The sequence below is a fragment of the Calypte anna genome, chromosome 1, assembly GCF_003957555.1.
Source record: "Calypte anna isolate BGI_N300 chromosome 1, bCalAnn1_v1.p, whole genome shotgun sequence".
Lineage (NCBI taxonomy): Eukaryota > Metazoa > Chordata > Aves > Apodiformes > Trochilidae > Calypte > Calypte anna.
Window position 1 is genome coordinate 44,731,268 of NC_044244.1, and position 576,716 is coordinate 45,307,983.

At 39.7% G+C, this 576,716-nt stretch overlaps 6 protein-coding genes and 1 long non-coding RNA gene across 11 annotated transcripts; 2 read left to right on the forward strand and 5 right to left on the reverse strand.

The window, feature by feature from the left end:
- Positions 1 to 68,306: 68,306 nt before the first annotated feature.
- Positions 68,307 to 71,576, reverse strand: IAPP (islet amyloid polypeptide). The gene is made up of 3 exons (XM_008506113.2): positions 71,518 to 71,576; positions 71,252 to 71,348; positions 68,307 to 68,682 (listed from the first exon to the last, which is right to left on the reverse strand). Exons 1-3 carry the CDS (start codon positions 71,537 to 71,539, stop codon positions 68,493 to 68,495), a joined length of 309 nt encoding a protein of 102 aa, XP_008504335.2. The 5' UTR covers positions 71,540 to 71,576; the 3' UTR covers positions 68,307 to 68,492.
- Positions 71,577 to 79,694: 8,118 nt separating this feature from the next.
- LOC115600410 lies at positions 79,695 to 84,153 on the reverse strand. Its single transcript, XR_003988942.1, has 3 exons — positions 83,960 to 84,153; positions 80,016 to 80,214; positions 79,695 to 79,831 (listed from the first exon to the last, which is right to left on the reverse strand). It is a non-coding gene; the product is annotated as an uncharacterized LOC115600410 (long non-coding RNA).
- Positions 84,154 to 84,309: 156 nt separating this feature from the next.
- On the forward strand, positions 84,310 to 102,866 carry LOC103539603 (solute carrier organic anion transporter family member 1A2). Its single transcript, XM_008506114.2, has 15 exons — positions 84,310 to 84,322; positions 87,868 to 87,979; positions 89,095 to 89,236; positions 90,884 to 91,016; positions 91,988 to 92,094; positions 92,796 to 92,942; positions 93,233 to 93,331; positions 93,825 to 94,058; positions 96,014 to 96,178; positions 97,745 to 97,940; positions 98,725 to 98,890; positions 99,909 to 100,093; positions 100,647 to 100,711; positions 101,214 to 101,331; positions 102,157 to 102,866. Exons 2-15 carry the CDS (start codon positions 87,920 to 87,922, stop codon positions 102,314 to 102,316), a joined length of 1,977 nt encoding a protein of 658 aa, XP_008504336.1. The 5' UTR covers positions 84,310 to 84,322; positions 87,868 to 87,919; the 3' UTR covers positions 102,317 to 102,866.
- A 12,162-nt stretch (positions 102,867 to 115,028) lies between these two features.
- Positions 115,029 to 139,938, forward strand: LOC103539604 (solute carrier organic anion transporter family member 1C1). Its single transcript, XM_008506115.2, has 16 exons — positions 115,029 to 115,077; positions 115,602 to 115,706; positions 118,298 to 118,443; positions 119,585 to 119,726; positions 119,844 to 119,976; positions 121,453 to 121,583; positions 121,836 to 121,982; positions 125,718 to 125,816; positions 126,652 to 126,888; positions 128,070 to 128,234; positions 129,645 to 129,840; positions 132,228 to 132,393; positions 133,686 to 133,867; positions 136,967 to 137,031; positions 138,211 to 138,328; positions 138,926 to 139,938. Exons 3-16 carry the CDS (start codon positions 118,333 to 118,335, stop codon positions 139,146 to 139,148), a joined length of 2,115 nt encoding a protein of 704 aa, XP_008504337.1. The 5' UTR covers positions 115,029 to 115,077; positions 115,602 to 115,706; positions 118,298 to 118,332; the 3' UTR covers positions 139,149 to 139,938.
- Positions 139,939 to 148,507: 8,569 nt separating this feature from the next.
- LOC103539606 (solute carrier organic anion transporter family member 1C1) lies at positions 148,508 to 176,789 on the reverse strand. Of its 3 annotated transcripts, XM_030457151.1 has the most exons (16): positions 172,858 to 172,971; positions 167,965 to 168,142; positions 167,208 to 167,362; positions 164,800 to 164,941; positions 164,583 to 164,715; positions 162,350 to 162,462; positions 161,404 to 161,550; positions 161,189 to 161,287; positions 160,709 to 160,945; positions 158,853 to 159,017; positions 158,202 to 158,397; positions 156,548 to 156,710; positions 154,980 to 155,164; positions 153,377 to 153,441; positions 152,063 to 152,180; positions 148,508 to 151,169 (listed from the first exon to the last, which is right to left on the reverse strand). In XM_030457151.1, exons 3-16 carry the CDS (start codon positions 167,337 to 167,339, stop codon positions 150,953 to 150,955), a joined length of 2,112 nt encoding a protein of 703 aa, XP_030313011.1. In that variant the 5' UTR covers positions 167,340 to 167,362; positions 167,965 to 168,142; positions 172,858 to 172,971; the 3' UTR covers positions 148,508 to 150,952. The 3 variants fall into 3 exon arrangements, with proteins under 3 accessions (XP_030313011.1, XP_030313001.1, XP_008504340.1); XM_030457141.1 differs by lacking the exons at positions 167,965 to 168,142; positions 172,858 to 172,971 and adding an exon at positions 176,731 to 176,789; XM_008506118.2 differs by lacking the exon at positions 167,965 to 168,142.
- Positions 176,790 to 183,119: 6,330 nt separating this feature from the next.
- LOC103539605 (solute carrier organic anion transporter family member 1C1) lies at positions 183,120 to 205,095 on the reverse strand. Of its 2 annotated transcripts, XM_008506116.2 has the most exons (14): positions 204,967 to 205,095; positions 201,158 to 201,299; positions 200,196 to 200,328; positions 199,470 to 199,591; positions 198,435 to 198,581; positions 197,144 to 197,242; positions 196,092 to 196,337; positions 195,064 to 195,228; positions 191,406 to 191,601; positions 190,186 to 190,351; positions 189,582 to 189,766; positions 185,800 to 185,864; positions 184,391 to 184,508; positions 183,120 to 183,342 (listed from the first exon to the last, which is right to left on the reverse strand). In XM_008506116.2, exons 1-14 carry the CDS (start codon positions 205,093 to 205,095, stop codon positions 183,120 to 183,122), a joined length of 2,136 nt encoding a protein of 711 aa, XP_008504338.2. The 2 variants fall into 2 exon arrangements, with proteins under 2 accessions (XP_008504338.2, XP_008504339.2); XM_008506117.2 differs by lacking the exon at positions 198,435 to 198,581.
- Positions 205,096 to 216,502: 11,407 nt separating this feature from the next.
- On the reverse strand, positions 216,503 to 460,864 carry PDE3A (phosphodiesterase 3A). Of its 2 annotated transcripts, none has more exons than XM_030446873.1 (16): positions 460,494 to 460,864; positions 310,363 to 310,413; positions 258,886 to 259,146; positions 255,856 to 256,010; positions 253,466 to 253,581; positions 249,542 to 249,761; positions 245,601 to 245,686; positions 244,974 to 245,143; positions 243,691 to 243,828; positions 241,084 to 241,195; positions 238,726 to 238,839; positions 237,083 to 237,282; positions 234,689 to 234,892; positions 232,505 to 232,660; positions 228,510 to 228,750; positions 216,503 to 224,854 (listed from the first exon to the last, which is right to left on the reverse strand). In XM_030446873.1, the coding sequence occupies exons 1-16, from the start codon at positions 460,812 to 460,814 to the stop codon at positions 224,607 to 224,609; spliced, it is 2,793 nt and encodes a 930-aa protein (XP_030302733.1). In that variant the 5' UTR covers positions 460,815 to 460,864; the 3' UTR covers positions 216,503 to 224,606. The 2 variants fall into 2 exon arrangements, with proteins under 2 accessions (XP_030302733.1, XP_030302726.1); XM_030446866.1 differs by having other exon boundaries at positions 224,336 to 224,854; positions 249,542 to 249,764; positions 460,494 to 460,853.
- Positions 460,865 to 576,716: the final 115,852 nt, after the last annotated feature.

Sequence of the window (576,716 nt, forward strand, 5' to 3'; positions counted from 1 at the left end):
GCCTCCTGAGGTAGAAACCAGCGTGGTTCCCTCGGCACCCCCACTGCCGCCCGAGGATGAAGGAGCCCAGAAGGCATTCCCTATCCTAAGCAACAACAGCTTCGCCGTCAAGGGCATGAGAGGGAAGGTACATCACACTATAGCCGAGTTCCTCTCCGACCTCGGATTAAAGGAAGAAAAGGCTCCAGACAATGTAAAGCCATCAACAAGTGACTCTAGTGGTGATGTAAAACCTTCCCTACCGTTACCTCCCAGCCCAGAAAATAAGTGTGACAAAACAGCAGTCACTCCATCAGCCATACCCGTTGGGCCAGAATCAACGATAAAAGCATTATTAGAACAATCCACCCAAGCAATGAAATCCTTGGAGAAGAGAATATTGAACCTAGAACAACGGTCATCATTCCACACTTACCGAGACCCACCCTCCCTCCCCGATGATGATGAGGAAAGCATACCAGCACCACTGTTGTCAAAGCAGACCAACCAGGGCATCGGCAAATCCCGACCCGGAAGATGGTCCGGCATCATTCGTGATGCCATCATCGAAGGAGATTGAGAGCTTAACACCGTAGCCTACCCTATCCTGTATGATAACAACAGGCCGCCCATCTACGAGCAACACAGCTGGAAGACGCTCCAACAGGCGAAAAAGACCCTGAGGGAGGGGGGACTAAGATCGGAAAGCGGCCAAGCCATCTTAGACTGGTTATTCACCGCGGACACTAACTGTCCTCATGACTGCCGGAATCTAGCCAGGTACCTGCTCACTCCGTCCCAACAGATTGTATGGGTAAAGGAGTGGGAACGCCTGGCCCACGTAGAGGCGAACCGCCCGCGAGCAGCCGGTGACCCATTAGCAGGGGTAACTGGTGAAATGCTCACGGGCGCACGACAGTACGCGGACATACAGGTCCAGCTCCAATTCCCGGCCATACTACATCATATTACGGCGCGTTTGGCCCGCCAGGCGTTTAACGTAGTCCCTGAGCCTACCCCGCTCCCTTCATTTACCGCCGTGAAACAAGGGATAAACGAGCCGTACCAACACTTCGTTGACAGACTCTGGCAGTCTGTCACGGCTCAATCTGAATTAGGGGCCGAACAAAGGGACTCAATGTTCAAACTTCTAGCATTTGAAAACGCCAACCCGAAAATGAAATCACTATTTTCTACGTTACCAAAAACAGCAGGGGTCTCGGACATGCTGGAGGTTGCTGCCAGAGCCACCCAGACGCAGCAGCACCAAGGGATGGCTAATGCTTTTGCTGCCGCCTTAGAGCCCACCCAAAAGCTTCTTGCGGCAGTAGCGCAGAAACTAGGTGGAAGAAGAAACCATTTTAAGAAGAGAAGTCGACCGAGAAATCCCATTCCCGTCTGTTATCGCTGCGGGACATCGGGCCACTCAGCGAGGCAGTGTTCAGCCACCGTCTGGTGTGACCACTGCCAGATGGATAATCACAACGACCGGGCATGCTGGTACAAAAAAAACGGACAGCGCAGCGCGCAAGGCCCCCGCGCCATGACACAAGTGGCAGGGCCAGCGCTTTGGAGTACGCGGCAGCGCAGAGAGCGGCAGCGGCACCGGCGTGAGCTGTGCATTTAAACTGCAGAGGATTTGAGAAGGAGTTGGGCTTCCCAGAGACGGTGAAGCCAGGGCAGAGCAAGGAGACCCGACTCTGAGCGAGGATAAGGAAGGCTGACGTGGCAGGAGGCGGGGCTGTGAAGGGCGGCAAGCTTTAAAAAGCGGCCATCTGGCAGCCTCCTCTGAGCACGCGGCAGCGCAGAGAGCGGCAGCTAGCCTTCAGAGGGCAGGCGCAAGGCAGGCGCGAGGACAGGCAGGGAGCAGCTACTAGCAACATACATCATGGTCACAACGAGGCCAAGAAACATAGGGAAAAAGAATGTGGGTACTCAGATGGAGCTCCCAAGCAGGCATGCAGAGGTGCAGGTCTCTAGCTGCAGTGAATGCCTGTGCCTGGCACTGGTATCAAAGGGAACCAGTGACACTGCATGTGTGCGGTGTGAGCAAGTAAATGATCTCCTCAGGCAGGTGGTTAAAATGACAAAGGAGGTGGAGAGACTGAGAAGCATTAGAGAATGTGAGAGGGAAATAGACTGGTGGAATCACACCCTGAGGCAGGGGCAGATGGGAGAGGTTGAGGAAGTGATGGATCTCCCCCCCTCCTGTCACCAGACAAAAGGAGAGGACTTAAGAGGTATGAATGAATGGAAGGAGGTCCGTCCTCGGAAGGGCACGAAAAAATCCTCCCAACCCCCTCCTCCCTCCCAATTGCCCTTGAAGAATAGGTATGAGGCCTTAGAAATTCAGGGACAGGAAAATGTAGTCACAGGGGTAGACTTACCTAGTGAACTACCTAGGACTCGTCAGTCACCCAGTGTTCTTAGGACTTCTTCAATCAAGAAGGAAAGGAGAGTAGTTGTGGTGGGTGACTCCCTTCTGAGGGGGACAGAAGGGCCCATCTGTCGACTGGACCCATCCCACAGGGAGGTCTGTTGCCTCCCTGGGGCTCGGATTAGAGATGTTAAGAGGAAACTCCCTAATCTTGTGGGTTCCTCTGATTACTATCCACTGCTGATTTTTCAGGTTGGCAGTGATGAAATTATCACAAGAAATGTAAGGGCAATGAAGAGTGACTTCAGGGCCCCGGGACAGCTAGTTAGGGGGTCTGGAGCGCAAGTAGTGTTTGCCTCCATCCCTCCTGTAAGAATGGGTGGGGAGGTATATAGGAAGAGTTTACAGGTCAACGAGTGGCTAAGAGACTGGTGCCAAAGACAGGGTTTTGGTTTTTTCGATCATGGGATGCTATATGAGACACCTGGCCTGGTGATGGCAGGTGGGATGCACCTGTCCCAGAGGGGGAAGAGGCTTTTGGGGCAGGACTTAGCAGGGCTCATTGAGAGAGCTTTAAACTAGATGTGAAGGGGGAAGGGGAGAAAACTGGGTCTGTCAGGGACAAACACAAGAGGAACGAACCGGGGCCTGAAGGCAGGTGGTGTAGGGAGGATTTAGTCCCACCAGTGTGCTCTGTTTGTTTCCTGAAATGTCTGTATGCTAATGCACGCAGCATGGGGAATAAGCAAGAAGAGTTAGAGGTCAGTGTACGGGCTAAGGGTTATGATCTGGTAGCGATAACAGAGACATGGTGGGATAGGTCACATGACTGGAATGTGGCCATGGATGGCTATGTGCTTTTTCGGAAAGATAGGGTGGGGAAGCGAGGTGGTGGAGTTGCTCTTTATGTGAGAGAGCAACTAGAATGTGTTGAGTTTTGTGCAGGGGCTGATGAGGGGCAAGTTGAAAGTTTGTGGGTAAGAATTAAGGGGCAGGCTGGTGTGGGTGATACAGTTGTGGGGGTCTACTACAGACCTCCTGATCAAGGCGAGGAGATTGATGAGGCCTTCTACAGGCAGCTGAAAGCAGCCTCACAACTTCAGTCCCTAGTCCTCATGGGAGATTTTAACTACCCCGATATCTGCTGGTTGACTCACACAGCCAGCCTTTCACAGTCTAGGAGGTTCCTCCAGTGCATTGATGATAACTTCTTAATGCAAATGGTGGACAAACCGACTAGAAGAGGAGCGCTGTTGGATCTTGTACTAACCAATAAGGAGGGCCTTGTTGAAGCAGTGGTGGTCAATGGCAGCCTTGGCTGCAGTGATCATGAGATGATAGAGTTCAGGATCCTGTGTGGAAGGAACAGAGTACCCAGTAGGATCAGAACCCTGGACTTCCACAGGGCAAACTTTGGCCTCCTCAATCAACTGTTAAGAGAAATCCCATGGGACAGGGTGTTAGAAGATAAAGGGGCTCAAGATAGCTGGTCAATAAGGCTGATAAGGCTGCTGGGAGCCTGCTACTGCTGCTGCCCAACTTTCAGCTGGAGGGTCTTTGGTGAGGCCAATCAGCTGTTAAGGGCTGTGAAGGGCGCGGCCACCACACCGGAGAGAAGGTATTTAAGAGGTTTCCGGGAGCGCCAGCGACCCGGAGCGTGGCGAACAGGAGCAGGCAAACAGGAAAGTGAAGCAGCAGTTAGCGAGGCAGTTCGCGTAGGCAGAGCGAGCAGGATGGTCTCCAAAAAAGCAAAAACTGTTGCTGTCAAGAAGAAGGATGTGTCCATACAGACAGAATCCCTTAAGAGGAACAAAAAAATGGATGTAGCTGTTCAAGTCTCTGGATGTGCCGAATGTTTAAGCCTCGTCTTAGCACCCGCGGACAGTGAAAATAAGCCCTGTGTAAGATGCGAGCAGGTCAATGACTTGCTGAGCATGGTGGCAGAGCTTAAGGAGGAGGTGGAGAGTCTGAGAAGTATTAGGGATAGCGAAAGGGAAATTGACTGGTGGAGTCACACCCTTTCGACTGCATTAGAAATGCAACAGGATACGGTAAAGCCCTGCCCCTCCTATCAGGCAGCTGATACGGACCAGGTGGATAGGGGAGAATGGAAACAGATCCCCCACCGGAAAGGCAAAAGAATTCTCCCCCAACCCCCACCATCCCCCCAGGTGCCCATAGAGAACAGATATGAGGCCCTAGACCCAGAGGATCAAGAGGAGGACGGACAAGAGGACGATCTGTCCAGAAGGTCTCCCGTTCGCCCCCTGTCTAGCAGCCAGATTAAAACTTCACCCACAAAGAAAAGAAGAAGGGTAGTTGTAGTTGGTGACTCCCTTCTGAGGGGAACTGAGGGACCTATATGTCGACCAGACCCATCCCACAGAGAGGTATGCTGCCTTCCTGGCGCCCGGGTGAGGGACATTACTAAGAGACTCCCTCAACTAATTCGACCCTCAGATTATTACCCACTGCTGGTAGTCCAGGCTGGCAGTGACGATATCAATGGAAGAAATACTAGGGCAATTAAAAAGGACTTCAAGGCCCTGGGTCGATTAGTTGGTGGATCAGGAGCACAGGTGGTGTTCACCTCAGTCCCTGCATTAGAGCAGATGAATGAGGAGAGGAGCAGGAAAACATATCTCATCAATAGGTGGCTAAGGGACTGGTGCCACCGGAAGAACTTTGGGTTTTTTGACTATGGGATGAATTTCAGCATATCAGCTGGACTGCAACTATCTAACAGGGGAAAAAGGACTCTAGCCCACAAGCTGGCGGGTCTAATAAGGAGGGCTTTAAACTAGGTTCAAAGGGGGAAGGGGTTGAAACAAGGTCCTCCGGAAAGGAGCCCAAGGGTGGACAGCGCAAGTTAAGGGACAAATCAGCAGCCCAGCTGAAATGCATGTACACCAATGCACGCAGCATGGGCAACAAACAGGAAGAGCTGGAAGCCACCGTGCAGCAGGAAAGATATGATGTAGTCGCTATCACGGAAACGTGGTGGGATGACTCCCATGACTGGAGTGCTGCAATGGGTGGCTACAGGCTCTTCAGAAAGGACAGACAGGGTAGAAGAGGTGGAGGGGTAGCCCTGTATGTTAGAGAGTCTCTTGACTCCACAGAAATTGAAGTAGGTGATAATAAGGTGGAGTGCCTGTGGGTAAGAATCAGGGGGAAGGCCAACAAGACTGATACTGTGGTGGGAGTCTGTTACAGACCACCCGACCAGGAGGATGAGGGTGATGAACTCTTCTACAAGCAGCTGGCACATGTTTCAAAATCGTCGTCCCTTATTCTCGTGGGTGACTTTAACCTGCCGGACATCTGCTGGGAATTCCACACAGCAGAGAGGAGGCAGTCTAGGAGATTCCTAGAGTGTATTGAGGATAATTTCCTGATGCAGCTGGTAAATGAGCCTACCAGGGATGGAGCCCCACTTGATCTACTCTTTACAAACAGAGAGGGGCTGGTGAGGGATGTGGTGGTCGGAGGGCGTCTGGGACTTAGTGATCACGAAATAATAGAGTTCTCAATAATCAGGGACACAAGGAGGGTTGTCAATAAAACCTCTACATTAGACTTCCGGAGGGCAGATTTTGGCCTTTTCAGAAGACTAGTCCGGAGCATATCCTGGGAAACAGCCCTTGAAAACAAAGGGGTCAAGGAGGGATGGACATTCTTCAAAGAGCAAGTTTTGAAAGCTCAGGAGCAGGCTATCCCGGTGTGCCGAAAGGCGAGCCGGCGGGGAAGACGACCACTCTGGCTCAACAGAGAGACTTTGAAGGAAATTAGGATTAAGAAGAGGGCCTACCGGTTATGGAAAAAAGGGTTATCTACTCAAGAGGAATTCAGGAATACAGTTAAGTTATGTAGGAAAAAAATTAGAGACACAAAGGCACAACTTGAACTAAATCTCGCCACCTCTGTGAAGGATAACAAGAAGTCCTTCTACAGATACATCAGTGGCAAAAGGAGGGGCAAGGAAAACATTCATTCTTTAATGGACATGGACGGGAATGTAATTGTCAAAGATGAAGAAAAGGCTGAGGTATTTAACACTTTCTTTGCCTCAGTTTTTAACAGTAAAACGGGCTATCCTGATGACAGCTGGCTTCTGGAGCCTATAGGAGACAAGAATCTAAACACTCTCCCTGCAATCCAGAAGGAAACTGTCAGTGATCTACTGGGCTGCTTGGATCCCCACAAGTCTATGGGACCAGATGAACTCCATCCAAAGGTGATGAGAGAGTTGGCAGAAGAGCTCGCCAAGCCTCTCTCTATCATCTACCAGAAGTCCTGGCTCACTGGGGACATCCCAGATGACTGGAAGTTGGTGAATGTCACGCCAATCCACAAGAAGGGCCGGAAGGAAGACCCGGGAAACTACAGGCCTGTCAGCCTGACCTCAGTGCCTGGCAGGGTTATGGAGCAGATCATCCTGGGGGCAATCACACAGCACCTGCAGGATGGACAGGGGATCAGACCCAGCCAGCACGGGTTTAGGAAGGGCAGGTCCTGTCTGACCAACCTGATCTCCTTTTATGATCAGGTGACCCGCCTGGTGGATGAGGGGAAGGCTGTGGATGTGGTCTATCTGGACTTCAGCAAGGCCTTCGACACTGTCTCCCACAGCATCCTCCTGAGAAAGCTGGCTGCCCACAGCTTGGACAAGCGTACTCTGCACTGGGTTAGGAACTGGCTGGAGGGCTGGGCCCAGAGAGTGGTGCTGAATGGGGCTGCTTCCAGTTGGCGGCCGGTCACCAGCGGTGTCCCCCAGGGATCAGTGCTGGGCCCAGTCCTGTTCAATATCTTCATTGATGACTTGGATGAGGGGATTGAGTCCATCATCAGCAAGTTTGCCGATGACACCAAGCTGGGGAGAAGTGTTGATCAGCTGGAAGGCAGGAGGGCTCTGCAGAGGGACCTGGACAGACTGGAGAGATGGGCTGACTCCAATGGGATGAGCTTCAACAAGGCCAAGTGCCGGGTCCTCCACTTTGGCCACAACAACCCTATGCAGCGCTACAAGCTGGGGACAGAGTGGTTGGAGAGCAGCCAGGCAGAAAGGGACCTGGGAGTCTGGATTGACAGGAAGCTGAACATGAGCCAGCAGTGTGCCCAGGTGGCCAAGAAGGCCAATGGCATCCTGGCATGTATCAGAAACAGCGTCACCAGCAGGTCCAAGGAGGTGATTCTGCCCCTATACTCAGCCCTGGTAAGGCCACACCTTGAGTACTGTGTTCAGTTTTGGGCCCCTCAGTTCAAGAAGGATATTGAGGTCCTTGAACAGGTCCAAAGGAGGGCAACCAAGCTGGTGAAGGGACTCGAACACAGATCCTATGAGGAGAGGCTGAGGGAGCTGTTCAGCCTGAGGAAGAGGAGGCTCAGGGGAGACCTCATTGCTCTCTACAACTACCTGAAAGGAGGATGGAGCCAGGCAGGGGTTGGTCTCTTTTCCCAGGCAACTCTCAATAAGACAAGAGGGCATGGTCTTAAATTGTGCCGGGGGAAGTTCAGATTGGCTATTAGAAAGAATTTTTTCACGGAAAGGGTGATCAGACATTGGAACGGGCTGCCTGGGGAGGTGGTGGACTGTAGGGGAACAACATAAGGAGTCTGCTAATCACCAAGGAGTGGGTGTGAGCCACTACACCTGTGCCCAGTTGAGGCAGGGCCCCACGGAGCATGCGCGAGGCCGTGGACCAATAAATAGTGAGTCTCACATCCACCAGGCAGCTCACTCCAGAGCTAGCTTCGAGCGTGGCTGGTTGCGTCCTCAGCAGCAGGCTAATCTCGCAGCAACTCTACATTAGGCTACATCGCTCATCTATCCAGCCCGGCGACGCCAACCTCGCTCTCCTCCCGCTACATCTGGTGGAGAATGCGGGCATAGACCCTCGGTCTAAGCCAAACACTTTCGTCAGAGCAAAGACCCGGCGTGAACAACAGCCCTATTCGGGTAGGAAAACTTCTTATTCTTTCTAATTACCACAAAAATGGGTTTGGCTACAAGCACCCCCTCCGAACAGGGATCAGCACACTCTGCAAGTGCTACCCGTATGCTTTGGAGGGAGGTCCGAGACCTACTAAACGAACTTCATGAGAAGGAAGCTCAGAAAAATATAAAAGGGGTGGAAGCCACCTGGAAAATGGTGATGAGCTCCCTAGAGGAGATAAAAAATGGGGTAAGGATCACCATTACTGCCATAGACGAAGCACCGAAAAACGGCAGCCTCGTCAAGACACCACCCCCGGCGATAGAAGACGCCGTGGTTCCCTCGGCACCTCCACTGCCAACTGAGACTGAGGGAACCAAAAAGGCTTTTCCAATTTTGACAACTAATAGCTTTGCCGTTAAAGGAATGAGAGGGAAGGTCCACCATACCGTGGCCGAATTCCTCTCCGACTTCGAACGTCAGAAGGAAAAAGCATCAGGAAGTGCAAACCCATCACTAAGCGAAAGAGAGCCCCCCAACCCAGGAAGTAAGGGTAACGAGGCGACAACCATCCCATCAGCCACCCCGGTGGGACCAGAATCGTCAATAAAAGCATTGCTAGAACAAACCGCCCAGACGATAAAGTCACTAGAAAAGCGAATATCAACCTTGGAGCAGAGGACCTCGTTTCAAACGTACAGGGAACCACCCTCCATCCTCGACGATGATGAGGAAACCACGCCTACGCCAATACTACCAAAGCAAAACAGCCAGGGCACCCCCACGTCCCAACCCGGACGATGGTCTGGCATCATCCGTGACGCCATCGTCGAGGGGGGCTGGGAGCCCAGTAACAAGGCGTTCCCTATTATCTACGACAACAATGGGCCGCCTATTTACGAACAACACGGCTGGAAGACGCTCCAGCAGGCTAAAAAGACCTTAAGGGAAGAGGGGTTGAGATCGGAAAGCGGCCAAGCCATCCTGGATTGGCTATTTACAGCGGATATGAACTGTCCACTGGATTGCCGAAATTTGGCCAGATATTTGCTCACTCCATCCCAGCAGATCGTCTGGGTAAAGGAATGGGAGCGACTGGCTCACATGGAGGCAAACCGCCCCCGAATAGCCGGCGACCCGTTAACAGGAATAACGGGCGAAATGCTGACAGGGGCAGGTCAGTACGCAGACATGCAAATTCAGTTGCAATTTCCACCACCGATACACCACGCCGCAGCACGGCTGGCCCGACAAGCGTTCAATGTGGTCCCTGAACCCACCCCGCTTCCATCGTTCACCGCGGTAAAGCAAGGAGTGAACGAGCCTTTCCAACACTTCGTGGATAGGCTATGGCAGGCGGTTACGGCTCAGTCCGAACTAGGAGCCGAGCAAAGAGACGCAATGTTTAAACTCTTGGCCTTTGACAATGCTAATCCGAGAATGAAATCTTTATTCTCGACGCTGCCAAAAACAGCTGGGGTTTCAGATATGTTAGAGGTCGCGGCTAGAGCCACCCAAAATCAACAACACCAGGGGATGGCCAGCGCCTTTGCCGCAGCCCTAGAACCCACCCAAAAACTACTCGCGGCAGTAGCACAGCGTCTGGGTGGACAAAGGCAGTTTACCAGGAAAAAGACCTACCAAAGAAACCCCACCAACAACCAAAGAAACCCCACCAACAATCAAAGAAACCCCGCCTCCCTCTGCCGACGATGCGGAATATCGGGGCACTCCACAATGAGATGCTCGGCCACGGTCTGGTGCGACCGATGCCAAACGGACACCCACAGCACCGAATCGTGCTGGTCGGCAAAAAACTGGCGCGGCAGCGCGCGGGGCCCCCGCGCCGGGACACAAGTGGCAGGGCCAGCGCTCTACAATGACTCTCCGCTCCTGCCACAAGAGGGAGCCTTGGTTTCGACGTGCCCTGTTCAATAGATACGACGTTAACAACAACTCGAATTTACCAGCTACCAACTGGGATTCGCGGACCGATACATAAGGAAAATGGAACGATTGGGGCTCTATTGATAGGACAATCATCAATGGGTATGGCAGGACTCGTTGTGCTACCCGGAGTCATAGATGCCGACTCAACGGGGGAAATAATGGTGACTTGCTTCACATTAGCACCTCCCCTAGTAATCAAGGCTGGGACCAAGGTAGCACAACTAGTCCTCATCCCAGAAATAAATTTGGGAAAAAATACCCACACACTGCGGGGCGACCAAGGCTTTGGGTCATCAGGCAATACAGTAGTAAGCCTGGTTCAACAAATGAAAAGTAGACCCATTATAGTCATAAAAATGGTCGCGAAAAACAAAGGAAAAACAATTTCGGTGATGATGGATACGGGGGCCGACGTTACGATTATCAATCATAACGTATGGCCCCACCACTGGAAATTGGTACAAGCCTGCGATGCTGTCCAAGGAGTGGGTGGTGGATCCACCCCTCAACAAGCCCTGGAGCCAATCCAACTCCATTTTCCAGAAGGACAAAAAATATCCGTGTGTCCGTACATCCTAAACTTACCAGGACAACTCGGAGGTCTGATCGGGAGGGAGGTTCTGAGCCAGCTTGGAGCAGTTCTATCCATCCCCGAACCCACCCGACCCCTCCAGGATTTTCAATAAGGGCCACTGCGAAAGTGCCGCCGACACCCAGGCTAAAATGGAAGTCAGATATCCCTGTCTGGGTGGAGCAGTGGCCGTTACAAAAAGAGCGGCTTCAAATCGCGAAAGAATTGGTGAAAGAACAGCTTGACGCAGGTCATATACAACCATCGGTCAGCCCGTGGAACACACCTATATTTGTGGTTCCCAAAAAATCGGGCAAATGGCGGTTAATTCAAGACCTACGTAAAGTCAACGACCAGATGTGGCCAATGGGCGCCCTCCAACCCGGGATGCCCCTACTTACGATGCTACCTAGAGATTGGCACCTTCTGGTCCTTGACCTGAAAGACTGTTTTTTCAACATTCCTCTACACCCCGAAGACGCAGCGCGATTCGCGTTCACAGTTCCTTCTATCAACAAGGGTGAACCAGCGAAAAGGTATGAATGGGTCGTCTTACCGCAGGGGATGAAGAACTCCCCCACAATATGCCAAATGTATGTAGCTTGGGCTTTGTCGCCAATCCGCAAAGACATGCTGGATACAATAATTTACCATTACATGGACGACATATTATTTTGTCAAGAAACTCCGTTCCCCGAAGATTTCAACCAGGCAGTGACCAACCACCTGAAAACAAAAGGACTAGTAGTGGCTCCAGAGAAGATGCAAGCGAAATCGCCGTGGAGCTACTTGGGATGGAAAATAACCCACGCAATGGTGAGACCCCAAAAATTGGAAGTAACAAGTTCAGTTAAAACTCTGAACGATGCCCAAAAATTAGTGGGCGAACTTCAGTGGGTCAGACCCATACTAGGTCTCACCAATGCGGACATCCACCCTTTCCTGTCACTGCTACGGGGCACACATCCAGGAGCATTAGTCCACTGGACAAATGACCATAATGAGGCATTAAAACGGGTCGTCCACAAACTAACAACCGGCTATGCGGACCGGCGAGACGCGACGCAACCCATTGGAATTTGGGTATGTAGCCACCCAACATACCTATTCGCGCTGCTACTCCAGGACTTTAACTGGAATAAAGTAAATGAGGAATATTCATACGATACGGAAAAACATCGGCACAAACGGAGCTCCTCAAATTCGGACTCCATAGCTATCTTGGAGTGGTTATTCACCCCACACACTCCACGGAAGAGCATATGGCAGCGAACGGAAATAATAGCATATCTAATACAAAAAGGACGGCAGCGTTGCCTGGAAGTAGACGGCCAGGAACCGGGATGGATCAGCATCCCCATAAGAACAGCCGATTTTGACTGGCTGTTACAACGCTCCGATCCTTTGCAAATAGCATTATTCGGCTATTCTGGGGAAGTCCGCCACGGAGACCCAAAACATAAACGTCTTCAGGCAATCAGTCAGTTCCAGTGGGTCGAACATCCCTCGGTATCAGAGCGCCCAGTGTCCGGCGTTACAGTATTCACCGATGCCGGAAAAAGATCAAAAACGGCCGCCTGCGTATGGCAAAACAAAGGCCAATGGGAACAACATCTAATTCCGGGCGCTGCGGAGGACAACTTGCAAACCCTGGAACTGCTGGCCATCATTTGGGCTCTCACCCAGTGGAAACAGACCCCCCTTAATATCGTCTCCGACTCACAATATGCAGTCGGAGTGGCCAATCGCATAGAAGATGCTATTATTAAACCCATACAGAACAAGCGGCTGCTGGAGCTCTTCCATATGTTACAACGAGCATTAAAAGTCCGGACGGAGCCCTGTTGCATATTGCATATCCGAAGTCATAAAACATCCTTGGGACTAGGGGAAGGTAATGCAAAGGCTGACTCCCTGGTCAGCCTAGGGATTCAGAGCCCGGTGAGCCAGTTTGCAAAGGCTCGGGACAGCCACTCCCTATTTCATCAAAACGCCAGGGCATTAAAGCGCATGTTCTCTATACCATGGGAGGATGCTAAAGGAATTGTTAGAGCCTGCCCCCAGTGCACGCAATTTGGCCCGGCCCTGGGTATGGGAGTAAACCCGCGTGGATTGCAAGCTGGCGAGACGTGGCAAATGGACGTCACCCATGTCCCAGAATTTGGACGATTAAAGTATGTCCATGTAACAGTGGACACTTTCTCTGGAATGATTTGGGCAACAGCTCAAACGGGGGAGAAAGCTCTACATGTGGTCCGTCATTTAACAAACTGTTTTGCTGTCATGGGGGTCCCCCAAGTAGTAAAAACCGACAACGCACCCGCCTATACAGGTGGGAAAGTCCAACAATTCTTTGCTACTTGGGGGGTAAAGCACATCACGGGAATCCCCCATTCGTCTTCAGGCCAAGCGATCGTAGAAAGAGCTCATCGCACCCTGAAGACATACCTACAGAAACAGAAGGACAGCAAGGAGACGGACCCACAGATGCGGCTGGGCAAGGTACTTTTCACACTAAATTTTCTTAGCCCAAGCCGCGACTCAGAGCAACCCCCCGTGCTGTTGCACTATTCTTCACAGAAGATCAATCGCATGCCGGACGTACAGATCTATTATAAAGATCCTTCAACAGGCCAGTGGCTAGGGCCAAAACCGCTGCTGTTCACCGGGAGGGGTTATAGTTGTGTATCCACAGACCACGGACCCCTCTGGGTGCCCAGTAAGTGGACGCGCCCTGCCACAAATGGACCTCCAAGGAACGACCAACATACCTAATTCATGACTTTTGATTATGCCCCCCTCCCCCCTTTTTAACAAAACCAAAAAAAAAAAAAAAAAAAAAAAAAAAAAAAAGAGGGGGGAAATGTAGGGGAACAACATAAGGAGTCTGCTAATCACCAAGGAGTGGGTGTGAGCCACTACACCTGTGCCCAGTTGAGGCAGGGCCCCACGGAGCATGCGCGAGGCCGTGGACCAATAAATAGTGAGTCTCACATCCACCAGGCAGCTCACTCCAGAGCTAGCTTCGAGCGTGGCTGGTTGCATCCTCAGCAGCAGGCTAATCTCGCAGCAACTCTACATTAGGCTACATCGCTCATCTATCCAGCCCGGCGACGCCAACCTCGCTCTCCTCCCGCTACAGTGGACTCTTCGTCCCTGGAGACATTTAAAAAGCGACTCGATATGGCACTCAGTGCCATGGTCTAGTGACTGTGGTGGTAGCTGATCAAGGGTTGGACTCGATGATCTCTGAGGTCCCTTCCAACCCAGCCTATTCTATGATTCTATGAATATTCAAGGACCACTATTTGCAAGCACAGGATCAGAGCGTCCCTATGGTTAGGAAATCTAGTAAGGGAGCTAGGAGACCAGCATGGTTAAAAAAGGAACTGCTGGGAAAACTTAAGTGGAAAAGGAAAATCTACAGATCATGGAAGGGGGGGCTGGTCACTTGGGAGAAATATAGGACTGTTGTCAGAGGATGTAGGGAGGCAATTAGGAAAGCTAAGGCCTCCTTGGAACTTAACATTGCAAGTCAGGTTAAGGATAATAGAAAGGGCTTTTTCAAATACATAGCTAACAAAACTAACACTAGAGGCAATATTGGCCCACTAAGGAATGAGCTGGGAGCCCTGGTGACAGAGGATATAAAGAAGGCAGAGGTGCTGAATGCCTTCTTTGCCTCTGTCTTTACTCCTGCGGGGTTTCCGCATGAGCCCCAGATTCATTTAGCCCCAGAAGTAGTCGAGATAGATGAGGAGTTAGACATAGTAGATGAGGATTGGGTTAGGGATCAGCTGAGTAATCTGGACATCCATAAGTCGATGGGTCCAGATGGAATGCATCCAAGGGTGCTGAGGGAGCTGGCGGAGGTCATTGCTAGGCCACTCTCCATCATCTTCAGTAAGTCATGGGTAACAGGAGAGGTGCCTGAGGACTGGAGGATAGCAAATGTCACTCCAGTCTACAAAAAGGGCAAGAAGGAGGACCCGGGTAACTATAGACCGGTCAGCCTCATCTCCTTCCCTGGGAAGGTGATGGAACAACTTGTTCTTGAAACTATCTCCAGGCATATCAAGGACATGGGAGTCATCAAGAGCAGTCAGCATGGTTTTATCAAGGGTAAATCATGTTTGACTAACCTCATAGCCTCCTATGAGGAAATTACTAGGTGGATAGATGATGGAAGAACAGTAGATGTGGTTTATCTTGATTTCAGTAAAGCATTTGACACCGTCTCTCACAGCATCCTTGTAGATAAGTTGATCAATTATGGGTTTGGTGATCAGGTAGTGAGGTGGATCAGGAACTGGTTGAAAGGAAGGAGTCAGAGAGTTGTAGTCAATGGGGCAGAATCTGGTTGGAGGTGTGTGACTAGTGGAGTCCCTCAGGGGTCGGTGCTGGGACCAGTGTTGTTCAATATCTTCATCAACGACTTGGATGAGGGTATAGAATGTACCCTCAGCAAGTTTGCTGATGACACTAAGCTGGGAGGAGTGGCTGACACACCAGAGGGCTGTGCTGCCATTCAGAGAGACTTAGACAGGCTGGAGAGTTGGGCAGGGAGAAACATGATGAAATTCAACAAGGGGAAGTGTAGAGTCTTGCATTTGGGGAAGAACAACAAGATGTCCCAGTATAGGTTGGGGGCTGACCTGCTGGGGAGCAGTGTAGGTGAAAGAGACCTGGGGGTCCTGGTTGACAAGAAGATGACCATGAGCCAGCAATGTGCCCTTGTGGCCAAGAAGGCCAATGGCATCCTGGGGTGCATTAGAAAGGGTGTGGTTAGTAGGTCAAGAGAGGTTCTCCTCCCCCTCTATTCTGCATTGGTGAGGCCGCACCTGGAGTATTGTGTCCAGTTCTGGGCCCCTCAGTTCAAGAAGGACAGGGAAGTGCTTGAAAGAGTCCAGCGCAGAGCTACTAAGATGATTAAGGGAGTGGAACATCTCCCTTATGAGGAAAGGCTGAGGGAGCTGGGTCTCTTTAGTTTGGAGAAAAGGAGACTGAGGGGTGACCTCATCAATGTTTTCAAATATGTAAGGGGTGAGTGTCAGGGAGATGGAGTTAGGCTCTTCTCAGTAGTGACCAGTGATAGGACAAGGGGTAATGGGTGTAAATTGGAGCATAGGAGGTTCAAGTTGAATATTCGAAAAAATTTTTTTTACTGTAAGGGTGACAGAGCCCTGGAACAGGCTGCCCAGGGAGGTTGTGTGTAGGCAACAGGTACCTGCACTCAGCTGATGCTCAGCCCACCTGTGCCCAATTAGGGCTGACCCAAGTGGGCATGCCCGAGATCATTGGGCCAATAAAGGGTGAGGCTGAGCAAGACCAGGCTGCTCATTCCTGAGCAAGGGCCTCTGAGAGTAGGTACTCGGCTGGCTTAGCTAAGCTATCCCTAACCGTCAGTGGCAACATCGCCATAACACCGGACTTAGCATTATCGCCAAGACTCTCCTTCCTGCAACATCTGGTGGAGAATGCGGGCATAGACTCCCATTCTGGTCCGAGTTCACGGAAAAAAAAAACACCTAGATTCAACTGACAACTCGAGAACCTAGGGTAAGAAAAATCCCTTTTCTTGATTATAGTATTGTACATCAATAAGTTTTGCTGAGTTCAAGAAGATGGGTGCTGCCTTTAGCAAATCCACTGAAGCCATCGCTGCAGAGCACATCGCAGCACAGGTAGAAAGACAGGAGGTCTTCTACCCAGGTCCTGCGGCTGCATGGATCCTATATCAGGAGGTATATAGCCTCCTGATGACCTTCCATATAAAGGAGGCCAATGATGACGCCCCTGGAAATGATAAAATATGGAGAGTGGTGTGCAACCTCCTAGCAGTTATAAAGGCTGAGATGGAAGAAGCACTCGATGTTGCCGCATTTCCACGGCAACAGGAGAAGTTGCCTACAGCAGCCTCTTCAAACCCACCCTACAACCCTGCCTACAACCCTGAACCAGCACCCACCGTGACCCCCTCGGCGCCAATCTCTAAAGGGGAGGAACCCGAGACAGCTCCAGTGATAACCCCCCTGACCCCCCCGCCCGGAAACAAACCAGAGGCATCAACATCATCGACATCGTCCAGAGGGACACAACCCCGCCAAGTATGCCTGGGGTTAACAAATAGCAACAAGGTAGCAATCAAAGGCATGACAGGAAAACCCGCACACTCAGTGGCGGAGTTATTACAGGACATCGGGCTGGAACCCAAAAATTCAAAGAATGACGAGGCCGCGGAGTGCAGCACTAGCCACACCGAACTGCCCCCATCACCGGGCCCCGCACCTCGAAATGCAACTCAAAAGAGTGCCATCCCTCGGGCGGAGGCCATATCAATCCTGGAGAAAAAGGTGTCAACTTTACAAGATCAGGTTGCCACCTTATTGGAGAAGCGGGACGCCGAAAAACGCCCGGCGTTCCAACATTACAGGAATCCGCCCACCCTCTCGGATGAAGAGGATGAGGAATTACCGACACCGTTTAAGCGGTGTACAATTGACCAGGGTACTAGCACTGGTCGCCCGGGCCGTTGGTCCGGGATCATTAAAGATGCCATTCTGGAGGGTGAGTGGGAACCCTCTAGGATAGCATGCCCAGTAATTTACAACGGTGGGCAGCCGGCATTTGAACAGCATTCGTGGAAAACCTTACAGCAGGCTCGCAAGATAATAAAAGAACAAGGAGTGCGCTCGGAGAACGGCCGATCCGTTCTCGAGTGGCTATTTACATCTGAGGTTAACACCCCTTACGACTGCCGAAATATAGTACAATATCTGCTGTCCCCCTCCCAACAGATTATATGGATAAGGGAGTGGGAGCGCCTTGCGGCAGCAGAAGTGAACCTTGCTAGAGCCCCCGGCGACCCACTGGCCGGGATAACAACAGACATGCTTGTCGGTGCCGGCCAATTTTCGGATGTAGACGTACAGCTACGCTTCCCGCGGGAACTTCACCATGCCGCGGCGAGGCTGGCAATTCAAGCATTTTATGCGGTACCAGACGCGCATCCGAAACCATCCTTTACCGCAGTACGACAAGGCTCAAATGAGCCATACCAAAACTTTGTTGATAGATTGTGGCAAGCGGTCTCCGGTCAGTCCGACCTCACAGTCGACCAGAGAGACTCCATGTTCAAGTTATTAGCGTTTGAAAACGCAAATCCCAAAACCAAAGCTCTGTTTTCGACCCTGCCGAAAACAGCATCCGTATCAGACATGCTAGACGTTGCCGCCCGGGCGTCCCTACATCAACAACACCAAGGGATGGCTGGTGCTTTCGCCGCTGCGTTAGAACCCACCCACAAGCTCCTCGCGGCGGTAGCCCAGAAACTAAACGGCAACAATAGAAGAAACCGCCCGAATCCTCAAAACCGCCTGAACCGCCCGAGACAATCTACCTTTTGTTCTCGGTGCCACTCAAAGGGTCATACAAGAAGAAATTGCACCGCAATTGTGTGGTGCAACCAATGCCAGCAGGCGACCCACAATGATGCAGCCTGTTGGTTTCAAAAAAACGGAAGGAGCAGCGCGAGAGGCCCCCGCGCCAGGATACAAATGGCCGGGCCAGCGGTGTATCCCGGCTCCCCGCCCCAGCCACACGGGGAAGCCTCGGGCACGATTTATCCGCTGCCTTAGACATAACATTAACAGATACGGCGGTCACACGGATACCAACACGGACCTATGGACCAGTTGTTCACGAAAATAGTAAGGTAGGGGCGCTGCTAATGGGTCGTTCCTCAACGGGAATTGCAGGACTTATTGTGCTCCCAGGAGTAATCGACGCTGATTACACAGGGGAGATAATGATAACCTGCTTTACCTTAAACCCTCCCCTGGTAATCAAAGCAGGAACCAGGCTAGCACAACTGGTCCTGCTACCAAAGATGGACCTGGGAAAAAGCACCCCAGTGGCACGAGGCAATCGGGCCTTTGGCTCCTCTGGATGCACTTTGGTGACCCTAGCGCAACAGATGCAGACAAGGCCTATTATAAAGGTGCAACTGGCTACCGGCAAGGAAACAAAAACCTTGTCCATGATGATGGACACGGGAGCCGATGTCACCATTATTAACCAAAATGTGTGGCCTCGAAAATGGAGGCTCACGTCTGCCTCCGATGCCGTCCAGGGGATAGGTGGAGGTTCCAATCCCCTTCAAGCTCTCAACCCGGTACAACTAAAATTCCCGGAGGGACAGATGGTAACCGTGAGACCCTATGTCCTACCCCTACCAGGGCAATTAGGAGGGTTGGTTGGAAGGGAGGTGATGAGTCAGCTGGGAGCTGTCCTATCCATTCCCGGACCCGCCCAACCCCACCAAAATTTTTGCTAAGGGCCACTGCTACAATGCCGCATACCCCCAGACTACATTGGAAATCAGATACACAGGTCTGGGTAGAGCAGTGGCCCCTATCTCGAGAGCGGCTCCAAATTGCCAACCGTCTCGTCAAAGAACAACTGAACGCTGGTCATATCCAGCCGTCCGTAAGCCCATGGAACACGCCCATCTTCGTGGTTCCGAAAAAGTCAGGCAAATGGAGACTTATACAAGACCTAAGAAAGATCAATGACCAGATGTGGCCAATGGGCGCCCTCCAACCTGGGCTGCCCCTACTGACCATGCTGCCTAGAAATTGGCACCTCCTGGTCATTGACTTAAAAGACTGTTTCTTTAACATTCCCCTAAACCGTGAAGACACCGCTCGCTTCGCGTTTACTATCCCATCGGTTAACAAAAGCGAGCCAGCGAAGCGATACGAGTGGATAGTCCTGCCTCAGGGAATGAGAAACTCGCCTACTATATGCCAGTCATATGTGGCATGGGCGCTCGCCCCAATAAGACAGGCAATGCCGAGTACAATAATATATCATTATATGGACGATATTCTATTTTGTCAGCAGACCCCATTCCCCGAAAACATCAGCCAGGTCTTGACTGATCAGCTCAAGACCAAAGGACTGGTTGTGGCTCCAGAAAAAATCCAGCTGAAGTCACCTTGGAGCTACTTGGGATGGAAAATAACTGATGCAATGGTAAGACCGCAAAAATTAGAAGTAGTCCATTCAGTTAAAACTCTGAATGATGCCCAAAAACTAGTGGGCGAACTGCAATGGGTCAGACCCATTATAGGTCTTACCAACACGGATATCCATCCCTTCCTATCTTTGCTACGGGGTACTAATCCAGGGGCACTTGTGGACTGGACTGAAGAGCATACCAACGCTCTGAAACAAGTCGTCCACAAGCTGACAAACGGCTTTGCAGACCGGCGAGACGCCGCCCACCCCATCAGAGTGTGGGTATGTAATCATCCCTCGTTCCCCTTCGCATTATTAATGCAGGACCTCACGGGAAAAAGAAAATCAGAGGAACAAAGCTATGTTGTATCCTATAACCAAGACCCTAAAAGATCAGAGTCTACTTCTACTTATATCTTAGAATGGCTATTCCCACCCCATACGGCCCAGAAGGGCATATGGCAAAAACCAGAGATAATAGCATCTCTCATTCGGAAGGGACGTAGACGCTGCCTGGATGTAGACGGCAAAGAACCGGAGTGGATCAACATCCCCATCAAAGCCACCGACTTTGATTGGATACTACAGAACTCCGAGCCCCTACAGCTCGCCCTACTAGGATATCCTGGCGAGGTACGTCATGATAGCCCAAAAGATAAGCGATTACAGTTCATCAGCCGGTTCCAGTGGCTCGAGAGACCAATTGTCTCCGAGCGTCCAGTGCCTGGGCTAACAGTATTTACAGACGCTGGCAAAAGATCCCACATGGCCGCCTGCGTATGGCAAGAAAAAGGCCAGTGGAAGCAGCATCTAATCCCAGGCACCACTGAAGATAACCTACAGACACTGGAACTACGTGCTATAGTTTGGGCCTTGACGCACTGGCAGCAAGTCCCGATTAACATCGTCTCTGACTCGCAATATGCAGTCGGAGTTGCCAATCGAATTGAGGATGCACTCTTAAAGCCAGTGCCAAATAAAAGGCTGCAGGAACTTTTTCTATCATTGCAGCGTGCAATTAAGATCAGGAAACAGCCATGCTGCATACTACACATTCGCAGCCATAAAACAGCACTGGGCCTAGGACAAGGGAATGCCAAGGCCGACTCCTTAGTGAGCGTGGGTCTACAGCATCCAGTCACCCAGTTCGCAAAGGCCCAAAACAGCCACTCCCTATTTCACCAGAGTGCCAGGGCATTGAAACGCACATTTAACATTACGTGGGAAGAAGCAAAGGCCATCGTCAAAGCCTGCCCACAATGTGCCCAATTCGGCCCCACTCTAGGAATGGGAGTAAACCCGCGCGGACTGCAAGCCGGGGAAATCTGGCAGATGGATGTCACCCACGTCCCGGAGTTCGGAAGACTAAAATATGTACATATCACAATCGACACCTTTTCAGGCATGCTCTGGGCAACAGCCCAAACGGGAGAGAAGGCTCTACACGTGGTCCGTCACCTGACCAACTGTTTTGCTGTCATGGGGATCCCCCAGGTAATAAAAACAGACAATGCGCCGGCCTACACGGGCGCAAAATTGCAACAGTTCTTTGCTACCTGGGGAGTAAAACATGTTACTGGAATTCCCCACTCATCTACAGGGCAAGCGATCATAGAAAGAGCGAATCGCACCCTGAAAACATATTTGCAGAAACAGAAAGACAGCAAAAGCATGGACCCCCAGACGCGGCTCAGCAAGGTACTCTTTACTCTAAATTTTCTGAGCCTGAGCCGTGATTCTCAGGAGCCACCCGTACTTCTGCATTATTCATCGCAGAAAATCATCAGCATGCCTGAAGTCCAGATTTATTACAAAGAACCAACAACAGGACAGTGGATGGGGCCCAGGCCGTTGCTGTTCACCGGGAGAGGGTACAGTTGTGTCTCCACAGACTCTGGACCTCTCTGGGTGCCCAGCAAATGGACACGCCCTGCCCCGACCAGACCAGTGCCACCGGCCCCGGACAACGAGGCACCATGCGTCTAAAAAAAAAAAAAAAAAAAAAAAAAAAAAAAAAAGGGGGGAAATGTAGGCAACAGGTACCTGCACTCAGCTGATGCTCAGCCCACCTGTGCCCAATTAGGGCTGACCCAAGTGGGCATGCCCGAGATCATTGGGCCAATAAAGGGTGAGGCTGAGCAAGACCAGGCTGCTCATTCCTGAGCAAGGGCCTCTGAGAGTAGGTACTCGGCTGGCTTAGCTAAGCTATCCCTAACCGTCAGTGGCAACATCGCCATAACACCGGACTTAGCATTATCGCCAAGACTCTCCTTCCTGCAACAGTTGTGGAGTCTCCTTCACTGGAGACATTCAAAACCCGTCTGGACACGTTCCTATGTGATGTACTCTAGGTGGCCCTGCTCTGGTGGGGGGGGTTGGACTAGATGATCTTTTGAGGTCCCTTCCAACCCCTAGGATTCTGTGATTCTGTGATTCTGTGATTTGCAACAACTCCCCGCCCCAGCCACAAGAGGGAGCTTGGGCTTCGATGTGCCCTGCGCAATAGATATTACGTTGATGACTAATCAGGTTTATCGGCTACTGACGGGAATACACGGACCCATACATCGGGAAAATGGCACGGTAGGGGCTTTGTTAATGGGACGTTCATCCACAGGAATCGCAGGACTTATTGTGCTTCCAGGGGTAATAGACGCAGATTCTACAGGGGAAATAATGATCACGTGTTTCACGTTGACGCCTCCCCTGATAATCGAAGCGGGAACCTGAATAGCGCAACTAGTCCTGCTCCCGAAAATGACTATAGGAAAGAACGTCCCAACGGCACGGGGCGATCGAGGCTTTGGATCATCTGGAGGCATTCTAGTAAATTTAGTGCACCAGATGAAGACCAGGCCCATTATCGTCATAAAGATGACAACTGGAAAAGAGATGAAGACACTTTCCGTGATGATGGACACAGAGGCTGACGTCACGATCATCAACCTCAACGTGTGGCCTCGTCACTGGAAACTTGTTACTGCCCGTGATGCTGTCCAGGGAGTAGGTGGTGGTTCCACTCCCCTTCAGGCCCTAGAACCTGTGCAATTACAGTTTCCCGAAGGACAGAAGGTAACCGTATGTCCCTATGTATTATCGTTGCCAGGACAACTCGGAGGGCTGATCGGCAGGGAAGTAATGAGTCAGCTGGGGGCCGTCCTCTCCATCCCTGAACCCACCCGATCCCCTCAAAATTTTCAGTAAGGGCCACTGCAAAAGTGCCACCAACACCCAGACTAAAATGGAAAACAGACACCCCTGTCTGGGTGGAGCAGTGGCCTTTACAAAAAGAGCGGCTACGAATTGCCATCACTCTAGTGAAAGAACAGCTGGAGGCAGGACACATCCAGCCATCAGTCAGTCCGTGGAACACACCAATATTCGTGGTTCCTAAAAAGTCAGGTAAATGGCGACTAATACAGGATTTACGTAAGGTGAATAACCAGATGTGGCCAATGGGCGCCCTCCAACCTGGGCTGCCCTTACTTACGATGCTACCAAGAGACTGGCACCTTCTGGTCATTGACCTTAAAGACTGTTTCTTTAAAATCCCCCTCATCCAGAAGATACAGTGCGCTTCGCGTTCACCATCCCTTCAATCAACAAAAGTGAACCTACGAAAAGGTACGAATGGGTAGTACTGCCACAGGGAATGAAAAACTCCCCAACAATATGCCAGATGTATGTGGCATGGGCACTATCGCCGATCCGCGACGAGATGCCGGATACATTAATATATCACTACATGGACGACATATTGTTCTGTCAAGAAGCCCCGTTCCCTGATGACTTCAGTCAAATGTTGACCAGCCGACTGAAGACGAAAGGACTAATAGTTGCTCCGGAAAAAGTGCAAACAAAATCGCCCTGGAGATACTTAGGGTGGAAAGTTACCCATGCCATGGTGAGACCACAGAAACTGGAGGTAATAAGTTCGGTTAAAACATTGAACGATGCCCAAAAGTTAGTGGGCGAACTCCAGTGGGTTCGACCCATTATAGGTCTTACCAATGCAGATATCCACCCCTTTTTGTCGTTGTTACGGGGCACGCACCCAGGTGCGTTAGTGAACTGGACGAATAACCATACTAATGCATTGAAACAGGTCGTCCATAAACTGGCAACCGGCTATGCGGATCGACGGGATGCCACTCAACCCATCGGAATCTGGGTATGTAATCACCCGTCATACCCATTCGCGCTGCTATTGCAAGACTTCAACTGGAATGAGGAAAATGGGGAATATTTCCGCGACACCGATAAACGACAACACGATCAGAGCTCCCTGAGATTGGACTCCATAGCCATCTTGGAATGGCTATTTACATCGCACACGCCACAGAAGGGTATTTGGCAACAGACCGAGATGATAGCGTCCTTGATACGGAAGGGACGGCAGCATTGCCTGGAGGTAGATGGTCAAGAGCCGGGGTGGATCAGCATCCCCATAAAAGCAATTGACTTTGACTGGCTACTGCAACGCTCCGTGCCTCTACAACTTGCCCTATTCGGGTATTCCGGGGAAGTCCGCCATGGAGGCCCAGCACATAAGCTTTTACAGACCATCAGCCAGCTTCGTTGGATTGAGCGTCCGATCGTTTCAGAGCGCCCAGTGCCTGGCATCACAGTTTTTACCGATGCTGGAAAGAGGTCAAAAACGGCCGCCTGTGTATGGCAGGATAAGGGTCAGTGGAAACAACACCTGATTCCAGGCACTGCGGAAGATAATCTACAGACTCTGGAATTGCTGGCTATTATCTGGGCCCTAACGCAATGGCGACAGGCTCCCCTTAACATAGTCTCCGACTCACAATATGCAGTTGGAGTCGCGAACCACATTGAGGATGCTATCATCAAGCCAGTACAGAATAAGCGATTACTGGAACTCTTCTTTATGTTACAACGTGTGCTAAAAATCCAGACAGAGCCATGCTGCATCCTGCACATCAGAAGCCATAAAACCTCTCTGGGACTGGGTGAAGGAAATGCAAAGGCTGACTCCCTGGTCAGCCTAGGAATACAGAGCCCGGTAAGCCAGTTCGCGAAGGCTCAAAACAGCCACTCCCTATTCCATCAGAATGCCAGGGCATTGAAGCGCATGTTTTCCATACCGTGGGAAGACGCGAAAGGAATTGTTAGAGCATGCCCTCAATGCGCACAATTTGGCCCTGCCCTGGGAATGGGAGTAAACCCACGCGGACTGCAAGCGGGTGAAACTTGGCAAATGGATGTCACCCATGTCCCAGAATTTGGACGTCTGAAATATGTCCATGTAACAGTGGATACCTATTCAGGCATGCTCTGGGCGACAGCTCAAACGGGGGAAAAGGCATTACATGTGGTCCGTCATCTAACCAACTGCTTCGCTGTCATGGGGGTCCCCCAAGTAGTAAAGACTGACAATGCACCCGCCTATACAGGCGGAAAAGTCAAACAATTCTTTGCTACTTGGGGGGTGAAACACATCACAGGAATCCCCCACTCGTCTACAGGCCAGGCGATAGTAGAAAGAGCTCATCGCATCCTGAAGACATATTTGCAAAAACAGAAAGACAGCAAAGACATGGACCCACAGATGTGGCTGAGCAAGGTGCTTTTTACATTAAATTTTCTTAGCCCAAGCCGTGATTCGCAACAACCCCCTGTGCTGCTGCATGACTCATCCCAGAAGATCAACCGCATGCCAGATGTTCAAATTAATTACAAGGATCCATCGACAGGTCAATGGGTAGGGCCCAAACCACTGCTGTTCACCGGGAGAGGTTATAGCTGTGTATCCACAGACTCTGGACCTCTCTGGGTACCCAGTAAGTGGACACGCCCTGCCACAAACAGACCTCCAAGAAACAACGATGCAGCATCCAGTAGTTCCAATTGAGTTATTTTGACAAATTTGCCTGGATATTTCATGGCCTTCCTTACATTACATGACTTTTCTTACTTGTTGATTGTGTGCCCCCCCCCCAAAAAAAAAAAAAAAAAAAAAAAAAAAAGGGGGAAATGAGTGGAACAGAGCAACCAGGTGCCTCTGATCATCAGGAAGTGGGTGTGAGCTGCTATCAACTCCACCTGTGCCCAGCCAGGGCAGGGCCCCTATGGAGCATGTGCAAGACCATGGGGCCAATAAATAGTGAGGCTCACACCCACCGAGGCAGCTCATTCTAGAGCTAGCTTAGAGAGCGGCTGGTTGCTTCCATAGCAGCAGACCATCTTTGCTAGTTCCACACTGTGGGCAATAAACTCGGATCACATCCTACGAGTCTATATCATCATATCAACGCTTCAATCCCGGACAAGAGACTCCTTTCCGGCTACAATAATCCTTGGTGACTTCAATGCCAGAGGAGGAAAGAACTATGAAGCCTGGAAAGGAGTACTAGGCAAACATAGTGTTGGAAACTGCAATGAGAATGGATGCCTCCTGCTAGAATTTTGTGCTGAGCAGCAGCTCACCATCACCAACACTATCTTCCAACAGAAAGACAGCCTGAAGACAACCTGGATGCATCCTCAATCCAAGCACTGACACCTCATTGACTATGTCTTAAGTGTGTCAGAGAAGTGTTGGTGATGTCCATCATACCCGAGCAATGCCCAGTGCAGAATGTCACACAGACCACTGTCTTAAGTGATGCAAACTTACCCTCTACTTTAAGGCCAAACCCAAGAGGAGTGGCAACCCAATGAAGAGGCTCAAAGTTAACAATCTTCAAAAAGATACAGTGAGAGACAGCTTCCAGGTAAACCTCCAAACTAGACTTGTAGATCAGCTCATAGGTCCCTCTCCTGAAGTGTTTTGGCAACACATTAAAAATAATATCCTGCAGTCCTCTGAAGAATCCGTAGGGTTCTCCTCAAAGAAAAACGAAGACTGGTTTGATGAAAACAACCAAGAGATCCAAGAATTGTTGACAAAGAAGAGAACCACTAACTGAGCACACCTCGCTCAGCCATCTTGACACATAAAAAAAGTAGCTTTTCATGTTGCATGCAGTAAGCTCCAATATAAATTTTGAGACGTCTAAAACAAGTGGTGGATCAACCTGGCAGAAAACATTGAACCGTGTATAGTTATGGGTGACCACAGAGGGTCTATGAAGCTCTGAAAACTGTGTATGGGCCCACACACTAAGTCCAAAGCCCTCTCCTCTGAGCAGATGGTCAAATGCTTCTCACAGATAAAATCTCCATCCTGAATGGGTAGTCTGAATACTTTGAGACTCTCTGCAGTGCCAACCGTCTAATCCAAGGCTCAGCAATTCAGCACATTACACAACAATCGGTGGAAACTAAATTCGACATAGCCCCTACTTTGGGAGAAACTCCTAAGGCCATACAGCAGCTGAAAACTGGCAAGGCAGATGGGGTTTATGGAATTCCATCTGAAGCCTGGATGCATGGAGGCCAAGCACTCCATGCTAAATTTCATGAGCTCCTTGTGAGTTATTGGGAACAAGGTGAATTAACGGCTACCGGCAGCGTGCTGCTTAACCTTTCCGTTGAAGGGTTTCTGCGGAGACCAATCAGCTGGTAAGGGGGCGGCACCGAGCCGGGCCACGAGGGATTTAAAACGTCTGCCTGGAGCGCCAGCGACCCGGAGCGCGGCGAACAGGAGCAGGCAAACAGGAAATTGAAGAGGCAGTTAGCGAGGCAGTTGGCGCAAGCAGGCAAAGTAAGCAGGAGTAAGCACGCGGCAGTGCAGAGCAGAGAGCGGCAGCTGGCTTCCAGAGGGCAGGCGCGAGGGCAGGCAGGGAGCAACTAGTAGCTAGATACATCATGGTCACAAGGCGGCCAGAAACCATAGTGAAAAAGAATGTGGGGACTCAGACAGAGCTCCCAAGCAGGCATGCAGAGGTGCAGGTCTCTAGCTGCAGTGAATGCCTGTGCCTGGCACTGGTATCAAAGGGAACCAGTGACACCGCATGTGTGCGGTGTGAGCAAGTAAATGATCTCCTCAGGCAGGTGGTTAAAATGACAGAGGAGGTGGAGAGACTGAGAACCATTAGAGAATGTGAGAGGGAAATAGACTGGTGGAATCACACCCTGAGGCAGGGGCAGATGGGAGAGGTTGAGGAAGTGATGGATCCCCCCCCCCTCCTGTCACCAGACAAAAGGAGAGGACTTAAGAGGTATGAATGAATGGAAGGAGGTCCGGCCTTGGAAGGGCATGAAAAAATCCTCCCAACCCCCTCCTCCCTCCCAATTGCCCTTGAAGAATAGGTATGAGGCCTTGGAAATTCAGGGACAGGAAAATGTAGTCACAGGGGTAGACTTACCTAGTGAACCACCTAGGACTCGTCAGTCACCCTGTGTCCTTAGGACTTCTTCAATCAAGAAGGAAAGGAGAGTAGTTGTGGTGGGTGACTCCCTTCTGAGGGGGACAGAAGGGCCCATCTGTCGACCGGACCCATCCCACAGGGAGGTCTGTTGCCTCCCTGGGGCTCGGATTAGAGATGTTAAAAGGAAACTCCCTAATCTTGTGGGTTCCTCTGATTACTATCCACTGCTGATTTTTCAGGTTGGCAGTGATGAAATTATCACAAGAAATGTAAGGGCAATGAAGAGTGACTTCAGGGCCCCGGGACAGCTAGTTAGGGGGTCTGGAGCGCAAGTAGTGTTTGCCTCCATCCCTCCTGTAAGAATGGGTGGGGAGGTATATAGGAAGAGTTTACAGGTCAACGAGTGGCTAAGAGACTGGTGCCAAAGACAGGGTTTTGGTTTTTTCGATCATGGGATGCTATATGAGACACCTGGCCTGGTGATGGCAGGTGGGATGCACCTGTCCCAGAGGGGGAAGAGGCTTTTGGGGCAGGACTTAGCAGGGCTCATTGAGAGAGCTTTAAACTAGATGTGAAGGGGGAAGGGGAGAAAACTGGGTCTGTTAGGGACAAACACAAGAAGAACGAACCGGGGCCCGAAGGCAAGTGGTCTAGGGAGGATTTAGTCCCACCAGTGTGCTCTGTTTGTTTCCTGTATGCTAATGCACGCAGCATGGGGAATAAGCAAGAAGAGTTAGAGGTCAGTGTACGGGCTAAGGGTTATGATCTGGTAGCGATAACAGAGACATGGTGGGATAGGTCACATGACTGGAATGTGGCCATGGATGGTTATGTGCTTTTTCGGAAAGATAGGGTGGGGAAGCGAGGTGGTGGAGTTGCTCTTTATGTGAGAGAGCAACTAGAATGTGTTGAGTTTTGTGCAGGGGCTGATGAGGGGCAAGTTGAAAGTTTGTGGGTTAGAATTAACCATCTCACAGACAACACATAAAGAGTTGTACTTAACCTGTTAGATAATGCACTGCGGCGTACGAAAGATGTGTTGCACCAATCGGCAAAATGTTTGTATTATTATCTGCCTGCCTGTGTATAAAAGGCCTACTCCTGCTCCCAATAAATGGCAATACTTGGATTATGTTAATCTGTGTGTTGTCCACTGATTCTCACATACAGGTTAAAGACCAATGTAAAGGACTGGATGGAGGAACCCCCTCCACTGGACCCTCTTAGGCTGCTCTGCAGGTAGCTGGCACCAAGTCACCTTTAACCCCTCCCCCATGCCCTATCCAAATCCTCATTAATATTTCCAAAGGGATTGCTGGAGAGGAAGGAGACAGATAGGGCCTTCACATGGCCTAGGGTCTTGTAGGGATAAGGATTGGAGAGCGAAGTGGGCAGAGGTCTGCCCCAGTTGTTCAATCTGATATGTCTTTGCTTTTACTAAAAAAACAGGACTAAAATATGAGGGGCTCCATTGGTGGGTGTCCTGGTTCGGGCTAGGGTAGAGCTAATTTTCTGTCTTGAAATTTTGCTTCCTTTTGGAAGTAGCTGTACTTGCTGACATTAACAGCAAGTTTCTCAGTCAGTGTCTGCTTCTAGGACTAATAATGCTCGATGTTTATAGTTATGGCTAGAGACTGGTGTGCAGAACTGAGTCCACTGAGCGATTCTGAGGAACACCTTGTGGTCCGGAAAGAGAGAGGGAGTAAGGAGGTCACACCTTCAACCCTCCTTTAGGGAGCAGCAGACAAGATAAATGACTAAAATTGACCAGAGTATTCCATCCCATATGTGTCATACTCAGTATAAATTTGAGGGAATATGGGGGTCAAGCCCTGTAGCAGAACAACAGAGGAGCTGACACTGCGTGGCATAGAGGAGGCTTGTGAACTGCCTGATATTGCCTGACCCTGAAGGGAACAAAGAGATGTAAATATCCTGAGGAATTTGCCATATGGATGATGCTATGTCCTGGTACCAGGGGCCTTCATTGGGAAACAATTAGGTAAGGTTTTATGTTAGTAGAAAGAGCACTTTAAGGGGAAAACCATAGATCAAGCAATAGATATTGGCATACTATATAAATGTAGCAAACCACACAATAAACTGATTCTGATTGTGCACAAAAATTGGTGTCTGTGCCCTCATGTCCTCCATCAAAACCCCTTCTTCCCCTTTTTCCTTCCTTTGGTTTTCTGCCTTCAGCCTTTCACCTTTGCCTGTCCCTGTGTGCTTTGGCATCCTGGGATTATTCCATCCACTCATCTGCCTGTGGTCCTGATCTATGCCATCCTGAATCTGTGTGTTCCTATCTCCAGCTCCTGACTGCTGCTGACTCCAGGAGTCCAGCCTGGACTTTCCCAGGGCTGCCCTGCAGCCTCGGTGGTGATATGAGAGTTACTGGGGGGAGGGAGGAATGTGGTATCTTTTTTTCTGTATATTTGTATATATTAATTTCTCATTTTTATCATTACTGTTTCACTAAAGCTGTACAGTTTAGTTTCCAACCCATAAGTCTCTCTCCCTTATTCTCTCTCCTTTCTTTATAAGGGAGAGGAGGGGGATTAGTAGAGAGCATCTGCAGTTCAGTTAATTGCTGGGCCAGCACTGAACTGTGACAGTGGGTCTGATGAATCTAATCAACATCAACCCTCCTCTGTTGGCTGGCTGAAAGCTTCGATCTAGCACTTGGATCCAGCACTTGGTGATTTTTATTTTTTTTTTCCGTCTTGCAACACTGGGCACTGAGGTGTTATCCTCAGGAGGAGGTAATTGCCTTTCTGGGGAGAAATGGCAGCTCTTAAATCTGCACATGCAGATGACCACAAAACCACCCAGGAAGGTTAACACTCTCCAAAGGGAGAAAGAGGCTCTAAAGCAGCGCAGGAGGAGCTTCTCACCCTCAGAGGAGAAATGACAGCTCTTCAAGCCTCGAATACAGAAGCTCTTAACACTGTCCTGGAAATTGTTAACCCTCCCAGTTATATGCTGGGAGGGAAAAATCCAAGAGGTTCCTGGAATGTGTGGCGGATAACTTCCTCCCACAGGTGGTAAGTGAGCTGACCAGGGAAGGTGCCCTTCTGGACCTGCTTCTTGTGAACAGGGAAGAACTTGTGGGGGAAGTAAAAGTTGGAGGCCACTTAGGGCACAGTGATCATGAGATGATTGAGTTTTTAATCCTTGGAGAAAAAAGGAGAGGGGTTAGTAAAACTGCCACCTTAGACTTCTGGAGAGCAAACTTTGATCTGTTTGAAGATAGATTGACCAAGTCCCTTGGGAGGCTTCCCTGAAGGCTATAGGAATCCAGGGAGGCTGGACATACTTCCAGAAAGAAGTCTTAAAATCACAACAACCTCATGAAATGCTACAGGCTTGGGGAAATGCGGCTGGAAAGCTGTCAGGCAGAAAAGAACCTGGGGGTTCTAATTGACAAGGGGCTGAGTATGAGCCAGCAGTGTGCCTGGGTGCCTAAAAAAGCCAATGGCATTCTGGCTTGTATTAGAAATAGTGTGGCCAGCAGAAGAAGGGAGGTGATTGTCCCTCTGTACTGCACTGGTGAGGCCACACCTTGAGTAATGTCCAGTTTTAGGCACCTCAATGTAAGAGAGATACCATGATGCTGGAGTGAGTTCAGAGGAGACCTGGTGAAGGGCCTGGAGAATAAATCTTATGAAGAATGATTGAGGGAGCTGGGACTGTTTACTTTGAGAAAAAGGAGGCTCAGGGGAGACGTCGTTGCTTTCTGTAACTACCTGAAAGGACATTGTAGAGAGGTTGGTGCTTGTCTTTTCTCACAGGTAATTAGTGATAGAACAAGAGGGAATGAATTCAAGCGGCAAAAGGGTAGGCTTGGACTGGACATTAGGAAAAAAATTTCACAGAAAGAGTGCTCAGACACTGGAATAGGCTGCCCAGGGAGGTGGTTAAGTCCCCATCCCTGTATGTGTTTAAGGGTCATTTAGATGTGGTATTGGGGGATACGGTTTAGGGGAGAACTTTGTAGAGTAGGGATGATAGTTGGGCTTGATGATCCCAAGGGTCTTTTCCAACCCAAAAGATTCTACGGTTCTAATCTGATTACATTTTTTTTTTTTTAATTTCCAATGTCAAGTCTCTACTCTAGTCTTTATTCCTCTCTTATCTTCCTTTTAGGGGGATGCGGATGAGTAATAATTCTGTCCTTTGGTTTTTGGTCTGCCCAAACTGCTAAGCCATGACAAGGACCAGTTGTCTTACCTAGTAAATAAGGGAAAGGCTGTGGATGTTGTCTACCTGAACTTCAGTAAAGTCTTTGACACTATCTCCCACAGCATTCTCCTAGAGAGTCTGGTGGCTCCTGGCATAGACAGGTGTACCCTTTGCTGGGCTGAAAACTGGCTGGGTGGTGAGGTCATGAGAGTTGTAGTGAAATTTACTGGAGTTAAATCCAGTAGAGCTGGTTGCCCAGGACCATGAGCACGCTGCTTTTTAATATCTCCAAAGATGGAGACTCCACAACTTCTCTGGGCAGCTTGTGGCAGACCTTGGGCACCCTCACAGCTCAAATGTTTGTGTGGGAGGGTGCACAGGGAGGGCCCTTGTGTGATTCTGACCTTACTCATTTGCAACTGTCTCAAAAGAACAATTTTAAAACTAATAGCCCTGGCTTGGGTGGAGAACCTGGCTGGCCAGAGCTGAGCAGGGGTGACACCTCGATGTGATAAGGTCTATTGGGTGGAGGATTCCTCTTCTCTGAGCCTTCCTCTTCCTCTGGGACATCCCTCCAGGCATGACTAAGCCACCTTGATTGTACTTGTGATGTACAACTGGATAAGGGGGTTGAAGCAGAGCAAGGATGGCATCAGGAAGAAGAACTGATGAATGGGTAGAGACTACTCCCCTTTCCTGAGGGCCAACCTTCAATGCTGGGATGCCCCAGGAGGCATGATTATGTACCTGGCTAAAGTGGCTGGAAGAGAGGAGGAATGGCATCTGGAAGAAGATACGAATTGATGAGTGGGTGGAGGACTACACCCTTCTGTTCTCCTCCAGGCAGCCTGCCTGCTAACAACCCTGGCTGACTGACAGCTGCCCCTTTGGAACAAAAGGACTCAGGGGTATATATGGCTGTCCATGCTCTGCCTGGTGTTGCCTCTCAACCCACCACCATTTCTGCATCAGACCCTGTCCAGGATCAGCGCCATCCTGATGTGATATATGATGTTAATGAATTTGTTTTCCTAACCAGTAAATTCAGAATTAAATTAAGAAGAAAGTGAATATGGGGCTAGACAAAGCAATTGACACCTATAATTTTTCACAAAAACGGTGTAAGCAACACAAGGCCTTAATGAGACTAACTTCTGTCTCGGCGATAATTGAAGCGTGGGCCTTGTTCTTAAAACAAGGCACTGCCAAGGCTAATGAGGCACCAAAAGAATGCAAACATCTGCACAGAGACAACATAAAAATACAACAACCAGCAGATGAGGGAAAAATTATGGCTAGGGTCTAATTTTGCTCTGTTACAAGATAATGAAGTCGGCGAAAACAAGAAAGGTAAAGGGTTCAAGTTTGAGGAAGACTTCTTACTTCATCCAAAGACCCCCCTGACAACCCCTCATGATATCTTCCCAAGAGAGGACTCCGCCCAGACTCTACCTATCATGAATATTGTAATAGCATGATGTAATCCCTATATATATGTATGTAAACCCACCCCTTTTTAATATTCATAGAATTGTAATCAATATAAGGTAATTCTAGAGTTTTAGAAGTGTGTGTATGAGTGGAGCAGAGACTCCCCATGCACCCAGGGCTACTTTGCCTACTGCAATTTCAAATTATTAATTAAATTAAACCATTAACAGAATACTGAGTCTTGGTCATTTTTAACACTGAAGAACCTCACCGGACAGCTGGACCCCCTCTCTCTCTTCCCACTTTCTTACCTTTTATTTCTTCACTTCTCTCTCATTCTTTCTTACCATTTTCTTACCACTGTTTCTTTCTCTTAAATCTTCTTTTCCTCTCTCCCTCTTTTGCTGGCTCTATATTTTGCCTGTGTCAATTGTCAAATAAAATCTGCTTGCACCCGACCTTTTCTATGGTTGGGCTTTGTTTTGCGTATCCAAAACAAAAATAAATTTTTTTTTTTACTTTGGACCGTAACAGCCCTGAACTCTGTTGGTAGGTTCATAGCCCAGGGAAGAGCTTTGGGTCACTGTTAGTGTCGTAGGCACTTGCCTCAGTGTTACTACAGAGAAAGCCTCTGAGTTAGCTGAAGCATCCACTCAGACTGATCTGGCAATAAAGGAGACTTCAACACAGGCAGTATGTTGCAGGGAGTACAAAGACCCCTCTCCTGGTGAAAAGGCCAGTACCTCCACAAGACGTGCACAGGTTAACGATCTGTTACTTCAGGTGGCTGAGCTGCAAGAAACATTAGTGGATCTGAGATTGACAGATGGTTCCAGAACTATGTTCCTGTAGAAGATGCCACTGAGAATGAGGCACCCTGAACCCTGGTGTCTCAAAAAAGCAGGACTCAGATTTAACCTCCACTCTCCAAAATCACTCCAGAAACAGATATGAAGCCTTAGGTCCAATGGAAAACAGTGAGCAAGGGATGCATGTAGTGAAATGAGGCAACCAGGTGCCACTAATTACCAGGTAGTGGGTATGAGCTTGTGTTAAGCCCACCTGTGCCTGATTAGGGCGGGCCCCCTCTGTGCATGAGCAGAATTAGGGGGCCAATAGAAGGTGAGGCCTGAAGCACAGGCTCAGCTCATTCCTGAGCAAGCCAGCAGAGAGGTCAGTTGAATCCAGAGCAGTAGCACCGAGCCAGGCTAACCAGTCCTGAGGGCAACAGACTCAGAGCAGTGTCTGTGCACTTCTGCTGGAACACCTGTTGGACCTCAGAGCGTCATGCCCTAGGAGAGGATCGTCTTGCAACAGATGCAAGCGGTGACTGTACTAGCACACAGCAAACACCAGAAAAAGAACTGGCAAGCACTTGTACTGTGTAATTCTTATACAAAGCACAGAGGCATCCATCTTCTGATCTGGCAGAGAGTCCAGAGAAGTCTGCTTCCTTCCAAGAGCTAAGATCAGAGATCTTGCTGAGAGGACACCAAAACTTGTAATGAGCATGGAATGTTACCTACTGTTACTCCTTCACATGGACATGAATGACACTGTAAGCTCAAACCTGGGCAAAATCAAAAGACTATAATGCTCTGGGGAAGAAAGTGAAGAATATTGGTGCCCAAGTCATTTTTCCTTCATTTTATCATTGTCCTGGTTTGGGCCAGGATGAAGGTGATTCTCTGTCTTGTGCTTTTGCTTTCAGCTGAGCCTTTTTAAGTAGCTGCTGAGATTGGCAGCGGGTCCCTCAGACAATGTCTGCTTTTGGGGCTGATAACGCTTGATGTTTATAGGTACTGCCAGGGACTGGTATGCAGAGCCAAGGACACTGCTCAGCTCTGAGGAAAGCATTTTACCATCCAGGAGCCCTCCTTTGGGGAGGAACAGACAAGATAGATGTTAGAACTGACCAAACAGAGTATTCCATCCCATAGACATCACACTCAGTATAAATTTGAGGGATTTTCCAAATTTCGCTCTCTCCTTCCGGTGCCTCTTCCTGCTTCAGCTAGCTGCTCCCCTTCTTGCCTCTCGTCCTGCTTCTTTCCCTGCCTCCAGCTCCCGACTGCTACCAACTCCAGGAGTCCAGCCTGGACTTTCCCAGAGGTACCCTGCAGCCTCGGTTGATGTGAGAGTTGTTGGGGGAGAAGGGGGAGGAGGGTGGTTCTTATTTTTTTTTCCTGTATTTCTGTATGTGTTCACTAATTTATTCTATCATTGCTGTTTCATTAAAGTCTTGTAGTTTAATCTCCAACTGAGAAGTCTCTCTCCCTTGTTCTCTCTCCCTTCTTCATCAAGGAGGAGAGAGAGTTATTAATAGAGAGCGTCTGTTTCTGTTTAACCGCCGGGCCAGTGTTAAACCTTGACAGATTTATTGGCGCCCAACGTGGGGCACGATCGAGAGAAACAGAAATTAGCAAGAGGAACCCTATGGGCACTCCTATGTGAGTATGGAGAAGACATGAGAAAGTGGGACAAGAAACCTACTGCTGCCCTACAGGACCGAGTGTTTGAGTTGATGAGCAAGCCGAGGGCAAAAGGAGGTCCTTCCGAAAAGATGGCTGCTTGAGTCTCCAGTGTGGAGTTACCCAATCTAAATATGCTGGTGACTCGAGATCCCTGTACATCAGGCGTGAGCACTGGGGACGCAAGCTCCAGTAATGAACATACTGACAATGCTGTATGTGCTCAAGCTTAGAGGTGCCCTGCCTCTAGCCAGGTGGAGGAGAGGGACAACAGAATTTATTGGATTGTGTGGATTCGATGGCCTGGCACATTAAAGCCACAGAAGTATAAAGCCTTGGTGGACACTGGTGCACAGTGCACCCTAATGCCATCGAATCAGAAAGGGACAGACTCCGTCACTATTTCTGGAGTGACTGGAGGATCTAAAGAACTGACTATTGTGAAGGCTGATGTGAGCCTCACCAGAGTGAAGTGGCATAAGCACCCAATAGTGACTGGTCCAGATGCTCCGTGCATCCTTGGCATAGACTACCTCAAGGGAGGTGATTTCGAGGACCCGAAAGGGTACCGCTGGTCCTTTGGTACTGCAGCTATTAAGACTGAGAACACAGAATGGCTGCATGCTTTGTCTGGCCTTACAGATAAATCCTTTGTAGTGGGATTGCTGAAAACTATAAACCAGCAGCTGCCAACTGCTACTTCAGTAGTGCATTGTAGACAATATCGCGTCAACAGAGATGCTGTGATCCCCATCCACAAGCTGATCCGACAACTAGAGAGCCAAGGTTTGGCTCTGAGGATTAGAGGCAGACATGTATAGTCACATAATGCATATTAACTCCTGGCTGCATAGCTGGTGTCATCGTGAAGATTTTGGCTTTTTTAACAATGGGACCTTCTATGAGGACTACAGCCTGCTAGGGAGGGATGGATTCTGTCTAAAAGAGGTAGGGTAATCTTTGGAAGCAGGCTGGCTGTCTTGGTGAGGAACGCCTTAAACTGAAGGACTTGGGGTGTGGGATCAAACCCAGCAATGCTTGTTCCCCCACAGACAAATGGGAAATAAACCTGGGCAATCATAGCATTGAAAAAATGTTCCTTAGCTGCCTCCCTAGATGTGAATCAGAAGACCAACCACCTGAAGTGTACGTATACTAATGCACACAGTCTGAGAAACAAACAGGAGGAACTGGAGATCTGTGCCCAGTTAAAAAGTCACAGGAATAACAAAAACATGGTTGCGACAACTCAGATGATTGGAGGACTGTGATGGATGTTTATAGAATATTTTGTAAGACGAACAGAGAAGAAGTAGAGGAGTTGTTCTCTATGCTAAAGAGAACATTGAATGCACAGAAGTTAACTATGGTGATTGCTGAAGCCCTATCAAATGCCTACCAAATGCTACTGGGCCAAAATCAGAGGGGTCATCTTAGAGTAGATGCCTTCTACCAACCCCAAAACCAAGACAGTAAAGCCAACAAAGCAATACTTGGGTCACTTAAGTAAGCTTTAGGTTATGAAACCTGCTTCTTAGGGGAGACTACCAAGACATTTGCTGAAAGAATAATACAGCAATTCACATGTTTGAAATTAAACATACATCATCCATGCACAGAATTTCTAAAAGAACTTAAGAGTACTGGACTCTGACACCCTCAAACGTGCTTTTTACTTCAAATGTCAACTATGTATTTCATTAACTCTTACTAAAGGATGCTTTCATACATTTTATATGTATACTTTTATGGAGATACATATAATTATATATCTTTGCATATATATACATGTTGGAGAATCTTTAGAAGGAAACAGACATGTGAGCATAGTTTTAGCCAGAGTGAGCTAAGGGCCTTGTGGCCCAGCTGCAAGGTTATTAAAAGATCAGTTATGGGTAAAAGATAAGGGAGTTGGCAGCAGAAAAGAAGAATAAGAGGATGGGAAAGCATTGCATAGACAGCACATAAACAACTGTATTTAAGCAGTTAGATAGTGCCCTTGTGGCATATGAAGAATGTATTGTACCAATCAGCAATATGCTTATATTATGTTATTAGCCTGTGTATAAAATGGCTACTGCTACTCTCAATAAATGGCAATACTTGGATTACATTTATCTGCCTGTTGTCCACTGTGCTCTTCCTGACATATACACACTGTGTGTACACATGTAAAAGAGAAAAATCCTGACAGGATTAACTCCTGTAAGGAGAGTGGATCAGGCCAAGCTGTTTGTGTGAATTTACTTTATGTAGAATTAAGACTTGTAATATATGCTTAGAATTCAGGGTTAAACTGAGAAAGAAGTGAACAAAGCAGCTGAGACATGTCATTTTCCACTAGAACAATGTAATCAATACAAGGTCCTAATGGGATTTACTTCTACCTCGGAGATAATTAAAAGTGTAAGTCTTTTTTTTCTGTAACTCTTCTTCTTAAAACAAGTCTTGTTCTTAAAACAAGACACTGCCAAGGCCATTTAGGCGCCAGCTGGGCACCAAAGGATGTGAACATCTGCACAAGAAGAACATAAAGATGTCACCACCAATGGATAAGAAGAAAGTTATGGCTAGGGTCTGATATCACCTTGTAACAATATAATGAAGTCAGCAAGAATTGAGAATGTAACGATATTGTAACCTCCCCTTTTACTGTATAAATACCCTAACCCTTCCCCTTAACCCTCGGAACTCTTTGTCCAGCGTGAGCTGGGAGTTCCCCGGATCCGAAAATAAATACCTTTGCTGTTTAAAGACTCAAAACTCTGTTTCTAAACAGTTTTGCTTGGCCTTTTTCGGATTCACACACATATAAAATGTATCTAGATATTAATAAAGTATCTAGGTATTAGTATTGCTTTATCTAAAATATATAAAAAATATTTAGTCTATGGACCAAATGAAAGGGGCAGCCAGTCTGGCCCAGGGCACTCTGAGAGAATGTGTGCATGACAGTATCAAAAGTGAAGACCAGCAAATCCCAAATCAGCATGAAGACACACTGGAAATGATATTGTTGAAGAAGGCAGCTTCTGTGTGTAGTGAGGGGGCTTCCTTTTCTGTCACTTCTCAGTAAGCTCCATTGGGCAGCTGGTCCTGGCAGTTAGTTATGAGACAATATGAAAACACATGGGACATAACATTATCAAAAGTGCATGTAGATTAATTAGATGCTAATTGCACATTCATGAAATGGACACTGATGAAAAGGTCATGTGTTAGGGGTAAGCAGCAGTCACACACAGCTCACGACCCAGAGGCATAGGCTTGCACTGGGCCTCAGATAGAGGGCTGCACATTTCTCCACACTGGTTTCTGCCCATCTGCACCCTGGGCCAGGGCCAGCAATGTGCTAGTCAGGGAATGCCTAAACCTTTACATCATCTGCCATCCCTCATTCAGCCTGCAGGTTTGCTCCCAGACTTTGCTCTCTCACATGCCACGATCCACCCAGTGTCTCAAGGCCCGGTAGGTTGTGCCACGGGGAAGGCACAGCCACCGCAATGGTGCAGGGGGGCATTGCCTGTGCACACCGAGCCAAGGAGTGGGGTTAGCACACTGCAGCACCCACAGGCCTTCAGCACCAGCACCCGGGCTCGGATGGGCCAGGCCCTGAAGGAGCATTTTCCCCATTGAGTATTAAATGAACCATTTCTCACCAGTGGTATTAAAGATGCTTCCTGTTTGATCGCCACCCAAGATAGGCTGGGGCACTCCCATACTCCCCACCGTATAGCACATCCCTTACACAGCCAGAAAATTCTTTATCCAATTGGTCTGCACACCCCTCCCTTCCCCCCCCTCCTTTCTCCCTTTCCCCCCCCCCCTCCCCCGGCCCCAATATATGAATATTCATGACTTTATTCATGACCTTATTATGCAATGGGTTTCATTGCCATCAATTAGGGTACCCTGACAGAGGAGGTGTAGAAGAGCCATGACTCATCGCTTATATACCAGGCACCTTACAGCCGTTCTGCGGAGGGGCCGCCCGTGCCCTCATCCCCCCTCCCAGTGCTGAGGTAAAACAGGGGGCAGCTAAGGGGACCCGCCAAAGGAAAGCCACTTCCACGCCCCTCCGTGCCGTCCCCCCCCCCGCAGCATCTCCTTTGCACCAGCTCCGGAGGCGCCCGCCTCTGGTCCTGCCGACAGCAGGGGAGGTGCAGAAGGGATGGCTGCTTTTGGCAAGCAGCCTTCGGCTTCGGCCAAAGCCTGCCCTCCTCTCCCCAGAGCTCTGGCGGCGTCCCGTACCGCTCCTCCCCGGGCAGCCCCCAGAGAGGGAACCTCCGGCCTGCCGGGAGCAACGAGTCCGCTCTCTGAAAAGCGGATTCCCTGGGGAGGGGACACGGCTGCCTTCACGCAGAGGAAGGCCAAGCAATGCCGCCACCTCCCCCGAGTCCCGGCCGGCCTCAGCTGCGCTCTGCCGGGGCGCGCTCTCACCCACCGCCCGGCCCGAAGGCTCGGAAGTCGCGGTCGTGGGGGAGAGAGCGGCCCTGACCCGGGACCCCTGGAGAGCAGGACTGGGGGGACAGCCGGGCATCTGCATCCCCCCGCCCCTGGAGCCATATGGGCGCTCCAGAGCCGTCTTTCCCGCCCGTGGTGCTTCGTTACGGTCCCGGCAAGACAGGCACTGAGAATACGAGAAGTGCCACAGCAAACGCCATCTGTCAAGCCGAGGCTGTAAGGCAGGGGGAATAAGCACGGGTGTCTTACGTCCCTCCACAGGCTGGGATTCCCGGGCTGTGCAGCATCGTGCGGGTCTGATGTCGGGGTGCAGCAGGCTGAGCCGGTCCCGTCTGGGTGCAGCAGGCTGAGCAGGTCCCGTCCGTGGAAAGGGTACCAAGCGCGGTGCTCTTTGAGCTTTTATAGGATTTCCCGCCGAGTAAATATTTCTATTAATCATTTTTACTGTCAAACAATAGGGATGTTCTCATGGGAACTCGCTGGAGCACTGATAGATAAAGGCAAGGCCACGCAGGTGGTGCAGTCGCAATCAGTGGGAGCTGACGGCGGGGTCCTTGACTGCAATTAGCTGGGAAAGTTTGTCTTGTGGCCAGGGGATGTGTGCAGCCTGAAGGTCAGGCTGTACCTGCACCCACCATGCCAGGGCTATGGCTCGGTGGGTCGCTGCCTCCTCCTTGTACAAGTGGTCTGCAGGACAGCATCGCTAGGCTGCTTGAAAATAACTCCTTACAAATAACGCTTACAAATTCTGTTGCCATTTCAGTGAGTTCACACTCAGCACGTGTTCTAGCCAATTTGGATGTGTGCTGAAATAAGATATACAGAGATCTGTGGGTTTTTTTGTGGTTCTTTTTGTTTGTTTGTTTGTTTTTTGTTTGTTTGTTTTTCTTCCTGAAATGCTTGCTACAAGCGTTTTCTCTGAAGAAAAGCAGGTGTGCCAAGCATTGTAATTTTGGTGCATTGGCTTGAAAATAAATTAACAGATAATTAAATACCAGCTAAACTAATGTTTTGTATTGTCATCATATTTTTGTTAGTTGAAACTGAAGTAATTAGCAAAAACATTCAGTAACTTGCCAGTGAAAACATGTTGACCAGGTTCTGCTTTCATTTCTGCTAATGTGAGTAAACGTTATTACCAGAGATCGCTAAGAGTTTTGGTATGGCTGTTACTGTAACATTAATCTTTATATTTGCCTTTGTTAGATGAAAGCAGAACAGATGCGGCCTCTAAAAAGTGCTTCATTCATTAATAGTCCCACCCAGGCTAATATGACCTCCCAGGAGATGGCCCAGGGTCCCTGGCATCAGTTGCAGTGTGGGAGGTGGATGTGCAGCTCAGCTATGTGTGGCTGCATGCTGTGTGTTCAGGTCTCAAAGTAAACCCAAGGAGTGGGATTCTTCTTCCAAGCTGCAGGCTTGGGACAGCTGCCAGGCAAGGGGTAAAGGGATGGCTGGTCATTAACTCACATTGCAGAGGCAATTCTCTGCCCTGAAGTATTTATTATGGGAGGAGTTCTGACTCCAGGCTTGTTTCATTGACTCTGCTTAGCTCAGAGGGTAACTAGACCAAGGCAGTGAGCTGGAGGTGCATTGATCATCTGTGCTACACTGTGCACAAAGTGCCTGAGAGCAGAATAAAACAGTAAAAATGAGCATGACTGCAAAGTGTTGAAGCTGCAGTGAGAGGCATGAGATGAGAGAGCAGGAGTCACTTTTCATGAGTCTTGATGCAGCTGAGAAAATGGGATTCTGATGGTCTGGTCATTTCACATTCAATTATTAAATTTATTCAATTATTTATTATTCAATTATTATTATTCAATTATGGCTTCAATTAGCCATAACACCCTGGGGTTAAGAGAGAAGGGAAGTAATGCTCTGTATACTCCTGTGCATGCAGTATGAAACCCTTTTAATGAATTGTTTATTTATGAGGCACTTGATTGTGATGAGCTAATTTGGAGGAACACCATGCAAGTTGTTCTACTATTTTCAATGCTTTTTCTTGCAAGGGGACAATGTACTTCTTTTGAACTTCCTGGTGAGAAGGAGACGATAATCTTCATGGAAATATGTTACCTAATTAATAGTATGTTGTGTTCTGGGACTGATGTATTTGCCAAGTAAAATATTAACGTAGCACCCTACATGTGACCAGATTATTATTTCATTGGCTTGTGTTGAGTGCTAGCTTTTAAAAAATGAAATCTTGGCAGCTTGCCATTTATTTAGGATTGACTGGACAACAGCAAATACTTAAGCAAACTCTGGATTTATAGACGTGAGAAAAGGCATATGAACAGTATAATTGGCCCTACTGATTGCTGAAGGAAGTGAACATACTTTCTTATGGTCTTTCAAACATTCTGGAAGTTTGCAACTTGTTTAATGAAAATTTATTAGTCTTGGTGCTGTATCACCTATCATCTTTACTCTTATTACCTTTTCTTGTGATATGACACAATGATTAAATTTTTGTCCCTCCTAGTCTCTGGGTTGCCTGATTCAAGGGAATTCATGAGCTCTGGGACAGTTTGTAAATTTTGACAACAGAGGCTGGCATCACCTGATGTCTGTTGCTGATTAACGAGGATGAAGGAGAGTTGCAAGTGGTGTGGGAATCATGAGTAACATTTGAGGACTACCTGAGTTTTGTAGTTCCTAGCTCCTAGCTCCTACCACGTAATCCACCCACTGTGAATCTGCTGTGTGAAGAACAAAGTAGTAGTTGGGATGGATTGGTACCTAGATGCTGAGCAAGGCCTGTAGGTTCAGGCAGGATCCTCCTGGGGAAAAGTTCACAAAGAGGTGGTATATAGGAAGAATACAAGTACAAACATATGAACATAATGGTAACTTATTTATTTATTTATTTTGAATTTTATTCTTGGGAATAATACATTTTTCACTCTCATTCTGTAATTTGTGTGGCAAAAACTTGTTTTCCACCTGAAATATCCTGAAATAGAGATGACGTCATTTGTCATTATCCCGGGAAGCACTCTGACAGTTCTATTCTGTTACATCAATATCAGATCACAGTTGTGTCTCTTCCCATTAACTGTGCCTGCCTGTGCCAGCCTGGATTAGTTCTGCCAAGGAAATTTACAGTATTAGGGGCTGTGACACTGCTTCCTTGCCAGCCACTTCTGTCACCTGCACTGCTTCTGGAAAGAGCACCATCAATGAGAAGAAGCCTGGCTCTGGATAGGTCAAGCACAGAGCCACCTCAGCAAATTGTCTGGCTTGCAATTCAGCTATGGAAACTGATTTTTTTTTCAGAAGAGAAAATTTATTTTTCCCCACAGCTTTATTTTTATGTGTGTGTTTGTCCCTCCTCCCCTCCCTCCCCTGCTCTGTAGCATCATCAAGATGACAAATGTCACTTTGGTTGTATCCTTGTGACATGAACACTTATAAATTATATTCTCAGAGCAATACCTTATCTGAACTGGTTTATTTTAACTAGTCCTTTCAAAGCTGGAAGAAATTCTGGTTTTTTTGGCAGAGCAGAAGCAAAGCACCAAACAAAACCTTGTGAGAAGAGCAGTCTTACTTGTGAGGCAGTGGAGGATGCACAGTGCTTGGCAGGACTTGGCCCTGTGGCAGTCTGTGCTGTGAAGATTCTCCATCTAAATTACTGACAGAGATATTTTTTACACTCCAAACAGTTCAAAATTTATAAGCACTATTTAAGAGGTGTTTTACTGAATGTAAATGTTTTCCATAGAACTAACAGAAGGAATAGCTGCAGCTCATCTTTCCCTAAGTCAAGGTGCCCTCGTGCTGGGGCCTGATTTTGGGCTCCCATTTCAGAGCCTCTCACAAGCTGGATTGTGGGAAAACAGTCTGAGGAGGCTTAAGGATTCCATGTGCACATCAATATGACTGTATGAAATCGTTTATTAACAACTTGCACTCACTTTATATAGAGAAGTCTTGTTTACACCATCTTATCATGCAGGTGGCTTTGTATTCCAATTACACATACCATTCTCACGGAAAGATTCTTCTCACACAATTATTTTCCTCTTCTGTTGCCAATTAAGTTATCTCTTTCCCAGTAGCTCATTCTCAGAAAGTCTCTAACTAGGCCTCAATAACCATTAACCCAATGTGGCCTAAATTGAAGTAAGTCTGGATTGCTCACAACCTGTATATTTCTGAACTGTTTCCCCAACACTGGATGAGTCAAAATCAGTTTGTCCTACAAGAAACTTTGATATTTCAGCTTATGTTGTTTCTTCCTAATTAGGATAATGAGGGTTAGGATACTTACCCCTGGAGCTGTAGCCGGGCAGAGCCTGGGGCATGGCGTGGGGCTGCAGGGTGTCCAGAAAGGGTGGACACAGGCACAGCAGCAGCATCGTGTGGGCAATGCTGGGGGCTCTGTTGTCCTGAGAGCAGGGTCCCTCACCTGGTGTTCAATAAGCTGAGACACACACACAAAAGTCAAGATATTTACCTTAATTTCCAGTTCTGCACAGAAAAGGGAGCTAGGTGGTGTTCCACAAAGCTTGCTCAGCTTCCTGAAACTTTTGTTCACAAAAATAAGTAGAATTGCTTTAATTATATTCCATCAGTCATGTACCTGACCGGTTAACTAGTTCTGTGCTTTCTTTTAAAGTGACCTTTTGAGCACGTGTGGTTAAATTGTTAAGTGCTCAAAAGGTAGGGATTTTTTGTTAGAAGGGGCCTCTCTAGCCTATGGGTGAGTAATTTAGTATGCTAAGAACACACTAATATATTAATGGTATGTTTATAGGTAAGTCTGATTAGTCAGTGTTTTCTACCTAGTGCTCAAGGCTATAACCAAGATAAGGTGTGGGGAGTATGTCCTCTCATCCTTTTTATCTGTTTGCAGGCCTGTTTCCCAAGGACAGGTTGTTGACTACTAGAGACCTGTTTCTATTCTAATTCTCACCATCTTAGTGTTATGGAAACTCTGGGTTTTTTTGTGTGTGAGACTCTTTTGTTCTCTCTTATGTGATTCCCCCCCCCCCCTCCCCCCCCCCCCCCCTTCAGATTTTCACTTGTTTCAATTAATAGCTGACATCAGGCCCCAGCCAGAGGTGAGATGGGATGGGGCATTGTGATCCTTGGGGCATTGAGGTCTCTGAGCACCCTCTCCATCCCTCAAGGTGTGCTGGGTCAGAGCCAAGGAGCCTGCCCAAAGTCCCAAAGCCAGCAGGGAGAGGAAACAGAGCCTCTCCTGAGGAACCCCTGAGGATCAGGAAAGCTGATCAAGGAGCCTGGAGTCCCTGGAAGTTGGGTCTGGGGTCCTTGGGCTATGGCACAGGTTCCCCACAGCCTGAGGACTGGGTGTTCAGCTCCAGCAGCTGGAGTGACCCATGAGGGAGGTGTGGGAGCAGGGCTGCCTCTGGCTGTGGAAGAAGCCTGGAGTCAGGGGGAACTGCAGAGAGGCTGTGTCAGACACCTCTCACCCCCATGGGGCTGAACATAGAGGGGAAGTTCTGGTCAGCACACCTGGGTTTGGCGTGTGATGTAAACACTTTGAAAATACGAACCAGTATTTTTTCTGCTCTTTTAAAAATATATCAATCATATTCTCAACTAACAGATCTTTTACCCCAAACTTAACTAGCTTCTGTTTTGTATCATGCCTGACAGGCACCTAAAGATAAGACTGCTAATCGGGTCACCTCCTGGTACACTGTTAAGACAAAGATAATAAATTTAGCAAGGTAACAAGGACTGAAAGATTACAATAATTAAAAGAGAAGTTCTTGGGATGGCAAATCTGTGTGTCACCTTTGGCAAGTCTCTGTGCCAGTGATTTATGAAAAGACAGAGTCCTTTTTGCTATATAAAAACTCAAAGAGAAAAGGAGAAGCTGCTGGTTCTCTCTTCCCCCCACTTCTCTCTCCACTTCAGCTACAGGACAGCATAAACAAAGGGAAAAACAAGGAACATCAGCCAACTAGGGATGGGGGGTCCTATGCCCCCCCTCCCTCCAGCCAGAGGCCAGGGTCTGCGGATGGTGATAAAACTTAATTGCTCTCTTGTTTTTTCTTTCCTTTTCTTAATAACTCTCTCCCCAAAGTGACTAATTTATGTAAAATCTCTCCTCTTGTAAACTTGTTCTTTTCTTTTAAAGGTGGTGTTATTGTCTCCTTTCCCTGAAATAAATCTTTGTAATTTGCTTAAATCATAAAGCTTGTTATTTCTGTAAATTTGTGTGATGTCTATGAGTAGTGGCTGATTTCTCCTCACAATCAAAATATAAAATAATAGCTCGGATCGTAACATCTTTAACTGGCATCACGGACAGGATGATTGAGGAAAGTATTAGAGCTTACTCTTAGTCCAGCACCTGAACTGCAAAACTAACTCTTAAAGAAATTTAAATTTTTTAAATTCACATTACTTTTAAAACAAAAATAAACCTGAATGGATTCTAAGGCTGGTTTTGCCAGTACCAGTGGTGTTCAAGACCAGACTGTTTTCTTCTGTAAGGAGGAAAAATTTCATGAATATGCTCTGGTTCATCCCTTCTGGGAGCACCTAACAACTCATAAATATACCCCAAAGAAAACTCTGATCTGATTTACCCAAATTATAAAAAGAGAGACTTTGCCACCATCACTAGATCTTTAAGAATTTTAGACAATCATTCCTCTCTTGACTGAGAATCCAAAAAACTAGTGAAAAAATTCAGTACAGACTTTTTCAGTGGCTGTGCCTTTTTTATCCTTGCCTATAATTTGGCAGGAGAAAGAAGAATTTCACCAAAAAAATAGAAAATATACAAAGTGGCACGCTAGTAGAATTTGGAGACTTCATAAAATTTGACGAAGTTGAGGAGTCTGGAGAGCAAAATTCTGAAATCAGTGTGACCCTAATCTGCTGCTAGAGCACCCCCCATCTACATCTGAATATGCAACAGATGAGGGGAAGCACATCTCTCCTGAAAGGCTATATAAGAAAAGGTGCATTTTGCATCCAAAAAGGGGAAAAGCTGCCCCTCTTTTAAAAACAAAGCTGCAGCCAAAAACTGCCAACACCCAGGGAATCCCACTGGAGACACAATCACAGGGGAGGCCCAAAACCCATGGACAGACAGGTATGTGTGCACCAAAACCCTGCCAGACCTTCAGCAGGACTTCCAGGCAGAGGGCACGAGGGATTCCAGGTGAGGCAAATCAGCAGAATTAAAGCTTGTTAGTGCCTGACAGAAATATTTTTATCTCCATTTTTTCCAGTTCTTCACACCTCTTATCTATCTCCTGGTCCTCTGGTCATCCTTATTGTGTAGAAGTTTATTTGCTTCTGGGCTGCTTTCTGGAGTTAGGCAACAAGTTCCTGCTGAGGACAAACCCAGGTGCAATGCTGCAAGTAGTTTGCTGCAGGGACTGCTGCCAGAAGATGTTGCAAGAGAACCTCCAAATGGTTTTGCTGCCTTGTCTACTAGCATCAATTGTTAATTTAGATGGAGACAGAAATGCCCCTTTTCCCTCTTTCTGTGGATCAAGATTCTTACCCTCTGCTGTTTGGAAGAAATGATAAATAACATGTAAGTTAATTTGGTGGCTAATAGTAAACAAGGTGTTTCAAACTTTTTATGTTTGCAGATGAGTTTTAGCTATTTATCCTGGCAATATCTCCCCAGCAAATCCACAGATATACATAAAATGTTCACTGGTGATTTAGTTATGTATATATAATTCTCCCCAGGCTGATTTTCATCTATGATAAAGGTTTAATCTTTAATTTTTTTGAGGTTTTGTTGTATTTCTGGTTTGTCATGGCAATACAAGGTAAAGGAAAAAAAATCTATCCATGCTGTGTGTTAACTGTGCTTTTAAAAGTGTAGTTAAAAACAACCAGTTTTTGAGTCTCTCTTTCCAAGCCTGAGATGCTGGCAGTGGTTCTGACAGTAATAAGTTTTGATAGGTAAAACAAATAACATTCAGTCACATTTAGCTTAATAGGTCCCTTAATGTAGCCTTGTCATGGAGCTAAACTTGGTTGCTGATAAATGAAACCATCAGAACCAATACAGAAACTTCTTTTGTGAACTTTGTTTTTCTGTCATTTCTGAACAACTGTAGCACATATCAGATCACACATCAGATTTATTTCTGCTTTGCTCTCACTGATGCTGTGTCATTAAGGATTTAATTCAGGACACAATTTTTATGTAGTATTTGAAAACTCTGAAGTTTGTTACATAACCTGGCTGCTTACTAGAACATAGAGCATCATCCTCTGTGATGGTATCTGTAATGTATAAGTCAGATATATACAGGTAATTCTATATATGGATACTTATAAAATTGACTGGAGTTCTTCCATAAGTTTGAAAAAATATCATGCAACAGAAATGTAATTCAGTACACTTCCAGCATAAGAGCAGTCAGGTTTGGATCCAAGGCTTTTCCAGACTGTTGATATCCAGTCTCTTGTCAACTTAAAGACAGGACATAAAGTGACCATCTCCTGCAATATTCTTCCAGGCTCTCACAGTCTTTGGTTGAAATGCTTGAGGTTGCAGTCTAAATTGGGGTATTTAATACAATCCTGAGTATTAAATAGATTTACCTGAAATGTATTTACTTAAACCATTTATGGTTCTGGCTTTTACTCTGTTCTGTGTCAGTCATTTCTATGGTGTGCTGAGCCACTTTCATCTCAAGATCTCAGCATGTACAGGATGTTTCACAAGCAGTGGCAAGAAGTCATACTATGATTTGTAGTTCTGGAAATGGACCTTGGTATTCAAATTAAGGAAAGGAACAAAGACAATATCCTCTTAATTTTTGTGTGGCTTTCTTTACATCTGTACAGAAGGAGTAAGCCCATCTTAACTTACTGTGACTGAGGACTTCATCAAATCCATAACATGCTTCTGTCTGTTTTCAGAGATGACAGAAATACTCTGTAGTGACTGTAGTTTTCTCACAGGATCGTTATAGTTCACATCCTTCTGTACTTTATGGGATCGCCTCTTGAACTCCACAAAATAAAATTATTACTGGAATATTATCAAGTTTTGCATGGTCTGATAGCTCTGCATGTCTTTATCAAGCATATCTGTTTGCCAACATGTGTCTTTGGATAAATACAAAGCTTGCACCTGAAAAAACATCGCTGGCTGGTGTGAAATTCAAACCAGATTGCATGAATATTGCCAGGAAGAGGAAAGTGCATTTATACTCCTAAGTAGATACATAGGACTATATTTTAATATAAAAAAACATAACTGGCATTTGTTCTTCATACCTGAAGGCTGGTCTTTCTCCTCTGACCATGATTTTCCACATCAATGACAGTGTAAATACTGAGCAATGGAGAAGTATTCTAACACAGTAAATGAGAATTCTGCAAGTGTCATGTGCAGCTCAAGTCTCATTCTTCAAGGAGAACAGAATAACTACAGAATTTACCTTTCATGAAAATAAATAAAGTGCATAATTACTGCATGCAGAACCAGAAATGATTCAGTAGACACAGAAATCAAGAGAGTTTTGCAGCTGGAGGTAAATTCTGGTGCAGCTTTTGCTTCTCCAGAACAGTGGGCTTAGGAAATCTAGTGATTTAACTGAGAGGATAGTGGTTCAAGTGATAGGAAATATCTGGTGCCTTACATGGTTTTGGATGGGATGTATCTTATTTGTGGCATCTTTGTCTTTAGTATAGAGATATCCCAATAGACAAATTGTATGCTCTCACACACAAAGTGAAAAAACAAACCAACCAACCCTACACCATTTTAAGGATATTGGTTTTTAAAATGTTTTAATAAGTCTGACAAATCAGAATTCCAACAGCACAAGGAAAGGAAAATGAAGCTGAAAGGAAAACTAGAAATATCAACTTTATAAAAATCTTTAAAAATAACTGTTTATTTATTTACTAAAATGAGGCTGGTTTATAACTCTGTACTATAGAGGTGTTTGAGACTAGTGTGCATTTTGGTCAGATGTCAAGTATGTTGTCTTTCTAGTAGTCTGATAGTTATTCAAACTCTGAGATTCCTGAAAAGTTGGACCTTATTGGCTGGATTCTTCTTCCCTTGTTCTTGTTAGTTATTATGTTATTGTAGGAATGCCTTATTAATTCCAATACAGGTAATGGTAGAGGAATGGTGATCATAATAATGACATGACCAGGACTCAATATTGCCTGTTTTCTCAGGCAAGTCTGATACAAAGGAAAATTATGGGTGTTTCTTTGATGATTGTTAGTAGGAAGACTGTTTTAAAGGTCTGCCATCTTAGGTGAGGTCTGCTTAGACTGAGCTGTGAATAATATTGAATTGGAGGAAAAATTAATGCAGAAAATTTATTAGAAAGCTCTGCAATAATCATCATAGCAAGCAATATTTAATTTTCTGAGCAGGTATAGCCAGTATAGAAATACCCATCAAAAAGTTAACAGTGGTACCCAAAGAAAAGCAAACTTCTTGTCTTCTGACCTCTTACTTCCCAACTGCAAAACTTTCTACACTTATTCTTTTTTTTTTTCTTATTCTTTTTTTTTTTCTTTTCTTTTTTTCTTCCCTAAGATTAGAATTATGAATCATTTGCAGAGGGAGAAACTCTTCTGCAATGTTTTTCATTAGTCCCCTTTGATGATTCATTTTAACACAGATGCTGTCATATAGCTGATGGTAACATCAGAAGCTCAACTTGATTGTGAGTTTTAGGAACATGATTTTTTTTTTCCTAATAGCAGGAAGCTATCAGGATTTATTTCTCCTTTGTCATATAATTTCTCTGAAAAGGTCAGCACGGTCCTATCTTCTTTTGCAGAATTTATAAAATTATAGATACATTGGTTAAGGTATAGCAGAATAACTATGACCTTAGCAATCACCTTAGAGGGATAAGAAAATGTGGCCTTATATAAGTATGAGTAATAAGAATGCTATCTTTGACAATCCACATGTGGAAAAGATATTCCAAGTTAGAGCTGTTTTCTTGTATTTGTTTTTAACAGTTTTGGAAAACATTCTTAAGTAAATACAGAATCCCTGTGAATGTACTGGTGAAGAAAACAAGGACTGAGCCAGGAGTGTAAATCAGCACAGTTCTTTTGGCTGCAAGCCATCTTAGTTTACAAAGTCAAGGAGCAGCTTTATTGTTTAAAATGTTCTGTAATTTTCTTAAAAAAATTGAAAGAAACTAAATAACTCATCTTTTGCAGCTTGATTCTGAGAGTGTTTAACTTATTTAGTACCTTTTACATTTACCACAAATAAAGCAGGTCAAACCGTCCTTTGATCTTTTCTCACCCATAAACAAACTTTTCTCTTTAAAAGTATTTTTACAAATAATGATGCTATTTCACTTAATCCAGTATTTCCTCTTGGAGGGTTGCTGTGTTGACATGGCAAACAATGTCCTTTTTAGTGTAGACAATAAGGGAATTGTGTGCTTTAAATCAAGAGAAAGACTCTTGTCTTTGTTGGATACCCTAAGGACTTTATCAGTAAGGATATTTTTCTGAGAATTAATCACATTTTTTAAAAGCTATGTCCAATTATATGAATATATTCAATCCATGTCAATTTTGAAATGTGATTTACCACAATCATAGAAATACTTTTAAAAATAATTTGTCTTAAAAAATAAGCTATATACCCAGATAATACTGTTGATGAATGAAAGATATTGGTCTCAGTTCTGAACATCTGAAGAGTATTTGGAAAAAGCATATAAAGCCAAAGATTGTTTATTTCAGCATATATGGACTTGAGGGTTACAATTCCAGGTGTATCTCTGGATAGACCTCAAGAGAGGCTACTCAAAGAAAACTGTTGATCAAATGAGCAGTAAAATAAATTCAGTGATGAAAAATAGTTTTTCATGTCATGAATCCTGCTCAAAATCTCAGTCAGGAAAGAGTATTTTTAGCTTTAAGTGACACTGGACAGTCAGAACAACAGTTTGCACCATTGTTAATGCATCATGCATCTCATTTTTGTCAGCAAAATGTCCTTAATTTTTATTTTTTTTTAATTTTTATTCATGTTCTGATCTTGTGGATCTAAAAGCCCTCAGCCCTAACTTTTAAAGAAGCCCTGTAAAGTTCCTACCAATAACAATCATATAGAGAGAAATCCTTAGCAAGGACTTAGCATTCAACTGGACCTCATGATGTTCAAGTGTGGTTAGTAAGAGGGCAGGTATGTATTTATGTGAACCTTACACATGTTGGTTGCTCAACTTCTAACTGGAGAAATAGGAGTATAAACCTGACTGTTAAAATCATATCTGAAGAATGAAGTCACTTTGGTTGGAAAAGACCTTTAAGATCATGAAGTTCAATTGTTAACCTAGTTCTACCAAGCCCACCACTAAGCCATGTCCCCAAGTGCCACATCTATGTGTCTTTTAAACACCTTCAAGGATAGTGACTCTACTACTTCCCTGGGCAGCCTGTTCCAGTGCCTGGCAAACCTTTTGGTGAAGAAATTTTTCCTAATATTCAATTTAAACCACCCCTGGTGCCATTTTCCTCTTCTCCTACTGCTAATTCTTGGGAGAAGAGACTGACATCCACACAGATAGGAAGAAAGCTCAGAGATTCAGCTTACCCCTTTCACTATTTTAGGTACAAATGGAATGGAATGAGGTTTTGCCTTTCATGAACTAGGACTTAGCTTTTGCTAGTTGATCTTCTTATAGGGGTAGCTAATTCTGATGGTACTATTGCTAGAATTGTTTGGAAGTTTTATTAGCATTTGCTGCATGGCTGTTCAGTTCCAGAATTTTGTTCTGACCAATATTTTCTTGCATTTTCCCTCAGCTAACGAGCTTAAGAAATAATTTTAGAAGCGTTCTCAATCTTTGCATGTCTATAGGAATCTGTAAGCACGTGTGAATATGGAGTAAGCACATTCTTGGATGAATCAGCAAAAAGTATAAAGCATATGTTGCTTGAATGAAATGTATTATGTATTAATTAAGTAATATATAATCAATATTACACTACCAGCTATCATGTATCTCACCTGTCACAGAAGTGTTTTGAGTGTTGGGTGTCAGTTTTTGGCCTCAATAACATTTAATTAAGTTCTTGGTAGGAAGACTAGTTTTTGCTTCTCTTTTTTCACCAGGTGATGCAAAAGTTTCTTCAATTTGTGAGCCAGGTTGGAAATTCCTAGTGATAAATTCTAGGCTCATCTAAAGGAATAGTTCTGGTATTTGTAAACTTCCCCAATTTCTTCTGGAGGTGAGAATAGCCCAGATGAATTTGACATCATTCTGAGGGATTGTGCTATTATTCCCACCTTGCCCTAAAAAGTTTTCAGGCTCAAAAGGGTGTGGAAGATAAAAATTAACAGTTTTTCTGTACACCTTATGTCTTACTTGGCTAAAAAAATATCACTGAGGGTACAGCTGTAGTTGAGGCAGAACAGAATGCAGAACAAATAGGGGAGCAACACAGACTTCTGATCAGTGAAGTATGGAAGCACAGGTTGATTTGACAGGGTGGGCAATTGGACTCTGTTCTGCAGGGCTCTCTCTGATTGCTTTGAATTACATTATTTTTAAATTTTTTTTTATTTTTTGGAGGGGCAGGGGCCCTTCAAAGTTAAACTTATTCTTGTGTCCTGTTTTAAAGAGGATGGATTCATTATTTCTGATGTGATATGCAAGCGTTAACAAATGACCCCTTTTTAAGAGGTGCTCAGCACTCACAGCTTTTGTGATTTTCGGTTCTGACTTGAGTGGTATCCACAATTTTTCAGCTCAGTTTGTCCTTCTAGCAGGAAGCAAGCCAATTAGGCTTTGTCATTGCTCTCTTTTTCATTGAGTGTGCCAGTAAAGCTGTTGTGAGCACTGGCACTTCAGCTGTGGTTAGTTAATATAACTGCCAAGTAATTAAAAATGCAGTCTCAGTGTCTATGTTTTGGGGCCAGGGAAATTTCATTTTAAATTCTTGGTCACAGTGACCATGGGCTGTTATTATGTTTTATGGTAAGATTTGGAACATATCCCTTTTAGAGAGAATAGGAGTTCAACGTGTCCTATGAATGTGTGAAGTTTATATGCAACTGGAAAGCCCAAGGTCCATTAAGCATTGAATGAAATAGCTTTGAGGAGGTTTATTATTTGAGTATGGTTGCAATTATGTCAAAATTTAATTTACAAATTACGTGTCCAATGCAATTAGTTCTATTTTCAAAGAGGCCTATGCTTTTTGAAAGAGGTAGTTGCAGTAATATCAATAAATACTGATTGTTCAGAGTTGAGTAAAAGGAGAATGGTATTACAGTGTCTTAATATCAGTAAATATTAACTTTTACAATTTATTTTTACTTGTGATTAAAATGGCCACTCATTATTACTTCTATCTGCATTGTAAGATTCTACAGCATTATTGTGGAAGTATTATTTCCATCCTTCAGAGATATAAATGCAGCAGCATACTCCCCTGTATCCTTAAACTTTGCTGTTAAGATTCTATTTTTAATTAAACTCATTCTCAAAGAAAAAGTAACCATAGTCTTTTAATGAAAATTCATGGCATTAGGTACAGATACACAAATGGGAATAAAATTTGTATTATTTTATCTGAGCTGAAGCACTAGGGGTGTTGGAAAATTCTGAAGATGTTATTGCTTTGTAAATGCTTCAGTTTGAAAGAAGAGAATTAATCTCCTAAGGCAACTGTTTTAGCAGATACTCTCATGAACTAGTAAAGAGACTGTACAGTTTTAATTTTAGATTTCCTCTGGAAGTTAGTGTTGCTTGTTAAATTTCCATAGTGAACCAGATCGATCCCTAAAACAAAGAAAAAAGTATGGAGCTCTTTCTATCAAGAATAACTGATTAAACTCACACTCAAGCGACCTGTGTCATAACATAAAACGCTGCTGGCATTCTCATAATGTAAAGCACTTTTTAAAAAAGTACTACCTCAACATGTGAGACATGAGCATTTTAGATATAAGAACAGGTATGTTGCCTTCTGATTGCCTTGAGCACTTTTGTGGGGGACTTTCACAAATACACTTTTTGCATTTACTTTTGGCTTTGGCTTATTTCCTTTGTTATTTTTCCCCTATCCAAGAGCTGTCATATTCATTACTGTGTTTTTCATAGCATAGAGCTCTTTAGCTACCATCATTGCTATTCATGTTTGCAGAGGAGTATCTACCCTGTGGCATGGTAGAAATTATTTCACAACCTCAGCCTGTTCTACATGCGGGCATTTTTTTGCTTGTGAGCTTTCTTATTAGCACTTCCATTTCCTCTGAATTTCTCTTTCAGTCCAACTTTTCTTACCTTCACCTTGGGTATAAACAATCTCTGGGGTATCTTTCTGTTCTCTAAACTGAGTGCTGAAGAATTATATTAGGTTTCTAAATTTAAGCATATTTTATTTTTTTCTTTTTCTCCCTCTTCCTCCCTCCTTCCCTCCCTCTTTCCCCCCTCCCATATGAATATCTTCTTTGCCTAACTCACTTTTGATAAAGTTGTTTTCTTTTTTATTAAGACCTATATATAACTTCTATTAACATTTAATTGCCTGGTGCTTTTTTTTTCTCCTGTGCTTTTTTTTCCCCTTTCCTATGTCTAATGTAAGCTACGTAAATAGTATTAGCAGTTATTTTCATTCCTCACATCCCCCATAAATGATGCATACCACACTAATGGATTCTTCAGCCCTTTCCACTACTCTTTTACATTCAATTTGGATTTTTGTTTGTTTTGGTAGTGTTTTTGCTACATTTTAATGTATACTACAAAACAAAGGAGTGTCACTGCAGTGGTTAGGTTACTTAGTGGCTAAAGGTACAATACAGCAGTAGCAATGTTATTTGCTGCCTACTGCCCCTCAACTCAGCTTTTCCACTAATTGTGCAGTTCATGTTCTTCTGAAAACTGTTGACATCAGATATAAACATCCATAGCATCATTTTTTTTGCCTTGTATTTAATACAGCTTGACTTTTTATTCAGTGTTGTTGATTCTTGTTGCTGGTATTTCATCTAGGGAGCCAGTATGTTCATCTGTTGCAAATTTGTTGTTAACCATATTCTTAGTTCAGTGAGAAAGCGTTGCTTAATGATTTAGTTCAATTGGACAAAAATGGAAGGCTTCGAAGAGTATCTCTTTGAAGAACAGAGCCCCAGTTGAAATAAAGAACTTCTCCACATTCACAACCACCTCAGCAACTCCCTACTGGGTTGCATAACTCTTGATTGTTTAAGGGGGTTTGGTTGGTTGTTGAGATTGTGGATAATGGAAAAAGATAGAAGTTCGGGCCAGCTCAAGGACTAATGTAAAAAAGGAATAAGCTCATATATTTATGAGTTAACTAAATACCTCCCATATGTCTGTATTTATTTAATCTTGTCAGCCTTGATTGAAGTAGTAGTAGTGAAGGTATGGACTTCAGGATGTACTGGCAGCCAGAGCATTGGTCCAAGATCCTTGAGGCTGTCTTTCCCTTTTTTATTACAAAGGATGCTGAGCATGACAGGTGGCAACCATGTACTGAAACTGGTGGCCCCATGTGGAGTGTTTCATCACTCAGAGCAAGTGGGTGAACCTCAGTCCTGTTTCCAACACTAGTGGCGTGTGTCTGTGGAACTGGTGAGGACAGTTTCACACTTCTCTCCTGGTGGAAGGAAGGAAGCAAAGGAGCGTGGGGACCCCAGTGGGTCAACTGCATGCAGTCTGTGAATTAGAACTTTACTCTTTGCTTTGCCATCTACCTGAAAGTTTTTTCTGCCCAGAGAGTTCAGAGTCTGAAGGTGTCTCTGTCTTTCATTCCCTTTGATGAAGCCTACAGTAATGTCATCACCTGAGATTTTCAAGTGGAAGTGCTGGGTAACCAGGCTTCTCTGACTGTTTTCTCCACTGAAGGAGTTACCTCAGGGAGAAAACATTCTTTCTGCTCTCCAAGTATTTTTGTCCTCATTTTCTTCATTTTCCAAAGGTTTCACTCAGTAGAAATGCCCTTCTACTGATTTGGAAGATTTAAATGGGTGTAAATGCATTTTAACCAAATGTATACATATCTATCTATCTATCTATCGGTATATATATATGTATATGACATACACATATGTCATTCATTACTTCAGTATATGTCTGAAACTTGGTTTGAGATCAGATGTTTGCCTTCTTTGCTGACTGTTGCTTATAGAAGCTGTCACTATATTCTTAGAGCATTTCTGGCACTATGTAAAGGAACAACTTGCCTCTTTTACACGTATTAGTGAGAGGGAAACTCAGCTCACTATTAAGTTGTTTCCTCCTTGGCAATGTGTAGGCCCTTACGTTAGAGTTTTTTTATTTGTGTTGAAAAAGCACAAAAAAATTACCTTGAGTTTGTGAAAGTGGCATCTTGCTGCCCAGCTTGTGGAGTTTTTGACTAACTCCTCAAGAAGATACCAGAATGGATGTATTTTCTTAGGAGTTCATTTTGTTTTTCACCACATGTGACCACCTCCTTTCAAGGGCAAACAAACTTGGCTGTCTTCCTGGGCTTACAGCTGCTTTTTTTCTCTAAGTTTTCTTTGAAAGAGAGAAGAGCAGCTTGAACACTGAACTTGGACGTTGTTGCTCTGCTGGAGAGAGTGAATTTGAGTGTGGGAGGAGCAGAGCATCCCCTGGGCAGCACTGGGGCTGTCAGTGGTCAGTGTGGGGCTGCAGCTCTTAGGCAGGCAGCTCTAAATGAACTGTCAGGTGCAGCCTGGAGCAAGGGTGAGTGTGGATGGTAATTCATATGCCATGGCTTGCCAGTGAAGGACTGACTGTCTGCTGCTGATGTGGAGGTAGAAAAAGGATCAGGGCATTTGTGGGTTCTGTGCTTCAGTAGAAAAATGGTAATTTTTTTGGTTTTTTTCCTTAAGGGTATAAGATTTTTATTTGTTTATGGTTTCAGCTGCTCAATAGTGTTCAAGAATCCAGCCATTTGGGCAACTGCTGTTTTCTTCCTCTTGTGCAGTAGCAAATGATTGCAGCAGAATCCTGTTCCAGGTGAAAATTTATAATTTTCAGGTGCCATATCTGTACTGATTTACAGCATAGCAGGATAACTTTCATCAGCCTCTAGAACAGCATGGGTACCAAGAGGCTGGAGGGACAGGAGACCAGGGACCATGGCAATTCTGGGGAACCAGAGGTTTGGAAGGATTGCATCCAGTGTAGGTCTGGGCAGGCAGAGCAGTGGCCACAGTCAGAGGCAGGGTGTGAAGGGAGGCTAAGGATATGGGGAAGGGGTCTTCATAATTGAGCTGAAAGAGGAATCTTGTACCTGAAAAAAGGTCCTGTGACCTGGATTTCACTTGCAGCTGCCTCTTCCTCTCCCTTACTGAGTTCCTCTTCTGTGCTGTAAGTCTGATGGAGCTGGCTGGTGTCTTCTTGATAGAAAGCCTTGATTTGTGCTGCCCCTTTCCAGTTCTGTTCCCCTCATTACCTTACAACTTACAGCCATATCCTTTTTTTTGGTTACACTCAGATCTATGATCAGTATATTCAATGGAACCTTGCTGGCCTTACTGTTGATTGAGTGCTTCCTTCCTCTGCCTTCTAACACCTGGGGAAAAAAGGGGAGCTCAGGGAGAGCAGAGCTGCTGCTGTGACCTACCCCAGTGTCTGATCTCAAGTGTCCAGTGTCCTACCTGCAGGGTCTGCTTCCTTATTCTCAATGTTCTCCTGCATCTTTCTATTCAGAATGACATTTCTCCAGGTAGAATTTGAAGAGAACTTTTTAAAATTCCTCCTCCCCTCATAGCAGTCCTCCTTTTTCTGTTCCTTTTAGTATCTTTGGTACTATGATGCATCTAGTTATATTCACACCTAAATGGTTTAAGGGCTCCTGTCTATGTGCAGGGGTGTTGCTGACAACTGACCTCTTTCTAGATTGTCTTTTCTAAGAAGCAAAAGGAGTGAGAGCACTGGATGAAAGAAATTTATCCAACAGTGCAAGACAGATTCCAGCAAACTTAGAATGTGGAGATGAATCTTGTGGGAAGCAAAGTTTAGGAGAAGAGCTGTGGTCAGAAGGATGTAATTTCTAGAAGAGTTTACTATACGTTGCATATTGGGGAAATATAACTGTAGTAGGAGTGTTCTGTGGCTGCAAGAATGCCCTTTAATGCATTAATTTCATATGCAAAGTAAAAGGGTTACATTGAAAGTAGAGGAAAAAGTACAAAGTAAAGAGTGACACAGGTAGGTACAAAAAAAAATTAAACAGAAAAAGGCACTAAGTGTTGATGTGTGATATATCCTCAGAAAAATATTAATGCTTTATGTTATGCTTATCCACTTGGGCTTTATTTGGACTTGATTTGTATTTAAACTTCACCTGGTATGTGAAGTATATGGCTTTCTTAGTTTTGCTTTGAAAAACTGATCTGGCTGACTGGCATCTCTGCAGACTCACTTACTGTTTGGCAAAGGAGAATTGCACAGTACTCTGACAATCCAAGCTACAAGTGACAACAAAACATGTCCCCAAAAAGATCACCTCTGTAACTTTTGTGTCTGTGTTATTGCCTGCTTCCCGTGTCACTGAAATAGTTATCAGTGCTCATTTATATTCAGTGTTTATTTGGCCTGAGACTGAAACACAAGGGAAAATAATGAGTCAGGTACTCAGTTTCTTTGGATTTTGTCTCCAGTTTACCCTTCTTGTTTTGAAACTGGTGTTTTTCAAAGAGACGTTTTAGAGAAAGAATCTGAGGCCCAGTGGCACCCGAGGCCCAGTGGCACCCAGCTTGTAAAAGAAAAAGTTCACAGCCTGTGCCAGCTCATGTGATGGATATTTTGATTTCAGTTATAAGGTACTATGCAAACTTTGAGGGGAAATGACAGATTCTGTAAGATGTGGAAAGCACAAGAAAAGCTGCTTTCACAGTGATTCTGCTCCCTCACTTGTTCTTTTATTCTCCAGTAATACAACCCAATGAACTCAAAAATCTTATTTTTGTCAGTGAATATGAGTTGAATTCAGATAACTGGATTAATAAAAAGTTCAGATCACTTTTGGTTAGAACTGCACTGCAAATTATTAGAACGTGATGGATGAGTTTGGGTGAGGAGGAAGCTTAGATTTATGTTTAGCTTTCTTCTTTGAGCAATTTATAACCTTGGCATTAGTCAGATACCCAATCTCCAGTCCCTTTCAGAATATATAAATAAATATATAGTGTAATACATGAGCAGTCAAATTTATAACTATTGATTGATCTCACTGGAGTCTCTTCCATGCATTTCTGAGTGAGACTTAACACATACACAGTCTTGATTCTTTCCATACATAGCAACAACAGGCTAAATCCTGCAGGTTTTACTCAGTCAAAATTGTTACTTAATATGATGAGTACAGGAAGGAACTAGGATTTTCACCTTTAGGAAAATATGAAAATAGCTCCCATAGAAACCTGTCCAAAGCTTGTGATCCTTTTAGTCCTGAGAGTCAGACAAAAGCTCTTGGGCTAGTGTGAATCCTTGGGGTGCATTTTGGTCTCAAAAGATGCAAAAGTTATCTCTACACCTATAGTGTCCTCTTTACCTTAGCTGTCTTTTATTTTCACTTATGCCTAAGATTTTTTTTGAGGCTGGTGATTAGGTGCCTACTGAGTTTCATCATTCTATCATTGGTTTTTACCTACTTTACCCGCAAGGCCAACAAACATCATATTAATACATTATTCTTCTTAACTCATTCTTCCCAGAGTGCCAGATGGTGTAAAAGCATGCACCCTGATTTTAAACTCTTAAGATATTTCTAGCTCTTTGGAATTCACCAAAGAGAATTTTGACACAAGAAATTTGTCAAAAAAGATTAAAAATAATATTGATGTTTGTTCTGGCAATACTGTTGTAAACAACATACAGTTGGATTAATCAGCTCAGCAAAACCTGGAAAATTTAGTGTGTTATTCCAAAAATGAAAACCAAAGAGGAAGTTCCTGTTTACCTAAAGCTGCAGAATTTCATCCTGTGCTGTGTTTGCACATGTGCATGGATTGGATACACACAACCCAGGGTATCAGTGAAATATCTCTGTGCTAAAGGCAGTTGCTGCTGCCTTCCTGCAGAACTCTCACAGAGTTTCAGTTTCGCCCTTATTAATACTGTAAGCTGTCTGAAACCCCACTGTTCAGGGGTTTTCAACTTGACTCAGAAGTTATTTTCTGGTTTACTATGTTTCTTAGTCTAGGCAGGTTTTGTGATGTCAGAGTTGATAGTGATCTAGCTTAAAAGTTTTTTTTTTTTCTGAAAAAATCACATCAGAAATAAGATGTGCCCTCGAGTTTGCTAAATAGATCATGAAATAGCTACCTGACTATGTAATGGATAGTTTTTGAAGGACAGTAGGGATTTGTTAAGGTTAAAAACCTGGATACAAGTCTCTGGAATTCTCTGCAACTTGTGGGCAAGATTTTTTTAAGCAACAAAAATTTATCCACCATTTTGTAGTGGTTTTTCTTTGCCTTGGGATTGTAAAATTCTTTGTCCCATGTTGTCTTGTGTGGTCTGCCTTGTTTTTGCATAGCTGCTTGGATCATACATCCAAATCAGCATCTCCTTGGGACTGAGGGTCTGTTTTTGTTCGGAACTGTGCCTGTCTACAGCCTCAAAAAACATTCAGATATCTTTTCCTCTGGCTCATTATGCTGCCTGTGCTGTACTGTTTCCAAAACAATGGTTAGTTTGTCTTTGGATTATTTGTTTTTTATTTTTTTCCTTCCCCCCCTTCAAACTTTCCCAGGAGAAGAAGGAAAACAAAAACCAAACAAAACCACAGCCAAACCAACCCAAACTAAAACAAAAAAAGGAACAACACCCAGACTACAAAGTAGCAGTACTTAAAAAACGAGGAGGTTTGTTTGTGGTAGAACCACCAGTCCAAGCAGCAATTCCTGGAGTTTCAGCCTGTAACCTTCAGCAAGGAAGAGACAGACATTCACAGTCCAGGATCTCTTGGGTTGTGTTCTGGAATCAAAGCGGAATCCTCCCTGCTGGTGTGACTGTTCTTGTTGGAAAAAATGCTGGAAGGTTCTGTAGCACAAACCTTGCTTATTGTGATCTGTGAGATATCATCTTTAGAGAGGATTCTGGGGTGCAAAAAAAGTTGTAAAATTGGGGAAGTGAAATAAGATGACAGCTGGGCTGTTCAGCATCCTGTAAGGAACAGGAAAAATAGACTGAAATTATTGTGTCTGCTGCAATGAGGCCTGAACTCACATATGTCCTTCTAGAGAAAAAGTGATTTCTCTTTTGGTTATATGGAATCAGTTCCGTGCATACTGTTCTGGAAAACCACTCTCTTAACTAATTGTGTGGGTGGCTTCCTTCCAGACATGAAGGCTGATCCACCTGAAAGCAATGCAAAAGTTGTATTACCAAGGTGTATAATGAAGAGAAAAAATATTAGGATGAAGTAGACTTCTTCTACAATTGTTCAGTTCCAGATAACATAGTCCAATAGATTTATGCTACTTTAGGCTCAGTCAGTGTGTTTATCCTGATGCTGTCAGAGCTGAGCTTCATTTTCCTGGATCTGAGCTGGGAAAACACTGAATGAGTAAAAAGAAAATCACAAATCTTTGCTCTCCCATTAAGAAATTGTAGCACCATGCTATGTTTCTTTACTATTTATATTCTCTGGATTCATCTAATGATACTTTTATTAGGTCTTCTCCAAATATGCTTCTATCTGGTTTGGCTTTGTCCTCAGTGTTTAATCCACATGTTAGCCAGTGAAATGCTTACAAAAGGTCTTGGAAAAGTCCTACCATGATACATACAGTAGGATGAAAATAGTAGGAAGGATTAGTGGAAATGTTTGCTTTTTATTTGAGAAAGGGTTTTTTTTAAAAAAAAACAAAACCAAAAAGCCAACATGTAACTGGATTCAATAATCACGTTTTGGGAAAGTTTTTGCCCAATAAGTCTTCTTCAAAAAGGAAGGGTATTCAGGGATCAACTAAGAAAACCAAAGGAGGAGCTAGGAAAAGTGCAGATGAGGTGTGCTCTGGCTTGCCATGACCTCAAGCTCTGTTTGCCCTCAACACCTCCTCCTACGGATGCCATCAGCATCGATGCCCCCTTCTGGTTTGCAGCATGTCTGATACCAGTTTAACAGAAGCTGATTGAAGGGAAGTGCTACTTGCAAATGTCTGAAACACCAAGTGCTGGGGGGCCAGCCTGGGTTTTGGGATTGGTTAAGAAGTCAGCAGTTCCCAAGAAAAACAGGAGGTGGCCACCTGCTCCAACAACAGCTTTCAAGGCATTGCTGTTCCTGCTCACTTGCTCTGGTTGTGCAAATCTTTTTTATAGTATTGGTAGCAACTTGTGATCTAGTACCCCTATGTGCCCAGACTGACATCTGAAGCAGTGCTTGGAACAGCAAGGAGTCTTTCCTCCTGAGGTCCACTTGAACATCTCCCACTCTCTTACCCTGCCTCAGATCTGTATTTTCTCTATCCAAGAATCTTGGTTTTTTCTCTCTCCTTTCTGTGTAGTAACACTGCAGAAAATTAAGAATTACAAAATAGCTACCATTCATTTACTGATCCTAGAAAAAGGATATTTGTTTTGCTCATCTTTTAATCATACTAAGTAGAATTTGATTACAAAACGATTCCAACTATTTCAGTTCACACATGTAATATCAAATTATTTTAATGTATCCCTCTATTTTAAATCCTTTTGAAAAATAAAACAAAAAGCCCACCTCATAAATGATTCACTGATCAAAATATGTGACTAAAGGAATTCAGTTCAATCGATTTTTATCACCCTTGGTGTTAACTGTTACACAGCAGATCTCAGGCTACCTATAGAATTATATTAAGGATATTGGGAAATAGCCTGTAAAAAACAGATTCACTGTCTCTAATGAATCATAGAATCATAGAATTGGCTGGGTTGGAAGGGACCTCAGAGATCATCAAGTCCAACCCTTGAATAAATGCTGAATAAAAAAGTCTTTTCGTATGGAGGAAAAAATTTTACTGAAGTAGAGGGAGGTCTAAGATTCTTAATTTAAATAATTAAGCTGATTTAATATGTATAAAAGCATTTCTAGGAAATAATGATTTTATGGCATGATTGTTACTCAGATCCTATTGTTAGGATTAAAAGGCATCTGAATGTGTTCTTTTTGTTCAGATGTTTTAGCATTCAAATGAAAAATTTGCTGCTTAATGAGCAGAAGTTTTAACTATTGTCTTATCAGTATTGTCTCATTCCTTAGTAAGCTTCTGATGTCACGACTTTTACCTTTGTATGGCATATATGATTCCTAGCTTGAGAATTTTTTTTGACATTTTCATAGTAAGAAAAGTTTTAGTTAGGGTAACACATCCTAACTGGATCTAATTAATGATTTCTTGTATTAATGCAAATGAAGCTTGAAACCTTGTTGTATAAAATTTTCAGAAAAAAAATAGAGAATACAGATTTTGGGTAGCTTTTTACATAAACAGAAGCTTAGTTTCAGTGGTGGGTTTCAGTTCTAATTGAGTTTTGTTTTTGAAGCATACAAAGCTTCACAAAAATATTTTTCAGCATAGGATTTTTTTGAGTGTGCAAAAATAGAAATAACAGTAAGATGAGTAAAACTGAGGTTGTCATATCCCATAGAAAGATTTTAATTCGTGTGAATTAAACCATTATTTTTATATTCTGTATGCAGCAAGGAGATGTCCTACCTAACCACAGCTTTTTGCTAATTGCATTGCAAATACAAAGTAGAGCAATCCCTTTTCTGTATCAAAATGAAAGAAGGAAACAAAATTACTTAACCTTGTAACTCAACAAAAAGATTCTACTATACCTGTCGAACTGTATTTGTGAGCTGATTGACTCAAACCCAGCATAATTCTAGAAAATGAAGATGACAGCTACTGAAGATATTCATTAGTGCAGTATAGGAATTCTGCAATTACAGAATTTATTTTATTCATGGTATGGATGTATTAACTTTCAAATAGTTTTAGAAAGCCATTCAATAAAATCCAGACATGAATTATCCTGTTGAAAGGGAATAGAAGCTTTGCCAACCTAGTGCTTCAACCTCTCACCAATGCTTATTTTTTCATGATAGAAATTGAAACTGGTCATTCAAAATTTACTATTCAATAGAAGAACATTTAAAGCTGCATGAAGTGTAGCTCTTAAAAGTAAAATAAATTTCTTACCACAGCTCTATTCAAAATGAAAAAAAAAAATTGTCTTTTGTGAAGCTCTCATAGTTCCTAAGATTTATTAGACTCTAGGGCTCACTATTCCAGTTAAAACATTCTTCATGTTCATAACACAAGTTTTTAAACATTTCTGAAAATTCATAGAGGCAGTTATATTTTGTTATTTAACTAGGGTTTCATATTCAGAAATGTCTGAAGTGATGCTGTTTGAGGTTCTGATGAATTCTTGTTTAAATTTGTCTTTCTTTTTTATTTAAATACACCCATTCTTTCCCTGGCTCACTGTCTCAGGGTTGGGCTATACCCAGGTTTACCATGACAAGATCCTGCTTCTCTTAAAGTGGGGAAACAAGTCTCAAATCTTACAAGTTTCTCAAGATCCTCCAACTGATGAATTAACTAATGCAGCTCAAACTAGTGAGAGTTGATCTTTCACTGATTTGAACTCTAAGGTAGTTTTAGAATTTTTTTTTTATACAAAACGTTTTGGTTTTTTTTTTTTCAGTTGAACAATTTGTACCAACTGCAGGTGGGATTTATGTCACCTAACTCGAGTTATCTGAAAGTTAAACGTCTATTTTCCTTTTTCAGCTAATTGTCTAGGTAGTCTCTATAGTTAAAGAAGAAACAGGCACTTCAATGGTATGATCCATCCTATCCTAAAATAGATATCTAAGATGGGATGGATTGGAAGCAGTTGTCTTTCTCCACCAAATAGCAGGAAAGCAGTGACAACTAGTTAGAGAAAAAGCAGCTGAAGGTGGTTGAGATGGTAACTCTGAGTTACTGATACATCTCACAGTCATCGCATGATGCTTCAGTGATCTGGGAGCTGAGTAATGGTTCTCAATATTTGGCAAACAGGGCAAAGGTCTTAAAGATGTGGTAATATCATATCCAGGATATCAGGTCCAGGAGTACATTATTTTTCAACAGAAAATAATGTGTTCAGTTCCACTGAACTTGTGCATAGACAATCTCTGCTTTGATTAGATTTGTCAAATGCTAGCTTAAAGAGCAAAAAGTGATGTGTAAGGCCCCGTACATATTTCAGGTTAGGATCAGCCTCAAAATCAGCATCCACTTACAGTGAAGAGTCCATTTGGTTACCTCTTCCACACAAACAATGTCACAGTGACAGTTCAGAACTATCCTGTCACTTTCCCATTTCTTTTCTGAAAAGTAAATATTCTAACTGAAGAACAAATTAGGCATTCAATGGGTATATAATACGTCTCAAAAGGAACTTGAATGGAAAGCTTTTCAAGTTGGCAGAAATATAGACAGGTTTGTTACTGTCTGAGTGGCTTTTGTAATAAAATTCAGAATAAATATCCATTAGAACACTAATAAAAATGGAACTTTTCCGAACAAAGGGATTAATCAGTAAAATTTCTGCAGCAGAAATTCTGTGCAGTAATTTTTATTCCCATGTATTTTTTGTTGAATGAAGGGGATATGCCACTTAATATTAAACTGAGGAAAAATCTATATATTTTGAGGCATACTTTATAATGGAAACAAATCAACAAAAGACAATAATTTAGATTTCGTTAGCTTCTCCAGTGCTAAGCTTCTCTGAATGTTTTTCATAATTGGACAATATTCTTTTTTAGATGATAACAGACTCTTCACTGAGAAAATGATGGACAAAGCAACCATTGCTGTAATATAGAATATAATCCCTATGAAAATTTGTTTACCACTGATTAAATTAAACCTGCACTGATACTGGGCTGAGGTAGAAGGAAATAACAATGTCAAATTTCCATTAATGCCCTCCCATCTTTAAACAACTTTTCTCGGATTTTGGTAGCAATAAAAGAATGACAATGAGCAGATTTACCTTGCTTCTGTCACATGTTTTAATGCTTGAACTGCTCATTGTTTTTTTCTCTTCCCTTTGTTACTCTAGTTAAGGAAAGATATAAACCAGGAGAAGGTGGTTTTGCTTGCATGTTAACTTGAGTTTTATTTATAATTAAAAGCCCTTATGCTCATTAGGCTTGCATTTTACTGGTACCATCTTAAAGGAAGAACTATAAATTCTTAAAATCCCATGCTTAGTACTTATGGAAATCTGTGCTGCAAGGTGATTGCTACTTTCTTAATGCACTTTAAGGGGGAAACAGTACAGTGAGTTAACTGATATAATCATCGTATACACAGTGCAGACATCTTGTCTCATCTAGTTGTTCCTTCAGTTGTGTAAAACAAGATGCTGTAGATGCTTCGACACCAGAAAATTCTTCTGGTTTACTTTTATTAGGTTCTAACTTCTGTTGGCATTCTGAGTTTTGTTGGTCTCAGTTAAGATGATTTCTTTCTCTTACTGAGCTGTGACTATGAAAACATACACATCAATTTTATCTTTTTCATCCTTTTAATAACAAGAATAATAAACCTCTTGCAATTAAGTTTCCATTTATTATTGTGATATATATACTTATGTTTTACAAAGGAATTTTTTTGACAAGCAGATTTCTGGGGTTCTGAATGGTGGTGAAACAATAGCCTGTGCATGTCAGTGCACATGATGAACATAAATCCCACACACACACAGAAAAACAAGGCACTGTTAAGACTGCACAAGAAATAAATGACCAAGAGGTTATTGATACATTAAAAACCAAGTTCCTAATGAAGATTGTATCAGTAGTCATTTTAACACCCTAAAGCTGTGCATTGTTTTGGGGTTCTCTGCTTAAAAGCCCAGCTGTGTCCCTCTTTCCGTATGTATTGGAGCCCACGTTTGTAGGTGAATAAATTGCTCCAATGTTGTTGCTGGAACGAACCAAGAAATCAGCCAAGCGTTGTGTCACACACGTAGCAGTGTTGCATTTCCTTTTCTCCAGGTGGTGACTATGAAGGTGAAAGAAAAAGAGGCAAGAGTAAGTCAAATGATGAGCCACGCAGTGTTCCACTTCTGATAGGCACTTGAGCTGTGCTAATGTGGGAGTTCTCTATTATGTGCACAAATAGAGGAACATCACAATCTTCCTACCACCTACTTTGTGCCTGAAAAAAATCTCGTGCAGTATGCTATTATCAGTTTTAATGATGGGGGTTATTTAAATGCAAAGTCCTTAACAGTCATATGTCTTTTTTATTGATATTCTGCATAGCAGCTTATGACATCTAGAGAACCTGTAATGATAGTATAGTTAAGACAGTAAGTTAAAACAATGACTAAATGTTTAGCTTTCAGCTGAACTTCTAAATCTATTTAGAGCCCTTGATGATATCATGAGGATTACGAACATAATGACAGTCACTTACATTTATTTAGTTCTCTTGTTCTTCCAAAATTATATCCTTCTCTCACTGAAGCAAATAGTAATATTCCAGTCCAAGCCTGGGGGCTCTTTAGCCCAACTGTGCCACACAACATGAGAGGTGACAGGCATTGCCATTAGATCAATTCAGTAGCAATTAAGATTTTGCTCTGTCTAAACAGGAGTTGTTTACTATAGGATCACAGAATGTTTTGTGTTGGAAGGGACCAACTATACCAGCTGCTCAAAGTCCCATCTAACATGGTTTTGAACCATTTCAGGAATGGGGCATCCACAGCCACCCTGGGCAACCTGTTCCAGTGTCTCATGACTCTCACACCGAAGAATTTCTTCCTAATGTCTAACATAAATCTACTCTCTTCTAGTTTAAAGCCACCACCCCTTGTAAAAAGTCCTTCCTGAGTTTTCTTGTAGGCTCCCTTCAGGTACTGGATGTTCTGGGTCTCCCCAGACCCTTCTCTTCTCTGGGCAGACCAAGCCCAACTATCTCAGGCTGTCATCACAGGAGAGGAGCTGCAGCCCTGTCATCATCACTAATGAAAAGCATCCATATCTTTGTTGGAACACCCTTAACTTGGAAGTGTTGTCGCAGGAGATAATTTGCTTTAAAGACTTTGATGAGTGTCCACAGAAGAATCCAGTTTAAAAAGAATGAAATTATCTGAACCAACAGAACATTTACAGACTTCTGTGTAGAACTTAGGTAGAATGTAATTTTTTATTTGTTTTGTGCGTACAGAAAATGTTGTTCTTAGACCACTGTTGTTGCTTAAGACAGAAACACTTTTTGAGATTGTTGATTGAGTTATTGTTACTTTTCTTGGATTTCTTCATGTTGATCTGACATGAAGCAGGAAACAGCTTGCAGCAGAAATTTACTGCAGTGAGCGACAATTTCCCAGTTTCAATCTGTGAGCAGTTGACTATGAGAATATTTTCCTATTGGTTGATTATATAATTTATCTAAAATGTCATCTGTTATTTTAGAATTATTTGAATCAATCTAAGATTACAAATGGGATAGCAATTTTGAGAGGAATTACTGTATTATAGTGATTCTTCAATGACAAATAGGCAGCAATTTCTATGCAATAAATGTTTTAAATATTTAATTGATTTTAAAGGAAATGGTTGGATAGGTTTTGGTATAGCTTCTCATAAAGTAGTCATTGCAAGAAATTCACTCAAAAGCCTGATAAACCATTAGAACAGTTCAGCACTCTTAATCTTTTAGTGCAAATACTTTTTGAAATTCTGATTTATTCATTAAAAAATTACCTGAAACAGGATTTATGGATTTATAAACCTGAATACATTTCAGACTCGTTCAATTCTATCAGAGCCAATTGCTGGTTTTCCTTCTTTCCATGATTAAATGGATATTTAACTCTGTGATAAAATATTACTTACGTAAAGGAAAGAGTTATGTTTTAAAATAATTCAATTCTAGCACAACATCACTGTTATAACAATTTTTTTTTTATTATTTTTTTTTCTCCCCATCAGGCTTGTAAGTGTGACAAACTTAAATAAGAAAGTCTTTTCAAAATACACCTTTCTTCTCAAGGTAATGTAGTATTAGCCATTTTCATTTATGAAAGCATTATAATTGTAAAGTGGTGGTTGAATGATCTGCAATTTTTGTCTCTGGATTTCACTTTCTACCCTAAATGCTTTGATCTTTATACTTACAAAACATCTCCATTTGCAAGAAGAATCTTATTTTAAGCTCTTTTTGTGAATAAACAACAGACATGAAGAATCTCAAGGTAACAGAATAACACTGGCACAAATTCTAGTTCATAATTTAATCTTGACTGATATGACTAGAAGAAATAAGGGAAATCAATACCTTTTTGTCTTTGCTGCTGATTGATCTGGCATTTCCTCACTAAGTCCTGAGAGTGTATTCTGTGGCATTACTGGCAATATCCATCCTTGTCTCTTGGAAGTACCATCAGATAGATCATCAGCCACAGATAGTAATCTTTAAACAACAATAAAATATCCTATGAAATTGAATAGCTCTATTTTTCCTCATGTTATCTGAGATACGAAAGCAAAAGCAATTCATGCAATAATCCGAACACTTTTTTTCCCTTCAGGAGAAATAAATATGATTATTTATTACTCACTTTTCAAGAGGTGTAGCTTCCAAATGGTTCAGAGTGACAGAAAGGGCAATGAAGAGAACTGACAGCTTTAGGCTGCACATCTTTGCTGCCAAACTTTCTGAAAAGAATAATGATTCAAAACTGAAAGCAAACCCAAAGACTCTTCATCATATCCTATTACTGATGCCCATGCTGTCTTAAATCACCAGCAGCCACTCATTTTCACAGGGCAGAGTAAAAAGTGATGCCTCTAAGTGTAGTGACACAACACAGCTTCAGACAGATACCTCTCAACAGTTCATTTTCCATGTACTAATTTAAATCCTTTTCCCTATCTCTGGTTTGCATCCCCTGATATATCCCAGTCTCAAATTCTGGTTCCAGGTGCAACTTACCTTGAAGAGTTATCTTTGCCTTTTCTTGAAAAATGATAGTGATTAATAATGAGAAACACTGTGCTTTCCTCAAAGCACATCTGTTGTATTGCTCCTTAAATAAGGAAAAATAAAGAAATTGTTTACCTTTTGCTGGTCAGGGAGCTGGCTGGAATGGTGTGGGAGCAAGAAGGGTGCATGCAACAATTCCACGCTTGCATCCAGCTCTGGAGTATCCTTTTCCCCCTTCCTTGCTGACAAGTAACACAGCTCTTATATATCCCTCACACCTTTCTCAGCTCTGACATCAGGCAGCAGAGGGACTGTCATTAATTCCCATCCCTATAGATAGAAAGTACCCCAGAGGGGAGCAGAGACAGATAGGTCACTCTTACATTAACACATCACTAAATATTAACCTGGTAGATGCAGGATGCCCTCATGAAGATGCTGCACATCAGAACTGAAGCCTCAATCTCACAGGTTTGATAAGATGCTGAGGTAATGTTCCCTGTGGGTGTTTGCAAGGGCTAAGTAAGGTAACAAAAGCTAAGAAGAAAGCCAGAGTAAATGAAACACCAGGTCACCAGTAACCGAAATGTAAAGAAGCAGATATCTTAGAAAAGCTGGGATAGTTGTGGAGGTTTGTTGTAGAAGTGTATAATGATCAAAACAGAAAAAAAAGGTTTGAAGGGATAAAAGGTGCATTAGGAATATCAAAAGACTAAAAATTCTTTAGAATGACAGGGTGATGATTCAGGGCAAGAAGGCAGGAATGCACATTTTTCAGTAAAGTATAAATGTGAATGAAAATTCTATAATTATTAATGTAAAAGTAGGGGTTTTGTACCTTTGTTTTTGTTTGGCTTTTTGGATTTTTTTTTTTTTTTTGATTTTTACTAACACTGTAGATTTTTTTTATGTCAGGCATGAAAATTTTATCAAATAAAATTCTAAAGAATAAAAAAGACTAGGATAAAAATGACTGAAAATACCAGATTAAAGCCTACCTGCACATATTTATATACCTCGTGTGCACAGCATGTGATTCAGGGAAAAATATAAACTTTTAAAAGACAAAATCCAGTATTAATAACTTATGCGATGGAACATTTCCAAAGACACAAATTAGAACAACTTGTTCCTTGATGTCACTGGGAATTAGGAAAATCAGTAAATTCTTTTCTTTCTCCCTTTCTCCCTTTCTCTCTCTCTTTTCCTTCCTTCCTTCCTTCCTTCCTTCCTTCCTTCCTTCCTTCCTTCCTTCCTTCCTTCCTTCCTTCCTTCCTTCCTTCCTTCCTTCCTTCCTTCCTTCCTTCCTTCCTTCCTTCCTTCCTTCCTTCCTTCCTTCCTTCCTTCCTTCCTTCCTTCCTTCCTTCCTTCCTTCCTTCCTTCCTTCCTTCCTTCCTTCCTTCCTTCCTTCCTTCCTTCCTTCCTTCCTTCCTCCCTTCCTCCCTTCCTCCCTTCCTCCCTTCCTCCCTTCCTCCCTTCCTCCCTTCCTCCCTTCCTCCCTTCCTCCCTTCCTCCCTTCCTCCCTTCCTCCCTTCCTCCCTTCCTCCCTTCCTCCCTTCCTCCCTTCCTCCCTTCCTCCCTTCCTCCCTTCCTCCCTTCCTCCCTTCCTCCCTTCCTCCCTTCCTCTCTTCCTTCCTCTCTTCCTTCCTCTCTTCCTTCCTCTCTTCCTTCCTCTCTTCCTTCCTTCCTTCCTCTCTTCCTTCCTTCCTCCCTTCCTCTCTTCCTTCCTTCCTCTCTTCCTCTCTTCCTCTCTCCCTCCCTCCCTCCCTCCCTCCCTCCCTCCCTCCCTCCCTCCCTCCCTCCCTCCCTCCATTTCTCCCTTTCTCTCTCTCTCTTTCTTTCTTCCTTCCTTCCTCTCTTCCTCCCTCCCTCCCTCCCTTCCTTCCTTCCTCCCTTCTTCCTGTTTGTTTTGTTTTGTTTCTTAGGGATGCTGTTTCTGGATATTTCACACTCTGTTTTTAATGATGTGATCCTAAACTTTTTTACTCGGATTCCTGTCATCCTCCCCTGGGTGGACAGTCCCTATGCAAGAGAATTATGATGTTTTTTTATCTTTAATGTGACAATATGTTCTGTGCAACATCTGAAACAAATTTCTCTCTTCAATGAGTCATCTGTTGTTATTTTCACCATAGCATTTGACTACAATGAATTAACATCCTGGTATTATTCTCACTATAATAATTTCACTCCTCTGAAATGAAAGCATGATTAGGCTCATTTTACAGACATAGAATTGTGGTAAAGAAACAGTTCTGCAAATCATCTGACGGGTGGTGGAAACTTCTTCTGTGGAGGGAAGAGATGTAAATCCCACCAACAGCAGTGGTGTGTTTGCTCAGCTCTTGTGAGATAGATAAGATAGATAAAGTGCTGTTGTCATATAAGATTTTCAGATATTAGGCTGAATATTTGGAATCTGTTTTGTTTCAAGGCATCTAAGTGAATGGCTCTTGTGTCAAGCTTGAATCAAGTTTTGGGTTGGCAGAAGAAAAGTGGAGCAGCCTTTTCAAAGAAATGTTGGTCCCAAGTCTTGTTCCTAGCTGTCCTACAAGAGGCTATGGAGAGCCTCTAGTGCCTTGAGGCCAGAAGAGAAAAGCTGATTCTGGAGTGCATTGTAGAAATGGACTGGTCCTGATATCCCAAGACCATCGGCTGCCTCCTGGGCCACATAACATTTTGGCAGAGTCAGCAATTAGTGGACTGTTCAGCTATTAGTCAGATGTAATGTTGACAAAATTAAGTTATTGAAGCTTCTGTTACATGTTATTTTGAGCAGAAGAAGTGTTTTCCCACACAAACAAGAATGGAATCTGAAATTGAGGAATCCCTTTGACTGCAGGAATACTCATACTTTAATTTCAAGAACCTGGCACAAAGTACTGTGCAGTTAGTGCCAGTCAATGGTTAGTTATTTTTAGTGGTTAATTATTTTTATCACTGGAAAAGTTCCTTAACCTTGATCTTAGAAAAACCCTCTTTATTATTGAGCATAACAGATGATATCAGCCTAAGGAAAAAAAAAATCATTTATTCTCAGTAAAGAGACCTGTGGCCAGTTCTATCCTGAGTAGTTAAATGGTAATTTTACCTATTTGTACTGGTGTCTGTAAGTCTGTATGAAAAAAATTGTCTGAAGTAATTTACCTATATAAAGGTTAGGGACCAGAGGAGCAGAGGCTTGCAAAGAACCCAGAAGATACGTCCCACGTCCTTCTGGAAACTACCTACATAAATGTCTTCTGTTGCAAGGTGATCAAAATGCTCTGCCTAGTAGTGTTCTGGCAGCAGAGGAACAGGGCACCAGCCCTGTCACAAGTTGTTGCTGTTTTTATATACTGGGAAGTGGGACTTGTCTTACTAAATATGAGACAAATGAGACCATTTTGATGTCTGTTTCTAATGTAAAAGATTAAAATAGCTCTAATAATCTGTGTTTGTTCCTCCTTTTTGACTATAAAAACAGCCTTGTGTTACTCACTTAGGCATAGACGTTTACACTGCAGGTATCTAAAGTGAAATGAATTCACTCAGAGTGCCTTAACTCTTATGTGCTCAGCTCCTAATGCTGAAGTTTGTCTCCTTTTTCTTGTATTTACCTTCTTCTTAGGCTGTTATTGACATGCTGGAGACCTGTTTTTCAATTTAATGGCTGCTTTTCAATTTCTGAGTTCCACATTTGCTTAATGATGCTTAATAATACTCCATGATGCTAATGGTAATAGATGTCTCTCCTTTGTGAGAGTTTGACAAAAAGGCACATTACCTCTTACACTTTATCAGAAGCTGTACTGCTGTGCAAGCTAGATCTTTCTGGAAAAAAACCCACTCTTGCTCTAGTTACCAGTAACCAAAAGTGTGTGAATAACTCATGGTTTAGTTGTATCAAAAGAGAAAAAGAAAAGTTTGGGGCATTAACTTGAAATGAGCTTATTTCATTTTTTAAAAAATAAACCAGATATCATTGAAGCCACCTGTATCTACTATGTTCAAATAGTACAATATCAAAGACTTTTTTGCTTGCAAGACTTTATTATTTCTATTGGTGTGGGGTATTTCATCCCTGCTAAAAACTCAAAGAGCTCTTCCTGTTGCTCTTGTTGATCCCAAAACTGATGTTAAAGTTGTGAAAGAAATGTGGAACTAGCAGCAGAAGTAAGGGAGCAAAGTTAATAATTTCTGAGCCAGTGGAAAAACACAGTGTTACAGAAATGAAGAGTGGCTACATATGGAATAGACTAGAAAATGGAAAGGAGTAATTTAAATAATTAGCAATATCTTAAATCTGGCTGTTGTGATGTATTGTGCTACTCATCTCACACCATTGAGAGAATGATGGTGTAGCCTCAAAGAACTACTGCTAATGACTGCTTTGAGAATGAGTTCAGCAGAGTTTGTGCTGTGTCAGGTCCTATATTTGAGAATCTCCCAAGCAAGAGGAATGAAGCCCATGTTTAGATCAGAGTAGTTGGAACTGACAGCACAGTGACTGGTGAGTTATAGTTCCTATATGCCCTATGTACTTACAGTTTATAGAGTTCCGATTGCATGGCTTCTACTGGCCTTCTACAACAGCTGAACTTTGAATACAACAGAAGGTTTAAATTCCTGATTTTCTTTTCCCCTATCACATCTGAGACCTGTTTCCAGAAATCTGTCTGCTTCTGCAGCCAAAACCAGAACTCTCCTCTGGTTATCAGTGTCACAAGGGCTCTAGACAGTGCTGGCAGTAAGTAAGAAATATTAAATAGTACTCCTATTCTTCCCTTCTGGAAATCTAAGCCATCCATTGCTTCCTGCTAGGATAATTATCTAAAGTTGCTGTTTATAAGAGCTGATCTATGAAAAGTTGTTTGGCTTTCAAATATATTGCTGTAATGTATGCATACTGCTATTACAATAGTATATGGAGTTCTATAAAATGTAGACTTATATGTGTACTTTAAAGCAGAACAAACAATTCTGCTAAAAGGAAGGCTATGGAACTTAATGGGAGTACCTCCTTGCAAAGTCAACGTGTTGTAAATTTACAACCTGGTTCACTGCATGGGTCTGTCCTTATAGCAGGGTCCAGAGTGAGTATATTGCTACTAAATGTTCAGAAGGAGGTGTCCCTGAATGTTCCTGTACGGGAAAAAGGAGATTAAGGAACTAGATAGGTCTAGAAGTGCTCTTTCTGTACTACCTGGTTCTTACAGGTTGTCCTGTAAGAACTCTGCACCCCTCTTTCCCACCTCAGCATCTTATAAAGAACATAGACATAGGTAGAAGATGAGACCAGGAAACACTCTTCATCCTCCCCAGACTTATTTAATTGGAGGTGAATTGCTAGTAAGTACAGAGCAAATGGAACTATCCACTAGGAAGGGATACTGCTGTTTTTCAAAATAAATCTTCACAGAATTATGTCAGCCAGCCCTTCCCACATGATACACTACATAAGTTTTAACAAAGTTTTCTTTTAAACTATCTCCCTTTCAATAATCATGTTTTTTTTCCCCCTTTGCAAACTGCAGCATGACAGTGACAACCTGGTTTTGTCTTGAAACACTCTGAATCTTTTAGATGATGCTGTCTTGACAGCTCTGCTATTAATAGTGGTATTTTCTCTGCTGTTTAAGCAGGAGAGCTGTGCTGAACTGGGAATCAGTCATCTTAGTAATAATTTTTCACTAATGGCAAATGCAGCATACTAAGTTACGTAGGAGGATTTATGTTGATGATACCATGAAATATAAATTAACTTATTTATGGTATGTTGGCACATGTGCCTGCAAAATAAGAGAGCCTTTCATCAAAGAGAAATATAGTGGGGCTGTATTTACTGTAGGCTTGGACTATTACATGTGTGAGTGCAAGACCTGATCTTTTCATTCTACTTGGAATTGAGAAAAGATTTTGGTAAGCACAAGAATGTGAATCAGTACATGAAATTGCCTCTCTGCTCTAAGAAGTATATTAAAAATTCACCAGGGCTCTTGCACATCTGCCTGAAAAAAATTCAGTGGATTTTTGCTCTGTTATGGTACTGTTTCCATCCACTTGGCAACTACTCCCCTTCTGGATGACATTGTCCCTGATAACAGAAAACACGAATGGCATGGAAAAGTCAGTATTTAAATATGAGGTCTCACAAATGCTTTACAAGCTACAAGTGTTTTACTTTTATTTATTTATTTACAATAAGCTGTTCCAGAACCAAATAGCCAGTGGAAAGTTAAAGGAATTAGGTTATTTCAAGACATAAAAATCAGCGGCTCTGGAAATTTTCAGACATTAACACATTTCATATTAACACTTGTTCTACCAATGAATGCTACAGTTTCAATGGGACACAACTGAAAAGTCATCATATTATTTGATTCAGAGAAGAACCTAATGCAGAGCAGCAGGGAAGCACATACTTCAGGGCAAGCATCTTTAAAATTCATAAGTGTTGGGTATGTACCTAACTATTATTTAGAATGGGTATCATAAGCTCTGCTTTTGGATTCAGATTCTTTTCTATTGCATAAGCCGTTGTCTAAATTTTTGTTGGTTTTTTTTTTTCTTTTTTCCTTGCTTTACACTATTATTGCACTAGACCTGTGGCTAATGACTATGATTACAGTGACTGTGGCCTTGATTTAATTACCTTTCACAGAGGTTCTGTACCCCTTCTCATGGGCTGTAAGTGGCCAGTTTCATATTGGAGAACTATCATATTGCCACACTGTTCATAATTATTGGTATTGCTTTAAGAATGAAGAATGTTTGCAATGTCATAGATAGTTTCACCTCAGCATAACAATTAATGTAATTTCATGTCAATGAAGGGTTAACATGGTCTTAAATTATCTAATAAGCAGTTGCCATGAACAGCCATAATCTTCTCCATGGAGTTATGGATCATTACAGCTCACTGCTCTAAGACATATATCATCCTCTTGCTTTTTATAGTACTCATAGTAGTCTGTAGCAGTTGAATAAATACCTGTTAATAGAACCATAAAAATTGTCACCATAGAGGTAAGATGTTTTTTATTAAAAAGTCTTCAATGCACACTGTTATTTGAAGTCAGTTCTTTAATTTCTGTTGTCAGAGAGGGATGTATATGTCACGCAACTCAAACCTTACTGAACAAAAATAACTGGGGGATCCTGTGAAAATTTTCCATATTTTAAAAATGAAGTGCTTCTTAGAAAGCCATGCTCACTGGTAGATGCATAGCTACATTCCTGATTCCCAAAAGTTCTCCATCTTTGGAGCTTCTGTTTGGATGTTTCACACTTTTTGGGATTGAGTTGTTTTAGCAGAGGTCTCTCTGTGAAGTGTAGTATCACCTTTAAGCATTTTATGGTAAGCAGTACCTAGCCAGATGATATATCTGCACATAAAGCATATTATCACACATCAAAAAACTTGGGGACTTGATGGATAGTGAAAGTGAAATGCTATCAGGTTATATAAACCACTGATTGATGAATCATAGTTAATGTCATTTTTTTTTAGAAAAGACTCCAGAGAGACTTTAAAGCCTTTGAACTGCCAGTCAACCAACACTGCATTTGTTTCTTTAACTTTCCTTCCAGCATGTTCATGAGACAATATGCCTTGGTAGTGGAAAGCTGAGGACCTGAGCACACAACAAATCCCTTTGTTCTTTAAAGGGAGATACCCCAGAAGTATATCAGTATGTTGATGTTTTCAACTTTTTTTTTTTTTTTTACATGAATGATTTATTCTGAAAAGCTATTTTGACAATTGGAACATTTATGTTTTCTAACATTTAAAAATAAAAGCTTGTGTAACAGGACATCTTCCAGGCTTGTTGCAAAGTTTGCTAAGATTAAAGACTTCAGTGTCTTGATACAGTTTGTCATGAGGCTGGAAGGCATGAAGTTATTTTCCTAAAACAAAAGAAAAGCCTCCAAATTCATACAAGTTGAAATCAATGTACTACATTTCTTTCTTAAGAAAGAAACTGTTATGACAGTCCTGGTTGTTTAGATAAACAGTTATGAAAACAGATAACAATTAATGTGTTGCACTTAAGACAATGTTATCTGCAGTGTGAGGATCTGAATGCTTGCTATAAATGACTTTTTACTGTTCTTTTGTTACAGGGGAAAAAATGAGACGATGATGAGTTTAGGGGGATGCACAGAGTTGATGGCAGGTTCAAGCATGGAAGACATACTGGAATCTTCACCTCATCTGTAGCTGACATACACCCTGTTGAGGTGAGAGGAAAGGAAATCTTACTATGTAGTTAACCTGAATTCTGGCTCAAAATGAGCAGAAAGTCTCATGCCTCTTTATGTTTCTCTATATACAGGGATAAACACCCCCACCCCACTTTCTTTGTTAAATGCAGTTCTGTGCTTCCCTACCTGCCTTGCATAGGCCAAGCTCTTACCTTTTAGTCTTTTCATTGTACAGTGAGACCCTGTGACTCCTCACCAAGAAGAAAATCCTGTGTTATCCTGGTTAGAAATTCTCTCTGTGAGTCTCCACTTGACTGGCAGCTGCATGGTCATTCAACTATCACAGCTCTGCATGGCCATCAGTACTGCTGAGGGGTAAAATTTTAAGCTCCTGTGTGTCTCCTGATAAGCCTGTGGTACAGAAGCAGATTGCAGGAGATAAAGCTGAAGAAAAAGAAAGGTTTTAAATGTGGCTTGGATTGTGGGCCAGCTCTGAACTGGTAGGAGGAAATGACAGTGAACCTAATCTGGGTCATCACATCCTTATTGGGGTTGCCATGTCCTATGGGATGGGCAACTCATGATTGCTGTAGTGCTTAGTTCTGTGGAGACATGGCTCATATTTCCAGCTTTTCCCTAAGTAGTTGCATTTGTGATTGTTTACAAATACAGTTCTGGGAAAGAGCTACTTAGTCCACAGTGTTTCCAAAGCCATTTGTTGTATTGAGAGTGAGGCTGGAGGTCTTTTCTCTATCTGTGGTACATAACTCACGATAGCTAACATTCACACTAGGATAAATAATTGTATATTAACTCTACCTTTGTAACTGAGAACTTCCACAGATTTCCATAAGAACACCATTTAGCCATTTTAATTCCCTGTGAGCTTGCAAAAGGATCCTAATTTAAGACTGGGAGCTGCTGGATTAGAAGCTTTTTTGATCCTTGGGCAAGATGAGTAGATCTAGAATCACATAAGGTGAGATAACCAGAAGAGGTGTCACCTGACCTGATTTTTATCTAAAAGTTAGTTATCTAGACTAATCTAGCTTTCTAAACTTTCAGTTCAAAAGGAAGAAAGAAGCATCTCTAGAGACTCTTTCCTCCCACTTATTTTAGACAGCTGTCTTAAAATGGGATAAATTACTCTGGAAATATCTGACTCTCTCTAATACATGACATGAAACTCTATATGAGAATTTTCAACAAATCTGCTTGCTAACAATAGGGTATACCTCATTCTGCTTGACTCCTTCAAGGTATTTTCTTTATATTGAAGCACTGGAATGATTAGAGTGCCTCTCAAAAAAAAATCTATACAGACAGAAAAAAAGTACTTGTAGTCTCAGTTTTTCACATGGGGGGCTAATAACACAGTAAACAGTGAATATGGTTCAGATATGTCTGTTAGGAGAAATCCTATGAATAGGACAGAGATTCAATAATCCAAGACTTCACAGACTCTCTATAATGCTGTATTATCTGTGAATTATTCACAATAAAGAAAAATATTGGATTCCATAGACATTGAATTTTACATACATTTACTGAATGTTAAACTCGTGCATTTGTGAAAATATATTAATATTACATCACTACTCCATTTTTTTTGAGAGATATTTGTTTTGTACATGTTGCTGATCAGTGGCACGTGGATGGGAGTGGCTCCTTATTTTCATTCAGTACCCCAGTGCCATTGCAGAAGGCTGTTTGCTGAAAAAAAGCAGATTATAAAGGTCAAGATCTGCACAGTAAGCTCTTCCCAGTGGCACCTAAACACATCCAGAACCTGAAATTTCCTAGAAGTCACTAAAGATCCCAGGTATGGGTCTTATTTGTGAATTCCTTCAGGCATCTTGAGACCATGCAAGTAGGCTACAATTATCTACTTTAAGATAACATATATTTATCCTTAACATATATTATCCTTAAACTGTTTCCCCAATATCCTTGTGCTCACAAAAAGCCTGAAAAAAATTATAAAAGCTCCCCAGTACTTTCAAGCAGCTAAAAATTAAAAAAAAAAATATTTTCAGACTACTAATTCTGGCAAAACACTCTTTTCATAGGAAAGATATATTTTTTTATCTCTCTAAAAAACATTTTTTCTTCCTCCAAGACTGTAGAGCCAAGGGTATGTATACTAACTAGCCTTCATTTGTAAGCAGAAGTCTCTAAGACCCTTTCTCCATGAAGAAAAGATTTATATCATTCCAATAGGACTTCAGTCTCCTGGTGCTGCAGCAAAATAGAATACCAGAGAGGTTTGAATGCAGTCAGTCCTTGGGAAAACTCTTGTCTCTGTGTGTGTGTGTCTGTGAGTGCATGTATGTGAATGAAGAAATATGCCCTTGAAACATCTATTTCTTCATTTGACTTTTAAAGATAAACTCAGTTTATAACTTAAGTACATAGGTAAGTGAACATTTCCCATCTTCCCTCATCACCTGTTAGAAGGGAGTAGGGATGGCCACATGTAGTTAAGACATCACTATACTGAACACTATCTGTGTTCACTGTTATTTTTTCATTATGCTGTCTTCTGTGGACATAGAGCAGTATGTGGCAGAGCTCACACCACTGTCTTTATGCTTTCTTATTATTTTGTCAGAGGATTTTTAAATTTTCCAAAAGTGGCAATAGCTAGGTGAAGAAAATATGAAATCTTAGAAAACTCTCAAAATATCTTACCAGGAAATAATTTTTTTCCTTAGATTTAAAGGAAACCAAAAGTGGAAATGGATTTTCTATTGCTGCATAAACTATATGAGCAATATCCCAGTAGAGACAGCTATGAGTTGTGATTTAGAGACCATCATGAAGAAAAACCAAAAACCAGCACTATAGCTATTACAAAAAAGATATTTTCTGAGGAAAAAAGTAGTTTTTAACAAATGGGAAGCATGTTAGATTTTTACTTGAAAAGTTTTCTAGTATGTGAGAACTGAGGATACACACTCTCAGAAACTTACAGTTGTGGACTTTTATTATAAGGAATAGCAGGGGAAAATTTCTGTGGCCCTGAGCAGGCCAGGAACCACCAGTGGTCTGTGAGGGATCAGCAGGGAGTCTACAAAATATTTTTCAGTACCGTAGCAAATCTGTAAGTTAGTGAGAGAAAAACATATTGTGTAACAAAAATGCCAAATACTTTGCCTGTCTGTTATTTTCCACTCCCAGCAGCCTAGCCACGCAGTGTCTGTGTGATAGTCTGGGGAGATTTTTCAGAAAGGCTGGGTGCTTCCTGAGAAAGCTGGGAGACACTGCCTTGGAGGCTGTGCTTGAAGCCAGTATTTAATTAACTTGCATCTTACCTTCACCACACTTTTTAGACCTTACATTTACACTTTGTGTACATCAGTACTTATTCCTAAGAGAGAGAAACACAAGTGACATCAAGAGACTTAAAGGTCACAGATGAAACCTGCTGCAACACCAAGCACTTGAAGGTCTATCTACTGATTCTTAGATCCTCTGTCTACCTGATGTGATCAAAGTCATATAACTGCTTCTTGATGCAGTAGCTAGAACTATTTATGCTTGGTCAAACTACTCTGATTTTGTAAGGTCAGTAATCAGTAACCAGTGGCACCTCAGCCAGTTGGACAACCCCAGCAGCTATGTGACTGTGGGCAACTTTTTTACCTTTCAGTTTTGCATTCTGAGCCATCAACATTCAACAAAAGTCTCAAAGGGAAGGATGCTAGTGAATGTTTTAGAGTCTAATTATCAGGATCGTTGCCCCCTTCTAGAATTAACAACACCACAGCTATATAGTAGATAATTAAACTTGGATACTTGGAAAATAAATCCAGAAAAGCTGTCACACTGGGCAGAAACACTGAAGTCCAGAATCTAGGAATGTAAAGGAGAGTCATATTATGCCTCTGCTTCAGGAGTTGAGGTAATTTTCTCCACTTCTGATTCGGGCTGAGTTCTGCCCTCCAGTTGAGCCTCAGAGTGTTTTATACCAACTGGGATGGGCTACACTTTATCCAAATCATTCAAAGAGAGCAAGAAGAGGCCAATATTACGGTCTGCCCTGCTTTCCACCCACTAACTCGGGGCTTAAACACCCCCAGAAGATGTGAGAAACAGATTCATTTCCTTCTTCCTGTCTGAACTAATGTCACCCTTTGCAAGGACACCACCTCACCTGTAAATCTATGCAGTTATGTACACTCTTGAAGTTCTTTTCTTGCTTGTGAACACTCTCCAGACATCTTCAGTTGGCAGGGGTATCATAACTTCCTCCTCAGGCACCTGGCACTGCTGTAGCTCTTGGCCTTATTTGGTGGCAGGAGAAAGAGATGGACTTGAGATTTTTTCTAACAAAGATCTCAGCCCATATCTTTCACATCTGAGTGAGTACTCTAATATGCACAGCTTTTGAAACCATTTGGCAGACTCACAAATTCTGCAGTAAGTATACTTTGGTTAATTTTCAACAATTTAGAATAAAGGTCAAAGCTTAAGGGTAATGTTATCAGTCATTTCTTCTGAAAACCTTTTCAAAACTGTAAGTACCTAATTCTTTTGCCATGAGAATATTCTTCTTTGTCTCAATCTAACCTTAGTGTAATTGCTTTTGAGTAACAGTTTGAGCTGTATAAAACAAGTATTCAAAATACTTTTTGCAACTGGAAAAATAAATTAATTAAAAATACTGACACTATAATTGCCTCTGCTGGGTCACCTCGTGGTTTTTAATCCTGCTTGTAAACAAAACAAGGACTTACCAGTTTATTCATATGACTAAGCCAAGCCAAATGGAAGATGCACTTTACATTGAAAATAGAATGTTCTCTTGGGACGTAGGCAAGGGAATTAGCAGAATATGGCTTCTTATATGATTAAGTACAAATATTTATGGGATTTTGTTTGCTTTTTTATTGGTTAACTAAAGTGAAGAGTGGTTTAGAACTGTAAAATGCATTTATGTGTTTGTGTAGGACACACAGATCCAAACCCATGTCTCTCAATGCTAGCCTGCCTACTGTTGTCAGCCACACTGAATATTCCTCCTTTGATCCACACAGGATGCATCAGCTTTGTTTTTAAGCCAGCCTTGATCATACCAGGGTACATTAGCTGTACTTCAGGCACTGGCTTTGTAGCTGTAGCCCTGTACTAAAACTGCCCACTTTGTGTGGTTTAGCTCCTTGCACCCTGTGTAAAGTGATTTCCATCTACAATCAAGTCTTCTGGTTACTTTTCTGTCTTTCTGGTTGCCTTTGAAAATTGAATCCAGTAGTAGAGATGTCTGGAAGAGGCAACTGTGATATTGCTGCTAAATAACTTCTTAGTCTGCTGTAAATGTGTGCCAAACTTCTGATGAAGGAGTAAGATCCTGTAAGGATTTTATTGACTTCTTCCCCGAATTTTCAGTGGATGCTGGAGGCTTATGGGTAGGACTCAAGTGTAGGTGTTTTCCTGATAGCTCACTCAGAACCTGAGGGCAAACTTTTGCATAAATACGTATTTGCCACCTGGCCTGTCCAAACCCCTCAAGTAGTTTGGTGCAAAACTTAGTCACAACATGAATATCCTAGAAGCATAAGCTGTCTCTCCTCTTGCTGTTGGCTAAATGTATTTATGTTCACTAAAGGAGATAATTTCCTTACAGCTGTGTTGACCCTAGGAGGCCAGCTGTGTTAAGGGCTGGCCTGGGCTGCTTAGGTTAGGGCTTAAGAGGGCAGTTCCACAAATATTTGTGTGACATAAGACATCATTGATGCTCAGATGGGCAAGTTTTACACTCCATCCTTCCCTACTGTGTTTTCACCCCCTTGCTGCATTGCATTTCTGCTTGTTTAATGAATTAAAAAGCTTCTCAGAAGAGCTTGGAGAGCCCAAGAGTGGAAGAAATGCAAAGCAACAGGAATGCACAATGGAGAGCAGGGAGATGGGAGGATGGAGTGGGAACACTATTGCTTCATCTTTAGGCACCAAAATGGTAGTTTGCATTCTAACCTGCACTTAAAGTGTGGTGTAAATGCACCTGAGCTGAATTAAGCACTGACATCACTATGGTAATCTACTTTGTTGATGATCTGTGTTTGCTTCAGTTCCATTTGAACAGTGTGACCACAAAAATATTTTTAAGCTGGGGAAAGCAACCCCAAGAGCATAGCTGGAGATAATAATTCAGCCTTTTTTTGTTCTGTCTATTCAATTAATAATCTTAACAATATTCCCAGTAAAAATGCATTGAAATGTATTTTCTTTTCTACTATGGTTTCTGCTTTGAGGGAAGGTAAATAGTAAGTAAAGGCAAACATTGGCATTTTGTCATCTGTAGTTGTATTAGGGGCAGTGTGATGTAACTGATGACCTGAAAGAAACTTGTGCAGAGGTTGCTGGTTTCTTTTAGCTCCAGAAGAAAAAGCCTTTAACTAGCTAGCTGATGTTCCCTGTGCAAGTTACTGAAATGCAGAGTGGTGTAGTGAGGAACAGAATCCCATTGCCACTACTAGGAACTGAAAAAGACAGAGATAGGGGACTGTAATTTTTATTCTGCTGCTCACCCTTTGGCATTGCAGGTAGACTAAAGTCTGAATGAAGTAGTATAAAGGCCTAAATGATTCTCTGGGATCGAAATTTTTATGCCAAATTGTAAAGACAATGCAAAGCTGTGTTACCAAAGTTTTTTACTGGTGATTTCACATGGTTTAAGCATCTTTAAGCAAAGCAGAAATGAGAAATATTTATACATCATAGTTAAATGCCTGAGTTTCTGACCACCTACACTTAATTACTTCCAGAAATGTTATAATAATGCATTACACTACTTGACACTGAAAACTAGTAGGATGCTGTAGAAGAGTTAATGCCCAAGAGTTAGGAATCAAGTTATTTAAGATGCACATTTGTGAGGATTTGCATTGTTGTAGAAATTGGTGTTTGGAGAAGTTGAGTGTTGTAGAATGTGAAAAGCAATTCAGTCCTATTGGTGGGCTTGTCAAAGATAACTTGCTTTCCAGCCATGGCTCCATGCAGTGGAAAACGGAGGAGCAGGTGACACAGATCACACTTGGAAGGAGTATCTGAGATGAAAAAGAGGAAATGAACCTGTACCCATCCTGACTGTAAGGGAGGGCTCTGAGTTGCCTTGCTTTTCTTCATCTTACCCCATCAGGCTGAGTGGACTGCTTTGAATATGCCTTTGTGGCAATCCTTAGAGAGAATTCTTTGAACTGGTGTTCACCCACTTTAACTCATAATGCCAACCCTCAGATATGGAGGGGCCTTTACAGGGAAGTATATTCCAAATCCCTGGAATATACTGTTCCTTCTTTGAACCCATTTGAACCCAACTTTGGATTGTGGCCATCCAGCCAATTCCCTATCCATCGAATGTTTCATCCATCAAATCCATAAAATTCCAGATTAGAGAATCCCATGCAGGACAGTGTCAGACACTTTGCACAAGTCCAGGCAGATGATGTCTGTTACTCTTCCCTTGCCCACTGTTGCTGTGACCCCATTACAAAAATACCATCATTTACTATTAGTCTCCAAATTCAGTTTCTATTAAAATTAGGAGATTTACATTGATGCCAGGGGAGGAGAGGAAGGCTCAATAGAGCATGCTGAGCAAAACTAAATGTCCTTTTTGTGGCTAGGGAAGACAGGTTTAGTAAATAAAGATCATGGTACATGAGACAGGTGTACATGAGTCAAACATATAGCTCTTCATAGTCCTGTCGTGCACAGTGCTCAGTACCAAATGCTCATGAGGAAGACTGAAAAGGTGCATTACAAACAAATTAACTTTCCCTCAGAATGTCTCTTTTCTCAGTTCTTTAGTTATTGGTTGTAAGTTGCTGACAGCCTGCAATATTTGTTGATAAATAGCTTGCTGTTATATTGTTTGCATTCACATGTCAAATTTTCTTGATTACAACAAAGTTTGTAGGCTTGTAGTTTTTTTTGGAAACCAGTTTTTATTTATTTAGGCAAGACTGTAAAATGTCAAATATCTTGGAAAGAATCTGATTTTTTTCAAGCATGGGACAAAAACGTTTCTTTTTTTTTCATTTGTCTTTTTCAACACTGTAATAGGATCACTGGGCAGACTCAGAAACAGACACTGGGATCCACTGGAAAAGGCAACATGAAAGAAGCTGACAAACCACGTGCTGAGGACAAATTCTGCTGCATTTCAAAGCTGAAAGTACAGAAATATGTTATCAATTTTCTTTTTTTTTTTTTTTTATCAGCATGCATCTGTAATTTTCTGGCACTTAGAGTGGTTTGGTAGGCATTACAATCCCGACTAAATGAATGAATAAGTTCTGTTTCTTTCTTTACCCTTAAGGCGTTAAGCAGTGTCAAGCAAGTTTGTAAGAAATCACCTGTTGCTTTTTATATCCTGAACTTTAAACTCCGTAATGTGTTGGAAGCATGGTTGACTGCTCCTTTGAAGCTCCACCTCTGAATTGGTGTCATTCCCCCTAGTCTAGCATGTTTACCAGTACCTCTTAAATCTGTGAAGTGAGTATTGCCAGTTGTGACATGGCAATAAAAATTAGCTGATGGTGTACTCTGGACTATTCAAATTATAGAGAACCTCTAGAAAAGTTTGTAAGATATCTTGATTTTAATTGTGCTTCAAAGCTCAGATTCATTATTTATGCTTTTTATCATCTGTAGTAGATTTACAGAAAAATATTATTAAATTTATTTCATAAATACTCATTATTAAGAACCCTGAAGTTAAAAGGATTTGAATTCTACTGCATATATTCACATTTAATTTGATTTTCTGTCAGTTGCTACTGGGTTGGACAAACTATATACTACTTCTGTTTGAAATTACTTATTCAGGGCTCATGATTGCTACTGATCTAGGAAAACAGATACTCAATTAAGTAACTTGATCAAATAATGATCTTTCAGATGAGTGTGAAAGGTCTTTGCACCCCTGTCTGGCTGCAGACATCACACAGTCCTGCAGATGGCAGCCTTGCAGCAGACAAAGAGTGGGAGAAATTGTCTGCATCAGCCTTTGCTTGGGAAATGGGGCACAAGTTCTGAAGGCTGTTTTGGTTACTGGGAACACGTGAAGAACAAAATCTTTCTTAATTTTTTCTTTGTTTGTTTAGTTAAGCCATAACTGTGTGGAAAAGGATAGATGATGGGATTTGAACTTGTATTTACCCACATATCAGTGTATAAGGACTGTTCACTTGTTTTGTCTGGAAGCACATCTTTGGTGGGGAAAATAACCATGGAACATTCCTAAATATATAACTTCAAGTCTTTAATTAATTTTCCTTTCTTCCATAGGTATTTCTGCTGGCCTTATCACTTGCATTTCTTGGCAAAACAATGGCTGCTGCTTACATGAGCAGCATGTTCACACAGATAGAGAAACAATTTAATATTCCAGCTTCTCTGGTGGGGATCATTAATGGAAGCTTTGAAATTGGTAATCACTCATTTTAATATTTCTTACTCTTCGAAAATATAGTACATTAGCTGAGCATGTATTGCTGACTCTCATGCCTACAGCAGTCTGTCAGCTGTTTTAAGCGATGGTATTGACCACATCTATCCTACTCCTTCAGCTGGTACTTATGTCCTGGACACTAACAGGACAACTTTAATGAGGAAGTTTAGGATTAAAAGCTGGTTCAGCTAATTTCTGCACTATCTTAAGACATGACAGAACAACTAACAAAATAATAGAACTACTTTATGAGCTTTGTATTGCATCAACTAACAAGCCAGAAAAATGTTACAAACTTTGTTTGCATTTAAGGTCGTATTTAGTGTTTCACAGTTCTTTTAAACAGTGACTTCAAGGTTGTTTGGAATGGATCGTCATCTTGCTGAAACTCAATAATATTTCAAGATTTCATAACCATACCTGTACAACTGTAAAGCAAGTTTCCAGTTCTACCCTTATCGGCCCTTACCTTGCTATCAGTGAACTTTATGCCCAGTGACTCTTATATCTGCCTGTGCAAGATGAAACTTTTAACACTGTGCTGCTGCCTGCAAAGCAGCCTGAAGTGGCAGCTCAGAGTTATGATAGAGGAGGAATACCCCTACTTTTGATAAGGAGACTTTGATAAATATGAAATGCCAAGATTAGTGAAGTAGTATGTAAAAGGGTTATTATTTTAAATATATTATCATCTCATATGCAGTTTCTATCACAAGGTGTGGCATTCTTATCTCCATGGATGTAAAATCACTGTGATTAATCATATTAATACTTGAAATTAAGAGTCATTGTATGTGACAGATCTAGGAAACTTGTTAGGACCCTTTAAATGTACATTTCTGAGTGTCATTCAAGCCACTGGCTCAAAACAGTCCGTCTAGCAGTTATACATAAAAAAGATACTATGACACTCATCAAGGATGCTATCTGACAAAAAGAGCAGAAAATTAGTAGGTTTATTGCTACTAAATTGTTATTTTAATGCAACCTGATTCATGAAATGAAGCCTGAGTCTTTTCTGACTTACAAAGCAATATGAGTGTAGAAAATCAACTGATTCTGCAGTGAAAGCTGAAGAGAAGATAATGAAAATGTTTAGCCCATTTGTATCTTTAAATGGTAATAACTAGAAAAATCTGTAATTTTTATTCCTCTTAAACTATTAGTGAAATAAATATTAATCTACTATTAATTTTTTTTCACTGTATGTCATCTATGTTTATTCTTTTCCTTGCAAAAACACTTGGGTTCGTACTTCTGTATTTCCCCAGACGTTGGAAAACAGACTATTCTAGAAGAACAACTTCCTAAAGCATCTCATATTCTGCAATCCCTAGGCCTAGTCTCTATGTAAAGTAGTAGGAAATTATTTCTTTACATAGGTTCATCCAAAAATCCTTTTCACCACATTATCTTTTGCATTCTGCCTTCTATTACCATGTTCTTTTTTCCATGAAAAGATTACAGATAGGAGGGAGTTACTGCATCATCTAAGCAGCTCCTTGTTTAGTTACACTTTTTACAAGACATGAATTAACAGATGTTGAGCTAGCAAGGAATACTGTTGCACTGTAAAAGATAAAAGGATGCCTTGGTTTGTAAATTATGATGAGGTTCTCTTTGCAGGCAACTTGCTGCTGATAGCATTTGTGAGTTACTTTGGAGCAAAGCTTCACAGACCCAGAATAATTGCGTTGGGCTGCGTAGTTCTCTCATTTGGATGCCTTTTGATATCACTTCCTCATTTCCTTTTTGGAAGGTGAGAATTTTGCTCAGTTTACAGTGGTTTCTGTGATCCTCACTTGCCTTAATCCATAACTTCTCTTTCTTAAATGGTGTTGCTTATTGAGAAAGATATTTCTGAGCATGAGTGCAATATGATAACTGTAGAACAGCTTGTTTTGTTTTGCTTCTGAGTCAGTCATCACTTCCTTAGAGAGTCACCCCTCTTCTGGGCTCCTTCCCTTGCCTTTGTGTTGTCTTGCCTTGCTACTTTGCAACACTCTTCTGTGGACTTTCTGAAGAAACAGTGGCCTGTGATACCATAACATTACACTATTAGCTTTTATCTGCTTAGATGGGCGATACAAGATGATTTTTAACTATGTCTTTGGTCTGGACATGGATGATCATACCTGATTGCTGTGTTGGCAGGGCATTTACACACCATAATGATTCCTTAACCACTTTTTTCACTATGTTTTCTTGGTTTAACAAAATCATCATTTAGGCTTGTCTATATTTTAATCACTGGGATATCTTTTAAGAAGATCCTCTAATCTTGCTATGTCAAATGTGGTGTGGCTCTGGCACCACCTGGTTAGCGTGCAAAATATAAATATAAGTATAAATATAAATATACATATAAATATAAAGATAAATATACAAATATATGAATATATGAATATATAAATAGATAAATATATAGATATATAGATAGATATAAATATTAAAAGATTTCATTAGAATGTTCCATCAGCTATCTTGACAAGGTCATGTTTAGATGCTAGAGAACAGTCTGGGTAAAACTCTGTTTCAATTCCTAGCTACAGTTCCTTGCTTCCTAACCTGATTCATTCTTGAGACTTAGTTGAGTTTTGTTGTGGGTTTCCTTCGTCCTATAACTGCATGCTTCTCTTATAGATCTCTTCATTACTGAAATACAGATTTATGAAGCAGTTCTGTTGTATTTCTTCCTAACATTTACATGCTTTCCTTTGATTCAAACAGGTATCATATTGAAAGCAGTATTTCACCATCGGAGAATTTTTCAGTCATGCCTCTGTGCTTTGTTAACCAAAGCTTGTTCTCTTTACCTACAGAGGAACCATCAACAGGTATGGCTCTTTCTACTAATGATTTACTCTGTCTACTAATGATTTTTCCTCAGTTTTTATAGTTCTTAGGTAAATAGAGTTTTATTTTTTTAGTAATATTTCAGGGCCCTGGTTTTGCTCAGACATAAGAACTAGAAGTCAGGAAACTCTCTGGCCTTGTTTCCTTAGTCTGTGGCTCCAGAGCCCTAGCTTTTTCTCATGCAGTTTTCACAGAATCTGAACAGCTTGGTTAACATTCCTGTCAGGACACCTTGGGGAAATAGAGCAACAGGTTCTTCTTACATATTCCTCTTTTTGTCTTGAAATACTGTCATACTATGGGAAGGTGGGAAACATATTTGGAAAAGGGATTAAATGCATCAGGATTTTTTGGTTTTGTTTTTGTTTTACCACACAAGAAATAGAAGAATGAGAAACAGAGGTACAGAAAGGGCTGTAGAGCACAATTTAAATCCCATCCCTCTCCCTCACCTTATCCAACCACCTGGTAGTCCAACCACAGCATAACCCAGACTCTAGCAGTGCAACAGCTTCTTCCAGTTGCAGACCCTTTCAAGTATCATTGCCTGCTGATTTCCCTGTTTTACAGGACAGAGCTATCAAACAAAGCTTAAGCTGTTAGTCAAGTTTTTGTCGTCATCTCTATAATTTAATTAAATTTGAATGTAAACATTAATTCTGGCTTCTTATTTTATTCACAGAATGTAAAAAAGAGCCTGGGTCCTTGCTGTGGATATTTGTAATGGTTGGAAACATAGTGCGAGGAATGGGTGAGGCTCCCATTATGCCTTTAGGCATTTCATATTTGGAGGATTTTGCCAAAGCAGAGAATTCACCTTTCTACCAGGGTAAGTCTACCTTATCGTGATAACTGTCTCCAAACACACAGAAAAACAAGAGCATGAGAGGGTTATTATGAATCCCTGAAGTCCAATAAAAGAATGAGAGAAGACAGACATTACTGAGTTATCAAAATAATACTGTAGAACTTGCAATTTAACCAGTGATGAACTTATTGAAATTAAGCCATTTTTAGGCACAAAAATATATTCAGTTATCTGTCCTAAACACATATATGTGTTCTGAGAAAATAATTATGTCTGGGTTTGATTTAAATTTTCTCCTTTTCGTACTATAGGATGTCTACATACAGCAACTGTAGTTGGGCCTTTCCTTGGTTTCTTGCTGGCATCATTCTGTGCAGAACTGTTTGTTGATCTGGGATCAGTGGATGCAGGTAATGGATGTGTATATAAAACCTTACATATAAATCAGTAGACAGAATGGTGCATTTACCAACACTAAGAGATGTTTCTTTGTTAATATGAGGTGTCTTCATTTTACCTGAGTTTGCTTATGCTACTTTTAGAATGGAAAATCTGTATCTGATATCCAGTTCTATAAAAGCCCTGCATTCACACATACACAAATAAATTTGTGCATAAATTATTTGATAACAGTTTTGTTATCTGACTTGACACAGGAAAGAGCTAAAATTGATTTAATACAAGACATTGAATTTGCCAGAAAATTACCAACATTAGAAAACGAGACCGTTATCTTTCATCAACCTTATTTCATGAATCTTTGAAATACTTTTAATTTATAACATTTCAGAGATGATGAGGAAAACATGCAGTAACAGAAAATATTTCTGAACTAGATATAAGATGTGTGGTGTTTGTTTTTGTGTTGTGATTTTTTTTAGTTGATTTTTTTTTTTTTTTTAGAGGATGTAACTATTGCAATTACTGATGCCCGTTGGGTTGGAGCATGGTGGCTGGGCATTTTGATTTGTGCATCAGTGAATCTTCTAGCAGGAATACCTTTTTGGTTTTTGCCTAAGTCACTTGTGAAGGAAGGAGAAACCAATGAACCTGAGGAGATGAATGAAAAAAGTGCAATACAATTGCAAGAAAATGATAAAAATGAAGCCAAACAATCCATGTATGAAATTGCTAAAGGCAAGTTGTATTGAATTTTATTTCTTTCTTAAATGAGTCCTTAAGTTGTGAACCATGTCTGTGTATTTTGACAAGTAAAGATGGGCCCAAGGTACAAAATGCATATTCTGTTTTTCATCTCTCTATAGTACAAGGAATTTGCACAGGGATTTAGAAAGTCTCCTTGCAGAAGAAGAAATCTAATTTCATAGGTCCAAGATCTGAATTTACTGCTTTCTCCTCCCACATTTCAGGTATACATAGAGATGGAACTTTTCTTTCTAGTAGCAGATTAATGCACTGAAATCCAATTAAGAATATTACACTTCAGTGATCTGAGGACAAGTTGCAGATATTAGTTGCTTGTACTCCACATTCACTGTGCAGAAAAGCAGAAAACCAACACAAGTCTTGTGCAGTTCTGGAGTCCAACTTAAAGCCTTGAAAGGGAGTTGACAGGTGCTTGAGTGTCTCATATGCATTAAATGGTTGTAGTCCGAGGATCTATTTGAATTACATTCATTCATGTCACCAGAACATGTTCAGACAGCTTTTTAATATAACCCAGGACTTCAAGTTGAAAATTTAAGTATTTATATTTAAAAATTAATCTCTTCCTCAGAAAGTTCTGATTATAAACTGCATGGCATTTATAAATAATAGAGCCTATTTATAGTGTTTTGGATATTTTGCTTGTTTTTGTAAGATACTTGCACACTTCTGAAAGTTACCTGTGCTTTAATGAAGCATGGTCAGTGTTTTACAGACTTTTATGTTTCTCTGCAGTTTTTTGACAGTAGTTCAGCATGCTAATTGATAGAGAAGAGATTATGTTGAGGTGGTCTGGGCTAAGCAAGTAAGCTTTGGCCTGTGTGTCATCATTTTGGACCAGCAGGTACCAGCCAGGCCTCTGCTCACTCACCCTCCATGCTCGCTGTAGGATAGGGGGGGGGGAATCCACCTAAAGCTTCCTTAATGGAGACAGGGACAGGGAGGTTTTTCAGTCCCCAGTTATGGTATGGACAAAAAAAAAACAACCAAAAAACATGACCAGATCTTAATACCTTCACCACCCTCATTCCCTCCCCTCTTCCCAGGCCTGGATTGCTTCATTCCTGCCTCCCTCTCAGCAACACACGGGGATGGGGAGTGGGATTTAGGGTCAGTTCCCCATGTGTGTTTCTGCTGCTCTTTCCTCCTCAGGAGAGCTCTTCAGGGAGAACCCTTCACAGCTTTCCCCCCTCTCCAATGCAGGGTCCCTCTCACGGGAGAGTCCTTCAGGAACCCCTCTGACACGAGTCCCTCCCACAGGTGCAGTCCCTCAGGAACTGCTCCAGCCCGGGCTGCGCACAGAGTCACGGATGCTGCAGGAGCAGTCACCTCCCCTGGCACCGGGTCCTTCACAGCTGCAGATCCACACCCATCCCTCTCTGCAGTCCTGCTCAGGCTGCTGCTTCACATCTGTCCACCTGTGACACTTCAGGGGCTACAAATCCACATTTATCCAGCCGTGGTCCTTCAGGGACTGCTCCATTGTGTTCCTCCATGGGCTGCAGGGGCACAGCTGCCATCTCGTCATGGTCTGTGGGGAAATCTCTGCTTGGGCTCCTTTCCCCCTCCTTCCTCACTGACCTTGGTGTCTTTGGTCTGGCATTGCTTTCTCCTCCCCCTTTCCTCTCCTCTGCAGGTCTTTTTAAAATATTTGTTCAGTTTTGTTTTCCTTTCCTTGATTATCTTACTCGCAGAGGTGCATCCAGCTTCTCACAGGAGCCACTCCTGTGTCCCCATCCCCCCTTGCTGCTAAAACACCACTGAACCAAACCAAGACACTGTGGTATCTAGCAAAGCACAAGAATTAACCTGGGTCCAGTTAAGGATCATTTCTGTTTCCTTCTCCCCACCTCAGCTACACTGAACAATGGGTGATTCATTTCATAAAGCACCACACTAACTTTTTTTACATTATTTCATTCCAGATTTCATCCCATTCCTCAAGGGTCTGTTTCACAATCCAGTTTATATGTTATTTATATGCATAACCATATTACAGTTCAGTGCCTTTGATGGCATGATATATTTCATGCCCAAATATTTGGAACAGCAGTTTGGAAAATCTGCATCGGATGCCATCTTCTTAATTGGTATGTTTGCATTTTGCTTGGCTTGTATTCTACCAAGAAGTGATGTCTCTATGCAAATTCTATGTTTTTATAAAGTTGTTTATTCATGTGTACATGTATACATGTACATACTACAGTCAAATGAGAGATTACACACTACAAAGCATTTCTAAATATTGCATTTTGTTTTAATTTCTTCTCCTGCTTTTATACGCAGAATTTAATAATCTCCTTCCTATCTTCTGAATTGGCCCAGAAAGTTCAGCTGCTGAAAAACTTGAATTGATTGCAAATTAGCATATCAATTTTGATACGAGAGAGTGGGACCAATTATCTTGATTATATTATCTTGATTAAAAAATGTATTATAAAGTAGAGGGTAGATTCATGTTTGTGAAAATTACATCATCAGAAGACATAAATGGTTTCAACTTATGCACAGCTAAAATTGCCAGTGATCTTCAGCACATTCCATCATCTCTGCTCCTCAATTATTTGGCTTGGACCTTTTGAAAGCCTCAGGTTCTCTTTCATATGCAGAACTCCATGGAAGAAAAGCACTGACCATATAGCTGTCCTTTTTTGTCTCTTATTTATCAGCTTGTCTTTTTTTTTTTTTTTTTTTTTTTTTTTTTTTTTATGAGTGATGACAAGAAGATATCATACATTCAGAAATGGTGATGGCAAAGTACTTGTAGCACAAAGCAAACATCCTTATACTGCAGGAGCCTTTTTATGGTTCCACTTCATTATGTCTTAAATTCTCAGTTCCTTTGTTTAACTGCAGTGATTTAATTAGGCTACAATTTATCTATTCATTATGGAAGAAACATCTAATGTACATTTTTATCCATACTTCTGTTCCTTAACTCAGTGCTCATCTTTCACAGTAGCTGCACAATTTGCATTTAAACCTGGCACACAATCTCCCAGACCTCATAGACATAACTATTGCCCTCTATTACCAGTGTTTTGAAGCACCCAAAGGCATGTTACTATCACCTTATCTGTGTTGCACTGCTATTGAATTGCTGCTTTGTTCTTCAGACAGGTACTTCCTAAATGTCTTTCAGTCAGTCTTTGCTTCCTTTTAAGTACCAAACAGCGAAGAAGTGTGAAAGAATGTTCTGATATCTCACATTAAAACTGAAAGCCTATTACTCCTTTCAGTGATGCACCAAGATGTGCTCATGAGCTCCACTATCTTGTTTCACTGTTGAGTTAGTGTCTCAGCTATGGAGGCTGTATTGAAATTCTGCCTTTTATTATTATTTTTTTAATTTTATTTTTATTTTTTGCATTGTGTTGGTGTGTTTGAACTAGATTGCAACACTAGGTGGCAATTTTTCAATTAATCCTTTCAGTCTTACACTCTAGCCTTACACTTTTGCAGCCATTCCCAACTGTGGCTGACTTTGGCAGAGCCTTTGGGTATGCAAGGGAACAAGTAGAGACCCATTTCTGTCTGTAGTTAAGTTACTCAGTCAAAAGCACTACAGGAGTCTTTGCCAAAAATTGTCTTCCTTTATGGGTATCTTTGGTTGTCTCTTTCTTATTTTAACATGGAAGTTTCACTTGTTTAAATAGGTGTTTACAACTTACCAGTTGTGTGCGTTGGGTATTTTTTTGGAGGCTTATTCATGAAGAAATTCAAGATAAATATCTATCAGGCTGCCAACATAGCATTTTTCGTATCTTTACTGGAATACCTTCTCTACTTTGCTGCCTACTGGACTGTCTGTGACACTTCACCAGTTGCTGGCCTAACAGTTTCCTATGAAGGGTATGTTCACTCAGAAATAAGAGGACTTGAATTTTAAGACACTGGAATGACTTTTTTTTTTTTTTTTTTTTTTTTTTTTTTTTTTTTTTTTTGTCAAGAATCAGCCAGGGACTTCATAGTTTTGCAAGGTTTTAGTTTCTCATCTAAATTCTCAAGGCTTTTTACCTTAATGAGACAATAGGTCTGAGTTCTTATTCCCGGTTTTAAACTACTAAGTGCATTAAAAAAGATAACCATGTTGAGACTTGTGCAGTTGCATGTCCACATTAATTCTTTTACTAATATAAATATACATTCAAGTCATGTAACTTCGGGTAAAAATAGGAAGTTGATCAAATTAGAAATACATGAATGGAATTTCAGAATTTCACAGGGCCAAAACCTTTTTTTTTTTTTGATCTTACACTGGTTTACTGTAATTTGGCAGCTTTCAGGATGTCAGAAGACATTTTATCTGCAGTTTCCTGATTTGAAACCTGCCATTAATCACAGGGAGGGGCTGTGTGTCTGTAAAATGCACATGAAATGTTTATAGGCAGTTAAGAAAATACATGGCATAAATAAGGAAAATTCTGTACTGTATACATACCTATTTATGAATTGCTAGTATGATTGAAATGTAATATCCTATGGAAAGATAGTAAGACATTGCTTCAGGAAAGGTGCATGTAGGATTATATCCAGGGTCAACACTTGAGCTAGAATAGAATTTAACCATTACCAAGGTTTGCTGTAGGTGTTTCATCACTGACATATTTATTCATCTCCTAAATGTATTTCATAGAATAGAACAAGTTTCATATGGAGAAAATACTCTTCTGGCTGACTGCAACAAGGATTGTGATTGCCATCTAAAAGTATGGGACCCTGTTTGTGGGAACAATGGAATCACTTATGTGTCACCTTGTCTTGCTGGGTGTAAAGCCTCAAGAGGAACTGGAAAAAGTGTGGTAAAGCATACTTTTTTTTTTTTTTTTTGTGCTGCAACTATGAAATATAATAGATGAGAATTAACCATTTCAATATAGGGTGGGAAATTTCCACACATGTACATTTATCGGACATTTAGACGTGATGGAGTCAGATGAATGCCTTGAGTGACAACAGAAATTCCAAACTGAATTAGAAACTTGGTTTGCTTTATTTAAAGAATAATAATGAAGAAACCTAATTTTCCTCTGATAAATGAAGGCATCTTAAATGCTCAAAGTGGAATGAAGAATTATTCTCAAGGTATTGCCAGTTGGAAAGCTGATAGCACAAAAACATTTCATCCAAAATGAAATTTTATAGCATGGAGTTAATATTATCTTTTACCCTGGAGATTTGAACAAATAACCTGGTGTTAGAGAACTTTTATTGTCTTAATTAATAGTACATTTTCTAGTTTTAAAAATAAAGTTCTATTTAGACTGGATATAAGCAAAAATAATGAGGTTTTGAGAAGTATTTTATGGTAATAAGGGCCACATATTGATGCCCTTGCTCACCTTGGCTGGCACTGGAGATCCCTGACTCTGGCAGTAGTCTCAATGATTTCAGTAGAGTGTTTCAGTGAGAATATTGCAACACAGGCTCAATCAAACATCTCTGGCTTCTTCTGGCATATGAGAAACCACACACTAGGCTCATGAAAAAGAGAGTTGGGTCTCTTGGCACTGGAAGGACCACATAACCAGGCTGCACTGGGGAATATGAGGGCTCTCCTGATCATGGTCACCTTGAGGAATCGCAGTCCCTGCTGCCTCAGAGGACCACTACTCCCTCTGGCTCTCTATACCCATATGTTTTGTACAGATGATGGCTGAACTTGTGCCTGGCAGACTGGGAAGAACTGTAACATACTCAAGTTAACACCTGTAACATACTCAGGTGCAGCACAGAGGGAGCTAGGTGCCAGTGGTGAGAGTTTCACATTTGGTCTGTGAGTTTTGATAAGTCTGTGTGATCAAAATACTCTTTTGACAGGTATTTGAAAACTGCACCTGTGTTGCAGCCTCAGGGTTTTCACCTCAAAATGCCTCTGCAATTCTGGGCCAGTGTGATGGAGATAAAAACTGTGGCAAGATGCTTCATTATTTTTTAATATTGTCATTAGTCTGCAGCTTCATTTTTTCTTTAGCTGCCATGCCTGGGTACATGGTCCTCATAAGGTACAGTAAAATATCCTTATCTTAATAAATCTACTGGAATTTTTATTCTCAGGTTTAATTCCCTCTGGAAATAAAAGTGTGTTAATTTATGGATGGAGGGAGGAAGAACAGAAGGATCTAATGTAATTTTTGTATTGTATTAAAGTTTAGTATTATGTCAGCTTTATAACCTGTTGTTGCTTCTGGCTATCAGCAGAATTCTTGAATTCTACTCTGAATTCTTGTAGGACTACTGAGTCAGTTTACTGAGATATTGAGAGTTGTGTGATACCCATGTGGTTATTGATCACATCAGCATGATATTGATTAAGGCACAATTACTTTGCACTTACCCCTGGCCTCAGTTCAACTGGATGATAGTAGGACAATAGCTTTTCCTTTTGTGATTTGGCAGTCCTAGATTAGGAACTGATAATGTACTCTTTCAACCAGTGCTCTAATTAGAATGGTTTTGGCCTAATATGATAAAGAGTTTGATTTAAAAAAAAAGCAACAACAAAAAAACCCAGACGTAAACTGTGTTTAATTGCTGTACAATATAATTATTATGCAGGTCTCTAAAGCCTGAAGAAAAGTCATTTGGAATGGGTATCCATGAGCTATCTTCAAGAGTATTTGGTAAGAAAAGCTCTACCACGCTTTAGAAGCATGGTTAGGTGTGATGTAGAGTTAGATAAGGATCACAACAGGGATCAGGAAGACTTTGGGCTTTTTTACACATCTAGGAAGCATGGTGAATTAGAGCAGCTTTCAGTTTGCATTCATCTGTATTGAATCGTGGGGTAGCTACATCTGCTGCTCATCTAAAAGCTGGTTTACATTCCTTCACTCTTGTATGTTCATTAAACACAACACTTACTGATGAGAGATAATGTTGATTTTTGAATAGGAATCACAGTCCATATTGTAGCATGTATATATTGTTAAACAGGCAACAGGAAAGAATCTTTGGTGGAGAATAGGTGGTAAAGGAAGAATAACAAAAAATACAGAGAATGTGGTTTATGCTGGAAGAGGACAGGATAGATGGAATAGGTGAGAAAAAGACAAGGTTCTCTGGTATATCTGCTAATTAGAAGAAATATGTTATTTACAAAACTGTTGCTAATGTTCTTTTTAGCTGGAATTCCATCTCCCATTTTTTTTGGAGCTTTGATAGATACTACTTGCTTGAAGTGGGGTACTGTGACTTGTGGTAGAGAAGGAGCATGTAGGATGTATGACATTGTCACATACAGGTATAATTTCTGTTTTATTTTCATTTCTCCTTCCCACTGTATTATTACATGAATAGAGATCTAAGTTTATGCTCTGTGCCTTTTCCTAGTAAACAAACATCTCTTGTGTTTGAAATTTGACACAACACTTCTTTGGCATTGGATTTACTTTTTAACTGCAACCTTTGCCACAGAAATTGGAATACCCTTTGAGAAGAAATGTTCTGGTGCCATAATTACAGTCACTAATGGTCATTCATAAGAGCAGACCTTAAAGCATAGAAAAAGAAAAATAAATTAAAAGCAGTAAGTCCTTGTGGGAAAAATGTTTAATGGTTGACTATGCAAAAATAGATAAGAAATTTATAGAGAAGATACAGTTGCCAAATTGGCCCAGGATTATATACTCTATGATTTTATAGTCGTTCAGGGAGCACTGTGGGATTTTTGAAGAAAAGTCTTATTGAACCAGTGGCCTCAGACTTATTCCTTTAATACTGTGTTGAGGTTGCTTTGGAAAAAGGATGCTAGCTCATGAATACCATGAAGTTTTACTCAGGTGGCCTGAGCTGCTCTTTTCAGGAATCTCTTTCCCTGTAGAGAAAGTCATAAGGATAATAGGTGGCAAATGTCACTGCAAAACTTGTTGCCTGAAGCTGGGCAATGTAAAGAGATGTTTTGCTGACACTGGCATAATCTGTGATTTCATATCGATTCATTATCTATGAGATCCAAGGGGATACCCTTCAGAATGCCTGGGCAGTTGTTGCAAAACAGTGGATGCTGAATAGTTTTGCTGTTTTTCCATGAATGCATATAATTAATGAAGCTCCTCCTTTATTTCAGGTGGCTTTATCTTGGCCTGCCAGCACTATTACGTGGAGTGTCCTATATCCCAGGTGCACTAGTTCTCCTTATTTTAAAGAAAAAACTTAAAACTGAAAGCCAAGTCTTATTAAATGCACCAGTAGAAATGCAGAATAAAGAACAAGAAGCACTGAAATAGCATTTCAAAGCAGGACATACTGTGGAAAAAAGCTTGCCATGTAAATTTTGGATATATTATTGTGAAAGATTTCATACTTTAACTAGTGAACACTTGGAGAGATAAATAGAACTACACATATTGAATCCAAATTATATTTTTAAAGTATCAGCTAATAAAGAGAAATTAGAGGAAAATATATTTTGGTGAAAAAGAACAAGGAGTAGAAAAAGAAAAATTTGTGAAATGCTAGGTTTTAAGTTGCCTGAGCAAAGCCTGTGAAGCAGAAACATACTTTCAGTTCTGGTTTCACTGAACATAGTGAGAGTTTTGAAACTGAACTCCAGTGATGCCAGATTTCATCCTGGAATTTTCCAGCAACTTCTGCCAAAGCCTCTCTTAATGGCTATAGAGAGGATATGCAGTTCATTTGGGCCTGAGTTTTCCATATTTATTTTTACTTATGCTGTTAATCCTTTTAGGCAGGATCTGTTTATTACTAATCAAGGTGTTTGTGGTCAATATGTTGGGAATCTGACATGGTCTGGATGTTTTGGTAATAACAAATAAATAAATAAAAAGCTTAATTTTTTAAAAAAATGCATGTTTATTGTGATGTTTTAACATTTTGATAGATTATGGACAAGGAGAAATTATCAGGATTTGTTACTTCAGTCGCGAGAGTAACCCACACAAGATAGAATGATACTTATGAGTATTTTTTACCATCTTATTGCTATCTGCTGAATCCTATACCTTCTAATACCTTATCAAATTATTCTTTGAATGGTTCATAACTGTAGCCATCAATATGCTTTTCCTAGTTTTAGTCCAATTTTTATTTCTTTCAGATGTGATACTACAATGAATGTATATATTTGGGGTTGACTGACAGCTGTTGCCCTGTGATGTCTTAAAAATCTCAGGAAAAGACCCTTCTGATAGGGTTTATCTCACCTAAGGTGTGCATTTGGTTGAGTTTAGAGCATCCAAATTGAAAATGCCTCATATTTATCACCAGTGTAGAGGATCCTTAGGACCTTCTGCTACTCAGGTGGCCATTCAGTAACTTCTCAAGTCCTTTTATTACAGCTGTTGAAAATTAAAAAAACCTTTCCTGGTTAGTACTGCTTCCTTCATAAGGCATGAAGGCTGCTTCTGGAACTTTAGAAACTTGCACCTGTTTCCTACCCATTCAATGTATGACACAGACTAACTCTCATTTTGTCCACCTGGGACCTTATGTATCCTCTGAAAAATGGGAAGGATGTTTATCCAAAGTAGTTATGTTAGTTAAGTTATATTCCATTTTACTTTAAGTGTCTCGTTAACATCATCTGTGTATGTACTTGGAATTGCCTACTGCCCTTGTGGAATCAACTGCAAAATTTCTATATTTTATGCAGAGCAGCTCCAGAATTTAAAGTTTTTTCCAATATAGAAGGTCCTTACTATTAATTCTTCTGAAATGATGCATTACAGGCACTTCCTCTCTTTCCATCAGATAATAGAGCTGAACAGGTATAATGTGAGGAAGGAGAAAAGACACACATGATGCAGTCTGTGCATAGCAGAAAGTACAGTTCTTTATTAAGCCAAATATTTTTCCAGAAACGTCCTGGATATTTGAAGCACAGCATTGTTCTTGCTACTATGGGGCATTTACTGAAAGGTATCATTCTTAATTGTGGGTATCATATTCCTCCAAAGCTAGAGTTAAAAATCTTTTTCATGCATTTAGTCACACTTTGGTGCCAAGGTAACCTGGGAAACGTGAAAAGTTACAGTGCCCCGAAGTTTCACAGCTGTAGGAAACAAAAGGGCTTTGTTAAGTAGGCAAATTTGTGCCATTGAATTGGCCCACTGCCAGAGAGTCAGGCCTAGTTAACTCACGGTGTTTTGAAATGGAAGGAAGTAGGTAGAAAGCTTCCAAGTTTTAAATTCATCATTTTGGTAGATACATTAACTCGCTTCTCGATTGTTCTAGTTCATCTGCTTGAGAAGGTAGCAGTGAAACAGGACACCCTCACCAGACACTTTGATGTCATTACCCTGCTGCTCAGACTGTTAATCAGCTGAAACAGTGCTGGCTGGAGAAGTGATGGCAAAGCAGAGAGGCTTCTTGGCACAAACCTAATTTTGGGAACATTACTTCCCTGAGAAAACCCAGAAAGTAGAGGGTGTAGGTCACTCCAAAGCAATCACCATAAAACTTTTCTGACATGCTGGGTACAAGAGACATCCCTAGGACTAGGTTGGGAGTTTGGAAAAATACTCTTGGAGTTACTCCTTCATATGCAAAGCCAAACTTAGACTTGAGCCTTCCAAGTTTCGAGCATGCTGACCTTGACTGAGCATTTAAGCATTTAAGCTTAACTTTAAAATGAGTAGAATTATTGATGTTTATTATTTAAGTTGGTGACATTGGACATTTCGAGACTGAGCCCTAAACTGACACTGTTGTGGCACTCATTTAAGGCAGAGGCTGCTTGCTGTGGGGTACAGTAAGTTCTCTGATGTTATTCACTGTATTTGAAAGTTTTGGCTGATCCTGATCTGATGTTTCATGTGCTGAGACTTGCATCAGCTCTGTTGGTGGCATATGCCACAAGTAGGGAATAATGCCCATAGAAGTCACAGTAGGCATAAAGTTTTTAATAAAGCAGTAGCATATAAACCTTTGAGTTGATTACATCCAATGAAAATTAGTAAAACTCTGTGGGAGGTTTATTTTGTGAGTGCCTGAGAGCTGAGCAGACAGCTTTCACAGTGCAATCAACCATGTTTCTGTCACTGAAGTTTCAGCTCAGTAAGAGGTGTCCATGAGTTGAATTTTGATCCTTAAGCCTCCTGAGTGGAAGGATAGGTGCTTGTGCTTGGATATGACACTGCCAGACACTGAGAAACATACACTTAATGTTTTTCTGGCAATGTGACCAGTATAAGCATCTTGGAGATATTTTAAAGGCCATGGTACACAAACTGTGCACACGTTTATTTGTTTATCTAGCATTTTGCACTCAATACATTTTGTAATGATCCCTGATGTTCCACTGCTTTTATTTTCTTACCATGATCAGGTGCTCGGACACTCTTTTCAAAGAATTAACAGCAGAGTCTTCAGTGTCTTACTGAGAAATGACAGTGCTTGGTAAAAAGCTCATGTCTGAGCACATGTAGGATATGTTTTCTGTTGTTCTATATTTTCCATTTGCATTGTTTTCTCTGTATCAAATTTTAATTTAATAAGCTTCTTTATTGCTAAGTCTCTTGGTATTTTGCAAGTTATTATTAAAATTTTTCTGTTTATTCTAAAAAAAAAAAAAAAAAAAATTCATTGTCTCCTGGCTGCTTCTAACCTCTAAGAATTTAAATCTATTTCTGATGTACATTTGAAAATGTCTGATACATGTTGATTGTTTCTTATACATGTTGATTGTTCTATGATTTATTTTTCTTTGGAGAGCAGAATTCTCATTTGGGAGGGAAAAATGTTACCTGGCAAGTTGATTTTAATTACAGGGCATAAAGGAGATATGGTGACCAAAGCTGCATCATAACACAATAGTTTGGCCTAGGGCATAACTGTCTGATTTATGATATGAATGCTGACTTTGTGATAGAAAAATATTCTGTTAAGAAGTATAGCATCTGAATATGTGAACATTGCAGTCTTGGACAAGTAGTATTGATGGTTCAAATTCACCTGCTTTTTCAGACATGTCAGTTTCAGTGAAAAATATACTGTTTATGTATTCTTTCTCTCTCAAAGTTGAGTTTTAGCAGGTAATTCCTCCCTACACCCAAGGAAGCCTCATGATACCAGTAGCTATGACCAACCTGTGGATGTGGAGTGGGGAAGACCCTGACCATACCTGTGGTAGGATTTAGCAAGCAAAAAAGCCAGATCACTGGTTAGTTTATGTAAGTTTGGTCTTACAATAAAAACTGGATATATCCAGCAACAAGTTCTTGGCTACTGCTGCTTTTTTTGTTTGTTTGTTTTTTTACAGAATTGCTGTTAGTCTTTTCCTTTCTTAGTAAGGCATAAAGTGTTCCCAGTTATGCTGGTTGGGATTTTGAACTTTCATTGTTTAGGACTTTCTCTGAGAATGTGGAAAATTACTAGGTAATTGCCCCTCTCTTGCTTTGTTCAGAGATTCAGGATAGAATCACAGGAGACTTGAACCATGGGGCAAAAAGTAGCAGATCCCTTTTAGAAGGTGAAATCTTACAAATTACATGCCTGATGTCCCTCTAAGAAGACAACACTCAGCAGCTCCATGCCAGAAGCTTGATCTGTTCCTGTTAATTTCCAGCAGCAGTGCTTAGGGAATACAAGCACCATTTGTTCAGGGCAGACTTGCCTGTGACCAGAGGTGGCAGCTGGCCAGAGGATCATTCTAGCCTGAGCACTTCTGGAGGAAGGTCCTCACTTGGAGAGCAGAAAGCCCCACTACGTGTGGGAAATGGTGGTATAAAAGAAAAAATTAATTGCAAAGCTTTTGCTTTTTTAAAAGGTTTTGTCCCCCTGACGTATGTGTAAAGGCTGTGTTAGGTTTGTAATGTTACCATCTAAATGGTTCCAAAATAGGCTTTGAAAAAAAATCGGACTTCTCATTCGAGTTTAATGAACACAAAGTGGTCCAGTTCATGCTGTACCTTTGCTGTTACTATTGTTTCAAGGCAACTTGCTGGAAGGCCAGAGTGCAGGCAACTGTGTGCTTTCTGGCACGTGATGATTTTTCCTTCTTCTGTAGGTAGTAAACTGATCTCAAGAAAACTTGCTGGTATAAAACCAGAATCATATCTAAAACAAGCTGAAGTTCCTACAGGAATTTCCAGAATTTTGAAAAATTTTCAAGTGGGCATGAACCCTGTCCAGTTTTTTTTTTGGCTGGAATTACCTACCTCATCTGCATTTAAACTCAGAAATCTGAGTTTACAGATTTACACCAGTATTTGCTACATTGTTGTTGCTACTTCCTAACTAATTTCATTTATAGCCAGGAGCTTGGAGGATTATTCCTATAAAAAGTGTATATATATATGCCCACAGACAAATAGACAGCTTGTATTGCTTTTGCAGTAATTTATTTTACAGGCATTGAAATTTCAGAGTCCTAAGGGACTTGTCTTTTTGTTTTAATTCCTTTTTTGTAGGTGTCTGGCTTTTGAATGCTTGTCCTGGGTGTTATTTAATTCAGAATTTATTTTTGAATTAAAATATTCCAAACACAAAACTTAATTGTTTCCAGCTTTCTTTATTATTTATCTTGCTATGTTTTCAGATCAGACAAGGCCTGAACAATACAGGTTGGGTATAGTTATGAACTTTCCTCACAGTTAGAGATCTTTAGGTCCAGTTTATTTTTTTCCTATATTGATTAGCAAAGGCAGTGGTATGTAGAGAAGAGCTTAGATTTGGGGGCTTGGATGGGGCTTGGGCAACCTGGTCTGGTGGGATGTGTCCTTGCCATGCGGAGGGGTTGGAACTAGATAATTTTTAAATTACAACCCTTACAACCCCAAAAATTCTATGATTCTATGATGATTTCTCCAAATCTTATTCCTGCATGAACATTGTTTACTTGCTGCTGCACCCCTCCTTGGCAGCAGACAGTGATATTGTTGAAAAATAATTATTAGTTAAATAAATGTCTGGAAAGATGGAGAGTGTGGCAGGTGTGAGAGAGATTTTTTGCCTCAGTTCTGTTGGCTGATAAATCCTGAAGAAATCCATATCATCCAAAAAGCCCTTCTGGCATATATTTAGGTACCTTTAATATTAGAGACGAGCATTGCAACCATTCAGTGTAGCTGATATGATTGGTGCCATCTCCCTGCCCCTCCTCCTCCCCTGCTTTTCTGATATGTGTCTTTTCACAGAGTATGTAATACCAAGTAAAGAGGCTTCTATACCAGTCTTCCAGATGCTGAGAAGGCTAAAATGGAATTACTCTGCAAAATTCAAAGGCTTGAATGCCCCAAAGTGAAAGCGAGGCCATCAATGCTCATTTGCCTGTTTATTTGATCATGAACTTACTGAAGAGTATTTTCCTTAAATAAACCTTCAAGAAGAGAGCAGCAAGACTTACCTGCTTATGCCTTTAGTTTAGAGAAGGAAACAAGAAGGAGAAGAGGTACCAGGAGGGTCTGTTTATCATGTGTTTGTAGGGAAAGAGATCCAGATAACTCCAGGAATTACAGTGGTCCTTATTCAATGTTTATTTACTACAGGCAGAAGACACGACTTGCTGTGGGAATCCTGCCTAAGGAAGCCAAGCATTCAGACCTACACATAACATATAGCAAGTGTGATGTGTGCTGGAATAATCTTCTATTCCAGACAGCTCTATGGAAAGAACCGGTGCATCAGCCTAGAATATCATATAAATTACAATAAGGTGATTTTCCTTTTGCTTTTGATCTTGTAATCAAGTATGTACCTCTGTCATTCACTAGAGGCTTTGCCAGGTGCCAGTGTGTCCTGCAGCATGATGAGTTAGACTCAGTCCCTTCGGATTTGCAGCACCAGTGGGATCCCCCATAGCTCCAGTGCAACCTGGATTTTGCTTGAGAAGAAAAAAGACTTTTCAAGAGTTTGGAGCTAGCAAGTAGGTAACTATCTCTGAGAAAAGTGTTCCTTGGGGTAAATTGAAAGGGAGAGCAGAGGGTGCTACGCCTGACATCCCTGGCTCACACCTGAGGATGGCACTGAGGCTGCAAAGGGTAAACCCCGGGCTATCAGAAGGGATCTAAATGACTGCCTTTTTCCTGCAGTGCTTATGCTGTAGAATGTAGAAAGTGATGGTAACAAATAGATAGGAACATTTTAGGCCTCTAATTGTAGTCCTAATCACATTGGTTTAGTGCTTCCAAGTTTATAAATTGAGTACAGTAAATAAATTATATTCTCTTCTGCCAATAAAAGAATATTTCTTGGCACATGTTTATTAAAGGTTGTCAAGTCTAATTTTAAAATATAGATGGCATTGTTTCCATTGCTTCTCTGTTAATTTTACTGTCTTGGAACTTTTCCCAGTATGCCACAGACACCCTGTTGTGTTCATTTTTTCTTTTAATACAGAGTTTAACATCGAATTTAATATTAATTCTTGCTCTTTGATGTTTTTACATTTTTTAGATATTTACTTGAGTCGATGTCCCTAAAGTAACCCTGTACCTTTCCTTTCTGAGCAACTTATGTTTTGTTCCAAGAATGCATGGAATTTGTATGGTGCTCATTAAATGAACATCCTCTTCTTTCAAAAGCTGGTTCTTGACTAGTATATTGCTATAGTGCCTTGAAAAGGGTATTCAAATATTACCTTAACCAAGGTCTTCCTGTGTTTGGATACCATTTGAACTTTTTGCCTTTGAGATAGTTCTATTATTTGTGCCATTTACAAAGTAAAAATCAAATTCATTTTTTTGTAACCTGTGTTGTCATTGTTCCTGTGTAACTGAATGACAGAAACTTTTTTCAGGGACTCCTATTTTTGCTTTTCAGTGCCTCCAAATCCAACAAAGAGAAAAGAAACTTGGGTCACCATGCTGCTGCCTGGACTAGGACACCAAAATGGTGACTTTTCTTACAGACTGTAGAGGAAAATATCTTTACATTCTTCAGCAGAAGAAAGGTATTCCCATTCAGTGTTTACCTAAGGTTATGCTGCAAAATATTTTTTAGTGACAGTAAAAACCTAACTCCCAAAGCCTCCGTTACTGCAACTAATAATTAAAGTTCTTAATACATAATTTCATGAAAAAAAATATACATGAAATATATTTTCAAAAAGTAGCTGTGAGAGAAGTAGCCTTCCTTGGAACTGCAAGGAGAAATACTGATCTAGGGAGGAATTAGGAAATATTTTCCTTGAAAATTCTCACATCTAGCACTTTTTAAGTGAAAGCACAAAGTTAGTACGTTTTCTTTAATGAGTTCTGAAACACCATTTGTTAGTAAATAAAGACCTTAAATTATATAAGTAGTAATAGTCTTGCATGTATAAGTACTTTAAGGTTTCTTCATTTTTAAGAAAAAGTGTAGGTGAGTTTATACTATCCTAATGTGCAAACAAACCTATATAGAGATGTTCCTCTTAAGTTTTCCACCAAAGTGATGCCTTTAATTATATTTGAGAATTACTCAGCAATACTGTAAGTTATTGTTGTACAGTGATGTATAATTGTATAAATGGAAGACTTAACCAGCATTTAAACACCAGCCACTTCATAGGCAGAAGTGGTGCAGGTCCACCACAATACTCACAAGAATTCTTCCTGTGGCTTTGGTCAAGTTTACTGGAATCCAGGGGATTTGCACTGGTTTTGCTAGCAGGGAATTTCCAGATCCTGTGATACTTTATTTGTGAGGAGTGCATCTAAATAATTCCTTTATTCAGGTTAAAACAATGGTTCATCATATGCTGGAGATCTAGTCTGGAAGTCATGCATTAGCACTGATAAAACTGTTTTTTTGGAGATAACCCTTTCTTTTTCAGAAAATTAAGTATCTCAGTCACAGATTGTACCTAAATTCAAAGGCACGTGCAGCCCATCTTACCAAGAAATGATATGACCTGAAATAATTTTTTATGTCTATCCTCTAAGGTTAATAATATTGTTTCCCATGTGAGCACACATGTAATATCTATTCTACAGTTTGAAGAGATCAGTAATACTCCTCCTCTGCTACAATTATTAGTTGAGTTTTTGCATACAAGGACTCAGTGAGGACCTGTCCCTAGGGAGAAAATTCCCTTACTGTATTACACCACTTTTCAGGAGGCCTCTGAACAGTTGCCAAAATGTGTTTTGCAGGAGAAAATTCTCATTGAAGAGTATTCTGAAATTATTTTACCATTTGTATCTTGGTATTTTATTAATTCTCTTTGGAACAGAAAGAGCCTGGAATTGCTAAAATAAAATCACACGGTAGCTTAGCATAACAACCCCAAATCCTATGTGCACCTTCCTGGTGGTGAAAAATTGATGCCAAGAAAAAGACCGAGCATCTTATGTACCAATCATGCTACTAAAAGCTGGTTTTCTTTTTTGAAGCAAAGGATTAACATTTCCCTGCCCCTTCTTCTTTTCAATTTTTGTCCTTCCACTTTTCAGCAGTACTAGGGAAAAATCTAACAGGATTCATGTTCTTTCTCCTTCCACTACTACTTACTCCTGAGGAAAACCATGAAGTGACTTATAGACTGAGTTCCCTGAGCCTCAGTCTTGCAGCTGCATGATCTCTCCTCTGTCTGCTTGGCACTTGGTGTTGTGCTGCTTCAGGCTGAGGCTCTGTTTGGCAGTAAAGATCAAACAGTGCAACTGAGCACAACTAAAGTGATGACAAGCAAGTTCCCCTTGCACAACATTTCCTCCTCTGATGAACACGACACAGATCCAAAGAGGTAACCTCCTGAGAGGGAGCTGCCATCTGCTTTGCCTCTGCATGGCAGGAGGCCAAACCTGCAACTTCTGCAGGTTTTTAAGTGACTGCCACACAAAATAACATCCTGGAGAACAGAGCTAGCTGAGCATGGGAACAAACACCCACTTGCTCTGAATGTCCCTGCTTGCTCTCAGCAGCAGAATATCCTGCACCCATTTGCTGTGGTTCATAACACACCAAGGGCGTCAATGTGCAGCCAGCCAGGGACATCACATCAGGGACACCCTGTCCTGCTTTGGGAACATGGCTGGTGATGCTATGCCATACAGCACCTGGGCATGCTCAAGAAGGAGGCAGGTCCCTCCTCGGGAGCTGTTCCTGAGGCCATTTGCATGGGGGTCTTGCACCCACCCCCGAGGAGCTGCCGCAGACAGACAGGGTCAGATCACACAGGAAGAAGCAACAACAAAACATTTTTCTTGTCAATGACTTGCTCGCCTGGTTTTGAGTTTCCATGCTACCACAGGCCTTGCAGAACAGGTTCCCAGTGGGCAAGGCCAAGGTAGAGCAGATTGTCAGGCTGTGGCTGACACAACCGGAGAGGCACTGGTGTGTGCTGCTGATGCTGCTCCCTGACAGCATCTTCTAGTGGGCTGGCTGGGATCTGGCAGCTGCAGTTTGCCTCCCCAGCACTGTCCTTCCTAAAAGGGCCCTTTTTAACTCATCTGTTAGCAGCTGCCACATCACAACTGAGTTGCAGGGACAGGCATGAGGGAAAATGTTATCACAGGCATTGGAGCTCAATTTACAAAAGCTACAGAAGACTTCCTTTATGGGAGAGCTGAAGTCTCCTATGGTGGGATTCATCTCTTCTGACTTTGAATTGTCCAAAGCTGATCTTGCTGTCTAGCCTTCTTTCACATCCATATCTGGAGTTCATTTGATCTCACATCTACAGTAAGTACCTAAAGTAGACTAGGCTACTCACAGTTTTGGAAATGCTTCTTTTTCTTCCTCTGACTATAAAGAGAAACTGATTAAGTTGGTCATCTGGAAGTATCTGGACTGGATCCACACAGCACTGCCTTGTGAGTGGATCCTATTTTCTGTCTGCAACAATCACAAGAGTCATGTCCTCTATAGGTAAACCTCTTTGTATTCAAATTCAAAATACACCTAGCAAAGTGCTAATGGGATTTTTCTGAGTGTCTCATTTTGAGAACTGTACCTCCTTTCCTGATAGACAAGGGCTCACAGTTACCTTTTGACAGACTTTGTTCTTCCACCTGATTGCTGGCTGACAGTGATGATAACCAGGAGACCTATTGCTAATGTTCATACGAGATTTTCTCCAAATTTTGCAATATCATCATAGTTATAAGCAGTTAAAATGCAGGCTGTAAATTTAAGATGAAGCAAATTCTGATTTATTCTAATAATATTATGGTGAACAAATCTAAGCATTTTAGATTAAAAAAAAAAAAGAGGTAGTAATTAAGGCACTAAGAACTAGGCAAAGATAACTAACTCCTCTTCTCCTAAATATAAGTACGAGAATAGATCAGTTTATCTGAAGAATTAATTTGATTGCATTTCCTTTATTCTAGAGATCTTTAAGAGGAAGTTTCAATATGTACTTTCTTTCCTTATGTTAAGACTAAATTAATCAAACAAGGAGTTATCATTTAAAGACTAATGCAGAAGTATTGCAGTTAAAACTTCATAGAAAATATCTTCTTTCTGTGTTGTTTATATTCTTACTAAGTGGTAGAAATGAATTGCGTTTTGATTTGCCCACTGACAACATGGTGTCTGCATAGAGTCCTGTTGACAAATTAGAAAAATCAGACCTTTAAATAAAGACCCATAATAAATCAATAAATACCATCATACAGTAGAATTCATAAAATTATATCAAGTAAAATCCAATAGCAAGTGTGAACAGATAAAACCTTCTGGGAAAAGTGAGAACTTGAATACTTATGAACTTAGCAAGTCTATTATTTATTTTAGCTTTCATGAGTAAAAAATACATTTCCATGTATTTCACTGAGTTATTTTGATCTTTAGGAAAACTCTTAATGTATTTTGTACAGAAGCTAATTAAGGCTATTAATACAAACTGTATCGACTTTTTTATTTCAGGATTTTACCTTTCAGTGGAGGTAAAGGGGATGGTCAGACAATGCTTTTTCCTTTCAGGCTTCCTGAAGTTATTTGAGTCATAAAACTCTTTTTTCTATCTTCAGAAATCACTAGAATGGTCATAGAGATAGATGTAAATCTGATTTTGTGATTCAAGTTTCTGGAAAAGTGAACACCATGCTGTTGCTTTCAACTAGATAACAAAAAACCATTTCTTGAGACTATTGAATGACTTCTGGGTCAGATTCTTCCCTTCAGCTTGAGAGTTCTGCTCTAGAGCAGACATGGATTGGGCAATTTACACTCTGTGCATGCCCTATTAGACATGAGAGGTGGTTTCTTACTTGTGGTTGGTTAGGATGCAGGAGCAGGGTTAGCTGTGGGCAATACACACCATTCTTTCTGCTTGGCCAGTCTATGGTCAGCTTGGAGGGATAGCTGTGTCATCCCATGTGTCTGTGTGGCACCTGCAGGAACTGCTGGTGATTGTGTTAGATGAACCTGATTTACATTAGATAAACCTCAGTCAGGGGGGTCTGAATGAGGCTGTGATTTCCTGAAGGCACCAGCTTCTCTTTAGGTCTTAACAAGGGAAGCACTCGAAGAGCATCTCTGCATTGGGATTAGGACACAGAGGACCTACTCAAATTTCAATATGCAATTTATGCCCTTTGAGGAAGTAAGACACCTCTTAGTATTTCTGCTGACACTCATCAAAGGCACCAAGAATTCCAAGTTACTGAGGCTCCAGGTAAGATGCCTGGAAAAACTGAGCCTGCTCTCTCAGGGCTCCTGTATGTGAGCTGAGCCACTCCATGGATGTTACATGGGCACTAGGGTGTTAGGGAGTACCCTTTGCAGAGATGCTTAAAGCAGCTTTTTTCTTTAGACTCAAGAAAAGGAAAAAAAAAAAAAAAGGAAAAAAAAATTAAAGGCGTGAAGAAAACAGGTTGTTCCTCCTGGCAGAGGCTGGCACCATTAGCATGCTGGCAGGTAGGCTGCCAAAGTAATGACAGAACAAGAAACCTGAATTCTTTTGCAAAGCTTTTGTATCGGTGATTGTGGGAAAGTTTTGCAGTCACCATAAGAAGGTATTCCAAGGTTTAAAAAAAAAAAAATGCTGTGTGGAGTGCTCCACTTCTTGGAGTAGGCAGCGCTCTCGCTGTGACGCTGTGCTGGCTTCAAGCCTGGAAGCCCTCGGGCAGGGGAAAGAAAGAGCCTGACACAGCAGTGACACAAAGTAAGTTCTCCCTCTGCCCCTTGCTGTCTCTCCCCACCCTCCTCCCTTCCTGCTTCTCTCCATTTGTTTGTTTGGTTTGGTTTAATTGTTGGGGGCTAGTGATTTGTACATCTCAGTGCCACCAAACTTGCAAGAGATTAAGTGCAAAGATGCAATTCTGCAAGTTAGGTATGGGGTTTTTTTAAGGTTAAGCACTCTGGACTGTGGGGTGTTTTATCCCTCCATGCAAAAATTATTAATTGTCGTGAATTTTTTTTTTTAAACTGCTGTAAATTAAATCTTGGATTATTTTTCTTGTTTCGTTTTGTTCTAAATACCACTGGTATCAATGATTCACTGGTTTACCAAAGTTCAGGGATTTGTGAAGTGGTTGTGGAAAATGTTGTTTTTTTAGGCATAAGGGAAGTGCTTATACACTTCAACATTTGCTATGAGTTTAAGGTAGATTATTAGGCTAGCAGCACCACATTAAATATCCTGAAAAGAAAACCATGTCACTGATTTAAATACTGTTTATTTAACAGAGTCAGATGTTTCACAAAGTTAATCATCAGCAGAACACAAATCAATAAAGAATGTACTTGCTTTAGAGAACTCTGTCCTTCAGCTCCTATCCTGTAGAAATTGGGGTAAGTCTGAATTCACCATACTTTAATTATCTGTTTCTTTCTTTATTATTATTATTTTATTTATTTCTGAGCTGCTAAAGATGATCTAAGAGGAAGGTTAGATCCCTTTAGAAATGTCATAGGTGGGTCACTAAAAATATCCATGTTTTTTTCGTATAGTCACTTTTGGTGGATGCTACTGGAGTAAGATTTGGAACTGAAAACTGCTTATGTTACTGGCTTATAAGGCTTTATTATTCTTTGTTAGACATAAATGTTTATTCACAATCATTAGGAATAACCTCAGGAAGGCTGTTGGGTGGTCATTTCTCAGGGAGTCCAGGGTGCTCCTGAGCATCTTACTTTGGAGAACTGAGTTGCTCCAAAGGAGCAGAGTGACCTTTGCAGGTTAGCCCAGGACCCTGCCACAGCCTTATCATTCATGGTGCCAAAAGTCCCTTCTCTCATGGATTAAACATCCTCTGGCACCTGCAGGAGAAGAACTTTGAGAAGTTCTCAGAAGAAGTAAACAGAGTGAGATAACAAAGATTCCAGTGTCTTAGGGCATAGGAGAGGGCGTGTAAATGTTACAGGCCAATTTATTAGACTATTTACCTCTATATTCCCCTAATATATGTGTTAATGTACATTGGAGAAAAATTGATTTCAGTACTAGTGCACCAGTTTTCTATTATAGGAAACTGGCAATAGTTCTTTTTGGCTTGTTGTCATTCCAGATCTCTTAATCTTGAACAGCCAGTGTAGCTAAGATGACTCCTTATATCAGAGCAGGTTTTTAAGCAGAAAGTTGTGTTAGTTTCATTAAAATAGATCCATTATTTATCTATATTGTGGAGACTCATGGACTTAAAGATAGTAATTATTAATTTGTTTTAATTAGTGCATTCTTTTTCCTTCCATATCTCATACCTTATTTTCATTTCTTGTCACTTCTGAACAAATTTTCAGTAAATCATATTACTCATAGGAACATTGACAGACTTGTACAGAGTAGTGTTTAGTATTCCTGTGAATTCATAGATGGCACAAGAAGAGAAAATTCTTACGAATCTGCCATCCAGAGAGATCTTGACAGGCTGGAGAGCTGGGCTCCTGCCAACCTCATTAAGTTCAATAAGACCAAGTGCAAGGTCCTGTACCTGGGTTGGGGCAATCCCAAGCACAGATACAGGCTCAGTGTGAGAATAGCCCTGGGGAGGAAGACTTGTGGGAATTGGTTGATGAGAAGCTCAACATGAAGTGGCAATGTCTGCTTGCAGCCCAGAAAGCTGACTGTACACTTGGCTGCATCAAAAGAAGTGTGGCCAGCAGGTCAAGGGAGGTGATTCTTCCCCTCTGCTCTGCTTTTGTGAGACCTCATCTGGAGTACTGTGTCCAGTTCTGGAATCTTGAGCTGTTTGTACGAGGCCAGAGGAGGGCCACAGAGATAATGAGAGGGTTGTAGCACTTCTCCTGTGAAGACAGGCTGAGCAAGTAGGGGCTGTTCAGCCTGGAGAAGGCTCTGGGGAGACCTTATAACAGCTTTCCAGTACTTGAGGAAGTCCTAGAGGAAAGCTGGGGACGGTCTTTTTACGAGGACATGACAACAGGTAATGGCTTTAAAGTGGAAGGTAGATTTAGGTTAGACATTAGGAAGAAATTCTTTAGTGTGGGGTTGGTGAGACACTGGCATAGGTTATCTGGGAAAGTTGTGGCTGCCCCCTCCCTGAAAATGTTCAAGAGCAGCTTAGATGGGGCTTTGAGCAACCTGATCTAGTGGGAGGTGTCCCTGGCCATTCAGGGTGCTGGAATTAGATGATCTTTGAGGTCCCTTCCTACCAAACCCAGCCAATGATTCTATGATTCCGCATAACATAATACCAAGATGCTATTGAATCGTATCATAGTGCATTTAGCCTGGAACAGTGATCAAAAGCAGATATCTGAAAGAGAATAAAAGGATTTGTTCAAGCATGGTGAAGATGTTGCTCTGATGTACTCTTCGGGTGAGTGCCAGGAGGATGGAGTCAAGCTTTTCTCAGGGTTGACTAACAATAGGACAAGGAGCAATGGTTATAAACTGGAGCACAGGCAGTTCTGTATAAATATGAGGAAGAATTTTTTCACTGTACGGGTGACGGAGCACTGGCACAGGCTGCCCAGGGAGGTTGAGGAGTCCCCTTCCCTGGAAACATTCAAACCCCACCTAGCCATATTCCTGTGTGACCTGCTGTAGGTGACCCTGCTCTGGCAGGGTGCTTGGACTTGGTGATCTTTTGAGGTCCATTCCAACCCCTAACTTTCTAAGATTCTAGCCTACAGCTGCTTAGAGACTTACCTTCTCTACAAGGATTTCTAAAAACTGTCAGTAAGTTTTCTGTCTATCCACAAAGGTCCTGAGGTCTTTTAGAATTCAGATTTTATAAACCAGGTGCACTGATCCTAAGTCACTACACTGACACTTTGGGCACTCCTTAACATCCTTCCTGAGAAGACATATCAATGGGTAGATACCTCATGTAGTGCCTTACCATCTAGTATGTCTGAAAATCACTGTAACTTTAATTTTTTGTGCAAATAATAGTTAATGATTAGTGATGTTTTTAAATCAGGAAGACCCACTTTTCAGGTCTGGAGGAGGAAAACCATGGACAGGCCCGTCAGTGATGGTCAACTTAAAGAGAAGGCACTCTTCCAGGACAGCGATTGCAGATCAGCTCCTGCCAAAAGCATGTGCCAGAATTGTTCAAAGCTGAAGGTATGCAAAGGAGCTCTCACCTCATATTTTCTCTGGAATACTGAAAATGACAGCTTGAAGTTCAATCAAAATTCAGTTGTATATGATACTGCATGACACTACTTGTGTTGGTAACAATGTTCTAGGCTATGATTTTAGGCACACAGGAGTCAATAAATGTGATCAACAGTTAAAAAGTGAGACCCTATTTTACTAACCGATCATTTACAGATGTGCTATAGTCATAGCGGTAGCTGCAACTATATCTTTTTATCCATATACTGTGTCCAATTTTTACTGTGTCTGATTCTGGAGTCCTCAGTGTAAGAAAGACACAGAGCTCCTTGAATATGTCCAGAGGAGAGCCACTAAAATGATCAGAGGGTTGGAGCACCTCCCCTATGAAGACAGGATGAGCAAGTTGTGGTTGTTCAGCCTAAAGAAGAGAAGCCTCCAAGGTGACCTTATAGTGATTTTCCAATATCTGAAGGGACCTACAAGAAAGCAGAGGGAGGGCTTTTTACACAGGTGTGCAGCAAGAGGAAAATGGTAAATGATTTCAAACATGAAGGAAGAGGGGAGAATTAGGTTAGACATTAGGAAGACCTTCTTCAGTTTGAGAGTGGTGAGACACTGGAACAGGTTGCACAAGGAAGCTGTGACTGCCCCTTCCTTGAAAATATTCAAGAGCAGGTTGGATGGGACCTTGAGTCAACCTGGTCTGGTGGGAGGTGTCCCTGCCTATGCAGGGGGGATTGGAACTGGATGATCTTTAAGGTCCATTCCAACCCAAACCATTCTATGATATTTTTTTAGAGCAGAAGTAGGAGTAGGAGACATGCCATAATAATGCTACCAGTATTGAACAACTTCAACTGGTAAGTCTTCCCTAAGGAACAAAGCAGCTAAAACATTATGCGGAAGAAAGGTAATAGGGTGCACAAGTCAATGTCAACTTTCCTTTTCTTTGCAGTAGAAGAACCTTTGGAGGTCATCCTGGAAGAGAAAGCAAAATCTGTTTTGATGAAAATAGGAAGAATCTCTTCACAGAGAATTAGAAAGCAAAGCATCTGATATTTGTGTTTCATTAGTAGGTTGCTCAGGTATCCAGCCATAAAGAAAAAAAATTTTCTTTGCAAACTCGATTATTTTCTCTCTTCAGATATTTCTTGGAGCTCTTGCTTTTTCCTTTTTTGCCAAAGGATTTTGTGGAAGTTACATGAAGAGCATGTCCAGTCAAATTGAAAGGAGATTTGAAATCTCATCATCAATTGTTGGCATTATTGATGGCAGCTTTGAGATAGGTACACGTACTTTCTTTGGAAGTGGAAAAAACCTGCTTCTTAATACATCCTAACCCTAAAAAAAACGCAAAAAAATCTTTTTGTCATCTTACTGGTTCTTTTTTCCTGTTGATGCAGGTAACTTAATGGTAATGGTGCTTGTGAGCTACCTTGGACCAAGAGTTCATCGACCAAAAGTAATTGGAGTTGGATGTCTCATCATGTCCTTAGGAACATTTTTGTCAGTGATGCCTCAGTTCCTAATGGGACGGTAAATATAGAGAGTTTTCACATTGTGTACTAATTGAACTTGACCATGTGATGTGTTTTTTATCATGCACCTGGGATAAAACTTGACAGTAGTAGTTTTTCCAGATAACAGGAAAGTTTCAACAGATGGATCTTTAGTATTGACTTTCTGATTTCCTCTCTGAAAGCTTAGCTCTTTGTACAGGTAAGTAAAAGAGTAACCTAAGATTTCTACAGAACTTATAAAAATTAGGGGAACTTAAACATAAGTGGGTTGAATTTTTTGCCTGGTATATATATATATATATGCATATATATATATATATATATAGACACGCAAAAGTACTTTAGCCATTTCTTTTCCTTTCAACTTAAATGCACTGTAATAAGATCCTGATAGAAGAGGTTTCTTTCTTCACGGTGGTTATTCATCCTAAGCTGTTTAAAATTATCAATATGTGTCTACATTTATTGAACTCAGGGAGAGTAAAATATCTAAATAACCCTTCACATCTAAATTTTAGTGCTTACTGTAAGAAACAGTTCATAACTCTTCAGTCCTTTGGCAGCCTCAATGAATACTAGTTGAAAATAAACACCCTCTGTCCCTCAAAAATTAAAATCTATTTTTGCATCTTCTTTAGTTCCAAGACCAATACCAGTGATAAAGAGGTTGTGCAAAGAATAGTATCTGGGGACCATGTTATAGAAAATGGCCACAGTCATTATCCTGCATGTGAAACAGCAGAGAACCTGCACTGCAGGGGAAGCATGAGCCAGAAGCACAGCTCTGAAATCTCTGATTTAACCCAAACTCATTGCCAGGGTCTGAAGTTTACCAGTTCTCCGCAACACTAAGCAAAACCCAGTGGCCATGGGGACACCACTGTCATGCACTGCAATACTACAGGTTACCATCTGATTGCATAATCAGAGGGAATATGTTTTCCATTCATGCCAAGGCAGCATAAATTTACTCAGCTTGGCTTCAATTTATATAGCAGATTTACTGGCTGCCTAAATACAGACAAACTGGCATAGGTGTGTTGCAGCCTATGTTAATCTCTTCAAAGACACAGATAGGCTACAACTAGGTCCTTAGCTACCTAGTTCTAAAATAACACAGAAATCTTTATGCTAAACATCTGTCACAAAGGTAAGAAACTGGTGCCAATATGGAAAAACCACAACATTGATGTATGTAAACACTTGTGGGTGGACTCTGCCTCTGTCCTTCGGTCTAAAGAATGATATCTTAAGCCCTGAAAGCAGCTTTTCTGCTCTTTAGCTTGAAAAAATATTTGTGTTAGAATGGTCAGAGCACTCTGAAAAAAGGTAGAAGATACCTGCTTCTCTTTTGAAGCTAAAGCACTGGAAATGGGTTGCCCCTCCACTTTGCTTTCAGATAGCAGGAATGTATGAAGACGTGGCTCATGAACACCTCCTGCAAAGCAGAGTCTTTCATGTGTCAGTTGTATTTTACACAGTTGTTTTCCAGTTATAATTATGAAAGGGTAACTGTTACTGTGGACAACTCCTCTATGAGTGTATCAGCTTGCTCCCCAGCATGGTCTGTGGGCCGTCCAGTCACAGATGCTACAGAAACACCCAGCGCAGTGAAAAATTTTGGTAAGCAAAAGGTCTGATGCTGGGTTCCCTTCTTCTGCTTGTCCCCATTTCATACACCCTCTTTTACTGGAAAACAGTATAACTCCTGTTATATATATATATATATATATATAACTCCATGATTTATACAAGCCTACCCTATTATGATTTAAACCTCCCCATTTTATTTATTACATTTTATGTAATTTTTCTGTTGCAATAAATTATTTTCAGAATTGTTTTCACAGAATTGCAAATATCTATGGCCTGCAGGATGTGAGAAAACAACAAATTCCTATCTGTGGCTCTTTGTGTTGATGGGGAACCTTTTACGTGGAATTGGAGAAGCACCAGTTATGCCATTGGGGGTTTCATATATTGATGATTTTTCTAAAGAAGAAAACTCAGCATTTTACATAGGTAATATGCAAATGAGGTTTTTTTAATGCTAACCATTATTTTCCTTAATATTTCTGTAGGCAAGAAAATACTCATAAAAAAAAAAAAAACAACCTGCTCTATTCTAGATAATGTTTAGTTGTACACAGACCAAAAGACAATGTAAAAGAATCTCATTTATTTTCCCAGGGTATTTCCCAGATTCTTCTTCTGATTTCCACAAGTGGCTTCTGCCATGTGTTGTGCTAATTTTCTTTGTGATGAAGAGAAATATAATCAAATACCCCTTTCTCCAACGTGAGATCTCAGATCTGTATCCTATTTGGTATATCATCTTCAGTACCACAGCTTCAGAGAATAAATTCTTCCCTGTCAATATGACACAGATCAGAGTATTATCCTTAATCACAGTAATGTAAACATGCTACAAAAGCTTCTACCTGAGTTTTTGAATTTCACACACAGCACACTTCCTAATGAAAGCTTTTTAAAGTTACAAAACCCTTGCCAGGGTGTTGTAACAAATCCCTTCTAAGTAGGATTTTGTTGATGTTGTTGTTTTGATAGGAGAGAGCCTGTTGCCCAAGACAGAAACACAGCCAAGCTGATTCATTTATTGCCAAACTGATTTAATAGCATGGAGTGCTTGTGTAGTTGAGGGAGCTTAAAACTTCTGTCTGAAGTAAATTTGGTGGAGTTGAACTGCTCATAGAGACAATAAGAGAGTTTCAGAAAGAGCTCAGTGAGCAAAGATAGCGGGTAAGGCCATTGCAAATGTCTTCATCTGCGGATGAGGAAAGCTGCAGGCTGAGGAAAATGGAAGTATTGTGAAGGCAGCTAAGAAAACCAAAAGTTCCACTTCTCAGCTATCCAAAATATTTGTAATCACCTCTGGTATTTTAAAAAGTTCAGCTGAAATTTTTTCTTGCCAGGATCTGATCTGGGAGAGATTGCAATAGGCTGGGAGCTATTGCAGTTAGGGAGATTAAAAATATAAAGCTATCAGAGAAAATAATGTGGATTCAGCCAAAATTAAGATTTGTTTGGGTCATGCAACTGAAGTGTTTTATTTACAAAGTATTAACTTTTTTCACTTTAAAATTCTTAACAGTAATTTTCAGTCTCTTATTCTATGAAAGGTTTCGATACTTTGATAGAATGACCCAACCTGCAAAAAAAGTGCATGCTGAAGTATACTCTTTTCTATAGAACTGAAATGGCTTTTCTTGACCAACTTTTATTCCTTTCTATATCTGATTTTTTAATTCATCGACTGAATCAATTTATGATCAGCATTTTTCTAAAATACAAAAGCAAAAAAAATCCCTGTATTGAAAAAATGTCAGTCAAAACTTGCTGTTCATTTTTGACATTGATGTCATTATTTGACCCTGAGCAAGGTCTTTCACCTTGTTACCTTGTCTCTCCTTTTTCTCTGCCCTTAAAAGTTTTGTTGAATAATAACATAACATATTTTGAGGCAGAGATTTTTTTTAATTGGGTATCAATGGAATATAGCATTAAAATCCTTTTGACAACAAGAAAAGTGCAGTTGCCATAGGAAGGAACAGAAAAGAAAACACTAGTAATTCTTTATGCCATCTTGGAATTTAATAGATGATGGTATGTTTGCTGCAGTGGCTCATTTTATTAGAGATTTGAATGAACAAAATGTCATCATTCAGTTGAGTCCCAACATATAATCTTGTACTGCTGTAACCATGGCTTTAATAGCTATGTACATGAGGCCAGTGTATGTTGTAAACTTCATCACCTATTACATGCTAAATTACTCATCAATACAAGGGTTGGCTGAATTATGTCAATATGCATCAGCTGATGAACTGATAAGTCTGGGTTATTTGCTGTTTGCAGTTTAGTCTGTTTATTAATTCAAAACAAATATTACAAAGGAATATATGATAGGATGTATCACAGTGAACTTGGTTTGTTTTATTTTATCACAATACAAGCATATTATCTTAGTGAAGTTATTAAATATGCAATTATGTAGTTTAATTTATAAACTATAAATTATGCAATACGTATGCAAACTCATTGAACATAGGTTTCTTAGTTTATCTGATAGCTTATGGTACCTGAAAAAATATACTGCATGTGATATGCAGGGCCATTGGTGTGGGTGTGCTATTTATTTTTGTATTTAAGGAATTTACCACTGAATACTTGAAGTGTGAAGATGAACTTTTGTAGTTCTGAGTAGTATTTTCTGCTTTAGACTGACAAGTATAAAGACTTAATTCCTGGTTTCTACTATCAAAAGCCTGGCTCTGCAGAAGTCAGTCATTTTGGAAGCATCAGAATTTGATCTAAAAGGTCAGATCTTCCAAGGAAGTAAAATGAGAAGCCTAAATGAAAGAAATATGCAATTGAAGCAATGAAGCAAACTCAAAAAATCATATTGGTAAATTGTGCTCTAGTAATTCCTTATAGAAGTCCTTGATCATGAAATGAGCAATTTCTGTATTCAGAAGAGAGTTTGCAAAACTAACAGGAAACAAGCCTCTGTAGTAGAACAACAGTAGGATTTACAGAACATAGAGCTGAACACAGGCAAGAACTTGACACTTGATCAAAAAGTCCTTTTGTTCTATTGAAGCCTTCTGCAACTTCTAACAGCTCCAAAGCAGTAGTTCCATGATAGAAAATCTGAATAACTGAATTTTTTTTTTATTTTACTTTAAGGCCCTGTTTTGAGGATATTTTTATTTTATGTTGATTGCCATCAGCGATCACCAAAATAAAATTGTGTTGTATTTATATATCCAGCCAGTAAAATCTGGTTCATTTGCTCCTAGGGGCTTTTCACCTTCTTCTAATTCCATATTATCTCCTTTGTAAGTAGAGACAAAGGAGGAAATGGAAGCCCCGGTGAGGACAGTAGCAAACCTGAAAGCTGATTTTGAAGAGGTCACTACTTGATCACTGGAATTCTTGCTTTTATTTTTTTTCCTTTTTTAAAGTTGCATAAGTACCTACTAACACAGCAGCTAGCTGATTTGATCATTCTGGTACCAACCAACCAACCAAGATTCTGTGGAATGAACTCTGATTACACACAGGCACACTTCTAATTCTTGGTTGCCTACGGAAAATATCAACAGGGTCCTGTTCCTAATTCCATGTCCACACATTCTATTGTCCCTCTCATCCTAATGTGACTTCAAACTGCAAAGATGTCCCTTCCCATTTGCACATCATCAGATCAGCTACTGCTACTTAATATTAAACTAGCAACCTGAGCATAAAGTAGTGGGAATTTCCTGATTTTGACTATCACCAGACATAGTGCAGGCTGCAAATAGAGCTGTGGGCAGGCTAATGATACCTTCAGTGGGCCTGGAGTTGTGTGTGCATTAGTTAAACACTGCAAGCACAGTGATACAACTACAAAAAAATGTGACGAGTAGGAAGGAGGAGGGATTAAAAAAAAGTTTGCACTGTTATTCTCTTTCTTCCTATTTTCTCCAAGACATCAAGCTTGCTGATGAAATGCATACCCTGCAAAACCCCGTGCAGCTGAAGGAGCCTCCTTCCACATGGCAGCTACAGACATTGGAAGCTTACAACTTATTTTCTTGCTGCTCAAAAGCTTCCTACTAGACATCCCCACAAAAAACCTGTGCCCTCTTTCCTCCCCTTCTCTCTGTCTCCTTTCCTTGCCCTGAGGGGCAGCCGTGCTTCTTCCAGCCCTGGTTCACTCACTGCCCTCCTGCTGCCTCCCTTCTCTTACAGGTCTGGTGAGATCTTCTGGAATGTTTGGGCCAACCTTGGGCTTCCTTCTTGGATCTTTCTGTGCCAGCCTCTGGGTTGATATTGGCGTTGTGAATATCGGTAAGAGATCATGAGGAGCTGTGGTACTTGAGAGGTCAGCAGGAACCTAAATGCTGAGAAGCACCTTTCCAATTTATTCCTCCCAAAAGGGAGGTTCATGAGGGAGTTTTTAATATTAAAAATGTGGTGTTATTTGTATTTTTACCAGCTGCAGTGCTGTAGTGGGACTGGAATAGCCCTTAATGCAAGACCCCTACTCCTGTTGCAGAAGTATTTGATATTTTGTATAGAATATATAGTATTTTGCCTCCTTTTATTCTTGTACACACACACTTATGCAGCACAGAACAAATAAGCATGTGGAAGGCCACCCTCATGTGGAGGGAACAGTAAAAGGCCTTTGCTCATGGATAGTTTCAACATGGCAAAAATGATGTTATCTTAAAAAGTGTACAGCAGAGATTCATATGAAATCTTATTTAATTGTTAAAATAACTTCAAGATCTGAAATCACAGGGAAAATTTGAGGAGTTTCAAGTACAAACTGCTGAGTTTGTGGGTAGAAGAATGAGAACGCAGAGGGAAACTGAGACAGACAAATTGTTTTTTTGGTAATGAATGGCCCTTTTACTGTCACTTGTTCCTACAGAAACTGTTGGCAGATTGTGTCAAGGAAATGCCACCACGAAATTGAGACACCTGGTTTTGATTGCAAGGGATTGGTGGGATACAAGCTGCCTATCAGTTCTTCATGTGAAATAAAAGTCACCTTTGTTCTGGTGTCTAAATAATTTAACTAACGATTCCTATAGTATCCTTAGTTTAATTAAAAATAAAAGGTTTAATTGTTCTGTGTGATACTTCATCTATTTTTCTGTCTTTCTGTATTTTATAGATGACATCAGCATAAATCCTAAGGATACTCGTTGGGTTGGTGCCTGGTGGCTTGGACTGCTCATTTGTGGAGCAGTCAACTTCATTGCTTCATTGCCTTTCTGGTTTCTACCTTATTCCTTACCAAAAGAAGGAGAGAATGAGAAACTGAAGATTAGCCATATTCCTGTTCAAGGAGATCACTGTAAAATAGACCCCCCAGTTCAGCCAGAGCTAAAGTTCTCAGAGGCAGTAAAAGGTGAAAGATTATTGTCCAAATGTTTGTATGTCAATTCTCTCTTATGGGTTCACTCTGAGCTGAGCAAGGATTTGCACAACCCTCAGCAAAATGCACATTTCTGCAGTTTAAGTGATGGACAAAAATTCTTTTATTTGTAATATCATAATTACTTGCTGAAGGTGTGCTTCAGTCTTCTTGGTGTCAAATAGCTGAAAAAGCTCACTCTTTGCTTTGAGCACCAATGATTCTCCATGTAACATAGCAGTTGTCATATGATGCATTCCAGCTATAACCTCATTTTTATGAAGGAAGAGGGCAAAAACATCCTTCCCCTCATCAGTGAGCAATCCACACCTGGCAGGTTACTGTTTCACTGAGGCCAACATAAATCAGTGAAACTTGGGGCTCAGTATAGCAAAAGCTATTGCAGGGGTTTAACTGAATTCACTGCTCCTGTCTATGAGCTCAGCAATGTTAAATTAACCTTGTGCAGGCAATGTCTGACCCAAAACCCCATTTGTAGGTTCAGTCCCCCAAGGGTTTTATTTGTATTTATGTATGCATGTGCTGTCCTGAGTAACTAGTGCACTTCCCAGAGAAGTGTTTTGAATTTGCATCATTTAGGTAAGTGTGCTTACAGCCAGACTACAGGCTAAATGCAGGTGTTGGTCTTCATTTTAATTTTATGGACTCAGATACTCTAATGAAGGGTTTCAGGAAAGGTTTCAGCTATTTGCTGGGTCAGGTGCTTCCTTTTTCTAAATGTCACCCTCATGCAGGTCTCTCGTGTGATTTGTCAAGGCTCCTGCTTTAGGCACCACATTTTTCAGTAGGTACATTATATGGAGTCTTAATGTTTCCCTGGAGGCCCTTTGCTGTGCAGGCATGGAGAATCCCTGTTGCAAGCCTTAGTGCTTTTGATGAAGGCACTGGTGCTGTGTTGCACAAGAAAATAATAATAAAAGGATTTCTGGTTCCTCATCCAGTTGTCACCATACCATTCAGCCACCTTCCTCCTGTAAGTCATGTTGGCAATGAGGAAAACTCTCACTTGGACAAGCATGGATTTCGATAGGCAAAGAATTCCAGCCTGCATTAGAGAAAGTATTAAAAAGAAGTTAGTTTTATTTTCTAGAAGATGTCAAAACAACTCTTCTCTGTGTTCAGCAGGGTGTACAGCATATACCTCTCCATTGCAGATTTCCTCCCAGCTCTGAAGAAGCTGTTTGGAAACCCAGTTTTCCTGGTTTTCATCTTCCTCACTATTCTGCAGTACAATTCTCTTGTTGGGATCATAACCTATGAGACAAAGTTTATGGAGCAGCAGTTTAATGTATCAGTGGCAAGAGCCATCTTTCTAATTGGTAGGTATCTGTCCTATTTAATTCCAATGCCAAAAAGGAAGATTTTTTTGTTGTTATTTTGCCTTCCTCTTTTAGGAGGAGATTTTATGAAATTTTCTTTTTTTTGTTAAGAAACTCCAACGTATGTAGTGGTATACTGATTTTATTACTGTATTAATTTTGGTATTAATTTTCCTGGGGTTCCTAATTTAGTGAGCTAGATGCTTATTAAAACTGAGTAGATTATTTTGTGACTGAAATTTTTTTAGAGTGAGATTTGGGTTATTAATATACTTGTTTTTGTGAAAAAAAGCCACACATAAACTGCAATAAAGCATCAACTAAAAAAAAATAATATTTGACTTAAAAAAATGTGTAATGAAATATGTGTTTTTCCTTTCCAGAATAGCATCTCAGTAGACGGTCTTCAGTTTTCAGGTCATACATGGTCTTCAGTTTTAGTTACAAATATAAATTTTATAAACTATGAGAAATGTAAAATTTTGAGAAATTTCATTCAGCTCAAAGGTCTTTTTTTGTATTTGTCAGTTCCTTTAAAAAGTAAGTTCTTTGTAGTACAAAAAAAACCCCAAAACCAAAAAACCAACAAAACCAAGCTGAAGTTATATTAATCTCAATCTTACAGTGATTATTTTGGTGTCATAACCTGGCAGGAAAACCAGATTATATGAAGACACTGCAGAACTAATATGCTGTGACTTTAATATGATTGCAGCCTGCTTTGCTGTGGATCAGGCACAGTTGTAGGAAGAACTTTCTTTTTTCTGTCTTTTTTTGCATGCAAGGACAGTTTTATAGAAATAAACATGAGCAAAAAAACCCACACACAGATTAAAAAAAAATGCAGAGAAAGGTAAACTCCTCACAGTTAAAACTTACAAAAGCTCTCTACTTAACATGTAAGTATTAGAGCTGGAGTTTGTGAAATGCTGAAAGGATTAGATCTAATTGCAAATCTTTCCATGATTCACTCTCAGAACAAAATGGAATCCAACGCAAAACCAAACACTACTTCTTTTCATGTTCCAGTTTGGGGCTAAATTTTTTTGTTAACTTTCAGAAAATTTAGTGTTTTACTTTGGATGATGAAATACCACGAGCTGAGACATTTGTCTCTAATGCAGTTTCTAACAGGGACGTGCATAGGGCTTATTACATCAGCATGCATACAAACAACAGTATAATGAAAAGGTAGAGAATATTGAGGAACTAGGTTTTTTACATGACGAAAGAAAATGAGGAGGTAAGCAAAATTACTTAATGGTAATAAAAATTCTTAAAACTTCGAAGGATCTGTCTGAAGAAAGGTCAGTGTCTGATGTTTTGGGAACTACTAGAACCAAATATTTACTCTAAAAAGGGTCAATGCAAATGACAGCAGTTAACATTTTTGTAACTTTATTTTTGCAGGTGTGATACTTTTACCCGTTACAATCCTGGGGATGTTTCTAGGAGGCTTTCTGATCAAGAAATTTAAACTTCACATAACTGAAATGACGAAGTTTGCAAGCATCACATTTATAGTAGCCTATTTGTTAAACCTCTTGTACTTCACTTGCAGTTGTGAGGTGCTCCAGGTGGCTGGTTTGACAGCAACCTACTCTGGGTTGGTATCTTCTTGGGTTTGTGTTGGCTGTGTCCTTTGTCATGGTTGCTTCTTTGTGCAGAGCCTGCTACACACACCTGTATTCCTCAATTCACAACCTAAACTGGATTTGTTATCTCATCTGGACTATAAACTCTAGGAAGTACAAACTACTGACTTCTATTCAGGAAACATTTGGATGTGAATTTGGATGAGTTGTGAAATGTGGCTTTGTACCATATTGCTCTTTCCTTTTGCATAAAGAAAGTATCTGTATCTATCAGTGTAGAGACAAAAAAATATTTGGTTGAAATTGGCATGCATTAGGTCATTTGTAAGTGTCAATCAGTGTGGTTTCAGCTAAAGTGGAGCTATTGTGATTATATAATTTTACCTCCCACTTGGTGGTGATACACACAAAACCCCCCTAGATTTTGAGGCAGATTTTTCAGGCTGAAATTATACCTAGCTTTGGGTGTCAGCAGAATATTCTGCTCTGGCAGGGGGCTTGGATTCAATGATCTCTAGAGGCCCCTTCCAATCTCTAACATTCTGTGATTGTGTGATTTGTTTGGGTTTTTTTTCCAAATTTTCTTTAATCTGGACATTTCTTCCGAATTGCTTATGAATGTATACTGAGAATATGCCTCTATATTCTGGCCAATCACAAATTAATACAAAATCTAGCACAGAAAATTGCAATTTTTATGTTCTATTTTAAAACTGTAATTTAAAGCTTTTCTTGTGCTCCTATGCAGGCAGTGGGAAGTAAAGAAAGTGTTGGAAGTAGTTTCCACATGGTCCCTCCATGACTTTACTTCTAGAAGGGACAATCCTCCAGACCAGTGGTTACCAGTTTGCAAGGGCAGTTACCAGTCTGCCCTCATTTCTGGAGCTGCTAACTTGCCAAGGTTCCTTTTCTCAGCTGTGAGGGAGAAAGTGGTCATGGCAGGAATGTGTGCTGCCCAAGCAAACCTTCCCCCTCCCTTACCAGGACCATGGTCATGCTTTCTTGAGAATATTTTGCTGACCCCAGAAGAATGCCACAATTGCCTACTGTTTGAGTTTAGCTCAGTCTGGCCCAACAAATTTCAAGGGATTTTAAAGGATTGAATTGAATCCAGGAGGGCTCGCTGGATTTTCAGTTCAGACAGAAACTCAGTTCTGTGGGTTTTGGTTTTGTTTTGAAATTGAGCCTATGCTCAGGGAAGTATCTAAGTTGTCTTGGCAAACCTGACACTCAGTTCAGCTTTGAGATTATTTACATGAATGTTGTCAGAGGTCTGTGCAGTGGAGATAACTGTGACTGAGGACAACACCTGATACCGCAGTGAAAATTAAAAACAAGCAGAAACACCGAGACAGCAAATATTGAGCGAATGATTTGTTTCTCCAGGAGAACCGAGATTGGAGAATTTAGGATAGTTCTGGGTAATTGAGTCACATACTGTTTTGCCTATTTAACAATCTGTAGTTTGAAGATGAGCAACAGCCTAATGAGGGCAAAACCCCACAGGTTTTTTCCTTTCTAAAAGACTCAGGAGAAATGTAATCTTCTCAAAGTGTGTTTTGGATTTAGGGGTAGGGAGGAAGAAAAGGAAAAATTGGATCACTTTTTCTGCTGTATTGTGAGTGACTTCAAAGCAGGTGTGATTTGTGGATGGTGGTCTCTTCACACTTTCTGAAAACTGAGCCCTGCTGCTATGCACTGGGAGTCGCTGGCCATTTTTAAAATTCCCTACTTAGTTTAGACTTGATGATCTAAAAGGTCTTTTCCAGACAAAGTAATTCCATGACAATACATAACAATAGATGAGATCAGATAAAAATGGGGCTCTGGCCTGTTGCAGTTGCAGGGCTGCTGCTGAATTCTTTCAGAGCTGAGGCAAAACCAGCACTTCCCTCTGAAACTCAGACAAACTGTGATTGCTATAAACTGGTTCTGATCCAGAGAAAAAAATTGTCAAGAACATATTGCTGCTGTAGTTGTGTGTAGTTTTGTACTACTTCCAGCACCTAGATATACAATGATAACTACAGCTAAAAAAAACTTGGCCACTGCAGATAATATAAAATTTTTGGTGTGATTTTCTTGGGTTCAGCTTTCACATGAAAAAACAATACCAAATCTTCCATTGCAGCAAGAATACCTGGTTTATGAATTCTCTGCCTTTTCAGCAACAATCCATAAAAATGTTAATGCTTCATGAAAGATCTCAAGAGAGCTTTGGTTTAGCTGAAATCAGCTAAATCTCTATATTGCAACTACAGACTCTATTGGAAGCTAGCAGATATCAGTCCATGTTGATTGCTTCGTTTTCTCTCTGTTTTTCCTGTCTACCCCTGATATTTTTTTGGCTATATAATTTGACCAAATAATCCTTTCATTTCTTTCAATTTTCCTCCAGATTAAAACATCTTTCCTCCCCCAAAACCAACTTCATGGCCAGTTGCAATGCTGACTGTGGCTGCAAACTGGATCAGTGGGACCCTGTCTGTGGTGATAATGGGATCACTTATATGACAGCCTGCTTTGCAGGGTGTAAATCATCAGCTGGGACAGGCAAGAATATGGTAAACATATATATGGATGGATGATTATAGATACAGCTAGATTTCTCCACCTATTAATTTTTTTGCTTTGTGATGAAAAAAACCTGGGGACACAAGTGTCCCTTTGGTATGGTTTAACCTTGTATTAGAGTGAGTGCAAGGTTGCTGTGAGGGTTTTTAAAAGAGTTGGGGTGAAGTAAGTAAGCTACTCAGGAAAGACATTCAGAAAACCTCAGACTTAACTTACATGCCTTTAATGCTTTTATTTTCGTTTTATTGTGATTTATTTATTTTTTAGCAAGACGACCATAAATTTGGCTTTAAGTTTCTCAGTAGATCTCTTACTGAGAAACTTAAAGCCAAATTTATGGTCATCTTGTTTAGATAGAACAGAGATAAGAGGGGTCTGCTTTAGAAGATGTTTACTGTCTCATCTTTACCCTAGCAAAATCTCAGTGTCAATTCATGTGCAGCAGACCCATGTAAAGTTGTGAGTGTTTGTTTCACAAACTGTTCAGAACATCCTGGAATTGCCTGCTTACCTGAGCTGCCATAGCTCAGAAAAGGAAGTCATAACTCTAAATTATACAGCCAAGGCATCCCTTAAATACACATCTGGCCATTTTGTTCAGTGTATCAGCAGCAAAGCCACTTCCAGGACTTCAAACAATCCTACCTGGTCAAAACCAGTAGGTGTGCAAAAGTGTGTGCAACTGGCATGTCTCCTGCCAGAAGCAAAATTCTTTTCATGTAGAAATACCAGGAAATACAGGCAGATTTTTCAGACTTATAGCCAAACAACCCAGAATTTCTTTCTTTACTTCAGGGGAAATAGTTTTCAAACCTGTATCTCCTGATAACTTCAAAGGCTGTGAAACAGTCCTCTCTCCATCTAGTGCCAAAGGCCGCTTTAGATAATTAAAGCAAGATATGCATTATTGCATCGCTGGGTCCCCTTCCATATATTAATTGTTACTCACCTACTTCATAGGATTCTTGAACAGAATGATTGGATAACAGTTCACATCTGAATTTGATAGCTTGAACCCATTTTAAGTATACACAGAGTACCTTCTGTCTTAGCAATGGCATGGCTGAAACTGGAGTCACAGTGGCTTTGTGTCTCTGGAGCAGCTCAGAGAGGCTGGAGCATACCAATGAACTTGGCCATCAGTTTGCAAGGGTTGTTGGGGGAGGTTCTTTCATTGTAAACAACAGCCTGCCTGTTACAGGTAGTAAAAAACCTAGCTACTGAAATATGTTTGTGCTGCTGAATACCAATCAAATAAATTCTTCTCATTTTCTCCTTTCAGGTATTTCACAATTGCAGCTGTGTGGAAGGAAAAGGGCATGGACTTGGCAATTCCTCTGCCATTTTGGGACAATGCCAAAGAGAAAGCTGTACCAAAGCATTTCCCTATTTTTTAGCATTACAGACTGCATGTGCATTTATTTTAGCCTTAGGAGGCACTCCTACATACATGATTATGTTTAGGTGAAATATTTTGCCTTACCTTGACCATAAATCTTGAGGAAAGGGAAATAGAATATGCCCTCCCCTGTTTCATTCCTACTGTGAGGAATGGCAAGCTGATGAAGTTGAGGCCCTAAGTCTTTGCCTGTACTCTGAAACCCACCTGTTTTCAGAGGCACAGCAAAATGCCTATCTATCAATGTAATCCAAATTTCAAGCTGAGTAGATACTTTGGTGATGAAATGGGTAGGTCTTATTCTGATCTCAAACATCAGTTTTCACTTCCAGTGACAGGGATGTTTTTAACAGAGGAATGAACTTGAAATAAGATGCTGTGCTGAGCCATATCCAAGGTGAATATTCTGTTCACATTACCCAGGAGAAAAACATTCACCTTTGTTAAGCCTTGTTGCCTTGAGGCCTTGTTGCCGCAGAATGTTTTCTGTGTTGTGAGAAGTCTCCTACTCCCATGTTTTGTCAAGCTGTTAGAACTATGTAAGCAGCAATAATTTTTTAAGTTTTATTCCTTCAGTTGTAAAACAGCCCTGCTGTTTCATACTTGGAAGAAAAGACAATGTTCTGTGCCTTTCATGTGGAAGTTTCTTTCCACTCATGCTCAGAGGTGAATTGCAATGCTGAGTAGGCAGTGTGGAAGACTGCACAGCTCTGTGCTCAGCTGCTGATTCCTCTGCAGTATTTCCAGGAGCAGCTGTTCTTACTGCATGCCTGGATTATGGATAAGGCTAGTTAAGGTGGGCCAAATTTTCAGAATACTATTGTGTACAAAGAGAAGCCCTTCATGTTAGGGCTGGAAAGATGACATGCTGACATGTAAACTCCAGTTCAGGAAACAGATTCTTCAGTAAGTCATGGGTAACAGGAGAGGTGCCTGAGGACTGGAGGATAGCAAATGTCACTCCAGTCTACAAAAAGGGCAAGAAGGAGGACCCGGGTAACTATAGACCGGTCAGCCTCACCTCCATCCCTGGAAAGGTGATGGAACAACTTGTTCTTGCCACTATCTCCAGGCATATCAAGGACATGGGAGTCATCAAGAGCAGTCAGCATGGTTTTATCAAGGGTAAATCATGTTTGACTAACCTCATAGCCTTCTATGAGGAAATTACTAGGTGGATAGATGATGGAAGAGCAGTAGATGTGGTTTATCTTGATTTCAGTAAAGCATTTGACACCGTCTCTCACAGCATCCTTGAAGAGTTCCATCCCTGGAAAGGTGATGGAACAACTTGTTCTTGTCACTATCTCCAGGCATATCAAGGACATGGGAGTCATCAAGAGCAGTCAGCATGGTTTTATCAAGGGTAAATCATGTTTGACTAACCTCATAGCCTTCTATGAGGAAATTACTAGGTGGATAGATGATGGAAGAGCAGTAGATGTGGTTTATCTTGATTTCAGTAAAGCATTTGACACCGTCTCTCACAGCATCCTTGTAGATAAGTTGATCAATTATGGGTTTGGTGATCAGGTAGTGAGGTGGATCAGGAACTGGTTGAAAGGAAGGAGTCAGAGAGTTGTAGTCAATGGGGCAGAATCTGGTTGGAGGTGTGTGACTAGTGGAGTCCCTCAGGGGTCGGTGCTGGGACCGGTGTTGTTTAATATCTTCATCAATGACTTGGATGAGGGTATAGAATGTACCCTCAGCAAGTTTGCTGATGACACTAAGCTGGGAGGAATGGCTGACACACCAGAGGGCTGTGCTGCCATTCAGAGAGACTTAGACAGGCTGGAGAGTTGGGCAGGGAGAAACATGATGAAATTCAACAAGGGGAAGTGTAGAGTCTTGCATTTGGGGAAGAACAACAAGATGTCCCAGTATAGGTTGGGGGCTGACCTGCTGGGGAGCAGTGTAGGTGAAAGAGACCTAGGGGTCCTGGTAGACAAGAGGATGACCATGAGCCAGCAATGTGCCCTTGTGGCCAAGAAGGCCAATGGCATCCTGGGGTGCATTAGAAAGGGTGTGGTTAGTAGGTCAAGAGAGGTTCTCCTCCCCCTCTATTCTGCATTGGTGAGGCCGCACCTGGAGTATTGTGTCCAATTCTGGGCCCCTCAGTTCAAGAAGGACAGGGAAGTGCTTGAAAGAGTCCAGCGCAGAGCTACTAAGATGATTAAGGGAGTGGAACATCTCCCTTATGAGGAAAGGCTCTTTAGTTTGGAGAAAAGGAGACTGAGGGGTGACCTCATCAATGTTTTCAAATATGTAAGGGGTGAGTGTCAGGGAGATGGAGTTAGGCTCTTCTCAGTAGTGACCAGTGATAGGACAAGGGGTAATGGGTGTAAATTGGAGCATAGGAGGTTCAAGTTGAATATTCGAAAAAATTTTTTTACTGTAAGGGTGACAGAGCCCTGGAACAGGCTGCCCAGGGAGGTTGTGGAGTCTCCTTCACTGGAGACATTCAAAACCCGTCTGGACACGTTCCTATGTGATGTACTCTAGGTGGCCCTGCTCTGGCAGGGGGGGGTTGGACTAGATGATCTTTCGAGGTCCCTTCCAACCCCTAGGATTCTGTGATTCTGTGATTCTGTGATAGTAAGTCTCCCTCATGGCCCTGTGCCAGCTCAGTACTTTGTGAAACCTTCCAGTTCATCTGATGGACACAGGATGTTTCTTCACTAATAGGAATGAGGTGCTTCTATAGCCAGGTAACCCACATTTGCTGTGTCTCTCTAAGCATGTAGCTAGCAGGGGCTGCACACCTTTGTTATCTCAGTTCACCACTTTGCAGTACCCAGCCCTTCTAAAAACAAGGCAGCTTCATGGAGCTTAACTTAAGGACATAAAGTGCCTACATTTGTTTGTTCATTTTAATTTTCCCATTCATCCTCTCCCAAAAGTCTTTGCAATTACTTTTACTTGGGTTCAAGGTCAGCTTCTGTAAATTCTCCCATTTATTTCAAGTTCATCCACTGAAGTCAATGGAAGCAGGCTCTACATCTGAACTTTAACTTTGGTGAACGTTTTCAATTAGAGTTTGAGTGAGCTATGCTGTTAGTCACAAAACTCCTCCAATGGGGCATATGCAGATGTTCACAGTATATCTATAGCTGCATTATTCTATTGTTCTCCAGCACAATCAATTATTTTTGTTTCTTTTTTAGATCTGTTTCACCAGACCTGAAATCCTTTGCTGTTGGGATTGAAACTTTAGTTGGTAGAGTACTAGGTAAAACTTCATTTCTTTTTTGTATTCAAGCAGGTAGCCAAAGAGATAGACCAAATCTAGTCAGTGAAGTGTCCTTGCTCCAGATGAGAACAAAATAAATTTTCCAAAACTTTTATTTGTAAGCAGACTACACATCTCAAAATGCTTGTATGAGCTTGCTACATTTCCTGCTATGTAATTGCATATTATGATTAAATATTCAGCATTTTTTCTATTCAACAAAGAAATCAGGCAAAGAAAGGAAATTGCACTGTAGTTTTGGGTTTGTTTGTTTTTTGGTTTGAGGTTTTTTTTTTCTGATTCATGAAACACTACCTGAGCTTGATCAATGTGGATATCCTTTACACCTATGCTCCCTTTTGCTGATCATTTTTCACTTAACACTAACACGTATTCTATCTATTATTTTCTTTCTTGTTTATCTGCAGTAAATAATTGTTAGAGTTTTCAGGCATGTAGCCTGCCCAGTGTCTTACAAACCTTGCATTATATTCAGTTGCTTGCTGATTTTTTAAATCTTCTCCACAAAGACAAGGAAGTCATTTGGATCTCTATCTTGATCTCTGTGTTTTGGCTGAATGCTGCAGAGAATACATCCTGTGTTTTTTTGAAAAGTCTTCACAAAACTGTATGTTATCCCTGAAACAACTTCCTGATGATATTGAAATGTTATGACTGTCTAAAAGGAATTTTTGCAGTACTAAATAAGTAATACATTCATTATATAGTTGATTTTGAGCAAGTGCTTAATTTCAGCCCTTGGCACTCAGCTAGCCATTTTAATGGCAAACTGTTGTGTAATACCTGGATAGATACCTTAGTACACATAAATTTTCATTTGTCCATGGCATGTAATTCCACACTATGGATAGAAAAATAAATGTTGGTTATATTTCTTTAAACAACTGAGGTTTTAATTCTAACAAAGATGTCGTTGAAGTAGAATTACTAATGTTTTCCTTGCTAAATATAATGATGCTATAATATTCCATTCTTTAGACTCCTTTCATGTACTTTCTTAAATATTTCAGAAATCTCAAAGCTGGAGCTGGGTGTGCTGTCACATTTTATGCAGCTGCCATTCAGAAACTCTGAGATTCATTTCCTCGTTTCTTTACTATGACATTAAACTCTCAGGTCTTCATGTCTGAGATCTTGCAATAATAATTTTCTTTGCAGGAGGACTCCCAGCCCCTATTTATTTTGGTGCCTTGATAGATGAGACCTGCTTGAAATGGGGGATAAAAAACTGTGGAGGATCTGGATCTTGCCGGGTATATGATACAAAAGCATTCAGGTAAGCTGAATTCATTGATAAAAGGTTGGGAATTTGCCTTCTGAGACAGTTTTGTGCACCAAGGACCAAGGTACACTTTGCGTATGATAATTTTCAGAACTTTGATAGGATAATAAAAGCACCAAAACTGTCATTTTGACTAGGCCTTAACAGTCAAATAAGGCAAATAATTCTGATTCAATTTGACATATGATGTTGCAGCACACTCCCTTACATTCCAAAATTAGTTCCTTTACTTCAATAAGGTGAACTGAATTTGAGAACTGCCAGTGAGGGGCTGGGGGAAGACTGAGACAGCAGACGAAGTTCTAGCTGGCACAGCTCCTGCCCATCTCAGCCCTAAAATACAGTCTGCTTCATGGGAGCACTCTTCAGACAAGAGGCATCTCTTGCTATGAATATATGACCCAATTAGAATCTGCCTGAAGTGAAACATCAAGAGATTGTTTGCTTTCTGTTTGCTATTTCTCAAAACGTGGAGTGATAGTTGGCTTAGAAGATGGTTTTGTCAAAGCATCATTGATATTTTACTCGGCTCCACTTGGAAATGGCAAGCTTTATTAATAGAAACATATTTTGTCACCTTTTTTTTCCTAGAAACGTCTATCTTGGCCTCATTGCAGGACTACGGGCAGGATGCTGTCTCCTGTACATAGTGCTCACTGTGTTAATAATGAAACGCTTCAAACCAGATGGAAAAGAGGCATCTGATATTAAAAATACAGAAAGATCAACCAGTGCAGAACCAGCTAATGCCTACAAAAAGGAAATTCTTCCTGGTGCAAGAACCTCAGAGGAGAGTGAGGAAACTTGTATGTAAAAAAAAAGAAACAAGATGGTTTTGTAACTCTGCCTATGCTTCATTTTTGCTAAGCACAATGGGAGTCTAATTACTGAATTCAACAGCTAGTTTACTTTTTGGGGGTTCAAAAAATGTCTTTGAAATGCTGACTTTTAGTTAGCTTTACCCTATCCTCTTCATCTCCTCATCTGGAAAAATAAGAGAAAAACATTTTCAAAATCCTGGGGAACTGTCTCATCCTTCTGCTTTCAGTCCCCTTCTAGACCAACAGTAGGACTAGCCAAATTTTTTCAAGGGTCATGGATTTGATTATGATTGAAAAATTAAAATGGAGAAATCCACAGTGAGCTGCTTTTCCATTTTTTTACTGACTTTATTTCAAGACCTCTTGCTCTGTATTTAGTCTTACACCTCTAAATGCCTAATTGAGTTCCACTTGCCCAGTTGATCTGACAGCCTTTTTGCTTCGTGGTTCATGACCAGAGCACTTGTTCCAGACTGAGTCCCATGGCCCCCACTCAGGTGAGAGCCCCAGGGCACCAGTGAGCACTCTCTGAACAAGAATTGCAATGACTCTGGGGTTTGGCTTGAACACACGAAACAATCAGAATGGATTGCAAACAAAAGCAAATGGTGTAGTAATATTGCAGCACATCTCAGTATTGGGTTTGAATGAAAAGACTCTGAACCAATGCAATAAAGTGATAGGTGTTTAAGTTTAATTTTTTTGGTGTGTTATGTGTGAGTGTATGTGTGTGTGTACCAGGAGACTGTTTTTATCCTAATGTCCACTGCATTTATCTAGATTTCTTTTAAGGAACCTCCAGTAAGCCTTGAGTTACAGTGCTGAAAGCTTACAAATTCACAGCTTTCCACAGAGAGCTTGATCCAGAGACAATCTTTAAGAAAGGATGATTTCAACAGTCATTACTGAAAAAATAGTCTCTAAAAACATGTGATGTGTGATATTTTACTGTAGGCTTTGGCTCGATCATCACAGTCTCTTTGCTTTATTTTCTGGAAGGTATCTCTGCACCCTGAAATCCTGTGCAGAGCCTAAAACTAGGAAACAAACTTTCTTACCTAACCTTAAAATTCCTTGGGACGTGGAAGAGAGAATTGCACTAATATATAGAAAACCTTCCAGCCTTTATCTGAGAAAGTAACAGATCCGAGGGCTAAATGAAGGGACTCTCCATATTAAATTATCATCTGACTTCTTTTCTACCAGCTGCCTCATGTAGATGTAAGAAAAAGAATGGGAAAAGGATTGATGTGGTACTCACTGAAAACAAGTTCTTCAAATCCTGGCTTTGATGATGGAGTTGTTTGGTTTTCACTGCTTACAGACAGTACATTTTAGAAGTCTTTTTCAATCACAGCTCTTATTATAAGATGCCAGCAGATATAGGGAAGCAGTGTGTGTCGCAAGGGAACAAGAATGAAAGCTTCTCTGTTACAGATGACACTGCTGTTGTGTCTAGGTTTGGACATAATTAAATAAAAAAATAAGCTTCCAAAAACTCCAGGAATTTTACACAGAGAAAATAATGGTGCCTCTTTCTCCTTCTGCATTGAGCAAATATATTGACTCTTCTAGAAGCACTTCTGCTCTGTGCTAGGCATAAAGACTCAGGGGACTCATACTAACATTATTCCCCTTTTACTTCTGGTTTTTGATTACTTATTTCTGTATGTTTGGGGTTTTTTTGAGAACATCTTTAGCACCTCTTGCTTGATTTTTCCCAGTAGGTAATGTTTTATCAAAGCGGCCTTGATAATTAATGTCAGAATAGAAATATATTTTGGTTAGATATGATCAGTTGTATCCACCTGTTTACCCCAGATGCAACTTTGTAAAGTGAACTTTTTCTAATAAATAAGGACTTAGCATCATGCTTCATTACACTCCTAAATCAATAATTATAGAATCATTTAGATTGGAAAAGGCCTTAAAAATCTAGTCTAACTGTAAACCTAGCACACTGCCAAGTCTACCACTAAACCTTGTCCCCAGGCACCACATCTACAAGTCTGTTGTATATCTCAAGGGACGGAGACTCAACCACTCCCCTGGGCAGCCTGTTCAGTACATGAAACCCTTTCAGTGAAGATTTTTTTCCTAATATCTAATCTAAACCTCCCCTGGCACAACTTGAGGCCTTTTCCTCTCATCCTATCACTTGGAAGAAGAGACCAACCCCACCCTTGCTACACCATCCTTTCAGGTAGTTGCAGAGAGTGACAAAATCTCCCCCCAGCCTCTTTCCCCCCAGCCCCAGTTCCCTCAGCTGCTCCTCATAAGACTTGTGCTTTAGACCTTTCATCAGCTTCATTGCTTTTTGGACATTCTCCTGCATTTCAATGTCCTTCTGGTAGTCAGGGCCCTAAAACCGAACACATTTGAGGTATGGCCATGGGTGGTAGTAAAAATAAGCTTCTGGCTCAGAATACTCCCAACTCCAAGGTTATATCACTTGCCTATGTTTTTATATCAGCTGCTTCTTATGTGCAAGTTTAAGCACTCTCCTGAGTCCTTAGAACATCAGAAAGAAGCTTCTTTGAGGGAATAATGTGTTCTTCAGCATACAACTAGCATAGAATATAGAAAAATATTAAATATGTGGTAAATGGAATAGCATTTTCCAAACATTTTTGTTCTTGTCTCTCACAAGAGAGAAGAAATAAGAATATTCTCCCTTTAAATTCTTCCTCTGTAAAGGGATGGTTCCACCAAAAAGAGAAGCCGAGAAACCCTCAGAGCCAACTCTGACATTTCTGAGCTCCATCATTGTAATGATCCTCTGGGAAGGAAGAGAAATCTTCTGTATTCTGAGGTGGTAAGAGAAATTGTTAACCAGGAAATGTGTTCTGGAGGCACTTAAATTTGCAGCTACCTGTAGGAGATGCATGGTTATGGATTAAGATGAAAAATTGGGTAGTTTAAGGATCATTACAAAAAACTTTCTGGGACATAGATCATAGCACTTTCACTGAAACAAATGAAGAACTAGCCAAAATAGTGAATTTTTATCAGACTGTGGAACATTTAAGGGCACGAGCCTTGTGTTTACCCAACTCCTGTCTGAGGATACAAAAAAGCTCTTTTTTGGCATTATCAAAGTACTTCTGTCAACCTTAACTTAGAAGGCAGTGGAATTGTTTGGCATTTCTGTATTTTCAGGTGTATAATCAAGCAGACATAATGACCTATGACTATCTGTTTTTATGATATTTTCTAGTTGTTTATCAAAGAGGAAATTAACTCAGTAGCTCTAAACTCAGAGTTTTCTGTATGCATTAGGATCACATACCCTACAAAGGCCAAGCCATCCTGGGGGTTTTGTGTCCTCATTGTCAACAAATCCTAGCACAAAAATAAATTGGGAATAGAGTACGAGCTGATGCAGAAACAGCAGAAAATACTTCAGCCTGTCAAGTTAAATTCAAAGCATTTCAAATATTTTAGCAATATAGTGAAAAGGTAACATCAGATTGAGTCTACCAATTTTTGACTGTGGCATGTATCATCAGTTTACCTATATCTGGTTTGGAAAAGCTCTAGCAGAAATTGTAGATATAGGTCCAAATCCCATGCTATTTTTCTCCAGTGTTACTTATATATTTTACTTTCTAATTACTTCATATTTTAATGTTGAGCTACTCAAATGTAGCTAAATCATAGTTCAAGTTTTTCAGAAGTGGAAAAAGAAAGAAATCTAGCAATATTAAAACCAGTCTCCCTCATGACACCTCTCTGCATGAACATGAGAAGGTAAATGACCTGTTTTTAGAGAAGGTAAATGATCTGTTCATATAACCATGGCTGGGAAGACATTCACACATGCTGTATGTCTCCTAAGTTGTTTGCCCATCTCATTGTTCAGATCTATATTATGGACAGGATGGACACTTAAGCCTGAGCCCTGCCTAATGCTACAGCAAGGCCCTTCAGGAGGTGGCAGTCCTTAGCTTAGGTCAAAAAACCCTATCTTATCTGATAGGGTCAGGAAAGTCAGGACAGAGTTTCTCACTTGCACAGTCAGGACTGGTTTAGGCATTGAAAAAAACCTGGGCATGGGATCCATGGCACAACCAAGTGCAGCACAGTGGAGTTATCATGTGGGTTCAGACAGTCTGTGTGTTGCATGAGCAGCAAATTTGGTCTACTGTGAGGCTGACGATATCACTGAAATTATGGTCAGTTCCTGGGACATGTCTTGCCTCCATGGGTTGATGAGTCACTTGAGGCAAGGGGTTGTCATCCACCGGTGTAGGTGGAACAAAATGAGCCACCCAGAAAGACTGGAAAGACTGAGAGGTTGAAAGTGATGGTTAAGCAAGAGCTTCCTATGCAGCCACCCTTCCATGTCCTATGCTGGGAGAGTGCCTGCCTGGACCACACGTTGGACTGCTTTTTGTCTGGTCTAGGACTGGAAGCAGGAAGTCTGGGATTTATTTCCAATGGGACTGAAGCACTGAGGTTTTTATTTTTAATCAGGTCTTCTAAAGATGATGTAATGTGGTTGCCACATTTAGTGAAAAACTAATTAATAAGTCTTAAGTGATCAAGACTTCCAAGAAACAACAGGCCAACAGATTTTGGTAGATCAGATTTTTGTAGATTTTACCCCTGGACTGGGCACTGGTGAGGCTGGATCCCTGTGTTTGGCTCTGGGCCCCTCACTACAAGAAGGACACGGAGCTGCTAGAGTGTATCCAGAAAACAACCGAGCTGGTGAAGGGTCTAGAGGACAAGTCCTGTGTGGAGAGGCTGAGTGAACTGGGATTGTTTAGTTTGGAGAAGGCTAAGGGGAGACCTTATCACCCTCTACAACTACCGAAAGGAGGCTGTCATGAGGTGGAGGTTGGCCTCTTCTCCCCACTAAATAATTCTAAGACTCCAGGAAATGGCCTGAAGTCATGCCAGGGGAGGTTTGGACTATGTGTTAGAAAAAAAGTCTTAAAAAATTGCCAGGCACTGGAAGCTGGTGGAGTCACCATCACTGGAGGTATTAAAAACCCCTGTACATGTGGCATTTCAGAACACTCTGTGGTGGTTTTTTGTTTTTTTTTTTCCTGAGCTGATGATTTGGCTTGGTGATCTAGGAGGTCTTTTCCAACCGTGACAATTCTGTGATTCTGTGCTCAGTAGAATAACCTTAGAAGAGAAAATTTACAGAAATTTTTATAAGACAAATACAGGCGGAGACAAAGTATTCTCAGAGAATCCTTGAGATTTGGTCAGAATAAGAGTCACATCTTATGAAAATATGAAGAAAAATATGAGAAGTATTTCTAAAATTATTATAACATATCTGCATCTTAAACCAGAGACATTCTGAGTCAGTGACTGTCAAGCCTAAATAATTCATCTCCTCAGTTGTGTTATACTATAAGGCATTTCTATAAAAATACAGCATTTTCTGCTCTAAAATAATCAGGTAAGACATCATCAGAAGAGTTTTATGTCTCTCAGTAGAACACATTGCTGCATAAATGAATGACTGTTCTTCCTGCTGTCTGCAAAAATAGTAAATTACTTTGCCTCATCTGAACATGTATTTATTATATGATCATCTCAGTGATGGAACACTGACAGAAGTATTAGCTCTTATCTCTAAAATTAGTATTATATTAGATTTAAAACCTGGATTTCTTCTACATCTACTGAGTTCTGCCACTCCTATATCTAAGATGGCAGCATGTTCAGAGGCCAGGAGGCATCCTCTACAAATACTTCACTTTTAGGTGGCTCAATAAACCTGCAGCCTTGACTTGAGTTGAGCTTCCCTACAGAGGATCCCCATACAGCCCTGTGTTGCAGAGACCTGGGGCTTATCCCCTTCAGCAGCTGCTGGCCCTACTCACTGCATCCCTCAAGAACTTTCTTCCTTATAACAGGAGTGTGTTTCTAGCTTGGATTACTTACAGGGGAACATTGGAGTCTGGTGTCTCCTTGTGAGGTGGCCCAACTTGGAGTGCTGGTTCATCATGAACAGGAGGAGAGCAGAGCTCTGCCTAAACCTGCTGCTCCTCTCTCCTGGATCCCACTTGCTACTTCTGCCTGCACAGCAGCCTGCTTACCACAGCTGAGAGTCACACCTTGAGTTGGTTTTATATGCAGAACCTTTCAGAATACAGCTTCAGGGTCAGCTGGCCCCATCTCTGCTGAAGTTTCCTCCCCCAGGAAGCCATACACTCTGCTCTCTCCATAGGCATCTTAGCAACGTGTATAATCATATATAAACATTTGGAAAGTGAATGCAAACATCCCAAATGCCCAGATAATCTGCTTAACTTCAATGTGTCAAAAAAAAAAAATGTCTACTTTGAGCTTGTATGTGAGGGTAACAGATCCTCTAGTGACATTTTGAAAGATAAAGAATAATCCTCCTCATATCAGACCACTCAAAAACTTATGTTTAATATAACAGTTATTTCCAGCTCAGTCAGCTCCTCTGACTACACTACTGATGGAGACTAATCTAGGAACTAAACATAGTAATAGAAACTGTGGTGGAAATACCATGCCTTCCCTTTGTTCCTGTATGTCCCAGAAGACACTCTCAGAGAGGAGATCTGAAGAACCAGAAGGGAACAAAAACTGAACTCTCGTTGTAGAAGGTAAGTTGCAGCAACTTGGGAAGAGGTGATTGCAAGTAGGAGAGTAACTCCTTGACAGGATTTTCCCCAGCTTCAACTTGTAAGAGCACAGTGCAGGGATTCACTCCTGCATCAACACTGACAGACCCTGCCCTGCATGCAGTCTCTGCCCAGAGGTTGTCTTTTTGGATGAACTGGGCTGGATTATTTGCAGATTCTCTTTGTTACTGTCAGAAGGACCAGACAATTTAGTCTGCTTACTGTAATCAATCCAGTTCCCTGTATTCCCATGCCTTTTTTCTTTTAACTCTTAATTCATCTTTCAAAATAATACTGAAAAGCTCTTGTCTTGCAAAGGCTTCCCATATGCATAGTATTAAGATAACTACTTTCATCCATTCAGCTGGTTTGAGAGCTAAGATAATTTAGGTAGTACATTGACTTGACACATTTTTATTCTGAATTTGCGTGTCTGCCCATCCATCCCTCCATCCAAAGTACCTGCTCTTTCAAATTTACATGTGTTGAAATCTTCAGTCCTCCTGAAACTTCTTATTGACACTTATTGCAAGTTCAAATTGACTTCAAGCTAGCAAAGTACATTGGGTTTTGAGTAACATCATCTATACAGAAAAAATGACAATTTACCCAATGGCAGGTCTTCTAGCTTTGGATGACCTTAAGAACTAGCTGTTGAATTTCTTATAGCCCTGTAGGATTTATCAAACAGGACTGGTATAAGGGCAGTTATGAAACTTAGATGGCAAAAGCATTTCCTACCCTCTATAATACTTCTCTTCAACCAACTCAATGCATTCATAAAGTCAGTGAAAACAACAATCAACTTTAAATCCCATCTATTAAAAGGAGGACAAAAATAAGACTAGTGGGATGAAACTAATGATGATTCAGAAGTGAGTCAGGTACTGAACTCTCCTACAAAATCTGTTTTCAAGGAAAAAAGAAAAAGAATAATATGAATAATTGGATCTGAGGAACTTCTGCAAGTAAATACTTGCAGGTATTTAGTATGTGTGGAAGTCAGGGATTCCACAAAGCATGCATGAGAAGGTGCACTAAGAAAACTAATAAGTGCTATTACTGACTAAAAGCAAGTATCTTCTAAAAATAATGAGTAGGTGCTAAGGTTCCAGATGAATGTAGCAAACAATTTGACATTCACTTTTTGAAAGACTTGAGACATCTGACATCTTCTGAGACACTTACCTGGAAGTGGGCTGAAGACATCAGTGTCCATGGCTGGACAGGTCTGTGACCCTAACCTGACTGGGCACTCAGGGTGGGTTGGCACAGTCCTGCAGGGCATCCTTTGTGTTTTCACATTACTCCAGAATATTTCATACTGGTACATTAAGTGAATGGTATTTTAAAAACTCCATTAATTTTCTTAGAAAGGAAACTTTATATGCTTTATACTCAAGTCACCATCTGATGTTACGACGAATTGGATAAAATACATGACAGATGGACATTTTATCAAGAAATAGGAAATAAATTCTGAAATATATAAAAAGAACTGATCTTTAACATGTTTTCACATGAGCACAAGTGAGCCCACTTGATAGTTTGGACAGGTAAGTGAAGTTACACACAGTTAATAGTCATGCACTGGTCGATAACCTGTCACCAAAATAAAATTGTCAGGTTAAGTTTTTGTCTCCGTTTTGTGCCATCCATCTGTGATGCATTTTATTCCCAGTAGATCCTGCTCCAGAATAAAACTATGATAGCATCTGTGTGGTACTACACACCACATAAAAGCTAAATGAGCTTTTCCAATGCTTTGCATTGGTTCAGACATCACCACACACAGCCTTGGAAAACCACTTCTTTTATGTATTTCAGCTTTGTCTTGAAATGGAGACACTCACCTGAGAGAACCTTAAGCAAAGCATACTTAACTCCAGATGCATTTCTATATTGATTACAGACATCAGCTACTTTTTAGTAAGTGGGCAAGATTCAATACAGTTTCTTTCCTGTGCATGGAAAGAAAAGACAAAAAGAATTCTCTGACCTGCTTTAGGCACAGAAAGTAGTAAGACAAGAAAAAGCTTTTATTTTTGTACATTTTTTTTCTCAGCTGCGGTTCATAGCACTGAATGCAGTTCATTTATTTTTCATTTCACACCATGTCAACTTTCTGGGTTTCTTTGAGAAGGGGAAAGATAGTTTCTTAAAACTTTTCATCAAATTTGTTATCTCCCAAAGCTTATCATGCAAATAGTTCCAGCTTTTTCTTTGGTTGCACCCATCTTCTCTGAAAGGGAATTATTTATAATTTTCCTCTATTTTCACGCTTTTTTATGAAGCTCAGAGCTTAATCTGGAAACACAGGGAGGTGCCTCTGATGGGTACCTCAGCTGCTGAGGCCATTTTTGCAGGGATCTCACCTGGCCTGGCTTGGGCCAAATCAGAAATAGGAAGAGGGGCCAAGTTGAGACATTTTAAATATGAAAGATAAAACCCTTTTCTTCACACTCTTTGACAAGAAACCACACCTATCCAAGAAAAAAAATTGAAACACCCCACACAAAGAACACCAGACCCCTACACACAGACACAGACACAGACACAGACACAGACACAGACACACACACAGACACACACACACACTCCCTTACTGCAGCAGCTTCCAGCTCTGTGAATTGTGAGCTGGGCCTCTGATTTTAGAGACATTGCCCCTTGTGTTCAAAATTTTAGTATGTAAAGGGATCACCCAAAAGGAATCAGTCTGCCTTTCCAAAGAGTTAAGCAAAATGAGCTATGGGTGTATTTACAGCAGTGGATAAAAAAAGTAGATGTAGGCATCTAATTTTACTTACTGAGTGTGGCTGCAGTGACTAAAACACATTCAAGCACATCCTTCCACCCAATAATTGTTCTCAATGAAAAATGTATCTCAGCTTTTCTCCCAGAACAGTAAAGATGCTTAAAATTAGATTCCTATTTTTCTTCAAATCTCCCCTGAACATTCTTAACAGCAGTCATCATTATTTTTTCCTGATTTTCTGTTTGGCAATATGTACCTTTCCCTGTCTCAAATGCAGCAGAGGTGGCTGATCTGTGAATCTGTGTGTGCACGTGTGTGCACGTCTCTGCACAGTGTTTCCTATGCAGCAGAGGCTCTCATGACCCAGCAGCAGCACAAACATTACTGTGAGCTGTGAGATAAAATAATCTGCCCTATTTGGTCTGCTTCCACCATAGATCCAAAACCTACAGCTGCAGCTTTTTAAGGATGGAAGGAAGACTACATTTTTTTTCAAGGCTGACAACAAACAGAAGTGTTGCTCGCTCTCTCTTTCACCCTTGCAGGTGATGAGCTGCTGTGGCAACCCAAAGGCAGCTGGGCTTTGTACCCTGACTCTGTCTGGAAACATCTTTTCCACAAGAAAGGAGTAAAAACCCCTGGAGAAGAAGGTTAGCCAAAGGGACCAGTATACTCACACCTCCTTGAACTCATGAGCCTGGAGTAATAGCTTTCTAAAGCTGCTGTGGGCCATAACACATTTTGCTGGCATTGTTGTTTTCTTGTGTTTAATTCTGATAACCTGTCATCTGGAATCAGCTCTTGTTTTCATATTTTGCCACACATAATATGTTTTCCATAGGTACAGGTTTTGAATTAAAAAGATCTCACCTACATGCCTGGGTTTAAATACACCATAAGAAATTGTATCTGTACCAAGACTTGTAATTAAAATATCATTTGGACAAAGCAGCTGAAAGACAAACAGAACTACACAGTTGCAATTATTTTGCCTGCCAAAACTATGCCCTGAGTTCAGGAGTTGGATAAGGTGGTTCATTCCTTTAGGTCTCACAGGTCACTCCTATGGCTGTATCTGGCTATATCCAAGCCTTTGCAAACAGAACTAGTCAGCCAAGAGCATATCAGTTTTACTAGAGGGAGAATCTCTAACCCCAGTCAATATGACTTCATTTCTGAAAAGAAGTCCCATTCTTTTCTCTTCAGTTGCTTCAAGCACTTCTAAGTGACTGTCCTGACAGGCAACATTTATTTCAGAACAAGTCAGCATTTTGCTCCATGTGCTTTTTTAAGCTAAAATGTCTGTTAACCATATCCTGCTGGAACCTCATGGACCTCTTTTAAAGTATGAACTGGAGAATTTAATCACTGCTGTGAAATGGTATGTAAGTATGTCTTTTTATTTAAAGTAAAAACAGTTGTTAAGCTTGCTGTAAAGTAAAAAAGTTGTCAAACAAGCACGCAAAAGCAACCTTGAATATATGAGCTAAAGGCTTGAGCTGATAAAGTCTTAAGATGCATGAAAACACAAATTAATGTTCTGCCTGCCTGTTGATGAACTTCTCCCAGAACAGAAAAACTGAACACGACAAATTACATATATATTTGCAGCAGTCATAGAAATAATGTTATTGCTTGAGTGTCCTCTGCTGGGCAATACGTGGAATAGCAACAGAAGCACCAGCATTTATTGGATGGTTTTTGCTTAGAAAACATCACTACAGTATTCAGAATATTACTTACGTTTCATAGTCACAACAAAATTAATTAGTTTTAAATAAAATGCTGAAACTGAGTTTTTACAAACAATTATTTCCTTTATGGCAATCTCTTCGCAGTTTTAGGTGGGCATAAAATTTTCAGCTGAGCTACAATAAAAAGATGCTTGAAAAAATAATGCTCCTGTCAATCTTGCAAAGGAAAATTGTTGCATTAACTCCTTTAGACAAGGTGGAAATTTTTTGCTTAAAGTATCTGGTTTTACTGTGAATTCTGACTAAATTTGCTGAAATCAGAGAGCTGCAGTTAGCCTTAAGCTTGTCATTCTTGTGGCAGTCTACTGGGCATGGATCTGTGCATCAGCATCATCTTTTGTGGCCCTTCATGGCTCTTCTTCCAGCACTCAGCTTTGACCCATTAAAAATTGCAGGTGGGCTCCATCAGAAATGCCCAGGGAGATTTTCCTTTATCAGCTGAGAATTTGGCTCAGTGTATGTAACTTGTTCTGTCTCTTATGGGTAACCAGCTACATGTAAGGCACTTTTGTACTTGTATGTTAGTTTTTGGTGGTGTTGATCACAGGTTTGCTATTAGTTTTGCTTTCCAAACAGTGTTATTATTTAGTATATAGTTATTCATTACATTGGGAAAGCTGTTTCTAAAAGAAGCTGTCCTGATTCATGCCATCAGTCTAACTGGCTTTCTAAATACTGGATTCATTCTCTGCATCAGGAGAACCTGGCAAATGTTCTTTGGCCCTACAATTATCTTCTCTATTCATATTAGCATCTTCTCTTCCTCCATTCTCTACAGGGTTGGAGCTCTTATTTTGAAAGTATTTCTTTCCCATTGTATAAAATAAGATTCCAATCAAGTAGGAAGGACCTCTTAACACTGCTGATAATCCAAGGTAGACATACCTGTGGGGTAGAGAATAAAAGATAGTGCCAAGTATTAAATTTTTTGAAGACATAGAAGAAAATCACTTCAATGGTTTTTCAGTATCACATATATACCAGGTTAAATATTAAAACTAATTATTTGTGAATGGTGCTACAAACTGTATTGCATGCAAAAACTTCTGCTAAAGAACTGATAATACTTCTTATGAAAATAGCTGCAAAGTTTCCCTTTGTTCCTGAAAATTTTTGTGTCATTTAAGGACGTAGATATTTTTTTAGAACTAGAAACACATTGAGATCACCAGAGCAGGCTATTCTATGTAAAAATAAAAAACACATCAGAGTTGCCAAAGTTTTAGTGAAACAGAAAAATCTCTGAGAGATTCTCCTGGAGAGTTTCTGTTTAACCAATTCTTCCAGCTACTCAGTATGATTTTCTTTCATTTATTTTACTCTTAAATGTGCCCAACACACAAAGCTAACATTTTTTACCAGTATGAACAAACTACCTGCAAATAAGGTAAATATGGGGCAAATAAGGTAAACTTGGGTAACTTTCTTCTTGATAGTAAATCATATAATCCTTAGTCTTTTAAATTGTCTCAAAGGATATTAAAAACATAATCTATTCCAAAAATCTCTGTAATTGATATTAAATTATTTTTGCTCAACATAAAACCTGACTAAGGATTATGATTTGATAAGAGTTAACATAAATAACTAAGAGTTACGATTTTATTTTAATATTTTTCAATCTCATATATTCTGGACTGATCTAAATCTGATTCCAGAGTTTATACCTGACTACGATTTTTGATCAGTGGCCTTGCACACTCTGGTATAACAGAACAAAGCGTGTACCTCTGTAGAGAGGAAATGCATGAGGTTTTTTGTTTCCTAATTTGCCTTACCTGTATGCATTGGAGTCATATAACCTGCAAGCCCCTCGTTGCCCACAGCTTGTGCTTCCCCATTTCAAGCAGGTCTTGTCAATCAGTGCACCAAAATAAACTGGTGCTGGGAGCCCAGCTGTGAGGAGACAAGTAAAAACGTTGCAAGCTATCACAAGGAAAGACATCTCTTTAGAAATCAGCTTTACAATTTCCCAGTGGCAAGTTACATGCTTCAGGAGCAGCAAGAGTTGGATTGAGCTGTGGGAAGGTTTTATTTTCTTTTATTCCATTAGCTGTAGGCGGGGACAGCTTCTTTGTGTCTTGGTGGGTGGGAAGTGGCACCAGGAAATGTGGGCTGATGGGTTTGGCCAGGATTGTTCTCGTGAATATTGGTTACTCAAGCACAGCTTTGAGAGCCACTTCTGGCTCCCAGTGCATGGAAAGGTCCTGCATGCAAAGGTCCTGCAAGGGAGAGCTGGACTGGCTGTACATTTGGAGCATGAAACTGAAGAATAGTTCCCTCCTCTTTGCAGAGCCTCAATTATTCACACTGCCTGATGGTCCCTTCTGCCTAAATGAGGGTAAAGCAACTGAAGTCCTGGTAGGACTTGGTCAGATACAAGCTTATGCTTTACTGAAAAACATGGCAGACATGGGACAAAATCCTAGACTTAGAGAAGTAAAGGTGAATATTAACTCCAGGGAAATCCAAGTTTCTGTGTGCACAATTCCTACAGGAGAATACTGTATTCTTATATAGGACATAATTTATTTGGTAAAAACAGGTATACTCTCTGTAAAGGCTTGTGCATCATGTTCATCAGTGCTGTATTCTGTACTCATGGTATGATAGGAAAAACACTTACTCTGGAAGATTCTTAGAGAAGAAAGTTGGGATGAGATCAAATTTGATCTCTGTGTCACTGTATTAGAGTTGAAGGATGTCTCACTAGAGCATCTTTTCAACCTTACTTGCAGCATTGTGTCTCTGTGAGCCATCGGTTGAATCAGAAGTTTAAACTTTACAGTGTTGTTTAGAAGTTAAGATAATACTTCAATTTTGTTTAGAAACTCTTCCTATCTAAACACCAGGCTCCCAAACTGCAACACTTTTTTAGCAGCAGGTCAAAGATTTTCAAAATTTTGTTAGATGGTTTCCCAGTGAACTCTTGACTGGATATTGGACCTTCAATAAAAAAAACCCAGAATCTTCAGTAACAGCCCAGAATCTATCAGCCACTGCAAAGACACATCTAGTTTGCAAGTGATGGTTGCATTGGCATCATTTAAAGCCATACAAGCAAGCACCTCAGTCAGAATGGTTTCTCTTACCTAGTACTCTTATAAAGAGTGTGTATAGACCAACTGCGAGAGATTTCAACTCTGCCTGAACACATCTGAAAGAAAGATGGATAACTATGAAGTATTTTCTTATCTAGTGCTTAGGCATGCCAATTAAATTTGTTAATTACCCTGAATTTAGTGTTCTGAATGCGAGAAGGCCAAGCTTTAAAAGGAGAGTGAATCATAAAATGTCAGGTTGGAAGGGACCTCAAGGATCATCTGGTCCAGCCCTTCTAAAATTATTGATATGATTATATGATATGTCTCAGCACCCCGTCGAGATGTGACTTAAAACTTTCCAAAGTGGGGCAATCTATACCACTTCTCTTGGGCGACCAGTCAAATTTCTGACTTGAAGTGGTATGAAAAAGGTAAGTTAATCTATTGTTTTCCATCACACACCTCCTGGGAAATCCATTCACTCACTAACCATAATTAAAGAAGGGAAATTTTAAAGTCATTATCACAGTCTAGCCTAGTCTTATTGAAATGGGCTCTGCAATGCCCTTAACTCCCTGGAATACATTTTCCTCTCTTGATGGGATATGCCCTACTCACTCATAGAATGATTTGGGCTGGAAGGAATTTTAAAAATCATCAAGTTCCAACCCTCATGCATGGGCAGGGACACCTCCCACTAGATCAGGTTGCTTAAAGTCCCACCCAACCTGGCCTAGAATGCAGCCACAACTTCCCTGGGCAGCCTGTTCCAGAGTCTCACCACCCTCACAGTGAAGAATTCTTCCTGATCATATTACCCTAAGAAAAAAATTACTGCAACCAGCTGCATTACTGCAGCATGTTTCTCTTCTCTAATGACATTCCTCTGTACAAAGCCACATCTTGAACTGTGCAAGGCCATCTGGAAATATGCCCATCTGTTTCATGGGGAATCACACTCCATTCATTAGAAGTGGGCACTGGTCTTGAATCCACTGGTCTTGTACCAAGCCTCTGCCAACTCTTTCCAAATATTGGCATGGTCAACACTCAGAACTACATCTCACAGAGATGAGGAAAGGAGGGGACTTAGCATTCTTTTTTCCATGCTCATTTAGGATGATTTAAAGTCCTTAAGAATGCCATTTAATTTGCTACCAATACATCTTTCTGTTGGATGAGATTTCTCTTCAAGTTTCTGAAAAATAACTTGTTAATTTGTAGATGTGGCTACAAATCCCATCCTGGTACAGCTGCACCTGTGTGCCTCAACAGACATGAGGCACAGGAGCTTCCCAATGAGCCCTTGGATGTCCTGAATCTCCATACAGCTGATACACACAATCTGTTAGGGCAACCCCACATCCAGAAATCCTGACAAATGCATGGCATTTTCAAAAACATACAGGCAGAAAATCCAAACAGAGAAAGAGGACATGTTCTGGAAAACCTGGGTGCATGGCTGGCATAAGAGAAACGATTTTGCAGTAGTGGAAGCAGCACACTAGAACTTATTTTATGGAGCAGCAAAGCTCATTAAAGAAAGCATGTTATACTGCAAGATAATTTTTTTTCCAAGTTAAAGAAATCTAAACATAATTTTGATTCTCTTATTGGAAAGTCTTAACCTTTGATCCACAGTTTTACTTACTTGAACATAATTACATATGCTGGGGTGCCACCCAATGCATAAAAAAAGCCACCTATGACTTGTATTACTACATAATAAATAAACTTCCTTGAACAATCATCACTTTTTGGACATTGACCCAAGGTGGCAGAGTTGTTTCCTATCCGTGAACCGCTGCTTTCAAGACAGCTGCAGTTATGGAAGACCTGGAAGACACAAAGCAGATTTGGTTGGTCACTGCTCATGCAATGGGGTATCCTGCCTTCAGCCTCAGGTGGAGCCTGAAGCCTTTCTGAGCATCCTGTTCCTATTTTATTTCCTTTCTTGAGGCAATGGCCAGCAGCTTCTCTTCTTTTTTACAAACAGTCTCAGAAGGGATGTTCCATGCAATCATGTTTTTGTCAGTGGATGCAGAACCCCTTTTTGGAAGAGGCTTGGAGTACCTGCAGGATCTCTGAGGCTGGCCTCAGCCTTGATGTCCCTGGAGGGCAGGCAAAGGGAAAAAGTGAGGCTCAGGGATCTGTGCCTTTTGCTGCTAGAAGCCACCTAGCTTACTTCTGCCTGTGAAAAACACCTGGATCACAGGTCCCTCTCTGCTACCCACTAACACTAATCCACCAGGGGTGCCTCACAGCTGTAAGCAGCAGCTGCCTGTCAGGACACAGCTCATGCAGAGCTCTGTAGATCAGCATTAGGTGTACCAATACCTTAGAAGCCATACATTTAACCAGGACTTGAGGGGCTTGAGGACCTGCTGAGGTAAGGGCCACAAACTTTAAGCTCTACAGAGATAGATTCATGTGGGAGGCAGTAGACCTGCTGTCATGGACACTGTTGAGCCCTTCTCCTCTGCCTCCCACCTTAAAATTTAAGCAAAGAATGTCTTTTGGAGAATGTGACTCTAGACAGCAGAGAACCAGCCACAAAGGAAAATCTGTTGACGAGAAAACTGAGTGCAAGGGATGGGTCCAGACCATGTATCTTCTGAGTGATCTGCTGACATGAGAAAACATCTGAAAACACAGTCCAATGAAAGCTTATACCCATGGACTGGAGCTGATTCTCTCGGTCTCTACACATTATCCCCAGCACTCAGTGCCAAGCAGGAATCAGGTGGAAAACCAAGCAAAATCCTGCCATCCCAGTCTCACACAGAGGAAACAAGCTGCCTCCCCTCAAATCATTCTTCCATTTATACATTAATGATCAAGGAAGACACTACACTATCTTAGTGTACTTCAACTACTGGCTAAAACCTCAGGATAGACAGAATGAGGTTTAGGAAAGGCAAGTCATGGACAACCTTCAGGCAACATATAGCTGCTTTGATTTGTGTCAGTCCTTCTGTTCAATCTCCAAAAGATGAAAATTCATTTCTACAAAAAGGAGCTAAGGTTTCTTGCTTAATGTGCAGTAACTCAGAGAAATCTCTACATCTTCTCTGCTGTTTGTAGTCAGAAATCATAAATACTTCACTGACTGATCCCTGGTAACTTTCGTTTTCCTTAAATGCATTATACTAATAAATCTCTGATGCTACATGGATAATAAGCCAGTAAAAACTTTCAGAAACTGAAGCAAGGTCTTACCATGTTCTTTCCATGTCCCACAGAAGTTGTGCACCCCGCAAGACATGATGAAGCATATGTGAGTCCATTGTCTCCACACACAGGGTCCCAGACATTAGAGGCACATTTGCAGTCAGAGTTGCACTCAGAAAATACAGCATTTTCATGGTATGGAATGGGTTTGCTTGGAATTTAAGATCAGACAGGTGTAAGAAATTTTAAATCCAGTGCTGAAGTCAGTTTAGTTCCTTCTGTGTAACAGTGTTGCTGTCCTAAAACCCACCTCATATACTCATATGTGGTTTTGTAGCAGTCTCTCTACAATATTGATCTGTTCGTTTGAGTTTCTGTCCTACTTGCCCTGATACTTAAAGAGATTACTAGATTATTAAGAATTTCAAAACAAATAAGAATGTTGCTACTGGTTTTAGCTGTCAGGTGTAGGCAGAAAAGAACAGGGAAAAGCTGGAAGGGTTTGAGAGGTCATCTGGGATACCTCTTAATTAAATATAGAACTAGCAACAGCTAGTGTGGTCTTGTCAAGTACATCTTTAGGTTTTGGTAAAAATGCACCAATGATTGAAACCACATTTCCTGAGCTCCATATTAAAAAAAAACAACAAAACTGTCCTCTTAAAGCCTAGCCTAATTCTTCCTAGAAAATTTGGAGAACACAGTATTCTCTTTTGCTTTTACTAAATCCTTTGGGTAATGAGATCTGTAACGAAGAGGGATGTCTTCCCCTCATCTTCTCCTTTCTGGATTAATTAAGCATGTGTGCTTTTCTTCTCAGTGCTTATCAAGCATACTCCCTGCCCCACCATTTACATTCTTAGTGAAAACATTTCAGAGTACAGGACAAGAACAATTAATCATTAGTTTCCAACAGGTATAAACATCCTTGGCACCTTGCCTGTCCAGTTCCACATTTTCAGCTGTTAACCAGCCTGACTTGATAAATTAACTGTAATGATAAATGAATGAACTGCAAATAAGTCTTTAAGGAGATGCAGATAGGTTCAGCTACCCCTGGGACACTCTGAGCAGGCTGAATATGAGTCAGTGACAACCTTTATGTTAGTGTAGTGGCTGGGCCCCTTGGACAGCCAGATACTGGTGTGCATCCCCCGTACTGGTATCTTCACTCACTCCAAGAAAAAAATAAAAACAAACTCCCTGTAACTTTTAAAGCCTAGTTCTCTCCTGAGAGGAGAGAGCATCTTCTTCTTTAGGCATAAAGGCTCCATTGTGTTTTAACAGCAGGCTGATGGTCTGGCCTGTTATGGTCTTTCCATCTCTGTGCAGGATAGGCTACTAATGTTCTCTGTCACATCTACTTCACCCTTTTACTGAATGCACTTTTATAGAAAATTGCTTCTGGTGTAAAGATAGCACTGTGTGAAATAGCAATAACACCCTACACACAGCCAAACAACCTACATCTGTAATGATGCAATTTTGCTCATGTATTTCTAATTAATGTTTAACCAGTGCTGTGCTTTGACACTCTGCTGACCAACAAAACTGCCACAATGACACATGGCACCATGAGAAAGTGTTTACTTTCTCTTAACCATTGCAAATGCACGTTTCTCTTTTAGCTTTGGTGTTAAAGTATATTTTTTTAACTATTAATGCCATGGGAAAAACACACTCCTCTTCATTCTCTACTCACCCTTCATAGGACACTGTAATTCCTGCTACCACATTGTTCTCACAGCCAACAAAAAAGTGCAAGAGACTGAAGGCATAGGCCAAAAACGACATGGTAAATGCAAATTTGGTTGCTTTTAGTATGCCCATTTTGTATTTTTTCATTATGAGCCCTCCTAGGAAAATCCCAAGACCCACAGGAGGTAAGGATGTCACTCCTGAAAGAGATTATAGAAGGGCAATGTTAAAATGAAAGTTACAATGGGTTGAAGAGCCAAAGCCTGTCCTCAGGTTGATGTCCTCAGCAACTGTGTGTTCTGATGACTCTAGCTGGCTTTGAGCTCAGCCTAATCCTCAAAATCCATTTCCCCTGAAAGGCATTTGTCATAGGTTGCAGCAATTAAAACTCACACACCATATTAATTGTATATTTGGGGTGCCCTTGGTATAATTTAATAAATATAACAATATAATGAAAATAGAATAGAATAGAATTTATTCTGGTGCCATGAGCACCAGAAGTTTGTGACTGCTTTTATGTAATTTAAGTTCAGGAGAGACTGCCATTTATATCAGCCTGTTCTGCAAGGAATTCACTCTCAGAAAAAGCATGCCAGAACTTATCCCCATGCACTGCTTATAGCATAAAAAGTCATTGATCCATGTGACTCACCTATTAGAAAGTTAGATTTAGATGTTGATTGTCCATACTGTTGTTCCATGTACTTTGGCTTATAAGTGATGAAACCAATAAAGCTACTGAACTGTAACAGTGAGCAACACAAAAATGTAAAGTACATTGGATTACTCAACACTGCTTTCAGTGAGGTATAGAAATCTGAAAGAAAGGAATATATGAGTTGGCTTTGAAAGTTGCATGGCATAATTACAGGTGAGAAATCTACAAAATTTAGGGCAAATCCCTTTCTCAGTTGTTCAAGAGCATGTACTGATCCTCATTTGCATGTGAATACCTAAAATCCAGATCATGTTCAGATACAGGAAGAAAATCCTAAAAGAAGACTGAAATACGGGTTAAGGCCTGGGTGCTCTAATGAGATCTGCACACGAGCAAAGACTTCTTTCAGTTTACATTAATATTAACACAGGTTAAAGGCTAAGTTAGAACTTCCTTTGTGGAGATGCCAAAGTCTTCCCCTGGGATACCAACAAAGAAGAATTTCTCTAATGATGTAAAGCCATCTCTGCCCACCACATTTTCACTGCTTTCTCAGCCTAATGGCTGCACAATCAGCTGATATTCAAAGCCTGATGTATCTAACCAGACAAATAATTTGGCTTTCCATATTGAGAAAGGAAATTTTGATACTGGGACCAGCACTTGTCATCATGGACATTGAGACTGAGTGCATTCATACAATTTGCTGATGACATGATGCTGTATGGTGTGGTTTACACGCTGGAGGGAAGGAAGGTCACCCAGATGGACCCTGATAGGCTTGAGAGGTGGGCCTGGGCAATTCTCATGAAGTTCAGCAAGACCAACTGCAAAGTTCTGCACCTGGGCTGGGGCAATCCCAAGCACAAATACAGGCTGGGTGGAGAATGGATTTGGAACAGCCCTAAGGACAAAGACTTGGAGGTGTTGATTGATAAGAAGCTCAATGTGAACCAGCTATGTGCATTTGCAGCCCAGAAAGCCAGCTGTACCCTTGGCTGTATCAAAAGAAGCACTTCCAGCATGTCAAAGGAGGTGATTCTCCCCCTCTACTCTGCTCTTGTGAGACCCCACCTGGAGTACCATGTCTGGTTCTGGGGCCCTCAACACAAGGATAGGGAGCTGTTGGAGTGAGTCCAGAGGAGGGCCAAAAAGATGATGAGAAGGCTGTATCACTTCTCCTGTGAGGACAGGCTGAGAGAGTTGTGGTTATTCAGCCTGGAGGAAGCTATGAGGAACCTTATAGCAGCCTTCCAGTACCTCAAGAGGGCCTACAGTAAAGATGGGGAGGGATGTTGTACCAGGGCATATAGCAACAGAACAAGGGGGAATGGTTTTAAGCTGACAAAGGGTTGATTTAGGTCAGGCATTAGGAAGAAATTCTTCACTGGGAGAGTAGCAAGACATTGGCACAAGTTGGTCAGGGAGGTTGTGGATTTCCCCTCTCTGGAAGTGTTCAAAGACAGCTTGGATGGGGCTTTAAGCAATCTGATCTAGTGGGAAGTGTCCCTGCCCAAGGAAGGGATTTGGAACGAGGTGATCTTTCCCTTTCAACCCAGACTATGGGTTTATGATAATATTTTTGTTGGTCCTGATACAGAAACATGTTTTCCACTGTTCAAATCTCATACTACAAAAATGCAGAGGTAGGTGCCATTTAGTCAGTGATGCAGAACATCACAGTCCTGAAGTTGCTCTTTGACTTCTACTACTCTTTAGTGGACCCCTCATTTCCTGAGCATAGGTTTAGACTGAAGAGCAGGGGAGGCAACATATTCTGCAGAACTATTACATTTCCTTTAAATTGTGCCTATTGCTTTTCACATATATTCAGTATAGGGAATACTTGCCTTTCAGTATCGCTGACCACTTCCTTGGTTTACTTTTTGAAGGAGGAAGCACCTTCCTTGTAGCATCCAAGAGGCAATATGAGGTTTGCTCGTTCTTGGTTTCCTCTGGCTTTTTTAGACTCTTTGGCAGGAAACAAAATGGAAGAGCAGCTAGAAAACTGGCTACTCCACCTATTAAAAAACCAAGCCACCAGGCACCCACCCAGCGGGAATCCTGTGGGGTGATAGTGATGCTTCCTAGAATCAAGGGAAACAGGTACATGTTACCAAAATGAAGAAGCTGAAAATTCCCACCCCTCATTTGCTCAAACAGATACATTTCATTTTGTCTGATTTTCAGTGGTAATGGCAGTCATCTACTGAGAGACTGCTCATGCAGTGAAGACATCAAGAACCATATCATGGATGGTGTTATACTTCATCTTTGGCTATGTAATTCTTTGCAATTTTGTGGCACATACGACAACAGAGAGGTCTTACCTAAATCCACAAATCCAATATCCACATAGAGTTTTGCACATAAAGATCCCAACAGGAAACCAAACATTGGGCCCATCATAGCTGTTGTGTGCAAACATGCTGAAAATAGAATGAAGCATATGCTAGAACATTTTAATATCTGAATGTTTTCTTCTGCAGAAGATTATTGGCCTCTTACACTACAAATGTCTCCGTTTACTTTAAGTGGAGATTACCTACGTACACTGGAATGTCCTCTTCTTTAGCAAAATCATCAAGGTAAGAGATGCCTAATGGTGTTATTGGGGTCTCACCAATTCCACGTAACATGTTTCCCAGTAAGATATATACCCACATATATGAGGATGGTTCCTTCTCACAGCCTGCAAATAATGAAAGTTTACACCTTTGTAATAGAACTGTTGAGTAGGAAACCATGACAAATAACAGGAAATTCAGCACATGAAATAATTACAGTTTAGTATTTAAGGTGTTAACAGTATTATCCTTGTGGAAGACCAAGAAAAGGCTGTCAGCCCCTTTATATCTTTTAATAATCTCTCAATAAAACTTTCCTCCACTTCCATTATATTTGGTCTCTAGAGACACAGGTAAGTGTCACCCCTCAGAAAAATTGTTTAAATTACCATAAATATAATATCTGGCATATATAGCTTAAGTCTTTAATGTGAGAAGTTTGAGATGGGTACTGGGCTTTTTCTCTATCCAAGTCATGTGCAAAGCAACATGTAAATCAGCTATATTCCATACAGTCATAGAAATCTCTATTTATTTAGTTAATTCTGTGCAGTTTTATGTCCTTTCATGCTCTCTCTTCCACCTCCCTAATTGCAGGTCAGAACCTTCAGAAATTTCTTCGCACAAAATCTCAGCACCCTTTTCAGTGTTAGCATGATTTTCTTGTGATTTGGAAGTGTGAGCATAGGAAACTTGGGATCTGGATCCTCATGAGTTGTGTTTGCTGAATGTTTCTTCTCCAATTGAACTGCACAAGGTGCGTTTAAGGGCCGGTAATTTACCCACCTGCAAAATTTTCCCTAGGTAGGCACTGAGGATAAAAATCTAACTGAGCATCTCTAATCATGAATGAGGCAGTGACTCCTCTTGCAAGCAAGGATAAAATTAGCCCCTCTATTTATACTTAAATTTACAGCTCCTTACCTGATGAAGAGAATTCCAACAAGGTTTCATTCACATCTTGATGTCGGGAACAGGGAATTATGCTGGAAGTTAAGTTGGCTGAAGATGTATGTGATGATGTCTCATACTTATAACTGAAAACACACAATAGTATATTTAGAAGCAGTGTTCACAAGGGAAACACTGGCAGTGCAGAGCAGGAATCTTTCCCTAAAGAGAACGGTATCTGTTTAACTATCAATGAAAAAATGCTATTAAAGGAGCAAAAAGGTTATTTAAGCCCATTTTGGAAAACCAAACTACTATAATGAAGAACAAATAAAAGTTAAAATGAGCCATTTAGAAGAAATAACACTTTAAGCTGGAAAATTCATAAGGTCTTTTGAAAGTAATGCAGGTAGGATCAAAATGTGGGTATCAAATTTACAGTCAGGTCCAAGGAAGCTCCCTATTCTGACTCCACAAACAATGAGAAAAAGAGGTATAGGTTCACTGAAAGCATGAGTCCCTCTTATTCTACATACATGTTTTGGAGTGGTGAAGGAGGAGAGGAGTGAGAAAGGGAGAAATCATCCTCAGGTGGTCCCTGTTTACCTGTTAACTGGAATTAGCTTTAAAAAACAGCTTTTGTATAGCAGCAGGTGAAAAAAAAAAAGTTATAGGATGAAAGGCACTCTTTAGCTGTATTTACAGGGAACAAAGCAATGCTGAGGGGTGGCAGCTGAGCAATTCAGGTGCTGGAAGATGTTCCTCTGCTTTAGCATGAGTCTTTTCATAGGTATGAACCCTGCTGAGGTGCAAAGTACAATTAGGTGAAGCAGCACAGCAATGGTAAAGCACACAATCTGCTTCTAGGAACTGAGCTATCTCTCTTAGACCAGTAGGGCTTATTTTCCAGGGTGAGACAAAGAGCATTCAACAGAAAAGGCAGCGCAGAACATTTTTTTGGCAAAAATTCAGGCACAGGTGCATGAGAAGCTGTACGAGTTTCCTAGTGTAGAAGAGAAAGATCCATAGTTTACCTTAAGCCGCTGAAAACAAAAGTCTGATGCTACTGCAAGATCCACTATCATGATAAAGAAGAGTATTCCTTAGTTTTCTTTTTACAGTCAGATACCTAAAATCATTGTAATACATTTAAGATAACAACAGAAATATGTCTACATTTATGCTATCACAATATCAAAGCTGTGTCTAGAAACATTATTGCAGTAAGTAGTAAATCTCTGAGCCTGAGGAAGATGAACAAAAATTAAGCTTGACCAGTCACATAAAATCAGTTTAACCAGCTATGTGCATTTGGAATAGGAAAACCCCTGGTATCAGTTCTACCAGCACTGAGCTATCTGCAAGCTCTGTGTGAAGCTCAGAAGCTCCTTTATGTGAGGAGAAGCTGTTTGTGACAGGAGAGCAAAATCTTGCACTACAAGGCTCTGGTTTCCTCCTTCAAGGAGCAGGATTTCTTCTAATGAGTACATTTGTTGATTGGTTTCTTCGTCAGCTAAGCTAGGAATCCTTGATTTTGTAGGAGCGTTACCTGTTACTGCAAATTAAGTCTGATTTTAGGAAGAGGTGTCACTTAGTATGAAGTTATCAGTTTGAGATCCTGTTCAAAACATCACAAGTTTCTGCTTATTCTGGAAACCATGTAGGTGGAATTTATATCCCTTATAGAGTGCTTCATAATGGTTTGACTTTCCTGCTGACATGATTCTGACATCTCTACTAGCAACCAGTAATAACTAGGTTAACACTCTTAGGTTGACACTTATTTTCCCACTAAGTGATTTTTAAAATTAGCCATTCAAGAAGAGTATATATTTCATTAAAGAAGTAGCACCAGCATACTAGCATTGTTGAATATTTTTCAAGGGCCACTATATTTTGTTTGAAACTTGAATTTTCACTAGAGTACCATGGGTGTTTCATCCTGAAAAAATGAATTCTAATGACTCGGGAAAATAAATTCCTCCTTTGTCTCTTTTCTGAATGAGTCTGTCTGAAAACCAAAGCACTTTGATTTTCTTGTTTTCATTGAGAAGTTGAACTTTCACCCCACAGGAACTATATTTTTCCATCCAGTTATAATGTACAGTGATGTGTGTATCAAACACGAATCATTGAAGATAGAGGTAAGGTTCTATAGGCCTCTGGAAATCCAAGACTTAGTATACAACAAGTTTCTTTTGAAAACTAGAAAGCAGCATCCAATTCCAATGTGAGGTTGCCTAAATTAATCTTGATTAGTACTTACTATCCCATGAAGAAATGAGGCATTGCTGTTAAAAAATTTCCCAAAGCCATAGTGAAGCAGCCAGCAGCTATTATTCTGGGCCTGTGAAGTTTAGCTCCGAAGTAGCTTACAAATGCAATCACCAGCAAGTTACCTGGAAAGCAATGAAACAAAATTATTGCCAGACGCTATCGTGTTCCTCTGACCAGTTTTCTGCAAATTACAGAATATCATTTACCCATTTCGAAGCTCCCATCAATGAAACCAACAACAGAGGATGTCAGGTCAAACCTTCGTTCAATCTGAGTGATGGAACTTTTCATAATGGTACCAGACAATGCCTTGCTAAGGTAGCTGAACGATAAAGCAGCGAGAAATGCCTGAGGAAAGATTAAGACAGAAAATGGAAGACAGAAGCAGGAAAACTTGTCACTTGGGGACCAAATGATGTTCAATGCTCTACATTTGGTTACTCAAGTTGCAGTGTGTGAATTTTCCCATAGCCAAATATTATGGAGGGCCAGAGTAGTCTCTCAACACTGTTTACTTCCTAATCTGGTTTTCCTTGCTGGAAAGAAAGGGCTGGTGGTAGGTGCTGCCTAGAGAGTAGTTGCCTGCTTTAGGCATCAAGTTTTCAAAAGCCATCTTAGTGACCAGAAAGCCTGATCTTGTGGCCTAAATTGCTGGCCACAAGTTTTCCAAAGCAGAAATCCCATAGAGTGCAGAACTTAAATTTACCAGACAACTCATTGGGGACTACTTACCTGACCAACATCCTAACATTACATTTATCAAAAATATAATGATTGTCCTGTGTTGGACAGCCAAAATGGTGAGTTTTCTAGATGTTGCAGAAATTTAAAATTTGCCAGAAATAAAATACCTAATTGGGATAGATTTACTGATGGTAGTCCAGCCCAAAATTAATCTTAGCCCCAGTTATCTTCTGCTTAGGCCACAGATCATGATTGTTAGGCTAATCCATAACTGGGTCTAGCTCAAATATATGGATAGCCGTGGCATCAACATAAAGGTTTTGTGCAATTTTTTATGATATTCCAATATGTGGCAGGTGGTGCAGATTGATTGAGTTCATCTCTGTCTTAGATAATTTATTTGAAAAGTGTGGATTATGTCTATTTTGCTTGTACACCATGTACCTCATAAGTGAAAGATCAATATTGTTTATAATTTTATAATTCTCCTACCACACACACTATGGCTTTTTTGAATAAAGATGTATTTGATAAAAGGTTAAACTAAGTTTGTTTAAATATTATCCAACTATTTCAACATAATCTGAAAACCAAATATACTTATTGCTCAGTGGGTAAAAGTCCTAATGCAACACAATGCTGGCTAAGTAAACAAAAGTAAATATAGATTTAGACTTTGCAATACTGTCTACTGTAAGAAATGAAGCTGATCCTGGGAGCAAAAGCTTGCAAATAGATGTATTCTTTTTATCAGGTATGAAGAGAGAAATCTCCCAAGTGTTGGCTTTGTCCTGACATATTTTATATTTCCTGAGCTCAACTGACAGAGAGTCTGTGAGAACCACCTTTCTTGTCTTATGCTCTCAGAGATCTTGACTGAATTCACACACTGCTGATAAGCATGAAAACACAAACAAAGATAACTTGGATATTTTGTGTATGAAAAATGCAACCCCCATGTAAACTGCAAAACATTTGATAGAAGACGAGGAAGAGAAACAGTTTGTCTTTCATTGCCTTTAGGGTATTGGGTCTATTAAACTCTAATTACCATGAAGTTGGGCATAGATCTACAGACTTGTACCATTTCCCACTTATATGATGGTAAAATTTGTTCTGTGAGTCTCCCGACAGATCAGATTTAATTTTTGGAGGTGAATATGGGTGGCAAATTTAAGTCAGATGAAGTAAGAAATATAACAACCTTTTCTCTATACCTGCGTCAATATATTTCATGTGTTTGAGAAGCCTGCAATTACCTATTTTTTCCCATTTATCTTTCATTTTACAGACCTTTTTATAGAGACAAATGTGTCCCTGATTGCAAGTCCACTGAGTCAATGGAATTTAACCTGAGATGAAGCTGGTTGAAGAATTAGTCAAAGCATAAACCCAAACACATCAGTGTCAACAGAAATCTTACCCCTGTAGTATTTACATCTCATCCAGCAGCAATAAATACCAAGGCTTTAACGTGAAAGCAGAATTATCTTTAGCTTACTTGCTTTGTTCAGTCATTTCTTCTTGTGCACTCCTGAAAGCATGTGTACTTTTGGGAATCAGTGCACTATTTGACATACAGCCCTGGATCAGGCAAAGGTCCTGGGATACAATTCATCTCATCTTGTTTTGGTCCTACAAGAATGGGTGGTGGTAGCAACCACCAGACAAAAATGCATCATCCACTGGAGGTTGCCAGCTCTCTCTAATGACCACAAAGGGATTGACCTATGAGTAACTTGTGAATAAATAGTATACATCAGGAATTTTTAGTTTCTTTAGGACAAATATAAGATCAAACCATCTCCTGTACCTCCAGTTCCAGAAAAGATAAGGGGAACAGGAATGAAGTAACTTGGCATGTTACTTGAATATCACTTCTAAACATGTAACAACACTAATATGTGGTGATATTGAGAAGACATCAAACCTTCAAGCCAGTGCAAGAGGAAGTCTTCTTTTTGACTGGTAGATTTCTGTTAGCTTCATCATCCAAAAGCTGGGCAGGTTTTGCTTCCTCATTTAAGTTATTGACATTGCTGGATTCGGTTTCCACGGTCATGGTTGATTTCTGCACTGAGTGATCTGAACTCAAGAGAAAACAAAAATATTAAAGCACATATGTCAAAATAGTTGCTTAAGACCTTTCTGATGAAACAGTAGTTACAGGGTAATGCTGAGATGGTGAAACTGACTCTTTTCATTGGAAAGGATTTGGCTCAATGACTTGGGTGTTTCAAAGTGTATGTTTGTTTAAGTCCTAGAGTATCTTGCTTTGACATGTCTCTTTTCAAGTGAAATGGTTCTTCAACCCCCACCCCTCCCCCATTAAAATGACTTTTCATGCTAAACAAAGACAATTTCCACTGAAGAGTAAGAGGAAAAAAAAAGAAAAAAAGGAAAAAAAGCAACAAAAACCCCACAACCAAACAATAAACTGCACATAAATAACAAAAATCTGTATAAACGATAAACCACAAAAATCACTATAAAGATCAACAAAGCATCAGTGCTGAAGGACATGGAGTCCTGGGGAAGCTCTGAATTTGAAGATCTTGCAGAACACTACATCATTTTGGTAGGATCTCTGTAGTAACACCATGCCATCTGACTTATTTCTTCACATTGGCCTGTTGGGAGAAATTCTTAATGACTAAAAAAAAAATAAATTAATTTAAGTAACTGACTTCCTATAAGGATATTATGGTTTTTTTCTTTTTTTTCTTCTTGCAATAGTCTACAGAGTATCCCTCATCCCCTTCTATTTGCAGACTCCTGTCTATGTGCCCCGATGCATGAAATCATTTACAACTCAGCAGCTCAGGAAAACTGCTCCAGTTCCCCTGGGAAGAGCACACCCTGTAGCTGTAAATGATAAATTCTTACTGTCCTTTGATATAATGTATTTCTTTATTGTAGAAAGCCTTTTTTCACTAGTAAGGTCAGTTTGGTTTTATTTCAATGAATAGTACAAAACTGCATCTTTTTTTTTTTCCTAAGTTTTTTTAAATCTCTGTATCTGAAAGGTGGGAAAGCAATTAAAACAATTCTTCAGTGAAAAGGTGTAAGGGAAGACTACATATCTATTTGAAATTTTATTTAAAGAATGAAAACACTTGCCCGTTTTTGCAACTCCAACTACAAACAGAACAGATTTCTGAAGGAAGAAAGATCCAGATGCCACTGTTCAGCCCCTCGGAAAAAATGGGTCACTTCAAAAAAACCCTCTTCAGATCTGCAGATCTTGACACACAGGGGAGACAGGAACAGTGAAGCTAATGTCCCCAGGTCAGAACTCAGAAATCATAGCTCACAGGAACTGATTTATTTCACCTTTCACCATAGTCTCCTCATTGAGAAAAGGATGAAGAAAGGGGGATGGGGGGGGAGTAAATCACACAAAGAGAGCTTCTCTATGCTTGAATGGAGCTGAAGAAAGTTGGATGAACTTTTTCAATGCTGGAAGAAGTCCATCTAAAACTGCAAATTGCTCTGCTACAAAACATATGGCAGAGTAATACGTGTCAGAACATTTAAAAGGTTGGCATTGCTGTAATGTATGATGGAGAAGAACATTTTCCTTCACTTAGAGGAGGGTTAATACCTAAGGACGTTTAAGAAAAATTCCCAAACAGAGATTTACACAACTTCAGATTTTCTTGGGTTAAGTTCATGAGTGTGTCCTTAGGCACTACTGCTGGCATGAACAATTCTTTACTTCCCTACTGCTCATATCTGCTTCCCAAACTCCTGATTAGTGTGAGTTCCACTGCTTCTGTGGCTCTGCTGTTTAGTCCAGGTCAGAAAACTTATCTGGACAAAAATCCCCCACAACTTTTCCTTCCCCTTGGCTCTTCAGATAGACAGGAACAAGAATGAGAAAGAAAGGATTTCATCAAGTCTGCACAGTAACCAGCAGAGATATTTATAAAATTAGATTCTCATTCTCAGGAAAAGTTAGCACACAAATATTTTTGAGCTTCTGGTCCTTTAAGATTCATTTGTCCCCATGTAATCTGAAGATATTTGTTTCTCCCTGTTTATCATGATGCACCAATGACTACCATAAGATGCTGAGGTAACATATTGCAGGTCACAGAACTAAAAAAGTGGCTTTTTATACAGTTTGAAGGCACAACATGACTTAGAATCTCAATATAAGGAGACAAGTGAAAGCAGAGAAACATGGAGATAGAAATAAAGGGCAAAGTAGAAAAAAGAGAGAGGCAGTCAGTTATCCATAGATGTAACTGAAGAAGGTTAGATATAAGGAGGCTATCCCAGTTAAGAAAGGCTGTGAAGACACGAGAATGAAGGACAGTACCATTGAAAAGTGGAAGCAGTAAGGATCAAAGAGCAGGTTAAGCAGCTAGACATGGTGACATAGTTATGATACAGAAATGACAAGGTGACCCCCTTGGTGTATGAGGGAAAGGCTGTAGCTGTTGTTTACCTGGACTTCAGTAAAGTCTTAAAGGGTTTTCCACAGCATTGTGCTGGAGACAACGACTACTTACAGCCTAGAGTGATGTACCCTTTGCTGAAAAAAAACTGGCTGGATGGCCAGGTTCGAAGAGTTGTGGCACATGGAGTTAAATCCAGTTGACAGCTGGTCAAAAGTGTTTTTTTCAGGCTCAATGTTGCAACCAGTTCTGTTTAATGTATTTATCAATGATCTGGATAAGGAGATAGAGTGCACCCTCAGCAAGTTAGCAGGTGACACCTGGTTGGGCAGGAATGTGATCTACTTGAGGGTAGGAAGGCTCTGCAGGGGTACTAGACGGGCTGGGTCTATGGGCTGAGGCCAATTGTATGATATTTAACAATGTCAAGTGCTGGGTTCTGAACATTTGTCACAGCTACTGCAGGCAATGCTAGAGTCTTGGGGAAGAGTGGTTGGAAAGCTGCCCAGAGGAAAAGGACCTGGTGATATTGGTCAGAAGTTGGTTGAATATGAGCTAGCCATGTGCCCAGGTGGCCAAGAAGGCCAGAAGGATCCTAGCTTTTATCAGGAATAATGTGGCCAGCAGGACTAGAGAACTGCTCATGCCCCTGTACTCGGCACTGGTGAGGCAGCATCTGAAGTACTGGGTCCAGTTTTGTGCCTCCTACTGCAAGAAAGACATTGAGGTGCTGGAGCGTGTCCAAAGAAGAGCAACAGAGCTGGTGAAGGGTCTGGGAAGAAGCTTTATAAGGAACATCTGAGGCATCTGGGGTTGTTCAGTCTGGAGAAAAGGAGGTTGAGGGCAGACCATATCACTCTCTATAGTCACCTTAAGGGAGGTTGTAGAAGGTGGGAGTTGGTCTCTTGTCCCTAGTAAGAAGAAAAAGAGCAAGAGGAAATGGCCTCAAGTTGTGCCAGGGGAGGTTTAGATTAGATACTAGATGAACTTCTTCACCGAAAAGGTTACAGAATACTGGAACAGTCTGTCCATGGAGGAGGAGGTTTTTTTTAAAAGACATGTAGATGTGGTGCTTAGGGACCTGGTTCCGCACCAGACTTACTAGAGTCAGGTTAATGGTTGGGTTCAATTATCTTAAAGGTTCTTTCCAAACAAAACGATTCTGTTATGCTATGACTAGAGGTGACTTGTCAAAAAGGCATACAGAGACAGAGGTTATGGCACTAGGCAGGATAAAGGATAAAAAAAAAAAATAAGAAAAATACAGTAAAATACAAATGGGACAAAAACTGCTTGATGCATACAAAAAAGTGTAAGGCAGCTAGAGGGTGGAAGTTAATTGCCTTGGCACTGTCAGTGCTTAGCATCAACACTGATCCAAGGGAAGGACACCCAGGGAAAAACAAAGGTAACCAGTGCCTGCCAGTGATAAATGACACTTTTTAATGTTGATTTGCAAAGATGCTACTGGAGATGGTCCCACTCTCACTGGGGAAAGCTAGGATGGGGGAAAAGAAGCAAGAAGGTGATGCAGCTGTGCTGGAGAAAAGTTAGAGTGAGCTGCATGCAAGGATCAAAATTTGGAGTTACTGGCAGCATGTCCTCCCCATCCTCAGTTGACCGTGACCTACATGGAAATGCACTGGAGATAGAAAAGGGTTGGAGAAACGCCATGTCACAAGAAGAAAAAAGATAAAAAATCAACTCACAATTGATGTCAATATACATTAGCTGATAAGCCTGACACTTTCAAGTGATGATGAAGTTGCTATTTTAGATTTACTTCATTAACATTATTTTCCATGTTTAATAAAGCAAAGGTCCAGTCACATGCAAAAGAAAAGTATGAAGCTTTCTGCCCCAAATGTGTCCTCTCAGCAGTATGACTACTCTAAAGGTAATATAATTTGCCTGCACAACCCGTTCTGCTGTAGTAGAAGTAGTTGAGGTGACTGCATTTGCTGAAGGATGAAATCAGTCAAAAGAAATATTGGTATTGTTAAGGTAGTCAACCAGCCCAAACAAAAATTACCCTGATTTCTTTCCTGAGGGAAGAAAACAATCCTCTCCTTAAAAGTAAGCTTAAGGGGAAAAGGCAAAAGAAAACAAACAAAAAAATGAATCAAAAACCCAGCAAAAAACCTAAGCCATACTGTGAGAATTAAAGTTAAGAGTTTTCCAATTCACTTTTTCCTCACACTCCGGGAGTATCTAACAGCCTCATTTGATCTTGCGCTCAGTACAGTGTCTTCTGTGAAACATTTTGGGTAGTGGAAGATCAAGGGCCTTAACTAATAATCAGTGTGGATAATCTGTGTTGGAGCACAGCATCATGGAAAGTACTTTTGAGATCATTCCAGGATCCAGCATCCAGCCTTCCAGAGGACAACTGCAAATTTTTTTGGTTCTTCAGGGTATATAACTTTATAGGGGCCCTGGCCTACCTCTGTGCCAGTTAGGTAGATCTATTCCTTAGTAAACATTTGAAAAACTCCAAGCTTGCTTTTTTAATCCCTAATTATATGAAAATTATAATGAATAAAAGTAACGATTTAAACACCCCAGCACAAATAACAGGCAATTAGATTACAAAGGCCAAGACAAGATTAGATTACGAAGGCCAAGGTTCACTACAAGCTTTGAAGCTTCTTACAAAAAAAACAATAGAATGACTGAGGAATTTTTAGAATCCAGCACAGACATTGCAAGTTCCTGGGCTGTTTCTCATCACAGTTGCACTCTCAGGGCCTATACCACCAGGCAGTAGACTCAGAAATCACAAATCAAGAGCCACATTTCACGCAGTAGTTTATGGATATGTATTGATTCACACAAACTTAAGTGTCTGCAATTCTTATTAATTTGTTAATACATTAAGGAATCACAAGACGACCTTTTAAGTTAACATAATAAGAAAAATAAATATCATAGTGTTTGTTGTGCAGGCCTCAAGGCTGCTTGCATTGTTCAGGACATATGATGCTTGCTCCCCATAGACACACACACAAATGTATGATGCCAGCATTCAAGCACTGACATGTACAACAGGAAAGTTGCTGGTGTTACTGGTCACAGGAAACACAACTACGATTACACATGTAATGTACTTTAGCTGCAAACTATATGACAACATTTTAAAGTTAAGGCAAACAAAGAGAATATTGAAGAGGTTCCTACCTAGGTTCTGTATCCACAACAACAGCAGTTATACTCCCACAAAAATGCTCAAAACAGCTTTTTCTCCTTAAGCAAAGCTGAGCTGGTACCTGGTACAGGAATCATTAACTTCTAACAAACTATGGTTTAGACAGTTTTAATCTTGTCTCCTCCCAGTTCTGCCCTCTGTTAGAGGTCCCAAAATACGTGTTTATCCACAATGGTAAAAAATTAATTAGCTAGATAATGTGCAGGTGTATTCCTTTTGTACACACTTGTGAAACACCTTTTCAAGATTATAATAGTTCAGACCTTCCTGGAATTAAAAAATGGGATGCCTCAACTTTAGCCATGTTCCTGGTTACTGATAGCTAAAATGTATTTTGGTGTGAACTTTTATTTTCAAAATCTATGGCTAAAGTTCATTCAGCTAAGATGTGCCAGAGCCAGCAAAGAACTTGCAGAAAGAGAAAATACAATGTTTTGGGTATACTGAACAAATTGTGAACAATTGTCAAGAAACACTTGTGCTTAGAAGACTGGTCAGATTTATAGTTCATTACTACTGGCAGTACAGGCAAATCCAATGTGAAAGTAGACTGGGGCTCTGTGTACTTTGGAGCAGCCCTTTACCTACTTACAGCTTCAGTTCAAGGAAACCTGAACTGGTTTCCTGACAGGTATGTTATTTGATTGTAGTCTTTTTTGTGCATTATTCCCAATCCCTGAAATTAATTGTGCTCAAAAAAAAGAAGTGAACTTAAAGCATGTGAACTATGAGAACTGATTGTCTGGATGTTACACCAAAATGTTCTGCTTCTTGTAGTTTATGTGCCCTTCCCTGCCACTGCTGCTAACACACCCTGTTTTTTCACTTGCTATAAACAAGTACAGACTACTTAAATAATGCTGATCTTCGGAAAACCTTATTACATTTTGCCTTCAATTAGCAGTACCTTGCCCCACTCATGGTTTTTGTTATTCTCAGCCAGACAGCTCCCCTTCTCTTCCTAGAACTAGAGACATCATCATCAGTGAGAAGATGGCAATTGCTACTAATTGCAAATTACCAATTGCTATGTCAGAGTAATTCAACTGCAAGTCTTAGTAAAATGAGTAAAATGATAAAATAAAAATGCAGGAGAAATCCAGATCACAAATCCACTCTGGAAATTGAAAAACACCTTCAGTTAGAAAGCCAACCCCTGCCTTAAGAACAGTAAAAATTGTTCCATCCCACTCCATCCACTTAAAATGTTCCTGCAAAAGGTTGGTCTTCAGATGCATAGGAAATTTCTTTTAATTTCCAGTCAAGATCTAGGGTTTTGAACTGTCAGGGCTTTTTGGCTTCAAAAGCTTTTTCTCTCAATCTGATACTTGATGGTCAACTTTGATCACTAATGAAGAGAGTACAGTTTTTTAACCTGTTTTGCTAGGCAAGCAAGCTAAACATACTTAATTTCTTGAAAACTGTCTGTCTTTGGTCTGCAACAACATCCTTGGAGCTTTTGTCTACAGTACCTTCTATTTGGATCCATATTTCATTAGTGCACATGGCTAAAAATGTATAAAATATTCCAGTGTGATCTCACCAGTAGCACATCTTGAAATATTAACTATTCTTACATTGCCTGATATGTTATAAGATAACATATAGCCTATTCAGAAAGCATCTTTTAAAGAGTAGTTCCTAGTTATCTGTGATCAACAGGTCCACCCTTGATCTTCTCAAAAATTTCCAGCACAGAATTCCTACCCTGGAGCACAAATTCCTGTTATTTACCTTCAACTGTGCCACTTTCCATATGACATTGTATTTCATTATCTTCACTTCTCACATTTTTTCTTCTTTATTCTCTTTGATAACCAGACTCTCCTCTGCTTAACCATTCTATCCAACTTTGTGTCTTTACTGTTATTTCAAAAAGTGAAGCTGGGATGTGGTGCATAATACATGTAAAAATCTGAAGACAATAATGAAATCTAAAGAGACAGACTGTTGCCTAGCTGAGAAACCTTAAATACACGTGTCTTAACTGATGTCATCAAAGTTTGGGATGCCTTCCAAAAGAAAGCAATCTCAGAGAAAAGCTGAGAGAAAAACTTAGAATCACAGCATAATTTAGACAGGAAGGAAATTCTGGGCCTCATCTGGTCCAGTTCTCTGCATTAAAAGCAGGACTAACTTTAAAGTTTGTTGGTGTTGCTCAGGTCTCACGGAGCTGAGTTTTGGATGGAAATCTCTGAGGAAGGAGGTTCCACAGCTTCCCTTGTCACTTGGTCCACTGCCTGTCCACTCTCCCAGTAAGTAACTTGTGTACATAGGTGTGTAAAAATGTATAATTGAAATCTCTTTTGTGACAACTTGTGTCTATTCCCTCTCATCGTTTTGCTGTGTATCACCTGTGCACAGGGAAGAGTCTGGTACCGTCTTTTGTATAATCCCATTAGGTAACTGAGGAAAGAAGTGGGATCCATCATTCACTCAACTTGATTCAGTTTCTGATCAATGCCTGTCTTGTTCTGGACAACCTCAAATTAGACACAACATTCCAAATGCATTCTGAAAAATAATGAACAGAGGGAAAACAACAACTTTTCCAGATCTGCTGGTCTTTAATATTTGTAGTCTAATATGCAGTAGTCTCATATGCTTAATTCACTGTATATCAGGACCCTAATCTCCTTTTGAACATAACTCTTTTCTGTCTAGCTGACTCCCTTGACACATTCTGTGGATAAATTAATTCTCTCCCAGGTGCAGGGCTTTATATTTTCATTTGCTGGATATCAGCTCCTGTCAGCTCATGTCTTCATCCTCAAACCTCCTCTGCCATTCTTCCCTCCAGCATGAGCTGTTCTTTTCCTCAGTTTGGCGTCATACATGAACTTGCTGAGAGCACTTCCAGTCTTATTCTCCAAATCTTAAATGAAGTTGTTGACCATTATCAGCCTCAGTATTAACTGCTGAAGAACATCACTAGGAACCGGTCATCAGCTGCTTGGCTTTGAACTGCAGATGACAATTTCAGATTTTCTAGTTTTTTACCCACACCTGTTTGGCTACCAGAATAATAAGATATACTGTGTCAAACATCTAGCTAAACTTCCAGTAAATAACATACACTGGTCTGCCCTTGTTCAGCAAACTAGTCATCCCATTTTAGAAGGCACCCAGATTGGACATGTCTTCATTTGCCCTTGATCAAGCCATGCTGGCTGTTACCAATCACCAATCCATTGTGTGCCTAAGAATGGTTTTGTTCTATAATCAATAAACCTCTCCTTGTATTTTATTGATTCCTTTTACTTATAAATTTTTATGCAGAACTATTTTTAGTTTTCCATGACTAAGTGATAAGTAATATGGTCAAGAGGGGTCTTCATTCATTGTTACAGAGAAAAAAACACGTGTTACATTATGATTGAAGTCAAAACAGCAATTTCTCCACATTTATTCCTAGTCTGGTATACACCCTTAATTCATAAATTCTCAGGAATTAAAATATCTTTTATATTGCTTTCTTTATGACTGGTAAGAATTTAGTTATATTAGGACTGCTGCTGTCCAAACTGTGGAAATATTCACATTAAAAGTTGGCTTCTTGTACAAAGAATTGTTGATCAGAAGTACCAGAATGGTACATGGTACATGGGAAAATACTGAAGTCAAACCAAAGACTATGGTCTCACACCTTAAAAAGAGATACATATTTCATTCTTTTTTTTTTCATCCAAGTCCTCCTGTATGACTGTAGCTTACACTCATGGGGAACAAATTGGATTATGATAGTAAAAATCCCCTTAATATGAACACTGAGAGATCAGTAATTGCTGATTACCCCTGAGAATAAAAGCAATCCTTATAAAAGCCACACTAAGATTCATCTTTACCACAGGAGCTGGTCATACTCCTCCAGGCAGAGGATGGCAGCACACTCCTACCAGAAGTGACTGGCAAGGCATCAAGTAGCAAGGAGTGAACCAGCAGTGGCAGGGAGCTGTTGGCCAGGCAGAGGCCAACTGCAGTAGGCAGCTCTGATTAGAGCTCTTTTTATTCTCAGGACACTAATCCCTAAATAAAGAAAATCAATGTATTTAAAAATTTAACTCTTAGTTAACAAAATCATTAAAAAAGATGGTGTAGAGCTAAGCAAACATTAAGCATCTACAGGAATACTGGGAAGGTGAAAAACCTTTCCAATAATGTGAAAAGTCTTGGTGCTCTGGTTTCATCTTATTGCTGTAGAGCTAATGAGAAAAAAAAGCATGCTGAGAAGCTGATTTGGTGTCACCATCTTAGCTGATGGCCACAACTTACTCCTTCCACAGCTCAGTGAAGATTTTGTCTTCCATAACAACTTAATGAAAATATTGGCAATGACTTGCATCATATATGTGTCTGGAGAAACATAGATAAGGATGACCCGTTTCAATAATATGTAGTATTTTTCTATTTAAATACAAAGGATAGTCTTTAATGCTGATTGTACAGCTTCTCTTTACATTCATTCTTAATCAGCAGCTGGGTTTGGAGTTGTTACTGTAGGCACAGAATTGAAGGTGTGCAAGTCATTGACAAGTGAGAGTACTTAGGCCTTAGAAGTTAACCCAAAGTTGTGCTGCATCATAACATAACAGCAATGAAAACCATGCATACTTCAGGTGCAGTCCCCAGGGCAAAACCACAATCACTTTATGGAATATTATCTGAAATATAAGAACTGCAAAAATTATTATGGTTCAAGTAATGTAATACCTGGCATTATATACAACACAACTTCACTAAGCTGCTGTCTGTTTTGTTACAATCGAGATCTTTTGCAAGATAGGTCAAGTCTTGATTTAAAGACTACATTACAGAATAATCTGTAAAATCCCAAAGACAGTTTTCCTGGTGAAAAAAAAAAAGTGTCTTATTGCTAATGCAGTTTTGTCCTGTTTCATTTCCAGGAACTAGTGCATAGTCTATCTTTGTTTGTTGAATTAAATAAATAGATTTTTGCTGACTGCATAGCACTTTCACAGGGTTTTCCCTAAACCAGTTCTTATTTCTCAGCATCCTATTTTAGAATTGCCAACATCACAAGGAGAGGGTTTTCATTATTATCATCTAAAATCACCTTCCAGTTACCTTGCTCAACAGCCATGTGAAAGTTTCCTGATTGGGTCAACATCAAGCTGTGAGAAAGTGCTCTGCTTGCTCCACACTAAATCCTTCCCTTATTTACTTCAGAATGCAATTAACTATATTGAGCTCTGATGAGCTGTTGATTAACCAACCTCCTGATGATATGAACCACATGCTGCCTAAGGTCATTTTAACAAGCACTCTAAATCACCACTAAAGGGCCCCATCTTTTTCTTGCTCTTATAATTTTGATGGTAACTATAGGCATCTTCTTTCAGAGGTGGATGAAGAACTGCCTCACACGGCATGTGTGACATCTGCAGTCAGAGTGGTTTCAAAGAATGTTTATCAATATGGTGATATGGGACGTTGCAGGGTACAAGAGAGAATCAGACCTGTGATCTCTGTAGCCCAAAGGCTTTTGTTGACAGGGGCTGCCCTACAAAGGGGGACAAGTGGGAGACTCTGCACTCAACACCTCATTAGGGTCAGCTAAACTGAGGCAGCAACAGCCACTGTTCCCAGCCTCAGGCCAATGGCAGTCAGCCAATGGCAAATTAAGAAGCCAGACCCTAGGACTTCCCTGGAAATCCAGCCAAGAATTCAGGAAGAGTGAGGGGGAGGGCTCAGCACATGCAAACCTCCAAAATAGCTCTGATAGATAGGCTGGAGTTGAAATGGGGTATGTGGCCCATGGGCAGAGGTGTGTCCCAGGGGAGGCAGGTCAAAGCCATTGTGCCCTCAAAGCCTTGACAGGTAGTAGCCACAGAAGAATGTTCAGGGAAAAGGAGAATCAGCAGTAAATGTGATATGTCTACTACTCTCCCAATAGCCAATTTATTTTAAAGCACAAAAAAAGTCTTGAGCAGAACCCAGAGGCAAAAGCAGGGAGTTTTAGACCAAATGCAGCGTTCCCACACCTCATGACCTGTGAGGCCCTTTCTTTTTTGTAGCTACCCTTCATCCCTTAGAACCTGTGTATACAAAGTTTCTTTGTGAGGATTTCCCAAGTCTCCCATCTGCTGTGTGAAAAGATGCTTCCTTTGAACGTCCCCTCTTACTATCTCAGTTTGGTGCTGCCCAGTACTTGTCATGGAAGAGAAAGTGAGAAGCTGACCCCTAGCAACAACACTTGTCATGCCACTTACAGGTTTTTAATGTTGGGGTGGTTTTTGGTTTTGTTTTTGTTTTGTTTTTGTTTTTTTCCACACTAACCTGCTGTAATCTCTCTTGCTATTGGTCATCCTTGTAATTTTACACATAACCACACTTTCTCATGTGCTCTTTCATTCTCTTGGGATTTATTTCTTTTTTCTTATTTTTGGCCAGTAACTTTCTCAGGTGGTCTTTACACTTTAAAGCAGTTTCAATGCATTTTTTCCTGTTCATTTAGTCACTATTTAAATCTGTGTAAACTTCTCATAATTCCACTAGTGGAGAGATGAAACATTAACTCTATTCATTTATATTGCACTTGGTAGTTTTCAATATCCTTCTGTGTCCTTCTTTTAAACTAGTATGCTCACTTTCTTCATATTTTTCATAATTATCAATGATAATTCTCTATTTACATATTTTTTTTAAGTATCCCTGTGACTGAGCTACTTGTGAGTCTGTGTACTGCATTATGTAGAAAGGAGTAGCTTTTTTTCCTATAAATATTGTGCAGAATTAAGTTGCACGTTTTAAGGTACTAAATTGTGTTACATCATCAGCCAAACTGGTAATGTCAATGAAAACAAACATGCTGCCATGTAAAAATATTACAGTAGTTGTTTTATACATCATTCTTATTATTTTGAGCACATCAATGAGGCAACCTATCATTATTCAGCCTGTGTATTCATTTTGATATCTTCACTTGATCTCTGTCTTCTGGCACTTCACTCAGGTTACAGGATTATTCACAACAATGTAATACTGGCACAAGGATGGAATAACTGTTTTACTGTCTGTGAGTTAAAGAGTCTTCATCTTATACTGATGCTTCTTTCCTTCAAATACTAGGAGGGCATGAACTATCGACCAAATGCAGTGTTCCCACAGTCTACTGACCTCATCTTTTTCCTTCCTTCATTTGTTAGAATACCTTTATGTTTACCTCCTGACATGATTAAAAACAATGTGCTTGTAAGTAAGACATATTATGTCATTTGAGATTTGTATTCTTTGCTGTGAGATAGAAAAAATGTACACTAACTCACATACTCCAGGCCTGGTTGCACATCCCATCGTGTGGCATGGTCTGGTACCCTTGTCTTCTCCTATATGTGACAAGTAGGGTTCTTGCTACAATATAAAAATCTATGAATAGCTTTTTTGCATGGCATATAACCCGTTGGTACTTCTTATTAATCTTATGAGTCTCAGACACCAATGGTTGGGAAATCATCTCAGCCATTACTTATAACAGTCTCACCTTATAAAAATAAAAGGCATTCTTACAGAAAAAAAGGCAAGTCTTACAAAAAAAAATTTAAAAAAAATTTCCAGATTTGCTGACCTTTGTGAGACAATGCCAGCTTCAGAATGAGTTGAAGAAGAATAATTCTGGTAAGAAGAACCTGACAGATCCCTTAGTGATGAAACCCTTTGCTCATAAATGAGCAAATATGAAAATAACAGATAACAAATCCAGAATATGTAATGCTATCCAGACACCTATGCATCCAAGTTTCTACTTAATGTATTAGAATTATTTAGAACAAATTAGAATTTTGAGTAGACTTGAAAATATTTCAAAGTGGGAATGGAGTATATCTGCTTGGTAACTAACAGTATTATTGTTACCAAAGGTAGAGAAGAAAAGAGTGCTCATTTTTAAAGCATAATGAAAATAAGGCTTACTGAAACAAATTCTTTATAGTATTCCTTTTCTTTGCTTTTGTAATGGAAATGGGTATGGCATGAAAGTCCATCCTTTAAAAGAATTTTTCATTATGTACAGGCTTAAATACATAAGCTTAGATAATAACCCAACAAGTTTGGGGTTTTTTAATGTTTCTTTCTGAATTAGGGTAGGATATGTTAATTCCTCTTAATTTCTTTCTTTGTCCTGTAAGCCAGTGAATCTTCCTGCCCATCTTGCTGATGGGCATATGCAGAACTGCTTCCATGACAGCTTCAGCATTGCTGACCAGCAATGTCCCTGCCATAAACCCTACCAGGATTGATTTGCAGATTAGGAATCATTCTCATTCGTTTGACACACACACACGAGCAAGCTCTGAGTGAAATGCATATACTTCTCTTTTTTTTTTTTTTAATTATTCCAGTGTGTACTTAAATTGTGTCACCCCTGTCTCTCACTGGATCTGACAGGTCGATGCTATGAAAAATGCCCTCCCAAGGAGGCTACGGAAGGCCACAGGCATCTCTTTTACTCCTGGGTGCTAGTGAAGTTTGGCATTTTTGCTGTTTTATGACAACGAGATCTGAGATGGGAATGCCAATCTTTGTGACTCACTCCAGCCATAATGATTCAGTTATTCCAATATTCACAAGCCTTCTAATTATTTCAGGGGTTTTTTTGTTGTTGTTCAGTTCAATACCCAGTTATACAAGGCAAAGTAAATAGCCACTCCTCTCCAGCAGCCCATTGCCTGGAGCCTCTGACACTCACCTGGGAGGACAAAAGCTGGGACAGAGGACCAGTCTCTCATATTCCAGGCCATAGTCTAAAGGTTCATCCAAGTGGAAAATGGTGGGTGGCATTGATCCTTCCTCTGACAACTGCATTATCTCATGTGCTGACTTTATATCCTTACCTTCTGCAAATATTTGGTGCTGAACCAACATACTTCTTGGTATTCCTATTAAATGAATTAGATTGTTCCCTAATAGTGCCCTGTAAACATTTATCATTGATAAAGCTTAGTAAGTCATATTTTTACACATCTGCCTCTCCTCATGTATCCCACAGGAGAGGCTCTACATCTGCCTCTGACCTGCAAGCTCAGCTTGGCAGTAGGGTACCTACAGTCACTGTCAAGATGAAAGTGATGTGACATCAGGTTTTTTGCCAATATTTTGATGAAGGGTAAGTTCTGCCTTTGATGATGTGCTCTAAAATTCTAATTGCTTTAATGGACATGGTTTGTAGTGATGTTGTCACTATTGTTCTCAGTGAAAGCTTCCTTGAGATTTTTATTTCATGTTAAACAGCTCTCCATTGCACTCTCTGCCCTGAATTTACTTAATACCAAATACTTTCAAATGGCAAAAATTATATATAAAGAGGTACTATGACACATATCTAAGTTTCAGCTAGCAAATACAACAAATTAAAAGGAACAGCTCCAAATCACCTGGGCTTTGAATGCATTTTATTGTTCCCAAGATGTCTTGTTATAGCTTTAAAAAAAACCATAAGTATCTTGTATCATGGTGCTATTACATTGTATAAAATCCATGGAATTATTCAGCACACTGAGTACTAGCAAGTAGCAAGAAACTGCTGAAAACATAAAAATCCCCTCTATTTTTATTCCAGTCTCCTTTTGGTAGCACTCTTGTGGTCTCTGATTGCAATGGCAACTTTTCTTGCTGTAACTGAAAAAGAATACACTTAACCACAGGACTGTCTTCAGTGTCATGGGCTGAATTCACAAGCTGCCCAGAGCCTGTAGCTGATTTATCTTTCCAGCAAACCCCCTTCTTCCTGCCCCGTGTCCCACCGCTTGCAAGGCTGAGCTGTGTGCAGAATGTCCCTGTGCCTTCCAGGTTCCCAGGTCAGGTTTGGTACACCAGCTCCTCTCAGGATAGTACCACAGCAGAGATAAATGTATTTCAGTGTCCCCATTGCCCCTTTGCACGCAGAAAGAAGCTGGAGCCAGCAGCAGCTGTTCCAGCTTGATAAGGGATAGGGCTGAGGGGCAACCACGAAACCAGCTTCTTGGTGAGGGAGCAAGCTGCACTTTCCCCCATAGCAAACCCCCTCATTTGAGTGGCTCTGGCTCAGCAGAGTGAATGGTGAGCAGTGTTTTCAGAGCTATATATGAGCTAAAATGGTTGTCTTTGCTTTTGGTGTTTACTGTAATAGTTACAGGAAGGTGAATGCTTTCAGGGTGGATACTAAGATAACATTTCACTGATGAATTTTCACCTGGAACACCACTCACTGGGGTAAGCCATGGTGGAAATCTCAGTCTTCCTAAAGTCTAGTCTCCCTTTCTGGCCAGTAAGTTGTCTGAATTAAATGGTCACTACTGACAAAATTCTCTCTCCTGCTCTTTGTCCCACAGGCGCCTCTCTCTCCGTTGGCTGAGAGGGTCTCGTCTGCTGGAGAAGAACTTTTCCGGAGTACCCAAAGGACAGCAACACTGAAGAAAATGGACACCGTGCCCAACACCAAAGTCAGCCCCAGGTACATGTACCTGAGGGAGAAATGATTGATCAGAGCCTATTTCATAGACAACATATGACTAGAAGGCATCAAAGACATTCATAGTTTCACGCAGTAAGGCTAAATAAGAAAGATCTTCAAGAAAGGTGATGGCCCTGAAGATGAGAGTTTGCCAGCTCACCCAGGACATGTATTGTGTGGTCTGTGGTCAAGAAAGCATCTCAGGCATTGATCGATACCCAGTGTGCTTCAGTGAGGATAAAAATAATATTTCTAAGCAATTAATTTATTTTTTCTTTCCCTCATAAACAGGTCCAGTGCTGCCAAGAGCATCTGGTGGTATTTTTGCTTTACAGCTATAATGACAGTAACGACAACAGCAGCAACAATAACATCATGATGCTTTATTAGTAATGAATCCCAACTGAGCTTTTGTTCTTCAAAATTTCTAAATAAGATGTACCTCCCCCTCATGTTTTATCCCAGGGGTGGGGGAAAGGGCAACCTGTTCCCTCATTTTCCTCTTACCATGGTTATTCCGTTCTCTGTTTCTGGTCATGCTTTTCATTAATGCAGTTCACATAATTACTCTGCTATAGCAATAAACTGATAAAGACAACAGAATGCTTAAACCTCTAGATAATCCAAGTGTTGTGGCAACATTATTTTTCTTTTTGTGGTCCAGCTCCAACATGGAGTGATGATGAGGTTTAACAGTCCTTATACTTGTTTGCCTACTTGTTTACTTACACACACACACACTCTCACAGTATAGTTGTTAAAAAAAAGGAATAGAGAGGAATTTTTAGACTGAAAGCTTTAACAGAATATTTTTTGGGGGTGAAAAATCAAGTGATTTAAATATTTCCAGCAGATGTTGAAATAAGATGACTCCCCCTCAGAAAAGTGAATAAATCAAGAGAGAATGTTAAAACCTGAGAATTATTGTTAATATTGCTAGTCAGACTCATTCAGCATCAAATCTTTCACTTAAATTTTCAGACAAAAATTCTACCAGTGCCAGATGCAGATGTTCTTAAAGACCACAAGTTAAAGAGCAAATGGAGAAGAACTGTTACCTGAGTGAACTGGAGTCATAAAGTCTGCATGCTCCTCTTCCCCCACATCTTTTGCTTCCCCATTTCAAGCAAGTGGTATCTATGGCCACACCGAAATACACTGGGGCTGGAATTCCCGCTGGGTGTATTCAACAAATAAATAGAGGCGAGAAGGTTACTTTCCAGGGTGATCAGTTCTGATCTAGAGACGTGTTAATGCAGAACATTAAATAACACATTCCAACAGAAATGACATTTCCACACCATTTGCTGGTTGAAGCTGTGCCTTGTGCTGCCCCGGCACACACCGCCCTTTCCTCCCTATGGGGGATCAGGGTGGGGAGGAAACACAGCTGAACATCAAAAAGCCTGTGGAAGTCAGAGGAAGGAGTGCTGGCCATGGCTTGGTTTCCTTCACCCTGCAGGACACCTCTGGGAAAAAAAAAAAAAAAAAAAAAAAAGAAAAAGGAGAGATTTCTCCTTTCTTGAGAGTGATGGGGCCTGCTCAGCCTCGGGGCATTGCCCTGTGTGTTGGTCAGAGGGAGTCAGGGTGGCTGCGAGCCTGCAGGGAGGCTTAAAAGTATTCTCAGATCTACTGTGACAGGGAAAAAACTTGCTTGTGGGTGGTGGAAAGGAAGACCCTTCCTTCAGGTGCTAATGATGACATCATGGAATCTGTGCAACCTGAGGAACTACCCATGGTTGATGGAGAAGAAAGTAAGCCTGAGGGGAAAATCCAGGCTTGCAGCAAATAGCCTACAGCATTTTTTGATATAATTTCTTCAACCTTATCCAGCTCATTTGTGTCTTCTCTATTTAAATACATGAGTTGCTTCTTGCTAACAATCCCCTCTTCAATGAAAACATAGAAGATTTTAGAGTTTCCAGTTCATTTACATCTCATGGTACCCTTGATTTTAGAGGAAAATTATAGGTGGCTCCACCACAAGGTTGCAGTGAACCCAGCCCTCAAGCACACTTGTACTTAGACTAATTCTCTTAGAAACTAATGAAAATATACCTGAAAATCAATCAAAAATTCTGAGCCATAGATGCTATTATGCCTGTTGTTGAATAGGGAGAGATAAGAAGACATTGTGATGCTAGCTTCATAGTACAAAGGATCACTTGTCACTTCTATGGTTTATTACAGTGCATAATTTGATTGTACTTAAGACACAGTTATACAACTTATGAAATACAAAGATCCTTCCTTTTTCCAGCCTGTATGCTGGTTGTTTTTCCTTTTGTTTAATTGGGGCTTTTTTGGGGTTAGTAGGTTTTTTTGTGGGTTTTTTTTTTGTTAAAAATCTTGTCATATTAACTTGTCATTTAGACATCATTCTCTCCAGTTCAATTCTGTTCAATTCTAGGATAAATGATCAATGGGAAGTATATTAAAATAGACTTAAGAGTACAACTGGACTTACCAAGTACTCTTATTGCCAGGGTATAGATACCAAGTGCAAATGACTTCAAGTGTGGTTTAATGCACCTAAAAATAAGAAAAAAAAAGAGGTGTTAATTAGAAATAAATTACTGACTGTGTATAATTTGAATACAAATAGGGAGAAAGAGGAAGGAAAGCAATGTGACTTTTTAAGCCTTACTGGCACTTACTTGAACAGACTTACAGAAATATGTAAATAATGTTATAAAATCATAACCTTATCTTGAAATTCTGCCCACTTATATTCAATTTTAAGAAGGTGGTACATTTTCAGATAGAGTCAGCACTTGTGAGTTACTCAAGTAGGACAAGAAAATTGGTTAAGAAATTACACAACATTGGAGAATCTTATTCAGTTAAATGCTCCCTGAAATTGTTGATCATGACCCAGGCTAGTACAAGCTACAATTTTCATTGCACTGTATCTAGCATCAGGATCACACCTTATGTAAAGGCAAAACCTCTCAGGCATTCTCTGCCAAAACAGTTCACTTTCATCTGGATTTTCTGAGCTTGCAGAGGAGCCCCAGCACAGACATCAGTTCTTCTGGCTCCAGATGTGGCCTGCTCCAGACATGGGTTATCATCCTGGCTCTTCTAGGAGGGTGGAGGAGGTGGGCAGGAGAATGGATGCCTTTCATATCCACTACACTAGCAGCAATCTGTGAGTGGTCGGTCCCAGTCATACGATTAAACTGGGACATTCTTGATACTTGACTTGAGTAGCACACATGTAACATTATGGTAACCCACACAACTTGCTGTTGTCACAGTCATTCTATCCAATATTAAAAAAAAAGGGGGGAAGAAAGCTGAAATTCAGCGTCCTATGGATAAACAGAGCACTTTGGATGTTCATTCTATGTGCTCCAAACTAGGATTGTCTCAGTTTGTGCAGAAATTCACATAATAGGGAATAACTTTTTAAAAATACAAAAGACATTGCAGAACTACCTCTTTTTTCCACCACCAGTGATATCTTATTTCCCAATGTGGCTGCCAGAGAAGCATTATGGACCAGTATTGTAAATGATATTTGGGTCATCTTCCCTTAATTTAGTGAAAATAGAAACGGACATAAAGGACATACATATAAAACAAATATCATGGTCAAAAAAATCATTGCATGCATCTCATTTTATACTTTGAGGACCTTATTCTCTAATGCTCTAATCACAGATTATCTTTATACAGTCTGTTATATTGTGACATATATATTGTGCACTGCCATCTCTGCAGATGTGAATGTAATATGAGTTTGAGCTGGAAGGATAGTGTTTTGCCCTCCTAAAGATTATGCTTCATAAACAAGCCTCAGCCTAGAAGTTCTTTTAACCAAATGCGAGGGAATAGAAAATGAAAAGTAGAAAATAAAACAAATAACAGGATATTTATTATGGGTTCCATAGGGTTTCTATCCTGCAAAAAGTTTTCCCTCTTTCTGATGGAAAATAATTTGAATATATGCAGTATCTTTGCAAGGAAACACTTCAACTTCTTTAGGATACTGAGTGAAAACCAAACCTCTGTGTGAGATCTGAGACTTCCTTTTCACTGCCTAATTACCTGCTATTAATAGCCTACGTTTGAACAACAGTTATCTGGATTCTGGCTTTTTTTCTACAGAACTTCAGGGGTTTCCCAAGTTCCTTGGCAATTGCAATTAGTGTAATACAACTAAAGAGCCATTTCAGCAAATGACTGGGTCACTAGCTGCAAGCATATTTCACCTGCCTAAACCCTTGAAGTAAATGCCATTAAATCTTACAGGTTTTTAGGGATTTAACTGTATTTGTGCTCCATGGCAAGCACAGAAATGTCATCTTATCTGAAAACATCATCTTACCTAGGTTCTGAAATCTTATCTGAGATGACTGAATACTGAATAATTTTAAAAACAGAAAATTGGAAAAAATACTTAATGAAGACTGCACCTCCACCTGAGGCAATTTGATTCCAAAGAGTTTGTTTGTTTTCTTTCTGGGAACAGAAACACAGTTTCACTTCAGGCATATTTTCAGGGAAAGCCAGTCAATGATGAATTTCAGAAAAGCAATCATTAGCTTAAAATGGAATTTTGCCCACAGGTCATTTGCAGTGAGGGAAAAAAAAAAAAGAAAAAAGGTTGAACTTACTGAAACAAGCAACAAGCTTTAGTTAGCTGCACATGAGATTTGGGTGTCTTCAACTGAGAGCAGAAAAACACATAAATTAAATGGCTCTCAAAGTAAAATGATTTTCAACAGAAATAAAAGCTTTGAAACAGAACCAATGCATTTCTTTTGCTGGTTTCATATACCAAAATATTTCTTTATCTCAGTATCATTATTGAAAACCTCTCTATGCTCTTCTAAATAAATATGTTAAGTATTAAGTCTCCTGAGAGAAAGTTCTTAAGGTTGAGAAGTGCAGGCTACCCTGTGGTGTGATTTAAGCTCACAAAATGCTAAACTATGAATGTGTCTTCCCAGACACTTCTGCATTGGAGACAAGATGGAGAGCAGGAGGTTGAGCACTGCAACAGTAGTTTCAGAGCCCTGTACATTTTCTACCATATGATTTATGGATAGAAAGGGGACATATATGGCAGGAAGGGGGAAGGAAACTGCATCCTTGCATAGTCTTATAGTTAAAGGGATACATCTCACTGGTAGTGTTTTTGGAAGGTAATGCTCACCTCAACAATTTCTGAAAGTCTATCTGTATTACTTCTGGTAAAAGGACTGTGTTGGAAACATAGATGAAGTTACATTTCTTTTTTAATTTTTTTTTTCCATATAGCCCATATTAAACCAGTTCTATCACTGGGCTTTTCCATGGGACATAAAGATGCTGGAAATGAGACAGGGCCTGTTGCAGAATATTGTACTAAAAAACTAAGAAAATTTTGGTTCAAGAAAACATAACGATAATAAAGATTAGTATAACTATATTTAAGGTTGTTTTGTTTGAGAAGTAAATTGTACCCATCTGGAAATAATTTGGAAAGAGGAATTGAGAAAGAAAGCTATCCAGACCAGAGTGGAGTAGCACTTAGAATCCAAAAATTGCAAGAAGCTGACAAAAATCCAGATTAATTACTGGAAGTATTATCTTTCCTTTGCACCCTCTAAAATTAGCTTAAAAACTTATACTTGGTGGTGGACAAATAGTTCCAGCAGTTAAATATTTGTTGGAACAAATCATTGGGACAAGCATTTAATAAACCGTGACTATTACGATAGAGGAAAACCTATAACCCTCCCTCATGCTAAATGTATATTTATTTTGAAGAGAGAAATCTGGGATAGAACAATTATTTGGAATGATAAAATGGACTTGAAGAGAAAAGTTGATTTTAAACAGAGGATTTGGGTTAGATCACCTTAGTGTATCTGTGCATCGGTATCCATAGCAAGTAAGGAACAGTGGAACATATTGGCATGGACAGACCTAATTGCCACTTCTGTGAAGTCCATTAAACATCATTCTGGCAATGTAAAAGGCATTAAGAGAAGTGGAATTTGGTATAAATTATATCCAGACATCCTATATCATGTTTAAAACCAGAAAGGTAATGCTGGTGCAGAAAATCTTAAGCACATTGTTGCTTTATTGGTAGAAAACTCATTGTTGAATTATGAAGATGCCTTTTAATAGTAAAAAAAGTAAAATTAAAGCCATCTTGCATAGCTGAAAACATTTGACAACGCTAGAGGGGACATTACACATGTCAAAACACCTTGGAAATGTTTGACAATGCTAGAAGAAATTATTCCTTACCTTAGAAGCAGTATGTATCCGGGTGTGCCACCTACTGACAAAGTATATGAAGTGATAACTGATATTACTAGAAAATACAGAAACATTTTTGGACAGTCGTTTCCTTTTTGACATGGTCCCACCACAGCTGAGGAGCTTTGTGAAGAAGAATTCAAGGTCCCCACACAGCTGCAGTTAAAAAATATCTGCAAGACAGCAGGCAAAAGTGTATGATAATCTAAACAGAAGAGAAGTGTTTGCTCAGGAATTGTACATCGTGCTTTTCTGGGTGGTTGAAAGTTTAAATCCAAACTAGAGAATGTTTTTCAAAAGGAAAGGGCTTGCACATAGTAGGAGGAATTTATTAAGAAAGTATCTACTGCTGAAAAATATCTTTAGTGGTGTCTTTTAAAGTAGGCTTTAGTAGTAAAAAAAAACCCAAACCCTCTTACATTCTCTGCTTGGGATTTCTAATTTAAACAGTAATTGAGAGAGTTGCTAGCAAAACCTGAGGAGTGTAGGGCTGGAGAGGATGTGCTTTACTCAATTTTAAACCACCACACCGGAACTGGTTAAATTAGAAAAACTATGACATCAGATATGGAAATAAAAGATCATCTCTTACGGTATTTTCCCCAGTGCTGTTGGACGCCTGGCAGCCGGCAAGACAAGCAGAAATGTAGGTAACTCCATTTTCCCCACAGATGGGGTCCCAGTCATTCTTGGAACATAAGCAGCCTGAGTTGCACTCTGAAAACAGGGCTTGCTCATAATCAGTTGTCTTTTTAGTTCTGAGGAAAAAGAGAAATTACAACCATATTTTCTAGCAGATGTGGAAAAAAATCACTATTGAATTGTGAGTCATGCTCTCTGGGCAGATGCACCTGACCAGACTTGCTCTCTGTACACCAGTAAGGTATCTCTTCACATTTCTGCTGCACTGGAAACTCTCTGTTATCAAAATCATAGAATCATAGAATCACGTTGTCACAGTATCACACCACTTACTGTGAGATAGTAGACAAGTGGAACAACTAACAATTTCTGTTCATGCATTTTCTCAGATTTTTCTGATTTTAGTTATCTGAGGCCTGATGCATTTTTAGCAAAACTGGGCAAAAAAGTTTGATTACTCCAGTGGCAAATAGGAGAATGAAATATTTGTGGGAAAAGGTTGCTGTAGAAATTAGTTAGGAAATTATCATAATAAGATTTATCCAAATTATGGTCTGACACCTTGCATGACAGCTTCCACCAGCTTCAGCCAGATACTGCTGAAGTCACCAGAAGAGCAGCTTCTGGAGTTGGTGCTGGAAAGTTGTCCTAAAATGTGAGCTTTACAGAGTAATAGCATGGGCAAAAGTGACCAAACAGCACTAGCCACAGGTATATCTCATGGTTAGTGTTACGGCTAACTCATGGTTAACTTGTGAATTCTTAACTTTTGGGTTCAAAGACACTAAATGGCATGGGTTGTTCAGCAGCACACAGAGGCAAAGAACAATTAATTGAATCTCACGCCCCCTACTGAGCTCCTCATATTTTCATAAATCTCGAGGCTCAAAGGATGGGTCTCATGGCAATAATAATTAAAAAGTAATCAGAAAATTAATCTGCACTTGTGGCATAACCCCCTCTGGGCTGAAGGCAACAATCATGAAAGGATTCTGACACAATGCCCACTGGAATAGATGGAGCGTTTTCCACCTCTTTGAATCAAATTTCTGGGAAGCATATTTAGGTCAGTCATTCTCTTTTCAACAATATATACTTTATGGAATAAAATGAGGAAGAAGTTTGATTTGCCATAGCACTTTATGCTAAATCATGCTCTTCCCATCATACCCATGGTATGACACGGTCAGTCCAGCCACATCCGAGTTCTCACAGCCCATAGCAAATAATGAGAGGAGTAAAAGATAACCAAAGAAAGAGGATCCCAGGGAGAGTTTTGCAGCCCCTAAAACATTGATTCTGAATTTTTTCATGATCAGCCCCCCCGAGAATATGCCAAAGGCCACAGCAGGGATGTTGATAAGACCTGAAAACAAACAGAGAAATGTGTATTAATAAAAACGCCAGCTTAACAGACAAATCCCAGGTATTCAACCAAAGAAAGAAACAAACCCAAAATATAACCAAACCACCAGCAGCAAAAAGATGAAGCAACAAAATGCGAATGGTCTTCAGTTGGGACACTCGATTTGTCCAGACTTGGATTGTTCCTACAAAGGTGCTGTGACTGCTTTTAAAAACATGCTCCCACTCAAATGTTTCTTTGATAGCTTTTTGACAGAGACATCATGTATAAGGGTGAGATAATGAACTTTCAGTTTCTTAAGCCAGGGGGTTTACTCCACTGTTAGTCTGTCAGTGAGTGGATCATGATAGTGTTTATTCAAGTACTTGTAGTGTTATTTTCCAAAAAAAGTTGTCCTGGGCACAGAAAAGTTACCTGAGGTATTTTGCTGCTTAGGGCAGTCAATACAGTTACAGTCCCATTGCCCAGTGTAGGGTTTTGCTGTAAACCTTCCCTTCATCCATACAGCAAGATTAGGAGCAACAGGGCCAATCTCAGGGACTGCCCCACTCTGGCTTTCTGGCTTTTTTCTTTTCCTTTCCTTTTCCACTGACAGTAGAAGCCTCATTCCTAGAGGACAAAAGTGGTTTCACCTACAGTCTTATGAAGTCTGGAGCTGGACTTGCATTTTCTGTTTTGATTCAGCCATGAAATAGATAATTCTCTAGAGAAGCCTCTGAGAAGAGAACTCTCCTTCTGAGGGGGAGAAATCCATTGGTATGTCATTGTCTCCATGCCCAGGAGACTTACGGAATTTCTCTGGATTTGGTTGTTGAAATGCTTCTTTAGGTGGGTGCTGTACCAGCAGAGAGGTAGGTACAACCTCTGGGCTTTCACGTCAGGCTTCAGGCAATCAAACAGAAGAGTATTGAAGTAAACATGTAAAACTGGGTAACCATTAATTCTTGTCTAGACAATCCTTATCTCTGCTCAAAGAAGCATCCATATTGATAGTCATGGACAATAAAACAAAAAAAACCCCAACCTATTTCACTAAATGCAAAAAAGATCTAAATAGACTATTGTAAATGATACTGCTCAGTCAAGAAAGGTGCTCTTTGTAGGATTTCATTTATACTGCATATTATTTTTCCAGACATTTTCAGCACACTAAATTCCTACCTCGCATATGTCTGTGTGTCCAGTTTGCAGGTTTCAGTCCATGATGGCACCCAGAGATCCTGAGACAAGTGGGTGCACGAAACACAAGCAAGTACCAAAGCATACATGCGTTCATATAGCAAATGAAGTTTCAGAAGTTTGTTCAGAGGACTGGAGATATTATAATCAGATTTCAAAGCACTTCGTATAAAACACCAGTTTATGACATTAGAGCTATTCTTCCCTCTAGGAAGTGCATTGGAATACCTTTAATTTCTGGCTTGAGTCAGTAATTGATCCATTTGTACAGATGGAAAAAATCAGTGCTTAGAAGAAATGTTTGATCTTAGAAAAGACACATTCTATCTAACAAACCCAGGAGCCAGCATCTTGGTTGAGCACATGAACCCAGACCAGTTACTGTGGGGATTTAGGATACTTTGCTGGGGTTGCACTTTTTATTCTGCACATACGTGAAAACTGTATTTCGGGGGATTTAGAAGCAGCATCCAAAATACAGGATATGTAAATTATGAGTCACTATCATAGATTCATAGAGTGGTTAGAGTTTGAAGAGACCTTAAAGATCAATCCAGACACACCCTCCCTGCATGGGCAGGGACACCTTCCACTAGACCAGATTGCACAAGGCCTCAGCCAACCTGGCCTTAAACATTTCCAGGGAGGTGACATCAACAGGCTCCCTAGGAAAGCTATTTATCAGGTTTTCCTATTCTCTTTTGCTTCAAAGAAGGAAGCAGGATTGGAAATGTGAGCTGTGTGATGCACAAGAGGGTACCCACTCTCTTTCTGCCAATTCCTACATGTATCATTTACTCACAACCTTGAGTCTGATCCCTACAGAAAACTGCATTGCTTGACACTGGCATCATGGTGGGGGGGAGTGAAGTGTACATATTTAAGGAAAATAAAAATCACAGCAGTAGTCATTTTACTTTCTTGCACGTTTCTTGGGTTGTGACAACTGAAAAATACTTTCTCATGACCTCCGGCTGGTTTTATTTTTTTATAGAACTTCAAATTGCTCTGCAAATTCTGATATCAGAGTAATAGATCAGAACTGTTTTGCAAAAATAAATAAAAAGGAATAAGAAAAAAAGGTCAGGAAAGGGAAATAGACACTATTGGTGTTAGCATTCAGCTTTCTTAGCGACAGTGAATTGTGAGAGAAAGGAAAAGAAGGAATTAAAAATGTCTTACTACAGAGATGACCACTCATCCGGGATCCTTCCCTGGCCAAGCCATTGCACATTTGCTGTTGGATATAGTCCCTATGCTTTGTAAAATCAGATGGACCTTAATCCTCACTCAGTTTGCACATAACTGAAAGCTTAGCTCCAGAAAACCTTTAAATACAATGAGAAATACTGTACTGAATGTAGGGATTGTTTTCTGGACTTTCTCTGGCCATCGACTGTGCTTGAAGATTTCTTCTCACTTTGAGGAGTTTTGTGCCAGGAAATTCCAGCTTCTCTCTTTAAGGAATTAACATAGCACAAAGGATCAATACAGCTTTTTCTGCACATATATACCTCTGTTGCTGTGCAACTAATGCTGCTCTGAAACAAGGCAGTTCCCTCTGTGTTGGGCAGACGTAAACCTCTTTGCTGTGTAATGCTATTGAATCCCTGGACCTCAGGAACTGAACCCTAACCTGCAGGTTCAGCAGTTGGGCAGTGGGGTTTATTATCCTGAAGACATCCCCAAAAATATCCACCTGGGTACCCAAAGGCAGAGGCAGCAGCTCTCATGCTGTGTCGGAGGGCTCTAAGGTAAAATTAGGGAAGAAATACCTATTTTTCCCTCACCAGTGTCACACTGAGATAATGTTAAGTTTCCAGCGTGATCATTGGTATGGCTTTGACTTCCTTTTATTTAACACCAACCTCAACGGAAAGTAAGAAATCACTGGCAATATCACATCTACTTTATGATCAGTCCTATAGCACTCACTGAACTGGTGTTGATTTTCTTGAAACAAATAGAGAGCCAGCAAGGGAACACATCTGTCTGATGACAAGTTCATGTAAAGTATTTTAAAATTAATTCTGTTTTCAATTAGTATCTTGCTGTGTATATACATTATTTTCAAATTTACAGTAGAATATTTACATAGATAAACTCAGAGCTAGTGCAAAAGTAGAAATTAAATAACTTACCTCTCTGAGCTACTACTTAAAGACAAGCAAAGAAGGTGAAGAAATAAACATATCCTTAAAAATTGTAATTTTCCCTGTATGTATATAAGTGCCACTCCATTTATCTCCATTTTAAGGCATCAAGAGGCAGAGATAGTATTACCTATAACAAAATTAGTTTTTGAAGATGTTTGCCCATACTGTTGTTCAATATACTTTGGCTTATATGTCACCATGCCAATTAAAGAATTGAACTGAATGATACTTGCACACAAATACAGAAGGTAAACTGGATTTCCAAAGAGGTTCTTCAGTGATGGCAAGAAGTCTGCAAGACAAAATGGCAGAAGTGACAATCAGACTAGAGAGAGAATTACTGCTGTGAAAAATGTTTTGAAACATTCCTTCTAAAGAAGGACTAAAAGACATTTTGGAAGGAATTTGTGAAGTCCAGTGATGCTCCTAAGAGCTCCCCCACTTCTGAATGGGGAAAAGGTGTAGCAAAATACTAAACATCAGTATTCCAGTATTCCAGAAGAGTCATCTTATTTTAGATGCTTTATTGCAGTCATAACATAGAAGTGATTTGGCTTCTGTGTGTCCTCAACATCCTCAGAGTCTATTGCCTTGATCTGGGAACAGAGGGAGCTCAGCACAGATGACAATTAACACAGACATATTGAGTTACAGGGTCAGGTTCTAACAGGAAAGGCTTTGGGAAAAGTACTGCCAAGGAAATGTAATTGTGCAAAAGACCTTGTGTCTAAATCCAGGGAGTACCTAAAATACTGTATCTAATCTGTGCCCATTCTTGTTCTGATCAAATATTATATGTGCTTTCTAATGAAAGACCTTAAAGAAAAAGGTTTAGCAGAAACTGCCATCGTAATATTTTTGCCTCCCACTTCTGCAACCGTCAAGATATGTGAATGAAATTTTTTTGAAGGGTTACATGACATTTGCTGGGGCAAAAGTGCAATTCTACAGCTGAAGAAATTCTGCGTAACAGTGAACAATGAAAAGCCCCATTTTGTGCCATATTAGTTTGCTGGTGACTGACACCTGAGCAAAAAAAGCTATTAAAAAAAAAAAAAGCAATCAAAACATTAAAACATGGTGTCAGAAAGGCTAAAGTGTAAAAGCTAGTGAGAGAGAGATTCAACAGTCAGCACAGAAACTCTAGTGACTTGCCTTTTGCCATCTCAGCAATCTTCACTTGTTGCTGGTAAGATTTGTGTTGCTCCTTATTATCCTCAGTAATGAACTTTGACTGCTCAGAGGAGGTATTGGAATCCTTTCTGCCCTCTGGTTTTGCGAGGTGTTTCGGCAGGAACCAGAAAGGGATGCCAGCCAGAATGCTGATCACCCCTGCTATTAGGTAACCCAACCACCAGGCTCCCACCCACTGCACATCCTTGTGAGTTATTGTTATACTCTCTGTGAAAAAAGCCAAAAAAAAAAAAAGGAGAAACATATAAAAGCTTTTTTGGGAATGTTTGCTGATAACAAGGAAGGAGATTTTTGCAGAGACTTTCTCCTGAGGAATCCCCCCCTATGGCATCAGGTTTACTTGTGTCTTGTGTCTTGTCAGTGTTACAGGAGAAATTGTGGGGCAAGAAATAAGGACTGGCTGATTCCTGTGACTCAGCAGTGGCTTTCCCCTGAGACCTTGGGGTCCCCAGCTGTGCCACTTGCATGCTCCCAGAGAGGCAGCAAAGACCAAGGAAGGACATGGGATGGTACAGGAGAAGAGGTAGCCAAGCTCTTGCTCCTATCTGGGCTCTTCTGCACAAAGGTGCCAGAGAAAAGTGGGGTGGAAGGTGTTTTCTTGAGAGGAAGGGTATCAGGAGCCCTAGTACTCATTGCAAGACCTCTTTTCAGGTAAGGAGACTTTGTACTACAAGCTGCACACCCACAGCCCTTGGCAGGATCCTGAGCCTCATCCCTGCCTCCTCCTGGTGCCTGCAGTTCCCCCAGAGACATCTCCTCACCAGGACATCTCCTGAAAAGCACCAGCCACAGATCTGATGGGACTGAGGAAAAATCAGGGCTCCTACTTCCTCCAAGCCCACCTTCCTGCCAACCTTTTCTTCACAGCGCACTGCGCTGGTGTCATGTCATCAAGCACCCACTCTACCCTGCTAGCCCCTTATGCCTAGAAGATAACTAGATAGTTCTTGGCCTAAAAGAGACATATTGGAGCCTGACTGATTTTTTTTTAAAACCTTAGTCTTTGGACTTACCCAGATCTACAAATCCAATGTCAACATAAAGTTTGGCACAAAGTGATCCTAGAAGAAAGCCAAAAATTGGTCCTATAATTGCAACAGTCTGCACACAACCTGCAATAGAAAAGAGAGGACGATTACTCCTCTGAGTTAAAAAGACCCCTGGTTCTACTGCACCTGACAACAAAGTATGGTTGTCAACAAAGTATGAAATATGATGGGCAACACTCTTAAAATACAAAAAGAGAGAGTTTGTTCTCTGGCACATCAGTTACAAAATTTAGAAAATTTTAAAGAAGGAAAAAAATCTAACAAAAAATTTGCCCCACTGAGTTGGCACTGACTTCTTTTGGTTATCATTCAATTAAAGAATTAAATTCAGCCCAAAAGAAAAAATTCAGGGAACTTAGTGGCCTAAACTCAATACTAGTGTCAATCTTTGATTGCTAGAAACCCTTCAGATGATTAGATTAAAGCACCTGGAAAGCAAATGTCAATTATTAAAGGTAACCGATCACTTGAAGTTGTGGTGAGTCCCAAATAGGCAAAAAAAATCATAGAATCAGTTGGGCTCAAAAAGACCTTTAAGATCATCAAATAGAACCTTTAAATCACTTTGGTTTGGTATCCAATATAAGTGTGTTTCAAGATAACCTCAGCTAATCTTTCTGCATATTTTGACTTTTCAGAATTGATCTGTAAATCTGAGGAGACCGAATCTTTTACAGAGAGAAGCTGAAGTTTTGCCTTGTGCCAGACTGGGAACTTATCAAAATAAGAAGGTGATGGGGAATGACTTTTTTTTGTAGTATCTCAGATGAATGTGAGGGCTTCAGACAACAAACAAAATAGGAAAACAGTGATACCATCTTCTCAGAACCTAAGCACCGTTGTTTATAATTCTACTTGAATCTGGGGGGAATGCTCTGAGTGCCAGCTGAAATTCTATTTTTAGTGCTTAAAATACTACATGGGGTTCTTTTTATCACTTTCCAGAGACCTGAATGTACCCAGAGGCTCAGCAGTCCACATCCAGAAGAATTAGGAAGATTAGGGTAACAGCAGGAACCTAAGGTCAAATTTTTTCCTTAAATGAAGATAAAGAAACTGTGCTTGTATAATTAAAAGGGAACTTGGTCCCTTTAGTGTACATGACTGTTAAGTAAACTTTAATATTGGAAATGAGGCAACCAAAAACATCATGGCAACTTATATCGCTAGAACTCAGTACATTATTCAGAATGACTTGGTTTCCTCTAGGAAAAATCCATTAGGAAAAAAAAAAACAAACTATTGTTTATTTTACCAATGTATAAGGCAGCATTCTCTCCAATGGCATAATCATCAATGTATGTGATTCCCAAAGGCTGGATAGGAGTTTCACCTATTCCACGCAAAAGATTTCCCAGCAAAACATAGATCCACATGGAAGAGCCTGCTTCTTTTTCACATCCTGTATACATCACAAGAGAGACAACAATGATGTGCTTTTCTTAATATTTTGACACTGAATGCACAAGACTTATAAAACACTTCTAATGTGTGAAAAACAGTGTGGGAACTGTGAAAAAGGTTTTGTGTGAGGTGAGGATGGCAATTTTAACACAGTCAGCTTGAGATGGACAGGTTTAACATGAACAACTACCACCAAAGATATCAGAAGCTGTCTAGTTTTAGAAACCTGATGCCATGTACTATTTTGGAAATCTTTTCCACTTCCTTCTAAACAAAAATTGGGATCTCCTAATGGAAAGTGTTAGGAAACATTGATGATAGTGAGCACCACTGGTCATATCTAATCCACAGCTATGAGAATGCAAATGCACACATATTTTGTGACATTGTTCTGCTCATTCACAGCTTATTTGTGGCTGGGCATTGGGAAGGAAGGCTCCTTGCCTACAAGAAGCTCAACTCACCCAGAAGGGAATCACTTTCCAGGTGTGGAAAATGGAGTCAGTGGGAAGGGAGAGAAACAAGAGGGGTGACTCAAGCAGGAATTTCCACAGAGATGAAGATCCAAAGGCACATTTCCCATAGGGAGAAGACCATGATTTTCCAAGGTCCCCATGGGAGATGGTTTGGTGTTTCTGGAAGGCACAAAGCTGCAGAAAGTTGCTGGAAGAGACAACAAGGATGACGGAAAGGCTGCAGGCTGAAAAAATATCTTGGCAGTGAGTAGTGGCAGTTATATATCTATCTTTAATAAATTTGCCTCAGCCAGTAGATTTGGCTTTTCTATTGGAATGATCTGTCTGATTGCCATTTACTTTGAGAGTTTGGAAGCCTTTTGATGAATTTTTGCTTGCTTGTTGTAATATTTAAAATAGATGGTACTCACCTGCATTTATTTTTCCTTGAGATTTTTCCAAGGCTGAGAGTGGAGTTTGGCTTTTATCTGGCAGACATGGAGAGATGCTAACAGTTGAGTTGATGGCAGATTGGAATCTCTCATACCGATACCTATTTAAAAATAAGTTATATTTTTAATATCTCAATTTATAAGAAAAAGCAAAGAGAATATTTACTACCATGGAAGATAGGGCCATAGCACTAAAACTAAGATTTCATTGCTACCCAGTGTTTGGGATAAACAGAACTCATTTTATACTAGGGTAGCACATAAAAATTGTTCCTTTGTTTTTTTCTGTGTCCCAGTGATGCATTTCAGTTTAACAGGTGCTTTTCTGTGCTATAATATGTCAATCTGTATGAGTTTATCAGTGGGTGTATTGTCTGTCTTGTGGGAGACAATATCCAGATTGTCTCCTTTAGTTTAGTCCCCCCTTCCTCACTGAAGCTTCAACAATTCTTAAACCACGTAAAATGTAGCTGATCAAGATCACAAACTAACAAAACAATAAGTTGATTACAACTGAGAGTACCATACAGGTTAAATTTTTAGTCTGCAATAACAATTATTTTCATACCAAATACCAAACTGAGCAACCACATCCGCATATGCCTATTTCTACAGGCATTTTCACAACCAATGCCTAAATATTTCAGGGAGCTAAGATTCAGTGTGCATAGCTCAGCTGGAAAATACTGATCACTTTGCACTTACCGTCCCATGAAGAACTGGGGCATTGCAATTAGGAATGTTCCAGCTGACATAATTAAGCAGCCTGCTCCAATTATTCTTGGCCTGTGAAGCTTCGCTCCAAAGTAGCTTACAAGAATTATGATTAGGAGGTTCCCTTTGAGAGGACAAAACCAAAAACTGAGTTTTACAGCTTATCAATCAAAGATTTTCTAAAATAATTATTTCTGGTGTATGGTATGTGTAGGGATTTCAGTGGAAGAGAGCAAATCAGGTGGGCTTGATGTTTCGCCCTCATTTCAGGCATTCTTACAGGACTCTGATGCTGTCTATTGATAAGAAAATCATACATGTTGGGATAAGCAGCTGGAAAAGAGAAGAACTGTGGTATCTGAGGGAAACATTACTCCAGGAAAAGGAAAAATCAGGAAAAGAAGGAAAAAAACAGGAAAACCAGGAAAAGAAGGACTCAAACTATACAGCTGGGCTAAGATTTCATTCCTGTGAATACTGCAGTCCACTGAACCCCCACAAGATAATCTGAAATTGCAAGGCACAATGTCATGCTGGAAACCCTGGGCAGGAAGGAAGGGGATGGACCAGGCAATGACCACAGATTATAGCTAGAAGTTTTTACTCTTGCTGCTTAATAAATTTCCAAAGGACAAACACTTGTGGGGACAAGTACTTATGGGGAGTTGCTGACAAGAGGAGAGAGGAAGCAGAAATCTGTGCAGGTGAACTCTCATTCAACAGTCCCAGTGCCTGTTAGTATTAATTAGCCAGACACCAACTTTGCAAATTGCAAAATATTTAGGACTATGTTGAATTTCTTGTGTTAGCAACTGTATCCTGTTTCATGTGATCTCACTGAAACTCGTGCTGATTTTCACTACATGACTTTTGCTCAGTCTTAATGGTTCAAGCAGATTGATACAACAACACTGATCTTTTCTGAAAAAAAAATAGGTTTCTACAGCACATACCAATTTCAAAACTGCCATCAATTATGCCCACCAAAGAGGAAGGGATATCAAATCTTCTTTCTATTTGTGTGATAGTGCTCTTCAAATAGCTTCCTGCCAGCGCTTTAGCAAAATAAACAAAAGACAATGCACCAACAAATATCTGTGAAAGAAATTGACAGTAATTAAAATCAGGCAGTACAAAAGGCTTTACTTCATGATTTATTTTTAAACAATTCCTATGTTCTCACCTCTTATTTCTCTCAAAAATCACATCAACGTTCCTCCTACTTTTTAATGACATTCTAGATTACTACTTTGTCAATTTCTCATAAGTAATAAAGATGTAAACTTGCTATCAACCACTTCTAGGTTCAGGTAGATGTCAAAGCTACTGACGCTTTAGAAGATGGAGGCACCTATTGCCCTCATGATCTCTCTAAGGAGGGGGTATGTTGCACCATAGCAGTAAATATTAAGTGCAGCTTGGCGGAAAGGGGAGTTATTATTTGGGTATTTTTTTAATGGAAAAATTTTGCAGTTGTCTAGATGTGAGAACACTGTTGTTTCAAGCTGTTCCCACTGAAGCCCTGGGGTGGTCAGGAGGGAGACGTCTCTGCCTCCTGCAACATGGCTCCACGCATCAGTGACCTGCCAGGCAAGTCTCTTCTAGGCTCACCCTTTCCCCACCAGATCTCTTGCCAGCTCTAAAATATGCACTTGTTTCTGTGTGCATGCTGCTTGGGGCAACTTTCTCTCACCTTTTTGCTTTGCAGAGGCATTTATTTTCTCTTAGTTATATCTCTGTATCTGTCTTAGAGTCTTAGTCTGAATCACGAGTGGGCTTTGGAAAGGAAACTCCCACCCTCTTCAGTGTGTTTTGGTACATGTTGCAAGCTTGCAGAATTAATGCCTTTTGCACAAAATGATACTTGAGGATGTGCTGCAGAAGGGCACTGCATTCACTTCAACAACCAACAGCTCGTCAGGCTCTGGGACAAGACTAGAGATTGTCTCAGGAACCTAATTCCCCACCCAGAAATGCAGACATTGGAAGTGCAGGATCCTTCTTTCACTCCTGCAGAGTATTTCACTCCTGCAGAACTATTTATTGCCTAAATTTGCCTTCACAGATTGCAGCTTTACTGAGTTTACAAGTTCCAAATCTACTCTCACACTCTGCAATTGCTTATGGAAAGCACAAAATTCCTTTCTGCCTTCAGACACAGGTTGTGTGGAATGAATATAAAGGGATGCTTTTTGTAAAATGTGTCAAAATACCCCCTAAACCAGAAATTAAGGCACAGTGATGTTATATAAAGATGTGTAAATCTTTTTGTTGCTCCTTAGACCTGGTCTCTAAGCAATCATTCTCCCAGTAAGCTTCTCTGAAGAGATGCACTCACCTCCAATGCAACACTTCTTACAGACTCTCATTTCACAAACCATACTGGTAATAAAACTGGCACCACTGTTGAATGCAAGATATTGTGTTATATGTGTTCAAATATACCTGTGTAACATTCACAGCGCTTTATCCAGTGCTAGCTATTTCTTCTTCAGAAACATTTGTGGGTAAATAAAGTGTATCTGGTTCTTATTACCACAGTGAGGGCTCCCAAAAAGTTCTGTAGTAAAACCTTGCTGTCATGTTTCCTATTTTGTATGTTTGTTCCCTTGGATTTTAAATAGAAATATGAAAGCAAATATGGTTTTCCATAAGAAAATCATGTGTCAGATGAGAAATGCAAACTCTCTATCTTTGGCACAAACATTTCCACTGGCCTTGTAGATGTCTTGGAAGGCAGATGAAGACCACGTAGAACTGATGGAAAAGTGTTCTTCATTTAGAGCTGGAACTCAAAGACGAACATGATTTCACATTTTTCTGTGGTTTTTTGATGACTGAAAGTAGATAATTCACCATATCTTTTTGCTTAATAAAGGCATTTTTAACACATAGGAAAGCTGATAATTGGTTAGAACATCCTGCTGAATCTGCATATTGTTTTGGTGTTCTAAAGGTTAATCATATATTTTGGATTCCAAAAATCATGATTTTTTTTAACAGAAACAGCTGAAATATCATTACTTTTCTATTTTTTGAGCTAATAATCTGATTCCTAATCTGCCTCATCTGTGACTGAAGGCTTATTCAACAAGGGAATCAGATTACTGCTGCAACAAATGGAAGAACAATGATAGAATTCCTATTGTGCTCCAAATTTAATTAATACAACATGTCTTCTTTTTCAAGACAGAACCCCATGTTCTGTCCACAAACGTAAGAATAATATTCAGGAATAAAAAAAATGTACAGGATTCATCATACTCAACTAATCAAAAAATATTTTTTATAGATTTATAGACTTCAGGTCAACTATTGCTGAAATCATTGACTGCATTGGGAGATGGATCAGTATTTTAAAGTAGGGGAGTGTGTGTGTTTGTGTAAAAGACTGTGCAAGATGAAAAGAACTAGATAAGGCCAAAGACTCATTTCTTCCATTGAACTCAAATCATCTCACTTCAATGTGGTATGGTGACTTATTGAGACCTCACCCAAGAGAGTGTCAGCATTTTACAGCCTTGCTTTGGAAAGCAGAGAGAATGCAAAGCATCGTTCTGCCTCCTGTGTCCTGGTGTCACATACAGGGAGGAATCTTCCTCCAAGGTACATAAGTACATCCACATTGAGAGGTTGAAAGCAGGGAACTTCCATTGCCTTGAGAAGATCATAGAATCAAAGAATCACAGAATCATCCTGGTTGGAAAGGACCTCTGAGATCATCAAGTCTAACCCTTAATCCACTGCCACTGTGGTTACCAGACCATGGCACTGAGTGCCACATTCAGTCTCTTTTCAAAAACCTCCAGGTATGGAGAATCCACCACCTCCCTGAGCAGCCCATTCCAATGCCTGATCACCCTCTCTGTAAAGATTTTTTTTTCCTAATATCTAACCTAAACCTCCCCTGGCAGAGCTTAAGTCCATACCCTCTTGTTTTACTGGTAGCTACTTGGGAGAAGAGACCGAACCCCACCTGGCTCCAACCTCCTTTCAGGGAGTTGTAGAGAGTGATGAGGTCTCCCCTGAGCCTCCTCTTCTCCAGGCTGAACACCCCCAGCTCCCTCAGCCCTTCCTCACAGGACTTCTGCTGGATCCCTTCACAGGCTCCTTGCTCTTCTCTGGACCCGCTCCAGCACCTCAATCTCCCTCCTGAACTGAGGGGCCCAGAACTGGACACAGTACTCAAGATGTGGCCTCACCAGGGCTGAGAACAGGGGAAAAGAGATACTCCTCATGGGTGAGAAAAATGCAGATAAGGTGGTGATGCTTCTGCTGTTTTGTTTCAAAGTTCCCTCATGCAGAGTTCTCTCAAGCCAGGAATATCACAATAACACTTCAATAATACAGCACTCAGAACACATGGACCTCAATGCAAACACTGGTTTTCAAAGCCCAGAAGGCTACCATGGCTGTAATCTTTAAAAAGCAATCTGAATTAACAGCTGCCTGTGGTACCTGTCTGTTCTTCAGGAAAATAGGAGGGGGCCATAAGGAGGATATAGTTTCTTCAGGATGACCCTTGAAGATCTCATAACCTGCAATACTCAACCGTGTTATATTTGAACACTGCCAAAGCTTAGCCAAATACAAATCTGAAACAGACTTTTTTTGTGCTGATGAGTTTTAACCATTGCATGCTGACTCATCAAGACACAATCAGAACTTGAAAAGGCACAGTTCACAAAAAAAAAAAAAAAAAAAAAAAAAAAAAAAGTTTTTTCTAAGTCCCTACTGGAATATTCAAAAACTCTTACTCTACCTTTATACCTCCACAACAAGACTGTCTTTCCTTGGATGCAGAAGATTCAGATTTGAATGACGATCGGTCAACGGGCAGGATGGTGTTTTTTGAGAAAAAATGAGTATTTTCTTTTGATGAAATCTCCATGATGATATCCTCTGCCTCTAAACCAGAAACACAGAGAACATTTTAAAAGGGCATCCTATTAGCTCAGCCTCAAAAGCTCGTCATGTGACAGCAACCCCCTGCTGCACTGTTTTCCCTACAACAGTAATTATTGAACTTTACAACAAAATCTGACCAGTACACTGGATGTCTAATTATGTAAATTTGCAATCCACTTGCCTATAATAATGAAAATTAAATCATACTCAGCAGTCATCATCTTCATTCTTTAGCTATCGTCAATGAGATTTCATTGAACATTTGACCAAGCATTTCCAGCAGAATAAATGAGGCTTGTTAACATCTGAAACAATATTCCTACAGCCTATATGTAATTTCCTGTTTCTAGATGTGACCATGTCTGCAGAGATTTCTCAGAGCTGATCACTGAATTTCCCATATATCTGGGACATTAAGTAATTAGATCAAAGGAAATCTGGCCCTGTTAATGAAGGACTTGAATTGTTTTACATTGAAACATTAGCTCTAATCGTCTGTAGTTAGCTAATGAGTTACACAAGAATAAAGAGGTTTAGTTCCCTTTACCATTTTAGATCGAGCCTTGGGGCTCAGTGGTCAGTTGTTACAGGAAAATGTGAATTTGCTTCTTTGAAGATAAATACAAAGAAGTAAAGAAAACCTAAATACTGCATTTTCTGAGAACGAAAGATATCAGTAATTCTTAAATCTCTACTTACACACTGCAGTACTTTGTCCTAAATTTCAATCTTTAAATCAGATCTGAAAATATTTATGAAATCAGCTTCCACGTTCACTTGTAAGCAGCACTATGTTTTATGGAACTGCTGGCTGAACATACAAATAGGAGTTCTTATTCTATTATATTTGTCTAAAGATGCAGGTCTTATATAAGTGAAAAATATATATGTATGTTTTTATGTATATGCATATATATGTACATTCATGTGTTTTTATAGCTTCCTGATGGTCTGTGCAATAGGTAATGAAGTCAAAATAACAAAAATATATCTAGATGCTAAGATTTAATAATGAAAATACTTTACTTGGCTCTGTTCATATATGGACAAGATATGAAAGCTGTGGCTGTGGTACCAACATTTTCACTGAGGTCTCTCCATCACATCAGATGAAATATGAGCTACTGACCATATGTTGCAGAAATATTTGCATTTGACACTGCCCTGAGCAGGTCTGTAATGTATTTCCTCATCATCATTAGTGAATATAAAGATTTTCTTAAAACTACAGTAACAGAATAAGTTTGGCTTGTATTTGCTACAGAAAACTTATAAGCTATTCCTGCTCTGCTTCTGACATCACCTTGCTCTTCCCTGCTTCTGAACCTGCAGAATGGGGAGTGACAGTATGTACCTCACATCACTCAAGTGAGGATGAACTCTTTGAAATTTGTGAGCAGAGCCAGGGCACTCACGTAAGGTATGCTGCCCTGTAAGCACGTCAAAGAGCCTTTAGCTTAGTGATGAAATGCTCTGCATATTACCACTACAGTAATCTTGAAATGAAAAAAAAATATTGAAAAAGAAAGTGACCTGAAACACAGTTAAGTGAATTGTCCTTATCTCTGAGCAAAGGAAAACCCAACCAGACAAGGTCCATCAGAGGAACAGGGGGCCTACACAGCCTCCTCCACTGCACCCCTCCATGCAGGGCTGACCATAAAAAAGATATTAATGCCACGGCTGTGTGAAGGTGGAATATGACAAACTGATGCTTGACAGCAGCACACAGGTTCATGCTGCACTGAGCTGGAATGATTCTCAAATGGGTACTTCAACAAAACTCATGCTCAGCAGTATAAAAATTGTTGCCATTTTTAATCTGACTCCAAAAGTCCAATGGAAGCCTGCTTGGAAGGACTGACAGCCATACAAGTTTGACAGGCTTTTACAGATCCCCAGTGGTTCCTATGGCATACCTCTAGGGAGGTGAGTAGTTTTCTGTCCCAGAGCAACCTGCAGCCTCAGAGCATCGGTTTAGTTCCCCTGACAATGATTCTGAAGGAAACTCTTATTACAAGGCAGAGAGCAGAGCAGCATGCCCAGTGGTACCACAGCCCACTGTAATATTAGCTTTAATCTTTCCAGTCTTGTTCAACCAGTGTAAATATGAGTGCTCCTCTTTTATCTCAAATTTGCCCTATGCCACCCATATATTTTTTTGGTGCCATTGGTATTATATTGAGAGTATTTGTAATATACTGTCAGATGCACCGGAAGGTCAGAGATAGCTCTGTTTTCATCGAAGCAGATACCTGGCTGATAAGGATGGTCTGTTATTGACTGGGTATAATGACAGCCATAGGTTTTTGCTGTATCTTGGGTACTGTATTTCTCCAGGGGCATGCAACTTGATAACCCATACTATCTCCACCTTCCCAGATGTGTTGGAAATGCCAGCAAAATGTAATCCTACGTAGTGGCACATTTTACTGAGGTCAGGTTACTGGACCAGTTTTCCTGACACCAACAAAGAACCAGTCTGCAGCACCCAGCTTGATTAAGTCAATTTTGTTCTCTACTTCAAATTTTTTACTTTAAATTGACATGCATTTAAATGCAGTCATGTCATCACCACTGAAACACCTTGGGCCAAATTCAACCTTCTCGTGCTTACAGTGCTAAGTTCAACGTTACTGTATCTATCAGCCTTCATGCATCTCTCATGCATTTTTATGTGTGTATGTGCATACATTTGAGATGTATAAAATCGTTTGTTCTTTACATGAACTATCATATGTATAACTACAGAAATGTCTGTGCTTGAGTGTGTAGGAACACAAACATAATCAGAGATCTTAAAGCTCAGGCTATTGGCAGACAAACTCCTAAGTGAAAGGATATTATTACATGGGTAAAGTCCATTATGTCTACCACCAGCAATTTAAAAAAATAAGACCTGAGTGACCATTACCATTGCACAAGATTTAGATTTGCTTATTGTTTTAAGTATATATCTTTACCACATAGTATCTGCAATGGTAAAAACATAGGCATTGGTCTTGTGGCTATCATTAAACCTGCACACAATCTCCCCAAAATGCAGGTTTTTGGGCAGCAACGATTTTCAGCTCTTATGTAAGCAAATAACCACATGGGGAGAACAAAACCAAGTCTACCAAAGCATAAATAGCTAATGGTGTAAACATAGACAATGCATTTTCTCTTCCTTCATGCAAATATCATCTAAGTATTACTTCCTAATTACAGGTAGCATCTTCTGAAGCTTGCTGAGGACTCCTCTGAAATCTTCAGTGATCTCTAAAAAAATTTAATCAATGTATTTTCCATGGATTCATTCTTCTATGTCCCTTTTGTAACTTTAACCAGACATTAAGAAAGCAACCAATTGAAGAAAGCACTGTATAAGGCAGTTTTCTGTTCTGACAAAGATGCTCCACTCTGTGATAGTCAGGGAAGCATGGGTACCTAAGGCAAGACAGAGCCTAATTCTATTAATGTATTCTGTACTATTAGCCCCCAAATAGATGCACAGAAAAAAGGTTCTTTTGGACAAGACTAAAGCAGGTATCATCAAAACCAGAGGCATTTTAGTCTCTGTGAAGCTAAAGGGAAGAACATATTTTTTTCCATGACACTTGGGAGGAATAAAATCAAAACAAGCAAATTCTACCATAAAACTACTTTTTGTGGGAGTACTGAAATAAAGAGGGCAGAGTTTGCTCACCAGTTGTTCTAGCAGAAAAGAAAACCATTAAAATGAGTGCCACGAGTGGAAGGGATCCTCACAAGCTTCATCACACCTTCAACAACTGAGTAAGTCCAGGTGGGTGACACTGTCGGAGGGATAGATGCTGGCCATGCTTACACCTTATCTCTGCTTGCCACTGGGGCACAGAGAGGGCTCTGACCTCTTCCTGCATCCCTGGCTCCAGGTGGCTGGGCTGCAGGAGCCCTTGCTGACAGTTCTGCTTTTTCTATCCCACCAAAAACGTGCCCAATAACTCACCTGTGGCACAGCCCAGCCGGCAGCGGCACTCGCCCTCCCGCAGACCGACATGCGGGACTCTCAGGTCCAAGGACCGGCTTGTCCCTCAGCATGCATATGGTGGGCTGAGACACCACCAGGCAGTTCCTGCAGTGTCCCTCCACTCATTGAAACTCCAGGCAATGAAAAAAAGTCCTTTCTCCCCCCCTGGGAAACTCCTCCACTTTGCAGTAAGCCTCCTTAGACGTGCCTTCATTGCGTGCCAGCCGGCAGGCACAGGGGCTGCACTCACAAGGATGGGTGGATGCAGGAGACCCATACAGAGTCTGTGTGTCTTGAACCTGGCTGAAGGTGACTCAACAAAGAGAAGAAGAAAAGTCAACTCTTACCTGGCAGAAGAAACCTCCAGAGATGGTGCCTACCAGTTTTTGTTGTAGGTAAGCTCCTTCTACTGCTTATGCATACCCATATGAGAATGCATGGGCATAGGTCCCAGATTCAAAGCAGAAAAAGCTGGAGGAGGAAATCAACCCTTAGTAATCACCCTGTCTAGGGATGGTACATTTTATACTGGAGGTTGAGAAAAGAAAGAGTATAGGGGTGGGGGAACTTATTTTGTTTCTTGTTTTGCCTGAGCACTTGCTATTCGTTTCCCGCCCCATCCTCCTTCCCCACCTCCTCACTTCTTTCTTCCTTTCTCTCCTCCTATCAACTCCAGACATCAGGCACACAGGCAAAAAAAAGATGTCGGGTGCTTTAGCTGAAATCCTAAAGAACATCTAAATTCTGGGGTATTTTTCTTTGTAACTTGCTGTAAGTTTGATGGCTCACGTGACAAAGCTTTGTGGAGAGGAAAAAAAAATCAAATAATCCTGAACTTCTTAATTGCTCATTCCCAGGAAACAAAAGACTTTAAGGGGAAATGGATGAAAAAAAAAAAGGGGGGGGGGGGGAGAGGGGCTTGGGGGCTTGGGAGATTGTAAAATGTAGGATGAACTGCTGATTCAAAAAGCTTTCTCATTTAGACACTGGTCCTTCCCAGTATGCCCAGTACTCCCTGCTCCCTAAAAGCCTCAGGGAAAAGTCCCCATCAACATGATGTAAAACCAGAATGAAAAGGCCCGTTAGAAGAGAGGACAGAATTGTCTGGGAGAGTCAGTCAAGTCCTTTACCACACTGAAAGGAAAATTTTGCAAATATCATTCCCACCCTGTGGTTTTCCCGTCAGAAGGTCATGGTCATAGAAATGGTGTTTATTTGAAAGTTTGTATAAAGGTGAAGAATGTGACTAGTTCCCCGTGTAGTTGCTTGAATTGAGAGAGGCTATAAAATCTCTGCCTTATGCTAATTTTTGAGCTTTCATTATACAAACTATAAAATCCTCTTCTTTTTCCCATCCTGCTCTCTCCCACATACCCCAGTAGGGTATGTTCCCATGGCAGCTTAAACCTCACTGACACCCAAAACGGTGCCATGCCAAACACAGAGCCTTGGAGCAGGCTTCTACTTTCCTAGATTTAACACAAATTATTATTCATTCCTTCATTATATCTCCATTTTGTGTTCTTAATACGCTGGAATTCTATTACACTGCATGTAACTCACATTTTGTACCTTAATATGACTTACGTCCTTACTTGGCAGTTTTGGAAACTTGGAAATCTCTTTTCCCTATTTCTAAAAGATATCAGTGTTCCTAATAGTCCACAGGAATTAGTGATTAGGAGAATTAGTGATTATGAGTTCTTTCAGCCTCTTTCAGAGAACAGCTTCCAGCCTGTTTCCTTCAATTATTAGGAAAGTGAGTTCACACAATGCAGGATCTGTGCTAGTTTTGCCTGACCTTTAATCTTTGCTGCTGACCTTGTCTCCTTCAATGATTTGTGACACAGGCTCCAGCTATTCTGCCACTCACAGCCTTCACCACGCAGTCCCTTAAAATAGGTGAGGCTCATGTTCAGAGTCATAATTTCTTTCTATAAGCCCCTTTCACATAATCTTCCAAGACCCCTCTATGCTACAAATCATATCAATGAACACCAGATAATGGTCCTCTACTCTTACAGAAAATTAACAAAAGAGTAATTTTATGCAGCTTAAGATGAAGCAATGCCTAGAAGAATGTGGCCCACAAGGTTTAGTGCAATCTTTTCATCTTTTCTGGATGGTTGGTTCATTGTAAAAACCTCAGCATCAGCTTTCTACCATAGCTGGGCTTTGACTGGAATTACTTTACAGAACCTTCTTTGACATCTTTATAGGTGTAGATAAGATCTCAACTGGAACTTTATCAACACTGCCCTGGGGGAGTTATTTTCCATTACAGAAAGTTTTCTTACACCTTCCAGAAAAGCATCGCCATTCCTTTATGAGCGAATAATAGCAGTGCCTCAGAAACAGCTGTATTTATGTCCTCTACAATACTTCTTTGGGATGTTAGAGAAAATGAATACAAGATATTCACTAAAATTCAGTTAATTCATCTGACAGAGAAGAAAGTCTCATCCAGGTAGGAATTTGCTAGCCTTCCAGTCTGTGGATATAGTATATCACCCACTGCAGTTTACTAACAAGTACTGAGACAGGGGAAATGAATCACTACCAATTCCAATACAGAACATGATGCCTCGTGTCACTTTTCGGTGTCTCCCAAACTAGAGCTTCCCAAGAGCAATGACACAAAACCCACTGGAAGCTTGCTAGACAATCCATTAGACAAGAAAGGTTTTTCTCTCCCGTAGTCCTAAATGAAAATGCTTATTTAAACTAACCCTACAGTTGAAATAAAAACCTTCAAAGCAGCTATGGGACAAAGAACCAGACAAAATCTTGTTTCTTGAGGTCTGCTTCTATTTTCTTTGCATTCCTTACATTGTATTACTTACAGGAAATTAGAAACCAGACCACCTTCATTTCTAAAGCACAGGGTTAAATTAATTACATTGCAAAGCCCAGTCTAGCCATAGTGAATAGCTGTGACAAGAGTAGTCTTGATTCATGGATGAATCAATACACTAACAACATAGAAGGTTTGTGGGTCAGCCTTCAAACCATCCAACAACAACAGATCTGGATGTTTCTTTCATGAGCAAAAGCTAACCTGTAAAATCTCAAAAAAGCCCAGCATTCAGAAGTATAAAACTTTTTCCTTTTTTTTTACAGACATTTTGTTAAAACATATGCTAAAGGATTTGCTTCAATTCTGAGGGCTTGCTTGTGAAGATAAATTTTACACTTAAATCTGAATACACTCATAACAGCATTAATAAACATTTACTTTTATCTGATAGAAGGATATTGACCAAAATATATAAAAAGAATTTTGATGTAAAGCATCACCTTCAAATGTGACCTTCCCTGATTTCTCTGGTCCAACAGAGAACACACACCCAAGCCTTAATATTGCACTGCAAAGCAAAGCTACATACAAACTCTTTATAGCATGGGTCCTAAACTACTCAGACTGATACTCAGCCAAAAGATCCTTTATTATTTTATTTATGCTAGCACATAAATACTCCAACCCTGGCATGGTCTACTGTGACTAGAATGACTCAGAGAAGGAGAGATGGTCATGGCAGCAAGTGCTTGTAGACCAAAGTTCTTCTACTGCAATGACCTCCTAAACTCCTCAGAGCAGGAGCAGATGAGAAGGAGAGACCTGGCTACATAGCAAGTAATACTCACATTTGAAGGAGAGGCATTGAAACCATTCACATTTGCTGAAGGTCATGCAGGAAGTCTATGCAGAACTCAGGGAAAACTCCCAACAGATCCAGATCTCTTGGATCCTTGTCCAGCAATCCTTGCCCCAGCTTGAGGCATCTCACCACTCTTGAGTCTACAAATGCAGCTGCCAAAATAAAGGCAAGAAGCCATGACAGCTTGTAAGCAGATGTTTCTTAAAAAAAATGTCTCTGTGTACTTAAATTCTAGTACAATTTAACTTTTATAATTCGTAAAAATTTGTATTTCTTCTTGCTGTGATTCCTAGGTAAACAAGGGTGCTTTGGGAGATGATTCAGTGAGTACAGTGGTGTAGGACTGATGGCTGGACTTGATGACCTTGAAGGTCTTTTTCAAACATGACAATTCTGATTCTTTGTACTTTGGAGTCAAGCAGGGACAGCAAAGATATTTACAGTTAAATAATAAAGCAATCCTGTCTCACCACTTATGTAATTTTAATTGCTTTCACTGTACTCACCTATTGCTATAGATACATTATATCTTGATATTAATTTTTCTCTTCTTTTTGTCGCCAGTCCTAAGAATATGTTTGTTAAAAAAAAAGGTGCAGGAAACCCAGCATCAGAACAAATCTCTCCCACATCAAAGAACCAGAGACAAACAGTGTGCTTTGGCTCTTGGAAGCACTTTGGGATTGCAGTGAAAGTTTCAGACTTGAAGATAGTAATTATTCCCCTAACTAAGGACTTTGAGATCTTGAGTCAAAGAATATGTCGTATCAAAACACATCAAAAGCAATAGAAAACTCATCTAATTTTTGGGGCCTAGCTAACTTATTGTAAGGATATGCACAGGCCCCTATGAAAAGTCTGATTAACCCAAAATGTTCATCAAATAATTAATGACATTGAGTGTTTTCATCCCCTTTCATGAGACCTCAGACAGAACGCTGAAAAATAGCAGTTGAAGTAAATTTAACATTTACTGCATCTAACCATAGAACTCCACCACCTTTTCTATGTATGTTCTACATGCTGGGCACCTGACGTCATGTATAGCATCACAGCTCTGGATCACCTTAAAAGCACCTGCTGAAGGTAACCAGAACTATGAACCCAGACAGATTTTGACTAGAATTTTCAAGAGAAGTAACGTATACTTATACAGAACCATACTTTGCAAAGATCTGAAGGGGCCCTGTAAAACCCAGCTCTGAGGGGGTATAGCAGGAAAGATGAATGAGAGATCCAGCAACACAGCTTTCAGGGCAGGAAGCATTTTTACCCACTGGACCTTTGGGAGAATTTTAATTTAGGAGAACGTAATGAAAGAAACTGGAATTTTCCAAGCCACTAGGGATTAATACCATAAATCTTAATGAAATCCCATAGCACTTTTTGTAATGCAGATAAGTTCTTTGAACTAGAATTAAACCCAAAGTTTTTGGCTTGGGGAAGAATGTGGGAAGAGAAGGTGCAAAGAGTTTAACGGTAGAACTTATTACACAAAAGGTGTTGAATTTGTAGAATATGATGCCTTTGGCAAGCACAGCAATAAACAATTGACATGTGCAAAGGACTGTGAGGGGAAATAATTTACCAGCAACAAGAAAAAAAGTTGCAGTAAGTGAAGCCATCATGCAGATCAAACGGGAACCTTCTGCTTTGTATTTCTTGGCTGTGGACAAACAGATGTTGCAGCAACCATTTTATCTGTATCAGATTTCCAAAACATTCCAACCACATCTATCCCAGGTTATTTAGTGATTGTAACAAGCAACTTGGACAAGGTGTGACACAATGACTCAAAATCTTAGATAAAAATCTAGGCTTGCATATTTTCTTTCATGGCTCACAAATTAATGCAATGTTAGTGTCACCCCTTGGCTGTGAAGATGTTTAGTGAAGCCCCTGGCTGGCTTTGACAGTTTCCTTCTCAGCATGCCAGGTTTTTTTCAGGAACCCAGCTAGGGGTGATTAAAAACCTCCCTTGGATTGTGTAATGGCTATCCCAGAGCTTCAGGCTCTATCACTAGGGGAAGCACCTGGAATTTATGCATCTGGCTGTCAAAAGTGGTCTGCAGTTCTCCCCATACTGGGATTGCTGATGATATCCATGGTGGCATGAAGGATAAAGTAAATTTCCTCAGGATTTTTGTGAGATAGTTGAAGAAATGTTAATGGAAGCATTGCTAAATAGAGTGAAAAAAGTTATCTGATATTTCAATATCTAATTTTTTCCTTCCTTTTTTTTTTTTTTCTTTTTTCTTTTCTCTTTTTTCTTTTTTTCCCTCCTTTTTCAGTGTGTGTGAAACAATTTAAATGATTTTAGGCAAGCGGATTTGTCTGGGCAATTGAGTGTAATTCGAACACCTAGAAAATGCAACATTTAATTGAGCTGCTACTGTCTGAGAGTCATGGCCTCCTCTAGGTTTTACCAGAACCCCAGGAGAGGCATCCTCATGGGTGGTCTCATTAGCAGATTGCCTGCATCTGATCAGGGTTTTATTGTTCATCTCTTCCCATGGGAACCTCTTGCTGTTTGAAGAGCTCCAGAGCAAGTTGGGTGATTTTCAAAGATAAGTGCATTCTTGGTAGCCCCTATTCCTCTTGAGGAGGAATACTGAAGGAGAAGAGCTCTTCACTATCCCAGTTGCATACTTTTCTGTGGGCAGCTGTAAATCTCTGGATCAAACAATCCCCATGCTGGGGAGTTATGAAGTGTTTGGGACAGTCTTAAGAGCAATTCTATGAAAATAGGTATAACCATATTTTACTTTCCTGCTGGCAATGATCCCAGCTAATACCATCCGAATCACTGCCTGGTGCACATTTCCTTACATTTTTGCCTTTCAGGATTCAAGCCAGAGGACAAATAAACTGATGGAACTTCAAAGCTAACAGATATGCAGCTGATGCTTTTCGATGTTTTGATATCTGCTGATTTTTAAGTTACAGAAAAATAGGCTGTGAATAAACAGTTGAGGCAGAGAATTTGTACACAGTCATTTCAAATAGATTGGCTGAAAAGCTCTCCAGGTCTTTGATGAGAGCAGGTAAGAAAAAAAATTAGAAAGCTATAAGATAGTTTTAATTATAGAAAGTGAGCAAAAGCAGCTTAAATGTCAGTCCTAGCCCACCTAATTGACTAGAAAAATCTTGCACTGAAAAATGACAGTATACTTACCAATATAACATGCAAGAAAATTGATTTCACTTCCTGATGTCCCACTTTAACAAATTACTTCTGTGATTAATAAGTAAACACTGTTAAGGTAACTAATTTAATTTTCTCTGAAAGCATTAGTCACCCTGTATTACTATGGCTGAACAGTACCACATTCAATCAGTATGTTTCATATTTCTTGAACTGAAAAATACAAAAATGCTGGATGTCAAAATATTTACCATCATTAAAGAAGGATGTTTAAGAAGTTTAAAATGAGGCCTTCCACAGATTGGTTGAGCCACACAGAATTTAAAATGGGATTTATTAGAGATCTGGAATAAAGTGCAGAATTCTGGTGGCAAAAGTTTCAGGTTATTGGTTGCCAGTGAGTAAGAATATGGGTCACTAACACATACCAAGCAGGGTAATACCACCAAATAATTGGTAATTCAATCTCTATGAGTTTTAACGGATTTGAATCAGAGTTTGAAGACTGGTCATTTGCAGTCTGGTGCTTAAATCAAAAGCTGGCTACCAAAAGAAAATGTGCTCAATAAAGGAAGAAGAAACACAGCAAACAGGATACCACAGAATTATATTTATGTTGTACAATTGTCTTCACATTGCAACATCCACATTGTTCATTTTGTGACAAGTATTTCTAATAATTTTGAATACGTATTTACTGTATAATACATTTTACCAAGAGGCACTTCCAGTAATTCTGGCAAAAAGGAGCTTCATTATAGTGTCTAACTTACAAAACAGTAAAAATAAATAATGTTTATCTAAAAGATTTTTTTTTCCTGTACAGAATCTATTTTGTACAAAACATTTATCAGCCATTAACTAAATCACTTAACAAATACTTGTGAAGAGAATATATTAAGTATTGCTACATGTATCAAGTGCAAGATACTAGTGAAAGGAAAAGAATTATTCTGTTTATGAAAATCACCTAAAAATACAAGGCCTTGTTCCTGAAGTGTTTAAAAAGGAGAAGCTTGGTTACAACAATATTGACAATATATAAATATAAATTAACGTATGTAGTACTTCGTGAAAAGAACACTGTGTTAAAAACTGGTGTGTACAAATCCTGAACAAGATGGCACTTCTCTGCATTGCCACTTTGGCTGGCAGTAATTTTTGAAAATATTGCTTCAAAAGAATTATAAAGGTACACAAAACTCTTTTCAAATAGAGCCATATAAAATGACATTTCTCCCCTTTCTCTCATCTTTTGAAGTGGAAAAAAATCAAGGAGGGATTAATTTTGAAGTATTTGGGTGAGCTGCAGAAACTTGCTTCTAGAGCAAAGTCTGAATGAGCATCATAGAATCATTGTGTCTGAGGTTCAGTGCCTTGAGGTCCAAGGCTAGGAGTCAAACCTCATAGGATAGGATGTAAGATGACCAAATTCCTCAGATCCAATATTTGTACACTTTGGCCCCAAAGTCTAGTGGGGGGTCAAGTGCTTCAACTACATTGACATAGGCAAAATTTGAATTCAGAAGTTGTTTTGACTTTTTGACTAAATTATTTTCTTGAATACTTTCACTAAAAGGGTATCACTTTCTTGTTGTTTGTTTGTTTGGGTTTTTTTAACATCACATCTTATATGTGATATACATACCTGCATATTGTTACCCAGATGGCCAAATCGTATTGGAAAATAATTATTTTTGAAAGGTACAACTTCCACTACTGGAGACAAAGGTTACAAAAAGTGTTTCTGTTGGAAGATGTCCTAGATGTTCTTCTACCAAGAGCACTAAAAAGAAAAAGAACTGCCATCTGTCAGTGAAAACATTAATCTGTTAAACAAATATAACCTACAGTATGAATCACGTCTTTTAAAAAAGTGAACTTAAATTACGTTCTCTCATGCAAACATCTTATATTGATTATGCAAGAAAAAGAAGACTTAATGTCAGAAAAGTAATGACCAAGTGTATGCTGACATGGTTGAAACATTAAAAATACCATCAACACCACACAGCAGTTATAAATGCTGTCTTTGATCTTTTAGGACACCATCTGCAATATTGTATTAGGGTTTACAAACATCTAAAATTGAAAGTTTTGCATTCAAAATGGTTTTCATTGTGTATCAGAATCAGGCAGGAGTTTTGAAAAGGAAAGACAGCTTTAACAGGATGGGCTTTCTACCTAAAATAGTATGTACATGCATGGCAAAGCCCAAAGTGTTTTCTCTCTGATCTTTTTTTGAAAGCGTGGGGAAAAATTGGCTAGGGTCAGGGAAGAAAAAAAACCAACAACAAAATCTAAAATCATCAATCTCCTTGAAATAAAAATTTAGAAATTAAGAGCAACTTCTGATTCACAAGCATTGCTTCTAAGTCTTCACTGTGGTAAAGGAAGACAGAGCATCTAGCCACGCTACCTCAGGGCTTTCTCTGTGAGCTAACCATGGAGAGGTGAGTGCAGGCTTGGATTACATCACTCTAAGGTATTTCTATAGCTACTTGGAAAATAACCCTCTGATATTTGACATTTTTTCTTTTCCTCCCACCTGTGCTGTGCCCCTGGAACCTCACAACACCTGCAGGCCAATGGGCAAATCCTCCTCAGTGAGCCTGAGGAAATGCAAGCTAACACACACCTGCCTGCCTGGATCCACAGTCTGGGCTGTGTTTTGCTCATTCAATCTGATTTCTGTGATCTTTGAATCAGGTCAAGAGAATTCAACCATAACAGTATATATGGTCTGCAGCTGTGGCAAAGTCCTTTCTACCTGCTCTTATGCTTCCAACACAGATTGAAACTAGAAATATTTGGATTTCCTGGTCTAATTCACTGCTGGGATACACCACTTTCCACACCTGCAGATTTAAATGGTGCTACTTGGTGCACACAGATCCCATACACCATCCACAGCAGAACAAGTCTCTCACCTGTTGTCCCATTTCTACACTTTGGACATATCAGGAGCTCAGCTTTGGAACTAAGAAACAACTGTCATGGGCTACCCACCCAAACAGCTCAACTGAAATAAGTATTATAATTTTTTCTTCCCACTTTAGCATCAAGCAAAGTTTTCTTTAATGAGGAGGAATTATAATACTGCATTTAAAAATTAGTTTACTAGATCATTCAGCTTGACAGACCACAGCCAAGGCCAGCTGGTTTTACCTGAACTCATCACCTGCCAGAAGAAACAGTTTTACTTGTGCAATGTTTGTGTACACCTCCAGTGATGCTGGCAAGCTTTCAGACTGCACAATGCTTATCCTTATTTCAGCTTTATCAAAGAAGTATTGTTGACTAGCTTGAGCTTTTGCCCATTTTTGTCACTGTGAAAATGGACTCTTCAGTTACACACTCCTGCCTGCAAGCTCCTGAGCAGCTTGGATCATCCTAAGAAGTCAAGAGAGCGTTGACACAGGTGATGCCCAAGTCCTCTGGAGGAGACGTAGTGTTTTTTTTATTAAGACCCCCCCCTGCCAGGAAAAAGCTACTAATGGCCTCTGAATAAATTATAATTAGGATGTAAATGGAGTCACAGTGCTCCCTCCAATGCTGAGATTCAATAACTACCACAGCAGGGGCTAAAACCCTGCCTTTGATTTACCTCCAGAGGAATGTTGTTTTGCTAAAGGAAAGGGATGAAATTCAAATATAGATTTATCATACTAAGGTGCACTCAACAGTACTGATGTTATCTTGCTCTAATTCAGCTTTTGTCTCCAATAATCAGTATTTTTTCCTAGCTCTTCCAAGGACTGCTTGAGACCTGTCACCTAATTTCAATTATTCCCACATCTGTTCAAAAACAGTGAACATGCAATTTCTTCAGGAGGCCTGGACACTCTTTATTTGTTGATTCACCTGAAAGTATAGAAGAAAAAAAAAAAGAGATTTCCCCACCCTACTTAATGGGAAAAATTATCATTAATGCTGCCACCATTTTGACCAATGCTGCAACATAAAACAGTAATCAAAACCCCAAAAATTCATTGTTTACTTCATTCCAGTGGGATTACACTTGATTTTGATAGAAAACTAAAGAAAATTCAGTGTGTTGCACAAAGCCTGTTTCATACTGGACTAAGATTTCCTCTTCTTTTTCCTACAAATTGTCAGTTTGCCTTTCTCCCTGTCTTTAACCTCATAAACCCCAGGACTAATTACACCAGTGCTGTGCTTCCAGCTGAGGAATACCTGAGGTTTCAGGCCAGCATCCAGGTCCAAGACTGGAAATAGCAAGAAACCTTCTGCACCTGCCTCACAGATGCAGTGCCTGCAGCAGGTCTGGGAGAGTCATGTACCTCAACCTAAACTTCCACCCATGAATCTGGGGGATGCTCAAGAAATTCTCATCTCTTGCTTGCAACCTTTCCTCCTTAAACAAGTTGTGCAAAAGTAATTGCAATTATCCTGGTTTTTTTTGTTTTTTTTTTTTTTATGAAGTCAGCATGTCAGAGGGTGGACTCAAACCTGCAACCATTTTCATCAACAGCAAATACACCAGCACATGATCACACCACAGAGACCAAGGAGAATGTGCCTGATAATTAATGAGACTTTGCACAAATACTTCATTAATATTTGGGACCAACCACAAACCGCTTGCTGCGTTCTACTATGGCAAAATTTCCACAAGTGTCTGAGGCTCATTTTAAAAATAGAGAAAATTTTCTAGGATCCCAAGTCCCACTAAAACCTGGTGGGGCTCAGGCAGCTGAGTACTCAAGCTGACAGCTACCTCACACCTACTCAGCTCACAACTCGGCAGCACGAGCACAACACAAGGTGAAAATGTGCCTGGACTGGGGCATGGGCTGGGAAGTCCTCACAGACTGTACTGCTGACTGTTGCTCAGTTTTGCAAGAACCTTGGATTCTCCAAACTGCATTCTACTTTCTGTGACAATTCTGAAGGAAACTCAAGTCTCAGGCTCCTTCTAAAAGAAAAGGGAATAAACAGTTTGGGCCTTTCACACTCTCTACTTCCATACGCTCTTTCTGCAACACAAGCATGATAAGCAAAGTTATATTCTATGTTACATAGCATGTGACTACCAAGCACAATGAGAATATGGGGACAAAAGAGATAATATGTGACAATTACATGACAGGCAGAGTGCTTTTATCACTGTGTCGGGAGCTGCAAGCACTGCAAGAAGATCTCTACTTCAGGGAACAGCAAACTTCTCCTGGACTAGAAAGGAACAGGATCAGTCACCAAGTGACATTACAGTGAAGAAAACGAAAAAGCCAATTGGAAAAATAATCCAGTCTTTTTCTATTTTTCTATCTGTTTTTAAAGAACTGAAAGATAAAATACAAACCTTTTTTTTTTTTTTTTTTTTTTTACCATTGTAAATATCTCACCTGAAAGGTTGCTGCTACTGCAGATCAAAAGTTTTTCCTCCTTTGGAACAGAAAACATTAAAACCAAAACCAAAGCAAACAAAAAAGTTACCTGCTTCATTACCTACTTAAAAAAAAAAAAGAAACACACATGGTATTCACATGTTTGATATAAAATCTCTCTGGCATTTTTTATTGGTGGGTTATATTTAAGCCAACGTGGGAAATTTTCTGATCACTGCCTATCAGAAATGCACTGCAAAGATTGAAAGAAGGACTAATATCTGCAGATATCTGCAGAAACTGGTTTCTGTTATTCAGCTTTTTACCACTTTAACCACTCCCAGCTATTTTAGCTTCTCCCTGGTTGGAGAAAACCAACAAACTTTCCAATTTTAAGCCTGTCAGCAATTCTTTCACTGTAAAAGACCCAAGCTAATCAAACTGTACCCACAAACAGCTTGTATAGCAATGCAGTAGCAATCTGTGACAGCTGCATTGGCAATATAGAGAGAAAACTTAATAAATCAGAACCTGAAACTGATTTTACCTAATGGCAACCAAAAATTATGAATAGGAAAAATATAATTCCATGTCAGCACAGTTTTAGGCTAATTTTCTTATTTCAACCCTATATATGCCTATTTAGAGGACTATGTGCAAGATTTTGCCTCATTCTTGAATATCTCTCTGTTATTTTACCAACTGAGTGCCCACTAACCCTTTCTGCAATACCTTTTTTTTTCTTTTTGTAGCAAAGGCAATATAAAAATCAAGAATAATCCAGTCCCAGTGATCATGCCCTCAAAATGGAGAAAAAAATGCCTTGGAGATGTGACATTTTAAATCATCTCTGTAAGTTTAATATTAAAGGACAGAATGAGGAATATTAAAATCTTCTCATACTATAAGGTTTGCATATTGCTTGTACAAGAAAATCCCAAATAAAATGATTATTCAAAGTGACTGAAGAGGTGTGAAAACAGTGACAGCTGGAGCTGATGGAGACTTGCTGAGATCTTGGAGACATTTTTTTTTTTCTTTTGAAAATTAATACTGCAATATCCTTTCCCTCAAAAAATAATAGCGCAATCAGGACCTTGGCTTTTCTGATTTCACTGCAAAACACTTATTCAATATTTCTGCCGATGAGAGCATTCAGTGCCACACTCTGGAGTCACTCTGTCAAAAGGCAAATACCTTCTCTACTGGTAAGAGTAGGAAGGGATGGCATCAGGCAAATGCAACCTATAAGAAACCAAAATCCTGTTTCCCCATGAAAGCTCACTCTGACAGAAACACCAAAGCACAAAGAAACTCTTAAGTGATAACACACACACTGATCAACTTTGATAGAGAATGTTTTACAAGATTATTGGGTAGGAATCAATAGGATCATGAAATATGCTGAACGCATAACAATAGCAAGAAGTGATGGGTGCAATATAAGAAATTTAATATAGAAAGAACTTCTCCTACAAACTCTTTCTTTCACAAGCATTCTTACACAAGCAATCCTCTTCTTGGCAAGGGGCTGTGGGATCAAAATATAAAAAGGATAGGTACTCAAATCCTTTTTGAGAGATACTGAACTTCATATATATAAATTCTTTTGGGGGGCATGAAACTAAATTGTGTGGTATTGGTTGGCGCTGCCAGTCTCCAAAAGAATATCTTAAAGCCTTGATACTGTAGACCACTGGCTTCCCAGAACAGTCTATATAAATTACTCAAGACCTTATTTGCTGGGTTTGGAAATGGCTACACTGTATAAAAATGCTTTTGTATTTATTTCTTAAAAAATTAGCTTTACAAAAAAACTTTTCCCTTTTTTTCTTTTTCTTTTTTTTTTTTTTTTCTTAAAGATATCATTATCTACAGGAATCCATAAAAATTTTTCCATATTTACATCTAGATAGCTAATCATTGACAAATATAATATCGTGAAATAAAATATTGAAAGTGAATATCCAACCTTTTAAATAGACATTTGGCTCACAGCATAAACAACAGAGAAAACAAATAAACAACACAAAAAAAAAAAAAAAAAGAAAAAAAGATCTCATCTTTTTACAGGCCCGATCTTTTCCTTTTCCTTAAAGAAAAAAAAAAAAGAAAAAAAATATGTTGGTGGGATCAAACACACTGTTTCTAAGCAGAATGCTAGCAACAAACTGCTCCCATCCAGCACCTCGCACTGAAAAACCAAGTTCTCTGAAACTCATGCGAGTGGTTGCTGAGACATGTGATTGTCCAGCCAATACAGGACTGGCACCTGTCCCCACACTGCTCCTAATGCATCATTTGCCTTTTATTTTGAGGAAGGGCATGGCCCCCACACTCCCCATCTTTTGCTCTCAAGAGATGTAGTGTAGCTTGGTTCCTAAATGATATATTTGGCCACTGATGCACGGAGGCATAAGGTTAGGGTAGGAAGATGACAGCGTGCCTCTGGTTTCCGAGTATGTACACACATTTGCTCTCTGCTCTCTCCTGCCCAAACACACACACTGCCCCACACGGCCATACACACACTCTGAAGCATACAGAAGCCAGGAAAAATTGCCTGGCACATCCTTTTTGCCAGCAGTCTGGCAAGTGTAGAAGAGGGAGAGGCAGAGGACTCTGCGCTGGGGGCCAGGCAAGCAGCCCTTGGCCCTGCAGCCCCTGCTGGAAGGCTGCTGCCTGCAGCAGCACAAAGCTCCTCAAAATGCCCTCCAACTCCCTTGCAGGCACAAATTCTCTAAAATTCAGGTCTTCTGTTTGTCATCCTACATTGGAACATGTGCTACAGCTGGCATAGTAACAACTCAAACTATGCTGCATTGTGTTACTTCCACTCACACTCGCAAACACCCACCCACAGACACACAGATGTTGGCAGGATGTATCAGCATTCATACAAAGCTTTGGAACTTTTAACCCTCAGCATTAAGAGCAAAAGCTACTTAACTGGTACCTTACTATTAACTGCAAACGTGCTTTAGAAGCAGCATTTCCTTAGATAACTTTCTTCTGTAAATATCACAGTGACCATAATATATCATTAAATGTATTTTGCTGAAGTGCGCAGCCAATAACCCTGTCTCTCTCTATATATATTTATATAATTCCACCCATCCCCGGATCTCTTTAAAGAAAGTCTGTAAAAGCCGGTGTCGCAGTGTGAAAGCTTCCTTGAGCATACAAGTTAAAACAAGGTACCTCACCATAAAAAGGAAGGAGAAACAAATTAAACAGCTGTAGGCGCATTATCCCATACTTCTACAGTGTAGTGTCTAAATGCTGTGCTGGCTTGAGAAAGAGTCTGTGCACAAGTCAATCTTTCTTAAAATACTGCTGTAAATATTGTCATTGATTCGGTTCTACAGTTGTGTTCTCCTCTTCATCCCTCTTGGGCTTCCCCTTCTCCTCCTCCTCTTCCCTGATGGCTTGGATTTGTTCGGAAGATTGGTGCAGCGTGGACGGCTCCGCACCTTGCTTCTCTGTCCCAGATAACCTCTCCTCGTCCTCAATTACTTTCTTCCACATTTTATGGTTCTGAAGCAGGTGCTGAGTGATCTGACAGTAGATTTTCCTCCTCTTGAATGTCTTCTTTCCTGTAAAATACCACGTGGCATTAACAAACTCTTTTCTCTGAGAGAGGGCAAAAGGACTGAAAGTGCAGGAAGCAGACAGAGCGTACTGTGACACAGAGGAACTGCACCAAGAGTTTTTTTTAAAACCCACAAACTTAAACAGTTTTAAAATTCAGAAAGCTATGACTCTCTCTACACATCTTGGAAAGCAAAATGGTTTCCTGCACTGTTGGTTGCCAGACTGCTGGCAAAAAGGATGTTACAGCTTGATCCTGTCATAGGTTGCTTGCTGTCCTTGACTATGAGCTCACAGGACCTCACAAAGACATCTAGTGATTGAATGGATATGCATTATTTGTTGCTGGGCTGTTTATGCTCATTTTTTTCTATCACCTGGTTAAAAATTCTGATCAACCTAGCACACAACATTCTGTGCCTGCTCTGCTCCCAGTGGATCCCTGCTGACTGTACTAGAAAAAAAAATCCTGATTTTATTTTTCTACACATTTTACATCTTATCTGAGCTGTAGAAGGATAATGAATGAACAAGCATTAGTAATCAAAGGAGGGAAACTATTCCTATGTTCCCTTTTAAAAGTCAGAGATTTACCATTCCACCATCTCAGTGGATGTGACCTTAAAGCCTTAGCACTTCATTGCTTTGGCAATGGAATCTGATCACTGAAGAGGTAGTCATGTTGCCAAATATCATTAAGAAGTTTGATTGGTTTGGGTTTTGAAGCATCAGACCCCTGTTGTTACACTTATCAAATGCTTTTGCCCCTCTCATGATTCCTGGCACAGCTGCACTACAAGTGTTTTGCTCTCTGAAGTGTGGGGTTTTTTTTTTCTGTGTGAATATAGTTTGTCCAAAACAGATTGTTAACTCCTTAACCCTACAAAGCTTGAAAACTTTCCCAGGTCATTAACAGTGGCTACAACAGTCACAGAACTGAAATAATAAGTCCTCCAAAGACAACATCTGATTCCTTTTTAAAGAAGGTGACGTAGAGGAATGTTTTGTACCAAATAAATTTGCGTGGATTAGTATTTGCAGGTTGCCTGAAGTATGTCTGTGTCAGGATCCAAAACGTTTAGCCCTTGAAGCTTTTGAACTAGAAACAAAGAGCTTTTCATTGAGCACAGACCAAATCCAACTCAATCCTTCATTAGAAAGCCCTTGGTTCCCTGTAGGAAACATTCAGGTTTAGCACTAATAAGAAGTGCCTATCCTGCCAATGCCTCAATGGGACATTCTCTCCTGGGTTTCCCAGGTGACTCCACATTTTGTTTCTTCCGAGGACACCAGAGAGCACTTGCTTGTGGTGGTAAAATTTGTCTGAATCACTAAAGACTCAGCCTGTTTAATTCTTATACTTGCATCAGAACTTTGGTTCTGCATAATAAAAAAGGTTGCAAGCTAACTTAAGATTTTAAAACTCTTAGATTTATCTCAGCTACTTTAGTGAGTTCTCAGGACCTAGATGAAGAGCTTTCTACCACAATGATATTTATACCTCTCTAAAAGAGATTTCCATCAAGAAAAAGATCTTCACCAACATCTATAAAACCCTTAGTATGTATGCATTATTTTACTAAGAAAGTTTAGGACATCCAAGATTATGTTGATGATAGGTACAAATTCCTAATGACCTGTATTGACACAAAGGATGCTGTAGATTCCTGATTCAGATCCACACAGTCACAAAGAATTTAGGAACCCAGCAGAAAAGTTTGTATGGTTGAGAAGATGAGCACCCTACATTTGGTAAGAAGAAGGTGGTAAGAGTTTCTTTGGGTATTTCAAAACTTCTGATACATTAATTTTTAAGGTTTTGAAAAAGATAAAGATCCTAGTAGCACCAGGTTGCATAGTAACATACTGTTACAGAGTAGAATCTGAAAAATAAGCCAGAAGACAACTAAAAATTTATTTGTTTTGAATGCGGCAAGAGTTAATAATGTCCTGTGCTTTTAACCTGAAGCCAGTGTTGTTGGACTGTACAACCAGTTATACAGAAAATAAGTACAGAGATCCTGAAAGGAAACTAAGGATTCCAAAGTAAGGTTAGACACTCCAGTGGATATATGAGAATATCTTTTATCTTTCTTTTTGATACAGCAATATAAGCTACAGGAATACACTTTCCCCTGGCAGACAATTCCATAAATACCAATCTGCCACAGAAACATGTGTCTCTGCCTGTCATTACAGAGCTAATAGATTACCAGGTGATCTAAAATAAATCCATGTCTGCTATATTACCTAATGTCTACTCTTCTCAGGAAAAAAAAAAAAAAAGCTTTTTTGTGTATATCAACGTGTTAAACTTAAAAAATGTGCAAGTGTGTATGTGTGAACAACAGCAATGACATCTTAAATACAAACTGTATACCCCTGGATCTTCCTATAGATAAAAGGTCAGTTCTGCACATCAGGAGATACAGATGGTAGTTCCATGTTCTTGTGTGACTTATTGCAACCATCAAATCTTACTGTTTCCGTTTCACAACGGAAAATAGGAATGGCACTCACTAGGGCGTAAAAGCATATAGGAAAGAACAGAAAATGCAAGGCTGTTAAGAGAAAAAACTATGTATCAGTATTTCACTAGTGCACCTAAGTTGCTTTGTAAAAGGATTAGAGATTGGGGAGGGAGACAAACATGACCTGGAGGAAGGAAATAAAAATAGGAAATAAAGAGGGAGGAGGAACACAAAAGAGGAAAAGGTAACACATGCAGAAAGAAGTAAAAGAAACAAGCACTTCTAATGAGTTCCTGAGATCTCCTTTCAAGGTTCAAAGTTTTCTCCCAGTATGACAAATCTTCTGGAGGAGAAGCAGGAGGCTATCAAGTTTTAGTTACTTGTAGTGAAATGAGGCAATCAGGTGTTGCTAATTACAAGGTGGGAGGCGTGAGCTTCACCCTTTATTGGTCACCCAATTCTGCTCATGCACAGCTGGGGTCAGCCCTAATTGGTCACAGGTGGGCTTAACACAAGCTCACGCCTCCCACCTCATAATTAGCAACACCTGATTGCCTCATTTCACTACAGTTACTGATTAGCCAGAAGGGCCAAATGATGCAGCTCCTAGCACACAATACAGCAATGCTCAGTGTCGAGTCTTTCCCTACTCTCCTCCATACATTAACTTGAAGAAATTTCCATTTTAATACTTCCATTGCTAGAAATTCTGATACTAGATGAGCATCTCAGAGCCTCACTCAATTACTCCTGTACATCATGCTAACTGATGAAAATTGAGTGTTTTCCTCAAAAAAATCTTCTCCTAGCCATCCTTTCTTCGACTGGAATTGTTGTAGTCTAACATAGTCTAAAAATGTCTCAGATAGTCTAAAATATGAGATAGTCTAAAAATGTCTCAGGCAAAGACAGGTGATGCATTACCAGTAACCTCAACTGAAGGTATAAATGAGTATTAGATATGAACAGCAATGTGTATCAGTCCTGAAACCATGGGATGTCTCCATGAGCAATGTAACAGGCTACATCTCAGCTTCTCCAAGGACAGCAGCGAATCACTGTAACTCTGGAGAGGTTCATGTTGACCCTGACCAATTCACCATCACTAGGCTTTTACAAAACAGCTGCTTAGTTTTTGGTCACAATATGAAACTTGCTCTGTTGAAATACAGTAGCGTGAATAACTTACTGGATTCAGTATTTTCACAAGTTTCCATTTCTCCTGTTTCTTCCTCTTCGTGCTCATCAGTGTCTCCTGATTCATCACCATCTTCTATCCATTTCCCTGGCATCAGCCCTGCTGAGTCATAGGAGTTACATAGTGGTCCCACAATGTGAGTAATGAAAGATTCCTGGAGGTGTGCCAGCTGAGGAGCAGAGCGATCCATGAAGGGACTGATTGGCAAGCCCAGGCTAGCCTCTTCATCACCCTGGAGATGAAAAATAGCAGTCATTTCTCTGACGTAAATGAATCAAAACCACGTCACAAACAGGAGTAATGGACGTCAAACCGACTGAAAATCATGGAAGAAAAATAATCCAACTCCAGTGCCACTTCTATAGCACCCCAGCATGATCATACTCTCATGGCATGCTATGCCAGCACATCAATGCTACAGCTCTTCTCTTGTGAGAGGACCCACTACCAACTCTTTGAACTTGACAAGGATGTTAGTTGATGGCCATACAAAATGATGGCCACTGGCCTTGTCTTGTACTATACACTGTGAGGGTGAAAATTTGAAAATTATTTTCTCTCTTTCTTCACATTACTTTGAAAAAATTCCTTCTGATTTTATGATAGGTCACAACAACCTTGTTGCCAGTCACCTGTTTGCAGGGAACAAGACTGAATTTCTATCTCGTTGAACTTGTTTAGATTTTAATTTTGTTCTTACTATGTATAACAAGGAGAGGTCATCTTGTCTTTGGGTCATTACCCTTTATGTCCTGGGTCTATGAGAACAATTCCTATGAAAGCAGGAGTTACTCTGAAGCAGTAAATTGTTCCCATAAAGGTTTTTGTTGGATTTTCTCAGGGGGAGAGGTAGAGGAAAGGCACAGGAAGACTTTTTACTCCCTCCTCTCACAGTGTAAAAGGTAAAACTTTCTTGCACAATCAAGTCAGATATACTCATCCCTATAACAACAAAACTTCTGACGATACCAATGTGTTTGCAGCTGAGCAGACATGTCAAGTGACAGGTCACTGGATGCCACCTCACCAGGTAAAAAAAATTAATCCCACTAAGCAAACCTGATAATCCCACTATGCAAGCCTGATAATGGCAGATTAATAGTTTTATACAATACAATACAGAGGTCTGTATTTGAGAATATGGATAAGAATTAGGGAGATATTTACAATTTTGATTATGTTATGGATGGCCTGAATATGTCTCACTGTAACCTAAATTTTCAAAAAAATGCCAATGTATCTGGTCGACACCCTGTTGATAGCTCAGAAGGCCAAAGAATAAAAGTTAAATTTTTTAGTATGTACATGAGACAAGTGTCACATTTCCTTGTGCTTTGTTGTTTTTATAATAACCTCCCCCCAAATGTTATTGTCAATCCTAAACACAAAATTCTAGTATTAACAAAACACTAAAACCTGCCATCCTTGAGACAGCAAGTAAATTACGAAAAGGTGGCAGCTTGCCACCTTTACAGTGATACATCTGAGATTTCCTGGTTGTGAGCTGTCAGGAGCAGGAAGGAAGCTGACTATTGAAATGTTTAGGAGTTCTTTTGCCATGTTCCATTAGACCATGATTTATTATGTGAAATAGTTTGCAGTGTATTTTTTTAATTCTTTTTAATATGTCTAACATCTTCAAATAAGTATGCTCAGCATGTGGAGGGAAGGAAAGAAACCTGCTGTAATAATTTCAGACAGGAGTTTGGATGTTTCTGTGCAACACTTCTTAAAAGAGAAGTTTTTATTTATACTGGAGTTAAATTCTTCAAAGAAATTGGTGTGTGCTTAAGGAAATTCAAGAAAGATACTTCATTATTTGCACAGCATACATTTAGTGGACATAGTTTTTGACAACAATTCTAGGGAAATTCAAACTTCCTATAAAATTATCCTTTTAGAAAATAAGAAAATTAAGACTTTTCCCTTCTCAGAAAAAAAAAAAAAAAAAGATGATCAAAAGCATGGTGAGGATGGTTTGATACACCTCTCACAGAATTTTACATTAAAGAAAATTAGATTTTAACCTTGGTTAGATTAATTGACAATCTAATTTAACCTCCTGAACCCTGAAATAAAGTCCTAGAAAGAAATTTTTCTCTGTTTGAAATCCCACCAGTATCCTGTCAACATAGCAAGTCATGCCATGAAAAACCCAAACCAAACAAAAAAGCAGGAAATGTAACAGGACATATTAACTTCTCAGTAAAGTGAATAGACATCATTAAAACAAGATCAAAAGCAAAACCTCTGAAGTCTTACTGACTACCTCATCTCTTAGAATTTGCAAGCCAAGAGTTCAAATACAAGTGCCAACAATTCCCATGCCAAAAGGAATGTCCTTAACAAAATCAACAGATGTGTTGTTCTGAATTAAATTTTGTAGAGAGGATAAATCTTAATTTTTATGTATTTATTTATTAATTACAAGATTAGAAGAACGATAATCTCCAATAGTCTTTTGGAGCTGCTTCCAGGAGCACAGAAACATAAGTAGCACATCTTTCTGACTGATGGAGGGAGTCATATCATATACCTGACTAATAGCTTTTGTCTGCATGCAGTAGGCACTCACATAAGCTACAACCATCACCAAAATTAAGTGATGTACAATTTGTTGGAAGAGTTGTAATGATAACAGACAAATAATAAGGAATACATTTCTTGAAAGAAAATTTGGGAGATGAAAGTTGACTATTGTTGTTTGGGGCCCCATTGTCTTTAAGAAAAAATGAAAAGACAAATGAAACTAAATGTACATGTAATATATGCAAGGGTCATTGTTTTTCTTTTTCTCAGGAGATCTGAAATAAATGAAGGAGCTTCAAGTCAAAGCCTGTATTTTGTCTCTTTTCCCCTTTCTTTCTATACTCCAGAAGGCAGCAGCAGAAAATCATCTTTTTTTTTTCTTTCTTTCTTTCTAAACTTTAAGTACTGTAAATTTAAGGGAAGATGAAAAGAGTTTAAAAGGGGTTACTCCATGATTTCAGTTTACTGCACAGCCTCCCCAGGCAGTCTGTGGTGTGTCTGTATCAGTGACTGAGTCTGCTCACTTCATCTCAAAAAGACTGGATGAGGAGCTTAGAATAACCAGCACATTCAAAATGTATTCCCACTCAGGAAACAGAGGAATAGTGTGGGAACAGCTCTGTCCCTTCCATTGGGCAGGGTTATAATGAGGAAAGGTTCAATTGAGGGCTCCCTTACACCTGGCAAGAGAGGAGCAGTTCCTGGCTGTATTCCCAGTTATTTGTAAATCAATCTGTGGCTGTCCTCCTTCCTCATGCTATCATCAGCTGAACCCTGCATAATTAGTGCAGTTTGCAGTTGTGCTGATAAACCTTCTGAAAGCTGAAAGTGCTGTTTTAGAAAATAAAGTAGTAGTCTGGATCAATGTGTATGAAGCAGCTCTGGTTAGTCTGTGAGAAACTGGAAATCAATGTTACAGTCATGCTTAGTACATAAAGGTTCTGTGAGAACAGAGATGTGGCCCACAGGGATAAAAAGTAATTCCTCTGCTCTGTTTTGAATACCTCAACAAGGATGTTGTGTCCAGCTTTGGAGAACATAAGTCAACAGAAATGTGAGCCACCTGAAGAAACTGCAGAGGAGAGCAATGAAAACAAGCTGCTGTCTTCAAAAGACATTGGAGGAAGGATGAAAGATAGTTTGCACTAAAGATGACTGAAAGGGAGATATGATGACTGCCCACAGAAAAAAGAGGAAAGGAAGCCATGTCCACTGTAAGGATAGCGCCAGACTGGAACAATTAACTCTGCAGAAACCCCATCTTCAGAGGTCTTTGAGGACAGACCATAGAAGCTTCAGTGGCAACTGGACTTTCACTGATCCAGCAAAAAGATTCACTGGTGTGACCCCTGCCACTCCCTTTACCCATGTTCTCCATGATATTCACTCTTCACCAGCACGAGCATGCTGTGAGACTTCCACCTAGCAGGCAGCACTTTGGACATGCATTTATTTACCTGTTCATAAAACTCATTGACAATGCCTTCTGTCCACTGCAGATGCAAATCTTTGCACTTTGCAGGCCCATTGATGTCAGCCAACTTAATACACATCTGGCAAACCAGCAAGCGGTCGTTCTCATTAGTCCAGTCAATTCCAACATCATCATTTACCTAGTAGAAAGAAAAAGGAAAACCATGACAATAATCCTGGATGAAAGAATGCATCCACAGGGGAAGTTCAGCTCTGGGACATCTTACAGTAAATTTAGCTATTTAACAAAATCACAGGTCTAAGCAGGTGAGCTAACTTGAGGTTGAATTTGCAGGCATCTTTAGAGCAATGTGTTAAAAGAAAAATAAGTGGAAAAAAAAAATCAACATTGACACAAATAACGAGGAATTAGTATTTAGCAAATGTTGTGCCTGTTTGAAAGGTGCTGTTACAGCACCACCACCTATATACAAACATGTCAGATACGCTCTCTGAGACCGTGCTGGTATAAAAGAGTTTTTGCCGACTGAACATAAATAATCTCTTTCTAAGTCAGTGATTACTCTGGGAAAGCCAGGCTCAACCACAAGCACTGGTTAATATGTTTGTCTTCTCCTCCCCTTTTTATTCCATACATGACCACTTGAATATTCAAGCAATAAGGAGAGAGAAGGAGGTTAAGAGATGTCCTTACAAACCTATAATGAGCTGGTGGAACATATATATCAGACCGTTCTCCTATTTATTTGCAGTGTCTCGGCTATCACCTTACTCAGTCACCACAGTGGTTCCACCTACTGTTGTCCAGCCTGACAGATTTTAAGATAAATTCAGTTTTCAATATCCATGATTTACATTTGGTCAAGACTGCTCTCTTCCACAGCTAATATCTGTGATAAATCCACAGTAATCACTAGTTTAGTCTGGTTTTTTGTTTTGTTTTTTTTTTCCTTACTTAGGTTCACAGAAGTGAAGGTTTTGGTCCAAAATGTCAGTTTTAAAGGATGTATTCAGACAGCCTAAATTCCTCTTGCTTTATCATCATTGTAGCCCTGAGAGATGAGAATCCGCCAATACTGTTGCACACTTTACAAGGAAATTAGGCAAGGAAAAGTGATCCCAGAGTTTAAAATTAAGACCTAAAGAAATCCTCACGATACTACAGGAGGTATTGGGTCATGATTGGCAGGGGTACAGAAGGAATTCAAACTTTTGAGAATCTATAGATCACTTCTCTATCTACCCGGCACCACAACTTAAGGCTTTTTTTACAGCTTCTGAAGCCTAGCAGAGAGATATGTGTTACAGGAAAATGGAAAAATAATGTCATGCATCTGGAAGCTTGAAAATTTCAGGATATGGGCCCATTCTATGCAATACCACAAGAAAACATTTTATCTATGGTCACCAAAACAGCTGGGAGGTCCTGGTCCTGAATGAGAAACATACCATGCTTCGTATGTTTCTCACAAGGAACAAGAAGGCAGTACCAGCTCAAAAAGTAGGTATCATTTGGGCAACGTGCCAAAAGCCTTGATGGACAATGGAGTTTATTAAAGTTACTTTACAGATGCTAATTTCTACTAAGTTTGGTTCAAAGTGTACAATAATTTCTAAGAATAATTTTCCAGTATTATCAGTATACTGACTGAATAGAGCATTCAGGAAAGATGTTGAGTGGCCTTTCTCTGGGGTTTACTCATTTGAAGCGAAGTAGGACATAAAGATCATGCTTCCATTGCATTTGCAATTAGAATTTCAAACTTGTTACGATTTCTGTGCTTTGATAACATAACAGCATGATTAAACCAATAAAAGTTCACATCAAGTATTTAGTTGTTATGGAAACTTGATAACACCTTTGATTTTTTTCTGTTAGTGCTTTGCTAACAGATCTAACAAGCAAGTGAACACAAAAACAATGACAAAAATAGAGTGTAAGAGGGATTTAGAATCAAATAGTCCAGGCTTAAATCACTTTCAGAAAAAACTTAAACTTATATAAGAAAAGAAGCAGTGCCATTTAATTTGAGGAAGTAAAAAATAGCAGAAGTGACAAATTACTGCTCAACAGAATATTTTACAGCAGACAGAACATTGAGAAGAAAGAACTAACACAGCAGCCTTTCTGGCTTGTTCACTGTGATGCTACCAAGCCCTACAATCTTTTCTGACCCTCCGCCAGTAACCCGAACCAGTCTCCTTACCTTGGCATTGAATTTGGCAACAAAATCAAAGTGTTTCTTCAGGTCAGTAGCCAAAATTGCCTCAATGACGAGGAAGCGGAAATGCTTGAACTCCACGTGGTCAAGGTTGACCAAGAAGTTGTACTCTGGCCTTGACATGAAAAGGTTCCACGCAGCAGCAGCGTGGTGGTTCTCCAGGACGGAGCGGTCATTGTACAGCACTGCCTGTGAAAGCAATGTGGGAAGTTGAAAGCTGAGAAACCTTTTTAGCAAAAGAAACACTGCAATGAAGAAATAATGTGGGGATGAGGCATGAGGGAGGTTCAGGTTTGGTTGATTTGTTTGGGTTTTTTTTAAAGAACTTCTCAAGGTCTGAAGATGCGGTTTTGGCAGGACTAGCAGCAGATACTTGAACTGTTGTGGTGGTGAAGATTTATTGAAAGATCACTTTGAAAAATCTGGGTTTTTCATTCTCAGGCGTCTTTGGTTCTTGACTGAATGGCATCATATAACAATACATTTTCCTGTCTCAGCCCACAAATAAACAACTAAAACACTATAGGTGTGTGCTTTCCTGTACCTCAGAACTAAACTCGCTTAACCGGGATTATTATCTTTGGTGTTTGCTCCTGGCAATTCTGTCCATATTGGATAAATACCAAGAAGAGGAACAAGCAAAATTCCAGTTTGAAACCTGACAAGACACAGACTGACAGGCTTCTCATTGCCAAAATCAAAAATTGTTTAAATCTTTACCAAAACCCTCTTTGCGACAGCAATCCCACTCAGAAACCAAAGTAGCATCTAGAAACCAGACTTTATGGGACAACAACCATCCAGAAAATCTCTCCACTTCAGCAGGATTCAGTGTTTTGACAGTTTTGGTTTATGGAGAAAAAAAGCTTTTGGAAATATGCTTTTATGTAAAAAAGATATGAATTTTAACTTTTCACAGAAAAATATATTCATGTGTTCCAGTGGCTTTTCACTTCAATGATATTTTTCTGTCATTTAGGATGGAAAAATTCAGCCCTTTCCTAAAGTATAGAATTATTCTTTGCCCCAGAGTTGCTGAAGGAGCTCAGCTTTTCAGCCCATCTTGCCTAACTGCACAGCAAGCATTTGAGATAGATATCTCTTGTTATTCGAGCACAACTCCTGAGGGCAGGTTTTTAATACAGCAGTACTTTACCATTAATGGAAGCTGATATTGCTTCTCATGAAAAATAATTAAAAAACCCCTAGGTGCCAAATAAACATTCTGTAAATTTCAGGTCCTATCAGACTTTTTAAAAAAGCAAACACAAAGAAGAACAAATAAACAACAAAACCAAACCAACCCCGCAAAAAACAAAACAAAACAAAAAACCCCAAACCAAACCCAAGATGAATTTTACTTTTTCCCTATGAATTTATTTCCATACAAGGGACAATACATACAGGCTAAGCATTTAACTTTCCTTGTTGATTTTTACAAACAAAATGCTACAGCACTCTTTAAAATAGACTTAGATTAGCATGCATCTTCTGTTAATCTATTTACCTATCCAGAGTATCAAAATTCTCAATGACAGACAGATGTTGCAAGGATGACATGTATTACTATCAGTTTATAGACAGAAAATGACAGAGAGCAAGTTCTTGCTCTTGGTAAGAGAGGAAGTCTGGACCCAGGTTGGGGGGGAAATGTGGAATTTCTGCATCCCTTCCTGACTTCTCACCATTAAGCCATTTTTTTTCTTTCCTTGTCCATAGAAATGCTTTTCAGCACAGTATGCTGAAGCCAGTCAGGTCAGCTATGTAAAGTAAGGAAAGATGATCTCATGCTGAAGTCAATAAACAGTGACTCAGAATTGTTGAATTCAACTCCCAGCTTTGGCAGCAACTTCTGTGTAACCTTAGGTAAGTCTCAATTCATCATGTACAAAACTGAGATTATTTTATACAGACACCCATATCTTGATGGGAGAAATGGTAACAATAGATTCATAAAAGCTCAAATTCTACAAGAACAACAGAAAATTTGTTATGATCAAGCACAAATGTGCATAGGGCACTGTGAAATGTACAGGTGGTGTTTTTTTTTAAATTTTGTTTTAATCTTTCCGTGCCTTGCTGGTTAGAATAATTCTTTCCTTATTTCACAGTAAAAGATTCTTTAGCAGTCAGAAGAGCTTTAGCTTCTTCACAGAGACATTTTATCAGTACTTTTCTCAACTGAGGTTGGTGAGGGTGTGTAAGAAGTTTCTTACCAGTAATTCCCAAGCGAAGTGATTATTTCTGTCACTTGAATAAGCTGTGTTAAAATATTTGGTAGAATTCTGTTTCAGGGAAGAAACAGGCACCACTGGCAAGGAGAAGCTGTTAACAAAGACCTTCCAAACTTAACAGTGATGCTGCTTGAGATTCATTTACCTGAGGAGCACTTGTTGCTACCAAAAAGGCATTGGTCCTTCCTGGGTGATCATAATCATGCATGGCTGCAGCTACATAAAGAGCCATCAGTTCAAGGGCAGGGATGTTGCCAGCTAGGCATCCATAGCTGTCATCTGTAGGTGTGTATGTCTTCGAAAACACATAACCCATATGGCCATGAGTGATTCCACTGTCAGAATCTGAGCAGAAATAAAGAAATTAAGTCCTTACCGCTTTTTCAGTGTCTCACTGAAACCAAAGCAACAATGAGGATGAGAAGGAGCAAAATTACAGCACATAAGAGTGAACTCATCCTGACCTGAAATCTTTCTGATATTGTGTACCTGATCCAGTGCAATAAGGCACAGAATTGGAAAGGAACAAGTTCTGATCCCACCTGGGGATCTTCCAGCTGTCCAGAAGAGTCTGTTCTCAAACTATGTAAGTTACTAGCAATAAGCCATAGATTTATGGCTATGCAGAACCTTTATTCTGTACTTGATCCTCCCACTCTTTCCCTTAAGTGCTTTATCATATAGATTAATCTATGAAACTCTAACAGTCCTTAAAGCAATGGACTCACATTTATTAGTTCAAATACGGTGTATGTTTTCCAAACCAAAGGTCTAGACTTTGGATCTTTGCTGATACTCCTCTTAACAGCCTCTTTCTGAAGCAGCTTGAATATGCCTGTCAGAGGCAGATACTGAGTGAGATGCTTTGCTAATTTAATCTGCTTGAACAGATCTTACATGCAGCTGGACAATGTCTTTCAAATAACAAACACCAGAAAGCTCCCAAACTCAAACCCTTTCATTCCCCCCATCTCACCTCAACTGCAAAGTTTCCATCTATCCTTGCAACTGAAATTTTCCTGGAATAAGATGCTCCTCATGCCACTAAAACCTTCTGAAGAGTTTCAAAGATTATATATCTATGTGCCACACAAACATCAACAAAAAAAGCTAAAGCAGAACAAACTCTTGATTTTCCCTCAGTACTCCCACAGAATACTGACAGGTCCTCTATAGCAAGTGCTATAGACAGTGCTATAGCTGAACCTGGAGAAGTTAAGATTAAAATGCAGTACAAATTGTTTCATGTAAGGAGCAATCATAAAAGAGAAGACAACTAGTCCTGCAAAGTAGTTGCAAAATGTTAACAAGTCTCTTTCTTTGCAGACAGCAAAGGAAGGCAAAGGCAAACTTCACAACAGCCAAGCAGCAGCAAGAGCATGGCACTACCTACATGTCCTCATGTTTGTAATAGCAAAACAATGCAGAGATTTAAAAGTCTACAACGTGTCTAAAGCAGCATGGAAAAGCACTCCTCTTGCAGTTTTCCTGGAAACAAATATATTGTAAAAACAAATGGTAACAAACATCTGCTGTTATTGGTGACCACAAAGGCTTGAACCTACACATCATTAAACATAAAGTGTTAGGTTCTGGAGGACCAGTTCCATTTTCTTCAAAGTCACATAAACACACCTTAACTCCTTTAACATCTAATGTGATACTGAACTTAAAAGTCTATATAATAACAAATACTGCACACAGTCCTCAGTTGTTGGCTTTCTTACAGCAAATTCCCCAACAAAAACTTTTAAAACACAACATACATACTTCCACCGTTAAATATACCTGAATCGCTTGCTGACCCATGGTCATTAATCACAGTTGGGAGTCCTGGGATGGGTTGAGTAGTAAGGTACCAAACAGCATGGAGAACATCAGTTGCATGGATTCTGTTGTGATCTGTGTTACAAAGCAAAGGACCCTGCTATTAAATATGAAGGGTGTTTCCGACAGAGGGAAATCAGCACCATCTAGTGGGTACCATGTGGTAGTCAATCCAGCAGAGAAATCAAACACGGTCACAAGCATGAAAACCAGCTGTGTTCTGCAAATGCTCAGTGTCTCCTTGAATGGTATGACTCACACCAGTAAAGAAAAAAAGCAGCTGAGAAGGAGTGGGATCTGTAATCTAGGAAACTTTGCAAAGAAAGTGTTAAACAAGCAGCCTGAGCTATGCAACTCCAATCCTCTGATGGTTCTTTTTACCTATTTAAATGCCACTGGGTAAATGTGTATTGTTAACCTCTGATTCAATGAAACTAATGGGAAAATCTGATCTGCATTAGTAGCCAGATTTCACCTGCCTTCTAAATGCAAGTCAGGTATCACTTACTGACTGTGCTTGAGCAAAATTAGGTTCTGTGCTAGAAGCTGCACTACACACAAAAAAAAAAATCATCAAACTCAGGATACATGCACACTACACAGTTAAATAAGGTTCTTTCTTCAGTTTTCTGCCCAGGGACAAGAATCCAGGCCCTGGATCCTGTAATCTGCCTTACCACAAGCTCTCTTTACAGAACTGAGAGATGAAAGTTACCCCAAAGCTCACACCATGCGGTCCTTCAAGGCCAGATAAACTATCCCAAAGTCAACAAAACTGGCTGAAAAAGAATCACACAGAAAGCACCATTTAAATATACACTAGCAAAAAAAAAGCAACAATGATGCTGAAAGAGGGGGAATGCTTTGCTGCACCAGGACCAAAGCTTACATCTGGGGTTAAACCACTGAAGGACAAGCATTTCAGACTGTGATTCAGGCTAATTTTTGGCAGAGCAGAGGTAACTTCTATAGTGGCTAGCTAAATTAAAAAAAACCAAACATTTCCTAATGTGAATCATATGCTGTGGCTACATTTCTGCTGCTGCAGTTCTGGAAAGATGCATTTCAGAGGACTAAGCACAAAAATTTGGGACTCCACTGCTAGGTCACCCCCATCTCTAAAACTTACAGGGACTGGCTACATCTCTAGGTAATGAGTCATTTTAGTTGGTGACACCTTGGTAATGCTAATCAGTCACGAGTCTTCTCATTGGCAAACCAAATGCTGGAACAGGCTTGATGGGAACAGGGTAAGAACTAGGTTGTATTATGAAGATAATGGTCAAGAATTAGGATATCCATCAGGACTGGAGATGATATGTATCTCTCATTAGCAGAAATTCATTTCTAATGCCTGCCATCAGTGGGGCAGGAGCCACCAGCCTATATTTCCCTGGTTCTGGCAGAGGAAACATCACCATCTTGCTGACCCTACACTCCAGTGCTAGAGGCAGATGCTGGCTTTGTTTACACCTAAAATCAGGAGTGGAAGTGGTTTGGTAAATTTTATTTGAATTAGTAAACGCTTTAGGGATGACTGAAAGCAGATTTTCAGTGAATAAATGATTCACACTGAGAAATACCAGCTGAGCTGTAGTTGTAGAACAGTATGCACTCATCTGTTTCAAGTCAAGCTTTTCTCAGGGGTGACTAACAATAGGACAAGGGGCAATGATTACAGACTGAAGCACAGGCAGTTCTGTATAAATATGAGAGAATTTTTTCCCTGTGACAGTGACAGAGTACTGGAACAGGCTGTCCAGGGAGGTTGTGGCGTCTCCTTCCTTGGAAACATTCAAAGCCCACCTGGACAGATTCCTATGTGACCTGCTGTAAGTGACTCTGCTTTGGCAGGGGGGGTTGGACTAGATGATTTTTTGAGGTCCCTTCCAACCTCTAACTTTCTATGATTCCATGTAGCTTATTCTTTTCTGCTTTGCAAATCTTATCTCCTTTAGTTGCCACTAAAACTACAAATTGCTTATGGGGGCAAATGTTTCAATAAACACCAAGTGGGACATTGGGTATACTTGCACAATCAGGAAACAGCTCTGAGCACAGTAGCCTTATTTCAGGCTTTGCCAGAAGTTGCCATTAATTATTATGAAATAGCATGAAACATCAAATGCAATGAGAGAAAAGATGGGAGATGGGTGTTCACCACCAGCCTCTGGCTAGAGAGCCATCCAAGTGGTCACAATACAGCAGAACAGAAGAAGAAGCTGTTACAATTACAGAAGAAAGGTTTCAGTAACAAAGTGTGTGGACAATACCCAAAACTTCACAGAAGAACCAAATCTGCTGGGAACTTTAACTTACAAGGGATCTCTCGGTATCCACATTCCAAGGCATGAAAGTAGTTCATGAATTCCCTCACTGGTATTTTAAAGGTTTCAAACAGCCCCATGTCTTCAAAAAGCCTGTATGATACCTGCAAAATGAAGAACAACCATGCTGCTAGAGACCAGAAGAACTCAAAATTAGATTTAAGAATCATTCTGTTGAATGGTCCCATGAAAACCCCACTTTTCAGGTAGTATTTTCTCAAGCACATTTCTCATTTTCATCAAGCACATTTCCATAGGGATGTGGCTGCACAGCCAAACAGACAAGCTATTTGTTCCCAACAGTCCTACTTGTTTGCAGGCAACCTTCTTGCATTTGTTGATCTGCCTTTTGTATTTGCTTTCTTCAAATACTTGTTTCTTTTAAGTGTTGGCACCCAGTCTCTGGGTCTAACAAATAAAAGTTCTCACAAGGGTGGCTGATCCCAGGAATATCCCATCCACAAGGACTGATTTCCCTTATTCCTTCACATAACTGCTGAACTTTCTTTCTGCAGAAGCTATGCTTGATAATGATGTGACCAAACACTCCTCTTGACACCATGCAGGGACCAACTCACCCAGACTGCAGTGATGCCACCCCCTCACTCAAAGCTCCTCGGGTGCTGAGAACATAGAGCACCACCAGCATTTCTGGTATCTATGGGGCCAGTAATAAAAGCTGAAGAGAACACCTGACCTTAGCCTATTCTTTTTTCATTTCTTTTGCTTTCCAAGGCAAAGAAGTTTCTCTTCCATTGCTTTTCATTTTATAGGAGATGCAAGAAGAATGTTTAGTGTGATTGAAGACATTATCTGACTTTATGGCTTGTGGTGAAGCATCAGCTCAGTTGGAGACCTCTGCTGTTCCTTTCTGAAATGAGACTGGTATGTAACTTCCTCTTAAAATCCTATCACATATTTTTAGTGCCAAATTTAGAGTGTTTGCCACTGTACTTTGCACAGATGCTTTTATGGCTGCTGACTGCTTTGGGGTGGTTTTGTTTGTTGGGGTTTCTTTTGTTTGGTTTTGTTTTTTTTTTTTTAATGTCTAAATCAATTCAACATTCCAAAAAGAAAGAGACGTCTCAAGCAGCTTTAAAGATTCTAAGCTAGCATTTGCTTTCTAAAATGAATGCTACCCTTGAGGCACATGTCAACTCTGCTTTGTTCCATCTCATAAATTTAACTTACCAAGGCAAACAGTTAATTAAGCTTGTTAATTTACTTATTTTTAATGGATGAGTCCATTTCATGGCAAAATACAGAGAATAAATCATTAGAGCTTTTGTTTGCCTTTGTTTATAATATTCCAGGATTTAAAAATTATACAAGAAAAAGACAATACTTTTTTTCTGGATAAAAAGATTTATTTATTTTAATTCTCTTATTTCTGAAAACAATCTTGTTAGACAGATCTGAGTATATGGGAGAAAGCAGTAGGGGATCTATATTTTATGTTACAGAAAATGGTAAATTTTGATAACAAATATTACTTATTAAAGCTTCTCTATTTTAATTCGCATGCCTCGTTTTGTGGCACTGCAAAATGAATAAGCTGCTCAGAACCTGTGTAAAAAGCAGACGTTTGGAAACAGTGTGGAGCTTTAGTGCACATAGTGATGGAGGCACAGGGAAATAGTCTTGAGAGGTATGAAACTCCATGCAACTTGGTAAAATGCTTGGAACCTATACAGTTAACCATGTAAAACAAGAACAAATTTTGGCTCATCCAAACTGTTGGCTTTGCCATTAAAAAAAGTTTTCTTTTCCCTTGTGTTTCATTTTTTAGTCTGTTACCTAGTCTGTTTTAGTCTGTTACCTAGTCTAATTCTGTGCTATTAGAAAACAACGTGACCAATAAAATCCAGACGTGCATTTTAACCACAAGCCCACTGTCCAGCCCCAAAGTATCTCAATAGCCATAACTGAATTGATATCGATATTCATGTCTAGCCATAGTCTGCCTGTTCCTCTAAAACTCATCTAGAGAGCTGGCAGGATGTTTTAAACATAGCTACAGAACAATAAAAGGCAGACCACAGAATAAATTTGAATTCATGCCGTGGTTTTCCTGGTTGACTACTGGATAATTGAATTTAGCTGAGGAACAGCTCATCACCAAGGGACCAAGATTTGATACAGCATTCTCTGGAGCTGGCTGCACTGAGATCTGCCTAACATACTAACCTCTGTGCTTGGGGCAGGGGGTGTGCTAATTGTCCCATATTATACCAATTAACATAGTTTCTTTTTTTTCCAGCAGTTATCACTACATAATGTCTTGTAAAGTGATAGTAGATTCTCTCTGATTCTATTGTGCCCTTCATTTAGGAACAGTATCAAATTACTATCAAAGTGCTGACTTTAAAACTGAGAGAAAGTAAAGTAAAAATAAAAGCAGCAAGTAAAATAGGTGTGTGTAAAATTTAAAAATATAGAAATTTAGAAGTAAGGAATGTAATGAGATGGACTTCATATTTTCAGCTTTGAATTAGGTGCCAGTGAACACAATTCATTGGATAATGGGTCTAAACACTATTTTGTCTAAATCTGTTGACAATCTAGCCAGTAGATGTCCAGACATATATGTCCTTCTCACCTGACTGAGAATCCGACCACATTTCTTTCCGATTTTTTCTACCAAATCAAAGATTGGGAAGTTCCAACTATTTAGCTGTTCCATCAGGGGATCCAAGTTGTCCATAACCAAGGGCTCAGGAGCAAGTACAGGTTTGTCCTATGCCAGAAATCAGAATAAAGAGTATTTTTAGTTCTGTGAAGCATCTCATGCAAAAATTTATGCTCTTAAAAACTAAAGTCATATTAGCATCATCTGTAAGTCAGTGGTACTTTGCTCAGCTCAGTGGAGATGTCCCCATTTCTACCAGCCCTGTAGCTAGTCACTCTCCCTTATAATTTGTTTCACTTGAATGAAGAGAAAATTCTGTATATGAAACATTAGTCTCTCTCTCATCCATTCACTCATTCATTCATGGTAATCTTTCATTCATTTCCAGAGGAGTCTCTCTTCATTGTAAAATTTGCTGCAGTGCAGAGGGAAAAATGCTGCTTCTGCTGCAGCATCAGGACCTATTAATTACAATATAACATGGCCAGTGGAGCTTGGTCCAAGTGACAGCTTACACTTATTAAACTGAAACCTACCTATTTCTTAGGACTGCAATAGAAGATGGGTTGTAACCTTCCTTTTACATTTCTCTCTGGATACTTCTTTCAATTTCACTATTGTTACTAAGAAACTGTAGATGAGTAAGTGCAAAAATATCACTGGAAAAATGCTTTCTCTCAGCTTGCCCAGATCCAATAAATTACAGTAATTTTTTCAAGAGCCCCTGCCAACTTAAATTTATTAATTCAGTTGCACAACAAGCTGTGGAAAAAATAACTAAACAAAGCTTTCCCTTTACATCTCAGCTTAAAGCTGAATTCAGTAATGATGTGAAGATTAGAACTTGTCCACCATACTGGTATATACTTATGTTCAAGACATACACCAACAATAATATCATGCAGCACCCTCAGACAAATGTTAATTTATTTTAAAAGAAGGACCCTTGTACGTGTTAGCCAGGACGGCGACGCCAGTGAGGTGCTGAAGAGACCGAACAGAAAGACTAAATATCATGCTGTTAGTCTGAGAAGATATGTTCATTCCAATCCATTCCCTTTAAATGCAATGCCAAATAGGCCAGAAGGCCTAATATTTCAGAAAAGCCCAGATCCAGATCCAGAAACATATTTATTCATCAAAAGAGATGGTTAATAATTCAGAAATGGCAAGTGCTTAGCAAGTCTCTCGCATTTTAATAGTTCCTTACAGCCTTAGGGTTTTTTTGTGTGGGTTTGGATTTTTTTTGGTACCTCAGGTGGTATCAAGGGATGCAGAATGATGGTCTCAGGTGTGTAGGTCCTACAGACGGATCCCTTCCGTGTCTGCTCCTTGGAGCACTCCGTCTCATCATCGTTCTGTACGATATCGCTGCTATCGCTGTTGTTGGTCTCATAGTCAGAAGTGGCTTGTGCAGGATCATCTGCAACACAAATCACAGAACTTGTTGTGTGACCAGCAAGGATGACATGAAAGTCATCCTGTGACCTTCTGAATAATAGCAACAGGATCTCTGACTCATAATACATATGTGTGCCTTGGCGAGGTCCAAAATCAGGCAATCTGTCCACAGGTATCAAAGCCCTGCAGCCCTGCAGAGTGCAAAAAATGGGATCAGGGACTGAAGAGTGAGAAAAATTTTGAGGATCGTTATTTGAGCTGTCCGGGTTAGAGGAGGGAAACTTCATTTCTTTTATGTTTTAACTCCATTCATTGGGATTTTGCACGTTGTACACCAAAAAAGGAAAGAATCCTCAAAGACAATTTGAATAGTTTCACCCACATATGCTCTCCTTTTATGACAGACAGGCATAGCCACTGTTTCATAAATGATTATTGAATATTAAGAGATGAGGAGTGTTTGATGGACAAAGAATTACCTGTTCTGTTCAGAGTGTGTGTGGTACCATCATTTCTACTTAGTGTCCCATCACCAGCTTCTATTTGGTTATAGGGTCTGCCACAGCTGTAATAAATCAAGACATACACAGAACATAAGAAATACTGCACATTAGACAGTCCTAGGTACAAAGATTTCCGATGACAGTGTAAGATTTTATTGCACAGTATAAGCTTTGGTATTTTCCTGCCAAAATTATGAGAGCAAGTTGAATTTTTATTGGAAGCCAGGAATGTTGAAAAACAAAAATACAGAGACTTCAGAATAAGTGGCCATCACCATTAAGTATGTGTTGCCAGTATTAAAATATATATATTTTTTAAATTAACTTTTAAATTCTCTAAGTTTATCAGTACAAAAAAAAAAAAAAAAAAAAAAAATCCCCTGGTTTTTTATTACAGCTGCTCCACAGACATGAATTAATTAAACTATGTCAGTGCCATACAATCTTGTTCAATGTGCACACAATCATGATGTGGCTTCACTCTCCTTTTCTTGTTTAAACTTGAATATGTTCATCTTAAAGAGGGAAAAGGTATTTTGCCACTACTTCAGTGACAACATACCAAATACATCAAACCAAAGGGGCGTTTTGGAGAGAATATGAAGTGAGTGAACTGGCATCCAGACATCTAGCAATGAAATCAGAAGAGAGAGTTTGCTTCAACATTCCCAGAACAGAAAGACATTATGGGAGGGATCACAATGTCTTGGCCTTTCCAAATGACTGGCTCTTCTATTCCATTAAAATACTTTATTCCTTGTGCGCAATTCCTCTTTAAGCCCTAAATATGAATTTAATACCAGTTGGAACATTTCAGATTACAGTGTCCCAGTATTATTAAGCCAGGACCTGAAGGGACAACGAGTTCATGAAAACATGAGAGAACTTAACAGATCTGAAGCCTCATTTAGTAGTACTATAGGAAAAACTGTCCATGAAAAATTGACATTTTAGCATTTCTTTTCGTGGTTTGAGTCAGTATTTTGTGGAATATCTCATATACAACAGCCTTTACAAAGCAATTTGATTTCTCGAATTTTGTACTAGAAATTTCACACTAATGTAAGTTCACCATATAAAAATTGCTGAAGTCCTATACCAGATGGCTTTTGACTGGGTCATCCAAAATATTCTGGAGCTTGGTATTCTTGGAGCCTTGCAAACATAATGAATTCCTGAAAGCATTTTAAATAAAAATACAAATCTGTATACAATGATATGCAGTACATAGCCAAGCAAATAAATCTTGTATCACTCAGTTTTATAAAGAGATGAAAAAAAAGTATTTTTTTCTCTCGCCCATCTTCCTTGTGGTTTCCATATGGTCAATGTTTACAAGCCAAAATGCAAAAGAGAAAGAGAATCTTTGATTGGTTGCAATGCTACAAGGCGTTTGCATTATTAGGAGGGTAACTTCTAGAACATAGGCAAATTCACACTGATTTAATATGTATGGTTTATATAAAGCACTATATTAAAAAAAAAATTGCTGGGCTATGTAGTGGAACACTTGAAATCTGTTCTATGTCAGAAGCCAACATGCCCATGCAACTTTAATTCAATCCCTTTCACGTGTGGGCATAATAATACACTTTTTAATCACAGGACGGTTATGCATTTTTTCCACAGGATTCCTGCTTCATACACTAAGAAGACTTAATAATTATTATTTATAGCTTATTTTAACATAATTTCCTGATACATAAGCCTGTGCAATGCAGTTCTCAAACTCTGCTGTCCTACCACATTTAATTTTGTAAGTGAAAAAAAACCCAACAAAAAGTACAGTAAAACTGACATCAATGCCAAGACCTGGGTCAATCTGATTTAAAGTACTGAGCCCATTACAGAGTTCAATTCCTCTTTTGTTATTGCTAGGGGACGAATTAGTTTGGTGGTGACAGAGCTTTGCTGATTTCGTATTATTTCCTAGCAAGGCAGATTTTTGGCAGTAAATTTAGGGGTATTCATACCAATTTACGAGGACTAGCAATTTACACTGTGAAAGCTCAAACATTAAAATATTTATTTCCACTGATTATTCATTTAACTCTCTCTGTCTTAGCCATTTAATTTCCTTTTTTTAAATTTTTTTTATTTATTTAATTGTGCTTACATTACTAAGTGGTACCTTATTTATGTGCAGCTTGTATCTGTGGATATGTCATCTCCATATACTAATGGCTAGAAATGTGGCAGTGCTTGTGAGCTTTTTAAATGGATGTGAAAGGAACAGTGATTTTTATTAATAGAGTATGCCAAGTCTATTAGCAGTCATTACATTTTGTTTTAAATAATGTGTTTGTTTCAAATAACCAATGGGAAATTCTGTGCCAGCAATGTAACTATTTCTAATGCTTAAACAGTCTAAGCATTTGAAGAAAAAGAAATGAAGAAACTAATTATGCTATGGTACCTACCTAGATCACATAAGACAGAAGCTACATGTGCTAATAAGCATTTTACCTATTATTACACTGAAATCAAATACTACACACATTAAGAAATTTTATTTCATTACTATCAACAACAACCTTACATTGGGTTTTTTTTTTGACATTTTTTATGCAACTGTAATAGAAAGTTTCCAGTGATAATTGTTACTAGCTAAAGTAAGAATAAAGTAACAACAAATACACAGTTGAATAAGACAGTAGCACATTTATGGTCTGTTTCTTATATGTAATATAGTTTCATTTCAAATTAATACATGCAAAACTCAGTTTTCAAATACCTTTGGAAAAATGTTAAAAGCACTTAGATTCTACTTAGTCACTATTTAGTCACCTAAACACATCTCTAAAGCCTGGCAGGATCCTAGCCTGAGCTCCAGTGAGGATGACTACCTGGAGCAAATTCACAGCCTTGATTTGGAGTTTCTCACACCCATTTCCTAGGCCCGCACGCAGCACGCTGAGACACATTAAAGGCACATGACTGAAGTCAGAAATGAAAAACTATTTCCAAAGATAGTAAAACTTGGTAACATTTAATGCATCCTCAGATGACTCGCTGTCCACTAGCCAGCCAATAATCACAAACCACTCGTTACTACGACCAAAAGTGACATCTGATGATGAGTAAGGCAACCTTGACACTGCACTAGAACAACCTTCTAAATACCACTGTTTCCCACTATTCTGAACTGGACAAATACTGCAAACTGCAGTAATCTAATTTAGCAACTGAGAAGATAAGCAGAACAACTTTCTTTCCAAGATGCTGATTTTGCAGAGTAGATCTGCATAATCTAATAATCACTACTTATAGTGTGAAATTAAATGAAGTCACTGCAACTCTTATCAGTAGAAAGAACTTGGCTACAGTTGATTTCTGAAAAAGATCCCAATGCTACATAATATGACTGTCTACAGTGGACAGAATCCACTCCTTCTGAGACATGAAAATTACATAGTCTTCAGACGTTTTTGCCTCAAGGTGTGCATTTTTGGCACACCTTTATCAAAAGGCAACGGGCCAGCAGCCTTTAAATTGCAGCAATCAGACTTTTCTATCAAACATCTGGTGCCTGCTGTGAAAGATTTGGCCTGTGACCGGAAAGTGACTGTTCATGTTAAGGGCATGGCATGAGAAACACAAGTTGTTAACACAAAATTCAACTTTGGGATCTGGAAGTAATTGATGAAGATATTATTTAGGAATCAAAACTGCATCTGATAGGACTAAAAGCTATTCCTGAAGCTAAGCACCTTGCACTTTAAAAACATTTTATAGCATGAATCTACATGACTACTCATATACTAGGAACTGCTTAGATATGATGAAATATCTGTGATTCTGTGAAATGTCAATACACAATACCCACCAAATCAGAAAAACCTGCACATGGGCTGAAAAGAGCTTGCTTGTGAGGACAATATGAAATGATTGCAGTGCATGTCAAATTACTGTCTTACCTGCTGCAGATGACAGAGGGGCTGATAATAGGGTCTGAGAGGGTAGGTGCACTCTGAGTAGAAGTTAAGACTTTGTGTGGCTTTAAGCCTTGCTTGGTATCAGTATCTGTAGAGTCCGGAAATGACACAGAAGATGTTTTTCCGGTAGGACTTGTGGCAGGAGTTCCCTGAATCGGTGAATGGCACGGGGAGGTGAGAGGTGAAATATTTGGTGGGATACCTGCTAAGAGAAAAGCCTTGTTAATTAACAGAAGCAGAAGATGGTTGCATGAGTTTACTGGGCTGAACTGCTCCTCTTGAGATGCAGAGCTGCCAACACAGCTTTCAAATGGAAAAATAAAAGAAAACCATCCTCTACTCTGAGCCAAGCCCACTTCTACACTGAGCTTCAGCCACTTCTACCTCCTAAAGATCTGGTTCAAACCATGAAGCATATTCTCCTTGATGCACTAACTGGCAGGCATGAAATTAAAGGCATGAGTTAGTGTCATGACTATTGGTATCAATGTGCTCAAACCAAACCCCAAACAGGCAGTTGCCAGACCCATCTGTAATTTCTCTGTGCTTCATGGTATTCTTCATGGTAATGCAGGGATAAGAAAGACCTAGCCACATTGCCAGAAAATTAAGATTTCTACAAATGTGAAGACTAGCAATAAACAAACAAACAAAAAAAGCAGTTTTCAGTAGTCATGCTTTATATGAATATATAAAATTGCACTTACGGTGCCATTTCTGCATTCTTCACAGAATTCAGATCTTGTGGAGACTGAGTTTATTTTTCAGTACGTGTTGCCCGCTATAGTAGATGTGCAGCCAATTGTACCACATGGTTCTGAACCCCTGATCTAATGGATCAGAAACTGACAAGATCCACATCTTCAAGCACTAGTAAGATATAGTTCTCTCTGTCTCATTCTGTCTGAGCACCACTGCCAAAATGAAGTGCTTCAGACAGCCCAGTGTTTGAGACAAAATGCTGCTTTCTTTTGGAATCTAATTTACATTTTCTAGTCTTAGCTAAAAAGGTTCCCTTCACAACCCAGTGCAGAGGAGCAAGCATTAACTATCTAAAAGGAAACGCATGTGAATTGACTTATCACCTGTTCTGAAGTTGGTAAGAACTCAGCCTGACTTCATTTACCATGCTCACCTTCAAAGCCAAAGGATATACAGAGCTTAGGAACTTTAAATGAATTTATATTTGAATTATGTCCACTATACAGATGTGTTCCAGACACAAAAATGACTTTAGAATAAGGCAGTATGTTGATTCAAATTTATGAAACAGTAAACAGGATATATTCATACAGTTCCTCTGTTGTTTGCTTTTTCATTTGTTTATTTGGTTTGGGGTTTTTTTTGTTTGTTTTTTTTTTTCTGATAAAAACTTACTGCAATGAGGTTAAAATATGTTTTACTGTTGACAGTCCAAGAGTTAAACATAATCTCTGACAGTTAATACACTGTAATTTTGAGATATCAAACATCTTCTAAGTTTTGCTTAAGGTATTTCTCCAGCAAACATGTGGCATGTGTTACTGTCTTAATTCAATGACCACAACTAGGATATTACTCTAGTCTTGAGATCAGAAGCCTACAGAGCAATTAAGAAGTTATCAGATGGCCATGACATATGGAAAATGCTCTAAAATACAGAAAGTCTCTGTTTCACATTTACTAATCCTTTGAGATATCTGCTTTCCATCCAACAAAAATATGTCTTCAAAAGCATTTTGCAGGCTGTTAATTGCACTGGGTATTGAGTTGGATTATTATCTGATTTTGAGCTATATGTTACCAAATAATCTTCATGACTATTAGAGAATACTATATATGTGGTCATCTTTCAACAATTTAAAGCAAGTCCTGGGATTTTAAATGGTAATTTTTACTAAAATGTTTCTAATCACAGGTGGCTTTCTACTGCTAGTCTGGACGCCTGTCTCCTAAAATATATTTCGTTGTGGGTTTTATTTAAAAATTAATTTGCCAAGGTAGGTAACCAAAATTAAATAAGTTTACTGGGAAAAAAAAAGAAAAGATTTTCAGTAACCCAATGTTTAACCATTTATTGGTAAAAGTGAGAGAAAATGTATATTTCTAGAGCAAGGAATTTTCAACAATTGAGATAAAAGAAGAGTAATAATACAGGGAGATTTCTTTTAAGTACATCCATCTGCTTGGGTACCCCAGAAGTTTTGCACATGTGCAGGTCTGAAATTGTAAACGAGTACCTTGAATGGGATGCAAAATTGCATATAAAAACACTTTAGTTTACCCCAGAATTTTGCCAAAATAAGTATGGCTAGCATTATTTTAAAATGTTTAAATCTTTTAATTAAAGAGGTACTTTATACACTAGTGGATTTAGCTTAGCAACTTCTACCAAGAATTATTATTTATTGTCTATGGAGGTAATATGCAGAAAAATAATTTGTATTAACTATTGCAAATTGATGCAATGCTTCAGTTGAAACATTGAAAAAATACTAATTATAAGTGCATGATTTGATACAGTCTAAACCATCAAAATATTAAACTTCTGCATAAAATGCTGAGCCAAAATTTTTATTCTTGTCAATCATTGTTCTTAGAATTTGCTTGTGATGGAATGGGGCTTTCCATCACAGAGAAGCTCATGTATTTGGGCTAAAGATATGACTGCTAGCACTTTCTGGAAGAAGAAGAGATTAAAAGTAAAACTCACTGATGGGGTTGTTAAGTGTTGTTGTCCAAATACTGAACATTAAACACACACTCCCCCTTTTAAGTTAATATCTGAAAAAAACAAGTTCAAGTAAGATTTGTTTTGTTCTATAACAAATTCCTGGATTCTCAGTACTGTATCTCCAGTATATCCCAGGTTCAGTTGCATTCATTTGCCTACATGTCTGTTATCTTTTTAAGATGATATTGTGTTACTTAACCTTCACTGTGGTATAACAAAGCAGCTTCTGTACAAGGGGATATTATATAAACTCTTCAGTTTGAAAAAGAGATCCAGTGTGATGGTACTAGGTATGCAGAATAATTGTGCAGCTCCATATTCAAACCCAGCTCTAAACTCAGATTCTCAGAGATGCTTCAGGCATCTATCAGTTTCTATCTGAAGCCTGGGTGGCCAGTATCTCTGAGTAACATTACCTCAATGTTATTCCACATTTGGAAAAAGAACAGGCTGATTTCAAAAAGAAAGGCCTTGTGGTAATTTTTAATTGCAAGCTAAAGCATGGGCAAGCATTACTTTATCCTGCATTTGTACAGGCAAGAGAACCACATTAGTGTGCATTAAGACTGCTTCATGGCTGTAATATTGCACTTTTCAATTAAGAAGTCATTTTTCCCCAGTTAAAAGGAGTACTTTTTTAAAAGGTCCAAAAATCTGAGTAAGAAGCCCCATACTTCACATACCTAAAAATCCATAAGAACTACCTGGTCTTTTTCAATAATAAATACACAGAGATAGACCTCTGAGTTATAATGGCTCATCTTGAAAATGTTTGTATAAGATGGGTCAGTTGCTGCTTACAGCTCTGAATAGCATTCTGTAGGTTCTGCTTCAGGAAATCTCAGTCAGGCAAGATACACAGTTAATCTAACAAATGCTATATAAAACACTGTTCTCAGCCCAGGGAATTACATGGACATAAATCACAACATGATTTAATACTGCACTTGCTACATGATGTCATGACTTACCTCCATCAGTCATAAAAGTCAAAGCATTTACAATGGCATCACTATGAGCTACAGTATTTTAAGCTATGGGGTTTTGGTTTTTAAGTAAGGGAAATAATCTTACCTATAGGGATTGGAAAAACCAGAAAAGACACAGGTTGGACAGAGATTAAAAGCAGCTGTAAGTGTTGGTCACAGAGAAGCAGCTGAGTGAGGCTGAGAGAGCCACAGATCCCCACTCACCTTGCCGGCTCTGCCTTTTGGCATTCAGGTGGTTGGTAGAAGACATGGTGTAGGAGGTGGAGAAGGACCTGCTCTTCGTGATTGTCATCAGAATTGAGTTGTTCCAGGAATCACTGCTGCAAAATCAAAGTGCAAACAAGCATGGATACAGTCAAAAGCCTCAATGGCAAATCTTAAGAAGTTCTAGGAGCCACAGCAAGAAGTATTTGACACTGAGATAGCACAAAAAGAGAGAAGGAAAACAGCATCTATCTTCTGGCTTAACTGCTATTTGCGAGGCACTTGGTATTGTACTCAGAAAAAAAATATTTACAATACAAACACTCCAAAGCTGGAATTCCTTCAGTGGTGAGGCCTGTTCATTTTTATTTAAGCAAAGATGTCTTCACTATATTGTTCTGACAGTACAAAGAGGCTTAAAAGTTGACTTGAAATAAGTTAAATTTATATTCCCTTTTAATGCCTCCTTATAAGAGCCAGAAGTTCTCAGTGTAAATGAAGGATCAGCCTCCTTGACTCCTCTGCTGCAATCACCAAGGGATATGTCTTGTAACCCTTTGGGCACCAGAGGAGCTGCTCAGAAGGCTGGAAGAGGCTTGGAAAATCCCTGCATTGGTGTTGCTAGTGGTGTGCCTTTTCTCTGGGTGAAGCACATCATGCTCTAGCCAACTGAAATGGATTCTGCATCTCCAAAAAATTAATCCTATTGACAGACCCTAAAGACATTGGTCACTGATCCAAGGGAAACTCACTGAAGGAAAATAGGGTGCATGTGTTTGTGTGTGTGGAACAAATGCTGGTCCCTTGCAACAGGATGGGCACATACTTTGAGCCTTCAGGCTGTAACTGTGTACCAGAAGAGGCCAAATATGCCTGTAAAGCAAGAGAACTGTAATTATCATTGTGTTCCTGAATGACACTCATCAAATGTCAGCTGCTTGGAGGAGTGTAGCACTGGCACTTACAGTGAGGTCTATGACTTCTCTGGGCAGAGCTACAAGGTTTCTCAGGCTCTACATTTCTCCTTACAACTAGGTTAGGAGATGACATACACAGCAGAAGATAGACTTTCAATTCAGTAGTCCCAGCTGAACTTTTAAAAAACCTGGAAAAATTAAGTGTTCTCAAAGAAAAAAGCATGTCACATTATCTTAACTCTACAAACACCTTATTGTTTTGAAAGAGCAAGCACTGCCTACAATATGTGCTGGCTGTCTTCATAGGCCCAAATCCCTATAATCTGTGATAAAGTAAGAGAAAGAAAGAATCCAGCTGCTTTTTTAAATAATTTTTTTGTTTCATGTGTTGTTTTGTTTTTGTTTCTTTTTTTTTAATCAACAGGAAGAAACTCTGAAAAACTTTCAGGGATGTGCTTTAGGAAACTGGAACTAAATTTTGGGTTGGGCACAAAAGGGAGTAGGTAGATACCTCATCCTATTCAAACCTCCTTACAGATCTAGTGGTCTTCTCCTATGATGCATCGTATGAACACAAGATTAAAGTGTATGTGTTGTTATAGAATCCAGAACTCTTTTCCAGGCAAGACAAATAAATAATGTATAATTCCTCCAGTGATTTTGCTAAAATTAATTAATTTCAAGGCTTTATTAATTGTCGCTTTGTACTTGTCTCTTTAAGACTAGCACGTTTTTTGTTTTTTTTTTTTCCTCAATAGTAAAAAATCTACTTTCTTCTCTAAATCACTTTTTTACTTATCTAACTCAATGGTTTTTATTTACCATCTATTGATGGTATTGCATTTGCAGGACTTTGCTCAGGCATCCCTAAGCTCTTCCTGTATTCTGGAATGGAGTGCACACATGGGATGCAGGGCAAGTACAGAGCTATATGGCCTGATGACACTCCCTCCACTTCTATGGCCAGAAAACCACACAGCTGTGTTTTAAAAGGGTCCACCTAAAATCAGTGTTTGTATTCTGGAAGTTTAGTATCTAGAGGATGGAGAAGTGCTTTATGACCTGGTTCAATAGTAGGACTACATCACTTAGAGGTGATCTTTAGAGCTAGGTTAGTTGATAGAATTTTTTCTTGGATGGGTGATGCCCATGGAGGAAACTGCAAGAAGACTTTAACCAGATATCTTTGTTTCCAATGTTATTGTGAAATTCTGAACTTTGTTAGCATAAAGACATTTATTTATTTACTTATTTATTGGTTATAATTTTTCTTCCCAATGATAACAACAGGTTTGCATAACCTGACTAAAATTGGGAAAGTCACTTCTTTGGCAACCCAATTTAGAAAAACATAAAGAAGTAGCACACTAACACACTTTGGAGTCAGCATTTGGAAATGAGGGACATCATCACACAGAACCAAATAAATTTACTCAAAAAGAGGCATGAAAGAGAGAGGAAGCAATTTTTAACCTGGATGAAGATGATTCATGAGGTTTGATGCTGCCACTGCGATCCCTTCTCACTGGAGCTGGCTCCAATGTAGGTAATCCTGTTGCTGATGTTGTTGTTGTCCAAGTTGAGGACACCCGTCTCAGCAGTCCTGGAGGCAAACTTCTCCGTAAGCGCTACAGAAAAATCAGTTGCTCAGTTTACATATGCTACAAAAACTTCAAATATGCAGAAGAAAAATATTTCTAGTTCATTAATTCTTCCTGACAATACCTAGTGATGTACCTTATATCTGTATTCTCCCAGGTAATATGAGCTTACTTTCTATTCAAATCAATACAGTCGGTGATTTAAATGCTTGGAGGGTCTGGACTATCCTCCCTATTTCAAGTTTTAACAAGTTACCTATCCACAGCCCCATAGCCACAGATGTTCATGACTTGGAGTCAGACAATGTTGGTCGTGCTTTTGAAAAATTTTGCCCTTATATGATGAGGCCAAAAGCACTTAAACAAGTCATAAGGGCCACAAAGGTGACTGATGAATTGGAGCATCTGTTGAAAAGAAAAACTGAGAGAGCTAGGATTGCTCAGCATGAAAAAGAGAAGGCTTAGGGGTCATCTTACCAATGTATACAAACACCTGAAGGGAGGTATAAAGAAGATGGAGTCAGGCTCTTTCTAGTGGTGTCCAGTGATAAGAAAAGAGGCAATGGGACACAAATTGAAATAAAAGAAATTCCATTTAAATGTAAGAAAATATTTTTTACCGTGAGGATGACTGAACACTGAACAAGGTTGTGAGAGAGGCTGTGAAGTCTACATGCAAACCAAACTACATCAAATCCCAATTGGACATTGTGTGAAGGAACCTGCTCCACACTGAGCCCAGAGACCCCTGCTCCAGGCTCACTTTGCTTGAGCTGAGGGACTGAACCTAGATGATCTCTGGACTGGACTAGATGCTCTTCAGACATACTTTCTACATCAACTATTCTGTGATTTAAAACTGTCATGACTGCTTAGAGTCAGAGATTAAAGACAAAAAGGCTATAAGAAAAAAAAGGGGAGAGGAGCTCCAACTTTTTTTTCCTGTTATATCTACCCAATCCAAAGATTACTCTCTGAAATAAAACTGTCATAGTCTGGAATACGATGTTTTCGGAAAAGCTTAGAGAAAGCATCATTGTTTGCAGAAGATTTTCTTTGACCTGCATTTTTCTTTCATCTGACTCTTCCTTTTCTCCACTAATAAGACTCACAATATTTTTTCAAATTTTTGAAGGCAAAGATAATAAAGGATGATGACAGAGACTCTTTGTGGATCCAGATTTGCTGTTGCAGATCCTTTAATTTCATACAATATTTCTCTTGCAGTTCTCATGAATTGTTTAAGAACTAAAATAGATGTCATCTGATGGAGAGCTTTGACTTTGCCAGAGTGTTAGGAGGTGGGAGACAGAAGACACTTGTAGCTCTGAAGCTCAGACTTACAGATAAATATGTTAACATACTGTCTCCTTACCTAAAATGCTCAGTCATATGCTCAAGGTAAAGACCTTAAATCTATATTTAGACGCTTAAATAAAGGACTGAAAACTATTAGATTTATGAACCATAATACATTTAGGTCAGTGAATTCTTCAGTCACATTAGTTCTCTGTAGCATTAACTTATTTCTTCATCCTTCATTTCTCTTCTCCTCACAAGGTATTATGCAACAGCAAACTGGTATCTGTTCCCTGTGTTTGCTCATGTGATGGCAGTATTCTTCCACTTAACTTTTCCCCTCAGATCCTAGACTACAGCCATTACAGACACGGAAACAAAAATAAATTGAAAAACAGGCTTAACGACCTGTGAACATCCATTTCAAAATACACATCTGCTAAAGAGGTGAATAGGGTAATAATTATCATCACATTAAAACATATTAAAAAAGGAATCAGAAGTGTAATTCAGAGGCCAGGAAATGATGGAATGAATGTTGGCTGTGCCATTTGAACTTTTAAAACTCACAAGCATTTTCCTGTGCAACATCCTCTGCCTATATTTAATTCTGCCAGGGAGAATGCAGTACAAAGGTATTTTGGTTTAGTTTAAAAAAATGAAATGTAAGTGTTGCAGGACAGCTAATTAGCAACAAGCTTACAATTCAAACTGCTTCAAAGCTGATGTGTTCTTGCTAGTTGTTCACTTACTAAATGTGGGTGATTAGCACTGGTTATTTCCCGCCAGATTAATGAGCATTCATAAAGCCATCTGTCAAGGCAGTAATATATACATATATATATATATGTATATTTTTAGCTCAGTCTTCTTTTTGTTCAAGACTACTTGTCATGAAGTCACAATACTTGTCATACTAAGTACTGTGGTGATCTTTTTTGTGTGTTTGTGTTTGTGTTTGGTTTGCAATATTTTAAACTTCATCCGAAGCACCTGGAGGTCATCAATAGAGACTTTCTCATTGACTTTTATAGGCTTCATATCTCTAGTTGAGAGAAAGTAGAGATCAAAATTCACACAGAATTTCAAATTCCAATCTTCAAAGTGGGCAAAAAGGTCCCTCATATTACTACTTAGTTCCTTACTGCTCCTAGACTAGGTAGTGACTGCACATGCAACTGCTGAAATCTTTTGAATGGGAGGGGACTTTCTGTCTGAGATGTACAGAGGCAGACACTTGAGTCTAGATGCTGAAAGGCTTTTTCTTGCTCTGCTTCCTATCTTTTCTTCTCTCTTAGTGTCCAAACAACACCTGTGAGAAAATATTCACAACACGTATGTGAGCTATCTTGTGATGAATATAATTTTCTAAAGATGCCTGAACCAAAGTTAACCTGGCCATGAGTTGAAGGATACACAGGCACTGTCTCTCTAGGAAACCAAAAGTCTACTTAGCTGTCTTTTTATGGTAAAGTATGATTAGTACAAAACATACTGATTTGAAACAAATAAGGAAAAAGCCCAGAGACTTCTCCCACAAACTCAGTGCTGTCCCTTTAGGAAGGGCCAAGTTACAAGATGACAGAAAAGGTCCAGTTCTCACCTTGGGAATAGCCAGTTTCTCTCCTTTCTCTGGACATTCCTCTGAGTCGGAGCAGGTGTAGTTCTCACTGAATGATACCAAAGGGTTCAACCTTGGCTTGTGGATGGCTTGGAAGGTTAACTGTGTATTAAGCAGGTTGCTCACTGTTCTCAGTGAAGTACACACATTGGGGGGCAGCGAAGGGTCTGCCAGAAGATCTGTAATGAGCCCATGTGCTTCTCCCATGACAGCGATATCCACTGTGATACTGGTACCAGAAGACTGAAAAAGACAAAAATAATACATATAAGACAAAAATAATACATGTAAGACCATAGAAGTGAACATCCTGCTGAGCAGTATCTAAAGCTGAGGAGAACTCTCTCTACAACTGTTGTTAAAGCAGTTGCCCACAGAGTAGAAAAATAATAACATGAAATAATTCTTTAAATAAAAGAGTATCATGCTGAATAGGCTGATCATCAGACATAATGCTCACAGTCCACAAAGAGTGTGGAATTTTATCATATCTGATTTCACAGCTTTCACCATCTGCAGCTGACTTAACCCATCTGAATGAGTTGTTCAGGCTCCCTACAGAGACACAGTCAATGGCCAGGGGCTATTTGCACAAATAATTTTGTAGACATAGCTTAGCATGGGAGGAGGCTCTCTTGAGAGATGGTGTTTTACTAACTACACAGACATCTAGAACAACTAATGTTTTGTGCTTAGATGAATGAAACTAATCTCAACCATATGCTGAAATCTTTAAAATATCTGCAGTGTATTAAAATACAGTATTCTGCTATGGTGGCAACATCATTGTTTTCCAAGCAATTGTGTATTGGGCAACTATACCAAAATGGAAATGGATTAAAAAGTGGCTTTTCCAATCCTTGTTTTATTTAGACAGAATCAATGAGAATAGTTACTCTACAGATATGTGGGACCAATTCAGATGGTCCTCACCTTCTGTTCATTTTGAAATATATACCTATTTTACATGTATAATTCAGGAAGAATTATTAACTAAAGCAACGTGTGAGTAAAAATAATACCAAGGAATCGCTCAGAAAACTGGAAAAAAATCTTACACAACCCTACTCATTACATGCCTATAATTGATCTGTAAATGTTGCACTGGGTACCAATGGTGGCCCAGGCAAGTTGTCTTCATATGTGCAGTCCATTCATCATGGAAACAGGTTACCTAACACATCTGTAGCACTGGCCTTCCAGTACATGCATGAGAGGGTTGATCCCTACATACATCCATACATCTGGAGTTTTTCCAGTATTTCCTGACATCTAGCAGCTCTACGTCTGTCCTAAACCCAGTAGGACAAAATATTGCCACTAAAATAAACACTCTATTGCCAAAAGCTGAAAAGTTGTGAAGTCTGTGAATGGACAGTTGTATGATACAACTGCAAAAGACTAAGGATCCTTAAAATCTCCTAGAAGAACAGTGAGGGTAGAGGAACACAGAAGTAGAACAACCAGAAAGGAAGGTGTACGAACTTCCAATGCAGCAGCTGGTGCACTTTCAATCACCATAAAATCTTCATGGAGTTTCTAATTCCAAACACTCCAAAACTGAGAATTTTTCCTTTGCTGTGTTTCTAATACACAAAATCCATCCTGCTGCTACTGCTTTGAACTTTTCATCAGGTGTACATGATGTTTGCCAGAGACCATTCCAAGATATTTTGTAGGGATTTGCTTTCACATATTTCTTAGAAAAAACCCACGGTACCCAATTTTCCAAATGGGGAAGTTATTCATATGAAGAGGTTTCTTGAAGTGGCAAGTACATAGTATGGAGACTTGGGCTTAGCAGAAGAGCAAGCAGAGCCCAGACCAGGAGTGACTCACCAGTGACAACATTTATGGACCTCACAACACATCAAAGAATAGCAGAGCTGGGCACTGCTTTGTTGTTACAAAAGGCTTGACTGGCAATAGCAAAGTATTTCTGAGAAGAGTGGTGTATCAGTACAACTAAACGTCTCCCCTCTGTCTTCCAAGGTGCACAGTGTGGACATCAGGCCCTTGGCAAAAGCTCTTTCATTCCACTGATCCACTTCTCGTGTCCCACTTCCTGCTAACTGCTGGAGGACCAGAAGGCTTCCTAATTCACTATGCTCTCACACAACCAGAAAGCCAGGCTCTTCTTCCCACATTTCTTTGTAATGATACAAAGCAAAATAAATCAGAAACTGTTTGATATAGTGAAGTGCTATTTCATCCTACTGAAAAAAATTAATAGCTGAAGTTAATTTAATGGCTCTTTCATTGCTTAATCTCTCAGGAGTGCATGCAGGAGAGTCTTCCAGATGCTAAAGAAAATCCTTAAATTGAAAGAAGGAGCTTGGGATGGGAGTAATTAATTATCTATCTTAAACTCAGCCCTGATAAAACAGACCATAGGGGAGTGAGGGAGAATACATCATTTGAGAAGCCTCATATTTTCAGCAAAACTGAATAATCTACAGTTTTAAATTTTATTAAGGCTGGAGCCTGGAGTTGCTGATTGCCGATCAAAGACAGAGATTAATACTTCAATGAGGTAAACAAGTCTGACTCAGTGGGCCATGAGCAGAGGCCCAGATTTTGCACAGCAGTACTAACATTTTGCATAGCAGCCAGCATTGTTCTCCACGATTAGTACCAAGTGGGGAGAGGGAGAGCCCTTCTCTTCTCAATGGTTAATTTCTGCCACATGGCCTCTGATGTGGGAGGAGGCCTTGTCGCATCTTGGTGACCCCTGCCTTTCCTCCGGGACCCAGTAGATTTATCCAATTCAAATGCCAGACTGCACCAAGTTACACAAGCAGCTGGTGCAGAGGCCACATGGCCCAGGAAGAGGGATGCCACACATGGTGTCTGCAACGTTCCTGTCTCCTGGCCATGAAGGGCAGCCTGCCTGAAAATCAAGTTACACACATAGCATACAGGAGCACTGCTGCAGCCATGACCCAACAAAACAAATCAGAGGGAACAAAAGTGCCTCTTTCTCTAGAAGTGTGCCTTGCACCTGGGAAAGGATTCAGACCTTGGCAACAGCACATACCACACCACCTCACCCTCTGCTGTCCTTGGTGTACAGCAAGTTGGGAGGACAGTTTGTGTTTTTCACCAAAAGGCCATTATTATCTGTGGGTCAGACACCTTCAGTTGACACCTGACACCAAACCCATGCATCCACATCCATCCAAACATCCATCCATTCTGTCTCCATGAAGCATGGCCAGAGAGCTTAGTCTTCATCCCTGTATGGAGCTGCATGCTGAGTGTCCCTCACTGGGGCTGAAATGAAACATATTTTCTGCCAGCACAGCCCAGCCAGGGGCTCTGTACAACATCAACAGGTTTGTGCAACACAATATGCTGCATTGCACAGTACTTCAAAGTAAAAAAAAAAATTAAAAAATTATGCAATATTTCAAGAACATCACAGTACTGCAGTGATCTGCTTTAAATGACACCTATAATAGTCACAGTATTGTTTGAACTACTTATAATGCTTATAATCCTTAGAATGAGAGTATATGTAAAAGGAAAATAGCCCAAACTTAAATTCCACTTGAAGAAACAAGAAGAGGGTAAAAATTGCTCTAACCCACTAGCTTCAGTACATTAACACCATATCCTGAATTGGTGTGGTTTACATGTTGCAATTTAATTGCACAGAACTTGTATACAGGAAAACAGTTTTGTTTTGTTCCGTTTTTTCAAGCAGTTTAAATATTTCACTGAATTACAGAATGACAAGGGATTCAAAGGGACCTCTGAGGATCATCTAGGCCAACCCCACCCTGCTAGAGCAGTATCCTCTAGAGCTGTTTGGAGAGGAATACATCCAGGTGGGTCTTGAGTGTCTCCAGGGATGGAGACCAAACAACCTCCTTGGGCAATCTGTTCCAGTGTTGTGTTACCCTCAGAGTGAAGAAGTATTTTCTCATATTTAATTTAAATCTCTTGTTTGCCAGTTTGTGTCCATTACCCATTGTTCTGTCACTGGACACCACAGAGAAGAGTCCAGACCCATCCTCATGACATCCATCCTTTAGATATTTATAAACATTGATAAGATCCCTCCTCAGCCTCCTTTCCTTTAAGCTAAAAAAACAAAGCTCTCTTAGCCTTTCCTTGTAGGGCAGATGCTCCAGTCCCTTATACATCTTAGTGGCTGTGTGCTGGACTCTCTCCAGTAATTCGTTGTCCTTCTTGAACTGGGGAGCCCAGAACTGCACACAGTACTCCAGGTGAGGCCTCACCAGAGAGGAGCAGAGTGGGAGGGTAATCACCCTTGACCTGTTGGCCACAGTCTTTACAACACACCCCAGGATGGCACTGGCCCTCTTGGCTGCCAGGGCACATTGTTGGCTCATGGTGAGACCGCTGCCTACCATGACACCCAGGTTTTTTTCCCCAAGCTGCTTTCCAGAAGGTGAACCCCTAACCTGTACTGGTGCATGGTGTTGTTTTTCCCCAGAAGGAGTACCTTACACTTGTCCTTATTGAGCTTCATTTGGTTTCTGCCCTCCCAGCTGTCCAACCTGTCCAGCTGGAGAGCAGCACAGCTCTCTGGCATCTCAGCCACCCCTCCCAGTTTTCTATCATCAGCAAATTTGCTGATGATACACTCTGTCCCCTCATCTAAATATACTGAATAAGACTGGACTCAGCACCGACCCCTGAGGGACATCACTGGTCACCCATCTCCATCCTGACTCAACCCCACTGACTAAGACTCTCTGACCTCTATCCTTCAATCAGTTCCTAATACATCTTACTACTCAACTGTTGAATTCACATCTCTCAAGTTTGCTTGTGAGGACATCGTGAGGGCCAATATTAAAAGCCTTGCTTGAGGTCAAGGTAGATGACATCAACTGCCCTTCCCTCATCTAACTTTCTGATTATGCCGTCATAAAAGGCTAGTGGATTGGTTAAGCATGACCTTCCCTTAATAAATCCATGCTGGCTATTCCTTATAATTTTCCCTTCATCTAAGTGGTTAGAGATGGCCTCCAGAATGAGCTGCTCCATCACCTTTCCAGGGATGGATTTCATCTAACTCAGCATGTGTATCAGGCTAATCTAACTAAATAAAATCACAGGTATTTAATTATTATTTTCTAAAACCAGTTACAAATTAAACACCTGAAACAATTTTAAAATATTTGCTTTTTTAGATTATCTACTACAAAACAGTAGACAACTGTATATATTTGGCAAACCATTACTCAGAAAACTATAAAGTGTTTCCCTAAAGGACAAGGAAATCCGGAATTTTTTTTAAAAAATACACGATTATGTGTAAAGATTCATGCAAACCAGTAAAATGTATTTAAACAAATTTTAAATTGATGTAATCATATGTATGCATATTCACAAATGTGCACATATATATACACACAGTCATTTTTTAGGGCTAAAGTGCATACAAAATCCATGCACTGAATTTTTATGTAGTTTTCTACTAACGTGCATAGCCTCTGCATGAACTGATCTGGATTCTTTCCAAATCACTTTACTCATCAAAACTGAAAAGGCTGGATACTTGAGAATAGAGGCATGAATAACATGTTTGCAATTAATGCTACAAACAACTAAGTTGATGAAACAACCAAACCAAACCAAACAAAACACAACAAAAAAACCCAACAACACAAGAACTAAGCTAAGGTGGATTTAATTTCACTCTGGTCAGCATTCATTTACCAATCTATGCTAACAACTTCACTCCCATGAATTTTGGAGAAGACTGTCTTACTGTTCCCCCTGTGACTTCATTCCAACTCTGATTTAAGTGATGTCAATGCAGTGACTAAAACTAAAATGCTCTAGGGCATGAGAATGAGAAAGCAAACAGGCTGAAAACAAGGAAGGAAAGAGGGAGGGAAGGGAAAGAAGGGGAGAAGGAAGGAAGCAAGGACCCAGCATTATCAAACACAAACAATTCATTTGCACACACAGTCTCATGTAAGGGAAAAAATAAAATCTTGAATTGCTGTAGCTGGTTCAAGGAAAATCACTGAAGGCAGAGATGCTGGCCTTCTACCAGGTTACAGTCAAGAACACTCTGTAAATGAAAGAATAGAGGGGATGAGGAAGGAAAAAAGGGGAAAAGCACCATCCAGCATATCTTCAATCTTCACACAATTACGAGCAACAATAAATCACAGTTTGATATAGTTTCCAAGTCACATCATGAAGACTAAGGCCAAGCTGTCTGGAAACAAAATTAAAAGCAAATATAATTCTCCATTATTTTAATGTCCACAGAGCGATTTGAAGGATAAACATGAATTGGCTTCTATGGAAATAATGAATCATTTTAAAGGCGCCACAGACTTAACTACTCCACCTCTCACTGAATGGCGAAGAAGAAAATTGTGTGTACAAATCTTTGATATTTCACTTTTCTCTATTTAAGGCTGTGGATCCGGAGTCCTACCCAGATTTCTAATTTTTATTTTAATGTTAGTTTGCACTAACACAAGATTTCAGGTATTCTCCTCTCTAGCAAGCAAACAGGACATTTATGAGAATCTTTCCTTCACCTTAATGGAGCACAACATTTCCACTGCTCTCTGGAGGTGGAGCAGCTGTAAGCTCTGGAAGGCTTCTTTGGTAGGATTGAATATAGCACCTTCCTACTGTCTCATTCATTACATGGATCAAAGCAAACCTTTCTTAATCATCAGAGTAGTCACTGATTATGCTGCTGATTCTTTAAAGAACCCAGTCAGGAAACTGAAAACCAGGACACTGAAGCAGAAGATGAGCCCCCAGTAAGGGAAGACTCTAGATCTTGCGTGAGCCGTAACGATTATGCTTTTGACCCTGGTTATATGAGGTTTGGGATGGCACCACCATAACAAAGCAAACCTTCCTTGTAACAATTACACTGAATGTGTCTGTAATCTACAGAGCAGAAAATTTCATGACTGCTCCACGCAGTGTGTCTGTAGCCTGAGCACCTGCAAGCATGATGCTAGAGTCTAAGGATCACAGCATAGCCAGAGAAAATTTTTGAAAGTATTTCTGCAAACAGAAGATCTAATGATATGGGGCTCACCAGAGAGTTATATTATTTTTCATCCCCTCAGCACTCATGGTGTTATTATCCCACAGCATTCTCCTAGAGAAGCTGGTGTCTCGTGGCTTAGACTCTGCAATGGATTAAAAACTGGCTGGATGGCCAAGCCCAGGCAATTGTAGTGAATGGAGTTAAATCCAGTTGGTGGCCAATCACCAGTGGTGTTCCCCAGGACTCAATTTTGGGTCCGGTCTTATTCAATATCTTTATCAGTTGTGTAGATGAGAGGATTGAATGCTTCCTCAGAAAGTCTGCAGACAACACCAAGTTGGATAGGAGTGTTGATCTGCTTGGGCTCTGCAGAGGGACCTGGACAGATTGGGTTGATAGGCTAAGGCCAATTTTTTGAGGTTTAACAAGCCCAAGTGTTGGGCATTTGGATCATAACAACCCCAGCCAACGCTGCAGGCTTGGGAAGTGTGGCTGGAAAGCTGCCTGGCTGAAAAGGACCTGGGGAGTGCTGGTTGACACCTGGTCGAACATGAGCCAACAGAAGGATGCTGCATTGCTAGAATGTGTTCAGAGAAGAGCAGCCAAGGTGGTGAGGGGTCTAGAGAACAAGTCCTATGAGGAGAGGCTGAGGGAACTGGTAGTGTTTAGTTCGGAGCGGGATGAGAGACCTTATCACTCTCTACCTGAAAGAAGGTTGTAGTGAGGTGAGTGTTAGCCTTTTCTCCCAAGTAAAGGATGATAGGACTAGAGGAAAGTGCCTGTAGTTGCACCAGTGGAGATTTAGACTAGATATGAGGAAGAATTCCTTTACTAATAGGGTAGTCAGGTGCTGGAATAAGCTGCCAAGGGAGGTAGTAGAATCACCATTCCTGGAGGCATTCAAAAAACACTTTACGTGTGGTACTTCAGAACATACACTAGTGGATATGGTGTGTTTTTCTGGGTTGTATTTTGGGGTCAATGATCTTAGAGGTCTTTTTCCATCATGACAGTTCTGGGATTCTCTATTGCAATGACCCCTTCCCTCAGCAGCAGCCCTATGGCCACACAGAATGCAATAGGCAGTTCTGCCTGGGGCTGTATGTGTGCTGATGTGCAGGTTTGTACCAGGCTCTCTCCACAATCTCACTCTGTGTTAAACTGTCACTCATCTACTACCAAGCAAAACCACTAGTTTGGATCTTCCTCTGGTACACCATAAGTTTTGTCTAAAATTTCTAGCATGATGACAATCCCTGATGCTTCCTCCCATTTGCCACATTTGCTTGAAACTGTTGGACAACATGATCACATAAGTCTACTTTTAATCTCTTCTGAATCATTTAATATCTTTAATATCTTCTAAATCATCATAAAATTTACAAATACTGAATTTGGGGCCTTTGAGAAAGTGGCACTGGCTTGAGAAAAATAGTTTTTTTCTTACATTCTGTGGAATGTATCACTTTTTATAGCCCACTTTGGGGTTGCAGTTGCCATCACCACATACTGCACCTCTGCCTTAGGTAACACCATGCACAGAGTTCATAACTCCAGCCGACTAAACTTCTTCCATTACAGGACCTTTCAATTCCTAATAGCTTTGTCAGCCAAAGAGCTCAGGCCGAAATGTATACTGCCAGGTATTTGTCTGGGGTGAATTATTTCAGCGTTTGACGAAAATTGTTCAGACATTTACAAGAACACTGTTGGAGTGTTTTATCCTTGGTAAAAATTTGTAGTAAACTGATACCATTTCAATCTGCAGCAGGCACTGAAGGTGCAGTAAGGCCTTTTTGCTTTCCCTGTCCTGATATATCCAGATCTAGTTATATAGACTCTGGGAAAAACAAACCCAGAGCTAGCCTTGCATAACTTGTGTGGGTTGTTAGAAGCCAGGCACGCCACTGCCTGAAGATGCTGCCTGCCCTAAATGTGCACACCTCTGCATGCTGACCCCCTGGCCTTCTGCACTGTGCTCAACATCCCAAGGGGCAAAGGATCACATTTAATCCAAACTGCTCTGTCAGTCTGCAGCCCAGACTTACAACCTGATTATTCTTCCCTCTTATTGAGTGATGGTGTAACAGTAGTCTTCAGCACTGATAACATCACAATGATTTCTACTCCCTTCGATGCCCAGGCTTGGGTGAGCATTTCCCTTGGTGGGCCACAGCTGCCTAGGGAGAAATCTCACACCTTTAGCAGAGACAGCTACATTAAAACAAACAAATATATCAGAGATTCTATTGCATATCATACTCAACAGACATGCCAACATGCCCTCAGGAAGGCATGGCTTCAAAGTTTAAGCAGATAAGCATTAGAAATTAAAAAAAAAAAAAAAAGAAAAAAAGAAGAAAAAAAAAATAAAAAAGGAAGAAAAAAATGAGTGAAAGACAGAAGGAAACAGAGAATATGTTTAATACATTTTAGTCCTAAACCAGCTTCAACTTTCAAGGGAAACACTCAGTTTACCTAGAAAGCCTTCCTGCTTTTGTAGTAAAATGGAGCAAAACAAAATATCTTTGTAGTTGGCAACCAAGCAACATCCCAAGGACTGAGATGATCAGATTTGGTAAGATTCAAGACTCACACTAGAAAAGTCTGCACCCATGTGAGTGCAAGTACTGGATGTAACCCAACACATCAGAATTTCCCACCATTTTTAACTGACAGGAAAGATGTCAAATTAACTAACTCCACTAGTACTGACTTTTAGTACCTGATTTTCTTCATTTCCTCTTGCCACAGTAAAGCACAAGTATCTTGGACACCCCTGGAAAACCCCAGAAGGTGTAGGGGAAAGGGGAACCATCCATACATGTTCTCTGCTTTGGACTTCTGGAGAAATCTGAGTTCAAATGAAGATCCTCTGAGAGTTCTGGTGACCTTCTGCATAAGGCATCCTGCAAGGAGGATCTGGGGAAAGCAGCTCTTGGACAGATGCAAGACCATGGGGTGAACTTCCTGGCTCAGAGCCACCTGTTGCAGCTTGGAAACCTTGTGGAAAGTCTGACGCTGATGTCTGATGTTCTCAGCAGAGCCTTGGGAACTCAGTCACCCAGCTCCACGGGAATTTCCATGCAATTTGGCTGCCTAAAAACCTTAAACTATCGTGATTATCCCAGCCTAAAGGATGACTCGATGATATAGAGTAGATCACAGAGTCAGTCACAGAGTTTATTATTCAAAGTAGACACTACTCCAACTAAACTCAGAACTTTAAAAACTGCAACTTTTCTTCAAACCACAGCAGATGGGAAAAATTAAATTCTAAATGGGGCTCAAATCTGCTTTGAATAACATAGACTGAGGAAAACAATTCCGTACTTCAGAGACTGTCCTCAATTGTCTTCCGTTATTGTTCTTCAATTTGTACATCAGATGGTCACAAATTGGTAGCTTGAAGCTGATAGTTTGTTTACGTGTGAAGAAAACAGTGACAACTGCCTTCAGTCTCAACTGAGTTCCTTCCAGCACCAGCTGGGACCCAGAAGGAGTAGATGCTGGGTGCTTGCATAGCAGAGAATATACCATCTATTAATACCTGGTGACCTTAGCCATTTGAGTTTAAAGCTCCAACATCCCAAATGTCTGCATAGCACTGCAAACTATTTTAATTCTATGGTGAACTAAAACAGAGGAGCCAAATACACAGCACAAGTTACAAAAAGATCAACTGACAGCAATAATCACCATTCTGTCTCCTGTGTACTAACTAATCCTCCCATGTTTACAACTTGACAGCCTTAGAGACAATAAAACAAAGCCAAAGGAGCTGTATAGTGCCATCATTTCTCCCTTTCAAAAGAACTCATGGTCTTTTCACAATGCAGTTTGAGATGCAACCTCAAATTAGCATCAAGTTGCAGAAGTATGTACAAAAATTATCCCATCTAAAGATTCACATCCACCTCAGCCTTTTGCTAAGGACTGTTTAACAGTATTAAGCAGAACAACATCACTAAATCTCATTATAAAGATAATGGAGATAAATGCAGCCTCTAAATTAAGAGAAAAGATTATGGGGGAGATAAAGAATTTTCACGCAGGACATCAGATCTGTCTTTAAATACTAAAAAAGGAGTTGGTATCAGGGGAAAAACTGAAAAAAAAAGTAAACGGTGAGGTTTTAAGAAGTGCTCAATGAGTGCTGAAAACTCAAAAAGAAAATTAGAAACTAGCTGTCATCAGTGAAGCTGCAGATGCAGCGCCTTTAAAGTTCAGTCTGTTCTTAGTGAAGTTACTACAGGGATTTGGAAATGACAGCAGAAGCCAGATGTATATCTTGGGCCATGTTTTGCATATGCCGTAGTAACAGGAGCAGGAAGACCTCATGAAACTCTTCAGGTGACCAAAAACAGTAATGATATTTAGTGACCCATTTTGCAGAACATACTATCAGTGAAGTCAAAGGCAAGCACCTTGTGAAAAAGATAAATCCTGAGCTTGGGAAACACAAAGCGACTGTCTGACTGCAATAAAATTGGTCAAATTTTAACACTGTTTTCTTCTCTGTCAGACCTTGTGGTTGGCGTTATTTTAGTTCCCCTGATTTAAATTGTTCACACTAATACCAGTTAATAACCATGTAGTGTTACAGATGCCTCCTACTCTTTCTTACAGCTTTATGCCACTAATGAACTCCTCTGTGAAAAGAATTAATAATTTTTTCTTTAAAATTTGGCTTTGGATTCTTATATTATGACTCATTCTGTAGCCTTCGGGACTTGCAGTCCCCAAATCCTTCATCATCAGTGCTGCAGAGCTGTAATTTCTCCAAAGTACAAGCTAGTTCAACATCTAAAGGACCTGCAAAAAAGCACACTAAGCAAGGGCTATATGTGAAAAAAACCCACCTCTCCTAGATTACCTGTAGGCAGACACTTCAATAAAGATCAGAACAGTAATTCATATACAACAAAAATAGAACACTCTCATCTACCTGTCTTCTGTGATATTAAAATTATTTTTTTTTATTTGCACAGATACAAGCTGACAGACTGGCAAGCCCTGAGGATTCCTTCCAACCCACTTCATCCTTGACCTGTAAAGATCAGCTTAAAGATACACTAGGTGTTATTTTGCCTTTGTTGGCACAAATGAGAAAAAAAAGCTTTGGCTGCTGAGATATAAGGTATACACAGCTGATAACAACAATAGGTCACTCTTTGCATAAGATAGCATTTTTCAGCCACTACAGTTCTGGCCTATAACCTACAAACCAGATACTGAAGGCTCCAGGACTTTCTAAGCAACTTCATCAATCACTATTCTTTCAAGAAGGTGGTGATGATTTGTCCTATTCAAAGTCTTAATCTAAGGAAAGTCTTACTTTCAACTTGTGGCTTTTAGATTGTCCGCACTTTTTGACTGGTGTTTTAGAAAAAGAAAGAAAAAAAAATACATGCAATATCTGTAATCACGATATGCTGGCTGCTCCTCTGTTCTAATTAGAGATTGATCCAATCTGTTCTTCTGCTTCACAAATACCAACATACTGAATTTTGATCATCTGGCTCAGGGTCTGCACTTTCTGATGAGGGCAAAACACTTCTGTGTTTTTGGAAAGCTTGGATTCAAATTAACATCTAAATTTAACAGCACTGGCTTCTCATTTTCGTAAGGCAACAGAACCATAGAGACCAAAAAACAGACATAGATCATGAAGCACTGGTGCTTATGCTGGCAATCCAAATGGTCAGTGATTTTTATTTCTACAGTGACTTATGTCTTCTTCCTGGATGTAGGTACTAAGAAGAGAAAAAAACCATCAACTGTGGGTTACATGTGCTTTTTTTTAAATGTTAAATCTCCTTGTGGAGCTGAACTTCAGTGGTTCATGTGAATCTACTCCAGTAAGAAATGACTGATGATGTACCAGCGAGTCAAATAGAAGCCCTGACTACTACTGAGTGGAGTAGGTAAGCTGAATTTGGAGGGACAAGATGACCTGGTGCAACTCTATCAACCAGGACTGTTACAGAACTGTCAGAAGAGCAAGACAAACCCCATTTAAAAGAGAACAAGTGAATGCTGACAACTTCAGTCATCACTTCTTTCTTAGTATCAATCTGACACAGCAGACACAACATCAGTACTGAACCTCTGGCCCTTTAAAACTTAAAGCCCAAAATGCTACTGCCTCACTGACAACTAAGAACCATGTGCTGCAACAGTACTGCTATAAAATCACTGACAAGTCCTACATTACAACAGAGTCAGCACAAAATCAGCAGCACTGTACGATGGGTAAGTCACCTGCAGCCCCCACAGCTACTGTTTTTCAGACAAGTAATAATTTACTTCTGTCTGGCTGCAGGAACACGCAGCTAAGTAAATAACAAAGCATTTAATTTATTCAGCAACAAAATGATTGATTGCAGACTGGGGAAGCTCTGCCAAGAGGGTCACAATGCACAGAGGACCCTATGCTGCCCAGCCAGCTGGGACACCACAGACAACACTGGCAGTAGGTACTGAGGGGTGAAGCAGGAGAGCAGTTCAGGGTATCAGTGTCAGCACAGGATTTGAGCCATCCTTGAAAGTAAGAAAAGCAAGCAGAAGCATGCTGGAGTATGGAAATATGGAGGAGTATGGGAATGTATGGAGAATGCAAAAAGGCAGGAAAAAAGTTTGGAGAAGGAAAGGAAGGCACACTGACAAGTTGAAATCAAGGAGGAGGACATAATGAGGGCCAGTTTCAAAACAGCTGGACACGATGCATTAAAGCCATACAGAAGTTCACATTTCCTAGCAGATGGGTTAAAAGTCTGCTCTGATTTTTTAAAAGGAGGTATAGAAAAGCTGTATCAACATACAAATCTCTCTTTTAACACTAAAAATGAACCACTTTAAAAGAGACATCAGTACAAAGCCTTAGTATTTTAACTCATGAGGAATTCTAGTAGCCAGTACACACTGTATTGAGCTACTTGCTGATGACAGTTCACTTCAAATTACACAAATTTGCCATAGACCTTTTTACACTGAGAACAGCGGTATCCACACAAACAAGAAACAGTGGTTCAAACCAGGCAGCTCGAGGATTCTCACAGTATTGACAGCTTTAGACAAACAACAAAAATATTTTGTACTCTGACAGCAAAATTATTGGATTTGGAATGTCTGGCAACTGAAAGGGCTTGTTTTGGCATTGTTTCAGCAATTTTAAAACATCTTTATTTAAAAGATAGGAACAAGAAGTCATGTCAACGTTGCAAAACTTAAATCTTTGCTTTGAAAATGATGAACTGAAGTTACTCAGTTTTTTTCAAAAAGGTTATGACTTTTTGTCCTGCAGAACAGCCTGGTACCCACATTTGCATTTTTGCTGCATCAGACTTCTGCAGAGGCTTAGAGTGTCTCTTGGAATCAGAGGCTCATTGTTGACTTAAATGGGACTGATTCATAATGGATTAGACCCTGGAGATGACTTCAGTATTCAGGTTTGCTAACACTGGTGACCTAACACTGTGTACTGGAGTAAAAGGTCTGCCCCTGTAGTCAGTTTAACTTTGGGAGGTTAAACATAGAACAACAAAGATAAAAGACCACTTTAATCCCAAGAAGATGCTTGAGAACCACTGACCTTGCTGGAGACTCACGCACATCTCTCATTGCGATGTTTTATGTAAACATATTTGTTAACAAATTGAAACAGACCACAAGCAAGATTGCCTGCCATACGGTGCTCTGACAAATCAGCTGATGAAACATATGGATTCAGTCTTCTTGCTCCTATATTATCTCCCTGACTGCTTCAATAAATGTTACAAGTGGCCCCAGATACCCCACTTAACCTATTACAGTAAAATAAATAAATAAATAAAATGTAGCGGTCAATTCTCTCTGTACGCCCTCTTCTGCTCCTAATGCATTTGGTGACATTTTTGGTAATAACATTAGCAAACCTTATCTAGAAAGAAGAATTACTTCAGTTAAATTATTTCTGCTTTTAATCACTGCCATTCCTAGCAAAATGTAAACGCAGAGCTGGAAATGCATATTGGTAATGCTGACTGCATCCAATATGCTGGCCATGTGCCAGTAATGTGGAGATTGCCCTTAATCTGAGTACAAATTTATTTGTATCCATTTCTTCTTTCAATGCAAGCTACTACTGCTGGAGAGAGACTAATGCGGAAACCATCTATATGTTATTAGAGCAAAATGAAATGGCAGGCCAAATTAAACATGCACAACGTTTTATCCACTTGCCCTCTTTATCCTCCCTGTCAGATCAAAGAAATGGGTTTGATTTCCTGTCCATAAAATCAAGGTGGCACAAGAAGGCAGCATGACAAGGTCCCCCTTTGTTCTGCTTTTTAGGAAAGATGCCTTCAATTAGGGTGGGATTTTTCCAAAGTGATACAAGTATGCCTTTAAGCCATAACTAACTATATCATGATCCAATTCTATACAGAGTGATAGTAATATACCTCACACTTTAACACGTTAATAGCTCAGTTTAAATGGGGGGATGGGAATTAATTGGAGATAAGGGAATTAACATTTTGCTAGCTTTTTTTTGTTAGCAGAGAAGAAACTACAAAGCAAAAGCTGTCTCTTAAGACTAGATATTCTTTTGTATATAACCAGAACCCTATGAGTCCATGCCAACCAAAAACAAAGAGACCATTACAAACAGGACTTTGCGTTTGACTCTGAAGCTTGATTTGTGTGGACTTGGGTGTACTTAGAAACCAGTCAAAAAAGATAAAATCGTGTTTTGACTCTACATATAATTTAGATGTTTCTGCTCTGCTTTAAAAGCTTGCTTATGGGATCAGCCTAAATGAGAACCTGTTAAAGGACATTTCACCAAGTGCAGAGAATAAATTATTTTAAATAAAGCCTGTCCACTGGCAGACTTCAAACTACACACAGTAACTGGTTTTGCTTGTAAAATGACGTTCCTTTTGCTCTGTATAAACAATTTATGAATCAACCTCTAACATAAGACAACCTTTTCTGCCTGCACCAAGTTGACAGCCACGCAAACCCCCACATGGCTCCAGAGCAGCAAGGCTGAACTCTGCCTCCCCTCAGGCAGCAGCAGCAGCAGAGATGCTCTGGATGCCAGCCCTTCATTACTGACAATCAGGTAATGAGAAAGGAGAGGAGAGGGCAGCTCTTCTGCTGGAGTGGAGCCACCGCTGTGCTTATAAGCCCACTGATGCAGTCCAGGTGTTCCCAGTGGGATGGAGCAAGGAAGAACAAAATGTCACTTGTCTTTCCTGGTGTCTCAGGGGGTCAACGGCACAGAAAAGGGGGAGAAGGCAAGAGAAGGGGTACGCAGAGCAGTGATGAGGACATCCAGCTGCAGAAGTGAAAATCACAATGGGAAAAGGGGATGAGAGCTTCATAGCAGGCAGTGAGAAGACTACAGCACAGCTGGTTTGAATACCTATTCAAGACTAGAGCACAAATACTTCCAAGAGTGAGCACACTACCTAGGATGCCTGATGCTATGTGACTGCTTCAAGTGAGTCCGTGCTTCAGAAAAGAGTGTAATACAACAGCGAAGACACAACTGAGCAGAAAGAACTTTTAACACATTGCATTACGATCCTGAAGCTTTAGAAGCAGAAAAGGCTTTCCCAGGATCAGCAGGTGGCACTATTCTTCCTTCAAAGTGAGACTGTAATTCTGCTGGGCACATGAAATTGTACCATCAGTTTTGGGAGGAAAAGTATCTTTGCCCATGTTTTTTATATATTAGCCCAGCAGTCTCTGGCTGTTCGCATTCTTTCCAATGATCTTGAAAATCTTAAAAAAACAACCAAGAAATAACTGCATCTGGGGGAGGTGGAGGGAATCTCATAACATTTTGAACTGACCCTCATACTAAAAGATTCTGTAGCAGAATGATTACAGACATTTCTGTAGGAACATAAAGCTCCCCAGCAATACATACAGTGCTCGACAACTGCATTGAGAAAGCATAATTGCTTTCAGAGAAATAAATCGAACGTTACATATATATGACCCTCTTCTGGTTTTTTATTTCTGACTGATACCAGAGCTGTTGAAGATGTCCATCTAATATTGTGCAGAGCTTAGTATAAAAGCATTCCCTAAGTTTGGTTGAAGATTATCATACTTTTTTTAAAAAAATATAGAATAAATCTGATGAGATTATCCACATATAAATAATAATGAAAGAGAGAAAATGAAAGAATACTGCCAAAAAATGCTAATAATGAAACATCAGCACATACACAAAAAGAACAGTGTTTTTATATGTGTACACTGGTGTGAGCATGATTTTTTTCAGTTTGTTGATGCGATTTGCAAATGGATGCAAAGTATTCAGCGACACATTTGCAATTAGGTACAAGCAACAGAGGCTGTTGAACCAAATCCAGAGTACAGCCAGTCTGGGGTGGAAGTACAGAAGGGGCACATTCAGATTGAAGTGTCAAAAGCCTCTCATCCCAGACATGAAAGAGTTTTAAGAGGTTTTTTTGGTTTGTGTGTGCGTGTATGTGTGTGTATGGTTTTTAGTTGGTTGTTTCATTTGTTTATTTGTTTTTTAATAATCTACCAAGGTCTCATCTGCACTCAAAAGTCTCGATATTGATAAGCTGAGGGGCAAATTAATCTGCAGAGTGACTCCTGTAACTTCAGCAAGAGTCACAGCAGAACTGGTCTGGTCTGCTCACTGTGTGCACGAGCCGAATTCCCTCATAAAACAGATTTTTGTTTTTCTCTAAGCAAGTCTCCCCCCTTCCAGCTCCCTAGAAGTTGACAGGCTGCTTCCTGTTCTGTGATCTGTGAATCACGATGTGAGCGCCAATCACTACTCCCCTGTGAAATCAAATGAGGTATCAGAGCACAGTGTGAGCAGTACGTCTCCCCAAGACACCAGCCCTAGAGAAACTACTCTTTCTTCCCCCAGCTGAAGAATGGAGTCATGAAAGCAGGGTCAAGTTAGTTACTACTCTTTGAATCCACAACATCAACCAGCCTGCCCTGAGCCAGCTTAAAATAATTTTTCCGCTTCCTAGTCACGGATATAATGGTACCAAGTTTAAAGAGTCCAATCATTCATTATATTTGTTTGTGTGTCCTGCTGTAACACCACCATGTGAACTGCAGCAATGCCTAATGTACACAGAACACCATGATAAATCACCAGAACTTAGTGCATGTCATACAGCTGGAAAATTGGTAAGACAAGGGTAAGCAATATTAACACATGGCTTATCAAGCAGGAAAGGGGAGTATGTGACGCTGCTTGTTTCATGGCTTTCAATAGCACTTTGTTAAGCCATAAAATATTCACACTTGGAAAGATCATAGGGTTATGTTGCCCCATATTTTTCTTCAAACAGATGGCCTTTGGTAACTTATGCACATTTCAGTCACTGCAGTGTACTCTGGGCAAGAAGTCACCACAGGGGAATATTTGAAAGAGGAAATTGGTAGAAAGTACAATAGTACTATATTGAAAGCTGGGAAATTGTAGTTTTAATTGTGACCAGCTTCATAATCCACAAGAAGAAGGCTTTGACTGCCTTGTGCTCCCCTAAACTAAGCCTGGCTTTTCCTTCTCCAAGGCTGATATGTTCCTCTGCAGGCTTTAAAGTTTCAGCCAGGATCACTTCTCCAAGTTCTCAGTCCACTGAAAATCTACTCATAAGCTCTTTCTCTACTGGGTTAGCTGTAGACCCCCCAGAAAAGGGCTCCTATTGGAGTAACCACATGAGCAAGAGATTCTTCTGGCCTTCAAGCATGTCCCCTGCCCAGCTGCTGTGGGGATGGCTCAAGCACAGCAAAGTACATTGGTTTAATCTTGGGCATCTGGTACCAAGTTCCGAGTCATCTGTTTATGGGTATAAAGGGAGAGCATTCCAGTTCGAAGCATTGATCACAGCACAGTCCAGCTCTAATGTTAGAGCCTGAAAGCTTCAAAATCTAAACCCAGACAGCTCCTCTGACATTGTTTATCACAGAGTCGGACTTGCATGTTCTGCGAACTACTGAGTCACCTGGATCTGAGAGACTAAGTAACCTCAGAGCTAAGCCGTAGGTCTGTTTACTACCCTAAGTCCACAAAGTATTCCTTTGTCATTTGAAAAAGACACCCACAAAAACTCTGCAAAGCACAACTGCCTGGAGGCATTCAATATTTGGTAGCCAAATTAATGTGAAGCAAAATCTTCAGTCTGTGCATGCCTCTTGAAAGCTTCAGTTCAGGTAACAATACCCCACAAAAGGTCCCCTGGGTGCAGAGCACTCTTTGCCTACACAGTGAGCAAAAGCTTTAGACCACTTCTGGGAATGCAAATGAATGGGATCCACGTGACTCCAGTAATAAAAGGCTCCTGTCTCTCTGCAAAGCATTGAAATGCCATCTGGCAATTTTGTTGACGTCAGCAAGCACAGAAAAACAACCACCACCTCCCCCAAAAAAGAAAAAAAGCCTTGGGCGGGAGGGGGAGGAACGCAGCCTTCCGTGGTGTCTCTGTGTGTGTGTGTCTGTACCCCAGGCTGATGCGACTAAAAACCTGCAGCAGTGCTATCAGCAGAAACCTGTAATTCTGCAGGAAGCAGCCCAAGCCACTTCACCCTTTTCTCCAGCTTTTGCCTCCACAGACCGCCTTGAAATAAAGCGGCCTCTCTTTTCTCTTTTCAAAGTTAGGTTGCAAAGTAACTGCTTTAAGGCTCTTCCAGAAGTTTTCCATTCTCTTATGGAAGGGGAGCTCTTGTAGGGACACAAGGGAAAGGAAAAACACTGTGCATTTAATCTCCGATCTGGCAGAAAGCAGGAGCCTGTCACCCTGGGGTGCTCTCCATCAACCCAAGGCACACACAGAAAGCAGCTGTAAACTCCTGCCTCTGTTCTATACCGTTCAGCCAACGTGGGTTCCCTTGCACGCCAGTTTCAGAGACTGCTAACAGGAGTCAAACAACATCCTCTCCTTTATTTTGGTTTGTCACTCTGTCAGGATGCTGAAAGTTTGTATGCAAAGAACAGATTTCTCGGTGTAGCCTACAGGGAAAGTTAGGAAACTTCCAGCAATACACCAGTAACTCTGTAGGGTTTAGAGGATGCACCATTCATCTGACTACTTTGACTAGATTTCTTTCATATCAATCTGGAACACACACCCAAAAAATCTGTATTTTTAAAGTAAAATCCCACACAAATATTCATGATGACAAGAGATAACTGACCCAAGATGCTGTAAAAATGATGCTCAGATCCTGCATGATCTTACAAGATGCAGCTACTACTTTTGTGTTACATTTAATAGAAGGCACAATATTTCTCCTAAGTATTACATGCCACTGGGCACAGAAAAATACCCAAATATACATGTAAAATGCCAGTATTTTAAGTCCATAATGTAAGATGCTTGTCCTGTGATGAACAAGAGAGTACTATCAACATGCATGCAGACTAAGCAGGTATTCTTTTTTATTAAGGTACCTTTTCCTTTAAGCAGAGCCTTCGTCAGTTACTTCTGATCCCTGGTAACAATTCACATCAAAATTCAGAAAAGGGAAGCATTATACCTCCCTAAACCACTCCAAACATTAAAAGGATGTATGTATCCTCCATGTGTCACATTTAAACCCTGAAGTGAGGAGCTTCTGATTTACTTTTAACAAGGGATGAGAAATTTTGCAGTAGCTTTGTGAAAGAAACTCAGTCTCCTCAATACTATTTCTTAAAAGATTAGGACCTAGAGCCACAGGGGATGAGTGGTGGAGAAGGGAGGAGGAGGGAGAGGAGGGAGAGATGGAGGCAGGAGGCTGGAAGGTGATCTGTCATCTAGGGCCACATACATTGGCCCTACATATATTTAAGTGGTGTAGCTTAAAGAATATTCTAAGGCTCTGCAGGATAAAGGTCTCACAGACTGACGTATGCAAACCTGCCTGAAATAATAGTCCTTTTTCTTTACCCCGTTCACTCCCTCCCCCCACTTTCTCCTTCCTTCACCACATCTCCTCTTACTGAATGAAACCCAGGCATTTTTGCTTACAGACCTGCTCTTTGAATTCCTGATCTCCATCTCAGTGCAATTTTTTACCAGCAAGTCAAAGCAGCACTGTGTAAATAACTGTAGTGAGACAGCTCTGCCTGGAAACTGGAAAGTTTTCCTTGCTCACATCTTAAGCTTGAAAGCTTATGCTCAATTCAATTAAGAAAATTTATGGGTAATTCCACAGTTTCTCCCTAAACCCTTCTGTTCTCAGGCAGCCAACCCAGAAATGAACAAAACCCCAGACAACCAACTGTTTTCTGCTAGCACATGGGCAATTATGAGGAAAGTGTGTGTTTAATTGTGTTAGTCGTAAATCCTGACATAGGAATGAATCAGAGGATGGAGAAGAGATACAGCTATTTTCCTGCTGCCATTTCAGGTATAATCACTTCCTCTTAACATTTATTTATTGACTTCATAAAATACATACAACAACAAAACCATAATTTTCCATAATTTTATGGGCATTAAACCTCCAGTTTGAGCTATAGGAGAAGAAACTTAAAGCTAACAATTTGACAGATAAGACAGAGATTTTCAATATTCTATCTCTCAGGTCTGAATCATGTCATGTCTGTTTCAATATAAACAACATTTAGGCTTCAGAACTAAATCTTACTCAATGATTCTGCCTAGAGCAATCTCCAGTAGAGCTTACATTCAGCAATAAATATAAATTTCCATGCCTTCTTTCACTGTATTTGTCACTTATGAGAAATACAGCTCCTGTACCTAAATGGTCACCTGGAGGATTGTGCTATCTTCAAAAGAAGCAAGGTGCCTCTCCCTCCCTTCCAATCTTTCACTCAAATGTGTGTCCATATAACAAGTGTGTGAATTGCAACTCCTGCAGCTGTTGCAGATTCTGGAGCTCCTCAGCTAAGACAAGAAATGGTTGGGAGGAGACTCTCAGAGGCTCCACACTAATAAACTTTCAGCTTCTACTTAACACAAAGTCCAGGCAGATAGCCAAAGTTTGGGATTCTGCAATTCAATTAATTTTCAAGGTTTGTGAGGATTATTAAGACATTCACTGTAATATGCATAAGTTAAATGTAACTTATTCAAAGGGAGACTGTCACTTTAACAATACTAAGTAGTGCCACTTGCAGATTCCTCTCTACAAATATTTGTTTGCTCTTGTTTGGAGAGCATTTTTAATGCTTTTTCCTGTTTTCCCATTTCAGTGGTGTGCTTTTCAAGCAAGTCATCTCTCTCCCTAATCAATGTTATACCTTCCCCTGCCAGGCACACCTGAAACATCCCTTGAGCTAATTCAACTGCTTTTTTCCTGCAGTAAAATAAATATAAAATAAAAGTAAAATAAATAATATAAATATATAATATAAATAATAAAGTAAAATAAATATTTGCACTGCAATATCCAAGTGGCTTCCCCACTTGTAGTAAATAGTTGGGCCTCAAGGAAGTCACTTGCTCTTTCACAGCCTTCCCTGAGAGGTTGGTTGCTCTTGCTTGGAGATACTTCCATATTTCAGCTTGGAGATCAGAGCTGAGCAAGTTAGAACTCATGGAAGCCCAGCCTGGGCTGGGATGAATCAATCTGGCCATTAATGGAATAAATCCAGCACAGCAGTTTGATAGGTGACCAGATGCCCTGAACAACTTAACTAAGCTAGAAGGCCTCAATAGCATACAAACACAGATCCAAATTGACATTAATAGCTTTAATTTTCTTACATATGCATGGAGTAGTAGAGAGTCAGTCCTTGTTTAACCTCCATTATTCTTGGAAGCTCAGAATCATTACTGTGACTGAAGTTAAGGTAAACTGAAAGGAGTTTAAAGACATTTTCAGACTCTGAACTTAATTTTGAGTTGATCATTAAAAAATTAATACAATTAATTAATATAACTAATACAATGCACAAGCACATCCATGTGGTCATGCCATTTGAGATGATTCCCTACTTGTGTGCTAACCCTTTGCTTGAGAGCTCAGCATTTCCCAGTTCACAGCCGATAGTGCCATAAACACTTCTGGCAGTGGAAAGAATGTGGCCTTGACACAATCTGGGCAGCCACTGCAGACCCTTTCCTGCAGGAAAGGTGAAATATGGAAATCCTGGCCTCATGCATTGATGGCTTAAATGCTTGCAAAGTCACCTTTTATGACAGGCATGAAGCAGAGAGCACCATGCTTCATAAGCGTATGCAAGGATCCCAGAGAGCCCTCACTGACTTCCTCGAAAGGCTGCACATCTTCATCTGAGGACAGTTTGTATTACAGAATTTTATGGCATTCCTATAAATCACAGTCAGATACAATCAGGATTTTACAATGCAGGTGCTGTGCTTTCGTTTTTATAGGTCATTAGCAAACAAGCTAACTAAACCTTTCCACTAGACAGAAAGTGTAAAAATGTTAATAACCTGAGAAAAAGAAAAATGACAAAGGCTCCAGATAAAATCTTTATATGAGAATGACCAATAGTAAGAAATTACAGGTAATTTGATTAAATTACTGACATAATAATCATGCAGAGTTATAGATCACGGAGGGAGTATGACCTTACCCATTCAAAAAGATGTCACAAAGGAAAACACAGACGGTCCCTGACCAGTGAGGTTTTTTTTTAAAACTGGTGTTTATTGCATTACAGAATTAATTCCTAAGGGTATTCCTATATTTGGTTCTCATGCCTAGGTCCTTTAACACTTTTATAGCAGCCTTCAGAACCTAAACATGGGTGTGGACAATTACAATTTTTCCAATTGGCAGTGCACCTCGGTAAGTAACTAAAGCCTTGCTTTAGCCAGACTTTCACTGCCACCACAGTGCGAGAGAAAAGACTTCAAGGTAAGTGGGAAACCACTGAGAAACCATATGCAGACTTCAAAGTATAATTGTGCTTAGAGTCAAGTATCTCACCAAACTGGGGCCACGGACACTGCACATAAGAGCTCTGTCATCACATCCAGACTTAGCTTATGTAGAAAAATGCTACACTTGCAGCTGAGCTTTGCCACTATGGCCTTAACTTTCCAGTTTTATGAAGACAATATTATTTCTGACATAGGGTAGCTAATTCACATATGTGAACTTGCCTCTTTGCTAACCCCTGTGTTCACTGCTGTGCTACTCAATTTAGCACATATGTATCAGGGTAAAGAGCTTTAAAATTAACTTATGACCTTGTTCAAGTTTTCAGCATGGAGCAATGTGACAATTTTTACCAACACTTATTAAAAAGTAAAAAGAAGGGAGCAAGCCATAAATAAAGTGCTGGGAAAGCCTGGAATGAAACAAATACATCAGCACTTACAGCAGTGGCCAAACCAGAGTGCTTTATCATAGAAAAGTAGCTTGAAATAACTTTTCAGTGTATTTGATATATGATACTGCATTTCTAAAATCAAGACTAGAGCAAGTTTGGGAACATCAAAGAGAAGCTGCTTCCGGTGGGAGGTTTATTTTGTTAAGAGCTTGACATACTGTAGCTGTGATACTGAGCAGAGTTGCAATGTCAAGGTTCAGGAAGTTCACCCTCACTCTAATGACAGGAGATCACATGAGCCTGACTGCAAAAAATGTCATGGGGGTGGGGGTTCTTCCAAAGTTTAATTTCCCAAACAGCTCATCTTGCACAGATCACACACCCCCCGTACACAAACCTCATCACAGAACGAGGGCTGAAGTGAATGTTTGAATTTCTCTCTGTCTAGTGTATAATAAATCTAATTCATGCAAGGCAGTTTTGGCACTGAGCTATGTATTTGCACATTTCTGTTGGCTTAAGTCACACTTTCTGTTAGGAAAGCTGTTTTGAAAAGGTTTATTTCCTCCACTCTTATACATTGTTGGCATAAACAACCATTCAAAAATTTAACCTCAGTTATTTGGCATTCTAATGATTTACATTGAAGCCCACAAACTCAGGTTTCTTGTCAAAATTCAGTGTGTGAATGAAAGTGTATTAACCTTCAAAATATTTAATTTCAAGCTAAGAGAGTAAGAAGGGGGTGGAAGACATCTGACAGCTATGTTACTCACTTCCACTGTTGCTTCACTGAAGAGTGGCACGGGGTAACCCACACAGATGAAACCTGAACTGGCAGGAAAATTACATGAGGAGACAGAGCTTTTTTTTCCCCTCTCTTCCATTCCTGCCCAGGTTCTGCTGCAAAACAGTGTTTCCTCTCTCAGCATTACCTTGGTCTCGGTTCCTTTCTATTTCAGCTACACTTTTTTTTACTTTATTTTTTTTTTAGGGATGAAGAGAAGCTCCACAATTATTAAAAAAAAAAACAAGCTACTCAGTAACTTCAAACAAGAGCCAGATGGAACAAAGGGTTGGGGATGAAACACCAGAGTACTGGGACAGTGGCACAGATTCACCTGAGTCATGTCTGCTGGGTGCTGCAGTATCTCCAGTCTGAAAGCGAGATGCATAAAACATGCATTCAGTCACTGACTCACACTCATGCCAGCACACAAACTCTCTGGCCTTTCTCCCTCTCTGAAACAATGCAGAAAAAAATTATCCAAACAACATAAGGAAAATTACTTTTTCCTTCACAAATCATGTTACGATAAAGACGATTTACAAGAAAAGTATTTGTGCTGGAAAAGATGGAACAGAGAGTTTTAAGAAAAGCACTGAAGCACTGACTAAGTCTTTTGTGTCTTCATTTACCTAAAACTTGATTAGCACATTTACACGCAGAACGTAGACGCTTTCCAGAAAGAGTTACAACACATCTACCACGGGAAAAGGAGCGGTGCCAAAACGACATCATACCATTCCTGGTTTGCTACAAACTCAATAACTCCAGTCAGTTCAGAGGTCCTGAAATGATTTTTCTGACATCTTTGCTACGTCATCTGAGACTGGTAAATCAAAGACAGCTTTCTTTCTGCTCCCACAGCTTCATTGGTGATAAACACTCCGCAGTTGGCTACGGAGGCAGTGTTCGTAATAGTTTACAGGCAGGATTAAATCTGGTTCACTCGTTCAGAGGACTTCTTTGTGTCCAGGCAAGAGAAAGCAGAAGGAGTAAGCAAGCTAATTGGGTCAGGATTGCTTTTTAAGAAGCACTCATACCTCTGACATAAGCTTCACATTTAGCTTGTGCTGAGGCAGTACCTTGCAGGAGTACAGAAAAGAAGTCTGCCCCGTGTAGTTTTCTGCACAGGGTGTTTAGAGACATGGTTTCCACATTGTACATTATCTAACTATTTGATTGCAGCACAAGGACACTTTGATCTCAAGCAACAGGGTAAGTTTTTATGTCCATCAGCGTGAGGATGGAGTTTCCACCATGCCCCAACCCTGGGCTTGAGGCACTGGGGAGGGTTTACTCACCTGAGCAGACTCCCTGCTACCCCAGCTGCTCAGGAGGAGCTCACACAAGCACTTTGTTCTCCAAGTGGTATGACAGTCTGTAACCTGAGGCCCCTAAGCTTTCCCTGCCAAATTGTGCCTTTTTTCTTTTTTTTCTTTTTCTTTTTTTTTTTTTTAAGCTGCCTCATTTTGTTTGTTTTGAGATGAAATATATTCTGACTTCTCTTCACTATATCCACTGCACCTGGTGTCTTCCCCACATGAAAATACTTATATTTAAGTAATCTTTTTTTCAACATCACAGGGATGAAGGGGAAAAAAAATTACAAAAGGCTAGTGAACAGTTGAGCAGCTACAGATAGTGAAGGCCATTGATACTTGCCATAAAAAGCAGAAACTAAGTGGTTTAACAGTGATGTAGCACAGTATGGGGATACCAGAGGAAACCAGGAAAGATCACTCCATTACGAGAAGCAGACAAGTGAGCTGAGCTGAGAAACTGGATGTATTATTCAGCACCTCTGCCTGATTCAATAGAGGCTGAACTGTTCCCAATACCAAAGCTAATATGCTTGTACCTACACATCAGAGTACTGCCAAAATCAACAGTCTTCCCAAAAGAGCTTGAGTTGGATAAGTTAGGAAAGAAACAAAGATGCCACACCAGAAGAACCCTTCATTCTGACAATTATTAGTGTGCTAGCTTGATGCAAAGGTATCTGCTTAGCACTTTTTTCCCCAATATTCATCAGTTCACTGTGAAATATTACACTGTTTGGAAGTCTGTAAAAAAACCCCAAAACAACAAACCAACCAACAGAAAAACAAAACAAACAAAAAAAGCCCAAACTTCACAAACCCACATCCCAAAACTCAAGTAATGACTAGGCACTGTAATTTGTGGGTAGGCTAAGAAAATCAGACGTGGGAAAGAACAAAGTTGAGGCAAAGATTCTTCTGTATTGCATCTGTTCTATTCAGGAAAATACCAATGCCCTCCACTACCCCCCAGCCTCCCCCATCACTCCTATTTCTAATGAAATAGTTTAGATACGAAGACTTAAACTCTATCAATATGAAGACTTATACTCTATCTAATTCTGGGCTGACATGGAATCTAGCAGCATTTAAGCAGCACAAAAGATGGTATTTTATCTATTTATTTTATCTATAGGAGGAAATTTTTCACCGTGAGGGTAATAAGATACTGAAACAGGTTGCCTACGGAGGTTATTGATGCCCCATCCCTGATGGTGTTCAAGGTCAGGTTGGATGAAGCCTTGTGCTTGTCCAGTGGGACATGTCTCTGTCCATGCAGGGGGGTTGGATCTTGATTATCTTTTAGGTCCCTTCCAATCCAAACCATTCTATGATTCCACAATTCTATCTGCTTTGAAATCTGTTTTGCTTCTTTGCTGTTGTCATATGTTCCTTTTGTTCTTTTTAATGTTAACATAATTGTACTAATTTTATCAGAAAACAGAGGGATGAAAAGTGATCTAATTTCAGTGGGAATGTCAGAAGAAATTTGTATGTACTATGGCAGCACCTAATGTTGTGTCTCTTTCAAAGAACAGAAATGTATTAAATAAATTCTTTCAGTTGTCCACTGCTGGGAAGTGCAAAATTTCTGAAAGACCTATGATCCTGTTCTTTAATTTGTGCATTTTATACAAATGCTACTAAGTATATTATTCATTTTATATTTCATTTTAAATTCATTTTTTATTTCATTTTAATATTTAATCAGGGAAGTAATCAGGGACAATAAGTACACATACGTGCACTTTAATCCACAATTAAAGAGCACCCTTGGAAGTATTGTATGCTCCTACATGTGTCAACAAACCAACTACAGCAAGCAAAATAATTAACCAAATAGTCTAAGAAATGCTGTAGCCTCAACAAAGTATTCTTGGCTGGAAATAACAGTTATTTATGATAGTCTAATAGACACAAAATGTCTGGCATATCACCTTATCTTTCTATACACTGGCAGCATTTAACTGAAATAAAGTTAATAACGTGGTACCCCTCCTCCTGTCCAACCCTCACAAGCTTTCTACTGAAACAGCTGAAACATCTTAGCTGCTCTCAACCAAATCTGACAACAAAATAAAAGCCAAATTTATTTCATTTCTGGCAAGGCTCCTTTACATGACCATCAGTTTTCATGAGAGGTAATGGTTGGTATGACCTCCAATGTGGAGAGGGAAAGGCATCAATATGTGGTCCTACTGAACATATTGGCCACCCCTACCCTTGGTTGCCCATCTGATTCTTGGCAGATTTTTGGTAATGAGAGGGAATAGGGATCTGGGGTGTATATATAAGATGTGTAATGTAAATTACTTACTAATTAGTTTTAATTAGATTTTCTGCCCGCAGAGCAACTCATTTAGGGTAAGCTGTAATTGCAAGCTATCTAAACTTAAATAATTACGTTTACACTAGGAGCACTGCCTAGCTGCTCTCCTTCTCTGTGCTTTCCTAGACCTTACTCTGTGCTCCAAAAGGGAACAGCTGGGCTTTCTTCCTTGCCTTTTAAAATACAATAAAATTATTCAATCCACAAAGAATGAATCACTTCAGAAAAATGAAGAGATCGTGACTCCTCAGGAAACTCCTCAAATGAAGAAAGAAGTCAGACAACTAGTTGTGGAGCCAGAAGACCTGGAGCTTCAGACAAATCTGCACTTCTACCCAGGACTGATTATCAGGAAGCAAAGAAGTAAGGATTTGTTTTAAAATCCTGCAGTACAGATATGTTTTGTGAGCAGGAAGTAATTTCCAGAGCTGAAAGTCCAGGCTCTGCCCAGATGATGCTTTTGCTTTCTCTAGGGCCGGTCCTGGAACCATGCAACCCAGCACAACACACACCAAAACTGTAACTGGTTGCCCAGAGCAGATGTGTCTGATTTATCAGATCCAAATAATAAACTACAGAAAAAAAGATCTATGAAACAAACACATGACATGTTTCCTCATGTTCTAAAATATTTTTGCACTATATAAGATGTCAGACACCCATGTCCCTCTCACATGCCTTCATATATGGTCTTTCCATACACCTGCCTAAAATGTATTATTTAAATATTATACACAAAAACTGAAAATCTGAAGAAATTGGAGCTTGACAACAGAGTAGGAAAAAAAACTGCACAAAGCTGCTAAGTTAGTCCTGTTATATCTGACAACCCACACATTTGATAAAGGGATGGGAACACCTTTTCTTAGATACAGAAAGTCTATATTCTGGGTTGTTATGGTATAATATTATGCAATATCACAAACCTAAAGTGATGTCACTCTCTTTCTGAGTCTTGACAGAAATACCTTGGAGAACATCTGCCAAAAGGAGGACTTTGCATCTCACATCACCAACTCAAATAAGCACACGTAGCTTGGTGGGAAATACTTCCTAATGCAGGTTCCTGACTTGTTTTGGGTTACAAGGCCTTTTCCCACCTAAATGACTCTACAGTTCTATGCCTCCAGATGGCTTTTGCTTTACAAGAGGATCAAAAATATGCTTCACGCTTGATTAATGTTCTTTCCTTTAATCAAGCACCTAGGCAGTTTCTAATTTATAAGAAGTTTATACAGAAAGTTGAATTCTACTTAGCTACAAGAAATGAAGAAATGAGTCTTTAAATGAAGAAAACATCATATGGGCAGACTAGAAAAAGCAAACCCTAACTAATGTAGGAGATAATGGCTGAGAGGGGCTACAATTACTCTTTGAAATACCAGAGGGGGGGCTTGTTAAGGTACAGGATAATGTTGGGCTATGACAAATTGGATGGATGTAAATATAAGTAGGAAATCAAGAAGACTGTTCCTTACCAATAGAGTAGAATCTGGGGAGCAGGGAAAAGGAAAGAGATATTAAGATAAAGCATAGATCAGGTTTATACCAGATTTATAAAAGGATTACGTAGTGCTCTTTTGATAGCAGCAGGCAGCATCAGAAGAATTGTCATTAACTCAAATATAAATAATATTAATAAATAAATAATATAATACTGCCAATTCCTTCCCATTTCTTCCTTCTGTGGTACATCAAACATAAACCATAGAAAATACCTTGTCTCTTGCAGCAAGAAAGCTAGCACAGGAGAAAGCCAGCAAGAATTTTACACGTGGTCTCAAAACTTAAACCAGACAGCCATGAAGGGGACAGCATGAGCCAAATGCTGATGTCAAGGTCTCATAACACACTCATAACTGAGAAATCTTCTGACAGTTACTGACCCCAGAAGGAAAACCTGTGTGCAGCAATAACAGCTAAAGAGGTGAATTCCCTGACACAGAAATCCATGAACTTGGCTGCTATCCTCCCAATACCTTCCCCACTCCCACAGCATACTCAGAGCACAAAAGAAATCTGGATATATTTGTATCAACCATAATTCTAGATGTGGGCAAAAAGCATAAGGCAGTGAGTAATTTTCTTGCACTTCTGCAAAATCTCACTTGTTATTAATATAATATCCTCACACAAATATTAGAAATCAAGGCATCACCTAGATGGCAATTCTCACTGAGCAATACTTCTGGATGTCAGGAATTTAGAAGTCAGGTTACACCCCACTAAAGCATCCAGAGGACACTATATGCAGGACAGCTTATTCCATCCCTGTAGACACAGTGGCAATCCCCCCTCAGATTTCTTTCACCACCTACTCCTTCACAGATTAAAGACTTTTGAACAGAAAGAGGCAAACACAGTCAAATTACATGAAATACAAATAGAATGCATTTTTATAAAGTAAAACAGGAATGCCAAAATTACTTTGTTTTCTGTGTCGAAAAACAAAATATGCAGAAAACAGTAAAAATACAGTCACATCTTCTGTTAAGAAGCTTCTGTGAAAGTACTGTTGCAAAGATAGGCATTTTCAGTCACCTTTTTGAAAAAATAACAGTTACAACACTAGGAGAGCCAGTTTTTTTATATGTGAAGCATCAATTGTGTCACGTAATGTAACAGGTGTTGTAGTATAATGAAAGCCATAAGATTTGGCTTAAAACCACAATAGCAACGAAAATGAAAAAAAAATGTTCTGAACACATAGGAAAAAAAACCCTATATTAAAGGCCAGTGGAAACAAAATGAAGTTTAAAAAGAATTTAGAGATAAATATTTTATTTCCCTAGTTCAGAGAGAGACACTATGTTAAGATATTGTCAAGTGGCACACTGAAAGAGTTAAGATAGGAGTTAAGATAAAAACTGAAAGATATAGACAGGCTCTGATGAGACCAAATCTAATTGTAGAACTGGAGAATCACAGAATGGGGACCTTAAAGATCCAGCTCCCACCGTCCCAGGTTGCTCCAAGCCCCATCCAACCTGGACTTGAACACTTCCAGGGAGGGCACAGCCACAGCTTCCCTGGGCAACTTCTGCCAGTGTCTCATAGCAAAGGCCTTCCTCATGTCTAACCTATCTCTACCCTCTTCCAGTTTAAAACCATTCCCCCTTGTCCTGTCACTACATGCCCTTGTAAAAAGTTCCTCCCCAACTTTCCTCTAGGCCCCTTCAGGTCCTGGAAGGTCGCTTTAAAATTCTCCCCAGTCTTCTCCAGGCTGAAAAACCCCAAACCTGTTCTCACAGGTGAGGTGTTCCAGCCCTCTGATATCTTCATGGCCCTCCCCTGGGCTTGCTCCAACATCTCCATGTCCCTCCTGTGTTGGGGCATCCAGAACTGGACACAGTACTAAAGGTGGGATCTCACAAGAGCAGAGTAGAAATGGAGAACCACCTCCCTTGATCTGCTGGCCACGCTTCTTTTGGCGCAGCCCAGGATACAGCTGGATTTCTGGGCTGCCATTGCACATTGCCAGTTCATGTTCAGCTTCTCATCAACCAACACCCCCCCAAGTCCTTTTTCTCAGATCTGCTCTCAACCCATTCTCTACCCATCCTGTATCTGTGCTTGGGATTGTCCCAACACAACTGCAGGACATTATACTTGGCCTGGTTGATCTTCATGAGGTTGGCATGGGCCCACCTCTCAACGCTGAGAAGGTCCCTCCTAATCATTAAAAACAGTAACAGATGGACAGCAATCATGAGAACAATTTGAAGATTTTCTCTTTAATTGAAAAGGGCAATTTTTAAAAGATCAAAGCAACGGAGGTTGCAGGGATACTGAGAACTCAGACCACATTTTTGGTTGGAAAATATCCATATTAGAAATGTTGCAAATAAAAAACCAAAACGAACCAAAAGAAACAAAACAAAACAAAATGGTTGGCAAAGCTAAGGCAACTTTGCTTGGATTCAAGAGGCTACACAGAGCCAAAAATGATGCACAGACACAGGAGGTCTGAAAAGGATCTAGGAGAGAATTAGGGTGAAGCATAGGTCTGGGGTCTCTATCGTAGGCTTCTGATGAGTCAAAAAGTAAAGAGGCAGACAAAATTTTCTGAAGGGAAAGAAAGGGGGAGACAGGCCCTAATAAAGCAACTTAAGCATACAGAAGAATATAATAAAATTTGGAGGTAAAGAAAACTTAGTAAGTGCTGATATAAGGATTCTGGTCAGCTGAAAACATCTTAAATGCCAGTAGTACATAGCAATTTTTGTAAAAGACTGGGCAGGCAGGTAATACAGTTGAATGGGAAAAGTAGTCAGGATGAGGTCTCTGAAAGTAATATCTGGAAAAATAACTATCATAATACTGAGTTAAAATACTGCATTTAAATGAGGCCCATGATCAAGATTTTATGGCAGTGTGAGAAACCTACAGACAAGATTAAGTTAAATTCCAGTTTCAGGGTAATGGTCAAAAAGGTAGTTTGATATCATCAGTGTTACTCCAACAAGGTAGGAGATATGAGTGGGACAAGTTCTAAGTAGTAAGCTTCCATCTGGGGGGAATGATTGGACAACTAAAAAAGAGAGAAGTACTCCAAATGAGATCAAATACCATGATGGGAAGAACCATACAGTTAATACAGTATTGCTTATTTATCTCTCCAGAAAAGGCAGCTGAGATCAAGAGACATCAAATCCTAATGAAAAAGAAATAGGAGGTGGACTTCCAAATATCACCAGGAGAGAAGTCTGACCCCAAAATTATACTGCACCTTTACGTGATTGCCACCTCAGGCTGTTCCCTCTAGAGCACACAAAATAGATGTTGACAAAGGAAGGTTGAACTGCACTACTAGAAGGACTCTGAAAAGCCTCTGAGCTGGAAGAAATAAGCAGGAAGCAAGTTACATATCCATTCTGCAATATATGACTCCCAAGCACTGGAAGACTGAGGTAGAGTTTTCAGTGAGACAGCTGACCATTAGAAACTGGACTGGGACCACCAGATCATTTCTCAAAAAGCAGCTGTTGCTAACATTGTCTTGACATTTAAGTAGAGCACTTCCCTTTGGCAACAACAGAACTATGTGTGCCATATTAAAATATCTTGGATTTGTTTCTTTCTGCTCCCATGGTGAGGACTAGCTATAAATTCCTGGACTTCAGAACTCCAGCAATAATTCCAAAACAAGATGTTGGAAGTACATTTTTTTAAATGCCTGCAGCAACCAAAATAGCACATCCGTAGGACCTGAACCATCTCAGGAATCCACCACCCAGTTGCATAACTTTTCCAGTTTTTTCTTTCCAACTCTAAGAGTCACTGTTGGGGGTGGGGTGGGTGTATGGGTGGAGAAGGAACATTGGAATCTTGAAAGAAAGGTGCTGTTTATGCAGTGCCAAAGCCAGTGGGATACCCCACTTCAAAACATTTTGAGATTTACTCTAGAAAACATGTCTAGTACAGGACAAGACAAATATGCCTGATTGATTCACACCTCTCTTAGGGCACTTCCAATTCAGTTTCTACTTTTGCTGCTCTTCCATACTCTACTGGCTCTTCAGTAAAAACCATGCTGCACAGCATCCATTTTCTGCTACAGCCTAAGCATGCTGGGAGGGTTACCACAACTGTGATGTTGATGTACCCATATGCACTGCGGCCTTATATGAAGGAGATGCTGTTGATCTCCACCACCATCAAGCTGTACTCATCACCAAGGCTTAATATCAGTAATAGCTCGAAAAAGAGAGCTAGGCTCTGTAAATGACAAAGTGGCTACACATGGAAATCAGACTTTTTAACAGCCCCTCTATCTGGACAGGAATTAGCCAAAATCTACAGTGTGATTTTGTCCAGGGACTGTTTCTGTGATGAGAATGCAACCACATCAAAATCCCAGAAACAACTGCCATTTGGAGACAGCACTTTCCCAAAGGAAACCTTGATGCTTTAAGATCCTGATCAGGGACTTTAGCCATTCATTACTTTCACATCCCACAGAGTTGTAAGGAATAGAAAGTAGTACTGCAGCTTCTCTTGTCAGATGTCCCCACTTCCTATTCTGCATCTTAATGAAGAACTTAATATAAAATAATTATTTGCACATTGTTCAGTCAACTCCAACTGTTAATTTAAAAGAAGCAAACACATAAAACCCTCCAGGAGTTCTAAAACACAGTCTTTATATGCAGAGAGTTATTATTTTTAGACACCTGTAAAAATTGGTCTGTGATGACACATAAAAAGCTTATTGCCGTTCCACATTTATATCATATCTGCCACCTAAGTCTTTAGATTCAGGTCCCTGTGTCCTAGATGTGAAAATTGAAAATGCCATGTGTGGGGGGTTTACTCTGAAGCTGAAGCCACATATGTAAGAAAAGCAGATGAACTTTCAAAATCTTACATGAGAGAAAATTTCAAATTGTTTCTCTGTCAGACACCAGAAGAATAATAGGCAGTATTAACAAGGAACATCTTCTCATTTTTAGAAGTCATTTTTTTGAAAAGTGAGCTCTTGTGCTTCAAAAGCAAAGTTACTGGAAACAGGAAGAAAGCTTATCTGGGTTTCAACCAAAACAGTCTCCATGTAGTCTGAAAAGGGATTACATGTTTTAAATCACTACCTTGGTAGCTGGCTTTTAATAAAACTCGGCTCTGTTTGGAAAGACTTATTTTCTGGCTCTCTTTCTCCATCTATGGCTTTCTTTCTCTTGTCCCAATTTTTTTTTTTTTTTTTTTTTTTTTTTTATGTGTGTGTGGAGAAGGTGTAGGGAAAATGGAAAGACAAACACCTCTTACTGCCACGTGTCTTCCAGCTGCTGGATGGGGCTGAGGTGCAGAGAGGCTAAGTCTTTACTGCTCTACAAAAGCTCACCTTCTGCTTCCACACCTCAGCAAGGACAGGATCACTAGCAGCATAGCCCTCACTCTGTGAGCTGCAAAGAATCAGTAGAAGAAGACTCCATTCCTCTTCTCTCTGGCCTTTTTTCCATTCCTTTTACCAGCATCATTCAGAAACAGGAAGGAAAGCAGTCAATGCATTACAAGATGCAAATGCCACAGGATGCTACAGTGGTCTCTACTCTCAACAGGACCTGCTTGGCAATTCTGCTTACCAGCAAGTCTGTGAATATTAGTAGAGAGAAGCATCTGGTAGCATAAATCCACCTCATCACATCTTTGAGATGCTGAATTTAGTGACAAAAAACACTCAAACATCCTGTAGTTTAGGGGAAATAACAGTGACACACAGATGTCTATCATTCACTGTGACAAAGGAAATAGAACCACAGGAAGGTTTGAGGGTAGGAGGGAACCTCTGGAGATTGTTCAGCCCAATTCTCCTGATCAAAGCACTCCCAGCTAAAGTAGGTTGCTCAGGACTGTGCCCAGCTGGGTTTTGAGTATCTCTGAGAATGAAGGTTCTACAACATTTCTAGGTAGCCTGTTCCACTGCTCAGTTACTCCCACATTAAACAAGTTTTTCCTTATTTTTAAACAGGAATTCCTGTGTTCCAATTTGTACCTCCTGTGCAGGCACTGGGCACCACCAAGAAGAGTGTTAATGCACCTCCTCTACTCCTTCCCATCAGGTATTTGCACACATTGATATGATCCCCTCTGAGCCTTCTCTTTTCTAGGCTGAACAGCCCCGGTTTTCTCAGCCTCTCCTCATATGACAGATGCTCTGGTCCCTTAATTAATTTCCTTTGTGGTCCTTTGTTGGACACTCTCCAGTATCTCTGTGTTTCTCTTGTACTGGGAGCACAGATCTGAACCCAGAACACCAATGCTGAGCTGAGGAGAAGCTTTACCTCCCTTAACCTGTTGGGAATGCTGTGCCCAATGCAGTCCAGAATGCTGTGGACTTTCTTTGCTGTGAGGACATGTTTCTGGCTTATGTTCAACTTGACATCCACTAGGACCCATGAGTTCTTTACTTGCCAAACTGTTCCCCAGCTAGCCAGACCCTAGTCTGTACTGGTGCCTGCAGTTATTTCTGCCCAGGCATGGGAGGATTTTTTATTTCCCCCTGTTAAACTTTATAAGAGTCCTCCTGACCAATTTCTCCAGCCTGTCAAGGTCCCTCTGAATGGCAGCACAACCATGTGGTGTAGGAGCCACTCCCCCCAGTTCTGTATCATCTGAATATATGCTGAGGTGCTGAGGTGCACTTTGCCCATCATTAATACAGAAACCTTTTTAGTGATAGATTTTTCTTTCTACTTTTTTGCACTTTGGTCTCTATCTTTCCTCGAGTGGCTTGTCTCTTTACTGTAACAAGTAGCTTTTTTAGCCTTGCATAAAGCCCAATAACTCAATAATTATGAACTCTAGATTCAGGTCTGATAATCTCCAGACTTCCTTTATGGACTGCAAGAATTCATACTGCTCTTGTAACACACAAGGTTATTCAGGAATTGAAAATTGAGCAATGCAGACCCATTACACAATGAACCTTTGATCTGTAAAATCCAACCCAACACAAAAATTTTTTATGAGTTTAAGATTTACTCCAACTTTGGCTTATTCAAAAATCTCAGGAGGCTGTTCCAATAATTCATTTTGAAATTTTGAACGCTGATCCATCAGACACAGAACAAAATTATGGCTCACTACTAAAGTCAAGCAGAAAAAGAACATCTGCTGTTGAGAACAGGGCCGATCAGCTGTGAGCTTTTCCACTGGGAAATTCGTGAAATAATCTACTAGAGAGTTCAGCATGTGTTCTTGTGAGGAAGGAACAATAGGAAATACTTTCACTTATTTATTCTTTAAAACCATCCCAGAGAGCAGCAATTACAGCATTTGTGTCATCTTCAGTATGGACACAAAGCACAGGGGAAAAACCCCCTAAACCAACTATTATTAAAAAGGTTTTTTTTTTTCCATTCTAGAGTGTAATCAGTCAGTTCCTTTTGTCATCATTACTGAAGCCATCTTCTGATGCTAACAGCACTGTAGAAACTCTGCAAGGAAGGTTGGAGCAGCCCACATCCTCCAGTAATGCTACTATTAACATACTAATGGAAGCATCCTGGCTGAAGGCTGGGCATAGACACTGTTTAGTAAAAAATTAAGTATATTAATCATGTTCATTCTGTAACTGGGTTCATCTCTGAAAGCAGGAAGTCAAAAATTTATAATGATTATGTTCAACTGTTTGCTTGAAAACATGACGAATACCTAAAACACACATAGGCAATAAGTGAAATTTAAGGTGTTACTGCAAGTAGAAAAGAACACCTTGTAGCACAACTCTCAACTTTTAATATTTGTGAGGAGCCCAGATTTAGTCACGGTGCTATATAATTTTAATGTGGGTTGCATTTTTTTTTTTTTTTTTTGTGACAAGGAAGTTAGCTGCATCACTCATTATGTTGGCCACTGCTAAGTTCCTATTTTCAGTTGCTAATACTTCTGTGAAACTTTAAACATTTTGCTCTGACATTTCCCCTCGCAAATCTTAGCCTGTATTTGGAAAATTTTTTTGCAGCACAGCCATTTCCAGATGGTGAGACAATGGAAAAGGCTTTCCAGGGAGGCTGTGGATTCTTTATCCATGGAAGCCCCCTTGGAGGATGCTTTGAGCAACCTGGTTTAGTGGGAGGTGTCCCTGCCCATGCAGAGGGATTGGAACTAGATGATCTTTAAGGTCCCTTTCAACCCTAGATATTCTATAATTCTATTATTCTATGATATTTCAGGATTCTGCTGATCCCAGGCTAAAAAAAACCCAAACTTTTTCTACTCCAAATGACGACAGTTCACGATCCTATCCTCTCAGCTTCTGTAATCTATCTATATATGCACCACTGAAGTGGACATGCACTTTCCAGTCTAAGGCAATGCTTGAGAACAAAAAAACCCAAAAAAACCCCCGCACCAGAAACCAGCCTATCAGCTTCTTCCACTTTCTCTGTTTTTCAAAACACCAAATGAAATACCATAATGCCTAACTGCTTATCCTCTTAACATGCTGCCTCAAGGAATAATTTCACCAGGCCAGGATTTCAAGCTGCCATTTGGATTTCAATGATGATTCCTTTTCCATACTGAACTGAACTGCAGCACAGCTTTCATCCTACCCATTGCAATCTTCCTGAACTGGAACTTGCTCACTGAACAAAGTATAATACAGTTTGAGTATCATCAGCAAGCTTCTGTTCTGTTTCACGCATCTGGACTGCCTTACTAGAAGCAAGAATCATATAATCATGGAATTTTAGGGGTTGAAAGGGACCTCTAGAGATCTTCTAGTCCAACTCCTCTGCCACAGCAGAGCAGGGCAGGTCACACAGAAATGCATCCAGGTGGGTTTTGAAAGTCTTCAGATAAGGAGACTCCTCAACCTCTCTGGACAGCCTGTTCCAGTTCTCCATCACCCTTGCAGTAAAGACGTTTCTCTCATGTAGAAGTGAAACTTCCTACGTTCTAGCTTAAACCCATTATTCCTTTTACTATTACTGGGCACCTCTGAAAAGAGATTGGCCTTATCCTCTTGACACACACCCCTCAGATATTTATAGAAAGTAATAAGATCCCCTCTTAAGTCTTCTTTTCTCAAGGTCTCTCAGTCTTTCTTCATAGCAGAGATGTTCAAGTTCCTTAATCATCCTTGTAGCTCTCCATTGGACTCTATCCCTGTCTCTCTTGAACTGGGGAGCCCAAAACTGGATTCTGTTTTCCAGGTTTGGTCTCACCAGGGTGAAGTGGAAGGGGAAGAGATCTTCTCTAGATCTGCTGGACACACTTTTACTGATGCACCCTGGGACACCATTGTCCCTCTTGGCCACAAGGGGACATTGTTGATGCATGGAGAATTTACTGTCCACTAGGACTCCAAGGTCTTCCTCCATGGAGCTACTTTCCAAAACTTACCAAGACTTTTCCAAGACTTGCACTACAAACCTGAGAGGATTAATAATAAAAGTTTTCAAGAAAAAAAAGCAGTGTTTGTGAAAATCCGTGTTGAGCTCCTGCTTAGCTATGAAGAATATTGACAGGAGAGAGGGATGGTGTCTTCAGAAGAGAGCTGTCATTAACAAGCTTTCAATCCACTCCTATCCCACTGCCAGTTATATTTTGGGATAGAGAAGTTGACTAAGAAGCTGATTTGCAGAGCGGCTGACAGCTTTTAAAAGGTTTTTCTCTATCCTACAAGAGATGGATATGGGAGGTTGTAGGAAGTTTGCCTGCATCACCTGTGTCACAACTGTCAGTATGACATGTCTTTTGTCCTGACAGCTTCTACCCTCTTACAGGTCTACATCAACACTAACTGCAATGTCTCTATCACACTTCAGGCTCGTGTGAATCACTGTGAACATTTTACTGCCATTTGCTACATGGAAGGATGTACAGCACTCAGATTCCTCACCCTAGCTCTTGCCTGACCAAATCCATGAAAGACAACAAATGTACATCTGGTGCTGATTCTTCGGAAATGAACTGGTCTCTGTTATAATTTGGAAACATTTTCTCCCTGGCCTAAATACACATTCTGACAATCCTGACTTCATTAGAGCAGCAGGGCAGAAAGCCTGAAAGACAATCAGAAATGGTCCCACCATTGTAGGTAGTGCCTGTAGCTCAGCTCCTCACTTTGGAAGGGACCTGAAAGATCCAGCTTGCACCAGCCCAGGTTGCTCAAAACCCCATCCACCTTGAACACTTCCAGGGAGGGGGCAGCCACAACTTCCTTGGGCAACCTGTTTCAGCAGCTCACCAAAGAATCACAGAATCACTAAGGTTGGAAAGGACCTTCCAGATCATGAAGTCCAATCATCAGTCCTACAGCATCTTAACACTAAAATATCTCCTGAAGCCCCATGTCTACCCCTTTTTTAAATACCTCCAGAAACAGCAACTCCACCACCCCTCTGGGCAACAAGTTGCAATGCCTCACCACTCTTTTGTGAATAAATTTTGGTGAGTAAATTTTTTCTAGTATCAAATCTGATTCTACCCTGGCACAACTTGAACCCATTTCCTCCTGTCCTATCACTAGTCACTAGGGAAAAGAGGGCAGAACCTGCCTCAGTACCAGAGCAGCAATACGGTCTCCCCTCAACCTCATCTTTTCCAGGCTAAACAGCCCCAGCTCCTTCAGCCTCTCCTCATCAGACCTGTTCTCCAGACTCCTAATCAGCTTGGTTGCCCTTCTATGCACCCTCTCCAGCACCTCAATGTCCTTCCTATACTGTGTTGCTCAACCATCCTCACAGTAAAGATTTTCTTCCTAGTGTCTAGCCTAAATCTACTTTAAAGCCATTATCCCTTGTTTTGTCAATACATACTCTTAAAAAGTTCCTCCCCAGCTGTCCTGTAGCCCCTTTCAGGTCCTGGAAGACTGCTCTAAGGTCACCTCAGAGCCTTCTCCTTACCTGGCTGAACAACACCAACCCTCTCAGCCTGTCTTTGTAGGAGAGGTGCAACAGCTCTCTGGTATCTTCATGACCCTCCTCTGGGCTTGCTCCAACAGCTCCATGTCACTCCCCTGTTGAGGAGTCCAGAACTGGATACAATACTCCAAGTAGGCCCTCATGAAAGTAGTGTAAAGGGGGAGAATCAGCTCCCTTGATCTGCTGGCCACACTTCTTTTGATGCAGCCCAGGATACAGTTGGCTCTCTGGGCTGCCATTGGACATTGCCAGCTCATGTTCACCTTCTCATCAACCCACACCCCCCAAGTCCTTCTCCTCAGGGCTGCTCTCAACCCATTCTCTGCCCAACCTGTATCTGTGCTTGGAATTGCCCCAAGCCAACTGCAGGATCTTGCATTTGGCCTTGTTTACCTTCATAAGGTTAGTCTGGGCCCAGCTCTCAAAACTGTGAAGGTCCCTCTGGATGGCCTCATTTTCCTCATGTCAACCACATGTCAAACACACCACACAGCTTGGTGTCATCAGCAAACTTTCAGAAGATGTACTCAGTTCCAGTGTGCATGGAGATGACAAAGATGCTAAAGAGCATTGGTCCCAGTGGACCAGTTCCATTACATTCCCTTGAGGAATGCCATTTATCACCAGTCTCCATTCAGATATCAAGCCACTGACCACAACTCTTACAGTTACATTCAGCCAGTTCCTTATTCACCAAATGGTCCTTTCATCAAATCCTTATCTTTCCAATTTAGAGACCAGGATTTCATAATATATATAAGAGGGATCATTTTAGTTACAAGGATCAGTGTTGTGATGTGTCCCAGCAGGAACCCTGCTTCAGGCATGCATTCCCTGTGGGTCTTTCTAATACAAAGATGGGGTGTGAAATGAGCTGCTAATGAAATGTAAGAATTGGTGCTTTGCAGAAACTCCCATTTCCTCAGCATCAAGTTCCCAGAGAAGGTGGCTCTGGCCAGAGAGAATTGGCAGTGTAATACTGCTGTCAGGCTGCTGGATGCAGGGGCTGCTGGACAGCATCAAAGGAAAGTCTGAATTGAATGGACATCTGAGAGAAAAATAAAGCACAAGAACTCCAGTCTTCTCATAAAGCTATCAGATATGATGCATCTATCTATCATACCTGGGGGTGTTATGGGTGAGGACCACTCAGAGCAGGAAGGTAGGAATCAAAGAAGAAAGACCAACAAACAAAAACCCAAACCACAACACCCTAAAAAACCAAAAAACAACAACAACAAAAAACCCAAACCAAATGAAAAAAACCTTCTAAAAATATCACAAAAAAACATGAAAATCCACAGCTCACAGTCCTGACAAAATGAACTTCTGTTCACAGCAGCTTTAATCCATAAGAATTACTTCTTACACTGATGCTGGCTGAATGATGTAATGTTATATCAAGCTCTTTCTCAGAAAATCCCAGGATTTATCATTCCAGAGGTCTGACTCAAGTCTTACTGAGATCAATTTATTTGCTGTTGAGCACTCTGCAAAGGCTGTGGGCTATGGGGCTTTCTCCTCTCTGCCGGATCCGTGGTAAGGAACAGGATATTGCAGCACAGATGCAAACAGCCTTAGGCATGGCTGTAAATCACTGGCAGGTAAGAGAGGCATCACTTAATGGCATTTACACAAATCCATTGAAATCTTAACTGGTGACTTAATAGCACAGAAAGCATTACCATTGTTTATACTGTTCTAAGCACATATTTCTAGCTAAAGAAACATTACTGAGGCATTTCTTTGCCTCCATAATACATTCTTTTGAACACCTTATAGCTATATAAACCAGCATATCAATTATTAGATTATTTGGCTTATATTATGTTTTATAACTTAGTTCCTGTTTTTCACAGTCATCAATTTAAAAAAAAAAAGTTTACAGCATGGGCTAATGTGTGAAGATCTTTCCTGTCTTAGGGCTGCTATTGAACACACATCCTGCTCAAAGACTATGGCTCATGAAATCTACAGAGAATTTCAGGCATAGGGAAACACTCAGCATCCTTAGAGAAAATATTTAACACCTCATCACCTTTGCCTCATTTGGATACCACATTATTTTAAATGCTTATCCACTCAGTGGAATCGTTCCCAGTTGTAGATATGGTGATAAAACATTATGATCAGGAAAAGGCACAAGTTCCATGGGCACATTTGCCAAATAAAAATATTGGAGAATTTTCCCCCAAACCAGTACTGAAAGTTCAAGAAAGACTTTCACAGAACCTGAACTGATGGACAGAAAGAAAAGTATTCATAAATTCTTTCTTTGGATTTTGTATGTAGTTGAAATTATCATGATATATAAAAACATTCAAGATTCAAGCAGTAAGAGATACAACAGTTTGTTGAATAAAATATATAATTAATCTCAATTTTATTTAAATTTACCTTGAAAAACACCAGCAGGATTAGGCTCTCCCACATTTTAAAAATTTATAGCTAGGTTTCATAAGCTGAAACCAAAAAGATCTAATGCAGCATTCACTCTCAAACCTACACTTCTTCACACACACAAAAAAAGCCAGTAACCATCCAAAAATTTCCCTTGTCACATCAAACCCCAGAAACCATGGAGACTGTTGTGCTGCAGTGCCTGAGAGCATAAATGATGCTCAAAAGATCAAAAATAAAATTATACAACACTCACCTCCCCAAGAAACCCCCACAAAACCACCACCACAACCCTCCAACAGCAACGTTGCCTGTAGCCATCACGACTATTCTTGGGTTTTTTCTACCTCTATGTCTCAGCCTGCTCATGGTTCTGGGTTTCATTTGATGTGATGTAGAGTGTGTAAGATGAAGAATAAAAATCATCTGATGACTTCTAAAAGGTACAAAGTACATTCAAAAAGAGTATCAGACTTCACTGTGGACCTATAGCTACCATGATGTTAAAAGTGAGATCTGCTGAATTATTTTAAACTAGAAAGCAGATCAAGCCCAAAGTCTCACTTTCGGAATTTCATTTAATTTCCTTCCTTTAGTCTTTTTTTGAAAAAAAGCGTTAATACAATGAACAACTTTGGAGAGGTTCTGTCATTTGTTAATTTAAATAGATTTCACCTCCTCTGGATAGAGAAATTATATAGAGTACTTATCTATCAAAATAAAACAACTTTTTCTCAAGGTTAGCCTAGAATATAGTAAGCTAGTGTATCCCTTTAAGGATTAGATAATGAATTTGCACCAAACAGCAGAACTGTAGTTTTTATACAAACCTATGATTGTACCATTTGGAGCCTCAAATGCTGCACAAATTGCCTCTTTGTGCTTGTCATCTTGCACGGTAACTTCATTTTCCTATGAGGCATTATTGATCAAGGGGCAGAACAGGCTGAGAAGCCCCACCCCACCTGTGCCAGCACAAACAGACAGAGAAATATCTATGGGTTTGAACCTGAACATCATCTTCCCTCCCTCCGTTTACCTTCAAACATCCTTTCCAGATTCACATTATGTTCAATTCAACTCTATCTAAAGGCATCACCTACTGAGTCTCACTTCTCCCAAAGTAGTAGATGGGTGAGGGAAATTTTCTCTTTTAAAACCCTCCACAGGTGTTGAGGGGCTGATGATGGAGAGGATACATAGCTCAGTGCAGTCAGACTCATCTCACACCTCAGTAAGGAATCTTTATTTTTCCCAGATACACTATACTGTAATACAGTATGATGCAATGCAACATCAGGGTTAGAATGATTAAAAAGAAAAAGCAACATTGGAAAAGTGAACTGGTTACCAATCTAAATGCAACAACAGGGATCCCTTACTGGTCAAATATCTGTTCATACTAAGCCAAGGATCTGCAATTACCTCATAGGAAGAGGGAAGACGAGGCTGAAATACAGCTTGATTTTGAAACAGTAGTCCCCCTATGTCTTAAGAGAAATAAGATGATAAATGACTTGCTTCATAACTGAGCATTTCTTTACCCCTCTTTTACTGAGAGGTTTAAGAATGCCTGTTTAAACTGAATCAATATAATTCAATACAATGAAACTGTATTCATGAACCATGTCTTATTACTTTTATTGTGGATTTTTGATTGAAAATTATCAGAGAATCTGATTTCTCTGAAATTTAGTTTTTCAGATAGTCTAAGTGATAGTAAATCAAGGTAGAGGAATAATCTAGCTATCTGTTCAGATAATAAAATATTTTTGAAAGAAAACTTTTCAAATTCAGCAGTCTAATGTGTAGCAAATAGATATGGTAGGAGATTTAAATTAGAACAAGTGAAACAAGAAGCCACTAGGTTAAAAAAGACAGGTAAGAAATAGAAAAATTTTATGAGAGAGTATGATGGACTATTATTCTCTTGAAGCCTTTAAGACTGGACATACATAAAAGGCATATTCTTGTTTAGCCAGAAAACACAGGCCTGATGATACACGATGTGACAGCATGATATTTTTTACTAGTATTATGTCCAATATCTCTAGATGTTCACAATGGTCCAATTTGTCTTTAAAAATGTACAGCTCTATATCATATGGCATGCAATGTGCCCCTCCTTTCCCCCTCTCAATGAAAAGGGTACTGAAGGCTCCTACTGAAAAACTGGGAAGCATTTCTGTAGTCCATTCTTCTGTTCCAGTCTTTTCTCCCAAATTGCCTCTTTCCCATTGGTAAAGGCAACCCTTCCTAGTCAACCGTTTTATAAGTAGAAAACTAAGGTGGAACATGTAATGAGACACTACCTCCACTTCCCTTTCAATATTATTTCTAGAGTGATTTCCTCTAGTGGCTTTACATCCCATGTAAGATATTAAAAAAAACTGCTCAGAACCCTGGAATGCCTGGAGCAAGGAGAAGGAAATGCACTGATCGTACTCCCATTGTTCACATATTAGTCCTACTTGCGGTGATGATTCCTCCTCCAAGCAGCCTCCCGCAATTTTAAACAACATCTGATCTGTATCGTTTACGTCTGCTTTACTCTCATCCTTGTTGACACACTAGAAATGATGCAGCGACCAAGATGATGCTGAAAAAGCTGAGGCTCTGCCAGTACATTGCATCTACATTTAATCAGTGATTTCATTCATACATACATACATACATACATGTAAGATAGGAAATGCAACAAAGACATGCAATGAGGAACCCATCAGCAGCAGACTTACTCTTCTTTAGCCACTCAATTTAAAATACTCCTAAAACCTTTAGAGAAATCTCCTTTTTGAGACAGGGAAATTCTGCCTGTTACTTAAGTCTGCCTTAGTGGGCACCTCCACATTCACAAGCACATGCTCTTGTAAAATCAGCTTTACCAACATTTTGCACTGTTCACCATGGAAATGAGAAATAATGTTCAGCTGGTTCTCACTGTAGGCACAGGAGCCCAACTACCACCGTTAAGTCACCATAAATCTCTTTATATTGGCATTACAAGGGAAGACAGTGACACAACATATTCATCAGAGCATGGTACCTGGTTAGCTGCGGGAATCGACTCCCATCTACGCTTCATCAAGAACAGAGATTTCCGGCTCATGATTTGGAAATTTGTTTTTCCAGATTTTCACAGGTTTTTCCAAAATCAAGAAAAAGGCTTCTTCAAACCACTGTCAAGAACCTTACTCCTGATCCCTGTGCTTCATTGCTGTAGACGGCAGAGCTCCCCGGTGCACCCAAGTTTTTGCAGGCTGCAAGGTTGAGATCAGTTACACCCAAGCTTCTCCCGTTTCTCAAAAGTATTCATGTCTTTATGGTGCCATGACAAAGAAAATCAGGCAAGATGGTGAAAAGCCCAGCTTTCACTGACGAACTACCTCGCAAAAGCAAGAAGTAGGTAGACAACACTAGGCACACTCAATCTGAAATAGCTGTTGCTTAGGAACTGGAGGGGTAAAATGCAGCACCTCTGATATATAATTGAGAGCTTTTATATTTAAAAAGGAGAAGAAAAAACACTGGACCTATGTGTTTCTCTCCCAATTATCATCCTTTTGTAATTCTGGAGGAATGATAGCTTGATTGCACTGATTCCTGAGGCTACGCCTACCTTTTCAGCAAGCCAAACAAGACTTGATGACAGAGCAACAAAGAACTCCCACACGTTCAAGGTCCTTAGTAAATATGTGTGCACAAACCCATATGCTAGGGGTTCCACTTGGAGTACCTTAGAAATATCAAGTATCATGTTTTAGTAGAGTAATTAAAATACAGTTTGCATTTTTTTTTTTGCGGAGGAATAATATGCCAAGAATGAATTCTGCAAGTCACATTTTCTGGTAGCACGTACTGAAAAAGTGCTGAAAAGTGGTATGAATATTTTTCACTCACGCGAGTGAGATAATATTTTACAGACTGCATTTTTATTTTTGAGAGAGTGATTTCTTTAGGTTGCTTACACATTCCTAAACATTTAGCAATTTCTTTAACTTGGCACTCAATTTTGAAGTTTTGTGCCCAAATCTTAATTGGTATTAATTTCTAAAATTAAGCATGAAACAGAATGACATTCCTTCTGCAGTTTCTGCAATATTTCAAATTTAGAGAGTAAGTTCCTTGTATGAAGCAGTTGCAGCAAGAAGTGTTATGTTCGGAGATTTAAAAAAAAAAGAAAAAAAAAAAAAAAGAAAAAAAGCAAGAAGTAGTCAGTAGCCAGAAACTCATTACTCTTTCTAAGGTAACCTCTCATTGCTCTTTTTAAGGTAACCTATAATTCACTATAATTACAATAGCCTCAATAGTATAATTATTCTAAAAGAAAAGCAATCCTACAATACACACACACATATACATATATATGTGTGTAATCTATAACAAACTGAATGTGGTGTTGACAGGGTAGTCAGGAGTAAGATATTATAAAGACTGCTTTTTACTTGTCCCATTTCCATTCTATTGAATTGCAGATGCTTATCAAGACACAGCTCCTGTAAACAGAAATTCCCATAAGCTTCAGGGTATTTCATTTGACTTCCATCACTACCTGTAATTACATCACTTTGTATTTAACTCTGACATGCAGAAATGGAAAATGTTTTCTAAGTTAATCATTGAGAAGTGTGACATGCACTGTAGTATTTTCCTCTTATGTTTCAATGCATGCCACAGAAAGCCTGTTAGCTGTTAAAAAAATTGAATTAGAGTTATGTTTAATGAGTCTTGGTATAATGACTTTATGAGTTTATAGGTGGATTTTGCTTTTATATTGCTCCAAACCAGTAGTTCCACTTCCTTGTCTCACAAGTGACATTGCTAACATTCACACAGAGGTGGCTTTCCATGATCCATCTTCCCACTTTCTTCATTTTACTCAGGTAATGAAGAGAGCATGGAAGACCAATAAATCGGCTCCAAATGTCATAATCCTAAACCCCTTCCTTTCCTCTCGCTGCCAGCCCAAGCAGCACAGGCTACTGCTGGTCAGGAGAGACCTCTCCTCCCATGCCCTGTTTCTCTGCTGAGAGAAAACCCCCCCAGACCTAAGCAAACACCACAAGCAACTCCACAGCAGATCCAACATACATTTGCCATCTTTAAACACATGATACATTAGATTTAAAGTAGAAATATTCAGATTATACATCTGAGTTTGAAAGCAAGCTCTTGCTTAACAAAGGACACACTTATTAAGGACTCGCATTGGCAACAATGCAACTGAATCACAGAAGGATAAAACAGGCTGTTTATATTACATACAAATATTGGAACCTCCTAAATTTCTCCTAGACTTTCACGGAACTAGTTAAATTAGATTTAACTCTATACCTATCAAATACAGTTTTCAGAGCCATGTAAATGGGAGGCTCTGGAGATACACTGGAATAACTGACCCTGATTTTCTTCCTCCTAACACAACTATTCTTCCTTGCTCCTGTCCCTGGGCATTAGGATACTACATAGTAATTAGAGAGCTAGGGTCGTTTTCTTTTTCTATCCAATTCAAGGTTCTTTAACATTTCTGTGGTACATATTGGTTGCTAATTTTACAAGGTTGTCAAAAACTTTTTAACAACTAGCTTTCTAAAAGCTTTGCAAAACACCTATTCACAGCACACACACACAAAAAGTGTGTTTACAAGATTAAATTCCTTAAAACCATGTCCATTTTTCTAGATTGATTTGAAAGCAAGTAGCTCACTGGTCTGTTAAGGAACTCTTACATATGCAGATATTATACTGTTTTGAAGGGGTGAAGTATTTTTGCTTAAATAAAATAAATAAATAAGTTTGTATGTTTTATTAAAAATAATATTAAAATACATTCTGCCATAGGAAAAAAATAATCAGCAAGAGTTGTTCATGAAATCTGATACAGAGCTTTCTAGATTATTGTTTTTAATAATTCAATGACATCCTTCAGGAAAGTTCAAATAAGTGGAGGCCAGGTATAAACCTTCTTAAGCAGTACACAATCAATGGTTTTAGTTGCACTCCCTATAGGTTGGACTTCGCAGCAGCTGTGTAAATGCCCATGAGTCTTCTTTCTTAAAATCAGGCCATAACATGCAATCCGTTATTGTCAGGAAGGGGTGAAAGAGAGAAACCACTATATATTCATTTCTCTGGAGCCCTCCCCTTGAGAGAAACTGTAGCTTCATGAGAGCAATAACTAAATTACTTGGCAACTATTTCAGCTTGAGTTCACTTTTACAGAAAACTTGAAAAGGATGTATTAAACAGCTGAAGTCTAATTTCCTGCAGCAAGATAGATTTTTGATAGTTAACCTGATTCATCTTAATTTTAAATTTAAAATCATGTCAAACCAGATTGGCACCACTTACCTTCCATCTATATTCCTTTCTCTAACTTTTCTTATTGGCTAGCTGTAAACTTTAAACTTTCAGACATTTCTAGCCAACAACAAGAAATCCTTTAAGCATGGAGGCACACAGCCAACAGGATGGATCAGGAATCAGGATTTACACAGGACTCAGACCTCTGTCTCTGATGCAGCACCAGCCTAGACATCATACGCACTCCAGTCAGCAGTCTCTAAATATTCTGCTGTCACAGGCAAAACATTAGGACTGTAGAGCATGATTCAGAGCATACAAAATACTACCTGTATTTTTCATATGCATACAAAAATCAGATGATTTGCAGTAATTCTAGAAAAGTTCAGGAAGTCTAAGTCACCTTAAGAGTCCTTCAAGTGACTCCTTTCCTCTGAATGGTAGTTCAGAGAAGTCCAATTGACCTTCTGCTCTTTGGACCAGAACACATGATCAACTAGGACATCAGATGAGACAGGAGAGAGTATGTACTGAACAGGGTCCATTCTTACTGGATAGGTTTCCCTGATTTCTGAAATTCCTCAGCTTCCACTGAAAACAAGCTTCCTTTCTTTTCTCTTATCTTTTTGAAATGACTCAAAAAAACCCAGACCTGCAACCCATCTTAAACTGTTTAATGAAATATTAAATTTCCAGCAAAAGTTTAAGGCAGTTTTGAAATGAGATACAAGACAGAGGCTTAGGAAACATTGGAAAAAAAAATGGAATGCTGCAATAGAGGCAAAAAAAGCAAAACTTAGTAGATGAATTTTGCATTAAAAATAGTAAATCCTGTCTCTTAAAAAAAGTAGCAGCTTTCTGATTAACATATTATATTTTCTCATTAAAAGGACAAGCACTTCAGTGATTTTTACAAGAGCTGTTATCAAGGTCAGGCTAGGAACTACTCTACTGTGATTAAGACTGCAGACACGTAGCTCCACAGCAGCAGAGGATGTTTATTATAGATGTAGACATATATGTTCATATTCATCAAAAAATCCTTTAGCTGAAGCAAAAGCAATTCCAGAAGACCAGAGCCCTAATAATGTATTAAATAATTTCAGCACTGGATGGAAAAGACTACTTTACACAAGCAGAAAAATTCACAAATATCAGTATTGGTAGCAATGTCTGCTTTGCAGCAACTTTAATTCTATAGATAATCCTAAAATGTAGCAGCATGATGCCATTAACACTATAAGCATAACTTCCCTTCAATGACACACCAAGAGCAATCCAATAGCTACACCCAGCTTTCCTGCACCTCCCCACGCAGTTCTAACACCACTAATCCCTTTAATATTGAACAAGGAGAGAGGGCCATCCAAATTTTACAAGCTTGTCAGGTTTAAAAAGAAAATACCACAAAACATACACACATTATTTGAAATTGCATTCCTCTGATATCCTGATGGAGAGAGCTAAGTAAGAGATGCTTCCTCTATACATCTTTCTGCTACTTAAAGAAACTTTCTTTTGCATGATTCAGCTCAAAAATTCTATTAATAAAAGCTGTTGTGTTTTCATGCTTTTTCCCACTGACTCAATCCTGCAAATATTAACAAAATGAACAACTTTGACAATCTCAGATGGAAAACTTGCTTGAATACCTCAAACTTACACAGAGCCAAAACCCAACACAAAATACTGAGCAACTGACCTGTGAGCCTCTGGGTCCTCTTTTGTGATCCCATTCAGAATGCCCCATGAGCTGAAAAACATAGAAAAGCACAGTTAAGTGTGAGACTGTACTCATTAGCTTTAATTGAAACATTCACACTTCCATATCAATTACACATTCTCTTTGAAAAAACAGGTTGATGTTAATGATTTATTTCACACCGTTTTTAGCTCCATAAGGAGGGTGAGAAGGCTTGGGAGTTGTTACTATAACTTTATACCTTTACATACAGTGCCAAAACACACCTAGCATCACAACAATGCTTATGCCAATAAAATTCCTGCTGTGCAGATTCAGCTTTAGGCAAATGTTTAACACTGATCTGGCAAAAGGAGAGCTGATATATCAACAAAGAGATTACCAAAACCAGGACATTAAAAAAGCAATGTATGTTTTATAGCAGGCATGAAAGCTAGTGACAGCTTTAATTCTGCCTCACCACTGGTTTCTTCTCAATGTAATAAAAAAGTAGAAGTACATCCTCTAAAGGAAAACAGGTTGGGGTCATTACATTGCAGAGGAAAGAAAAGAGAGAAATTTTAGAGATAATGTGTTCTTGTGGACATTAAGATTTGTAATGGTATGCAGCTCCTCTAGTTCAAGAGAAAGCAAGCACTAATTACAGCCAAAACTCAGCTCTCAAATCCTCTGTGCAACCTTACATGAGAGAAGTGGTCAGACACAGGATGGTACAGATAAACTTCAGAAAAAAATAATTTGTTTCCTTTTATCTATTTTCTCCTATACTTGTTAATGGTGTGCTAACACAGGCACTCTCTCTGTAAGCAGCATACAATTTGCACTCAACAGCTCTGCCCATGTGTGTTGTGGTAGAGGACAAAAAGAAAAGAGGGAATACCCAGGAGGCTTTATTATTGCTTTATAAATTCCCAGATTAAGGGCAAACATGAAATGCTGTCAGTAAGGCAAAGCTATCCTCACACCTGACTAAGATCCCCAGGAAAGCAGCAGGGAGTGCCCAGGCACAGCTCCAGTGGAGGCCAAGAAGCTGTGCAGCACCCAGGGCAGCTGCTGCTGCTAATACTGCCTCTGAGCACTTGGCTGGAGTGTGTTCCAGCCTGGGAGCTGATTTTTTTTAAGAGTTATTCAGATAACTTTTCTTGGGAATGCTTTTTCTTACTCGTATGAGCATAGTTTAACGCAAATACAAAAATATGTGAATAAGAGACAGGAGGGTTAATGTGACACATAATGACTTCGAGTCACGAACATTTTCAGGGTCTTTTCTTTCCTCAACATCCTTTCCCAAAGGAAATGCCTTCTCCCAGGTCAGAGGTAGGCAATGAGATTTATAACCTATGCTTATTGCAGGACATGCTTTCGAAACACTCATCCCAGGACAAGAGATTAAAACTACTTTGAAAAATGAGGACAACCTCATATATCTCATATGAAATCTTTACCTTCTCCATCAACTATTCCTATTTATTCTTTCATTCTCCAATGACCCCTTAATTTCTTTAAGTTATTACTTATGATTTTCTACATTCATAACTGGAGACAACCCACATATGCAGATAGTCATCAAAGATCAGAAATTTCACATTTTTCTACCTGATACAGCTTTATGACTGACCCCCTTGTTTTACTGTAATTATTTCCTTTTCCATATACTGTTGGTGGAAACACTGGCTGTGTCGGATTTCTGTTTCTCCATACTGTTATGTTTGTTCATTACTGCACTAAAAAATCTTTTCAGTTTCAAGTCCTCAGCCCATCTTTCCTAATTTACTTGGCTAAAGAAAAATTAATCTAGCATGATCTGACCACCTGTGATTCCCAGCAAGATAATGGATATCTTTACCTGCAACTTCCTACCAGTGAAATTAGCACAAAAAATATGCCTCTTATTTCCTGGTTAGGAGAAAAGGATTAATGTTACAGTCCTGGCTATGGTTACTGTGGTTCTCCAGGCTCTCTTAGACATTCGAAAGTGCATCCCACACCCTCAAAACCCAGTGTAGCGTGAGATCCCACTACCAGGTTTTTCCTGCTGCTACCTTCACTCAATATAGAAATTTGAAGGGTCAAGCTTGGAGTTATTCTTCCATTAGGGGTACACCTATCTCACAGGGATGCTTCCAGTCCAGCCAGACACAGGAAACCACACTTAGATGTGCCAGGAGTGGTTACCTGTGTTCACTATCAATCCTCAAGCCCAAATCAAGTCCTCTTAAACACTCCTTTTCATCAGGCATGGCTTGCCCCCCATGTTCCACAGTTTCTTCCTAGTTCACATTTCTACACAGGTTTTCAGCCCCTGAAGTGCTCTCCTGTTCTTCAGCTAAAGGCTATAATGACCTGCCTTTGCTCCATTTCTCAGCACCTATCAAAATCACTAACTGAAGAAAAGCCAAATTCACCAATGAAGCAATCCATCATGAACACATTGGAAACAACAGAGTGACCTCTTGCTTATTCTGGCACCATTCTATTAGCAAACTGCCAGCTCCTTATAGCAAATGACACAACCCACATTTCATTTAATTTCTCTACAAATGTGCCTTTGTGGAATCAGGTTCATTTGTATTTTTGCTGATGGATCTGTGTCCCCTAGAGTAATGGTATTTCAACATCATTATCTCTTTGTATGTCACGTGCTATGTCAGGAAACACTACTGAGTTAACCCTGTTGTTATGACCTGGTAAAATGGTAAGAAAAAGGAAGCAGAGGAAGAGTTCTAGTATGGTAAGAGACCTTTACAATTCTAGACAGTTTTGAAGCATGGTAATAAGATGCATGACCTTATGAAGCAAACGTTTTCCTCCCATTTTTATACCCTACTAAATATTACTGGGCTTTAAAATTTATTTCTTCCTCACAATCCAGAAAAAATGTTAATCTCATGCTAGAATGTTCTTGCATATCTGCAACAGTCAATAGTTAACAAAGGAGTGAAAGATGAAAAAAATGAAATAAAAACTACACCACACTTAGACAAGGTCCTTAAGATTTAAAAGAGAAGACAGAAAAAACCCCAAATAAACAGGTAGAGCAGTTGTAACAACATCTTTCCCAGGTCAGTATCCTACAGAAGGATGCGTGGCTCAGCATGACATCCTTTTGCTCAACAAGCCATGCTGTGCTAGAGTACTTTGAGTCTTGGAAAGATTTTCTCTGAATGGACAAACAGTAAATGCTGTAGTATGATATACAGAAAAGGAGGAAAGCAAGTATGCTTTACCTGTCAGGGTACTTGGAAAACAAAAATTCTACAAGCTTTATAGTAGTCAAAAGTAGTCAAAAGATGAAGGAAACAGTATGTAAAAAACCCTATAACCAAACAAAAAGACAAAAAAACAACCACTGATGCTCAGAAACATAGACAGTGCATAAATCCACCTGAGTCTGAGTCACTCTCCTGGAATCAGAAAAAAATGTCAAGTATATAATGTCTAATTGGTGCATGCATAAAAACAGAGACAGAGACACAAAATTAATTTGGAAAGAGAGGGGTTTATGTTTATCACTAACAGTAAGGTTTGTTCTTGACCTTCTGCTTCCTCTTAAAATTACTGTGAATTGGTTTGGTCCAGAGTGATGGTAAACAGGCAATTTATTTTGCCATCATCCAATTACTTTTTTTAATCATTCCTGACCAGTCTGTTGAGGCTGAGCATACCAGCAGCACAAAAGGAGACATAAAACCAAAATCAAACTCCCACATGGTTTATATGCATGCAGTCTCAGAAGGAAAGTATCTACTTTACATTTCATTTAAAACTGTCCTGGAAACACAGGTCTGACAGTTTTAACACTTAAAGATGGAGGCAGCTTTCAGTAACAGGAACAACTCTTGCGTGTTCAAGGATGCACAAAATAATGGGCTTTGCTGAAGCCAACTGGCTCGCTCTACCCTACTAGTTGAATAAAAGGTCATCAGGGAATACAGCCTCCCCAACCCCTCTGAATGGGAGGATTCTGAATGGAAGATTGGGCAGGAATGGAGAAGACCCTAATACTAACATCACAGAAAGAAAAAGACAAGTGACAGGGGCTAGCTTGCTCTGAACATGTAGAGTGGTAATCTCTGCTCTGAAACTCAGGTATTTGCTATAAACACAATGAGGACTCCAGGCCTCTAGGCCTCTGGTTTTAAAATGAAATTTTTAATGTAAACCAGTTGTTCACTAATGCAGTGTGATACCTGCAAAAGAGCAAGAAATGTTATAAGGGACTGTCTGCATTGAATATCTGAGATACCCATGCCAAAGCAGAAAAGAGACATTTAAAAATTAGCATCTTCAGCTCTCGCCTTTCTAAATGCAGTTTTTCACCTATTTGGTGATTTAATTAAAGCTTCAGCATATGATTACATAAAAATCTCAACTTTCATTAAAATTCATAAACCATAATTCTAAGCTTCCTTAGTATTACAGAACTGCAGGAAAATGCATCCCACACATACAATAAAGCACCTAAATAAATTAAAAGACAGAAAGTAAAAACTCAAAGACAGAGTGAAAATTCAGATCTTTTTAGCTGTTTGTAAGTCTTGTTTTCCCCTTAAATCATATTTTCTGGCCTAGTTTTTTGGTTTTGGCACCCCTGAACCAGCAATACTGCTAACTATACCATAGCTGAAGAAAGAAAACTAACCCAAAACCCCCTCACCAAAACAGAAAAGGCTCTTATTAAAAGAACCTCCACAGCAAGACATAAGTGGGAAAACCACCAACAATTAGAATAGAGAACCACAGAATTAGTTTTGTCAGAAAAGACCTTTAAGATCAACAAGTCTGACCTTTAACCATTAGTATGAGCAGTCCCATGAATATTCTTAGGCAGGGAAGGAAGTCCTATACAGCAGAATGCAACAGCATTTTCAAACCACAAGGGTTTTTTAATTTAAGCAAATACAGGTTCATTAGAGAGAATGGGCAATTCTTTTCATGTTAAATACTTAAGAGGACTAATGAAGCATTTATACTTAGTGTTTAGTTAAAGACTTTATATCAATTCAGAGCCTACTCTAATTCTAGTTCGATTACAGTCTACTACTGTGGAATTTTATTTAGATATATACACAAAACTTTTACAGTTATAAAAATAATTGGATAGTGATGATAAAGGCAAGCTAAATCAGCTAGTAAATAGGATTCAAACAGACTGAAGCAGGATCACACAGCCCAACTGTGTCTGTGACCTTACCCCAACTCAGTGGCTTCTTCTCTTGGAAGATTTCAGACTGTGGCAACACACCACGTCTCCCTTACAGTGAATATAAGATAGCCCTGCTTTCCTCCAGTGAATAAACAAAAGGTGAGCACAAAGCAAAGCTCAGGAATGCCAGAGGAATCATTTCTCTGGCCCATATGTGATAGGGAGCCAAACACTCAGTATCCAACATTGTTTATTGAACATGGTGATACATGAATAGGATACCCTGAGCTCCCCTAAACAGCTGAGAACCTATATTTTTTTTTCCCTTTTCATTTTTTCTTTTTCTATCTCTCAATTTTTTTTTCCAGTAGAACTAGATAGCAGCATCCAATCTGACTAACACCTGGTTTCAGCATTTGCCAAAATAGCCAAACCTGTATTTAAACATGAGGATAACATCTTCCCTCTTTGTAAGAGATTTGTTGAATGGACACGTTGAAGTGTTGAACAGTGTCTCACTGTTGAGTTGACACTGCCTCCTTACAGGTTGCACTGAATGGGGCACAGTATGATACATATTCTCTGACTGAATGGGTATGAGCTATGCTCCAGTCAGGATCATATTTCCACTGGTAAAAAGAAACTGTTTGTTACCGGCATGTAGGCATGAAATATTCTTGATAGATTTCTTTTTCAGTAACAAAAAAAGCATGAATTATTTCTTTAATTACGTATTAGACGAAACATTTATTTTTATAAATATGCAGGAGTTGGGTCATACAGAAATTAAGAGAGATTTTTTTGCACATGCTATTTTGAGTAGGATACCTCCTACTCGATAGATTGTTCCCTGCACTTTCATAGCAGCCAAGATAAACCAGGTGATTTACTGACATAGGGAGCTCAGTTTTGGTGTGGACACCATCAGCAAAAGAAGCTAAGTGGGCTGGAGCTGCTGAAGTTCAGCACTGCCAGATCCTGATAACCTAACAGGAGAGCAACAGCATGGCTATATTGACCACCTCCTCCATCAAATGGCACAGCTGCAGTTGGCCATGCAGGGCATCCAAAAGCATCAGAGATGTCTTCCTTGCTGTGTGGGGAGCGTGCAGACACAGGCACGTGCAGGCTATGACACACAGCTAGCACAGGGCTCCAGTATTTGGAAAAACAATCCCTTTTCCACAGCCACTCGCCAACTCTCAGAGTCAGCTTAAAGCACGAGATGTCAGAGCTGTGCTGTGCAGCCAGGTCTGGGAGCTGCAGGCTCGCTCCACTGTGGCCTCTGGCTGTGCAATTAGTGGGGAGGAAAATCTCCACCCAAATGCTCCCCATGCGGTGGAGCCCTGCAAATAATCAAGGTCAGCCCCCATTCTGAGACTGGTTAAAAAGCAAAACAAAACCCTACAATAACTGAATTAAGTGATTTAAACTAATAATTTAATTAAAATAATAAATTAACTAAATTAATAAATTGGGTGAGGGATGTGTAAGAACTTTTCAGCTGCTTCCTAATCAAATAAGTTGTTTCAATGGTTTGTGGGCTGCTGGACAACAGCTGGAAGCAGAGATAAGACTTTTAAACTGAAGCACAAGCAGAAATGTTTTGCAGCTTGGCACCGCTTTGAACTTGAGGCCAGGGCAGCAAGGTGGAATGAATGATGGGTCTGGGAAGGAGCTGCAGTGATTTCCTTGCAGAATGAGCCCTGTGCAGGGATGGAGTTAAGCCCTCTGAAGCTGGTACCCTGGTGAAGCTGAAAGTTCCAGAAGGAGCTGCCTCCTCAGCAGCTACAACCCTCAGGGCCTGGCTGGCAGGTCAGGTAACAAAGCACAGCATTGCCAGAGGCAACACAAAAGGGGACAAAAGTGTCTCAGCCAGGTGCTCTGCTGGGACACTGAACATGACACTGAGCCACTCACTGCAGCAGAAGGGAAGAGAGGAATAAGAGTGCACTTGGAGAGGTAAAGTTGAAGGCAGCTCCGTGGGCAGAAGCAGCACAGGAGAACCCAAAAGTCACCAGGGGTGACTGTCCCCCAGACACGGCAAAGAAACCGTCCTGAGCACTTAACCAGGGATTCAGCTCCAAAGGAATAAAAGAAATGAGATCATATCTGGCGCTGGGCGAGACGGCAAGAGAGAGACTACATTTTTGAGGACTTTTCTCATGGCAGCATATGACCTTTTAGAATATTTCCAGACAATAAACTGAATCTGACTTCTTTGGGGATCCTGGCTCCCTTTCACAGGGCAGAAGGCAGGGAGATGTATGACATGGCAAACTGGTGGTGGTGTGTTTGTGGACAACTGTCATGCCCCTTGCTTCACACCACTTCTTGAAATGAGCAGTTTTAACTTTAGATAGTGTGAAGATGTGGTGAAATAAAGAAAACAAATGTGTAGGAAAAAGAAAAGACAGGGGAATATCCACCTCCACAGCCTGTATCTGGATTTATATAAATTTTTGTCAAAACAACTTAAACAGATGACAGAAGTAAAACAAATTCTTAAGGGCTTCTATTATTTTCAGTCCTACCATTGAATTTCTCAGGTCTCTATTAATCTTTCACACATCAAACAAGATTTTTAACAGCCATTTTCAGAGGCAGAGCTGTTGTAAAAAATACAGAAAAAGGTTGAACTTTTTGTTTTACTTTTTTAATAGACACTGAAGTCCATTCTTGTGTAATTAAGTTCCTAGAAAAAGTCAGAAAGCTTATTTACTTTTTTTCCATTGGAAATCATTAAATATGCATTAAGAATCCCAGTCACATTACCAAGCCTGGCACAGGCTTGATAACCTAGCTACCACACAGTCAGTAAAGTCTGAAAGCAGGTTTAGGTATCTAAGGCCTGTTATTTCTTTTAAGGAGTCTACAGACTTCCACAAAAAAAAGCCGTGCTCCACAATGTATATACCAATACCATTCTCTCTTTAGTTTTTCTCTCACTTTCCATCATTCCAGAGGTTGTAGTTTCATATATGGGATTAGCACTTTCTGTTGTTACTCAACACAAGCCCTGAAGATGACACACACTCATCTCAGCTGCAGTGCGCAGGAGGGTCTCTGCTTCCAAAGAAATCAGTTCTTTGAAGATATATGGGGTGTTTTTGCATAGCAATTAATAACAGATTAGGAAAACTTTTAAGGCATGATTTAGTCACTCACAAGGGATTCAAGTTGAATCACTCTACAGTACTAACACAAAGCATGAAAAGTCATATGGAAGGCAATTTAGCCCTACAGGTTTAGTGAGTGAATTAATCTAGCACCTGACCACTCAGACAGTCTGCATAAAGTCTGGAATATCCTAGTTCAATCCCCAATGGGTGTCCACCTCACAAGAAAAAAAAAAAAGAAAAAAACCCCAACAAAACCAAACCAAAAAGCAAAACCTTGTCAAACTGACATCCTTACTGCCAGTCTCAGCAGAATAAAACCCTTAAGACTGAGTGAGCGTGGAAGTTCCACCAGACATTTAACCTTCAATTTAACCTTCACAAGTGGTTCCTCTGCAGAGGACTGTGCCACAGCTTCTGGGGGTAGGGACAAGCATGGCTTGCTTGTGCCCCTGTTGTATTTCCCTCATACATTTCATTGTAGCTGTTAACTCAAAACCTGTCACCAGAGCAAGAATTCACTTTAAAAGGGAAGTGGGTAGAGGGCGAGTGAACCCCCAAGCCCTAGCTGCCTGGTCAGAGATGTCAAATAAAGGTTGCTGTGCCATTATCCCCCAAAACTGGAAATTCAGTAAGCACCAGTATCAAGTAGTTTGAGCACATCAGATCTATTTTGCTACCATATGCACTTATTGAAAAGGAAAAAACAAACTTTGCTTTTTTTTAATAAGGCAACTTAATGTCCACCTGGTGTGAAACACAAAGCGCAGTGATTACAGGAATTGGCCCCTGGTGAGGGGGCTAAAATATTGTGAAGCAGAAAGCCAGAAACATAATTTCTTATGGTTTCAGCAGCTCGTTTTCCTGAAATGCATTCACTTCAATGGTAGCACACTGAGGGATGGCTGAGATTTAGTAATGAAAATTTTAAGATACATAGAATTGGGCTTCCCTCAAGCTAGCCCACAGAGCAGACTGACCCACTGTGCCTTCTCCCACTGTGAAGGCAGCACTGCATCTGCTCAGGTGAAGCCTCAGCCTCCAGGGTTGGCCTGGGAAAGAAAAGAGCATCACTCTGCCAAAGCTTGTTCCAGCCTGACACCCACACAAACAAGCTACTCCTTTCATTAACACTCTGTTTTCCTAGTGTTGAGGTTTGACAATGCAGAAGAATAGCACTGACATTTCCTCAGCTAGATCCCAGCAAGCAAATGTCCTAAAATTATACTGTAGAGCCTGGTAGCTCACTAAAAAACCTCAATGTCAAAACTCAAAGTACATTCAGTTTAAACACACCCTTGGGGGGATTTTCTACTAACTACTTTCTATTTCAGACTATTCACTTTAAGCTCGACCAGCAATGCTTCATCACTCATCCAGGAAAACTCCCCTCTCTGCCACCCAATCTCAATCAACCTGCCAAATTAATTATCACCCAGCATTTGTCTGTTGCTAAGAGGGGAGGAAAGAGCAAATAGATGAACACAGCAGTGACCCCAGCAAAAAAAGAATCCTCTGAAACAGAACTAATTAAATCAGTTCAGTGATCTTCCAGCACAACACATTTCACCCACACCTTCCCCAAGCAGCCCAGTTCCCTCATCTCCTCCAACTGTAGTCTGCAGGGCACTCACATGGGGCTCAGATGTCTATCCTGCAGCAAACTACAGATCTTTTCTACTCATCGTTGTAACCACATGTTTTAAAATAAAGAAAAAAAAAAAAAAAAAACTGTCATAGAAAACTCACCATGATAATTTCACACTGACATTTACATGCAAATTCCTGGCCACGGAATACGTGTTTCGGCCAGATAGCAGTAGGATTTGATTACCTACCTCAAATTTATGGGACCACAGGCACCAAACTTTGCTGCTTTACTGGCTCTACAAAACAAGCGGAGCTCAGAGCACTGGAAGCGTGAGGCTTCCCCTTTGGTATTGCAGTGAGGCCTTACAGCAGAGCTGGCAGGACTAACACATAGAGAAATTACAGAAATTTGGGATCTTAAATCACTGCCATGAGTCAGACACCAAACCTTGCACTAACTATATGCCCACCCTAGCAAGTACATGTGCATGCACGACTGCAGCATTGGTGACCCTGCTGACTTTAAAGGGACTACTTCAAGGAAGCAAGTGACACATGTATTTTGGGCTTCCCTGTCCCACAGTTTTAACTGACAAGTCCAGCTGAACCACATGCAAAAATACATTTGGGACATCAATTTTCCCACCACTGGAAATGGCATAATTTTCATTGCAATCCAGCTGACAATGCCTGAAATTCTGTACTAACTGGTAGTGTCATGCCCATGCAGTGAGAACCTCAAAAGCTATAGGTGTAGGACCACAACAGAAACACCTCTCTCAGTGAATTTCATCTTATATCACTTTTCTCTTTATGTAGAACACATTCAGAGCAAGAGAAGGAAAGGCAACTCAACTAGGGCAAGAAATGTGTGGTGACAGCCGCGCTTGGGGAACAAAAAGGCACCAAAGAGGAAACTCTCCTTCATAGGCAGTTCAAACAGAAGGTCAATCTCACCTGGCTTTTCTCCCTTTATGATTTTTAATACAGTCAGTGCTTCCCTAGATGGAAAGCACATCATGAATGGACATCATTATTGAAAGGTACTGAAATCTGGATGCTTGCACAGGATCCTTGTCAAGTTAAGTAAAGCTTCAGAGGCAGGAGCCCTGACAGTGCCCTCTTTGATACCAGTGCATAGGAACAGAAAAACAACAGGCAGAGGCAGGACTCTGACTAATCTCTAGGTAGGTGCCTACACAGGCAACAGTTTGTCATTCACACCCATCTGCTGCACAAAATCACACACACACACACACACACACACACACGCTGTCACGTGCTTTTCCCCATCTGGATTGCAGAGATGCTGGATATAAACAGGCAAAAGCCAGGAAGATGAATATTGGGCTTGTGCTGTATAGGGTAGAATCAGCAGACAGTTTTGTTCCCTCTAACGGGAGAATTTTCAGTGGAGATTTCTAGAAGTCAAAGTAAAACCAGATTTTTCACAATGGTTGTAGGTTTTTCCATTATTGAAATCCTGTCTTTCAAACCAGTATGACTCTTTAAAAGCTGTACTTCTGCGATATTATTTTTAAAGCAATAAAACCCCACATATTGTCATAGAGGGATATAATAAAATACATTTCCCTGCAATGCTGTCTGCCAAAATTTAATTCCATGTGGCCACCCAAGCCTTATTTCCATAGTGTCACAATACTGCTTACAGCAAAACCAGAGCCCACAAAAGGTGCAGTCTCTGGCATGGTGTAAAGGATGCACAGACTGTATGCCATGCAGGGGTGTCATGATGCAAATGGATATACAAGGTGCTGTTTTAGAGTGAGAAAGGCAGAGCAGGACAGAGAGGAGAGGAGCCTGTTCTGGAAGGGCTGACCTCAAAGAGGTAGGTTTTAGAGATGTGTGGCTGCCCTGCTCCCTGTTTTAGGACTCCATTTTTGGTTGATGCAAAAGCTGCTGAAATATTCTTTGGCAGAAGAATCTTCCATTGAAAATACATTATTTTGACTAATAGGCCTTTCAGCAACAGGCTTCAACAAAATGAAGCAGCATTTCTGTGGTTAAAAATGTTGCATGTCAAAACAGTTCATCTATTCAAAATAGAAAGTTCTGAAATTTGCTTTCTTTTATGAGCAACTATTTCCCCTTCCACCATTTTTCCCCTAGAATTCTATTCCTTGCATAATCTAACTTTGCATGTTTCTGAAACATACTTCTAAACCAAACTTGATCAAAGCAATATTTCTTCTTATGACAAGCTGTTCCCCACTCCCTCAGAAATAAGCTTTCCCTTCCATTAGTCTTATTATACTTTCAGCCCCTTCCTTTTTTGCCGAAGAAGTAATTTAAGTTCATTTTCCTGTGTCCCCAATATTTTTCTTTTATCTTCCTATGTGCAACTTGTGTAAAAATGCTATTTTGATTCAGTAGAACTGTTATTTTGGGAGACACTAGTATACATCCCTTTACACTAACCAGAAGACTCCAGATAGAAAGGTATTTTTATTTCTAGCAACCAAACAACAAAAAACGAAACAAAAAACAAAGAAGCAAACAAACAAAAAAACCCATAAAAACCCCAAAACAAAAACCAACCAACCAAACTAACTACTGCTGAGTGCCAAACAGCTTAGCTGATGTGGTCCTATTAAAATTAAAAAAAAGTTCTCCAGTTCTGCACTGATCACAGGTATGCTCCTAATCCCATAATCCTGGCAACAATTTTATCAATTCAGTGTATCCTGGATGTTCTCCTCTGTCTTCCCTCTTAACCCTGGGAACCCGGCTGACTTTCTGGGAGATGCTTAAGCACCGTTAGCCTAAACCTCTGTAAGAGGCTTTGAGTCTCTCCCTGCTATTAGGTATCTACTAGTTATCAGCTGCAAAGCAGAGAAATCTTAGTAGCAGCCACTTCTAAAGCACTTATTCCTGGACCACCATACAAACTTGTTAACTCAGATAGGACCTTTGTGAGAAAAAAATTTAATTTATCACCATTTCACAGATGGAGAACTGAGGCATTTACCCAGCACAGGACTGCAAACTAGGAATAGAAACAATATATCTTCAGTTCATGGGATCAGACCATAGGCTTCATTTTGATCAACTATTTATGTCCAAGTTCTTTTTGGGGGAGTTGAGGGCATACACCAGGGAACAGAATTATTCTCGTTTTCAGCTGCCAGGAGATCTTATCGCTCCTTCTGAAAATGAACGGTTCAGCCCTCTAAATATCAGAGGACAGGCTTCAAATGTCAACAAACTTCCTTTTAAAGAAAGCATAGCAAAGATAGCAAACCTCATATGATCAAAAATAGTAATTTTTTTTCCCCTGTTTGTGGCCAAACACCCAGACATTCTGTAATACTCTTTCCTCAATTAGAAGGACTTTAGCAAGAGAAGAAAAATTGAACAAAGTGAAAAATCAAGAGCTTTGGCTCAGATCTGACCTGAATCTTCCCCAAACTTTAAAGATATTGAGTCTGCTTCAGCCCCCTACCTGGATGCAGTGATGAAGAGCAAGAGAAAGGGATGAAGAGCTGAAATACCAGGAGAAAATAGATGCTCTCATTTATTCATCAAGACCAAGTGATTGAAGTGTACAAGGTATTTCTGACATGAAAGCATTCAGCACAAGAGCCCCAAAAATAGTAGGATTATTTTGTCTCCACCACTTTCCATTTTTCCACACTTTTTTTTTTTCATAAAGAGAAATCATACATAATGTCAGTTTACCTGGTCTATAAACAGTGTCAAGATGTATATTCCACAAATATGCCAGGAGAAAAGTGGCTGCATGTTGAACGTGGGGTGCCTGTGCCTGAAAGCCTTTAGCCCTCTCAGTGGGTCCCTTTATCAGGACAAGCCTCCTTAAGGAGGAATCAGGCCCACCGAGCAACTTTTGTTCAAGCAGAAGAGAAAAAGGCTGAGAAACAGATGCTTTATGAGCTTGAGAGGACTGCAGAAGAAAAAAGAACAAAAAAACCCAAAACCCCCCAACAACAACAACAAACCACCACAAAAAAACCCACAACTTCCCTTCTCATCCCTAAACAGAGAACATAAATAAAAACGTATATATCATAAATATTTTTCCTAACGTAATCCTTTTCTTCCCACATATCTGCTCTGCTTCCTCCAACACACATAGTGTCGTCCAGGAACCAGAGTTTTGTTTTCAGGGAGAGAGAGTTGATGTTAAAACATACATTCTGGTTAATGAGGAAAGTTCAGAAAGTTCAGAAAGAAAGTTCAAGGTAGTATGAGGCTACATGTGGCCAGTCTGATGAGGGGAAACTCAGTTTCTTACCAAGGAATCCCACAAAAACAAGTATTTGTGATGGAGAGAAAACACCTTTTGCAGTGGCAGCTGGGAGGTGTGGTGTTAAGGATGAGATGGCCACAGAGGAGAACAGGGGCTTCCAGGGCAGCACCCCACTAAAAGCTTGAAATTCCACACTTTATTGGCCCTATGACTGAAAAGTAGGTTCAGCCTCCATATGCATAATACTACCAGCACCTTCCATAATATTAAATAAATAGGATCAAGAAATAAGGGGATAGAAATACAGGTAGTGCCCATATACAGAACTATCAACAAGATGAAAACACTTGGAACCTCTTAAGAAGACAGTACTAAATGTTCTTATTGTAACTTACATAAGACACATATATTGATTTTCTTCAGTTGTGACAAAAGTGACAAAAAATCTTGCAGCATTTCAAGTTTCCTTAGAAATTTCAGTTCCTGGAATCTGAGTTGTAGGAAAAGAAAAAAAAAAAAAAAGATGAAAAGAAAAATAAATTTCCTCTAAGAGAGAAAGGGGCGTTGTAACTACCAAGACTTCAATGACAGAGAAAAATTAAACACGAGGATTAAAAACTAAGGATTTTTATGTCTAATCCATGATCTCCAGAATGCAGAGGGCTGTCCCCAAGTTGGTGGGAAATCTGATGAAGGGGAAAACTCTGCTCTGCCTGGTATCAGAAGCCAGCACAGCAAATATGGCAAAACTTAATAAACAAGCTGTATCCTTCCACTCTGTGAGAAGGATGCGCAGGACAGAACAAAATGCCAGAACTGAAGTCAGCCATTACTAAAAATAACTTTATCTCTCCTTCTTTATCTCAAGGGCCAAATTATCTCAGTTGCTACTTGAGAAGTCTAGGCAATGCCAGCATCAGAAGGGTCAGAAAGCATGTGAAAATTTACCCAGTAGCTTATACACTACGTAAATGTCTGCTATTGAAACGGTACAGATTAAAATTAAAATTCCTACTGTCTTGCTTTACAAATATATGCTAAGTCTTTATTTGAAAAGCATGAGAGTTGAAATGCACTAGCTAGATACCATAGCACTAATGTTTTCACACACTACTTCACGGGGTTTTTGGTTTACTTGTTTATTTATTTTATTCAATGAAACGGACTTCAGGGTATTTATAAAAATGCTTTGAGACAGATATGAAGCCTTTTGTAGAGGTGTGGACTAATTCCTCATCCCCAAAATGCAAAAAACACCTGCATGTAAGTGAAGTACACAACCAGTTAACCTGGCTGCAAGGATTAAACCCAGTTTTTTTCAAAACTGAAATGGTTCCCAAAACAAATTCACTAAAGATTAGTGATTAGATGCATTTGGAAGTCTTAAATGCCTCCACAGTCCTCCTGGCAAATTTGGTCATTGCATGGCTCTTGACTTAAAAAGAGTGGTCAAATATTCTGAGCTTAAAGGCCAGTGAATCTTTCTCAGGTTCAGAGGCACAAGACACATGGATGGGAGAAGGTAGGGAAGAAAGAGCCAGGAGAGGTTCACAGGCAGGAGCTGCCAGCAGCTCCCCAGACAACCTGAAGCCCTGCTGTAAGATGCACAAGGCTGTGAATACTCAGGCCCTAGGAAAACTCACAATACTGAAGCCTGGTTTCCCTCCTGGATCACTCCAGAGTGGCCCAGACATTCCAGGGACCTGGTAAATAGGAGCAAGTCAAACTCCTTGCAAGCCCCTTGAGAACGGTGCTTATTCCACTCCTAGTGCCCAGAATAAAGGCTCCCTGGGTGTAGAATGGTAAAGAACCACAAATATCAAAGCTCGAAGGATGGTGGACCCAGTAGATTTCACAGAATGTAGATGTCAGGAGAGCAAAGACAGAATGAGGTCAGAGTCTCACCTACAAACTGGGGAGCACAGCAAGCTATAATCAGGCCAACAATTTGCTGTCATCTTGCTACTCAATGGGAGGCAGAGGGAAAAGAGGGAATATCCTCAAAGCTCCTATAGCCAAAAGGTAATGTGTACCAGACCAGGGGTACAAACTCTGAAACCTCAGCACAAGCACTTCAGCTTGCTAGCTGGCACTGCCTGTCACACAGCAGGGACGTGGTGCAAAAATGGCTTTGGAATTATGGCTGTGTGTTTCCCTATTTGCAATCCCCACTTTGCCAGCCATGCTCTGCCAGAATGGGTGCAGACTCACCTCTGCTTGGGGACCCAGGGCTAAAACACATTCTGCCCCTTTTGTCTTCACAGCTGGTATGCAGCAGAGAGATAGCTTCGATTATATCGGAAGAAGACTTGAATTTTCATTACTAAGTTGATTTCCTAGTAGGAGGAGGTTAGAAGCAGGATGTGAACTATCTTGGAATAAAAAAAAGGAAAAAATCCCAAACAAACAACAAACCCAAACCAGAAATGTGCTAAGAACATGTCAGGCAGATGGCTGTTTTTGTTTTGCTGCATGTGGGGGAGTCATGGGTCCAGGATTTCATACCAGTGAAGAATTTCACTTTTACAGATATAAGCAGAAAGCTTTACTAATGCTGTTACGCATGGACTTTGAGCCAAACACATCCCTGGTACCTCCCATGTTCCTGCTGCCCTGGCTACTCTGCTCAGTGTCAGCCCACCCCATGCAGCAGGGATGTGCCATGCCAGGCTGGACAGAACAGCAGACAGGCAAGTGCCACATTTTAAAGACTTGTCCAAGATAAAAGCACAGACTCCCTCTCTGAAGTTGACTCACCAGTGAGGAAACATTTCCTCTCCAACTCTTAATTAGAGTGTGGACAGTCTTCTGACTCTCAAACTAACAGCTAATACATATGTTACAGATACCAATCTGCATTTAATCACAATGGAGGATGCAACTATACAGAAAAAAAAAATAATATTACTAAATAAGACATACGGGAAAACTCAGGCTCAGCCAAATCTCCATGATCCAAGAGGGATAATACTGGGCATGATAGGCCACAGTGAGCCTTTTGCTTTTGTTCCAAAGAGGTCAAGAAATATGACAAGGGACAGCTCATCCTCTTATCTAGTCCATACACCTAACTGCTCAGTGAACAGGAAAGTGTTCCTTGGGGGTTTTTTTGTTTATTTTTTAAAAGTCACACTGTTACCAAGGGATGCAAAATCCATCCCTAAACTAAGCAAGCAAGCGACTGATTAATTTGCCAGTTTAGTTCCTCCAGTCTTCACCAATCTCCTCTAATAGTCTCCAAGTCCCTGTGGAATTAACAGTAAGCAGTAACTTCATTTTGGTGGAGAACAGACTCAAGGAAATACCTGTACCAGGGTTCAGTTAATTCATGATTTTTGCCAGTTTTTGGCAGAGACCAGAAGAAAAAGGCTGTCCCACTGGCAGGGCAGAAACCAGCTTGAAGACTCCAATGGCTCCTTAACTCAAGGAGATAAAAATGACTCTGTTAAGAAAAATTCCAGGACACAATTGCAGTGACTCAGCAGTACAAAGTTACCTGCTTGGTTCACAGGGTCTGTGAGGCAGCACCCATGCCCTGCACACACAGATGGTCTGCCTTTTGCAGTGGGTGCCCCATTGCTTGTGTGGAGTATCCCACCCACTTCAAGAGAACAAAGATAAAAAGCACCCTGCGTGTCACTTGTGATGCAGCAGGATTTGAAACACTATTCACAATAATTCAGCAATTTAATCAACAAGAAGAGAGGAACAGAGCAGTTTTAATGTAACTTGAAAGCTATGAAGTCCTTTATGTCTATACAGACTGTTTCTACCACAGGGCTGATAAGGCTGAGGAAACTAAAATAAGATAATAATGAAGAAATTATTTTACTGCCAAAGATTTTTCTGAACACAGATATATTGTGTGTATTTCAGACAGCTGTAGATTTAACTACAAGACATTTGGATGAGGTATGAGACAAGAGGTTAAGTTATATCTTGAAGAGTCAGGAAAAAAAAGTTTTTAATTTTTTTTAGCATCTCTCTAGCTATAACTTATTTATTTTCAGGTTTTACCTCACTGCATTGCCCAACAAACTCCTGACTGCTAAAAAGTTGCACCAAGGTGACTATGTACTGGCTGAAGAATGTTTATAGCCCTAAGAGGACACAGTCAATAAAGCAACAACAGCTCAGCCTTCAGCAGCCAGTCACTTGGTCACCACATGCAGCTGCAAAAAGCCAGAAAAACCAGGCACTGCATTTTAGAATATGAACTTCCCAATGTGAGGGTTATGCTCTTATACTCTGCATATCATACAGGGGCCAAATGGTATTGAAACATTTGAAGGCAAAATGTTTCTCAAGCCAAAACTCAGTTTGAATACAAGTTCTCTGGGGCAGAAGAAAGCATCTTTCTATCCTGGTTTTATGCAGCTTCTCAAACAACAGAGACAACTGGAAATGCTAAGGTAAACTGTCCTACAAATAAAAAAAACCCAAACCACCATATATACTCAATCACAAATCTCTGTGTATACCTCTGACTAATCAATCAACCTGAAAGATTAATAAAGGTAAAGAATGATCATTTAAAGTACCAGTTAACAGAGTAACTGGTAGAGGAACAGCGTGATTGCACAGCTCTTAAACCAGACACTAGATGCCTCCATCTAGGAAAAGTTTGTTATTGAGCCAGTTAGGCTGCAAGGAAAAGAGATTTTAAAAACACACTCAAATAGCAGCCCTCCTTGAAAACAACCATGCTTATTCTATCCTGTAATAATAAACTAACACAGGGAAAAGCAAGCAAGCAAGCAAACAAGCTTGAATATCTACATGAGAAAAAAAAACTCAACCCAAACAACCAGGCAATACTGAATCTATTCTGAGAACCTTCTCAAAAATAAAACTTTCTTCTCATAATAGACATAATTGATCTTGACAAACTTATTTCACTTTGTATTTAAAACAGATTTGAGCCTAGGCAGTTAGAACTGCATTACTGCAGTTGGAGAAATCTAAGGAAAAAATAATGCCAGTACAAAGTTTCTGCTTCTCAGCCTCCTCAACTAAGGGCTGATTAAGTTTAAAACGAAATTAAACAACAATATGATGAAAAAAGAGGCCATGCCCCTGGCATATGGTATTATAAACACAGGGAAGTGCCAGTATAAACCTTTATCGGGAGACTGGGTTCTTTGTCAAGCCGTGCCTTTCTTCCAAAACATCCTTGCTGCCATATGTCTGCATCTCGCCAGCTGCAGACCTAATAAGAGACTTCTTATTCGTGCCGTATAATGTTTTACAGGTTTGCCACGGGGGTCACTCGCTGTGAGTCATTGACGTCACAACCCCAACAGCCTGGGAGCTGACGGGAGCCAAGAAATGTAGGTTGGCAGAGGGGAGAGGAGGGGGGGGAGAGGAAGCGGCGCATCACGCTCCGAGCTCTCTGATTCCATCTCCTTGCTGGCGTGCTGAAAGCCAGGCTTTCTAACTTGCTCTCCTGCTCCAAGGGGCTCTGGGGCCTTCCTGCTGTTTTTAAGGCTTAGGAGAAGACGGGAAATTAAATACATGTATTTAGATGAAGGCTGCTGAAAGATTTTATCCCCCCCCCTACTCTTGTTCAGCACCTCGTTATTTGCAATAACTCTACAGTTCTCACGGGACGACAATCAGTTCTTGCAACCTATTTTGAATTATTTTGTGCATTTATAAGATGCAAACAAAAGACAGGCCATGCATGAGATGCAGCGGGTGTAGGCATTTAGAAATGGAGTAAGTGAGCTGCCTGATGAAGTCAGTTTTTTTGAACGAAAAACTGCTACCCCACCCTCACAATTTATCACCCCAATCTGGCTGTCTGCGGTGCTTTTGTTTTGATTTTGAATCAGTATCTACTAATTGCAGGAAAAATGGCTTTTCAAAGCTATGTATTTTCATGGTGCTGGAACCACCAAGAAGAGAGAAACACTCACTACAGTGAAATCTAAAAGGGCAAAAAGACCAAATCCAGAACTGCAACTGGAGTGACCAGTGTATCTCTTCCATCTGTCTGCAATCCTCAAGGCAGGGAAATGTTTATCTTTCCTCCTTTCCTCCCTTTCCCATAAACAAAGAATGACAGAAATGGGTGGGAAAATGAGGGGAAAGTAGAAATTTGCCTCTTTTGTTGTTGGAATAATTTGCTCACTTAACAGCCAATGAACTGAACCTTGAACAATCCAGTCCTGCACGCTCAGTTCAGAGCCATGCCACAAATTAATGCACTGTAGGCAGTAAAGCTGCCATGTAATCGCCCAGTAAGTGATGAACAACAAAGGCTGGATCTTTTAATTGTCTGTTTCCAGTTGAGTCAACATTTCAAGGATTTGTATTTTTAGATGCAGGTATTTTCTAGGTGTAAAACAAAGGGAAGAGGGAACTATTGAAACATTTTCAATTCTCACTTCATTAAGTCATAATCTTACATTCCTTTATCTCTGACTCGGGATAGGAAGCTTTTACTTCTGTGTTTCCCCATCCTTTTGAAGTTTTCAAACTGTACAAATGTAAAGTCCACAGGAAGACAAGCCTTCTTCAGATGTTTTTTTTTTTTTTTTTTTTTAATCCTAACAAGTCACTAACAAGGCAGGACATTTTATTTAGTAAGGAAGCAGCTGCAATGGAAAGTGACTTGGAAAATATAAGGTAGGTATTTCCATGGAACGTTTCACAGCTGCAAGAGTTAGTTTGCTAAATTTTTCAACATTTAAATGTTTTTGTTTGTTGTTATTTTTCAGATGGAAGGCAGCACCTTCATGTGTATCTGTCTCTTTCCTGTTGTTTCCTATACAGCCATGATTTGAAAACGCACATCAGAATGCAGTGCTTTGAGAACTCTGAGTACTGGAGTCACAAAGCCATTTAAGAACTGCATTTTACGCTTCTGAAGTACGAACTTCGCACTCTGAGCCCATCATACAACAACTAAACTTAGAAAATCAGCAAGATCAGCATAAAGTTAAAGGCTCTTAAATAATTTTCTTTGTTCGAAATTACATATGACCAAAAGATGCAGCACAAGTACTTGCAGCCTATAAATGTATTACTTGCAGAAAAACGTTGTGCATCCCCCCATCCACAGCTTCTGTAGGAGGAAGAGAGGCGGAGGAGCGAAGCACTCTGGCCAAATCCAAAAAGACATTTATGAATTCAAGAAAGCTTCTCAGAAGAGAAAAACAGATCTTTCAGGTCAGTAATCCCTAATCAAGGCTGAAAATAGAACTTCAGGGCTATGACGCACTTTGTAATGGCACATTAAAATTAGTATTATGAGCACTGAAACTACAGTAGCTCTGCCGGGAGTCTTGTTAATGAATGTACAGACACTTTAGTAGCACTAAAGTCCTGTGGCACATACACATGCTCCTGTCCACTAACCTATAAACATTATGTACACTAAATCCAAAGTCAGAGTCCTGGTTTATTTTTTGCCATTCTTCCCATCAAAGCAACTAAAAATAGGCCCATGAGAACCATACATGAGACTCTTTTCTTCAAATGATTAACTCTTCCAGCAAAAATTGCTTGGCACCATCTTTTGAAGAGATTGCTCATGGAGTTTGCATTACATAGATGAAGGATCTGTTTATTTATATGTACACACACATCTTAAACACATGCACACACTGAGCTAATGATAACACTATTTCAAGCATCTCCAAAATTTATTATGTATTATTTATCAGGTAAAAGTAAAGAACTGGAGGAAATGGGGGCGTGATATCATGCAATTGTAGAATCCTAGTCAGATGCACAGTGGAGAAAGACCCAAAAGCAAACAAAAAACTCTTAACTATCCTAAAGAATCACTGTTATGCAACCAAGCAAGGTTACATTGCCTAGTATCAAATAATCTTGCTGATACACTGGAAAAAGGAAGAGCTGTTAAATTTAAAATAAGAGAAATGCCAGTAAGAAAAAACAAAAATCACCTTCCATATGCAGCACCTGCTGTCTCTCCTACAAGGCCCTTTCCACACAGTGTGAAAGGCAGCCAAATTGCAGGGAGACTACCCTCAAACCCTCAAATGTTCCAAGTGCTAAACAGGAACAGAAAGAAGGCTGTTACAACCAGCAAACCTCTGCCTTCCCCCCTGCTCCTCCAGAGAGATTCCACCCCAGTAGTAGGATAAATAATCTTCAGTCTTCCTGTTGCTACACCTCAGCCATTGGGAAGGGGATGTGCAGTCTCTGGCTGCAGCGAGCTGAGGGGAGCAGATGGCAGCAGAGGCAGATGGCAGTGTGCACCGGTTCTGCGGGGCTGGGAACGCACAGTACTGCACCTTCCAGGGAAGAAAACAAATGTTGGGAGACACCAAACTGAGGCTGAATGGGCTTCCTCAAAGCCTGTGATGTTTACTCTCAGGGGACAACACTCCAAAGAAAAGAACTGCTAGATTCCTGCAGTGATGCTCACCACTACAGTGTCTCGAAAGACTCCCTGCACCTCGACAGAAAATTGATGAAGTGCCCACCAGCACAAACCCCACTGCAGTTTTATCTCATTTCATTCACTAACAGTGGGGCTTTGTGCTGACTACTCAACTGCTTCTTCACAGATTTTTAAACACTTTTGAGACAGAGATTGAAGCAGAGGAGTAAAAACTCCTGTTGTCTTCTGCTGTGAAAGCTGAGTCACCATCAGGAGAAATGACGGTGTTTCAGCTCCACAGTCATGCTACTTCCACCACAAATGACTGCAAAATGGGGAATTGGAGGGAAGGTGAGCAATACTGGGAATAAATCTGCAATTTCAGCCCATAGAGGCATGAGGGAATTAGAGATCCATGGTGGAACTTGGCAAGGCACTGGGATTAGCCGGATCACGGTGGGAACCAATGGAATGAAAGACACAGGGAGTCAGAATGGTTCAGAGGGATACAATAGGACAGAGGAAGGATGTGTAGACCAGGGTATTCAATAATATGTTACCAGAGAACTTTCTAATGGTGACAAAAGGCTGGGGACCATGAAGAAAGGTTAAAAATGTGAGCCAGTGAAAAAAAAAGTGTCAAGATTGTAGTGTAAGGTGTGTCTGGAGCAGTGAGACTTGGGAGAAATGTGCCAAAGCATTCCTCCAACTGAGCACATGCATATTTCAAACTTGGGCTAGGATGCATGACTCTCTTATGACCAGAAGGCAGTCAGAAATTCATTCCCTTTGATTTACTCGTTCACCTGAGTAGTGAAAACCTTGGGAATTAAAAAAAAAAAAAAAAAAAATCAAAAGACTGAAAACAAACAAAAAAATCCACCAGATCTTTAACTCAAAAGACAAATTTTACTTCACTTGATTTTCTACTGCACAGCACAGAAGTTAATGAAGTGGCCACTAAGTATTTCACTGCAGGGCCCTATCTCATTTGACACATAGAGTGGGTGCTATCTACAAACACTTTTGAATTAGCAGCTGTGTTTTTTCAGTATATATAGCACCACAGTTTCTTGACTCCAGTTTCTAGAAATTCTCCTACTAGTTCTTTTTTTATGGGAGCTTTTAGCATTCACCACCACAGTATCTGAAAGCTTCAGAAATACTTATTTGAATAAGACTTCCTTGAGGAAAGGAGAGCTAAGACACAGAGTATCATCAGGTCAAATACATTTTCTAATTTGAAAGGTACAGGCTGAGAAAACTGAGGCTTACTTTTAAGAAATTTTTTGGTATCATATAATACTTCCCATATTCAAATGAGTTCCCATTGATCTCTGGAAGCATTCAGTAAATAAGATAAAAGGAGTCAAGCAGTCAAACACAGGAACTGGCTTACAAGAATCTGGATTTTAATCAAATTGTCTGGTACTGCACAAAACGTCAGCACTCTAGGCCACCATTCACCTATCTTGACCTCCAGATTTTTCATTCTGCCATCTTCTGACTCATTTTCTACACACATTCTGGCATCCATGCGATCTAAGACTGCTTCCCTTAGCAGGGAACACAGATTCACACCCAACACAGGTTTCTTCTACGAAATGACTGGATCAAGGAACCCATATGAAAGGAAATATGCAGAGATGCTTAGAAGATGTATATTATTTTAAAGGCTTGGGACATGAGATGAGTTAAGCTTATGCAGGCTGCCACAATTTTAGATTTCTGCTTCTTTCTGAAAGCTTAATAAATCCTTTTACAATGTTTTTCATTTAAGATTTATGAGGTATACAGTCAGAAGAGTGAGACCTGTCTTCATTTCTGCTTCAGCTTTCATGAATATTTAAAAGATGCAGCAAGTGAAATCACCCACTGTTAACAGGCTCAGAAATTGTGTCTCATTAAAGCATAATCAAAAATCATTTTAGGCTCAGCTTTATTTATTTATTTTTCAGTTACACAAGACAGATTCAATTTATCTGATTTAGTAGAAAGATTAGTCTCTATCTGAAAGAAGAAACCAACCCTTCAATCATAACCCTGGGTAACTACAGGCTCCCTTTAAGAAGAAGACAGCTTTTAACAAAACGTTATTCTCCTCTCCTAGCTTCTAAAGGTATTCTTCATTTAAGACAAATATTGCTTTGTTAACAATCTGTTTTCCTTGGACCTTGTTCTTTAGCCTAACAATTTGTTAACTTGAGCTTTCAATAGTGTTCTTTCAGACAGGTGTTTTGACATGCACTGTTATTTAATTTTTGATGCTTCTCTACAATTCACTTCATTACAGAAGAAGCTAAAAAAAAAGAGAATGTTATAATGAAGCCTGGCTAAGGATGAATGGGCACTTGCATTTTAGGCTCCTGCTTTCTCAGCTGTTTTACTTAATGCAGGATGTTTGTGCTCAGGTCAGGGGGAATGAAAATTGGTATAGCAGAAACTAGCTGAGTTTTAGGAACTGTAAAAACATGCGAGGTCTCAAAGTCAATTTGCTTTTCAAGCCCTCAGACAAGTGACTTTCCACCCCTCACTCACTGATTTTTATTTTTTTTTCCCCCCTCTAGCAAACAAATCTGTTACACATTCTCCATTACGAAAAGGAAAACTACAAAATATCCGAATAAATAATTACAAAACAATCCCTATACTGAAACATAAAACCTTCCTACAACAGCCCAACTGCTTACAGTAGCTCTAGTGACCTGGTTAACACAAAGAAGTAAGTTTTATTAAGATAGTCAAATTTTTATATCACAGATCTCTCTTCTCTCTCACTCTCTTTTTTTTCCTTTTTTTTTTTTTTTTTTTTTTGCCCACCTTACCATAAAATGTTCCTGGGCTTGAGACTAAACCAGCTTTCACTTTGTACTGGGTTTCAAAGACTAATTATGCCTATGCACACATTTAGCATGTAAAACATGCTTAGTATAAGCATTTTCAAGAAATTCTAGGCTTCTTCAGAAACATCCTGATCTTTGGCTACATAAGTTGTAAAAATCTAAACGATAAAAAAATAAAAAAAAAAATAAAATTGAGCTTTAAAAAATACCAACCCAAACAAAAAGCAAAACCAAACAAGCTTCATACTCCACTCTCCAAAACAAGATAGTTAAACTACATATAATTTTGCTGGCTCACTCAAGACTGTAAATACAGAAACATCAGTGCTCTATACCAGATCAATCTCTTCCTCAGCAGAAGGGACACAGGTGTCCCACAGGTGCTGGCTGTAGCCAACCACTCCATCTTCTCACATGCCAGCAGCAGCAGCCCTTGACATCATGGGCACAACAACTTTACTGCATGGTCACAGTTGCAACTCAGGTCTATGGAAGTCTAGGAGTGGACTGCACTTCACATAATATCAATATGCAAAGAGATCAGAGTAAAAAATTGGAATACATGTAAAAGAAAGTGTGACAATGAGAGCAAGTGTTCTTTTGGGGGAACAGAAGGGGATGTATCAAACATGATTACTGCACTAATAAACATACATATGATCACTTTTCAGTCAGAAACATCTGAGCCAGGAAGACTTATGAAGTCCAAAAAGTGACTGATTTCTCCTTTTCTGTGCATAAGGGGGCACATGTCCAAATGCCATTTTTGTCCCCAACTCCTTCTCCTGAAGGAATAAGGGAAACAAGGAAAAACGTTAGAGCTGGGCAAAGGACAGAGAGCTCCACTTGAGGACCCTGGGGATCAAGCAGCACCATATCCTGAGTTCAGGTGTTCTTTGATGGCTCTGTGATGCATTCCCTATGAGCAGACAACCATGAATAGGAAGGTCACTCTGCTCATCTGAGCTGAGGCTCTTCCTGAAGGACAGAGGAAAATGATGATGAGGAGAGGGAAGAAGGTCTGCTTTTGAGCCAAGGAGCTTTTCCCAAATACGAAAGGTGAATGGGTATCTCACCTTTTAGATATCATTGTTGTAAAACTCCAGCTTTCTTTCCACTCTGCATTGTTCAGCTTGAAACAGTAAAAATAAACTCAGCATTATCTTTTGGGAACTGCCATAGGCAGGGTGCCAAAGAAGGTTCCCATGGTCAACTTGCATATTTTAATGTAAGTTGCAGTAATTGCTATGATGTGAAAAACCTGCAAACTTGTGCACAAGAGACCACCCAGAATTATTTCCTTATATGGGGCAAAGGCAAGAGTGTATGAAGAGAAACAAAAGGTCTTGACTCCTAACAATTCTGAATTTGCTGAAGAGACATGGAAATTCTTAAAGACAGGAAGAGCTCTCTATGCTGAAGACACACCGCATTTCATTTTCCTGCATCAGACCCAAAGGAGAGGCAGCAGTAGGAAGCTGAACACTGCTGGGCAGCCACTGCAGTAATCAGCTAAAGACTGTTCTCAGGTTTTCCCAATGAATTGCCTTGTGCTGGTGGGGGGAAAAAAAAACAACCCAAACCAGAAAAGAATTCAAAGCAGCCAACTGCACATCAGTACCTCTCCTGTGAGGAGAGGTCATACTTTCCAAAGTCAACATTTTTCTTCCCTCTCCAGTCTGGGGGGGAGGTGGGGGAGCAGAGAAAAAAAAAAGAGAATTTATCAAGAGTTTAAAAACTAAACCAAGATAAAGCCAAATGTTTTATACTTTCATTTGCTGAGTGACAATTGTGGTCTATAAAAAGTCTTTTATTTCTTTTGTTCAGGCCTGAAAATGGCTGAAAGCAAGATTTAAATACATCACTTCCACAATTTTTTTCATTACATCACTAAATGTCACTCCAAAAGCAAAGGAAGGACCCTACATGATGCAAACTAAACCTCTTTGGAGAGGAAGACTGTTTCTTTTGGACTTCCTTACAAGTTTCTGAGGCCAATGGCACGGTTGAAATTCACGTATTTGAAAATCCAAACATGGCAATTTCTTCCTCAAATGCTCTGTCTAGCACCAGATCCCCAGAGGAGCAGAAAAAAAAAAGGCAGATTCTTCCCACATCTCTCTCATTTTCCATTTTTCCTTTCTTTCTCTTCCCCCCCTCCCTCCTTCACAAAAGAAGAGAAGAAATCTCCTCCATTCTCTCCTTTTCATGGACAGGGATTGGGAAATAGGAACCTGAAGCAGCTTCCCAGCCAGTTCTAAACATGTGGGCAGCCTGTTCACTTCTCCAGTTCTCTTGTTGGCTCCTTTTCATAATGAGCTCAGAAAACACAGAGCCATCCCCAAATATTACAAGCAGCAGACTGTTCTGCTTCTGCAGACTCCATCAGTGAAAATGATGAAGCAAGACAGGAAAATATCTCTCCTTCCCCCACCTTTCATTTCTAAATGACCACTTTGATCCTCTCCCCAGAAGGGTCTGAACCTTTTTCTTGAGGTAGGCCAGCCTAATGTCAAGAAAACCAAAAACTCAGTATTCACTTAATGAAACATCAGGGGTAAAAGAATGAAGTCCCTGAGAGAAAAGTGAAGATGAAAGTTGGGAACAGCTAAACTAACAACCTCTTGAAAGAGGACAAACCCACGAATGTGTTGCCTTTCTTGCAAGGAAGGAGGTATTTCTACAAATTTCTAGATCACTCAAGCAGTGCCTTTAAATTCTACTTGCTAGGGAAACAAGTAAAAAAATAGAAAAAAAAACCCCTAAACCAACAAGCAAACCTAAAAGCAGTACACTCTAAAAATAATAATAAAAACCTTCTAAAATAAATTTAAAAATATTAAAAAATTATTCTTCCTAGTTTCACAGAGCCTAGGAAACTTGATATGTTTCTCTAATATATTTTATTCATTTGTATTATTGCAACAAATATCCTGGAGATAAAGAGAGCTATTCCTTTGCCATGTTGGCCTTTCATAGAGTACATCTCACCACTGCAAAAAACCCATTCAGCTACAAAGGCCTGCAGGGCTGGCTACAAATTTGGGGTTACCATGCATGATGACAAAGGTTAGAAGAGGAGCTCGTACAACACTGCCAGAGATCAACGGTAAGGACCATGCACTCCCAAAGGAACAAACATTGCAGCATTTGGTCACAGCCTGATGCCAAAAATGAAACCTAAACCATTCAGATTTCTACTTTCGCTTCCTGCAAATTTAGTTTTTATTTTCCATGAATGCAAGAAGAAATGAAGAAGTGAAGAAATGACCAAGCTCGGAACACCAGAGTTCTTTAAGAAACTAGTGTAATTACAACACTATGGATAAATATTAGTTTTGATTAATTATTACTGAACTCGGAGAACCCACTTAAATATATATTTTTTTTAATAATTAATAATTTAGTTTGCAAAGGACCTCTAAAGGTCATCTAGTCCAAGTGCCTGCTCAAAGAAGAGCTCATATCAATATCAGATTAACTCAGGGTGTTGCTTCAAGTAAGCTGTCCATCCTCCCAGGGTAGATGTGCTGCAACCTCTCTGGGCACCATTCTAGTGTTTTACACCCTTACTGGCAAAAGTTCTACTTAATCAGACTTTCTCTTGCTCCAGTGATTGCCTCTTGACCTTACCATGTGCACCTTCAAGAAAAACCTGGCTCCACTTTCCCTGTAATCCTCTTTTAAGCAGTCTGAAGAGAGCAAAGATCTTACAGACAGTTTCTCAGCCTCTCCTCCAAGACTTGGTGGTCCCTCCACTTTTACTTACACCTTCTTGGCACAAGAGCAAAGCACACAGAGCAAATCACAGTGTGCCTTAGGATCCCTGTGCCTTTCCCCGGAGGGAAAGGAAGGTTCAGTTCCATCAGCTACACTCTCAAAAGGGCAGTGGGTTTGTAGTGAGCCCCCATGGCCAGGCAGGTGCAGTGCTGACTCAGGGTCTGGCCTGACTTGTTGCTGACTCATTTTCCCTGGAACTACAGTTGCCTTTTGAGATAATCAGTCAAAAGTGCAAATGGACTGCTGAAAGGGTAAGTTGCTACTTTTGTCCTCATTAGTGTATCATGATTCACAATATTCTACCTACTGCTAGCACCACGGTGCTTTGATTGAGTGCACCAGAACTGACTGATACTGTATTTGTGACAGCTGCCAAAGAATTATTTTTCTTACAAAAAAAAAAAAAAAAAGAAAAGAATGAAAAGGAAAAAAGGAAAAGAAAAAGAAAAAAGAAAAGAAAAAGAAAAAAAGAAAAGAAGAAAAAAGAAAAGAAGAAAAGAAGAAAAGAAAAAGAAAAAAAGAAAAGAAAAGAAAAAAGAAAAAAGAAGAGAAAAAGAGAAAGAGAAGAAAGAAAAGAGAAAATGAAAAGAAAAAAAAGAAGAGAGAAAAAGGAAAGGAAAGGAAAGGAAAGGAAAGGAAAGGAAAGGAAAGGAAAGGAAAGGAAAGGAAAGGAAAGGAAAGGAAAGGAAGGAAAGGAAAGGAAAGGAAAGGAAAGGAAAGGAAGGAAAGGAAAGGAAGGAAAGGAAAGGAAAGGAAAGGAAAGGAAAGGAAAGGAAAGGAAAGGAAAGGAAAGGAAAGGAAAGGAAAGGAAAGGAAAGGAAAGGAAAGGAAAGGAAAGGAAAAGGAAAGGAAAGGAAAGGAAAGGAAAGGAAAGGAAAGGAAAGAAAAGAAAAGAAAAGAAAAGAAAAGAAAAGAAAAGAAAAGAAAAGAAAAGAAAGAAAGAAAGAAAAGAAAGAAGAAAAAAGTCAGTATCTGACGCAACAATGTAATCTATACAAAGAAAAAAGATTTTGCATGGTAGAACAGGTACCCCTAAGCCTGACAGCTGTTTAATGTGTGCTGGACTAAGTCCTATGAAAAATCTATCCCTTTAAATTGAAGAGTTTCTTAGTGCTAGAAAACAAAGGACAACCAGAATGCCCAGAAAAATCTCTCCCTCCGACTCCCTGCAACAAACCAAGAAAACCACAGCAACTATTCATCAAAGAAAACACCTGGTTTCCTGCATACAGTTTCAACTCCGCACTCAATCACAGTTTTGGACTTGTCATACCATGAATCAAAAGAAAATACTTTAATTTGAAAGCAAACGCAATTACAGTAAAGAAAGAAGGCAAGTGTTCAATCTGCTGGCATCATAGCTCCATCTACCTTCCTGGCTTCCAGGGCACAGCCAACTCGCAGAGCAAACTGTAATGCATTTATGCTACCGTGTGTTTCTTCCAAGAAAAAAGCCACAATGCTTTGGTAGCGCCCAAGCAGGCATCTGTCTGTACACCCAAGGCTTCAGCATCCCCCCAGAGAATGCCTCTCCTACGGCAGGTACTGCATAACACTATCTTAATAGTTTAATTCTTCCCCTCCAGCATGCCAAAAATCTTCCGTGGTTCTGCCAAGAATATTTAACTCATTACTCCCTTAGAAAAGCAGTAAAGGAAAAAAAATAATCTAACAAAGTTAAAGGAATGCCTTTCCTATGTTCCTTCTGATGATTATACAGAAAATATCTGTCTGACATCAGGAAAAACGGTCACCACATAGGAAGAGAAGTGCTGTTGTTGGGTTTTGGGTTTGTTTTTTTTTCTTGGCAAAGGCCTGAGGTACAGACTGTTGTGCTTTTCTTTTTCCATACAGTGTTGCACACAGAAAGACTTGTAGGTTGAAAATGGCCCATCATTTCCAAACTGAAAACACACAGGTAAAGTTTCCTTGGTTTATGTCAAGTTGCTATTCTAGGAAGGTTCCACTGACAAAATCTACTCCAGCTTAATTTCATCCCGTTTTTCACTCCTCCATATTACCAAGATCTATGAACAACACATACTTCAAATCCTACCTATCAAAGAAAAAGAAAAACCAACCAACCAAGCAACCAAACCTATTTGCCTGGTTGTCTTTCTTCCAAAGTTCAAACCAAGTGACTGCTGGAGGCTTTCTTGGTATGGACTACTTTCCAAGACTCTATGAGATATAGAGCACTTAAAAGCTGATAGAATAATTTGCCAGTCATCAAATAGAAGACTATGAAGAGTTAAAATGGTATTTTGGCAGTCATATACAAGACACTTTGCTCATTCCACAAGGCAAAGAGGAGAAAAAAAAAGCAGCCAAATTGAATTTTATGTCAAATTCTGTGAAAAGGTGGCTTACATTCATCTGGCTCTCTTAACCTTTAAAATTAAACAGGAGCTTTCTGACACTTTGTGTTCCAACTAAGAGATGAATAATGGTAATCTTAAAAGAATAAATTAATAATGGTAATCTCAAAAGAAAGAACTGATTATCTACTTAAAATAAGCAATGCCAATATGGCTATATCCAAGCCTATTATGTCCTCACACAGATGTTTATTTCCTTTGTATTTTATCCCTAAACTCAAATTCCACTTACCAGCTGTTGTTCCCTTAAGTGTTTTTGCATAAGCAGTGCTTTCTTATACATGATGTAGCAATAGGTCCTGACAGATCATTACCTCTTCTATACTGAACGAAATAAACCATTGCTTCTGAAATCATCCATTGAAACCTTCACATCAAGAATCTCAATAATTCTCAAAGGGCTATGATGTCACCCAGTTATTAGGAAATGACATGCTATTTAGACATGCTTACTGATCCATAACCTAGGGGAGGAGTTAATCTTTTTATACCTTTAGACATATACAATGCAGACTTCCATATGCAAGCTACTTCAGGAGTTGTTGCCTTCCTAAGTCAATGGAAAGCATCAGGCCAAATTTCTGTGTCCATATCTAACAGGGAGATGAAGCAGATGTCACAGACCAGGTCGTCAGACTTTTGTGATAAAAATTGCCTTTTCTCCCTACTGACTAGAAATACACCTTGACAGACAACTCAAATGCAGTTCATTTTTCAAAACTAACTCCATCTTCACAGTAGTGTAACTGAAGGATTATGGATGTACTTGCAACCAAATGGGGACATGCCTTGTCTGTGACACCCTTTCCAATAATTTTCCTGGGTCTACAACACAACCTGTGATACAGTCATCTTTTAACACCAACAAGTTCCTCTTTTTCCCCTAGCAGAATCTCCCAGGATAGGACCAACTCCCTGCTATTTGCTTGGCTACAGATGCTACCCAGAGCTTGCTAGGTAGGCACATATCTACTTCTATAAATACAGATGAAGTTTGACTCCATTTTGCCAGGCTAACTCACCAACCAGCTTAAGGCAGATACTGAGGACTATCAGAAAGGGAACAGATAGCAGGTAGACTACTAGCAGAGCTCTTAAACATCTTCTCTATTTTGGGGTGGAGGTGCAGGTGGGAAGCAGGGAGCCAGTGACTCTTCTGGAGAAGACTCAGATCTGTTTAGAACATTAATGGATCGCTGCTACTTTCTGGCAGCATCTGAGAACATCATACTGTTATACCTAAGACTGAAGTAATTATGTAATTACTCTACAGTTTACTAAAATTATTCAATTTATGTTTAGAATGGCAAATAGCTTGTCAGTGGCCAGGCAAAGGTTGTCCCATAACTGTGGCAGCTCTTGCAGACAATTGATGGTGACAGACAGATGTATTCGACAGGGAACAATAACGGATTCTTGCATCCTTGATTTCCAGTGACTGACCTGTTTCAAAAAGTACAGCAACTCTTCTAAATGAAACAGGGAGGAAAAGAGAAAACTTTTCTAAGCCGATTTTGATCTAGTGTATCCCCCCGGGTAAAAGGAAAGGCTTAGAAAATGAAGTTAATTTTTTTTTTTAATTGCCTGGGTGACATTTTAGTACTGACCTGTGGTGTCAACAAACTGGCGTATCAAAGATTTGTTGGATGAGTAAATTGTATTACATCACAAAGAAAATAAAGAAGTGCTTTAGTAGAACAGTCCATCAGGATTTTACTAATCTTCCAGCACACAACTAGATGATCAGAGGGCTCAGACTGTGTGTGTACGTTCATGGACCAGTGCATACAGACTAGCAGAGGCTTAGGAACAGAAAAGCACTCACACCTATATATGGCTCTGTTATATGGCACTGCAAAGAAGTGCAAAAACAAATACAGTAAAATATATGGAAGAACTCATATGGTTAGCAAAATAAAAGCACAGACAGACTGGAACATTTCCCACTAAAATAGAATCCATTCCTGAGGTATTCATTTCAATGGAAATATGCTTTTTCTTTTATTGAATTTAATAAGATCTGCCAGTTATTACAAACGCAGAAGAAATAGCTATCCTGAAAGATGTTAGCCAGTCAGGAACGTAGAATTCTTCGAAGCCTCAAAAGGTTTGTCTATTGTAATAGAAGACTCAGACACAGTATTAGTAATCAAATTCACTCCTAACTTTACACTGTACATCCAAAAAATGCAAAACCTGTGCAACAGGACATGAAACTTGTAAGCTCCCATGTACCAGCGTCAAACCTAAGCCCAGGTCAACCAGCAGCCAAAATCATACCTGCCTGAAAACCAGTTGGCAACTCTCTGCCAAAACAAGTTAGGTAAGGTCTGTGCCACCAGAATTACAACACTGTGAAAGGGGAGGTAGAGGAAGCCAGCTTTTAGGGTTAGAGGAAGCTGCCTTGCCACGTCAGTGGTCCGGGTACCCCATGCCCAGGCTAATGAGTGGCTGCTTGGGCACTGGGTGGATGCTGCTTCCAAGACCACAGCTGTACACTCCTGCACGGCACTTCACTGTCTAGACACACCATCTCATTTCAAGCCAGCACTCCCTGCCAGCCCTTCACAGCTCAGAACAGAAAGGCCTTCAGATCAGCCAAAAGCCATTGCTGCCCTCACACTCTCTCTAATTGGGAGCTCTGTCCCCAGCAGAAATACTGAGGGTGGAGCGGACAGGAACCCGACCCCGTGAGACATCCCCAAAATGCCCTCTGCCAAACAGGCACATGGCCAAGTGATAACACAGCTGTACAAACTTGTTCTGACTTCCTCTGTCTGGCTGCAAGCAGGTCTGTGCTGCTATCCATCCAGCTCTTTCATGATGGGCAGACATCCCCAGTAACACTTACACGAAGCCTGCTAACTTCAACACTGAAATTCTTCAAGAACACCACTGTTCCACTTTACATTATAAAAGACACAAAAATAGATGTCGATGCTGTGGGTACCTCAGGAGCACCTCAGGCACTTTAAATTAACCTATGCCTTGTGATACCCACATGAGAAAAATAGCAATTTAGCAGCTGAAAGAACTCTATGAAACGGAACAGTCTGGTACATACCTGGTAGAAGAGCTCATGTTATCCTTCACACTGGATAATTTATTATATGCTGGATTTCAATGCAAAGATTATTTTTTTTATCTCCTCTCTGTTGGTAAAACAAATCCAGTAACAAATAACAGCCCTGACCATTTCAACTAACGAGCCCTAAAGCCACAGAAGTGAAGAAATATTTGTTCACTCTACTGAGCTGTGAAGCAACAGATGACAACCTTATACCTCAGTATCTTGTGTCACTTTTCTCAATAATAAGGATCAAGAAGAAACTCAAAGGCATAGCAAATTATAGCATTAAAAATCTCACACCTGATGCTCTCTAAAAATAGTTGCTTCCAACTAACAACGTAATTCCAAATGAGTTTCTCAAGAGACAGGCAGTAGTGATGTCTCCTGCCCTAATAATAGAAAGACATTTAAAAATTAAAGCCTAAAACGTAATACATTTGCAATTAATATGCAGCCATATTTTAATAATTGTGTTCTTTGAAGATTTAAAATCATAGCTCATCTCTAATTTTTTTGTAGGTATTAAGCTATCATTTTCAACACATAAACACCCCAAACTCAGTTATATTACCTTTGCATCCACAGTTTCAGCATTTCAGTTGAATGAAATGGGATATATAGCTAATGGTCAGTGATAAAACTAAAGCAGCAAATAAGGTGCAGATAAAAGAGAAAAATAGGATATAATGGAAGGGGCTGGTGTTTCAGAAGTTCTAATCAGAAATCCTTATTATATTTTAATTTGCTAGTTATTTCCCCTGTAACTTTTTCTCCTTTTGTTTCTTCATTCAGTTGCTTCCTAAACTTCACCTGGTTGGTTGGGGATTTTACAGAATGGCTTGCATTCCTCTTCCGAGTTTTTAGCTCCACTATAGAACAAAGTTTTCCTACCTCTAGTTCTAATTAAAAAGGGAACATTAATCTCTGGACTTCTAAATGGAACTGCTACGGTCAACTGCATCCTAAAGAAACGCCAAAAGGGTAAAACTGCAAATCATTTGCATGGATGCAATCAAAAAGAGAGGACTACATAAGGTACACTTATGAATTTGGTGAGCTGCATGTGTATGTATGAATGTATTCTTTCCAAATTACTTTCTATCTGGAGAGCAAAATCCCAAAACACAGAATTTTAGAGTTTGGTCATCATGTATGAGCATAATAATTGCAGGAGACCCATATAAGTTACAAATCACCAGTCAATATAGAAGTGTAAAGCAGCAGATTCATTTCAAGGCACAAGGATATCATTATTTTTCTCTCAACCACTCTTCCCTGCCCTGTATACTTCCCTAGCAAAACTCAAGATCCATTAGTGAAATGGAAAGAGAAAAGCAAGCAACAAACTATCATCTGGAATCAGATTCAGTGGTCATGATTTATTGCCAAAGTTACGCTATTATGCTTGGAAGTCAGAGTATGATCACTGCTGAATCAAACGAGGCTGGAAGGAATCTCTAAGTTACCTAAGGTCATACCCTTCCCTTGAGTCAGGATCACTTATGGTGGGTGACATTCCTGACAGACACCCAGTTACCCTTGGTTGACAGCACTGGTTCCAGTGCCAGTGCAAATAATCCTGTACTCTACTAATTTACGTAATAGATTATTATTTCCTTTTTGTGCAAGCCTTTTTAAAGACTCATGTTGTTCAGACGTTTTTGACTCAGCTCAAATTCTGTCAGTCTTTCTTCAGGGGTCATGTTTTCTTTATCTCCAGTCATTTTAAGTATTCTCCTCTGGGCTTGGGTTCATATCTTCCTGGAGTGTGGGGCCCAAAATTAGGAAATAGCCCAATCTGAAGCCAAAGAATTTCAGAGCAAACTAGAAAGGTTATGTGATTTGTCTTACTGACCACATAGTTTTAATTTAGGTATTCATTATAGCACTAACCTTTTTCCGAGCCACACAACATTATTTTTCCAAGTGGGGCTGTGGTCCACAAAAAACCTGGATATTTCTGAAATAGGTGCTCCAAGCAAGTTTTTCCCCATCTTAGGATTGTCAAGCTATGTTAACCTGCACTTATCAAACTGAGCTGCCATTCACTTCATGACAACATAACCACAACTTGCCCAGATAAATTTTTGCAGTTTAAGCCTGTTCTGCAAGGTAGCAAGAATCTCTTTTAGCTCCACATGGGGCTTCAAATTTAATAAACATTCATTGTAGAAACAAATCCATAAGCAAGTGCTACAAATAGTCTGAAGTGAGAAATGAAATCAAGAGGCTAGAGGGAAGAAAGACGAGAGGAGAAGAAGGCAGCCAGAAGAGAAGTCAGGCATGCAGACTAACACTCATCATAACACTGATTTTCCTGTTCTATTTTCCTTCAGCCATGTCCAGCACTGCCTATATCATCAATAGGACTACAACTCAAATGTGTAATTATTAACTGCAGCATTTTGGATTGGGCTGATACAATGCCTTTGAGATTTCACTGTAATTCTGCTTTTGATAAAGCAAATTCAAGTTGGGAAGACGAAAGCTTCTGAATTATCCATGTTGCCAGCATTCTCAGTATATAGCTAAGGCAGTCTTCCCTTACCATCTTGGTTTACATGACATTTTACTACAAGATAGCTTTCAAGAACAGATATAAAATGGTGTGTCACTTTAAATGAATACCTAGATATCAGTGCAATGTCTATGACCTGAAAAATAATAATTCCAGATCAGAAAGGCTTCATGTATTTGCTGTTAAATCCATAACATGCACGCAAAACACACCTCTGTTCCTAAGACTTTTATATTTCAAATAGTTCCACCTTCTTGCATCATGCATCATGTCAGCATCCCACACAATCAGAATAATTACCCACAGCATTTTGTTCATTGCATTGTACATGAAAGATTGTACAGGCTAACATCTTGATTTTAATTGCTCACTGGAACAAGTAACTAATTACAAACTCTATTAAAAGTTAACTGCAAAATAATTTAATAGGGTAATTTTAGAGATCTGACAGACCTCTAAATTACATGTAAATAGATTGTCTTGAACTCCTATGGAGTAAGATGAAGGCCAACTATGGACATGAGTCCCTTATCACAGCAATTTCAGAGATCCTCATCACTGAACTCAATAATGCTAACAGTTCCCTATAGCTTTTTGGCCCAAATCAATCACTAGCTATCCAGACACAAATCCAACTTTCCTCAGTGGAAAAGTGTCACTAAAAAAAAGAAATTTAGAAAAAAACCCAATAAAATAAACTGAATCTTTTAAAGTCTCAGACAAGAAAATGGTAAAAAATCCTGATGACTAGCTAACATAATAAATATCCAACAAGATATATTGATTGCACTTGAAGTTCATTAGTACTATTGCTTAAAATAAATAAAGATGCCAACAGCATCTGTTCTTTGGTGATCAATACATGCTCCCTCCCTAGTCTTGCACTTTTAATGCTTGTTTCCCAAAACAATGAGATTGGTGGGAGGAAAGGAGTAGTATATTTTCTAATATTATTTTAAGAAGTGAAAATGGGAGGGCATTGTCAAGAGAATCATTGAGAGTAAATATATCACCTGCAAATTTCCTGGCTCAGCAGAAACTGGTTTATTTCAGATACAATCACACTACCGTGCATTGTGATTTTAACAAATACAATGAAAATATTAAATCACTCCAGAACTTGACTTGAAGATGTAACAAGAATTTGCAGTCAATGTTCAGGAGATGCAAGAAGCAAGTTTCAGATCAATCTTGAGTTCCTTAAGAGCCTTCTTCCATTTACATGGCTACGTTGGCAAAAGCATGGCTAAGGCAATATACTGTATTTCACCTCTAAAATCAATGGAAAACTTATATTTTCTCAACAGAAATGCCTGGTATGACACATTTTCTAAGTTTTATCACAGAAACATTTATTTCTTTTCTATATTTTTTCCACACTTTTCTCTTGCACCTGTTCAGACCAAATTTCTCCTTCCTTGGTGATTCTAAGACAATGTGTGTGCCATGGGAAACATTTGAGAACTCTTGGGTCCAAAAGGCACAACAAGCCATCCTTTCTAAGAGCTGAGCAAAGAGTCTTCCCTGAGCTCTGGGAGCTTCCCAGATTGTGGCATTGATGATTCTAACTCCATAACCAACCAAAAGAGGATTCCTCAGTTGTCAGCAAAGCAAGGGCAAACTATTAGCAGTCAAACAATTCAAGAATGGAAAAATTAACTGAGTGGTACAATATATCGAATAAGTTATAAAAGGCACTAGCATAGCTACTTTATCAATGAATATAGTGGTTAACATGTTAGATATTGTTATATAGCACTTTGATACTGAATGTGGTGAATACTTACTAATACTTCCCCATCAAAACAGAACACACTGAAATAGAGACTAGTAAATTTGCTTTCACAACATGAAGAGTACTGCAGTGAACTTAGACATTTCCTAATATGGACCTTGCTATGTTTGTTCAAAGTATAATCTGTAAACAGAAAATCTTCCTCTTTTGAGAACAATCCTACCTTCTTGAACCCCTGCTTGTAAATTTGAAACCTGAATACTGGATGTTCTAACAGAGCTGGATAACATACATGCTAAACCAACATAGATGCTGAAGTAATTTTTTTATAAATATGAGTAGTTCAGGAATGAACCACTTTAAACTTCCCCCCCCATCCCATAATTCTTTTGGTATTCACATCCATGGCGGGCAAAAATATTTAAAGTTTCTTTTGTGAAGAGCTATGTGGATTTAGGGACAGGCAAAACAAACACCTGATCAAGCATGATAGAGGAGGTGTTTTTATTTAGTCTATGTAACACTTGAAAAACAAGACAGAAAAGTGTTTGAAAAAATACTAAACTTCATGGCACAATTCTATTGCAGGTTTGATTAAGGTAACTCATGCCTAAACCCAACTGAATTGGCATCAAAGGGAACCATACCATCTATTCACTGGACACATGAGGGATACAGCTGAGGTCTCAGCCATCCTTTGGAGACTTTGTCTGGGTTGGCAGGTCAGGAGTGCCTGAGACAGAAGACACTAGAAATGGTTCTTCACAAAGCTATCTTCTGGACAGCAGACTTATTTGCCAAGCAGACACAGAGCTAATTTTCAGGGTCTACATTTGAGCTACAGGCAGCACAGCCCTCTGCAAGGTGAAGCCTGTGTTAAGAAAAAACAGATATAAACTGAGCCCACCTGGGGCTGCTGCTGCACCAGCACCTCTGAAGCCATCAAGGTGTGGAGCTCAGTAGGTGGATGTGTAGCACCAGGCCACAGGTGCTGTTTTGCCCACACCTCCTACAGTGCCTCTGTCTGGCCCTCACCACCTCCCTGGACAACCCAATGGGCAAGTCTGGGCCAGGTTCTTCCCACCAGTCCATTCCTCCAGCCGCCCCATCCTCAAGCACAGCACCCCCCCACCACACTCAGCCATGAGAATTGGCTATCCCCTATACTAGAGTTGGGACGGTTTTAGCATCAAAGATTTAAAAAATTAAAAAGGAAAGAAGATGAAACAGGGCTCAGTGATCAGGTATCCCTGTTCTCACCTTCCTCTTCACTAGGGGCTGTCAGGAGGCATTGATGAAGCAGTGTACTGCTGTACAGGCGCTTGAAAACCACCATGAATACTCATAATGGCTTTGGGAGAGCACAAGTCAGAGAAAACCGTAACTTAAAGGATTTCCAGACTAGATAAAAAGCTAAAACATCTGGGGAGAAGGAAGTTGTTGCTGATAAGCTGCCTTTTGTTTCCTGCACACATGAGCCTCTCATTTCTGAATGGGTAATATCCTTGCATAAGCTTCCATAAGGAGAATCAGCATCAAGTAGGATATCAAAAAAATAAGACCTTCTGCTTTCAGACTTCTTTTGTTTCCAGATGTTAAATTTAAATACAGACACTTTGCTATAGAAACCAGCCTGGCTGCCATATTCATCACTGGTCACAGACTTCCTAGAGGGTTATGCTCTAGACATACTAAACTCTATTGGACCTACTGTCTACCCTTACACACAGCTAGCTACCTACAGTTTCTTCAGATTCTGCTGCAGAAAAGGCAGAACACCGCCCACCTGATATGTGGCAAATCTGCTCACCGATACCGACAAAAGTAAATGCAGTTTCTTTATAACATAAAAAGTTTCACTCGTTAAGCTAAGTACAGGCAATTATCTCGTTCATCAAAATTACAGTCCCTAGAAACTGTTCAACCTATTATGTGTAGCTCAAGGCCAATTACTATGCATGCAACTGAAAATAAGGTCTAGGTTGTCCTTCAGCCTTTTGAAAGCAGTTTTAAAAATGTCCCTAGCTTATTTAGATAAAATAGATTTTTGAAAAAAATCACCCCACAGCACCACTCAGGAAATAAGTTTTATCAAAAACAGGATGATTAGATTGGCTCAGATTACTTTCTTGAAAAAAAAAAATCCATATTTAATTAAGCATATAAATAAGACTGATGAAAAACAAAAATTTGTTCCCTTATGATCTAACCTACACAAGATTTAGCCAGGAGTTATCATACTCTTTTTCATTTAACTTCACTGGAGCTTTCTCAGTCTGTGGCTGTTGCTGAAATATACAAAACATACACATACATATCAAAACTTCCTTATCTAAGTCAATTCCTTCACTCTTCAGGAAACTCCCTTTCTGTATGGTTTTACCTCATACACAAACAACTGGAGGTGGCAGAGATTATTCTCTTTAGGTTTAATAACTCAAGTAATCCAGTAGAATGAGGGACAGCAGATGCATCTACCACCACTTTGTTTGCTCTCAGTAGGGCTGGGAAAATCAGTGCTTGCCATCGTCAGTCTTTTCTCTCAATAAAGAGCACGAGGAAATATAAAGTTCATTAATTTGTCACTAGTTTTTGCTTTTGCACACTGAAAAGCCATCTTTGTTTCTGTTTGCTGGAATGCAGTTATTCCAGGCTACCTTGCCTCATCTGTTATGATGGTCAATTTATCTACTTTCATGCCTGGACTGCAGGAAGCAAACTCAAAACAAATTCCACCCTAATCAGCTTCCCAAGCTTAGGTTACTTTTTATGTTCTTTTCAATTACTTGCTTTAACTTGTAAAAATACCCTATGGAATGCTTTAATACTGGCCTCTAGAGACAACGGCTTCCCCTTGCTGCCTCTTTCTTTTTCATGTAGCAAACCTCAACACTCAGACTCTGCTATCCCATGTGCTGACCTTGGCATGCTCAAGTGACCCAAGTAAAAGAGGAGGAGGCTTCCCTTCAGACATGTGAGAAGGGATGTCAGAAAGGATGAAAAAAGGTACTTGCCCTGCAACCAAGTAGCACTTGAAAGATAAGAGCATAGTCAGTACCAGAATCTTTAACAGTGCAAACCAATAAACCTACTGTCTACTATAGTTACCAGATAAATGAATCCAGTCTTTCAGCCTCTCAGAAAAATATGCAGGCTCTGCTTGTTGAATTTAACAACACTCCAGAAATCATTCAGTCTCTGTTCTTACTCACCAAGCTTTGGACACCAATTGCTAGCATTAGGTTATCAGCAAGCACTCCACCCCTGGCCTTCTTTCAAGATGACTGTAACATCTCTCCAGTAATCTTGAATAAGTTACACAAGGGAAAGGGGATTATCTCCAAGACCAAACCCACCAAAATTTATATTCCCACAACAGTATTTCTTGACTGAGATTCTCATGCAATTACGTTAGATAGAAAAACTGCCTGGAGTGAACCATTGCTAAGGCAAGATATTCCTTTATTTTACCTAACTGTCCCACCACATAATATCAAATAAAAACAGATGAATTAAGATACATACCAAGATTTTGAGATGCTACAGGAAATAAATTTATTTCTTTGTTGTCTGGGTGGGCTATCAATTACTGACATCTGAGCAACTGTTTTTTAAGGATATTTACTTTTGCCTCCTACATGTATCCCTACAATTAATGTTCTTGGGAAAGTAACTAAAACACACTGGCCCTTAAACTCACTTTAACGTCCCTTCAGATGGACTCTTACCTCCTTCACAATCCACCCCTTCACCACCCCAAGAAAAGAAGTCCCCCAGTTGACTACAAAAATCATAAAGAAATAAAACCTCAAACAATAGAAAAACAGCCATTAAGACCACTTGGTCCAGCTCTAAATTGTGACTTACAGACAAACACTATCAATGACACAAGGCAAAAAAGTCTAGTGCAGAAAGACACTGCTCAAGTTTCTCAACAAAACTAAGAGATATCTCCACCTCAAGTACAATTCTCTTTCATTTTCAAGATTACAGGGAGTTTATACCAAAGAAGGAACCCCTACATTCTACAAACAAATTTCAGCAATGGATGTTGATGCTTGTTGTTCACCCCCTATTCCAGTTCCTTGCTCACTCACTTGAAAGCAAATCAAAGGCAGGATGATCACCTCAGCAATTTTTTAAGCATCAGCCCTAGGGACTAAGAAGATTTTCTGCAGGAACATTAATGGAAAGTTTCCATATTCTCAGCTAAGCCTTCATAGCAAGGGTCAGATGTTAATGGGCAATCAGGAAGCAAAGAGATACCATTTAAATAGGGCAAAGAAAAGTAATCTCACCAGTAAAGGGTGATGGTATTCTCCTGAAGTTCCTGAACTTTTTTTCAGGTACCTTACAGCAATTTTACCCTTAAAATTACACTCAGGCTTCAATGTCTTCTGATGCTGAATCAAGGGCCACAAAGATGATCAAAGTGCTGGAGCACATCTGCTGTGAAGAACAGGCAGAGAGAGCTGAGGATGGAGAAAAGAAAGCTCCAGGGACACCTTATAGTGGCCTTCCAGTACATTAAAGGGGCCTATAGGAAACTGGGTGAGGGACTTTCTCCTGAGAAAATAGAGACAGGACAAGAAGTAATGGTTTAAACTGAAAGGAAGGTAGATTAGGTTAGATTTTAGGAAAAAATTAGAGTAGTAAGGCACTGCAATAGGTTGCCTAAGGAAGGTTGTTGATGCCCCATCTCTGGAAGTGTTTGAGGCCAGGACAGATGAAGCCTTGTGTAACCTGGTCTAGTGGAGGTGTCCCTTCCCATGAAAGGGTGTTGGATCTTGATGATCTTTAAGGTCCCTTCCAATCATTCTATGACTCTATGATATTTCAGCCTCTTCTGCAGGTCCGTGACACTGCTACTATCATGTTTTCTAACTTGCCTCAAAAGTAAGTGAAGGGGAAAAAAAAAAATGAAAAAAATGACTGTCTAGATCACAAACCTCTTGTTCCTACTATCAACAAGCTCAGCCATAGGAATGACAAGTATCAGGAGGTCTGGTGAAAAGACTGCTGTGTGTGTAGAAAGCTGAAGAACAGAAATAGTATCATGGGAATCCAAGCTGAGGTTGTTTCAAAGGGACAGTGAAGAAAGTGATTCATGGAGCAAGGTTTCAAGCATTTGCACATTACAAGCCAAGCATGTAACCACTTACTGGTGCAAGTCTCTTCATTAACATAAAAAACCCCATACATCATGGCAAACACATATGGAACAGTTTGTGTGTTTAAGATAATTTTTGGTCCCTCTTTAAGGAATTCAATCATAGTTGAAAAAATTCAGAGTTGCTAGTAGGTGACCTTACATAGCATCTGTGTTGCAATGCCTAGATGGGTTGCTAGGGTGAGCTAAGGATAGGAGTTCAGCCTCAGCTCTAAATTTCCTGGCTTTTTCTGCTCATGTCAGCCCTTATTATTATTTCCACATAGGGAGAGGAAGGTGTGATTAAGAGAAAGAATTCTGTTGCTCTGCTCGACTGTTTCTTGGCAGATGGTGGATTTTGCTGAAGACCTTATCAGAATAAACCTCTTTTTTGCTTTTGTGGTATGCAGTGGAAGCATTTTCATCTATATGGATATGCACTGTGACTGAACTGTTCCCCACCCCAACATTACAGGCAACCCTCCCTGTCAGTATAGAATCACAGAATCAGCTGGGTTGAAAGGGGCCTCTGAGATCATCAAGTCCAACCCTTGATCCACTACCGCTGCGGTTACCAGACCATGGCACTGAGTGCCACATCCAGTCTCTTTTTAAATATCTCCAGGGACGGAGAATCCACTACTTCCCTGGGCAGCCCATTCCAATGTCTGATCACCCTCTCTGTAAAGAAATTCTAATATCCAACCTAAACCTCCCCTGGCACAACTTGAGACCATGCCCTCTTGCCTTGTATGGGCCTGATCCCTCCAACCTGCACACAGGAAAGGAATGGAACCCCAAAGTTGAATCTCTTTGAAGAAGCCCTGCACCTTAAGTTCAAGTACATAGAGGGAAACAACACAAACTAGCACACTCAGGCTGAGGTGATTCACTCCCAGCTCTTCCATTGCCTCATTTTACCTTTCCTGGAAATACAACCCACAGGATAATTTTTCTTCTTTACCTCCTCCCAGCAGCCCAGCTAATACTTATTCAATTGCAGATGTCTGTAACCCCAACAACAAAAAGTGCAAAATGTATTATGAACCATTTCAAAGGCTAAAGATGATGCTTGTTACTCCTGGTAGACAATAAAGGTTAGTAATTAGTCACTGTCTGCTCTTATCGTGGCAATTATCAATAAATGTGTTCCCACTTCAAGCACATTACTGAGAACTGAGGCTGATGAGCAGTCTGGACTGCTACAAAACCTGAAAACATTAAATGGTCAAATAACTTTTGAGGCCAGAGCACAAATCCCGACTTCACTGATTGAAAAGGTGACGTCATTGGACTGATTTATGAAAGGCACTGCTGATGTTTAGATTAGGAAAATTTACTTGAGATGGCCAAAGTAAACTTCATGGCCTTTGTTTTGGATACTTCAGTTTATGAAGCTGTCTTTTAACAGAGCTATTAGAAATAAACAGATACATGGTGATATAACCTATTGAAGAGGTCAGGGTGGGGCTGGTGGGTGGTGGGATTGCTTTGCTTTTACACCCACATACAGCTGGCACAGCAATGCTTTCTTCAGGCACCCACTCTTGTTCCTACTAATTCCTACTTGTTCCTAAATCAAAAAGTTTCCAAGACATCTTTCTGCCTGATATGGGTTCCACAACTAAAAAGTAGAGAATATTCTATATTCCCAAGAGAAATAGTCTGAAAAGATTCTCCAGGAATTACAAATATTCCCTAAGCCACAAAGGTAGCTTCAAAGTCTGTAGCTGAAATGATTTATAGTCTGGTCAAAGAATTAAAACATATGTGATGCTTGTAATTATTATTGTCTTAATAAATTTAATTGCAAATTGTTTTCTTTATTTGCAATTATACTTTTCTAGTATTTAATGTACTTGATATTTTGGCTGGAGACAGGACAGCAAGCATGTTTTAAGGTACCCTATCCCAAAATCTTGGAGCCTTTCTTGTTACCTTGTATGACAACAAAACACATGCCCTCCCATACATTGCAGAACAGACTGCATTGAAACAGGGCCAGGAACAGAAGCAATCAAGTGGCATTCCAGAAAGAGCAGAAAGTGATCCAACATCTGATTGCCAGACACTGGTGTGCATATACGAAGAGAGAGAATACACTGAACTCATTCTTTTCAGCATTTACATAGTCCTACCTGTTTAGCACACAAACATGATGTTACTCTGCAAACAAATGTTGCTGTCCAGATGAATGGGGGTTACTATAATCCACTAGTGATGTCATTGGATCCAAAAATGTTTTGGAAGGGATAGACAAGGTATCAGGCTCAGGTGTTCAACATGAAGCAAGCATGGGAAACATTTTTTAAATGCCTGATTATCCACACAGAATGTGGGCTTCAGATTGTCATCTCTAATGAGCATCTATAAGGATGTGAAACCACTACACAAAGCTTTCAGTGAGATTGAAACAGAAGGATAAATAATCAGAACACAAGACTAAACTGAGAAATAGTAAATACCATAGTTGCTTTGCTATAAGGGAAAGAAAGAAAAAGGCATAAGGGAATAGGTAGAGCAGCTGAAGGACGACCACCATTTCATGTTTCAACCATTTCATGGACAGGAGAAAGCAAAATTATCTCAATGCTAGTTTGGGAGACAGAAGCCCTTGCACATGGCAGTACCCAAGACCTTGTTAGACAGAGTGAAAATGAGATGCACGAGATGTCTGATAAGTATCACACGATTATATTTAGCCTGGAATAATGTATTAACACTGAGATGGTAAAACCAAAGCAGCACTCTGAAAATGGATGGGCTTAGCTATGTTACATACCACTCCAATGGCATCAAGGAAAGTTTCATGTCTATCAAACTCCTCCTCTGCCTAAAATAATTAGATATTTACTGATTTTAAATGGTCCCTAATATCCAGAAAACTAGAAAATATTAAATATCATACTGCTTTGTATTTTCTAAAATGACCCCCCAACAGCTGCATGTATAGTCTCCCTTTCCACTACTGAAATATCTGCAGTCCCAATCTACAAGTTTGGATTTCAACACAGAGTGGCTTATGGAGGAAGTATGTGTTCTGTTCACTTATATTTATCAACACCCCTGTGTATAGCTTACATTCTTGGGATGCACTCAATATACAGTATTCAGAGTAGGTAACACCCTGTTTTCCAGAACGTTCAAAAAAAGGAACCAATGAAACAACCCAACTCATACTGGGATGTTCATTAGTATGTCCAAACAGTCTCTTGAGAGGCACATAAATTAATTTAAACCCTCTGCCTGGTAGGTGTTGCACTTTTTAAAATAAAAGGTACCCTCAAAGAGTATCGCTTGCAAGGTATGCTCATGAGTATGCTGTTGGTCACAACAACATCAAATATTCCTTGAAATTATTCAAAACGTGTTTCTAATCTGAATTTCCAAAAGATATTCACCTGTCTTTGGTGGGCCTTCTCTTCAGGCAAAAGGGATAAGGGATATTTGTAAAAGAGAGAGTTTCCACCTTCTTGTAAATGCAACCAAAAAGCAAGCAGACCTCAAAATTTCCAACTTTTATAATCATCAGCAGAATTTAAATCACTACACAAAGAATTCCTGGGAATTCTAGATAAGTATGAATTGCTGAGAGGAAAATTGATGTGTTTCCTACCCACTGAATCACAGTAATGTAGTCACTGCCCTGTAAAAAGTAACTCCAGTTACTGGCTTCAGTGATTTACACTGAATTTTCAATCAACGTATCTATACTAATCAATCAGTATACAGCTTGCCAAGTCCTAATACAGTACAGGAAATTTCATCCTGTTACACCAGACAGGAATTAAACAAAAGGGAGGAAATTTTAACAAAACCAAACAAAATCTTCCCTACAGCTTTCCAAAATCAACTTTGAATATACAAAAGACCTCAATATTCCCTGCCCCCCACCTAAAAAAAAAAATAATAATAAAAAAAAAGCTAGGGAGAAACAACATACCCCAAGTGTCCAGTAAGATTTTTTCAGTACTAAAAAAATCTGTGTGGCTGCAACAGAAAATCTTATCAGACACATGATGGTTTGCCAGCCACTGAAGCACCATCGAGGTTATGCCACTGGCAGTTGCTATGCAGTGACATCTCAAAAGCCTCTCTCTGGGCAGCAATCAACTGAAAGGTTTGTCAGTTCCAGTGCCAATGAGTAAATAACAGGCCTGACAACATATCAGAGTGTAGTTAAATTTTCTCCTTGAAAAATACATCAATTGAAATCCTTGTAGAATGGAAAAGATATAGAAATATGACATTTCGTTCACACTTTCATTGAACTCATTGAACTCAACTCTAAAGCAGTGTGAAAAATCTAACTCTAATCTAAATTAAACTTCATCTGGACATGCCTGTGTTAAAAAGAAAAATCTAACAAAAAAACCCTTCCAAATCAAAAACAACAACAACAAAAAAGGCATCACAAAACCACTGAGAAGCTGTAGCTGTAGCATTTCCTGAGCCTAAATGAATGAAGCAGCACCTAAAAGCACCTAGCATTGTTGCAAGTTACTTACATTAGAAAATTGTTAGCTTCAACATTTTGTAAAAAAGGAGTGGAGCTGGAAAGCCTGATGGATCATGAAGTGAAAACTCACAGGTCAGACTCGAGAGAGTCCCACTGAGTGAGGAAGATGGGTTCCCCTTGAGTTTGGTTCACAGAAGCCTTTGCTGCTGAGGGTAACCCAAGTGCTTACTGAAGTCTGTGTCATGGACCTGTTCAAAACACCACTCATCTATGTCATTTTCTGCTCTCTGATAAGCAGTGCACTCCCAATGCTTCTTTTTCTCTGTCTCCAAATCTTCTTACTCATTCTCCAATGCTGCCGCTTCTTTGCTTCCAGTCTTCTCCACTGTCTTCAAATTTCAAACATAATGTGTATTTCCCTCCTCCATCGGGTCACATGGATTTAAGAAACTAACAGAAATTAAAGACCTTTACCATCCCCTCTCCAGGGCAACTAAAACTGCTGAACAGATTAAAAGATGAGGTTTTGCTTGGTTTTTGGATGAGGAGAGGGAATGTAATTGAGCATCTTTATCCAAGGAAAACAGTGCAACAGGGTGGCCTTATCTAGAGTGACATCTTTGGTATTATTTGCACAGAAAAAAAGTTATTTTAAAATAGTGCACAGAATATCTAATATCCATAATTAGGGGAGTTACTTCTCTCCTAAAAGAGCAATCTCCCACAACAAAACGTTGTAGATGTTAAAATTTAATTATTGTTTTTATTGTTTTATTTAAATAATAACACAATAGGAAAACAGACAAGTGTCTTCCAAGCCTAGTCAGTAAATTGTCAGCAGACCCAAGAATAAAACTTCCACTCTTCTAGTATCCAAATGCTGTGAATTTAGGAAATTCACTGTTAGAATGGGATGGTAAAAAAACCAAACAAACAGTTTTGAAGACAGACATACACACTCACTACTATTAAAAAAAAAAAAAAAAAAAAAAAAAAAAAAAAAAAAAAAAAAAAAAGCAAACAGCATTCCATTTAACTTTCAAAAAAAATCTGGAGTGAGAATAAGGGAAAAAAATCAGCTCTGAATTGCCTGCAAGTTCACAGCTCCTGTTTTCACATCCTTCTAACAAAAAAACTTCATTACATAACTGCAGTGCTGCTCTTGCCATAGGAAATCTTTCAAATGATTTCCACGTTGCATGAGGCAGGTCATGCCCTCGCTGGAACAAAGAGAGACAGCTCCAGCAAAGCTTTAGCTAACAGCAAATAATCAACTTCCATATCCCTCAAAAGCTTTCACAGGAACGTCACCGACACGCCGCAGTTGTGCCTCCTCCAGTCTCACAAACTTCAGCTATTTCACAAGATTTTCTTCACTTCCCAGTGGAAAAAAAAAACAAAACAACAAAACAACCCCCTCTCTACTTGATTGACTACACTTACCCACTACAACCAATCCACTAAATCACAAAGCATTTGGTGTCAATGGACACTGTGGCACAGCTGCACCCATTTAAAAGCACAGCTGCTCAAGAAATAAAAGCACATTCTTTTCATCCAGCCACAAAACTTTCAGAAACATGAGTGACAAAACTGCCTAAGTGGATATTTATTAGCAACGCTAAGGGCTCCTCCTTAGATCCTCAGCGTTTTGTTCCAGGCCCAAATCTTCTCTCAGCATAAAATTACTCATTTTTGTAACTGTCCCAGCTTCCACAAGCGGCTGCTTTTACCAGACACTAATAATAATTATTTGTATTCAAATTCATGACATATTAAGTCTTGACCCTATACATAAGCACACCATATCAGGCCCTCAAGGGACAGATGCTCTTTACAGCTGTCCTTATGCCTACACAGAGCCCACCTCACCAAGGGTTATGATGCTATAGCCCGAAAGCCCCATTCAGCATAAGCATCTGAGTTTGTGGAAGAGAAGATTTCACTTTTTCCCATGGCCTCTGTGTGTCATATCCTGTTTCTCAGAGTCCTCCCATTCCCCTAAACATGACTTATCTCTCCAGCACTTCTCTTTCTCAGACTCCAGGCTGTCAGTGGAGCAGTGTGAATGCCAGCTTTGCATGTAATTAGATAAAGACTTCAAACCAGGCTCCACTGTTTCCTAGTTTTCAAGCACAGCAATGCTAACAAGTAAAACCTTGAGAATGTGAGGTTTGTAAAGGGTTTTGCTATCGTAAGATAAAAGGAATTGTGCAGAAGTGCTGTTAATATTTATTTGTTGTGACAGACTTTAGTCCAAATAAACCTTATAAGTGACGGAAGTAAAAAAGTATTTGTTTGCAAGACTAAGCTCTGAAATGGCTAAAATATGTTTCCAGATTAAAAGTTACAGATGCACAACCACAAGCCAAGACCAAATTCTGCTGCATTTAATCAAGCAAGCTGACCCTAAAGCTATTACAAGTCCAAGATGGTTTAAAAGAGGAAGAAGCTGGAGCTTTGATATGTGGTGTACAGAAATTGTATGGCAATTACCCCTAGATAATGGCACTTACAGGTAAGCCTGAGAGCAGATGCTGCAATAGAACCAAAGTTAAGGTGAGATTTGGTGGTTTTGGTTTGGTTGCAGGTTTTTCGGTGGTTCCTTTTCTTCCCTGGAAATAATCCAGGGGCAGGAAAACAGAACTGAGATTACAAAAAGGAAGGATTGCTCCTGAGAAAAGTCTTTTCAACAAGAGCTCTGCATAGCTCAGGAAATGGACAACTGACTCCTGCTAGGGAAAGATTTTATCAATGAACAGCTTTTTGGTTTTACAATCAACATTACTTCAGAGGGTGGAGGAAGGCAATACAGATCATGGTATCTGATGTATTATTTCTCAACTTAACACAAGAGATTTAAAATATGGCTATCTAAATGCTGGCCATTTGTATGCAAAACCTTTTAAGGAAGAACACAGAACAGGGGTGAGTATCTGCTAAGCAGTTCCATCTGCTGAAGCCAGTGGTCCAAGCAGCCTCTGTTTAATATGAAGCTTTTTCCAAACACACACTTTGACCTGCTAGCCAAAAAGTAAATACAACATGTGCTCACATTTGGCCCCAAATTAAAGCCCAGTAATTATGAAGAGTTCTAATGAATAAGTGAACAGCAGTAAATATATTTTTTTAATACAATCCTCCCTTAAACATCTTTAAGAAACAAAGGCTAAAACAAAAATCATATGGATACACAGAATCATTACCAAAAAAAGTGTATAAACCTGATCAAATGAGGTAGATGAAGTAGTCCCAGAACAAGGGAACCCCAAAGCACCACCGGATGAAGTCCTGGAAGAGAGAAGCAGCAGCAGTACGGGCAGGAGGTGTGGGGGTTAGGAGCAAAAGTCACTAAAATTAGGGCTCAATGCCAAGTCTGAGGTCAATTCTGTTCACTTGTATGTAGGCACACACCATTACTTTGTCAAATGAACTACTGCATTTCCACACTAGAGCACCAGCAGCTAGCTTCAGAAGATTCACTAATTAATTTGCCAGAAGATGCATGCAAATTCGTGGTTACACAGAGCATTTTCTGAACTCAAGGGTGAAGTGAACAGCTTACTTTCCACTAAAACAGCTGTATCAGAACTGCCCAGAGAGTGCACAGAATGATGCTTCCATATTTTCCTATTCTGAACTGATGGAAGAACGTGTTTGCTGCAAGCTTAAATAAAGCTCACATTATTTGGGTCAGTTCAAATATTCCTCCAGGTTCAGCCCACAGACCTCAGAAATGGGTCTCTGCATTTTTTTTTCCTCTTTTTGAAAGCACAAGGCAGAAAGTCAGACATGCAAATGTAAGAATTAGTTAACTTTTTAAAGTATTCTTCATACAACAAAAAAATTTCAAAACTGCCTTTCCAACACACGTCATTATTAATTTTCAGGAACTTACCATTTCCCCAGTGCCTCAGAGACAGAGATAGGGGATGATACATTTTTAATTGGATGATCTGATGCAGTGCAGGTGTTGAATAAAGAAATAAGCAAGCCTTCAAACTGGGCTCTCTCAAGAACACACAAGTCCTTTCACATCCTTAGATCACCACAGCTACTTCTCCAACCACTTTGGAATCTCTTTCAAACACACAGATCCACTCTAAATGCATCTGCTACCTTTTCAAATTCAATCAACCATTGGCCAAACAAAAACCCAGCAACTTACAACTGAAATGCTGAGAATGGAGATTGGATAGACAGACAGACAGACAGCATGTACATTCAGAAACAACAGCTTACCTAATCAATAACTTTATTCTTCAAAAGGGAATTTTATTTCTACCAAGACAAAAATCACAGTGTAATTTCAAGAGCCATCTTACACATACTACAAGAAATGTGTATTTCAATAGGTTTGTGAGGAATGAGCTGAAGTCTAGAGTTCTTGAAGAAAGATTCAATCATTTATATGATGACAAGTACTAAGAAATACTCTTTGCCTTGAAGAGGAATCTAGGAAGAACCTTAAAAAAGGCAGAACAAAGCAGTTAAAAAGTAAACAGTGAAGCATATATTGTATTCAACCTCAGCTAACACCAAGTTCATGAACAAGACAGATCTTTAGCGTGACTGACACATGATATGTGATTTTTTGTCAGTCCATGAACTCAAGGATAAAATTAATTCTTAAGAACCTTCCACATGGAAAAATATATGTTTCTATAACAGAGATCCACACAGGTAGAACTAGGTTCAGTTAACCCTGGCAGAGAGAAAAGTTGTACCTTGATCACCAACCCACTTCACAGCACATATGCTTTAAAAGCAGAGATATCCAAACCCCCAGAGGCTTAAAACCCCCAGCGCCAATAAAGCCACATCAACAGCACACAACATTTGGACCAGGACACGAGCCATTGGAAAACTCTTAGGATGATTATCGAGCTGCTTTGGTTACATTTACTTGGGCTGTTGTTTAGTTTCAGTCTTCAAGGCTTCAGCACTGCAGGGACTGAGTGGAGTTTGGCACAAGTCACTCCTGCTCCAAGTGGCTGCCAGAGGATGCTGGAGCGCCGGCAGGGCGAGCCCTCTCGCTGTCCAGGGAGAAGCAAACAGCAGAAGCCTACAGCAGCCCATTCATGCATTTCAAGGACAACCCCGTCCAGTTGCCATTTTTTTGGTGTAGTTTTAGAAAAGGACTGGCTTTTTTAATGGTTTTACCAAAATAAAATTAAAAAAAGCTGTGAAGTCATGTTTTAAGACCACCAGTGTCACAATCCGAGACCGCATACTCCATTATTCCTGCTATTTGACATGTTTTCCCTTTGCCCCAAGACATTCTTTCCATTGAATTTGCAAAGGAATGAACATAAAACAGACCTTAAAAATAAAAGCGCAATTGCTCTGAAATAATAACAAACAGACAAAGCCATAGTAATTTCTGTTGGCATAAGACAAATTAATGGAATTTAACACATAGCCCGATGAGTGCCTCCCACCAAAGAATTAACCATACACAGATGAAAAGATAAGAACTAACCATTGCCAGAGAAAAATTCTTCTTGAAGCTGAAAGAAATCGAGTTTCAAGGAAAGTTTCAAGCAACACGTAAAGCATTGCAATGCTTGCAGAGTTCCACGCTTTTTCAATATGTCTGGAATTAGAAACTTGTTTGGTTTATGAAGAGGAATGCATAACCCACTTGACCATGACAGGGAAGAATTAGAACAGATCACACCATATGTCCTTTCCAGACCTAAAATTTTAAGATGACTGAATACTGAAAGCAAGATGATCTAGATGCTTATCTGTCAGCCTGCTCTTCTGCCCTCATGATTCCTCTTTTCTATCCCAATTTAGAGTATTTTCTCTCAACTTCCATTATTTTTTTAAGCTCAAATGAAACATGCTCTCAGGAAACAGTATTATATCTGAGCTCTAAGATTGATATTTGTTGGTGAAACAGGATAATATTTTTCCTGGTCAATTAATCTGCTTAGCACCCTGAAATACCAAATTAATGGTTAATGTAAGCATCTTAAGAGATTGAAAGTAGAACTAAATGAGCAATAAAATTCTCTGGTTTGGTCACTCAGTTAAAATAAAGAAGGAAAAAGGGGGAGTAGAAATCACCTTGCATCAAGAAACATCAGCACTTCAAATTAACCCCAAGTGTAAGTTCTTTCAGTCATTTTTGGTTAGCATATTTTTAATTAATCCTTAAAAAGAGAGACATAATTTAACATATAACAAAAAAAAAACAAAAAACAACACAAAAACAAACAAACAAAAAAACACCACCAAATCCTGTTCTGAAATAAGGTCTGGCAAATTATTTTAACTAGCTTAATTTTACATTTCTAGAATTCAAAAGAGAATTCCTCCTATTTTCATCTTTCATTCTATGACTGAGACTATCACATTAGTCCTTTCTTTTCTTGAATCTTTGCTCCCCATTAAGGGAGCACTTTCCTAATGAATGTGCCACTTGGTGGTAACAAACATTTCTGTGTCAGAATATAATATGAAACATGGATCTCGGAAGTACAGAAACAGAATTTAGGAAACTTAGATGAGAATTTCCTACTTCAAGCAATGAATTTGTTTGACAGGGTGAAAGAAGGGACATGTTGCTCCACTGACCATACTCTGCTCTAATCAGGAAATGCTACTAAGATGACATTGGAAAAGACAACTCATCTTGTCTTCCAAAATGGCCTCACGCAAAAGTGCTGCATGGGGAAAGTAGTGAGCAAACCTCAAAAGGAAACATGAACTTTAAATGATTTTTTTTACATAATCAGATAATGTAGGTAATGTAATCATTATGTAATCATAATGTAGGTTGGAAAGAGCCTTTGGAGGTCATCTGGTCCAACTCCACCCAAAACATAGCCAACATAGTAACTTCATGCTTTTCTCATACTTTTCTTTCAAAAAGAAAACAAGAATAAGCAGAACCATAATAAATTACAAAGGGTTATCAAAAGTCTTTGTTACTTATGTAGCATGATACCATGCAAGCCAATGAAATTAAAATAAGGAATATTTTAAGGTGCCTTCAAGACTACATGCTGTTGATTTAGCACTCTCTCCCTTTACAAAAGGTCTTTAAAGTCCAAGAGGAGGCATGATTTAGAACCTAGATAGGAATAGAGAATAGTGGCAGGTGCCACTATTGAATGAAGGTGCCTCAAAATTATTATTTTCTCTTACTGGATTTTTTTTCCACTCTACTGAGGTCTAAAACACAGACATTCTTTCACCATTCTTTGGCAACAGATAGAATAAATAAAAGAAGGGAATGATAAGGTCCTTCATGTTGGGAAGCTCTAGAATCCACACAAGGCATGGGCAAGACACTGAATGGTTCATTAGTGTCTCAGTTCACTGCTCCTCACCCAGCTAGCATCAGACATATAAGAGGATGATTCTTCCTACACTCAGACCACCATAGTTGAGAGAGGCCAAGAAGCTCACACACAACATGATAAATTTATCTGTACACATCACAAGGTCAACAAAAGTACAAGTAGGCTGAAGTCTTGAGATGCATGCACCTGGGCTTTTGCCAGTGCACTGTGCCCAGAAGTGACCCATGGGAAAATCAGTCCTCCTAGGCAACCTTTAACAGGAATCTCAAGTGGGATCCTTTCGGAAAAGATGAGCTGATTGTCCATCAGAATTAGATTAAGTCAGCCAAGACACTTCTACAATCAGCAGAGAGAGATGGGAAACTCCAGAAAGCAATACACATCAATGTAAAACAAGGAGGAGATTAAGAGAAAAAGAAAGGGAGGGAGGCTAATAGAAATTGCTCAAATAGGATTTAGAAACATATCACATCTAATTTTCCCTGCAGCCTTCTACACTTTTTAAATGGAACGTGATTAAAACAACCATATATTGATGGAACTCTGAGAACAAAGATAATATGGCCCTGAGGAAATGGTAAGGCTAGATCTCAAGAGATGTTGTTTCTGAAAAATCCTCTTTGCCATATGAAATGCATATGTATTTTATTGAAAACAAATAAACAATACTCCTTGCGTAATTTCAGATTCTGTATAACTTGAGGCTGTATTGTTAAATACTTACTTCCAACATAATTAATATTAGATACTGGGGGAGAAACCCTCTCTTGAAACATGAATGGCAGCAGGGTGCACTTAGCACTATTTCTCCTTTTCAAACGTATCTTTACACTTCACTTAAAAATGCAGAATGGGACCATAATACCTCATTCATTGCTAGCAGCACTATGAATGAAAGGCTCTCTGAACATCTGTTCAGTGATATTTAATGCATGGTCTAATAAGCATTGGCATTTCCTGCTCACAGATTTGTAGGAACTACATAAGGGCTACAGTTCTGTTGACACATCCTTGCTCTTCTGGAAAGATTCTGTGCCCAGTCCTCAAGGCTTTAGTTTAACTCTTTCTGTACATTAGCACCTGACTGTAACTCTGGCTAGTTATCCTTAACCAGGTGTCACCATGGCATTGCATAGACATTGTCTAAATACCACCCTGTGCCAAAAGCCACTTCCCAAACTAGCTGTTGCTAAGAGAGAAAGGCAGAGAAACACAGGGTTGGTACATGAACCAAAATGTACCACACTAAGCTTTTAAAAGGAAACAGAAACATTGGAGTTCTCCCCAGAGCTAGTACTTATGGCCCATTATCATAGAGTTTACATAGTCACGTCCAGAGTCTATTCCCAGTTAAAGTTAAAGCAGCTATCACAGACATACAGCAAGGAAGCTCAGAAATACCTTCTCTTAATTGTATGATACAATGGAGCACAAAAGACTTTTACATTTCTGTATTTGGAATTGCAAAGCGTGTAATTTTGATGTGTAAAAGAAAGTGCACTCGTTCCCTATTTAATCTTTTAAAATCCCGTGGGGGAAGCTATTTCAAAGTTTTACTTCAGGATAGCTGAAGGACAAGCAACAGAGAAAGTTTTTCAAGGTTTATTCCTTTCATTTGAGCATGCATGGAGAAGAAAAGAAGATCTGAAATTTGTTCAATATTAGTCACACTGAAAAAGTCCAAGATAATGACAATGCAAGAGCAAACACAACATCTGTGTGAAAAGAAATCTGACCCAGCATAAGTAATATCTTTCTGGGTTTGTAAATCTCCCTATGGACCTCATCCAACATACTTAGTAGATCTGCTCTCTTTCTGTCCCCCTGCAACAAACTTGCACTCATCCAAGCTGGCTGACTTGCTCTGCTCTCCACATAACCTCAGCACCTCTGCTACGCAAACCAACTCCTCTGCAGTTCTTTCTGTGTGAAGTAATCTTCCTGTACAACTACACCTGCACAGCTCCTCTTCTCCCCCATCCTCCCCTTCTCTAATTATGCACAACTGGATTAATGGCATTATACAGCCTTGCAGTTTTGAAACACAATTCAAAAGAAAAGAAAACCTTCAGCCAGAATACATCTGTTGGAAACAACACTTTATTATCCAGCATATAGAGCTGTACCCAGAAATGACTGAACAGGAAAAATACAAGGATGAAAGGATGAGTGTGTCCCACTTTGAGGATGAGAAAAAGCTGAGGGATGAGCCAGATGAAGGTCCTTACCAGACACAGAAGGTGCTGCATTAATCTGCACTGCTCAATGTTTGATGGGCCCTGCGTATCATTTCCAGAAAAGACCCTTACAAAATTTCACTACACCATTTAAGTATCAATAAACTATTCTGTATACTTAATATAGGAGACTGTTTTTGATGGTGACTGGTTACCTGATCAGCCTCATACAATGTCATCCTGATTATTACTCAGATTTGCAAATGATACGGTTGTCACCCTACAGGTGTGCCACCCAGATTTGCTGATCACTGACAAAATCACATTGGCCACTCCAGCATAGATAAACTGCTGAGGGCTATGTTTGCAATGGAGAATAACTCATCTGTATGTGGGATTAACCTCCTTTGTTAATGCCTCTCCCTGCTAACAACTTTTTCTGAGGTAGAATAACGTTTTACAGCACTGCCTAGCAAAGCCGCTCCCAGAGCGTGTACTTTCTAAAGACCAATGATGCAATGATAATTATTTGTATTTTGAGGGAAATAATGTTGGGGGGGGGTTGTTTGTTTGGTGGTGGTGGTTTGTTTTTTTGATTTTTTTTTTTTTTGCTTTGTTTGGGGTTTTTTTGTTTTGGTTTTGGTTAGGTTTGGGGTTTGTTTTTTTTTTTGAGGGAGAGCAATTAAAACAGTTGCAGATTATTTTTTTAGTTAAATTTGTGAGATTGCTAAAGTTACACAATTAAAGAAATTAGAAAGTGGCAGCCTGAATTATACTACTCAGAACTAGTTTTGCATAAATATCACATACCATTCCTCAAGTAAAACCTTCATTTTTCTTACAGCACCTTGTAGCTCTGTGCAATTGTTAAAAGCAAAGATCCCACAGAAGTCATCACAGTGAAGCGCATGACAACCACTACTTACACTCAGACACATAATGAGCCCCTCCAAACCTCTGGCCTCTGCTCATCAAAACATTTTAAGTGGGGGGAAAAAAAAAAATCTAGTTCTCTTACAGTCCTTCCAGTGGGGAATAAGTTGTAAAAGTATGGGGCACACAGACAACTCAGTAAAGACCTGAGAAACGCAGCTGAGATACCAGGCTGAGCACACGTAGTGATCTTAAAGATAGCAAAGCAAAAAGTAATGGAAAATGTTGACAAACATCCCCCTAGTTCTGCCTACTCTGAACCAATCTGTATTTCCCTGCTGTGGGGATGCTTTTGTCTAGACAACAGGACGGATTACTGAAAACTTTTCAGAAAACATCTAGATTATGAAACACTTTAAAAAAACAACCTCAGTAAAAACAGTGGATCCTTACAAATGAGCTCTGAATTCACTAAATTCAGATCAACGCCTTAAACTGTAGCCTCTGGTTTATTCCAAACCACCAGGTATGGAAAGAATGGTAGAAACCTTAAATATTTGGTCACTGGACCCTGCATATTTTGTAAGCAGCAGGCATTTCCATAAGCATATTAACCTCTTGACACAAAGGATAATTTATGTCATGTAGAAAGCCTTCCTCATCTGTGATTTTCTTCCAAATTAATTAAATAATAACAACTAACAAAAGAAAGTGGTACAGCAGTCTTTTCCATTTACACTTGATATTCATGTGGTGATCAGGATACATTAAATATCGTTTTGCTTCACTAAGGCTAAGCAACTGGATTTCTTAAAAAGACAGGTAAATCATCAAGTCATTAATAACTGAAAGACAGTTGCACAGTTGTTTTTGTTGTATGTTGTTTGCTGTATTCTGTGTTGTTGTAACTTATTGCACAGTTACAACAACAAAATCTGAGAAATGAAGAAACACAAACAAAGGTAATGAGGAAAAAAAAGGAAAGAAAATCACATGAAAATATACTCTGGGAAGTGAATGGTTAAGTACAACAATTAAAATACTTGATGAAAAACATTAAACTCATTCAGCTTATTCCAATTTCTATTACTATATTTAAACATGCTTTTTAGACAATCTATAACACCACCACAGCTACAACGAAGCGAAACCAGTTCCCCGTGTGTCAGCACAACAGGCATCTCACCAGAGTGTCATGCACTCTGCAGCATGAATGCTCCACCAAGACCTTGATCTTGCAAGACCCTATAAACATCCTGAAGCCATAAGCTTAAGTAAATGTTCTCACGACAGCCCCAAGACCTGAAGCTAACTCAATAAAATAAATACAGTCTTCTTGCTCCTTGGGTAGTGGGGAACTGCTTGTGCCATCCCATTATGTGACTCGTCTCCAAAAAATTGTGTTGCTTGTGTCAAATCCAAAGTTTCTGACAACAGAGAAAAGTCACCACCTTCCTTAAGCCAAAGTCTTGATGCTCTTAAAAAGTCAAGAGCAATTCAGAAGGCAAGGTAAAAACACCAATTCAATGGTGAATGAGAATATGAACAGGACAAAGTATGCATCTGTCAGATTTAAAAACTATTTAAACAATTAGAATATTGAAGAAAGGAGTGGCATACAAGGAGGTGTGGTTCTCAAATAAAGAAAATTGAAAATCTTTCTCAGTGTTCATATAAGAGATGTGAATGTTAAAACATGTAGCACCACAGAGAAGCAGAACGGCTTCTGGCGGTCAGGTTGACTGAAACAGCTCCTGACAGTGCTACTGTGTGCCTGGTATTGGATAAAACACCTCTACATGATCACCATCATCTCTTGCTAAAAATAGTGCCACAAGGCAAAGAAGAAAAGTAGGTCAGCAGGACATACAGTTATGGCTACTATTAAAATACTAACAGAATGAAAAGTGGATATGAAAATGGAACAAAAAAGTAAAACAAAACAATTTTTAGTTAGAAAGTATAGTTAAAAAAAAACAAGAACCAAACAAACCAACAACAAAAAAACCCAAAAGAAACACCCTCACACTAAAACTTTCAATATAAACAATTAAGAGACTCGGTGTTCATTTAAAGATTTTTATCTTCAACCATCTGTGACTTAGGATTTTGTAGTCATATATCACTTATTGCTATATACTGTGAGAAGAAGGGGAGGAGGGTTGGGAGAAAGACATTTCATGACAGTAAGCAGAGTATTTGCTAATTTAAATAACTCCCAGAAATGTTATCTACTAAGCAAACATTCCAGTGTTTTAATTAAGTCAAGCAGAGAGATCAAATGAACATGTCTATAGCATTTTAGGAGTAACTCATAGCAATGCTAGATGCACTTTTGTTCCTGAGGCCAAGCTGAGCCTATGAATCTTCCCTTCCCCCACTTTAAGTTTCTTGGGAAAAAACATTCTAGAATATATGTTGCATGGACTCTCTTTAAGATACTTTGTTACTTACTCTAAATTGAAAAATTTTCAGCATTTTGTTGCTTAGATAAATCATTGATAACTTTTTTTTTTTTTTTTTTTTTTAAATAAATCTGCTGCTAGGGAGGTAGAACATTCAGTAATACACATTTAAAAAACTTAGCCAGGTTGACCAACAACTCATTAAAAGGAAAGGTTAACATCATGGGAATCAACACAAATTTACATTCCTTCTGTCCATTTGTGCAAGAAGCTGGAGACCTGACAGCTGCAGTGGCCTCGTTGAACATGAATCCACAAAACCATGTATTTCAAAATGACTTTGAACATGCATCCTGAGGCTTTTGAAGGAAGAAGTCAAGCTGGTTTGTTTGCTCAGCATCTGCCATTGCTGCACATCCAAACACTAGAATTATATATGGGGACAAAACTCAAGGCTCAGATCAGCCATGAAATGTATGGCACCAGTCTGCCTATAGAGGAGGCGAGGAAGCAAGGAGAGGCCATGCCAAAGTTCAGGTCTCTTTCTTACCCTGCTTTTGTGTTTAACTAAGGGCTAAGAACAAGTAAGGCTGACAGGGATGCTGTTCCAATTGCTGGATGATGGGTCTCTTGAGCAGAACAGGGCAGAGGAGAGGAATACCTGACTTTTGAGATGGAACATGGGGCATACCCAAATAAACTTATGCTTTATGTGAAAGACACATTAAATCTACTAAAGGCAAATAATGGTAGGTGTGTAGGTGCATCTTAGAGCAACTACTTCTCTATGTTATGGGAAGATAAACTAACCACCATTCTGAAACATGAGCAAAGAGCTGAAGGTACAAAAAGGTTATAGTAAGACCATAGTTATGCAAGAATGGAGCAATGCCCTTAAATGACAGAGTAAGAAAATGATAGAACAAGTCTATGTGTAAAAATACTTCTTTTAAGTAGCCAAGTGATCTGTCCCTCATAATGCAGAGTAAAAGAAGAAGTTTCCATCCCAAAATAAAGAATATACTTCAGAAATTGACTTCAGCAAGGCACTAGGACAGCATAAAGGACAGTGTATTTCTTCAATGATTTGACAGCACAGTCCTTTCACCTTCAGAGCAGCAAAGAAAGCTTTGCAGAACTGTAATGGGATACTCCACTTCTGAAATACACGCCTGCTCTCCCACATCAGCATAATAATTTCAGTTAAAACCAGTGCAGACAACCCATAACCAGCAAATTTATGTCTTACAGCTGTCTTTACCTTATCAACAATCATATAAATATCTGGGGCCTTTATTTCAAACCAGATTTTAAATGCTTCAGCTAGTCAATCAAAATTTTATAGGGAAACATTCACTATATATAGACCAATTAAAAACCCACAGCTCTAGACAAATTTCACTGTGATTACTTCGAAAATATTAAAATGCTGTAGATTCAGCTGGCTGTACTCATCCATAGAAGAGGATAAAAACGAGCCAAACTAATTCCAGAATGCATCTGGAATATGGAAACTGGTGACTCATGAAGATACTTCAAGGTTATGTTTATCTTTAAGACTGAAAAGTCAAGAATAAGGATCCCAACTCTTTGCAATTGAGTTTAGACTTAGGTAAAAGATTTGGAAAAGATGGATAGGAATTTAGCAACAAAGACACATTGGTGCTGAATGGTTTTCCCAGAGTCTGTGAACCCTAGTTAACATTAGCAAGAGCTACTAAATGTTCAGTCCCTTAGGTGTTGACTCTCATTTTGTACTGGCTCTCCATTTAAGTTCACCCATCCTTTTTCAAATTGCTAAATTCATGATGCATTCACATATTCTTCATTCACAAGAACTCAAGGGAAAAAGCAAGCATGAATGTAATTATTAAAATTTCCCAAAGTTACACAGACTTCTTTTCAAGTAGGAGACTTCATTCAAACTTCTAACATTTGAACCCAAAATGACTGTATCACTACCACTGCTAGTAAGTATTTTGAAGTCTAAAATTAGCATAATTTAAAAAATGTTTAACTAAAAGCGTATCAGGCAAATTAAACTGGAGATGGAGCATTTTAAATCTTCATATGTAGAAACTTTACATGTATTATCTTCATGCTGACTTTTGACTAGAAAACTTGTAACATTTCCCTGCAATTTTTTTATTTCAGTCACCATCACTGTAAGACAGATTGATATTGGGAAAAGAGGGAAATAATTAAAATACCTCAAAAGCATCCACTCAGTGGAAAGGGCAAATCAGCAACTGTGTAAGATAAGCATGTAAGTAAAGCACAGAGTAAATCTTGTCCAGAAAAATTTTCAGATGGTCAGCAAGATGTGATAGGAAAAGGGCAGAAACATCTCTTGTTATGAAAAAGAGAAAGGAAGCAGAGCTTCTATTTGTTAAGGCAAAGAGGTGGAAAATGGGGATTTAAAAGCTGAAGTGTTAAAATAAGCAGCTTAAGAGAAGCATACAGAAATTCAGGAAGTAGCTATATGAGAAAACAGTATTAGGCAATGATGCATCTCTTCGATGCATCAAAGAGCAAGCTATATGCTCAAACATAAATTATAAAAAAAACTTCAGGGAGTTCAGCAGGTTCTAGTCTCTCACATGCAAAGCAGGCATTTCTGATGGGGAACAGATTTAACAGTGACGACTAAAGAGAACACCACAAAAACTGTGATAGTGCTCAGTGTTTTAATGCTGAAGATACAGAGACCATTAAACAGAAAGGGAGCAAGAAAGCTCTTGGAGGACAGTGAGAAGATATTACTATAAGGATAATAGGTCTTCAGACCAAAATATAACATCACCTTCAGAAAACAGAAAAACCCAAGGCATGCTAAGGGCAAACCTTTGTGTAGGGCCCAGTAACGTCCATACAGCTATCCACAAAACACCTCAGCACCTCTGTGAATCTTATCCTGAGCATCCTGTCCACTGTCACACCAAAGACCTGCCAGGGCCGAAAAAACCCAAAACACAGCCAGATTTCCCACAGCCCTGGTTGTGCTCTTCAGAAATCAGAAGGTGAGACACATGCATGTTCTCCTTAAAAACCTCCAAAGAAAAGAACAAGTTGCTGGTTTCTGCAGTAGCATTCATGCCTGCCTCTTTGCCTGCTCTTTCTTCTCACACAGCTATGGTTCCTGATCCTATTCAGATCCCCTATTCTCACAATTTATTTTTTTCCAAAGAGTCAGAAATACAACATGTGCAATGAAATATACCTGGCTATACCAGCAGCAACATTTAACCCAAAGGATGAAAACAATAACAATTTTGAATAAGAATTAAAGACTGGGAAGGCTTGTTTGTTTTATATTTCTATAATATTAATTTCAAACTCATTCAGTTCCAGAGTATTCCTCTATCATCTCTGTTTCATTGTGCTAAGCATTACATCTTATGTTTTTCCAATGCCTATACAGAACCCAAAAGGAAACAAGTCTTGGTACACAATCCTTCCCATCCTACCCTGGTTTTCAGGGCATGCATATTCATTGCTAATCTTGGTATCCATGTGTAGGGAAGTAAAAAGGCTTTGGAAATTTGATCCCTCTTTTGACGTGTTAACATCAAGATGACGCAAGATGGATCACTCATTTTTCCTCTGATGAACAAGTCATAGCAAAGGCATTCCTTATTAAGGCCAACACATTGCAATTATCAATTTTCATCAAGTCCTGCACACTGCCCTGGCCTTCTGACCCCCAGGTTGATGTCTGCTACAAGGGGCATGCACAGAGTTTTCAGAAGCCCCACTGCATAACTGTGCAGGGTTCAGCGCTGGACAAAAGGGAAGGACTGGGAGCTCACAGGGAGTATTTGGACATAACTTGAGAAAATAAATTTTCAAACAGAGCTTATTAAAGAGGCCTCTGAACTTTATCAGCCTCAGGTGCAGCTATTGTTTTATCCAGTCTGAACCAGAACAGTTTACTGATTGCATTTTTTCCTTTGTTTGTTTGTTTGTTTTCCTAGGAATCAAAGGAATCACTCTGGCACACTGATTCGTGGTATTACTCCACTGGCTTTCCCCAGCTGGAACAAGCATCCCATGAAGGGCTATTAAAAAGAAGTAAATCATGTGAACCATCTGTACTCTGCAGAGAGGAGGGAATAGGGAACTATGGTGGATTTCCTTCTTGTAGCACAGTGTTCACCCTTCCCTGTTTTTGAGACAAGCCCACATTATCCTGACAACTGAACATCTACATCCAATATGCACAATTTTATCTGTGCAGCTAAACTCCAAGTTACAGGACATAAATCTGAAGCCACATGGGACAAAAGAAAGCATAATGACATGGTAGGGGAGAGGACATTTCCTGGTTTTTCCCTTTCCAGCAAAAACTTCTTCAGTTTAGTTTGGTTTGTTTTGGGGTTTTTTTTTTGTTATACCATCTTCTTCATCTTCCACTTTAACTGACATATTTTCTTTAGGCTAAAAGCCATTCTATGCTAGAGAACATATATTTTTAAATAATCTTTGTAATTATTCTTATAAAAGAAAAATTTGGGTTTCCACGAGTGTTCACTCTCTATGACACTGTCGACTTTCAATTTTTCATTAAAATAACATTGTACTGAATTTTCATTCACACCAGCAGAACATTTTGTCTTCCCTCTGAGCAAAGCACTTTACTCTTCTACTATCACCAAAGCAGAGAAAAAGTAGGATGCAATTAAGCAATTAAATGCAGAGGTGATGTGATATACACCCTTAAATTAAAGTGAACAAAAAAGGAAAAAAAAATAGTCCTTTTTAAAAGTACCTTTTAAGAACAGTATATTTTTGCTTTTAGATATGTATCTAATCCTCTGTGCCTCATCAGGAGGAAACACTACTTGTCAAAGGAAGTTATTGTTCCCAGCTAATTGATTGCTGAAACATGCCTTGGGATCTTGGAATGTAACATCTCATTGCCATTACACAAAGCTGAGGCCTTTTCAATCAGTTAAGTATCTCTATTAATGTGTATAACCCAAGTGTGTTGCACTGCACTTTGAGCATATTCTTTCTAAGCAATTTCACAATCCTCCCCCAATCCTGAAAAATATTGTTTTCAAGATCAGCAAATAGCTATAAATATATCAATCCTTACTGATCCTCATATAAGAGGACGTTTTAAAAATACTACTGCTTACTCCAGCTATCCCTGATAAAGGTGGGATTCTCCAATAGGACCAAAGTACACAGCACAACATCATTTTGCAGATGGAAAATGCCTTTATGATGCCATCCTGAACACTACTCTGGTGAACTTGCAGAGATGTATGCAGCAATATCCTTTATAAGTGCTGCTCCTGAAGCAACCACTTCACCTTCCTTTCTGCAAACAGCTCCTAAATTACTGGGAAAAGGTGTTGCCTGCAAGCATTACAGTCTTTGCTAATGGGGGCCCTGAAAGGGTCCCAGTCATTAAGCCAGAAAACATTAATTCCTTGATGTATCAAAAAGACATGCCTTGAAGATGCCTATTTTTTTAAATTTAAATCAAAGGACATTGAACAAGATATCGTTTCTGGTTTTGAGTGTGGAATTGACAGGAAAAGAGTAAGCATTCCATGCTGCAACACTTTCCTAATACCCATACAGCCTTTACCTCATTGACCTCTTTACAGTTTCACATTTTGATAGTTATCCTTTTCTAACTCAGAGCTATAAAGTTTAGTATCTTCCCTTTTAAGACCAAAGAGAACTTAAGCAAAGACAAAATGTGTTTGTCATTGCTAAGTGGTGCTACACACACAGAATTATTATTTATGGGAACCAGAAAGATAAAACAAATCAACACACACATGCAGTGTGTATATTTGAACCATTCGAGTTTGGAAATACAGAAAAACTTCTCAGAGGTTTAAGAAATAAGGAAAACAACATATTTCCACTCACAGATACAGAGAATTTCTGTTGTGCCTCAAGCATTTGCCAGCAGAACAAATTGAAATTTGATTGCTGGAACCACACAGCAATAAAAAGCACCCCAGTCAGGACCAGTATAAAACCGCAATAAAAGGCAGTCCAGTGTGCTAAAGGCTGCCTGAAACCAGGAGGAGGCTAAGAGCTTTTATTTATCAAAGATGAAAAAGGAAAAGTTCTGATGTGGTTGTCAGAGAGGAGTGTGCCTGAAAGCCACTGAAATGGGGAAGCACAGAGCTGCCTGCCCAGAGATTCCCAGCCCCACACCAACAGCCTCAGCTTCTCACCACAACCCTGGCACAGCAGCACTGGCTTCTGAATTTAAGGTCAGAACAAAACCTCTTATGCCAAAAGAATACTGCCAGCCAAAGCCCCAGAAGAAAAAAACAACATAGTGAATGCCAAGAAGTTGCTCTCCACACTGCATCTTACTGTTGCACAATACAAAATAGTTAACAAGTGGGATGCAGGATGAATGTTAAGTTTTTTAAATGACTTTAACTCTCTGAAGGAGCAAGATGATGCTTCTCTTCTGGCCCTACAGCTGCAGCCAAGTCAAGCCAAACAGTAAGGGGCTTTCAGACCCTGAATCTTATTTCTGCTAGGTCAGGAAAACCATTGGGTAAAACTGGTGCTGCTGAACTCTAAAATTCACCTTTTGGATTATGTACTGTTGCAAGACGAACCTCTCCTAGGGCACGGCACTCTGAGGTCCAACAGCTGTCCCAGCAGAAGTGCACAAATAGTGCTCTGAGTCTGTCATCCTCAGGACTGGTTAGCCTGGCTTGGTGCTACTGCTCCACAATCAACTAACCTCTCCACTGGCTTGCTCAGGACTGAGCTGAGCCTGTGCTTGGAAGATCACCTTTTATTGGCCCCCTAATCCTGCTCATGTGCAGTGGGGGCCCACCCTAATCAGGCACAGGTGGGCTTAACACAAGCTCATGCCCACTACCTGGTAATTAGTGGCACCTGGTTGCCTCATTTCACTACATGTACAAATAAACCAGTTGACTATAGCTGTTGAACTCACATCTTAGCTTAATTTGCAAAGAGACCTCCTGAAAAAGGCACTGCGCCTGCACATGCTCTTGTGGATCTGTTGGGATCTGTTCTTCCAAGCTAGGAAAGCATTCACCAAACCATGTTTGCACCCCTCCTCAGGGCCCATGCCCTGAGAAGACAAATTGCCAAAAAAGAGCAGCATTTAATGTTGGAAAATAGTACATGATTTCTTCAACTACTTTCTTATAGGACAAAGAGTCAAGCAGAAGTATTAAGGTAACAAAAAGTTCCCTGCAGTCCTGCTGTGATCCCACTGGGAAGGAGCACAAAATGGTAAGAGATATTACTAAGCACCACCTAAGTTGCCTGGTTCAGCAACTTTAAAATACACTTCAAAAAATCTAGTTGAAATAACCTCTCTGAAGCATACTCATACATGCATATATGTGTGTATATATAAACATATATGTCTCTAGCTATACAATGGAAAATTCTTATTTACACCTTTTCCCTAGGGTGAAGTACCACTCACAAGCTTGCTTAATTATCAGCTACTGATTTAGAAAAAATCCCATTGTTTATAGTAAAGGCATAAAATGAAGTACTACACTTTTGACCATTAGGAATGTGTATTCTAATCAGGCTAATGAGCTGAAAGACAGAATAACAGTACGTTATCTTTTTAATTTCACAAGAAAAGCACTTGTTTTTGCAATGTTTAATACAGGATACTTCAAAACACCCTCACACGCCTAAAAGGACAAAAGCATGGAATTTGATAATATTTTCTCATATAACCCTCTGAAAAAACAGACCGACTCACCCAAGTGTTTTCTTCATCTGATTTCTGTATAATGTTTAAGAGCATAAACAATTTTAAGTACATTTTTTCATGCACTGGAATTATTTTCCAAGACAGAAAAAAAAAAACAAACAAACAAAAAACAAAACAGAATAAAACACAAAGTAGGCAGAGAATATTGAAATCTAGTAACTCAAATCCTACCAAAAGAATACAATGGATTCCAGAGGGAACCTAAATTTCTTGGCCCTTTTTTGATATAACAATCACAATTCTAGCTGATTTAGGATACACTAAGTAGCAGAATTTTGAGTATTTCTTTTAAACAAACACATCCATCAAGTCACAGCTTAAAACAATTACAGACCCTTGCTCACTGGTAAACTTAAAGCTGGCAGAGTCAGATAAATTCAGCTGCAGTAAATGTCTAGTCAGCTCCAAGCCAAAATAAGCTCATTTTTGTTTTACTGTGTGCTTTTGTTGGTTTTATTGTTGCTACTACACCGAATATCTGGAATAAAATACAAGCACAGGCATTGAGTCAGATTATGGTAGCTGCCCAGTATCAGGGTTCTTCCAGACAAACCAGATCTCACCTCAAACTTTCAAGCTTCTTTCTTTGAACCAAGTAAAATCCTACTTCTGTTTCTGTATATAAGAGAATTGGTATAATTTTAGAAATCTATAAACTAACTTAGTTAACCATTTGAAAGCTGTTTACACAGTTCACACTGTTTCCCCACAGCCTAATGTAAATCCTTTTAGTATCTATTACCACACTAGCTGGGTCTCCTGAATCTCTTCACCAGCAATGCAAGCCCTCATGCCCATTGTAGCTACAAACAGGAAATTCAAATTCATATTCAGAAGAATATTTGTTTTCTAGCTACCATAAAAAAAGGGACTTTTTTCCTTTAAGATGCATATTGCAGAGCAGAATAGAAAGCAAATCTATTTTGTTGTACTTCATTTTATCCTTTACTATAAACAATGGGATTTTTTTCTAAATCAGTACCTGTTCACAACTAAGAAAAAACAGTAATTAATCTGTATTTACTTCATTTCACAGAATAAAAATACTGCGGTTAAGAAGCAGGACACTCCTCCATATTAGTCCCTAGCTGCTGAAGACAAACGATCAAGTTTCATTATTTCTAGCAAAATACTCAGTAATTGGCGCCAAGTAATTCTGTAAAGATTTATTGATTCATTTTTACTTTTTTCCCTCCTAATACCTTATCTGCTGATAAGATTTTGGTTACAACAACAAACAGTTAAAGATTACACATTTGAAACTGTAGTATCTTCAGAAGGCATGAAATACTGAAATGCTATGAACACCAAATTAATAGATATCTTCTGTACTTCGACGTAAATCATGCTATCCCTTGGAGCCTGGTGTGGAAAAGAACGTGGGTAATATGGATAAGAGTACCAGAAAGCCTTTTTCTTCCTTCATCTACAACAAAAATCTCTCTGATTGCTGTGATTAACTTAATGGCAATCAAGCAAGAGTCAACATGAGGTGGCATGTGGTAGCTGCATCTTTTTCTGAATGCAGAACAGAAAGCTGCTCAAGAGCTGACAAGGGGAGACTCAAGCCTCTATCTGGCTTTGTATCTGCCTTTTTCTTCAGAATTCAACTGAATCTGGGTTATGTCTCAGTATCCCAGACACTGAGCAGAGATTAGAAGTAAGTGTCATCATTTGTGAGTCCTATCTGGAAAGGCAGGCAAAATATTAAGCAGGAGGAGCATGCAACTCAAGTTGAAGGATATATATTCAAGCCCTTCCCATTATTTAGTTATGAAGCCCCTCTTAATATTTTCAGGAGAAAACAAAACATTTTTCCTTGGTAAGAAAGCTGTAACAAGGAAAGAGATGCCTGGAGAAACAAAAATGGGCACGTTTTCCTAGAGAAAAAGAAACAAGTTTGATTTTCCATGTCTGTTTTGATTTTCTGTATGCAGATGCAGTGGTGAGAGCCCTGTAAGAGCTGACTGACTGGCAGAAGTGGCTGAAAGGACACGGCTTCACAGCTGCTTCCACTTACCCTTTTGGCTTGACAGAGGGCTCTCTCTTACCAGATTCCCTCCTGGGAGTGCACAGCTCTCTCCAGGAGCACGGAGGGAGTCAGCACTCCCTGGGAAGGGTCACGTTGGATGCAGGAGGAGTACGGGTTCCCACCTTTTGCACCCGATTAAAAATACCCTGTACTTTTAGTGAAATGAACCAAGAGAAGTTCATCTTCCATTGGCTACCCACTTCTAAATACAGTAGTGACATCTAGACGACTCGCTGGGTCTTGCTAAAATAGAAACAAACAGAAGAGTTTCCTGCAGCCACCGAGCCAAGTTCCAGTGCAGTAACTGAGTCATGTAAGTCTTGAATATATCAGCTCTCAAGTGCTTTCCTCAGGACAGTAAGGAGGCAGAACAAAAAGCATCTCATCTCGCATCACTTGATCCACACTTTGCTATACACTGTCTTAAGTTATCTCTTGACCGCCTAGATTTTGTTGGGAGTTTCCAAGATGCTTTGCAAATCCCCTAATTAAAAACAAAACAAACCAACCAAACAAACAAGCAAACAAAAAAAACCCCAACACAACTAAACAACTACAAAAAGAATCATTTCAAGGAGTGTATGCAACAGGCAAATGGAAAAAGAGAATCCAGCTTGATTCAGCAACAAGTTGGAACGCCGATTCTAAATGTGATTTTCCACACCGTTCAGGGTGCTGCCCATATGTTGCTTCTTTGATTTCAAACTCTCCACAGAACAGCCTTTCTACCCTTAGCAGCCTGAAATTCCAGGTTTGTGAAAAATTTCAAGAATCATGCTGAGTATGATGGTGAGAAAGCAGGAAGCATGAAAATCTAAACATAAGCCTTTATATGATGCTGCTTCAACAGGAAAGCAAGATCAGCAGGATGGAGAGTTTTTCATTTCTTGTTTTTTTCCATTTCAGTCACAAACTAGGGATACCAGCCAAAAAAAAAAAAAAAAAAAAAAAAAGTGGGCTGAAATAAAAATGGATTCTCTGAGGCGTGAAATCTCCAGGTGTGAAATCCATTATTTCTGCAGGTTTTCTGAATGCCCATGGTCACCAGTTAGAGAGAGTGACCTCAAGACATTCAAAATGTGATCTGCAGCATATTACATTTAAGTATCATTAGAGTATAAGTAAGGCAGTTCTCATGGATGGTAAGCACACAACAGGACCCATTAGCCCCCCTAAAAGGCAGTGGGAGGTAGAGTGGTGAAGGTGAAAAAATAAAGACACAGCCACTAGTTTCCCATTAGCACCCTGTGCACCAACAGCATGGCCTGTGTTTTCTTCCATTAAAAAAAAAAGCTCATGTAGGGAACACCTAATCCTTAGTCCAGTCCTCTCGCTGCATTCTATCAACTCTCCTTCCCGCTCTGCCATCATACAACTATTTGTAGAGCCCTGATGAAAACTCAATAGTTAAGATGATCTAGATTAATAATTCCTCTGAAAGACTGCCAGATTCATCTCACCTTCAAGGAGTTACATTAAAAACAAAGCAGAAGCAGCCAAGGCAGAAGCAGTCTTGAATGTAAGGGGCACCAGGGAAAGTCATTCGTCTATCACTGATGTTGTCTGTGTATAAACAGGCAGAGCCTGTTGGCACACCAAAGTGATAAAATGTGCCCAAATTAATGTGTGTTGTCTTGTGAGCACATAAAGCTAATTTAATTTCAGACTGGTGACAAAGAGTAAAAACATTAGAGAGGGTGAGGGAATTAAAAATACATTTTCAGCAAGATGAGTTCCTGATGAAGAGCTGACTGTGTGTGTCCTGGTTTGGACACTGACAACTGGTTTAACAGCACCACTGCTATAAAATGGTGAAAACTGCTGAGAAAGAAATATTACTCCATCAATGGCCATCTGAACTTAACAAGATTAACATAAAGTAAGTATGAAACCAGAGCCAGTTAAGCAGTTTGAAAATCATGGTTTCAGAGACTCAGTTTCTAGGTATAATGTCAAAAAGAGTTGTACTTTGATTGGAACTAAGAGTGAAAAAAACACCAAACACCAGCACAAACTAGAAGAGGATTGAGGCAGCAAGTTATCTTCATTTGGGAAAAATAGTTGTCCCTGTTTTGTTACAAACAAAGCCTCATATTTCTGCATAACTGCAGTACCAGCTTCAAAGTGAATTCCACTTCCCTTCACTGCAGCGTTTTACCTAATAATCCACGCAGCTTTCAAAATTCTTTTCATCTTCCAAAATAAAAGGAAGTAATGTAGTTTCTCCATGGACTGGAAAAATTAGAACTTGATTAAGTAAAAACTAAATTCCTTCTTATAAGAAAAAGTGGCTTGCTTGTTTTACAATGCAGACGTAATAATTTATAGATGAGTTAAGCTGAATCTCTTCATAACATGCGCTCTGAACTGCACTGCTTTTTTGTTAATGCACTGGAAGCATTAGGGAAGAGCATATTTGTACATCTGGAAATCAGATTCTGTGATTGTGAAATGCAGTTTGTAAGCTGAAAGATTCTTTTTCCGTGAGAGAAAATAAAATGGATAGCCAAAGCTCTTCCAAAGGAGGAAGATGATGGGGGTTTTGCCTTCTTTCAAACTCAACATGGGTAAATGAAAACAGCTAAAGAATCCATCCTTCCAGTGTACTTCTCAAGAAAATCAGTAAAACCCTAGAATGAGGTCTGTCTCTTAGCAAAACCTAAGCCGCTTCTGTCAGATGGAGAGAGGTACATGGAAAAACTGAGAATTAAAACAAGTCCCCAAACTGAACAATGGTACCTTTAGTGTTGGCTCTCAAGAGGGAGAAGAAAATATCAGCAATCACACTTCTACAAGTCAAGACCTTTTTTTTTTTTAGCTACCGATGAGTAGCTGAATATCCCAGGTGTTCCAATTCTGGTTGGCATGGAGCAAATCCATCAATAAAATGTGTGGGTCATCTTTTACAACAACTAGAATTGCCTGCACACGCAGACTCTCCAAAATGCAGTTCTAATCATCCTTTAATGTGCCCAGACCACCAAAGCCATCTGGAAAACATTTCATATTATGCAATAAGGCTCAGATGTTAACATTGATCATATATTTAGATGTCTGTCTTAAACAAGACAGTATCATACCACTGTAATACAAAGCCTAAGAAGCTTTGTATTAAGTAGCCTAAGTGTTGTTAAAAGAAATATTAAAAACTACAGAGATAAGATTTTTTTTTAATGGAAGCTGCAGAGTCTCTAGAAATGCCAGTCTTCAAGTCTATGAAAATACAGAAAAAAAAAAAAAAAAAAAGAAAGAAAGAAAAAGAAAAGGAACAAGTTTGACCTGTTGATTTACTGAGGAAGATGGAAAGCCAAGGATCAGATAACTTTCCAATACACCAAAAAGTATCTGCAGAAACTGTCTTCTAACATTAGCTGACATGAATGCTTCATTTGCAGGCACAAAACTGTCCAAGTGGAGTAGCTGTAGCATCACATGAAGTGGGAAAAAAAAGGCATTAGCTATTTGTATGAGAAAAATCACAGGAACTACCCAAGATAGACTAGCTTGTGGGTTTCCTTTGGGTTAGCAGAAGTCACAAGAGTACTTTGCCGATTGCCTTAGAGTGAGTGTTTGCCAACAAATTACCACAATAGTTTCCTCTTAAGAATAAAGCAGGGACTCAGATTATGATCTTACATCACAAAAATAGAGAAGTTCTGTTACCGATTTTGATGGTTGTTAGAAAAAATACTATCCAAAGCCTTTGTATCTTGTGCCTTTTGGAGCAAAACCTTAACAGAAGTTAAAAGGTAGAGAGGACTTTGCAGCATCAAATTAAAGGAAGTAACTTTTGGCAAATGCTATCATTACAAACAGTGACCATGGAAACAAGCAGGATTTTTTTTTCCTTTAGACCCTGAGGGGAAAAAAAAATACATGGCCATTTCTCTGTGTGTACATATATTGGCCTTTGTACGTCATTACAGTGTTTGTGTGTCAAGACCTTGCTTTAAAACAGCTGCTCGTTTACTTAGGCTAATGTATATTCACATTGATTTCCTGCTAAAAAAGGAAAGGTGACACACACAACTCTTCTTTCTTTTCTCCAATGGTTGCCCAAAACAGCACACGTCTAAAAGGAGACCTGGAGAAGTTTCCAGCTGACAAATGAGAGGCAGGAAAGAAAAAATGATGCTACCTAATAAATGCATAACAAAAGAGCAGCTGCCTTTTGATGTGTTATTTCTGGTCAATTTTTTTTCCAAGTGTATCTGTTTAGATGCCACAATTAAGTTACTTTCCCTGCAGCTAGCATGGGGTGGGGGATAAAAAAATTAATCAATTACTAAAACTGCTCATAACTAAAAATGGGTTCTTTGGGGAAGTGAGAGTCAATTTGGTCAAAATATTAGAAGGTTACAAATACTTACCATGCTATAAATCACTTTTCAAGTACACTGTGGCACAGCAAAACATTCAGTGGTAAAATGCAGTATCTAGATCATGTACTAAAGTGGCACCATATTACTGAAAGCAATACTTCTCATGTAAAACTGATGCCTTTAAAATCCCACTATGTCCATCTCCCTCCTTCAGTAGATGCAGCAGAACAGCTGGGACCACCACTGGATTTAGCCTATTGGTTAAAACCAACTTCTGTTCCCCTTCCTTGAAGATGTGGACCACACAACTGAAAGAGATTTTCAGCTTTTAGTCTTGGAGCATAGACTTCTGCAACACTGCTCTTTGTAAGGAAGTGCTTAAGGTACACATAATGCTCTTGCCCTGTTTGGGCATCACTAGTTTGCCTACATAAAAGCATCACAGAATAACTTTGATCAGAAGGAACCTGACTATTTCTGCTGGATATGGAGCAGCCAATGCACAGGAAGGGGCAGGAAATTACAGACCTGTTTCTTTGGTCAGTGAGGAGACCTACGAAAATGCAACTAACAGATACTCATCACCAAACTCATTTTTCAGCTAACAAAATTCCGTTGACTGCACTGAAATCACATGAGCCTATTTGTGTTCTGATTGCATGAAATTAAAGTAACTATCATGATTTCCTCATAAAAATTGACCTTGAAGACAAGTCTCCCATATACTTAGTGCTCTTGAATAATATCTACCACACCCTTCAATAAAAACTCCCTAAGAACAAGCACTGGAAATATAAAGTTAAATAACTTAAACTCATCATCATCTACCTATGAGTCACTCCTAAGAGCATGCATATTTTAACTGAAATTAGGATATCTTAAAATTCTGAATGAAGCTTATATTTTCATTATTTGGTTCCCTTTCACATTCCTGCAATAAAGGAATGGTTTCAGCTGAAAAAAAGGCTGCACTTGAGTTTAACAAAAAAGTATGGGGGGGAGGAAAGGTTTGTGACCTAGAAAGGAGATGGACTGTATGAATGATGCACAGGGCCCAGAGAGCAAGACATCACTGCTCTATTTATATCTACAGGCAGAGGAAAAATTAGTCCAGTTTTAAGATGATATAATTCACGTACTGCAAGGATTTTCATCTATATGAATAGACTAAAAAGACAAAACAAAAAAAGCAACAACATGAAAATCAAGAAGATATGCATTCTTGTGGTACAAAGAAACTGGAAAATGTTGATCAAATCCCATACTCTTGGCCAATATGTTCTCTTGGGCATTTAGTCTGCAAGTTGACCTTCAGTTGACCAACACCAAGGAACAATACTTCAAATCTATGATATATCTAAGTATGCTTTCAAGACTGTTTAAAAGTTGTTCAGCTGCTTCTGGTAAACTCACCAGATACTGTGAAACACAGTTGCTCCTCCACTCCTGTGGCTGCGTACCGAAATGGGCACCACCCAGACACTGCATAGAATGGATTTCAGACTTTACAGAAAATAACGTAGATTTCACACCTCTGGCTTTATTTCAAATTCAAATTAAATAAATTGCAAGGAAGTTGGACAGCAGAACTCATCACTCCCAGGAAACCATGATAGTGATTTTTCCACAAATCCTGCTGTAATCTCCTAGGTGCTATTCCTGATATGATCCACTTATGTTGGGTACTCATCAAACAGCATCAACACTGAGTGGAGGAAAAGCCCCAAGAATTTATTACTTATCATTATTGAAGTCCATTTGTAAGAAGTAACAAGAATCTTCCTCTTACCCTGGCTTTTCATTTAAGCCTTAATTCACACAACTGCCTCTCCCATTTTCCTGATGTTCTGCAAAATCACTGGCAAGTACAAAAGAGCTCAGGGACCCATTCAAACACATTTAACCTACGTACAAAGAGCTCAGGGAGTTATTTCAACCCTGCCTTCCAAAAAAAATAAAAACACATGCAAAATCAATTACTAGCTCTGCCTTTTTGAGCCTCTGGATCTAACAGATGTGGCTTACAGACTCCCTCATATCACATGTTTATACGACAGCCCTAAGAGTATGTATTTTAGTCATGGAAAAAACAAAACTGTTGATTACCATTTCAGTTGTCATCAAAACAACTTTCCTTTCATTCCACATTTCCTTTTTTGTATTCTCCACTGACTTGCCTCACACTCTAGAAGATACTGCTTTAAACTACGTTTTCTAGAGAATTTTCAATTTGCAATAAAACAAGAGACTGCAGTGGTTTTCACAAGCAAGTTTGCTGACATAGACACCTGCAACACATCCCACCAGCATGCTCTGTTGGCAGGCTAAAGCTGATACTAACCAGTGAGCAGGTCTAAGCTCTGAGAAGAGAATCACCAAGTGGCCTATGAAACATAACTAAGTAGTCACAAAGTAGTCATGCTTGCAGTATAGAGGTATTAACAGTGAAGGTATGCAACTTTCAAGTCTTTCACTGTGATGAAAATGCCCACAAATAGCCCTATTTGCCTTTTTAAGCAGCCTTCAAAAGACCTTCTTAATGCTTGCAAAGGTTCTTGTAGCTTCAAATACAAGCAGTTAATAGCTCACTGGATTGCAGAAAAATTAAGTTGGAAGGGAATTCAGAAGGACATCTTGTTCAGCCTCCTAATATTTCATTATTATAAACACCAGAGAGATTCTACAGCAGCTGACTCCTAAATCCATGTAATCAACATCAACTCCCTACAGTCAAATGAAAGAACACAAGCCTGACTAAAGGAGTTAAACACTCCATTTCATAAGGTCTCAACAGCAACAAAATCTGTTCTTCATCCATTTTTCTCACCTTTGCTTTGCCCATATTTTTCAGTGGAAACTATTGTTTGCCTTGCATGCCAGCAGAATCCCAGCTAGAGCCTGCCAGCTCTGAACCCAGCCATGTGTTGTCTTCAGCATGTTGAAAAATGTTTGGTATAGTCAGACTTAAGAGTGCCAGCTTGTGGCTATGGAAGAATATCAAACAGCTAGTGAGGAGAAAAATTAGATAAATTACCAGTTGTTCACCAAGTGATGTAGTCTTCTCTTTTTTCACTGAGTGCCTCTGTCTTCTCATGGAAGACTCGCTTTGGAGTTAGAACAGTTTGTACTATCCCTCCATATTACTAATTACTGTCACTAAGTCACAAAGAACTTCCTCAAGCTAAATAATTTTTCTTTATGTCATCAAATACAAGAACCCAGTGAAAAAGAGGTAACTAAGTTCTAATTGTTTCTTATATCTGGTTTATAAACATACAAACGTAAATGAGACAACATGCAGTTCATGATTGGTTTACTTTACTTAAACAATGAAGCTAGAAAATCCAACTTCTTTTTTTTTCTTTTTTTTTTTCCTTTCCAGTTTATCAGGTTTTAAAGCCAGATAACTTGTTTTACTGAGAAGAAAATTAGTACTACATGGAAACAGCAGTGTGAAAATAGGTCAGATTTTGACAAGTCTATGAGTTACCTCACAGAAAGTCAATGAGGAAATTGGAGATTTTCTGGGAAACTTACCCACATCATGTTTCCATTACTGAACAAATAATAAAATTATGAAAACAGGAAGGAGATTTTTCACTGTAGCCTACTGTATTTACTTGTCTTCCATTAAACTTCCAATCCTCTGGATACTTCCAAGTCTATTTATTCCTAGAATATGAAACTCCATACTTATTTTTATTTTGCACAATGATACAAATCATATGCTAGTATAACAAACTAACAGACAAGTCCACCATGAAAATCTAAGTTATTTCTTTTGAACAACAACTAACTCATTTTTGAATGAGCCAAGTAGTACATGTTATGGCAAAATAATTTGTTTTTCAAGAAAGAGCAAGTGGCAGAACCTAAAAATTAAACCTCTAGTGTTTTTAAACTGAGAAAACAAATACAGTTAGGTATGAGGTCACAAATGACAGGAATGCCATTAAGAAAGCATGTGGGAATGAGTAACTTCAGTACAGACTGAGCAGACAGGAAGATCCCCTGATGTATCAGGAGGACATGTCAGAAAATACCTGGCACAACTTCACCTTTGTGGAACTCCACTGAAGCATGACTAGGAATGAGTCTCCCATCTGCAAACACTGAACTGTTTCACAACTTCCAGGATTGATGAATTCAAGTTAGGACACGGGGACAAAGCAAGGAGTTCATTTGGGATACGCAAAAGAGAGGACAGCCAAGTGTCAGAAAGGCAAACAGAGCCAAGAACTCAGGAGGAGTTTGTAGTTTCTCACCCTACACCTCCATGGTCTCTGCTGTGCAAAGCAATGGAAGCAGGGCTCAAATGTCAGCAAGGAAACAAACCTCACTGAAGCCACTGCAGGTCTTCACTTTTTACTTTTGGACTTGACACGCAGAGTTAAGAGCTCTTCTGGTTCAAGGCCAAAGTATTCAGTGTTTTACTCAATCATGCCCATAAAAAGGATTATCAATGACCTACTTAAAACATTCCTTTGCAGTGTTTCCATACTTCTGACTGCTCACCTATCTTTGTTGAAGATAACCTTTTTTACAATGTTTGCAAGTTAATGATTCTCACTAGTGTACAAAGTGTACACTGTGTGCTTTGCAGAGATAAAAACTTGGTGTGGCCCATAAGAACTTCCCATCAATGCAGTAAAAAATTAAAAAAAAATAGAGAGAAAAAAGAAATATGGGACATAAAATTAGCAAAATTTTGAGCTTTGCCTTAACCCAAGACTTTAAGGCCTCAGCAGAAATATAAAGAGAAATGAAAGAAGTTGTGATAATCTTTCTGCACTGGCAATATTAACAAAATCCAGAATAAAAACAAGGAAGACCAGAACCATAGCATCCCAAGCCAACATTATTAGAGCAGACTGGGAAAGGAACTCTGTCAGGTGAATATTCCATGATCTCCAGAAGCACAGCACATGTGTGCTTTTGTATGACCTGTACAGAGATTGTCATAAGCTTTACACCTTCAAAAATTCAACCAGTGCCTAAGGCCAAAGATGCCAGTTTTGACTCTTTTTTTTTCTGGTTGTTTCATAGTGAAAGATCTTTCATTTACTTCAGATTTTTTAGGCTCCCCTCAGATTTATGAACACTGTTCAGTTTGAATGAAGCAAGATGCAATTTGTTTTAAAAACCTCAAAATTTCCTGATCTGCAACCATTTGAACTGAGGCAACATCCATTTTGTATGGATGTGAACAGGTGTCACTCTTCAAACCACCACCAATTGAATAGAACTCAGGCCTGTGATGCCTTTGTCCCAAAATGCGACCCAAGATCAAGCTGAGAATGTCTTTTTTGTTCAACTTTCATTGCCTGCAAGTCTGCACCAGTGCCGATCTACTACAATAGTTGAGGGTCTCTCTCAAAAATACTCATCGCCAATCTTAGAACTATATCAAGATCTTCCTTTTCACTTGAAGGAGAAAAAAGATCAAATCAAACCAAAAGCACTGGACTCCAGCCCTGTAAGGGACAAGTGAGGAAAGCTTGAAACACACAAAACCTGAATATATTTTTTTTTGAAATAGGCATATTTACTTAAATAAATAACCTCAGAACATGGTTTTCAAATTTCTGTCACGAGCTTCAAGATGTGACACTGGGTTATAGCTTTTTGGCTTTTAGCACTGTCGTTCTGTAGCAGCAGATCTGAGGTCTGACATGTGCAGGTTGCATATAACTATTCATGCAATAAAAGTGAAATTCATCTTAACTGATCTGGTTAGAAGCTGTAATGCCAGTAGAGGGAGAAGTCATTCAGTCCTAGATTCAAGGGCATCACTTTGAGGAACTTCCATAAACTTTAACTGCAGGGGCAATAACTAAAGAGTGCCAGCTCAGATGAACTGGAAAATAAAACAGTGAGGTGATTTCTCCATAATGCTTATCAAAATTACATATCCAGTAAATGATTTGTAGTACCAGATTCTATCAGAGCTGCTCCTCTTTCTGTCCCATGTAGTCATCCTTCTCTTAAAGAGAGATACATTTCAAGAAGAAAAGGTATCAATCTTCTCTCAATTTATTAATTGACATTCTTCAACAGGATATGATAAGATAATGTTGCAAACATACACTGACTTTTAAAAGGTCTGTTTTCCCTCCTGAACCTGGAGACAAAAGAAATGAAGTGCTTGTTGATACTTCACTATCTGTGCCAATTCACATGGTGGTGTAAACATGCCTTTGAATGCTGTGCAGGTGCCAGGGTTTATTGGGTAACAGATCCCCTTCATTTGCACTTGAAAAGAAATGAGCTTTCCAAGCGCAATCATTTCCATGTTTATTTGTTACTCACTTCTCTCTATTTTCAGAGTTATGGAGTATGCAATGGGCTCCTCTTTTGCCCCATGAGCCAACAGACTTCTCATTGCTCTGTGACAAGACTGACAAAGGTAGGGAGAGGATAAGAGAAGAAACTAAAAGACCTCTTATTGTCCATAGGATTTGTTTTACTGTGAGAAGAGACTAAAATAAACTTCAGCTTCCCTCCACCACTACCTTTACACTTTCAACAAGCTACAGTGGCAGCTCCACCTTTGTGCATGACTGATCTGAAAACATTGAAGACATGAGAAGATAATTCTACATTAATGAGCAAGTAGTAGAGGTACCATTTGCTCACTTAGGGATTCAACAAGCATGCATGTCTACATGCAAAGTATATGTTTGTTTTTTCACCTTCTCCAATGATATGGCTACGGTGCAATCGGCAGCCACAGCCTGCTTCATCCTGTCCTGCACACAAGCTCTTAGAAAACTGTTTCATTTAACCCAGAGATGGAGACTTCAAAGGAAGAGAAAGGGAAATTAAGCACAAACCCTTTGTAAAATACTTCGCAAATTTCATCCCTGATTCTGAAAAACCCTAGGGTATTTGTCTTGACATTCGAATGAACAGGGCCATGGACTTCAACCTCAATGCTGAACTCTAGATCAGAGAGCACAGGACTGCATTTCCTCAATTTGTGCAATGCTCAGAACTCCAGATTATTTTGACAGGAGCGTGGGGTGATCCAGGAATGCTCACCCTCAGTATCAGCCACGTAAATTTACCAAGCATTAATCTTCTCTTGTCTAGGATTAAGCTTGTCATATGATATTGCCCCCTAAAGCTACTTCTCCAAAATGAGCTGTGTAATTCGCACAAGATGTCCAATAGCTTAGCCTGTTTATTTATATTTTTCTTTAACAACATTTGCATGTCCCTATCCTCTCCTTCCATTGCACTTTATCACGAGGAAAAAGGAAAGCTCTATTTTAAAGCAGGCAAGAGAACAGAGAAGTTAGGAGATACACCCATGATCACGCAGATAGTAATTGCAGAAAGGAGGGTGAGAGCCTGGATCTGAATTCTGCTCTGCCCACTAATTAAAGCATTCAAATGCCCATACTTTTTTTTCCACGTTAATGTTCTTAATTAATGACACTATATGTGAAGCTGCATTTAATATCCCTTGTGGGTGGGCATAGGTCATTTTTTGCTTCTGCATATTCTATTTTCCTCATGAGAGGCTTATGCAACATCCTGATGTTCAAACAATAAAGGAGTCACGGAAAATGTGCTCTTGCGTGAAAGCTTAAAGAGGGGGATGGGAGGAGATGGAGAGTTTTCCCATTATCCTCAAAAGTCTCAATTTAAACCAGCTGTACAATAAATAACTTCCTGCACTTTGCCACAAACACACTGAAAGCATACTCTCTGAAAAAAAAAATATTTTTGGGTCAAGTCTGTATACCCACTATGATAACAACACTGGAAGTACTTCCTGCTAACGCAGCACCAGCCACATGGGACTCTACATAGCTTCACTATTTTTGAATGCTGTCATGCTTCAGAACTATAACCAGGTTTCCTACCTCTCATCACACCATTTCAGACATGGAAAGTAGTTTTCCCCAGTGCTAAGACAGAGTGCTTCCCTAAGGAAACCTGTTTGCAACTTCTTCTGTATGTTCTGTGCCAGTGGTAAAGCCCAAGCTTTACTCCGTGAGCAGGGGTACACACACACACACACACACACACACACACCTGTCCCAGGCACATGTTCTCATGTGAAATTCAAGGTGAGACCATTTTAGGTTTTTCACTTCAGTTGTGAAGGGGCAGGAGCAGAATTAAGTCCCTTTCTCTCTTCTCCACCCACTCACCTTTTTCACATAACTTGAAGGAAATGAGTTCCTTTCCCTTTTCCATATTCACTGAAAAATTTGGCTGCAAATAACCAATAGGCTCAAACAGGCTTTTAGAGGACATGATAAAACATACTGATGCTAGCAGCAAGAAAACAGGTTTTACGTGGCTGTAAGAAACTCAGCTGTAAATAAATATTTCATGATCCTTTATAATAAAATTAATGTGTTTTGCCACAGAAAGGCAGCCACCACTAAAATTCACTAGCAAGATACCACAGTGCAAGTAAATTATTCAGAACTTGTATCTCTTTCTAAGGGAACTGTATTGCAGCATTTCAGTACTTAAAGGGGACCCATGAGAAAGGTGGGGACAAACTTCTTAGCTGGGCCTACTGTTACAAGACAAGGTTTTGAACTGAAAGAGGGTATATTGGAAAAGTGGAGCTACATTTATTTTCTATCAAAACTTTGTGTTCATTTTGAGATTTTTCTGTCCAATTTTTCCAGCTAAGGCAGCTGGAGAACACGCCTGATCAAACAACTGTGCAAAGTATAAGTGCATATCTAACCTACATTTACCTGTCAGGTTCTGGGAGCTTCAACATCTTTGTCTCTGAGAGACTGACATGGACATCTCAAAATCCTTTGTTATCATTGAAGTCTTTTACAAGCCCCTTACATAGAGCACCAATGCACAAGAACAGACATGCTGGGGGCAGATCAGACATCTCCTAGCTCCTGTGAATGGCAGGATGATGCTCTGTCAGAAAACATGAGGCATGTAAGACCTCTAATGAACCAAAATAGTTGTGCAATCCCTACCCTTCAGAGGCCTGCCCCCCTTTGGACCTCTTGCCTTGATTCACAAAGGATGACAATTCATTGCTGATCCAGGCAGCTCAGCTGTTCAAAGCCATCACAGTAAAGAAATGTACCACTAAATAACTTTTCCATGCTTGGATTAGAGGTGCAGGTAGTCCATGCTGGGCTGCAAAAATCAGGGGCAGTTGTTCCTTGGAAGCTTTGTGCAGACAACCTGTATAAGTGTCAGGCAAATACCATATGAGGTATGGTAAGAGAGCAAGGACACTGAAATAAAAGGATCACTCCTTTCCTGCTGTTGCCCACCCTGTGGCCATGGACCCTTATCATACAATAAGCCTCCCATCTAAATTGAGAGGTTAAAAAAAACCCATTGCTGCCTATTTTTATCTCATGAATTATTACAGAAGGAAAAAGCTATCTAGATTTGATTCCCCTTCATCTTAAATGTACCAAGTACCACCTTACATTTCTTTTGAAAGCCAGCATATAGACTATCTAGCAGGTCACTAGCCAGCCTATTATGATCCTATTATGATCAGATGGCTTTTTATGTGTTTTGGCTTTTTTTTTTCCTTTTTTAAAGCCTCCACCAGTAGAAAGTATAACCAACGGCAGCTACAGAACTTATCAGCATGAAGAAGAAAACTATCTCAATGACACAGCACTTTCAGAAACCTCAGAAATGTCAGCCTCTGACCTCTTGCTCAGCTCCTGCTCTACAAAGCCACCACTGACATCTTCAGCAACCTGCTGTTCCAGTATTTTTTCAACAGTTGAACCTTCTCAACACTATCGTAATGGGAACAGCTACTGGAGACTTTCTGGTTAATTAATTAATAACCATAACCCGATAGTTGTTAAGATGATTTGAAACAGCTAATTAAAAGAAAAAAAAAAAAATCATTTTTAGCACTTATGTCAGCATCATAGTTTGGTGTTTCCCTTCTGTATACAGACCATTTATCTTTTCTGTGCAGAGGCAAAAGGTAGAAAAAGAATAAGGCTCATGTCATGGTTCATTCATGTGGTGAACAAAGTCAGAGAAGTCCTGGGATCTGAATTCTCCAGTGTAATGAGATCCAGGCTGCCAAAACCCTGCAAATTGATTTATCTCAGGTAGGATTCAGTCTTATAGCATTTACTCTCTCCTGCCAAAGGTTTAGCACAACCATTAGGAATAAAAATCAGAGCCATCTCTCGGCAACTGCCAGGGCTGCCCCTGCCTTAGCCCCAGCCCCACCTGGCCCCTCCTGGCTTCTCCCAGCACTGGAGCCTCTCAGGCTGAGGGTCCCTGCACATCTGCACTGTCTGTACACGTACCACTCTGCTGCCTTCCCTCTCCAGTCTGCTTTTCCCATCTGAGGGGAAATTCCTACCAGTGGGGCCATTAAAACATTAACATTGACATAGCCTGATGAAATCCTGATGGCAAAACAGACCAGGTTTTCTGGCAAAGCATGAAAAGGTAAACAGACATAAAATAATCAACATAAAAATGGTGCTTTTCATTCCCGTTTGATAAATTCTGCAAAATCAACATATCAGATACTCAGCATAGCAAACATCTGCACACAGCCAGGAGGAGGACTCATGGCTTTTTGCACAACTTAGAGTGTTGCAACAGAACTCACAAATACAACAGAAATCACTTCAAGACTGGGTATAAAAGACGATACATCCAACACGTTGGAAATAAAAACAAAATAAGAAGTTAAACTGGCAAATTCAGCGTTTCCTCTACCTTATTATTTTTACATAGAATCTTCCCTTTCCCCTTCTTCCCATTCATGCCCAATGTTAAACCTTGACAAATATAAACATTACCTGTAAAACCACACAGTCTCTATTTATTTTTTTTTTATATCTTCTCCCTTGCTGAAAATGAAGGCTGAGGTATAGAAAGAAATGGTGATTATTAATTCACCGCCCATCACACAGTAGGATCAATCATCATCTTTGGATAGGAAGACAGAGAGAGTGAATGTGTGTGTATGGACATATATATACACACACACACACACGCACACATATATATGGTAAAAACTGTTTTTTTCACTGTTCAAACTATTTGCTTAGAGACTGGAACATTCTGATCCTGGCAAAATGACGCAACTTATTAGTGGCAAGGAGTGACTCAGTGCCTTGCACTATTTTAGAAAGCCAGATGAGACGATCATTAACTCTGCTACTTCAAATTCGTGCACACTTCCAAATTCAAACTTTATTATGGGAAAAAGGAAAAAAAAAATAGAAGCACAATGGAAAAAAACTTCAAAATAAGTCCACAAGATACAAGGAACATTACAGAGAATCTGACTTGTACTTCACAAAGTGACAACAAATGAGAAAACACAATTGCCTGATAAATATGTCCATATGAAGGCTACGTGATACAATGGTCTCAAAATGAGATGAAGCTAGAAAACTCAGCTCCCATTTTGACCAACAGTATTTATATACACTGAAATGTAAGTAAGTTATCTCCTCTCTCCAAGTTTCAAATCATCCATCCTTGAAATAGAACTCCCAATATTTACCCTCTTTGTATACAAGGCTTGCAAAGTGTTAATGTAGACCAGACAGGACCTGATGCTCCAACTCTACCAGCAAAGCCCTCTAGTGCAGCTCCCATGTATCAGACAATGGTTCATGCAGTTTATGACCAGTTAGTGCAGTGAAAGAGGCTACGTTAAATAACAGCAGTTTTAACAGTAACAGCTATGTGTATACAGAGGCTCATAAGTGTTAATAAAGGAGAAAAAATCCCATCCCTAAATCCTGAAAGTTTATAGCATAGATGCAGCCTAACAGCTGTTAAAACATTTTGTGTCTTGCTTATAAAAAAAAAAAAAAGTTTAAAATTTGACATTTTTCAGAGAATAATAGAGAATACTGAGCCTGTGTCATGCTGAGTCTCTATTCTTATGAACCCATCTGACACAGAGATGCAGGCATAACACCTAGAAAGACCAGGACACTCTTTTCCACATGAACCTTTTGAGAAATAATTCAAAAAATTGAGCTAAGCATTTCTCGGGCAGGTATTTCCAAAATAGCCATTTCTAGGTGGAGTTTAGAATGCAGTATAGGTGGCTTACAATTTGAAGCCAGAGTCGACTATATAATCCCGTAATTGCAAGTAGCACAGCTTTTGAGTTCATAATTGCATCAATGTTATTTGCCAACTGCACTACACCAAAGTTGCTTGCAATCATGTTTTGATAACTGCTTATGAAGAGACAGAAACTAAAGTGTACCTAGGGAGCAGGAAAAATTAGAGTAGGGTAATAAAGACAGAAATAGAAAAAAAAAACAAAACCCAAGGTTTAAAAAAAAAAAAAAAAGAGAGAATTAGGATTAAAGTCTTACTTAAGTCATCTTCTGTATTGAAGGGAGATTGCAATCAGAAATCTGCCACTTACTCTACAAATTAGCCTGACTTTCAAAGGCATCCTTTAGCAGATGTGTGCCATGGAGTAATCAGTGCACCCATTACATCAAAAGCCATTTATCATAGGAAGCAAGATTAGACTGAATCAAGGAAACAAAACCAACTCTCCCTCAAAAAAAAAAATTAATTGAAATCAGGCAATGTATTACTTCAGATAATAATCTTTTCAACCTGAAGTATCATCAGGTATGAAACATTGAGATTAATTGGAAGGCTAGAGTACAGGGATCTTTACATTAATAATGTTCCCAGTTCAAGCCAGAAGGTTTGGGAGTAAACTGACAGACTTCCTAGAGGAGACAAAGAGCTTGCTTTAAGCTTCCTTCAGTATCTGACTTCTACTTCAGGGCTCTTTCATAAACACAAGAATTCATTACATGCTGTAGAAACTTGGTTTCTCAGCAGCCAGGGGGGATGAGAGGTTTACTCTCCAGATCTGCAATCAGCTTAGGCACATCACACCCCTTTCTGCTCCTCACGTCTCCCCAGGGAAGCTCATGGGCTGAAGGCTGCCTGGGCTCTTCAAATGTGCTCGGTGAGCCACATGTTCATGTACACACCCCAGAGGAAAATCAAGCAATATCAGGGAAAAGGACTGAAATGGTGCTACAGGCTCAGCAAGTCGTCAAACACATCCTGCCCATCAACCACAAATTCTTCACTCCAGCTTTGCTGGACTGCAACTACCAACAAAGCTTTTCAGCACATACCACCTACTCCCACAAGATTACAAGATAACACAGATAAGGGAAAAGATTAAAATCACCTAGCATTACAGTAGGAAAACTTTTTGACTCATGGTCTAAGGTCTCTACTTTGGACCTATCCTGTAGAATAGAGGAGATGGTTGTTAGCTTTCTGTCACTTTCTTCCTTTTCAGTATCCACCTTTGCTTCCCAGCCTGGCTGCACAGCTTGCCTCTAGCTCCCTAAAACTGAACTGGGGACTAAGAGGCCATAGATTAGGAATAAAAAAACACCCATCATTGCAAGGGGAGAAAACCAAAAGCAAACCAAAAATACCAGGGATACATCATCAGCCTAACAGTTAAAATAAATGTAAGGGAAATGCCCCTCTCTCCCATCCCCAGCTGCAGCACTGATTCACTGCATGACCCTGACCATTTAACATCTCCCTTTGTTTTAATCACCTGTAATGGAAGAATGAAGATCTACATGACTTAAAGAAGCTTCTTCAGAAAATTATTCAGAAAAAGGCAAAAACGCTTTGAAGAATAAGAAAACAACAACAAAAAAATACACCACATAAATGCAAGGTAACAAATCAGCTGCTACATAATAAAAGATTTCTCTTTAAGAACAAATCAAAGGTAATGTTTGAAAGTCAGCTTTCTAAGAGGCAGCAAAAGAAGAGGACTCAGATTTTACCACAACGTATTACATTATATAGAATCGTCTGAGAATTAAGTTCACTAAACAGTGAATTTACATTCCAAGGAAAATATTGTTAAAAAAATACAAAGCTTTATAACAAATGTGCATTTATACCAGTGTTGGAAGCTTCCACATTCATTCATATTTTAATTCTGGCTTCTCTAAGATATGTACTTTTTCTGGCCATTCCTACTAATTCTTTGTGATTATTTGATCAAGCATTCAGCAAATGCAGGTACTGAACATAGGAACCTCTCTTCTGCATGACAATTACGCCCTGAAACCACTAAGTGGTTTAGCACAGACAAATAAATATGTAAGGCTATGTAATATGAGCATTTGTACATTTGACCTGGTTTGGAAAGAAACCTCTTTCTCCAGCTGGTTTATGTTCTTTTCATTTACATGGACAACGTCCCCACCCTTCCAGCTTTCAGCTACTCTGGTTAAAGAACAAATATCAGTCACTCTCTGTGCCAGAAACCTTCCTCCTCCTATCTCCCCCTGTTTTCTTTGCAACACATTTGAGTGAAAGGATGAGTGTCAATGGATGAAGTCTTTCTTCATCTATGCCCAAGTCATTTTGGTGCTTGTCAGAGCCATGGTCATAGCCATGCTGTATGGATAGCCTTTTCATGATTCTCACAAAATGATAGATGAAACATTTCTGTAACCAGTATGTTTTATTCTTTGTAATGCTGTCATTTTCTCAAGATTTACAATCATAATCATTCAACAGTTGGCCACAGATATGCCCAGCATTTGAAATAAAGCATGGAATGGCTCCTTTTAAACTGGCATTTGTCAAACCCATTACACTAAGCAAGACTGGATGCAGAGGAATGCCTGTACTGAAGGTAACAGCACTAAAGTGAAAATATAAGCACTTAAATATATTGGCAATTCGGAGACTAATTGATTCCAACATGCACTAAATGTGGAGTGTACCCCTGTTGTCAACTCCAACCTGCACATGAGATACAGTACTCAGCCAAAAGCCTCGCTCCAGAACATTTTGCTTTCTCAAACCTGTATTGCACTAGGATCCCTTGTCTTCAATGTATACACACTGCAACCAGACCTCTTGCCAAGAGTGGATTTTGCACATTATTGCATATTTTTAACACTTCAGTTTCTCAGGCCCGGTTAAGAGAGAAATTACATTCTCTGAAGTGTCAGGCTGGCCTCTGCAAACAAATGCCTAAAGTATCATACTGTACTCTTAAAACCTATGGCACTTCCATCCTCATCCCTCACCTACACCTCTCTCCTAACAGTGAAGCAGCAATTGGTCTGGACAACAGCCCATGTAATTTATTAGCACCGAGCTCCGTGTCAGAAAAAAAAAATAAATTATTTTTCTGCCTTTCACCCTCTTAATGGCTCCCATTAATTGCCAGGGTCCACCTTTCAAGCTAGCAGCCCTGGTGTTTAACAACTTACACAATTAACTGTCTCTGTTACTGTTTATCTGGGAGGCAGGCACAGAAATTTCCAAGCGCGTGGTGTCTGCCGTGCCCATTAGGAGGAAGAGTGAGGACATTAGTCTTTGTGACATATGGGATTCAGATGCACCCCACTGACACAGAACATAAATTGCCTCAGGCACTGAAGGCAAACATGTTACTCCTGAAGCCATCGTGGTCCAAATGCCCACCAATTTATCATTCTATTACAAAAGCCATGTGTATTCACTCAATTCTGTTAACTATCATTTCGAAGGGGGCCAGCGTGTCACTAGGAAAGGAACAGTCAATAAAGCTGTCAGTGCGCTCCAAAGCTTTTTCCATGCTGAGCGCTTTGCTGCACACCAAGTTTTCCCATTAGGTGGAAACCAGCAGAAGAAATTCTGCATAGCCATCTCTCTACTCACCCACAAATGTACCTTTGGGAGCAAATATTAAAAGAATTTCATTGGAGGTGATGAAAACTGAAAGCCAAATGAAATTCTCACCTCTCGTTTTGCTTTCATGCTTTGCAAGTTCTCTCCAATGTCTTGTAATAGTCCAAATGAAAATAGATGCAAATGCAAGCAGAGGAACTGGTAAATAATTGACTGTCTGATTACCGTTGTCTGCTCATATGCAGAACTCATTTGATAATTATGAGGAACTGCAAATGAGCTCTGTAGAACTATGAATGAATTTAAAATCAACACACTGGGGGGAGCAGGAGGGGAAAACACTGGATCACATTTTCTACACCACTGTCCCTTTTGACTGCCTGTCATTTTAAGTTTAATATATCTACTGCTTCACTTATTTTGAGCTTAGTGGTGACACCTAGGTCAGAGACTAATGTTTCTGCTGCATTTTAGAAATACGAAAATCATGCAGTGATATTGTAGCATGGTTCATAAAATACAGGTCTGTGTCTCTTGTTTATCTTAATACACACCTTTATAGGACTCAATTCTTTTCAGCAACATACAAATACAAGCAGTGTGGTTGACAGGGGGAAATGGTGTTATGTTCAGCTGCAAAGTTACTTAAAAACCTCAAAACCAAAAAGGACTCTGTTATTACTGACAACAGAGAGTGGGTAAGAGAAATCAAATAATGGAGGAGGAAAAGATTAGAAAGTGACCATTGAAAAAGATCTAATGCTCAGTAAAACATAAAAATATCTTTTGTGTAGAGATGTGGAGCCCTGTCAGGGGACCCTCTGCATCTGCCCAGGATGAAGTCAAGAGAAATTAAACATGGGGTTAACTGAAGACCCCTCATGCAGGTGACCAATTATAACACCAAGACGAGGCAAGAGTGCATCTCTACATCTGTTGGCCTGGGTCTTCTAAAGCCACCAAAACTGTGCAAAGCAATCGAAGAATAATTCCAAAGAGCCACTTTCTGAATAAAACTGCATTTGTATTCAGAATACAATTTGCGAGAACAAAAGAGAACAACTTTAATATAAAATTGAATAACAGTATTTTTATTGAATTCCCTTAGGCCAGTAAAGGGCTGTCATGAGGAGGGGAAAAAAACCACAAACATTTCAGTTGCATCATCTCTCTCCCCATAAATGCTGTTAAGTGTTCATGCAAGACATAATACATTAATAATTAAAAAGCAAGACTAGTTATAATTTCTGTCTGTTTTTCTCTTTCTAGTCACACCAAAAAACAGTCTCACTCGGGCAGGTAAGAATTTATAAATTATTCCATAACCAAGCCATTCTGTTAGTGAGGCTGAAGGGTCAAAAATCTCAAGTTTTAAGAGGTCAAACAGAAAGTATGGGGAAAAAATGATGTTGTTTACTGACAGTATTTTAACATTTTACATTAGGTAGAAAGAATGGAGTGGAGCTGGTTTTGCCCATGAGTTTACCCAAAAGGAAAAAGCAAACAAACAAAAAAATAAATCAGAAAGTTAAATGCCAAACATTGCAAGTAATGGAAAAAGCAAGTTTAACTGAGGTCAAACAAAAGCACAGGGAAAAAGAAAAGCAAAGTTATTTTGAAAACATACACAAACAATTTTAGATTTAGAAAACAAGATTTTACAGCATTCAAACCCTCCCTGCTTCTAACAGACTGAACCTGAAGAGATGCTGAGTATTTAAAGGTGTGAATTTGGAAAAATACTGTGCAAATGCCAAAGATAACAAGCATAGAGGTAATCGTTTGTGCTGGCTAACACAACTTTTTGGATTTTCAAATGAAGGGTATCACAGCCAGGACTAAGAGCAACTGCTTTTCCTGCAAGGTGCAAGGACTGGCCAATCTCCCCATTACAATTAGCAGTGGCATATGCAGCCACACACAACAGAGGTAACATTACTTACAATATGTAAGATGTACATTGTGCTCAGTTATCACATATAAACCTGAACAAAATGTATCTGACACCTAAATAAAGTATCTTTTCAAACTGATTTGGTTATTTCCAGTACTCCACTGATAGGTCTCTTCTACTCACTGTCCCAGAGTACGACTGGACTGAGCAGAAATGCTGACACTTTTGAACCACTAAGAACATCACTATATTTGCTTTACTAGATTTCTTTTTGAGAAGGTGGGTCTGAGATGCAGTCTTCTTCCCTCTTCTTTAATACCAAAAGTGCAAACCTGAAGGTGATTCTCACAGAATTGCATAATAATTAATTTTGGGTGTTAGTGCTATTTTCTAAATGCAAGACTACAGGGGCCAAAAACACAGAGAACTAGGATGCCTGATGTCAAGTCTCCTCATAAGCTGACAGCAAACCTGAAATAAGACTGTAAGAAAATACCTGCCAGGTAACTGGTAGGCTGCAATGACATCTTCTCTAGCATTTTTCTTTCAGCTGTTGTTACCTCTATCAGAGGATGGCATCTAACAAACAGTTCGCATTGTGCCATCTCAAAGCTGCACCTTTCCACAACTTTACTGCCAAAAGATAACACAAGATAACACTGATGACAACCATCCCTGTATTAGACCACCTAATGGATACAAATTTCAGCTATGTTGAAAGCCAGATGAGGACCCTCTTTGGAAGCTACACAAACATTTTTACTGTAATTTCTATTTACAGATATAATTCAGACAGAGTGGGGAAACTGTCAAAAGAGGACAAAACAAGAGGGAGGGGGGGAAAGGTATACATTTTTTACTCTTAGTAGGCCACTGGAATTTATTTAAAACCCATAAAATTAACACAGATTTTGTTGGTACATTTAAATCTCGAAATAGCATCTCAAATAATAAAATTAAAATGTCTTTTTACATTTGTGTACAAATCTATGCTGCAAGCATGGGAACGTTTCTTCTGCAAATCTAAGATCTCATCTTCTCCAATAAGTGACCCAGAGGACCAGATTACAGTATTATAGTCTGGATGTAGAAAAAACATTTTCACAACCAGTGGACAAATCTGAGTTTCAGGAAAGGATTTGAAGCAGCATTTGAAAGTTATTTAAAAGACAAGAACTTATCTTTAAAACATTGGTAAATAACTTTCAAACTGAAAACGTATTTGTCTAGGCTTGCAGAACAAGGATACCTAATCTAAATACTGTTGCAAGACCAGGTGAAAAAAAGCTGAATACAAAGTGGAAGAACTAACTACATATGCCTAGACAACTTAGGAAACCACTTATGTTTCCTGATCCTTAGTATACCTGATTACCCTTAAACATTTCTTAAGGTCTTGAATTAGTTTAATACATGTATTTTACTGAGCTGGACTGAACAGTTTTACCAAGTTCTGCTAATTTTTTCATAGAGCACCTTGGCAGGGAACAAACATGTCAAAGCCCAGCTCCAGCAGCCCAGCCAGGAGCTGATGCGCAGGGTGTCCAGACAGCTAGAAACCAGGTTTCTGCACTTCAGTGTCACTCCAGACACACTGGAAATAGAATAATAACAATAAATAGGGAGATCTCTCACGTTCGGATCCTCTCTCAGGTTCAGATCCTGATAATTATTTGTGCAACTCTGGAGTATCACAGGGATGAAGTGGAAAGGGGCACACGGACAGCACTGCTAGAGAGAAGTGGGATTATGACAGACACAGCGACAACCTAGTTCACGTGAAGAAATCAAAAGCACGTGTCCTTTCAGAACTCCACATTCAGTACCATTTAACAATGCTGACTGCAAATATACAACTGCAAAGAGATGGTTTTCCTGCTGATGCAGGGTACCAAAGCCCTGGAAAATCCTACAAGTAGTGGCAAGGTCTTTTCATGCTAAATAACACATCTGTGACAGATATTAATCCAGTTCAAGGGAGATTAGAAACAAGAAAAAAGGAGACTCAGCATCAGATTCAGTATAAAGTCTTTAGCACTCAATTATGATAACCATAAACAGCAGGGAAAAGTTTTAAAATTTATTGAAATCAGGCTAGCAATGCATGCATCCCATCTAGGTAATTTTTTTCCATGGAACTCCCTAGCATATCAATCAGCTTTAAGGAATGACTAATAAATTTTAATATAGTTTTTGAAGTTCATATTAAGCATTTTACAGCAGGAACTATTAGGCTTGATACTGATTTGCAATAATAAGGTTAATGAGTATTCATTACTTCATTTGAGGACAGCAGAAGTCAAAGGAAAAAAATATTAGAAAATACCATTAATAAATACTCACTAGACAGCAGGTTTTGAAGCTCCATGTTCTCATGAATGAAGGGAGTCCTAGAACTGTTAGACTCCAATTTGCCATTATATAACTTCATTTGCCATTATGGTTAACAACTGGATCAAGTGGAAAGTAACATTCCCTCGTCACCCTGAACTACACAAGTATAAAAATTACATTAAAAGACAAGACCTGTGAAAATACACTCATGTCACAACACATTTAGCCAAGCCACTACCTATCAGTATGAGAAACTGAGTAATTAAGAAAATCTTTGTGCATCAGCCTGAGGAAATGGCATTTACAGAGAAGGAATCCCATATATAAAAGCTGATGATGCTTTGGGACTGAAGAGTAACTACAAGTGTGGGCAAGTCGTTTGTGAAATACCCAATTATATTGATATGACTGATAACCTACCTAGCACTTTTGTGGATCTTGCCCAAAAAGTACCATTATAAAGCACTCATATTCTCCCAGCATTCAGCCATGAAAACCAAGACATAAATCCAGTTCCCAGCAAAGGAGTCAACAAGCCTCTTTATTACCAAATAAAATGGTTAGTAGCAAACACATAAACATATTTCTAAACTATTTCCTTATTTCCACTCAAGCCCTATAAACTAGTTAGATTGATGGTAATTGTTCAAACCTAAAATCTATTTTTGCCTTGGCTGAAAAAACAAAGCTAAAAAAAAAATATTAAATCCTAGTCTTGCAATAAATGTGGATTTGTTTTCTATTACAGCATGTGGGTTTTGCTGATGCAAATACCACTGGAAGAAAAAGCCTTGACTCGATTCTGTTCTTGACTCACAAGCAACTGTAGTCAAGGCAGTGCTAGTAGCATCAGCTTTAAAGAGTTTCAGTGCTTTTCATAACACAGCTCATTTTAAGTTGCTTCTGCAACATTTGATTCTTCATTATTTGGCCTGAGATTATGTGTATGGATGGCTGAAGGTTCACTGTGCAGGATGACAGAGAAATATGTTACTAAACTCATATGAAAAACAGAATCTATCACTCAGATATCGAATTTGAGACTTTGGAAGGAGATGGAGTATCAGAGACTTAGAGAGTGCTGAAAATATAATACTTCAAAACTACCACTAAAGGGACCTATTGAAACATCCCACACCTCACCACACTTGACTTGCTCCAGAGCATGGAATTCATCTACATGAGGTTCTACAAAAGATCAAAGCTTTAGAGAGTAATGTAAATCTTTGACATTTAAATAGAGCTTGCATCCTTCTCCCCTAAGCACTTAACATGGTCAGTACTGGAAAGCACATAAAGGAACAAGCATTTTCCTTACCTGGGAGAATATGGTGGGGTAAGCTGAGAAAGAACACAAAAGCAGACATGAGAATCACTGCAAGGTAAAAGAGGGATGGACACTGGCATTATGAGATACGATAGAGAAGAAAGGACAGGATTGAGAACATAGGAGATAAACAAAAGAAATGAGAAGGGAACACAGACATGGTGGGGAGCTCTAGTATCATTCAGTTGGACTATGATGGGGACAGAAAACCAGACCTCTGTCCCTATTTTTGCAGAGTAAGGAAACAGAATTGAGAGGCAGTGCAGACTAGCATTAAAGTAGGGATAGAAGGAGTCGATATGAGACACAAGAGCAGGGGAGGTACTAATCAGAGACTTGAGTGGGTTTGTCCTGCAATTCCTCCTATTCTGTGAAGCTGCCTGCTGCCAGGGTTGGGGCACATAGAAGTCAATAGCTGGCAGAAAGGACTTCATTACCTCACCCAGCATTAGTTTGAGTTCACTGTTAAGGCACCATTAGTGCCTGAACAAAGCTCTAGCCTCACTTTAGTTTCATATCAAATTACAAAATTTATCTTTACTAAAACACCTATGAAATTCTGTTTAGACAACACAAGCGAACAAATCCACATACTTGGGGTGGCCAGACAGACGTCAGCAATGAAAGCAATAAAAAGGTTGGGATTCAAGGCATCAGGACACCTGAATTCCCTCCTCTGCGTACTGTGTGACCTCAGACAGGTAATGCCACTCACACTTTCAGCACCTGCTCCCTTATGATTTCCTCTTGCAGAGGACATTTTGAAAGCTATGCATGAAAAAGAGCACAAGGATACTGAATAGGACCTATCAAGCTGATACCGAAATGCATGTGAAAAAGGGATTCAAAAGAGAAAGTGAGAGAATCAAGGTTCTTAAGGTTGAAGTCACTAGGTAAAAATTAATCGTGTTTAAGACGGGGCTGACTGTAATATGTTTGATAGTATACAACTCCAAGTACATGTTCCTGCCTTTCAGTGATAGAAAATTTACAGTGCTACTTTTCCTTTGCCTGATTATTTCTTCTGACATTCACATGGTTTTATTTCCCTTTTGCACCGAAGAAGAGGCACCTGCATTTCTTTAGTCATTTATAATTTTCAGCTTCTGCTTTTGAACTTTCCTTTGCCCCAGTTTTTTGTCATCACTGCTTAGTTATCAGCATGGGGAAGCAAGCAAGTAGCTTTCTCTCTTCCCTGAGGCAATACCATTGCTGTGCTTTGATTTGCGTCACAGAGACAAAAAAAGTAGAACAGCTGCAGCCCTTAATTGCAGAAAACACGTATGCGAAGCAGCAGCTCAGTTTCACTGTTGCTCTTCCAACTAGAAAAATTATAAAAGGTTCAGTCCTGTTTGCTCCAAAACATGCTTACTGGGCCACACACTGGAACAGCAGACAACTTTCAAAGACAATGAAATATGGTAAAAAAATTTAAAATGTTAATAATTTTAAGGAGAATAAAGTTAAAAAAACATGGACTCCTATAGCAGATTCATCACCTGAGTCCCTCCAGTAAGTGTGTCAAGGCAGCAAATCCATCATTGCTTCCTAGCCCTCTCCTCAGAGAGGGTAACTGGGCATGGACAATTTACTCTGTTTGCTAAAGTCAGTTACTGTAGTTGGAAGGGCTGAGTGCCTTGGCTGTTGATTAGGTGTAAGTTAATATTTATGTTAATAAATACAAGATCAAAGAGTCAAACCTAGCATTTGCAGCAACAGGAAGACCAACAGGTTTGGTAATACATCTCAAGTTCCTAGGGACATCTTTCCCTAGATTTGAGTCTTAAGTCTCTTTCACACATACTTACCCTTCTTTACACATCCATAGGTGAATTCCCACAACCAAGACTGTTCTCCATTACACGGGCATGGAACTGAGAAGTTTGTCCTCTTGGGAATTCCTAAACAGTGGAAGCAGTCACTGTGATCCAGCCCCAACCAGGAAAACAGCTGTGGCCAGACCAATACTGATTCTGACTGGAAAATACACACAAGTTTATCACCTGAAGCTTCAGCATATAATACCTTTTTCCTAACAAAACATTCTCCTTCAGATACATAGACCTATTGGTTTTGAGTGGACATTTTTGTGGTTCTAAAAAAGTTGATCTGTTTATATCCCATCCAAGTCATCAGACAGTTCAACAGAGTCTTTCAAGATGCCAAGTGTCATCATCTAATGATGATGATCTTTTGCTTCTAAATAAAAAAGGAATTCTGAAATAGATGACGTACTAAGACATTAATATTTGAGAAAAACAAGTGAGTTTTAGGAGAGAGGTGGCTTTTCTCTTTAAGCAATGTAATGCTCATTTCATCAAACCTAAAAGCATCGTTAAAAATACTTTTTTCATATAGAAGCAAAAATGAAGTATAGAAAGCACCCAACACACTAAAAAAGAGAAGACCATAAATCAGAATAATAAACAACATATTGATTTCTATACATCAGGAAGAAAGTTTGCAGTACCTCAGGCCCTCAGCAAATCACTAGACAAATTCAGATGCAAAACAGATTCAGACCGTGTACTGATGAGTAAGTTACACCTGTACTAGGCATGTGCTGGTGAGGCAAGAGCTGGATAAATCCAGTCCCCTACCCAGCCTCCACCAGCTGACTCAAAATCAGCAAGAAGCATGAAAAATTCTTCATTATATTGTAATCATATGCATGTTACAGATGCTTATACAACCCTGCTTTTATGAGGAAAAAAGACTAAAATAAAAATGCCCTAACTTCAGAGAGTACCCTGCTCTAGTTGTATTTAAAGTATAACGTTTGGATCACTAATGTGGATTATTCACCAGCAAATTTCCAGGAAAATGTAAACTGCAAGAGGTTTTGTTTGCTTCATCCTCCTGAGTAAAAAGTAAATCTCTTCTAGATAACGTTGCAGTCTTGTTTTAAACTGTTTTGATGCTACTGAATTTGCACTTACTACCTTTAAAATAAAACAAAACCACACCTGAAGCACTGTTTCATTGGTACCAAAAGCAAACATGCAGTAATATAAAAATAAGTCACAAAGATAAGGGGGTTTTTTGCTGGAATTTCCACAATTACTTATCTACCTTATTTGCTAGTACTGGTTGAACACGCTGCAGTTCTCATCTTTACTCTCTTGCATTCACAGAGTCCACCCCTCTTTTGGGAGAGCTCAGTTCTGCAACTTGTGGCATGACAGTTGGTCAGAAATACCAGAATTTTTCCATATTCAGGGGCTTTAAACATGGTTTAAACATGACAAATAACTTCGGCCTACAGCATCACTTTCTGAGCACTCATTTTTGTGCTTCAAAAGGAAGCAACTTGCTCTTACGGGCAACGAAGCAACTTGCTCTATGATTTCTGCCCACAAAGACGTTTTGTTCCTGACTATCTTTCCAGAAAATAGGAAACAACAACCTGACAGTAGAAAGGGAAATATGGTGGCAGAAACCTCTGTATCAGAGCTCCTCTCACCCATTTGCTGCTTGCTCTAAAATACACTATTGAGCTGACCTATTCTAATCAAATTTATCGTGGAAAATTTTTACAACCATGGAAGATAGCAATGTTTTCCACCTACAGTGAAATATTCTGAAAAACAAGATGCCTCGTTGTTAATTTTCTCCTTTTGGTAAATATGCATATAGCCTGCCTATTGTTTTTTACTTGCATGATATTTAAAGTATTTTTAGAGGCAACCACAGGCTAGACTGTTCTCCCTTTTCTGAAATAGTAGCTCTATTTTATGGTCTCTGAAGCATTCTTATTTTCCCTGTCTTCTCTTGTCAGCAGCAACTCAGTTCCGTTCATCTGTTTGGTCACAGTTCTTCCCTACACCTTTAGGGACAACTAAATTTTACTCAGCACAGCTCAGCCTTTGACTACCAAAGCAATATTTCAGTGAGCAGCATGACCCAGACACTCCACCTTCTGTCTTACCTGGACAGAAAACAGTAAGACAGCATTTCTAGTTACATCACACATTTGTGGACAAGAGAGGTGGACTGATGGGACCACGTGCAGGAAAACGGGCCTGTTTTCAAACAAAACTAGAAAGATGTGAAATAGAACAAGTTGATTCCTCCTTGGGTAGTGAAAAAGTTATAGCAAGGATGAACCTGACTATGAAGTGGGCTGGCTGAATTCCATGTCTATCTTTCAGATGAGTACCTAATGTACCTTGATTTCACTCAAGTTCAGCAAAAGCATCACAGAAGAACAAGGCGTTCATGCTGGAAAGGCACCAAATGGTGACATGTTTGTACTGCTGTTTAGCTAGAACAATAGAGCATTTATCAAAAGTTAAACATTTACTCAAAACAGGGCTTCTGAACACTTTCTGTCACAGTGTAAATTGCTGTAATACAGCATGAAGTTCCATACAGAGGAGTGCAGACAATGGACTTGACCCAACCCTTTTCTTTTTCTTTTTCCTTTTTGTGTTAGCATGGGGAGAGTAGAATAGGACTATTCCATTTTTGTCTACAGGAAGATAATAAATTACAACAGCATCCTTTCCTCTTTCATTTCACCTTGATCTGAATTAGTTAAGGAGACAAAAACTAACAAATATGGTGGTATAGCAAAGAAAGTAATTGACTTAGGCTTTGTTAACCCTGTGGCCTTGTTCCAGTTTCAGTTTTTGTATCTAGCTGTCTAAACAGAAAGGAAGAGCCAGAAAAAAAATTCACAGTCAAAACCACTGTTTGTACAGCATGTATCAGTACAACTTCAACCAAATTATTCTGCTTATGGATGACAAGGAATTTGCCCTAGGGAAACAGACTGTGACTTGGGCACCAAGAGCTTAAGATTCTGGGATAAAAATGCCTCTACTCCCACTTCTCAGTTTAGAAGGGCAAAGGCCTGTCCCTAGGAGGGAGTTTTAAGACTGGTATTGCTTTAACCCTGCATAGTCAGTTGAGTGATGCTGATTTTCAGGAGTGCTTTAGCAAGCCATCAAGGAATTTTGTCTTAGCTTTAACTGAGTGAATTTTTTGAGACACATGCCCCCAGGCAACAGGTTGGTCTCAAGTAAAATAACAACAACAATAAAGAAGTAACTAGTATACTACTTTTTACCACCACTGCTCCAATGCCTATGTATTTATAAACAAAAAATATACATGGACAAGTCACCTTTGACTTCTCCAGTGAGAAAAATGACACAAAATCCTCCCCTATCTCCCAAATGATATAACTTGGCAGAAATAAGCATACAGCTGAAGAGGTTTTCCAAATGTACTGGCTGTCCTTCCCTTCTGCCAGTGGCGTGTTTCTCCCTTTGAACTGCCATCTGATGAAGACTAGAATGAATTAGTCCATCCACAGAACTCAAACATCACAGAAAAGCATTTAAACAGGCGCCACAGAGGCATTTACATAATTACCTAATGTGCAAGGTCAAAACGTGCTGTACTAAATCTTCCATGTATTGTAAACAGGCAATTTCTGCAGGACAAAAGCACAGGTAACATTGTTTTGGTCACCTATTATAGTGGCTTCATCTAAAGCATCATTACAAGAACAGTATATGAGATTAGAGAAGAAAATAATACAAATTTCTTTCTCCCCCAGCATAGCTGGAGGCATGGTGGTAGCCCTGCTTTTCATTACATTAAACAAATCTGTGATGGGTTTGGTCAAAGTACCTGTCACAATTAAATGCTTTCAGAAAATATTTAAAATTTTACACATACTTCCCTTCCTTTGCAGCACACTTCAGGCCACCAGGCTTTTGCTGCTCCTCAGCAAGACATTCCTCCTCACAGACCACTGCCTCTCCATCCCTCAACTCTTCTCACAGTGAGCACCATGGTCTCATTTACACAGGGCTCATGTTTCTGCCATCTGCCCACCATATTAGTGGGAAGGTTTGGAAAAGCAAAGAACAAAGCAGAGCTTGTCTCTCTCCACCAGCCAATATGAAGCCCGTACTGGCACCCAGCAGGCAGTCTCTACATCAACAACTAGTCAGCAGTCTGTGAAGGCTAAAAGCAGCAAAAGATCTTCTAATTTCAAATAAAGAATTCAAACAGAGCTGAGACTATATCAAGAGTTGGAAAAGGGCCTATTGAAAAAGAGAAAAAAACCCCATCAACTACATGTGCGATAAAACTCCAGCTGGCATGCAGGAGCCAAAGATTTATTCATTTGCCTTCTGAGAAGCTCCTTGACTTACAGATACTTGAGAAGCCTCTCCTTTCAGGTACTGACTGGCTGTACTCTCACCACCCATGCAAACAGACTGGTGCCCATATTCCAGGGCTGGTTGCTTGATGTATTGCTAAAGCCAGCCCTGATGCTCAGATCCCAACTCCCAGTTTCCAGCCATGCTGCTGCTGGAACAGTGGAGTTATTCACCTTGATTTTGGGAGAGGATGGACCTAGACAGTCTGTGAGTCCAGGTTTGCATCCATTTAATAAATATCTTGTCTGATTGAGTGTTCTTGACTGGTGCAGTTGCACTGTAGACCTGCTAATTGCATCACAGTACAAGTTGTGTCACAGTCATACTTTCTTGTTACATCAATCAGGAAGAAAAGACAGCTCCTAGGTAGAAACAATAATTAAAAGACAAATCTGTTTGTGTGACATGAATTAACACAGACAAAAAATTACATAAGAGGGGGATGCAGAACTTCAATATGGTCAAATACTTTTCTAGAAATTGAAGATCTAGACTGGGAGCTCAGGGGAGGCAGACAACTATTAGCTCCCAGTGATTTTTGAGACTCTGCAAGCAGAGAGGACAAAGGACAGAAGTTTCAGTCAGTGAAGTCAGTTATGTCACACTAGAAGTAGACACTGCAGTGATAATCTATGGCATTAGTGTAAAATAAAAATCTTTGAACAAGCTAAAAGGAAATTTATGTCAATGTCAATGAAAAAAATAACACAGCATGCTCTGTCACTACCTCAGCTTGGAGTCTACCTTCTTTTTCCAGCAAGGAGGGCCATAAAACAGTAAAACACCCAAGACTGGAACCCACAGAATGAACCATTCCTGAATAGGTGCTAACAATCTGGAGATGAGCCCCAGTTGGATGTTTAAAAAACAGCTGCTGGAATAAAAAGGGTGTGTGGCCAAAACCAACCAGAATACACACACTGATCTTGCCATCTGAAGGGGGATTCAGTTTACTGCATTACAGAGCTCCTTTATCAGTTATCAAAGAGAGAAAAAGGATGTGTGACCACAGACTGGAAGGAGTTTATTTGGTTTTCTTAGCTTTTTTTAAAGAAAGGCAAATACAAAGTATTTAGAGAAGTGATAAATTGGAAAACTGAAAGGAATGTCGTAATTTTCAGATTAAAATAAATTAACATGGTCTGAAAATTAAAAACATCCCAGATTAAAACTCAGTCAGCCACACCATTAGTACATTCCTCCCAGACCGAGCGGTCCGAGGAATTTATACATTTGGCATCGTATAAAATGTGCTATTCCTGGCAGGACTTTGAAACAGGGGAAGTGAAAGGGCCAACAAGACAGGCAGAGCAATGGGGCAGCCTCAAAGGAGGTGGGGGAAGGAGCTGAAGGGCTGCCCTGCCAGATTTTAATCACAGGCTAGCTGCTGTCTTTCACCACGAAGAATAAGTAAAAGCACATTGCTTTTAAACAGTTTTCAGCTCTCCAAGTCAGATCCCTTGCTGGTCACTCATTCTTTTCTCCTACGTAAATAGCTAAGCTGCTTTTTGGTCATTTTTAACATGTTCATTAAGGACTCCACATGATCCTTGGGAGTACAGGTGTAAATAAACTACTTGCACCATGCATGCAAGCCTCTACTACACATCCTGGCTGCAGTTGCCATTTCAGCCATCTGCTATCCAGCTAACTGGGTCAACAGCTGGTTAAGGCTTCTGAGCACCATTAGGGGCTATTTGTTGGTGTTAAGTATTTTATGTCCCAAAGGAAGAGCTTCAAAGAGGGTTAAACAAGATGTGCTTGTCAGCCTGCCCTGTGATTAAGCCACAGCTCTGATACCTGTTGCAATGCATAGGAAATCCACAGCAAGTTTAGTCACCTGGTATTTCTAGGTGACAACATAAGAGACTTTTTTGTTGTTCATTTATCTAAAATAACTACAGGCAGACAGAGATAACCCTTTTCTGAGGTTTAACACAGAGCAATTCTGAACTACAAATCTCCTTTTTCCATGCTAAGACAACATTTCTTTAAATAAATAATTAAATAAATACAAAATTTAAAAAAGCAACCAAACAGCAACCACCACAACCAAATCTAACAAAAAAATCCTTTCTAACAGAAAAAGGAAAAGCAGCTTGATGCACACAATTATCTTCCATACCAAGCAGCTGGTCCATCGCAGGGTGATGGAAAGATTTGGGAGGTGTCTGGCACAAACCCCAGCAAAAAGGTAGTGGGCAAAGACAAACTGAAAGATATCCAAGGAAATAGAAACTCCTGAACTACCAGGAGGTATTGGACAGAGTCTTGCAAAGGACCATTTTTTTCCCACAGCAACAGCATTTACATAGGAAACACAAAGCATTTCTTAGTTGTTCTTGACTTTTTTAATGTTTTGAGCTTTCATCACAAGTATACTGCTCCTTCCAATTTTTAGGAAGAACTACATCTTAAGGCAACTCATGTACCGAAGAAAGAAAAGAAAGACTATAAATTCCTATATAGGAAAAGAAAGACTATAAAGTTATGGCATCGGATAAAACCAGCTACATGGCAGGGGATAGTAAACGTATTACCTCCATCATGCAGCTCCAATAATTCAGTTCATTGCCACAGATCAATCTCCATCAAGCCACGTGCTGAAGTCAGCCTTCACAACTTACTGTTAGACATTGCCCTCTGCTTCTGTGACAGAAGGTCATTAAACCTGTCACTCATTAAGGACTGGAGAAGTGAGAGTTTGCATAGCACTCATTCACTCCAGCAAAAGAGGGAGAAATGCTATAATGTGCTTGGGAACAGGTTTGTTCTGCTTCTCTCCAACTAACCAAACCGCTGCCCACAGTAACAGCTGAATAAAGTTTGTTTCTTACTGAAAAACATGTTTTGTCTAGGATGCTTAAATCTATTTCAGGTGCTGGCCTCTTCTCCCTAGTGTCTAGTGATAGGATAAGGGGAAACAGGTTCACGTTGCACCAAGGGAGGTTCAGACTGGATATTAAGAAAAACTTCTTCAACAAAAGAGTGGTGAAGCATTGGAACGAGCTGCCTAGAGAGCTGGTAGACTCACTGCCCCTGGAGGTATTAAAAAAAACAGTAGATGTGGCACTTCAGGAGATGGTTTCATGTTTATGGTGGTGTAGGACTGACAGCTGGACTTGATCATCTTGAAGGTCTTTTCCAAACTTGATATTTCTATGATTCTATTCCAAAATGTTCAAGAGAGCAGAGACACCTCATGGCAGTCCTGGGTGTTGGGAGGGAAGGAGGGATAAAGGCAGGAGGGAAAGCTGTAAGTTATGAACTGAATGGAAATTCAGCTGCAGAAGTCTATTCACCGTAAGGTATTTTGGAACCGGTTCTCTGGCTGCTCCTTACATACACCAAAAAAACCCCAAATAGAAACAAATGAAACAAAATACCTGCCTCAGAAGACAGACAAGGGAACCAGCACCACTGCAGCAAGAAACAGTTTGTTCTCCGGTTTCCTTCTGCATCCCAGCCACGTTAGCTCTGCAGACCCTTTGCCATACCTGGATCATGTCCCAGCCTACTCTGCCAGTTCCCTGGAGATCGTAAGAACAAGCTTGATTTGCAAAAGATTGAACAGCTGTAGAAAGAAAAGATCCTTCAAGCCTAGAGGCTAGGGAATCTATGTGCTTTTCTATTCCTAAAAGCAAGGAAGGGCAAACACAACATGATCAATTTACGTAAGTAAAAGCAAAGACACTAAGAATAAAGGAAGGGAACCATATTAACCAAAGAAAGAATTTTTACAGACTTAACACATCCTAACGTTGCCCAATTCCTTTGCACTTCCTTAACTGGATTTTTGTCTATCTGAATAAGCATGTGTAATGGGAACTCAGCTCATGAACTCACTCCCATTACCATATCTTGCATTTAAATGAAATGTGTAATCCCATAGAAGTCCAGACTTTAACCCATGTGGGTGGGGTGACTATTATTACAAGCTTTGTATTTTTCCTAAAGCTCCAGCTGCTGGAACCAAAAGACTTTGTGAGAACCAAAATGTCTTGGTTGCAGGATTTTTGTTTTGTTTATTTTAAAGCATATCTCAAGTTCCTGTTCTTGTGGAGAAAAAAAAAATTAAAAAATTAAACTTTTCAAAAGCTTGAAATAATGACTTGCAAGTTCCTTAAAAGCTCAGAAAGGAGAAAAATAAAACAACAAACAAGACCTTTCATTTTTCAAAAAAAGGCTCATGATTCTTTTAAGTAGTTTCCTGTTAAATCCTTGTTGGTTTTTTATCCTACAACATTTTTCTCTCCAATGGCATTCTTTTCAGAATCAAATTATTCCTGATGAAAGTGACAGACTTTAGGACCCAGTCTCCCTGAAGCTTTACTGAAGGCACTAATACATTTCATGAGTGCAAAAGGAATTCTCTTCCACATATAAAGGTATCCTGGTTTAGGCTATTCTATCTAGAACTATTTCACATTAGTTTAGAACGCTGTGCACAAGATAAGAGGTATAGAGACATGGATTTGCTATCCCAAAACTTTTTAGATAAAATATATAAAGGTAAGAAAATATTTATGTAGGTTCAGAACATAAGCCACAATTACTAAAGGAACTAAGCCACAATTTACCTTCAGGTTTGTATCTATTATTTATCTAATCAATGCCAATAATAAGTGAATGCATGGGCAGGCACAGAATTAACCTCCTTCACTCTCCATGGGCATTTCTGTGAGAATTCATTAGAATGCCTTATTTGCAGTGCCATATAATTAATTCAAAGGTTTAAAAAGAACAAAAAGACAACCCAGATTGCCTTAAAAATGACTTCATTATTTTAAAATAACTATTTAAAATTATTAAATTACTATTTTTTTAAGTTTCATTACCTGTTTCATGGAGTCTATTTGATTTTGAAAATGCCATTTAGGACAAGAATAATAGTTTAATGATGCAAAATGTTTTATGTATAGCACTAGATGACAATACAGGCACCACACTGAGCATTATGCTACCAAAACAGCCAGTGGCACCCCCTCCACCAGAAGAGTAAAAGTGGTTGTCAGAACTCATCTTCTTCCTAGCTGTTATGAAAGAAGTTGAGCTAGAGCTTGGCTAACTAACACGCTTAGGTTCTCATTGAGAAAAAGAAATTTTCTAAACAGTTTCCAGTTTCAGGACACTGAAGTTACAGAACTGAAGCCCAATAAACAACACAAGATCACTGATAATAAAGATGAGTGAGAGAGGCAGAATGAAGTGCAAGCAAGACCACGTGTGTGTGTGTGTACATGCTATTATATTAAGCTATGCATAAGCACAGCTTGGCCAAATTAATTTTTCAGTTAAACTCCCATTACTGAAACACAAATTACAGCCAGTTAATAATTAAAAATTAAATTAAAAAAATTTTAAAGCCCAAACAAACAACAACAACAAAAAAAACCCCCAACACCTTGTAATGATGCTTCCTGAGTAAAGTATACTACAGCTATATAGCGGTAATGAAAGCATTTACCAAAATTCACTCAGGCCACTGTGCTACCTAAACAGGTTAACTTCTAGAGAAGAGAGCAGAGGGGTTCACTGCCATCTCAGTGTTAACACTGCTGTGCCAGAAGTCTGACTTGTGAGTGCATCTACTCACTTCACAGATGTTAAAAAAAAATGTCCAGCCATTTTCAGATGTGCTGCTAGGTTTCCTCTCCCTTTTCTGTGGAATCAAATGCTACCAACCACAGTTTTATTTTGGCATTCTATTGCAGTAGAACATTTACCAAAGAGTTCTTATGCAGAGCTTGTCATGATGATTCATTTTATTGCAATCCGAGCTCCTCGTACTTCCCCAGTAGGTATTCCAACAACAAATGAAACCCTGATTGTGATGTGAAGAAAAGTCTTCAGTCTCTACCAAAGGTGCTTCAGGAGGAAAAAAAATAAAGAAAAAAAGTATACCACCATTACTGGGCGAGGCTGGGAAGAAAAAAAAAATGCTGAAGTAAACAAAGTCCTTGCTATGCTGAGTACAGCTGCTCTACATATAAAGTCTCTAGTTACATAGTTAGGGCCATTTCCCCAAGGAAAGAAATGCCCCTTATTGCACAAGATGGGAATTTGCACACATAGGGAATATACATTGATGTATTAGTGATTTGGGGGGAAAAAAAAAAATTGAAAATTTGAAAGAAAAAAGCCCAACACAATTCTAAGTAAACAATCAGTCAGGATTCTTGCAACGTTCAATATAGCATGTCAGACCTCTACCTATGCACAACAATTTTTACCCCTTTGAAGTAGTTATGGGGATTAGAGAACAGACTATGATAAACTGCGGACACTGAGTAAATCATTGCCCTTGCTCAATTCTAAAATAGAGAACAAGCTGTTCCACATAGAATCATAGAATCATAGAATCCTAGGGGTTAGAAGGGACCTCGAAAGATCATCTAGTCCAACCCCCCCTGCCAGAGCAGGGCCACCTAGAGTAAATCATGCAGGAACGTGTCCAAGCGGGTTTTGAATGTCTCCAGTGAAGGAGACTCCACGACCCCCCTGGGCAGCCTGTTCCAGGGCTCTGTCACCCTTACAGTAAAAAAATTTTTTCGAATATTCAACTTGAACCTCCTGTGCTCCAATTTACACCCATTACCCCTTGTCCTATCACTGGTCATCACTGAGAAAAGCCTAACTCCATCTCCCTGACACTCACCCCTTACATATTTGAAAACATTGATGAGGTCACCCCTCAGTCTCCTTTTCTCCAAACTAAAGAGACCCAGCTCCCTCAGCCTTTCCTCATAAGGGAGATGTTCCACTCCCTTCATCATCTTAGTAGCTCTGCGCTGGACTCTTTCAAGCACTTCCCTGTCCTTCTTGAACTGAGGGGCCCAGAACTGGACACAATAATCCAGGTGCGGCCTCACCAATGCAGAATAGAGGGGGAGGAGAACCTCTCTTGACCTACTAACCACACCCTTTCTAATGCACCCCAGGATGCCATTGGCCTTCTTGGCCACAAGGGCACATTGCTGGCTCATGGTCATCCTCTTGTCTACCAGGACCCCCAGGTCTCTTTCACCTACACTGCTGTCCAGCAGGTCAGCCCCCAACCTATACTGGGACATTGTGTTGTTCTTCCCCAAATGCAAAACTCTACACTTCCCCTTGTTGAACTTCATCATGTTTCTCTCTGCCCAACTCTCCAGCCTGTCTAAGTCTCTCTGAATGGCAGCACGGCCTTCCGGTGTGTCAGCCACTCCTCCCAGCTTAGTGTCATCAGCAAACTTGCTGAGGGTACATTCTATACCCTCATCCAAGTCGTTGATGAAGATATTGAACAACACCGGTCCCAGTACCGACCCCTACCACATTGCTCTGAACTTCTCATCCATGTTCAGAATGTGCATTGTGTATCTGTATCTGTTGAACTACCCATTCCTGCACAGAGATGTGGAGACAACAAGTTGAATAACAATTATGCTGACATTAAAAGATGTCCAACAATGAAACTATGTAAGAAATGGATGAGGTACAACATACTGATGGAGTAGAGCCATAACATGACCATAGGCTCGTTCAGTTTAAACTAGATTAAGACAGAAAGCACAATTTTCCATTGAACTCAGAGCAATCCATAGGCAGTGCAGTTCTCTGTTTTCTCAGGTCAACAATAAACAACCAAACCAGCAGCAAACTAAGTGGGAAATCAGCTTTTTGAGCAAGCATGACAGAATGAGATATTGGTGTTCATTTTCTGCCTCTGAAGATGGGTATATATAAATATGTAGCTAACGACACAATCTTTTAAAACCCAAGACTACATCACCTCAGCTTGATGCAGTGTAGTAAAGAGCTAGTTCAAATACCTAAAACAAAATAGCTGAAGAGTAAGCCAGGGTTCATTTCTCAATCAGAGAAAAGTCAAATTGCTTCTAGTATGGAAACCAACTTAAAAGATTCACCCATGTTTCAGTGTGTACATATATTTATTTAGCATTGTATAAGTAAACAGTCATCTTACTCCTTTTTTTAGTTCCTTCAGATTTATTTACATAAACCACCCCATCTACTGCAAGACCAGGTTTTCTGCCAAACCTTTACAGCTGATCCTGGTATGACGATTTCATTCTGAAAACAAAAAATCCCTGCTTTCTAGTTCAAGAAAGCCAACCATTAGTCAGAGCAATCTCCTGGCAGTAAGAAACCACTGATCGAGTTTTTACTCCACCCTACTCAAAGGTCAGAGAGTAGTTTTCCATCCTACATTACTCTGTACGACACAGACCAGGAAACTGAACCAAGCCTTCCCCTTCTCAAGCGAGTCCCTGCAGTGCCTACCACACATCTTCATGCTCACGTGCACACACTTGCCATCTGAATTTCTTCAGAACTTTCCAACATATTCCCCCTCCATCAAAAAAACCATCATCATAACTGATGAGTCTTGGAAAAGACTCTGGGTCCCAAAAGGAAAAATATTTTTAAAAAATTTCAAATCCAAATTTTCTGAGTAACACCAGTATCATCATCAATTGCCATAATAACAAAACAGAAGTGCACTGGCAGTGTATAATTAATAATACAAGACCTTGAGATAATTAGGATGGGAAATGGACCTGTGGTATTAAGTTTATATTGCTCAATGCTTGTGAGGTTTCAGGTGGTGCTTCACTATAATCTTCACTGTTACACTGGTATGTGTCTAGAACAAAAGCTATTCATGCAATAAAGTTGCTCAGGAGCACAAAGCTAATCAAATTAGACATAAAGTAAGTTTTAACATAGTCTATTTTTTAAACTGTCAGGAGAAGCAGCATTCTGTTTAGAAAGTCATTTAACTCCCATTGACTGCAGGGAGGGAAAAAAGAAAGAGAAGAGGGGAAAAAAGAAAAGATTCAGAAGTTGCACTCCTTTGCCTTCTTGAATGAATCTATTATGAGGCTGAAAAGGAGATTTAATTAAATCAGTTCCACTTACCAACCAAACCCTACCTGTTCCTTTGCCAGAGACTCCATTCCTTCTTGTTTCCCAAGGGGTGTTGGGAGGAGGGAGAGAAGAGCAAAACTGGATTTTAAGAGCAGCAAAGCAGAAGGAACTTTTACTTTCTGTTACCCGATGAAAAAAAAAAGTTGAAAAAACCCTGAATAGCAATATCAAGGCAATCATTAGTGCCAAGGCATCCCTGCTTCAGCTCTTCTTGTGAGGATGCAGGATACCACATGCAGAATTCTAAAAAAAAAAAAAAATATTCTAAAAGGGCTTATGCTGAATTTTACTTTCACAGCAAAAGCTGGACCATGTCCAAGAAGAACCATGAAACTAAGGCTTTCTGTATGCTGCAGCCATTAAAATATGCAGTATGTTAAACGTCTGCAAGGAAACCCTGTACTGTGGTAGCCCCTGCTAAACCTCATAACCATCTCTTTCTCCTCAGCTGTCGTATGAGGGGAGAAAAATTACTGCCCACTGAAAATTAAGAATCTACTTCTTTAGATGAGTCAGCAGATGTAAACTTCAGTGAAGCTCATTCCCAAGCCACTGACATCACCACACACACGGGGACCACCTAGGAATTACTGCGAGCACGCTGGAAAACAGGGAATACAGCAGAACAATCTCTGTGGTGGTAGGTGGTGACATCTGCCAAACGAGATCTCCTTCAGCTTGGATTTTTGCACTGAACTAAAAGACCACTGTAGGCTGCTGTCTGGGTCAGGAAAAGCAGGAAAATGCAGTGCTCTCGATACACTCATATTGCTTTACAAAGTGATGGGGATAATGGTAAAAACATGCAGTTGCGTCATTCTTCACAATACAAAAGAGAAATACAGTTATTAAAATAATGTGCTGATTAAACACGTATGGTGTAAATTGGGTTTGAATCCTTCCTGCCAGGCCTGGATGGAGCAGTGAGGTGAGGCCAGGCCTGTGCCATGCCAGCCTACCGAGTGTAGCCCAGAGCATCCCTGGGACATGACACAGCCCCCCCACAGCCTGGCTCTGCCCCAAGTTCCACCTCTGCATGAGGAGAGAAAAAACCAAGGCCAGACACCCCTGCACCTCTGCGGGCTGCCTGAGCTCCACAAAACTCAGCAGTTGCCCAGTCAGACAATAAATCAGGCTGTGTCCCTGACATTTCAATGCAGGTTCACATTCACTACTGGACACGTACCATGCCACAGCAGGATGCAAGTTCTCAGAAACAAAAGATTCAGATAGTTAAACAGAAAAATAAATCTTAGCTGCTAAAAGGAGAGAAGTGAATTTTCAGTCTAATTTTTTTTTTTTTTTATGCCAAGCACTAAGTAAAATCCACAAACACATTTGAAATAGGCATCTGGCTTACCAATAAAAGATTACATTTTGCACTCTAGCTAAACGTTAATATGGAAGAAAATGTCATCATTGCAATGCCTAAGGCCTTAACAAGTTCCTTTGATAGTAAAAAATTAACAGTGCAGACACTGAAAACAGTGTTTGCAATATGGGACAACAGTATGGATAAACTCGGAAGAGATTTCTGCAAGCTGTTCTTTTTTGTCCTTTCTTTAAACAAAGAGAAGGAGATGAAGGAGCTGCTCACTATCTGTTTTGTAGATTAAGGTGACACTGACAAATGAACAGTCAATTTGCCAAAAATTCAAAGAATTAACTTTGTTAAAAGAAACAGAGATCCTGAACATACCGCAGTTTGTCTGTGACTTTATAATGTAAAGCACTATGCTTTACAACGAAAATCAGAAAGCCAATCTTGAAAACACATCAATCTACATTTTACTGTAAGTGGTAAACAGGAGGAAAGGATTTTGGTTTTTAAGTGTAGTATAATGGACAAATAGCATTTTTTCCCAGTTACCATCAAACTGACAATGTGCTTTTTGCTATTAGTGCCTTTAACAGCAAATACACTATTAATCACTTCTCTAATAAGCATTCAGTGCTTTCCCAGTAATTTCGTAGCCAGTTTACATATGAAGTGCCTGTGTGACACATGCATTACCTGCCTGAGATAAATGTTCATGGCAAATAAAAAGAGCACAAATTAGAGTTTGACTGTGTAACTACATCAAGCAAAAGGAATTGTCAGAAGATTCAGCATGGATAATTAAACAGTCTTAACCAAGTTTTAAAACCGTTTCAAGCCCCATGGTGTTTTAAGTTAGGACATTGATCTTCACAGTTATACAGGAATCTGGAAACAGAATAAAAATTAACAAGACCACAGTTCTCAGTTACTAGTGTTAAAAGACCTATGCTGTATTTACCCCCAAGACACATTACCAGATTCTGTACATCCTTTCAACTTTTCAAATAAATATGTATGAACTTTCCACAAGATAGCCAGTAAACCAATGTGGTCAAAACTAAGAATATTATTTTCACTTTCTACCCTAGTCCCCTCTTACTGATGTACATTTGCATACTGTCCTGACAGGGGATGGAAAAAGGTAAGGAGACACCAAGTTACCTAATGTGACTTCAAACAGAAAGCCTCTGTTCAGATGCAAAAACCAGGGAGTGTTTTTAAAACTTTGCAGGATACCGGAACAGCTGATGGGAAGAACAACGAGATTCACACTGAATGTCAGTGTCACTTTGGAGCTGTCACACAGCGTACCATGGAGATAAATATTGCACATGCAAAATAATTGTCAGTTACCTCAGGCTGTCAAACATTTCAATGGAACACTGTCATCTCAGTGGCAGACAAGCAAAATAACTGTGCTTATGCAAGTCTACATTCATCCAAAACACACCTCAAGAAATCCCACGCTCTGAAGAGGGAGTGGAGGGGAGGACAGATAGAAAGCAGCTGTCACTTGCCCTTACCACATGCTGAAAGTTCATGACAAAGCCCTTAATGCCACCTTTTGTGCAGCGTTTTTGCCTAATACCACTAAAGTAATACAAATCCCTAAACCGCAGCAGTGCAACGTGGCTGTGTCCTAAAGGCCTTGTTATTTCAGCTGGCAAGGGTAAAATGAAAACAGAAGAGAAATACACTGGTGCATACAGACACTGCTTTGCAGGAATGGTAGGCTGGGCCCATGGTTTGGTTATGGGATGGAGAAGATTCAAAGCTTACCGTGGATGGAAACAGAGTTGGTGCCAGAGCAGCACTACCCTATTAGTCCATAACACAGATATCTTGGGCACCCAAGTGAGTCTGCATCCACTCTGAGGATGTCAGCCAGTTTTATGCCCCAGGACACCACCACAGATGTGCCTGTGTGCTTGATGATGGCACAGGGACCCCTGGCTATCACTGCTGAGGAACAAGACTGGCCCCTTCAGGACACCTCCCCCTTGCTCTCCTCACCAGGGAGAGAAGCATCTATGCAAAGGCTTCATTAGCTCTACCCAAGGCTGTGGGGAAGTGAGCTCTGAGGATCCATCAGGTTGATCAGAAACAGGTCTTGCGTGACTGCACAATGCTTCCCACAAGAAGAAACATCAGCAAGCCCTTTCTCTGATACTTAGAGAAAGAAATGTCTCAAATTTCACCACACTATTCCAGCTACTGCAATCCACCACAGATGTTAATTCACCACCCCCGTCGATTTCAGTAACTGCTTTATCTGTAGGATCAAGATTACGTATCCTTAGAAAAATACATATAGGCCATATAAATTTCCCCTAGAGGTATAAGTCTTCTCTTCAAACAGCTAAATCATGACACACCTCACACAGATGGACTTCCCCTGGTGTAAAAGATGCTCACCACAGATATGCTTACCTTGCACAAAAGCAGCTTAATCACCATGAAAATTACAAGGACTATGTAATTCTAGAAAACTGGGAAAGTTGAGACCAAGAAGAGACATGGCAACAGTTTTCATATCCATTAAAAAGATGGGGAAAAAAGCCCTGTGTGCCCACTGGAAGCTTGCAGGTTGGGAGATTTTGGCTGAGGGCCATGCAGAGAGGCCTGGATGGGGGAGGAACAGTGCTGTAACAGGTTCTCCAAATTATGGCCATTTCTGGAGCTTTCCCACCATAACCGAGACAACCATCAGTGAGGAACATGCTGGGTAGAGTCAGCTCTGCCACTGTGATGAGAAAAGCCTAGACAAGGTTTTAGAACCTTTCAGACCAGTTTTCTGTGGTCTGGAAAACAGTCAGCTTTAATAAAGACTGCAGGAAAAGGTTTTATCATACCACGTCACATCTCATAGAAGTGCTATTAATGATAATGGGAGATACCATGCTTTATAATTCCCTTCAAAGTCCATGCCTGGATCTTCTGATTGAGGTATGAGGAAGTCACCTATTTGGTCTATGCCAGAATTAATCCATCTCTCAAACAACAATGTTACTTCCTCTCTCCACCACCTGTTTGCAGTACACTGCACAGTCTTCAAGGCAGAGACTACTGACCACCTGAAGTACTGTAAACCCTGACAGATGTTGTCTTGACCTAAAGTGGTACCTCCAGAGTTTTTCTGGTTATATCATTACTTTGTGACACCATGACAGAGATTGGTTAAGAAAGAGCTGATAAACACAGTGTGCTACAGAAACCAAAGGGGAAATTCAAGGTTAAGAACAATGAAATAAGTCAACCAAAGACTTTTGGAAGTGCTCTCCAGCTCCGGAATAGCTAAGAGATTTGCAACATGATCACAAGCGGCCAAGAGCTGCCTCCTCTCAATACCTAACATCTAAACCACCAGCACGATTAAGAAGGAAATATTTTTGTGAATTAGAACATTGAAAACAAAATTATTCCTTTAAAAAAAATAAGCTAGTCTCTGTTTCTGGAGGCCTGATTTTCATTAATGTAATATTTCCGCTAACAGTCTTGTCTACGTAAGGCATCTGTAGAAAGTTTTTATTGTTAACTTAATAGTGAAAATCTAATACAGGTTCTATTTGAATTTTCCTATTAAACTGACGTCAATGGCAGTCTGAGAATCAGATTGTTACAATCCAGACTATGAAAAAAACATTCAAGTCAGATGCTATAAACGCAACCATTGCACACTGGTAAGTGTTTTACTTATTTTTTTTTATCGGGTCTCTGGGTAGAGCCAAAATACACTTGGCATAGAGATGAGGGGAAAAATTATTAAAATGCAAAAATTTTTACTTGAAAGTCAGTAATTTATTGCCATAAAGACTGAAAAAAAATTACTGGAGCTCAGTCAAGTCACTTAGAGATGAATGTGTTAATCAGCACTTGCCACACAACAGACTAAAGGTGAGACATTATCTTCCATGCTAGGTCACCACCCTAGAAATTTCTGTGTGGCACATGGAACCCAAACAGGAAGGGGAAACCAGGGGATTCTATGCCAGTGCTGCAGCAGAAGAGACTGCATAATGGTACAGAAGTAAGAAATGGAAGGACTGTGTGTAGGGAGAGGAGGCTTTGGTTGGAGAACAGAAGAGTTTCCCAAGAACAAGATTACAAGAAATCTGAAAATTCCACCTGGGATTTCCACCAAAGGGATCACGGGGTCCTACACCTCATCAAAAAAGCCCTTTAAATGCTTTGGAAGAAAGTCACCCTCCTCAGAGTTTCAGATTTTTATAAAGACACCAGTGGAAAAACAGATACAATAAGCAAATCATCAAGTGGCAAGAGAGATGGCTGGGACAGCATCCTTGGCTTCTGCCTTGTAAGTATCTGGAAACTGGCCAGTATCAGCCCAGGTTCCCTGTAGCAGTCCTTGCACCATGTACATTGAGGAGCCTTCTGCCAAAGCAAGCATGGCAGGGTGCACCAAAAAGAACAGCTCTCTAGTACCTGCTGATCACTCCTCTTGCCAGAAGCCATGATAAGATCAAAGACAGGTTGGAAGAGTAAACAGAAAGCCAACACAGTACACATGGCTGCATTGTTTGCAACTGTTTACTGCTACCAAAGAGGGCCTGAACTCTTATCAGATTTCAAAAAGCAGGTGGGAAAGAAGGATGAATCAGAGTAGAAAACCTGCAGTTTTATGTTCTTTTTCATGTAAAGGTGGATTACACAATCCCATTTTCAACTCAAACTGAAAAAAAGCACTGGATCTTCGTGCTAATTAAGAAAATAGCTTGACTATTACCCAAATCACAGATTCTTTTATTAACTAGAAAATCAGTTGAGCAGTTCTCTCCTCTTCCAACTGACAAGGTATTTCTAGAGTCTGCAATAATGAAGTTTGAAATTAAACAAGTTTTTAAATTAAAACAAACTCACAAAACTAAACTGTTTTTTTAAAAGAAGATAAACTTTAGGCTGTTTCTTATTTGATGCTAAAGAAGTTGTTACACACAGATGTTAGAAAACTGATTTTTGTTATCAGAAATATTCTCAAAACTCTTGGCAATTCTAACCACCTGGGGCTTGGATGACACATTAAGGAGATCTTCAGCACTGAGGAGAAAGGAGCCCAGTGACCCATACTGTATGTTAGCAACACCGATGCAGATACCTGATCTGGTTCTGGAAATCAGGCGCATGCTGTAACACTGCACTGGAAAATGGAGCACTGCCAATACTGCAGTCAACGATGACAGTGCTGAAGTCCCCAAACCATCCCTCTCCCTTAAAAATTCACATTCATAAAAAGACAGAGTCCCAGTATTCATAAAGAAGTTACGTACTTGATGCAAAAAAACCAAAAAGATTCAACTTTCTTCCAAGAAATAACCTGAGGAGATGCTGTAGGCACTGAACTCGTTACCCCCCACAGCACATGGGTACCCAGCCTTGTCCTGCTTACGCCTGTGCACATTTGTTTTGCGCAGAGCACCAGGTTTCCTGTGCAAGGCTGGAATGATCTTGAGTGTGATTTATGGTATATTGTTACACCACCGTCTAGACGTGACTAGCTAGCTCAGGAACTGATAACACCAAGCCCATGACAATACAAGCTCAACAGAAGCTAACATATCCTGCCAACCATGCCAAGCCGGAATACCTCTCTGGGACAAAACCCCTCTTGCATACAACCACCTCAGCGGATTGGTTTCCCACTCCTGACCTGTGGGGGGAGAGGGAAATGCAAACTGAAATTTTGCAAGCTGTGATACAGGTGCCACAGTCTTCCCTAGACCAGCTATTGGCCCTTCGTGACACTTTGCCCAGCTGCAATGGAAGGGCCATTTGAGCTACAGCTCCAAACAAACTCGGTCCAGGCTGGATGGATCTCACACTGCAGTCATCTCACCCACACGTTGGGAAAGCACTGGGTTCCTGCTTCAGGGTCTCGGAAAGGATCTGATGGCTTACTTCTGCCATACTAGTCAATGTCATTGCCTAGCCAAGACACAGCTTACTTTGGAAGAAGCCTCTGTGGGCTGACTAGCAGCAGCACTATGACGACTTTCATGCTTGGAATAAATGCAGCTACACCTGGGCTTCTGTTGACAAAATTACACTGGTAAGAGTAGAAGGGGGTGGGAAATGGCTTCCTGAGCAACTTGAATAGGCCCACAAAATCAGTAAGCGTGGGGTCAGGTTCCAGAAGAAACCACAAAGTTCCTGGCACCCATTGTCATGTTGGAAATTTCAATCACAATAACCTGCAGTAATTAAATGGACCACAGTAGGACTCTTGCCCTCAGGGAAAGGATAAAAAGAATAATATTTCCTTCAACAACCTGGAGTACATCCAGCACTGGCACAACTGTGCAGGAGTGGGTGTAGAGGTATCAACATCTCACGCGACAGCCACTGGCAAGGAAAGCAGATACAGAAGTGTGGGAAATTTGAGTGCTTTTTATTTTCTATTCAGTCACGTAGCTTTTACTTGATATCTGAAACTCCTCATCCAAGGCAAAGAAAACACGTAAGCACAGCTGATTTGGAAGTCAGCCAATGCGCACAGCTGCATAGAGAGGTAGGTGTGAAGCCCAGCAGCAAATCTGATGTGTTCCTGGAGGAGCACTCGTCCATCGTCCCTTCCTTCCTTCCTGCAACACGAACATTTAAAACTTCATTTCTTCAATGGCAGGTCCTGGAAAAAATATGGCCAGCCAGGAAATGTCTCAGAGGAAATAAAGAATGGAAAATGGAAGGACTAAAAAAAAGCTAGGTAGGTATCCAGAAGGATCCCATCAGCTGTTTCAATCTGCACTTACATGCAGCAAGCATATAATGTCTAAGGAAAAAAATTAAATCTCCCATGTTTTAAGATACTAATTCTTAAGGCATTCTCCTCTACTATTATTATTTCTTCATTTTACAGACAGCATAGATCTCCAGCCAGATCTCCAGAGCATACCAAAGATGCTCCGATGGGACCAAACAAGCTTCCCAAAGCAAAGCCTGAGCAGCCCTACTGAGCATGTGAGCAGCTGGCTCAGAGAGCTGCTGGCACACAGCACTGGACCTGGAGCCCAGACCCATAGCTTGGAGCCTGGCTGAACACCCCTATGTATGGATAAGAGCATGGGAATGCTGGGCCAAGTAAGAAAAGGTCTTCCATTTTTCACACACTCACTTTCTTGAGTACAGATGGAAACTGGAGCAAGTTCAGAACAACTAACAGACATGTAAAACTTCAGTATTTTAAAATTCATCTTCATTTTGGGAAACTGAAAAGGGCTCCACCTTTCAATCTAGCATAGCATTCGGTTTTCAGCCAGACCCACTTATTATTCAACATGCAAGCTCCTAAAGCTGACAGGATGCATTCTTTTCCTATTCCACCACCATACCAGATTTAATGGTGAATATGTATCTAGAAACACATACAGTTACAGATTCTCCTTACAATAATATACATCTATATTCTGTGATTCACTTGCAGCACTGTTTAAAGACAAAAAAAGACATAAAAATATGCTATTACAAATATGACTGACTTCTTTCAGGTTGACTTAGCAAATCTTCCCCAGACCAAATGTTAGCCACACCTACATTCTCTAAAACTTAATGCTTAGTAACATCCAAAATAATAACCTCTACAGTATTTTTATGAGCCAAATAATCTACACTCCTGCCTACTAAATAGCCTCAATCTCCTTCCTTTGATCAGTTGGCACTAACAAACTATCACTATCTCTGGCCACATTCGTGTATTAAGCAGATCTACTTCTACTTGCATTTCTTATCTAATGTATTTTCAAGTCTTTAAGGAAAAAAAAAAAACAAACCTGCATATGTGTAATTTTTTTTCTCTCAGAAACTGTTCTTTCTTCTGGACATACGTTTTCAAGTCTGACAGTAAAGGACAGGGGGTAAAAAAAGAACAACACTTACTTACAATTTTGAATTTTATAATCCCTTTTTCTTCCTAACACAGCTATTCACATTTGGTCAGCTACTGCACGTGTGTGGGAAACTGTTCTGAAAACAGTAATTTGGCAAAGACAGTAAAAACACATAGTCAGAAAAACACAGTCAGGACATTTGCTGAACAGAAATATGCATAAGGCCCACGAGGGGGGTTAACACTAAGTCAGGAGGGGCGATGTTCTAAATAGTTGTAGTAATAGTAGCAGCAGCAGAACCATAAACCTGACACAAGTGACCTAGGTAATGAACAGCCAATTCCATGGGTTCTCTAGGAGCTTGCAACATACTTTCCTCTATAAAGGAATGATAGAAATCTGATGGCAGAGCTCTAAGAAGCAAAAAGCTATTCTGTTATTATTCTCTCAACTCTTCCCAGTTGTCAAATGCATCAAGTACACTCAAGAGCCAGGGAGCACAGGACTTTTCAGTAACCTCTGTATATGTTAAAAATAGGATTTAGTGTATCTGAAGCATGCTAACCAGTAGCTGAAATTCGAGACAGAAGTAAGGACCTGCAACACCACTGACATCAAGGGAACAATACCACTGCAGCAGACTAGATTCTGATCAGGAGCTTTTCTTTATGTGGGACAACCTGTAGCAGTAGCAGGTGAAGAGGCAAGGGAGTAAGAGGGAGAGAGAGAAACACACACAAAGCAACCTAGCACAGGAGGTTGGCTCCAAATGGATTTGCCACTCCTCCTTGAAAAAAGTGCTTGGGGGGTCAGTCTGAGAGCTCACAGATGTCACAGCCACCAGTTATGTATGGATACAAAAGTTGGGATCTTCAAAAACCTCCTCCAGTGCAAGTGTATATTTTCTTTCTCCTTCAGTTTATAGATTTCTGAGACAGTTCCTGAAACCAATCAATTATACCTCCAAGTTCACTTGCAAGTAAGTCTTTGCTTTCAATCTTTGTTTCAGAAGCACAACACTAAGAAAGATGATTGCAACACACAAGGCAAAGTTCCAGGAGTGACCTTAGGTCCTACAGCCTGAGGAGAGGCTTGGTGGCACATAAAAGCATCTCTTGCCCATCACCTCCTCAAAGAGAAAAGAAGGAAGAAACAGTTTCTGTATGGAAAGGGAGTATCACTGTGCCAACAGCAACACTTGCCTCCAGAAACACAAATGTTCATACCCCAGGGTATATCAAAAGCAACCTGAAAAAAGTACCAGTGAACACGTCTTACTAAACTACGTAACTAAACACAACCAACTGCAAAGGTGTGCTTGACAGGGACATAAACACCATTCACATTTAAAATAGCTGTGTCTCTCCAGCTGTTATGACTTGCACTGTTTGAACCACCAAATCCAACAGATGCAGCCAATTTAGATCTCAGAAACAAGAAACAAAATTTATATTTTCACCAGCCTATTTATCTGTCCCAAGAAAGATCTTGCCTATATAAAAAATGTAGAGGATGAGAACACATTGTTAAACTGGGACTAGAAATAAACACTTTGGGATTTTTACTAAAAACCTGGATCATGTGAATCAAATATTTGCAGGAAGAGCAAAAGAAAGCCTGTGGTGTCCTGTGATTTAAAATCCATCTACCAATCCAATATATACATGTTGAAAAGATCCTGGATTTTTAAGCAGTGTTCAATCCCCATCCTGTGACATTCAAGGTCCTTCGAACACAGTAATAAAAGAATTAAGGTGTCCCACTACCTTTGCAGAGAAAAAAAAAAAGATTCCAGAACACAGCATCATTAAATTGACTTACTATTTTTCAAAAGATGTTTTCCTTTTATTGAAAACAGAATTCAGAAATCACACACAGAAAGAGGTCAAAACATTCACAAAAAAAATCTCAAGTCCAAATTGATACACAGGTGGTAAGATAAAAACAAAATACTGCAAAAAACAAATGCTTACAATAGGTTAATCACTGTCCAGATACAGAAGAACATCCTTGGGAAGGGAAGGGCAGTGCAAAGCAAAGCAAAGCCCCATGGGCTGGCTGGTGTGAAGGGCTTCAGCTCCTGCACCCGGTGAGCTGGGCACCAGGGAGCTGCACCAAAGTCCACTCCATCTGCCTCTGCAGGAGCAGAGAGGAGAGGAGGTAGGCAACCAGTATCACAGAGAGGATTTCTAAGACAAATAATATGAGAAACAATTTGTCTGACCTCAGAGAAGGAGGAAATTGAACACAGCTCTGAAGTTAAAGCTGAATCAGTTTAACAGTCCATGACTTCTGCCAAGCAGGAAGGCTCCCAGAGTTTTTCTCAGCAAAGGGAGTGGGAAAGGAAGCACAGCAGAAAGGCCACCAGGGACAGACACTGCCATCAGCAGGCACTGCTGTCATCCCCCGCTCAGCACTGCTGGCTTGAGTCACCCACAGGCACACAAAGCCACAAGGAGAGGAGAGGCTACACAAAAGAGGGTAGATGTCCCTTCAAAATGTACAAGAACCAATTCCCCCAGCTGCCAGCATTGCAGGCATGCATATCTCTAGGTTAGAGATTAGAGGCAATAATCATGTTAGGAAGTTTGACTTTGCCCCTTAATAACACTGTTTATTTACACTGTATATAAATATATATAAAAATCAGATTACTATACTCTTAAACACATGTATATACACTGTCAGGTACATGGAGATCTTTATCTGCTTAGGGCCTCTAAATATTGCTATAATACCATGAACAATTAAGAGGAATGCTTGATTCCTGATCTGAACAGTGTTTCTTCACCAGGGAACAAAGTAGTAATTCAACTAAAGCATAAAAAATATAATAGTCTTAATTGCAAGCATACATATCTAAGCTTCAAACAAAAATGAACCCACAAATGCTCCTTGCATCCTGGTACATTTACATACTGAATCTTCTAGTCACAGAATGAAATCTGCAACTTGTTAAAACAGACAAACCTGCTTCAAAATTCATGCTACTGAATGCTTTAATGGAAGGACCTACAAAAGTGCCATGAGAAGATAAAAAAAAATTGAATACATGTGATTTGTAGTCAATGCTTTCAAACACCAGTCAAAGCAGTCAAAAAGATTCCATGGGGGTAGCAAGCTAGTGGTACAACTTGGATATGCCTAAGTAGTTGTTCCAGGATTTCAGTTTCATATTTCCTACTGGATAAATCTATTCTCTCATCAAAGCACAGCGTGTGCAAAAGATCCAACCTCAGTCTGTTCTGCCTCTCAAAGTTCTTGACCAACTGTCAGCATACAAAGAATTAATATTGTAGCTTGCAATCAAACACAAAGAGGAAAAGATGGGATATTAGTATCAAAGTACCCAAGTATGAAAGAGTCATACGTCTGGACATGAATCTATGGAGTAGAATATTATTATATGTGAAACACAAAATACACACCTTTCTAGATTTCACATTGCTTAGATCCTCTACACTTAGAAAATAAGTAATACAAAAATCTCTCTCCACAAAGAAGGAAAAAAACAAAACCAGAAAGCCCAGCAAACATGTGTTCCAGCATATCTTGTTTAGAAGAAAAACTGCTGAAGAAAATGGGCAATCAGAATCCAGTAAGCAGGGCAGCAAACACATTCGTGCTTCACGCATCAAGTCGAACCATTCTGACAATGGCTTTTGCAAGACAAAAAATGAGCTTTAGATACTACTTTTAGATAGAAGCTTAAGGGGGTTAACACACAACAAGCACCGTAAGGAAAAATTAATCTGAAGGCTACCGGATTAGTTTGATGTATGCATAACTTCTAGAAATCTGTAGACAAGAAATGCAGAAACAGTTCTGTACTCATGATTCCTTCAAGCAATTTGCTGTTGCAATCAATAGCTAAGACTTACCAAAGGATTCAAAAGCTTTCACATATGCATTTAATTCAGAACTTTATTTGTTGAGAATCATTAAGGATACACATTCCATTTCTCTTAACATTGATAATATTTCATTATGTTATGGAAACATCATAAAGCAGGACATCTTTGTTTTGATTAGTAGACCATCACAACTTAAGCCCTTCTTCTTATCAACGAGGTTTCTTAAGATAAAAAGACTGTAAGTTCCTTAAAGCCAGTTAATGCCTATTTTAATGGAAAAAGTAACTTTTTCCAGCTGTGAAGCAACCCTAAACTCTAGAGACCTAAAACTCCCACAGCCAGATTTCATTTGAGAGCATTTTCAGGATTAAAAAACTGGTTTGAGCTCAGGGTGTACTGTCAGACCACAATAAAAGGAAAATGAATACAATATGGTGGAAATACAACACTAGTCACATTAAAAAAGCACTTTTTGACAGCATTAATTATGACACTGTGCCTCCCACTCTTATCACGCACAGACCTTTCACAGCAGCATTACAGCCCTCCACCCTCAGCCATCCCAGGCATGAAACAACACAACAACCAGTTTTTGGAGGGCAGAAAAAGTCTTACTGCTATTCCAAGTTCACAGAAAGTGCCCCCTTTCACAATTTTTTTTTCATCTATTTTTCAGTTCCCTCTGAAGTTTCACAGAAACTGCTGCACAGTATTTTTTCTGTATTCACAGAAAAGGTGAAAGCAGGCAGAAAAGAAGCATCAAACACTGGCAAGCCAAGGGAACCTTTTTTATGTTTAGAAGAAAACATCATTTAACATATTTCCATTGGAAAAGATTTTCCCATCAGGAAATGAGAGAGGAGGGGAAGAGAGGGGAAGAGAGGGAAGAGAGGGGAAGAGAGGGGAAGAGAGGGGAAGAGAGGGGAAGAGAGGGAGAGAGGGGAAGAGAGGGGAAGAGAGGGGAAGAGAGGGGAAGAGGGGAAGAGAGGGGAAGAGAGGGGAAGAGAGGGGAAGAGGGGAAGAGGGGAAGAGAGGGAAGAGAGGGGAAGAGAGGAAAAGGAGGAGGAAAAAGGAGGAGGAAAAAAGGAGGAGAAAAAAAGGAGGAGAAAAAAAGGAGGAGGAAAAGGAGGAGGAAAAGGAGGAGGAAAAGGAGGAGAAAGAGGAGAAAGAGGAAAAAGAGGAAAAGAGGAAAAAGAGGAAAAGAGGAAAAAGAGGAAAAAGAGGAAAAAGAGAAAAAAGAGAAAAAAGAGAAAAAAGAGAAAAAAGAGAAAAAAGAGAAAAAAGAGAAAAAAGAACAAAAAACCACCAATCAAGCAGAGTTAATAACTAGCATTGTTCAAGGAAGCAATATATGTAGCAGCATATTTATTTCAACTGTGCTAAAGATATTAAACAACTATACAACAGGGTGTCTGAGATTACTGGATATTTCTTGGGTTTTTTTTTTTGTTCTTCAGCTTGACTGCACCAATGCCTTTTTCTTTCAAAGGAAAGTCACCAGGAATCTCTGCATCACCACACAGTTTCTAAACGAGGCCCTTTAAATACCTGTTAGGTACATGTCTCCCACCTGAGCTAACAGCACAATTCTGCAAGTCAGCAAACACAGTTATTATCCACTTTTCTCCTCCACAGCTTCTCCTCAATAATTCCTCTCCCTTTTCCTACATTTCAGATCTTTAAAAAAAATCAAGTAATGTGCATAGTGATCTTGAAGCAAATCATTTATATCAAGCAGAACAAAGTCCTACTGGTATTTTCCCCAATGCACACATTACAAATAAATTTTCAGATTTGGTCAAAAAGCTATTCAGAGTTATTTTGACTAAGTATCACCTTCATAAGTATGAAGGCAATTTAAAACATCTGGAACGTAAAAATACTTCTTTGTATGCAATGCTCTGAGTACAAGTCCATTTATTTCATGACATTTACCACATCCTTCAAAGTTAACTAAGGTGACTGAACTAGGTGTTACCTCTGAACAGCTGAGCCACATTTAACTGCTTGTATGAGGAGCCCTGCTTCCACCCACACCAGTGCAGCAGGGCACCCACATGCCAGGATGCTAACACCTTTGGGAGCAATCCAAATCCCACCAGCTCGGGTCCAAAATTTGGAAAGAGCAATATAGGCTGCACTGTAAAAGCCCTGAGCACAACTGCAGCTCCACTACCTTAAGCAGCCACACAAGCCTTTCCTTCAGATAGGAAAATTCAAGTGTGTTAGCAGGATAACACGATAATTCAATATCATAAAAGAAAGGAGCTATGTGCCTCACGTGATAAGACAAGTGGCAAGAGTATTTAAGGGTTTTAAATCTAAGGCAGAAAATGAATAACCACAGAAGAGGTATGTGTCCATCAGCAGTGAAATCAACAGCTTGACACTCAGCAAGTACAGCCAATAGCTACAACACATTTTCAACTGGCTACTGCTGCAGCCCCAAGAAAGCCACCAGCAGTAGCTCAAAGGTGACCCTTAAGGTTTAATGCACACCTCCACTAGAGCATTCAGCAGCATCTTTGGATGGAGGGAGAAGAGAGGATGAGTGTTCACAGGTCAAGCAATATAATATATCAAAAGACAATTCTAAGAAAAACTAGTTCCTTAGTCAATAAAATATTCTTCTGTGCCTTCATTTCAGTTTGCCCAGTTACAGCCCAGAATGAGGAACCTGCAGAGCCTACTGACACCATGCCGGAAAGCTCATATGGCTGAAGTTTCCCTATGCTTCCTAGAATAACCAGTACTTTCTGGGTTGCTTCCTTAACTCTGGAAACCAGTACACAAATCAGGAATTAATTTAAGGGTCTCTGATGAGGCTTGCCCTAGGTGGGGTTTCCAGGTCTCTCTAAAGCCATGCACCATGCAAGGCAGCACCACATTAGAGACCCCAAAATTCTGTCCTGAGTGAGCTAGACCACCAACTAAAATATTGCTGCATTATGCAAAGATAATAAATCAGGACCTGGAAATCTGCTGGTCTGTTAATTCTGGCAATTACAAACTCCCTGTGAGACCAGGGACACACACATTGACTATATTCACATCCCCTGACATCCTTCTCAAAAGTCTCTTACTTCAGGGTTGACTTAACATCTAAATGGAGAAAACAAAACACAGGGAAAATAACATATGAATTCCATTTATAATATAAGTCACAGATACTTCAACGTAACCCACCAAAAGCAACTGAGCAACAGACAAAACCTGATGTCAAATCTAGGTCCCAAGCAGAAGTCTAGTGCTAAGACGACATGGGACACTGAGTAAAAGTACCCTACTGATGTAGTTCTACAAAGCTATTCCACCTCTGCCTGCAATTTCCTGACCTGTTCCCACATGAAGAGTAATTTCCTTTACCTTCAAGCTGACTACCAATCCTATACAGGGAAATGACTGAGCTCTTTTCCCTCCCTGTCCTTCTTCCACCCCAGCTTCAGTAACCAACATGCTCAAAAGCAGACTGCTTTCACGGGATCCAGGGAATAAGGGTGAAAGGGCCAATTAGTCCTATACCCCCTTACAGTGTGGTTTAAATTATTGAGGAAGAACCCAAAGAAATGTCTTGGGCTTCCCATGAGATGACATCATGTGTGACACAGCAGAAAACACCCCTAAACTATAGCCTCCTGCAAAAGCTGGACTCTTGAAATGCTGAAGCCAAAGCTGCATTTCAATGCTACAGAAACAGTTAACCCTCATTCTTCCCTCTCTTTCTCTCTCCACAATTCAGCCTTTTGCAAGATACTTACATGACAAACCCATGTTTGAAAATATCAATTTCATCATTAAATATTAAGAAGATCACAAGAGAAAAAAGATAGAAAGCACCATCCTGAAGTGTCTTGCTTAGTCCTCATCTATTGTCTTTCTGCAGGCTACGTGCTCAGTACAGGCTAGAAAGGAGCTCAAGGTTACACCTGCAAATGTATATCTGTTTTGTATTATCAGCCACTGTTATTACCTACAGTTTCATTCAGAAAGAGCATCTGAGTAGTTTTTCAAGGGGGAAATTCTTCTTAATCAAGTCAGGTCATGGATGATGTTAACCAGATTTGTTTTTATTTCTAGTCACTCTTCAAATTATTAATATCATTCCCTGCAGATAAGTGGTGTGTTTGTGGTTTGCAATACACATTGAGAGGGAAGGCTTTTCAGCACAAGGCATTCAAAGTTTTTTGCCAACAAGAAACAGGAAACTTCTCTGGGCAGGAGAAAGTAGAGCATCCACTTCAGAAGTATTTTTTTCTTTTTCTTTTTTTCTTCTTCTTTTTTTCCCTTTTTCACTTAATAAAGGCCTTTGGCTGAATTTCCTTAATTCTCATTTTTGACAGACAACAGAAGCAGGAATGTTATTAAGCAGAGTGAGAAAAATCCTTTCCATCAGTAAGGATAAAAATAACTGAATGCAAGAGGGACTCGCAGGATCCTAAGCAAAGTGCCACCCTCAGGCAGCTGAAGTTGGACAAGATGAACCTCCAAAGAGACTAAGTCAACCTCTAGGTCGACCAGATGTTTTACAGGTGACTTTGTGTAAACCACTTTTTTTCATTTCTCTGGTTATACATGGTGCCGAACCTATATTTTTCTATCATACCATTGTTAGAAGTTCAGATGTTTAAGAGCTGGAAAAAGTTATGGTGGGAGAAGGTAAAGTCATTCTTTTTGCCTACTTTGACCTGCTGAACAAAAGTGGGTGCTCAATCCAAACACCTTCAGCAGAGGCAACCCAGCAGTGATTTACCAAAACAGACTGAGGTGCAACACCATCTCCTCCACCAATAAATGGGACACACCAGGCAAACATACCAGGTTTGCCCGGCCCTCTGTGGAGGGTGGAAGATAAAATATCCTTTAGCTTCAGCATATCTTTCAGTTAAACACAAACCCAAATCCTTTTCCCATCCCCCAAATGCACTTTCAGATGCAGTTTGATATGTCAGAGAAAAAAAACCAGCTAAGAAATGTTTGACAAGAGAAAAGAAAAACATCTAAATCAAACAAAAATCCCAACATCAACAGAAATGGAGTAGGGGAGAAACAGTAATTTAAAAGTGACCTTTGGTGGGGAGCAGAGGGAGAAGCCTGTCTGATTTTCTTTGGATATAGTTGGGCAGGAAATCATTGAGGTGGGTTAAAATACCTTTCTTGTACATGCTTTACAAGGAATTTCCTCTGATTACTAGAATAATATTTGCTTTCATGTCAATCTTGATAAATCACAGCTGTGGCTCTTTATTTCCTCTCTTTCCTTATTTTCATCTCTTAATAGGCCTTTGCATACCCACACATCAATTAAAGCTATAGATAAAACTATAGATATATACTTATTCTCTCTATAAACACTTCCAGTTCATAATCAATTTTGCTAGGCAGCATCTTCCCGAAGCTGAAAGGTGTCATTTGCACTTGTTCTACTGAGATCAACTCATGATCTCCCCCTTATAAGCCCAGGATTCCAGGGATGTCCCAGAAAGCCACAGGTACCCAGTAGGCAATTCAATGCACAGTCCTGTACCTGCTGTCAGCTCACCAGTGGAAGTGCCAGAAGAAGCATAAGTCTGAGCAATATTGCCTGTTTGGTTGCATTTTTTTCCTTATGCTTCCCCAGTTTAGGGAAGGTAAGATGAGACATTTGAGGAAGCTTTGGTATAATTCAGAACTATTCAACTTTGGAATCTCAAAGTTTAGAAGTCTCTGGAAGTTGCTTTACGCAGGTATTTTAAACTACCAATATGGTCAGCAGCACTGCCAAATGACATTCTCCAGTGTTTCCACTGCTGAATTCTGGAGTCCAGCATAGGAAGGAAGGGATTTATTCTTCAAGTTCAATAAATCAGAACTCACTTTTTTTTTTTTTTCACCATTTGACTAACAGGAGAATTATGAAAAGCTTAGTTCTTGTCATAGGTTATCTTCCCTAGGCATCACCTACCCACTTAAAATACAACTCTGAACTAGTTCTCAGACTCAAGCTCAACAAACTTTCCAGATTCCAACCAGACTGCACTGCCACAGCCCACTGAGTTTCATCAAATTATCAAGTCTAGAAGCTCTTTCCAGTCTGAAGTTTTTTTAAAGTCTCTGAGAGTCACAACAGCTGCTTTATTTCTATGCCCAGTAGCATTAAGGAGGGTGTTATTTGTTTTCTTTAAGAGGATTAAGCACAAATACAAAAGAAGGCTTGTATTACAGATCCCACTAACCAGTTACTTAGTTCTTAACAAAACAGGTAGATACAGATTTGAAAACAACATTCCTTCCCCAGAAAGTTACCTGGAGGCACCTGACCTATTCCTACTGACAGTCAATGCATTCAAAAGTCTCCTCCAGGAAAGATTATCTTCTGGAGTTGATTAAGCAATTTTACAGCTGGCATGCTGAGATTTTAACAGCCATCTAGTTAGCTCAGACTAAAATGACTTCAAAAAGGAAAAAAAGAAAAAAACCCAAACCCCAAAACTGACAACACTTCTATTAAAAACCAAACAGACAAGAACTACTGGGCTGGGTGGCAGGGTGTAACATGCAGAACGTGCCTCACCCCACTCCCACCCATCCCCAGGCCATTCCCCCTGCAGGAGGAACACTGCTGACTCACATGAGCAAAGGTTGGGAGGTCTGGCCCTCTGGTGCTCTGTCATGTCCTTCAAACTGCTGCCTCTTATCTGGCTGCTTAGAAACCACCCTACACGCAAACCCTAACAACTCCCGGCCACTTCATTTCACTTACACCACGCCGCACTCTTTTGGCAGCCATAAAAGCATTAAGCTAACAAGTGGACTTGATAAATCAACTTGTAGTTTGGCTAAAATGAAGAGCAATTAGGAGCCTACGTGGGACTTGAACAAAATAATTCAAGGGGAAAACAAATTAAAAAAAAAAAAAAAAAAGTCTGCCACCGCTCACAGTTTGATAATACAAACCAAACAGCACAGCAGCTCCTGCATCAGAGAAGGGCAACAGCAGGAGAGATGCAATAAATCTGATCTGTTCTTCAGTAATCCTATCTAAGGGCAGGGAACCAGACTGCAAGCTTCTGGTTCCAAAGTAACATTAACACTGCACGTTGGTCTTGGAGTGGAATATAAATAGGGCTTACTAGTTGGGGTCTGCATCCCAACAGCCAGAGGAACAGGAACTGCACAAGAATGGTCCCCAGCAGACGGCCCGTAAGCAGATGCAGGCAGTGAGGTGCAGACTGGGAGGAAACACTGACAGCAATAACTACACTTGCCTAAAAAAAAGCAGGTATCTAGACACACTTGGAAAAACATCTAAAAGAACCTCTCATGTACAAACAAGAAATTTCCCAGCACATCTTGTTGTGCTGCGTTACTATCATTATTGTTAGAAAAGTTTTCCCTAATATCCAACCAAGCCTTCTTCTCCTACAAAATAGGATGAAAAGAGACCAGCTACCACCAGACATGAAGCACACTATTCTTTTGTGGTATCTTCTGACATATCAGGAAAGATATGGCTTTTGTTCCTAGCCATTTCCGCCCTCTAGTCCTCTCAAAGAATGTTGTTTGTATAAACAAAGCAGGGAGGAACTGTAAAGTACGAGAAGAATTCAGAGGCAACTCTGGACTTCCAGGCTTCATCAAGCATAGACCAGATGCAATGCATTTGGCCTCCATGACAAACAAGGGAAGACTGAGGACCACACTTCCCTTCAAACTGAATTTTATCCAGACACCTCTGGACACTCATTTTGCACCAGCTGAAGATGTCTGGCCTCAGGTAAGCCACCCAGTTGGAGCAAGAAAATTAGATGGAACAGAAGAACACAACACAAATTCACCTCACTCAATTAAGTATTTCTTGCACCTCAAGTATGGCCAACAAGGTACAGTCCAACCAACAGCAAGAGCTCTCAGAATTTGTTTCACTCTCAGCTTCCTCAAAACCTACAAAGACTTACAGCAACCCTTTAACTCAGAAGACAGACCACTGAAACACTAGCAATGTTAATACCCACCTTCTAACCATGCCTCTGTCCTAGAAAGAAATAACACCACTTTCTACAGCTTTTCCACAACATTTAACATGAAAGCTAACACAGGAATAATCTGTCAGCATATTATTCTTCTGAGAGGCCAAATGCCCTAATGGACCACCCAGTTAGCTCAAGTTGAACAAATGATACACCTCATAACATCAGGCCAGAAGTCTTCAGAATATTCTAGAAGTAAGCAGAACAGTACAAAAGCAAAGCAAGATTATCAGGAGAGCACCAATTTTCCATTTGATACTCAAACACCAAAGGAATAAAAGTTTTAAATGCTGGCAGATGCTCTGTGTGGAAGCATCTGACAAACTCACTTAATAAAACCTACTGGCCTGAGGAAACATATTCTCCTGCTGCGTTACTGCTCTGCAAAGTGATGCAGAAGTGCAAGAACAGAAGGATGGTTGGAGATAGCAGTTCTAAAATCTTAATAAGAGTTAATATAAAGAGCTATGTCAGGAGCACAATAAGTGTGATTGTCACAGGAGGACAGCTCTGGAACTTTAAATCTGAGATAACTACTCCACTTCCTGAACGATGAGCCATTTGCAGGATATCAATCCCACCCACAACTGCTCCATGCAGGATGCTTTTCACTGCTACCAGATGAGAAAAAGGAAGCAAAGACCAGTGCATGGGAGCTGTCTCTCCAGGTTTGTAATCAACAGCTCATGGTAAAGATTTTTACCTTGGCAAACATTAGAAGACACGAATTATCTTCTCAATCATGGATTCTTTCCTATTTTCTTATTTTGTTGCTGCTTTTTTCTTCTGAAATGGTTATCATTTCAGTGGTAGTTCTAACAGCAGACCTAAAAACTACATGCTTGCAAGAAACAGAAGTAAACAAAGGATAAAATCTTGCTCTCAAGCCAGCCCTGAAAGCTAATCCATTGCTTCCTATTTTGTATCAGTACATGGTCACAACAGGAGTAAGCTTGGCATCTCATACTTGCTGGGAAAAATAATACACACGTGGAAAAAGTAAAAGACACTCACTGGTACATGGATCAGTTAAAGATCTAAAGCACAATGCCTTGACTAACTACGTGCCTAGGTCACTACAGTAACAATTCAAAGGAAAAAAATTCTTTCAATTACATATTCAACAGGAACAGGGAAAAAATAGTGTTCAGAGTACTAGAAATAATTTTCAGGACAAAAAGCTCTGCCCACGTGCAAATAACACATGTAGGTATTTCATTTATGAGAGAATTTTGCTTGTACATACTATGCATTACCACAAAAATCAATATGAATTTTCTAAGCAGAAAACCTTACTGCAGATGCCTAGACAAGAGCATGGACCTTAGCATGCACCAAGCATTACAGGCACCTCTCCAAATGCCCGTATTAGAACTGCTATGAAGACCCTTTCACCTGCCTCCTGGCAAGTCCTTTCTAAGAGGCTCGGAGCTCTCTCTCCTACTGCTGCACTTCTATTTCAAAATTCACCCCCCACATCCCAAGCTGGACTGTATTAAGACTGAAGGAAGTTTTCTGTCCAGCAGAATGGCAGAGGGACTTCTGCTGCCAAGGGCAAATGGGAAATAAGAGTGAGAAGCAGGGCACTGGCCTTGAGAGCCTTGAGAGCAATGGCAGGGAAGTCCATGAGACTCAGTTACAGGCTGGTTTAAAATGAACACATAGACAGGGCAGAACAAACACACAATGCTCTATTAGTTGCCAACTTTCTGCTTCCAGAAAGCTGAATCAAAACAGGACTCCCCACTAGAAACACCTACCATAAAACCCATTATGAACAGCTGGGCCTCTGCTCTGAGGTTCAGAGCCTGCTCTTTAGAAGTCTGGGTAAATTTTAGTCCTAAGTACCAGAAAACTGAATTACAATTTCACATCTAATACAATTTCTTTCCAGCCATCACACGCTGCAGCTGAAAAACACTTCCCCTCTTTTGTAAACTGCTTTGATTATGAACAGCATATAACATCTAGGGACATTTGGTGGCAGTGAGAGATCTCACAGCGAGGCTACTGTTAAATCTTTGCTGAGAAACAAGGCAAGGCATCTGTTTTACATTGTCTTTGAAATAATTCCCTGATTTTGCATTACCAAAGTGAAAATTAATTTTATTCTACTGTGAGAAAGTTTAGGAAAAGTGGAAGCCTTTAGTAACTCTTTTTTAAAATAAATAAAAAAAAATTAAAAAATAAAAAAGAAGTCAAGATTAGGCCAAAGAGCCAGTTCCCACAAAAGGCACGGTGGAGCTGTGCCAAATGCTTCTAAGAACAGAGCTTTTTTTTTTTTTTTTTTGTTATTTATTTGGAGCCAAATTTCTTATGCCTTCATTCTCTCTTTTATGGGTATTAGTAAGATTTCCACATAAATTTGTCTCTAGTTAGTCATCTTCACCACTGTCAGACTTCAGAGTCCTCCATGAGGAAGGACTGCCAACACAAATGCTGAGGATGTCACATGAGCCACACTATCGCTCCACCCAGAGCTCAGAACAGTCCCAAAAGGTGAAAGGCCAGCCCAGCCTCTGGAGAGCAAAGATTTATTTTTATTGTATTTATATGATTTACCTGTGTAAAAAGTAAGATATAAATTAAGAATTAAGAGGCTCTGAAAAGAGAGGGAGAGGGGAAGTAACAGTGGTAATCAAGTATATGCATTTCTTGATTTGGTGTTAACAAATGAAAAAATAGTGAACAACTTTCTCTAATTAATATACATTCTTAAGGTAGATTTCACCCACTAACTGGAAATTTTATCTGTGCTTGCTTGAAATTGCCTTTCTTTCTTTCTTTCTTTTTGTCATCAAGGCATGGAAATTTCCTCCAAGGCACCAATGATTTTTTGCATTCAAGCTTTTGCATTTAAAGCCAGGTAACTCTATGATCCCTTAAAACCTGAGATAACATCTCCACAGATTCAAACTCATAGATGAGTCTCTCTGGCTCAGCAAAAAACAGCTCTCCCCCCTGTCCCCCCAAACCCCAAACAAATGAAAAAACAACCAAATAAATCACCAGATGCTCTTGATTTTGGTTGAAGGGGAAGAACCGAGATGAGATGAGCTAAGGAATAAAAAATGTCACTAAAGCTGTAGTGTTTCAGAGGTGTCACTCACAGAGACTCTGAAACAAATCCAAGCCACCTTTCTTAACCATGGGAGCAGAACAAAGTGACCAAAACCCCCCTAATTTCTTTGCCCTGTCCTTCGTGAGAGAGGAAAAGGGTGTCAGGTTTGCTGGGCTAGAAGATAGGGAATGACACAGGAAGAATCAGCTTATTGATGTAAACATCCTTAGGTCAAAAATGAAAATTTGACTGCTCTGAAGAGTGGCAGTAAGGAAGCTGTTAACTCAAAGCACATGGGCATCAATATCATGACATTTCTCTTAAGTTTACTTTTTATTAAATAAACACTTGAGAAAAAAAAAACCAACAAACCTATATACATCTGAAGAGTTAGATATATAAAATTTAATTAAAAACATCTGAAATTGATAATTCAAGCATTCAAAAGATAGCTTATGATATAGTTATGCTTACAAACACTGATTCACTGTTTCAGATAGCAATCCATTAAGATCACTGGAAAGATAGAAAGTAACTTTCTGAGCTATCAAGTTTCTGCCTCGAGTTCTCATCTCTTTAACCTGCTATTATGAATGATTAAGATAATTTGATCATTACTTTTATCTCAGTTCTAAAGACCTTAATCAAATAAAAGACCCAAAGGCCCCAAGGCCAAGTTCTCAAGAGTAAACTGGTTGTAAAGGCAGCTGTTTTGTCACTGCTCCCATTAGCAGAGGACTTTCTTGGGGGATGTTTTGCTTAAGTGCATACCGATAAATTTTAAAATACACTGACTTCAGTTTAAAAATCAACATTTTCTTACACCATCACGTTTCCACTTTCATTTGAGAAGAGAGAAAACATAAAGCAAACCAGAACATGAAATAAACACGTATATTTGTAGCCACAAAATCCCTTCCATTAAAGGGGAAGAAGTCATGGCCAAGAATTTTATCACTTCTGATCACAGATCAGTTGCAGTTTCCAAAAGAACAATAAAATCTAAAGATCTAAACATGACAGCATGTCTATGCATGAACATAGATATTAAAATTCTGGTTTTCCTCAAAGTCTGCTTGAGTAGCAGATCACAAGTCAGGAAATCCTAAGGTTAATTTTAAGGCTCTTCTCTCTCATCTAAGTATAATACAAAAGGAAAAGAAAATTCTAGATCCAAAGATGATGGCAGCTTAACTACTGGAATAAAAAACATTGAACCTATGCCTCAGTCACTGCTATCCACAATTATGTACCATCCATTAACCCTGAATGAGAACATCACACATTTTAGCACTAGATTTATACAGCACACACAGCAGAAGAAAAGACATCAAGATTGGAAAGACTCAGGAGGAAGGGATTGGAAAGATTTAAAAGCAAGGCGATAGCACATATATCTTTTCTACTTCACTTAAAAATGTTCTTTATTCTCCAAGAAACATTTGGGTTTGCCACCTCTCTCTGTCTTACCACATCACATATATCAAGAAAGATAGGCTTAGATGTCCTAAATTTCAGCTAAGCCCTAGTTCCTAGTATTTCCTATTAGCTGGCTCTGACTCCAAAGGTGCCTTGCCAAGAGGAAACAAAAGCCTTGGATGTTCAAGTGGAATTTAAGCTAGAATATGTGATTTACTGCTGGTATCCCAGTCCATCTAGTTGTTGTACTATCATTGCATGCTCCCCTATCACACTGCTTGACACGACAAACACAGCAAGCTTAATAAGAATTAGCATTTTGTATTCTGCAGTCCAAAAGTCAGGTTTCAATATCAATATGGCACAGACTATATTTCTCTTTGCCACTAAACATATTTCTCAGTACAGTCTTTGTAATGAGGCTCGTATAGAGCCAGTTCCGCCTAAAATAATAAAATTGTACACACCTATTGGTATACCTGCCCACCTCTGGGCAGACCTAACTATGTTTGCTTCTCCACAAGGCAGAGGAAAGACAAATGCTCTCCAACTTTGAACAGTAATCTTTCAGTGGAAAGGGAAGGGCTCCCCTTCTACCCTTACCCCCTGTTAACTTCTCAATCTCTGGCAGTCTTCCTCACAACTCCATTCCTCATAAGCACACCACAGGAAGTACAGCATTAAATCCTTTAATAGAAAATGTTTATTCATTTGCAGTTTTGTGTAATCAGTAGACAATTAGGACAGCACTGAAGAATGGCACTTGCATATGAATTACGCTGGTCTTAAAAAAAGAACAAAGCTTCCCTAATGTCACATGAACTATGCTGCAACATTTCACCTGGTACAGAAATCAGGATCAACAGAAAAGCATTTGAGAATTTCAGGGAATTGTCATAATAAATAATTTTTCAGAACTGCCCTAATAAATAAGAAATATTTACTAGTTGACGGCTTTCCTGAAAACAGGTACATAGCAGCAATAACATAACATTGTAGGTTTTACCAGCTAAAGTTCATCATCCTTATCTGTAAAAGGTCAAGTCACCTATTTATTTCAACTGGTTTTATCACACGTCTGACCAGCCAGAGCTCCAGGCTGAACAATGCCCATGTGAACAACAGTTTCAAGCTGCACAGGGACCTTATCAGCTGCTCCTGCCCAGACAGCCACAACCTAAAGCTCCCAGCAATACAAATACCATGTAAAGCACCTATGTGGCTCTGCACCTTTAAAAGAGCTGTAGAACCAAGCTCGTTTGGACACTGGAGCACAAACGTTTGCAAGACAAGTATTTGTTTGTTGATCAAAACCACTACTCAACCATATACAAATAAAGTAAGAATTTTTTTTGAAAACTTGGCACGTGCTTGCAAATCAAGAAAAAAAGAAAAAGATTAAAACTGTAACAAACTGAAAGTCAAGCAATGGTTACAGAGACTGGCACATTAAGAAACATGCCTGCCTGTGGAGAGATCAAAAAAGATAAACATCCAGAAGGAACAGTGTCCTATATAACTCAGACTGTGCTTCTCAGAGCCAAACAAAGAATTCCATCCCTCAAGGATACACAACACTAATCTGAGTGTGTATATATGCACACACACACACAAGGTTGTGTATACATTAAGATATATATGTGTGTGCACACACATCTATAAAAACATGCTGTAAGATTGGAGGACATTATCAGTAATTGCTACAAAAGGAACATATGAAAAATATCATTTTTACCAGACCTTGATTGGTACTATATAAATTTTAGAATATCTCTGAACACACTCCAGGAGAAGTTTAAGAGTACAACATAGAGCTACATCACAGCATTAGTATTCTTGTAACAATCTCAGTGACAGACTTGAACTCTAGCCACATGTAAAACATCTGGAGAGTTATCTTACAAATATAAATGCACCCAAACACACTTAAGTTCCTTATCAACACAAAATATCCTTTTCAAGAGTAACCTATGGCTGGCATCACCAGTAGAACTTGAACAGAAATACTCACAAGAATTCTACCAGCACCCAACACTTCTTTGCCACTCACCAAGCAAGTATCAGGGGAAGGATTTCAGTATCACCAATATAAAAATAATCCTGTCTGCACTGGGGGGCATGGGGGTATGTGATGGAAATGAAGCAGGGAAACCCAAGTTAAATCTGTTAGCTGGTGAGCTCTAACAAGCTACTATAGGAACAAAGAAAGAGAGAAAAATTCTCATAATAGAACCAGTTGAAATTGCATTAACAGAGGCAAGGGTGGACAGCACACAAGTTTCTGCTGCCATTTTTAATCTATGCTTTCCCACAGAGGTCTGCACCTTTCTACAGCTGCCACTTCAATTGAGATTTAATATGTGAACACAGACAAGTTTCACAACTCCTAGTCTGCAGGAAACAAAAAGCTTGAACAAGCATATCCCGATAATTGCTCATAAAAGCGGAGAAAAATTTGCTTGGATTTAGCTTCTCAACCTATGCATCACTCTTTCTAGGTGCCTTCACCATTCCTGGTCAGACAGAAAACATAAATGCTCCTTAGGGTGCCTTTGCAGATTGCCACCTGAGTGGCTGTATTGCCCCCATGGGACAGACAGCCCATGACTCTGGCCATTTCAGAGGCCGCATATTTTAGGGTAAATTTGGGGTGTACATTTTTGCTAAGGATCGATATGTAACATAGGTAATAAAACATATTAATGTCCTCCATGACATGAAACACAAACATACATTGGTTTATTTAAAACTATATACCAAAAGGCGCTGAAGGAGATTAGCAAAGCTGTCAGAATAATCTGTACTCTGTAGCAACAAAAAACTTTGGCAATTGCTTGTGCTGTGGCTACAAATCCAGCATAAAGAGATGCTAGTAAGGTATCACCAACCTGCTGGGAGTGCAATAATTCAGAAAAGAGTTAACCTTTGGCATTCAAAAACTCAGTTCTCTCCCTTTCTGTAATTCATTGTAGAAACATGCTTATGAACACATTTACTCAAACACCAGTCAGAAGGATGCTGCTCAGAATAAGTAATGTTTAGTTTTGAGGTTTAGTAATAATTATTCCACTACATTATTATCACTTACACAAAGAAAAGCAGTCTGCCAGCTTATTCAAAGAAAAAAGAAGCTTTTTTTAAGACAAATAATAGATCCAACAACCATCAGTGACTTGATCCTCAAGACAGCAAGTGATACAGCTTTCCAGAAGACATAATCATATTTCACACAGCTTTCAATGAAGCAAAAATATTTCTAAGAGGACCAACCAGTCTGAGAGGGATGGTTGCTTTTCAAACTGTCACTAGAGTCTCTCAGAAGTTCAGCAACCATCAGAAAAGCATCCCAAGTATATCTAAAAATCGTCACTCCTACAGAGCTATGCAGACAAAAAACTCATAAAAAAAAGCAGAATACAATTTTGCTTTACATTAAAATTCAAACCAGAACAAAAATTGATACAATAAATAAATAAATAAATAAATAAATGTCAACATACCCTTGTGCAGGGGGAGAGGGAAAGCCTTTAGCTGTATTGATGCTCATAAATATCTTCTCCCTAACAGTTTTCTGTAGTAAAAATATGAGCAGAGTTGTGCAGTGATAGGTCCTGGTCATATAAAGTAGTAAGGTCACTAAATTTTACCACAACAAAGTAACCCAGCAGGAAATTACTTCCTAACTAGTATCAGATTAAAAAAAAAAAAAATTAAGCCAATTTTCCTAATCCTCAACCTGCTTGGCATAAGAAACCTCTAAATGTCAAGAAATACAAATGTCTAAGGATTTTAAAAATAGCTTCACTCATACCTTATGACACACATGTTCCAGGATCACTGTGTATTTCTGTCTCATACATCCAGATTTCTTCCTAGCAGTTTTAAAAATAAAGGGTTGGGGCTTGGAGGGATTTTGTTTTAGAGGTTGCTAGTGGTGGGAGGTATATGTTTTTGTTTTTTTTCAAATTCTTCCATTTTTATAGAATTATTTGAATGGCTTTGGTTGGAAAAGACTTTTAAGATCATTAAGTCCAACTATTAACCTAACACTGCCGAGTTGACTACTAATCCATGTCCCTAAGCACTACATTTACATGTCTTTTAAATACCTCCAAGGCAGCACTTCCCTGGGCAGCCTGTTTCAGCACCTGACAACTCATTCAGCAAAGAAAATTTTTCTAATATCCCATCTATAACTTCCCTTGTACACCTTGGAGACATTTCCTCTCATTCTATCATTTGTAACTTGGGAGAAGAGAGTGACACCCACCTCACAATCTTTTCAGGAAGCTGTAGAGAACAATAAGGTTTCCCCCTCTTCCTCCTTTTCTCCAGGTTAAAAAAACCAAAAAAAACCCACAAAAACCCAAAGCAATTCCCTCAGCTGCTCCTCATAAGGCTTGTGCTCTAAACACCTTTACCAGCTTTGTTGCTCTTCTTTGGACGCGCTCCAGAACCTCAGTGTCTTTCTTGTAGCACTCCTCAGATCTCATTTTCCATATCTTTCTAGTTTATTCTTAGGTGATGCTTAGAGCTCTGGTCTATCTATAGACCTCAACCATTCATTTTGGCTGACAAACACTCTGCACAGGACTCCACACCAGAACTTCACTAATCTAATTCCACTACAATACTTCACACACAGAGAGACTTTTTCAGTGAAAAGTGCTGTCAGCTGACACAAACTCTTTTTGCCTGACAGGATCCAAAATTATAAATGTGATTTCACCAACAGAACTTCTATACACAATATCTTTACTGAGCTGTATATTCTACCTTTCATTCAACAATTCTTAGGGTGGCAATAAGAAACCATCCAGCTGCCTCCAGCATCCAACAATAATGAAAGATCATCCATCTCATCAGCACATTCTGCTGTTGCACTCTTCATGTGATGTTTCCAATTGTGCTTATAAATAGTTGGATGTGCAAACAGAGCCACAAGATGCCACAATACATAAAGGCAATTGCAAGGTCCTGCGCACAGGAAGGAATAACCCTAGATCACCAGTACAGGTTTATCTGCTGGAAAGCAGCTCTGTGAAGGAGCTGGGAGTCCTGGTGGAGAACAAATTAGCCATGAGCTAGCTATGTGCCTTTGGGGAAAGAGGCATAGAATCATAGAATTGGCTGGATTGGAAGGGAACTCTGAGATCATCAAGTCCAACCCTTGATCCACTACCGCTGCAGTTACCAGACCATGGCACTGAGTGCCACATCCAGTCTCTTTTTAAATATCTCCAGGGACAGAGAATCCACTACTTCCCTGGGCAGTCCATTCCAATGTCTGATCACCCTCTCGGTAAAGAAATTCTTTCTAATGTCCAACCTAAACCTCCCCTGGCACAACTTAAGACCGTGTCCTCTTGTCTTGCTGAGAGTTGCCTGGGAAAAGAGACCAACCCCCACCTGGCTACACCCTCCTTTCAGGGAGTTGTAGAGAGTGGTGAGGTCTCCCCTGAGCCTCCTCTTCTCCAGCTGCTCCCCAGCTTCCTCAGCCTCTCCTCATAGGGTCTGTGCTGGAGTCCCTTCACCAGCCTAGTTGCCCTCCTTTGGACCCACTCCAGGACCTCAATCTCCTTCCTGAACTGAGGAGCCCAAAACTGGACACAGTACTAGAGGTGTGGCCTCACCAGGGCTGAGTACAGGGGCAGAATCACTTCCTTGGACCTGCTGGAAACACTGTTCCTGAAGGCCAGCAGCATCTTGGATTATCTTCCTCAGGCTGAGGAAGGTTATCCTCCCCCTCTATTCTGCCCTGATGAGGCTACATCTGGAGTATTGTGCCAAGCTCTGGGCTACCCAGTACAAGAAAGACAAGGCACTACTGGAAAGAGTCCAATGGAGATTTACAAAAATGATCAGGAGAAAGCCAACCTGGGTCTGTTCATCCTGGAGAAGACTGAGAGGTAATCTTATCAATGCTTATAAATACCTAAAGGATGGCTATCAATAGGATGGGGACAGACTTTTCAGTGGTGCCCAGTGACAGGACAAGGGACAAGAGGCACAAACTGGAACACAGGAAGTTCCATCCTAACGTGAGGAACTTTTTTTACTTTGATAGTGACAGAGCACTGGAACAGATTGCCTGAAGAGGTTGTGGAGCCTCCCTCTCTGTTCAAAACCTTCCTGGACACAATCCTATGCAACTCACTCTGGGGGATAAACCTGATTAAGCAGGAGGGTTTGAGTAGATGATCTTCAAAAACACCATCCAACCCCTACTGTTCTGTGATTCAGCCTATTTTTCTGGAGTCTCAACAGACCTGGAAACAGCTTTCTACCCAGACCTCCAAAGGTCACTAGTGATTGGCTTTTCAAAGGCCAAAAACCTACAGGCACTCTTCCTCCCATCACTTTGTCGGCACACCCCAAGAACTCAGATGGGAGATGCAGAGTCCCCTTTGATGTGGGGGCTCTCCATCCAGCGCCACCTCCCACCATGTGCCCAGCTGCTTCCCCCCTGACAAGGGGGGGACACAGGGGTGCGAGAAGCAAGAAACACAGATGTAACCGCAGTGAAGAGATAGGAAAATGTTTAACAAAAAACAAAACAAAACCAAAACAAACAAACCCCAAAAAAGCCTTTCAAACCAAATAGCGCAGCACCCAGGGCAGGTTTGGGACCTTTCGGGGCTCTCCGGAGCACAGCAGGGGCTCGCTCGCCCCCTAGAGGTCCGGCCCCGCCAGCACCGCGCTGCCCACCCTCTCCGGCATCATCAGAGTTACGGGGCAGTAGTAATAATAATAATAATTAATAATATAACAATCTTGTTACAAATACATTCACCCACGCAGAAGGAGAAAAAAAGAAGCTCGCAGTCTTCATAAAAAAACAGCAATGAAAAAAAATTTTATAAAGGGATGTAGGCTCTCACGTTGTCGTATAGTCTCCAGAGGCACCTCAGAAAGGAAAACAAATATTCACCACGAGTTAAACCTTGAACAAAGCCCCACATAATATCTTTTTTTTTTTTTTTTTTTTTTTTTTTTTTTTTTTTTTTTTTTTTTCTGTTTCTCAAATCATTATCCCGATGCAGAGAACTCCAATGCTGCCACTGCACTTGCAGCAGGGCTTGGAGCAAGCCAAGTTGAAGAAAAAAAAAAAAAAATCAAAACAACAACAACAACAAAAACCCCGCCACAACAAAACAGTAACAAAACAAACAAACAAACAAAACTGAAAAACTATATAGTCCAAAATGAGAGGCATTTATCTCTGAGTGACACTAGCACAGAAGAGACTTTAAAAAAATAGAGTTTGGTAATTTGTCGAAGGCACTTTTTTTCAAAACAGGCAGAGAAGAAAAAATTTGCACCAAGAAAAACCCTATTTCCACTTTGTTATATGAATCTTAACATTTACTTATCCATCAAGTGGTATCCTATAATCTGTATGATTCCCATCAGATTACCAGAGCAATGGGCTTTAAACTTCAATTGCAGCAGTGTTCTTTTTATTCTCAAACCACATAGGATGGAGTCGGCTCAACCCCATTTTGAGTCCTGCAGTTTGCAGGCACCCCAGAATCCAGCAGCCTTTCCAGTCCCTGGGTAGGATGGTTTGGGTTGTGGTTTTTTTTTTAGTATTACTTTTTAAAGAAAAAAAAACAAAGTAATATTCCTTCATTTTGCAAATTCCACTCTTTTCTTTGCAAGCGATTGAGCTGTAACGTAAGCACAGTCACAGCATATCAAGACAAATTCATACAAATGCTGCAGTTAACATCCAAAACATGTGTCACTGTTTTTCCCCTCCAACCCCCAACAAGCTTCTCGAAACACATTTCATACACAGGGTCACTGTTCTGGCTGTTTATTTAATTAACATAACAACCCAGCATACACAAGATTTCTTTCAGTTCCCCAGCTTTGCATTTTCACACTTCAGGCAGAAAGAGCAGAAAGTCACTACTGTATTTTACTTTTTTTTTTGCCAATATGCCATAATATACATTTCTTGATTTAACCAACTGACAAAAATAGATTCTAAACCCATCATGAAGCTTCAGCAGCAGCTCTTATATTTTTGTGAAGCTGAAGGAAAAAAAAAAATTGAAGTAGAGCAGGTTTGCGTAAATGAAGCCATGCAAAAGAAAATAAAGTGTTGCGTTGGAATCCCTGGGTGATTTTTCCTGGAGCCTTACTTAAATATTTTACACGGCTGTGTTTCAGCAAGTCACCAGATGACATAACTGCTCAGTATTCTTCAGTTTCTAGTGACCTAAATGGTAATGCCAGCAAGTCTTATCACAGTAATTACAACCCAATAATGCTTATTAGCAAAAGGAAGTATACAGTATATAATACACCGTGCCTAACAGGAGCTCATAACTTTGACATACATAACGTTCAATATCTAGATTTAATATGCCTTCTCCTTTCCAAAATTTTAAATCCATGTTGCACTCAGAACTCTCCTATCTACAGGCCAGAGGGCAGAATACATAATATTAAACATTGGTTATAAGATAAGGTACATCTCTGTGTTGGGGTTTTTTTTTATATATTTTAGGACAGAATGATAGAGAGCCAGAAAAGGAGGAGAAGCAATGTATTCCTGGCACTTAGGAAGTTCACACTGTCAAACTATGATACGAAGGAATAAAGCCTTAATTTTCCTCTGAGAAAAAAAAATTACATTTTTCTCCTCTGTTTCTTAGATCTTATCACTGAAGAGATATCTTTGACTATGTGAACTGCTACACTATTGTCTTCTCAACCCTGCAGACAGGCAGCGATAACGATGGTCCCAGCTCACAACTTTCCCAGGCTATGGACTGAGAACAGGCAAAGTCACCATCCAGAACCTGATGAAAAATGGTCAGATTGAAAAAAAAAAAGCCCTCTGCTGACACTGGAGGAAGATAAAGGAGTCTGGCACCAAAGTTACTTGTCTGAAAAAACAAGTTTTTAAAAGGAGAGACAGGATGGGAAAGATGTGGCAGCAGAAAAGCGTTACCTAGTCTCAAACCAAATAAAAATAAGTGACAGACCCTCAGGTGTCTCACAGTGAAGCAAACAGCTTTCTATTTCCCCAGCTGTCCAGAAGCAGGAAAAAAATGCAAAGAAAAAGAAGGAAGGAAGAAACGGTCTGTGCCCCAGGAGCCAGAAGATGGGAATTTGAACATGGAGCTGCCAGCCTTGTAGCTGGAAGCATTAGAGCTGGAGGAGAAACTCCTCCATCCTGGTGCCAGCCACCACCTGAGGGCCAGGGCTTTTCTGCAGGGAAAGATCCAGCCCCTCACTAGTGCCTTCTCACACAGGGTTGTGTCACCCACTGGCTTGGGACCTAGAAAGTACTTCAAATGCTGATGTATGCCATACCTGTGACTGTCTTCTGACCAAGGGGAAAAAAATAATCTAAAAAGGCTAAGCAAGTTGAACTATCTGCAGCAGCTACTCTAGCTCATATAAAAGACACTTGTAATAAATCCAAGTTAGCTGAGAGCTTCCCATTCCACTCAAACAAAACAAACAAGCAAGGCTTAAAAGCAAAATTGTGAGTCTTCAGCATGATTTAAAATTGTGCAGCTACTATCTCCTGTGGAGTACTTTCCATACCCTTTGGACTATTGTATGTCAAGATTAACACACACAGATCAGAGGCACAAGCCCCAGAACACACAGGCCATGTAATATTTTAATGGGAAACACTAAGACACAGTTTGCTCCCCCAGCCTGAGTATTTTTAAGAAAAACTAAAATGCTTAAGAAAATGTGAAGAAGAAACTCCAAAAGGAATCACCCTGGAGGTAATTGTGCACTTACCAGAAAAAAAAAAAAAATTACATTTGTTCATTCATTCACTGTCTTATCCATCCATTCACAATTTCTCTCTGCAGCCTCTTTCAAATCTGGGTGAGTGAGCCCTCAAGGAGCTGAGCATCCTCAGCTGGCATTGATGAAATCACAGGGAGACAACACTCAGCTGGGAGCAGGAGGATCAGGATATTACAAAGCACACATTTCTCAATGAGCTCTACAGACATGCCAAACTGGAACTTTTAATCCAAATAATTTGCCAAGGTTCAGAAATGGTGAGAACATATTAAAAAATCAATAAAAATATTAGAATAAATTAAAAGAAAGAACAGTAAAGAGCTTTTTTAGCAAGAGAAGAAGGTTCTATTTTGGTATGGTTCGATTTTGGATGGTAAAAAAGTTTAGTGAGACAGAAGGATTAATTCATGCTACATACATATCCAGCTACTCCTAGTGCAGCTGAAGCAAAAGTATACATTTAATTTTAGCATGTTAATACTTCTATCCGTGATGTTAGTTTGCAATTCCTGGTACTCTCCTTCATTTCACAAGGTTACACAGATTCATTTCTGTATTCTAGTAGGGAAAAATTCAGCGTATGATTCAGATATGTGTGACTAAAAAAAAATAAATTCCATAATTCCAACTTTCATAGAATCTCGTATTAATAGAAGCAGATAGGGAGGGAATCACACTCTAGAAAAATAAAAGCTTAATAAAATGCTCATCAGTAGGAAAGACTACATGAGAGACAATGGGAAACTTCCCTAAGACCTCACCTAATTCACCAAATAAAAGCATGTATTTCAAAGCAATAAAGTAGACCCATTTCCTGATGAAAATTATTGGCAGCTGCCAGAAATATTAACAAGCTACGTTTCGGACCAGAAACATTCAGGGCATGTTTTTTAAAAACAGGGAGTGAGGGAAGGCCTGGCTTTGTACATAAAGCTCTCATCTCTATTTTTAACATGTTATATTTAAAAACTGTCCAAAAGAGAAACATTTACCTATGGTTTCTTTAAGTCTATGGGGAGCTGATTTTTGCTATGAACACAAACTTTGTTTGCTGTCAGCAAGTCCCACTTCCCCCAGCGTTTCTTCAGCGTCCTTACAGAGCTTTGTTTCAGCTTTTCCATATCTTGCTAATATTTATTTAAGAGGACAGCTTTTAGGGAGGGAAGTTCACATACATACAGCCACAGTGTGCTTAAAGTAAAAAAAAAAAAAAAAAAAAAAATAATTAGAGACAAAAGTCTCCCCAAACTCAAAAGTAGTCATCCATTTCTAATCAAGCAGTGACACAAGCAATACCAGGTCTCACTATTGATTAATAGTGAGTGAGAACAAAAGAAAGAGAAATTTGCCAAAATCCTGCAGCGGGTGAAGTGAGCAGTTGCCAGTTAATTCCAGTCCAGCTCCTCAGACTGGAAGCGAGAACTGCTGGGGGCAAAGCTGACCACTGTCCCTAAGTAACACATCACTGGGAGGGAAGGAGGGGGAAGAAATCTACCTTGCTATCCATCACCAGTTTAACATCCTGGTGTAGAGAAATGGTTTGAATTCCCCCCACAAGAAAAGGCTACATGATCGCAAACTAGAAGGCCCTACCTATAAATGATTATACTTGCAGATGTTAACTGAAAAGATACATTTATTTGAAATGCCAAAGTGAATGGAAATATGTTTAGAACTTTAGAAGTTATTATTGTAAGAAACCACCAGAAACACCTAGTGTCCTCAAGTAATATAAATAGTTTTAATTTCTTGCCTTAGACATTATATTTACAAACCACTCTTACACTCTTCTCTCTCTCTCCGTTCCTATTAAAGTCAAAACTGGGTCAACTTTCTACTTTTTCACACTGTATTTGTCTGGACACTCTGGTATATATTATTCTATTTAAACAAAAATGTTAAAGAAATAAGTACTTCTGTTGTAAAATAAGCCTTAAGTATATCAGGTTGTCAGGCCCTCTCCTAGAAAATGTCATAACCAACCACAAAGGGATGTAATCAAATAATTTTCCAGAAACAAACAAGCCACCCACACAATACAGTTAGATGCCATCACTTGGAAAATATTTAGCTGCTTATCCAGCAAGTAACCTGAAAGAACACCTTTGGTGTACAGCACCACACTTCAGTTGACCGGAGTGCACAGTGTCATTTCCAACATTAATTCAAAAAGAAAGTTTAACATCTTTTGTCACTTATTTTTCTCCAGGTTTCCCCTCCAGCCATTCAGCAAGGTTTTTGCTGACTTTCAATATGCTCAGTTAAACTCGACCCATCCAACAATTCTCTTGTGGGGCAATCTTATATCTCATCTTTTTTGAGTGAAGACTTTGAGCACTCAGCTGACTTTGTGTCTATGGCAGGACTCCATACAGCTGTGCAGTAAATATTATGGTGTTTGCTGGGGGCTTTTTTGTTTGGTTGGTTTGGTTTTTTGTTGTGGTTTGGGGTTGGTGGTTTTTTGGTGTTTTTGTTTGGTTTGTTTCTGGGTTTTGTTTTTTTTTATTATTATTTGGGTTTGGGGTATGCATTTAAAAGAACGCATGGCTGGTAACAGTGTTTAACTCATCCATTCAAGTCACCAACTCTTAAAGGAAACGAAGTTGCGATAAATCGCGTGTGCTCTGTACAGGTTCCCACAACCACAGCAGATCGGGACCTATTGATTACACGCACAGAAACAGCCTCGGGGAGGCAAAGTGCAAAGCTGAGCACCGCGCTGCGCGGGCCAGCCTCACAGGACACGCTATCGCCTTGATAAGGGACTTCTCCCACCGAGAAAAAGCTGCTTGGCTCACACACATACACCCCCTTTAAAGCTTAAAACAAGTTTAAAGAGGGCTAAATTATCTTGCCGGGAAACTATAGGTTTGAAAAAGCAAGGCTCCTAAGTGATGCTGGGAAACCTGAGGGCTGCGCTGAGCGCAGGTTCCCACTCGCTCCGAGAGCCAGGAGGGTACCATCCGCCCCAACTTTCTGCCAGGCGTAAGAAAAGTGAGAGCCGGCGATGGCTGCAAAAGAAAAGAAAACCCCGAGATCTCCCCCCATGGCTCGCAGCCGGGGCAAGTCAGGCTGGGTCCCGAGAGCCCCGCTCCCCCCCGGCCTCACCATGGTCCCGGGGCGCCGGGGAAAGCCCGCACCGCTCTCGGCCCCGCCACCGGGGAGCGGCGGGAGGGATTTCATCTCCCCGAGCCTCCGTCGCCCGCGGGACCAGCACCCGCCACCAGAAAAGTTTGGGACCCATCCCGTCCCCGCCCCTGTCCTACCTGCTCCCGGGGGATACAGGGCAGTGAGGTCCGCCGGTGGGTCTTGCTGCTGCTGCCGCCGCCGCCCGACATCTCGGTGGAGATCATGGAGCTGGACCGCCGCCGCCGCCTGAGCACCGGGGCTTCGTCCGCGGCCGGGGGGGCGGCGGGAGGCTCCGCCAGCGGGGCGGCCCGCCGCAGGGGCCAGAGCCGGTCGGAGTAGCCGGCTAGAAGGATGCCCAGCAGCCCCAGCAGGTAGGCTAGGTAGGGCCGCCAGGACGCCGGGACCCTCTCCAAAGCGACGAGGGACGTGGTCCTGGCCGCGCTAGTCACGGCGAGCATGAGGACGCCCTGCCTCAGCTTCAGCACCAGCCATGTCACGGCGGCCAGGCAGCTCAGCACCACCCCCGTGGCGGCGAAGGAGAGCAAGTGATCCTCCCCCGCCGCCAGCGCCGTCTGCGCCACCGCTTCCCCCCCGCAGCAGGCGGCCAGCAGCAGCGCGCCCGTCCGCGGCCGCACGCCGCCGCGCAGCAGGTAGCGGCCCGCGCCGAAGAAGACGCCGGCCAGGCCCAGGGGCACGGTGCCGGGGGGCAGCCAACCCCAGCCCCAGCCCCGCAGCCCCGCGCCGCTCTCCGCCGCCAGCTCCCGGCCGCGCTCCCCCCGCACCAGCCTCACCACCAGGGCCAGCAGCACGGAGAGGGAGCCGGCGCACAGCGCCGAGGAAAGTTTCCGGCGGCGCCAGGTCTCCCCCGGCGGCGGCAACGCGGCCCGGGAGGCCGCCCCCCCTCCCTCCTCCGCCACCGCCGCCCCGCCGGGCTGCCGCCCCGCCGGCAGGCAGCGCCCGATGCAGCCCGGGCTTCGCGCCTCGCCGCCGGCCATGGCCTCGACGGGCCCCTCTGCGCACCCCCGGCAGCGCGGACCCCCTCCCCGGGGCTTATTCCTAGTCGGGCAAGGGCCGGGAGCGACCCCCCGGGCGGCGGTCAGCGGAGGGTGGCCGGGGGACAGCAGCGGGGTCGGCGGACCGGGGGTACTGCCCGCCGCAGCGCCGGCATTTCCTGCGGAGCGCGGAGCTCGCCCCCCGCTCGCCTCCCCCCTGACCGCCCAGCACCGCGCATGAAGGGCTGGGGAGCGCCTCGCCTCGCCTCCCCCGCGACCACCTCGGGCTTGGAGGTGTGTGTGTAGGGGGAGGTAGTAAATGGAAAAAAAAAAAAAAAAATTTAAGAAGTGCAAAAGAGGGAGAGACGCGGGGAAATCCTAAACACAGAAGGGGGCGGAGGGGGTAAGAGGCAGATGTACCACCTCAGAAGTGCTGCTTAATTTCTAGGCCATCATTTCCCTCACCGACGCTCCCGGCAGAGGCAGGGAGGGAGGGGGCGGTGCTGCCCACTGGGGGGTCCGCACCCGGCTCGGAGCTGTCCCGACCTTCGAGGTCCCGATCCTGCCCCGTGGTCGGGGGGAAGGAGCCTCCTGGTCGTCGCAGACCTGGGGGAAAGAGAAATTAAAGAAAAAAAAAAAAAAAAAAAAAAAAAAAAAAAAAAAGCCACCACAGAAAAATCACAAATAAAAGGCCAACAGAGCCCCGGGCAGAAGTTGCGAAGTCCTGCCGAGAGGGCGAGAGAGAGATCCGCGGGAGGGACTTGGCGGGAGGTTGCTTTGGAAGAGGGGAAGAGAGAGAAGGGAAGCGTTTCCCTCCTGAACGGTGCCGGGGTAGTCCTTGAGTCTCGTACGGAAAAACCAAGTGATGAGAGCTCCCCCCCAGCCGGGAGAGGAGGATGCCGAAAGCCCGCAAGCAACACCAAACCTGCATAATACAACACACCAAAACAGGGATGAGGGGGAAGTTGGAGGTGATAACCACGCAAGAGGCTACCGGGGAACCGGGGGGTTGCCGCTTTCAAAACGGCCGGACCGACTCCAGGGGAAAGGCTGTTCCGGCCCTCCCTGCCCGCCCCTGGCGAGGAGAAAGCTCCGCACCGAGGGGGCGGCTCGGGAGGGGCTACCGGGGCTGCGGCGGGGGCCGGGCGAGCCCCTTTGTCCCTCGCTGCCCCCCGCGGGAACCGGCGGTGCCGGCCGGGCGGCGGAGTGCCCTGCCACTGGATACGCGGGCGGCCAGGACATAAATCCGGCTGTCAGGGAGGGGGGCAATTACGAGGCCGTAAAAAAAAGACAGAAAGATGGATGTTTATGAACGATGATTACTATTTCTTGTATGTTGTTTTAATGGGAAGCCTGGACTGGAATCCCAAAGCCAGCGGACTACGGTCCTCTGAAGCGTTACGACTCTCTAGCCTATGGCTTCATCCAAAACCCGCTGTTTCCTTCCTCTAAAACCTGCCTCACCCTCGTGCCGGAGGGGCTGCTCCGATGGGATTCGCACTGAGACGTAGGGACTGACTCCGGCCCTGACCCGCGGAGCGCCGAAAACGTCTCTCTGCACGGGTAGGATCAGGTGCAAGCTGAAAAACCCATGCAAGACCAGGGCCGCGTTGTTCTTCAAGCCCCCCGTCCCACCGAAGGGCTGGAGTAATGTGTTTAGCACATAATCATACAAACCGCAGAAAAAATACAATCACCAGCTGTGAAGTTTCAGAACATTAAGAGTCAGGAAACGAACATATTAGAAAACCGAATTTCCCAGCCCTCTTCCCCCTCACACATATACAAATCACTAATTTAAGACAGATTTATAGCCTTTATATATTTATTGGTGCATCTATCTGGATATCATGCCTATCATCCAGGATCTGAGTATCTGAAATGGTAGAGTTAGCGAAGCATGTTTTAGATTTTTATTAGAAATGGGCTGTAAAAACTGAGTATGTTTTTAAATAATAGTTCTTCAGCCTAACTATTAAAGAATATGGATTTATTAGTCATTTTTATGTTTGAAACTTGGTTAGAAAACAACCTAGATATTGTTAGCAAAGTTTGGCTCTGAGGCATGGAAAGCCTCTGGGTTTTTTTAAAGGTTAAGAGCCCAGATTAAGAACAGCTGGAAAGGTTTGCAGTTTATTCTGGTGAGACAGCAGTCAGCAGGTTGTCACATACACCTAGAAAAATAGAGCTGGGTTCCATCTATCCTAAGCATCAACAGTCCACAGGCAGAATCAAGGCCTACCAATTATGCTATGATTCTTAATTCCTTTCTGCTTTTTACAAATAGGATGCATCTCTTGAATACTTTTTAAGTCTAGGTGCATCAAAACAATGCAAATATAATGCAATACTGGGTGACAACACACTCAACAGTTGCAGTTCAGATAGATCAGACCTTTGACCTAACCTTTTAACCAAGCAGCAGTCACATCTTTATTTATCTCTGCTTTGTTACATGACAATTAGATTTACTGATATCAGAAATGCTGACACATAAAATACAACCATAAAAATGAAAAAAACCCTAGAATTACAAAAATAAACATTCCCTACCTTTATTGTTTTGCTGCACCCCCATTTTAATGTATATTACTTACATATATAAAAGCAGATTATGGTTTCTATTAATTTCTTAAACTAAAACAATTATTCACTTCAGATTAAAAACAGGAACATTTTTTGGTTGGAGAGATTCTAGGTTTGTGTAAAGGAACTTGTATCCTGTGTAATACCTGTTATAATAGTTGTTTGAGCCCAACAGTAAGGTGTTTTTTTTTCAAACTCATTAAATGATTGAAACACATTTCTAAGCTCTGCCTGCCTGGGTCTCTGATGTTTCTATAAGCCCAACTGGCAAAGTGGGGTTTATGTATGTTAGAACTCATCGAGGATCAGGGCCTGAGCCATCAATAGCTGAGCTTGCCTGAAGCTGGCAACTCTTAAGCCATAGACAGTATCCCCCCAGTTTCACATGAAATGGACTAGACCTCTTCCAGCCATCTGTTATGTTCTACACTTAAGCTTACAGAAAAAAATAAAATTTAACTATTTTTTCTTTGTATCTTGATTTCCGCATCAGGGAGCTTTTAGATACCATGACGAAAGTCAAGGCTCACAAAAACAACTTCAGCAACTTGTACAAATGTGGTAATCTCTAGATTTCCTAGTAGCATGGCTCAGACTCTTACCAGTTCATTCTTCTGAGCACTGAGGTTATATATTATATTATATTATATTATATTATATTATATTATATTATATTATATTATATGTATATATTTAGAAGCTGAACTTTGCTGTGCTCTTTACTACATGGGAGTTGATTGAAATTACTTTGTGTGTCTGAACTAATCAACATCACCTCTTACTCATCTGCAGATGATCTAAGGATGTTGTGAAGATCTTTAACAACAAGGCAGCAGTGATGTAATTTTGGTGTCTCCATCAAAATCAATACCAGGTGGGAAAATGTGGAAGGTGATGAACCAGAAAGTGAGTTTCACAGATGAGAATTATTGACCCTTTAGGAGCCTTTGCATACACAGACACACAAAAAGAAGGGGGGAGGGTGTTGGTAGTTTATTCTTCAGGATATGATTCCACCAGACTGGGATGTTTACAGGTAACTCTTAAACACCACCTTGAACATATAGTTACAGGCACCTGAAAATCCTGTCTTCCTTCTCTAGCAAAGAGAAATTTTAGCAAGGCAGACTCTACTCCTGCAATTAGTGTCCTGAAGTTCTGGACACATAGGCTTTTCAGCACTTGGAAAATCAGGTGCTTTATAATGAGTGGACATCTATAATAACCCAAAGAAAATGGAAAACATTATATGTGATAAGGTCATTGTATAAATGTGCTGCAGCAGGATCAGCCCTTCACCAAGGAAACTGCTACTTGCAGAAGAACCTGCTGTAGTGAAAACTTAGGCATACCCTTCTATATTCCATTTGGAAATTAATCTGTGGTAATGGTAGAGATTTATTAGACATGTCAAAGGAGACAAACCCAGGAAGATTCCCATTTACCATCATAAAAAAGGGCTGCAAGAAAATAAAGGCACACACACATCTCATTAGATAAAGAAGTCAAAATAGGTTTACCTGAAAAAAAAAAAAGCAGTTTCCTCTGGACAGTGAAGGCCAGGAGGATAACAACGACGAGGAGATTTAGGGAGGTTCTGGACATCTGACGATTCCTCAAGATATAATTGTCTGTCTCAGAATCACTTCTTCCTTAGTAATCATGGGCTCTGCTGTGCTTTCTTGGTAAAGCAACCCATCTTTTCTCCAAAGTTAAATGGTAGATTGGTGAAGAAGATGAAATACCTTCTGTTCATTACTACGGCCAACAGGTTGTACTCTTAACTAATCCACTCAAGGGACTTTTCATGAAGCATCCATTCAGGATGCAATTTAAGAGGAGAAAAAATGGCTTTCCTGACCATTAAGGAAAAGAGGTAAGATTTCATAATGGAGCTGCTTAGCTCAGCTGTACAGATCAGACAGCAGCCATTTGTTTGGTTTATCTACACTTCCCTATGGTATTTTCTCATACCACTGCTGGATTGTGGTCACAGTAAGCAGGCCCCAGCTGGTTTGAGAAACCACAATAAACATTTACTAGGCCATATCCCATAACAGGTTGCATGGACTGTCCTCCCAAAAGTAATTCGATGAAATAAAAGTCCCACATTATGCAGAAATGCTGCGATCAAGCTGAAGTGAGAAAAGGCTCTTATGGATACAAAGAAGCAACAGAGGAAAGCAAGTAAATTCCACACCATGTCATACTGGAGAATGACATGGGCGAAAAGACAAATAGAGAGAGTGTCTATGACCTGTTCATCCAGTTTCACCTGTATCACTCTTGGTCTGTACTAGAGGCAATTATTCATAGTTTGATATTTTCTCTCTCTTCTTTCTTCCTTGTAATTAAACTTTTCTTAAATTCTTATGTCCTTGCACAATGTATGTGGGTAATTCTGTATGATTTTTTTTTTAGTTTCACTGGGTGATTATTAGTTTACCAAAGAAAGCTAAGTTTGCTTAATGTGTGAAATACATTATGATTAGAACCTCTACATGATGGTGATCTTCTGGACTTCATTGACACTTTTTTTTGTTAGCATCTCAAATTATTTTACAAACATTAATGAATAATTCACCCTACTTCTATTTAAGTTTTCAGAAGTTTAGGATGTGCTCATTTATAAGTATGAGCCTTTTTCTGTGACTTTTGTGGTATTTCAAAAAGCTTATTACATGAAATTCAATTCCAAGTTTTGAAAATAATAAATTTTTCATGTAACACAGTAATCATCCAGATTATTAGGTAGTAAAATACTTTACCATGGGAGTGATCTCACTGATTCAGTGATTTTGATAGTGAATAAGGCATTGAAACATGTTTCACATATTAATTAGATTAATTTTTATACCATTTTCATCAGAGAAATTTTAAATAATATTATTGTAAGCTTAAGTGCAGGCATACTCACAACACCTACAATGCTGCTGCTTAATTTATTTTGAACATTCAAGCTTTTCTTCATAAGGGGTTAGCTGAAGTATGTAATGAAAAAAAAAGTCCTATATTGTGGAGTGCATCCATTTCATAAAAAATACTTTCAAGAATTTATTCATTAAATTCTCCATTGCCTTTCACTGCGGTGTCCATAGACAGAATTACAGTATTAGGAAAACAATTACAATAGTCATGCATTGTAAAGAGTGGGCTATGATGCAGATTTGCTGAAGCATAGAGGTGAGTTTGCAGTCTCTGAAAGTCTATTATACTTTCCTTGAAGTATTTAAGAAAGCACAGACTTTATATTTCAAAATAAATATTATTCAGAAATTAATCGATTACTTTCAAATTACTGGAAGAATGGTCATGCTATAATGAAAGAGTGAAAATCTGATTCTGGGAGGGGAAGGGTTTGACTGGACCCTTTTGTGAGGTATCTTTCGTAGCTTTTGGGAGGTTTTTTTGTGTATGTTGTCAATAGCTGTGTATGGAATAGTGTGTTCAGGTGAATTGCCAGTGAAGGTAACACAACCTGCTTACAATGTTGGGATAATGTGTTTAGAGATTTCTTTCCCTATGCAGACCTCCACCTTATTTCAAAACATTTTCCCTTGTGGGGAAACACAAGATGTTCATCACTGACACATCATTTTAACAGCTATTAAAAATGCAATGTATTTTATGCCTATGAAGGGAAAAGAGTTTTCAAAGGGTGATACCATTTTATTACAACTGACATTTCCCATTTAGTATAGGTTTTTACTGCACTATTGGACCTGATGTAGTCTACAGAATATCAACCACCTGTGCTTCTCCCTCTGCATATAAACAATACTTTCACAACATATTCTCCTGGAACAAGGTGTGTTTACCTTTGCTATACAAATAAGTCATAGAGCAAGTAGATCTATGGGAAAATGAGGTATACTGAGGCAGGCAGAAATCCTTAATAAAAAAAAAATTAAAAATAACCTTCCTTGTCACAGCCTTGAGTGCAGCCCCTGTTGCCACCCAGGGTCTGGCAGAAGAGGTCCATTTCCACTGACATGCACCAAGCCTCACCCATGTGAGCTGGCTGTCTAAGACCCTGCTGTCAGTACTGCTTGTTTCAGTAGGCAGAACATAAGTATTTTTAGCAATGTCTTGTTATTTTTTAAAGAAATGTTATATAGTGAAGTGATTATGAGCACTCTTTTTTTAGATGGTAATCAGAATTTAAAATATTAGAATGATTGTCCCAGAAATTTGGCTTGCTAACTTTTACTAACGTTAAATGTTTATGCCATAAATTTCTCTTTCTTACATATACATACATTCAGGAAAACATAAGCAAAGAAATTATGTATGTTACAGTTGTGAAGCTGCCTGAAGTATCATTTTAAAGTACTATTTTGAAGGCAAAAATTCAGGTTCTTTTATAAGTAATAAATTCTATATACTTTCGTTCTTTGGTTCAAATCTGAAAATTACTCTCTATTTATTGTATGCTTCAAGTGGTCTTTAGTTTTCTGATAACTAGGTTAAGGTTAACTCTTCCACTATTCCTTTTTTTAATGAACATGCAGGTAGTCTTAGATATGCATGATTTAATTAACAAACCGTTTCTTCAACAAATTCAAGAGGATACTTAAGCACTCGTAGGATGGGGCCCTACTTCCCATAGATTTTCATTTCACTGTAATGTCCAGCTATCTGGACTGTAAAGACCAAGTATTCTCTTGGATTTTCTCTTAACCGATTTTTTTTCTGATGCTTAAAATTACACTGCAAAAGGTGGAAGAAAGCAACAAGTTCCTCAAACAGGTACTTCAGTGCTGAGGCTGAGTTTGTCTCTTTAACGTAATCTGTTTTGTAGTGGTCCTGGGAGATGACCCTAAAAAACCCTGTGATATTCACTAACACGCAGTACAGTCTTTGGTGCCAGTTCCATTTTATCTTGTGTCCCAGAGCTCACAGTACATAAATGTCAGCAAACCACTATTATTTTTTAATAGTTCTGTGTGTATATTAGGTTTTATCTTTTATGTTTTGTGTTCAGTTAGTTGGGGTTTTTTTTCCTGATTTTATGATTTCTAAGTATGTACACAACCTCCTAACAAGGCACCCTGGGAAATGGGACAGGAATTTTCAAAGCATCCTTTCCTAATAAGAGAAACAAAATGCATATCTGCTCAGATAGCTGAGAAACAGAAATGTAGGCTGAAACTAAGTTTTAACTAGTGTGTTCCAAACAAAACTACCAAATCTCTCAGAGTAAAAGGCTGCTAAGAGTGAATGCTTGTTCGACCAATTAGCCAAAAAAGTAACTAATTTCACTGAAATAATTCTCACTTGACATGTAATGCGTGCTGAGTTACAGGCTCATTAATGACTTACTGACAGTCTCCCACTGAGTCATAATTGGAAGCTGCTTTTAAGGTGGAAAAAATTGTAAGAACAAAGTCTTAAAATAACATGCAGAAAGGACAAGATCTTAACTTGATCAGGAATCAAATTGGTGCAGCTAGATAGTTATCTAAAGATGCAAAGAAGTAGGATTTTCAAAGACATTGCTCATCCTAAAGTGCCTGAATCAAAAAAAAAAAAAAAAAAAAAATTCTTCAGCTATCCCTACTATCCCTACAGTCCTTTACATCCAGAGTTAAACTCATGTTTTAATTCAGGCCATGTCTAGGAGTCTTCCAGTGTCAGCAGAGATGAATTAGATGAATTCTCCCTGTCTATTTCATGTCTGGCAGGATCCCCAAGCACAGTTTTTCCACCTTTATCTCCTGAGGAACTGTGGTAGGCACATATCACAGGTTCCAAAAATCAATAGTCACAAAATATGGAGTGCTAGGTAGCAAATTCTTCTCATCCTTCAACAGAGTGCCTTAAATTCCTGGCTCTATAATATTTTGCTAGTCATACAAACTTTGTTGATGAATATATTTCACTTTACATATATAAATAAAATAATACCTGTGATAAAAGGTGTTTTTACATTCAGCAGGAACATTTTCTGAGTGGCAGAGACACCTGGATCCCAGTTCCTGTCCCAGAGGCTGGTTTATATATGATGTGCAATGTAAATGTTGAATATAAGATACAAATGTATTTAAAATACATAAAGCAACCATTGGAGCAGGAAGAGGTGTCTCTATGCCCTCGTGATTATACCTACTTTTAATAGTTACCAACTTCTTTGCCTACGTGAGCTGCACACCCAAATCTTCATATGGAATGAATCTACAATATACATCCATGACCCTTAAGCTAAAGCAGGAGCTCTCAGCAGGAGCTGATTGCACCTCCTCAGGAATTCCACCAGCCCCTTACTGGGTCACGCTGCATTAGCCGTGCAGTTCTGTAGTAATTCAATGTACTAATATTGACTTCAATAGCCTGGGCTGCCAGACTCCATCCCACAAACAGAAATTCAAATTACTCTACAATCCACTGCACAAATTCACAGTATGAGAGTTAATCAAATATTTAATGCCTCCAGAAACTGTCTCTGATCTGCTCAAGAGCCATACACAGTTCAGGTTTGTGTGAGCCTCTTCTCAAGTAGAAGAGATCTCTAATATTTTTTCTTGATTTAGAAATTAACTTCTATGCACAGATTAAGGCAACATTTTTTTTCCAGTAGTATGTAGTATTTATTTTAGTGGTTTATAGGTAATCATGCTGTCTTTCAAAACAAAAAAATCCTTAATTATTTATTGTAAGTTGATCCCACTCCAGGTCAGGGTGGGAGGGGGTGAAAGACCTCCACAGACTAGTGAGTAAAGCAGGATACATGAAGGTGGATGAGAGATCTGGTGTCAGAAGAGGTAATTAAACTCAGTTGATTTTGCCTTTTCTCCAACTTTTAAATGTAAAATCCATAAGCAAGCAACTCCAAAAAGCAACAAAAAGCCAAAAATTGCTTTCCCCCTCTTTCCTACTCCATCTCTATTCCTTTTTACTGGGCTGATGCATGTTCATACTTTCTTGTTCACTGCCTCTCAAGCTTTGCGCACCCCCACGTTGTAGCTCTCTCTTGGTGATTTAGTCCCAGCTGACTGAGAAATTAATGTATCAAGATATCCATAGAATGATCAGTCTTTAAGGTTAGGTTTCACTGAAACCTGCATCTTGTAATGACAGTTAGACTCACGAGCCTTTACAGGCTATTTTTGAGCATGATATCCAAAATCCTGAGATCTTGATATTTTTTATCAGTTCCTTCTGAGCACAAGGAGATTATAACTAAATCTAAGATGGCCTAAACCCATCCATTTTAATATCAGCTATTTTGTATGTTTAAAATACTATCTCCCTTTCCACTACCAAATGGAGCAAGTGACACAGTCTGTTTCTAGGGCTCTGTACTCCTGTCAGAACATTTACATAGCAGAACATTTACAGATACTACGTCATGTACGTGCATAGATATGAATGCTGCAAGATCTCACACCTGTCATGAGACGGTTTTAACAGGAAACTGAGGAATTCACATGTGTGCTCAAGTGGCTTGAAGGCTAGCACACTGCAGAGTAAGATTTAGGCCAGGTATAGGTGGGTTTAACACCGATAAAATCAAGGGAACTGAATATTCCCATCTCAAATCTGAACTGGCTCACACAGCCCTTCATCTCTTTACAAGAACACAGGAATTTTTAATAGCAACTTTTTTTGAGTGTAATGGAATTAATTTCCTAGTCACATTAACTCCTTCAATTTTTTTTTCCAGGTCTAATACAGGAACCATATGGAGAGATACACAGAAAGACAGTAGGCGTTGCATGCCATTACTCACCATCTGTTTAGCCAAGCCATGCTGAGCTGAACAAGGAATGGGTCATGGCCTCAACAACATTCACAGGTCAGAGCCCTTTTAAGTGCCAACGTGTACTACAACAGCATCTGGCTGCCATGAAACTTATGGGAAGATTTTCCTGGGGTTACCACATGAGATGAGGATAGCAAGTGGCTGACTGGTGAGGGAAGAACTGTAGATGAAGATAAATAAGTGCGTGAGAAGCAAAATCCTGTGTTGAGAGAAAGGATAAAAAGTGGGTGACTGATATAGGGGTAGATGGTAAAGGCAAAGGCGATACAGCAGTATGAGATGCTGACATGCAGATTTTCCCTTCAGTGCAAAGCCCATTCATTAAGAGTTGGAGATTTTTGCCCTAGGTTTCATAACCTTATAATGTAATATTTTTCCAGCTGGCATTTTATCAGGGAGACCCTTTCTCAGCATAAATTAAAAAAATATGATGGCGTGTTCAATCCTCCGGCATGCGTTTACTGAAGATTTATAGAGGGATTTACCCACTGTAGAGCTGTGTTCTCGGACAACCTGCCCTGCACTTCCCTGCACCTGCAGAGAGCTGGGAACGGGAGGATAATTATGAGCATTGAGAGCCTAAGCCAGATGTTCCAGGAATGGAGAAATTTCATCCTTGGGCTGGCTGGCCTCTAAAGGCAGGAAAACAGAGAGAGGAAGTGTCGGTGTTTGAGCTGGCATGTGCCACGCAAATCCTTGCCTCGTCAGCGCCAGGGCGCTGCTGCTGGCAGCCGGCTGCCCCTGTGCTCTTTGCCTGGGGTTATTACCACAGAGCAGGCGAGTGCAAAGCCAAATACAGAATGTACAGGGAAGGCTGAAGTGTTAAAAAAAATAAAAAATAAAAAATGCAGTTCTGAAACAGGAGCACATGTAGACAGAAGGGGTAAAAGCCTTATATGATGTACTAACTTAGCATCTTCCGTGGTGCGTTGCTGTAAAAAAATTAGGTGTCACTTCTGTGCTTAGGTCATTTAGGCTCCCATGTTTTAGCTTTTTATCAGTAGTATGTAGGAAAATATTCAGCAGATATTTTTATGTCTTGTGTCTCTGTTTTGTTACCAAGATGATTCGTGTTTCTCTTTAAGTAAAAGGAACTAAATAAAAGTTAGTACTTATCTATTAAATTATCAACTTTGGACTTTTATTTTTCCCAGTGTTGAAAACCTCCATTTTCACTTCCTTCCAGCATATTAAGCAATACCCGTAAGACACTCCTGCCTGCAATTTAGAGCAAGAGTTTCCACATCAGGACGACAGCCTTGATTCTTAAAATTTTATATTGTAGACTGAGGAACAGAATGTATTCTAAATCATATATTTCAAACAGGTTTTTTTCCATTCCTTCTCTTAACTTTCTTTTCAGAAGAGCGACTGAGGAACATAGTCATTTTAATAGTAATAAATACATCTTTGTCAGCTACTTCCAACTCCTTTCTCATGAATTCATGCAAAACTGTCAACATGTAAGTGGACTGCAGTACTTGATTTCAGAGAGGTCTGAAGGAGGAAGGAAGGCATTATGGCAAATGTGGTTTTGAAAATGGGAATATCTCAACAGAATTGCACAGAAAAGCATCTTAAGGTTAAAATAATGAGTGTTTAGAAGCAATGGAAATGCCCAGGTGGCACTGCAGCGACAGGCACAGAAATGAAACTGTTGTGTATTTTGTGTCTGGTTGCAATTTGTTCTGACAAAGCTCATGTTTTTTCACTCTAATGTGAAAGACACAAATATCTTTATTTTCTAGTCTCAGATGATGAAACATTACTAAGTGAACAGAGTGCAGGTTTTATGATATGTAACTATCCAGCCTTTGAGTGGAAGAAAACCATTTCATCCCAATCTGGGCAATCACTTGGATCTTGATCGTGGAACTGTGTCCAGAGACCTCAAAACACTATATCCCTTTCCATATATCCCTTCACTTCTGAGACGTATCTCCCTTTCCACACAGCTGAAGGAAGGCTTAGAGGATGGCCTTACAAGCTGATGTCACTTTTGTCTAAAAGATTCCTCCTCTGCTCAAGGAAGAGGTTAATGAACCACTTTGCAGAGCCATTTACTCTGGGCAGCTGCTGTGGTCAACAGATGAATTGCAAGCCTGTGATGCCCCAAAGGGCAGCTGAAGGTACATAAAGATGTCAGTGAGAGAGACAATCCTTTAAAACATCTTTTACCTTAAAAACCACTGTTGACAGGCTTAATTTAACCAAACGAACAAAGGAGTGCCTATCACCACTGTTACTAGTGGTAACATGTGGGGCTATTGTTTTGGAAAAGTCTTTGTTTGGTTTTGTTTTCTTAAGTAAAAAGCAAAATTGGAAGTTTCAGGATGGTGGAAAAGACCAGTGTAGGCCATTTCTTTGTTTCAGGATTAAAGGGAAAAAAGGTCTGAAGGATGAAAAAGTGTGAAACTTTCTATGAAATGAGAAAAAAAAAAAAAAAAGATGCACCATGGACTGAGGTCCTTTTCCCTCAGAATAATATTTCATTAATTAGCACTGCTCGAATAACCATTTTCAAAGCAAATACAGGGGATATTCTACTCTTGCTTAAAAAGTCTGAAAATTACTTAGATATCCTTCCTTAAACCTGCTGGATTATAAATTCATTGTCTTTCCAGCAGTTCTCAGAAAGACTTGGGTAACTGGCTTTGCTTAGTGTGATCTTGTTTCTTTCAGTTGCACACACATCACACAGATAGTTGCAGGCAGACAGTTCCAGCTGACTAGCAGATGGGTCCCAAGAGTCCAAGATTTGGATAATTTCCCAATGAAACAACGAACAATGACACTTCTGCACAATGGACACTGTGAACAGTTAATTAGAAGATGTAACTTGGTTTATCTCCTACCTGTTGCCTGTTTGTGGAGCAGAATAGATGTCCAGATGAAGCTCTTGGATGGTGATTCAACAGGGGACTTGGGGTGTAACCGTGACTCCCGTGACTCCTTAGCAACCTGGTGGGTCAGGAGCAAGAGAAGCATCTGCCAGCATGCAGGCAGCAGGAAGGAAAGATGCTTCCACGTTTACCCAGACAGCAGAGGAGATGTTTACACTCAGTGCAATGCATGATGGATTTAGCAGACTGCAGATTTCAGTGTGTAACTGAACTGAATGCAAATTTACAGGCCCAAAGTTGGAATTCAGTCTTTTACGTTACTCAAAAATTCCTATTCAATTTGGAAGCTGCTGAATGTACTCAATGCTGTCTGCAAAGTGAGCCAGAGTCTGAACTACTACAAACTCAGAACCTGAGCCAGACCTGCCAAGTTTCACAAAATGTTTTAATCAACTTTTACACTTCCACGGCATTTCTAAAATTTTAGTGTCACCTCCTCTAAGTAGCAATACCTCTCTTGAAGAGAGTAATTTGTAGGGTTTTTCGCCTTAATAATTGCTTTCTGTTTCTCTAGTAATTTTCCAGGGTTTGGAACAACATGAGCAGGGGCTCCATACACATTTTTGAACATTGTTGGCTAAATCAACCTTCATGCCCGAGTGAGTTTTGGAGTCAACCAATCTGCACTAATCCTATAACTTCAGGAAAGTCCTGATCATCTTGGTAATTTAAAAGGGAGGAACTTGAACAGCTTTTGGATTTCTGAATGTGCAGAGGTGAACTCTCTGCATATTTCTGTCAAGGAAGGCAGGAATCCATCAACACATTAGGTAACTCAAATTTCAGAGAAAAAAAAGGGATGCTTTTATAATGTGCAGTTCCCTCAAAGGGAAGGTACTTCAGCAGGAGACTGAAACAGGAGAATTAGAGATTAAGAACAATCCTCATTCATAAATACAGTGCAAAATAAAATCACTAAATAAGACAATTATTTGCTTACTGAGGTTTGGCAGCCACTGCATGGGTGATGTATGATTAGTCCTTGTAAAGTATTCCAATAATTTAGTTAATTTTTGTTTTTACTAAATAATATTAATAATGTTATTATTAATAGCTGAGAATATATGAGGGTTTTTTTGTAGTGCTAGATATTCCTTTGGTAGAAAACTCATTTTCTGATAAAGCTAAAGTCATTGTATTACCATTTGCTATTTAAAAAATTCTTATAAGTATTTTTTGTTGGTAATGAAGTATAAATTCCCATGCTATAGGATTTAAATGCAGTCTACAAAATATCTATATTTACATGTTGTTCTTTATAGCTATATTTTTAATTTCTATTTTCTCCATTTATAGTTTGAGTTTGCAAAATATGGTGAGAACCTTCAGTCTGAGGGGGGCTCCGTGTTTAAGTTATCTCGGCCATATAAATTCCATTCACAAATGTATTTAAAGACTGCTAATTCCAATTAAATCTGGGTCAGGCAGTCTCCTTGACTACTTATGTGCATTTCCAAAACTATGTACTTAAAAAAAATATATCTATAATTGTGTGTTTTGAACAAATAACTCAATTCTGGCCAAATGTACAGAAGAGCCACACTAGGGGAATGCAGAAAATGTCAGAAGGCTGAGACCAACAACTCCACGAATTTCTGTTCCTTTCCATAATCATAATAAACATAATGTCGTTAGATGAAGATATTTCAGGCAATTTGATAGGTCTATAGCTTCAACATCTAGGCCAAGTACCCATACTGGGCACTGGCTATAGATCTATTCCAAAGATCTGAAATGCAGATCAGAAAATTTTATTTGATTTTTAAGTGTCAAGGGTTCACTCACAATGTATTTACTAATATACTTTGAGCTTAAGCATTTATCTTTACATCATATTTTCCTCTAGATAATCATGAAACTTTGTATTAAAAGAAATACAGCAATGAAACCACAAAAACCAGTATGTCTAAAACCATGAAAGACACCCCTTGCTTTCACCTCTCATATTTTACAAATAAAAATTCTTTCTGAAAAAGAAATATTCTGGGAACAAAACAAAGCACATCTTAAACTTCCTTACATTTTGACCATAACTGTGCTCACACAAGGCTCACAAGCATCAACACTATTAGAGATTGTGGAGTTTTTCACACAGCGTATCTTTTCGGAAAGTGAAAATCATATATATCATGGGAAAATCTTCTTTTATCTACTACTTTAAAAGAAAAAAAAAACAGGTTACATTTTTTGAGCCAAATAATAAATTTGACACAATTTTTTTAAAATCAAAATCTGCTTAATACAACTATAAATTGAATAAAACAAAATTATGTTGTTCTTAGGCAAAGTGAAAGGACTGTGAAGTTACTCAACAAAGGCCAACTCCATAAAGAATATCTGGACTTACTTTGAAATTCAGCCTAGGAATTTTAACTCACCTTTTTCCTTTTTTCTGCATCTGGTTGCTTTGGACTGTGATGTTTTTATGTTGGCAGCATGATTCTATATTCCTCCTAGAAGACTCACTGCAATGTCATTCATACTTGATTAGGGTATTTTAGCAATAAGACAATACCACAATAAGTACAGGAGTACTTAGTATTTAAAACAGAGCCACATGTAGGATGAAAAGAACATATTCAGTGATACTAAATATCACTGCTAAAAATAACTGCACTCCAGTAGTCTACAGGTCCAAAAGAATTGAGTGAATCTTGAAGTAGAGACTTCAGCCCTTTCTTTTTTTACCTAAAGCCAAAAACCCCTGTGAATTGTGAGGTGTTTATGAATTCATAATCACAAAGCAGCTGGCTCTGAAGCATTATCAAAAACTGCCTAGGTCAGTCAGAGATGTTTTAAGATAACCTCTCAAATCAATCTGGGCCATTTCAAAGTCATACTGAAATCTCAGTCCAATCAAGTTTTTCATACACAGCTGTCACTGACCTAAGCACAGTTGATAGAGAAAAATAAAAGGTGTTTCAGTCTCAAAAGTGACAGAATAGTTACCTGAAAAGCAAGAAACATGTGTTAGTGGTGGGTCAGGAAACCATTAACCAGTCAGTAAGTACAGTTTAGCAAGCTGAATTTGCCATCTACTGCCATATGCCATTCAGCATACATTACACTCAAAGGCAAAGGAAAACTTTTTAAAAAATTACTGTGGATTGAAGGCCAGCTTAAGTGCAATGTGGTATTCCAGCAAGCAAAATATAAGTGTACACCCATACTCTGGATACCTTTGTTATCTTGCATAAAAGCTGTGACGACTTTGCTAGAGCACTGAGAAATTAGAGACTTCTTCCCACTTAATGAACACATTTTACTGAATAATGGTATTTAGAATATCCTTCAAGCAGTAGTAAGTCACTTGCATTCTTAAGCATGATTGCAGGACACAGCCTGTTAAGACAGATATTGCAGTTGGTGTTAATTCAAAGTTTAAATCACAAAAATCTATAATACAAAGACAGAAATATTTAAAGGAATTGCATTAGTAAAGCTATGGAGTTAATATACTGCCTGGGACTTGCTTCTGACAAGTCCAGCACATTACATTCAGATACTCTGGCACGACTGAGTCTGCTGGGAGTCTGAAAGTCTCTGAGAACGCTCAGGGTGACCTTTGGGATAACAGGGATGAATTTCGTCCAGGTCTTTCCTTTGCCCATTTGCTGCTTTATATTTTTGGCTCCAAGTGCGTGTCAGGATCAAATTCCCAGACTTTCTCAGTGCCCGAGCAAATATTGTTAAACCCAGATTTGGAACATTCATAAAACACAGACCCAGCACAGTTAATGTACACGTCTGCTGTCACACAAATGTGGCCAGACAGCAGATTGTGAGGTAGTGAGGCTGGCGTGCAAAGCCTTATGCAGCTTTGAGTCTCCCTATGTCACGAGCAGCAAGATTGTATCTCATCAATGAGATGTCATGAGATATTAACACAGGATAACTTGGTCCTGCTGAGGCTGATCTCCTACAAATACTCCCACAAGGTTGGGGAGGGGAAGGAAGGGTTTCTTTGTGGCAATTTAATGACTAGTTCTGCTCTGAAAGGCCTCTTTGGGGAACCTCTCTCCCACCTTTACTGTGGAGAAAACCTGCAAAGCTGAGCTTAGTTCTGTTAGCAAAACCCAGCAAAAAGTTAGGCTATGGTTTGCATTCCAAATCACTGCTTCCTCCTCCTTCACTACTTGAAGCTGATGTGGCCCGTATTATTTTGGCTGTTAGATGATAAAACTACACTGGAGCAGAGCACACAGGAGTTATAGCAGGCTACTCCAGTTCAGTTTCTGAAATTAAGATTAAAAATTATGCTTATCTCAAGAGGAGCTCTGAGGACAGGGAATATCCATCTTGCTTGTAACTTTTTTTAAATAGAGTTGAGCACAAGTGTCTAAGATGCCTACTGCCTAATCTTACGGACCTTCATAAGAAACGTACTGCTGCCCTCTTTTATCATGAGCATCTGTTATCCCTAAGCATCCAGAGAAATTCAGTTCTTTCAAAGATGAATTTTCAGTCCAGTTATATAGGCTTTATATGTGGATGTGGATACATGATAATACCTTCATTCTGTTCTTCAGAAAATAAACTTTGGAAAGATAAAGATAATAGAATTGGTTGTTATTGTTGTAAAGAAAGAAAAATATATCACATGATGGAGGATGCTGATGATGACACAACCATGCATGTTCCCAGCCAATGCTTCTTAGGTATCATAATTTAGGGACTGAAATATCGATATTAGTGGAGTACAGTTACACCTATAATGTTATACCTCATTTTTATTTTCTTTTAAATACAAAAGCAAGAAAAGAAAACTGTGAAAATGAACAGAGTTCCAGAATCCAGAACAGCACTACTTTGAGAAAATACTAAAGTATCACTACCAAAGAAAAAAATTAAATTATGATAATAGCAATAAAAGCAGCAAAAATAAAACCCATAATAATAAAATAATACAATTATAATAATAATCATAACTTAGTAATAAAAACGCAAGACATTGTGCAGCCTACATACGTGCTCACAGGTCCAATTTCTCGTTCCATATGAATTTCTACTCTTGGGCTATGCCTGCAAAGGAATATTCAAAGTTAAGACAAATCAACTGAAGATATGAAGTCAATTAGTCTTTTTCCAACAAACCTTTAGATAATATAATTAGAGCTGAATAAAACCAGCAGTTTCTCCTGCACTTTTAATGAAGAAACGGTTTCTAGGCATGATAGTTGAAGCATGTATTTCCAACAGATTATTTAATCAAGCTCCTTACAAACCTTCTTTTATTAAAGAAAGGAAAGGAGTTTTCATCTGGTGTTTAATTTTTTCCCCCCAAATTAAGGTAAGAGTTATGATTCTGAAAATCTTTAACACTGTGGAAGAATAGCTTTTTCCAAGGAAAATACAGCCATTAGGAGAGTTATGTCTAAACCAAAAAAAGATGCATCTTGCCTTCATGAAGACGATATGGACTGCAGCACCAAATCATACATGATCTGTCTACTTTGCAAACCTGGTGTTATCATTCATTAGACAATGAATAATGGATATATACTGCCATTTTAAAATAATCTTGTAGCATTATTTACTTTTCATACTTGAGATGTAATTGATTTAAACATACATCTACAAATTCACACTAATGATAATAATAAAAATGAACTTACACTTAACAGCAATATAAAATTATATCTTCTCATTATAACACTTTGGCCATTGACAATAATTTTTTTTAGGTAGTTTTAAAAATTAAATGATGAGACAGGAGGGAGGGAAGATACTGGTCCTGGCTACTTGGAATAAAAGCAAGCTTTTCAGACACATGACTACCGATGCCATTTTACCTGTTAATATTTTATATAAAACAGATGCTTTCTTAGATATTGGCCAAAATCCAGTCTAGCATAAAACAAAAATAATACAGACCACTCAAATTTTAGCCTATTATTTCAATATCTAGCTCCCTGTCTTGCAAATACATGTATTGAACTTCTGCACATGGGAAGACTTACTTAACTACATACTTCAATCGATGCCATTAAAAATATTTACATATCTGTATGTACACAGATATACATAGGTATAGGAACACACATGTATATAAGTGTATCATTTTGTAGATGAAATGTGGAAACTCATTCCAGTTATTTCAGTAAGGGTAAACTGGGCTCTCAGGGAAAAGGGAGCAGCAAGGATATTTAGACTTTTCACAAAACAAAATAAACCACACTGATGGTTTGCATTATTTACATTTCTGATTTAGAACCTGGCTTCTTTGGGATGGACAAGCTAATAAATTTAAGCCTCATGCCATCATGTTTGGCTATACCATATCTTTCACATTATTCAGGACACTTTATTATGGTTTGCTTCCACAGTTGGTGCTATTTATTTGTCTTGTTGATTAGCATAACTTCCATGAAAATTTATGAGTATTTGGAGAATATGAATAGATCTAGAATTTTATTGGTGCTTCAAGAAACAAAGAATGAGTTTGAATGCATATTTCTTCTAAATTAGAACAGAATTATCTTGCTAAGTTGTCAAACTCTGTTTCTCTTTATAAGTACTTTATATTCAATAATTCCTGTAATGGTTTCTTTAAAGGGAAGTACAAGTTGAATCCTGATGATGAAAATACAATTTCTGGGAATTTCTCAAAGGCCATTTCTGAGGTTCGTCTCTCAGATTTAGAAAGAATATTTTAATTAAACCCTTTGCTACTGTCCACGATTCATAACAACACCACGTGGCACTAAGAGATCTTTCTAAAAATAAGCAGAAGTTGATTAATTAATATTTAAGCTTATAATATAGATGGGGGGGACTCCTTTAATTATAAAAATCTTGTAAATTCACACTGTTTGTGGTTATTCTCATAGAGTGAACCATTGTTGAAATTGAAGCAATAATTGCCAGCATAATACAGAATAACTGCCAGACACAGAAAAGGAGTAGTTGTTTCTGATATCTTTACCTTTATCTTTACCTTTCTAGGTAAAAAAAATACATTTAAATGTAGACAGAGAGCTATGCTAAAATCAAGATTCCACCAAAGTGCTAAGGCAAGTACTAACAGGAAAGTATTTAGTGATACGAGAATTAAGCACATCTAAAACTGCTTTTTCTGGGCAGAGACAGCTTTGCTATTGTCCTTAAACTGACACACATTCTAAAGTGTTACATATAATGGGGACCTTAAAAAGCCATATTAAGAAGTACAGTGAAAAAACAAAACACCTCAACAGAAGAACTGAACAAAGGGAAAGAGGAACCACGAACAATACCTACATATATTTAAAGAAATAATAAAGATACTTTATATTAGTAAAACATTATTTTTGCTGTTCTCTCTAGAGAGGGTGCAGATTCCTCAGGTATGAGTCAAAGACTGTTTGAAGCTCTCTTGCAGTGTAACTTATTGATAAGCACTAATAAACACTTAAAAGTCATTAAAAGAGAACATACACACTAAGAAGAGTAAGTGGCATAAGAATAAACTATTTTTTTCACCCATGTATAGTATAATCTTAAAGCACTGGAGGTAGAGTTAGCTGTTGTCCATAGAACATCCCATCACTTCCAGGAAATACATCCTACAGATTTCAAAGAGGCTTATTTTGTTGATGTGTGAATTAAATATATCCTTTGTGTATAAATATACAACAAAGGATCATCTTCTAAAAATAGCTTATAGTTTTTATTTCTTCTAACTCTTATTTCTCAGATACTAGTTCTCATTTACAAAATATAATTTGCTGAGGAATTTCAGAAGCTTTCCAAGCTCCCAAAATTTAGGCATCTCCAAGAAAGAAAAACAACTTGGAAAAGTTTTCCTGAATTTCAAAAGGGTTTCTCAATTGGGTGTGTGATATTCTTAATGAAGCCAATGAAGTATTTCATTCATTTGCCCTGTGGGTCAGTATTTTCATCCTGCTCCCAGTTAGTAGCATGGAATTTGGTGACAGTAAATAGTTCCTCTTCCAACGGGAAGCCAGTCACAAGTGGAGTCTCCTGGGAATAGATATTGGGCCTGGTGCTGTTAAACATCTTCATAAACGACCAGGATATTGGGATCAAGAACACCTTAACGAAGTTCACTGATGACACCAAAATGAGTGGAGATGCTGACACCCCAGGGGAGAGACCCATGCTCCATGATGACTTGGATAGACTGGAGGAGTGGGCTAGCAAGAATTTCAATGGAATTTCTTCAAAAGAAGTTCAATGTGGGCAAGTGCAAAGTCTTGCACCTGGGAACATATAACCCAGGATTGCAGTTCAGCCCAGGATCCACTTGAGTAGAGAGAAGCCCTGGGGAAAGGGACCTGGGGATCTTGGTGGACAGCAGGCTCAACATGAGCAAACTGCTGCAGCAGGAAAGAAAGCCAACAGGATGCTGGGCTGCATCAACAAAGGCATCACCAGCAGAGACAAAGAAGTCATCATCCTGCTCTACTCAGTGCTTGTCAGACTGTTCTACAAAAGGATGTGGACGGGATGGAAAGGGTCCAGAGAAGAGTCACGAGGATGATCAGAGGACTAGAACACCAGCCATATGAAAGAGGCTGAGAAAACTGGGTTTCTTCATCCTTGAGAAGAGAAGGCTTAGGGGAGATCTTATTACAGTGTTCCAGTACTTAAAGGGGGGGCTGCAAAGAAGATGGAGACTCCCTATTTACAAGGAGTCATATGATCAAGACAAGGGGCAATGGGCACAAGTTGCTCCTGGGGAGATTCTGATTAGACATAAGAGGAAAATTTTTCACTATGAGGACAGTCAGACATTGGAAAGGTCTCCCAGGGGAAGTGGTGGATTCCTCCACTTTGGAAAATGTTAAGTCTCAGCTCAATGAGGTGATGAGACATCTCACATAAACAATAATATGAGAAAGATTGGACCAGATGATCCTTGAAGTCCCTTCCAACCTGACATTCTGTGATTCTAATAATGAAAATGTCTCCAATTGTGAGCAAAGTTATCCTATAATTACTATAAAACAAACCAACAGAGCAATACAAAATATCATGGTCACAAGACAAATTGACTGCTGTGTGTAAATATAAAGTTACTATTTAAAATGTTAGCCTTTGTCTAAAAAAATGCTCCAGTTTTACTTTCCCTTGGCCAGCCATGTTATGGGCATGAATGCTGAAATCTATCTGGTTTAGAAGTAAAAGTCCAAATGACAAAGTTACTATTAATTTTTTTTTTTCCCTAGAACAGTAGCTTTTAACAGATGGATTAGCAGTTACTCTAAACTCATTTACTGACAATAGAGATAAGTAGCAAAAATTTTGTTCCAAGTTACACTATTGTATTTCTTGCTAGGCAGTCACAGAATACGTTATTAGAGAACCAGTCAGAAGAGACTATAAATTCTAGTTATTAATCTTTTTGTACTGTTTATTACTTTTTTTGGTCAAAGTACTTAAAACAAAACCTAGGAGTTTTGAAATCATTTTGAAGCTGACCAGGAAATTACACCTTCCCCATGGAAATGTGAAAGAAGAAATAGTATTCCAGGTTTTCATCTGGAAAATGATGCTGATCTGCTAATGCTCAAATTTGCTAATGCTGAGAAGGGAGGGCAGAAGGAGAGGAAGTTGTCAATGAGGAAGGCAATTAACATAAAATGAGGTTTCATTGAAAACTAATTTTCATCAGAATGTTTTTGCAACAGAAGAATGGTCTATCAGCTCTTGTGCCGAGAAAACAGGACATATTTTACACAAGCTACAAGAGAATGAAGACTAAGATAATTACTATAAATCAACAGTAAAGTGCCAAGAAGCTTCCGATCATTTAGACACAGTTCTTACTCACACTTTAGGGTTAGTATATCCCAGCTGTAATTTACCACTGAAATGATATACAGATGTCAGGAATTCCAGGATTAGGCACAGTCTGTGAATAAGAACAACAGGGAATACAAGTCATTATTGCATTTGATAGCCAAAGTTTGAAAGATTGAAGGAAAAAAAATATATTGGCAGATACAGATTCTTAAAATCAGGAATATTCCCTGTGGTTTGACTGCGCTCAAGAAAGTAATTGTTCCCCTTATATGACAACTATAATTTTCTTGTTTATGGAAACCCATTGGGGCACCTAATTCAATGAAACAATGTTCAATGTTCAGTGCAATAGCAATCAAGAAAACAGTCATGATGAATATGATGTATGGCTCTTTTGCCATCTCACTAAGCCCCACTCTAGGTCCACAAATCATACATATTTGATATCAGACTTTCAGAGGTGAGAAAGTGCAAGAATGAGGGCATTCTCCAAGCTCCTACACAAAAGTGAGTCAAGGATAGGGAGGGTTGAGAAATGGGACTATGATATGATTTTTATTTCAAAATTTCCATGGAGTGAACAATATGAAACAAGTCTTCCCCCTTGCAGAATGAAGAAAGTTACATAACTAACATGACCATACTTGATTAGGAAATCATCTATAAAGCCAACTCTTTCAGAAATTTGGTCTGATCAACTAGAAGACAGATACCCCAAGAAATTAATGCAGAAGACATCAACATTGTTATGTTATTAAACTCCTTTCTGCACAGATCTCTAAGCATGAAAAAAAACCCCATCAGACCCCCTGCTCTATCGCAATCAAAGAATTAGGGTCAATTCTCCATTTAGCAGTAACTGCACAACAAGATTATTCTGGGGAAAATGTACTTCAAATATATATATAGATAGATATAATATATATGAATGTTTGCCTTTATAGCAAACTGTAAGACGTCCAAGTGTATTGATGGTGAATTGCCTCAGTGAGGAGTGTCACAGTTTTTGGTTTCAAGAACTTTTTTATAATTTTTTTTTTTACATTTTTTTTTCACATGAGTTACAGAACTTATGAGCTTAGTTTATCTTAGCTTCTCTTTAAAATAATTTTACTTTCTACAGCTTAATGTTTCCTTTACCTTTCGTGTTGCTATAAAATACTTATTTCAACAGGTGAGACCAAATCTATCTTGCAGGTGTCCTGAAACAGATCCCACCAGTGCTGTCTGCAAAGGCCATAATTAATACACAGGTCACACATGAGCCTCCCAGAACAAGATCAAAGGTCAAGAATGCTTTTCACAATGCCTTGAAGAAAAATGTGTGAAAATAGACTTTACATAGCTTCAGGAAAAGGTTTTTAAGATGTGAACACAGACTGTACACATCATCTATATAATACATTTGTTTTTACTAAATTACAAATAATCTTTGTGTTGGAGTTATCAGTGGTACAGGAAGAAGTCTAAAGAGCAAAACAGCTGAACAGTTCTGCTTTTGAGGGGCAGCTGTATCAAAGGTACAGAGCAGAAGGAGATAGAGGTGCAGCACAGGGAGGGAAGAAGAGGTAGAAGAAGAGTTGCTTTTGGCAGCAGTCTTTGAAGGTTGTCTGACCACAGAAAAGTTGAGACCTGCTGCTAAAACGTTATTTTGTGAACTTAAGAATAGCAATTGTCATTGAGAGATGTTATTTCTCTTATAATTTTCTCCTAGAAAGTGTATCCAAATCCACGTATCTAGGCAAGTAGATGATATGTTTTTTTCTTGTCTTTTTGTCCAGACACATTATTATATTTTGGGTTGTTTGACCAGAGCTTTCCAAACGTACAAATTTTTGAAACCTGGAGTTTTATTTCAAGCCTAAATTAATTGCATTTAAAATCAGGTTTAGCCAGTTGGAAATCAAAACTCCTACAACTGACATTTGTTACTTGGATTCTGAGAGGAGTAGTTAAAAGAATGGTATCCTCAGGGAAAAGTTGCCACATCGGATCTCTGCCAATTGCAAAACAGACTGCACCTGCCTCTGATACCCTCTGAGTTTTGGCTGTCTTCAAAGTAAACAGGCAGTGGGGCTGATTTGATAAAGTTGTTCCCATGCCTGTAAAATCTCACCAGGTTCCAGTTCATCTCAGCCACCCTCCCCCCCTCTCCACCTCCCAGCAATCAACTCTCCATCTTTTAGCTTTCCACAATGAATCCAGGGCACACACACACTCACAAATACCAAATTACTGGAATTGCAGAGCTCTGATGCCTGCTGCAATTCACTTCTGTCATTATTCAGCAGGAAGATTCGTGCTTTTTGTAGTTTTGGTAATAATTACTTAGTCCTGTGGAAAGGCAGCTGCATGCTGGCACTCAAACCCTCTGTAAATCCAGCTCCTTGCTGGTGTTAGCACACAATATATCAGGGTCATGGTACAAAGTGAAGTTGCCTCATTAGCATCTCTTGACTGAAAAGGGATAAAACTTAAAATGAACCCATCTGTTTTCAGTACTGCTTTGTATATACTTTCTAATGCTGGGTTTTGGCAGGCCCAGGCACTATTTATTCATCATTGTTGTCACTTATCCATTCATCTAGCCACAGAATTTTGAATAGGAGTGTTCACTTACTTAGGCAAAATTTTCTCTGCATATTTGTTTGTCTTTCTGGCTACAAGTGCCAAATATTTATTTGAAAGCGAAATCCTGAACAGGAGTCATGTAAAAGAGAAGAGACTGGGAGGGAAAGGCAATAAGGTATGTTTAATGGCACTCATACTGCAGTTTCTGTCAACAGATTTCATTTTTTTTTTTTTTTTTTTTCCTGTATAATGACCTTTGCTGTACTGGGAACCTCTCCCTTATGCTGGAAAAGAGCAAGACATCTTGGCACCTGTTTGCAATTTCCACGTTTGGCAGTCGTTTTTATTCTTAGACATGTGTAAACCTCTCCCGTGATCTGCAGAAAATAATTCCTTTGAGACCCAAATCAAGGAAGAGGAGAAATTCAAGGTGGATGGACACACATAAAATGGTGAAAAAAGCACTGGCAGCTGCTTAGGAAGGGCATTAAGAAAGGACAAGCAAAGGGGTAGTAAATGGAATGTGTGCACTGCAGTCTCTCCACAAAGGCAGATAATAGCAGTGTGGATAAGCACTTGCTGAAAAAAAGGATTTCTGGAGTTTACAGAGAAATTATTGCATCCATTCTTTGAAGCCATCCTTCAGTGGCTTCTCAGTTAAGGGTTCAGATAACAATTTCAATCATAGTCCCTAGTGTGTAGAGAAATCGTGGATTAATCATCTGATAAAAATGCCTAAACAGATAATGGGATTGCTGAAATGACAGCTGAAAGTTCTTCAGTCACCAGTTGCATGCTGAACTTCTTTTTTTCCCCTGAAGATCCTCATCATACAAAGGTCAGAAAGGACAAACTAAGGAGGAAAGATTTAAGAAAAATAAAATACTGTAGCTTTTAGAAAAGACAAAGTCCTCATGAAGTCCTGTCTACTTTAAAGTCTCAAGTGTCAGAATCTAAATATTTGTTTATTTAGGTATACTTGAAACTTGTAGAAATTTACTTATTTCTGTTGATATTTTAATAACTGTGGTCTAAAACTTCAGCAGAGTGGTAGCCCAGGACTCTTTAATTTCTTAACGTCATTAACACCCTTAAAACTAAATCTCTGCTCATTGCAATAAATCTACTTTCTTAGGCAAGAATCACTCAGAAGGGGATATAATTTAGTAATAAGTTATATCATGTTCAGCAGAAAGATGTACTCACTTAGGGGACAGGGAGATTTTGGCTGGGAATAAAGTACACTATTAATTTTTAAGTAAAATTTTATTTATATAACCTCTATTCAAATCAGAGATTATTTCAATGCCTCTGTGAAACTGCATAGGAATTCTAGAGGGATGTGCAGCTCCATACTCCAAAGCCTTGAGCCTGTTTCCAAAGTGGCATCTCTCTATAGCCGACTTTAGTATTCTAGCTGTATTGAACAATAAAGCAATATTAAGACTGCAAGGGGAATAAATCAGACACAAATTAAAAAAGACAAAAACAAAATATAAAAACAAACAAACAAAAAAACCAAAGAAAATGTTGTTCCTCAGATTTCATCCAAGCTAGCTGAAAAGTCTCACATACTCCCTTTTAAACCTTAGGAATTAAAAACAGAGCAAATAGTCTGTCCATCTTGAGACACCAGTCAATATTCACAGCTCTGAGACATTCTTTGTATTAAAGGGAGAATTTGAGGATTATGACACACTTGGACAAAGGTACCCAACTTTTTTTCTCCTGGCTTTCAATCTTCAACCCAGAGAGTTCACAGGCAATATGTGGGCTCTTTGTTTACAGCAGGGCAGTCCATAAAGCTCTGGTATCACCTACCTGTAAAGTAATGTTTTTGGCAAATAGATCTATCCCCTCAGCAATTTTTGTTACATGAAGGGCTCTTGGTCACCCCTTCAGCTGAGCTTCTAAATATTCTTTGCTCAACTTGCTGGCTTTAATGCAAACTCCAGTTCTCTTTGCATCTGTTCCGTGCATTGTCAAACATTTCCCTCATCAATGCAGCAGTGCTGTGTGTCAGCAATCTGGCTCAGTTCAGTTACTGTTCTTTGAACAGGCATTTAAAACATCTACAGTATTACAGTGGTACACATTGACAAAGTATATGAAATGGAGGTCCTGGACCAGGTCCAAAGGAGGGCAACTAGGCTGGTGAAGGGACTCCAGCACAAGTCCTATGAGGAGAGGCTGAGGGAGCTGTTCAGCCTGGAGAAGAGGAGGCTCATCACTCTCTACAACTCCCTGAAAGGAGGGTGTAGCCAGGGGGGGGTTGGTCTCTTTTCCCAGGCAACTATCAGCAAGACAAGAGGACATGGTCTCAAGTTGTGCCAGGGGAGGTTTAGGTTGGATATTAGAAAGAATTTCTTTACGGAGAGGGTGATCAGACATTGGAACGGGCTGCCCAGGGAAGTAGTGGATTCTCCGTCCCTGGAGATATTTAAAAAGAGACTGGATGTGGCACTCAGTGCCATGGTCTGGTAACTGCAGCGGTAGTGGATCAAGGGCTGGACTTGATGATCTCAGAGGTCCCTTCCGACCCAGCCAATTCTATGATTCATTAATGAGCATATTCATTAAGTTTATTCTACTTTTAAACAGATAAAAAAAAAACATTTAAAATTCAGTCAGCAAAGAGCTACAATGGAATTAGACTCAGAAATTATGCACCTTTCCATCCACTATCCCTTCAAAGTACCAAATGTCGTACTGAAAATTTATCCCATCTGCTCACTAGGTATGTGCAATTGTTCAAGACTTTCAAACATTTAGATTCCCAGTTGTTGATAGATTGCATAGCTGAACACTTCATAAGATTTAAATATAATAATTTGGTTTTGGCTTGGTTTAGTTTCGGGGGGGGGGTTGGGTTATTTTTTTATAGAGAACTCAAATTTTTCTTTCAATCTCTTAGACACTTTAAGGGAAATCGGGCTTAATTACATTTCAGATCTTTTTGCATCCTACCCCCATTCTCTGAGATTTCTCTTCAAAGTCACTGCCTTTCTCAACTGATTTTATTAAGTCAGATTTAAATCAAGGAAAAACATGGTTTCTGTGGCTTGGATGCTGACGTTTGTTTCTGACACAAATAGAAGGAAATTTCCCCTTTAAAATTTTATCTGCAGATAATCTTGCAGATAAATGGCTCTTTCTGCCTGACAATAGAAGCATCATTTTGACTGAACACAAACAAAACTGGAAGATCACTGGTTCAGACAGCCAGGAGAAGCAGGCCCTGCTTGCAAATATGTCTTGATTTTGATTTGTGAGTAACACATTAGAGTTATAGTAAGTTTCTGCATACTAAGGAGCCCTTACCTTCACTCTCCCACATACTTTCTGTGCAGTCGGTTCATATTCAGCATACTTCTGAAAAAAAATCATAGACATGTTAGGTTTTTAAATGGGATGGAATAAAAGAGTTGAGAGGTTGTGTCAGAAATGCAGTCTTCATATCATACTGGATTTCGAGCTCTGCTTCAAGCCTTAGGAAGTCTCCCTGGAGGAGTGGGACAGAAGCCAATGTTGCTTGGCATATACAAGACTGATAATGTTAAGGATTAAGTTGAATTCACACTTAATACTCACAAGGTTTTCTGTGTTGTGAGGCTTACAAAACATTTGCTGAAAACATGGGTAAGAAAGGTGTGTTTGAAAGGGTCTTTTCACTGAAGAGGCAACCCAGCAAGTTTTAAGCTTTCCCTTCCATGGAGAAAAAATCAAAGACTTAGACAATTTTTGGTACAATGCAGGGTGATCCCTTGCATAAAGACCTGCAGGGATGGGGTTGCCCCAAGAGGAGGGACAAGAGGAGAGACAAGGGGCACCCATGCTAATGGTTGCAGTTTGGCAGGAGCAGAGCAGTGATGCAGCCAGGTCCCTCTAGCCACCCCAGACAAAGCAAGGTAGCGAGTCAAGTCTGGGGTCCACCCAGGAGACAGAAATACCTGTTACATCAGTTTGATGTGTATTCCATAGTCAGGTCCCAAGGTGGGAAGCCTGCAGAGAGGGCTCAAGGACTGTCCAGGAAGGATGAGCAGTAAATCAGAGCAGCAAGAGTCAGAGTCAGGCCCAGGCACCTCTGCAATTCAGCACAGCTCTGGGTGAAATATGGCTTCTCGTGCTGGACCCAGGTGAGGTTTGTCAGGGCCATTATAATAGGTCATGGAATGGTTTGGGTTGGAAAAGAACTTAGAAGATGACTATCCTACCATGCCATTATCACTAGATCAGGTTGCTCAAAGCCAACATGACCTCGAATGCTTCCAGATATGGGGCATCCACAACTTCCCTGGGCAATCCGTGCAATTGTCTCACCACCCTCACACTAAAGAATTTCTTATTTAAATCTAATCTAAATCAACTCTTCTTAAGTTGAAAGCCATTCCCCCTTGTCCTATCACTACAGGCCCTTGTAAAAAGTCTCTATCTATCTTATAAACCCACTTTAATTATCGAAAGGACACAATGAGGTCTCCCCAGAGGCTTCTCTTCTCCAGGCTGAATACCAACTCTCACCCTTTCTTCACAGTGGAGGTATTTCAGCCTTCTGACCATTTTCATGGCCCTCCTCTGCACCCATTCTAACAGGTCCATGTCTTTCTTGCACTGAGGACCCCAGCACTGGATGCAGTAGTACAGCTGTGGTCTCACAAGAATGGAGCAGCCCAGGATAGTTTTGGCTATTTGAACTGCAAGTGTGCATTGCTGGCTCATACCTAAGTTCTCACCTACCAGCATCACCAGGTCCTTCTCTGCAGGGCTGGTCTCAACCTGTATTGATACTGGTGATTGCCCTGACCCAGATGCATGAGTCTGCACTTGGTCTTGTTAAATTTCATAAGGTTTACGTTGCTTCACTTCCCAAGCCTATCAGGGTCCTTCTGTATGTCATGCTTTCCCTCAAGCATATCAACTGCAGTACTCATAAGGTCTGCTAGTTCCTTCAAGTCCTGATATCATGTAAACCACTGTAAATGCATCACCTGTAGTGTTGCTTTGTTGGCTATATAGTATTTCATAAATAGGGATCTGAGACCCAGAGAGTAGGGCTTATACCCAAGTAAGTGCTTAGCAATAAGGTAGGGCTTAGGTATACCTTGGACACCAACTGCAGGACTGATACTTTCACACTGCCTGGTGTAACGTTCAAGGTAGGAGGCCATTTAACTATTAAAAACCCTCAAATCTTCTCACTCAATCACTCCATTTCTCTCTGAGCTCTCTAATTATCCTTTTTATCAACATGAAAATAATATCTCATAGAAACGAAAGTCACATCCTAAACCCATTGGTTGAATTGCAGCCAACATCATGCAGGAACCACTGCCTAAAGGTATTTCTACTACAGTCAGTAGTTTGTAAGTGGATAAACTTGGGGTACTGTATATAGACATAAGACTTCATCCATATTTGGAAATCTCAACATGCTCTTCAGGCAACTTGTAGCCCTGTCTCCACCCAGCCCATCTCCTACTTTGATCCCTGGATGGACCTGGTCCATCCCCTACTATCCTGGGGCTGTAAATAGACCCCATTACCAGCACCAAGTCCTCCCCACTTGTGTCCAGCCCTGTGGGACTGCAGCTGTCAAAGACAGCAATTTAGGAATCCACTCCAGTTTTGGCCTGTAAATTCCAGTTTGACAAGACATTCAAAGCAGACTAAGGTTATATTAAGCTCCCAAGAGGAACAGGACTGAAGAATTACTCTTTCCTTAGCAACTTCTATTCCAGCTCAGGCAATACCTGTTTCTCAAGGTAGTGGTCCCTATGAATCTTGTGCTGTATGAACCAACTCTCCCTGTGCAGCGTAAGGAGTTAAGTAGTGCAACTCAAAGCTCTAGGTTCTCCTTTGGAGCTGGGCTCATTTGTAGGTCTGGCAAGGAGTGTTCTACCTGAACCATGCACACACAGTCTCTGAGAGGGCAAAGCCCAACAATTCAAATATCCTACTTTAGGGGATCAGTCTTGTCATATACTTACAAATCCACTTGCCTCTTACAAACACTCTCTCCTCAAAATGCCACTGGAACACTAAAAAAATCACTTTTCCATTAATGCATTAAGAAAAAAAAATCGTATTAGAACAGCCTTCTCCATCATGAAGTATTTTGCAACCTTTCCCAACATTGACATGATCTCATGGTCATGCATACCTTAAAGACACACAAATGTCACGTTTTCCACAGTTATTCTGAGATTAAATTTAGCTGCTCAGTTCTAGAATTTTAAACTGTATAACTGCTCAGCATCATTGATCTACTCTGTTTTTCTCATTTGATTCTATCTCCACACCCAGTGTTAATGACATTTTTGTTTTTCACATGAGCACAACCAGTTATCACTGTTCTCCAGATTCTTTTCTTGATGGATGTGTATTCTGACCCTGCTTGATATAGTACTACAGTTTTTCCATGTGGGATAAATCTTCCTCAGCTAGTTCATGTGGGAAATCCCACTTTGAAGTCACTGGAACTAATTGTGTGTATAAAGTAAGCATGATACAATGCACATAATCCAAAGGTACTTAATGTGCAGTAAGCTGTCCTACTTTTGGTAAAACTGTCCTACTTTTCAATAAAGCATTTTGCTTTCTTCCTCTGTAATAAATTGCCCAAATATCCTACTTCTTGACATTACATCTTGCTTTTCTTCTTTTCTTTCCTTGGGGGAAAATAAGAAAGAGAAAGCATACAGGGAATGTGCAGAACATTTTTCCAGGCCATTGTGTAGTGTTCCTTTTGGTTTTGTTTTTTTTGAGGAGGTTGGTTGGTTGTTTTTTTGTTTGGTTGTTTTTTGTTTTGGTTTGGTTTTTGGTTTTTGTTCTATCAACCTTCATTCAGTACTAAATAATGTAACATTAAGAGCAGACTCTGCTTCAGTCATGCCTCCTGGTTAAATAAACCGATCAAAGCACTCTATGGAAATTTAGTAAGCTGAGTTAAGATGAGGGCAGGTACAGATATGTGTAAGCTTGATGTTACTGCAGCAAGAATGGTTAAAGGATTTTCTGGTGATCATACTATTTAGTAAAAGACACAAAAAGCATAGATCAAAATTACTGTGCTATCCCCTGTCTTTATTGCCTTTATTAAATTTGTTTGTTTGTTTTAAGAGCTAGGATGACACTGCAATGCTTACTATGATGTCCATTGGGATTTTATAAATCTATTTTAAGGGGGCAGATTTGAAACTAATAAAACAAAAAGAAATGAATAAGGCCATAAATAGGGAAAAAAAATAGCTAATGACAGTTTAACATAGTTAAACCATCAGGAATGTTTTTCTGTTCCAAAGTATGCACATATCATGGGCTAATTATATAAACATCTCAAATTAATAGTAGTTGTGATGAAAACAAGGTGTTGACAAAGCCAATCTGATCATATGATGAGGCCTGAACATTTCTCTAACTTCTTGCCAGTTTTCCACCTTTATTCCTTCAATTCTGGATTCCTAAAGTTTAGCTTTGTTTCCAAAAACAACCTTCTTGCTCAACCCATCCCTGAAGTTAGTTTTAAAACTTATTAAACCTGGGGTTTTAGTTCAAAATACCCAGAAATAGTGGCCCCAGATAGTCTTTTAGCTGGGCAAGATAGATCTTTCATTATTCCCTTCACTCATATACATGTACATTTTCCCTTCCCACTCCCTCACACCAGGATGTGGTCTTTTTTCCTTCTTTCTTCCACTAGGGTCTATCTTCCAATCGTGCCTGGTACCCCTCTTACTGTTCAGCTGCAGATAATGTCTGAATTATCTGACACCATCTGTGCAGAGGACAGAGACTTTTTGGTGAATTAGGTAGAAAGTGTAGTAAAAATGAAAGAGTTCTTGACTGTTATGGGGGGGTAGGAGAAAATATAAGTGAGGACACAAACACTGATAGGGAAAACTCAGATATGTGTCTTTAGACGTGATGCTGAAACAAAGGGCTTAATCACTTAATAAAGTAATCACCTCACCTCCCAGGATTTAAGCAACTGTCTCTTCACATTACAAAAAGTTGCTGCCAACAGGGGAAGAAAGGGCTCTAAGATATTATGACATGATGCAGAGAAGCAAAATGAGCAACATTTGCCCAAATCTGACACTGACCTCTGCCAAAACCACACTGCTGCAAATATAATTGCTTCCAGTGTATATAATAGATATAGGAAGACAGATAACAATATTGAAATGTTCAATAAACAAAGCTACAAAGAAAACCCCACAAAAAAACAAGCCAAAACCAAAACAAACCAAAAAAACCCCAAGCAAAACAATGAGAGCTTGCAAAAATCCAGCTGGGTGGATGTCCAATTTTTAATTTCTTTGCATATAAATTTACCAAGTTCCAACCTTATTTTTTTCCCCCAGCTTTACTAAATTACTTCCAGTGCCTAAGACAGGTTCTAGCTTGATATCTGGTGTTTTTATAGCTCATATATTGTCTATTTCTTAGAAATGAACAATAGCTAGGAACAAGAGTTTTCCCATCCTAGATCAGCACTCTATTACAATTGAGGGTAAGAAGGATCTGCTTAAGAGATAAATGAATTCTTTTGAATTCTGTGCTTGCAGATGCTTATTATGAGCAGGAACTTTAATTGGTATATTTTCTCATTGGCTTCCAGGAAATGTTGCTTATTACTGGAATTATAACACCTGGGCATGTTTATAAATAAAACAGGCTAGCAAACCTGTTCCATAAAGATCCAGAGCCACCATGAGAAAATGAAAAGTCCAACTACCAAATTTCCTTCGGCAGCCAGCTTCCTAACATGATTTCTAAGCCACCTGACTTAGGTGGCTGCTTCAGAGACTTCTGTTGGGATTCTTCACTAAAAAAGTACATCAACACATCTATGAATTTTCATTCATGAGCTACATACATTATAAATGATAAATTTTGCACACTTACTGGAAGAATAGTCACTAGCTCTTTGTTTTGCTTTTTAGGGCCATATTAAAATTACATACAAGAACATTTTTCCATGCATAATCTTTCTCTCAGCTGTCTTCATTAAGCTGTACCCACATCAGTTGCTGAGAGCTCATCAACCATTGCAGTGTGGCAGCTGGTTGAAGTGTTCTTACAAACTCCTTGAAATTCCTACTTTTCATCAGGGCTTTATGTAGAAATTCAGCCCAAAGTTCAGACATAGATAGATGATGATGAACAGTTATTAATTTATGAATCATCAGTCTATTTCTCTAACAAAAGCTAATATGCATTCTATTAATACACAATTATTAGCCCTCACTATGGTACTGGTGAAACCCATTGAAGACACAAAATGTTTGTCCAGGTAGGAATTAATGTACTAGTGCCCTCTACTGCACATACTCACAGGAAAAAGAAGTTAGCAACAGAGAACTCAAACTCCAGCTTTCTCATTTATGTCTACATGAAGGACTTTGTTCAGAGACTTGAATCCCTCTAATTCAACCCAAGACATCTCCATTAAGTTCAGCTTCACGTTTCATAGGCCCATCTCAGCCAGAAATAATTTTATCTGCAAAACAAGTGATGGGAGCCATCATCACTAACACACACAAGGACTGGATGTGTTACAGCCTTTCACCCTGAAAGGATTCTTCTCCAAAAAACACCTTGGGTTTATGGGTGCTTGGTATAAACAGGCACCTCCCAGTTCCTCCATGAGGAGATGTTTCACAAAAGCCTTCTCAACACTGCTCACATCCCACAGAAACAATGTGGCTTCCCTACTTCGACTGGGAATCCCCAGTGGCTTTTGCTCTGATTCCAAAGGGAGTTACAATGGATTTTGAGGATGATCCAGGGTTGGTGGGTGCATTAATAGACCCATTGTAGTCTGGTAGATTGGAGTTCCTAGTGGATCCACCAACCTCCAAAACTCCCTACCCATATTCTCTGGGATTTTCTCCCAAATCCTATCATGTTAAACAGAAACACCAAAATGGTTGTTTCCCCATCTCCTGTGCTGCATGTACACCCAGCAGTCACCACGGTATTATCACCAGGAAAGCATCTGCAGCAACACAGTCTTTCTGACACAGTTGGTCAAACTTCTGTTACACACCCTTGCACTTAGCAGAGCCCCTGCCAAACATTTATCTTAACAGCCACTATGAAAAAAATGCTACACAAGAAGAAAGACACCATAAATGAGCCCTTCTGATGTGACAATACAGGCTTGCCAAATGCTTCCAATCCCAGTAGGTTTTTTTGGTTTTTTTCTCCCCTGTTTTGTCAGTAATCTGAGAAATGAGGTGAGTCATTCAGGCAGCTTGCAAAAACTGACCAGCACCTTGCAGTTTTGGCACCACATTTGAAATAATTTATCTAGGAATGGATAACTGAAAAGGGCCAGAATAAATGTAGGTGGAAGCAGCTGCTTTCACAGAGAGACTTCCTTCCCTAGTCTCACAAAAAACATGCATCTTCAGAAGCCAAACAGAAATCCATCCCCAGTGTTCCTTTCCACAGATGTAGGGGTGCCCCAAAGGTTCCTCATCTAAAGCCCAGAAGTGAGCAGTATAGCTGATAACCAGACAGCAGGTTATAGAAAATGCTGTTTTTCCTTACATCTCCCATATTTGGCTTCTTGCTCAGCAGTTAAGCTCCCACTTCTCCAAAAGGAACATTTTGGTGGCTGAAGAGGAACTCTGTAACTCCTCACTGATATCCCACTTATTCTTGCCATACCTAATCTCAGCTTCATTTTAGGTTTGGCTAAGTTCTAGTTCAAGCTCTTTTGTGATCTTTAACAGACCTGTGACACATGTGGCAACATTAGGATTCCTGACTTTTTTCCCCTAGATTTTTCTTTGCTGTTGGCTTCCTGACAATTTCTTTTTTTTCTTATTTTCTTCTTCACAGAATCATATAACGCTTGAGGTTGGAAGGGACCTTAAAGATCCTCCAGTTCCATCCTCACAGCCATGGGCAGGGACACCTCCCACTAGATCATGTTGCTCACAGTCCCATCCAACCTGACTTTGAACATTTCCATTGACGGGGTATATACAAGTTCTCTGGGCAACCTGTTGCAGCACCTCACCACTCTCACAGTGCTTATCATATATGCAGTTAAGCTACTGCAGTCTGGTCACTTCATATTACAAATTTGATGGACCTCCAAAGGGTGCCAAAGATTAATTGCTACTGCAAAATTTACTAGAAAGTACTGATGTAGATGTACACATTTCCTGATAGTCAAACATTTTTGAACCAGAAGAAATACTTCATGAGTCTGTTATCAAAAAGCAAGGGAGGAGCAGTGCTGAATCTCTCCAGGCATACAAGGTTTCTGAAGCAAAATTGCTTCCAGAGAGCACGCTACTATTTTCACTGACATCTGGAAAAACATGGGGTGGGTGGGTGTGAGATCTACCTGCTTATTGTTTGACTTGCTCTAATTACCTTTTAGCAGTCTAATAATGTTGTGTATACTCAGCCTTTATAAGTTTTTCTTCTCCTTCAGCAGGAAACCAGCTTTTAAACCACATCACTATTTTTCAGAGGAAATGTCAGATTTATAAAACACTCTGAAATCCTCCGATGAAAACACAAGACACCTTATAAAGGCCTCAATAATTTTGCAGCCTTGTATCATTTGCTTTGAAGGGTTGTGTCTTCTGTGATCATGAAGTGACAACAGCTCATTGCAAGCTTCATTCCTCCAGATGGCCTGGAGCCAGGCAGCACAGCCCACAGAGTGGGCAGGCTTGGGGTAGATGCTCTGGTGCAGCACATCCCTTGGACAGCCCCTATCTAGAAGGGCTCTGAGAGAGGCCTGGCAGCAGTTACAGATGACTCCCCCAGTGAGACCTGGAGAAAAATTGCAGTGATACTTCTGCTTAGGTTTCCCCTGTTACTGTAATGGGGACTGGTTTGCATCCTTTGTGTAAGCTTTCTCTTAGAAAAGAGAAAGGGCAAAAAGGAGAAAGACCTTTATTTTACTTTTCATTCCTATCAAATGGGAATATTAAACATTGATCTGCTTGTCACGCATTTGACAACTTGGTCTTCAGGAAGAGAACCTGTTATTTTTATTGTATTTCTATTCAGAAGGCAATATTTCAGTGAGAATACTTATGAATGAAGGACAAAGTCCATAACTGCATTTAAGCATCTAACTCCTACCCGTGGTGCAATCCAACTGCCCTTCTAAACCTGGTCCCTGGGATTACTGCCATCAGGGTTCTAACCAATGATTCCTTTCTTTCATGCTTACTCCTGTTTTATTCTTGCCTCTCTAATTTCCCTGTGCCATAAATTTCTATTTGATGTGGACCAGGTTTGTAGACCATGTGCTATCACATTAAGATATGTGGGCTAGAAGTATTCTGTATTTCTACAGAGCTGGCTAAGCTGGAATGCAAAAGATAAAAAGACTACAATTAAAGGCTTGGCATCTGCAAATGTTATCCATCATCCAGTGTCAAATACTTGTGGTGGTTTTTAACAAAACTTTTCTTCTATATCAAAATGGCCATACATCCACAGCTATCATACTTCCAATAATAATTGCTTTATAAGGGCTCTCAGCCAATTTTTACCTGGATTTCCTGCCTAAAATTCATTAAAGTTGTGCTCATTTCTTGGAAGAAGTTTATCCTGCTGACAAATATAATAAAAATAAACCAAGAGTATCTTCATGCAACACTCTGTAACTGCATAAACTATACCTCTTTTTCAAGTGTGACTAGATCGAAGGAAGATCAGAGATCATTATTCCATTTGGCATCTAAAACAAACATGTTTATAACTTTGAAAAGTATTGCGTAAGCTAAATAAGACTCAAAATAACAACACAGTAAAAATGCACCAAAAATAGCCCCTAATCCATCATTCTGAACACATGTGTAAGTAGATAAGGTAGATAATATGATATTTCTTATTAGAATAATAATATTTTAGAATATTCAGGCTTGTGGTCTTAGAATTTCCTCTTCTGGATGTATTAGTATATAGAGATTAGATTAATTATTCTTGGTTCACTAGAAGATAGCATGTTATCTGTACTGTTTTACATTGACAGTTCTTGCTCTTGAACCAAAACAGCTACAAATACCCTTTGCATACTGACATATTAAAATTTTCCACTGTTTTCACTAAACTTTTCAGTATTTAAAACACGTCTTTGAAAAAACAAAAACAAAACAAAAAGAAAAAAACCTAAATAAAACAAAAAACAGTGGAAAAGTATAACTAAAAGGCAATTTTACACAAGATTCAAGGCTGATTCTGAGTTAGTTCCACAGGGAGCAAAACACTCCATTAAAATCCAAAATAAATTAAGGATGATGGGTACATAGAAGAAGAGCATTGAAAGTTTTGGCTTGTTATGAGTGCATCTTTTTCCAGTATGTGATTTTGGTTTTGACACACAAAGCCCTAGACTTTTGGAGACTGATGATCTACTAATTAGAGTAATTTGGAAACTATAATCTCCTACTACTGTCTTTTTAATGAGGAGGTCCAGGCCTGAGAATGAAGGAGCATTGATACCTCTCTGCAGTTTTGCTGTATATTTCACTTTATCCTCAGGCCCAGGAGTTTGGGCTCAAAGATGTATTTGAATTCCCATACACTGAGGACTTAGCTGCCTAATGGGGATACCTCACAGGGTTTATTCTACAGGATAGAGAAAAGTCTTAAAAGTTCAGTCTTCAAAAAAAGTTCAAATCACCTAACTTCAAATCTGCTAATGTTACCAGTAAATGAAGAAGGCCATAAGAACTTGGCAAGCACATTGATGTCAATAATAAACAGGTTGGATAATCCATGAGATAAATCCTCAGTAAGAATTATAGGACTGAACTTTGTGACTTTGGCTCGAGGATGTCGTAGAGAGAAGAGACTTTAGTGCCACAAGTTATGGGCACATTTAAGCTCAGCTTTGCTCATTTTAGGTTGATTTGTACAAGCATGCATAAACAACTAGCAGTTGTATAGGGTTACATTAAATATTTCAATAAAATTTAGTTATGAGGTTGCATTCAATTCTTCAATGAGAAAAAAGAATTTGAGCTTCAGCTCTGTTAATCTCTGGTCCTGCAAAGAGCTGCCTAAAGTTTAGCCACGTGGCAACAAGGAATATTTTTTCCAAGTGTGCTCTTAGAAGAAATGTAGAATTTGGTGTTGAAAAGCCCGACAGAGCAAACACATCAGGACTGTTTCCTCACCACTCAAACCACAGAGTAATTTAGCTATGTAAAAAAGGCCAGACACATGATAATGGGGTCCTAAGAGGCACATGGCCAAACCACACTTGATTTTGATTCAGCTAAGCTAATCAAGAACTTCCTCAGTATCCCTCATGCCATGGCATAAAAGACAGCAAAAATTGAATAGAGGAGCAAGAAAGAAAAGTTCCTACATAAAACTGTAGTCTAGAGATGCTCAGAACAATGTTTTGACACCATGTAAGAAGACAGTCATTTCTTCAATATTTTCTTTAAGACAACCTTATAAATCTCATTTTTAGTCAAAGTAACCGACAAAAGGAACCTGAGAGGAACTTTTACGTATACGTATATTCATGCAATAGGCAGTGGCAACTTATAGTAGTCCTGGATGGATCTTGATAAAAGATCATCAGTATGCCCAAATGCAGTAAGTGCCATAACCATGCCAAGGAAGAAGACAAGGAGGATGGTGTTTCCCCGGACTGTGAATAGCAGTAATTCTTCAGTGTCATGCCAAATAAGATGTTTTTACAAAATCTTTGTACTCTTAAAATCAGAACAATGGCAGTAACCAAGCCAATAGGGAAGACATGTGAATGGAAACTTTTCACTGTAACCTTTATTCATTACAAAATATGCTGACAACAATTATGTTCTGTAAGGAGCTGGAAAGTTTTATCATTGTCTTCTTTTAGCTCCAGGGAATGGATTAGAGCCTTAACCCTTGGGCTGGGAGAACATCAAGTCTCCTTCCTGGAACTGGGTGTCTACCTCTCAGCAAAGTCAACTCAAATTCTTATTCTTAAAGAGTAAATGGGAAATGCAACATACCTGAAGGCACAGTGAAACCAGCTGACATTACTGTTCAAAGATTATTACAGCTGTGGTTGAAAAAGGTTTGGAATGCAATTTCTTTGATTTTCCTATGGTTTGTTTCCTTTTTTTTAATGTCCTTTTGACACATGACACTCTAGGGTAAAAAAGAACTAATTCCATCCTGGGTCATTAGTTAGGCTGGATCTGTTGATGTCCCTACATAAAAGGGACAAACATACATAAAAGGAATCTACTGTACAGAGTTATAGGGTTTTCATTTATGTTTTCGTTTATGTGGACCACTACAGGAGGGACATTGGGACACCCTGATGTTATAATCAATGCATATTTGCTAAAAAAAAAATCGAACACCACCATTCAGAAGTTCAAGATGTCCCACATGATATTCTTATCTCTAAATTGGAGGGACATGGTCTTGGTGAGTGAACCACTTGCTAGATAAGGAAGATTTAGGAAGATATTTTTTGCTGTGAGGGTGTCAAGATACTTGTACAAGTTACCTGGAGAAGTTGTGGATTCTCACTCCCTGCAAGTGTTCAAGACCAAGTTGGATGGGGCTTTGAACAACCTGGTCTATTGGAAAGTGTGCCTGCCCTTTCAGGGGTGTTGGAACTAAAAGATGTTTAAGGCCCCTTCCAACCCAAACCATTTTTCAGTGCATTCTTAGGAGAGGAGTGTTTCTGGGAAGAACAGAGCTCTTCCATGCTCGTAAGCCAAGGGAGCTCCACTGCTGTGTGTTCCAGGCTTGGCTAGGCCTGACATCCTTTTTTTTTTTGTAATTGTAGTCTTTTCAGCTAACTGGACAGTCACTATTAACCAAGTTTTCCACATTAGCCACACTTATAGCCAGTAGGAAAGCAGTTAGCAACCAGAAACTAGAGGAATAACAGAACTTGTGGTGCCTTTTATTCATTTAAATTAAAGCATAAATCATAGTTTTAGGATGAACACTGAAGTATGGTATGGCCACCATCTTTCGTAGATATGTAGCAAAATCTCTTCCTGCTTTAGGGGATTAAAAGGGAGAGAACAAGCAGACTCACAGTTTTTCCTTACTCTAGGGGGTCTAATGAAATGATCAAATACAATGACTCATTCAGTAAGAACGCTAATATGATGTTCTTTCAACTTCAGTGAAGTTTCCACTAATATGGAAAAGTCTTCAGTCTTTTGGGCCATTGTTTTACTGGAGCTAAAAGCACTTTAAAAATGGCTGAAAGAACATATAAAGTTTAGGGACAGGATGTAGCCTCTGGCTTGCTTTTTTGTCTTTCATTTTTCCAACTGTAAATCCACTGTCCTGCTTTTATTATCCTGTATCTTCACCAAAGAAAATAGGTGATTTTAAAATTAATTCTACTATTCTTTGCTTCCAGCAGTTTCACTGACAGAATATTCCTGTGTTTACTTTCCTTATGGGAAGTAGCTCTTTCTCTCAAGTCCCAGCTTCGCTTCTCAGTCTTTATCACTTTCATACTCATCACTAGTGTGGAGAAAAGACACAAATACACTTCAGAAGACAAAGGAATTGCCTCTCTTCCCCTTTCATTAATTCTTTGGGCTTCAGATGGACTTTCTTCTTTAGACGCTACTGTCACACAAATGAATAGGTACAGCAATGAGAAATTCAGAACATTATAGAAAAAAACCAAAAAACCAACCAGAAAACAACCCAAACTATTTTAAACTTCCTTCAGATTTCATAACCCTTCTTTAGAAGCTGACTTCAAACACAGTGTTGATTTTATTGCACAGCTCTATGCCTCCCTATAACGATCAAGCTGTATTGAGTTTGAACTTTTATTGCCAAGAGCATGCTGTTTTGCAATCCAGTATTTTGGTAGTTTGTACTGACCTTGTACGTCATGATCAGTAGGAACACCAGTTCATTTCACTTTTGCATGTATTTCAAACCACAGGCTCTTATCAGATATATACTGCTTACTAACACACAGCCCTTTATTACAAGCTGTTCAAGTAAACCAGCTTTCAAAGGTTGCTTCACTGCTCCTCAGTCATTATCACAAGAAAGCAGAGAATTTTAAAGCAGGTATCTGAAGTGCCTTGCTGCTTTAAAAGTATTCTTTTCAAATATATCTCTGCAAGTTGAATAAAATGCTCATTTAAAGCCACAGCTTTTTTTTTTTCTTTGAGAAGACAAATAATCACAAAATATGTTACACCTACTATTACTATATTATGAATATGAAGTCTAATTCATTAATTATTGCACCCACAAAAAAATGGCATTGAGTGTTCAGTGTTCAGCTCAAATGTAAATTAGTGGACTGCAGTAAATAGAATTCCTTTGTGGGAAAAGGGTGCAGGATTTACACAGAAGATCTCTTGGGTATGGGAGATGCCTCATCTGCCTTCTTCAGCCTGAAGCACAAAAAATGTCTCAATAAAACATCACTTTGCTGTGATCCCACATACCGTGGAGAGCTGCTAGTTTAACTCTGTAGTCCACTAAGTTAGCTAACTTATGATATACCTAGATCCAGTGTCTGAAAATGCCCTCCAAGTTTTCCACATGCCATCATCTGGGAGTGCCCAAGATGCTGACCCATCATCCTTCTTTCAGCCTTGTGACTCCCATCTCCTTTATTTGAGTTTCTGATGATAACGTGAACCTTTGGGTATACTTTGACCTTTTGACTTGTGTCTTGAGCAAGAGTACAGGATCCAGTACTTCCAATAGTTACATCCAAACAATCCTGTTGATATCAGAAAGGCGTATTCTAGAGTTTATGGGGAGAGACTTCTAGATTTGACCCTTAATCTAATCAACATTGTGGGAAAGTTCAAACAAACAAACAAAAAAAGGCATAACATCGAACAGGTTTGATAGCAAGCTGCTAACAGTTATTACCAGCAGGAAAATACGGCTTTATCTTGAAATGCAAATGAAACCACCTGACACCAGACAAAGAACAGTTCACAGCTTCTTATCACCGTGACACTGGAAAGCTTGTTAGAGCATTAGTTTGGCATTCTGTGGAATAACTGGCAGAGGTGACTGGCAGTGGTAGCAAATCCACACTGCAATCAATAGCTCAGGCTGGCACGATCAACTTTTATTAAGTATGTTTGCATAGTGTAGTAGAAGTTAATATTCAGTGAAAGTTATTAGTCCACAGCAGATTTTCCTGTTATTTTGCAAATATTCACACTGATAAAACACAAAATAACTAATGTCAACCATGTGCTATTGTACATTTTAATCTAGGCCATCTAGAGCAAATGCAACTGAGACTGAACTCGTACTCCTCCCTTCATGTAATTCATCATTAACAACATTTAACCATCCCATAAAAGCATAGTGAGAGTACCAAAGCCTCACTACACCCCCATCAACATGCTGATGCATACGTGCAGTCTGCATCACCACAGTACCATACTGTGGAGCCAGGGATGTCCACAAGTGCAGCCACATCACAGAACTTACAGAGTGCATCCACCTGTCAAATCACCTACACTGCAAGAGTTATCCTCAGGTTTTAAGTACCAAATGGGTGCCCTGAATTTCCAAAGCTGAAAGCAATGAGAGCTGTGGGCTTAACTACTTCAGCTGAAAAAGCTCTCTTTCAATAAGAATCTAAACTACATTAATTCATTCATTCTGTGTAAAGTTATGAAGGCAATAAAAGTCTCCAAAATATAAAAAATGCATTAATTGGCATCTTAATGGCATGTCAGATGTACAAATAACTGTCTCCAGCAGACAACAGGCTATTGCATCTCTCACAGACTCAGCTAGAGGGAGGCTCCTTCCTGAGTATGTACCATCAGCAAGCTCTGAACTGCAGCTCTGCTAAAATTACTCTGTAAGGGAAGTATAAGTATTAAAAATCTAGAGAGTGCTATTACTTTTTTCTACATTAAATTGTACAGTTTTCTGGGTACTGCAAAAGAATTTGGCTAATCTTAGAAGAAGGAGAAGTCGTGGCCTTCAGCACTCTTTCCAATTGAACTTAATTTTTCAAAGCATCTCCATAGAGCTTCCCACAATCAAAGGAATATAGCCATGGTGCAGTGCCAAGATCAAAAAAAATGACCCAAAAAGAGCCACAGTGAGATCTATTAAAAGTTACAGGTGAGCTACAGGTTTGCTTTTTAGTTATAGACTTTAAGGAAACCATAATGTGGGACAATTGATTTGAAATTAATCCAGCCTTCTAGTGCAATCATAAGGGTACCAAATGGTTCAGTATGATTAAATGTAAATGGCAGAAAACACTCAGGGTCATAATTTTTATAAACTTATATCCACCTCCCAATAGTTCCAGTTTGTGGATGGATGTATAATTTTTCTGCTCAAGGACTGAAGCAGTTGTAGAGGTCCTGCATTTTGTACCTGTTATTGAATTCCCAGCAGTTCAACCATACCAACTAACACTTGCTGTTTATGTGGAATTTAAGTTAACATCAAGGTTTTAAAAGATGACTAAACTCCCCCCAGACTAAGGACTTTAAAATTGTTTTAGACTGTTCTGTCATCAAATAAAGTATGACCATTGAGTACACAAATACTTTTCCTCCAGCTGTTTTCTTGAAAAGATAATCTTATTCCTCTCACATAATTGATTTTACATTATTTTAACTTCACTCTCAAATTAGTCATGCAAGAAATATTATTCCTAATTATGTACATAGTGAAAAATATTTTACTTTCTAATGAAGATAGTAAACTCTTTGAACCATCATATACATCAATTTTACCTCCGAGTCCAGATGACTTTTCTAGTGATTTTTTTAAAGCTTCCATGGCAATATAGCTCAAAAGCAGTAATATATGCAATTTCCAAATCAATCACTTGATTTTTATCTGCTTCCAAAAAGTCCAAAACTTAGACCAGATTCACACAAAATAAAGAGAGTATTACATAAAACATACAGAATCCAGCTATGCTATACTCAGAGTGAAGTTGAATTCTAGAGTTAAAACTTTCCAAGTCAGACCCCTATTCTGGAAAAGGGTCTGGAAAATCAAGCTGAGATTTTGGATATGAAACAGTACCAGCTGTTGGGAAACTCAACTGTCTTGCACAACAACAGCTTGCTACCCATTACCATAAAATCTCATTTTATCAGCGGTTTACAACTAATCTCCCACAATAATCCAGACAGGGTAGAATTTAAGGAAACACCTTAAAATAAAATGTTTCTTCCCTTCTACAGAGATTCAACCAGAAGAACCACAAATGAGAAAGGACTCGATTTGGACCTAATGTAATAGACTGCATCCTTTGCGTCAATTCTAAAAACAGCCAGAAATAGAATAAAATTTAGCTATTGCCATTCTGCCCTATTGTATAGACAGTGGTTGGTGATACAGCTACATGACAGAGAAGTCTGTGTTCAATGAACAGTCCTAAAAATCATTCAAAATCTCTGAATTTGAGTTAAACAAAATAGTTAGGCCAGCTCACAATCTGTGCTGTTTTAATTGATTATGAATCCACAGCTACATCACAGATCTTTGTGCTAAAGACTTTTAGTTCAGGTACATTAAAAGCACGTCCCACTCTGATTTTGTTGGAAACAGAAGCTATTGAGCCACCCATAAATAACCCAAGAATCTTAAAATGAAAGAAGTAATCAGTGTATTATTAAGTGAGGAATTGCAGGACTGGAAATGGAATTATGCAACTTGTATTTACTTTAAATCCCTGAAAACTGTCATTGCCTAGAAGTGATTTTGCAAAATGCCATTCTACATTGTCTGATAATCTCATCAATCTTTGGTATAAATGCTATGTTTTCATTTGGTTTTGGTTTGGTTTTTGATTTGCTTGTTTGTTGTTAGGGTTTGTTTTGTTTCTGGTTTGGTTTTTTTTTTTCACAACAGTATCTTTATTTCTATATTTTGATTCATAAGCAGCATATTTGTGAACCAAACTAGCTGTCCTCCAACACATGGGAAATGTCAGCAAACCTCAGAGCAAAACATGGCCTGCATCAAAAAGACAAAGCCCAGAGTAAGTATGTAGTAATAATAGATTACCAGTACTACAAACAGGACCTTGCACAGATTTCAGAATTGTTTATAAACCATAAATCATTGAAACACTTGCATCTTTGTAAGGAACATTTTATCACAAGTATGATACTCTTTGCATCTAGGTTTCCAGGTACTTTAACACATCTGAGTGAAAAATAGTATCATCCATAATGTACAAGTGAGAGAACTGAGACATCTGTCTCAAAATCTCACAGAAGATCTCTGGCAGAGCCTGAAACTTGTTTCATACCTCTTCATTTCCAGAGATGCCTCATTGAAACCTTAGAAAAATAGGGTAGGTTCCTGAAAATGAATTTAGAAAGCTCGGCATCATTTAACATGATTAATTAATTGAGAAATGGCCATATCAAAGTTTTCCAAAGTTTTCCTTGAATGCTTTTCTTACATCAGTGTTGTTCAAGGAAAGTTCCAGAATATGTCTACTAAACAGAAAAAAAAAGAAAAAAAAAAAAAAAAAAAAAAAAAAAAAAAAAAAAAAAAAAAAAGACTGTGATAGCTCCTGGGAACAGTAGGAAACACGAAAACAAAATACAGCAGCTGAGATAGATCAACAACCAACAGTCTTTGGGGCTGAAACCATATTTTTCTGATAGCTTCTGAGGAGCCTGTGAGTTATGGCAACTTCTTTCATCAATTCTCCAAATGACTCGTCTTCCAAGACTTCAATCACACTGTAGAGGAATATGGTTCATATCCTGTCTTTGCTGGAGGAATGCCTGTCTTTGGTGGGTGCTTAACCTGGGTTGGTTACATCAGTTTTAAACAGCAGTGAAATCTGTCTTTTCAGCTAAGCTCTTGGTAGAAATTCAATCCTGTAGGAGAATCTGAACTTGGATTCAACTGTTTACTTAATTAAAATCCAATAAACTTGTTTCATTGCTGTTTTAATCCAGATTAACTACGGCTTGATTAATTTGTAGGGCAAACACAGGACTGATATTGAGGTAAGTAAACAGTCATTGGGTACCACAAGATATAGACTTAGATTAAGTCAGTACCATTTTGAGTTATATGCTAATAATACCAAGATAAAACTGGGCCCTGTGACTGCTGGCACAGCATTTATTTCACTTTGCTTTTAATATCTGTGCCTGAGGCCTTTTTATTTTTTTTTTTACTAAAGCAAAACTCATTTCAGAAGACAAACTTCATTTCAATAACTGCTTTATTTAGCAATTTGATCTGCTCCTTGGGAGAAAATAAGTAGTAGATATTAATGCCTGTACATAGTAAAATCTTTAGATTATATCCCTGAATTATTCACATTAGTCACTAGGGCCACTTTCCCAGTCTTCTAATGGCTTGGGGAACTTGCAGAAAATCAGGTTAAGTTCAAACAGCAAAAGTATATATATATATATTTTTTTTTTATGACATGCTGGGAAGGTGAGCAGCAAGTTACAGCATACCCATTTTTAATAATCACAGTATACCTAGGAATTTCAGTTATGCTGACTGATTTGTTGTAAGACAGGTGAGAAGACACAACCTATTATTAAGATTGCATAATACCTCCACTTTATATGATCTTGTTCAAAGTCCTGGAAAGTCACAGAGAACTGAAGACACTGAGGCTAAAGTTCCCCGTGTAGAGGGTATGCTGTAGACCAGATATGTTTGGACATTTTCAGCCAAAAATATTTGGTCATCCCTAAACACCAAGTTAGAGAAATATCTGTTCTTCCTTGAGTTGCCCACTCTCCATCTTTTTTTTCAAATAAATAAATACATCAGATCACACTTTCTAATTCTAGTAATTAGTAATTTTAGTGTTTGTAAATGCTCATGAAATTTTGAAACACCGAGATTAACATTTGGAAGGAAGTGGTTTGATGCCAGGAAGAAGTACTATTTCATCCCCTTGAAATGAGTTGAAATGCAACCCTGTTAAAAGCACTTGAAAAACCAGTTTGCATACGCTCAGCAGAATATTCATCAATTTTGCAGTAAAAACTCCCCCCAAAATGTTGGTTCTGAGCACGTGCTCAGCATTTTTCAGCTGCTGGAGGATGGGCACCTGAATGGCATGGGTGAAGTTTGTCCCTTGTGCTCTCCCTTGTCCCACCTTCCAGCTCTGTCAGCAAGTAGCCATTTCACTGAATGCAAGCCAGAAAGGAGATTCCAGGAGAGTAAAAGAGAAAATTGGGCAAAGAGCAGAGATAAATAGGACAAAGAGTAGACAAGACACCAGGGCTGGCTGGAGAGGCCGTGCTTCCCATGCGATTGAGAAAAATCACTGACGAGAAAGAATTTCTGGTGTTCCAACAATCCCTCTGTTTGAAAGGCGGGGAAAGAGGAGAATATAATTTGCTTCTGAAACACTGAACTGTTTGTGCTGTGGAAACAGCCTCTGCTTTCTGAAATGAAATATTGCTGACTTTTGGATGGGTAAAAAATGCAATTATTGGGTGCTAGGGGAAAAGGTGGAGGGAAGATGTGTCAGCTTGGATTTAAATGAAAAAATTCCTGAAGCTCAAGAAAATATTCATACCCTTGGAATATTGTTTCTTGGCTGGGCCCATTATTAAAACAGAATTCTACAGGAAGAAAAGGAAAGGACTCTTTCTTTTGACGGGTGAAATCTAAGCCTGTGTCTGTCAAAGCCTGAGTAATTACTAAAAGTATAAATTCTACCAGCAGCCATTAATATGGATATCTAACATACAATTCTGCAGCAGCAATCCTATCTACAACTCGTATTAGGAGCTAGGCACTAAAATAACAAAATCCTGGTTAAAAAGTCAGGAACCTTTCAGGTTCAGGTTCAGCCTTCCTGTATTAAAAACTAGTGGGTAATTTCAACTTAGGTTTGCCTTGGGCTTGATGTTTTTTTCTGGGTATAAAATAGGAACTGTATCAGTTCCTCACCTCATGGGTATGGTGTGAAGCAAGAAGAAAGCCTATGCAGTGCTCAGACATTCAGGGATGGGCTCTGCCAAAAAACAAAAGGAGAATTAATTAATTCTCTCTTCAGACAGAGTTTTAGTAATGAGGTACAAAAGACCTTGTGCCAAACAATGAAATTAATACAAGATTATTAAATGAATACAATTTATCTTGTGCACAAAATGAAGCAGGGTCCTGTCAGAAAAATAGTATGGGATCATCAATAAAACTGGCCTTATATATGGCAAAAAAGACTGAATTAAAGCTGCGTACGCAGGAGTGTGCAAGCAAGGAATTACTTAATGGATTCTGTTTTCTGCAGACCTATTAAGATTCTTCTTTTCTAAAATCTCACTTACTGCTAGCATTTTAAAAACTAAAATGGAATGTAGATAGATATGACGATAAAACTGATACATTCTCTATGCACAAATACAGCCTTTTTCACTTAACTTAGCTCTTTTAATTTATAGAGTCAAAGGTAGGTCATGCTGTAATAATGAGCACAGACTTGCATAGAATGAGGATTCCCAAGTGCACACAACCTACTTATTTATTATAGATCACTCCAAAATGTCTGACTCTACAAAGATACTTTTACAAGGTCCATCACCATCTCCTCTCATTCTGGTAAAGGCAGAGTGTACAGCAGTGACATTAACTTCCATAGTTTTCTTAACAAAAAGTGTCAAAGTATTTTCTGGTTATTAAATGAGCCTTTCCACCTCTTTGAATATTTTTTTTCAGAAGTTAAAAGCATGACTTACTGAAGGAAGCTTACATCTTTCCCAAACTGATGCTCAATTTTGTCACAAATGCTTATGGAATACTTTAATGTTTCCTGAATTAAAAAAAAAACACAACATCTAGAGTACACAGGATTCACATGAATGACTTTCCTGTGTTGTAAATATATCCACCTCTGAATTTTAATAAAGCAATTTTTAATAAAGCAACTATTTAAGATCTCAGATAAACATCACAGTGAAAAACAAGGCTAGAAGAAAAGGAAATTACTGTGTCTAACTGCAGACAATTGGAAAGACAAGGCATAATTAACCAAGATGGAATTCTCCCTGTGCCCTAAAACTGCCTCACCTAAACTGAACTAAAATAGAAAACAATCAAACAAACAAAAATGCAATTAGATGCTGACATTTCAAGAAACATAGAGGACTTTAGGTTTTTCCTCTGACCTATAACCCAACAACTCTAGCAAGAATATTTTGAGGCATAAATTCAGTATGAGATTTCACACAGACACTATCAAAAATGCAAAAAGGAAATAACTTGTATTTTTGTTTTGACAGATCTGTTTGATCTAATCCAAGAAAGTAAGTAATAGAGCACATTCCCTACTGTTAGAGAAAGCCAGAACTTTAACCAGGTTCTCCTTAGCCAGACTTCAATGAATCCATTTGTCCATCAACTAGACATAGGGATAGCTTCTGATTTTTCTTGTTTTAAAAGCAAACTTCCTCCATCAAAAAAATCAAAAAAATCCTCCAAAAAACAGGAAGAAAAATCCCCAACAAATAATTTTTGTTTGTTTGTTTACTTTTCCTCATTTCAATCAGATTATTAAAGGCTAAATTAAACTAAATAAATATCTCTGGATTTGGAAGAGATTCATAACCCAAACAGCCATGTACTGTTCAGGCCATGAAGCCAGCAAATAACCATAGAAAGAGTCAGGTTTGCAGCTACTGAGTTTACCATGGGCATCACAAACCTACTCATTTCTACAAGAGTATTTTGGCATCATGTAGTTTGTAATACGATAGTCCTTTAACAAAACATAGCTATTTATTTTATCTGCATAATGGAAGGTGACATCTGTTCAATCTATTAATTTGGGACAATTCCCTTCCAGCACTATTTATGAAGAATGTACTTTTCAACATTTTTTTCTTAACCTTGTTGGCTCAGTTTTGTGGCAGATCGGAGCAGCAGGAGGTGGAACTTGTTTATAAGTTTTTCAAATCTCTGGCTTTTAAAAACTTGAAATCTTACGGGCTTTTTGTTGAAATACTCACAAAAGACTTTCATTCGTTTTTTTTTAAAAAAAAAAAAAGAATACTGCCACCTCATGCCAAACTGAACCCTGAATTTTTCTGTTTGCTCTTGTGTGCAAAACAAATCAAGCTAAAGTAATAAGGAGCTTTAAAGTGATACCTTCTATACAGTCAGAGGGGAACACAATAGCTTTGGAAACTGCTCCATCGAATTAAATGAAGGAATGACTTGTTTTGAAATATATTTTCCAGCTCAGGCTAGAGCAAGGCAAATCAGAGACTGGCACATAAAAGATGGTAAAGAAAATATGCATTTACAGACTGTCCTGTAAATTACAATATTTCTTCATGCTGCATTTCATAATTGATTTAAGTTCTGATAATCTGGTGTCACTAGCACATTGTGGAGGAGTACACCATTGCTTTCCTCTTTAATCTGAAAAAATACCCTTCCATTTGCCAAAAGTTTTAATTCTTTCACTTTTCATGAACCTGATTGAATTATAAATGAAAGACTAAATGTAAGCTCCAGGTTTTCAGCTCCCGAGTAGTAATCATTTCATGTATGGCATCTTAAGACCTGGACACTTCTGTTTGCTGTGTCCTATAAGGTATCTCTGGAGTAGTCTATCACTAAGGCACAGCACAGGTATTCATTGAAACCACCCAAGATTCAAATTACAATAGCAAAGTCTATAAAGAGACTATGGGACAAGGGAACTCTTACTACTAATTCATACCATTATTATTACTGTTACTATTTTAATACTTACAATTTTCTTCCTTATTTACACTTAAATATTGTCACCCAAGCTAAGAGAGCGTAAATTTTTTTCCCCAAAATTAAAAAGACAAATCAAGAAAAGACCTTTAGTGCATGAATTTAAGACAATCCTGGTCAGACATACTATTTGACAGAGTATGGGTTTTTTTTGTAGCATTCAAGAGGTTGCTCAGAAATATTTAAGCTTAGTAAAACTCTCTTTTCAATGTGATAACCTGTTTCACAAACAATTATTGGAAATTGTTTTAAGGTCAGCTGAAACTAATTTTACCACTTATGGTTTTATGTAAACTTATCAATCTATGTCTTTCATCATGCACTGCATATCTGAGATTTCATTGAACAAGGTCAAAGATAAGATCTGTGATGTTTTCAAATTACAGCTTTATTCTAATGCTACCCTAGCATGTCAAAGTAACCACATAGGTACCACACATATTAATAAAGAAAATTATATATATTCATTATGGTGCTCTGACTGCTTTAATCTCTTCAGTCTCTACTTCTAAAGTCCAAATCATTGGGAAAAAAAAATCAGTAGAAAAGTATCCATAATATAGTATGGATTGCGGAGAAGGCTATAGCTGAACTATTTCAGAATTATATAGTCAGTGGAATGGAACTTTGAACTTATATCTCTTCTGTTTTTTCTTGCCTTTATCCTAGTCTGCCATGTTTTCCATATGGAGCAAATCTGGAGAGAAAATAAATAATGTTTTGAAGCTTGTTTTCAAGACAAGAGAGTACATTTTTCAAATGTACTGAAGATAATATACTATACAGGAAGCTAAAGAACAAAGTTTCAGATACTTTCAGGGTATTCTATCTTGATAGCAAAGCAATAACCATATTATCAATCTCCCATCAAGAGCCTGTTCCTTTCTAAGACATAATTTTTTGAAGGATAATAGTGAATGTGTGAATGAAATCTGCAAGGCAGAACCTGAACACCCCCCCACCTAGTATCACTTTTAACTCTGAATTACTTGGCACATAGGGTTAGACCTCTTGATTTCATCTGGGCACTCTCAACAGACTGCACAGGAAAAAGTCCAATGGAGTCATCCTTAAAGTTACTCAAACACACAAATCAAGATCAATGCATTGGTTTGCAGACCTTTCATATAAACATCTGAGGAGCTTCAATATTCCTTTGTTTATTCAACTAATCAAGTAAGGTATAGACTCTCTATTTTCTATGCAAGAATAATTCCCCCTCCATAGCCCCAGATGTTCTCCTGGATGCAATTTCGACATTGTGTAACTTATCTGATGCCTTTGATTAAATTTGTAATGCATTTAGAATATCAGTGTGTCCAATCAAGTGTAAAGAGACACATGAAAATCAAGTGACTCATGCAATAGGAATTTAACACTACATTGTCACCTATACTTTTAGAGATGAATTTTATTTACAACTTAAGCAAATTCGTTCTTCTGTCACACACTACCAGTGACACAAATAGACTGGAAAACATATATTGCACATTCATTAAATGTAGATTTGGATTGCAGAAAGATTGCTGTATGTATTTTTAACTAACATCTTAGGTTCTGTGGTTGAGCCATAACTGGTTTTTCCTTCTTGAAAAGAATGTGCATAAAACTGGCATCGTACTTCAAGGATTTTGTAAAAATACCAGAGTTAAAACTTGCAAAACACCCTTAAAAAGAGAAGTAATTTGGCAGTAGACTAAACAAGGTCAGTCAGAAGCCCTTCTTCCCAAAGCCTCTTCATACTGAAACTCAACTTCTAAAAGAGGAAAAGCCTTTGTTAAATTGAGGGCTGGACAAATATAGTGGACTGAACCTTAAATCTCTGTAAATTAACAGCAACAGAACAAGGCTGATGTCAGTGAAACAAGAGTTTCCATGTACTGACTGAAGATGTAATTCAGTATCTGAGGAAAACAAGTTTGAATGACATGGACAGGAATAGTAAGAACAGTTTCCCACCACATCTCTCTGCTTTATTTTCATTTGCCTTCTTTCTAGATCAGCATCTCTCTGATTCAATTAAAAGACGTTCCTTCATTAAATTTTATTTTTTTATGTGCTGTGCTTGCCCTACATGCACAAAAGAATTACAAGAGTTAGGGCAAGATAAAGTTCATGTACAGCCAAAATCTAGCTCTGTTACAATGACAGGCCCAAACAAAACTTGCATCCAAAATCCAGCCTAAAGGTGGCAGGGGTGCACATCAGTGTATGTCCTTAAGGTGGTAAGGTGATGTTGTGTGTATCCCTGCATCAACCATCCACAACATTGGGGTTATCAGTTCCTTTATACTGATATATCACAGAGTTGCCATGGTTGGAAAAAACCTCTAAGGTCACTGCAGCCAACCATCAACATTTCCCCCTTCCAAAAAAAGAAATCTAAACAAAAATAAAATAAAAAATGTATATATATCACCATACTCACTACAGCATGTCCTGAAGTGCCTCATCTATGCAGTTTTTAAATACCTCCAGGGATGATGACTCCACCACCACTCTGGGCATCCAGTTCCACCTGACTGCTTTCTTAGTCAAGAAATTCTTTCTAATATTTAGTCTGTATCAGGAATCCTGGAGAAGCTACCACTTTCTAGACATGTCAAGTGAATGGAGATCTCTATAAAATAAGTGCTGCCTGCAAAGTTTCAGGTCAGGTTCTGAAAATGCCTGTGGGACTGTGCTTCCTCCCTGGCCATGGATGTACAGCCCAGGAGCTTCCCTTCTGAGTCTGTCAAGGCTGACATAGTGGATTTTGTGGTCAGACCATCTGGCCACTAGAATGACATAATCTAAGGCAGTCAGGAAGCATGAATCTCTCTCTTGCTCTGGGGAGAAAAGAGGGCAGAATAAGGAACTGGGATGAAAGACCAGCTGGTTGATTAACTGAAATGAATGCTGACATAGACAAGCTGTCCCCTGTTCCATCTATTCTCAGCTTTATTTACATATGCTATCTTCATCACAGGTAGTATAATGGAAAGTAACACATTGCTGATAATAACAAAAATCTAGAAAAATAAACAATTAAACATTTACACACCATCATTCAAAATGCCACATTAGAGAGGCGGAGCCACTAAATGATTTTTGCAGTGGTCTTAGTGATGCTTGTAGAGTTAATTAGTAACAGGAAAAATGCTGATTTACTTAAAAGTCATCAGACATTCTGTGCATCTTTCTAGGCTGCTGGGAACTAAGTTACATCTGTGATGCCTCAAGGAACAGTTGTTTTGATAATACTCAGAAGTATTTGCACTGACTTGCATTTCTTAACAATCCTAGATTACAAAATTAATTCTGTGCAGTTTCATTTCTTTGAATAATACAGTAGGTAAAAATTCACTAGCTAAAATTATGACATCTAATTTTCAGTTAGGATAAACTATGCATTCTGTCCCACAGTAAAGGGTTTTCATGAACACACAGTATTAGTCAGGACAATATAAGAGAGGCTTAAAAAATAATTCTGCTGACAGCAATTTTGTATTTTCCTTCATTATTATTTTGATTGTGCTTCCTTAGTCACACGCTTTTCCTCCTCTCAAACAAAAATTCTCTTCATCTTAATAAGGTCACAAGCATGTGCTTACATCCTCAGAGTCTATTGTCTCAGAAGTATTTATATGGACTTTGTTGTTGTTGTTATTTTATATTTTTTTTTAAGAAGTCTGTATGCAAGAAACTTGTTATGAAAAACTACAGGGCAGAAAAGCCCAAATAGCTGTATTTGCAAAAAATACACACCAAATGGAAGATCTCTTGCTTTGGCAGACTCAAATCCAGAACAAAAATCATTGCTAAAAAAAGCTTAAGAAATTTTAGGAGGTATTGTTCCATTCTTGAAAACTGTCCCGCTGAAGCAATTTTACAGGTGGCTATACACTAACATCTAATAATACTCAGATAGTAATTGCTACTTTTCTTCCCCATCCTATCTCTTGAGACCTATAAGGAAAGAACCAAGGAGTTCAGGTAACTACACAGGCCCCAGTTGCTCCTTGCTCTAAGTAAGTAAAATACCAGTAAGTACCAGTAAGTAAGTAAGACAAGTCCCAGAAAAAAGTCAGAAAAACTTTCAGCCCTCAAGCTATTCTTTCCATCTGTGAATTTCTGCACAGCTTCTGATCATGTTTTTTTCATTTTATTGCTAGCTTTTAGGATTTATTTTGACACACATGACATTTGTTTCATCTTAAGGTCTGAAGAGATGAAATCAAGAGGAGCAGTCTTTCACATTTTCATTTTTTAAGAAGGACTGATTCACTCCTGATTGTAACACAGAGCATCAGGATGACTTGGAAACAGGAGTGAAAAAAGATAATATTTTTCAGGTTAGTTTCACAATTTGGACAGGAAGGAAAAGTCAGTTTTCTCCTTGAGTTTTTTTCTTTTTCAGTCTAGGGACAAGCAACACATTTCTGCTTTTGTTCAGAAGAAATACAGTTGCTCTTACTGCTAGAAAACATTTGCAGAGAAAGATGCTGTTTTCAAGTAGATGAAAATTCTTCCTCCAGAACTACTGGAAAATTGAGAGGTGAAGATATGCATATATTTATTTGCATCACAAAAATACATTTAGAGCTGAATGCTGAAACACTTAATGAAACTTGAAGATAATTCCTGTTTATGATGTTAAATTTACATGGCAAATTTTGCACATTTCATTGGATTCATCATTACTTCAGATATTTGTAAGTGAAAAATAAGATAGGATTAGAAACCACAGATATTTTCAAAAAGAATCTGCAGTTTTTCTTTGACAGATGCAATTTCTTCAGTGGCTTCTGGGTTAGAGAGAAAGCGAATTAATTTCTGAGGATTACAGCTCAGGTCCTCAGAAAACATGTGGCATATAGTTCTGATATTTCACATACATAGAGGACGCATTCTGAGTTAGAAAAAAATGGAAGAATCATGCATGAAAAAGTCTTAACCTGGGGAATTATAGATCAAAAGGGAATAACCCATGAAATTCTCTTGGGCCAATCTTTTTGTTGGTGTAAGAAAGAGAAAGCATGTCTACCAATTACAGCAAAATTGCAAGGAGTTCTACCAGGGAAAGAAATAGCCTAACCAAAACAACCCACTAATAAATAAATACAACTAGGACAGTGGCCTCTGAGAACAGCTGCTGAAACAGAGAGCACTATGCCCTTTCTCATGTCCTAAGATGACAAAAATACATACCTCTGTTTTACACTACAGCTACCCACAGCTAAAATTGAAAACTGGGAGGAAAGGTGAAGAAACAGAATACAAAGCCTACGTTTTGAGAGTTCTGTGACTTTTATGTGTAGATATTTATTTACAATCTTTTTTTTTGTTTTGTACTAGCTGGGTAATGCTCTCTTTGACCATCCTCAAAAGAGTACAAAAGACACCAATATTTGCAAGAAGACAGCAGAGTACTAAGAGTAAATTTATTTACTCCATTTATTTCCAAAAGACTTGAATGAAAAATCCTCACTTAGGCAGAGAGAGACTCTCTTCTCTCTCTCCTCACTGCAGACAATTCAAAGGAGACGAGGAAAAATGGAATCTCATCCACCTTTTACTTCCAAACTGTGAGCCATGCTTTAGGCTGGGCACAGAGACTTTGTTACATGAGGCTTTGAGCTCTGGCAGCAGATTTCAAGGAGAGCCCAGCAGTTTCAGAAGAGCACCCAACTTCCCCACAATCTTGCACCTCCTACTGAAAGTGCTCAGAGGTCAACCTCACACTGCCTTCTCTCAACCAGTCCCTGTGGTACCCACTTTTTAGTTCTTTTATTTTTGGCTCTTAAAAAAACAGAACTCCTACATTAAAATGTTATTCATGTGTGCCTTATTCTTCTGTCCCTTCAAGCAAATCTTTTTCTGGCTTGTTCAGAAAAAGCACTCTGGAAAATTCATGACACAACCAGCAGAGCCCATGCCCTTTCATTTCTCCTAGTTAGACTCCAAAGTTCTGCTGATTTAAACAGCAAAGCCTCAGGGTCATGACCCCCTTCCATATCCTAAAATAAGTTTTCAGAAGCCAGATTTTTGTCTGTCTTTTTTGATAAAATAAAGAGGTCCAAAATCCCCCTGAATATGGCTCTTTTCACTTGAAATAGAAAATACACTTTGAGGCAAGCACTTCTCAGTCACTCACAACAGATTAAACTGGAGAGCAAGAGTCACAAGAAGGACCTCTGACTGTGGGTGACATGAAAACTCAGACTCCTCAAGTGACAGGGCCCTGTCTCAGAAGTGAGAACGTTGGAAACCACTCACAGGTCAAAAAAAATTGGAATAAACTGTCCAAAGTAGTGTAGGGAAGAAGATTGTTCTTTCTTATCTTTTGTTATGTATTGAGAGATATCAAGCTAATATTTAACGAATAGGAACATTGCAACTTAAAATGTTGTGGAGCATAATAGTGGAAAACCAAGCAATTATTTCTAATTCTACTTATTTTCTTAAAGCACTTAGTTTAACTGCTGATATTAATTACCTCTGGCCCACAGCAATGTCTTCCTTGTGCAGAGGGATGTATAAACATAGCTTCATGTCTGACTTGAAGAACTCCAGGCAACCTAAAGATTAGGTTTAAAGTTGCACATTCCTCCCACTAGATCTATGGCCATTAACACCCTAAACTTCCATGGGTCATTCATTCATTTTTGAAAGGCAGGTCATCAACATAGCTAGATGTAAACCAGGTTCAAGATGATGATCAGGAGTTAACTTTGGTGGATGTATTTATCAGTGAACAAAGCTGAATAGCTGAAAAATTATTTCCAGATAAAGCATATAAATTCATATTTTGCTCCTTAAGGAAAGAAGTCATTTAACAAAGCTCAGCAAATTTAGAGAAAACTAATTATACTTCTCTCCAGATAACACTGGATATTTTGGACTAGGAAAATTTAACAGAGTTGTACCAAGCAGGTGGTTTTTATTAAGATTGCTTATGTCATGCATTACTTGGAAGCCACACAAAGCATGCAGGGAACATTGTGAAATGAAGTTAACGAGAGGGTCACACACTCTAGCTTCTGTAAACTGAGCATGCAGCATGCCATAGAGGTTTCTTGCCTTCCTCCCAAGTCTCTCCTCCACACTCCCCATCTGTCCAAATCAACCTTTGTTACAAAACTTTTTGTTTCCCACATCTTTGTATGCTCTGCTGTCCCTGTTAACATGAAAAATTTCTCCACATTTACTTGCACTGTCCCATCCCACAGAGTGAGTCCTCCCCCATGAAGCACAGCACCTCTCATCTCTGGCGTCGTGGGATGCTCCAGGTGTACCTTACACAAACTGTGGATGTTGCAGAGTCCCCCTCTAGAACCCCACCCCCTGCACTCTAACTACTCTTGCTGGCCTTGAACTTGCCTCTATATTCCTTCTTTCTTAACAATCACCTATTTTATTTATTTTTTTATTATTATTTTTTTCTGGGCAAGGGCCAGTGAAATTTGCTGTAGTGCAACTCATTTTTCTCCATTAACACAAATCTTTCCTTGGCTCTTCATACTCCTGGTTCTCTCCTTCTGTCTGCCGTGGTATTTGAGCTGTTGTCTCTCTTTACTAGGATATTATACCTCAACAAACTACTCTTCCACATTTTCTGGCATCTCTCATCTTTCCATCTCTCTCCCACCACCAACACTTTTGTAGGATGTAGTCCATCAGCATAAGGGCATGTTAAACCACTGTGAGAAGAAGATGACATTTCTACTCTGCTGTGCAGGAACCATAGCCTGGTCTTGCTTTGAAAGGACCTAAGCTGTGCCTGTACTGGAGAAAAAGGAGGAGCTCCATATGTCTCCCTTTTTCTGTTGCTGTTTTTCTGTGAAATAAACAAATTTTTACTAAAAAAATCTGTAACTTTCCCTGAAGTTTTGAACACAATTGATTATGATCAAAAGTGTTCAAAAGTCTTTTGCAGATGGAGAGAGAAATGCCACTGGGCTGAGTTTGTGGCCTCTTCATCTATGCCAAAAAGAGGCATAGAACAGAGGTCCTCCTGAAATAATTCCACTCCAGCTGCTAACTAAAATGGAACCCTGTTTAGTTCCAAAACACAGACAGTGAGATTTCTAAAAATGCACTTGCGTAAGATTTGAAGAAAAAAAAAAAATTGGCGTCTATCTTACTATCAAAGCTGACAATTAAACCCCACTGAACTTTGCATGCAATTAGTTTCCTGGATTCAGTTGTAGGTCTTCATATTGTGTAAGCTTTGTATTTACAGTTTTGTACAAGTCAGAGCCAGATCCAATCATCTACAAAGCCTGGGGCTAAGCATTACATTTAGGGCTCTTTACCTTCCCATTTTGTAGGTGGAGACCAAACAAAATCAGACATATCTCAATTCAGAAATTTCAGGATTTCAGTCTCAGAACACAATTATTTGCTTATCTTAATTAACAGCAAAAATTTTATTACCGTTATTTATTTTTCCATATAACAGAAAAGGAACTTATGGAGTGATTCAGAATTTTGTTTTTAAACTGACAAGCAAAACCAAAAAAAATTAAGTGGATCTGTGCACGCCAGAGACAGTTTGTTCCACATGGATTTTTTCAGTCTGGTCTTTATAAAGCTAAGACTATCTGTCAAACCTGAAAGAGCCATTCTTTGAAAAACGAAGGCCACTCATGGGATCACATGTCCTGTACTACTGAATTCACTGACACCTATGCATATATTTTGCATTAGCCATACTGACTATGCTCCGTTAATGAAGAAGTGACCACTGCAGAGCTGAATGTTCAGCATAGTTTCAATTTCAAAGTTATATTGCAAGATTTATTTATTTATTTATTTTCGGTAGTATCATTAAGGATGGAAGAGACCTCCAAGATCATCAAGTCCAACTATAATCTAGCTACCAACAACCACTAAAACATATCCTGAAGCACCACATCTAAACGCCTCTTGAACACCTCCAGGGATGGTGACTCCACCACCTTCCTGGCAGCCCATTCCAGTGCCTCACCATTCTTTCAGTAAAGAAATTTTTCCTAATATCTGGCCTAAATATCCCCTGGCATGACTTAAACCCATTTTCTCTTATCCTACCATTAGTTACTTGAGAGAAGCGACCAACACCAGCCTCTCCACAACTTCCCTTCAGGTAGTTGTAGAGAGCAATAAGATCTCCTCTGAGCCTTCTGTTCTCCAGATTAAATAACCCCAGTGCCCCAAACTGCTCCTTGTCTGACATGCCCTCCAAGCCCCTCACCATCCTCATAAAAGCACATTTTAAAGCACTACTTAATTTGTACACTTTCATTTACAATTGGTTTTTTATCTTCTTCAGGTTCAAGACATGAAAACATTTACTCTGTGTCCATTATGTATTTCTCTATATGATGGCAGCAAATACCCCTCTCAAATACCGTGGATGATATCTTAAGTAAAAAAAAGCCCACAAGACCAGAAGAAATTTTCAAAAGTACACAAATCCTTATAGGCTCTCTCAAGTAAAAGAAATTCCACTTTAGTATTTCCGTCTGAAATTGCTATGCAGATTAGTAAATTATCAGTTTATATAGAAGTGCTGAGAGCAAGACCAATATCTCAGAATTCACTGAAAATCTCAGAGTTTGCAAATTTAATGATACAGTGATCATAAAAGACCTCAGATAATAAATATACATAAAAGTAGATAGTTAAGACATAGTCCTAAGCAGAAAAGCCTGCAACAGTCAGATTCCCAGGTGACAGGGATAATTTGGACATGAGGATCTGGCAATCAAAAATAAAGACCATTTGCCAACTGCAGCCAAATCCCTGGACAGTTTTTGATCATTGTCACCTAAGGATAGATGCAGACATGTTTGTATTCCCAAGCTACAAACACATGCAAGGAAACAGTTCTGGTCCGAAAGAAAAAAAAAATTAATTTTGTTCTAATTTTTAGCCTATCAAGGGTAGGCAGACGTTACTCGACTGAGAGGGATATAACCAACTGAGAAAGAAAGCATCTATTTTTCATAGATGAAAAGTATTTCAACCAATTACTCTTCAGTACCTTTCTTGCTAGTCTTGGACCCATGTCTAAATGTGAAGGAAGACAAAACGAACTTTCTATAAAGGACCCCATTAGAGCACATATAAGAAACAAAACAAAACAAACAAAAAAAAGAGTAACCCTCTTGAAAACTGTTCTCTAAAATTCCCCTTAAAAGGCACAAAGAATGAAATCACTTCACTTTGACCATGTATTCTTGCCAGTCCTATGAGAGAAATCAATGTCCTCTTAAAGTCAGAAGTCACTGCATGCTTGCAGCCCAGAGAGACCTCCATATCCTGGAGCTTCATCAAAAGAATTGTGATCAGTAGACTGAAGTGATTCTCTCCCTTTACTCCACCCTTGTGACACTCTATCTGGAGTACTGTGTCCAGTTATGGAGCCTGCAACATAGAAAGGACATGGACCTGTTGGACTAAGTAGTGACAGGACAAGGACAGCTTCAAGTTGGAAGAGGGTAGATTTAGGTAAGAGATAAGGAATTTTTTATTGGGAGGGTGATGAGGCACCAGAACAGTTTGTCCAGGAAAGTTGACACCTTTGAGATGGTCTAGTGAGAAGTGTCCCTGCCCATGGCAGGGGGGCTGAGCTTTAAGGACCCTTCCAACCCAAACAATCCCACGATTCTAAGACAAATGGCAGCTCTAATACCACCATCAGGATTTTAAAAAGCACCTAATAAAAGACTGAATTCATCATCTGTATGGCACCTGGACTACTATATACAGGTTACCTGAGCCAAGAATTACAACAGAAACTTGTTCATGAGTTTGAGCAGAAAGGAAATACTGGGATAAAATGGCAGCTGACTTGACTGTCATTGACATCCTGTAACCATTTCATGAGCAACAGCTGTACCTGTGTTTTCTGAGAAAAAGATGAGTTCCTCCTCCAAAAGGAGGAGGAAGTGGCTGCTGATCAGTGTACTAGGTTTCTATGTCTTTGCTGTTACCAGAGGGTAAACACCTGTGGACCCAGAGCTTGGGTCAAGCCCAAAGGCTCATATTTTATCCAAGCCACCTTTGTCTATCTTGTATGAAACACTGCTTAATGGTCAAAATTAACTTAAAACTTCCTAAAAAAGCTTAAGGTGTTAAATAATTGGAAGGGATAAAGAGAAAGGAAAACATCAAATGATCATGAAGTTAGTTCACTTTTCTCTCCTGCAGGTCATTTCATTCTCTTCCATATGACCTGTGTTTCATCATCTACAGTTGTATTAGCATAAACAAAATACCTGCTCCTTAGACTTGTGAAGCTAAATGAGAGATTAAATACCTACAACGATTTTTATATCTGATTATCATTGTGTTCTGAAATTACTTGCCTTACAATATATCCTTTTTGAAGATGTTTAGCTTTTAGGCTGTCCAGCTTATTTAATAGTGTGTTTTCTCTCATGTTTTTATATTTATATACTAATAAACACTACATGCATATTATTACATATTATACATACATATAATATTACATATTATACTACATTATTGTGATGATGCAGCTTGCAGCTTGGCTTCAGCTACATGTTCTGCTGAAACTTGTCAGACAGTCACTGGGATGACCTACTCTCCACAACAGAAATGCACTTGGGCTCCACAAATATAACTGCAGTGTTCCTTATGACACAGGCATATTAATTTCTGTTTACCTTGAGGCTGAAAGCCTCATATAATATTAATCCTTTTTTTGAGTTCTGTGAGTAAGATCTAGAGAACAACAATGTTTTGACGTTGTTTTTTGGGTTTTTTTATTCCCTATGACAGAGGTAGCTGTTCTCACTTCAATTCAGCTTAGCCAGCCAAGGCTTGTAATTTATACTGAAAACCAATATAAATCTACACTTATCATATAAAAGAAAGAAAAATTATAAAACACCTAATCACCTTCCCATTCTGTCAAAACCTGCCAGCAGGTAGTCTGCCTGATTTTGTGTTTTTCTTGTATGAAATTCATGTCTGATGAAATCCATAAAAGCCAACTTTCCCTCCTACAGGAATGGTACCAGACTAAGACATGTTCCTGAATCTCTCATTTTCCAGAAACAGTATTATTTCTTTGAGCTGAATAAAATATTCTGCTGAGTAGCCCCTTTAACAAAACCTACTATATCCCCAAAATTGACATTTTCTGCAGTGAAAGTCATCAAAAAAAAAAAAAAAAAAAAAATCAGGAAAACTAAAGGAAACATTTTCTTAATAAAATGAAGAACATAATTTCTCTTCAGTTGACCTGGAATGTTTTTTTCACTTTCATTTCCTCTCTGATGCAGCACAGCACTTTCAGAGTTGGCATTTGCATCTGGCTACCTTCTGCTATGGTACTGAGAGCTGACAAATTCAATCTAGATTCAGGGGACCAAGCAGCAAGGCACATTAACCAGACTCATAGCACGAAGTGTATCTTGGGAGATGAAGCCCAGACAACAGCTATGATGAATTTCCACTGTTATTTCATTTATTTTCCTATTGTTTATATGGAGTTACTTAGTCTTTAGGATGACTGAGTTTCCTCCATTCTTCCCTTCATATTACAGCAATAACAAAAAATGCATTTTCATGATATTTTTATTATTAGAAGGGATGGGGAGACAATTTATTCATTTATAAGCAAAGAATACCTAAGGATTTTTGGAGTTATTTCAGGAAGTACTTATTTTCCCCAAATGGCATCTGAATATTTTATAAATGCTACCTGTGTTACTTATGTTACATGGTATGTTACATAATTATTTTTAAAACTAGATTCTTCTGAGGGAAACATATTTTTATGAAGAAAGTGTTAACTTGCTGTTTTGAATCTTCATAAACAAACATTAAAAAAATCCATAGTTTTAAACAAATGCTGCATAAAAAAGCATCTGTTCTTGAGCAGAAACAATTCCAGCTGTCAGTAATGATTTCTATTTCTCAAAATTTTGCCATGACTGTTGAAACCATAAAGTGTGGAAGCAGACAACAACACAAGAGTCCAGTTTACTAAGACTGCACCAGACTATATTCTCTGTAGAGAACTGAGCCCTGCATTCCCACTAACAAACATCTTGGGGTGTGCCTTGAAAACCAATGTCAAAAAAAAAACCAACAACAAAAAAACCCACAAACCAGAACAAAAAAAACCCCTCAACCCTCAAACCAGCAAAAAGAGCACAGCAAGATCCTTTCTCAAACTGAGCTGGAGCATAAAAAAGTCACTTTTAATATTCTTCATTTGTTCTGGGAGCACCAGTTAGTGTCCTTTGCCTTAGGAACTCCGTTTCTTTTTTTTTTTTTTTCCAAGGCTGGGTGGAAAAACACCATATTTTCTAGGTCACATATTATGTGGTTTCTTATCCAGTAATGTCCTGCTCGATAATTAGCTAGTTTTCCTTTTGACAACAGGTTGGTGGTGTCCTGAATCTGTACCAGCAAACTCAGATGAAATCAGCAGCCATTCCTTATTCCTAATGGTTTTACTGTGTTTGGTTTGGACGGTTTAACATGCACAAGGCTCATAAAAGTGGTAGTGCATGTCAGAATTATTGCATATGCTCTTTCATGGCACTGTTGCCACCTCACTTTCAGTTTATTTAAGCTGCTTAGCAACAATAATAATAATAATAATAATCTGTCCTCTGGATGTTAACTCCAATAGCCAATGCATACGCAACTGATCTGGCTGGCAGCTTTACCAGACTTAAAATACTCTGCTTCTGTCTACTGCATCAAGCACATACTTAGAGCAGCCTTCTGTAAAAAAAGCCATACGACTTCATGAGAGTTCTGCAGTACATCTTGGGGTGCATCTTATCCCTGCTTTTTTTTTTTAATGTCTGAAATGTAAACTGTGTCCTTTCCCACATTCTGTCCTACCTTCCTGTCTCTACTTCCTTTCCATTAAGCCTAAGAATGTCACAATATGGATTCTAACTAAATAATCAAGCTTTATTGCAAAAAAAAAAAACAAAAACAAAAAACCTTGAGTCTAGCCCTTACCCAAAACTCTCTTGCTAAGAGTTATAACATTACTCTTTTTCTACTGTTTTTGGGGTCAGAGAGCAACTCAAAGTTCTATTTAATGCTGGGAAACAGAGCTCTATATTTGTCCTCAGCAATGTGTGCTGTTTCACTTCCGAGAGGGCTTGGATACTTGAATATTTTAAAAGAACCAATTTACCCTGTTACAGGAATCACTAAACTGATTTGGGTACCTGGTAAATTCACAGCCACTTGAATGCTACAATTTTGGTAGCAGAAGGATTGTTCTACTGGAGTACCTTGCAGGAAAAATAAAAGAAATTAAGAAGAACCAGACAGCACAAGCCAAAAAATAACCCTACTACAAAAGCAGCCAAACTGCCAGGGAGTTCTTTTACTCTTCTGCAAATTTGGCACACATGTATGTACATGTGCCAGCTATCCTCCTTGACCAAGTTTCAGAAATACAACCAAAGGAAACACACCAACTGCTGACACATGATATCTGCTTGTTACTGGAATCAGTGTCACTCAAAGCACCATCTCTGTGATAGAATCCTGATGATACTTTGGGAGGAAGGGTCAGTATAGTGTCATTACATTTTCCATTTTATATCCTTCTAAATAGGGGGGAAAAAATCATAAAAGTTTGGTTCCTTTATGAGCACTATAGAAAGCAAGGCTTCTACTCCATTATCTTAAGGCTTTAAAAAGAAGAAAAAATTGCATTCTTAAGTCATGAAAAAAATAAGACTTTTCAGCACAAGAGAAAGCTCTATATTTCTAAATGGCCCACCTTATATTGCATGGTTCTGATTTAGGAGTTCTGAATTTTAGTACCTCTGTTGGGATTTTGGGTATTTACTTTTCCTATTCCAGGTTATCCCTAGATTCGTTGAGTTTCAGTTTACTTGCTTGTTTTTATTACAAATGACACGGCAATCAGCATCATCTGAAGCTCTCACAAAAGTACAGCAGTTCCCAAGAGCATCCCACAGAGCCACTCAGTCTGCCCATGAGCTCTGAAGGCCTTCAGTTGAGCTGAGGCTGGTGGTGGGAGCAGAGAGATTTGATTTGCCTGAGGTGGTAATTGTTCATGTTACCAAACTGGGTCTTAACTCTGCCTGGTCTTTCAAACACATTCTGTCAGTCGGTTATAATTTAATTTTAATAGATACCATGGAGCTTTATGGTAGCAATAGTGCAAAGCATGAAACTGAACAACTAAATGGCTAAGGATTAAACTTTAACAGACAGGAATTGAACTGCAGTGCCCTGTGTTTAGTCACTTTAGCAACAATTCCTGTGTAAAAACCACAAATCTGTTGTTTCTCTATGAAATTTGAAATAAGAAAATGAGAGAGAACTTTAAATAAAAATATTACTCATAAAAAGAGCAAATGTACAAGAATACTAATGGTTTTTTCCCCTGCAAGCATGATGCATTTTTCTGAGAAAAATTATCTGAAAATAACATAAATATAGCAAGCTAATAATTCAACAGACCTTCGTCAATTTTTTTCCAGTGAAAATCTTGGTAGAAATACTCTATTACATGTCATTAACTCTGAAATCTTCAGATATATGTTCCTGTTTTCTGCCCTGATCATTTAATTTTCTTGAACTGGTTGATTTTCATTATTTTTCCAGTAAGTTAGGCACATGGACATCCATATTCTGCACTGTACTCTATACTGCACTGCAATACTAAAAAGCTGAGCTGGAAGCCTTCCATTTGCAGAGAAATTACTCACCTGTTAAACAAGTGAAAACATCCATCTGTTCCACACCATGCTTCTGTTGCTATTTACCAACAACTTGAGGTGGTAACAAAATGCTTCAATCTCATGTTTACTTTATCCAATCACAAGGAAAAATTCATTGTCACATATATTATAAAAAAAAATCTGAAATCTAAATATTTCAAGTGATAAGATTGCTGAAATTTGTCTGAGACTTCCAAATCCTGGCACATACCAAACTGTAACACTGTAAGTGCTGTCACCATTAGGGAAAACCTTTGTTAAAGGTGGAATATTTTACTGGCAGTAGTTGGTACCTAGTTATTTTCATCTCTAAGCTCTTATGCACATAGGAAACATTTGGTGGGTTTTTAAAACAAATTCTCAGTGATATAAGTATATAAACACCTGGGTTTAAAAATTCAGGTATGGGAATATACATTCTTTTAAGATAAAAAAATCAAAAGAACATTATTATAAAAACTGAAAGACCTTTTTAATGAATGAGCTGAGGGCATGCTGTACCCTATATGTGTCAAATGGTAGGAAAGATGCACAAATCCTGGAATACAGAGGATTAAATCACCATGTGCTTCCAGCTTGAATAGGCTGTTTAATGTGACTCAAAGGAGAAAAATAAGTAAAATATAGCAAATACTACTATGAAAAAAAAACCCCACCAAAACTTCTTATATCTACCTGTGAAAGATTGCTCTGGAAAGCAGGTATGCAGGATTTTTAAAGAGTTATAAAACCAGACTAGACATAAAATAACCATAATCTGTACTCCACAAGGGATTACAGCTGTCCCCAAGTTGATGCTGAACATGTCCCACAATAAATGTATAAAACCAGAGTGTATCTCTAATGCCTGAGCAACTTTCTAAGTAGTAACTTGTCCTTAGTGTTTTCAAAAGTCACTGTAATTGTCTAGGGGAAAAAAAAAATCTCTTGGTTACAAGTTAGGCAATCATATCTAGGTGAAATGAAATCGAAGTTCATCAGAATAACTTACTTACCAATTAATAATTTGGATTTGAAATATATGTGGCCTAATTTTAAATGCTGACTAGAGGTAATCAAATTAATGTATTAAATAACTTCAATACACAAAGGTTTCACTGTCCACCCAATTTCACCCCATAGCATTCTTTCTCATCAATGATCTGGAGAGAAAGATTGAAATGCTCTGATATTTCACTAAGCAAGACTATAAACTGATGCAATCAACAAGAAACATTTACTAAGATAATGGGTTTTTTCATCAGGTTGGAAATAAAACTACTGCTGACTTTGTCAGAAAGTTTTGCTCCTACACAAGCAACTTGGTTCATTTGTCTTCAGCCTCATGGGACTGTAACAAAAGATATTAAGTTTTCAGTACTGTTTGTAGTTCTGTGGTATTGCCTCTAGTCTCCAGTAAAGAGCATGTCTGCCTTGTGTTGAGCACTACAGATATATGGAATAAAATGCTGGGAGCTGCAAGTTTGCAGTTTAAAAGAGACTTGCATCTTAGCAGCTCATACTTGGCTGAAGTTTGCAGGGACTTTTGCCTCAAGTGAGGGCCCTAAGAATTGGTCCTCAGTTCCTCATTCATCAGCAGAAATGGACAAAGGAAACCAAAGGAGGGAAGGGCAATAAAGCCCTGCTGGTGTTGCTGCCCTCTTTATTGACATTTCAAGTGTCTAGCCTTTAAAGTGTTGAATGTGGGGGTTTTAGTCTGCAAAGTTGCTGATGTCAAAGAAATAAGGGATATGTGATATGAAAGCAGTGACATTTTACAAAAGGTTCTCCTTTCAATTGAATGGATGATCAAAACTTGGTCTCCATGATTCCCATTCCAAATTTGTTCTTTAATACAAGTAGAGAGCTGTGTACTGAAGGCAGGGAACTAACAAAAGTCAAGTTGCCTAAATGAATGACCAATGCTAAAATATTCCTCTTTTCTGTTAGCATATATGGACTTCATAGGGTTTTGAAGATGGGTCTACTGTTATACACATGAATACCCATGAAAAGGAGAACTGGTATTCTTTTAAGCCTGGCATTTTAAAATAAAATATAAAAATCATCCAAAACTATTTAAGAAAGCAGTTGATAACATGTTTTTACAGTTTATATTAATTTGCATGTTTTCCTTTAGTGCAGAGGTTTGTTGGATTTGGCTGCACTCTTTGGCCATTAGGAAAGTAGTTATTACACTAATTTTTGGCAATGATTTAGGAAGAAGTGATTACTTTTAAATTTTAACTTCAATAAGTTAAAGCTCTGAGGCAGGCAGAGAAGCAAATTCATTGCAACTTGAAGAAAATTATGGGAGTAGTGCATACTGCTCATAGGTAGAACAACACTCATTAATGAATGAATCTGTTTAAAACTGCTACAACTTCTGACAGATTCACAGGGATCTGATTCTAAATAAAGGCTGAACAACAAGAGTTAACAAATTTTAAAATAAATTTAAATAATACGGCAATTAGAAATACTTTGGAAAAGGTGCCCACATACACAATAATACAGGTAATTCTGGGTGTATGGAGAGAGCAAAAACATTAAGAGGAGCAACATCTTAAAATGCTAAATGCAGAAAAAATATGCAGGAGAACAAGACATAATGTTTCATCAAGTAAATACATGAGAACCATACATCCCATTTTTAAAAACAAATCTAAAACCTCAATTTGTTTTGAAAACATGTTTAATACTGTTTAAATGCACAAACTAAAATATATAGTTCCTTCTGGAAGGCATCAAGCCATTTTCCATAGGCAGAGCTTGGGTTGTGGCTCTGGAATAGGTGTACTATAAGAAAATGTTTGCAGTATAAACACTTCCGTGGAATTTATGGCTAGGGCTCTGCAAAATCATTTTAAAGCAATGCAGGATTCTGCCAAGAGATAGCATAGCAATTCCTTTCCATGAAGACATGTAAAACTAAAGTTAAAGGAATTGTTGTGATTCCAAAATAAAGACATTGAGACTTCAGCAGCTGAATTTGTATGGACAGTCTAGCTCAAGAAGCCTGAGCTTTCACGAGAAGTCCCTGGGAAATTTAGTTGCCAAAAATAAAGGCTGAACAAGGAAAGGAAGAACCTATTACTGAAGTGGGTTGGTGATTCAGTGACAGGGGGCAGATAATAGGTACTCACTGCTTTCTCAGTCCCAGCATTTACCAATAAGGCCTTGGAGGTCTCCACAGACAAGGTTGAGGGATGGAAGGAAATCCCAGCAGTGGGTGCAGGCTGAGTCAGGCAATAATTGTGAGAACTCAACCCATATCAGTCTGAGGGGCTGCATCTGAGGGTCCTGAAGAAACTAGCCAGTGCCACAGTGTCTTTGGCCAGTGCCATCTATATTATCTTTGACAGGCCATGGAAATCAGAGGAGGTCCTGTTGACTAAAGAAAAGCAAACTTGTCCCTGTTTTCAAAAAGAGGAAGGTCCTTTGGGGACTCCTCTTTAGGGTTCTTCAAAAGGGTGATTCAGAAGAATATAGGCTGGTCAGCCACACTTCAGTGCCTGCAACAGTAATAGAGTAAGTCCTCTTTGCAACCACTTTTAAACAGATGAGTGAGAGGAAAGTGACTGGGAACAGTCAGTATGGATTTACCAAGGCTAAGTCATACTTGACAAAGCCTGGGTGACCTTTTGTAATAAAATGAGTAGATTTTCAGATGAGGGATTTGCAGTGGATGTTTCTGATCTGTGCTCAGGTCAAGATGACTTTCCTGGAAGCTAATTCATCTCAATGTCAAAAAAGTGGCCCAGGCTCATGGCCATGGGCTAGCATGTGCCACTGGCTCCCTGGGAGCCAGGAGCTATGGGTACTCCCTCAAGGCTATCAGGGCAAGGTCTGGCAACCAAGGTCCATTCCACCACCCTGGCCAAGAGCAGGGCAGCTGGGGGCACCAGAAAGGCTCCAGCCTCAGGCATAGGGCACCTCCACAGGGCCAGTCTGAGGCACAGCCAGGATGTGGGTCCATGGCTAGGCTGGGTTGTAGGGGACGGGAGAATGACACTGCTGTGGCCAGCTTTGAAGCAGGGGATGAAATAGGGCTCTAGGCCATGGGCAGGGTGGGGGGAGTCTTGGGGCAGTGGGTAGGGGCAGTCAGATTCCCCCTCAAGGGGCCCGAGACAATTGTCCTTCCAGAATCTGAACTCAAAAGGATGAAGTCTTGCACGGCTTCACATCCACCAGATAACCTTGCAGCTTGTCAGAGTATTTTCTGCCTCCTCCTCCTCCTTTTCTGAAGGGGAAAACAGCTCCACAAGGATTCAGCAGGCATGCTATGAGGAGTCATCCCCTCCAATCAGGACTGATCAATTCTTTCCCTCCAAGCCTCCTTCTCAAAGAAGAGGCAATTCATGTACAAAGGTCCCAGCTCTCAGAAACACAAAGATTGTAAGACTGGCAAAAGAAACCAAAGGTGAAAAAGCACAGACTAAAGAGGGCATAGAAATTCATGGTACTGATTGCTCCTGTCTGGGAGGGAGGTGAAAATGCAGTGCTGGAACTGGAATGGTGGCAGATGTTACTCAGCTTTAACCTGCCACTTACTAGATAGAGTAATACAGAGCACTACTAGGCTTTTAACCTGGCTTCAGAGACAACAAAAGCTGAACTACTTCACATTTTTACATTTTTGTCAACACACCATAAAACCATCTTTCTGCTTTTGAAAAAAAGTAAATTGTTTCTTGCACCTAACTGCAGCTTTTGAGAATACATCAGGGAGGCTAAGATCTCTTACTTGACAGCCAGCTACAGCACCTTGGGAAACAAGAAAGGAGTTTAAAAGAGTTTGGAGTTCATTCACTCACTGGCAAGGAACTGGTGTGTGGGAGCTACTCAAGGAGCACTCAGACTGTCAGCAGGATGTATATTACATGCAGAACTGACATTACACAATGTTAAGGACGAAAAGTCAAACACTTAAGAGTTAGGAAACATGCTGGAGTTAGTACAATTTGCTATAGAGCACATTTAATCTGGTGTAATCCAAGAAATACACACATACAGGAAGTACCATTTGAAAAAAAAATACATAGAAAAAAAAATCTAAAACCCACACTGGCTTTTCATTAACTTATTGTCTTTGGTATCTGAGTTATGTGAGCTGAAGAGTACCAATTTCTAGCTGAAAGTATAAATCAATGTTGATGAAGAATATGAACGGGCATATGTGTGAAAGGTAGCACTTACAAACTTCTATTGCTTCAACAAACTGGAGTGGTTTTAAGTGGCTCTCTGCTGTGTGAATGGAAAGTATTTTTCAGATAACTTTACATCAAAAAAGAAACAAATTATGTCTATGTTGTATGTATCTGTAACACAGATGTGGAATGTATGCAGCAGTCTAACACTGGTATTATATGCTTTCTAAACACTTTATTGCATTGTTTCTTGCTAATAGAAATGCAGAGGTGTCTCTGTGGAAAGCTACTTGCTTAAACTAAAGAAATATTCTCTTAGTATATCCATTAAAGCGACACATTTTGTGAAGGCACAGTTTTCATTTGGTTTTAGAGAGCTGTTTGAATAAATTTAGATTATCCATTATTTTCCAATTATTTTATAGACATTGTTCTATTTCATAGTCAACACTCAGAAAATAACTCTTCAGTTGAAAAGAGATGGATAGAAGAGAAAGTTCTGTCTGAATGGCTAAACTATAGAAAACCAAACCAGAAAATACATATCAATCACAAACTGCACAAGATATGCCTGTACTTGAGAAACATTTTTATACTTTCCAGTGGAAAGTGTTTCTGAGATGTATCTAAAACATATGAAATGAGGGAGTTCTGACACTAAGTGCCTTCTCTTCTCCCTTAGAATTCTAGCTTGACAGTGAATACATTCCTTAATATCTACTCCCAAGCTTCTCTGGTCATAGGATTTTTATGATGTTAGCTATCCAAAAGGCTTTAGGTTTAAAATAAAAATTAAGTGGATTGACCTTCAAAGCTTGGAAACACTTCTGCCAGAGATTTACTTTGCTTGTCTGGTGAAACCAAATGCTGCCTCTGCATCACTGCCTTCTAGGTATGGATCAGTTTCCTTCCAGAGGACTGTGGTACTTCTTTTCCATGTCTCCTGGTTCTGACATCCCAGCTTACTTATGAAGGTCTTATTTGTGGTACCTTTATACTTTTATACTTTTTTCCACAGTGCAGGAAAACAGCAAAGCAGAAAAAATTAGGAATAGTTTAATGTTTGCTTAGGTAAGTAGGTCTGCCTGCATAAGGAATGTCCTGACCTGAGGCACGGTGGCAGGAGCTAAGTTTCATCATAGCTTCTGGGCACTCAGACTGGAGATTTCAGTCTATGATCTTTTCAAGATCCTCACTCAGAAACAATATCCTCTGTGGCTGTGCCTCAGCCTTCAATTGCAGAAGTCAGTGAACACTTTCTCCTTGTTCTGGGAAACTCATGACAACTTGCTCATACTGTAGACTGAATGGCTGGCCACATTTGCCTTCCTCTCTCACTGCCGATGGATAGGGCACCCAAAATTGATGGTCATCTTTATTGGTCCTTCTGAACATGCCTCCTGGGCAGTGTTTGAGAGACATGTGCAGATGTCTAACTTTTCTGAACTATCATGTACAGCCACTGCAAGATAGCAGACAACAAACTACATAAAACTTTACTTAACCAAGTGAACAGCCCTCTCAGCATCTTTTAAAAACCGCAGCAATCCTAGAAGGATCCAGTTGGTCCTTCATCCCGTATTTGAAGACAAATTTTCCACATGGCTTAGAAGACTAAGGACAGAAATGAGCATAGGTCCATTCAACACAGAGAGTGCAGAATTTCCATCCCACTCTTTTTCAGCAAGTAACAGTATCTGTTCCCACTAACCCACCCTTACAATTATCAGAAGCATATGATCAATCCAGCACTTGACAAACACAATAGATATATCATGTCATCTCTGAGGCAGCTCAAAAGTGTAAGGGAAACTCAAGAATTTAGGGTCTCAAGACACATCCCATGTTTTTTTTAATAGATTGAGCTTGATTATCATTGCTAATTTTGGTCTACTTTATATAACTAATGCACTCTCTAGGGAGTCCAAAGTTCAGTAATACAATAAACCCAGTGTGCTTACAGAAACTCTATTCAGAAGCTATCAAAAGCACTTTAACTAAGAAAATATTGTTCTTATTCAGCAACTGAAAAAATGAAAATAAGCAATACTCAAAGTACTATAGAAAAGTACTACAAAGGCCATAACAGACCTAACATCTACTGACTTGAGTCTCAGCTTCATGTCGAATTCCTACTTAGATTTACATTGCAGTCCTGAAAAAATAACAGCAGCACCAGCTCATATGTGCTCAACCTGATTCTGCTGTCATGCCATAAAAATCTCTTCGGAAACCAAACATAAGACACAGTCACATGTGGTTGCAAACATTCTAACTCTAGACACCAGGCACTACTGTATATTTAAGATCTCCCTTTCAGTCCTTGTGAGGAAGGGGTAACACCTGGCATTTCTAATGGCCATCAGCTCACTGGAAAACCAGACTCAAAGCCCAGAATCTCTCACGATTTATGTTTATTAAGGCAATAGTGTGGCATAAGAACAAAGGAGACAGCCCTGCTTCTCTGGGTCCCAAATATCTCATGGAAGATGAAAAAGACATCAGTATTGCAGTATACAATTCCTAATGAACCATATTTCTAGCTGGATGTGTTCACCCCACATTCCTGAAGATGGGGCCAAAAAACCCTCCAAAAAGTAACGCACAAAAATTAATTTTAATTGGGCTAATTTTCTGGTTTTAGATTAAAACTATGTTTTTTTCTGTTTTTAAAAACAGCACTGAGCAACCCAACAGAGTAAGCTTACTTTGCAACACATTACATCGAAGACTCTCTGGTCTGTCTGTTATGTTCACACTTCATGTGAACTCACTCTTAGAGCCAGGGTAGGGAAGGCTCCAAATCACAAAAATTCAGAGGAGAGAGAATAATGCAGGCAGGAAGGCAAAGACAGATGAGAAGTATGAAACAGGGTGTTAGGTAGGAAATTGTAACAAAAGGCTGTGTGAAATTAAAAAGGCAGATTATTTTGAGTTTTTCCTCAAAAGCATCTTTTTACAATAGCGGGAAGAGAACATTCCCTTGGGAACAGTGATGCTCTCTTCTTTCACTGCAATAGCAGAGTAATATTGGGTTAAATATCAGGCAAAATATTCTAGTCAGAGATAAACAGAAAGATCTGCTCAAGAAAAACAGTGAAAACAGTAAAGATACCCTGGTGAGAAATGGAGACAACATAAGCAGGGACAGGAAGCTCAGAAGGAGGCATCTGGGTCAGTCATGTAAGAAACATGAATAAGTAGCAATATTTTCAGAGGTGCTGACCATCTGTGCATCCCTGCTGTTCATGGACTTGATGCTGTTGCATGTTCCCAGTTCCCTTTCCTATGTACCCTTGGTTCTTGTTGATATGAGACGTTCAGCCATGTGCCCAAGTAGGGCAGCAATGTTAATGTAGTCATGGCCACCAGCTAATGAGTATTCTGGCCTACACAGTAACACACCAGTTTAACAAAGTCCTTCCTGAGCCAGATTGGGCCTAGGTAGCTCAAACAGTGAGCAAAAAGGATGCATGACTGTATTTGTGTGTCCAAGTAAATTCTTGTAATGGAGACTGTGTGCCTGGCACCTTTTCCAATAGGGAGGTCTTGCAGTGCATGTGCCCCGAGTCCCCAAATAAGTGGACCTAATCCTCCTCCTCAACCTTCTAGCCACTTACATGTGTTTACTTGGAGACTACCATGACTTGTACAAGGGCTGTAAATCTTTCCTTTCTAGTCAGATTTACAAAGGATAGCATGACAGATGAACAAAGAGAGCAAGACTTCCTCAGCAGTTTCTTCAGACATAGACAGTTTGTGACCAACAGTTCCAGGAGATCTGCAAATCTAAGAGAGCAGGCAAAGTCCAAAACTTGTTCCTTACCAACGGTGGTATTTTCCACAGTCATGGAGTTTGATTAGCAAACCCTTTTTCTCTCTCACAGAGCTCTCTCCGCCCTCTTTTGCACAAGTCTGGAATTCCCCAGGGAAAGTCTCAAAATATAACAAGTCCCACAGAAACACAGCAATCAAGAGCAAGAAACAGGCCTATCTAGTCCCAGCCTGGACTGCTGTGTAACAGCTGGAATGTAGGGAGGACACTTTTCTGTCCTCCTGAGAGACAGCACCAGCTGGACCTTGGAGCTACCAGGGAAGCTGTCTGCCAGAGCCAAAGTTTAATCAGATTTTAAGAGCTCTTAGAGGTATGTAATGGGGCCTTTTCTTCCCCTCCTCTTTCAAAGGAAGCAGGAAACCAGCAGGCACTTGCTGTGTTTCCATCAGGGGTCCATCATAAGGAATTGGAAGGGGTCAGCACCCTTGGAAGCACTGCCATCAGTCTGTACACTTCGCTTAGCAGGAGATCTGCAAGGGGCTGAACTTGAACAAGTATTCTAAAAAACTCAGTATTGCTCAAAACCAGCATCAGGTCTAGAATTGAATATTTTTACTAACCACAGAACTTCATTCCTGGTAGCAAAAGTATGTAATAACCTCTGTAAAGAAGGACACTTTTACATTATGTAAAATTCCAGTATTTACAGGGTTCCTATGCAGCATGAGGCTGTATAAACGATTCCTTGTTTTGCTAAGGATATTATTACACTGTGTACACAGCACAGTAGGGCTGAAGTTAGTTCAAAACTACTGTGTATGGGCTTCTTTTTTTTCCTTCCTGACTTAATATCTATATGAACTGTACTTCTGTTTATTAAAAAAAAAAAAAATGCCTGCAAATTATCTGTCCTTCTTTGAAGATTAATTAATTAGGTGGGTTTTTTTCTGTGAGAAAAAGAAATGTTGTCTATTGTTTCTTTGCTTGCTTTGGAATTTGTTCTCTTGCAATGATCTAAAGCATAATATTTGTTCAGGTTAGTTGTGGAATAAGGGAGTCCAAGCTGCTAACCAAAATAAAAAGGAAAGGGGTTGTCTAGTTTGTAGCCTGAGAAGGCCAGCGTATTTTCTTTCTGATTTGTCCAGAGGGGTTTTTGGGAAGGGGAGAGAGTAAAAGAGAGACTAAGAGGCAGTGTAAGAGAGAGGAAGTAAGAGAGAGTTAGAGGCAGAATATTTGGGATGGTTTTTTCCCTTAAAACGGTGTTTCTCAAAGAATTTTTTTTCAAGCTGTATTATAATGCTTTTCAATATCTTATTACTTAGAGCAGGCAAAAGGCCTGAGGAAAAGAAGCCTGCAAGCTATCCTTGTGGAGCACTTTCATATTGTTAACTTTCTTCATAGCAAAGACATGGTAACACCTCTGCCATTATGTCAATCCATGACAAAAAATAATCAGAGGGCTGGTTGGTGGTTGGTTTTGGGTTTTTTCAGTGGAATAGTTAGCTTGCTAAAAGGCATTGGATTCAAAACTTCCTTTTTTTTTTTTTTTTTTGATAGTGAATAAGACAGTTTTGCTGCTCTCATCCAGATAATTAGTGGACCTTGGGTGCCATGTCTGCACACTTATGGTTTACACTGAGATGTTTGTTACAAATCAGAACTCAAGCTGTCACAAATCAGAACTCAAGCTGTCACAATTACTTGCAATCACTGGATGTCAGAAAGGGGATTTTTTGGGAGATGTTCTTTCCCACGCAAATGTGTGTCTTGAACATACTGTCCTGCAGGTTTATGTGCCACTTTTTTCTGGGACTTGTTGTTGATACTTGCAGTATGTTAGACACCACTCACACAGAAATTATTTAAAAGAGGAAAAAAAAAAATAAAAAAAAGGAAAAAAATAGTATTAGAATAAAAGTTTTTCAGTAGCCCAGTGAGCTCAGGCAAAAGAAGGGCAAGAAACAGCTGAAAAGGACTTCTGACAGGAGCTGGCTTTCAGGAATGACTGGATACTCTTCTAAAATTTTTTATTGAAAATTAATTCTTCCAGTTACTGTGGGATAACTGCACAAGGCAGCACTGTGTGAAGGGATATTATCTTCATTTTTTTTTCCTAAGAGAAGCAATTTGTAGAACAGGAGGTAATGTATCTTTACACAGCTTCCTTCCCTTAAAACTGCATTCTGTATTTAAAAAAACTTCTAGATATATTAAGTGGAACACTGGTGTGTAAAAATACTGAATAAAATTATTATGAATTTTTGCAAATGAAAACTGACACATTTATATGACAGATAGACAATTCTTCCTCAACAATTGACTGAGAAATATTGTGGCATTCCAGGCTCTTGGAAAAGAAAACAAAGAACCAGCTCAAGTTCGCCAGGAAATAATGAGGCAAGAAAGATATCTCAAAGAGAAACTCCTGGCTTCTGAAAAAGAATCTAGGGAAAATAACCTGATGTTATAAATCTTGGATCAACTTTTCTGAAGGACTAATGAACTGCAAGGTGGCTGTCATAGAAGTCTGTAAAAGCTGGGTTAGGGACCAGCTTAACTGAAGTTAAGGAAAACTTTCTGAAAAACTTCAGTCTTTTTTCAGCTGCACATAATCTTAAAAAATTCAGTGGATTAGATGGTATTTGGTACTGGTATAAACAAAGTCTGGTAAATAACACTCAAGTAAACATCCTGAGAAATTTTTTCTTATTAAATGTAGTTTAATAAGAACTCTGTTAGGCTGTGAATGAAACCTACCATATCATCACTGCAGAGGAGTCCACTCCCTTTTGCAACAAGTCAGAAAGGATTCAGAGTGAGAGCAAAATTTTGGAGTAGTGTAGAAAAAGATGGCATTTAACCTATGTCTATAGGTGTATGCATCATATAGCTTTCTAACTGTAACTGCTGAAAAAGATGTTTTTTTCACTTTGTTTTTATATGGGCAAACTTTATCTTTCCTATGCACTCAGATCAGGGCAGTAGAAAATTCCACTGAGTATGGCAAATGCAAACCTATGGTTTCTAATAAATCAGACTGATTTAAATTGACAGATTTTGAAACTATTCATAGCCTCTTTAAAATTTATTTTGGAAAACAGTGAGCTTATACCATGCCATTCAGAATGTTCCCATTGACCTAATCCATGCTTCACGTTCAAAGTAGACTAAGAAAGAAGTCTCTGAACCTACAAGGAAGAGCACAGAACACAGTAAGGCATCAGTCATGCCTTTGGAGAAGAGCTCTGGCTCTTCAGAGAACAGAGGCCACCAGCTCTGTGCCTATAGGTTCCAAGCCCCCATATCTTAATCTTCTCCATCACTTGCACCAGATATTCATTACTCTTTGAATCTTAAATGTTCTTGGGTGGATACAGTGCCCACTGCCATGTCTCCCTTTTCCACGGAGTAATAAGGTGAGAATTTTTCCATCCAAAAGTTCTGCACATCAGAACTCATGGGATCTGGTTTGGCTCCTGATGATCAATGCAGTAGGCAGTACATAGATCCTGTCTTTTAATATGCTTTCCTTCCCTCCCCCTTGCCCTCCCACACTTTTTTTTTTTCCTCCTAGGCAAAGTAAATCAACCCAGGTAATCCCACTAATTATCACCTGACATCTCAGTTAAACTATGCATGATCTGCAAGGTACTGATCTCCTTGCTTTGTGTGAGGAAACAGAGCAACAGTAACCTGGCATCCTAGACACCAAGGCATGGCTAAGTGACAGCAATGCTTTCGAACTGGCAATATAGCTTGGACAGCTACTTCCACATCAATGGGTGTGGAAAACACTCCTTTAGATTATTTTACCTCTTCCAAAAGTGTCTTTCACCACAGTCTTGAACTGGGTCACCAGTTCACTGTTCACTTCCCCTTGACTTTTTATTTTGACCCTTCTTGTTCCTCGTGACAACACCAGAATTAGGTTTTACACTAAACTCCCTCACTTCACAAGAGACCGAGGTATTGCAGACACAACCATAGTAAAAGACAGATTAGTATGATGGTTTTTTTAACCTCTTCTGAACATGCCTGGAGAGCATATTAGAGTAGACAGCACACATTAATGATTTTGTGGACTTACTGTACCTCCAAGTTTGAAAAAATATCAACAGATGACCCCAACTCATCTTTCACAGGTAGCTTAATGCAACTTGATAATATACTCATGTTTCAGCCGGTGTTATGAATTCCTTAAATCTGACAATTTATCTTTATTTTCCCTTCTCCTCTTGGGTAGAAGTTCAATATACTTTGAGAGCAAATGAAGGGTTGTCTTCTTCTCGGATCAAGATCTCCAACAGTGGAGGCCTCAGCCCTTATCATCTTCCTCAGCTAACTCAAACACAAGATACATTTCTGAACTATATATTTCTAGAAGTTCACAGAGACAGTCATAAATCATGTTTAAACATCACCTATCACTTTCTCTGCTCCCTTTTGTACTTTCATGCTGATACCAAACATTTACTATTTCCTGCAACTTTCATCCCAAAACACCATAAGAAGGGCTGATATGAAACAGAAATCACTGCACATTACCACATACAGTTGTTCTTCCACAGAACCTTCATGCTATTAGAAAACTTATAAAGTTTGCTTGAGCAGCTGTTCAATGCTCCTTTACTCTTCTATATAACATGTGTTGAACAATGCTCACCCAAAATGCATTTTCATTAATCTGGTATGTCTCATGGCATCCTCCCTCTCCACACAGCCTCCTTCAACTTCATCTAAGCCCCTTTAAATTTTCATCTTTTATGCCATAACTACAATTTAGTTGTAGCTGCCCGAGCCAAACCCTGTTATAGTCTATTGAGTTTTTCCATTGACTAGACTTTGGACTCTATGCTTCAATTCTCTGCACTTTACAATTAAGAAGTTAATTAAATAATCCTCAACACAAACAAAAGCTGTATCCAGGCAACATATGAATTGACATTAGTTAGTACATCCCACACATTACTTGTAAAATGTGCTCTTTATTTGTCTACTACAGGGCAATTAGTGAGCATGTCTGAGAATGCCAGATGATAGTTTAGTAATCTGAGACTGAGAGCATGAGAAAGGAAATTGGTGGCTAACCAAATAACCATCATCATGGGTTTTAATACACTATGATAAAGTTGTATTTAAGTCTCACAACAGAAATTGTCTTGTTGAGCTTTACAACACATGTAAAGCCAGAAATTAAAACAAGAGACTGTAAGAATATAACCTAAAATCATAACTTCAGTTTACTCTTAAAAGGGACAGTTGGACCTAATGAAACTTCATGACGTGTTCTACATAAAGCATTCAACACAGAGAAGCAAAAAAATTTAACCTTAGAGGGCATCTGTCTACTTCTCTCTCTAGGGTTTCCTATGCTCATCACTCTGGTATGTGACTTCTGCTGGAACAAAAAGCATTCCCTGTTTTGAAGATCATAAAAACCTTGATGGACTACACATAAATATTTCCAGGTTGTTATTAAACCCAGTTGTGGTTTTTTGTTGTTGATTTTTTTTAAGAAAAATTACAACTGTCCCTTACTGTTCTAGATCTGTCCTCATGAGGAGACATCTTTCTATATTATTTCCCGCAAAAGAAAGGAAGTACAAGATTATTTTTTTTGTCATTGAACAAACATAGAACAGTGACAATGAAAACAGTAAGACACCCAGATTGAAATGCAAGCATGGAAAATGTGATATCAGAAGAAAATCTTTAGTAACTAATGTCTTAAGAACTATGGCTCCAAACTAAATAACCTTGTTCCTTCACCATCACTATCACATAGTTGCAGCACACAGAGAACCACCTTAAGTTATTCACCAAGAGCTTGATTACCCCTTGCTAATAAAAAAATAGGACATAGTACTAAAAAAATAAACAACAAAAACAGACAGTATACAAACACAATCTAAAACATCATAAATCATTTCCTAAATAAGTCCAACAAGTCAGAAGATGCAGAGGAGTAGCTCAAAAGTGGGCAACAGCCAGCAAAAAGATGGGAGATAAGTAGCGGCATTTCAGCAAGAAAGACAGAACAATCATGTAAGTATCTGATGTGGAAAAGCTGTTTTAAAAATGCTGTCAGTTTGTATAAAAATAAACTAAAAGCCAAACAAAAAACCACAATAAATCAGTTTACAAACCAAACAAAAAACAAAGAAGGAGCCCTTCTCTGATGAAATGTTGTCCACAACACTAAGATTATTTTTTTAGTACATTCACATATACATTTAACATTTAATATATTTATAAGTGTATATAATTATCTTTTCACTTTTTCATATTTCTGTATTTAATATTTTTCATATTCATTCAAAACACTGCAGTCTTTACTACACAAGGGATGAGTTTTAATAGCTCCTAGGAATGAAATGAATCTTGCAACTTAAACTTCTCAGCTTATACTCAATGCAGAGAGGAAGAGCATCCTTTCAGTGCAGTGTTACCTTTAGGTGCCATAAAAAGTGAGTATTACTACTCATCCATCAGGATCTTAAATTCTTAAAATATTTGCTGCTGGTACTTTAAAAAAAAAAAAATAATCATTCTCACAAGTGCTCACATTACTGCATTACTCACAGTAAACTCGTTTTAGTATACACATTAAATTGAGGCCAAAGAAACTGCTTTAAAAGGCATAATTGTGATTAAAAATCCATCACTTCTCTACTACAGTAGTAAAACTACTGGAATATTTGGAATATTTGAAATCTAAGAATATGAGAAAAACAGGAGAAACTGAAAGAATGATGAACTGCTCAGTACAAGTCAACGGCAACCTCTAAATAAAAAATTGCAAGTGCAAGAACTTTCTTTTTGTTGTGTTTTTGGTTTGTTGGGGTGTTTTTTGGTTTTGGTTTATTTTGTTTTGTGGGTTTTGGTTTGGGGTTTTTTTGTTGGTTTTGTAGGGTTTGGTTTTTTTTTTTTTTTTTTGCTTCTGTTGGTTTTCTCTTTTGTGTTTTTTTTCTTCTGATTGTTGTTTGGTTTGGTTTTTTTTTGGTTTGGTTGTTTTTTACACCCTGTTGCTGGTAGAGAAAGAGGTGGAGAATCACTGGTGGGAGGGTTTAGCTGATGTGATTAATTTATCTGACCTATCAAACACATCAAGTAATCCACCATATATCCAAATCTGCAGCCTACCTATTTCACCAGACACACAAATACCTTGTTTTGTAGGGTCCCTTAGCAACTTCATTTTGCAGGCAATCTTTGAATCCAAATGTGAGACCACTTGGATCCACCTTATTGGTTTTAACCTCTCCACCAAATTATTTTGATCAACAAAGATCAGTTTCCCTGCCTATAGAATTTTCTTGCAGTCATTTTAATTCCTTAATTAATCTGTAGCCAAACTACCATTTCTTTTCCTCTCTCTTGTTATGCTTGTGGGGTGGAGTCAATTGCACTGAATTAACCTTAAAGTTAGCATCAAGTTCTTACTTTCTTAAAAAACTCTGCTACAGGTTTCCAGTATTAAACAAGTCCCCCTCCCCCCTTTACAGTTTGAGTGCTGTAGAAAATTAGCAGGAATAGCTCTATGAGTCAAGCTTTGCTAAAAATCAGGTTTCAGAATGGCTTAAAGTTCTTCCAGTATCAGCAGGCATTTAAGTGATGGGGGGGCTAGGTGGGAAATATGGCACTTGACACATACAGGCAAGCAACCAGCCCAAGTATTCAGACATCTAGAACTGGTTAGCTTGCTCACATTGTATTTATACACTGGATCAAAACCTGCTGGAACAATGAATCTGCTTCTGTGTTTGGACATAAGCTTTATCTGAAAAACAGCTTATTTATTTTTTGAGAATCCAGGCACCGTTTACCATAAATACTTAAAACAGTTTCAATCACCAAACTAGGAATTGAATAAACAAGGCACTTTGCTTGCTTATATATTTGTTTGTATGATTAAGGGAGGCTTAGCTGAGGTCCCAAGAGGTACATACTGTGTTTCTGATCTATCAAGTAAAAAACCATCTCATTTGTCCCTAGTCAGATCCCAAGGTGGCCTTTCCGCCCCAGCCTTCCCTTGAAGAGATCTTGACCACTTCTTTGCTGGACTAAGGCAATAGTCTCAATAAATTTCATACTGTGACTTGATGTCACAGTAACAAGCTGATAGGAGCCTTCCACCTACCATCTAACAATGGCATGAAATGATGGGGTTCGCAATCCCTGCTTTGCCCACAATTCAGGTCTAGAATTTGTGAGCTGCCATCATCTGGGGTTCCAGTCTACAACACTTCTCATATCTGTGGCTGGTCATGTCCGTGGTTAATCATGCTAGGTCCTGATACCATAACTCACAGTAAAGGAATTAATGACAATTCACAATAGCCTAGCTTTTTCTGAATAGTGCTCACCTGCCTCTATTTTCTGAGGTACATGCTTGTTGTTGCATAAATATTTAGTTACAAGACAGTTTGCTTTCTGGGATATTAATAAATTTATATTTTGTATCTTTTTCTTTTATTGCATTGAGTGTTAAAACTACAATTGTTCAACCATCAACCACTTCAGGGGAGAATTGCTTTTCCTGGTTTCTTTTGGCAGTTTACTTTCACCACAGAACAAAGTCATGGACAGAGTAAGAGTGGCTCCACAACATGCTGGAAGTTAACCTCAGGCTTAGCTTCACACTAATAGAAAACAAAAGTAAATCTGTTAAACCTGTCAGGTTTACAATCTGGAAATGTTAATGGTTGATATAGAACATAAAATGTTTTATTGGAAATGATTTACACTTGCGGAATGCAAGACATCTCTGATCCCAGGACAAAGAATTCATGTTATTGGAGTGGAGACAATAGACTTCTGAATAAGGACAAAAATAAAAAAAATCAAAGAAACCAAAAAACAGAAACAAACAAGCAAAGATGCAAAGAGAAAGGACATTTTATTACTATCGTAATTTTTATGGAGTTCTTGGTTCCAAGCCAGTAGGAAACTTTGTCCTTGACGTCAACATGAGCAGAATCAGCTCTCCTGTGTTAGGAATTTGTGAAGCTGCATGTGTCCTCCCCCTTGCATAGCTTTATGTCCATGTTTCTGTGTTTGTTTTCTAGTTTTCAATATTCCTGTTCTGCAACTTGACGGGTGCAGAAAACTAATCAACAGCATCCTGTTAAGACGTACAATGTTTTTGTTTGTTTTAATTGACCTATAAACTATATATATAAAACCACCAACAACAAAACCAACCTAAATAACGTCCAAGCACACGTATCCCTTCACTGCATGTCTTAACCATGCTCTGCCCATAGGATTTCTGGCCCAAATCAAGCTGCACTTTCAGCTTTTAAGTTGTTGCCCAGGACACCCTGAAAGTAGTTCCTATCACTCCACCAGATTTCACCATCACAGACAGACATTACAGTACCGGGAAAGAGTTCAAACACTTCAGTGATTTAAGATCCTATACAGTATTTTGAGAAATGCTTCAGGCCTTAGGGAACTCTTGTCTTGCTGAAAGGCAGCAGGGCATGAACTCTTAGATCACTCAGGGATCATTTATTCACTTTATGAACTTACCCACAGAAAATGGAGATAATTCATCTCAGTCACCCATACAGTAAATCCACCCTTTCTCCCACTGCCTGTTCTGAAAAAGCATTTCTACCTGTGCTGATGCCACATTAACAAGAGAAAATAATCAGTTCCAGTATTATTACTTGTGATAACCTTGGTAGAGTGGAATAGTTGTTCTCTTTACTTTTGCCTGTATCCTGTATATGTACCCCAGAAGCATAGACTGCCTATCAGTGAGAAAACTACTGGTGTGTATCCCAAAGTGGGTGGGTTAGAGCTCTGTATTCCCTTGGAATCAAACCAAGCAAAAAAGTAAACTGTGATTTCTGCAGAAGTTCACAGGAGTACCCACACTATGGCGGGCTACCTTGGCAGGGCAACAGACAGCCTTCTGCAATCCTGTACTTTCCTGGGAACATTATTTTTTTTGAAGGGTGGTAGAGTTTCAAATCATTCCAAGTCTGTAATTGGGGCTCCTGGATGAGGTGTGCCTGGCCTTCATATGGCTGTGCTGATAAAAGTCAATAAATGTTTTCAGTGACTAGAAGACATAATCAGGATGAAGTGTAACCACAGACTTTTTGCTCAGACCATGTCCCTCAGACATGCATGAATAGGTAGGGCGGATGCGGGGGAAAACAAGGAGGGGAAGGGAACGAGCATATGCACAGAAGTGGTGCATGAGAAAATATTGCCAAGGCCAGCAGGGCAAATGTCCCTTGTGTGCTAAAAACATTGAGTGCAGTGCTTTCATCCTGACCCCTTTGGCTATGTGCTCTGTCTGTTCCAGTAAACAGAACAGGGCCAGGACACAGACCGAGCACTGGGCCACAATCATCCGTACCTCCTTACTCCTGGCATGTTTCCTGACATTGGTTAGGGCTTAATTCTCTCAGGCAGTGCTTGGCATTGGTTCAGGGAACAGCTCACGCAAGGCACTGCTCATGGTTAGTAACCTGGTTGCAGCCTTCTCATTTGGGGGAGTCAGAGGTAGGGGGCACAAAGAAGGATGAGAGTTTAAGTGCACAGCCACAAACTACACGATGCTGTGCCCCTTGGCCAGGAAGTCATAACTGGCCCATTTATTAAACACTGCAGATATAGCCACTACTAATGTTAGGAGACACACCAGATCTCATACCTTGTTCTCTAAAAGTACATGCAATTAAAACAAGTGACTAATTAAAATAAAAAAACGTATACCCTTACCCATCATAAAGAAATATCACTGGAGTGTGGTCTTCTGTCACTACACTAAAGCAGCCTGCCAAGAGGCACTCTGTGATGTGTCCACATTCTGCCCCTCTTGGCTTAAAGGCAGCTCAGCTGCACCTATGCTGTTGAAAACCTCCATCGCTGACATCAGAATATAATATTAAAGGGTAGAAAAGCCTCTTCCAAGTAGATTTGCCACTTTTTTAGTACCCAGTTAAGTGCCTCCAGTGTCTATGACGTGCTTTGTAATATGGAGTTTTACAGCATCTCAGCAAAGGCACCAGAAAAGAAATCAGTTCTTTTGTTCAAGTATGTGTAAATACTCAGTGTGACAAGAAAGTGACAGAGGGATTATCTTCTAGCCTTCCTTTTTCCCCACAGATCATATTGAATTGTGCACTGTATCTTTTCTTGTTAATGTGCAACGCTTTGAAAGCCTTGCAGAAGGATTTACTGTGAAATTTATACCTTTATTTAGAGGATTATTCACAGGCTGGGAATTGACTGAAATCTGACCATGCTGCTGTACAGAGCTATGCAGAACAGCAATAGGCATACACTTTGCCTTGGATTTTGCAGAGATCTCTTTCTTTTACATGTTTGTTTCCACAAGGTACCTTATTCTGACTTGCTAACTCAAAAGACACTTCCTAGTCACTGCTTCCCTTGCAAAAGTGTTATTCACCTGGCAAATTAGTAAGGTTGCACTGAAAAACAGTATTCCACCAAAGCTTCCTATAGGCTCTACAACAGAAAATTTAAGCTTTGAAATCTAAGTTTTATTTATAGCATGTCCCTTGGAAATCAGGCCAGGAAGTTGCAGTGGTTGAAAAGTTAGATGTTCTGTTTAATATTTAAACAAAACTCTAAACAATGTTTTCCAGTATAAATGAGGTTTTATGAATCATGAGTCATTTTCTGTTTATGGAAATATGATCGGTATCTCATATAACTTATTACTTCCCTGTCCTGCCCCATTCTTTAATACTGAAAGTATCTAACAATCTCTCTTTATAACACACCTAAATCAACTGATAACCAAAGAGCAAAGAGATTGTCTGAAGTTACCATTCAAAAGGTCTCTGACACTCACTACTTCCTCATAACCTGTCATATTCCACAGTCTTATGTTACTAATAAAATTTAAGTAGGATTAAGTTGAAGCATGCAAACCATTTCATGAATTTTGAATACTTTGCTTGTATATCATATTTTCAAAACATAAAATATATGATTATTTCAATCCTATAAAAGACTTTTTACAGTGAACCATTTCAGCAGAGCCATCTTTATCAGTTGAGTGATAGCACAAAATCTACTGACAGGAATCTGTTCTTCATTCCTTCACACAATTGTTTCTCTCTAGTTCCTTTTTACCTCAAGACATTACATATCTCAGTTTATCAGTCCTGATAAACAACTTTCATAAGAAGAATAATTTCATTAAGATATGGCATTTTTAACCCATAGTTAAGTGGCTGCAAGTTGTGAGTTGGAATAAACCAGGATCATTATGACAGTATAGAGATTAAAAGTCAAATTTTGATGTAGTAAAAATAAACCAGGTAACAACATCACAAAAGTTCACTTTTACAATTGTAGGGCACAAGTGCTTGGGCTGGCAAACCAAACATAACACCACCTTGACACCACTGCCTGATTTATGAATTGGATCTTGCTTGTATACATTGAGTGTAGCAGTAGAGCTAAGTGAAAAAAGGTCCATACCCACATCTCTAGAGACACAGTCTGAGTTTTTGTAAATAATAATTGATCATTTCACCAGAGGGAAACAAGCCCTATGTCTTAATGAAAATAATATGCATCTATTTCCTGTAAAATTGAAAGATAAAACTAATTTTAAATAGGTACCATCTTACAAAAGGTGTTTCCTTAAGAAGCTTACTTACAAAAATAGCAGTAACCTACAGGTTGTTCCAAATATTTCCTTTGCAAACCCTTACGAATCTAAAAGAATCCTCTTTGAAGTCCACTGTCCTGAAAAGAACTTAAAAGCCAGTAAAGCAAAATGAAGATTTTGAAAATATCAGCATCAGTCAAAAAAAGAAGAAGAAAAAGGGAGAGAAGAAGTAGAGGATGCCTTAATTTCACATTTTCATGCAGGAGAGATGAGGTATTTCTTCACAGATCCCTCTTGCCCTTGGCATCCCATTTACCTTCACCCTATCCCTAATGGTATACCCAAACAACCCAAAGCCTACTATATTAAAATGGTATGGTCATATTCTGTTATACCAAAATGAAATGGTGTTCCCCCAGAGTACCATCCCTCATAGATGAAAACATAGAAAAAACCCTCTGATCCTTTGGCTAAAGTGGTCTTGAACCAGTTACAACATGCAACATACCCCAAAACAAGAGGAAAAGTCTCAAGCATGGAGGCAGAGTACTCGAGTTGTGGCCTCACCAGTGCTGAGTACAGGGGCAGAATCACTTCCTTGGACCTGCTGGCCACACTGTTCCTGATACAGGCCAGGATGCCATTGGCCTTCTTGGCTACCTGGGCACACTGCTGGCTCACATTCAGCTTCCTGTCAATCCAGAATCCCAGGTCCCTTTCTGCCTGGCTGCTCTCAGCCACTCTGTGCCCAGCCTGGAGCTCCCCATGGGGTTGTTGTGGCCAAAGTGCAGGACCCGGCACTTGGCCTTGTTGAACCTCGTCCTGTTGGAATCAGCCTAACTCTCCAGTCTGTCCTGCAGAGCCCTCCTGCCTTCCAGCTGATCGACAATTCCCCCCAGCTTAGTGTCATCTGCAAATTTGCTGATGATGGACTGAATCCCCTCATCTAAATCATCAATAAAGATATTAAACAGAATTGTTGACATAGCTAATTTCTTTTGCTTATCATTGTACAGTTGTGTGACATAACCCTTATTATTATATGTATTTCTGTAATTAATAGTAGTAAGAAACAATTATTTGTGAATAACAAAGCATCAACCACTCCAGTACAAACACTTTTCCTGGAAGAACAGAGGCATGGCACGATGGCAGAGCAGGAGCAGTGTGGAGGGGTTAGAGGAACAGGTTGAGAGGAGCAAGGGTGATGCCAGGAGTATAAAGGGGTCTGCCACAGTCAAATAACTGGACAAAGATTATTTTGCTGGCTAAAACTAACAAACACTCAATATAAATTAAAAATATAAGGTAAATTTGGATTCAACATGGAACTGTGGATCAATGAAAAGTAGTGCGTAGAGCACATCAACAAACAAAAATTACCAAATAAACTGAAAAAAGGAGGAAGGAACAGCATTCATCCTCCTTTTCCTGGTGAAGGAGTTAGGATGTTACCATTCGCCAAGCCCCATGCCCTTGTCCTACTGAAGCCTTTAACCCTAGGATCCTGCAGGGCAGTGTGAGGGTAAGGATAGCTTCAGCAAAAAGGAGAGATACTTCAGAGTTTCTTTGTACATTAACTGATAATTTGACTAACTATAAGTATTTGATTAGACTGTTAGAATTTAAGTGGATTAACAATGACCTTTGCATGTAAGCTGCATTTCCTCTGCCCTTAAGAAGACATTGAGTGAAATAAACCAGTGGGAATTCAAGCAGCTCTTCTGTAATTTGGATGCAACAAGCAGATTACCCATGCAAGACAAGAAGCCTGAAAAAAACCCTCTTTATCTTACATTTTCCTAGTTTTAAAAAATGGTGTGTTATAGAAAAGGGTTTTTTTGCTATAAAGTATAAGCTCAACCACATTGGTACAGAGAAGCAAAACTGTAGGAACTGAAGGCTGCTGTTACTGGGATCTTGAACAGCTATTAGTTCCCCAAACATTCTGTGATTTTAAGAGGCTGCAAGAATAAACATTGTTGGAAGCCATGATTTAATGCCTGTCCTAGAGAAGCTCTGGATCTCAGCTCAATTCCATAGCTCTTTTGTGAGCATTCAAACTATTTAGGGATGCTCACTGAGTGATTTTCACTTGGATAGAGAAAAGGCTCTTCTCTGCAGGAGAAGTAAGTGCAGCTTCAACAGATCTCACGTCCCTACCTGCACAAAGTGTATCAAGAATGATGTGTAGGAAACCACAAAAAATGAGAGGAAGGAAGATTCAGGTTATTTCAGCTTTACAGGAGTCAATTCAGAGGTCTTTAAACATAGCCCTTGGGTCTGGAACCTGGAGTGCAAGCCTGCTGCAGTCAACCCAAACTAGCTGGTCCTGGTAACTGTGTTAAGGTTTTTTCCACTCTGGAAAATGAAATGCACAGAACTATAGCAGTTCAGCAGCAGAGTTCCACAGCTATAGCAAAACATCTTAGCAACAGAGGAAGGAAGTGAATATCTTAAAAACAAGTGGGGTTTTTTTCCTTATTATGGAAGAGACAGAAGCAGAAGAAATGGATTTGACAGTTTTACATCTGGTTAATGGATTTTAAAGTGACTCTTGGCAATTCAATGTATCCTTTTTGAAGGACCAGTGAGATAGAAAGCAGCTAAAACCTTGCAAACACTTGCAAACTAAGTATGACTTAAGCACATATATCATTTTGGCATCCAGAAGACTTTTTTTTTCCCCTCTAACCAAACTTAAAGTAAACTTTCCTTTACTCAGTCTCCAAGCTCCTAGCAGGTCTTTAGGGTGTTGCTTGTTTGTTTTCCTCATTGCTGTTTTTTTTGTTTTGATTTTGGTTTTTTGTTTTCTGTGGGTTTTTTGGTTTGGTTTTGTTTGGGGTTTTTTTTGGGGGGGGAGGGGGGAGGTGTTGTTTTTAAATAACTGGCCAGGGTGAGACATATATATTTGGCATCCCTTTTGGATGATCACACAAAACAAGCTCTCAGTGTGCTCTCACTCTTCTACCTCTATACTCATGCTATCAATGATACTCAAAATTTTTGTTGATTTGCTTTTCACCATTGTCCTGTTTTAAATGACACTGCACTGATGTGCACAAATGTTATGCAAGTCTATGTAATGTTATGACCTCTCTTTCCAGGCAAACAAAGAATTACTGACTCGCAATGAATAGATCGCATCACATCACATAGCAGAGTATCTTTTGTTTTTATAAAAAACCCACTTGCACCCTTCTTTCATAAAAAATTTAGATTGCCTTTTTCAAAGGATTGCAAAATAAACAACGCATAGATGGCTTTTATTCCTTCCTTGGTAGGTGCTTCTGTTCGTTCCTGGGTTTTTGAAAGGTATATGATCATTACAGAAAGTTTAGAAAAAACAACCAAACAACCCTGAAAAGAATTTAAAGTTCTTGATTAATTGCACTATCTAATGGAAGGACTGGATTTTTCCACAGATGATTGTATGATGCATTATTACCTGCATTTGACTGTCTTGTTGTTGAAGTCAGCTTACTAACAAGATTAATAGGTTTGCAAGGGAATTAAGTCACCGGTTTTCTTGCTGTATCTTTTATATTGTGCCAAACATCCTCAGCACAAAAGAAATTTGCAACCTATTTATCAAGAAAATAATATAATGCACCTGCCAGCAGAAATACCACTACTTAATTAATTAACCAGTGGAAAACACTTTTTTATTTAATAATTTTGTATAATCAAAGTCTAATATCTAAAAACTGACCAAGAAGTTAGATAGACTTGAACCATTGCAGTTTCCAGATAAAAGCTTTTAATATGGAGAGACTGCAAATATCTTTCAATAGGTTAAGAAAAAGTATTAAAAGTATTTACACAACACAAAGAGAAATAGCCAAAAAGATGGGATACAAGTTCCAAATACTTCAATTTTTTCTTCATTTTTGAGATATAAAAAAAAAAATATGGGTTTCTATAAAGTTAAATGTTAATATGCTGGGTAAAGATCATACTTTTTCAAATGGAAACTTCTGAGAAGAAGGTAAAACTCTAATCAGGTAATAAAACTTTAAGTGAGTTAAAACCAAAATGTATACTTCTATTTTCTTAAGTAGATAGCCTGGTACGCACCTGTAGGTAACAAAAAAAACCAAACATGCAAACAAAAAAACCCAACAACCCAAAAAACAAAAACCCAGGGCATGCCTGGATGTATGGAGGGCACTGAGAATATGCAAAGGAGCAGAAAAGAGATTTCAGTTGTTTCCTTCTATCACCTTCGCTAACAGTAATTCAATGGATTCATGCAATGCACAATATCTTGGGGTTACTTTCTCCATTTTGTGGGATAATGAACCTGTCACAAAGCAATTGTCAATTTTTGTTTGGGTCAAACTTACAAGTGGCCCTTTTTTTTTTTTACTCATACTAGTGTAAATCTGAAATAACTTTTCACCTTTCCCTCCACTCTTCTCTGTCACTAGCTAATATTTTTAACTGGATGAAAGGAAAAAAATTAATTTCTCTTTTTATATGTATTGCTCAGTTTGCAGTCTAGATATCTATCCACTGAAGAGTCAAAATACAATTTTTCTAAAGTAAACCAGTGGAACAACAAGAGATTAACTCATTGCTGTACCTTCTTAACAGTTACATCATGCAGAATCCAGCATAAGATTTTATATGAAATAGTGTGCCTAGAGCATACAGCTTTATAAATAGGAGGTTGCAGGTCTGCAAAGAGATGAATAAAATTAAAGTCACAATGGAACTTCAGAAGATGGGACAAATATCTGCGGCAAAGAAAAAATGTTTTAACTGATGTCTTTTGAGGAAAAGATACTTCATGAGTTAAGAATTCTGTGCATCAGGAATGTGCTTCATGGGACAGTGGTTGAGAGATACCCAGGACAAGAGCGAGCTCACCATCGTTCTAACTCCGGTTTTGGGAGGCACACTCACTATTCAGTGAAAAAGAGGAAATACATGGGTGTTAAAAGTATTGAAATGTCATGTACTAATTGGAATATTTAATTGCTTTATCTTCAAGTCAGTAATCTTTTTTATTTCTGTATTTGCTGAGGACCACAAAATGGAAAGAGATGCCTAGAAGTCACCAAAACCCAACCTGCTGTTCAAAGATACAGCAAGTTTGTCAGGGTCTTGTTCAGTCAAGTTTTGAATATCTCCAAGGATGAAGTCTCTAGCCTCTCCAGATCCCTGCTGCAGTGTCTAACCAACACCATGGTTAAAAGTTTTCCCTTATCTCAAATTGGAGCTTCCCATGTCCATCCTTTTTTTTTTTTTTTTGTGCTCATTACCTCTCACTCTTCCACCACACACCTCTGAAAAGAGCCTCTATCCCTTTTCACTTCATTATCCTTTAGATGGCTGTAGACACTTATAAAATCCCTGTTTGGCCTACTCTTTTTACAGCTGAACAAACCCAGCTCTCAGATTTTCATCATATATTCTGTGTTTCCAAACTCCAGCCATCCTGGTGGCCATTCACTGGAATCATTCCAGTATGTCAATATCTGTCTTGTACTGAGGACTCCCAAACGAAACACAATACATGAGACATGGTTTCACAGTGCCAGATAAAGGGAACATTTCTTTTTGCCCATGTTCTTGCTAATACAGCCCACTATGTTTTCAGACAGCTTTGCTGCAAAGGCACACTGCTAACTCATATTCAATTTCTTGACCATTAAGACTCCCAGGACCTTTTCTGCACAGTTGCTTTGTAGCCAGGCAGGGCCCCTGCTTGTTATTCCACCCAAGGCACATTATTCTTTGCTTTTGTTAGACTTCATGTGGACCCCATCAGCCCATTTCTCCAGCCCAGGTGTTTGTGTCCTCCAGTATATCAGTTAGTCCCCCAATAGCTTATCACTTCACAACCTTGGCAGTGATGCACTCTGTCCCATCATCTAAGTCATTCATAAAGAAGTTATAAAATGCTGACAACTATATCTACCCTGAGTGATGCCACTGGTGGCTGGCTGTCCACTAGTATTCATAGCACTGACAGCCACAGCCTTTTGAACACAGCAGTCCAGTCCAATTTTCTACCCACTTTATCATTCACTTACCCAGTTCATGTCTCACCAATTTGGCTATAAGGATACTGCTTGAGGAGACCATGCCAGATAAACCCATTTGCTGCACTTCATCCCCTGCCTTTGCTACTCCAGCCAAGCCTTTTGGGAATCAACCATGGCAGAGCTCTGATCTCAGACACAACTTCTGTTGCCTCTTAAGCAAACTACTGTAGAAGTCATGAGCCAAATCTTATGGCAAGTATTTTAGTTATCCTGCACTGATCCAGTCCCAGAGAGCCTCAGACAGAAATCCTTCCGAGCTTTTGTAGCTGGAGAAGTGGCATGGTGAAATACCACCTGCCAAAGATCAGCTGTATACCAGTACTGTGTGTTCAATAAAATTCAGCAGTGTTATAACTACTCTTTCTAGTTCTCCTTCTCTCTCAAAATCTAGTAAGTGATGGAGGAAAGATGACCTGCATCTATTCAACATCTCAAGTAACTTGTACAGATCCCACAGTTTTATTTCTGGAGAGGACTAAGAGTTTGCTGTTGATTTTAATAGGCCACTATTTTGACCTCTTGCCACATCAATAAACAGATCCATGAAAACTTAAGTATTTGTGCTTGCTGAATAATGTAAATTTCAAACTTTGTTTTCATTGTGCACTACTCAGATGAATATTGTTCTAAAATATTGTATGAACTATGTGTTCCTATCTTTGACATTTACAATTAAATCCAAATGTCAATAAGATTTATTTTTAAAACCTCTCTCAAACACCATAATAGGAAAGAATACAGTTCTACAATACACAGTGGAGAAAAAAATAAATAGATCCTTAAAAGCTGTAGACTACAGGCACACCGTTTTACATGAAAGATAGCACTATATTCATTAAACTTCTCCTCTGAATCAAGATCAAAGTGATTCATAAACATGCAAATAACATCATCTGCACCTATTCCTTGTACATCCCCTACAAAAAGTATCCCCAACTGCATCTGACTTTTCAGTACATTCACAGGCACCCACTAGAGCAAAGCAATGAAAAAATATTTTCATTTTACATCAGTAGTATTCATAATGCTTGAGAACATTGGCTCTTCCAGCATTCCCATTTTATGTATGCACTCCATTAATTTCTGCACTGTCTTTGCTTTACCAACTAACCTTAACATTTAAGGTAGGATAAAGTAAACCGTTCTTGTACTCCCTTGAATATCTAGCTGACCCTTGGCTTTTATTAAAATCAAATTTTCAAAAGTCTAAAGTTAGTATAAAGTAAACGTACTCTTTACAAAGAAGCATTTAGGTCTTAGCCATGCAGAGGGCTGGATCTGCCCTGAGCCAAGTATGAGCAGCTCACTCTGCAGAACCCAAGCCTTGGCAGGCATCCCTTCCACAGAACTTTTTTTTCCTATGAAAACAAAGCTGGCCCTAGCTCCTTCTCAAAGCCTATACATCACTTAGCGGCTACATACTCACAATAGCAGTTGTATGAAGGCTCTCCAGAGCTAAAAGTCAAAGACCATTGAAAGGGAGGCCCAATTACAGCACTGGAGCAAGTGATACATAATGTCAATATGGCAAAGCCAATGAAGATGTCTGATGGAAGTCATAAAGCAGACTGTAAAAAGGGAGCCCAGATACTCTTTAGGGTAGGAAGCAAACAATCTCTGCAGGGAAGGTGAAAGAGGATTTAGAAGAGTTGGCATGTACAACACTGAGAACAGAGGAATTGTTTCAGACAGCCCAGCAATTGCCTCTTCTCACAGGTGTTTTGGGTAGTGTTGGACCTTGGTCTCATAGTAGTAAATTAGTTGAAAATATATAGAGCCCACTCTTTCAAAACCAAGTCCTTACCAAACCCTTGTCCACACCCTTTCCCCATTTCTACCTACTCTACAAGAACAGTACCACTATGGACAGAAAGTCTCTTGGAGCGCCTTAGAACCTGCACATCCACTAAATTGCCACTTGCTTTGCTGCTAGAGGGGCTTTGTACACAACTATTTGTTTTAAATCTGCATGAAAATTCCTAACCATGCAGTTCAGATGAGGATGGGCCAGGCACATCTTTCTATCTCCCCTCATCTGCTCTCAATTTCCCCACTGAGTGCTGCTTCTGCCTTTATCCCACTTGACACCTACCTGTTCCTAAAAACAGATGGAAGTTCTGAATGAATATCAAAGTCCATTGCCATAATCCAAAGTACAGACTAGATAGAAGGTCTATGGTGCCTCAGAGGGAGAAGAGCCATTGGCAACATAATATAGGGAGGTGAAACTCTTGGTTATGGCTCTGCAGTACTGGTTCCCACACAATCCAAATGGTTCTCTGGGAAATGAGAGGTGGGCTCAAAGTACAGAATTCAAACAAATTATTTTAAAACCCAGAGAAGAGATCATATCTGAAGCTGCCCTTCTATGAAGTAGAAATAATTGGGGCTCTCTGTATCCCACATATGGCTGTAAACCCATCTTTAAACAAGACAGAAAATCCATCTGATGTAAAATTAAAGCTGAGAGATCAAACAGTGGAAATCAATGACCCTCATAATCAGTTTGTGCATGTTGAATGAAAATAATAGATGTTGCTATTTTGTCACATGCTCATATTTAGGCAAATTATGTTATATCTATCAGATAAGCACATGAACAATGATTATTTTGATAAAACACTTCTTTGGCATAATTAAAATTTTTCCCTCACAGAAAACATATTTCAAGCCATTAGCAAAACTAAAGACAGTACTATTAGCATGACTTTCTTTTTGGAAGGCTCTGGTAAATTGGACAATAGTTTCTTGTTCTGTTTGTTTTTTTCACAGGATTTTGTCAATTAAGGCTATATGGCTACAGAGCAAGCCTTTGCTTAATTAACAAAAGGTAGCTGAGTTAGTCCAAACTCTTTTATTAGACAAACAATTTAGAAAACAGATATAAACAAGAGTAAAACTTAAAACACAGACAGTTTGCCCAAAGGCATCTGCTAAAGTAAACTCTGAGTAAGGCCATCTGATGTGTACTCTATTGTCACTGTTGGATGTCAGCAGCCTTTAAGATTTATACCAGCATATCTTATTAAAGAACCTGGTCTTGTAGCTACTTGCACAGGAATTTTTCTTTGGCCCAGCCCAATTTTCTCTGTCACCTAATAAATGACTTTTCAGAAAAACAAACCCAAATGTTCATCAGTTGTTCCCTTTACTGACACAGTACAAGTAACTTCCAATGAGTCAGCCTGAAGTTGCTCAAACTTTTAGAAAGTCATGCTAAGAAGCCTCTTAATTAATGGTCTAGTGGCACATTTTTTTTTTTAATTCTGCAGCCTACCTGTAAGCTCAAGAAGAGACCTGAAATAGAGAAGAAAAGGTTCCTCAACAGGAGAGAGGGGAAAGTTGAAAATCAAGGGTACACTCAAGCACAACTCTTCATCTTGTTTGTGTTTCTATTCCTCTAGATAAAAAACAAAACAAAACCCAAAAAGCAACAACAGCAAAAAAACCAAACACAAAAAACCCCCCCCAAACCAACCACAAAAAAAAAAAATTTACTCACAAAACCAAAACAAAGCAAAAACAACAACAAAAAAAATCCCCAGAACCAATGCCCAAACTTCCCCTCAAAAAAAAAACAAACCCAAACAACCCAGAAAACCATCCACTTAACTAAAACCTCATGGCAGCTTACAATTATACTGCAACAGTATTCAATTTGGCAGGAACTGGATGAATTTATGTTATTAAATTTTCATTCAAAGACCTTTATCAATATAAACTTTTACTTTATACCTTCTAAACCACTGAGTTTTAAACCCAGACCACTCATCACTATCCTGCTTCTTCGACAGACCCATAAGCAGCAACTCCAAAATTCAAAGGTACACAGAAATTTACAAAAAAAACTCCTAAAAACAAACAAAAAAACAACAACAAAAAAACCCCAAACAAACAAAGAATGTGCTAAGAATAGTCTAATGCACTGCAGTTAGTTTTATGTCCCTCAAGGTATGATTTAGTAGCATTTACTAGAGACTAAAGGAACGTGCTGTACTCAGACTTCACTGAGTACTATGGGCTGGGTAACTCACTCCATTGTCACCTTTTGCCTTTCATTTAATAACTGTGGTTGTAGGTGCAACTTCATTACACTGATATTAGACAGTTTCAACCCTTCAAAGCCTATAATAGATACAGCTCCCTAACCTATTAGAAACAGAAGACTCGTTTACTACACAGAAGAAAACTAAAATATTTACACTCCATCAATCCGCAAAGAACTTCAACTAAAATTTTTAGGATATAACAACAGCTCCCCCAAAATGGCAACAACTCATAGCAATTAATACAGACATGTCAAAATGCAAAAGCCAGAAAAGTTTAAAAGTCATAAAAGTTTGGAAAATATTTCAGATTGTAACTTCATGGTTTAGGATATAAAATCAGTTTCTAGATAAGAAGGAAAATTTGCCTCAAAGACCAGAAGTACTGCCCTCAAAGAATTCAAAAAATTTTTTTTATATATACATGATAAAGCCTTGGTAAAAAAACAGCTGTCCATAGCCTACTTCCTCCAGTCTCCATCCCTGAAAGAAAAACAGCAATTGCGCCTTGGTTACTTTCAAGGCATACAGTTTTCTGTTTTTCTCTCTGGGGTACTAAGAAGCCTCTGCTGACAGTACTTATGTCTAAAGAAGAAACTAAGCTTTATAATTCACCATCAATTTAGGTAGCACATCTGTCATGTATGCTCTCAATCGCCCATGGAAGGTTTTGAATATATGTTTTCTTTTGCTAGTCCCACAAAGTCAAACCTTACTGAAAGCCAGGCAAGGTTTGCTTCCATATAGAAGTATAGGGTTGGGGTTTTTTAGGTTTTTTTGTTTGGTTGTTTTTTTGAAAAAAACAATTGTAATCACTTGATGCCTACTTAAAAGCCATGAAATGATATAGTGTAACCACAAGCAAATCTGGTAGCAAAGGCAAGGCATCCTAACTGATAAACACGTGAAAGAGCATTACTTAAGACTACTAGATGAATATACAGACTGAGCAAGAAGAAGGTTATCTTGTTTTTAAGTTTGTAAAGGGAATGGTTTTAGTGCTTCAAACATTGTTTAATCACAGCTAAGAGATCTCTAGACTGCAAACTCCTTTTCTCTTGTGAAGATATTATTGCAACAGAGGTTTGGTAGCAGACAGATGTTTGCTGTTTTGAAAGTGCTGTTTATTGAAACTTCTACTCTTTGAGCTTCTCTTGCATTTTTTTTTTTTTTCTATTTCCTGCTGTTCCTTCTCTCTCCTTTGGACTGTATGTTTGTAAGAGTAAGGACCATCATCTTGCATGCAAGCACTCCCAGTGACCAGCAAAATTCTGTCTATGCAGACCTGCAAAAATTGTTTTCTTTTTTGAGCACACAAAGTCAGAAACCTTTGGCTTGATAAAAATACACACAACTCTCTCCCCCCGTAATAATGGTGAAATATAGAAATATAGAAAATATAGATATGCTTGGGAAATCAGAAGTTTATGTACAGCTCTGCAGATTCTTTCCTGTGTTATCTGCTAGTTTTTGCTTCTCTTTTGGAGAATGACAGAGCATGGAATTGTAGTAAAGAAGCAGTTAAGTGAACTGGTGAAAAGGAGAACACTGGCTATGTTTTGATATTTTTTTTTATCATTAATGTGTTAGACCTGGCTCCTCAAACCAACCTGAAATTCTTTGAGGTCTTTGGCTGAGTGAAAAAAGCATGACTTTCCTCTGTGTCTGAATAAAGTAAAGCCAAAACATAAAGCCTTTGTAATACACTACCTGAAGCCTGTTCATTTATCAGGAATAGACAGGAAAGGACCTGAGTCAGGAATAATATTTACTTCAGCCACAAAGACTCTTGTGCTTGTAATAAGTTCATCACCTAATATTCCTCATGCCCTGTGCTGAGGGCCAAAGGACCCTGCCTGCTTTTTTCACCTGCTATTTGGCACAGAGTTTGTTTGAACTGAGCTGGACTGTAAATGCTGTGATCACAATCCTAGCATCTAGATGACACTAGAGATATAGTGTATAGTAAGATTATTAATATATATACTAATACAATCTATTGATATATATAGTATATATTAAGAATACCCTTCTTAATTATTTTCTTAATATTTTTTGTCCCTGGACATCTGTATTAGAAGAGAGTTTTATTTTCTTCACAATGAGGTAAAAAGCATCTTAAGTAGCACTCATGAACTTGTAGGCATTTGAACAGAAAGACCTGGGTTTCAGTTTTGACAGGGAGCAGAAAGGTATGTCAAATTTTTATTCCCATCCAAACTTTTGCACAGATCTTGAACAACTCGGGTGAGCAACAGCTCACAGTGTGAGTTGGACAAGAACTTATGATTATATATTCACCTTATTGAAAATGTACCTCCATTACCTGCTCAGTTTTATTACCTTAAATATCTCCTTTTAAAAAAATGAAAGGCGTGAATTGCATCCACAACAGGTGGACAACTGAGAATCACAGGAAATATTGGTATGGTCCTTTGGATAAGAATTCCTCTATAACTTGCATCACTGCAAGGTGATATTTGCCATACAGCCAGTTCCTGGGTAGTCAAATACCAACAGCTACTAGGAAGTAGACATTAAGCTACTTCCTAGCAGAAAAAACCCTCAGATACCAAAGAACTACTAATTTAGGCCAGAAAGACAGTGCATATGAATAAGTCCAAATTAGAAATTTACTCTCAGATATGCCTTTTTTTTTTAATTGTGAACTTGAGCTTCTGATTTTTCCCCTACCAGGGTACTCTTGTGTTGATGGTTGAAAGGCAACTACTTGCCAAAACACTCTTGTATAAAATCAGCTGTTGAAATCAAGTGGCTCTTTTCTCCTTATTAAATAAACAGTGTTTTATCCACAAAGTCTGAGGGTTTTAGACTGAGCTGCAACAAAGGTCTGAAACATTTTAAGATGAGTTTCAGTGGGAGCAAAAAACTAGCATGTAGTGAAGTGGGGCTCCTGGCCCTGGCTCTGTGTTAACTCTAGATTAAATGCTGTATACACAGGCAGTGTGCTAATCATAAATCCCTGTTAAACTTTGGCTAATAATTATACTTTGTACTTATTCAGAGCCTTTCATCTGATCATCTTGAAGCCCTCTGCAAACACAAATTCATTTTCACATCGTAGGAGTAGCTAAACAATTACTAAAGATAACAGATCTCTTGGGTAGAAATGGACCCTCTGTTCTGTACAGCAGATCAGTACTCAACATCCTTCTGGAGTTAAGGGAAGATTCGAAAGCACTGCTGTAGGAATCTGGTACTTCCAGCTGCTTTTATGTTAAAGGAAGCATAATAGAAATTAAGGCATATTTGTATTGTGTTTATTCATAACAAAAAATATTTCTCGTAACTAAGAGGTTACTCTTAAACCAGTGATACAAAGCATCCCACACAGCAAACCACAGACCAGAAAGAGTTTGAAGCACAAACAATAAGAAGGCCAGTCAGCTATCTTAATCTGATAAACAGTTTTTGGCAATGGACTAAAACAGTTGTTTCATGTTTGTGGGCAGTTTTTAATCACTTGTTCTTGCATTTTAAGGGACTAGCTCAAGCTTTCAGGTTTATGACAGGAAATGTGTTTAATTTCCTTAAGTTTTTGCTGAAAAATAATTATGATGCAGTGACTACAGCAAAAGATAACTTTATGTCTTCATTGTAATCAGTGAAGAAATGCCTCAAGGTGATTATCTAGCATGTACATAAATTATGTATGAATTATTATGTGAATAGCAGCAAGAAAGTTCTCCAAGTAAATCAGTATGACTAGCAGATGGCACAGGCTCAACATCATTAAAAAGCAGCAATGCAAGAAACCAGACTCCAGATTAAGATTTCTCTGAAAGCAGTAAATGGAACCAAACAGCTTCAAATATTCATGTGCATATTAATAATATACTAATAATTATCAATGCCAAAGGATGCATCTACTTTTCATGTTGACATGGCCAGAGCTTTAATAAAAGAGGCATGGAAAGCAACCAGTGAAATACAGGACACAATGGAAAACAGGCTTCATGTCTATCAGTCAGATGAGCACAGCTTCTTTTGCTTTCCTTTACCTGAACAAACTAAAGATGCCAAGTTGGAATGAGGACTATAGATGGGATTTAAAATTCCCTTTGTGTTCCTGATAAGAGCAGTTTATGCTGGTCTTGCACCTTAAATTTAATAGAAAACCCCACAGCTGTCTTTAAACTTGTGCAGACTGCCAGTAGCCTGGAAGCACTGGTCCAGCAGAGGATGATTACTCAAGCAGTGAAAGAAAGTCCCCAGCCCTCTACACCAGCCTTAAAGTCTGCCCAAAAAGTTAGGTAGTTAGCATGACAAATTAGCCTTAAAAACATCAATAGTCCTTTCTGAACAAAATACACATCTAAACTGGAGACTGAGCAGTACAGCTGATGATCCCATACCTTCACAATGTCTTCAGAAATTTTGCTATACATTTCAATTCCTGTATTTTCTTCCAATTTTCTCTTTCATGGTTCACTTTAAAATCTAGTGTGTCTACTTGCTTTATTTCCTCTTGTTCCCTGCTGGGTTCACTTCAGTGCTTCCCATCCCACATCTTTTCTAGTGTTTGTTTTCCTAACCAAATTATCTTCTTCCATTTTTACTGAGCACCAACTACTTAAAATTTAAACAAACGTAATAATCCAAATCAAATTAAACCAAGTAGAAAAAAATGCTGTCCCTATGAAATGTTTTTTTCTGCTTCTTTATTATAGTCCACTACAGTGCTCTTTGGCATACTTAAACTTTGAAGTCTTCAGCCGTTGACTGTCTCAATGCCATTTATTATGCATCTAGAGAAATAAAATTGTATTCCTAAATGACATCTAGGTTACTGTAATAAAGATAGCCACCACCAATAAAATTAATTAGCATCTCCAACAGTTCAATTATGATCAAGATATCTAGGCATATACATGGAAACAAAACCAAAGAAAAATTGCAGCAGTTAATCCAAAGTATATGCTAAAATTGATAACCTTAAAAAAGAAAATTAAACAAACACCCTATTATTAAAGTTAGTTACTTTCTCAGAAGCTTCCCTTCCAAAGTACTATAAATTATGCCTGTTTTGAGCTGAAGTTCCAAGAAACTTGAATCAGTTTTACATCTTTGAGCAGCTAATGAAGACTGGATATGCGTAGACAAAACATTCTGCTGTTATCTCAGCAGACAGAAAAAACAAACAATATTTTATAGCTTAAAATAATTCTCCCAAACATTCTTAATACCACGTGACTGTCCTCAAAAATTTTGCCAAGATATTTAGTGATTTTGGTTTGAAATACATGGAAAGCTCTTCTCCCACTTAACAAAATGCTAACCTCATTTTTCACTGGGCATACAAGAAGCTGGTGCATACACATTTAAATGCCACTGATGAACAGATAGCATTTTTTTGAAAAGGCACCAAGAAACAAAAGAAAGAAAATAAAATACCCCAATTTCATGTCATCGACCGTTAAAACAAATATGAGCAGGACATTCAAAGGACAGATCTGACTATAATGGTGGAGACAAGGGCTTTACTCTTAAACTCTAGGTTTTGGCCAGGTGAAATAATGATTTTGGGTACTAGGAGAAATGCCTCTTAAAGCCCACCAGGCATCCTGCCTTGCAGTGCAGAGCCCATCTAGGGTGCAGAGCCTCTGCATCCCTAAAGTCTAGGCCTACAGCCCAGCCTCAGTTCCCCTTTACAATGTTGTTTCCTTGTGTTCGTGTATTTATTTGTACAGAAAATCACCAATGTTGCTTGAAACAGATAAAAAAAAAAAAAATGAGGCACAGAAGTAACTGCGAAGTCCCAACTTCCTAGTGCATATATCTGCTGCACTACTGAGGCCAGTAAATTTTTAGGACTCCAACCAGTTTTCTGCATAGCACAACACAGACAGTATTAGCTCTGGGATCTCCTCACTGAACTTTGTTGCATAGCATTTGTTGGCATTTCAGCTTGCTGAGCACAGCATTAAGATGCTAAATATTCTCACTGTCCAGTGAGGTTATGGCTACTCTATTTTATTTCACAGATTACAGAATGGAACCATCCAATACTTTGCTTTCCAAGTCAAATTAACCCAGGATGTGATGTTATCTCTTAGGGCCATAACAAAGTAAATAAGGAATAAAGGCTGGTAAGCCTACAGTAAGACATTAATACCAAACCAGTAAATAGCTGAACCAGAAAGAAAATTTTGAGAAATGTAAGAGGAACCTAAGATGGGATGGGGGGGTAGGAAGGGAGAAGGCGATATAAATCTCTGTTTTGTCTTTAAATAGTAGATCATTTCCTGTGCAGATTTTTCTAGTTTTATTTACTTTCTAGAAGAAAATCTATTTCTACTTCTCCATTAGTATCCGTCCTCCATTATGTCCAGCATATTGTCATCTATCACCTGCTACTGCTGGAAAAGATCCTCCCACTCTTGAAATTAAGTCCCTGCTGAGATAATCCAATGGTTTTTTCTGTATACTACAGAAAGTGAAGTGACAAACAGGGAGGTTACATGGGTTATTTGTCACAGAACAAATTGGCATGAAACAGGGAACTGGACACAGGTTTACAAGTCCTAGTCTCAATCAACATGACAGCCTTAGTTATGACCCCAGAACCCCACCCTTTAACTTAACCCATCCAAATACAGAGCAGGCATCTAAGATCTCCAAAGGGCTGTGCCTGCACTACCTTCCGTGGCCACCTCCTGTCACTTTGCCCATTGCCTTCTTCTGGTCCTCCATGGCAACATTTAATTTCTTGAAGCCACAGACCTCACAGGCTCCATGCTCACTGCTTTTTGCATGAGACCCATAGTACACCCATGGCCTCTGATCTTTCCTCTGGAGTTCCAATTCTGCTGTAGGTTGGATTGTTTTTTCTCAGGGTATACAATGGGACTTACGTGGTCCAGATATCTGGGCAACTGTTGGAGATGCTACTTAGTATTTGCATCAACCTCTACAGAACAAACACTGTAAACACTCCATGTCTCAGTTTTTACACACACTGAAGTCTTTATACAATTTACTTCCAGAGGAGACTTGATAGCTCTAGCAGCTATTCAAGGTGACATGTTGAGCAGCAGAGAGAGGCCTCCAGCATTTTTGGCCTCAATATTTCAAAGCGTAGGCCATAAGCAAGGCAGCCCAAATTGCCTGTGGATTTAATAATTTTGCCATGTTGTCTTCTGCTACAAATATGATTCAATTGTCTCGGTGACTTCATCTAGCCCTTGATGTCACAAATTTTTTAATCTACTTGTTCAGCTCTGCCTGCAATGTATTGTAGCCCCAGCTAATAAAATCACAGTCAGTGAAAGCCAAAGGTAGAAGCCTTTCTGGTAAATCTGCAAAAGGCAAAAATCATGGCTTCTGGGATATAGCTGTGCTAGTCTTGTCTATCCCTTGTCTGTTGGAGCATAGGATGTACTTTGCAAGCCATCTATAAGATGGCTTTGCAGTTTTACAACAGATGAAGAATTATGACTGCATGCTAAATCAAATGTGGAGCACAATATTCCCCAGGGAAGGTTATATACCTGATTGGGAAACACAGCTATAATTTTTCCATCTTCAGTGGCTTGTGGTTGAGGACAGTTCCTTCATGCCACTTGGCACATATAAAACAAGTGCAATGAAGATTGCATTAGGCAACAGGAAGAAGCACACCTTGTAATATCATCCATTGATGTTTTGATAAGTAAGAAACATCAGCTTCCTCAGCACTATTTGCTGGACACCAGCAGGTATTTGAGACCATCACAGAAAAGCTCTAATTTTCTGCAGGGTTTTAAACCATCCTCTGAAAAGAAAGAGTATATTTTTCCCCTAAGAAATCTCTCTTGGAACATAGAGGTTTTACTAGAATCTTAGGTTGGGGGTAGGTTTTTTTTGTTTGTTTGCTGGCTTTTGTGGGTTTGGCTTTTTTTGAGGGAGTGGTGGTCGTGGGTATTTTTGATTCAACCAAACGTCTAGAGCACCTTAGCAATATCTAGCCAGCTTCCTTTACCACACCAATCTGTTCTATGTGACTTTTTTTTTAAATAGTTGAGTACACTGTGAATTCAGACTTGTTATATCTGAGCATAATCTCCTGGAAGATCTCCACTGCCCATATTGCTATCTTTGAGAATTTCTGGGAAGTGGTAGCTGATAATATAGACAAATCAAAAGAAAGAAACAGGAAGACAAAGAGATGCTTCACAGAGCTTTTGCACCATGTCAAGCTTGCATTTCATGCTTTGAAAGGGGTAAATAAAAGGTTAAATAGGGCCTATGACCAGAATGCACTGCTGTGATCAACTACTCTGACTTCCTGAATACCACAGACCAATAATCCAAACATTTCGGGTATGGCCATGCCTAAAAAGCATTTGCACCAAAAACTTTATTCCCAAATTATCTGGACAGAGAGAAAAAAAAAAAAAAAAAAAAGCATGCATTAAAGCATCATTTAGGCTAGAAGTTATTATACTGTGACTAGAGTTATCTTCACATTTCTTGCTTCAACTGTTCCACAGATGGTAAGGCACCTTTAATTTGAGCTGAAGCTCATAAGGAGCAGAGCATGGCTGTCTGCATTGTCTTTTTGTTCAGAAGTGCTCTGGGACGCAGCATGCCAATTACAGCTTGATCAGGGGTTTTCTAATGAAATTCTTTCTTTTGGCAGAAACTGTTGACATATGAAAAGCAAAACTTTTGATGGAACAGCATGAGGCACAAAGCAAGTTGCATCAAGAAAAGCAGTATTTCCAGTTTTAAAAAACTTCAAAATAATTAAAAAAAAAAAAAATCACAGACATAATGAGAGGCACAGAGAAGAAAAATAATAGCAGAAAAGTCCAGTGCTTAAGTCATTTCCATAACATGAGCAAGTTTTAAGTTCTCCTTTTCCTGGTTGAAAGTGAATATACCCAGTGAAATCACTTTACTGCAAGTGTACCAGGTGGCTGACCTTACTAGCAGGCTTACAGGTGGGTTGCCCTTTCTTTCTCCCCCTGCAAATATTTTAGTCTTGTGTAAACAGCTATTGCTTACTGAGCTTTGGTGTCAAATGCTCCCACAGTCCAGTTGCCACAGAATATTCCTTTACCTTAGGCATAGAATCCAATGAAGAATAACCCCTCCTCTCCACTATATATTTCTCTGTATAAAATGGAACTATTTTAAAAAGACTTTTAAAAAAGATGCCAGAGATTGCAATACTAAAGTTGATCTTGGCATTCACCCTGGAACAGGCAGACTCAGGTTCAAGTCTTTATTATTGATCTCTTGTTGTCCCTCCCCCATACTTTTATTTACTTATTTAAAAACCTAAAATAAGAGAAATACATACAGTCAATAGGCTTGTTTTTATCCCAGTATGGAACTGGATTCCCAGCCCCCCCACACCTTCTCCTGCTTCAGTCAAGCAGCAAATTGAGGTGCCAAGCCCTGCTTCCTGGAGTTTTGTTTGGCTATAGCAGTACTGCGCTTGCTCCACTTACTCCAAGTTCCTAAGTAATAACCACAGGAAAAAGTTTTGACAGGAATTCTAAAAGGGGACTCAAAAAACATCTCTGAGTGAACGAAGTTTTAAGCTTAGAGTTTCAGCTGCAAACTTGGGCTTGAATTTTCCAGGTTCCCTCTGAGCCCAAATCTGTGCTCACTCAATCCTGTATCTAATTGATTTTAGAAGTCTGGAAAAGATAATCTTCCAAGAATCTCTGTTGGCTCAAACAGGATAGGACAATTTGCAAATATGATTTTAAAAACCCAAAAGTAAAAGAAACTAAACAAAAAACAGTAAAAAAGGCCCAACAAAACCCTACAGTTAACAAACATCACCACCATCCCCCATCCTTATTTTCAATTCATGTTTTGAATAATACAAATGAAATAATTTAGATCAGAGATTTCAAGACAGCCACCTCCATAATGGAAACTGTGTGCATTAAAGCAGAAGGCATTTGGTTTTTCTTGGACGTTTATCTTCTTCCAAATGATGATTTGCAAAAAGGGCAGCTCCAGTGACTGCTAGATTGGTCTTGTGCCTTTAAATAATTTCTGTCTAATTTCCACAGGTTTAATTATGAGTAACCATATGATTTATACCTTCTCAAAGTGCATAACTTCTTCTGACAGTTTCATGATCAGCTGCAGGGTCAAGGAGGAACCTCATCTGTTGGCTTATTGTAAGATAAGCCCTAAAGAGTCTGAAGGTTTCATTTTAAATAGGGAAGCCAACTTCTGGTAGGCAGTAGTTGAAGGGGGGAAGTCACATGGTTTCCTAGGACTGTTGAATATTTCAGCATCAGGTTTTATGAGAAAGAGACTTTGATAAGAAAAATTATGCAGCAGCAGCAGACTTGAGCATGGCTTTGTTTCTGTTACCAGTACAAGTAGAAGGTAATTCTTGAAATGCAATGAGTTAGAAAACAAGGATGAAAAATACTGCATGCTATTGAAGAGTACACTGTGTTAGACAGGGAGCACATGAACTGAATTACCTGGGTCTGAAAAGATCGTCCCATAAGATCCAGAACACAATGTTGCATCAATAAGATGCAGAAAGGAATGAATATCTTGTGACTAGATTGTGATGCTGAGAGATGTAGCCTCTTTGGCACCTCTCTTATGAAGGGTAAGTCAGTTGAATCTAAATTCGACAAAGCATGAATGTCTATGCCTAAAGTTCAAGTAATGTGCAAGGTACCCAAGCTGGTATAGGGATGAAGCACCTGGTGTGCTCATACCAAAATATGGCACTTCAGAAGCAGTTCAACAGTTCTGCTTGACACAGAAATTCTCTGGTATCCAAAAAGGTAAAGATACATATACATTCCCTCTCTAAAGCTGTTCTTCCTTTCTGAAGGTTCTGCTTTCCCTGCTCCTCAGCTTACCTAATTTCACATTCAAGACTTGTCTCCATTATGAGCTCCAAAGACATTGACAATCTAGGAAGGAAAAAAATCCATGAAAGCAGCATGTTTTATGGACACAAAGCAGTGGGGAGAAACACAACTGAAAGCACACTCACAGTGATGCAGTTGTGGAAGAGGCAGAAGAGGATGATGCTCTGCCTAATAGTCCAACAGTAGGTAGGAATGGCATCGAGAAGGTCAGTTATGAGGAGGAAGCCTAACCCACTGCAGGACTATACTGAGAGGTTAAGAATGAAAGTTTATGATCTGAATGATGAATGAATAATGATCAGATTCCTCTAAGACTGGTGGTGTAAAGTGACTTCAGTGAATTTAAGTCCAGGATGCTGCTGTACCCTCAGCCCTGTAAGAGCCCAAATTTGTTCCCTGTACCTCCAATAGTCCTTGTAGCATCCTACAGCAAAATGTGCAGAAAATACATTGTTTGGTTGCTGAATTAATTCTCAGCTGGAGCAGCCCAATGATAGTCAGCACAAAGGAGGATCTGTGGCTAGGGATGTGGGGAAAACCCATCCCTTTTATGAACAGGCCTGGGGGATGCAGCTTTAAAGGGAATATGAAACTGTGCACTTCAAGGGGAAAAAGTTGCTTTTAAGAGCTAGGAGGTCTGGAAAACCCTTCATGGACAGCTGTTGTTTTAAAGAACTAAGCTAACTGCCTGGTGCAAGACAGTCACAGGTTCTCAGTCCCACAAGATCAGGGTGGACACGAAGACTCCAGAGACCATTCAGAGGGCAGCAACTGGGCTGTGCAGTCATCTCTCTTAAGCCAGTGAGACTGAGCCTGTCCCTGCCTTAAATGAGAATAAGGAAACCTGTCCAACAGGGCTTTCAGCAAGGAATTAAGACATGCTTTGAACACAGTTTTTTATCTGTTTGCTTGAGGAAAGAGTCAAGTCTGAACATGTCTGACTAGCTGGAGGCTGAGCAAGCTGTGTGGGTCTGCTGGGGGGTTGCTGTATTTGAGGAAGGATTATGCAGCATTCAGAAGCCAACTGATTCTACTCACACAATTTTTATAGACTTGCTCTGTTTCATCCAGGATATAAGGTTGTTTTGCAGCCTGGGTTATTGACGTCAGCACACCACATTCAGCCTTGAATCTTTCCTGACAGTGTTTTAATGCACCTGCAAGCACTTAAAAGCTCTAAGAAACAATGATGAAAGAGGCTCTCGTTGCCACCACAGGAACAGATGAAAGCACTGCCCCTGAGGAAAGGTTGAGTGACCAAAGCACTTGAATCAGAGACATCTGAGATTAACTGCAGTTTGCAATATATAAAAAGTAACTGAAAAAAAAAAAGTAACTGAAAAAAAAAAGTAACTGAAAAAAAAAAGTAACTGAAAAAAAAAATAAGTGTTTTCTCTTGTAAAAGAGCAAGTAGTGATGAGCTTAAATTGCTGGGAAGGGGTAGTTAAACATTGACACAAGGATAAACTTCGTAACAGCAAAGATGATGAAGCATGGCACCAGTTTACTGAATGAGACTGAGGATTCTACCATATGACTAGGTTAGATGATTTTGTCATGGATTATTTAGGCTATTTGGAAAGAAAAACAAGAAAGGATTCTGAAGTAATCCTCAATGTACTTGAACAGGGGTGTTGGACAGCATGGGCAGTGTCAGGGTATAGACATCCTGTCACACAGCACAGTCAGTTCTGCTCTTGATGAGGACTTTTTCCATGGGAACTTCAAGGCAGAGCTATGGAGTGCCTATTTCTGCCAAAGTGAAACAAAGTTCACTGCCTTGCCTCAAAATGTAGAGAAGAGTTTGATTAACTGTGGACAAGAGCTATGAGCTTCAATTTCCCTAGACAAACTGATAAGTGATATCCTATGCCCAGGAATTTGACCATATTACTTGTAACCCTCCTAGGTTACAGTCTATAAATTGTTACTTAAAAAAAAATCTTATTCCTAGGCATACGAAACCAGCAAATATATGGAAGAGAAAAAAAATGAACTGGCCTAACTAGCTTTACATTAATGACTCTGTATAACAGTAGTTAATATTACACACTCAGAACTGATTTGGTCCAAATTTGGTACTTTAAAAAAAACAACCAAACAGCTTCATTGCTACTTGTGGCATAACACTTGTGGTGTTGTGTGTTTACCATGTGTTTCTTTTTTTAAAAAAAAGAAAAAAAAACAAACAAAAAAAATAAAAAAAACAAAACCCAAACCCAAACCAAACACAAAGAAACCAAAACTCAACAACTCCACTATTCAGCATCTCAAGATTCATATTGCCTTTCTGTGTGTCATACCAGATTAACTTTTTGAAGCCAAGCGGGACAATTAGTGCCACGGTTTGGGCTAAAAGGTTTTTTCATACTATTGTTGTATTATTACCTGCACTTGTTAAAAACCTTATTATTAAAAATGTGACACAATAGGTACAGACATAGTAAAGATATAATTACTTCGAATAATGCACAAGGTTACCTGAGCACAAGGACCTAAGGAGGTACAAAAGCAACTACGGAAAACCCTTTCCTCTTATTAAACATACATGTATACAACAAAAAAATTTTGCTTCTTTAATCCTGCACAGTTCACACTCTCTTCTGCAACCTCTACAGTAAGTGCTCCTGATGTTTCAAAAAATAAAACAAAGTCCATGGACAGATGAGGTCTACTCAGAGCCCTTCCCCTCACATCCTGCCTTGGCCCACCCCTGAAAGGAGAGATTACCTTTGGCTCATTCCCTAGAGGCCCAAATTTACTTTGAAATGTAACAGTGAAGCTATTTGGTACAAGATGTAATTAATGCCAACAGTTAAGTATGATTTGTAAGAGGATCAAAAGTTTATGGATAATGAAACCACACCCACACATCATGAGATGTACATTTCACAAGGCTTTCTAAATGACTTATTAGAGAGCTTCTTGCTGCTTTCTCTTGATCAGCTGATACAGCTGCTTTCAAAAAAAATCAGGGGTTGGTGATCTACTGAATTTTACTGGTGTGACAATCCCTGTGTTTACTTCATTATTTTTTTTCACTGATATAGTCTGTCTTGCTTGCCATAAACTCTTTGATAAACAATTCTGCCAAAAAAAGGAAAATATTTTAAATGTACAATTCAAAAATTTATAACTGGGTTTCAGTCAGGTCTACAGCTCTACATTAGTGAAACTTTTCCAGATACTTGAGTGCACAGGATTTCACCCACTTTAGAGAGACAGAAGTTCAGCTCTTCAGACTGAAAGTAAAGACAAATTTCCTCATACCTCAAATAAATTCTAAGATTGAATTAATGCAGTTTTCTTTTAACCACTGCAAAATGATGCTATATTACTATAAGCAAATCTCAAGTAGCAGTAAAGAAATTTGATAAATTTGATAAACAGCTGCTAGGCTTGAGTAGCAGCACATTTTAATTTTTCTCTTAAGAAAAATCAGATCAGATACTTGGTGTATTGCACCCAGTGATGCACACAGTGTGATGCATCAGAGAATCTGGTCAGAGAATGCATCTATTACTCTATGAAGGTGTTGGTTATCAAAAGTTTTCTTGCATTAGGCTCCATCCATTTGTGATGCCCATCAACCTCTGCCCTGAGGCTGAGGAAAAACCAAAGAAAATGAACAGCACTGTAACAAGTCTTGAGACTTTAGTAATAGCAGAGTCAAAGGAAAGCATTTCAGTCACAGCCCAAGGGCTGAAAACCAGGGTAAATTCATTAACTAGAACCCACTGGTAGCAGAGCTCCCTCTAGACTATACTGGGATTTGTTCTGCTGAAGATCCTAGTGGGGTCATTTGGCTAGTTTGGAAAAAAAAACAAAAAACAAAAAAAAACCCAAAGACCTCAGAAGCATGTGTTCAAAAGGTGGAAACATTTTCAGGTGAGGCGAAGGCTTGATCTTGACCTAATTAAATGTCACCCTGTTAGAAACCTGCAAGACTCTGTGATATCTATCTCAGCTGTGCTGCATCTGTGACAGAAATCCATAATGCTCAAAAGATAGAAATACGTTCAGCAGAATGCACATTAGGTGTGGCAAAGGGTTGAGCCACAAAGTTAATCATCTTCAAAATGAATAAGAAACTATAGTCCAAACTGTTTAATAGAGACTGCTGGAATGGGTCTAGCATGAGGGAAGTTTAAAAAGAAAGAACAAGTGTGCTGAGGAATATCCTGCAGGCATGACAGTGGCTTAACTTTGGTTAAGATACCAATTATTTGTAACACAGCATGAAGTTTTAACCATTTTTAAATCTGAAAAGATTTTCTTCAATTCCTTGATTATAAGAACACATCTAGAAATAAAAGATACAAGGCAAATGCCTTCACCTAACAAAGTAGTTCCTCCTGAAGCATGTGACTGTTGAGAAAAAAAGTCAAATTATTTATAAGTCCTAAAACTTCTTGAATTGATGTTTGTCTGATTTCTAGCAAATCCTTATTGTTGCACATTATTTCACTACTTGTTCACCTATTGCAGGTGTCACAAAAAAAAGAAAAAACAAAAAACCCACAAAATGCTCATGGCTTATTTTGCTCCTAACAAATTGCAATTTGTCCACTATATTAATATTCCCTCCAAAACCAAAAAGATCTTAGTTTGATGCTTATTATGGGAATGGTGCTGATACAGGGATTTCCATATATTTCTCTCCTGGCTCCCAAATAATTTTACTGGAATCAGCATGATACAGACACAACACTACTGATATTCTTATTTCACAGGAATCAGCTGTCACATCTATAGACAAATTATTAAATACTTGGACATAGATGAAGAGAAATCTGAGCGAAATCTTTCCATTCTTTAGATAAAGTATATTTAAAAATAAAAAGGAACAGTGTTGAGAGCAGACATTTACCTCTAAGTGGATGGGGT

Coding starts and splice junctions, on each gene's coding strand:
- IAPP (XM_008506113.2), bottom strand. CDS start 71,539: ATGGAAAATGAACTGTTGAGAG. Junction 71,349..71,517: donor GGAAAATGAACTGTTGAGAG/GTATCTGTCTGA, acceptor TATTCTTTTCAG/AAAGTTTGGCAGCAAAGATG. Junction 68,683..71,251: donor GAAGCTACACCTCTTGAAAA/GTGAGTAATAAA, acceptor TCACCTTCATAG/TCACCACCTGGAGAAAAGGA.
- LOC103539603 (XM_008506114.2), top strand. CDS start 87,920: ATGAAAGAAGCTGACAAACCACGTGCTGAGGACAAATTCTGCTGCATT. Junction 92,943..93,232: donor GAATTCACCTTTCTACCAGG/GTAAGTCTACCT, acceptor TTCGTACTATAG/GATGTCTACATACAGCAACT. Junction 101,332..102,156: donor TATGACATTGTCACATACAG/GTATAATTTCTG, acceptor CCTTTATTTCAG/GTGGCTTTATCTTGGCCTGC.
- LOC103539604 (XM_008506115.2), top strand. CDS start 118,333: ATGGACAGGCCCGTCAGTGATGGTCAACTTAAAGAGAAGGCACTCTTC. Junction 119,727..119,843: donor TGATGGCAGCTTTGAGATAG/GTACACGTACTT, acceptor CTGTTGATGCAG/GTAACTTAATGGTAATGGTG. Junction 138,329..138,925: donor TATGATACAAAAGCATTCAG/GTAAGCTGAATT, acceptor TTTTTTTCCTAG/AAACGTCTATCTTGGCCTCA.
- LOC103539606 (XM_030457141.1), bottom strand. Junction 162,463..164,582: donor CCTCATTTCTTCATGGGATA/GTAAGTACTAAT, acceptor GTGTGTTTTCAG/TTATAAGTATGAGACATCAT. Junction 155,165..156,547: donor TGGGACATGGAAAGAACATG/GTAAGACCTTGC, acceptor TGTGTCTTCCAG/GTCTTCCATAACTGCAGCTG.
- LOC103539605 (XM_008506116.2), bottom strand. CDS start 205,095: ATGGAGATTTCATCAAAAGAAAATACTCATTTTTTCTCAAAAAACACC. Junction 189,767..190,185: donor ACAGCACTGGGGAAAATACC/GTAAGAGATGAT, acceptor GCTGTCTTGCAG/ATATTTTTTAACTGCAGCTG. Junction 184,509..185,799: donor CCTGGCAATAAGAGTACTTG/GTAAGTCCAGTT, acceptor GAATACACCCAG/CGGGAATTCCAGCCCCAGTG.
- PDE3A (XM_030446866.1), bottom strand. CDS start 460,814: ATGCTCGCCGTGACTAGCGCGGCCAGGACCACGTCCCTCGTCGCTTTG. Junction 253,582..255,855: donor CATGAATCATCTTCATCCAG/GTTAAAAATTGC, acceptor TTGATTTTGCAG/CAGTGATTCCTGGAACAACT. Junction 228,751..232,504: donor TCAATGAGTTTTATGAACAG/GTAAATAAATGC, acceptor TTTCATCTCCAG/GGTGATGAAGAGGCTAGCCT.